This window comes from Balaenoptera musculus, chromosome 12 (assembly GCF_009873245.2).
Source record: "Balaenoptera musculus isolate JJ_BM4_2016_0621 chromosome 12, mBalMus1.pri.v3, whole genome shotgun sequence".
Lineage (NCBI taxonomy): Eukaryota > Metazoa > Chordata > Mammalia > Artiodactyla > Balaenopteridae > Balaenoptera > Balaenoptera musculus.
In genome coordinates this window covers 79489591-79953147 of record NC_045796.1, presented here as the reverse complement: position 1 = coordinate 79953147, position 463557 = coordinate 79489591, and the positions used below count along the sequence as shown (strand labels likewise).

Below are 463557 nucleotides of genomic sequence, written 5' to 3'. Positions count from 1 at the left end.
AGTATGAATCTTCCAAGATTAAGAATCATGAAAAAAAGTGTGCTTAAAACTATTCTTAGGACTCCCTTACTAATTACATATGTGAAATTAACAGTAAGAGGACCTGAGAGAGTGTCTTTTAGCCACAAAGTAGGAAGGGAGACACACATGCACACACGTGCTCACACACACAAAAACACACACCATTACTGGCTAACACACTAGAATATTGCCCTGACAAAAATCTTGCCAATACCACTAAAAATGTTGACCCCTTTCCTGAGATCAATTTGTCAGTTTAAAGATACTGTTTTTAATGATACCCTTTTTTTGACATGCAAACTGAAGTTGGACCAAGGAGACATGTAAAGGCATAGATTGCATATTTTAAGTGTTGCATACTTGCGAAAAGAGGCTTAATATGCTAGAGAACCCTGATGTCTGTCTGGGAAAGGCTGCCACTTTTCACAAGGGGTGTGTGTGTCCTTCTTTTTAAAGAAATGACACTTACCTCCAAGGTTAGTTGATCCCACACCTCAACCTATGAGAAAACATCTCAGCTCCCCTCAACCCACCCACTTCACTAACAGCATTCATCCTCTCCCTCTAATTTCTTTACTACTGTTCATATATAAAATTGCATTTGTTCAGATTCTTCTTAGTCCTTCTGGGTCTGGGCCAACGTTGATTTTTTTTTAAAGATTTCTATTAAGATGAAAGCATTCTTATCAACAATACTCCAAAAAAAGAAAACAAGGATGAAAGCATTCTTATAAGAAACTGACTCTTCTAGAACGCTACTGGATCTTTTAGAGACCATCTATCCACAGTCCCTAAAAAGTGGGTTCTAATAGGCAGTGGAAGCGTGTGACGGGGCTGTGAGATGGTTCAGAGTGACTAGGAGAATTTTTTTAAAAAATTACAAAGGGGGTGGGGTGGGGAGATAATTGTTTGAAAAATGCCCACACCCCACTCATACCCCACATGCAATAGCGCCCCCTTCCCTAAAGAGGACTTGGGGAATGTATCATTTCATCTCTCCTAAGAGTTCATTTTATAGATGCCTCCAGTCCAAAAGGAAGCAGAGAAATATGTTAGCCAAAGTCAAGAAGACTGAGGGCCTTTCTCACCTTCTGAGATGGCCCACACTCTGTCTGTGGAGTGTGTATCTCTCCAAATAAATCCACTTCTTACCCATCACTTTGTCTCTCACTGAATTCTTTCTGCAATGGGACGTCAAGAACCTGAGCTTCTGATCAGGTCGGTGCTTTGTGACCACCTGGAGGTGGGGGATAGGGTGGGAGGGAGGGAGACAGAAGAGGGAGAAGAAATGGGGATATATGTATATGTATAGCTGATTCACTTTGTTATACAGCAGAAACTCACACACCATTGTAAAGCAATTATACGCCAATAAAGATGTTAAAAAAATAAAATAAAGTAAATCCATTACTTCTAAAAAAAAAAAACCTGAGCTTCATTAAGTCCTGAAGCCAGGTATTAAAAAAAAAAAAAAAAAGAAGACTGAGGGGAAATAACCCACTTTGCCTTTATGGGCCTAGGTAATTCCATTGAGAGGGTGATAGTTATTTATTTCTTCCCTAACTATCCAGACAATTAGAGGTTTTAGTGGGTTTTTTTTTTCTTCTTTAACGAAAACCTAGTCCCCCACCGTTGTTTTCTTTAACCTTTGGACTAGCTGTTCATTATTGCTGTTAGTTTATTTCTAAAATGTGGTAACAAGCAACAGCGTACAAAGTATTTCATATAATTAGATACTATTGCTACCTTCAAATTATGTTCTTTAATCAGGCTAGGCATATGTGCTGGTCTGACTCAGTACTCCACAGTCATCAGTCTCTCTCATTCTCTCATGCTCTCTCTCTCTCTCTCTCACACACACACACACACACACACACACACACACACACACACACACTCTCCATCTCTCTCTATAAAGTTAATTTATTTTGAAGGCTTCCCCCAGCCTCTGGGAATGATTATTCAGACAAAAGCATTTCCTACATAATCCACAGAGGAAGTAGTGCATTAAGAACTATTAGAAATTTGTGTTTTGTATACAGTCAACAAGGAACCAATTTTTCAACACATGTTGTTAATATATTACCATTCAGCGGCATCCTTTTCCCCGCCTTAAGTGTGAGCATTATTCTGAGAACCTCCAATAAACTTACAACTAAAGCTGAATATCCCAACTTCAAGAATGAATCACGATGAAACTTTTTAATAAGAAGATAGATTAACGTTATCAGTGAGAAAAAAGCAGATGAATTGTAAGGGAGGTGGCACACTATGTCTGTATCCGTTTATAAGACCAAAATTTACCACATTGTTCATTTAAAGAGGCATAGTGATTTTTAAGTTAAAAGTTTATGTTATTTCATACATACGGGGAAGAGAAAAATAGACATTGACTTCAAAGCGATGCTCAGGGCAGCAGGGGGTGGGGGCCCAGGTCCAAGGGGAGTTTCCAGACCTGCCCTGTTCCGCACATTGGCTGGCTTTAAGACTGGAATGTAAGCTCCCAGGTAGCACAGAATGTTTCCTGTTTGTTCCTTACTAAATACTCAAGCACCATAGTAAGTGTTCAATAAACAGGAATGATTGAATGAGCAAATGAACATGTAAAAGATGAAAGAAAAGATGAAGAAAACTTCAGAGCATATTATCCGTAAACTTATGGAAAATAAATCTAGGCTCTCTGGACAGTCATTATTAGCTGCACATTCAAAGTTGTAGAAAGAAATTCTTAGATTGTAAATTAATTATTCTGAAATTTTTAAATTTCAAAGGAAAGTAATAGATTTCTGGATAATAATAAAGATACCTGTGTAACATATTATACGCTAGGCAGAGTTCTAAGGGCTGGACATGTACTAACCCACTTAATTCTAACAATAACCCAGTGAGGTCGGTGTTATTGTTGTCCCTCATTTTACAGGCAAGAAAACTGAAGCATAGAGATATTAAGTAACTTGACCAAGGTCACATGTTAGTAAGTGACAGAGCCAGAATTTGAACTAGGGAGTCTGGTTCCAAAAATTTGTGTTCTTAACCACATAACTGTCTCTTACATATGTTAGTCACAGTAACCTATTCTTCACAGTCACTGAGAGTCAAAATGTATAGACTTTTTTATACCTGAAGATATATGCTCTGAGCAAAAACATACACTTAAAACTCCACAGCTTTGAGGCAGATAGAAAAAAAAGTGGCATAATTTCATGATCAGCATAGTAAAATAAAAGCTTATTGGAAATGAAGTCTTGTTGAATACCAGAAAAGAGAAAATTGGACTGAAAAGAAGATAATTGCTTTGAGGAAAAAAAAAAAAATCTATTTTTAAGCAAAGGATATGAGCTGTTCAGTATTCTCTCTAAAACAAACAATGCATGATGAATGAGTTCACTGCTTAGCAAAATTCTAAAATTACATTCTAAAAATATAATTTTGGTCTATGATTTGATAAGCAATTCAAAAATGTTTATGAACTATGCATTCACAACCAAAACTTCTCAAAGACATAATCAACAGCAAGAAAAAACAAAAAACAAAAAACAATGGGGATGGAAGGATTGATATACATTAGCTAGTTCTTTGGTATCAAAATGATAGTTTGATATATTTGCTATAGTCAGGTTTTACAATTTGCAAATACTTACACTTTCTATTAATCTAGCTATACTTCTATTTAGATTTTACAAAACTTTAAAAGAAGTAGTACTAATACGTATTTTGTAATATCTACAAATATTCATAATAGAATAACTACTTTGTCCTATTTACAAATAAAATGGTGTCACACCTACATTTGTTCATAAAATATTTAACTAAATTATTTATTTTCCCAACAGTTTCAGAAAAAGGAGAGGCAAGACTAGGTTTAAAAGTTATAAGATAATAATAACTTACTATTATTAAAAACCCCACTTCCCTGTTTATGTGCTTGAAAGTAGGTTAATAGAATTTAACCCCGGTAGTTATTATATAAGACCATATTCTGCATACATTTACAGTTCACAAGCATCTTATTTTTTGAAAGGGTCAGATGATATGTGCCTGAGTGTATTTCCTTCTTCCTTTCCTATTCTAAAGTCATCTCTCACTCTTGCTCAATACTCTAAATCTTAATGGTAATTGATGACTTTTAACAATTTTTTTAAATGGAGTGAGACATTTACTCTCCAAGAAGTAGACACAGAATCGGAAAACCAGTGATTGGGCACAGAGCCGTGCAGAATAATGTACTTTTCCCCACAAATGTATGGGTTTGTATATACACAGTATGCAGATAATTATAGTTAATTCTGAAAAGGGCTGCCTTGAAAGCACAGTGGTTAAGACCTCTGAGTCGGAAGTCAGGCAAAGCTAGTTTGAATTCAGACTCCATTCCTTATTACCCGTGTGAACTTAGCAAATTACTTTATTTCACCCAACCCGCCTTTACCTCTTCTATACGATTAATAAAGGAAGTTAGGACTATTCATAATAGCCAAACACTAGAAACTCTCTAAATCAGAGGACCCCAACCTTTTTTGGCACAAGGGACCAGTTTCGCGGAAGACAATTTTTCCACGGACGGGGTGTGGGGGACTGGTTCAGGTGGTAACGCGAGCGATGGGGAGCGAGCGATGGGGAGCGGCAGGTGAAGCTTCGCTCATTTGTCCGGTAGCTGTCCGTGGCCTAGGGGCTGGGGACCCCCGCTATAAATGCTTTCTGCAATTGAGTGGCTACACTGTGGTACAGTCAGACAGTGGTGTGCTATACAGCAATGAGGACAGACGTGCAAAAATGCGGATAAATCTCTCGGACAAAATGTTAAATGAAAGAAGCCAGACCCAAAACAGTACACTGTATGATTCCATGCATACCGAGTTCAAAAATAGGCAAAACTAATCTAGGGTGCCGGAAGTTACCCTTGGGATGTGGGGATGCGACTGGAAATGAGAACAACGGGGGCTTCTGTGGCACCGGCGATGTTCTAGGTATATCAATGGGTTCAGTCTGCAAAAACTAACCAAGTTGCGCACGTACGATTTATGTATTTTTCTGTCTGTATGTTATAATTTAACAGAAAGTTTAAAAATTAAAAATAAATTTGAGTATATACTCCCTGAGAGTTCTTATCTTCTGAAATATATACAGATAAAATAAAACGATATCTGGAATTTACTGCAAAACACTGTGGTGTGAGGGAGGAAGAGAAGTGGGCGAGAGGGCAATGAAACAAGATTGGCCAGAAGTTGACAGTTACTGAAGCTGGGTAACGGGTAATCATTACAGTGCTCTCCCTACTTTCACGCAGGTTTTAAGTCTTCTATAACAAAATATCTTCAAAACAGTGCTTACTATTGGACACATAAGTACATACTCAATAAATATTAGTTATTATCTTCATTATTAATATTATCTTCATTACTAATATGACAGTCATCTTAAAATATCTGTATGAACTGAACTCTTCGGATCTAACTGAGTCTTTACGTGGAAGACACATGGAATTCCCCTGATGTCATGCGCTAATTAAGAAGACAACTGGATTAAAAAAAAAAAAAAGAAGAAGAAGACAACTGGATTAATATTAATAACACACTATTAGCAACTGAGATCAAAAGTTTAAAGAGAAAAAAAAGTAAGGAAACTAAAAAGGCCCACCTTAGGCAAATTAGTCCTTAAACCACAGGGGAAACAGGCTCAATTCTTGCTTTCATCAACAAAATTCATCAACATATTGCTCTGCCTATCTGATAATGAAAAGGAAAACTGTCAAGAAAGTAAGATGTCTAGGCATTAAAAGCTGTAGGCCAACAGAGGTGGTTACTAACAGGAAATGTTGTTACAAGGGTGAAAGACTCGGTGAAAAATTCAGGGTGAGCAATGCTCAGAAATACTTGAATTTGATAATCCATCTTACAGCTGAGCAGGCCTTCATAGCTTAATATTTGCATTTCTTTACCCCTTTCATCTGGAAATGTGGTAATAATTCACCTGGGAGAGGTGGAACAAATAATCAGGGACAAGAAAGTGTTTTGAAATGATGAAATATCTAAAAATGTTGTACCTCAAAGCTTTCCTTTTAGTCCCTACCTTGAGGACTGTGAGGAAATCAACCATATGATGAAATGATGAAGAAAGTTCTTAAAAAGGCTAGTGTTAAGTAAATATAATATAAAAATCTGAATCTACAGAATGTAGAAATCAGAATCATTAGGTAGAGTGAGACAATAAAAAAGTAAATGAAAATCACAAAGCAGTAGTTTTTTAAAGCAAACTGACTTCCACACCTTAATTATAAGTTCCCTGTTGACTCTTTAGCCATAAAAGTAACATTGCAGAAGAATGTTTAATTATTTAATGAATCAGAAAGAAGTTCCCTGAATGTTAAGTGAAAACAGCAGGTAATAAAGTAGCATTAGTGAATTATTGTATTATCACATGGCGATAGATATATAGAAAATAGATATGATATAGATATAAATATTTCATCCCACACCATGCATATGTATTTCTACAGAAATACATACATATATATTTATATATGTGTATGTATATTTATATCTGAACTACATAAATGACAACAATTACAATGGTTATCTTTTCCTACGTTTTCTAAATTTTTAATTGATGTTTTGTTTTCATAGTAGGAAAATAAGATTACTTAAAATCATTTTTTGGGGGGAGAGGGAAAAATTGGGAGATTGGGGTTGACATACACTACTATATATAAAACAGATAGCTAATAAGAACCTACTGTACAGCACAGGGAACTCTACTCAGTACTCTGTAATGGCCTATATGGGAAAAGAATCTAAAAAAAAAAGAGTGGATATATGTATATGTATAACTGATTGACTTTGCTGTACACCTGAAACTCACACAACATTGTAAATCAACTATACTCCATAAAACTTTTTTTAAAAAATCATTTTTCGTTGGTGGTTTTCCAATATTTTGCTGAGGTGGAGACTTGAAGACCTGTGCTTGGTATGACTTGCCTTTCTGGTTACTATTCAGGATTTCAATGAACTGGCCTTATGATAATGTAATAATTAAACAAACTAAAACAGCTGAATTTTGTCTGGTGTGGGTCTGGAATTCATTATTTGAATTCCTCTTAATATTTGCTCAGAGGAGAAGAAAAAGGTCATCTTTTCATGATTCTTCAAAATGAACTACAGTTGCTTTGCTTTCCATGCTTTTTCTACTCTATTATCCTCACAAATGTCTTAATTCTTCATACCATTACAACATTGCATTTGTTTCTGTAACTTCCTCCCATGACATTTTCCCTCTGAGGCATAGATTGTGTTTGGGCTTTGCCTGGAAATTCTGCATGGTGCCAGGAGGAAATATTTTCACCTTTATGGCTTACCTGAGGAAAGTTTCCAGCCATTGTGCTGCTGTGGACTGTTAGTGACTAGGGACAGAGAAACACTTTTTGCACTTCCCCAGCAATATCCGGAATATGACATCACTATCTGAATATGTCTCATGGTAGAAAGAGCCCTGGGAAAAAGGAGAATTTGCTCTGACCTCAACTAGTGAACAATTTTTTTAAATGGTTTAATCCCTCTGAGCCTATTTCCTCCATTGACAAGTGGAGGTAATGGAATTTAATCCACACATCCCACCATCACTCTGTACCCTCCACCACTGTGTCAGTCACGTTACATAAGTTAATGGTGAGCCAGTGCCCTAAGAGTGGGCACGGAGCGTGAGAGGGAACAGGGTCTCATCGTCCACTTTCACTACCTAAAATCATTTTCATTGCCTAAAATTAATTTTGTTAACTAAAATGTGTTACTTGTTATAAGCTTTGTTTCTAATATAAGCAGCTTTTTTAACAAAACATAATTTACTGCTTAAGTTTTTTATATATTTCTAAACTGTTGAAAACAGTGTAAAATAAGTAAAAGTAAGAAAGCAGGAATGTTTCTTTTCAAAAACTGCTGATTAAATTAGTTGTAGCTTTGCTAAAGGAAAAAAAAAAAAAATGTTACAGTTCCGAGGCCAAATTTTGCACATTTATGCCAACAAATAGTATTCTAATCCCCTGTCTGCATTTGCTTAGAAATCCTGTCATCTGTAAAGTAGGTGCCTTCAAATGTAAATTTGACTGGCAGCATTTGTCAGAAAATGAATACACGCGTTATGGAAGCTGTGGACTTAAGCCACACACCCAAACTCTGCACCTCCAGATGTTTTCAGATTATAAACAAGTAGACGGAATGAGAGGCTAGGCTTTGAGGAGGGAGCTGACAGTGAGTGGTGACAAGAGCGTAGCTCATTTCAGTGCCCGTCCAGACCTGCAGACAAGAAGGGTGGCCCAACGCTAGACCAGTTTCCTCAAGGAAACGTGAGTTCTACGTTTGCCTTGTGGAATTCAATCAGAATTTGCTGTAGAAGTTTATGTAATAAACAAATGGGGAGCATTTTCTCCGTGTGAGGCTCTAAAGTGATGGGTCTCAACTGAGAGCATTTCTGTGCCCCAGGGACGATTGGCAGCACCTGGAGACATTTTTGGTTGTCCCGACGGAGGAATGCTACTGGCATCCAGTGGGTAGAAGCCAGGGAGGCTGCGACATATCCTACAATGCACAGGACAGCTGTCCAAAACAAAGAATTATCCAGTCAGAGTGTCAACAGCGCCAAGGTTGAAAAACCCAGCAAGCGCTAGAGGATTAAAGACAGGAATACAGAAGTAACTGCCCTCAAGAGCTTAGAGTGTGGTAATGAAGATGAGGCAGATACACAACAAGATGGGCAAAGCAAGAAGGGCTATAAGAAATACATGGAGGAAAAATTACTTATAGCTTCAGAGGTCAGGGGAAACTCTGAAAAATAAAACTGTAAATATCCATCTTAACATTCCTATAATAACCAAACATAAAGAAGTTACTTATTTTTACAATTCTTTTTTCTATAAATAACCATAAGTTAACCACCAAATACTTATAGCAAACATCCTCCCTATTCCTGAAACTGTATTAAATTCCCTGGAAAGACAAAGTGGAGTAAAACAGAGTCACTATCCTCTGGAGCTCAGGGAGCAGTTACATCCCCAATTCCATATTAACATTATCAAGATTCATTTCTCCAAATATATCATGCATGCCAATTATGTACCAAACGCTATGTGTGGCACAGAACTTAGGCAAGGTTCCTGCCCTTGAAGCACACACTGTCTCTTGGGGGAGAGAGACAAAAATCAAATCAACAAATGCGTGATTTCAAGCGTGTGAATTCTGTTTTTAAAAATATTAGACTATCGTCCAAAAATCCTGAAAATCTCCTCCAACAAAACACCTAGAAATGTTAGCTAAAATATCACTAACATTCTTTTTGAAAACCAGCTGAACCTGAAAGAAACTGTAGGAAACCATTAAGGGCCCAAAACGAAGAGGGAAATGAAAACAAGAGCAGGGAACATAAACTGACAATGAGATCCTTGGGGCTTGAGGGGGGGTGGGTATTAGTCTCAAAAACCAATAGATCTTTTTGACCGAAATAGGATATGAAGCCTTAGATCCCAGAGATTAGGATCTGGAAGTGAGATCCCTGAATAAAACTAGGACACTTGAACTTAAAAAAAAAACGCAGGCATAGGAAAATAAGAAGGTAGCTTAATCATCTTGGCCTGGGCTGGATGAGGAAAAAAGAAAAAATAGCCTATGCTGAGAATTCATTACCATATACCAGGTTTCAGTAGGTCTGATGAGCAAATGTACACCACTCACATTGTTTGAGAATCCCCAATCCAAGATTTCAGTATAAGAAGCCCCAGACTGGCAATCCCACAGACTATCTAACAAAAGCAAATGTCCATCCATACAGGCCACCCCTGGGACCAGCCACATCTCCACGTGGCTCATCAGGGAGCCGTGACCAGCTCTGTGGCGCTCCACCTTGCACTGCCTCCCGTCCTTCCTCTGTCCTCTCTTCTGTTAGTCTCACTGCCCTGGGATGATACCTAGCAAGTAAAGCTTAGTACATAATCCTTGTCTCAGGTCCTGCCTTCTAGGTAACCTGAGCTAAATTAGGGACTCTTGTAAGAGAAGGCCTATTTGAGGTGCTGCCGTTTTAACCTGAGACCTGAAGGGCAAGAAGGCTATGCAAACTGTAGAGAAGAGGAGTAATCCCTGTCCAAAGGCTCTGATGTGGAACAGAGCACAGAACCTTCAGGAAACATAAAGAAGGCAATGGCAGAGCATAGGAGAGGGAAGTTCGGAAAGCTACGCTGAGTCCAGTCATGTAGAACAGAGGTCTTGGGCCTGGATCTGGTTCACAGCTCTGTGTGTGTGTGTGTGTGTGTGTGTGTGTGTTTTCCAGTTTTATTGGGATATAATTGACATACAACATGGTACAAGTTTAAGGTGTACAACATAGTGATTGGATATTTGTGTATATTGTGAAACGATCACCACATTAAGTCTAGTTAACATCTATCACCTCACATAGTTACAAACTTTTTTCCTTGTGATGAGAACTTTTAAGGTCTACTCTCTTAGCAACTTTCAAATATACAGTACAGTATTATTAACTATAACCACCATGTTGTACATTAGATCCCCAGGAATTATTGATCTTATAACTGGAAGTTTGTACCTTTTGACCCCATTCACCAAATTCCCCCACCCCCTACCTCTGGCAACCACAGATCTGATCTCTGTTTTATGAGTTTGGCTTTTTTAGATTCCTGTATGTGTGTGTTTTCAAATTAGTTGCCAGAAGTTGAAAATAAGGAGATATCACACAATAATTTCTGAATTTTCAAGAAAATTCAAAGGATTTGTCAGCAGTGGGCCTGTATTCTTACATGGCAACCATCAGCTAGATCCACCCCTTGAGACAAGGCCTGTGGTCTCAAGTTCACCACTGTCCCAAGCCAGCCTTTTTCATTGATTTATGTTGCTGATTTGGCCTCCATGGGGGTTTGAATTTATAGCTCCTAATTTAGGGCTTTATAGGTATGGTAAAAAAAGAAACATTGGATTGTATCCTAAGACAAGGATAGCCCTTAAAGCAGAGGTCCCCAACTACCTTTTCGGCGCCAGAGACCGGTTTCGTGGAAGACAGTTTTTCCACGGGGGTTGGGGTTGGTTCAGGCGGTAATTGGAGCGATGGGTAGCGATGGGAGCTGCAGATGAAGCTTCTCTCGCTTGCCTGCCGCTCACCTCCTGCTGTGAGGCCCGGTTCTTAACAGGATGCCGACTGCTACCGGTCCGTGGCCCGGGGGTTGGAGACCTCTGCCTTAAAGTATTTTAAGCAAGGGAATGGTGTGATCTGACTTACATATACTCCATTCACTGTAAAAAATAATAATAATAATAATAATAGAAAAAAAAATAGATTGAGAGAACCGAAAATGGAAAAGAGGATACAAATGAGAAGACTATGGCAGGAATCTGGGTGAAAGATCACGGTGGCTTGAAATAGAGAGGTTGCGATGGAAATGAAGAGAAGTAAATGGATTAAAGGGTGTTTTGGAAGCAGAAAATGTAGTATTTACTGAAAGGTTAGATATCGAAGGTGAGAGAGAGAATCAAAAATGACTTGTCCTGTGTTATGAACACCTGAGCCTTCTATGGTCAACAGCTGAAGGGACGTCCGTTGATAACTCTTGGTACGTGGAGTGCTGAACACATGCTGGAAGGGGTACAGATGAAAGAAATCCGAAGGCCTTAAGGAGTTCGAATCTTATTGGTAGAGGTAGGATTGATGCAAATGTAGGCACTTAGAAGTTATACAACTTATGAAATAGATCACTGTGACGACCAGAATACTAATAACAATAGCTGACATTCACTGAGGATGTATCATGTACCCAGTACATACATCTCACGTAGTTCTCAGAAAACCACCGAGAGTTAGGCACTATTATTATCCCTATTTTACACTTGGCAAAATAAAAACGTAGTGAAATTAAGTGACTCGAATAAGATCATAAAGCTTGTAATTGGCAGAACTGGGATTTGGACCCAAACAGACTAACTCCACTGGTCATTAGTTTAATCAGTAGTTAGCCTGCACTTATATACATTTAGTGGGGTCACAAATTTACTGGCATACTGCAACTCAAGATATGCAAAGGAAATGTAACACCTTTAATTTGACTGAAACTGTTCTGAGCTTCCTCACAAGCCTCTATCAGCTGGTTAGAGGGTAAGGAATTAAACTTTCTTCAAGACTATTTAAGACTTACCTCCATTCAGTAATTGAAACAGTCCCTTTAGGTAATGTTCTGACCTATCTAGGAGAGAAGGGCAGACTTTTAGCCTTCCGCCCCATCCATGTGTACCAGTGCACATGCACGTACACACACACACCTCGGCTCTACAAGGTGTGTTGGGGTGTATGGGGGACGGCTATGGTTTATGTGTGGACAGACAACCATTCAAGTTCTCCAATCTTACCCCTGATGTCCAGGTCCACCTGGTTTCCGCTTGCCCTGCCGGCATTCATGACTCAACTCCCTTGCTGGAATCACCCTTGATCTGGTCTCTTAGCTGACTTGGTAGCGCTCCCTGGCTGATGGATCTCCAGCTCAGCTCTCAGCAGTGCTGTAGAGCTCCCCACGTCTATGACATTTCCTACATCTGGCCCAATAGTCCTCCTCCTGCCTCTGCTTCAGAGCCACTCCCATCTCAGCAGGTTCCACGGCTGGGCTGACAATAAAATTGATCAACCAAATTGAGACACTCATGAGAGTGAAAGGAAGGTTGATTATGATTACACAAGAACAACTGGGGTAAACTAAGACAGTCTCAAACTGGGACATAGGGCAGGCTCACCGGTTCCCAACTTAGCTCATTTGCAGATTGCCCTTCCAGAGTTTCAAGAACTCCTTAGACTTATTTATACAACATGGGATGGGGGAGGGGTCTTTGGAAAAGCTAAAGTCTGAGTGTTCCGCTAGCCACATTGCACAGCCAAGTTCAGTCTGCTGGGGTTGAATCCCATGTTAGCCCAAAATGCAATCTCTTTCAGATGATAAATGGAAATAGCCTCCCACACATCTATTTAACACAGCTCCTTCTCTTCCAGGAAAGCTCAGGGAGGGACATGGCTCAGATGCCACAGGGGAGAGTTACCTCCTCTTCACTACGGGAAAACTCTGTGACCCAAGTTTTCCAGACTTTCCCTTTGGTAAGTTAAATCAAAGCTAAAGGAGACTGGGAAAAACTCTCAACTCCAAAAAGCCTTGCTCTCAACCCTGTTGTCTTACTAAAGAAGTCCAGTGCCAGCCTCTCATAAGCCTCAAGACTCAGCTTTAGAAATAGAAGACTGTGAATGAAAAATAATTTCAGGGAAGAGGTGGAAATAAAATGTATTGGTTTAATACTTGCAAGATAAAATAACTAACACGCAGGAGGTATCCATTCTCAGCCATGTTCTGCCCATAGTGAGAGAAGTACCTAATGTCGTTCAAAATTAAGATGCTTTACATAGACTTAATAAGCCGAATAAACATATGCCTTTGTCAGATACCCTGTCAGAACCATTAGATCTTCAGAGGTCAAGGTTCAGCTGATTTTAGAACTAAATCCTATTCTAAATATTCTATGGTTCTGTGATTTTATCTTTGACGAGCCAAAAAATATTTTTTTCTTTTATAAATTTGTTTTTTATTTTACTTATTTTTGGCTGCCTTGGGTCTTTGCTGCTGCACGCGGGCTTTCTCTAGTTGCGGCGAGAGGGGGCTACTCTTCGTTTAGGTGTGCGGGTTTCTCACTGCAGTGTCTTCTCTTGCTGCAGAGCACGGGCTCTAGGCACGCGGGCTTCAGTAGTTGTGGCACGTGGGCTCAGTAGCTGTGGCTCGAGGGCTCTAGAGCACAGGCTCAGTAGTTGTGGGCACAGGCTTAGTTGTGGCATGTGGGATCTTCCCTGACCAGGGCTTGAACCTGTGTGCCCTGCATTGGCAGGCGGATTCTTAACCACTGTGCCACCAGGAGAGTCCCTTTCTTTTTTTTTTTAATTGAAATACAGTTGATTTACAAAGTTGTGCTAATTTCTGCTGTACAGCAAAGTGACTCAGTTATACACATATACACATTCTTTTTTTATATTCTTTTCCAGTATGGTTTATCCCAGGAGACTGGATATAGTTCCCTGTGCTACACAGACTCACAGTCATAGAGAACAGATTTATGGTTGCCAAGGGGCAGCGGGTGAGGGAGAGAGACGAACTGGAAGTTTGGGGTTGGTAGATGCAAACTATTACATTTAGAATGGATAAACAACAAAAACTATTTTATATCAGGTTTCCACTTAGGGCTTTGCTTACTCATTTAAGTATCTCAAACCTAAATTACAAGTTTTAATGTTTTGGAGTGGCATTAAATGGTTTTCCAAAATTGAGCAGGTTTTATTGAAAGGTCCCCAAAGCTTGTGATGTTTCACATTTTAATGGATTCAATTTTCTGTGTATTCTATTTAGTGCCAGGCAGTGGCAGCAATTGCATCTCACGTATATTGTTACTCTAGTTGAGTTAGCATAACCCTAACTAAAAAAAGTTCTCTCTACCAATGTGCAAGTTTCCAAACATAACCAGAAAAGTACACAAATGCTGAGTAATCAGAGTTACGGAAGGCCCAAATAAGAAGAGGCCAGGCGGAGTTTGTCTGGAAAGGTTTTATAATGCCTCTATGATTAATAAACCTAAGGAAAACATCTGAAACTTCTTTGAAATGTTAAGAATGAACTATTGGAGAACAACTGGGCTTCAAAGAGTAGCAAAGTATGTGAGGCCATATCTCATTGGGGTGGGGGGAGGGGTGGGAGGAATCCTATACCCTCAATAAATTATTTAGAAAGGAGTAGAGGGTTGAGTTGGACAAATTTAGAAGAGTTTCTATTAATTCATCAACTCAAACTACTCCCTCCAAACCCTAAATCCCTGGATTTCCAAAGGAACTTGCTAGGACTTTGTGTTGCACACTGAATATTCCCAGAAATGCAGCTCCATATTGCATATCCAGATCAGATGGGCCTTAACAAAAGGAAAGTGCATGGAAATCTGGATAGTTCTGTAAAATATCTTTAGACGCCTCGTATGTATGAAAAAGGGCTTAAGAAATGAAGTAAAGGAGAAGGCATAGAGCTTTATAAACTATAATAACATTAACAACATGCACTCATTGAGTATCAACAAGGCGCAAGATTTGTTCCTAGGGCAAACGAAGCAACTGACAAAGGATTAATCTCCAAAATATACAAGCAGCTCATGCAGCTCAATATCAAAAAAAAAAAAAACCCAATCCAAAAATGGGCAGAAGATCTAAACAGACATTTCTCCAAAGAAGATATACAGATTGCCAATAAACACATGAAAGATGCTCAACATCACTAATCATTAGAGAAATGCAAATCAAAACTACAATGAGGTATCACCTCACACCGGTCAGAATGGCCATCATCAAAAAATCTACAAACAATAAATGCTGGAGAGGGTGTGGAGAAAAGGGAACCCTCTTGCAGTGTTGGTGGGAATGTAAATTGATACAGCCACTATGGAGAACAGTATGGAGGTTCCTTAAAAAACTAAAAATAGAACTACCATATGACCCAGCAATCCCACTACTGGGCATATACCCTGAGAAAACCATAACTCAAAAATATACATGCACCCCAGTAGTCACTGCAGTAGTATTTACGATAGCCAGGACATGGAGGCAACCTAAGTGTCCATCAACAGATGAATGGATAAAGAAGATGTGGTACATATATACAATGGGATATTACTCAGCCATAAAAAGAAACGAAATTGAGTTATTTGTAGTGAGGTGGATGGACCTAGAGTCTGTCATACAGAGTGAAATAAGTCATAAAGAGAAAAACAAATACCCTATGCTAACACATATATATGGAACCTGAAAAAAAAAAAAGGTTCTGACGAACCTAGAGGCAGGACAGGAATAAAGATGCAAACGTAGAGAATGGACTTGAGGACACGGGGAGGGGGAAGTGTAAGCTGGGATGAAGTGAGAGAGTAACATTGACATATATACACTACTAAATGTAAAATAGATAGCTAGTTGGAAGCAGCTGCATAGCACAGGGAGATCAGCTCGGTGCTTTGTGACCACCTAGAGGGGTGTGACAGGGAAGGTGGGAGGGAGACGCAAGAGGGAGGGGATATGGGGATATATGCATACGTATAGCTGATTCACTTTGTTATACAGCAGAAACTAACACAACATTGTAAAGCAATTATACTCCAATAAAGATGTTATAAAAAAAAGGACGTGTTCCTAGGAACAGAAAGTTTTAAGTTTGTCCCTCCCTTCAAGATATTTCATCTAGCTGATGTGATAGATAGCATAGCTAGAATGCACACAATTGTAATTAAATCAACACAACACAGAATTAGGTCAAAGAATCATAAACATGCCTCTTTAATGCAAGCGTGTGAGGAAGAGAAACTCTTTTTGAAAGGGTCTGGTTAATCAGAGATGCAGATAGATAATCATTAGACAAAGAGTACACTGCATACATAACATAAAGATTAGCCAATTCTCAAATATTCATGATTATAAGGACAGAAATTATGCAGGTGATTGAAATATATCTATGAGATCCTCAAGTTCTATACAGTCAAATTCCAAAAATCTCACATTTTCTTGCATCATGCATCAATTCCCCTAAACTACAGGGCCTAAGTCAGAGTTTCATCAGTCACTTGACTAAAAATCACTCCACAGTCACAAGGTGGTACTTTGTGCAAGATATTGCTGGGGGGGAAAGAGCCTGGTAACAGTAAGAACAGCAAGGAGTTGGCGGGGGGGGGTCTCTCACTGGCCCATGTTTGTGGGGACTGACCTATAACTTAAGAAGCCCCCTCCAGCTGTCCCCCTCCATGTCTCATGCCAGATAAAGAGTCACAGAAGTCCTCTCCAGCAAGCTAAGACCCCACCCCTTTGACCTCCCAACAGTCCCACCCAGAGGCCAAGGGTCAAGAACCTGCTTTTTCCACGGTGCCCCTAATGCAACCTCCCCTCCCGCCCCCATGCTCCATGTTCTTCCTCTCTCCATCTCCAGTGGAGCGCCAGGCAAGCAGTAGATGAAGAACCTCGCCACAGGTCACAGGCACGCCAGAGAGCTGCATGGTGACTGGATGGTGAAAGATGGTTTCCCCGACCCCTGCTCTAGGAACTTATTCAGAACTGATGCCGGGATGTCAGTCGTGCTGATGGCACAGCCCTCCACTCAGGTCAATTAGGTAAGCCTCAATTCAAATCAGGACACTGGAAATATGCAAATGTGCAAAATTATGAGTGAGAGCAGGAAAAGTTCTAGGTAAGTGTATGGTTGGGTGAAAAGAAAAGATGCGGCAAAGTCCAAGCCCGTCATTAGTATGTAAATAGCTCTGTGACTCAGTTTCAGTGAAAGACACCACCAGATCGGTTGATAGGCTCATATCCTGTGCTCTTTCTGTGGCTATTGAGATTTACAAGAAGCTTAATCAAGCCTAAAATAGATGCTATACTACTAAGAGGTGGCAGAGAGTGTTGCTTGTGCACAGAAACCCCTTCTCCCTTTTCCCATAGTAACCGACCTGGAGCTGGATACTGATCACCCAGCTGGCCGGCGTTCCCAGGCTCCCCTGCCGTTAGGTACGGCCTCATGACCAAGTCCTCTCCACGAGAGCAGGGATGTTGATGCTACTTCTGGGTCTGGCTGGGCCTAAGACAATGGGCAAACGCTCCTCCCCTCTCTTTTCCCCTTCCCACTGGCTGGAAGCTAGAAATGGCACTTTCTGCTTTGACCATGTAAACAAAGACATTACCCTCATGTCTCCTCCAGCTCCTACTGTGGAGCAGCAAGATAAAAGGAACATGCTTCCCTGAATGGGAGGCCCACAAATCTGTCCCACAGAGCCCTGGACTAATACATAAGAAGGAAACATCTCCATTCTTCAAACCACTGTGTTTGGGATTTTTCTTTTTTGTACAGCAGCTTAGCCTTAAGCTGACTAATTCAGAAGAGAGAGTATGCTATAAAGGGAAGGGTATAGTAGTCAATATCTACTAGTAAGAGGTCCATTTAATTTTTTATTTTCATACCTATCTTTTATTGAAGCCTGGGAAAACATTGTACTAGTGTAGACGCCATATTAGTGCCCACCCCACATTCCTGAGGAAATTTCAGTAAGCTCTGGTGAGGGGATGGGAAAAGATATTCCATGCAAATGGAAATCAAAAGAAAGCTGGAGTAACAATACTCACATCAGATAAAATAGACTTTAAAATAAAGACTGTTACAAGAGACAAGGAAGGACACTACATAATGATCAAGGGATCAATCCAAGAAGAAGATATAACAATTATAAATATATATGCACCCAACATAGGAGCACCTCAATACATAAGGCAACTGCTAACAGCTCTAAAAGAGGAAATCGACAGTAACACAATAATAGTGGGGGACTTTAACACCTCACTTACACTAATGGACAGATCATCCAGACAGAAAATTAATAAGGAAACACAAGCTTTAAATGACACAATACACCAGATAGATTTAATTGATATTTATAAGATATTCCATCCAAAACCAGCAGATTACACTCTTTTCTCAAGTGCACATGGAACACTCTCCAGGAAAGATCACATCTTGGGTCAAAAATCAAGCCTCAGTAAATTTAAGAAAATAGAAATCATATCAAGGATCTTTTCTGACCACAACACTATGAGATGAGAAATCAATTACAGGGAAAAAAACATAAAAAACACATACACATGGAGGCTAAACAATACGTTACTAGATAACCAAGAGATCACTGAAGAAATCAAAGAGGAAATCAAAAAATACCTAGAGACAAATGACAATGAACACAAGATGATCCAAAACCTATGGGATGCAACAAAAGCAGTTGTAAGAGGGAAGTTTATAGCAATACAATCCTACCTAAAGAAACAAGAAAAATCTCAAATGAACAATCTAACGTTACACCTAGAGGAACTAGGGAAAGAAGAACAAACAAAACCCAAAGTTAGTAGAAGGAAAGAAATCATAAAGATCAGAGCAGAAATCAATGAAATAGAAACAAAGAAAACAATAGCAAAGATCAATAAAAGTAAAAGCTGGTTCTTTGGGAAGATAAACAAAATTGATAAACCATTAGCCAGACTCATCAAAAAAAAAGGGAGAAGACTCAAATCAATAAAATTAGAAATGAAAAAGGAGAAGTTACAACAGACACCACAGAAATACAAAGCATCCTAAGAAACTACTACAAGCAACTCTATGCCAAAAAAATGGACAACCTGGAAGAAATGGACAAATTCTTAGAAAGGTATAACCTTCCAAAACTGAACCAGGAAGAAATAGAATATATGAACAGACCAATCACAAGTAATGAAATTGAAACTGTGATGAAAAATCTTCCAACAAACAAAAGTCCAGGACCAGATGGCTTCACAGGTGAATTCTAGCAAACATTTAGAGAAGAGCTAACACCCATCCTTCTCAAACTCTTCCAAACAATTGCAGAGGAAGCAACACTCCCAAACTCATTCTATGAGGCCACCAGCACCCTGATGCCAAAACCAGACAAAGATACTACAAAAAAAGAAAATTACAGACCAATATCACTGATGAATATAGATGCAAAGATTCTCAACAAAATACTAGCAAACAGAATCCAACAACACATTAAAAGGATCATACACCACGATCAAGTGGGATTTATCCCAGGGATGCAAGTATTCTTTAATGTATGCAAGTCAATCAGTGTGGTACACCATATTAACAAACTGAAGAAGAAAAACCATATGATCATCTCAATAGATGCAGAAAAAGATTTTGACAAAATTCAACACCCATTTATGATAAAAACTCTCCAGAAAGTGGGCACAGAGGGAACCTACCTCAACATAATAAAGGCCATATACGACAAACCCACAGCAAACATTCTCAATGGTGAAAAACTGAAAGCATTTCCTCTAAGATTAGGAACAAGACAAGGATGTCCACTCTCATCACTATTATTCAACACAGTTTTGGAAGTCCTAGCCACGGCAATCAGAGAAGAAAAAGAAATAAAAGGAATACTAATTGGAAAAGAAGAAGTAAAACTGTCACTCTTTGCAGATGACATGATACTATACATAGAGAATCCTAAAGATGCCACCAGAAAACTACTAGAGCTAATCAATGAATTTGGTAAAGTAGCAGGATACAAAATTAATGCACAGAAATCTCTTGCATTCCTATACACTAATGATGAAAAGTCTGAAAGAGAAATTAAGGAAATACTCCCATTTACCATTGCAACAAAAAGAATAAAATACCTAGGAATAAACCTACCTAAGGAGACAAAAGACCTGTATGCAGAAAAGTATAAGACACTGATGAAAGAAATTAAAGATGATACCAACAGATGGAGAGATATACCATGTTCTTGGATTGGAAGAATCAATACTGTGAAAATGAGTATACTACCCAAAGAAATCTACAGATTCAACTCAATCCCTATCAAATTACCAATGGCATTTTTTACAGAACTAGAACAAAAAAATCTTAAAATTTGTATGGGGACACAAAGGACCCCGAGTAGCCAAAGCGGTCTTGAGGGAAAAAAACGGAACTGGAGGAATCAGACTCCCTGACTTCAGACTATACTGCAAAGCTACAGTAATCAAGACAATATGGTACTGGCACAAAAACAGAAATATAGATCAGTGGAACAGGATAGAAAGCCCAGAGATAAACCCACACACTTATGGTCAACTAATCTATGACAAAAGAGGCAAGAATATACAATGGAGAAAAGACAGTCTCTTCAATAAGTGGTGCTGGGAAAACTGGACAGCTACATGTAATAGAATGAAATTAGAACACTCCCTAACACCATACACAAAAATAAACTCAAAATGGATTGAAGACCTAAATGTAAGACCAGACACTATAAAACTCTTAGAGGAAAACATAGGAAGAACACTCTTTGACATAAATCACAGCAAGATCTTTTTTGACCCACCTCCTAGAGTAATGGAAATAAAAACAAAAATAAACAAATGGGACCTAATGAAACTTCAAAGCTTTTGCACAGCAAAGGAAACTACAAACAAGATGAAAAGACAACCCTCAGAATGGGAGAAAATATTTGCAAACAAATCAACGGACAAAGGATTAATCTCCAAAATATATAAACAGTTCATGCAGCTCAATATTAAAAAACAAACAACCCAATCCAAAAATGGGCAGAAGACCTAAATACACATTTCTCCAAAGAAGACATACAGATGGCCAAGAAGCACATGAAAAGCTGTTCAATATCACTAATAATTAGAGAAATGTAAATCCAAACTACAATGAGGTATCACCTCACACCAGTTAGAATGGGCATCATCAGAAAATCTACAAACAACAAATGCTGGAGAGGGTGTGGACAAAAGGGAACCCTCTTGCACTGTTGGTTGGAATGTACATTGATACAGCCACTATGGAGAACAGTATGGAGGTTGCTTAAAAAACTAAAAATAGAATTACCACATGGCCCAGCAATCTCACTACTGGTCATATACCCTGAGAAAACCATAATTCAGAAAGACACATGCACCCCAATGTTTATTGCAGCACTATTTACAATAGCCAGGACATGGAACCAACCTAAATGCCCATCAACAGACAAATGGATAAAGAAGATGTGGTACATATATACAATGGAATACTTCTCAGCCATAAAAAGAAATGAAATTGGGTCACTTGTAGAGCCGTGGATGGATCTACAGAGTGTCATACAGAGTGAAGTAAGTCAGAAAGAGAAAAACAAATATCGTATATTAACACATATATGTGGAACCTAGAAAAATGTTACAGATAAACCACTTTGCAGGGCAGAAATAGAGACACAGATGTAGAACAAACATACGGACACCAAGGGGGAAAGTGGCGGGGTGAGTGGTGGTGGTGGTATGAATTGGGAGATTGGGATTGACATATATACACTAATATGTATAAAATGGATAGCTAATAAGAACCTGCTGTATAAAAAAATAAATAAAATAAAATTCAAAACTTCAAAAAAAAAAAGCAAATAGCAACTGAAAAAAAAAATCTGAGGAAATAACAGTTACTTTATACTTGTATTTGCAATTTAATCTGTGCATTCTTTTAGATTTTAAGTTAACAGTGTGCTAGGAAAAACCCTGCAAAATTGTCACACACAGGCAATACACCGGGTTAATATAATATTGTAAATAGCGTGGAAGTATTATCAGTACAAGATCTTAGAGAAAAAAAAGCTGTCTGTTTACTCTTAACCGCCACTAGATATAATCTAAACATTGCATTCCTAAAAAGATATGCAATATCATTTACATTCATCTATGCAATTGCATGCCTCTCCTGGTCTTAGCTGAACTCTGCGGCATATTCTTAAGCTTTAGTTATTTGAGGTAAACGAACCCTGTGGTCACGCCTGCTTCAGCTGAAGCTAATGTCAATATGGCCAGGCATGGAGGAGAATCCTAAAACCTAAACACACTGATTATCTTCAGAAAATATAACGAGTCCGTTCCTACCCTTATTGATGTCAGATTTTTATAGGGAACATTACATCACATGAAGTCTGAAAAAGAATGGAAGCCAGAATAAAAAGAGCTGTGCATCAGAAAGTCTCAAGCCTCACGGCAGACACAGTTTAGCCAATGTAGTCTTACTCGTATAACTTTTATCCAGACTGTGGTAATAAAACATAACTATGCACATTGGAACACACTTATCTAACTTGTAGAAGTGTATAAAATTTTATATACACATGTAAATAAAAAAAACTTTGCCTGTCTCCAGATATGTACATGCTTTCCCTTTGTCCAATGACTCACATATGAGATTTTATAGTTTAACTAAATAATAAAATATACTCTCTATAAATATATGTATATTAAATGTATTTCATCTTAAAAATAGTTCTGCCTATTTTTTTCTGCCTATTTTTAAAAAGTAATGTTTATTCAACATCCTACAGCATACCCTCATTTTAAGCCCTCAAGACTTAAATATTATTTCATTGAGGATGTTGTACAGCCTGACCAAGCTTTAAAACAAAGCTACATATCAAGAGCTCCAGTAATGGGACAGCAGTATTGTTGTTATGTGGCTGGTGTTTTTCTTTTAAGTTTTCACTTATTGGTGATACAAACAAGTGTTCACAGGAGAAATGATACGATCTCTTGGGTTTGCTTTAAAATGCTTCAGATACTTGGAAAGATAAAGGTCGGAGGGTATAGATGAAACAATAATGCAGAATGTTAGTAACTATTGAAGTCGGAAGATGAATATAAACGGGCTCATTATATTAGTCTCTCTTCTTTTGTATTTTTTTTAAATTTCCATAATAAAAATATAAAACAAAAAGATATTATTGAGTACAAATCATGCAGTCTCTATTTAAAAGAGAAAGGAAAAGTAACAATGAGATACACTAATTTATGCCAATAAGGATGATATAATTTTAATTTTATGCTTTTTTTCTGTGATCGTATTAGTTTAGCATAGGTCTGAAAGGTTATAATTACATATAGAAACTCCAAATTTTTCTTCAAAATGTTCAAATGCTTTATAAATAAATACTTCGTGTTAAACTATTTACAAAAAGTTAACTTTGGGAATAATAATATGATCTTTTTATAAAAGTAAAACAGTCTCATGTTATTATTTTCCATACTTTTGGAGGGAGCTTGCAAAGTTGGACACCCTCTGAGGTGAAGAGACCTCTCCAGAGAAATGTCAGGTAGAGGTACATCGTGACAGCTCAGTAACCCTACTGCAGTTCCCTTTTGCACAGAAGTTCTGGACATTTTTCTGACAGAAGACTGTTAGGCACTATTTATTGACATATATTTTCAAGTATATGGTCAATAATATGTAACAAGTACTCAATCATATCCCTTTTTGTTTTGCAGTATGCAAGAGAAATGAAACTATATTTATGGCAGATAAGTAATAAAACTTTATCTTAGTTTAGATGGATTTTAATAATGGGGTCTGTGGTCCATATTAGACTTTATCTGCATATGAGAGAGAAGGCTCTTAAAATTAAACACGTTTGTTTTTCAACAAAGTTAGTTGTTTCGCCATCATACACACTAACCTGAACTCAGATGCTGATGGGTAGTGCTTGACTGCCACCTGGGGGCCGCCCTCCTACTTACAGCGTGATTTTCCCTGACCCTCTGGCATGAGGCAACCCTGGCACCAGCCTGACACTCCAAATGCCAAATTAAAATAAGACATTCTTTGCCAGACAGATAGATCATTCGACCCAAAAGTAGACTCCCGAACCTCGTAACACAGTAATATCTATATTTTGAAATATATAAACAGCTCTGTTCTATTATGGTCAAATACGCTCTAATACAAAAATTGAAAGGCAAAAAAATTAGTAGTTATTTGCTATTTTTTAATAATCTATCATGTTTTAATACCTTAATTTACTCACATGAGTCACCAAGGGATTAGGAGATTTGGAATCAGAAAAATAGGTATCACATGTTTAGTGTGACCTTTGAGCAAGTGAAGAAAATTATCCTTGTTTTGATTAGAAAAAGATAATTTTGAAGTATTCACTTCTTCTTCTCCATAATTTCTTGTCTCCCCACTCCCATGTCATTAAGAAGGTTAAGAAAGCAAAAAAGAAAAAAGCCAATATTCAGTGCAGTTTGGTCTGTCTAACACCTTACAAAATGGGTCATCAGGGGAACAGCCATAGTTTACACCATATGGGTCCGTTGGGAAAACAGTAGAACCAACTCCTCACTCTGCCCAGGAGAGGGAGCGTGAGGTCACCAAGGACCCTAAGGGGGGTGGGCGAGAGCCTGGGGACGAGGGGGTCTGGAGAAGCCTGGCTTGTGCTCAGGAGACCACACGGGGAGGAGGAAAGTCTGGATCAGAGGCGGGTGGCACCGCTGGTGCTCGAAACCGTGTGGTTTGCAGAATGTCTTCTATGGAATATTAGTCCTCTTTCTCATTTGTAGATCAAAAAATTTAGTAGGGGGATTGGGACACATCATCTTGTCAGATCATTGCTTTCTATTTCTGAAACTCCAAACACCTTTTCTGCTGTCCTCTTCCTTCCCTAACCCATCATCTGACCTGAATTTTCTATTATTCTAAGTACACCACAGTAGGCTGCAAAGTTCCTACTATCTTCATTTTCACCACATACTCCTTCCCATGCATTAGTCACAACTCGGTTGCTCTTGCCAACTTCTATGTCTTCCTCCTCTCAAAGTCACATTCATCCTCTTATTTTACTATTTCAAATCCTGTATGTTCCATGAGTCCAAATATTCCCAGCCCAAGAGACTCTTTCCATCTCCTTCACACCCTCCACACTTTGTGACACCTACCGTGTATGGTCACATCTACCTACAGATCAGTGGTCCTCAACCTTGACTGCAACTAGAATTACACTGATAGTCAAAAAAAAGAAAAAAATGATGGGGGCCTAAACACAGAGAACCTGATTTAATAGGTCTAGAAGGGCAACATGGATCAGTACATTTTAAAAGCTCTCCAGGTGATTCTAATTTGAGCCAGGTTACAAACTTTGGGATAGACTGTCAGTTCCTGAAAGGTAAGGACTTTGTCTTCATCTCTGAGGAAGCACATTGTGTTAGACATACTGAGAGCTCAATATATGTGGCAAACATGAAGCAACTCCAGTATCTAAATGTTTGTCATAAAATAAGCCAAGAACTGGTCCAACTGCAGCATCTTATAAATAGATTCACAGGCTCTGCTAAGAGTATGCCATTGCCCCATTCCCCAAAAGACTAACTAGGGGTGCAAACAGCTCCTTTTCTACTCAGTTCGATGCAACTCAATAAAATAATTAGCATATAGATATTTTTTAAATAAAGAACTAAATTGTGGCATATCCATATATATGTATAAAACAACATATGCATAAAGTCATGAATTACAAGATTATTTATAACAGGCAAATATTGGAAACAAGGCAATGCTTATTTACAGGAGACTGCTTGAATAGATTATAGTATGGAATACCGTGTAAACATAAAAAAAAAGAATAAGAGAGATCTCTATGAATCAATATGGGGTCATTTTCAGGATGTATTGTTAAGTAAACACAACAAAGTTTTAAAAGTCTATTATATACTACCCGTTGATTAAGAAAGGGAAATATATGTTTGTTTGTTTTCACGAAATGAGGAAAAGAAGTGTTAGCCAAAAAAAAGAAAATGTTTCCCTATAGAGGATGGGTGGGGGGAGGAACAGAAGAAATAAGGAAGGAGTGACGCTTTAGTGAACATACCATCTTATAGAGTTTCAACCATTGAACCGTATAAATGTTTTTACATAATCAAAAATTAAATGAAATGGCTGTAAAAAAAACCATTAAGCTGAACACAAATACAAACAGATGAACCTAAATGTATCAAGTTATAAAAATCAAACAGAAAAAAGAATTAATTCAAGTAACGTTTGAAGCCATTACTGTACATCCTTAATGGGATATATTCTAAGGACAAAAATATACTTTTTTAACTTTAATTGGTATTGCATTGTTAGTAGTGATATTGTATTGAAACTCTGAAACTATTTTATATGCGTTTTAGGACACTGTAAATAAGTTAACATATTATTGTTACTATGAACCAAGATTTTCCCCATAAAAAATTACATATATATATAAAATAAGCATATATATTAAACAAAAGCAAGAATAAACACTGAAATGTTCATTTTGAATTGTATTCATTTTTAAATTAAATGAGAACAATCTCTAACACATGAAATTAAAATTATATCCAATTGGTGCTACATCCACACAGAAAATAACTTTTCCAAGTGACTTTTTCTTCCAGTTTTATTGAGATATAATTGACATACAGCACTGTAAAAGTTTAAGATGTACAGCATAATGATTTGACTTACATACATCATGTAAGTCATCTTACATCTCATATAAGATAAAAAATAGAAGAAAAGAAAAAAAAATTTGTTTTCCTTATAATGAGGACTCAGGATTTACACTCTTAACAACTTTCATACATAACATATAGCAGTGTTGATTATATTTATCATACTGTACATTATATCTTAGTACTTATTTATCTTATAACTGGAAGTTTGTACCTTTTGACTGCATTCATCCAATTTCCCCTGCCGCCATCCCTCGCCTCTGGTAACCACAAATCTTATCTCTTTTTCTATTAGTTTTTTTGGTTGGTTGGTTGGTTTTGGAAGTATAATTGACCTACAACAGTGATTCACAATGCAGTGATTCAATATTTCTATTCATCACAAAATGATCACACAATAAGTTTAGTTACCATCTGTCAGCATACAGTTATTAAACTATTATTAACTATATTCCCTATGCTGTACATTACATTCATGTGATTTATTTATTTTATAACTGGAAGTTTGTACCTCTTAATCTCCCTCATCTACTTCACTCATCCTTATAACCCCCTCCCCTCTGGCAGCCACCTATTTGTTGTCTGTATCTATGAATTTGCTTCTGTTCTGTTATGTTTGTTCATTTGTTCTGTTTTTTAGATTACACATATAAATGAAATCATATAATATTTGTCTTTCTCTGTCTGACATATCTCACTTAGCACAATACCCCGTAGGTCCATCTATGTTGTCGCAAAGGGCAAGATTTCATTCTTTTTTGGCTGAGTAACATCCAAGTGACTTTAAATATAAATTGTGATTGTACACCTCAAGAGAGATATACCCTAAGGATGCAAATAACTACACAAAAAAATTTGTAACTACTTTCAGTAATCATATTGTAGACAACAGTGTTATTCTGAGATTATGATGCATGTAATACATGATAAAGCAAATGAGTAATTATGTGATATGCTAATCCTTTCATTCCTAGTGTCACTGAGAACCAGGATTCTTGGCATGGAAGAAAAGAAATAAAAATGTAAGACAGAAGCAGTTAGTAAAAACCGTGTAATCCTAAACTTGAATTGGATATATTATTATAACTCATTATATAATTCCTCTTAAAAAGAAATCCCTGGCTCTCTGCACTGGAAAGGCCTAGAAACAATGATTATCCCACTGGCAATGAGCAGTCCTAGAGCATAGACTGTGTTAACTGAAATCCCATTTCACGCTGAAAGAAACCAAGACTCTTTTGGAGAAGTGGCTGGTTCCAGGCCTAGGGCGGAGAAAAATATAAGGTGAGTCTGAAACGTCTTACACCACAAGGCAAGGAGGTACTCAAAGACTAGTGAAGTTGTGTCCTGATTTGAAGAGGCTTTCACTGGCTCAATCTGGGATAATCCGAGCATCAAAAAAACTGGAAACAGTAAAGGATTAAAACATGTTGAATAAAAAATGGAGTCCTTGGTGGTTCTCAAAAGAAGTAGAGTGAGAAGGGGAAAAAAAAAGGAGTGGGAGAGGAAAAACTCTCCTGATAGAGGAATGACAGCTCATAGTTACAAAGGAATGAAAGAATTTTTTTAAAACAAGCCATTTTGCCTTCCCCAATGGAATAACTAATTTAGGCAAAATTCATTAATGGATGATAAAACTATTGCTTAAAGATTGATGGGGAACAGTATATTCACATGGCCTGTAAGTACCAACTTCAAAGAGGAAACTACACCTTCAAAATGGAGCCGTCTGTCAGTCTGCCTTAGCTAAGTGACCATACTTTGCACCACCGATAGTAAGACAAAGGGACTCGCTGAGCCTCCTGTGTGATGCAGTCAGTGCACATCAACTGTGATTCCGCCTTGCCAGAAATGTTTAATCTAAATCTAATCAAAGAACATCACAAGACAAACTCAGAATGCGAGACGTTCCAAAAGACAGCTACATAGTCCGTATTCTTTGAAAATAGCAATGTCATTAAAAAAAACCAAACAAGGTAATGTCCTAGATTAAATCTCATAGCAAGAAAACATAATGTATGATCCTTGATCGTATCCTGAATCGAAAAATGAAAACAGCTGTAAAAGTTATGTTCTGTACAATTGGGGAAATTCTAATATGAGCTATATAAGTTAGATGATATTATTAAAGCATTGTTTTCTTAGACGTGATAATGGTAGGAGAATGTCCTGATTCTTAGGAAATGCTGAGTATCATGATGCCTTCAACTTATTTTCATATGTTACATATACAGTTTAGAGCTAGATGGGTGTTCACTGTACTTGTCTTTCAAATTCCAAATTCCTGCCAGTTTAAAAATTTTTTAAATAAAAAGCTGGAGGACAAAAGCACTATGTTATGTGCTATGACTGTTATAAAACTGAAAGATTATGTGAGGCAAAAAAGAAAAGCCCACAAATACCATGAGTTTTGAAAGCTGGAGACATCATTGGAGATCGGGAGAGACTTTGTGGAAGGAACTGCATTTCTAAACATAAGGGTCTTGAGTTAGGAAGGACCTTATAAAACATCTAATTCCATTCCCTCCTTCTGAAGATGAGAAAACTGAGAGGCTTAGCAGCTCACCCAAATTCAACAGATGTTTAGCGCAAAGCTGTGAAATCTGAAGCACAGAATCCATGGTGGTTTTCCATGAATCCATTTATTGATCAAATCCCGTCCTACTTCCCATCTCAGATGGGCCAAGAAGGACACACTAAATAAGGAAAAGTATATAGAACTTAATCATTACAATTTCAAAATAAAATTTAAATGGCAGAACAATTGCTGGCTTTGAAAATGGAAGGGGTGCGTGGGCAGCCTCTAGAAGCTGGGAACGCTCTCAGCTGACAACCAGCTAGGACGTGGAGATGGCTTCAGTCCACGACTGCTAGAAGCTGAATTCTGCCAACAATCTAAATAAGCAAGGAGAAGTGTTCTCCCCTAGAGCGGCTAGAAAGGAGTGAAGCCCTGTTGACACTTTGGTGTTACCCCAGTGAGACCCATATTCGACCTGCGACCTGCAGAACTGCAAGATGATAAATTTGTGTTGTTTATGCCTATATATGGAATCTAGAAAAATGGTACTGATGAACCTAGTGGCAGGGCAGGAATAGAGATGCAGACGTAGAGAGCGGACTTGAGGACACAGGAGGGGAAGGGGAGGCTGGGACGAGGCGACAAAATAGCATTGACATATATACACTAACAAATGTAAAATAGCTAGTGGGAAGCTGCTGCATAGCACAGGGAGGTCAGCTCAGTGCTTTGTGACCACCTAGAGGGGTGGGATAGGGAGGGCGGGAGGGAGGCTCAAGAGGGAAGGGATATGGGGATATATGTATACATATAGCTGAGTCACTTTGATGTACAGCAGAAACTAACACAACATTGTAATGCAATTATACTCCAATAAAGATGTAAAAATAAATAAATGAATGAATGAATGAATAAATAAATAAATTTGTGTTGTTTAAAAAAAGAAGTTGAGGGCTTCCCTGGTGGCGCAGTGGTTGAGAATCTGCCTGCCAATGCAGGGGACACGGGTTCGAGCCCTGGTGTGGGAAGATCCCACATGCCGCGGAGCAACTCGGCCCGGGAGCCACAGTTGCTGAGCCTGCGCGTCTGGAGCCTGTGCTCCGCAACAAGAGAGGCCACGACAGTGAGAGGCCCGCGCGCCGCGATGAAGAGTGGTCCCCGCTCGCCGCAACTAGAGAAAGCCCTCGCACAGAAACGAAGACCCAACACAGCCATATACATACATACATACATAAAAAGAATGTAAGCAGACAAGAATAGCATAAAAAAAAAAAAAGAAGTTGATAGGGTAAAAACAGGAACACACAAGTATAGTACAACACAGGAAGCGTTAAAAGACCAACGACAATCTCATGGGTATTAAGTTTTTGCACAAACATCCCAAATAAAAACAAAGCATCTCAATTTTTTAAAAGCATTCATTGTACTTTCAAAAAAGTGAGTTGTCTTTTTTTCACATTAAGTTTAGTTGACCTACAAGTCTTTGCTAAATTGCATAATTGATAGAAAAAAACTATTTGTAAAATTTAAGTTTTTGTTTCTCATGTATAATATCTACATCACTCTGGAGAATTTTAAGGTTATTTCAAGTTTTTTTGATCCTTCTTTTCCTAAGACGTGTATGCAGTTGGGCATATGACCTCTGTTAGATAGTGGCTATAGATTGGCATCGTCAGTTCCTGTCTGGAAAACAAGTATTTTCAAAGTTAATGAAAGCCATTTGGTCTGTTTTTGCTAGCCAGTTTTGCCTTTTAATTATAAAACCATATAAAAATCAGCAGCATGCTATGAAGTAATGTAGTTTCATGGCAGGAATAAGGATGGTCCAATAGATCTGAAAAGAAATCTTAATCTTTAAGTGATTGGTTTAAGGATTGATAAATAATACATACATCACTTTTTCTTTTTTCACTTAGCGAAGTCATAAATCTAATTTTGAAAATCAAATAATCTCACTCAAACCTCTGTTACTGATTTTCAAATCTAAAATAGAGCAACATCAACAAATACCAGAAGTCATTCATGAACCCAGACAACAACAGCACATAGAAAAATAATTGAATAAAAGAATAGGTGGAAACTCTTACCACAGCCCCTGTCACTGCTTTCCAAAAGCTTCTGGGCATTGTATTTTGCTAAGGAATTCAAAGATGGAAAATTTTAGAAATCGTTTTTCTATTTTGAAGTACACAACAGAAAACTGTGTTCAAATTGTCTTCCCTTGGTTAGTTCAAAAGCAAAATAAAATGACAGTGCACAAATATTTTCATCCAGTTTGCAATGCTTCATTGTACATCCAGCCTATCTAATACATTACTTGAATTATGTTTTTGTGTGGGAATTATTGTCTCCTACCAAAGCATGCTCTTTATTTGGTCAGACAGAAGATTCAGAGAAAAACAAGTAAGACAATTTTCGTTTTCTTACTAGTGGGAGTCAAGTCTGCATTGAGGAAATATTTGTCATGCTCACCACATTTTTGTCATATATTTGTTTCACAGAGCCAGTGTTCAACTTTGAAGAGAGAAGAATGGCCGCTGTGTATCACGCTGGAGAAATACTCGTTGCCACCCATCTGCCCTTCTGTAGGACAGCCAAGCCAATCTTTCTAAAATAACTTTCCAATTCTGAATCCTGCCCACAATTTCCTAAGGTCTCCCTTTTGTCTCCTGCCTGAAATCCAGGCTCTCCAACCTGCTTCCACCAAAAACACCCCAATAACAGGACCAAATAGTCTACCTCTGTCCCTTTGCTCATCCTGCTACAACTGCTTAGAATGACTTTTACCCAAATCCTAATCATCTCTCAAGACCCAGCTAAAGGCCTCTCTCATTCACGAGACCTTTCCCAATCCTTGTGGTTCACACATTAACTCTCTCTGAATGCCCATAGCATCTCTTGTCTGAACTTCTTTTTCTTTTGGCATTTAATAAAATACTCCCTTGTACCCTTGCCGTTTTTACGATTAACCTTCTACCCCAGTTGTTGGAAAATAGAAACTGTATGCCATGGGAGCAAAAATGACTGTTATATCTGTGGTAGATGGTATTATTGTTTGTAATTATTCACTCCCTCCTTCTTCGTGAATAAAATATGTTTCCCCAGTCCCTTTTACTTTGGGCTCAGACATCTGACTTGCTTTGGCCAATGGAATGTTTGCTATGTATCACTTCCAAACAGAAGTTTTTGAGGAATTGAAAGATTCTAAAACTCTCCTAGCTCCTGTGCCCTCTGCCGTAAGAAAAGCATAAGGCTTTCCTTTAGTTTAGGTCTCAAAATAAGGATATAGGTAGAGGACAATCAGCTTGTAGTCTGGAGTAAAATCACAACATCCGATCAGTAGCTGACAATATGAACCTGAAAAGAAACAAATATTTGTTATTGTAAACCACTGAAAATTTGAGATTGCTTGCCGTGTAGTGAAAGCTGACTGATATAATATCTAATATTTTGTAAGCACTATGTCCTGTATCCACAATATCTCATTTAACTAACACAATAATCCTGTGTGTTACATACTTTATTATCCCCTTTTTACATATGAGAAAAAAGGATGAGGTAAAGTAACTAATCCAAAACACACAGTGCTGTAAGATTTTAGAATCAGACACTTCTAGCTTTGAAGTTATATTCTACCACTTATTGAATATAGTATCAAAGGCATAACACAATCTCACTAAAAATCAGTCACATGTAAAACAGAGATAACAGTTCAGCTCTTCTCACAGTGTACTTCTAAGGGCTGCTGGAGGGATTAAATTAAATAGTGTGTGAATGACCAAATGATTTAATGAGTGAGTGGGTCTTAATTTGTGTCACCCCTAAATGAGACCCTGAGATGAACACTTGATGTGGGTAATTTAGGAAGAATGTGTGAGGAAGTGGGAAAAGTGAGATAAAGAATGAGAAAAGTCAATAAAATTATCAGGTTACAATTTGGGGAAACAGACTCAATCACACTAAGATACCATGTGGAATATGACTCAGATGGCCAAGTAAGATCCTATCAGGATCTTTCACAAGTAACAACTAAAAACTCTGTACAAAAAAAGCAAACAAGAAAACCTGGAAAGTGAAGTCACTGGAAAGTAAGCAAGCAGATTCTGGAAGAATCAAAACTTGGGAGAAGGATCAGAAGAGTTTGAGTTTTCCATTATTACAAATTTTGCCGTGAGGGCAGGCTGAAGTTAGCACTGAAGAGCATGCCTAATACTCTAATAGAAAACAGTCTTTCTGGCCTAAAGAATCAGAGGATGGAATTTAGAGCAACCACAGATCCTGAAAAGTTGAGAGGGTGGGGAGAAAGATGTGATCCAGAAAGGGAGAGCCCTGAATTCTGCTTATAAACTTTGCACAAGTCTCTGAACGTGGGCATATATGAATGGAGCAGACTCCAATACCTCAGCTAAAGGTAAAATAGAGAGTTGAGCTGCTGCCCGAGAAAATGTCTTTACAGTTTGAGATTAGCCAAGTTAACTTCTCACTTAAAAAAAAAACAAAACACCACTCTTTGGAGAAATATAATATAGAGCCTTCACTACGCAACGACCCACAATGTCCAACATACAATCCAAAATGCTCAACTTATGAAGAACCAGGGAAATGTGACCCATTTTCAAGAGACAAGACCATGAACCAAGACCAATCCCAAAATGATCTAGATGTTGAAATTAGCAGACATGGATTTTAGAGCAGACTTTATAACTCTGCTCTTTGAAATAAGAGAAAATATGCTTGTATTAATGAAAACAAAAAGAATCTCAGCAGAAAAAATATAGAAACTATAAAAAAGAACCAAAAGGAAATTCCTGAGCTTAAAAAAAAATGCAATTTTGAAAATAAAACCTCACTGAACAGACAACAGCATATTGGATATGACAGAAGAAACAGTGAACTTGAAAATAGATCAATAGAAAGTATCCAATCTAAAAGACAAAAATATTTTTAAAGATATTTTTTGAGGGAATTCCCTGGCAGTCCAGTGGTTAGGACTCCGCACTTTCACTGCCAAGGGCCCGGGTTCAATCCCTGGTCAGGGAACTAAGATCCCAAAAGCCACATGGTGCAGCCAAAAAAAAAAAAAAAAAAAAAAATGCTTTTTTTAGATTATCAGAGTCTTGGAAACCTGTGGGACAATAATAGAAGTCTAACATACATGTATCAGAGTCCCAAAAGGAAAGAGGGAGAAAAAATTATTTGAAATATAATGGCCCAAAACATCTAAATTTGGTGAAAGACAAAAATGTAAGATTCAAGATGCTCAGAAGGAAAAATACAAAGAAAACCACATCTGGGAATTCCCTGGCGGTCCAGTGGTTAGGACTCCATGCTTCCACTGCGGGGAGCCTGGGTTCAATAGGGGGTCGGGGAACTAAGATCCTGTAAGCTGTGCAGCCAAAAAAAAAAAGAAAGAAAGAAAACCACACCTGTACACATCATAGTCAAACTGCTAGAAAGCAACATTAAAGAGAACATCTTGAAAGCAGCCAGAGAAAAATGATACATTGCCCATAGGGGGACAACCATTTGACTATACACTGAATTCTCACCAGAAACTATACTGATCAGAAGACAGTGAAACAATATCTTTAAAGTGCTGAAAGAAAAATTAAGCTGTCAATTTAGAATTCTATATCCAGTGAAAATGTCTTTCACCTATAAAGGCAAAATAAAGACATTTTCATGCAATAGAAAACTAAAAGAAATTCACTATAAGAAATGCTTAAAAAAAAAAAAACTTCTGTAGGCTGAAAGAAAAGTGAAATGAAATGGAAACTCAAATCTTCAAGAAGAAATAAAGAGCTTTAGAAATTGTTACTATGGGTAAATATAAAAGACAATTTTTTTCCTCTCTTAAAAGCTACATGACTATTTAAAGCAAATATTAAATATTGTCTTCTGGGGTTTAAAATACACATAGATGTAATACATATGACATTTACAGCATAAAGAATGGTAGAGGGGATAGTTAATTGATTTATAAAAAAGTTTCATGGTTTCTACATTTTTATGTCAAGCAGTCACCAAAAAATTTTTATGCAAAGAGGTCTAGCTAAAAAGTCTATATATAAATAAAATAAAACATTTTTAAATATTCAAATATCAAAAAGAAGGCAGACAAGGAAGAAAAGAGGAATAATAGAGGACACAAACAGAAAATAAATAATAAAATGGGAGATTGGTTCAAGATGGTGGAGTAGAAGGACATGCTCTCACTCCCTCTTGCAAGAACACCGGAATCACAACTAACTGCTGAACAATCATCGACAGGAAGACACTGGAACTCACCAGAAAAGATACCCCACATCCAAAGACAAAGGAGAAGCCACAATGAGACGGTAGGAGGGGCACAATCACAATAAAATCAAATCCATAACTGCTGGGTGGGTGACTCACAAACTGGAGAACACTTATACCACAGAAGTCCACCCACTGGAGTGAAGGTTCTTCACTGAGCCCCAGGTCAGGCTTCCCAACCTGGGGGTCCGGCAATGGGAGGATGAATTCCTAGAGAATCAGACTTTGAAGGCTGATGGGATTTGATTGCAGGACTGCGACAGGACTGGGGGAAACAGAGACTCCACACCTGGAGGGCACACAACAAAGTAGTGTGTGCATCGGGACCCAGGGGAAGGAGCAGTGACCCCATAGAAGACTGAACCAGCCCTACCTGCTAGTGTTGGAGGGTCTCCTGCAGAGGCGGAGGGTGGCTGTGGCTCACCATGGGGACAAGGACACTGGCAGCAGAAGTTCTGGGAAGTACTCCTTGGCGTGAGCCCTCCCAGAATCTGCCATTAGCCCCAACAAAGAGCCCGGGTAGGCTCCAGTGCTGGGTCACTTCAGGCCAAACAACCAACAGGGAGGGAACCCAACCCCACTCATCAGCAGACAAGCCGATTAAAGTTTTACTGAGCTCTGCCCACCAGAGCAACACCCAGCTCTACCCACCACCAGTCCCTCCCATCAGGAAGCTTGCATAAGCCTCTTAGATAGCCTCAACCACCAGAGGGCAGACAGCAGAAGCAAGAAGAACTACAGTCCTGCAGCCTGTGGAAGGAAAACCACATTCACAGAAAGATAGACAAGATGAAAAGGCAGAGGGCTATGTACCAGATGAAGGAACAGGATAAAACCCCAGAAAAACAACTAAGTGAAGTGGAGATAGGCAACCTTCCAGAAAAAGAATTCAGAAAATGATAGTGAAGATGATCCAGGACCTCGGAAAAAGAATGGAGGCAAAGATTGAGAAGATGCAGGAAATGTTTAACAAAGACCTAGAAGAATTAAAGAACAAACAAACAGAGATGAACATTACAATAATTGAAATGAAAAATACACTAGAAGGAATCAATAGCAGAATAACTGAGGCAGAAGAACGGATAAGTGACCTGGAAGACAGAATGGTGGAATTCACTGCTGTAGAACAGAATAAAGAAAAAAGAACGAAAAGAAATGAACACAGCCTAAGAGACCTCTGGGACAACATTAAATGCAACAACATTCGTATTATAGGGGTCCCAGAAGGAGAAGATAGAGAGAAAGGACCCGAGAAAATATCTGAAGAGATTATAGTCAAAAACTTCCCCAACATGGGAAAGGAAATGGCCACCCAAGTCCAGGAAGCACAGAGAGTCCCAGGCAGGATAAACCCAAGGAGAAACATGCCGAGACACATAGTAATCAAATTGACAAAAATTAAAGATAAAGAAAAATTATTGAAAGCAACAAGGGAAAAACAACAAATAACATAAAAGAGAACTCCCATAATGTTAACAGTTGATTTCTCAGTGGAAACTCTACAAGCCAGAAGGGAGTGGCATGATATATTTAAAGCGATGAAAGGGAAGAACCTACAACCAAGATTACTCTACCCGGCAAGGATCTCATTCAGATTTGATGGAGAAATCAAAAGCTTTACAGACAAGCAAAAGCTAAGAGAATTCAGCACCACCAAACCAGCTCTACAACAAATGCTAAAGGAACTTCTCTAAGTGGGAAACACAGAGAAGAAAAGGACCTACCAAAACAAAACCACGAAATGCACTTTTCTAGCAATGCAGTTGACCTTGCTTTGTCATTGGGTGGTTCAGTGGATGATCACCAAAACTGTTAAGAATTATTTTTGTAAAGGTAAAATTATGACTATCATACAAATATAAAATTAACACACATCAAAGATTTAACTCATTGATTGATGAAGGAACCAGTAAGATGTTACAAATGGTTCCAAGAAGAATCTAAAGAACAGATAGAGATGATAGAGATAGAGATATATCATCAAAAATACTAAAATAAATTTGTTAATAGATATAAAGAAAGGGCCCAGGAGTGGGGCATGGGGAAAGAAATCAGTTGCCTTTCCACCAGACAAAATTCATGTTCATTACTTTGTCTTCTCCATCTTACAGTGTTTAAAGTAGCTCTGTTACAGACAATGAAAGACACAAACCCTTACTGAATCAGCCAGTATAGAAGGGTTCACTGAAGGATGCTTAGTATTCCATTGAAAAGACAGCCAGTAATCTTTTTTCTTTCTTTCTTTTTTTTCCCATTTCAAAGTCTTTCACAATTTTGCCTGACAAGCCATGAAATGCTATTAAGACGTAAGAAAGAATAAGAAAAATTTTTATGTAAGGATGTGGAGAATTCTAGACTGTTATTAAGTTATAAAAAAGTAAGGAGCAGAGGTGGTCCCATAAATGTAAAAAGGATGTGGGAATAGAGAATATATACATTTTGGTATATATATGAGTAACATATCTCTGGAAAGATTTTTTAAGCACTAACACAATCTGTTGTTTCTGGCAAGGGAAAGAGGGTGGCTAGGGATCACTGATGAGAACAAGCATATATAGATCCTTCTATGCTAAATATATATAAATATGTATATATATCCTTCTATGCTAAATATATATAAATATGTATATATATCCTTCTATGTTTTATATATAGGTCCTTCTATGCTAAATATATATAAATATGTATATATATCCTTCTATGTTTTATATATAGGTCCTTCTATGCTAAATATATATAAATATGTATATATATCCTTCTATGTTTTATATATAGGTCCTTCTATGCTAAATATATATAAATATGTATATATATCCTTCTATGTTTTATATATAGGTCCTTCTATGCTAAATATATATAAATATGTATATATATCCTTCTATGTTTTATATATAGGTCCTTCTATGCTAAATATATATAAATATGTATATATATCCTTCTATGTTTTATATATAGGTCCTTCTATGCTAAATATATATAAATATGTATATATATCCTTCTATGTTTTATATATAGGTCCTTCTATGCTAAATATATATAAATATGTATATATATCCTTCTATGTTTTATATATAGGTCCTTCTATGCTAAATATATATAAATATGTATATATATCCTTCTATGTTTTATATATAGGTCCTTCTATGCTAAATATATATAAATATGTATATATATCCTTCTATGTTTTATATATAGGTCCTTCTATGCTAAATATATATATATATGTATATATATCCTTCTATGTTTTATATATAGGTCCTTCTATGCTAAATATATATAAATATGTATATATATCCTTCTATGTTTTATATATAGGTCCTTCTATGCTAAATATATATAAATATGTATATATATCCTTCTACGTTTTATATATAGGTCCTTCTATGCTAAATATATATAAATATGTATATATATCCTTCTATGTTTTATATATAGGTCCTTCTATGCTAAATATATATAAATATGTATATATATCCTTCTATGTTTTATATATAGGTCCTTCTATGCTAAATATATATAAATATGTATATATATCCTTCTATGTTTTATATATAGATCCTTCTATGCTAAATATATATAAATATGTATATATATCCTTCTATGTTTTATATATAGATCCTTCTATGCTAAATATATATAAATATGTATATATATCCTTCTATGTTTTATATATAGATCCTTCTATGCTAAATATATATAAATATGTATATATATCCTTCTATGTTTTATATATAGATCCTTCTATGCTAAATATATATAAATATGTATATATATCCTTCTACGTTTTATATATAGGTCCTTCTATGCTAAATATATATAAATATGTATATATATCCTTCTACGTTTTATATATAGGTCCTTCTATGCTAAATATATATAAATATGTATATATATCCTTCTACGTTTTATATATAGGTCCTTCTATGCTAAATATATATAAATATGTATATATATCCTTCTATGTTTTATATATAGGTCCTTCTATGCTAAATATATATAAATATGTATATATATCCTTCTACGTTTTATATATAGGTCCTTCTATGCTAAATATATATAAATATGTATATATATCCTTCTACGTTTTATATATAGGTCCTTCTATGCTAAATATATATAAATATGTATATATATCCTTCTACGTTTTATATATAGGTCCTTCTATGCTAAATATATATAACTATGTATATATATCCTTCTACGTTTTATATATAGGTCCTTCTATGCTAAATATATATAACTATGTATATATATCCTTCTACGTTTTATATATAGGTCCTTCTATGCTAAATATATATAACTATGTATATATATCCTTCTACGTTTTATATATAGGTCCTTCTATGCTAAATATATATAACTATGTATATATATCCTTCTACGTTTTATATATAGGTCCTTCTATGCTAAATATATATAAATATGTATATATATCCTTCTATGTTTTATATATAGATCCTTCTATGTTATATATATATAACTATGTATATATATCCTTCTACATTTTATATATAGGTCCTTCTATGCTAAATATATATAACTATGTATATATATCCTTCTACGTTTTATATATAGGTCCTTCTATGCGAATATATTATACCTTATGTATAATATATCCTTCTACGTTTTATATAGAGGTCCGTCTAATGCTAAATATATATAACTAATGTATATATATTAGCCTTCTAACGTTTTATATATAGGTCCTTCTATGCTAAATATATAGACTATGTATAATATATCCTTCTAACGTTTTATTATAAGTCCTTCTATGCTAAATATATTATAACTATGTATAATATATCCTTCGATGTTTTAATATATAGATCTTCTAATGCTAAATATATATAAATATGTATATATATCCTTCTAGTTTATATAGTAGATCCTTCTATGTTATATATAATATGAATATATAGCCTTCTATGTTTTATATATATATCTCCTTCTATGTTGTTATATTATATGTATATATATACATCCTTCTATGTTTTTGAATTTTGAAACTTGAGATTATATTTCTTATCAATAAAGTAATATTTAAAAAAAAACATAAAACGTACATATTTCCACTTTTCAAGTAATCATAGAAATCACCTTTTTCTTTCTCTTTTCCTTACTTACTTCCTAATTCTTCATATTCGTTTTTTTATAAACAAGACATAATATGACTGAATAATCATATTTTTAGAATTCCACTTTCATTAAAATTTCACAGCAAAAAACTTTGATCCTAATAGGTAAATACTTAAGAATACCTTGATGGTTAAAACTGAGTAAATTGGGGCTTCCCTGGTGGTGCAGTGGTTGAGAATCTGCCTGCCAATGCAGGAGACATGGGTTCGAGCCCTGGTCTGTGAAGATCCCACATGCCGCGGAGCAACTAGGCCCGTGAGCCACAACTACTGAGCTTGCGCGTCTGGAGCTTGTGCTCTGCAGCAAGAGAGGCCGCGACAGTGAGAGGCCTGCGCACCGCGATGAAGAGTGGCCCCCACTCGCCGCAACTAGAGAAAGCCCTTGCACAGAAACGAAGACCCAACATAGTCAAAAATAAATAAATAAAATAAATAAATTTTTTTTTAAAAAAAGGAGCAACATGAGAGAATTAAAAAAAAAAATTGAGTAAATTTTATGTTATGTATGTTTTACCAGAATTTAGAAAAAAAGAATACTTTGTGTTTTTCAGGTACCAAGATGATTCTTTACCCTGCAATATGTCTGGACTGAGTCTCTCCATAACAGGTAATTTTCTCCCTGTGTTTGTCAAACGCAGGATGTGTGAGGAATGCTGGCATAGATAAAAAAGCTCAGAGGGGGCTGAGAAGAATAGTAAGCTGATGTCAGGAAAATCTCCCCAAAGCAGGGCCTAGCACATTACAGCAGATCAATAAATCTTTGTTGAATGAATTAATGAATTACTTCTAATCATCATTTACCGCTGTTTTCATACTTGAAATTCTGGATCCTTTCATCCATTATTTATCCTGCTTCTCTGATCCACCAGTCAGAGAGCAATTTGTCATAAGCCTTGAGAGGTAAGTCCTCTTGGATTCCATTTGGAGGGGAAAGAGGTATTCAACTAGTTTCTGTGTGGAGGGTTAATCTGAGAGACTGACTCTCACGTCCTACAAAGGTTAGAAAAAGTTGTTTGAGCCTCCAGGAATTCTCTCTTAAATTCTGTGTGCACTTCTTATGGTAATAACCTTCCCTTCCAATCTGGCAGCAAATTCAATTTAACCTAAAAATATCAGAGGAAGACAAAGCAATGTTTTCTCTCCTCAGTGACTCTGCAAAGAACACAGTTACGTTCTAAGAAAGTCTTAAAACAGAGCGTAAAAAACAAAACACACAAACAAACCTCAAAGCTTTCCTAAATGCACTAATATATTCAAATAGTACAACTCTGACACCAAGTGGTAAAAAAAGGTATAAGCACTTTGACTAAAAAATATTATAGCTGGTATTGTTATGGGGTATTTGGTAGAGCAAAAAATTTATACCGTCAGTGTTATGTTCCTGTCTAAGACTCACTGTCAATGCCATCATCCGTCTAATCATTTTTTTAAATAACATTAGAATTTCTCTCTACATAGGTCTGCTATAAGAGTTAAGTTAATTTAAAAAAAAAATTTTTTTTAATGCCTAGCCTACAACAAGTGCTAAATAAATATTAACTCTTGTTAGTCCCTAATTTCATGTCTGCTAGGTGATAGGGACATAAGCAAGCTGTCCTTGTCCTCAAGGTGCAGGAGTGAGGAAGAGAAAGAAGGAAAAACCAAATGAAACAGCGTTAACAGGTGCTATAATAGACATGTTAAGTAGATTCTGGGAAGGCACACAAAAGGGAGAAATCAATTCCATCTGAGCGTTTTCTCTAAGAATTGCTCGTTCCTCAGATACAGACCTTTAGCAACTATACTAGTAATCTGTGACCCTGCTTTCTGGCCATGCATCATTGACCCAGAGTTGTACACTTGTCTCAGGCTGGGCCCATCTAATATGTTCTTCTAGGAATTTGGATTTGAAATTTTGATACTTTCATTAGTCTGAGATGTCCACTTGAGCAAGGATGTAAACGGTTCTCTGGTAAGGTGGTCATGTGTACAGAGAAATAGGAAAAGCCTGCCTGTGGAAAAAAACAAAACAGAAGCACAGAGAGAGGCAGAGATGAGAGAGAGTTCATGTGTCTCCAGAGAAACAGAGGATCTTCTTTTGAGGAACAAGCTGTTAGGTGTCCTAATGGTTTTCCAAGACTTGGTTCAAGATCCGAAAATAGCCTGAACTGCACCCTGCCCTTGAGTTTTGAGAGACACCCCTGTATCCTTATAATAAATTTGCCTTCCTTGCTAAAACTTGCCTTAGTGAGTTTGTTATTTTCCACTAAAATAATCTTAGCTTAGACACTGGATAAGCTCAAACATTAACTTCCCATCCAAAATGTTCCTCAATAATTCTAATTTTATTCTTTTAAATATTTGGGTACCACTGTTACATAATGTAATTTTATACTAATTTTTCACCAGTGGAGTGGCTGTATTTTTATAGGATGTAAAATGCTATCAGTCTTGATTCTTTGATTGAGGGAAAAATATTTATGAAAACTTAACAGAGAAAAAAAGATCATTTGAACTTAAAATTTTACAAATGTAATCATTTCACAATATATATTTGTATCAAATTATCATACTGTACATCTTAAGTGTACACAGTGTTATATGTCAATTTTATCTTAATAAAGCTGTAAAAAAAAACTTCATGGTACAAAAAGCTTTAAAAATAAATAAATAAAATTTTACAAATATTTAACTTGAACATTGTTCCTAGTTAAATTAACATATAGACAAAACATGCAAGTTTATGTCTCACAAGTGTAAAATATTAAGATGAAATTGACAGAAAAAAAAATCATCTGGTGTAGATATCAAGTAAGGAAGAGTGTTAAATTCGTGGCAACCAGGCCTCCACAGCTTATGCATGCCACCATAGTCATTCTATTTAAGAAAAAAAATAAATCAAATTTTGTAAGTAGTGTTTAAATCTAGACTACACAGAAAGTTTTTTTTTTTTAAAGTAACTTTTTTTTTTTTAATTAATTAATTTATTTATTTATTTTTGGCTGTGTTGGGTCTTCGTTTCTGTGCGAGGGCTTCCTCTAGTTGCGGTGAGCGGGGGCCACTCTTCATCGCGGTGCGCGGGCCTCTCACTATTGCGGCCTCTCCCATTGCGGAGCACAGGCTCCAGACGCGCAGGCTCAGTAGTTGTGGCTCACGGGCCTAGTTGCTCCGCGGCACGTGGGATCTTCCCAGACCAGGGCTCGAACCCGTGTCCCCTGCATTGGCAGGCAGATTCTCAACCACTGTGCCACCAGGGAAGCCCCACAGAAAGTTTTAAGAAAGAAATCATCTAAAGCAGTGGTCCCCAACCTTTTTGGCGCCAGGGACCGTTTTCGTGGATGGGGAGAAGCAGGTGAAGCTTCACTCGGTAGTCTGCGGCTCACCTCCTGCTGTGCGTCCCGGCTCCTGACCAGTCCGTGGCCCCGGGGGGCTGGGGACTCCTGATCTAAAGCACCATCTCCAAAAGACATTTCCTTTGTCTACTTTTTTTTTTTTTTTTTGCTCAAATATAATTTTTACACAGATCATAATAAATGCACAAATTTTTACCTGGCTTTTTTCCCCTCATAATTTGTGAATATTTTCCTTATAATTAAGCAATCTCAAAAAAAATATCTTTTTTGGTGATTGAAAGATGGGGGTAGTGGTAGGAAAAATAGAGAGCTTGACCGTATAATCTGAGCCTTCTTTGGGTACCCCAAGTATCCTATTTTTATATGGTACCTCTACAGACACACACCCACACACATTCCCCTGTGTCATGCATAAATAGGGACAACAGGCAGGGTCACATTTCTGTGTTAGTTTGCTGGCTAAACAGGAGTAGAAAGGAAGTGAACATATCAAACCATTGTTCTATTCTAAGCTTGGTTGACTTCTATGAGTTCCTTGAATATAGGGCCACGTTTTATTTATGTGTGTTTCCCCTCAAAAGCATTTATCCTAAAGTACACATGAATGGCAAAAGAAAAATGCGTAATCTCAATTTAGGATAAAAGGTCTCTTTCAGATATCCACTCAGTTCCGTCCAACCTTTCACATCTAGATATAATCAGCTAGAACTGCTATTCCACATTTTTTGTAAGTTCCTAACCTTCCTCAATTCTTCTACATATCTACTAGGTGGAATTTAGTTCATTGTCACCTCTGCTTTGATGTTTGTTTCTGCACAATCTATTATTTCTGTTTTGCACCAAGAAGACTCAGGCATGAAACTCAGCCTTTTACTCAATTCAACACACACACACCATACCACATTCCCCCAAAGAGAAGAGAAAGAGAGGGAAAACTTGCTTATCAAATTTCTTATGATTCCAGTAGAATTTACTGAGGATTGAGAGAGGATATGTGTCTCAGGAAGGATTTTCATAGTATAAACACAAATTCAAATGGCCTAGTGGACATTACTGTCCTGAAAAGTCCGTTTAAGATTATACCGGTAATTGTTCACCAGTTGTTTTGTTCTTCTTAGGTCCAGTCTCAAGCCACTCCCTTTCATCTCCATCCTATTTCTCATTTCTTTCTTTCCAAATTGCCCCAAGAGCTCCAAATTTTTTGTCCTCTATTATGGAGCACTAGTCAACAAACCTAAGCAGAATAATAACACCTCTAGTTTAACAGGATCTAAACTTCTGGTTTTTAAACAAAGAATAAAGTAGGTAACTCCCTCTTCTCCTCCCAGAAATCATTTAAAAACCGTTAAGATAACAAGAAAAAAAATGTATAATTCATCTTTGAGGAGAATCGAGACAGCTGATATTTAAATCACAATATAGTTGCAGGAGAGGAACCAGAGAAGATAAAATAAAGTCAGAAGGAAAGAGAGGACGTCTGTTGCTGAAAAGCTCAGAAATAACCAGCAATGTACATTACTCACAGATAGATGGCACCATATTTATTAGTCAGAATTCTCCAGAGAAACAGAACCAGTAGGATATTTTATATATATAAAAGTATATAAATATAACATATATAAACATATTACTATTATTATGCTTATATATGTATAAAGAGTTGTATTGCAGGGAATTGGCTCATGCATTTATGGAGGCAGACAAGTCTTAAGATGTGCTGGGTCGGTCAGCAAGCTGGAGACCAGAGAACCACTGGCTTAGTTTTATTCTGAGTCTAAAGACCTGAGAACCAGGAGAGGTGATGGTGTAGCTCCCTTCCAAAGGCCAGCAGGCTTCAGACCCAAAAAGACGTTTCTGTATGTGTCCAAAGACGGTCAGGCAAGAATTCTTACATGGGGTGGGGTCAGCCTTTTTGTTCTGTTCAGGCCTCCCACTGATGGAAAGAGGCCCATCCACATTAGGAGGGCAAACTATTTCAATCAGTCTACTGATTTAAAAGTTAATCTCATCCACGAACATCCACAGAAACACCCCAAATAGTGTTTGACCAAATACCTGGGCACCTCATGGCCCAGTCAAGTTGACACATAAAATTGACAGACACACATTGAGGTATAAAACTGAGATCATTTGTCAAAAACAGGAGACACAGCAAACACAGACTAGTAACAAGATCACTCCTTTTGCTCCAAAAAGCAGAAAAGGAAGAGCTAAATGACAAATAAAACAGACAAACCAAATTTGTAGGAAAGAGTCTGTCCCTGTGGCAGTGGGACAGAAAGGGAGGGAAGCAGGAAGGTAGGAAAAAAGCGGAGGAGGGATACAGAGAGGAAATTAGAGGATAAAGGAGGGGAAGAGAGACTAGGCTTCTAAGGAAAAATTTTCAAACCTGGAATAGGCCCTGATGCCTTTCCCACATAGGCCTCCGGCAAAATCTGGACCTAGAAAAATTCACTTGTTTCACAGATGGAAAGTCAAAAATGAACCAGAAGAGAATTCATTCACATGATATTATATCAGGAAGGGGGTGAGGAAATGAACGGCAAAAATAGGGGAGATGAGGAGCATTCGCCAAAAAATATTGCCATGGGGGCATATGAAAATTACAATAAAACATTTTGCCACAAGTTTTAAAACATAATGAAATAATGCTTGTATTAAGCAAGAATACAAAACAGTGATAAGAAAGAGATAATGAGACAGTCATAAACCATAAACCATTAACTAATAAACCGTTAGCCAACTTAACTAAGAGAAAAAAAGGAGTTGGAAGAAAGCATAAACATAGAAAATATAATAAGTGGAAAATAATCATAGGTTAAAAAAAAAGAAATTGAAATAATCTTGAGACTAATTTGTCCATGTCAAATACATTTTAAAAATTGAATAAAATGGATAATTTTCTATGACAGTAAAATTTACCAAAATAGACTCCAGAAAAAGAGAAAATCTAGATAAACCAAGGATCATAGAAAAAAAAGAAAAAAAGAAAACTGTTAAAGAGAACACTCAAAAAAACAAAACAAAAACAAAAAAAACTAGCCCTGATGAATTCACAAGGAAATGTTACCACATCTTTAAAGAATAGATTACTACAATACCATTAAATTGTTCCAGATCATAAAGAAGGAAAGTTTAACATCATTTTTTATGAACCGAACGGGACACTGATACTAAAACTTAACAGAGATTGCACAAAAAAGAAAGCTATAGGCCACTATTATTTATAAATATTAATTAAAAAATCCTAAGCATACTATTAGCAAAGAGAATCCATCAGCACATTAAAGGAAGAATACACCGTGATCAATTGTGGTTTACTCTAGGAATGCAAAGATGAAACAATATTTCAGAAAGTCTTTCTAAATATGATGCAAACCCAGAAACCAGAAAATAAAAGTTTTATAAATTCAACCACCTTTTAAATATCTAAAATATTGCAAATTAAAGCCACCATAAACAAAAATACATTGCAGAAAAATGTTTATAATTCATATTACTAAAAAATGACTAATATATCTGTATTTATATCTATGTTTTATAAATCAATAAGAAGCCCAACAGCCCTATAGCAAAACAGGCAAATTGTATGAGGAGACTGTTCACTAAAATGTAAATACAAATGGCTCCTTTTCTACTGAAAAAGTGGACTACGCCTCTCATGATAATAAAAAAATGACTCAGTTAAATTTTCACCTATCAAAATGGCAAAGAGAAAATCACTGATACACTTTGCTTGTCACACTACTGCTAGAAGGTAGATTGCCACACCCTGTATGGAAGGTAGCTTAGTATCTATCACAGTTCTAATTGTAACTAACCTCTGACCCAGCAATTGCACTGTTGGAATTTATCCTGCAGGCATATTCATTGATTAGCAAAATGATGACTGTCCAAGATTAATCACAGCAGTATTGTTAATACTATTAAAAGTTTAAAAATAACTTAGATGCCCACCAATAGGGCCTAAGTAATAGATGATGGTGCATCATATAATGTAAGGCCAGGCAGCTGGGAAAATGTGGGATCTATCACAATACACTACAAAAATGTAACATGTTCGTTAATTTTTAGGACTACAAGAATCTGGTCTTTACTTGCTTCCTTGTGCAACCTCATGTATTCCTGAATCACCAGTTGTTTATTGTCCTCTGACAAAACCTCAGCAAAGTTAACACCAGTGCCCTCCCCCACCTTTTCCAGCTGTACCCATTAATGACGAGACGTGTACTTTGATGAATATATTTTATTTGAGTAGCCCCAGAACACATTTGTGTTTGCTGACCTGGGTGAGTGCGGTAGTATTTCATTTCTGGATCTCTGGGCTACTGAGCAGGAGTGACACACGGCTTGTTCTCCCCAAGTATGTTTCAGGAAATCCTTTGTGATTTCTATGCCATTAATATTCTATGTTTCAATGCTGGTCTTTTGATTCAAAGAAATTAGTTTGGTTATTTATCCAAAGGATAAGTAAACATGGAAATGAAAAACTACCAGCAGATGTTAAAATTAAGTACGTTTTCCTGGGATTCCAGGACAGTGGACAGTCTGGTAGTTAAGGGTTCATAACCTTAGTTAAAATCACAAACTCTAAACCACATGTTGATCATATTGACCCCTGTACTCATTCTCAAACCCACTTTCTTCTGATATAGTTTTCCCAGACTATGTCTGTGTTAATGGCCAAGCATGGCAAGCCAACCTATCCTTTTAAAAGAATTCATCTAACTTGAGACATCAGCATAAATTAAATAAAGACAAACCATAAGTACAAATACTATACCCCAAAATACACTTTATCAATCTTGTATCAGTACTGGACTATATTTTCAACTTCTTGCTTTTAATCTCCTACCATGCCTACTCCAATCCTAAAGAAAATACTTGTGTACTAGTAAATAGCTGTGGCAGGAAGTAAGGTGAGTGGGGGGAGGAAAGAAGGAGAATTTTATTGACTTGAAAAATAAGTGTGATCTTAACATTTTGCTTACAATTTGCTAATAATCCTGATTATTTTATGCATTCTTATTTATCCAGTTTTCATATGTCCGAAGGTAATTTAAACCATGAATAGAAATTAGTAACATTTTTAAAGACACTGAACATAAGTCTATGTTTACCTACCAATGAAATTATTTGCATAAAAGTATTTTTTATTGTTCAAAAGAAGCATATGTAAGGTATTAATTCTATCATAATAATTATCATTTATCATTATCAAAATTGACCTTCCTAGTGACCTACTCTATGTAAAAGAAGTATTAGATTTAACAGCAGATAAAGCAAGGAATTCAGAAACATGTATTTCCTCCGTTAACATGTTCCATATCTTGAAGTGATTGCTCTGTGACACCAAAGATTATGTCTGTGTATACAAAATACTTGATGCTTAGCACCTGGGGTTCTCTGGACAGACTTCAAGGGGATTCATAAGCCCTCTTGGTCTTTTTTAGTATCAAGAACATTTTCCTTATTTTTAAAATATCAACTCAGATTTAAGAAATCAATATCATACTTGATGAAAACTCAAAAATTATTGCTGTAGTTAAGGTTAAAAAAAAAAAAAAAAGACCCTGCTATCACGCAGATGAAGTAAGGACTGAGTTGTAGCTGCCACAGCAACATTTAGTCCTAATCATGTGACGTTTGTAGACTTAAAATCTTGAACACAGGCATCCATTTAAACACAGCAGATTGAAAATATAGAAGTTAGTGTCTCTCCCCCCTGAAACCCCATTAAAATGTTGGTAGGCAGATTTTTTAAACCACAAAGAGAAAGAGGATAAAAAGATCACAGCAACAATGTTTTAGAGGCTGGAAAGCAGATGGATGAGTGGTAACTGACGTAACAAACGAGAGAATATGAAAACGTAAGCCAGCATAAGGGAAATACAGAAACAGACTGCAGGATCCCAGCAATGCTCAGAAAATTGAGGCACCAACTACCTTTAAAAGCCAAAGTTAGTGACTTTTTAAAATAAGATCCACAGATGAATCTTAAAATAAAAGATTGATTGAAACACTGTGTAGTTAAACCTCCATCCCCAATACCTCTCCCAACACCCAGGCTACTAGCCCCTCCCAACCCTGGAAGACAGCTAAAGCTTTGCTCTCTGGAAATTGAACCATAAAGACTTTGAACTCAGGGACAAATGCTGAAACAAGATGAGCAAGTGAAAGTCAACTTGCTGAATAATGAGATCTCTGACCCCTGTTCCTAGGAGGAGGAGGATTTCCCCTAGCCCAAGAGAAATTACTTAAAGGTCCTGATAACAGGCCCTGCCAAATGATCCTACAATAAAGTTTACGTTTGACTAGTTCTCTAGAAACACCTACAACTTCAAATAGTCTTGCACTGCCTTACCATTTAATATGAGCAGATGACCAAGGGTCACCAGATATTTCAGGAAACTTCTCTAACATGAAGACAGTAATGAAAAAAAGAAATAAAAAGAACTTGAGGTAACAAAATGTACAGAAAGAAGAACAAAACGTTGTAGAATTTATTTTTACCCTTGGAAGTTAAAAACGTAAAAGCAACATCCTCTTCTATTCACAACAGTGTAACTGCTTCCAGACCAGCCCTCAGAAAATTAAAAATAAACAAACAAAACACTATACAACTAGACAAAATCTATGAATTCATTGTCGATATAAATCAGATATTAGACAATTAGAGCACAGGAGAGTGACCCCTAAGTAAAGGGAAACACATGGGTGAGTGCACCACACACATTTGACTGAACTTTCCCTTGGGAGCACATCCTAGACTGTGGCACAGAGAGGTGGGGGCCAAGTCAAATACACAGGTCTCACTGCTTGTGAGGAAGCAAAGATCAGAGCTCAGGTCTGCTGAGGCTGGAATTTGTGGGGTAGGGCGCTGGAGAAGAAGGAGTTATATAGAGAATGAGCTCCAGAAATCTGCATCAAAGACTCCTTAAGATTTGGGGTAAATACTAAAGATGAGACGATACAAGGCCTGGCAGAGACCAGCTACTGGAGGCCTGTGAGCTGAATGGAGGTTGCATAGTCCAAGAGATAGAGTCCCAACTGCCAGATGGGAGAAACATCACTGAACAGACTAGACATTCGACTGAGATCACAGAAAGTCCACACCTTAGAAGTAGGGTTGCTTAAGCTGTAAAGGAAGGGCTACTCTGTACCTGCCCTAATCACGTTTTCAAAAAGCCTCAAAAATATCAAGTTAATTTTGCAAGTAAATTGAATTAAAAAATGCAATTCTCTTAAAAGGAAGAAAATAAAATCTGGACTCAAAATGATATACCAGCCACAATGTCCAGTATTAATTCCTAGGTGTACACAGAAGCATGAAAATATTACCCATAAGCAGGAAAAAAACAGAGACTAAAAATAGACTCACAAATGGCAAAATCGGGGAATTAGCAGACAAGGATTTTAAAGCAGGTTTCATAAATATACTAATAGATGTAAAGAAAACATAAGCTATGAGTATAAAGATGGGGGAAATCTCAGTAGAGAAATTGAAACTTTACAATAGAAACAATTCTAGAATTGAAGAATACAATATCTGAAAAGAAAATTTCATTGCATAGGTTTAACGGCAGATCACACATTGCGGAAGAAAAAAAATCAGTGAACTTAAAAACAGGGGAGGGGGCAGTACGAATATCCACATTGAAGCACAGAAAGAAAAAATGTTGCATATAATTATGAGTTCCTCTGTGACTTGTAGGACAAAATTAAATGGTCTAAAATGTAACTGAAATCCCAGAAGAAGAGAAAGAAAAGAGAGATTGAAGCAGAAAAAAATATTTGAAAAACTAAGGGCCAAAATTTTTCCAAATTTGATGAAAACTATCAACTCACAAATCCTAGAAGCTCAATACACTCTGAGCAGTAGAAGCATAAAGAGAACAACAGCTATGCATGCAAAGGAAGTGAAATCACTGTCTCAAAGAGCTGTCTACCCTTCATGTTCATTGCGGCATTATTCATAATAGCCTGGACATGGAAAGAATCTAAGTGCCCATTGACAGATGAATAAAGAAAATGTGAGATACATATTTTTTACATATATTTACATTCACTAATATTTATATATACATATATATATTATTCCCCCATTAAAAAGAAGGAAATCCTGCCATTTGCAACAGCATGGATGGACCTAGAGGGCATTACGCTAAGCGAGATAAGTCAGACAGGGAAAGAAAAATACTGTACAATCTCACTTATATGTGGAATCTAAAAAAGCCAAACTCGTTATTTACAATTGTTAAGACATGGAAGCAACCTAAGTGTCCATCAACAGATGAATGGATAAAGAAGATGTGGTATGTATATACAATGGAATACTGTTCAGCCATAGAAAAGAACAAAATTTTGCCATTTACAGCAACATATATGGACTTGGAGGGTATTATGCTAAGTGAAATAAGTCAGACAGAGAAAGACAAATACTGTATGATATCACCTATATGTTGAATGTAAAAAATACAACAGACTAGTGAATATAACAAAAAAGATATAGAGAAAAAACTAGTGGTGGCCAGTGGGGAGAGGGAAGGGGGGAGGCACAAGATAAGGGTAGGGGAGTAAGAGGTACAAACTATTAGGTACAAAATAAGCTATAAGGATATATTGTACACCACAGAGAATATGGCCAATATTTTATAACTATAAATGGAGTATAACCTTTAAAAATTGTGAATCACTATATTGTACACCTGTAACTTACATAATATTGTGCAGCAACTATATTTCAATTATAAAAAAAGAAGAAGTCTACTTGCCAAAAAAAAAAAAAAAGCCAAACTCATAGAAACAAAAGAGTAGAATGGTGGTTGCCAGGGGCTGAGGGGTGGGGGAAATGGGGAGGTGTTGATCAAAGGGTACAAACTTCAGTTATAAGATGCATAAGTTCTGGGGATCTAATATACAGCATGTTAACTATAGGTAACAATCCTGTATTACAAACTTGAAAGTTTCTAAGAAAGTAGATCTTAAATGTTCTCACCACTAGAAAAACAAAAAGAAAGAAAGAAAGAAAAGGGAAAAAAGATAACTATGTGAGGTGATGGAAGTGTTAACTAACCTTATTGTGGTAATCATTTTGCATTATATACATGTATCAAACCATTATATTGTACACCTTAAACTTACACAATGTTGTAAGTCAATTACACCTCAATAAAACTGGGGAAAAAAATCTCAATAATAAGAAAAAAAAGAGAACCACAGCAAAGCATAGTCAAATTGTTGGAAACTCAAGACAAAAAACAATTTTACAAGCTGCCAGAAGAAAAAAATACATTATATACAAGGGGAAGATAACAATTATCACTGACATAAAAGACAATGCAAGCAAGAAGAGAATAAAATGACATCATTTAATTGCTAAAGGAAAAAAACTAGACTTCTATGTCCAGTGAAAATATCCTTCAGAAATGATGGTGGAATAAAGATATTTTCAGATAAAACAAAACTCAACAGAATTTGTCAGCATGAAACGTTAGAGGAAATTTTTCAGGCTGAAGGAAAATGATCCCAAATGGAACCTCAGATCTACGTGAAGAAATAAAAAGCACGAAAAATAGTAAATGTGCTGTAGAACAGTAACTGATACTTTCCCAGCTGCCTAAAATCCTATAGGACTTAACTGAATTCATCAACCCACATATGACGGTAGTCTTTTGTTCAACAATATACAATTAGACTTGTTTAAAAAAAAAAGAATCTAAATCAATTATCTAATTAGAGCATTAGAGTTTATATACATCCTTCAACAGCAGAAGTTTGATCTTTGGTGCTATCCCAGGAAGTGGGCATTTCCAAATTTGAACAATGTTCATAGAATAGATGAACTGAGTAGCTGTAACATCTTGCCTGCAACCAATGAATAATATTTCCCCTGGAAGTTTATTCTATTCTGATCTACCTAATAAAGTTCTTATTATCTGAAAGATCAGGAGGAGGGAAAAGACAGCAGAATTTTAAAATTCAGTAAAATAGTTGCAATAGAAAGTTGAGGAAATCATCCAGAGCATAGAAGAAAAAACAAAAAAGATGAAAAGTAGAAGAGAAAATATTAAGAAAATTAGAGGATCAGTGTAGAAGATTGAACAGCCTACAAATAAGAGTTCCAGAGAGAAAGAACAGAGAAAAAGAGAAAATTTTCAAAGAAATAACTGAAGAAAACTCACAACTTTCTAAATTGAAACAGACTAATATATCCCCCAGTATAATAAATAAAAATGGATCCATTCCAAGGTATAAAATTTCAGAACAGAGATTCTGGGGTGGGAAAGAAGGACATATGAAAAGAATCAGGAGTCAAGATGTCTGAGAACTGTTCAACTGCAACTGCAAAGCTTTCAAAATTCTAAGGAAAATTCATTTCTACCCTAGAATTACATACACAGCCAAACTTCCAAACAAGTACAAGGATAGAACAAATACATTTTTAGACTTTAATATCGCAAAAATCTTATCTCCTATTCACTCTTTGTATTAGTTATCTACTGCTACATAATAAATTCCCCTAAAATTTCACAGCTTAAGGCAACAAACATTTACTTTCTCCCAATTTCTGTAGGCCAGCAATCCAGGGGTGGCTTAGCTGGGGCTTCTAGCTAAGGGCCTCTCGTGTGATTGCAGGTCAAGCTGTTAGCCAGGGGTGCAGTTATGTGAAGGTGGCACTTGGGCTGAAGAACGTACTTCCACGGTTATTCATGTGCTTGTTGGCAGGTTTCAGTTCCTCTCTGGCTGTTGGTAGGAGAACTCAGTTCCTCAGTACATGGGCTTCTCCATACGGCTGCTCAGAACAAGGCAGTTTACTTCCCACAAAGCAAATAATCTGAGACACAGAGGCCAGTTTCCCAAGACAGTAGCTATAATCTTTTATAACCTAATCTCAGAAGTGAGATAACATCACTCCTCTCATACACTGTTGGGAGAGGACTGCGCACGGTTGTGAATACCAGGAAGTGGGGATCATTGAGGGCCATTTTGGAGGCTGGCTACTATACCCTTCCCTAGAAGCTACTGAGGGATGTATTCCACCAAACAAGGAAGTAAGTCAAGAATGAGAAAGAGTGGCATCCAGAAAAAAAAGAGAAAGAGAAAGTGAATCCCTAAGAAAGCAGTGAAGTAAAAAACCCAGGTTGACAGTTGAGTCCAAGACCAGAAACAACCAGTGGAGATGAGAACAGGAAGATACAGGTCTCCAGGAAGTCTATCACTAAGAAGAACAAGAACTAATAAATGGGGGCAGAGGGTGGGGGTGGAATCTGAACATATTGTGCTGAGGATTCTATTTCTAGCAAAATTTGGGGGTAACTTTGGGAAAAATATATTGAAAACTAAGCAACCAAAACCATTTTAAACTCTAAGTTAAATACATAAATTATAAAAGAAAAGAAGTATAATCCTGGTATACCACATGGATAAAGTCATAGTAATTTAAACACTAGAAATTGAGTTAACAAATAATATTATATAACCAAAAATGGCAGGAGGATAAAAAGACAGGAATTATCTGTCTGTGTGAGGGTGTATTTGGAAAAAGGAGCTAATCGTCATCTTTTACAGTTGCAAGTCAATAGAAACTATAAACTTAAATATTAATAAAAAACTTAGGTATGTTTCTTAGATACACGGAGGCAAATATCAGAAAAAAACAGCTAGAAGATTTGAAACCACTTGCCTTTGGGGAGGGAAATTCTGAGTGGAACCGGTGGAGCAGCAGATAACTACTTTTCTTTCACCTTCTAGAACCATCTGATACTTTAAAACTACCATGTAGGACTTCCCTGGTGGTGCAGTGGTTAAGAATCCTCCTGCCAATGCAGGGGACATGGGTTCAAGCCCTGGTCCAGGAAGATCCCACATGCCACAGAGCAACTAAGCCTGTGCACCACAACTACTGATCCTGCGCTCTAGAGCCCGTGAGCCACAACTACTGAGTCCATGTGTTACAACTACTGAAGCCCGCGTGCCTAGAGCCCGTGCTCTGCAACAAGAGAAGCCACCGCAATGAGAAGCCCACGCACTGCAACAAAGAGTAGCCCCCGCTCGCCGCAACTAGAGAAAGCCCGTGCGCAGCAACAAGGACCCAACGCAGCCAAAGATAAATAAATTTATTTATTTATTTTTAAAAAACTACCGTGTATATCTATAACTCAGACTTTTAAAAATAACATTATTTTTATTTACTGAACCTAATTTTAAGTTCAATTCGACTTTAAATTTAGCACTAAGTTAGAGAGACATTGATCTTTTTTCTGTTCACCCACAGTAAAATAAGTTTATTAGACTATATACATAGATATTCTGAAGATAAAATTATATACCTTGTAGAATATGGTAACAAATGGAAAATTATCTTTAGAAACTGAACTATACTGTTTATGGCAATGTCTAAAATGTAATTTTACTATATAGCATATATTGATACTATCTTTAAAACTGACAATTCCTCAAAACGCTATTACAAAACAAGCAAAAATGGATGTTATCATAGTTTTTCATATAGATATTTAGGCAACATGAATTTAGTTGACCCCAAAGAGGTCAACTAAATTATTCATTATATTATTAAAGTGCAATTCAAGCTTCTTAATATTTTTAATGTTATATTTTTTTAATATTTATTTATTTTTATTTTTGGTGGCATCGGGTCTTAGAGGTGGCATGCAGGGTCTTTCACTGCGGCACGCAGGCTCTTTGTTGCAGCATGCGGGCTTCTCTCTAGTTGTGGCACGCGGGCTCCAGAGTGAGTGGGCTCTGTAGTTTGGCACACGGGCTTAGTTGCCCTGAAGCATGTGGGATCTTAGTTCCCCGACCAGGGATCGAACCCATGTACCCGACATTGGAAGGTGGGTTCTTAACCACTGGACCACCAGGGAAGTCCCTCAAGCTTTTTTTTTTTTTTTTAATAAATTTATTTATATTTTATTTATTTATTTTTGGCTGCATTGGGTCTTCATTGCTGCTGCACACGGGCTTTCTCTAGTTGCGGCGAGCGGGGGCTGCTCTTCGCTGCAGCGCGTGGGCTTCTCATGGCGGTGGCTTCTCTTGTTGCAGAGCACGCGCTCTAGGTGCGCGGGCTTCAGTAGTTGTGGCTCGCGGGCTCTAGAGCGCAGGCTCAGTAGTTGTAGGCGCACAGGCTTAGTTGCTCCGCGGCATGTGGGATCTTCCCAGACCAGGGCTTGAACCCATGTCCCCTGCATTGGCAGGTGGATTGTTTTTCTTTTTTGAATTTTATTTAATTTAATTCTTATACAGCAGGTTCTTATTAGTTATCGATTTTATACATATTAGTGTATACATGTCAATCCCAATCTCCCAATTCATCCCACCCCCCCACCCCCCCCCCTGCTGCTTCCCCCCCTTGGTGTCCATATGTTTGTTCTCTGCATCTGTGTCTCTATTTCTGGGCAGGAGGATTCTTAACCACGGCTCCGCCAGCGAAGTCCCCCTCAAGCTCTTCTAAAAACTCCTTCTCAAATGACAATTCACTAAAAAAAACCTCAAATATTTATTGCCTTTCAAAAATTGCTTTTATACTAGGTCAAATTATATAGATTCTAATATTTAGGAATAGTCACACTTTTTGCTCATCATACTGGATATAACAGAATCTTTGATTTATTTTGATGTATTAACAAAATAGTTTGTGTCAAGTAATGAATGTCTTTCTGCCTAAAGCACAAAGGAAGAAAGGATGGGAGGGAGGGAGGGAAGAAGGGAAAATGTTTCAGGGAGCACAAATTCTTGAGTGTAGGTCAGTTCACTCCAGAGCAGATTAGAGAAGAAAGCCTCTGTACTAGGGCAGCCCAGCTGTTGTTCCCTTGTCCACCTAACAATCAAGTCTCAGTAAATGAGGGCTCAAGGTGAAACACTAGCCAAGAAGAACCGAAAGTGTGCTCTTTGCCCAAATGCTGCACTCAAACAACATAGTAAAATTCTAAGACAGAAAATTTTACACAGGGTAAGCTGCAAGTACTGGAGTTTCATTTACTGCCAGAACCTTTGGAGTCATCAGGAGTCCTGTTTATTTAAAGATCTAATTACTCACTCTTTCTCTTAAAAATCAAATGAAGGGCTTCCCTGGTGGCGCAGTGGTTGAGGATCTGCCTGCTAATGCAGGGGACACGGGTTCGAGCCCTGGTATGGGAAGATCCCACATGCCGCGGAGCAATTAGGTCCGTGAGCCACAACTACTGAGCTTGTGCGTCTGGAGCCTGTGCTCCGCAACAAGAGAGGCCGCGATAGTGAGAGGCCCGCGCACCGCGATGAAGAGTGGCCCCCGCTCGCCGCAACTAGAGAAAGCCCTCGCACAGAAACGAAGACCCAACACAGCCAAAAATAAATAAATTAATTAATTTTTAAAAAATCAAATGAAAACCTTAGACTCTTTCCTTTCTCTTCCCTCCTTTCCCTTCCTGCTCACTTCTTTTCCTGTTCCTTTCTCTTCCTAATCCTTCCCTATTTTCCCCTTCCCTTCTTCATTCGGGGTGATGAGAAGGTGAAGGAGATGTGCAGGGGTACATCAGCTGCCAGCGCCCAAGGAGACGGAGTGTAAAGCAGGGAGGGGGAAGCCACGAGGAGGATCTCAGTGGTGTGCGGTGTGCACCCCAGCACCGAAACATGCAGTACTGGGATGGGGGGTGGTTGCGTGGACACGGTAGGTGAAGGAGACAGTGAGATTGGGAGAGTGATACAATGAGAAAATAAACTGATTGCAACAATCAGCAGTTAGGTTTGAAAATAATGAGAGCCAGATTTCTCACTGTTGGAGAAGGTACTTACATACATGGAAAGGGAGAAGATCAGAAATAGCCTTGATGTGCTGAATTAGAATTGTAAGTATCAGTATAAAGGCATGTTTTAAAATTTCCTTCGATGGAGCTATATTCAGACTATTCCTTCCTCAGCGAGCAGTGACCCAGTTCACACTTATGATAGTGCCTGTGGAGATCTTAGTTATAGTAGAAAAGGGGTAAAATATATTTTTCTTCTTGTTTTTTCTTAAAGGTCACTGACCAAAATCAAAGGCCAAAAGAATACCATAAGTAAAATTTTTAAAAAGGAAAAAGTAAACAAAGTGATAAAATGTTGTATTTATTTACAGTAAAACTGTCCAGAGAATATAAAAATCAATGCAAATACCGTTTACTTCAGTGTATATGTAATACACATGCAATAATTCTGTATATACGCAATATGTGATAAAATATACTTCACCGTACATGTCATGCTGGCAAATACAATAGAAAAAAGAGCCTGCAGATTGAGAGAAAGAAAAAACCTCCAGTGGAAGTTGAAAACAACATTCTAGCTGGCAGTGAAACTGCACAGCAGGTGCCATTTGGGGAATAAAAAGGAAACACATTTTAAAAGCCTAGCGGTTTTTTTAGAAGGTTCTCAAAAAAAACGCCATTTTCTTAAAAACATTTTTTGTTAACTTGAAACTTCATGTTTTCCGTTCTCCCCATAGATTTAATAATTCCAGTCAACATTCTCATGGGATATTTATATCAGAACTTAAAAAAATATGATATTGAAAATCATATATTATGATTAGGTGAGAATAGAAAGCAATGATGGGGAAAAATAGTGTTACCAATAATTCAAATATCTTATATAATAGAATAACAATAATCTTAATGGTATAGTGGTAACATTGGAATAAAAGACCATAGATGGAAGAAAATGGAGAGTACAGAAACAGACCTTGTTATTGGATTTAATATAAGATAAAGGAGGAATTACAAATCAATGAGAAAGGAGAAAAATATTAAAGAAATAATGGCAATTTGTGAATTTTTTTAAAAAGCCAATTTAAGTGTTCACCTCATCCTCTATTTGCAAATAAAATTAAAATAGATTAAATATTAAAAGCTTAAGAAATCAAAACCAAAGGAGAAAAAAACTCAGATAATAAAGGTAAAGATTTGTCAAACATCTGATGAAGCTTATTAAATACAGAAGGAACATAATATTGAAAATATAAAAATATTATACATATGCACCTAGATAAATTAACTGAGATATAAAAGAAAGGAGCAGACTGGAAAAAGTATTTTAACAGCAAAAATGACAAGAAAGGGGCTATTTCATTAACTTTACAAAAAGTTCATACAAATCAGTAAGAAAATTGCAAATGATATCAGCCAGTAATTCTCAAATGAAAAAATAAAATTACCCAAAAATAAGTTACAAAAATGTCCTTACAACTAGTCAAAGAAATGCAGTAATTTAAAAAGCAACACTTCTACATCAAAAACCAAGATAATATTTGTGGTAGACTCTTACCTTGGTTTTCTCTTTCAGTCTCCAAAACCCTAGCCTCAAAGCCTTTGCCTGGCCTGTCCTCCAATCAATCCTTAACTATTATATGATGCTTACGCTGTCTTAGTCAAGCTCTCTTATTCAAAGACCCACTTTACATCAGATCCCCAAGAAAGCCTCATAAATATCCCAACTTTGCCCTCATCCTTCTGAGATCCTCCTAAGATTCTGTCAAGGTAATGAATGGTCTCCTTTACAGAGGGAAGCAATACATTCAGCTTTGCCTTATGACCAGGTTATGTTGGTGGTGTTCCAGGGGAGCCGGTGCCCACAGTATGAGAGCAAAAGACTGGAAACATTCATTCTAAATGCCTAATTAAAGGAAAGTTACTAAAATGTAGTATATTATTTCAAAGAAATAGACAAATGTGGAATAAGTGGGAAATGCTTAGGTTACATTAAGGTTAGGTTATATTAATAAATTAAGTTAAATATAACAAAACTGTATTTATAATATGGTTCCATCTATGGGTTCATAAAAGCATGTTAAGAGAGAAAGGAAAGGAGGGTGAGACAAAGAGAGGAAGAAAAGGAGAGGAGAGAGAGAACAAGAGAGCCTGAGAACAGCTCCTGCTTGCCTTTGAGTGTTGAAATATACATGGGTCTTTTCTGCTTTTTTTATTTTCAAATTTTCATTAATGAAAACAATTTAGTAATAAAAGTATTTTGAAAAAATGATTAGGAAATAATTTTTAAACAATTTAGCTAAAAATAAATAGGACGGAATGCTCTTTCCCAGATTTGTGTGCAGGGTAAAAAGGCTATGAAGGTACATGAGTGAGAGGGACATAATTCATTCAATGCTCCCTCTTCAGCTATTGAAGCACCCTCAACCATAAAAATTTTAAAAAGTTACTAGTCAGAGGGCTGCTGGTGAAGAGAGACCCTAACTGGTATGTGAGGAAAAAGACAGACTATTTAGGTCAGGTAGGTATAGTTCTTTGAGGGTAAATAATCACTGCATTAAATTTTCTAAAATCAAGGTGGTTTCCATAATCCCCACAAATAATGGGGCTCTCTTATTGTCTTGTATATGTGACAAGATTAAAATTATTAACATAGGGGATGCACAGCTTCTTTCTTTCCTTTCCCCCCAAACTGCTTCCACAAAACTTTCAGGGACTGCCTACTTAAGCTTCTTCCTTCTTCCCTTAGGAGTGGAAAAGAAAGGCCTAGAAAGAACTACAGTTCTCAGGGGACTGCATGCTTCTGGGAGCACGTGGCTGTGCTCTTGAAGCTAGGAGGAAAGTGGCAATCAAGAGACTTTTAGGGGGACTTCCCTGGTGGCGCAGTGGTTAAGAATCTGCCTGCCAATGCAGAGGACACGGGTTTGAGCCCTGGTCTGGGAAGATCCCACATGCTGCGGAGCAACTAAGCCTGTGCGCCACAACTACTGAGCCCACGTGCCACAACTACTGGAGCCAGCACGCCGAAAGCCCATGCTCTGCAACAAGAGAAGCCACCGCAAGGAGAAGCCCAGGCACTGAAATGAAGGGTAGCCCCCGCTCGCCACAATTAGAGAAACCCCACGCGCAGCAACAAAGACCCAAAGCAGCCAAAAATAAATAAAAAATTAAATCTTAAAAAAATAAAATAAAAGATTGGAATTTCTTTTGGAGCTGCACTTGAAATGTAACACCACTCCTACGCTGAACCACGAGAGCCTCCTTTTGCTTCATTACTCTTATGCTAAACTCCGAATTAGTAAAGGAGTGTCATTGATTTTTCTTAAGTATGCATATTGAAAATAGAAAACAGAATTGAAAAGCAAAACTGGATTTTCATCTAGAATTTATACAAAGAAAAGAGAAATTCTGCATATGGTAGATAAGAGGACAGGGGCTGGAAAGGTGTGTTTGATAGTGAAGGAGGGCTCATTTATCTGGACCTACCACAGCTGGAAGGGAAAATCTCTCTTAAGTACCAAACTCCCCTAACTGTGCTTCATATTTACCAAACAACATTATATGGTTTCTTGGTTACTTTGGTACCAGCGAATGGGTGCCAGATAACAGATACAAGTAATCCAGCCGATGGAAACATTGATATTTTAAAAATTAATAAAGTGATCTTCTAGCACACACAGACACACAGACACACACACACACACACACACACACACACACACTGACCTACTAAGTGCTTGGCTAGAGTAAACCAGTTATTTGAAAGCTGTGATTATTAAAGTTCCAGAACTCTAAAGAAGAGAGATCACATCCCAGCCAGTGGTAATTTACCAGAATTTAGTGCTGGTCAGTGTGGGCCAAACATCACCACAGGTATTAAAACAAAGTGTAACAAAGGAAAAAAACCTCTGATGCATTTATGATCATTAAGAAACTATTAATAGAGTATTGATTTAAAATTCATAGAAGTACTGTAGAGTACCAGTCAATAATAATAACAACAAGTCCCATTAACTTGTTAGCAAATAGTAAGATCATTTCTTTGAAGAAATTTCGTATGTTGGGTGAGGTAATGCTGGTGTCTGCCAACCAAAGCGCATTCTTCATGCGCTGAAAGCTGATCATCTATTGTTCTACTTAGCCATGAATATTTGAGAGAATGATCACATTAGTAATAAAAGCCACATCAGTACCAGTAATAATAACCCCAACAGCCTTGAGTCTGAAAGATATTTGGTGTTGGTTTATACATATCTATGTGTATTCCGAATCATCCTATAACAGGACACATTACAGCATGGACTGAATCACATAAAGGCTCTCACTTCAAGCCATTTAAATGGGTGTGTTTTTCAAAATACCAAAAGACCCTACTATACTACTATGTCATCTCTTATAATTTGGCATGGAAGTTCATAAGGGATTCCAGCATCTTTGTGTATTTAAAGCTCACGGGTAACACATTAAGTAAGAAGTATGGCTGAATTTTTTTAAAACAAAGATTAAATTATAATAAATACAATAAGAATATGTAAATAAAACCATACACAAGAAGGCAAGCAGGCAGGGTGGTTAGTACTTGAAATCAGTATAGTATTACATCATGATTTAGGATTCTTCTGAGTTTGTTTCATAGACACACTACATATTTAAAATAATTTTGTGGCTAGGAGTTTAATTTTGGTGACTAAAAGTTAAAATAACATAACAAAAAGTGTTAGAAATATCTGAAAAATACATAACATTTGTTGAGTTGTTTTGCACACGTTGAGTAGCAGAGGAAACTCGATCTCAGCAGCTGCACATTAAATGTTACCACCTCACCTCCATTAACAGCATGATTACCTAAAATAAGTGTGTATTCAGAATCCTCTGGTGTTTTGATGTTAGAATCTTTGGTTCATCAAGTCGGATGAACAACTATTAATTAAGTACCTTCTGTGTTCAAGATACTATACTGTAGGAGGCATAAAGAAATCTTTAAAAATATTTCCTGTTCTTAACTAACTTACAATTTAGTTGCTTCCAAACTGTAGCTATTTGATGTTAGTTGATCATATCTCCTTTGTATTTATTATACTTTCAGAATAAAAGCTGAAGTTTTAAATAAAATATAATGTCATCGTTTTAGCACCAGCCGTGCTTTTGTCAGTATCTGAGATGGTGGCATTCAAAAAACGTTAAACATAAGCATTCTTGGAGAGTTTAAATATGGTCAGATTGAGATGAGGTTTTCTTTAAAAAATAGAGGCAAGAGTATAATTTTGAATGTGAGAATTGATGATGGTTGTACTTGTTAAAGAAGGAAAGGCAATGTGCATGAATCATTACAAACCTGCTACTACAGACTGACAACTGAAATAAACAAACACCCAGGGGCATTGGCTCGGTAACATTATTGTCAATGTGCGCAATGCAGCAATTTAGGAGGTTGAGAACTATGAAAGTGTCCAGAGAACTTTTCAGATGACTGTAACACCATCAATTCAAAGTTCCTTTTTATTAGATAATGTATTTGATACAAATGTATCTTGATACAAAATTCTTGATACAAAATCAAAAAGTAGAAAAGGATATATGGTAAAAGGTAAATCTCCCTTCCACCTTAGTACTCTTCTCAGAAGAAAAGGACCGCTACCAGTTGCTTGCAGCTAAAACAATCATTTATATGATCTTTCTTCTCCAAAACTTTTCACTCTTTCTGTACTTCTACTTTGTTGTCTCCAACCTTAATCCATACACTTATTCTACATGGTGTTTAAAGAGGACTATATTACAAAGTTCACACTCTGAAACAGGCTAATATAATAAATATGAACTGCTAAAGTTAGCCAACTTGTCAAGATTATGTTAATGGTCTTTGGATCCTTTTCTTAATTATGAAAGAGAACTTCTCACCTTTATCAACGTGTATTTTCAGAACTAGATAGGTTTATCTGAAGCAATCACTATGCCAGGGTGAGTGGAATTAGCCTGAGTTACACATATCAAGCACACCTTGGAGCTGGGGTCATCCCCAAAGCCATTGAGACAAGGTGGAAATGGACCTTGTTGAGGCACCCTCAGGGTCTAGCACCCTAAAATCTATTTGTGACATTGACACAAATTTGAAGAAGGCACAACTTATTTGATTTTTAATTTAGAAAAACAAAACAAAATACATGACTTGCCTGGAATTGTGAGGATAAAGTGAGTATATTTAGCTATACAGGATTAGGAAAAGTTCTTCTATAAACTTAATAGAAAATTATTTAATTGATAAAATTATTTCATATTACACTCTAGTGGGTTTTTTTTTTTTTTTTTTTTTTTTTTTATGTTTGGCCACCTCGTGTGGCATGCGGGATCTTATTTCCCAGACCAAGGATCGAACCCACGCCCCCTGCAGTGGAAGCGCATAGTCTTAACCACTGGACCGCTAGGGAACTCCCTATAATCTAGTGTTTAAAATCCATTATTGGGTTAGAGAAATCTCCTGATGATTATAGCAGGTATTCAGAAGAATACTAGGTTTTGTGTATGCCCACAAAGCCACTTAGGTTGGAAGACTGCTGAGACTGATGACCTAGACTTCACTAAGTTTGATTTCACTTTATTTTACTATTAAAAGAGTAAAAAGAAATGCAAAGGTTAAACAAGATATAATGGTACAGATGAGTGGAGGGGGTTCCCTGATCCTTCTCTTTTTCCTCACAGAGGTACGTCCTAAGTTCTGCCACAAAGGAGAGGCCAAGTCGGTGCTCAAGGACTGATCCTATTACCGTATGAGAAAAAACGTTCACCTCATAGTGCACCACTAAGCCTACTGGAATTCCATTCCAGTAAGCTTGGCTACAACCTACCAAATCTATCATAGGTCCAGGCTCCAAAACATGAAAAGACAAATTGTAAGATAATTCAGCAAATATTTATTGAATACCTATTAAATGTTGTATCTAGTTTTACACTAGGTTCAATTTTTCTGCCAGTTTGAGGGAAGGTAGAGATTCCTATGATGTTTTATATAAATGGGTCAACTATCTCAATAATACTAGAGTAACTTTTATCAAGCAGCAGGTTGAACTGTGGGCCAGTATTCTTTTTCTCTCATTATGGTATTACTGCAGAAGATTTTACGTAATTATAGCAATTTAAAAAATTTCTTAGGGATATGAGCCCACATATTTCTAGTTCATTTCTAAAACCCACATATTCCAGACAGATTCTAGATCTATTAAAGACACCAAAGGCAGACTATCCTATCCACATGACTTAAAAGAAATAGATCAGGGACTTATATTTTTCTCAGGTAAGCTGATGTAGTGACAACAGCAGGTATAAAGGAAGCGGCACCAGCTTCCTGTTCCGCTGTTCTTTCATGCCCGGCCTCAGGGTAGACAGCTTTCCCGGTCCACACAGTCACCCCAGGGTAGACAGAAATGGCTACTTCCATGGTGTTAATGGCTCCTTCAGGACCATGCCTTGTCCATAAGTCATCCACAAAGCCCTCTGTGGGGAAAGGGGCTAGAGAGGCAAGGTAGGGTCTCAGCACTGGTGTTTATAGCTATAGTCCAGAGTTTACATAATGCACCCTAGCCTGTTCCTGTCTATCAGAAGCAGGAACTTGTCCTACTCTGCCATCTTTGTTACATAAGAGGCAAGGGCCTTTGCATAGTGAAGACCCATTCACAGAACCAAACCTAACTATCTTGCTCAGGATTACAAAGTTCAGTAATATGTAGAAAATAAAATAATTTCATGGACATGAGGTGTTGACTGGTATAAAATAGTCTCTAATTTACTATATAATGCATTCCATTCCAAACTAAATTATGACTTTTTCCCAAGAGGAGATAATCGTAAACATTCTTTAAGTAATTCCTCATTAAAGGCCTGACATAACCTCCTAACCAAATGAAATGATTTCATAAGAATGTAATCTCCAATTTGTCACATTATGGCTAATGGCTGGTATCCTTAATAATATTATACTATTTGCTTTTTTTTTTTGGCTGCATTGGGTCTTTGTTGCTGCACGCGGGCTTTCTCTAGTTGTGGCGAGAGGGGGCTACTCTTCGTTGTGGTGTGCGGGCTTCTCATTGCGGTGGCTTCTCTTGTTGCAGAGCACAGGCTCTAGGTACACGGGCTTCAGTAGTTGCAGCACGCAGGCTCAGTAGTTGCGGCACATGGGCCCTAGAGCATGTGGGCTTCAGTAGTTGTGGCACGTGGGCTCAGTAGTTGTGGCGCATGGGCTTAGTTGCTCTGTGGCATGTCCCCTGCATTGGCTGGCAGATTCTTAACCACTGCACCACCAGGGAAGTCCTATTTTTTTTTCTAATAATCAAAAGCAAGGTTGTAGTACATGCCTGTATTATAGGCTTAATAGTCACCATATAAGTTCTACGCCTTTAATAAATCGTTTTTTCATGTTCATAATAATAAAGAAATAGAAAATAGAGGAATCAACTGCAGTTGTCCAGAATTCAATTCTGACTTATATATAAAATAGTTTTCCCACCTCCAAGATTATAGAACTCTTTTGTTTTCACACCTAAAATTTTAAAACTTCAAGGATGAGCAAGCCCTGACAGATGAAGAAAAATATACAAACTGGGCAAGTCCACAATGACCATATTTTTATTTCAAGAAAACATGTATTTTTATGAAAACGGTAAGATAATACTGTTAAACTTTTGAGTTTTGAGGAAAATGCCTTAAAAATATAGCTTTATTTGTTAGCTTAAAATTATTTGAAAATACTGAAAAACACTAGGAAGAAAGCAAGTTACCTACAATCCAAAAACTATTTAAAATTCCATAAAAAAGAAGACAAAGTCCTCACATCAACCCTCTAATCTCTTTCCTCCAGAATAGCGTATGCTACACAGATTAGCTATACAGACTTTTATAAATTTATTTTTTAAAAATGAAATCAAACTGGCCTGGAATTTGCTTTTTCTTTTCAATTAATCATGGATACTTTCCTGATCAGGACAAATAGATCTACTTCACTGGTTTAAATAGCTGCAAAGCATTTCATTACATGGATGCTTCATAATGTTTTTGATCATTTCTCTATCCTTGTAATATACCTTTTGGTACGTATTTTATTATGTCTGTGTGATTGGTGAAAACACTGTGGTCCCTTTACACTGGGGTGGGGGAAAAGGTCTGGTAAACTTTGAGGTCACCAAAGCATCTTCTTGAAAAACACAACTTTAGAAAATAGCCTACACTTGTATTAGACTATGTTCTTGAGGAAAAAGAGAATCAGAGAGAGAAAAGGAATAAGAAACATACATACATATATATACACACACACACGGATGGAGAAAGAGAAAGTAATTATCTTGTGTGTTTATATTTATAATGAGACAATATTAAGAAAAATGGATGAGAAAGCTAGTTATAAAATGAGACTTTTAACCTCAAAAGGTGAAGATGTTTAAAGTCCGAAACTCTGAGCGCAAGTTAACCCATACTTGTTCTGTGCTGTAAAGATTAAATTTGTTGGCCTGCAGAAGAGATGAAGTAGTTCAAATTGCAAAGTGAAGTTAATGAAAAATGCAAAACCCTAATCAGCTTTAGTTGGGAGTCAGCATTACAGAACAGCACTCTCAGGAAATTATGTTGAAAGCCATTACTACAGTGTTTTGCTGTTATTAACTGGAAGTAAGAACTGAGGCATAAAGAGCCAGAAAGAAGCAAGCCATCAGCAAACTCCAATAAACAGGGGAAATACAACAATGATGATCTAGGAAATACATTTCTTTACCATTTTTATGCATTATTTCATGTTTCAAAGTTTGCTTCTAAGACCACTGATTATATTCTACCTCTGGGATCATTATCACAGGATAATGATAAGAGAGTATGAACTCTGGAGTCTAGATGGACCTGGGCTCAAATCTCAGCTCTAAACTTTTCTAGCTGAGTCACCTCAAAAAGTTATTTAGTCTATTGGGTCTCAGTTTCTACTTATCAAATAAAAATAACAGTAGATGTTCAGTAAATGTTGGTTACGAGATCTCGATAATATACCTAGAAAATCATACTGAGAGCAATGCCTTGGCATGAATGAAACACTTAATTACTCCAAGCACTGGTTCTCAAATCAGCAGCAGCGGCATCACCTTTGAGCTTATTAGAAATGCAAATTCATGGGCCCTACCTAAACCTACTGAATTAGATGGCCTGAGATGGGGCCCAGGAAACTTTTTTATGAGCTCTCCAGATGATTCTTATGCACTTGCCTTAGAGTTAAGCTAGACATGATTTTTATGTGATCATTTCCATTAATGAACATTAAGGGATGCAGCAATCACCTACAGGGCTGTTATTCATCAGGCACAGGAGGAACAGTGTCTTAAGCCTGTGATACTTTTAAAGGCTTATGAAAATTCCAGTTATAAGATAAATAAGTATTAGGGATGTACAACATGATAAATATAGTTAACACTGCTGTATGTTATATATGAAAGTTAAGAGAGTAAATCCTAATTCCTCAAAATAAGGAAAAAATATAGACTTATGAAAAATGTTTTAATATTATTTCTCCTAAAGTCAGAAAAACATTAACATAAGGATAATAATAAATATATAATAGTGAATCCAGCCTGGATTGTATCTTTATACCAAAGCAGTTTTAAAATTAATTAACTTGAGCCAAAGCAATCTTGAGAAAGAAGAACAAAGCTGGAGGTATCATGCTCCCCTGTCTTCAGACTATACTACAAAGCTACAGTAATCAAAAACAGTATGTACTGACACAAAAACAGACACATAGATCAACGGAACAGGCTAGAATCCAGAAATAAACCCATGCACTTATGGTCAATTAATGTACAACGAAGGATGCAAGAATATACAATGGGGAAAAGAGAGTCTCTTCAAAAAGTGGTGCTGGGAAAACTGAACAGCTAAATGTAAAAGAATGAAATTAGAACATTATCCACACTATATACAAAAAAAAAAACTCAAAATGGATTAAAGACTGAAATGTAAGACTGGAAACCATAAAACACCTGGAAGAAAACACAGGCAGAATACTCTTTGATATAAATTGTAGCAATATTTTTTTGAATCTGTCTGCTAAGGCAAAGGAACCCAAAGCAAAAATAAACAAATGGACCTAATTAAATTTAAAAGCTTTTGCACAGCAAAGGAAACCATCAATAAAATGAAAAGACAGCCTATTGAATGGGTGAACATATATGCAAATGGTATGACCGATAAGGGGTTAATATCCAAAATACATAAACAGCTTATACAACTCAATATCAAAAAAAAAACAAACAATCCAGTCAAAAAATGGGCAGAAGACCTGAATAGACATTTTTCCAAAGATGACATACAGTTGGCTAATAAGCACATGAAAACATGCTCAACATCGCTATTTTAGAGAAATGCAAATCAAAACCACAATATCACCTCATACCTGTCAGAATGGCTATCATCAAAAAGATCACAAATAAATGTTGGCAAGGATGCTGAGAAAAGGTGATCTTTGTACATTATTGGTGAGAATGTAAATTGGTGCAGTTGCTATGGAAAACAGTATGGAGGTTTCTCAAAGAAACTAAAAATAAAACTACCACATGATCCAGCAATTCCACTCCTGGGTGTACATCTGAAGAAAATAAAAACACTAACTCAAAAAGATACATGCACCACAATGTTCATAGCACCATTATCTACAATAGCCACAGTATGGAAGCAACCAAAGTGTCCATCAACAGATTCAACAGATGAATGGATATGGACATCTATACATATACTACATATATATCATATATATAGTGTTTCATTGTGTGTGTGTATATATATGTACACACATACACACAATGGAATACTACTCAGTCATAAAAAAGAATGAAATTTTGCCATTTGCAACAACACAGATGGACTTGGAGGGCATTATGCTTAGTGAAATAAGTCAGACAATGAAAGAGAAATATTGTATCACTTATACGTAGAATCTAAAAAATGAAACGAATGAATATTACAAAATAGAAACAGATGCACAGATACAGAGCAGTGGTCCCCAACCTTTTGGGCACTAGGGACCTGTTTCATGGAAGACAATATTTCCATGGACGGGGAGGTGGGGGGCAAGGTTCAGGCGGTAATCCAAGCGATGGGGAGTGATGGGGAGCGGCAGATGAAGCTTCCCTCGCTCACCCACCGCTCACCTCCTGCTGTGCGGCCCAGTTGCTAACAGGCCGCAGACCAGTACTGGTCCACGGCTGGGGGGTTGGGGACCCCTGATATAGAGAACAAACTAATGTTTACCAGTAGGGAGAGGGAAGGAGGAGGGGCAAGATAAGGGTTGGGAATCAAGAGGTAAAAACTTTTATGTATAAAATAAATAAGCTACAAGGATACATTGTACAGCACAGGGAATATAGCCAATATTTTATAATACCTTTAAACAGTATAATCGACAAAAATTTTGCATCACTGTGTTGTGAACTAATATTATAATTCAACTACACCTCAATTTAAAAAATTAAATAAAAAATATACATAATTCCAAATTTAAAACTACCTATTATCCCCAAAATATAACCACCGTTAACACTTTGGCTTTTTGGGGGTGAGGTGGGGCTGGGAGACTGTCTTTTTGCTCTGCTTATAAATGCACATATAATAGAGACCAATGGAATAGGACTTTTAAACCCTTGATACATTTTTGTCAAATTGCTTTCCAGGTAGTTGGTTCTCCTTTAAATTAACAGCATCAGTGAATGAGTTCATCTCACAGTATCCTCACCAACTTTAAATATTATCTTTAACTTTTTTTTGTTAATTTCATAGTGGGAAAAATGGTTATGAATGTGAACTTATAAAAAAAAATATTGATGGCTGTGAAAAAAATTTTTTTTATATATTTCTTATGGAGGAAGGGCCTATGAAGACAAAAGCGCCTAAGACCCAGGAAAGTAAAAATCCAACCCTGGTCACCTGAAAACTTGACTGTTCATTTATAAATGTCGACACTGAAGGTGCCTGGTAGAAATAGACTATTATATAAGAAATGTGTTATTTTGAGGGTATATTAATTTATAATTTAAAAAATATTAGTTTGTTTTTCACTTAAAAGTGACACTGTATCACTCAATATCCTCAAGCAACAAAAATAGCAAATGATAAATTATATTCATTATATTGCTCTTACTAAATCGTAAAGGTTACTAGTTCATTTTAGGAAAAGATGTTAAAAAAGAAGTTTTAAACAAAAAGGTTTTCAACTTACGCCTTGGTTAACAGGACAATTAAACTAGTTAGTTCATTCCTCAAAGATTGCACTAAATCATAGTTATTTTGTATCATTTTAATGGCTGTTGAATTTTCAAGGGTATGGAGCATAAATTTTTGTTTTTTAAGGAGGGATAGTGAGGGATTTAAGAAAAGTATTTGATTAGACGACTACACAGAGGAAGGAGTTGAGTTTCGTGGTGGGACTCTGCAAGACTTCCTCTTCTGTATTTTCCAAATTTTCATTAATGAACGTGTCATCTTTGTAATTAAAAAAAAAAAAAAAAGAAAGTAAAAAGAAAGGCAAAGAAGGAAAAGAAAAACGGACATAACATAGCCACCTGCAATTACAAGGCCTGACTTGTAAGACAGGGGACGGGCTTTGAAGTCTCAGGCACGTTAAAGGACAGGATTTTTTTTTTGTTTTTTACACTGTCATCCAAAGGGTACTGTAGAATCCTCCCTGAATTATTTTGCAAACTTCTTTAAAAATGAATGAAGACCACAAATCATTCTCCACACATGTGATCGCGCTACCTCACTCTACCTTTTCTCTTCAGTTGGCTACGGTTTAAACCGAAGGCCTCCTCAGAGGAACATGAACTCGGAACATTTCTCAGGCCTTCGTGGTGCCACAGAAGACGAATGCATCGCCGGCCCGGCCTGGAGGCCCAGGTCTGCCATGGGGGCCTCGGCGGGCGCTCCCGACGTCGGACCTAAACGTGTGCGGGCCGAGTCGGCACCGTGCTGGGCCGGTGCTACAGAGGACCGGGCGGCGGGCGCCACGCGGCGCGGGCCACGCGGCGGGGGCCACGCGGCGGGGGCCACGCGGCGGGGCTCGGTGCGGCGCCGCAACCCGCTCCGCCCGCGAGCGAGCGAGTTTGGAATTCTGAGGGGCAGACGCGCTGGGGGCGGGCGCCTAGCGACGGCAGCGACAACAGTGGAGGAGGAGCGGCGGCTGGCGCTGCTGTGGCGACGGAGGCGAGGCGGTGGCGGAGGAGACCCACCCCTGTCCGCATGGACAGTCGCAGAGGTCTCCGCTGATACATTGGCGCCTGGGCGGGGTGGGCGGACGGCCGTAGCGGCGGCTGCTGAAAGGAGCGGAGGGCCCGGGGGGGTGCCTGACGGTCGCGGAGACCTCACCGACCCGGGGGGCGGCGGGGGCGGCCATTTTACGGCCCGGGACTGAGGGAGGCGTGTTTGTGTGCTCACTCTCAGCCTCTCTTCCTGCGGGCCCGCCGCTAGGGGAAGCTTCTCGGGCGGCCGGGGCGGGCGGTGGACGGGGAGCCGCGGGCCGAGAGGCACCGGGCCCGGGAAGCGCCGCCGCCGCTCGCGTTCTCCCGGCGGAGCCTGAGCAGCCCAGGCCGCGGATCTCGCCGCCCGCCCGCGGATAGGCCCGGGAGCCGGCCTGCTTTTGTGTAGGCCCGTCCGGACGGGGGAGCGCCGCCCGCCTGACGGCCGAGTCCTAGGCCCGCAACCCTGCGGCGGCTACCTTCCCGCGGCGCGGCCCCTCATCCCGGCGAACGCGGCGGCGGTGTGGGCTATGGATTAAGGAGGCGGCGGCGTGGGAGGAGGAAGATGGCGGCTAGCAATAGCGACGGCACCGCCGGGGAGATTACTTTTCTAGAAGGTACATCAATTTTTACCCTCGAGGGGGTGGGGGTGGGGAACTACAGGAAAATGCGGGCCCCTGATTCCCGGCTATTCAGGTGTGGGCGCCGGGTGGGTCTGGGGGGGTGCTCCGGGGCGCTGGCGGGGAGAGAAGGTGCTGCGGGCGCGCTGGGTCCGAGTCCGTGCGGCTTAGGGGCTCGGCCGGGAGCCGGGAGGCCGAGGGGGCGTCGGTGGACCGGCCGGGATCCGGAGTTGGTGCGTGTCCTTTGAGAGTGTACGCGTGTCTTTGACATGTTTTGTTTTTTTGTGGCTTCTCCGTGGTGGCCTAAGGATGAGAGCAAATTGCGCTCGGGGCTCGTTTGGTGTTCATGGAAACTTTCAAATCGCTAAGGTTGGGTGAAATCGGGGGCCAGTCCGCGTAGGCACGGGGAGAGGTAGTTTCCTGAGCTTGTGTTATGCGCCCGTCCCCGTCCCCGTCTTTCTTTTTTCGCGGAGCTTCAGGCTTCCTCTTGCAGCCAGCATTTCAGATGAGGCCTCGCTCTGTCAGATAATCTTACGAAATGTGTTTTGCTAACGATATTTTAGAAAATAATGTATCGGAAAAGGAACGAGATTTACAGTGTCAATTTTGGGACCGTCACCCAAGCTAATAGACGAAGTTTGAGTGGTTACATTTTAATTCACTTGTGAGGAAAAGTTGCACATTTGCTGCAGGCGGACTAAGCCAGTCGTAAGTAAGAAAAGCTGTCTATTATTGTTGGGGATAATGGGTAACAATATTGGCTCTTGGCCCACATATAAGGATCCCTGAAATACGGCTCAATTCGTTGTCGTTATGGACCAGGAACTCTAAACGTTTATTGCGTCATTCGACTGTGGGTTCACCGTTTGTGCTGGTAGTTAGGTTTATAAATATGTTTGGGAGAGCGGCTTTATGAGTGGGTCTATCTGCTGTGCAGTGACTGTTAAAAGATGTAACTCCTCTTCGGATCATTTTGCAAAGATGAATTTCATATCGGGTAAAAGGAGTACTTTAAAGATAACTAGTTGGAAACATTTCTGAGTTAAGAAAGTACAACTTCACTGTGGTACAAGGTCCTCTAAGAGGGTGTGGAAGGATGGGTATGCCGAGTTTACAGTTTTATTAACTGTACCTAGAACAGGGCCTGGAACACAGTAGGTACTCAGTGTTAGTCTAATGAACAAATGGGTACTAATGGAGCTGAGTGGGAAAAGAAACCTTAATTTTCTTAATTCTTCTTCCTTGGAGTGTAGCAGAGCCAAAAAAATATTTACCTTGTGGTACAAACCAGCCTTTATTTAAAAGTGATGCGAGTTTTATATGAGATTTGTGGTAAGAAGATGTGGAAAGCTTGCAAGTTTTTCTGGGTTCATTTCATATTTCTTTTATTCTGTCTCCATTCTCATTTGGGCAGAATGGTTACCTGTCAGGGGCTGAGAGTGGTGCAGCTTGTGTTACAGGTGGTGCTATGTGATGAACATAGGGAGGATAGAAAGAGCATAAATAAGGCCAACAGATACAGGGCCAATGTGAAATTTAAAACTGTTGCTTTTAGTTTATTCTAACTTAAGGGTCTGTGAGTTGCTCTAGGGGGTAAACTTGAGTTTCACCATGTCACCTTCAGCATTCTCAGAAAGCAAGTGAATGGTACCTTGTTTAGAATATAAGCATAAGGGAGAGCAGGCATTTCAGTTTTTCATATACTGTACTGAATCTTCTGAAATAAATGGAATGATATTTAGTACTACTTATATTTTTTGTGTTTAATATTTTGGACTTAATTCTTTTGGTTCTTTACACTTTTAATGATAAAATACTCCAATATAGCTTGCCAGATATTCGTTCATCAAATATTTATAGTGGTCTGCTCTGTACTAGGCACTTACCAAGGTGAATACAGCAGTGCGTAAGATAGGGTCCTTGCCTTTATGGGACTTATATTTTAGTGGGAGGGACTCTTTATAAATAAGTAAAAGTTAATCCATTTAAAACAGTCTTACCCCATTTTTTTCACATAGTTTCCTTCTTCACTTTCTTTAGATCTGCTCAGACCTGACAACCTACTTACAATGTCATGCTGCCACACGTGTACAAACACATGGTATTCCCTTTAGCTGTTCTATTTTTCATGGTAGCACTTTTCACGTGATAAATTTATGTCTTCACGTTTTTTAGTCCTATTAAAATACAAGCTCCGTGAAAGCAGTGGCTTTCTCTTTTCACCATCATATTTCTTGCACGTGGAGCATATTTATTTGTTGTTAGTGAAATAGGATGATAATAGTGTGATAAAGGCTATGGAAGAAAAATACAGAGCACTGGACGAATGAGAAAGCCATTTTACATAGTGTTAAAGTCAAGAAAGGCCTTACTGAGGAGGTCACACGTGTGTTAAGGTAATACCTTAACTGTGGGACTAGAGTATGGCAGAGGGCATGATGTCTCTAAAGGTTCCAAGATGATAAAGGATTCCATTTGTTTAAAAAAAGGAGGTCATTATGGCTGAAATGTAGCAAGCAAAGAAGAGAGTGATATGAAAGAGAGGTAGCAGATCATGCAAGTTCGTGAATTTTTATTTGATTCTGAGAAGTAGGAAGTCATTGAAGAGTTTGGGAAAAAGGAGTGTAATGATACAATTTATCTTTAAAAAAAAAAAAAAAAAACACTTTGCTCCTGGAGTGAATTAGAGGAGAGCAAGAGTAAAAGCAGGGGTATTAGTTAGGAGAATATTGTAGCAGTCTGAAAAATAGACAGGCTTGGATTAGGACGGTAGCAGTGGCGATTGGGGAAGAGGAGTGGATAGATGGAAGATCCGTTTGGATGTAGAGCTTACAGGACTTCCTGATGCGTTGCATATTGAGGATCAGAGTAAGGGAGGAATCAAAGATGACTCCTAGGGTTTTGGTTTGACGCGTTGCAGGGGGACGCGGGATTCCATTCACTGAGATGGAGTAGACTGGCAGAGGAATGAGAAGTAAGTTAATAGCTCTGCTTTGGTCATCTTAAGTTTGAGGTGCTTGTTTGTTGTCCATTTTCTAAATTATGTTTTACCTTCTTATAAACTATTAAGTAAAAAACGAATTCCATTTCCTTTTCTGGCTTCTTTAGGGAAAAAGAGACCTGTTGGTTACTATCGTACATTATTTTGTTGGTATAGTATCACACTGAAATTGTGTGAATTTAATTAGGCCACAGCTTGTATTGAATTTTTTCTTTTCTCTCTTTGATTTGTTTCTTTCTCTTCTGTACGCTTAAGGTTGTCTTCTGCCCCTTTTCCACTTGTGATAGCTAGTTTGGCAGATTTAGATTTCTCTTTCGTTTATTCATTCAACGGACATTTATTGAGCCACTGTAACTTGTAGGTACTGTGCTGAGAGGCACGGTGGGGGAGGGAAGGCGGTTCCCCCGTGGAGTTTCCAGTCCAGTGAGGAGAGTCAGTAATCAAAGAAGCGCACTTGTAAGTGTAAAATTTCAACTGTCAAGTGCAGCCAAAGGGGATTATTTGTAATCATGAGAATTTGATCTAATCAGGGCAGTTTGAAGAGTGAATAGGAGAGGGAAAGGTGGAGAGTCAGAGCTTTCCAGCCAGGGGGAATACAGTAGAGGAAGCACGGCACGTTTAGGGAACTGAAAGGACAGTGTGGTGCTAGTAAGGAGAGTGGTACAAGATAAGACTGGAGGTTAACATCATCAGGTTTGTTTCAGAAAAGGTCATTGGCTGCCACACGGAAATACCTCTAGAGAGGGGCAGAAGATTGTTGTCGAGATCAGTTAGGAGACTTGTAGTATAGGGCAAAGGTGACGGTAGTTAGCTCCTTCTTGTAACCTTTCTTTTGATATTCTGCCCCTTCTGTTCTCCTCTGGCAAGTCTGCCTCCTCTCTCATTTGTTTTTCTTTTGTATACTGTTCTTGTTCATTCTAGCTTTCTTTCCCTTTACCTTTTTTCTTCTGCCAACTAATTGACTCACCAATATTTTCTCCCATTTTTTCTGCTTTCCCTTTCATATGTATGTATGTGTGGGTGTGTGTATTTCCTACTTTGTTTTCATTCTTAATGCTTGCCTTCTCTCTTATTTGAATTCTAGTTTTTATTGTTTTCTTTCACTTACTACCTTTCTTTTTCTAGGTATTAGCTGATTGTTCTTGATATTCTGGATTGACTAGTGTAGTGAGAGAGGTAACAGAGAATGAAGTTATGTATTCCATATGTCTAGACTTCTGTAAGTTAATTGTTCCTGTTGCCATTACAAAAGTATGTTGACTGTTTGAGATCAAGAGGTGTAGACGAGTTATATGACTTAGAGCAAGTAAGTGGGGCAATCAGAACTGGAGCTTGGGACCTGTCCTATAGCCTTAACCTCCTTCAGCATTGCCTTCCTTCCTTTCCTCCCTCCTTCCCTTCTTTATCCCTTTGCTTTCCCATTCTTCTTACCTATTTAACCTTGGGGGTGGGGGTGGACAATAGACGGGAAAATAATAGGGCGTTATGGGGAGTTACCATTTACTGATGAAGCAGTGCTCTAAGAGGGCAAAAGCTGAAGCCACAGGTCTCTTAAGGCCCAACTTCAGGAACAGTGGGAAAGAATTTGCAGCGATTTTTAATCCATGCAGCCATCTTTCCTCTCCCATACCTCCCTGTTTTTTGGGGGTTTTTTTGGTTTTTTTTTTTAATACTTTCAACAAAGTCATAGTATTTCTTAAACTTGAAAATGACAGTTCTTTTGAGATCCAAAAGTTTCTAATTTCTGGACAGTTTAGGAAGCTAAAGGAAGACAGAACAAAGTAGACCACACATTTGTAATTTGTTTCAAAGGTGTAAATAGCAACATAAACAGTCATTGGTTAACTTTCCTTTGATTAGGGACTGATTGAAGAATTTCTGAAACCAAGCAAGCATAAGTAAGAAGAAAAGAGGAAGAATGTTAGGAACTTCTCCTTCCTTTTTTTCTTTCATTCAGTGATGTCTGGGTCATGGTGGAGTTGTTACTGTTATCTTTCTCATTTTCATTACCTAAACTCTTAGAAAACATGGTCACCACTATTTACAGTATTAAAAATTAAACGTTATCTTGATACAAAACACAGCAGTTAATCCATAAAGTCAGAGGCAGACTGTTGATCACAATTACAACCCAGTTCACTTGTACACTTAGGTCACATTACTTGGAGTGATGCAACAGTGGATGATCCGTTATTGTGAGCTGCAGATCACGGTTGGCTACATCACCTGAAAAACAGAAAGTAGATATGCAGTATCCATTTGACGCTAAAAACAGTGTTACTTTTAGCCCGTTTTTTGGGCTACCTTAGGGTTTTGTACTTCTCAGAGCCTTCTGCATCCATCACCAGCAATTAGGACCTCTTGTCTCCTGAGGATACAGACTTCCAGTACTAAAATTGGAACAGTCCTAGGCAAATTGGGACATGTGGACACTGCCTTGTCCCAAGTTAACAGCAACTACTTTGAGGCCGTCTGAAACTATAGGCTTGAAAAGTAAGACAGCAAGCCGTATTCTGACCTTGTTTTGGGAGAGGTTTTTTTTGTTATTTCAAATACATTTCATGCTTGGTTTTGAATATGAGGGTTTTTTCCTCCCACATTAACTGCGTTACAATCTTTGAAATATAGCAGGGAGAAAAAACCAAACAGTGCTGGTGTACAGTGTATAACAAATGTACTTTTTTCTTTTTTGCAAAGACTGAAGCCATTTTTAAGGACATGAAGAGCTAGAAATTTCCCAAGACTTGTTTGTATACTATGTAATAACCTTGTTGTCTTTCCTATATTAAAAAAAAAAAAATCTGCAAACTTTCTGCCTCCACAACCTCCTGTGTATGAATCTGCCACTAAATCTTGGAGACATGGTGAAAATACTGCCTTTTACCACCATGACCTCTGGTGACTCTGTCTTCATGGAAACCAGTATCTTCTCTGCCTCTGAAATTCCTATGCCACTGTTTGGATGAGGAGGGATTCCATATTTTGGCATTTAAACTTCTTTCTTCAGTTCAGGTTTGTCTCCATTCTCTATTATCACAGGAAATAAAAAACACTGATTTAATTTTGTCAGTATAGCAATTAAGTCTGCAAATCTTCGTCAGTGTTTCCTTCACAAGTTTGAGTACCAACTCCTGAGTCTCCTTGTCTTCACCATTTATAGGCTTTACCTGTTTTTCAAGTTTATCTTCTTTTAATTTAAGTTTATTATGACACTGTCAGTTTTCTCCTTGTTGAGTGATGCCTTTGCACTTTCAGAATTAAAGTGTTTCATTGGTCCGTCTCATTGAATATTGCTCCCCTGCCATCTTGATGGTGTTCTCCCCTTTCCTGGGAGCAGAGGGAACATGTGGAGCCACTGGTCTCTCGCGATCATTTCTTAGGTTATTCGTTTTCTCTCTTTGGAACTTTGTGTGCTTGTGGTAACTATATTTTAGAGATTGTGTACTCTGTGTGAAGATAGAACCAACTGCATTACTTTGGGGTAAGGTACCCACTGCTTGGTATTTACATTCCATAGAAGATCAAGATGCTTCCAGCAACACCAACAGCATCAAACTGCTGCCTGATGTTGGCCTTGGACAGGACTAACTGGATGCCAGCATCCTGCCAAAAGGTCCATAGAAACCCACTGAATGGGATGAGGAGGCAGATAAACTGAGGGAACACTGAACAATAGCTGGCTCCTGAGGCAAAGAATATTGTGCTCTTGGTGGTTCACAGAGAAGTCTAATTTAATATTATTCCCAAGGATATAATGTATTCAGACTTCATCTTCAGATAGTATTGGACAGTCTGTTGGTCTGTCTCCTGTATCAAAAAATAAAGGTTGTATAGATTAGGAATTTGAGAAAACTCACCTCAGCTGGGTGATTTTTCTGCTTCATGTAGCGCCTGTGGGGGTTATTCAGTGGTAGCTTGGCAGGCCTGGAGGCTCGAAGACAGCTTTATTCAAATGTCTGACTCTGGCCGGTATGGAAAGTTGGGCCCTTCCTTCTCCATGTAGTCGAAAGGCCTCTTCATGTGGTCTCTGCAGCGGGATACCCGTACTTGTAACATGGTGGCTTAGGGCTCCACGAGACTGCCTTTGGAGAACCTTGACAGGTTCTGGAGAAAGACTGGGGCTAAAGCACTACAGAGCCACCTAAAATTGCTTTACTGAGATTTCCTGACGTTTGCATTTAATTCGCTCTTTACGTTTTCTTTTACTGCTTTTATATTTCTAAGTTGCAGAAGTTAACTTCTGTCTCAGTGACCCTTTCTTAAAAATTCTACTTTTTATTATTGTAAAACCTTATCAATGACAGTTTAAAAAATTATTAGGAAATATTTCATATCTGTGTGGAATATAAAGAATAATATAGCAAAAACTCATGTTCTACTTCCTAGCCTAAAGAAAACATGACTAATACAGTTGAAGCTGGGCTGAACCCTTTCTTTTTTTTTTTTTTTTATTTAAAAAAATTTTTTTAAAAACTTTATTTATTTTTGGCTGCGTTGGGTCTTTGTTGCTGCGCGCGGGCTTTCTCTAGTTGCAGCAAGTGGGGGCTGCTCTTTGTTACGGTGCGCGGGTTTCTCATTGCGGTGGCTTCTCTTGTTGCGGAGCACGGGCTCTAGGCGTGCGGGCTCAGTAGTTGTGGCTCCCGGGCTCTAGAGCACAGGCTCAGTAGTTGTGGCTCACGGGCTTAGTTGCTCCACAGCGTGTGAATCTTCCCAGACCAGGGCTCGAACCCATGTCCCCTGCATTGTCAGGCAGATTCTTAACCACTGCGCCACCAGGGAAGTCCCGAACCCTTTCTTTTTTGCATCTTCCTGCCTCCTTTCCAGGGGTAACCACCATCCTTAATTTGGTAGTTATCATTCCCATACATTTCTTTGTACTTCATGTTCTTATCTCTGAACCTGTGTATGTATACAAATTGTTTTGAATGTTTAGAATATTTTATAAATCATGTCATACTGTATTCTTCTGTAACTTGCTTTTCATTCTTACAGCATTGTTTGAGAAATTAAATTATGTTGATAAGAATAGGTCTAGTGCTTTGTCATAGTATGAATATACTACCTTTTATTTATGCATTTCCTTTTTTGTGGGAATTAGGTTGTATCTAATTTTTTACTATTACATACATTGTTACTATGAATATTTTAGTATGTCTCATATTGCTACTATGAACTTCTTTTTAAAGTACATTTCCTTGTGCACATGTGTGTTTCTCTAGAGCAGGGGTCAGCAGACTTTTTCTGTAAAGGGCTAGGTAGTGAATATCTTACCCTTTACATTCCAAACAGTCTGTCACAATTACTCAGTGCTGCCAGTTTAGCAAAAAGGCAGTTACAGATAATACACAAGCAGATGAGTGTGGCTGTGTGCCAGTAAAACTTTTTGGACACTGAAATTTGAATTTTATGTAATTTTCTTGTAACATGAAACATTAGTCTTGTTTGATTTTTCTTTTTCCCCCCCATGCCATTTAAAAATGTAAAAGCCATATTCTTAGCTCGCGGGCCTTATAAAAACAAGCAGCAGGCCAGATTTGGCTGGGCCATACTTTGCTAATATCTGATCTAGGGTATTTCTTAGCAATGGAATTATCGGGTCATGTGCAATTTCAGCTTCTCCTAAGTATTGCCAAATTGATCTCCAAAGTGCTTTCACTAGCACTTTTTAAGTTTTCCTGTTTATACCCATCATTACCCACTTAATAATGTCTGATGTTTTAGTTTTTGCCAGTCTGATGTGGTTATCAGATGGTGGTTTGAATTTGTAATACTCTGGTTTATAGTGAGGTTGAGTATCTTTATTACTGTATTTTTAAAAATTGTTCATTGTTCATTCAATATTCAAAAAATATTGAGTGCCAACCTAGAGTTAATCCCTATTCTATGTGCTTGTGGTGCGTGAGTAAACTAAACAAAATACTCTGTGAGTGTCTTTTTGTTTTTTGGGTTATTTTGTGTGTTTCCTCAGTTCTTAATTGCTCATGTTTTCTGCACATTTTGTTCTGTTGGAATGTTGGGGTTCTTTATATAGTCTGGATAGGAAACCTTGGTTGAATTATGTGTATTGAACATACATCTTACAGAATTATTGCTTGTCTTATTTTTAAATTCATGGAATAATTTTATGAGCAAATTTTTAAAATGTAGTCATTTATTGTTTTTTTCTTAATGTCTTGTGCTTTTTGTGATAGAAGAAATTCTTTGGTCTTATTGGTCCCTTGTATTATAACTTTACTTTTTTTGGTTTTACTAATCACTGTTCATTTCTTTAGTTTTTACGATAGTAGGAGAGTGCCAGTCGGCTGTACAGGTTGGGGTAACAGAACTTGAAAATCTATTTGTAGTGTATCTATTTCTTATGTTTTCTTTATATTTAAAAAAGTTTTTTAAAAAGACTATTAATGGGACTTTCTTGGCGGTCCAGTGGTTAAGACTCCGCTCTTCCACTGCAGGGGGCACGGGTTTAGTCCCTGGTCAGGGAACTTAAGATTCTGCATGCTGCGCGGCATGGCCAAGAAAAAAAAAAGACTTTATTAAATACTTGCAAGTCATATGTCTGATAAGGGGTTAATATCCAAAATATATGAAGAACTCATATAATCCAATAGCAAAAAACCCAAATAATCCAATTAAAAATAGGCAAAGGACTTGAATAGACATTTTTTCCAAAGAAGACCTACAGATGGCCAACAGATACCTGAAAAGGCGCTCAACATCACTAATTATTAGGAAAATGCAAATCAAAGCCACCATGAGATATCATCACCTCACGCCTGTCAGAATGGTTATTATGAAACCATGGTAACCATGCGCTGTTGATGGGATTGTAAACTGGTGCAGCCACTATGGAAAACAGTATGGAGGTTCCTCAGGAGATTAAAAGTAGAACTACTGTATGACCCAGCAATTCTACTTATGTGAATATATCTGAAGGAAACAAAAACACTATGTTGAAGAGATATCTGTGCCCCCTTGTTCAATAGCCAAGGCATGGATACAGTCTAAGTGTCCATGAATGGAAGAACGGATAAAGATGTTGTGTATATATACAATGGACTATTATTCAGACATAAAAGGGAGAGAAATCCTGCCATTTGTGACAACATGGGTGGACCCTGAGAGCATTATGCTAAGTGAAGTAAGAATGCTGTGTGATCCCACTTATGTGTGGAATCTTAAAAAAAAAATCAAGGCTAAAAACGAAACCAAAAAAAAAAAAAAAAAAATCCCAAACTCATAGAAAAAGAGATCAGATTTGTGGTTACCAGAGGCAAGGCACGGGAGGTAGCGGACTTGGATGAAAGTGGTCAAAAGGTACAAACTTCCAGTTATAGGATAAATAAGTACTGGGGTTGTAATGTATAAAATGATGGGTGGCTATAGTTAATACTCCTATAGGGCTTATTTGGAAGTTGTTAGAGTAAATCCTAAGAGTTCTCATCACAAGGAAAAAAACTTTCTTCCTTCCTTCCCTTCCCTCTCTTCCCTTTTCTTTCTTTCTTTCCTTAGCTTGCTTTCTTTTCTCTCTTTGTCTCTTTCTCTTTCTCCTTCCTTCTCTTCTTTCTTTCTCTTTCTTTCTTTCTTTCGTTCTTTCATCTATATGAGATGACAGATGATAACTGAACATATTATGGTAATCATTTTACAATATATGTAAGTGAAGTCATTATGTTGTATACCTTGAACTTTTACAGTGCTGTTCAGTTATATATCAGTAAAACTGGGCAGGGAAGACTTGTTTTTGTTTTTCTTTTTTCTAACCGTGCAAAAGGTTTCCTTTTTTTTTTTTAAGAGCAGTTTTAGGTTCACAGCAAAGAGGAAGGTACAGAGATTTGCCATATACCTCCCACCCCCACATCTGCATAGCCTTCGCCAGTGTCAACATCTCCCACCAGGGTGGTACAATTGATAACCCTCCACCGACAAATCATAGTCCAGAGTTTACGTTATGGCTCACTCATCGTGTGGTATAGTCTGTGGGTTTGAATAAGTGTGTCATGACATGTATCCATCATTATCATGTCATACAGAGTATTTTCATTGCCATAAATATCTTCATTGTTCCACCTATTCATCCCTCAGCCCCTCCACCCTCACCTCACCTTGGCAACTACTGATCTTTTTATGGTCTCCATAGTTTTGCCTTGTCCAGAATGTCATCTAGTTGAAATCATACAGTAGATTGCCTTTTCAGGTTGGTTTCTTTCACTTAGTAATAGGCACTTAAGGTTCCTCCGTGTCTCTTCATGGCTATTACTAAGTGAGTTCTTGGTATATTTTGGACAAAGTCCTTTATCAGATGTGTTTTTTTTGCAAATATTTTCTCCCAATCTTTGGCTTGTTTTCTAATTTTCTTGGCAGAGCAAAAGGTTTTAATTTTAAGGAAGTCCAGTTTGTCAATTCTTTCTTTCATGGATTATACCTTTGGTGTTTTATCTAAAGAGTCATCACCATACCTAAGAGTCATCTAGATTTTTCTCCTATGTTATCTTCTAGGAGTTTTATAGTTTTGTATTTTACATTTAGGTCTGTGATCCATTTTGAATTAAATAACTTGCTAAGACTGATTGCGATTGCATTGAATTTATTGATAAAGTTGGAAAGAACTGACATCTGGACAGTATTGAGTCTTCCCATTCATGAACATGAAATATCTCTCCATTTTTTTAGTTTTTCTTTCATTTCATTCATCAGTTTTGTAGTTTCCATCATAAAGATTTTGTACATATTCTGTTAGCTTTATAGCTAAGTATTTCATTTTTGGGGGTGCTAATGTGTTATTGTGTTTTTAATTTCACATTTACCTTGCTCATTATTGGTATATAGGAAAGCATTTAATTGTTTTGTATTAACCTTGTATCCTGCAGCCTTACTATAATTGCTTACTAGTTCCAGGAGGGTTTTTTTGAGTGATTCTTTCGGATTTTCTACCTAGACGATCACATCATCTGCAAAGACAGTTTTATTTCTTTCTTCCCAATCTGTATCTCTTATTTCATTTTCTTATGTATTGAATTAGATGGAACAAAAAGGAGTGATGAGAGGAGTCATCCTTGCCTTGTACCTGATCTTACTTGGAAAGCTTCCATTTCTCATCATCATATATGATGTTAGCTATAGGTTTTTGTAGATATTCTTTATGAAGTTAAGGAAGTTCCCATGTTTTCTTAGTTTGCTGAGTGTTTTTATCATGAATGGGAATTGGATTTTATCAAATGCTTTTTCTATTGATGTGATCTGTAATTTTCCTTTTTTTAGCTTATTGATGTAATGGATTACATTAACTGATTTTTGAATGTTGACCCAGCCTTGGCATAGCTGGGACACATTCCACTCAGTTATGGTGTATAATTCTTCTTGTACATTGTTGGATTCAATTTGCTAATATTTTTGCATCTATGTTCATGAGAGATATTGGCCTGTAGTTTTCTTATTATGTCTTTGTCTGGTTTTGATATTACGGTAATGTTGGCCTTGTAGAATGAGTTAGGAAGTATTCCCTTTGCTTCAGTCTTCTGAAAGAGATTGTAGAGAATTGATACAATTTCCTTAAATGTTTGGTAGACTTCACCAGTGAATCCATCTGGGCCTGGTGGTTTCTGTTTTGGAAAATTATGATTAGTTATTGATTCAATTTCTTTACTAGATGCAGGCCTATTTAGATTGTCTGTTTCTTCTTTTTTGTTTTTCTTCTTGAGTTTTTTTTTTTGGCAACTTGTATCTTTCAAAGAATTGGTCCATTTCATCTGGGTTATCAGATTTGGGCATAGAGCTGCTGGTAGTATTTCTTTATTATCCTTTTAATGCCCATGGGATCTGTAGTGATGTCCTCTCTTTCATTTCTTTCTTTTTTTTTAAATAATTTTTTGGGGGTGTAGTTGACTTACAATGTTGTGTTAGTTTCAGGTGTACAGCAAAGTGAATCAGTTAATGCATATACCTATATCCACTCTTTTTTAGATTCTTTTCCCATATAGGCTGGTACAGAGTTTTGAGTAGAGTTCCCTGTGCTATACAGTAGGTCCTTATTAGTTCTCTATTTTATATATAGTAGTGTGTATATGTCAATCCCAGTCTCCCAATTTATCCCTCCACCTACTGTTTGCCCCCTGGTGACCATAAGTTTGTTTTCTACATCTGTGACTCAATTTTTTTAGATTCTATATATAAGCGATATCATGAGATATTTGTCTGTCTCTTTCATTTCTGATGGTAGTAATTTGTGTTCGCCTTCTTTTTTTCTTAGCCTGGCTAGAGGCTTATTGGTTTTATCAGTCTCACCAAAGAATCAGCTTTTGGTTTATTTGATTTTTCTATTGATTTCCTATTTAATTTCATTGATTTCTGCTCTAATTTTTATTATTTCTTTTCTTCTGCTTACTCTGGATTTAAATTGCTCTTTTTCTAGTTTCCTAAGAAAGATGCTTAGATGATTTATTCTTGGTCTTTCTTTTCTAATATATGCATTAAATGCTATAAATTTTCTCTCAGCACTGCTTTCACTACAGCCGACAAATTTGGTAAATTGTGTTTTCATTTTCATTTAGTCCAAAATGTTTTTAAGTTTATCTTGAGATTTCTTCATTGACCTGTTTGTTGTTTTGAAGTGTGTTGTTTAATCTCTATGTATTTTGGGATTTTTCCAGTTAATTTTTCTGGTTTTGACTTCTAGTTTAATTCTGTTGTGGTCTCAGAATAGACACTGTGTGATTTCTGTCATATAAATTTGCTAAAATGTGTTTTATGGCCCAGAATGTGGTCCTTGTGAATGTTTCATGTGAGCTTGAGAAAAATATGTATTCTTCTGTTGTTGGATGAAGTAGTCTATAGATGTCAATTATCTCCAGTTGACTGACAGTATTATTAAGTTTAACTATGTCCTTACGGATTTTCTGCCTTCTGAATCAGTCCATTTCTGATATAGGATTTTACAGTCTCCAACTATGATAGTGAATTCGTTTATTTTTCCTTGCATTTCTAGTAGTTTTTGTCTCACATAATTTGACACTGCTGTTAAGGACTGTTATATCTTCTTGAAGAATTGACCCTTTTAACATTATGTAAATGCCCTTCTTTATCCCTAATAACTTTCCTTGCTTTGACATCTGCTTTGTCTAAAATTAATGTAGCTACTCCAGCTTTCTTTCGATTGCTATTAGCGTGGTCTTTCTCCGTCCTTTTAATCTATATGTGTTTTTATTTATGGGTTTCTTGTAGAGGGTATGTAGTTGGGTTTCGTTGTTTGATCCATTCTGAGAATTTTTACGTTTTATTTGGTGCATTTAGAACATTGACGTTCAATTTTTTTGTTTATTTTAAATCCAGAACTTAGAAGTTTATGAAATTCTTTTTGAATCCCTAAGATGGCTGTAAACAGTTTGTTTTTACATGTTCGTAGCTTAAAGGAATGTGACTATCACAGTTTATATGGACTTCTGCCTAGGAAGCCCACCAACGCTACACAGTAGTTTTGTGTTTCCGTACTCCAGTCCTAACATTGCCAGTGCTCTCCGTACCCAGCAAGGGTCCATCCTGCCCATTGCTTTTGATTGTGACTATTGATATAGTTGGGTTAATGTCTACCGTATTTTTTATTACTATTTTCTATTTGTTGCCTTTGTTCTTTGTTCCTTTTTTTGTCTGCTACTCTTTTTCTGCCTTTTGTGTTTTTAATTGAGCATTTTATATGATTCCATTTTCTCTCCTTTCTTTGCATTTCAATTATACTTAATTAAAATTTTGAGTGGTTCCTTTAACGTTTGCAATATATGTTTGCAACTAATTCAAGTTCACTTTCAAATAACATTATACCACTTCACAGACAATAACAAAACAATCTTAATTCCTCTCTCCTGTCCCTTGTATCTTTGCTGTTATTCGTTTCCCTTTTAGTTAAGCTAAGCATATGTATATACACACACACATAAGATATATACATAAACATACATGATCGAATAACATGTTGCTATTATTTTGAACAAAATGTTACTTGTTATTAGGAATAAGAAAAATAAAAGTTTTAATTTTATCTTCACTTATTCCTTCTCTGATACTCTTTCTTTCTTTATGTACATTCAAGTTTCTGACCTACATCATTTTTCTTCCCTCTAAAGAACTTTTTTTTGTCTTTAAACATTTGCAGAACAGGTCTTGCAAAATGGCAACAAGTTCTCTCAATATTTGTCTAAGAAAGTCTTATTTGTACTTCACTTTTGGAAGATAATTTCACAGGGTACAGAATTCCAGAGGGTTTTTCTTTTTTTTCTTTTCTCAACACTTTGTATTATTTCTCCCCACTCTCTTGTTTGCATGATTTCTGAGAAGCCAGTTAAAATTCTTACCTTTGTTCCTCTGTAGGTAATGTTTTTTTCTCCACACACCCCCACCCCACCCCCCACCCCACCCCCCGACCCAAACTGTGGTTTGAAAATGATATGCTCAGGTGTAGTTTTTTAGATTTCTGTCTCTGAGCGTCCTGGATCTGTGGTTTGGTGTCTGATGTTGATTTGGGGAAATTCTCAGTCATTATTGTTTCAAATATTTCTTCTGTTCCTTTCTTTATTCTCCTTCTGGTATTTCTATTAAATGTGTGTTACACCTTTTGTGGTTGTCCCATGATCCTTGGGTGTTCTTTTGTTTTTTGTTTTTTCTTTCAGTCTTTGTTCTCTTTGCTGTTTAGTTTCGGAGGTTTCTACTGATATATATTCAAGTTCAGAGATTCTTTTCTCAGCTGTGTCCAGTCTACTAATAAGCTCATCGGAGGCATTTTTCATTTCTGTTTAATGTTTTTTATTTCTAGCACTTATTTTTGGTTCTTAGGATTTCCATCTTTCTGCTTATGTTGCATATCTGTTCTTGCATAGTTCAAATTCACAGCCTGATAATTCCAACATCCATGCCATGTCTGGTTTTGATGCTTGTTTTGTCTCATCGAATTGTGTTTTTTGCCTTTTCGTATGTCTTGTAATTTTTTTTCTTGATAGCTGGATATTACATACTGGGTGAAAGGAACTGCAGTGAATAGGCTGTGAGGGAAGCATTCTGTAGTCCTGGGATTAGGACTATAGTCCTGGGTTTAGGTCTCGGTCTTAAATTCAGTGAGCCTAGACCTCTGAACTGTGAATTTTACAAGTGTTTCTCAGTGTTTTTCTCTCCTCTTAGGTGGGACAGGTTGGCTAGAACGGGCTGGTGTTAGGTATTTCCCTTTTCCCAGCTGGAGCTGGGTCAGTTAGGGTTTGGTAAAACTTCCTTAGTTAGGCTCTGGGTAACTGCTTACCCCTGAGGGTGGGCCTTGTTAAGAACACAGTGCTCTGTTGTGTTTCACAGTGGTTCCTTTTTCCCTCTCCCTCATGGAAGCGGGGGGGGGGGGGGGGGGGGGATTTTTCTCCAATTTTCTGTGAGAACCTGGTCAAGCTCCTGGAGGTAAAACTCGCAAGAGTGGGCCACCTCTTATGACTGGGTCCCCCTGGAGTTTTTAACCCTCAGACTTGTAAGCACTGAACCTCCAGCAGTTTGTCAATTTACAGTTTAGGTTTTCCTACCCTGGTACTGGATCTTGTGGTAGTTGTAAGACTAGTGCAGAGAATTTTCATATGCCCTTCACTTATTTCCCCAAATATTGACATTTACCACAATTGCTTTATCATATTCTCCCTCTAACTGTATATGTTTATATACACATACTTTTTTTTTTTTCCTGAACTGTTTGAAAGTAAATTTTAGGCATACTGCTCATTTACCCCAAATACTTCATTATCCTATGCCTTTTTTTTGGAACTATACATTCTCTGAAATTACTACAGTGCAGTTATCAAAATCAGAAAATTACCATTGATATAATGCTATTATCTACAGACTTTATTTCAGTTTTTACTAGTTGACCTAAAATGTTCTTTATAGCAAAAGGAAAAAAAATTCTGGGTCCAATTTAGGATCACTTATTGCATTTATTAGTTGTGTCTCTTTTGTCTCTTTAATCTGGAATAGTATTCCAGTCTTTCTTTGTCTTTCTTTACCTTGACATGTTTAAAGTATACTGGACAGTTATTTTGTAGTTTGGGTTTGTCTGATGTTTCCTCATGATTAGATTTAGGTTACGAGTTTTTATAAGGAATGCCTTGGTAGTGATCCTTTGTCCTATTACTGGTGAAATTAACTTTGATCATTTAGTGTTTGCCGGATTTCTCCACAGAAAGGTACTATTTTCCCCTTTGTAATTAATAAATATTTTGTGGGGAACTACTTTGAAGCAATATAAATGACATATTTCTCTTCAGATTTCATCCATTAGTTTTAGCTTCTTTCTATTTATTTATTAGTTTCAGCATTCCTTGATGATGCATCCCTGAATCATTTTTTATTATAATGGTTTTGTTTTGTGAATTACATTCATAATTTTCAAATGTTAACTCTTGCTTTTAGAATAAACCCTACTTGAATGTAATATATTATTCTTTATCTATCACTGGATTTGATTTACTAATATCTTATTTAGGGTTTTATATCTATCTTCATGAGAGAGTGCTTGGTAATTTCCTTCCTTAAATGTCATTATCAGGTTTAGGAGCAGGTATTCTGACTTCATAAAGTGAGCTGCAAAGTGTTCCTTTTTTTTTATTTTCTGGGAAAGTTTAGGTAAATTTGTTGCTGTGTTTTACAGGTTTGAAAGAAATTATGGGAGAAGCCTTCTGGGTCTGAGTTTCTCTTTACAGAAAGATTTATAATAATTCAGTTTCTTTTATTGACAGCAGTGTTCAAAAATTTTTTTTCTTGTGTCAATTTGGTAATATTTGTGCCCTCATAGGTGTTTAAGTTTGCTTTCTCTAGTCAACTAAGTCAGTTCCTACCCATCCATCAAATTTTCACCTTTCATCAGTTTAGTTACATCTCTCATCTGCTATTATCTTCTTTCTGGGTTCTTTTTGTTCTTATGGGTTTCTACTTTTTCCCCCTCCTTCCATTACTGTCATTTTACTGGAGGGGTATGGAGAATAATGCATATATTTAATTTACGATGCTTAACTGGGATCTCTCTTTAACCTTTGCATTTCCTTTCAATTTTGTAAGTACAGTATAGTGGACATAATTTTCCTTTCTGATTATTACCAGTGTCAACCATAGCAGGATATTGAAGTGTGTTGATACTCTCAAGGACTTTTGAGGGTTCAAAGTTTTTGTCCTTAGTGCAAGTTACCCTAAAATTTATGTTTTTAGAATTTGCTTGCTTTTTGTAATTTATTTTTTCTCTTTGGCAGTTATCACTTTTCATGAGGTTATTTTTCTTTCACCTATTAATTTATAGCTTCTAATCTGTCAATTAGGAAATCCTGTGATTTACACTTGTTAGAACTGTGTGTACAGAACCCTGCTTCTTTAGAGTGTACACAATATAAAATCTCTTGACTTTTCACTGCCTAGTGGCCTTTTTGGTTAACTTGCCTGACTCTCAGTGATGGATAGAGTCTTTATAGACTAGTAATCATCATAGTTTATTACCTTTTCTGTGTTGGTAGCATAACTTAAACTTAACCCTGTCCTTTTTTAAAACACAGGTTCATTTTACATTTGATTTTTGAAAATAGGGGTGGGGGATAATTTTAGATTTATAGAGAAGTTTCAAAGATGTTAGAGTTTCTGTATACCATTTACCCATCTTCCTCTCATGTTCCCAACTTAGATAATCGTAGTATGTTTGTCAAAAACTAGGAAATTAACATGGGCATAACACTATAGCCTAAACTACAGACTTGACTTGGATTTCACTAGTTATTTCATTAATGTCCTTTTTCTTTTGCACAGTCCAGTCCAGGACACCACATTGCATTTGGTTGTCATGTCTCCTTAGTCCCCTCTGATCATGACAGTTTCTTTATCTTCCCTTGTTTTTCATAACCTTGACAGTTTTAAAGTGTTCTGGTCAGGAATTTTGTAAAATGTTCCTCAATTTGGGTTTATCTGATGTGTTCTTGTGGCTAAACTGGCATTGTGGGCTTTTGGGAAGAAGCCACAGAGCTGAAGTCGCATTTTCATCACATCATGTTAAGTATGCTATGAATAAGACATCACTTTTGATGTTAACTTTGATGATCACTTAGCTGAGATAGTGATTGGTAGGTTTCTCACTGTCAGTTTACTTTTTTCCTTTTTCTATAGTTGACTCTTTGGAAGTGAGTTACAAAGTTCAGCATATACTGAAGGGAAAGGGAAAGAAGTTCCATCTCTTAGAGGAGAGAGTTTGTACATGTATCATTTGGAATTCTGTAAGGAAGATGTGTCCCTTCTCCCCATTTATTTATTTATTTAATTATTTATATCCATGTGGATTCATGAATATTTATTTTATTAAGGAGAATTATAGTTCATACCATCATTTTTTTAAAAAATCGCCTTCTTCCTTTCTGGCCCTACATAATATTCCAGGCTTATCTTGTATTTTTCCTGCCTCATCTCTAGAATCAGTCATTTTTCCTGGGAGCTCGGGCTCCTTGTATTGGAGAATGGTATTTAGAAAATATGATCTGGTTGTAGGTGTACTTGTTGCTACTGGGGTATCACTGCTTCTACACCTTCTCTGAGGATAGACCCTTAGCTCTGTATACTAACCCATGGAACAGCATATCTATATTCATTTCTGTATCTATTAATCTGTATGTGTATCAAATAAATATAAGTTGGTACTGATATCTCGTCCTCTAATTTAGCACCACTAGAACGAACAGTTCATTCTAGCTTTCCTCTCTTGTTTTTTTTATAACTTCTTTTTCTGAAAGGGAGACACCTTGCTCCTATTATCTACTATTTATTTACTTATATTTACATTATACATGTAAAGAAGTTTCAGATTTACTCATGATGACTTGTTTCCTCCTGTTTCATGATATTTTGGGTTGTGAACTCATTTTTTTTTTTGGAAACTTTTTTTGAGGCATTGAAATTTTATTTTTTTAGAGAAGACTTATATTTGATTCTGCTAGTCATTTAGAGGTTTTGGTGATTTTTTTTTTGCCTTTAAAAACAGTTTTTTACTGTGGAAAAATATATGTAACATAAAATTTATTGTTTTAACTGTTTATAAATGTACAAGTGTAGATTGGCATTAAGTACATCCATAATGTTGTGCAGCCATCACCACTATCCATTTCCAGAACTTTTTCATCATCCCAGACAAAAGCTCTGTACCCATTAAAAAATAACTCTACATTCTCCTCTCCCTCCAGTCCCTGGTAACCTCTATTCTACTTGCTCTCTGCATTTGCCTATTCTAGATACCTCATATAAGTGGAATCATACAACATTTGTCCTTCTGTGCCGCTATTTCACTCATTGTAATGTTTTCAGAGTTCATCCATATTGTAGCATGTGTCAGAGTTTCATTTCTTTATGGCTAAATAACATTCCTCTGTATGTGTGTGTGAACACAGCACATTTTGTTTATCCGTTCATCTGTTGATGGATATTTGGGTTGTCTCACCTTCTGGCTCTTGTGAATAATGCTGCTGTGAACATTGGTGTACAAGTGTCAGAGTCCGTGCTCTCAGTTATTTTGCGGTATGTATCTAGAACTAGGATCACTGGGTCATAGTGTAATTCTGTGTTTAACTTTTTGAGGAACTGCCAAACATTTTCCATAGTGGCTGCACCATTTTATATTCCCACAAGCAATGCGTAAGAGTTCCAATTTCTCCTCATCCTCACAAGCACTTATTATTTTCCATTAAAAAAAAACAGCCATCCTAACGGGTGTGAAATAGTATCTCATTATAGTTTTGCTTTGCATTTCCTTAACATCTGGTGATATTGGGCATCTTTTCCGTGAGACTGTTTTAATTATGGGCTTTTCTGGGCCATGTAGGTTATGAAAATTCTGGTACCAAACCTGAGTAATTGTGAGCTGATATTTAGGAATTCCCTAAACATGGGGTGGAGAGATACACTTTATTTGTCATTAGTTCACCCCCAAACCCAGAGCCAACGGCAAGATGTCATAATTATCCCTACTGTCTCTTTCTTCAGTGAGATTCTTTTTTCTCCCCGCCCCCCTCCCCACCAGTTCATTCATCCAATTGGATTGTCACCCTTCAGGTCTTTTGGTCTACGATCTGACCTTTCATTTTACTGAGGCCCCAAACCTGATCTTCCCAGCCTCTAGGCCTCAGGTTTTTGTCATATGGCTCAAAAACAAATGCCAGCTTCAGAACTTCATTTATTTCTCAGGTTCCCACTTTCTAGCTGTTTATGGCTTTGGGGTATTTCAGGCATGCACTTAAAATTTTTCTTAAACTCATAGTGAGCGTGTTTGGCGTCCTGATCTGGAGAGTTATTTCGAACATTGAGTTCACCCTGATGCTAACACAGAAAACCTTGGTTTGTCTCTTTTCTGCTAAAAGGCAGAGATGATTGGCTGAGGTAAAGAAAAGGCTGGTGGTCTGAATTTAGTTCTCATAAATAAGGCAAGCAAATTAACAGGTACTAGTTTCTAGAACCAGTGATCAAATATGGTGGAGACGCAGGGTTGATTTTTATGTATTTCATACATATTCATGTATCCCCATCCACATTTTTATTATATTTTACTGATTTGAGCTTTTTTTCTGTAGCAAACTCACACATACAGATGAGTGTAAATTAGCAAAAACAGATTTTAATGTGTTCTTTTTCTCTTTAGAGAAATAGTCAAAAGGCAAGCAAATTAAAAGAAAATCCTGACTAAGCAAAGAGTTTGGGAAATGCTCAATTTTATTTTGTATTGAATGGCTCTATTAATGAATACTTATCTGAGTTTGTTTTTATTTCAGCGTTGGCTAGATCAGAATCTAAAAGAGATGGAGGTTTTAAAAGGAATTGGAGCTTTGATCATGGAGAAGAAAGTGAAGGAGATACAGATAAAGAGTAAGAATGTTTTTTTCCCCCTCAGATGTTTTATAAGAATGAAACTTATCATTAGAAAACCAGTTTTATTCCATGGAAATATTTTTAAGAGTATGGTATTCTTAAGAAAACATTGAACTCTTTTACAGTAGCATTAAGGAAAGAAAAAACAATTCTTTTATTGGTATATAATTTTGTGGTTATATTTCTTTATCTTTTGAAATGTATAAATATGTGCATATAGTACATGTAATCTTATAATTAAAAGTTGACCATACTACAGGTTTCCTATTAAATAAATTGTTCTTTAAAAAAAAAAAAAATACGGCATTCTGTTCACGTAGTGATTTGAGAAGCCACCGTTTATCAGGAGTAAATGAACCCAGGTTATGATTGTAAGAAAGTTTAGTGTCTTTCTTTCCAGTTGTGACTTACCCTGCCCCCCACCACATTCATCTTAGATTGCTACCAGAGAAAGCAGAAACCCTATAAATGATAAACACAGGTGTTGACCCAGACAGACGTTAAGCAAAGCGTTCATTACATTTTGTTAATGTACTTGGAATGACTGCTGTAAATTTTTAAATAGTTTTAATAGAGCCTTTTGCATGTCATGAGATTTGTATTACAAATTTAGCATGGCTATTAGTTTCTTAGTTTACTGATCTGGTTTTCCACTGGCCAGAACAAACAGCAAATTAAGAGACACACAAATATATACACTAAGTTCTACCAAAACTGCAAATATTTTTTAGAAATTTTACACAAGAAGTCATTCAGAGTATATTGGGTAAATATTGTAGGTGCTTCACTTTTGTCTGGGCAACAGCTCCGTTCATCATTACCACTTTATGTGCCTTCACCTATGAGATGTTGAACTGAAGTGAAGTTTTATTTGAAGGAGAGCTTTGAACTGGTAAGTTTCTCACTCAGAATTGGTATTTTATGGTTTTCTTTCTTTCATTTCTTTTTATTTCTGATCATATTTTATAACAGACATTTGTTATTTATGTAGTTTTGAAAAATTGGAATTAAATCTGAAATTGAGTAGACCACTTTTAAACGTTAAAAAGTATCCCATCTTTTAAGCATTTTTGTAAAATGTTTGCAGGAGAGAATTTTTAGCGTTAAAAAAGTTGGGATGTATACAAACAATAATGAAACAAACATTTTACATTTTTATTATAAATAGCTAAGATTTTACTAAAAATAGCTTAGCAGAATTGTCTTCAGAAGGGTGTATTTTGACTTTCTTTGTTAGAAGGTTAGTCATGATTATATAAAAAAATGTGTCTTTTAAGATGCTACCTGTCCTGTGTTTTTCACTTATGAATTGTACTCTTTGATTTATCACTATGTTCAGATTAACATGAACTGTTAATAGATATATCGGTTTTTTAGAATCAGGCCAGTGATTCTCAGTAAAGGGTTGATATTTCCCACAATGGTAGAGGTATAACTATTTTATTGGGTTAATACCATTGCAGTTACTTTCTTTTCATTAACTAAAGTTTTCTTACCAGTATGTTTCTTTCCCTCTACTTTGTTTTTCAGCCCCTTTCCCCTAATTTAAAATCCAAAACAGAAAGGAAAAATGAGTGACTATTTATGAAATCCATAGTTAAGAAAAGCAAAATTATGTGTTCATTAATGGCAGAGGTCAGGAAACAATGGCGCATGGGCCCAGGCTGGCCCACCCCTGGATTTTGTTATAGTTTTGTTGGAACACAGCCACACAGATAGTCTGTGGCTGCTCTCATACTACAGTGGCAAAGCGAAGCAGAGTAGTTGCTACTAAGACTGTATGGCCTGCAAAGTCTAAAATATTTACTCTCTGGCCCTTTACAGAAAAAGTTTGCTGATCTCTGTATTAGGTGAGCACAGAGGCTAAAACTTCTGAATTTAATGTATGGGTTGTAATTGTCGCTTAAGGCTTTTTCCCCTTTATTTTCTATGTAGTGAGGCAAATCTACTCAGTGTAGATGAAGATGAGGATTCTGAAACCTCAAAAGGAAAAAAGGCAAGTGTTACTTTTTATTTTTTTTTTAGGTTATATACTAAAAACTAATGCTTCAAAAGAAGATTTGTATTTTTGATTGTAAGTGCCAACCACCCACTTTCCTACCCCAAAGGCAAATGGTATTCCCAGTTTCTCGTTTACCCCATCAGGAGTATTTTATTTACCACAAAGAAAATATATATTCTCGCCCCACCTTCTTACTCTTTCACTGTTGGTATTATATTGTACACACTTTTCGTAATCTTACTTTGTAAAATTAATATATTTCAGAGACCAACCATAATAGTTCATTAAAATCACCCTCATTCTTTTCAGTAGGTGCATAGTGTTCCATTGTATGATGTACTGTTATGGTCCAACACCACCATGTGGAAGGATCTTTATGGTGTTTATTATCAACTTTTTTTCCCCACCTAAAATAATGTTGAGTAAATTAGCCTCTATATGGGTTATTTTGCGCACGTACAAGCATGTCTGCAGAATGAATTTCTAGAAGTAGAGCTGCTGTGTCAGGACAGATTTCTAATTTCGTTATACCTGATTTGCACTTTTACCAGCAATGTCTGAGCATGCCTGTTTCCCCTCACTTTTCTAACAGTGTTATCATCCTTTTGGTATTTGCAATGAAACATAGTATCTCACTGTAGTCTTAATTTGCATTTCTTTTATTATGAGTGAGGTTGAACACCTCACTCATAATATGTGTAGTCCATTTATTTCCATTTTGATAATTGTTACTTAATATCCTTTGCCCATTTTTCTATTTGGTCTTTAGAATATTATTGATTGATAGGAATTCTTTTTATATTGAGTCTGAGACACACATTTCCCACATTTTTGACATCTCTGAAATCTAACTAGATGTAACTTACAATGATGGCATGACATAGTTTAGTTAAAAATTTTTTTTTGCACATTAGTACATACAATAATGCATCTTATAATGGTTTCTTAGATTTGACAAAATATGGTATTTTGGAGAAACTGGCCCACTGCTGTGATACTAGTTACTAATTTTTAATTTAATTTAATTTTTAAAATATTTATTTATTTATTTTTGGCTGTGTCTGTTCTTAGTTGTGGCACGCAAGGTCTTTCGTTGCAGCACGAGGGCTTCTCTCTAGTTGTGGCACACGGGCTCCAGAGCATGTGGGCTCAGTGGTTGTGGCTCATGGGCTCAGTAGTTGTGGCACGTGGGCTCCAGAGCACCTGGACCCCGTAGTTGCAGCACTCGGGCTTAGTTGCCCCGTGGCATGTGGGATCTTAGTTCCCTGACCAGGGATTGAACCTGTGTTCCCTGCATTGGAAGGCAGATTCTTAACCACTGGACCACCCAGGAAGTCCCCTACTAATATTTTAAACTAGTTTCTTTCACTAGTCTTTTGTCTTCACTTTTGGTGGTTATTGCCTTGGAGAAAAGATATTTCATGTTGTCAGATATAACACTTTATTTCTTCATAGCTTTTGGGTTTAGTGTCTTGGTTCCTAATGATGTTAACTTACTCACTTGCTTTGTCCTATTAGACAAATTAAATATTTTCACAATACCAATACAAATATAATTACTAATAAAATGATTTAAAATTTTTTTCATTTTATTTCCTTGTTGGTGTTGGTGGCATATCTCACTAGGTATATCCCACTAGAAATGTATATTTAAATTACTGTGTTTTAAAGTCACTTGATATTAGTTTTTCCTGGTTTGTAATTCCACCAGCTGGGTGACAGTTAGGTTTATTTATTTATTTATTTATTTAAAGTCTGTTTTTTATTTTGAGGAATTGCTTTTTAACAAATGTTTTGGACTTAATTTGTTTTATAATTAGGCGAAAGATGTTTTCATGGTTCCAAAGTGAAATCTACAAAAGAAATTTTATTCAGAGAAGTCTAGCTTTTGTCCTGATTCCCTCTCTCCCTTTCTCTTTAACCTGCGGGCAACTTGTTTCAAAAATTATATGGCTTAGCCTTCCATTGTTTTTGTTTGTTTGTTTGTTTGTTTGTTTTTTAAATATTAGAATATACCCCCCTTCTTGGAGAAACTCACCACACTGTTTGGCACCTTGGTTTTTTTTTTACTTGGTAATATAGTCTGTAAGATGGCTCCACAGCGAGGTGTTTCGAGATCTTTATCGTCTGTTTCATTGCTACATCGTACTCCAGTGAATGGATGTGCTATAGATATATAGATACTCAGCTGATGAGCAGAGGTTCTTCTCAGTCTTTCGCTGTTATAAATAAGTAGTGCTTTAATAAAGCCTTGTGCTTATACCTTTTCACATCTTTACAGTGTATTTGTGGGATAGACTTCTAAAATTGCACTTGCTATTTCAGGAGGTAGATTTACATGTGATTTTGCTAAATATTGCCAAATGCCTCATTCATAGGAATTAGCATTAGCCATAACTGCTAGCAATGTATGAGAGTTTCTCTTCTAACCTTGGGGAGTATGTGGTCAAACTTGAATTTTTGCCAATCTGACATAGTACCCTCTTCACGTATTTCCTGCACTTACAGTTGAATAGTATTTTAGAGACTTTTAAAGTTACTTTTTTCTCCCTGTCTTTGTGGGGTTTTTTTTTTCCCCACAACATCTCTATTTTGACATAATTTTGGGAGTTTATAGAATTTAAAGTTTTTCTCTTAGTACTACAAAGTTTTTCTCTATAAGGTTACTCACACTGAAAAACTATAAGGTTTTTTATGTTGCAGTTTTCTCTAGCTTTTATTTTAACATTTTGATTCCTTAGAGTGGGGCTATTTAGGTGTTCTTCAGGTGGACACAAATATAGTGAGCTTTGTAGGTAAAAGTAACAGGTGTTTTTCATCATGATCTTCTGTGACATTGGTGTTTAACTTGGGGGGGGAGGGTTGCTTGCAGATGCCCCCTTTTTTTTTTAATGTTGATACTTTAAAGTAAAATAAAACTCACATGACACTTATGTATCCTGTGATCTCTAAAGATAATTCAGAATTGATACTCAGCATCATCTATTTTAACACTACATGTACAGCAACATTGTAAATCAACTATATTTCCATTAAAAAAACTTAAAGAAATACATGTACCATTTCCTCTTTAACAGTTGGAAATTTATATTGTTCCTTTTTCTCCTTAAATTCATATTTCTGTTCAGTTTTCCCACAAAATGTTAACATTATATGTGTATTTTAACTTCACATGATGTATTTTTATGCAATTGAAAATCTTTTAATTACTCTATCATGCTGTATAGATATATATTCACTGAATAAAAAGATGCACTTTCACTGAAATTTAATATTAAATGATCTTGTCACTAAAAGTTCTAAGTATTAATTTTTTTGCTGGATTGAGTTATCTTTGTAATTACTAATAAACATGTAATTTATAATTATTAAACGTATTGTATAGAATTATATTGGAAATGTGTTTCTTAAAGTGATGGTGTTGATGTTTTCCTTCCTTATTCATTTAGTTCATGTATCCATAAATAAATGTTATTTATTGGTCTAATAAAACTTTCAACAGTGATTTTCTTTTTAAACTTTTTTTAGATATAAGTGCTGAGAAATCTTGGTCATATAATAAATAGATGGATATAGGAAGAGTTTTGCTATAGCATTGTCATTCAGTTCTTTCCTTTTGAATTAAATGGCAGGAAAATCACCTAGCAATGTAATAAAAGTTTAAAAGTTAAAAATAATTTGTAATCCAGCCTTTAGATTTATTGTCTTTCTGAATTTGGGGGAAATATACTAAAAAGGCTTTATCAAGACTTAACGATTGGCTAGTAGTTATACGTGTTACTTTTAAATTCCTTTTAGATTCCTATTTTTTAACCAGATAATCTCAGAAATAATTGGAAAAATTGAAATCTTGTTAACTTTTAATTGGCTTTTGCCGATTTTTTTGGTAAAAATATTTTTTTTTTTTGTATATTTTCTTTAAAAGAACTGCATATTTAACTCATTTGATCTATGGAAAATGTCTACATATAACTTACTTGACAAGGCCAATCCATAGTACAGCCAGTCAATTAAATCAAATGTATTATTTATCTATAATAAATAGTGGGTTTTTTTCTGTTTTCATTTCAAATATACATGTTAATCTGCATCTTCATGATGACATTTCACTTTAGAATTCTAGGCAGAAAAATGCAGCCTTGGTTTTGACCTAAGTTTTTTTACCTGGTTGTAATAAAGGCATGCAAATTTAAGGGTTTTTTGTTTTTGTTTTTGTTTTTTTAATGCTTTCTTTGAGTTGTTTTCACATGATTTGTTCCTTGGGGCAGTGCTTTTCTTGATAATAACTGGAGTAGAAGATACAAAGTCATTGAATGCAAATTTTCATTACTTTTGCTTTTCCATTTTGCATTATTGTTGTATTAAGAAAATCTTAATTTGATCCAGAACACCCAGTTTCTAACCTGTGGTTCACTTTTAACAGAAATATGTATAAAGCAGGGAAAGATACAAAGCCCTACTACTATTTCATGTGCCAAAAGAGATTCCAGATACTATTATGTCAAATTGTTCCTGTCAGGAGTATTTTAGACTGTAATACAATAAATGAGAATTATGTCTTTTGTAAAGTGGAAAAAGATTTAGTGTGAAAGTGGAGATAGGAAAGGAGATATTATATGTACCTTTTCTACAGATGGGTTTTAAAGTATATCAATTTAAGAAACTGTTAAAGTGGAGATTGAGGATTTAGGAGTTGATTTTCTTAAAATTATCCATGCCCATTTGTCCCTTAGAAAGTCTTTGTGTATCCCAGGGTTTTAAATATCCCTGGATTTTTAATGGCTTGTGGGTAATATATAGGTCCATATGGAACATTGGTTTAAACTAATATAGCCCCTTTTTTGCATTCAAAAATGAGCATGAAATTAGGAGAAAGCCTTTATTTTGGTTCAGAGTGTCTTAGTGTTCCCTTTCTCTTCCACAGAATAATCTCTTTGCCTTTGGATTTCTGCAGTTTCATTATGCCTCTTTATATAAAGGATGCATATCTTTTATTAATTCTGAAGAAATTTTAGTTATTATCTCTGTGAATATTGCCTTTCCTCATTTTTTCTGGAACTAACTTTCATTAGATATAATAAGACCATCATTTTTTTCCATGTCCTACATATATTTTATATGAAAAAGAAAAAAAGAAAGGATAAAGGGCAAAGAAAGAAATCATCCCTGTACCATATCCTTCATGGTTTCCTCAGCTCTGTCTTCCAGTTCACTAACTTATCTTCAGCTATATCTAATATGCAATTTAATCTATCCATTCTTTTTTTTTTTTTTAATTTCAGTGACATCATTTGTAGAACTTCTGTTGGTTCTCTTTCAAAATTTTGTGTTTTTCATAGTGTCTAGTTCTTTCTGTACTGTTTCAGTTTCCATTTTGTTTTTTGTTTTTTTTTTTTTTTTTAAAATATTTATTTATTTGGCTGCACTGGGTCTTAGTTGCGGCATGCGGGATCTTTTAGTTGCAGCATGTGGGGTCTAGTTCCCTAACCAGGGAGCGAACCCGGGCCCCCTGCATTGAGAGTGTGGAGTCTTAGCCACTGGACCACCAGGGAAGTCCCCTCCATTTTGTTTTTAAGCATTTCAGTGCCTTTAATATGTGTTTTTAATGTCTCTAATCATTTAATAGATTCTTTTAGGTTATCTTATTTTCTTATTTTAGGTGCTAAATTTCCTGAATACTTTTTTTTTTTAAATTAAATTGGCTTTGTGATGTGTGGTAAGTTTGGATGGAAGGTACCACATGTTGATAACTTTTGCACATTTAGCAGTCCCAATGAGATACACATTCATACAGCAAATATGTATTGAGCACAGTGTTCTAGAAGATAGAGAGCAAAACAGACAAGATTCTTATTCCTGTGGAGCTTATATTCTGGTAACTGGCTCTTTATTAGTTGTTTATTAGTTATTAATGATTAATGTTAAAACATAAGGGTTGGGCTTCCCTGGTGGCGCAGTGGTTGAGAATCTGCCTGCCAATGCAGGGGACACGGGTTCGAGCCCTGGTCTGGGAGGATCCCACATGCCACAGAGCAACTGGGCCCGTGAGCCACAGTTGCTGAACCTGCGCGTCTGGAGCCTGTGCTCCGCAACAAGAGAGGCCGCGATAGTGAGAGGCCTGCGCGCCGTGATGAAGAGTGGCCCCCACTTGCCGCAACTGGAGAAAGCCCTCGCACAGAAACGAAGACCCAACACAGCCATAAATAAATAAATAAATAAATAAATAAATAAAAATTGGGTATTTCTCCCACTTCATTCTTTAAAAAAAAAAAAAACAAAAAAACATAAGGGTTGGCAAACCAACGCTTACAGGCCAAATCTGGCCCACAACCTATGGTCTATGAACTAGAATAGTTTTTACATTTTTTAAATGGTTGAAAAAAATCAAAAGAATACTGTTTTGTGACATGTGAAGATTATATGAAGTTCAAATCTGTACCCATAAATATTTATCGGAAAACAACTGTGCTTATTTGTTCATGTATTGTCTATGACTGCTTTTGTACTATAAGAACAGATTTGTTTCAGCAGAGACTGTGTGACCCACAAAGACTAAAATATCTGCTGTCTGGCCCTTTACAGAGAAAGTTTGCTGACCCCTGTATCATTGTTTATAGTGTGTAAATGTTTACTGTACAGATTGATATCCAGTTGAGGGCAACATAGCTTTTTTGGATGGCTGGTATATTAGAGTAGTTAGGCAGAATATCAGATTTTAGGTCTGCTTGCAACTACCTACTCTATAGGATGGTTGTGAGAATTATGAGAACATGTAATCCACCTAGTACTTGGCACTAGCAAATCTTCCATAAATAGCAGTGTTATTGAACCTTTGTAAGCTGGTTTTCCTTTTCAGATAATGATGTGTTTATAGTTGCTTTTCTGACATCAGTTAAGGCCCATGTTTATAGTTTTATAATCATGTGATTGTTTTGTGCTAATCCATCTGTCCACAGGAGTTCTCCTGATGTTGTGCTTGCATTAGCTAGAAAACTCTGTTAGGCTGCTAAAGAAGGGGTTGGAGGAGAAGGAAAATTAAAGTTTTTCGGGGGCGTTTAGACTGAATATATCATCTTCTCTTTAGTAGTCGTAGTGCTCTAATCTGTGAGATAGCCATAAAGGGTTCAATTTTTACTTGTTTACACCTTATTTCTCCCAATAATTTGATGTAGATTACTAAGAGCACAAATAAAATGAGAGAAAATAAAAATTATTAATTACGTAAAGAGACGTAGATGTGCCATGCATCTAAAATAGTTTATATGTTGTATTTTAATTCAACAGGTATCTCTAAATTTTCTTGCACCTGGAATTGTGTCCTATAGGTTTATGACTGTGTGAGAGGAGAATCTTTTACAAATGTACATCCTGTGATTCTCCTGTGGAGTGATATCCTCCCCCACCACCCCAGCTACTTTCTAAGTATAACAAATAGTAAGGAACCTTTCCTAAGGGAATTTGACAATACAGTAAAAGCTTTTCATGAGATATCTGCAAAACCAGGAGTACTGGTTGTCTTATTGCTGACTGAAGTGCGTATAGCTTTTGATAGTACCCTAGGGCAGCAGAATTGGGGAATTTAAGAACTTGCCTTATGCAAATTCTTATGCAAATCTTGCTCTAACGATGGACTTTGGGTTGTCTATTGCTATGCCTAAATGCTTTCTTAAAAAGAAAATTTGGAAATGTTTAAGCACTTGATCAGAAATATGTTGAATTAGCTGAATTATATGCCTGTATATTGGGTGAGATAATTTTGGCTTAACCAGTTCTTAAGAGGAAGGATTAGCTTTCTACATTTATATAAAGGAATTTTTAGTGCAGTTCCTTTGATTTTGAGATTTTCTGTATCCTACTGATTTTGAGTGTTATCTGGAATAACATAGTTTGGTTTTGCCTCTTGTTAAGAATTTATATGTCTACAAATAATACTATAAAAATTCCTTATACAGTGTAGTATGGGAAAGCATAGGCTTTGGAGTCAGGTCAGTACTTTGTTCAAATCCTTTTAACTAGTTTGGACAAGTTACTTTGCTTTTTAAGCTCAACAATCTTTAATAGCATAGGGGTAGAGTAAAGTTTAAGGTGGTATATGGTGGAGAGATTTTGTTGGAGAAAGAGACTTAAAGTGGGAAATTTGAGCATGTTAATCCTGTCACTCAGTAGCATCAAGTAATTGACCTGATATTTTAGGTGCAGTTTCTGAATCCCAATCTGAAGAACTACTGAAATGCTTAAAATATGGAGATTAAATGAGATATTGAATATAAAGTAATTAGCATAATGCCTATCCATAGTAAGCACTCAAATACTAGTTGTAATTATCTATGTACAGAGGAATGAAATTATATGGTTAGTCTTTAATGGAAACTTTTGCTTCCCAGATTCTTTTTTTTTTTTTAATTAATTAATTTATTTTTGGCTGCGTTGGGTCTTTGTTGTGGTGCGCGGGCTTCTCATTGCGGTGGCTCCTCTTGTTGCAGAGCACGGGCCCTAGGCGCGCGGGCTTCAGTAGTTGTGGCTCGCAGGCTCTAGAGCTCAGGCTCAGTAGCTGTGGCGCACGGGCTTAGTTGCTCCGCGGCATGTGGGATCTTCCCGGACCAGGGCTCGAACCCCGTGTCCCCTGCATTGGCAGATGGATTCTAAACCACTGCGCCACTATGGACGTCCCGCTTCCCAGATTCTTAACAGTACATGTATCAAAATCACCTGCAGCACTGGCTCTCCAGTGTTAGTGTACATCAGAATCACCTGGAAGGTTTGATAAAAAAGATTGCTGGACCTTACTCCCACAGTTTCTGATTTAGGAATTCTGGAGTGGGGCCTGATAATTTGCATTTTAAAGTGTTCTAGGTGGTGCTGATCCTGCTCGTTTAGGGAACCACACTGAGAACCATTGACTTAGGGCACTTTTGCAAAATAACAAAGGAATAAGCCAAAGTCACAGTGACTGGATGTCCTAAAATTTCAGATGAAAGTAGTTTAATGACCAATTGTTCACGATAAAATAATTTATGGACTTTCTAATTGAAGGTATCTGTGTTTCTACTTGAGTGGGAATTAATAATTACTGAATTCCTACCTATTTGTTCCAGAGCTAGGCAGTTTGTATACAGCTTTGTTGATGCATAAAATAACCCCATGATTATAAGGAAAGTTACCTGGCTAAGAGACAATTCTATTTGATTCCTGAGTTATCTTTCTACAATAACCCTATGTTTCTGTGAAAAAGGGTCACCAAATGCAGAAGTGATTGTATTCTCTTTCTAATGGAAATGAAATAGTGTGATAACCCCTCTTATCTTTATCCCCTATAGTTCTGTTCCTGTTACCAGTTGTTTCTCTTGGTTTTGATCACATTGTCTTCTTTATGAGCTTGCTTATGATTGGTAGATATGGCATATGAAAAATCACAGAGATAATTTGAGGCCTAGGATGATATTTTCTTCCTGTAGAGGGATATATGTTTACTTTTGGCTAGTGACCGGGAGGAGCATTAGCAATCTTAGATCACCTTGATCCAGTGGTTCTCCAAATGTCATTCCCTTTTTAGCAGTATCTACATCACCCGGGGACTTGTTAGAAATGCATATTCTCAGGCTCATCCCAAACCTACTCAATCAGAGTAAACTGTAAGGGTTGGACACAGCAATTTGTTTTAACAAACGATCCAGGTAATTCTGGATTTACTCTAAAATTGGAGACCTTACTTGAGTTGGAGGTTGAGATGAATGGAAGCTGGATTTATAGTTGTAATTCACCCTTATTCATAGGCTATATCCTCATTCAGATTTTGAGGTGTTTATGAGGCAGTCCATACTTGGTGGATGTTGAACTCTGCTTTTGTCTCCCCAGTTCTCTGAGTCTTCTGGGAGTTCAGCTTAGCTTCTCAGCCTCTCATCTTCTGCAACTCCAGAAGTTGCATCTTCTGGAGACAACAGGTGTCTCAGAGAAAAATATGAATCTGGGCTCAGATCTCTGAGTTTCTTGTCCCTGATCTTAATTCTTAATTCTTCACTGCCTTGGTAGCCCTCAGGTGCTTCAAACATATTTTCTTTTTTTAAGAAAATTTCTATTTTGTCCAACTTTTCTGGTTTTCAGAGAGTAGAGGGAAGATTGAGCTGCATTACCTAATCTGCCATCACCATAAATGAAGGAGTCCGAAGTACATGGCTGTAAAAGATTTAGAAGTAAAAAAATGTCTCAAGGTGATAAGCAGTGTTTTCAAAATAGAGCTTTTTGGAGTTTTGTGATACAGACATGCCTAAAAACAAGAATGGTGATGGCACAGTGAGCTCTTCTCCGGAAGACTTTTTTTTGTGGGAGATTTTTTTTTTTAGGGAACTGTTACGTTTCTGTGGAGATAATTGGTGGGGCTAAAAGCCAAGTTATTATCTTCTTATGACTGTATTTTCTTGTAAAAGAGTAAAAAATAAAATATTAGACTGCTGTTTCAAAACTAAAAGTAGGTAAGAATGATTTTTAAAATGTTGTTTTGGGTAAATTATCACTAAGAACTGAGGACTTTTGTCTTAACGAGTCTGAAAACAGCTTTTAAATGTCTTGTGCAAAGAATGTAATAAAACTAGGTTTCTTTGTTGAGAAGAACTTCCCAAGGAATGAGCCATCCTGTTGTCATACTGTAATCTCCGCAAAGTGATTGTTATTGATATGTTTGTATTATTATTTTCAAGTATGAAAATGTGAAGACATTATCTCGGTTTCTGTGTTTACATAGAAACTTTGATGCTAAAGCCCAAGTCCTTGTACAATGACAATTTACTGTCATATTTGGCTGTACTGTCCTACAGGTAGCATCAAGGCCTGTTAAGCAGGGGAAATGTTTATTTTTTGCTTTCAGGAAAGAGCTATTTTAAGATCCTCTACCTTATCCCTTCTGTTTTTTCTCTTTTAATTTTCTCAAATATCTTGGGTGATATTGAAATGAAAAGGAAATAATATGGTAAACACCCATGTTCCTACATATTTATGTTGTCCTTAAGGGAAAAAAAAAAGTATTACAATTGAATTACTCTTCGATTTGTGCCGCTGCCATCCTTCTCCCCCATCCTCAATATGTGGTACATTTTTATTGCTTTTTTAGTAAATGGGTTTTCAAATAATTGTTGATAAACTACCTTATGATGTTGTTTATTGACTTGAACATTTATGGTCTTTACAGTTGAATCGTCCATCTGAAATTGTTGCTACTAGTCCTGGTGCTCCCTGGAGGACATGTGCAAAACGAAGCAGGAGTGAAAGCTTAAAACCTTTGAAAGGCAACCCAACTGGACTTCACATGTTGAACAACAATAAGAAATCGAGGTATAGGCACTTCACCACACATTCCTACAGAAAAGATAAAGAGTTTGACACCAAAAACTAATTGGCCACTCCAACTTACACCTTTTCTTTTCACTTTGTCAGTAGAGCTGATCCTACACACTGGGAATCTTTGCTTTGAATCTTGGGAATAGGATTGATTGCAGTAATTTCTTGGTTTGGAATAAAAATATTCAAAGAAAAATTTCAGTAGACTGAGATTGCATAAGATGAACTTGCTTTCATGAAGTTAGCAAAATCTTGGTTGTAATATTAGAAGTAGGTCACATCTCCTTTAGGGAATACTTACCAGGATTATCTCAATGAGGGACTCTTTTTTTTTTTTTTTTTTTTTTAAGATGTCTTAATTCCCCTTCTCTTCTAGATATAACTCATCGTTCCTAGTGGTTGTCATAGTGAACCACTATTAGTGATACAGTTGGACTGTTACATATCCCAGAAATAGGGTTGAAGTCACTATTTTATTTCTACCTTGTCAATTTATAGACAAGTGAGGTACATAAAGGCTAAATAATTTTCAAGTCAGTGGTAGAATCCAAAGTAGAATTTAGCGCTTTTGATTTTTTTTTTATAATTAACATTTAGTATTATTTTGGCATATAAGAAAACTTTGTATACTCATAGTACATAGTTTGTATACTCATAGTACATAGATAGTCTTAAATAGAGAATAAGAAGAGGAAATATATTGGGATTAATTTACAGGAATTCTTACATTATGAAACATTCATTTAGGATTCCTGATTTCTGTTCTAGTGTTCTACTCTTTATCTTCTCTCATGAACTGGATTGGAAACATTTCAGAGACAAATTCAGAAAGTGGAAAACTAATGGACAATTTAACATGGTCAAAGGGTTTATGTATAAAAAATTTTCTTTAAGTGTTACAGGTTTTTGTGTGTGTATGCTTAGATTTTAAAGGGTTTATTTTGCATAAATGCATGTAATTTTTCCCTGTTTAAATTATTCTTTGTTTCTTGACTCCGCAGTGAAAATACACAAAATGCATCATTATGTTCTGGAACTGTAAGACGTTTTCCTCAGGCTAATGCACAGATAGCAATGGTAAAAACAGCAGCCCAAAGGTAAGGATTCTGATTGCCTTTGTTTAGTATATATACACCATCCTCTTTAATAGGAGTTTTTCACTGCCTTTTTTTTTTTTTTAAACCTTTTTTTTCCTTACTTTGTGGAACTTTACTGTGTTTCCATTGTCTCTGAAGAGATATTCATGTTTCTGAAATAATTCATGTCCTAGAATTTTTTTATTTTATATCTGCTTTTGAGTAAATCACATTCTGTAAATAGAGACACCTTAAGTAAAAGCTATTCTATTGCATTATGTTTCTGTTAAATTAAACTGATTTTTACAACATTTGACAGAGAAATCTTCAGCTGGTAGTTTAGTTCTGATGAGTAAAACTACAGTTATTACCTTTCTTTGTAAGGTTTATAAGATTTCATAGCATCAAAGTAAATCACATTATTAGTTTTAAATGTTTGAGAAATTTTTGTGTTTTCATGAATTTGAATGTTCTCATTGATCATGAAAGTACTACTTGAATCTTGAAATAATGAACGTAACAGTGTAATGCTTGGTGTTTTTAAATGCTTTTGAGGTTTTTCATAACCATTTTTGGATGGTTATGAAATTTCAGTTGAATTTCAGTTCTTGGTCAGTTTCAGTTGACCAAGAAATTCTTAGGCTCCAACAATTAGAAAAATAATTTATCTCTTTATTTCTTGCAGTTTGAATAGTTGCATAGAATTTTTATAACTAGCAAAATTTAAAGATTTTTTTTTTAATATATGCTAGATGTTGTTCTTCATTTTTTAAAATGTTGATCTAGACTGCTACTCATTCAGAAAATGTGTCCTGACTCTTACCCTTGCTGTATTTTCTATTTATGTAGATTTGCTGTAACAGAGATTTTCAACTTAAGTACCTTAAATCATTCTCATACTTTAGGACAATAAGAAAACCTTTCCTTTGCTTAAATATATTATTTTTCATAGTTTTGACATATTTCAGAAAATCAACTGAAAAGATGGAGAAATTACTATACATACCACAAAATCGGCTTGCCTTACAAATCAAGCTTTCTGGCCTACATGTGGCACAAACATGAGAACAAACAATAAAAGGAGAGTAATTAGCGGGAGGGAAGAAGGATAGACACACTGTTTCTCACACACTGATCACATTGATAGAATTCATCGCTAAGAAAGATCTGTCTACTTGCTATTCTGAAAATGTGGTCTAAGTTGAAGTACTGATTTATAATCAAGTGATATGTTCTACAACCAAAATTATTATTGGTTTAGAAGTTATCTACCAGTTTAGAATTATTTACACTATGCCTTATTCTCCCCATCCCTCCTTTCTTCACTGGTAATGTTAAAAAACTGATTCCAGTTTGGGAATTGGTTTGTGTTTTGTTTTATTCTAGGTCCTGGCACATCTTATACCTTGCCATGTGTATCATTACTCATCTGTATAAAAGATTAGATTCTGTTAATAGGAAGTGGTATTTACTAGTAAAATACTGTTTCTTACACACACACACCCCTAATTTAATTTGTATTTAAAGAAACAGTCCATTAAGGAAAACAGATTCTACTTATGTTTGTCTCTTATAAAATAAACATTTCTTAGTCCTACTGCAGTGTGACTGTCGTTAAAAAGATTTTGAAGTTCAAATACCAGTCATTGAGAGTTTTTCCAGTTTTCTTCCTTCAAAAATATTGATTGATTTTATGCTACATTACCAGGCATAGGTACAAAGTAGTCAAAGATGAATATGACAGTATTTGCCTTGACGCTCAAGTGTGGTTAGGGTAAAGGACAGAAAGACAAGTGAACAAATGATTACCTGGTGAGTGCAGTGTAGAGATATACAAAGTATGTGTAGTACTGTTTACAGAGAAGGGAGCAGTGAGGAATTCACAAAGGAAGTATTAAAGAAGCTTTTGAGTGTTTTAGCTAAAAGAGAACACTCCATGCATTAGGAACCACATCTTCAAAGGCATGAAAAAAGCCTTCACCTGAGATGATTGCTACCGAACTTTTGGTTTTAATTAGTGTAGTGTTGGCACAATTGTCAGGCCTCAGATGAGGATGAGCACACTGGCTTTTAGTTTCTCCTAATTTTTCTTATTTTCTCAACTCTTAATTTGAAATTATTAAAGAAAATGCCGCCAGTTGGTAATCCACACACATAATCCATTACTCCTGGGGTGAGTGGTATAACTTGTCTTTTAAGTAAATCAGACCTGCATTTTGAATAATTTGTAAGATATGGGAGCAAGTATCTCACACGTTTTTAATCTAAAAGAAATGAATGAAGATTGTTAAAGTATCAAATCAAATTAGCTGCTATTTGGAGAATATTATGATTGCAATCAGTTTTCTTACTGCTATTCCAAATGTTAATTTAATTCATATTTAAAAGATAGATTGTTTATATACTAGCAGTGATGGAGGAGGATAGTATTAGTATGGAAGAAATGAAATGCAGAAAGTTAAAAATTGTTATAACTATACCATCTCCACTCCTAACTTTAACCGCACTTGGAAAAAGAGCACATTTACTGGGTTATGTTTTATTTACATTTTCACTTTTTGTTTTGTTTTGTTTTTTATTAAGGATAGGTAGAAAGACTTAAAAGGACCATAGGGGGAAATGAATGTCTACAAAAGCATATATAATCCAAAAGTGGGAAAATGGGCTCCTGGAATAAGCAAGATTTAATTATTAATGAAAAGCACCACTTTGAAAGAATTTTTGAAGTCCAAAATCAGGTCATGGATACCAGAATCCATCAGTCTATCTTTTTTCTTTCCTTTTTTTAAATTTTAAGAGCAGAAATAGTCCAAAAAGAATGGAAGTCGACATTTTTACAAAGTCCTACATTACTGATAATGACTTCCCATCTCATTTTTTAAAAGCTTTTTTCTTTCTTCTTCTTCTTTTTTTTTTTAATATATAAACTCTTCTAGGGCAGGGCTTTGGTAATAAACACATACTGAGGAGTATTGGAGAATTACCATAATGTATAAATTAGATACAGTAAGTACATTTTTCTCAAGGATAAGAGAAATGAGGATGGTGTATATATTTTTTGCTTTTGTTTTCTTCCTGACTCCCTTGGTTTATTGGAAAGAACCAAACCTGTTTCTTCTACTTCTACTCTGTCTTCTACCTCTTTTATTCTCAACAGGTGAGTTTAAAGAATAAAAACAAGAGAGTTGTAAACTCTTCTCACTTCTTGAGCACAACAGTGTGTAGGGTTGGAAATGGCTAGATTAGGTATTAACGTCTAACTTTTGGTTTTTATTCTACTTTTCCTGGAAATATTATACCGTAAGAAATAAGTATATAAGAATAGACAGACTATATTTAAACTTTTATGTTTGTATTTTGTTTCACTTTAATTTTATGTTCATTTGTCCAACATAAATTTATTTTATACAGATTATCCCATTTTTTAAATAGCAGAAGTAAAATTTCAAATGTGGTATCTGTGTAAGTTTATAATAATTCTTTTCCTTTCTATTAAAATTTTTTTTAAATGTGTTTCTTTTCAATGTTGTGTATGTAAAACCAACTTACCATATTATTTTTTCTTAATTTGCTAGGATTAAATTGATATTTTATTGTGTGCTTCACATGATAGGAATATAAGAGTTAATTTGGAGACTCAGGGATTTTTGTGAACTATGTTTTGCTTACAGTTCTGAATATTTAGTTTCTTTTGTAATAGGAATAACTCTAGGATGTAAATCTTATTCTAAATTGAGGGTTTTATAATTTTGCCCTTGAGTACTTGATATTGATAGCTTTTTAGATTTTCTATGAATTGCGGAGAAGGGTGGACCTTTTATACATTGGACTTTTGGTTAGAGGCCATGATTTTAAGTCCCAGGACTTTTCTTGTGTCCCAAACCGTGTACTGTATTTGTATTTAATCTAAGGCTTTTGTGCAAAAGTTTCAGCCTTAAAAAAATTTTTTTTCTTACTCAGAAGCAAATACGGTCGGACTTCTGTATTTGGGGGTTCCACATCTGTGGATTCAACCAAGCACAGATAAAAAAAAAAAAAAAATCCAAGGAAAAAATTCCAGAAAGTTCCAAAAAGCAAAACTTGAATTTGCTGGTACTCGCAAGTGTTTACATAGCATTTACATTGTGTTAGGTATTATAAGTAATCTAGAGATGATTTGCAGTATATGGGAGGATGTGCTTAGGTTATATACAAATACTATACCCTTTTATATAAGGGACTTGAGCACCCACTATTTTGGTATCTGCCTTGGGTCCTAGAACCAATCCTGTGCAGATAACCGAGGGATGACTTTAATCACGCCTGATAATGGGATTGGGACCTCTAAAAATTTTATAACTTTTAGGAAATTGTATTGTTCCTTGAAGACAATTTCTTTAACCACTCTAAAATAACATATATCCTCAAATGTTGGATGGTTAAATAAAGCTCTTTCAAGAATTTTTCAATCTTTGTACATTTTTATTCTTTAAATATGTTTAGATATAAATTATTTTCTGTACTGACAAAAATTGAAAGCCAATTTACATATCTGACAAGATTCAAAACACTAGTATATAACATATATATAATGTGTTTAAAAACAAATTAATCACAGAGTTTTGCCTTATTGACTGCAGTTACTAAAACTACAATGATATATCAAAAATGAGGTCTTGCCTCTTACATTTTTTTTCTTTTTCATGTTTTAAGCAGTCTGGACCAAAAGGAAAGGTAAGCTCAATATTGATGAAATTAGAGCATGGATACAGCAGTAAAATACCAGATTATTTATATGCTTTGAAAAATGTCCATTGAATTAAGAGTTCATCGTTAAGTTTATTAATTATTTTAATAAAAAGGAAACATTAAGAGCACAACATGATACTTGACTTATGTGGGTAATATTTCACCACAATTCTCTCTCTCTATATATATATATATATATTTTCCATGAATGATTATTATATATTTATACTGATCTGTAACTACTTTCATTTTAAAAATAGAATATTTCAGGATCTTAGTAGTAAAATTGTTTTCAGTTACTTAATTTAAGTATTTCTTGTATTTTAGTGGTAATATTTTTGTTTTATACTTTAGTAGAGTGAGGGGAAAAATAGAAGTAGAATACCTTAAGCTTGGAGTTAAAACTCTAAACATCAAAAATTTGTGACAGAATTTTATGATCACTCTTTGTTCCCTTTGTAATAACACTGGCAAACACATCATCCTTTAGCAGAATTGTTGAATAATGTAAATAACATGGAAACAAGTTTTTAAGAACACATATTTCTTAGAATAGTGAAATGATTGTAGTTGTTCTAAATCAGATGCCCATAAGAATAGCTCCTCTCCTCAATGTATGTATGTGGAAATTTTTTTGCATGTGCATATCTTTTTTTCTTGCTTCCATGAGTCTCAAGAACCTTTTATGAATTCTCCCCTCCCAAAACAGGTAAACAGCCCTTGTTTTAAACCAGTACTTTCATATCATTGGTGATGGTCAAAAGAAGGGACATTCTATAATTTTATTTGATTATGTAACTTTGACTCTATAATTTTGTTTAAAGGTATAGAGGAGGCAAAGAGGACAACTTGCAGTATTTTATAGAATGCTATATATTCCATCTTACTTCATGAACACCAAGTTTCTGAACTAAAGATGATCCTGTCAGCAAAAGATTTAGGCATATTTTATAATTCTGAAATACTTCACACTTCTTACATGGTTTAAATGAATGGGTTGTGCAGATATTTTACTACCTTCCTCCTGGGAAAGAAAAATTATTTTTCTATTGTGTCTCTTTTTCTCTTTGAGTAAATTACTATTTCTTATCAGACATAGATGAGTCATTTTATTATATCTTTTGAATTTTTAATTCATAAGTGACTATATTTTGGGGAGAAGATCATTAATAAGATGTTTTTAATAAAATTGCTAAAGAATATACATTAAATAACTGTACAGTCACATGTGAACCAGACTGTTGTTTTATAGAAATAAACAGATTCTTTCCTTTATGTGCTAGTAGATAAAATATAGGCACTGTTATATTATCAGAATAGTATAATGGTCTTAGATTATTCTCTTTCTCATAATAGCCTTGGTGGGTTTATACTGATTTTTTTCTACTGTTTTGGCTTCTTATGCATATTTCTGTTGTGGAAATTTATTCATTGATACATTCAGCAAATATTTCAATGACTCTATGTGCCAGGCACTCTTCTAGGAGCAGACAAAAATCCCTACTCTCTTGGAGCTTATATTCCTGTTGGAATAATACTGGAATAGAAGTCAGAGATGTAGAATTAAGTAACCAGCATTACCAGTAGGCACATAACTTACTCTAAAATGGGGATAATGATATTTGTCCAATTTTAAAGGAGACTTGTGAAGAACAGAGATTTGTTCTGTTGTGAGATAATTATTTGAAACTGACATATACACTGTAAAGTTTGAAATTTCTGTAATAATAGGTGCTGAAATTCTTTGTCTTTTTGTACCAACGTTACCGCCAGGGGCTAGGCGTGAAGCAGCAACTATTTATAAAATATGTTATGATGAATACACTGGAGTGCTTTATTCAGCAGCTTAGTTACTGTTAGGTTCAATTTAGCCCATTAATCCTTTGGAATCTTACCTAAAATTATTTTATCTTTGTCAGAGATAAACTGAGAAGAACTTTTGTGTCAGTAGATTTTACTTTGTAAATTTTTTTTACGTAAGCCATTTTTCCTCCCTTATGAACAAAGCCACATCTTTTTTTCTGACCTTTGAAAAGTAATAGAAAATCTTTTATCTTTATTCCTTAACACATGAAGGACTGTAAATCTCTGAACTAAATGATTTCCTTAAAAGAGGATGGTTTATCTAATAAACAAAAGTTAGGTAGTTGTGGAAGGTTAATCTTTTCCAGGTTTTTTCCCTTTGTACTGTATACTGGGCACAATGAGGTATATTTTAGGTTTAAAACCAAGCTGGAATAAAAATCAAACAACGATATTAAGGTCCAGAGCTTGCAAACTTAAAAAATTTGCTGCCATTTTTCTTTGTTGTGGGTGACTTTGACAACTTGAATGACTTGAATTCTTTTCTGACTCTTGGACAGTTGGGTTGTGAATATAGTGTATGTGGTAGCACCAGCAACCTAGAATATTTAATCTGGTATTAGAACTTTTTTTTTTCTCCTTAGATAAAGAGGATAAAATTTGACCTGTTATGAACCTGAAGCACATAGTAATTTTCAAATTTAAAATTTTTTAAAATATTTTTATTATAAATAGTATGTGCGTATCGTAGAGAATTTTGAAACAACAAAAAGATACAAAGGTGAAAAGAATACAATAAAAGACATATATGAAATACTAGAAATGTTTACTTAAAGGGGGTGTTTGAAAAGACAAGTATTAGAATGAAATATTTTATAATTTTTAAAAAGCTCTTATAATCGAAAATTACATCATTAGGATCTTTCTGCGTTTCTTTCCAATATTCTTTTTCCTGTGTACTTTTAAATATACCTAATACATGCAGTCATAATAAAAGTACAGCTGCATATTCTGAGTTTTCACCTAACAGTATGTCCTAGCCTTTTTCCCTGTTAAGTTGGCTTCTAAGAATAATTTGTAATGATTACATAATAGCTTGTCCTGCAGATATACATAATTTATTTACCCATTAGTATATTTTTTGTTGTCTTTCACCGTTGTATATGACAGCGGTCCCCAACCTTTTTGGTACTAGGGACCGGTTTCACAGAAGACAATCTTTCCATGGAAGTGGTGGCAGGGGATGGTTCAGGCGGTAATGCGAGCGATGGGGAGCGATGGGGAGCGGCACATGAAGCTTCGCTCGCTCACCTGCCGTCACCTCCTGCTGTGCGGCCCAGTTCCCAACAGGCCGCGGACTGGTAGGGGTCCACAGCCCAGGGATTGGGGACCCCTGGTATATGACACATTGATGAACAACTTTGTATGTAAATCTCTAAGTGCATCTCTTAAGATAAATCTCTGGGAAAGGATTCTTTGGGGGGCTAGGTTACAGATGTTCTTAATGCTCTTGATAGGTATTGCGAAATTGTTTTGCAGACAGGTGGTACCAATTTATATTAGAATTATAAATTGGTGTCTCAAGGTATCTGAAAATAAAATTATATTTAGATGGTACTGCCTTCCTTAGAATTATGAGAGTCATCTGAAACCTTAGATATAATAAGAGTATAGCAAGATCATAGACTACAAGACTAATAATATTAATAATTTTTTATTCATTCTGATCAATTGCAGTATATATTGGAAAGACCAAAATTTCATTCACAGTAGCAACTAAAATTAAATACTCAGTAATAAAATTAATGATGTGTAGATCCTTTATAAATATATCTAAGGAACCTGATCTGAGGCATATATTAGGTTCCTGTTTGGTTATTTGATATCAGTGCTCCTTAAAATAAACTTAATGCAGTTTTAGTCAGAAATCTTGGTGACTTTGTTATTTTAGGAAATTTGACCAATTGATTCTAAAGTTTATTTAGGAGAGTAAATATTTGAGAAGAGTAAGAGACTTACTTTATAAAAAGAAGAAATGAGTGGGGGAAGAGAAGAATGACATGTCTTGCCACATAATAAAGCATACTGTGAAGAAAAACAGTGATTGGATATGGAAACATTGGAAAAAAGCCTAGAAAGTAGAACGGTAAACAGACTAGAGAATCCAAGTATATTCAGTTTCCAGCTAACCTGTCTAATCAATAAATGTATAGTTTACAGTGCCTGAATTATGGTATTTGCACATAGACTAATATTTTAAATTACTTTTTGGTGGCTCTGCATGGTGGCCAATGGTTCAGTTTTGACATTACCACCCTTGTTCAGCATGATTGTACAATTATTTGACCTGATAAATACACTTCTAATTACGTACTGCCTCTTAGTTATACACATTTATTACTTCCAAATATTTATCAAGTGCCTGCTCTGTTCTAGGTATAAGGATACAGTGACGAACAAAACAAACAAGATCTCTGCTCTCCTGTAGTTTACATTTTGATGGGCAATAATTGATAATGAACAAGTAAAACACCAAAAAATAAGTTCTATGTAAAAAAGTATAATTGGGTGATGTGGTATAGAGTGACAGGATGGTTTCTTCAGATGTTCAGAGAGGCACTCAACTATGAAGCTAACATTTAAGCAAGGACTGATGAAGAGTCAGCCATACGGTGATCATAGAGATGGCTTTTCCTCATAGGGAAGAGGTGGTGCTGAGATATTAATGCTGGAGTGAGTTTGGCATGTTCAAAGAACAGAAAGGAGGACTGCGGGGTGGGTTTGGTTAAGGTCAGCTAGGGCCCCTAGATCATAAAAGGCTTTCTGTAAGATGATCTGAAGAGTTTGGGTTTTATGTGGTGCACTCACTAGAAGCTTTCAGGGCATTTTAGGTAGCGAAGTGTTATTACCTGATAAATCTTTGAGATTAAAAAAAAAAATCTTTTGTATATGATTTATAATTTGGCACAATTAAAAACTTAAGTCAGTGGCATTCAGTTAAGGCTAAGCGTGTTTTACTTACCAAATAGAGATATGCTACAAAAGAAAATCAGTAATAGCCTGTGACTATTCAAAACTATCTCAGCAAAATCTAGGAATTGGAGAGGTAGAAAGGCAGAAGTAAAAGGTATCTTAAGGCCTTTTTTTTTGGAAGCGGGACTGAATGGGGTAGGATGGGTAAGTAAAAGGATTTTAAAGATCTTATCCCCTTAGGGATGATGCAGGAGAATATCTTGTTTGAGGAAATAGTTGGAATCTTGAGAACATGTTAATGAACAAAATATGCAATTGGAATAAGGGTTGAGAGAAGGAAGGTAACTATTTGTTAAATTAACCAGGGGAGGAAAAACAAATGAAAGGTAATTGTGCAAATCAGTAAAAATAGGGGAAAAGAGTGAAAATAAACAAATAGAAATATAGAAAACAACTAATACAGTAAGATGAAAGGAAAGCATGGAGTTTATCAGCTGCAATAATGATTGTGATCAGGTCGAATATATTTAATAAGAGACAAACTGGTTGAATTAAACTCAGCTATATCATGTTGTTTACCAGAATCAGATATTTATAAAATAACAATTTGTAAGTAAAGGGGTCTCTTGACTCTTAGAGTCAAAAGAAATGCAAACAAAAGGAAAGCATGAGTAGAATTTTAGCAACAAATGAGATAGAATTAAGGATTAGAAGCACTAAATAGTATAACGGAGCACATTTTATAATGGAGACACTCTGTGAGAGTATAACAATGAACTGTATAAAGCTCCCCTAAAATATCTAAAATGCAAGAAGTTCTTGGTTAGAGTACAACTTAGGGAGATTTTAATACATCTCTTCAAAAATTAGATTACAGTTTAAACATGACTTTGGAATAATGCATTTTCATGAAAAATGAACACATTTAATTTATTTTATAGGAATTTACATCTTTTGAGATCAGTTAGAGCAATGGAACGATTTATAAAATGAGTTTCAAAACCAACTTAAAAAAAAAAAATAGCAGCACTCAGACCCTGGTTTCTAATACCACTCTGATAAAAGGAACATGGAGAAACGGCTGATTCTAGGGATGGGTTAGGGAAAACACAAAATGATCATAGAGTGTCTTGTAGTATCAGAATCCAAACAGGTATTCAAAAAACAAAGGGGTACTTGCTTCAGCAGCACATATACTAAAATTGGAACAATACAGAGATTTTCATGGCCCTTGTATAAGGACGACATGCAGATTGGCAAAGCATTCCATATTTCTGTAAATTTTATGTATGTTTTATCCGAATTTTTTAAAAAAAGAATGAGTTCACATGAAAGGAACACAGGAACCAACTGAAAGAGCTCCCAAGGGCCAAAACTGAAACAATTGGATTATAACCTAATGTATAAAATAAATATCCATGAGTCATACTGGTATAAATGATTGAATAAGTGATTTATTTATTGAACTATCCTAGGGTTTTTATAAGCTGCATAAAATGAATTGGGGGAAGTTGACAAGTGTTTATACAGAAGGATTCCAAATAATATGTGTAGGTAGTTCCCTCTTCAGGAAGTAGAGTTTAACTACCCCTGCCCCTCTTGTGGGCTGGGCTGATTGGACTTGCTTCCAAATAGAATGTCGAAAGGGAAAATAACTTTGGAGTGGAGAAACCTGGCAAACACTACTTTAGCCAGATGATCAAGGTAACCTCACTAGTGATGTAAATCATTGATACCATGTAACCCCTGATATGATGTGATGAGATGGGCACTGTCCACCAAACCTACAACCTCAGTCTAATCATGAGAAAAACATCAGACAAACCCACATTGTGGGGCATTCTACAAAATAACTAACCAGTCTCTTCCAAAGTGTCAAGGTCATGAAAAACAGTGGGAAACAAAACAGTCTGGGAAACAAAAAAGAGACTAAGGAGACATGATGACTAAATGCGGTGGATCCTAGATTGGATTCTGGAACAAACAAAGGATATTAGTGGAATAGCTGGTGAAGTTCAAATAAAGCCTGGCATGTAGTTAATAGCAGTGTACAAATGTTGATTTCTTTTTTTGACATATGTATGAGGGTAATGAAGGTGTTAACGTTAAGAAAAACTGGGTAAGAGATATAAGAGGATTCTGAATTGTCTTTTCAAGTCTTCAGCAAATCTAAAATTATTCTAAAATAAAATTTATTAAAAAAAAAAAAAGAGACTTACAGGTCTGAAGCCTGTCTAACCTTTAATAAGGATTCTGATGTTATTTAAAGAGGTCTGCACAGAAGGAAAAAAAAGCTCTCCAGTTCATTTTATGCAGCTTGTAAAAACGTTGGGTCCATGAAGTGAGGTTTTCTCTAAAACTTCTATACAGAACACAAACCCTCAGAAGCAAAAAAAAATGCTCCCGCTTGGTAGAAGACAGAAGATAGGGACACTTCTCTGTTTCTGCTTGGTTTGAGGTAGGAAAGAAGATCCACCGGGAAATTAAATTCTAGCCTTAAGCATCATGCTAGTTTGGAGTTTGAAATTTTAGTGTCTGTAGAGTGATGGAACTCTCAAATTAAGAAATTAACATGAAATTTCATTTTTGATCACCTAACGAAGTTTCTTTTAAAAACTAAGTTTTAAAGAACACAAGATTATAGCTAGAAAGTTCTTTTAATTCTCTTATTAAACAAATACTACTTTTATTCTGAAATTCTTGTATTCTTGTATTAAACTTAAGGTATGCTTTTATTTCTGTAATTTACTCATTATAATACATTTTTTAAAACAATCTGCTCTGTCTGTATAGGGAAAGATGTAGTAAATACTGGGTACAGAATGGCCATAAGGTTTGGAAATGTTGGCAAATATACATAATTTTTAACATTACATTACAGTACATGATAGGTCATGGATGTTACATGATATATTCAGTGCATTGTTTGTTCCTCATCAGCAGTGCATGGTTCAGTGCACTGTGTCAAACAGCAAAGAGCAGCGTGAATTACTGCAGCATTTTCAGAAATCCCTGCACATCTATGATATGTTGTCTCCAATGATTTATGCCAGTTATTACTGAATAAACCTGTGTTTATAGCATACCCCAGAGTAAGTAATTAAGCAGACAAAAATCCAAAATATGTATTTCAGATTTTGTGGCCACTCTGTCAAACGGTATTTTGCTTGTTGATAATCCTTAGTATTTAAGAATACCTACTGTTTCTGTTGTCCACTATTTTAAAAATATATAATGCATAGAGGTTTTGTAGTCTAATATAATTGCATCATCATATTTTGCTTCAGATTTATTGACTCGGTTGCATTTTATAGTTGGTATCTTTACTTTTCCAGTGTAGAGTTATAAAAATTAGAGATTAAAAAATTGTTTGTTTTCAAGATAAGACTATGTTATATCGTTTTTAGTGGGAGCATGTGTGGTATATAAAAACATGCATTTTATTTGAAGCTTAATGTAGTTAGGAGCTGAAAACCTACCTTATTTTTAATAACACTAGTACCACTATCTCTAAGGCAAATTCTCATCTTCACAACTCATATCCTCACGAATCTTAAAATTTTGACAGTATGGAAATTAGTTGTACCAAATGCTGCTCAGTAATAATAATTGAAATGGTGAAAACACCGTTACTCATCAATATTGATGCAGGTTGCCAAGATTCAGATTCTGGTGTTGGTATTTAATAGTTGTGTGACCATGGGCAAGTTAATTTAACCTCATTGTGCCTCAGTTTCCTCATCTGTAAAGTGCTAACAATAGTATATACTTTGTAAGGTTATTGTGACGATTAAAGTAATTAATAGATACAAAGCACTTAGAACAGTACCTGGCACATGATGCTCACTATTTGCTAACCGCTGTCACAGATACACTCCTGTCACTACTCTTATTAGTTTCTTCTTGTGTCATTTTCATGTTTTGTTTTCAATTTAGGTGCTCTGACTTTTACAGTGTAAGAATATGAAATCCTTACAGGAAAATTCCTTTAGGATTTTTGTTTAATTAATTAATTTAATTAATTATATTGCCCTGTGATAAGTATTGATCACTCGGGTGAATGCGTTTACATATAACAGAATAACCTCCTTTAATTCCCCTGTTAAATAAAATGGAAATATTTTTAGAAGCTTTTGTTTAGGATGGGAAGGTAGCTATTGTAGCTCCCTGGTTTATTGCGTTTTTTGCAAACCTCCTTCTTTAATGCTTTTATCCCACAATTAGCTATAGGTTTTTTGCTTTTCTCCCAAACTAGTGTATATTTGGACTTCTGTAGTGTTTTAGGATCCTTATTTACTAAGGATTCCTGTTCAGAATTCTGAAAATTGGTTAGGTGTGAAGTCTGACAATGTAATATATTTTTTAAAGTATAATTATACCCCCATAATGTAGTCATATTATAAGACTAAAATACTTATTTCATGATTTCTAGTTTTGTACATAACATTTTTTGTACTGCTTTTGGAATTATCCTCAAGGACAAGATCTTATTCACTCTTTATTCATTGATCTTTAAACAACTAGAAACATTTACAGCAAAATTGGGCAAGTTGAGTATTTATTATAAGCTGACTAACTTTTTTTATTCCAAAAATGCATGTGACAATGAAATATTAGGAGTTTTTTAAAAGTTTTTTTTAACAGATTATGAAGGCAGTTCCAAAAGAAAAATTCTAAAGTTTTGTGTATTGGGGGAATAAATATATAACTTTCCAAAGTGACTACTTTGAAAGGACAAATACTTGTATTTATTTATTAAATATTTGTTTTAAAGACTGCCTGCTGTCAGCTTTCATAGATTGACAGTTTAAATAAAATATAGTCACTGCCCTTAGGGATCTTATAGTGCATTAAGGTTTACTATATTTGGGTAATATAGTGTTACTATTTTATAGTACCACTTTTTATATGACAAACAAGCTATGATTTGCTTTTGATAAACATATTTTAAGTATTCCCTCTACTTTTTCACTTTAAAAATATTTTTTTCTTTTAGACTGAAACTATATAAATTTCCTTTTCTAGGAAAGAATACCCACCTCATGTCCAAAAATTTGAAAGTAATCCTGTAAGGTTAAGTCGGCCCCAAGGTGGTGGTAAGTGTGCAGTTTTTTTGTTACACCCGTGAAGGGTTTTGAGTAGTTGTAAGAAAGGTAGAATAGGAGTATGGTACCAGCTTTAGAATAGTCCCAGGTATAATAGAAATATATAGACCCATTTTTTTTATAACTGATTTGAGAATTTGTTATAATTGTGACCTGAAATCATTGGGGAATGATTCAAGGAGTGCACATTCAGGTGATTATAGTTGAAAATCTTTTTGATTATATTAGCATTGTTGTTAAACTCAGGATCCAAATATTAACTCTAGATGGGTTATAGCTTCAAAATTGTGTTTTGTTGCACTTTGTTATAATCTTCCATTATGTGATTTTCTTGATTAAAATGGTTTTGATCCTAAAATTTAGAATACATTCGGCACTGAATTAAAAAGAGTCCATACCTGGTAAAACTGTGCTAATAGTAGATGTTGGAAAATTATTGTAAGTAGAAGTTTATATTTGCATTGAAATACTTTTTAATACAGTGATATATTAAGCAAAAATAAAATAAGAGCAGATAGCATTTATGACAAATGTTTCACCATCAAATTGATGTTCATTATCTAGAATACAGATTCTTAATCTGTGTGTCCATCTTGTTTGTCCCAGGCCTTTGCTTGTTTATTTATTCATTTTTTGACTTTTTAAAAAAATTATAGTTGATTTACAATATTATATTAGTTTCAGATGTACAGCATTGTGATTCAGTATTTGTACAGGTTATTCTTTATTAAGTTATTACAAGATAATGGCTGTAATTCCCTGTGCTATGGAATATATCCTTGTTGCTTGTATATTTTAATGAATAGTAGTTTGTATCTCTTAATCCCATAGGCCTTTGCTTATTTAAATAGCACTAGGGACTCTTATTATCCAAAATCTAATGATTTTAAGCAGCTCCAGTGGGTAAGACTCCGCGCTCCCAGTGCAGGGGCCCGGTTTCGATCCCTGGTCACGGGACTAGATCCCACATGCATGCCACAACTAAAGAGTTTACATGCCACAACTAAGAGTCCACGTGCCGCAACTAAGAAGTCCGCATGCCACAACTAAAGATCCTGCATGCTGCAACTAAGACCCGGCGCTGCATAAATAGATAGATAGATAGATAGATAGATAGATAGATAGATAGATAGATAGATAGATAGATAGATAGATAGATAGCAGCTAGGTTTTCCTGACTGCCAACAGTTTTTTTTTTCTTCTTTTTTTGAAGCACCTATATTCTTCTTCTAGTTTGGGTGAAAATCTTTTATGCATATATTGAACATATCCTATTTTATAAAGAGAATATTCCAAACTTAGCTTCATCCTTTCTTAACAACTTTGCAGTTATGAATGTGAATTATTATACTTCGCAATGCATAGTTCTGTTCACTGATTTTATTAGGTGTAGTAATAATGACTAGCCTCTTTAACATTCATACCTTAAACTTTTATTGAATTCTTAATCTGCCCTAGATGCTGAGTCAGATGCTTTACATTCATTATTTGTTTTTATCGTGGCTCCCTACCCAAGATCTCAATAAGCTAAATTCAACTTTACCTACATTTTGTACAGAGGAGGAAATTGAGGCTCGGAGGGATTACACAACTTGCTCAAGGACACAGACTAGTATTGGAATCCGGGTCTATTTAATGCTAAAGGCCATGCATTCTCTTAACCACTGTGCTTTACTATTTTCTCCTTAGATCAGAAAGAAATTTACTCCTAATCCTCAGGGAAGAACTGCACAATAGGTACTATTATCATTCCCCTTACACAGATGCATTTCAGTAAGTTAAGTGATTTGGCCCATTATATGGTTTTAGATACCAATCAGCCCCAGACTTTTTTGAAAAATTTTTTGTTTATTCAATAACATTCATTAAGTAGATAATAATAACCTTTTTTTAAGAAAAAGTTTTTATTTTGAAATCATTTTAGACTACTGAAAAGTTACTAAAATAGGACTCATTTACCCTTTACCCAGCTGCTCCTAATGTTAACATGTTACAATCACAGTACATTTACAAAACTAAGAAATTGGCATCGGTATAACATTCTTAACTAAGCAACAGACCTTGCTCTCATTTCACCAGTTTTTCACTGGTAACTTTTTTCTGTTCTAAGATCTAGTTTGGGATCTTACATTGCATTTGTTTGTCACATCTCCTCAGTTTCCTTGACAATTTTGAAGAGTAATGGACAGTTACTTCATAGAATACCTTTCTGTTTGGAAGTTTGTATGATGTTATCTTATGATTAGATTGAGGCTATGCATTTTTGGCAAGACTTTCATGAAAGTGATGTTGTGTCTTTTTCTACACGTTATATCAGGGGTTGTATGATGTTGATTTGTCTTACTGCTGGTGATGTTAAACGTGATATCTTGGTTAGGTGGTTTCTGCTGGGTTTCTCCACTGTAAAATTATTTTTTTTCCCTTTGTACTTAATAAAGATCTTGGGAGAGATACTCTAACACTATGCAGATACCCTCTTTTTCCTCAAAATTGCACCCACTGATTTTGCATCTCTTGGTGGATCTTGCTGGCAACAGTTATTACTTGGTGTTTATCTAATGGTAATTTTCTGTTTTCTTCATTTCTTTTACATTTATTAATTGAAATTCTTTTGTAGGAAAGAGCTGTACCGTCTCCTTTATTTACTTATTCAGTTTATGCCTGTGGACTCATAATAAAGTGTGTGTGTAAATACATACTTACATATGTATATATATATATACACACACACATATATATACACACATATACATATATATAACATATATACGTTATATATATATGTGTATCTATGTGTGTGTGTGTGTGTGCATATATATGTATATATATATAGGGTTGGCCAAAAAGTTTCTTTGGTTTTTAAGCAAAAATAAAAGACACATTTTTCATTTTCACCAAGAACTTTATTGAACAATTTATTCACCCTTTTGTTCCACTACCTTCTGCCATTTTTCAGGCAACTTCATAATTCCACGTTCCCAAAACCTTTTATCTTTTTGAACAAAGAACTGTACCAGTTGCCTTTTACATTCTTCCAGAGATTGGAAATTTTTTCCATTAAGAGAATCTTGTAGGGCTTCCCTGGTGGTGCAGTGGTTGAGAGTCTGCCTGCCAATGCAGGGGACACGGGTTTGGGCCCTGGTCTGGGAAGATCCCACATGCCGCGGAGCAACTGGGCCTGTGAGCCACAATTACTGAGCCTGCGCGTCTGGAGCCTGTGCTCCGCAACAAGAGAGGCCGCGATAATGAGAGGCCCACGCACCGCGATGAAGAGTGGCCCCCGTTCGCCGCAACTAGAGAAGGCCCTCGCGCAGAAACGAAGACCCAACACAGCCATAAATAAATAAATAAATTTTAAAAAAAAGAGAGAATTTTGTAAAGGCCGAAATAAATGTAAATACAAAGGTGCAATGTCTGGTGAATACGGCGGATGAATCAGAACTTCCCAGCCAAACTGTAACAGCTTTTGCCTGGTCATCAGAGGAACATGCGATCTTGCGTTATCCTGATGAAAGATCATGCGTTTTCTGTTGAGTAATTCCGGATGCTTGTCGTCGAGTGCTGCTTTCAGTTGGTCTAACTGGGAGCAGTACTTGTTAGAATTAATCGTTTGGTTTTCCGGAAGGAGCCCATAATAGAGGACTCCCTTCCAATCCCGCCATATACACAACATCACCTTCTTTGGATGAAGACCTGCCTTTGGTGTGGTTGGTGGTGGTTCATTTTGCTTGCCCCACGATCTCTTCCGTTCCACATTAGTGTACAGTATCCACTTTTCATAGCCCGTCACAATTTGTTTTAAAAATGGAACGTTTTCGTTACATTTCAGAAGAGAGTCATATGCAGAAATATGCTCAAGGTTTCTTCCGTTTAACTTCTGTGGATCCCAAACATCAAAGCAATTAACATAACCAAGCTGGTGCCAGTGATTTTCCACTCTTGATTTGGATATTTTGAGTACGTAGGCTATCTCCCACTTGGTATAATGTTGATTGTTCTCAATTAATGTCTCGATTTGATTGCTATCAACTTCAACTGGTCTACCCGACCATGGAGCATCGTCCAGCAAGAAATCTCCAGCACAAAACTTCACAAACCACTTTTGACACATTCAGTCAATCGCAGCACCTTCTCCATACATTGCACAAATCTTTTTTTTTGCGTTTCATTTGCGTTTTTAACCTTTCTTGAAATAATAAAGCATAATGTGCCAAAAATGTTGCTTTTTTCTTCCATCTTCAATATTAAAATGGCTACACAAAAATTCACCAATTTTGATAAGTTTTTTTTTAAATGCACACTGATATAACAACTGTCACAACAGAATCTAACGAAATTGTTTCAAATGAATTTAAAGAGAACTAAGCGCTACTAGAGGAAGCGTATGGAAAAAACGAACGAACTTTTTGGCCAACCCAAAATATATATACACACACATATCATGTGGACAGGTAATATTTGTAAACTTTGGGAAAGGGATATTGGTATACTTAACTTGTAAACTATAGCTGCTTTTGTGTTAGGTAGGTACACGTATACTTGGGTATAGTATGAATGACAGTGCTGTAACAGTATTACATATATTGTTGCACAAAGATTGCATTTTATTTTAGGATTTCCTTTGGAGGTAGTCTTCAAAATGGTGAGATTTCAAACCCCAGGATCAGTAGTTACTGGCGTATCACCTGGAATAATTTTCTCCTAAAAAGAAATCACTGTCTTTTTATAGTTCTTAACACTTAAATTAACTTCCTTTATTATTGTTTTTCTCCTTTATTTTGCATTTAAGAGGCACTTAATATGAATTATAGCCATTTATTAGCACTAAGCTAACAAGCATTGATAAGCAGTTCTCTAGGATTAAATTAAAGCTTGTAAACTGTTAAGTATAATTTTTGGACAGATCAGATATCCTATTGCTTTTTTGTTTGGTGTTCTTTTTATATTTTTTCTAAGCATGTAAAATAACAACGTATAACTATAAATTAAGATCTCTTATTTTTTTCTCTATTCTTTCTTTTGTTTCTTAAACTTCCTTTTTGTTTTCCAGTCTGTTCTTTGTATTCTTTTTTTGTTGTTGTTCTTTGTATTCTTGTCAGAGAATTAATAGACGTTATATACTGTCTCTGAGTGAACATTTAATTGTATTCTTAATGTAATTACATTATGATTTCAACCTAAATCACCTGACTTAGCACTATTTAACTCATGTGCAGAAGAAAAATATCCCCTCACTCTTAACCAGTCAGGGTATCTTCTTCTGGTACCTTAACATATAACTTGCTAGACTTCTATGCATATATACCCTTTTTTTTTTTTTTAATGCATTTATACTATGTTTACTGTTCTGTAACTTGCTTCTTGACTTTGTTATGTTATTATCCGGTTTCTATGCTCTCATTAAAAGACATTGGAATGTCAGAGGAAAACCAGAATGAAAAACACAATTAAAGGAAGTTTAAGAATCAAATAGATGAATTTATATATAGTGGACTTTACAAGTTAATATAGCCAAGTCTCTCTGGTCATTTTTTTCGTGAATGCATAGTGACCCGCTACATTTCTGTACCATAGTTTAGGTTCTTAATGTTTTGATATTATATATATTATTAATAATTTAGCTCATATTATGTGTTTTATCTATTATTTCCTTAGATCAAATCCCTAGAAATAAAATTATAAGGACGAAGTTTATGCACATTTTAAAGACTTTTGCTATATTACTGCCAAAATGCTTTCTGTAAAGGGTGTCAGCTCCCAGCAAGCAGGATCTGAGTGTGCCTGTTTTTCTCGTATGCTCCTCAGCAACATTAGATATAACCATCCTTCAGGCTTTGCCAGGCTGATAGGGAAGTAGTATTTGGTTTTTTTTTTTTAATTTCCTCATTACTGACTGATGAAGCATTTTATGTGTTCAGTGGCCATTTGGATTTCTTCTTTTATTCATGTCTGCCTGTTGTCTCCTTTGCCTGTCTATCACATTTAGCATAGACAAAAGTGATTTTTAAGGAGGTTGTAATGAGAATGTGATATATGACTGCCATTTTATTGTATACTGAAAACCAGTCATAGTAACAGCTACATGATGGAGAAAACCAGCTGTTTTTCTAATTAGTCTTTCTCTTTTGACAGACGATAAAAATAACTTAAAAGCAAATAAATAACCATAATAAAGATAGTTGTTTGTGTTCTAACTATCCTTGAGGTATATAGTTTCCAGCAGATTAGTAATATCACAACTAAATTTTCAAACAAAAAAGTTAAGGGCTGTCCTTGCCCCACCCCACCTCCGACTTCTATTATGAAAATTTTCAAAGATACCAAAAAGTTGAAAGACTTTCACAGTGAATACACATATATCTACTACATAGATTCTACAGTTAACACTTTTCTATACTTAACTTTATCACATATCCGTGTATCTAATCATCCATTTATGTATAAACTCATCTTACTTTTTTTCCAATGCATTTTCGAGTAAGTTACAGACACCAGTACAGTTTACTCCTAAACACTTCAGCAGGCATATCATTATCTAGAGTTCAATATTTGTTTTAGTTTTCTTTTTCTCTTTTGAAATAAAATTTACATACAATGAAATGCACAAGTCATAAGTGTACAGTAAAATACATTTTGACAAGTACACATACCTTACTAACCCAAAGCCCTGGGAAGACATAGTACAAATGATATCATCACCGCAGAAAGTTCCCTCATGTTCCTTTCAGGGTACTCCTCATCCCTGCCCCCTCTAAGGTAACTATTTTCATATAAGTGGAATAATACAATGTGTACTCTTTGTTGTAAGTCTTCTTTTCACTCTGGACAGTTTTTTTGAGATTCACCCATGTTGTTGCATGCATTAGTAATTTGTTACTTTAGTGTTCCATTGTATGGCTGTACCAGTTTGTTTATCATTCTCCTGATGATGGACACCTGAGTTGTTTCCAGGGGTTTTTTTGTTTGTTTGTTTGTTTGTTTTAAGATTATAAGTAAAGCTACTATAAATGTTCTTTTTATGGAGGACATTTTTTTTAAAGTTTAGGTTTTAAAATTTATTCTAAAGATCCAACCTATTAATCATTTTTACTTGTCTCATAGTATCTTCCATATTCTTACCTGTTCTGCGTATCTGGAAATAGTGTGATATATTAAAAAGACATTGAGCTAGAAAATCCAGCAGGAAATATCCCAACCTCTTTTTTTTTTCATTGAAGTATATAGTTGATTTACAACTGTTGTGTTAGTGTCTGGTGTACAGCAAAGTGATTCAGTTATAAATATATATTCTTTTTCATATTTTTTTCCATTATAGGTTATTATAAGGTACTGAATATAGTTCTCTGTGCCCTGCAGTAGGGCCTTGTCTTGTTGTTTATCTATTTTATATATAGTAGTTTGTATCTGCTAATCCCAAACTCCTAATTTATCCCTTCCCCACTTTCCTCTTTGGTAACCATAAGTTTATTTTCTATGTCTGTGAGTCTGTTTCTGTTTTTTGTTTTGTTTTTTTAATAAGTGCATTTGTATCATATTTTAGATTCCACATATATAAGTGATATCATATGATATTTGTCTTTTCTTTGTCTTACTTAGTATGATAATCTCTAGGTCCATCCATGTTACTGCAAATGGGGTTATTTCATTCTTTTTTATGGGGAAGTAGTATTCCATTGTGTGTGTGTGTGTGTGTGTGTGTGTGTGTGTGTGTGTATACACACATATCAATCTTATTTATACATTCATCTGTTGATGGACATTTAGGTTGCTTCCATGTCTTGGCTATTGTAAATAGTGGTGCTGTGAACATTGGGGTGCATGTATCTTTTTGAATGAGAGTTTCCTCTGGATATATGCCCAGGAATGGGATTGCTGGGTCATATGGTAATTCTATTTTTAGGTTTTTAAGGAACCTCCATACTGTTCTCCATAGTGGCTGTATCAATTTATATTCCCACCAACAGTGAAGGAGGGTTCCCTTTTCTCCACACCCTCTCCAGCATTTATTGTTTGTGGACTTTTTAATGATGGCCATTCTGACTGGTGCACAGTGATTCCTCATTGTAGTTTTGATTTGCATTTCTCTGATAATTCATGATGTTGAGCATCTTTTCATGTGCCTATTGGCCATCTGTATATCTTCTTTGGAGAAATGTCTATGTCTTCTGCCTGTTTTTTTTTTGTTTTTTTTTTTTGTTTTTTTTTTTTGTTTTTTTTTATACAAATGGTCTCCCAAAGAGAAGACACTTTTTTTTTTTTTAATTTATTTATTTATGGCTGTGTTGGGTCTTTGTGCTAGGGCTTTCTCTAGTTGTGGATTGGATTGTTTGGTTTTTTTCGTTATTGAGTCATATGCGCTGTTTGTATATTTTGGAAATTAAGCCCTTGTCAGTCGCATCATTTGAAAATATTTTCTCCCAGTCCATAGGTTGTCTTTTTGTTTTGTTGATGGTTTCCTTTGCTGTGCAAAAGCTTATAAGTTTGATTAGGTCCCATTTGTTTCTTTTTGCTTTTACTTCTATTGCCTTGGGAGACTGACCTAAGAAAACATTGGTACTATTTATGTCAGAGAATGCTTTGCCTGTGTTCTCTGCCAGGAGCTTCATGGTGTCTCGTGTTAATCTTGGTGTTTGTTTTGTGTGGTCTTGGGTAAACACTCAGTATTCACCTTCTCATCCCCAGAAGGGGGCATTCAGTGAAAGCAAGAGTGTCACATAGGTTTCATCTCAAGTACCTCCCTGGAGTACTTTGCTGAGGGTTTGGCACAGTTTAGCAAAAATGACTTCCATGATCAGTTAGCTGCTAAAACTTCCATGAGCCTCTTGTTAGGCATTTGCCATTCCTGGACCAGTCAAGTTTTAAATCTTTTGCCATATTATGTTTCTGGCTATAATTTGAAGCTAGTTAATTTTCACATGAATTGTCATAATCTTCTCAAATGTTTTTCTCTTTCCATGGAAGATAGAATCGCAAAGGAATTTCTTAATCCTGACATTGGCATTAACTTATTTATGCTTATTGTCTCTTTGTAGATCTACTCTAGTTTCCCATACACTGTCAGTCATTTGCCATACTTCCACATCATGTTGGTTTCAGAAGTTTCATCTTAAAACGTCTAGTTAATGTCATTCTTTGCATTTTCTTTTTTTTTTTTTGGTAAGGACCTCAGTAGAAATTCATTACTTCACATTCACCAGAGACTTCACATAGGAGAGAAGCCTTTTAAGTGTGATCAGTGTGGTTAGAGTTTTAGTCGGAGTTCAGTACTTATGTTCATCAGAGAGTCCACACAGGAGAAAAACCATATAAGTGTGATGAGTGTGGTAAGGGCTTCAGTCAGAGTTCAAATCTTCGAATTCATCAGTTAGTCCACGTGGGAGAAAAGTCCTATAAATGTGATGACTGTGGTAAGGGCTTTACCCAGCACTCAAATCTTCAAATCCATTAGAGGGTGCATACAGGAGAGAAGCCTTAACAAATGTTACGACTGTGGGAAGGACTTTTGTCACAGCTCAGATCTTCACATTCGTCAGAGGGTCCATACGGGGGAGAAGCCCTATACTTGTCATGAATGTGGGAAGGGCTTCAGCAAGAGTTCCAAACTTCACACTCACCAAAGAGTACATACTACAGAGAAACCCTATAAATGTGAACAGTGTGGGAAGGGCTTCAGTCAGCGTTCCCATCTTCTCATTCATCAGAGAGTCCATACAGGAGAAAAATCTTTTGTTTCTCTTTGGTTATCCTCTCCTCTCTACAGATTGACCTCCTGTTTACTCACTCTGTGCATGCTTATAATATTCTTTGCATTTTCTGTCTCTTTCCTTTAGTTCCTTATAGATAATCTTGATTTAGGGGGTCAAGATTTTAAAATCGTTTTTCTCTATCATCTTTTTTTTTTTTTTCCTTTTTTGGTGCCAAAATTTATTTTCTTAAAAATCTAAAAACCTCTTAAAATCATTTTGTAATAACACAGTGATACAGAAGAGTTTCCATATTACAGATGTAAATTCAATGAAGAAGGGTATACTAGTATATATAAACTGTTGTAAAATAAGCTTTGGGGGAACATATGAACATTAGGTGTTCAGTGTGAACATTTTATATTTTCAGGTGAGGTGCAGGTGCAGAAATCTGAGATTACTGATTGCTAGAACGTTATTTAATTGAGCCCACGAAATGATTACAGGGTTGGGATTTTTAGGCCATAAATGAGGATTAAGTACAACGTTGAAGGCAGTATTTAAAATGCCATCTTAGGGGGTATAAACCTTTAAGTTGGGAAAGCAATTTCCTTTTTACCTGATTTCTCAAAATTAATTTCTCCAAAATTACTTTCCTCAAAGTAATTAGTGAGCCAATTCATAGTATTAGCTTATTTAACATTAGCTCTTTGGGTGCTTTGTATATTGGTTCTGTGGTTTTTTTGGTCTTTTGTTTGTTTGTTTTTTGTTATCTATTTTGTGTATAGTAGGGTATACTTATCAGTCTCAGTCTCCCAATTTAACCCTCCCCCTGCCCCCCTAGTAACCATAAGATTGTTTTCTATATCTGTGACTCTATTTCTGTTTTGTAAATAAGTTCATTTGTACCATCTTTTTAGATTCCACATATAAGCGTTATCATATGATATTTGTCTTTCTATGTCTGACTTACTTCACTCAATATGACAATCTCTAGGTCCATCCATGTTGCTGCAAATAACATTATTTCATTCTTTTTTATGGCTGAATAATATTCCATTGCATATATGTACCACATCTCCTTTATCCGTTCATCTGTTGATAGACACTTAGGTTGCTTCCATGTCTTGGCTGTTGTAAATAGTGCTGCTGTCAACATTGGAGTGCCTGTCTCTATACATAGAAAATCCTAAAGATGCTACAAAAAACTACTAGAGCTCATTAATGAATTTGGTTAAGTTGCAGGATACAAAATTAATACACAGAAGTCTGTTGCATTTCTATACACTAACAATGAAAGAACAGAAAGAGAAAGTAAAGAAACAATCTCATTTACCATTGCATCAAAAAGAATAAAATACCTAGGAATAAACCTACCTAAGGAGACAAAAGGCCTGTACTCCAAAAACTATAAGACGCTGATGAAAGAAATCGAAGATGACACAAACAGATGGAAAGATATACCATGTTCTTGGAACATGGTATTTACAATACCCAGGGCATGGAAGCAACCTAAATGTCTTGAGAGAGGACTAGATAAAGAAGATGTGGTACATATAAACAACGATATGTCTCTATATCGCTTTCCTGCCAGACCCTACTCAGAGACTGACACTTTAAAAACTCTTATCATTTCAGTCCTGATCATACACTCATACTCTTCTCTCCACTGCAGCTATCTCATCATGTCTATGTCACATTTTCTCTACCTCTGAACACAATTAACAAGGGGAGAAACAAGGGGTCCAAGCCTTGAGAGAAACTGAAAATTTTTATTGATAATAGAGAAAAACGTTGTTTATATTCATTAATCCAGTAAACATTTTTTGAGCCCCTGCCTTGTGCAGTTTCTAAACTCTGAGAAAACAGGTGACTAAAACATGATTTCTGCTTTTCCAGAGCTGACAGTATAATGGGAGGAAACAGATCAGTGCAAATAAGTAGCTTAAAATAAAATGAGTACTAATAGAAGTATGGATAAAGTGCTGTGGAAGCTCTGAGTATTTGCTTCATCATGCTTAGTGTGAGATAGAGGTAGCTTCTTAACAAAGAATAGTTTGAATTTACTAGATAAATAGGGAGGGCTTTGCTTGTGAAGAGAACAGCATATATATAAGAGGGTGAAAGAGAAAACATCCTGGAGAAATGCACTTATTTGAGGTATAGTTTTTTTGGAATTAAGACTGGAACATCAGTACAGCCTTCTGCTTGGCAAGATACGGGGTTTAGACTTTTTTCCTTAGCCAATGGAATCATTGAAAGATTTTAAGCATTAGAATGGTAGAATCATATTTGAAAGATGACCTTGGCAGTAGGGGAGAAGGATTTGAAGCAAACAAAATTGGAGTGAGGGAGATCAATTTAGGTAGGAGTTAAGCATCTGAAATACAGTGGCAGTGGAGTTGGAGAGGAAGGAATGAGTTCAAGAGCTATTAGTAGAATTCACTTGACTGTGAGAAAGGAGACACAAGGACAAGTCAACGCTTACTCAGATTTCTAGCTTTGGTGTCCAGGAAAATAAAGGTGTTCAGACTGGACAATGGATGAGAAGGTGGAGTCACTTAGTGGGACTCTGTGACTGCACTAAACCAGAATAATTGCATGGGTTTCTTAAGACAGTATTGTATACCAAGCTCAGAGAGATAATGCTAATTTTTATGTGTAGATAATCTCCTTATTTTAAAAAAATCAAAAGATAAGAGGATGTAAAAGATAGGAAAACGGAAGTATTTAACAAACTTGGAATTATGCAGGTACAGCATTTTAGTTTGTAGATTCATTAACTTTTGTTTTAGAAACATGTGTTCAGTTTTCTTTGCTGATGAAGTCAGATTGTAATAAATTTTAAATTGTTCTGTTTGGAGTTCGTTAAATCATTTAAAAATTCGAATTATGAATTAATTAGAAATGAAAATGATTGAATTTACATTGAAAAATAATGAAGAAAATTCTCTTTTGTGTGTCTTGAATTTAAAAAACCATTAAATTGAGAATTAGTTTAGTTTCCTTTATCTAAGCAGTTGTACCCAATGTTTGAATTCAAATTTTTCTCATTACCAATCTAAGAAGAGTAACCAACTCAGGGGGGAAAAAAAATGTGTGTGTGTGTGTGTGTGTGTGTGTGAGAGAGAGAGAGAGATTCAGTGTAGGAAGTGCTCTTCTGCCTTAGTTGCACAGAATAAGCTGAAGAGAATATTAGCACACTTGATGAAAATGGTCCACAGTTTGGGAGGTGGGAGAGAGATCCTGGTAAAGAATAGACAAGAGCAACCAGGAGATGGCCACTGGCTCTGACCTAAAGTTCTGTTTTTCTTTATTGTACATATTGAAACATTAGTTTATTTTAACTAAAACATAATTTGATAATATAAGTTAGTATTTTTTCATAGCAAAAGATCATGAGGAATTTATAAAGTTTAATTTCAGTACTTTTTTTTCCCCTTCCTTTAGATCGTATAATGAAAAAAACAGAAGAGTCTGAATCACACCCGGAATCTGAAATTAAAAGGAAAGTTGCACAGAAACGTCACAGTAGTACAGATCAGTCTACCCCATATTCTCTGTCTTCTGCTTCCAAAAAATGTTTAACTGATTTAGAGGTGGGTAGAGAAATTATTCTTTGTTGCTAATCAATTGGTATTTTTATTAATATTATTTTTAGTATTTATTAAATTCTAGGTGAACTTTCGAATAGGACTGGAAGAGAACTAGAAAAGTTATTTAGGCAAACTTTTCTGCCTTCATTAGATCATTTTTCAATTATCAAAAATCCAGAATGTATATCTTTCTGAAAAGAATTTGTGAGTACCTCCCTGCAGCATACTTCAAATGATTGCTCTCAATCAGAAGTTTTTAGAAATAAGTTTAAATTTATAGAAAAAATGATAAGTATCCACATATTCTTCCATTTAATTCCCCAGTTTTCCACATTTGCTTTATTGTTCTCCCTCACTCTGCCTTTCCTTTGTGTGTGTGTGTGTGTGTGTGTGTGTGTGTGTGTTTTTCTGTACCATTTGGGTATAAGTAAGGCAGAATGCCCATTTACTACATAATACTTTAGTGTGTGTTTCCTTAAAAAAAAAAAAATTCTCCTATATAACCAGAGTACAACTGTCAAAGATTTTTAATTAACATGGATCGAAAATTATCATCTAATCCACAAACTTCATTCAGATTTTCCCTAACCAGTGTCCTTTATGGGAACAGGATCCAGTTCAGGATCATGTACATTTAGTTGTCATGATCTTCAGTCTTCTTTAATCTGGAATCATTCCTTGATATTCCCTTCTCATTAATAACCTTGATATTTGTAAGGAATATAGGCCTCTTACTTTGTACCTCAAGTTGGGTTTGTCTAATGGTTCATCATAATTTATACATTTTTCAAGAATCCTCAGAAGTGATGCTATGAATCTTATTGCATCATATCAGGAAGTAAAGAATGTTGATTTTCACATTACTCACTTTTATCTTAAGATGTACTCTTCTAGATTTTTCCAGGTATTTTAGTAGGTATTTTTAATAGATATTTCTATACTCATTTATTTATTTTACTTATTTATTTTTGGCTGCATTGGGACTTTGTTGCCGTGTGTGGGCTTTCTCTAGTTGTGGCGAGTGGGCTTCTCATTGCCGTGGCTTCTCCTGTTGCGGAGCACAGGCTCTAGGCACGCGAGCTTCAGTAGTTGCAGCACGTGGGCTTCAGTAGTTGCAGCACGTGGGCTTCAGTAGTTGTGGCTCGCCAGCTCTAGATCATGGGCTCAGTAGTTGTGGCGCACGGGCTTAGTTGCTCCGCGGCATGTGGAATCTTCCCAGACCAGAGCTTGAACCTGGGTTCCCTGCACTGCAGGCGGATTCTTAACCACTGCGCCACCAGGGAAGTCCCTATACTCATTTATTAATAAGAGTTTTTTCTTATCCCACGTTTACTTATATATTTTTCTATTTTTATCAGCATGGACACATAGATTCTTATTTTACTCAAAACGGTTATACTCCATAACTATCATTTTTCATTTTGATGCTCAAATTGTCCCAGACTTGGCCATGGAAACTTCTTCAAGCTGGCTACTGTTTCTTTTTGACATATTCCCATCATTATTTGAGTACTTACTTTATGGTATAACCAGATGGTCTAGACTTCTTTGTATTTTCTCTGCATCAGCTCTAGAGTCATGCATTTCTCCCAAGGAGCCATTGTTTCTATAAGTGGAGGGAAGGTATTTGGGCAGTAGTTGTGCTCGTTGCTACTAGGTGTCACATTTATAGGCCCTCTCAGTGACTGAACTAGGAAATATTTTGTGTGCGTTTGTGTTAATATTCAGTACTTATTAAAATCTGTGAGTTTACATGGACAATTCCATTTCTAGTCCAACACCACAGTGTTTACTTTAGCCTTCTTGTATGTTGCATGTTTGTAACTCCCTTCTCTGACAGTGAGAAACCTGTCTCCCATCATCTCCAGTGTATTTACTTATTTGCTCCATTGCCTTTTACGTGCCCAGTCCTCTGGCATGCCAGCCTAAGGTCGGCTTGGGACATACTGGCCTCCCCCACAGTGCTTGGCCCACTGCTTGACCCAGGGAAAGGAGGAAAGAGGAAGAAAGCCCCTTCCCAGGCACATCATCCTTCCTCCATTAGGCATGCAAGCTAAAAACCTCAGAATTTTTTTTTTAACATCTAATATATATTTTCTTTCTTTTTATCTTTACTCCCATGCCACTTATTCTTTTCTTAGTGGAGATAAAGAATAGATTGTAGCCATCCTCTATGTAACTTTAAATTCTTGAATAAGATTAGTGGTTTTTCTTTCCATGTGTAGTCTGTGAAATTTCACAGTATGTACTGCTTATAAGAAAACAAGGTCTTTGGTATTTAATGAGATTATAAAAAGTTCAGACTATTTACACAGTGTGACATTACCTCAGTGGTGTCTCATCAAAGGCAGGCTCTTTCTTATTAAGTATAGTTGGTTATTATTAATGTGTAGAGACTGGCAGATACTATGTGATATGTAATTTGGATTTATTTTATTTTGTAAGTCTTCCACTGACCAAAAGGGGGGAAATGACACTTTAATTAATCTTTGTTTCCCAAAAGAAATTATACTTAACATACAATTGTTAGGAAAATTTACTACTTTACTAAAAGTAATTGAGCATTGTTGAGATTCTAGTTTTTAGGTCACTAGGTTGATAAAATTCTTAATCTCTAGTTTTTATCATGAAAAATTTAATATCATGTTTGGTTCAGCTGATCTGCATTTTATTCCTAATTGTTGCAAACGGTTCTAAGATATGTGTTTCTTAGCTGATGGAAGGCATATGATAATAGCTCATGATATATTTCCTTCTATATTTTAATATTAAAAATTTTAATAGCAGAGAAGTGCTTTTTCTGTTTCTGTATCAATTTTATAATTGATATAAAATTTATCAATTTTATAAAAGAAAATATGTGAAAGTATTGCTTTTCCATGGGGTTCTTTTTACTGAAAAATGTCCTTTATTATAGACAGTAAAGTATTGGAGACAGTCTGAACCCAGCTTGATCATATCCTCGATTCTTAAAAGGCAGAGTTAGCTCATATATAGCTGATTCCCACTGTGGCAAATGGGGGTCTAGCTCCCACATAAATGAACATATTTAAACTTTTAAACTGTACCACGATGTTTTTTAAACCTAGCTAGAGGTGGAAATATGTCTATGCTCATCATGAAAATAATGGGGTTTAGATATTTTTTTAGAGGATTAGAGGGTAGTATTTAGATAGGGACTGCTCTGTTGTTTATGGGTTTCCCTTTCTGGTACAGTAGGACGTGGTCAGCCATTTGCATTATTTGTATATTTATTTTCCTTCTTATAGACATAAGTGCTACAGAACCTTGTTCACATAAATAGGTACATGAGTATGGAAAGAGTTTTTTACAGTAATATCACCAAATACCTTGAACTCCTTCTACGTTATATGCTTCAAAATTACATGACACTCTACTGTCAAAAAACATTTTTTAATGATATCACAATTGTAAGAGGCCTAGATTAGGCCTTCCTTAAAATATTTTTGAAGTACTATCTTAGAAGTAAATTATCTTGTAAAAGTTTTTGTTAATCAGAACTTAGAATTGATTCATTTTTCCAACATTTGAAATTATCCTTCTGCTTGGTTCGGTGATTTTTATACCCCAAGGCAGTGCACCCTTGTAATATTTCAAATGGAAGATAGGTTTAGTGTTCTTTTTTTTTTTTTTGCTTTTAAGTATGAGAAGAACAATTGTGGCAGGTGATGCTTTGACATGAGAAGCATAATCAAATCAGTTTTTGGAAAGGTTACATGTGTGAATTGAGGATCTAGATGCTGATTCCTTTGAGATTATATATGTCCTGTATGCCTTAGAAAATCTTTATGTAACCCTTGAGGAATATACATAGTCCAGTTTGAAGACTGCTGGACTAGAAGGTTTGAAAATTCCTTCCAGCATATTCTGATGCTAAATCTCAGGTAGCATTCAGGGTTTTGTGGTGGCCATAGTGAGGATGATGGCAAGTGGGAGATTTAATTTTGAGATTACTGCTGTTGTTGTTCCATGATGTTGAAATAAAATGCCAAAGTCTTTCATTTCTTTCCTTATTTTTTATTTTTTGGAATTTAAGGTTTCTAAACAGTGTGGATATTGTCCAAAATGTGGAAAAGAAAAAGAAAATCAGACCAAATGCCAAAGTTGTGGTATTCCTTTTCCTAAGGATTTGCAAAGAAATAGCAGACAAGCTGTAACTTTGAATGAACCTACTGGATTATTAAGAACATCAATTCATCAGAATTCTGGAGGACGGAAGTCACAAAACACAGCATTACCAGCCAAGAAGTTTTATGGCAACAGTGTGGGGAAGGTTCCAATTGATATTATTGTGAATTGTGATGATAGTGGACAGAATTATTTACAGACTAATGGGAAAGTCATTTTACCTAAGACAGAAGTAGCCAAAATCACAAACCTGAAAGAAAGGAAAACAAGCCTGTCAGACCTAAATGATCCAAGTAAGTATTTGACTCCCTTTAGTATTGCTGTTATCAGTCCGTTATTTTTCACATATATTTTTAATGTGAGCATGAGCATATTTCAGAAGTGTAGTTTTAAAAGGTATCTTCTTGTGTCAGTTATGTGACATGGTCTTTGGGTAGATTACTAAAACTGTCCATGGAGTTGGAAAATATAACTGACTTTGTTCTTATCCCATCCATCTTAAATAGTTTAAAAAAAAAAAAAGGCACAGACCTTGGCCCTAGTCTTAGGTCAAGTGCCAGTTATGCCCCATTTTGTAAGTTTGACCTGGTTAATTTAATCTCTCTGATCTGTAAGTGGATATATTTCCTTCCTGATAGGGTTCTTGAGGGAGTAAATTTAAAAATAACATGAAGTGCCTAGCATAGCTCAGTAGAGCCTTTGACAAAAGAAAGGACTCTGAAAATTCGTTCCTGTACTATTTTTGTTCATCTCCTAAATCTTTTTTCCTATCTTTAGTCACGTGTACATACGTGTATGTATATGAAATGCAGTCCTTTTTGTAACAAATGGCACAAGATTGGAAACAATCATGAACTGGTTGAATCAACTATAGTGTACATAGCTGTACAAGGGGAAAGAAAGATCTCATTTAATATTGTGTAGAGTGATTTCCAAGATCTGTAATCAAGTGAATAAAGCAAGGTGCAGATCAGAGCTTATAGTATGCTACTCTTTATTTATGAAGGGTGGGAGAATATAGGTTTTGTTTTTTTTTTAATGAAAAGATATATCAAAAGCTGATTTTAAAAAGAAGTTAGTTGGAAGGGTAGGAAACAGTGTAGGTGTTAGGGATAGATGCTAGATTTCTCCAAATATACCTTGTTTTATAGATTTGACTTTGGAACCATGTAAATGTTTTACATGATTATAAAAGAAAATTAAGTTGGAGATTTAAAACAATAAAATCAAAAACAAAATGAAACAAATGAACTTAATTATGTATCTAGTTGGTGGCTTGAACACACAGAATTATTTCAAGTTAATTTACATTAAATTAATATTGTGGCTATACATCCCTAATGTTCAAACAGAACTCCAAAGAAATCCTGACTGTATTCAGTAACATTATTATTAATAATATTACTATTGCTATTTTTAAACACATACTGATAAAACAAACAAGCAACTATGTCATTGTCTCCAGAAACCAAGATTTTCAGTGTTACAGAAAAGGGATACAAAAGCAGAATCAAAGAAGTAAAAATAACTGTAACTTTAAATTTGAATTGGAGATAATACTGGAACTTATTATATATTTTCTATTAAATAGAAAATATTTTTTAGTTTTACCCGTAAAAAATGCCTAGAAACAGTAAGCGACCCTTGTATAGAAACAAGCAACCCTAGTTCCCATATTTGTGTTTTTGAATACCATTTTCCACTAAAAATAATCAGAGCTTCTCAGAGAAATGGCTGACTCCAAGTGTGGAGCACAGGTGTATGAGATAAATCTCAATCATCGAGTCATATCAGAAAGCATAGAAACAGTCACAATCAACTGTGGTCATGTCAAAAGCACACAGGAGCCAAAATGAAAGGGCTCCCACTGACCAAGAATGAGACTGCTTAGATCACAAAAGAAATCATAACTACTATGTATTGAAATATGTCGAATTTATCAAAATTAGTTCATAATGATATCCCCCTACTCCCTCACAAAGAAAAAAGCTCCCCATTTGGTTACCTTATAAAAGGGATACAATCAAGAATTTTTTCAACCTCAGAAACATGTCAAATTCTATCTTAATTCAGTGTAAAAACCTTAACCCATACCAGTACATTAGCTTATTTTCCAAAAGAGCTTTGTTTGAAAAGGAATTACTGTATGACAGCTGTCCAGCCAGTACTCTGTTATGATGTTATGAGGATGCTGATATTTTAATATTTTATGATACATTTTAGTGCTATACCAATGCAATATTAAATGTTAATATCATTTGAATCTTTACTAATGGTGAGGTTTTTACATTTTAATGTAAGGTATAAATAAAACTCTTAACTTATTAGGCAGTTCCTGGGTATTATTCTGAGCCAAACCTTATACTGGAAACTCAATGTCCTGAGGAGATTTCCAGGATGAGGGGAACTGAAGTTAGTAAGGCTAAGTTGATAAGTAAAAAAACAAAATAAATCCATGTGGTTCTTAGGTGCCTTAAACGGTTTACTATTTAGAGCTTAATCTAGAACCATATCAACTGTGAATTAAAACCATAAAGCTTAAATTTGCTTCCCTCCCCTGCTCAAAAAAATAAAAACTGTATTTCTCATTAAAGTATATGAAAAAATATCTTCTGTTTTAAGATATTTATTACATGCTTATTGGCCCTACGTTGTGATAAAAGCTTACATACCAACCAATTTAATTTGGTTTTTACAATCCTGTGAAGTAGTTACTAATGTAACCCTATTTTATAAATGAGGCAACCTAGGCTTAAGCCTAGTCTGAAGGCTTCTCAATATTATATACATACGGGCTGTTGGAGTGTAGATTTTAAAAAACAGATTTTTCTGGTTGCAGTCTCTTTATGTACTTTATCATTCTTAAATTTGTATTCCTATTAAAATAGTTTATTATTATGAAGCTTTTATTCTGTCTTTGGTGGTCAAATAATAAATAAAGTGTACAATGTCTCAAGTAGTGATAAACTCTATGTGGAAAAGTGAAGCAGTTCCAGGAAATAGAGAGTGACAAGTGTCACAATGAAGAAGCTTGCAATTTTAGATAGGTGGTGGAATTTTAGATAGGTAGGTGAAAAAGTTACCTGATGAAGTAACTTTTGAACATTGCCTAGAATGAAGTGAGGAGGAAGATAGGCTGATTTCTGTGGAACAAGTTTGTAATGTAAATGCAAAGACCTTATATTAGTCAGCTTGGGTTGCCATAACAGAATACTATAGACTGAGCGGGCTTAAAAAACAGAGATTTATTGTCTCACAGTTCTGGATGCTGCAACTCCAAGATTAAGGGTGCCATCAGGTGAGGCCTCTCTTCCAGGCTTGCAGATTGCCACCTTCTTGCTGTGTATTTACATGGCCTTTCTTTTGTGCTTGCGCAGAGAGGGAGAGTGAGATTTCTGTCATCTCTTTTTCCTATTTCACCAGTCCTTTCAAATTAAGGCCTCACCTTTATGACCTCATTTAACCTTTATTACCTCTTTATAGGCCCTATCTCCAAATATAGTCGCATTGGGGATTGGGGCTTCAACATACGAATTTTGAAGGGACAGAATTTAGTCCGTAGCAGACCCTGATACAGAATCTTACGTATATTCATATAGAATATATTCCATGTTTTATATAGGATCAAAGCAGCTATGAAAACAGCTCTTTAACTGTTGTCATCTTTGCATACTCTCTCCCCATTTACTTTACAGTTATGGTGACATTGAACACAACCCTCTATTTTAAGTTAATAAAACAAGAGCTATGTAGTACAGTTCTATCTGTTGCAGTATTGGGGCTTTAAAATAAGTTTTTGATAGAGTAGCTATAGAAGTTTTAATGTTTCTGAAGCACAATAAAAGTTACTGTAGGTTGAACACTAGGCTTACCGTTTAATATGTATTTCTGCTTAGCTTTTCATAAACAACATTAGCAGTTCATGGACTTTTTTAAAGCTTACATATGATAGGCGCTATGCTATAAACCTTTTACATATTAAATCATTTGTTCTTAAGACAGCCCTTTGAAATAGGACTTTATTGTCCCCAGTATCACAGAGGAGAACTGAGGCAAATAGCTAGTAAGTGGCAAGACCCTAATTTTCAAGTGTGTGTAAATCGGCTTGGACCTTCTAATCTGGCCTGTTAGATTTTGTGTTAATAAAATACCAGTTCTGAAAAAGATCAACTTTAGCATTTGCTCCTGAGACTGGATAGCAAAATAAAAAAGATGAATGGTGTGATGCTAGGGGTGATGCCTCTCTGGGACTTGTATGTGACTCAAAAAATATTAACTAAGCATTTATGTGTATGATACGGAAAAAGAAAATTGCTCGTACAGGTTTATACATTGTTCAATACATGACTTTCTTTGCCAAGCAGTTTTAGATGCTGGGACTATAGCAGTAAGCAAGGCAATATTTTTGCTCTTTTACAGTTTATATTAGTGGGGAGAGGCAAATGAGCAAGTAAACATCCACAACAAAAGACAACAGAAATTTAAATTAGTTGATGTGAATAAGTACCTGTGTGCTACTTTAGATTGGGTGGTCGATGAAAAAGTGATACTTAAGCTAATATTTGATGACCAAAATGCAAAAAAAGTGTTAGGGGAATTACAGTCAGACAGGAACAAGCTGGTGGTGGTGTTTGAGGAACAGAAAAAATGCCGGTATACCTGGCACATAAAGAGGGAAAAATGGAGTAGTATGAGAAAGTAGGGTAGGGCCAGATTACGTAAATTTATGAACCAGGGTAAGGAGTTAGGATTTGACTCAAGTGCAGCATGCTGGCTCTGTGCAATTACGATATAGAGATGAGCTTGATAAGATTCAATAATGAGTACATGGTAGAAGAGCAAATTACCTTAATATAATGTCTTGCCCACGTTCGTTTACTAAACAAGATTTATTGAGCATTAGGCACTGGTCCAAGTTCTCCCAAAGACCAGTTGTGATGTTAGTGATTCCTTGTGTGAGATAAAATTATTTGGTCACGTGCAATTTTACACACACTTAAAATGCGTGCTATTTTACGAATAATTGATATGCAGATTATCTTCATACCTAAGACTTTCTGGAACTCTGAAATAAACCTACTGATAAACATTTAATTTTTGTTGTAACTTGTGTATGTTTCTGTGTGGGTGATTGTGATGGACTATAGAATCAATTTTACATTTGTATGTTGTTTAAAAAAATGTCAGTCAGTTCTCATTGTTCTCCAAATTTAACTTTTCATCAGATAGAATGAATTATATCTTCATTTTTATTAACCTCAGATCTGGAGGAGATCGAAAGCAAATTTGGTATATTTCCCACTTTGTTCATGTATTTACATTTTTAACTGACAGGAGTGAAATAGCTGAAGTATTTAACATTTTCTTTGTAGTCATTTTGTCCAGTGATGATGATGATGATGATGACGGTGAGAGGACTAACAGAAGAGAAAGCATCTCTCCTCAACCTGCTGATTCAGCATGTTCGTCCCCAGCACCATCCACTGGAAAAGTAGAAGCAGCACTAAATGAAAACACCTGTAGAGTAGAGCATGAACTAAGACGCATTCCAGCACGTTCAGAATTAAATACAGTTACCTTGCCAAGAAAAGCAAGAATGAGAGACCAGGTACTTTTCACATTTATTGACATTTATTCAGATTAAGTCTTCTTTGGTATGTAAATATTTGGGGGGGAGGACAATTTGGCAGTATCTTGGGAGAAGAATGAAGTAGTCATGAAGTAGGACTTAAAATAACACTTGGAAGATTATTTGAAAGAACATTAAAACATATACAAAAATAAATTTCAATTAAAGGCTTAAAGTGTAAAAAGTTCAACAAGAAACAACATCAACCTTATAGTAAGTGAAATATAAGTGTAAATATACTTGTATAATCCAGTGGGCAGGAAAAGGTCATTTTAACTTGCGTGTATTTTACTGTAACATTGTGGTTTTACTATATTTTATTTTATATTTTACTGTATAAAATTTTTAAAATATTCAGATGGCAAAGGATAACAGAAATTATGTCAATAGACAGTAGATCTAGAAAGGGATATTTGTAATAATGCAGGTAACCTACACTAGTATCTATAATAGACGAAGGGACAGAATTTAGTCCTCTTTTAAAAATTAGAGGAAAAAAGAAAATAAAAGAAGATAGGAATAAATAAGAAGAGAAAATTCAGGTAATAAACTTTTATAGAGAAAGTACATATTAAAGAAGATGAAATATAACCATGTACTTAACAGACTTTCAAAGTTAATGCAAAATCGACTAATATGTACTACTGGCAAGAATCCAAGGCAAAGGGTACTTTCCTTATATGCTGATGAAAAAAAAGTAAGTTGTTATGGCCTTTTGGGAAAGCAGTGTAAAACATCTACTAAAATATTTAAAAGGTATACTGAATGACCAAGTAATTCATTCCCTAGACTCAATCTCAAAGAAATCCTCTACGTCCGGTGCTTAGACTGTATGTATAAATATGATTATTAGCAAACATAATCATTGCCCATTAATACAGAAATGGCTGAAGAAACTATGGTATATCTATACCATGGACAGTTATGCAGCCACTGACAATAAAAATCAGAGCTATATCAATGACTTCTAGGATTCCTACATGGCCCTGCTTAGTGAGAATACCAAGATGCAGAAATATGTGCATATTTTCTTATTTTTGTAAAAAGAACTTTAAAAAACTTGTATGTTAAAAAATTATATGTGTATGTACATATGTCAGGAATTCTAGAAGTTATAGATAAAAATATGGAACCATACATATTTCATGAAGATGGGAACTGTAAGAAATGAAAAACAAAAAGTAACTATAATAAAATACAGTTAAAATTATAGAAAAATTACAGAAAAAATATAGATTGATAGTTTTAATATAATCTTGGGGAATGCCTTTCCAAACATTTCAGTACAAGCAAAAATAATAAATGAAGAGATGAATATATTTGATTAAATGGAAAGTACAGAACAGTGAACCAAAACACCATCCACAGAATTTGATAGGTAATGCAAATGGGAAAAAATAGTGAAGTATGTGACAAAGTATGAGTTGGTCCTTTATATATTTTTAATTTCTTAAAAATCAAGAAATAGAAGCAAACCATAGAAAAATGAGTAAAGGGTATGAATAGAGTTTTTTTTTTAAGTAAAGTACTAAAAAAGAAATTAAAGTAAAATATATTTTAAGTGTTAGATGGCTGAAAATTTTAAACTATAGTAGTATTTCTTCTTGGCTAGTGTTTGGAGGAATGGAATATTGGCTGTGTAAATTGGTATAACTATGCTGGCGGGCAATTTGGTGATAATCGTATATTCCAGGATTTAGCTGCAAAACTGCTTGCCAGAGAATATTGTGTCATGGGGAAAGGTCGGAAAGAACTCAGATGTCCAGCAGAGGAGGGCTCAGTTAAATAAACGTGGATTTCCATGAATTTGTGAACAGTTTTTACACTGACACACTGGATAGTACGGGTTCCTCTGTGCCAGTTTACAGGCCCCTTGGGAGGATGTGGACCGCCCAAGTTCTAGACTCAGTCTCTCCACCATGGATTCAGCTGGAGCAGCTCTTAAATTATCTAACTTATTATTGAGCTAAATAACGTCTCATTTGAAGAAATAATTCTAAAGCTAAAAAAAGTTTTTAAACCACTCTAATAGGTTTCTGTTAATAACCTGGGAAAATATTCATGATAAATCTGTTAATAAGCCTGAAAAAGCAATTTACAGAAATAAATATGTGTGTGTGTATCACATTTTGTTTTAATACATATTTTTTCCTGTGACATAGATCACAGAAATGTCTCTAGAGGGATAATGGGAATAGTGACTGCTTCTGTGCAGTAGACATTTTTTTTTCCTTTTGTTTTTTAATCAAGATCATGTTTTATTCTTGTGATGATAATAAGGTTTTTAACATAATAACTTTACTTTTAATTACATTTAATTTAAAGTATACTTATATAAAATACATTTTTATATTATGATTAATTTGCATTTGAGAGTGACTGTGAAATCTTAATTTAACAGATCAAGTCATTTAACACTTTTTAATATATAAAGAAGCATCATTTTATAATGTAAATAACCATTTTCCTAAATTATATGTTTTCTAAAGAGCTGCTAATTTAATCCAAATACTACAACCACTACCACTATTACTAGCTAACTTTTATCCAGCATTTTACTGTGCATGAAGCACAGTGCTAAGCTGCTTATATGCATTAGTTCATTTGAGTAAATACTCTTACATTTTAGCTTAGGAAACCAAAACTTTAGTAGGAGTTATTAAGTTTTACAAGACCAGATCATTAAAAGGTAGTATAGCTGTGCTTTGAACCCAGGCTGTCTGATTCCCAGAGTACCATTTCTCACTGCTGTGCTGTTACTGGCGTTTCAATTAATAGCCAGATAAAGTATAGCAAGATAAAATAGGAAGGGTTTACTGTTATTGTTGTAAAATCAATAAATATTTACTTCATCTAACACTGCTGAAATAAAATCAATCTTATGTCTTGATAATTATATTTCTTTTTTAAAAAATATTTATTTATTTTTGGCTGTGTTGGGTCTTTGTTGCTGTGCGTGGGCTTTCTCTAGTTGTGGCGAGCAGGGGCTACCCTTCGTTAACAGTGTGTGGGCATCTCATTGCGGTGGCTTCTCTTGTTGTGGAGCACGGGCTCTAGGCGCACAGGCTTCAGTAGTTGCAGCACATGGGCTCAGTAGTTGCACCTCGTGGGCTCAAAAGCGCAGGCTCAGTAGTTGTGACGCACGGGCTTAGTTGCTCTGCGGCATGTGGGATATTCCCGGACCAGGGTTTGAACCCATGTCCCCTGCGTTGGCAGGAGGATTCTTAACCACTTTGCCACCAGGGAAGTCCCAATAATTATATTTCTTATGTTGGGTCTTCTTTGAATATGTCTACTTAGTTTGCAGCCTTGTTTTAGTAACTTATTAAGTGAAAATTTTTTTTCCTTTTTCAGTTTGGTAATTCTATTATCAACATACCTCTAAAACGTCGCAAAATGATTTCTCAAGAAACTTTAGTTGATCCTGTATCTTTAAGCTACCAAAGTTCCTTTGGTAGCGTAATTTTAAACTGTCGAAGTATACGAGTAGGAACACTCTGCCGACTATTAATAGAGCCTGTAATTGTAAGTACCTTCTAAGCTCTTTACTGTACCAATTATAAGATTCAAAATTTCATGGCTAAGGCTAATATGTAATATTTTAAAATTTATAAGTTAAAATATTTAATAGAATATTAAAATTATTTCAAGATTTCAGATTGCTTAGGAATATGTAAACAATTGTAAATTGCTACTCACCATAAAAATTACTGGGTAAAAAATTTATCATATATACTCCAATAAAAAAATTTTTTAAAATTTATCATGATGTAATATTCAAGGTAGTACGTATTCATCATAGGAAGATGCTTGTTCTCACTGAGTTAGAATTACCCTCCAATGTGTTACCGTTTTATTCTCATGCTAGCTCGATGCATGAAAAGAGTACTTTAAAGAACTGTATGAAAGAAAGAAGAATCCAGAAGCTTTGTGGTCTGCAGAAAAATGTCTTGTAACACAGCAACTCGTAGAAATAGATTAGTGGGCTACAGTGGCCACCCAAGAGGCATTGTGGTTTTGAACTAGTTCAGTGTCCATAAAGCCCAAAGGACTTTCTATAGTTCCCTTTATCTTACCTGTCATACCTGTCTCCTTATTACTCTACTACCACCAATCCAATTCAAATGTATATTTTCTATTAAAATTTTAACATAATCTCCTTAACCTGCCTTCTAAGTCATAATTTTTCTTCTTTCTAATGTATCCTATACATTGTTGGTAGGTTAACCTTCCTATAGCACTGTACTTATTTTGTAAAAACCTTTATTTTAAATGTCTTAACTTGGTGTCCCTAACTATCTGCTTCCAACTATTTTTTCAACAAAGGCTGGCTTCATTCTCAGTATTGTAAAGGCCAGATGGAGGAGTGCAGTACATGGATCAGTTTTTCTGCCTTATGTGGCCTAAGTCCCAAATGACGTGTCATTTAGGGTGTTTGTAGCAAAATCTTCAAAAATCTATGATTGTTACTAATGTATCTTATTTTTTAGTTTTCTTTAGATTTTATCAAGATACAGCTAGAAGGTAAGCTATTTTATATCCTACTGCTCACTAAAGCTTTGTTTACACGAAAACACTTTACTGGAATAAAAAATTAAACGATATTCTTAGACTTCATTAAGATGGTTCGTTATTACATACATCTTAACAAAAGGCATTATACCGTAATAGTGTGATTTCATACTATAACATCACAAAAGCTATGTTTAATTTTTTAAGTATGCTTCATTAGAATCCTCTTTCCATCTGGGAAAAAAATGTAGATACTTCTTTAAGATCAAAGATTTTCCTTCATTTCCCACTAGAGTTACTGTTTACAGAGTATAATAAATATGTACTTAACTTTAAAAGTGTACTTCCTTACAGTTTCCTCCATTCATGATTTTGCCCTCTTAAGAATTGATTCCTTTTCCATTTCCATTTGTTTTTCTCCAGAACCAGAAAAGGAACCTGTAGGGATTACTTTAAATACCTCTGATCTAACAAAATGTGAGTGGTGTAGTGTCCGAAAATTACCAGTAGTGTTTCTTCAGACGACAGCAGCAGTTTATCAGAAGCTGAGCGCGCAACTGCAGATGAACACGGAGGATAAAGTTCGGAAGGACTGTAAAGGGATAAATAAGTTAACAAGTAAGTTGTGTGGAGCAAATGTAGTAGCACATACAGTACATTGTTCAGCAGGACGTGAGTCGCCTTTGGTCGACACCTTAGATGTATCTTAACTACAGTCCTTACAGTGACCTTGTGAGATAGATATTACTTCTCTCGTGTAACAGATGAGGAGAAGTCCACAGAAAGTGGACATTCTGAAGATAAAACCCGGGTTTACCCATTTAGAAAGTTTTCAAAATGGGTTAAAACTCAAAAGATATATACTCTTTATTTTAACACCGTATGATATGAGTAAAATGAGTTTTTTGTTTGTTTGTTTTGTTTTGTTTAAATGTACTGATAGGAGTTCTGACTGTAAATCAGCAATCAATCTGGAAACCTTGAAACTTAGCCTGAATAGGAAGTTTGAAAGTTCATCAAACAGGTCTTCATCCTCTGCAATAAATCAGTGTGGTTCTCCATTTTGTTTCCCTCCCCCTCTAACGTTTGTGGCATAGCATGACTAGTTGTAAAATATTTTTCCTCAGTAATTGCTGCTTCAGCTTAATGACGAGTAAATGATAGCTACTTTTAAAGTTACAAGAGTTGGCACATTAGTGAATAGCAGTTTTTACAGTTAAATCTAGAGATACCAGTTCACTTGGCAATTTCTTATTTGTGTTTGACAAAAATGTTAACTGATTGTATATTTAAAACTAATATATTTGGATTCTATTAGATGAAATAAATTAGTTACATCTGTGGATAGATTTGTTCTTGAGCTGCTGCTAGAGTAATGTGTTCTGGTTCCTTTCTTTTAATAACTTAGGTGACATTGTTAGGTGACACTGTCATTGGTCTTTATTCTAGTATTGTATATCCACTGTATGCTGAACACTGTTTTGAACATTTATACCAGGATTTCTGGTGATACTCTTGGAAATAACTAGTTGTTAACTCTTTTTCTAGTATCTGTTTACGTATTTTTTTTCCTTTAGACTTACAGTTATACTGATTTCTTTTCAGATTTGGAAGAACAATACATAATTCTAATTTTTCAACATGGCCTTGATCCTCAGGAAAATATGGTATTTGAAAATATCATTATTGACATTGGTATAAAGAATAATGTGTCAGATTTTTTTGCGAAAATTCCCTTTGATGAAGCCAATAGCAGACTTGTTGCCTGTACAAGAACCTGTGAAGAGAGCAGCAAAGGAAGTTGTGTGCAGAAAGAAAACAAAATTAAAAATGTAATTATATTTTTTAATGTTTTTAATGTAATTTTAAATGGTACCTTTAAAGGGAAATGTGGTTCATTATCATATTGCTCATTTGGAGTTAGATCCTTTTAATTCCATTTCAGAATTATTTGCTTTTATATGTGGTTTGTAAACTACCTTGTGTCGAAATATTAATGGTGGTGGGTTACTTGTGACACAAATTGTAATTGGTACAAGTCTCAGAAGCATTTTATCGGTTCAAGTCTCAGAAGCATTTTTATTTTAGTTCCTTTCCGCAGTCTGTTCTTGTCTTTACTTTTTGTCTCCTTTTCTTTTTCTCTCATCCTGTTTTCTTTTTCCCTCACTCTCAACATACATATACGTACAGTGCTACATTCAAATTGATTGTTACTCTGTTTCTTAAATTTGCTAATGGTTCCCAGTGGTGACATTGGCTTCAGTACAAATAAAGGAATTTTGGTCCCTGATGTATTGTCCATTTATGTGTAACATGTGCCTACATGGTTGAAAACTTGGAAAGGAAGAATGTATACCGTTTGATTCCGACTCTCGACAATTCTAGAATAACTAAGTCTAGAATAACTGATTATGTAGTAGGTAACTCTGAAGCCACCTGAATCGAAGGCTGAAGTGCTACTATAACACATAATATGATGTTAATCAATGTGACTCAAACTACTCTAAATTTGTCTCCTACCACAGCCACTGAAGTTTGCTGACAGTTTATTAGAAATATTAAATCTTTCATCTGCCTACAAATTTGGAAATAGGGCTGTCTATCCAAGGCATAATATTGGTGAAGTTGAGCAAGGCTTCACCAGAAAAGAGCTATTCACACAGTTAGTGGGTTGAAGAAAAGAACAGAAGGAGGAAGGGGAACCATTCCCCTTCTTTTGCAGAATTGGCTACAGGAGATAATGCCAGAGGAAGAAAAGAGCAGCTGGAGCCGTAAGGCAGCTGTGATGGGCTCAGATTTCAATGGAAGGCTCTTCCTTTAAGGACTCCTTGATTCTGGAGGACGGAAACTCAGTGGCCTGTGTTCCCTGAGCCTCTGCTCCCATATGCCATGGATTGCCTAGGCACTGAGCTTAGGTAGTCCTACACTCCTAGAAGAAAAAACCACTACCTGTTCTTTGGATTTGACTAACATAATCTAATTTAATATGGATGGTTGAGATCTTAGACAGGATACTGGAAAACCAGTTAACAAAAATTGGAAGAGTATCACTGTTCTGGAAGCTACCGATAAAAAGAAAGTTGACCCTAGTTTTGCCTGTTTTCTTATTTTTAATCTTTTTAAATTGAAAAGCATTCTTGCCTTGTACTTTTTTTATTGAAAATTTTTCGAATTTATCATTTAATTTTCTTTACCAGGTGTCCCTTGAATCTAAAATACAACTTAAAACCAAACAAGAATTCCAGTTTTTTGATGATGAGGAGGCAACTGGAGAGAGCCACACCATCTTCATGGGCCCTGTAGAAAAGTGAGAGAATTCCTTTACATTTGCAACACTCTTAAGTTTCTTCTCTGTTTTATTGCATTTCGGTTATATGCATGCCTATTTTTGTTTGTTTGCTTATTTTTTAAAATTTTGTTACAGATTGATGGTATATCCACCACCTCCAGCTAAGGGAGGCATCTCCGTTACTAATGAGGACCTGCATTGTCTAAGTGAAGGAGAATTTTTAAATGATGTTATTATAGACTTTTATTTGAAGTAAGTTAATTTTCTCCTAGCCTTTTAGCAAATTTTTAACATTTTATAATGTATACATGTATTTTCTAGAGTCAAAATTGTTTGGATTTTGAATTCCATCACTGCCACTTATCGTATGACATCTGGAAAGTTATTTAATGTCTCTGTGAATGTTTCTTCATTTTAAAAATGGGAATAATAATACCTAAAACGATCATGAGAATTAAATAAGATACACATTTCAAGTGCTAGGAAAAATACCTGGCACATGCAAAGTGATCATAAATGATAGCTTATTATATTATCAGTGTTGTAGTATTTAAAGCATCTAAAATTGTTACTACCCTAGGTTAGGTAGTAATTTGTTGAGCAAGGACAAAAGTATGATTTCACTCGTTTCCTTCAATAAATGTTCAAGTGCCAACTTTGTGGCAGGTACTGTGTTAAAAGTTTATGATTTTATAGGGAACACAAATGTGGGATTAAAGTATTGGCAGAAGCATTAACATGGTACAAAGATAGCAGAAAAAGAAAGCTTCATTCTCTCTGGGGGTTGGGAAATATGAGGAATTAAGAAGCTTTCCTAGAAGGGCTTACGTCATGACCCAGAATACACATAACATATACATATACATGAATACATGTATGTGTCATGTGTTCATACATGTATGAATTTGTATGTGTTTACTGCTTTGTGATATAAAATGGATGTGGGTATGAAACAAAACAGAGCTTAACTATCAGTGTGTTTAGTGCTCTCCAGTATTTTCTAGTTTATTCAAATGTATATCAGAAGACAATATTTTTTTAAAAAAACTGGTTGTTAAAAGCTGCTGGAGGGACTCCCCTGGTGGCGCAGTGGTTAAGAATCCGCCTGCCAATGCAGGGGACACGGGTTCAAGCCCTGGTCCGGGAAGATCCCACATGGCATGGAGCAACTAAGCGCATGCGCCACAACTACTGAGCCTGCGGTCTAGAGCCCACGAACCACAGCTACTGAGCCTGTGTGCCACAACTACTGAAGCCCATGTGCCTAGAGCCTGTGCTCCACAACAAGAGAAGCCACCACAACAAGAAGCCCTCGCACCGTAACTAGAGAAAGCCCGCGTGCAGCAACGAAGACCCAATGCAGCAAAAAATTAATTAATTAAAAAAAAAAAAGATGTGTTCTCTTAATCCTAATGTATACTACCTTAACAAACCAAGCTACTGAAAAATCTTAAGTGATTGTGTAGAACAGTGCTGCTGTTACTGGATAAAGTGTTGTTCTGTGAATGTCAGCTAGGTCACGTTGTGCTAGTGCTATTCAAATGGTCTTTGTCCTTACTGATGTTCTACCTACTTGTTCTGTAATTATTGAGAAAGTCATTGATCTCCAACTACAGTTATTGATTTGTCTATTTCTCCTTATGTATTTTGAAGCTCTGTTGTTAGGTACATACATATGTATGTCTTCTTGGAGAATCAACCCCTTTATCATTACATAATGTTCCTGTTTATTCTTGATAATCTCCTTGTTTTTAATCCTACTTTGTTCAAAATTAATATAGCTACTCCACCTTTCTTTTGGTTTGTGTTTGCATGATGTATGTTTTTCTTCACCCTTTTAACCTGTTTAAGTCTTTATGTTTAAAATGTTTTTTTGTTTCTGAAAGCACATAGTTGGATCTAAAAAATAAATTGAACTCCTATATTTTGTTTACATTTTAGTTTATTCTATTTCATACTTAAATCTATATTTTTTACATTACAATAGAGATTTTATAGTCTTTTTTTATTCTTTTGAAATTCTTTATATATTTTCAGGAGGCCCCTTGACATCATATAGTTAAACTTTAGAGCAAATTTTATACAGTAAACTTACATTATCTACAAGTTCTGCCTTTCTGATGCAAAGCACTGTTCCAAATAAGATAAAGAATCTAACAAAATCCATGATTTTTAAAAAATCTTTGTTTATATTCATCTCATGACATTCTTAGAAGTGAATTAAAAAGAGGAAACTTCTTTTTAAAGCTTTATTTATTATTTATTTATTTTATTTATTTTTGGTTGCGTCGGGTCTTAGTTGAGGCGTGCAGGATCTTTTGTTGCAGCATGGAGGCTTTTCGTTGCGGCTCACGGGTTTCTCTCTAGTTGTGGCGTGTGGGTTTTCTCTCTCTAGTTGTGACGTGCCGGCTCCAGAGCACGTGGGCTCAGTAGTTGTGGCTCACGGACTCTCTAGTTGAGGTGCACAAGCTCAGTAGTTGTGGCGCACAGGCTTAGTTGCCCTGCAGCATGTGAGATCTTAGTTCCCTGACCGGGGATCGAACCCGTGTCCCCTGCATTGTAAGGCAGATTCTTTACCACTGGACCACCAGGGAAGTCCCGAAAAGAGGAAACTTTTTAAAACTTCACTATTAAAAATAAGTAATTCAGTTGCTACCAGAGCTGCTCATTCTTTTCCATTTCTAACTCTACAAGTTAGAAACAATCCTTTAAGCAGTTTGCCAGAATTATAAGACGCAGAAGGGCATTGCATCTAGAGAATGTTAATAAAATGCAGGGGAAAAGAATAATTTTAATAAAAATTATTTTCAAAACCTTAAAATCATCTTTTAACTTCATCCTGTAATTAAATGTCATGATTGAATTGTTAGATTGTCTGCTTTATAAAATAGCAGGTGGACAGCTTCACCATGACATTCAATATTTAAATGATTTATACACTGAAAGAAAAAAACAAATGAAAGAAATGGAAAGAAATACCAAAATGAAAGAAATTCCCAAAAGGTTTTTTGTAATAAACTTGGACTTTCCCTTTAATTCTAAAATAAGAGACTTAGTTGTTCTAATTAAAATTAATAATTCTAATACGTGTACATAAAAAAACCCAGAACTACATATAGTCACAGAAATGCTTATGGAGAAAGACAAAACTAGTTATTTTAAATTAAAAGGCTTTTTGAAGTTTTGTTTTTTCACTTTTAAGTCCTTAATTCCTCTGGGATTTGTTACACTTAAGATAACATAGTTGCACAGGTCTGTTTCGGGGGCTCTATAGTTTGTTCCGTTGGCCGTGCACCTATCCCTGCATCAGTACCACACTGCCATGATTAGTGTTACTTTATTCTTGTTATCTGTAATAGAAAGGCAAGCCCTCCACCATATTCTTCTTCACAAATGTTTTGGATATGCTTGACCTTTTGATTCTTTCAGATAAACTTTGGAATCAGCCCATCAGATTCCATTTTTAAAGTCCTTTTGAGATTTTGATTGTAATTGCACTGAATCAGTGATTCTGAACTGGGGGCACTTCGGGCATTTTGGTCCTCACAAAAGGAAGGCATGCGTGCTGATAGCATCTGTGGGTAGAGGCCAGAGGTAATGCCGAGCACCCTATGCTGCACAGGACACCCCCCACAGCAGAGCATTATCTGGCTTAAAATGTCAGCGGCGCCAGCTTGAGGAACCCTCCGCGAAATTTATGCAATTTGGAGACAACTGATACTTAACATTTTTGAGTATATCAACAAGAAATATAGTTTGCCCGTATAGCCAGACATCTTGCTAAAACTCTTTTATTTCTAGTATGTCTGTAGATCTTTTTAAGTTTTCTGTATGAAAATCCTTCCATCTGCAAATAAATTTCTTTCTTCCATTTACAAAAATAAAGCATGGATTTGTTTATATATGAAGTAGAGCCCATTTTCTTAAATCACCAATAACTTTCTTTTTTAAGTTGAACTATCCCTTTTTTTATGCAATTCAGTTTACAGAGTAGCCATTGTAGTTTGTAATGGTGAAAGCAGCATGGTTCACTCATTATGGTGTAGTCCCTAAATTCAAGTCCAGTTCACTACATGCTCTGTTTCGAATATAGATGTAGAATTCAGCGATTGATTTAAACTGTGTCATGAGGTGATTCACTGTCTTATATCTTTTGTCGGGGCACACTGAGTTGCCCTAAAGCAAACAATCTGTAAGTTATGTCCTTTTCATCAGAACTTGAGCTTTAGAATTATCAAATATTATGACAGAAGTGACAGGTCTCAAAGATGTGCCTTCTGGGTACTTGCTGTTTCTGTGTAAGGTTTCACAAGTCTTTCATACTGTCCTCATTTTAATAAGATGAATATGGTCATAAGCTTGAATTTGCATAGTTCCTTTGAGGGAGTTTGGAGCATAAATGATTAAATTTAATATATCATAATTTCTCTTTGTAATATAAAGAACCATTCCTATTTGTCTTGATATATACCTATAGAAGAAAACAACTAAGGCAAGGAAAAATTAGCACTGACGTAAGATCACTTTAAAGAGTCATTGTTACAGCCTCACCACTGTACAGATTCTTTCTGTTTCTTTTCTGTTTTTATAAAAAGCCGTTTATGGCTAGTCATCATGGTTTATTAACTGTTTAAAACAAAATAAACGTAAAACATAAAAATAGCAGCTTCAGCGACATACAGAGCACATACCATACAATTCACGCATTTAGAGTGTATAATTCAGTGGTTTTTAGTGTGTTCAGACAGTTGTGCAACCATCACCATAATCGATATTAGAACATTTTCATCCCCCCACAGAACCTCAATACCCATTAGGAGTGGCTCCCCATTTCCCCACCCCACCCCAGCTCTAAGCAACCACCAGCCTCCTTGCTATCTCTGTGGATTTGCAGATTCTGAACATTTCATATACATGGAATCATACAATATGTGGACTTCTGTGACTAGCTTCTTTCACTTAGCGTAACGTTTTCACGATTCTTCTATGTTACAGCATGTATCAGAACTCCATTTTTAAAAATATTTATTTTTATATTTTTTGCTGCATTGGGTCTTCGTTGCTGCACGTGGGCTGTCTCTAGTTGCGGCGAGCGGGGGCTACTCCTCGTTGCGGTGCACGGGCTTCTCGTTGCAGTGGCTTCTCTTGTTGCAGAGCACGAGCTCTAGGTGCACGGGCTTCAGTAGTTGCGGCATGTGGGCTCAGTAGTTGTAGCTCGCGGGCTCTAGAGCAAAGGCTCAGTAGTTGTGGCGCATGGGCTTAGTTGCTCCGCAGCATGTGGGATCTTCCCGGACCAGGGCTCGAACCCATGTCCCCTGCATTGGCAGGCAGATTCTTAACCACTGCGCCACCAGGGAAGTCCTTCATTTCTTTTTATTGCCAAATAATATTCCATTGTATGGATATATCACATTTTCCATTCATCGGTTGATGAGCATTTCTGTCATTTCTGGGTATGATAAATAATGGGTTTTTGGGTATGATAAATAATGTTTTTATGAATGTTCATAAATGTGCCCTTGTTTTAGAAGATTAGATCTTTCAAATCCTGGTTTTACTCTCAAACACCACTTTTTATTACCTACAAATAATCTGAGAGTAATCATTGTCTAGAATATGAAATAAATTTTGTTTATGACTTCTTTCAGTTTAAAGGAGTAGAGATTGATGGTGGCTAAATAGATATTTGATCACTCTGTGACTGTTTTTAGTATAAACTGTTAAATTCATTCTACTTGGAATTACTTTTTATAAAATAGATATTTGGTGCTTGAAAAACTGAAGAAAGAAGAAGCTGACCGAATTCATGTATTCAGTTCTTTTTTCTATAAACGCCTTAATCAGAGAGAGAGGAGAAATCTTCCTGAAACAACTAATCTATCGTAAGTCAAGCTTTTTGAAAATATTTAACAGATGTAGTAAGTCACTTAAGTTTAACTTAGAAAAAAATCGCTTATTTGTATTAAAGCAACATTTTTTACTTCCATTCTCAATTAGCAAAATTAATATAGTTTATAATATTCTAAAACTCCAAGAATACCTGGAACTCATAAAGTTTTTAGGTCTAATATCTAGATCAATATTTCCCAAATATATCTGATAGTTTAAAAAAGAAAAATTACTTGAATACTTATTAAATACCGATGGCTCTGTTTTACCCTAGATGTTCCATCCATAATATCTAACAGAGGAACCTGTGAATCTGTAGTTTTAGTAAGTTCTTTGGCTAATTCTTCTCAGACAAGTTAAGGAAACAACATTCTACGTAGGAGGCCTGAGTTATTTATAATGTCTCTCCGTATAGTGATTGCGTCCAGCTCTAATACTTGCTGGCAGTTGGTCGCAAGATACAAAGAGTTGGTACCTTTTTTGTCCTAAGTGCTGTAATATAAAGAAATTAAATGTCTTGAATTGATGGCTGCTGCGCATAATATTAATAATATTTTCTACTGTTTCAGTGATCCCTCACTTTGCATCTTAGCACTTGTTGCACTTGCAACACTTTGCACTTGTTGATGGCAGTGGTTGGTTTTGACCCGTGCTGGTCGTCTGTCCTGTTCACCAGCTGTGACATAGTGCTCATTTTTCCTGCTCTCTTCTCCTCAGGTCTTACAGGTCATGGTCTGATATGCTTCTCGATATTGTTGCTAAAACCAGTTCTGCAACAATAAAAATAGTAGCTCTGATCCACCCTAGTAAGTAGTAGTAGGAATTAAATAATCTCTTTCTTCCAGATTCAGGGACGGGCAGTTTCCCATCTTCCCAGCTCCATCTCAGATGTTCTGCTTTCTTCTCACAACTTGTTAAATCATACAACTGATCTATTAACATCTCAATCTTTGTAATGTATAAATTGCTGCATAGAGGCGGAAACATGAGAAACACTTCAAAAGCTTGATAGGTTCTCTCTTGTCTTACAGAATACAGCAGAAGCGACATGGAAGAGTGAAAACATGGACCCGGCATGTAGATATTTTTGAAAAGGATTTTATTTTTGTACCGCTTAATGAAGCGTGAGTAAGAATTTCCTTTATGTTAATGTAATGGCGGTTTTTAGCAGATGTGTTTTTGAGGTGAATAATTCATCCATTTTTTAACTTCTTTCTGAAATTTGTTGTATATATTGACACTTATATTCTTTATTTTATGGAAATTAATATACTTTTCCAGTGAATCATGTAAGGTACCGAATTTTACAGACACTAGATAAGAGATCTTTCTAATTTCATTTTTATTCATCCATGTAGAATAATGTCATCTTTTAAAAATGGTGCTTGTGGTCTAGCGAACATCCTATATAGAAAAGACTGCTTTGTACAGAACGGTGATTAGGTCACATAGAAGAATTTGAATCTTTAGTTTAAGATACACTTTGGCTTTTAATCAAAAAGAAGAAAAGGTGGCTGGATGTGTGTCATTTGCTCACTGAAAACCATGTTCACTACTTAAAGCTATTTTCTAAGTAAATGGGGGTGGTAAACGTTTTGTGTTTTTCTCCCCCAGTGACTAGAGAGGCATAGATGTGTAGGATAGTCTGTTCTCCCCCAGTGACTAGAGAGGCCTAGATGTATAGGATAGTCTTATTATACAATTTCAACTTGAGAGTTTTTGTATTTCATTTTTTAATTTTCCTGTGTCCTCCAGCCAAAGACCTGCAGGAATACCCCTGTAACTGGGCAACTTGGGTTTAGTATTTGCCTCAAGGGAGAACACACAACATGGGCAACTATGGATCCTCTCAGTAAAAGTGTGTTTGAAAGAGGCAGTAAAAGCATTTGGGCTTTGGTTTGGTGGAAGGTCTAAGGAAGCAGTGGTTTGTTTGGATAAAGAAGTTGCATTCGCTCATTTAGCAAAAAAAGAATATTTGGTACTTTGAGGGGTTGCATTGTGATCTTATATTTGTCTCTGCTGAGACAAATTATGAAATGGCCTTACTTTGTCTCATTTTATCATGGTTGCAGAGTAACCTTATCTGAGGTTGGTATTCTGTAAGATCGTTTATTTCTAATAAGCCTGTTTGTGCCAAGCTATCTTCTGAATGTGCTCTTTTTTCCCCACTATAAAAAACAAATTCACTCTATAGTATAATCAAATCCTATTTATTTATAATCATGCTTTAATCATAAAACCTGTGCTCTCTAATTAGCCCGGTCAAAGATGGGTAGGCTAGGTTAAAACATTGGTTATAGCTATAAAGCCCACCTTCTTCAACGATATATATTGGAGTCAAACATAGTATCATAAAAAAATTTAAAGCTAAGTTTAAAACTAATCTTTAATTTCTTCATTTTCCTCAAAGTAAAGTTTCTTGACATTAATTTGTCATATAAAGTAGCAAGTGAGCTTCCCACTAGGCCAAAGGGAGGATATACATAGGAAGCCATTTGTCAGAAATTAATTTTAAAAATTTAAAATAAAAGTATAATTTTAGGTACACACAATTTAGCAATAGAGGCATATCCCTCTTAGTCACAGCATCTGATGTTGGATGGAAGCTACGTTCAGTGCTTTAAGTCATCTTGGTGAAAGGTAGAGGATGAACAAAGGTACAGAATTAGTAAAGTGTTCACCAAGAGAACTGTGCTGTTTGTAGGTGAAAGAATAGCTTCCAGATCATGAGGGGTTTTTTTTAAGAGATAAAGCTAATTAGATTAGTTAGGCTGTTATGTATTTGTCATCTATTTTATTTTTAATTTCCTTTGTGACGGTAATTTCTTTAAGCTAAAAGTTTATAAGCTATTTGTTAAAAATTGTAGTAATTGACAAGGAGTAGAAATTAGATGTTTGGATCTAATTCATCTTAAGATAAGCGAAATTGCCTGTTTTAGCCTCTTCTCCCACTGATGGCTTAAGGTCAAGGTAGCTGATCTTAAAAGGGATCGTAAAAGCAAAACCCTGGCTCTTAGAGGTTGAAAGTGACCTCAGATGTATCTGATTCAGCTTTCTCTTTTCAGCTAGGTGAAGGCAGATTTTTTTCCAAGTTTTTAGGTGAGGCAACAGAAAAACTATGGCTTATCCATATTGTCATAGCTGAAAAATGTTTAAAACTGTGATAGATGTAGGTTTCAGCTATAGGTTGAGAGTCACTGTATTATACCATATTTAATCAATTTTCAAAACACATATTTTCACATTATAACCTTTATGAAGTTGAGATGTGACTTACAGTCAACTGTGTCTTAGAATTGATGAAGTGAGGAAGATGGTGTGGTGTTCTTCTCCTAGCCTCGCCTGACCTAAGTCCTTGGGATCCTGAAGGTTAATAATTAAGAAGAGGAGAGAGGCATTCCTCCATCTGGCCTTTTCAGTGCTGAGAATGAATCCAGCATCTGTGACCTTTTCTACTCATACTGTCTGATGAAGAGACAGACAGTGCTGTTTCTTAGTAGTACCTTGGAGGAATTTAATATTTTACAGAAACAGAATATGGAATAACTTTTATCTATGTCAACATTCATTTTTCATTCAGCAAATATCTACTGAACACCCTACTCTATGACGTATATTGAGCTCAGCTAATAAATTATCTGACATCTATAGCCTGTTCATTGTATCTCAGCACATAACACTGTGCCTAGCAAACTGCAAACCCTTAATAAAATTAATTAGATTAATGAACATTAACCACTTTTAGCTGTACAGCATCTTACTCATGGCTTATATCCTACTACTAGGAACTGTGTTACCTGAATTCAGCTCTATCATGAGTACCCACTTGATAGCTGGAATTCTACTAATACTTGGAATTCTGTGATGATGATGATTAGATTAGATGTATTATTTCAATTTAGTGTATTTTATTTTAGTATAGCATGAGACAAGAATTATTTAATGTTTTCAATATTAAGAAGTTCCTACCTCATTAATAAGAAAAACACAGACATAAAATTTTTTAAAAGCTATTGCTTGCAATATTTAGAAAATGTTCAAAATTGTAAAGTCTAATTAGACTTCTGAAGACATTTTAATCTTGAGGCTAGATAGTATTTTTCCTTGGCATAAATAGGGCAAAGGAAAGGTAAATGGGAATGATGAATTGCAGTGATGTAATTTACATTTTGTTAAATTGCCTGGAAAACAATGAATTTTTCATTCCAAAAGCAAGAAAATGTTCAAAGTATTGTTTGCAAAAGTGAATGCAGGCTATGTAATTCTGACAAAAATTATGTGATTTTTGAATAGACATTGTATTCTGTTAATGAATCAATGATCCTATAAACAAGTGGATTAATTTAAGAATTGAAAAAATTGGGCATTCTTAATAAATTTGTTTATAAAACCTTTAGAAAAAAGATTTTAATATTTATTGCCAAATATAATAAATTTTTCTAATAATATATTCAGTAGTTTCATTTGTTTTTTACAGTGCACACTGGTTTTTGGCTGTTGTTTGTTTCCCTGGTTTGGAAAAACCAAAGTATGAACCTAATCCTCATTACCATGAAAATACAGTCACGCAAAAATGTTCAACTGTAGAGGACAGTTGTATTTCTTCTTCAGCCAGTGAAATGGACAGTTGTTCACAAAACTCTGCTGCCAAGCCTGTAATTAAGAAGATGCTAAACAGAAAGCATTGTGTAGCTGTAATTGATTCAAATAATGAACAGGAAGCAAGTGACCCTCGTTATCGGAGAAACATTAGCAGTGTGAAATGTAGTCTGAAAAAAATAAATCATACTGCAAGTGAAAATGAAGAATCGAATAAAGGAGAATCTGCATGCCAGAAAGTTGTTGATAGGACTAAAAGTGAGAATGGCCTACAGAATGAATATTTAAGTTCTATGCACCATACAGGTATGTTTCTAAATGTTTTAAAAAATCAAAGAATTAGAATAAGTTGGAATTTTTAGAAATAGGATTAAGATTTCAGGGCACACTTTTTTTTTTAAGTCAGGTTTATTGAGGTATAATTTACTTACAGTAACGTTCACTCATAAGTATAGCTCAGTGAGCTTTGATAAATGTATAGTCGTGTAGTCACTACAACAATCAAGATTTAGAACCTTTCCATTACTCAAAAAAATTCCCTTCTGCCCCCTTTATAGTGAGTCTCCTCCCCTCACCCTTACAGAGAATGAAGTTTTAAAATTATAGTACAAGGTCTACATTTTCCGTTTATAGGAACTTGGACTTATTTTTATTTAGTAGGAAATCATTCAGCATAAACAGTAGTTGCACAGTTTTAGATCTGTAAGGCAGATTAGTTCGATCTTCTCAATTTACAGATGGGCAATTGAGATCAAGGGGCAAGAGGCAGAAATTAAAGCTTTCTCCTCCAAATAGGTGTTGACATTCAAATGAAAGGTTAGTTTCTGTTCCTCACGCTCCTTCATGATTTTCAGTGGGAGAAAGGGCACTGGTCCAACCTCTGCTTTTTTATTTCCCTTCACTTCTAATAAATTGTTTTATTCCTTGAATCAGGTCCGTATTTCTAGCACTTGTTATAGAAATCTAAGGTTTCTCTTCAAATACTTAAATTATATATCAAGTCAACTGCATAATTTCCACTTCAACCCCAAAGTCTGCTTCATAAACCCATAATATGCTATGTATATAGGATAACAAACTTACTAAACTATGAGTAGATCTAATACATTTTCTTGGGAGGAAAAAACTCAGTATAAGGCATAGAAGAAATTATGTGAACTCAGTAAGAAAGTTGAGTTCAGCTTTCAAAAGTTGAACTCAAAAGTTCAAGAAAAAGTTGTGAATGCTCAACATACTCTGTCAAAAGTTGTGAATGCTCAGCATACTCTGTACTTCTACCAGCCTGTATTATTTTAGGAAGTCAGAAAGGTGTTGCTGCGCTCTTACAAAAATATTTTTTGTTTGACATACTCAGCTGCATAAAGCTGACATTAGCCATATGAATGTTGGTCTTTGTGCCCTTTAGGGGGTATAAGATAAGAGGCAGAAGGGGGAAATTTAGCAGATAAAGCAAGAAAGTATATCAAAAGCCAAGCAGATAAATACAGTTGACCCTTGAACAACATGGGGTTTAGGGTTGCTGACCCTCTGACAATCAAAAATCCACCTCTATCTTTATAGTCAGCCATTCGTGTCATACCACAGTTTCACATCCACAGATTTCGCATCCCTGGATTCAACCAACCTCAGATTGTGTAGTACTGTACTACGTATTTATTGAAAAAAAATCCATGTGTGGGTGGGCCAGTGCAGTTCAAACCTGTGTTGTTCAAGGGTCAACTGTGCTTCCTTTTCTAGCTGACTTTCCAGTCTGTTTCAGCAGGCAGGAAATGGAATGAAGATTAGGCGAAGTAGGTAATCACCAAGTTCTGACTGTAATTTTTTTCAGTTTTAGTATTTTAATACTTGAATAGAAAAAAAAAAAAGAGGCAGTGAATAGCCATGTTAGAGATTAATTACCATTTTGCTAAACAGAAAGCATTGTGTAGATGGGCACTCTGAAGATTAAGCCTTCAAGGCAGTGTGCACTGTTTCTCATTGCCTTTAAAACAAAGTCCTGGAGGTGGGATAAATTGGGATTGACACATACACACTACTATATATAAAACAGATAACTAATAAGGACCTACTGTACAGCACAGGGAACTCTACACAATACTCTGTGATGGCCTATATGGGAAAAGAATCTAATAAAGAGTGGATATATGTATTTATATAACAGATTCACTTTGCTGTAAACCTGAAACTAACACAACATTATAAATCAATTATACCCCATTAAAAATAAAAATAAAAATAAAATAAGAAAACAACAAAGTCCTGCCAATTAGTACACGAGAAGATGCTGGACATCATTAGTCAAGAAGGAAACGTAAGTCAAAACCACAAAGAGATGCCTCTTCATAGCCGCGACAGCATGGCTAGAATCAGAAAGTCAGATACTAACGGGTGTTGGTGAGGATGTGCAGAAACTGAGACCTTCATATATCGTTAGTGGGAATGTAAAATGGTACAGCTTGCTTTGGGAGACAGTTTGACAGTTCCTCAAAACATTAAACATAGAGTTATCATATGATCCAGCAGTTCCACACCTAGATAATTACCCAAGAGAAATAAATACATATGTCCACACAAAAACTTGGGCATGAACATTTATAGCAGCATTATTCATAATAGCCAAATGGTAGCCACAATCCAGATGTTCATCAGCTGACAAATGGATAATCAAAACATGATACATCCATTCAATGGAATATTATTAGGCCATAAAAAGAAATGAAGGAGTGATACATGCTGCAACATGGATGAAACTTGAAAGCATGCTAAGTTAAAGTAGTCATAGAAGACCTCATATTATGTGATTCCATTTGTATGAAATCTCCCAGGAAAATCTGTAGAGTGGGTTAATGGCTGCTTAGGGCTGGTTGGGGGTATGGGACAGGAATATGGGGAGAAGGGAGTGATAGCTGAAGTGTACAGAGGTTTTTTGTTTGTTTGTTTTTTGTGGGTTTTTTTTGAGATTTAAAACATTTTGAAAATGTTTTAAAGTTGACTCCAGGGATGGTTGCACATAGTATTTGTAAATATACCAAAAACCACTTACATGTACACTTCAAATGGGTGAATTGTATGGTATGTGAATTATATCTCCACAGAACATTTTTTAAGTTCCTTTTTGATCAATAATTTCATGCAGTTTAATGTGAATTCAAGTTAAAAAAACAAATTAAAGTGCATGTCTTAGAGCAATGGAACAAAGCCTTAGGACTTCCTTCATATCCACAAACCCCAGAAATTCCTGGTGGCTCTCTCTACAAGTTAATGTTCTAGTTGAGAAGTAACCAGTTAAATTTGAGTAAATATACCCATAAATCCTAATGGAGACCAAAGTAAAGAATATCTGTTTTATGTAGTTTGCCCTTTTACAATATCTGTTTATTCTTCTTTTAAAAATTATAGTTTGTGCATTTGTTTTGTTTTGTTTTTAGTATGTGTGTAACTGTATCGACTGTATCTTCCTTAAAGGAAATTAATTTACCTTTATTGTGTCTGATACACTGGTATTTTTCTATTCTTTTTTAATGCTTATCTTAGTCCAATGACCATAGTGTCCCACAGTTTGAAAAATGGTTCTCTAGAATGGGTCTGTATTTTTCAGGAACGAGCTCTCATATCTTTCATCAGATGTTCCCAAGGCATCACTCACCCAAAAGTACATTGAATGAGAGTGCTCTCCAGAGGAGCCTTCACTGCCTTGGAGAGGACGGCTAAGCCGTCTATCCTAGATAAAATGATGACATATCAGAAATGAGGATAAGGAGAGCTTGTAAAAATTTTTGTGATTATGATTAATATCTTAGTGATCTATTTCTATTTGGTCTGGGAGTATCGTTGACAGGACTTAAATAAAGCATTTAACATAATTTTAACCGTTGGACACGTACAGTCACAAGTGTTGACTGATGTCGGTTGACATGCTGCAGTAAATAAGTGGAGTTGTATCTTGCCACGGGGATTAGGTTTTTAAGGTCAACTGTAGGAGAATAATGTCTGTTATCACTACTTTGATTTGGTGTTTTTTCAGTTGGGCACCATTTGAAATAGTTGTCTTGCTCTGTATGGTACATGAAAAATGTGTATTTTTAAACTCTAGAATCACGCGTGGTTTGGCATCTTCAAGGGGTGATCTCACTATGTGAGAAAAGCTCAGGAACTGGGACTGATTGGGGGAACAGCTGATTGAGTTATTGCCTCTCAATTTATACGAGGGCATTTGTTTACTGAATGAAAGAGTGGAAGAAATTAACTACACTATTTAAATTACTTTTCTCCTTTTTTGCAGTGCACACGTATTTCATTTGTATAAGGTTCATGTTTATATGACACAGTTTCTGTGTAATAGATAGGTATAGACAGGACTACTTCGCTGCAAAAATAACTTGATTGTAGTGACTAGCTCTTAATTGCCTGAGGATTTGGACAAATTTTATTTAAATATAGGTGTTTTTGCTTCAAGAAAGCATAAAAATACAGATTTTTGAAAGAGATAAATTGAAAAGGTTATTCTTTGCGTGCTTTATTATTTCAAATAGTATGTTTTCAATCACAACATTTAGACTTTTATATATGTTAAATGTATTTTTTCAGGAGCACTTTTATCTTGCTGTTTTCCCATCCTATCTTGCTTATATTAGTATTCTTTTGCCCTTTTAATAACTTGTACCAAAATAAGTTAAATCCTGTTTAAAATACCTTGAAGTCATGCTTTTAAAAACTTGGAAATGGTATGCTCTATAATAAACAATATTTGTATATTTGGCATCAGAGTTCCTGCTCAGTTTTCATTATTTTCTGGTAAATCTTCTGTTTCTTTAAGGAAATCATTGATTTTTAAGGATTTAGGTTCTTGAAACAGACCTTTAAAAGAATTCATTTCAGATATTTCTACGAGTCATTTATTTTCATACTACCAGCACCTACGTTGGCTTGTGTCATTTTATTTTGTTGAAAAGTCTATGAATATAACCAAACATGAAGGAAAAATATACAGAGTTGAGGAACTCATCCATAACTACTATCCTAGCATGATTGTTTCCATTTTTGTACTTTTTAAAATTATTTGTGCAAAAGCAAGCCTGTTTTACTTTGTTTTAATCATGTTTTTTTAACTTGTATAATTTTCCATATTTTCACAATTTTAATTTCTCTGGTGTACACAGTATTTCATTTTATGTTCTACATTTGCTAACCATTCCTGTTATTGAACAATTGAGTTGTTTTCAAACTGTGGTAGCTTCTGTTATTAAAGATACCTAGCATACCTAGCACAAAATATTTAATAATATAATTGATACCTAGTGTTTAAAGTTGAATAAATTTTAGGGTCTGAGTAGTAGAAACAATTCTGTAGATGACATAATCCAAGTTTTTTATTTAAAAGTAACTTATTTTATACTTGTGATATTTACATGCCAAGACAGATTTTGTATTCGTAATTACTTTGTAATTAATTACTAGCATTAATTTTAACACCATGTACTATAAGTTATGTGCGTGTTCTTTTTAAAAATTATGTAATGTTTCTTATTGATACAGATGGCTTAAGCAAAATCAGACTAAACTACAGTGATGAATCAGCTGAAGGTAGTAAAATGCTTGAAGATGAACTCATCGACTTCTCAGAAGATCAGGATAACCAGGTGAAACTTAACGCTTGGCAAAAAGTTCTAGTATTTTATATAATTAAAAGTTTTTCTTTAGATTTTTATAGGCGATTCCTTCAAACGGTTAACTCGTGCTTTCTGGATTTGGATCTCATCTCACAGCACAGATTTGGTTTTCAGTTCAGAAGTTGCCGGGATAGTTGTATGAACGTTGTTTCATTTTTTGTTTTGGGTTTTTTGTTTGTTTGTTTAGTTTGCCATTGAGGACTAAACTAATATCACCCACCGTGGAAAGTTTCCATGTAAAATGGATCCTCCCGCCGTGACCCAGCGACCGCCCACCACCCCTACCGCACCCCTTTCTGTTGCTCTTTTAAAGCGTTTGTGCGCCGTGCTTAACCTTCGGTCTTACTTAACACTCAGGAGGCAAGTGTTCACATTTTCGATTATGTGGTATGTGGTGCACGAACGTAGCAGAATTACACTATTTTTGCCACCTGTCTAATGATTTTTTCTTTCATCTAATCTGCTGTATATGCATCATGGCAGGAGCAGATCATATTTAGTTAAAATTAACATAGGTCGATTCTCATATTTCCTTAGAGTCTCGTTTGCCCTAATAAGCTTTATTAACACCAAGAATAAAGTATATTTTTGAAAATATTTTATAACTTCAGTTAAACAGGCATTTTCTACTGAGAGAAAAGCTTATTCCATTTCCTTAACTCTGACTCTTCCTTAGTTGTTAAGACAAACTTTGTGAGTTTATCTAGTAGTAAAGATAACTTTGTACTGCACCATTTTTCCCTTTTGTTCAATCCTCTTGTGAACAAAAAACATTTTTGTGATGTCCCTTGGTGTGTGGCTGTGAAATACAGTTTTTCTTTCTAATATATACAGACACATATCTGGATTACATTCAAGGTTTATAATGCGCACTTCATATGCTCCTTTTTGGTCATAGCAGTTACGTGAACTAGTTAATCTAACCGTGTATTACTACTAATATTATTCCTACTGTTGACTGTTTCATTCAAAAGGTTGCCAGAAGCTTTCCCACAGGACAAAAAAAGCTTTGTTTGTTTTACTTTCAAGATAATCGGTAGAATAAGACACACTATCATAAAGCTGTCTTCTCTCAAGTGAAGTGGGTAAAGGGTTTTGTCAAGTAAAACAGTGTTTCCAAAAACCCTTTAAATGTTTCTGATATGAAAAAAGTTTTTGTGTGAAAGGATGATAAATATAAGTCATTCATGTCCTATTGTGAAAACAGTTGTTTTAGCCAACAAATTAAATTTTTGTAAAAATACCTAAAATCAGAGCCATAATGTTTGACTAGAGAAGAATCAGTCATGATATACTTAGTCTTTAAAAATTTAGATTGAGTAAATAGATGTAACAAGTTTTCTTAGACCTCTGATTGATGGTTTCTTTCATCAAGATGCCTGTGTTGTAGTGTTACATCATTAGAATGGAGTGACGTACCACATTTTCTAATGTCTGATCGTCTAGATAGAAAAGATATTTTTTGCATATTTGCTACAAGGATCTTTATCCCCAGTAGTGCTGTTTTGCTACGTTACTAGTCATTTAAGACCGCATATTTTCAGTCCTAACGGTAGGCTCTCTTTCATAGGACGACAGCAGTGATGATGGATTCCTTGTCGATGGCAAGTGCAGTTCTGAAATGGGACAGTGGCATTTAAAGCCTACCGTCTGTAAACAGTAAGCATTAACCGTACATTTTGCAAACTACATGATAGTTTTGTTTTTAACTGTTACTCTTTTTTTTTTTTTTAATTTATTTTATTTACTTATTTTTGGCTGCATTGGGTCTTCGTTGCTGTGTGCGTACTTTCTTTAGTTGCGGCGAGTGGGGGCTACGTTTCGTTGCGGTTCACAGGCTTCTCCTTGCAGTGGCTTCTCTTGTTGCGGAGCACGGGCTCTAGACGTGTGGGCTCAGTCGTTGTGGCGCACGGGCTTAGTTGCTCCGTGGCATGTGGGATCTTCCCAGACCAGGGCTCGAACCCGTGTCCCGTGCGTTGGCAGGCGGATTCTTAAACCACCGCGCCACCAGGGAAGACCCTACATGATAATTTTTATTCACGTACCCTCTTAGAATAAAACATTAACCATACTGTTTTAATTAAAGCAAGTATTTAAGCAAAAATCACAGAAGCTTTCAGAGCCAGTGAGGAAAATTAGGTCCTGCCCAATGTCCAGGGATTGAGTTGGGGAGAATGGAAATCATTTCAGTTCTCCATTTGCCCATTTTCCATGTCTGTGCGTGTGCATAGAAAACCGCTATGCCTTTTGGATATATAGTGATTTGGAGCGGGAGAGGACAAAGAATGTCATTCAAATTCACATCAGTAACATGGGAATTGGAGTTTACACTGGTTCCATAGCTACTGTGTGGAGGCTGTGGAGTGACTTAAGGCAGTCCTAAGGGACATGTTCCAGGTGGGAAACCCAGGGAATTCCTTGGCAGTCCAGTGGTTAGGATTCTACGCTCTCACTGCTGAGGGCGTGGGTTCAATCCCTGGTTGGGGAACTAAGATCCCACAAGCTGTGGTGCAGCAAAAAAAAAAAAAAAACAACCAAAAAAACAAATGGGAACCCCAAATTGAGAGTCTATTTTGGTTCTCAGAAGTACATGTTCTGAGATCTTGCCAGGGTCTGCAGACTTCTTAGGTGATGAAGTAGTACGTATTTCTAGACTTCATCTCTTCTGACTTTTTGTAGGAAATCTTGTCTGAAACTCCATTAATAGCGTTTGAAAAGCAAACTTCATTTATAAAGGAAAACATAGAGACCTAGAGCAGTTGAAAGATTTTTTCCAAATCCCATAAAATGTTAGCCAGGAAGAACCTAGGTCTTTAATCATTTCAGGACTTTTTGCACTACATTAGACTTCCTCACTTACTTGGGTTTAACAACAAAATTTTAAAAGTTGAGTATTATTGATACTGAGTGTTCTGACGTGGAACCTCGCCCAAAACACTGGATTCTAAACTAATTCTTTTATGTGAAGATTACCTGATTTTTTAATCTAAAATAGATTTTAGTTAAAAATGGGATCATTTTTCTTCTACTTCTGCATGGTCTCACTTTTGGTAATTTGGAATATGGAGATGTTCAAATTTTCAGAATTGTTTTGACTTTCTACTAAATTTTGAAGTATTTTTAGGAACTTTGGTGAACTATATTCATAATTTAGATATGTTTAAATTATTACTCTATAATTCAGTATTTAATATAACCAGGGATAGTTAAGTATTATTAGGGTGTTATCCCCCCCCCCACCCAGCAAGTTTTACTGAGTCATACAAAGCGAATTTTTAAGGTTTGAAATTTTATTGTTAACGTACATCTTTTTATGCCTTTTAAATATTACAAAGTATTAATATTTGGTCATTTCTACCCTACAGACCTTGTATCCTACTGATGGACTCACTCAGAGGCCCTTCTCGGTCCAATGTTGTAAAAATTCTAAGAGAGTAAGTTCAAAACTCTACCTGTACTTTGTATTCTGGTGGGAATGAGGAACTATGTATATTTATATGTATGTATATATTCTTACTATATACACATCATTGCAGGTATTTAGAGGTGGAATGGGAAGTAAGAAAAGGAAGCAAACGAAGTTTTTCCAAAGATGTTATGAAAGGCTCTAATCCAAAAGTACCCCAGCAAAACAACTTCAGTGACTGTGGTGTATACGTATTGCAGTATGTAGAGAGCTTTTTTGAGGTGGGTTTCAGTTTGTTGGATCTGATTTAATAAATAATAAAATGGTGTGTTTGATCTCATGTTAGTGTAAAAAACACAATAAGCAAATACTTTGAAGAGATTGAAAACTGTTGTTTCAGAAATTATTCCAAGGAGCAAAAACTCTTAAATTGGAGAATTTTTAAGGCATAAAATAAAGAAGACCGTACTCCATCAAATCCAAGGCTTGTTGGCCTCATCACTCATCACTCGTCAGTTCCTCTCCACCGGCTCTTTCTGCCTTAAGAAACCTCTCCCATGATTTGGGCTATATCTTTTACCTTCTTTTCTCCCCTTCACAGATGTATTTCTGGACAAGTGTTTATATTCATTGCCTTCATTTCCACGAATCCTATTTGCTTCTCAAAGCTCTATAATCCGGCTTGACCCTCACCCTTACATTGAAATTGTTCCTGACCTCACAGCACCATTGGACACTGTTTTATTCCTTCCACATAGCACGCTCTTCCTTTGACTTCAGAGGTACAATACCATGCACACCTCTCTTGGATATTCTTTTTTTTTTTTAAACATCTTTATTGGAGTATAACTGCTTTACAATGGTGTGTTAGTTTCTGCTTTATAACAAGGTGAATCAGCTATACATATATATATATATATCCCCATATCTCCTCCCTCTTGCATTTCCCTCCCACCCTCCCTATCCCACCCCTCTAGGTGGTCACAAAGCACCGAGCTTCTCTCCCTGTGCTATGCGGCTGCTTCCCACCAGCTATCTGTTTTACATTTGGTAGTGTGTATATGTCCGTGCCACTCTCTCACTTCGTCCCAGCTTACCCTTCCCCCTCCCCGTGTCCTCAAGTCCACTCTCTGCATCTGCGTCTTTCTTCCTGTTCTGCCCCTAGGTTCTTCAGAACCTTTTTTTTTTTTTTTAGATTCCGTATATATGTGTTAGCATGCGGTATTTGTTTTTCGCTTTCTGACTTACTTCACTCTGTGTGACAGACGCTAGGTCCATCCACCTCACTACAAATAACTAAATTTCATTTCTTTTTACGGCTGAGAAATATTCCATTGTGTATATGTGCCACATCTTCTTTATCCATTCATCTGTCGATGGACACTTAGATTGCTTCCATGTCCTGGCTATTGTAAATAGAGCTGCAGTGAACATTGTGGTACATGACTCTGTTTGAATTATGGTTTTCTCAGGGTATATGCCCAGCAATGGGATTGCTGGGTCGTATGGTAGTTCTATTTTTAGTTTTTTAAGGAACCTCTGTACTGTTCTCCATAGTGGCTGTATCAATTTACATTCCCACCAACAGTGCCAGAGGGTCCCCTTTTCTCCACATCCTCTCCAGCATTTATTGTTTGTAGATTTTTTGATGATGGCCATTCTGACCGGTGGGAGGTGATACCTCACTGTGGTTTTGATTTGCATTTCTCTAATGATTAGTGATGTTGAGCGTGTCCTTTCATGTGTTTGTTGGCAATCTGTGTATCTTCTTTGGAGAAATGTCTATTTAGGTCTTCTGCCCATTTTTGGATTGGGTTTGTTGTTTTGATATTGAGCTGCTTGTAAATTTTGGAGATGAATCCTTTGTCAGTTGCTTCATTTGCAAATATTTTCTCCCCTTCTGAGGGTTGTCTTTTCGTCTTGTTTATGGTTTCCTTTGCTGTGCAAAAGCTTTAAAGCCCATTTGTTTATTTTTGTTTTTATTTCCATTTCTCTAGGAGGTGGGTCAAAAAGGATCTTGCTGTGATTTATGTCATAGAGTGTTCTGCCTATGTTTTCCTCTAAGAGATTTATAGTGCCTGGCCTTATTACATTTAGGTCTTTAATCCATTTTGAGTTTATTTTTGTGTATGGTGTTAGGGAGTGTTCTAATTTCATTCTTTTACATGTAGCTGTCCAGTTTTCCCAGCACCACTTATTGAAGAGGCTGTCTTTTCTCCATTGTGTATTTTTGCCTCCTTTATCAAAAATAAGGTGACCATATGTGTGTGGGTTTATCTGTGGGCTCTCTTGGATATTCTTTACAGTTATCTTGACTTCTTCCTCTTCTTCATCCACCACCCATGGTGCCATAAGCCCTGTGAATTCTGTCACTTAGTGTCACTTATGTTCAGTTATTTACCCCTGCTACCACTTTCTAAGTCCATTTCATTAACATCACTATTCCAAACTGCTGCACCAACCTCTGACGTGGCCTCTTGCCTTGTATTTTTCCCAAAACCCAAATCTAATTGTGTTGCTGTTCTGCTTTAAATCTTATAATGGCTTCCTGTTGCTCGTGAGTTAAAGACCAGAATCCTTCACGTGGCCTGCATCATCCAACTCCTGTCCAAGCTTCTAGCCTCATTTCTACCATTCTCACTCCAGCGTTCTACACACCAGCCCCCTGGATGTCATTCAGCCTCTCGTGTTGTGTCGTATTGTCTATTGCCTCCAGGCGTTGGTACATATTTCCTTACCTGGAATACTCTTCCCTGTTGCTTCCATCATTCCTTAGTTGGCTGACTCCTACTCATTCTTCAGGTCTTAGCGTAAACATCCCTTCTTGAAATTGTGCTAAGCCCTTAGGTATGTATTCCCATAGGACTCTCTGTTTCTCCTGCCTTAATACTTGTCATATTCATTGTTTTAATTGTTGAGTTATCTGTCTGTCTCGACTGGGGTTAGCAGTCACTCTCATAAGGCACCAGGTAGTCAGGTAGTAAATATTTTAGGCTCTGTGGCCGTATGGTCTCTACGCTCGGTTCTGCTATTGCGGCATGAAAGAAGGCATCCACAGGCAGCATGTAGATGAGTTACTGTGGGTGTGTTCCGATAAGGCTTTATTTACAAAAACAGGCAATAGGCAGAATGTGGCCCACTAGCTGTGATTTGCTGACCCCTGATCTAGACTCTAAGATCTGTAGGCAGAAACTGTGTGTCTTACATCTCCAGTGCCCCCGCACAGTGCCTGCATAGACTAGATGATGAGTAAGTACTGATGACATGTTACTGATTCTTTTCATTTCTTCTGTGGAACGCTTTTGTGATTGAAACCAAGATAATTTTTATTATAGTTTTCTAAGGTGCATTTAATGTTTTTATTTTCAGAATCCAATTCTGAATTTTGAATTACCTATGAATTTGGAAAACTGGTTTCCTCCCCCAAGAATGAAAAGAAAAAGAGAGGAAATTCGAAACGTAATTCTGAAGTTGCGGGAGGACCAGAGCAAGGAAAAAAAGAGGCGTAAGGACACAACATCTGTAGGTGAAGGAGCCGAACAATATGTCAGTAACATCTCAGACTGACCATTTTTCATGCTTGGCAGTATTGCCTTCAGAAACGGAGTGACTTTCAAGGATATAAACAGTAAAGAACTGAAGTGCTCATTACACAGAGTGATTTGGAAATGTTAATGCTTGTATAAATGTCATGTAATTAATTTCCACCGGAGGATGTATTCAGTAAAAGTCTGTAAATATGTAATGAGGCCAATTTTTCCAGCATTTATAATTATTTTTTTCACTTGTTAGGAATCGTTTGTTAGATATTTTCTGTTAATAGTACTTAAAACTGTAACTTCTAAAAATAAAATAAATAAAAAAATATTTATAGGAGGAGATGATTAAGTTGATATTCTTTAGTAAGACTGTATTAAATTCTTCAGTGGGTGCGTATCTATGATAATCTTTTGACCTTTGCATTTGTTTTAAAATAACTTGAAATGTGAAAATAAGATTAAATCAAAGCCATTTTGAACATGAAAGACATCCTCATATGTTTGTATAGCAGGAAGAAGTAACAGCTTTTAATTCAGACACTCCCTTGTGTTTAGAGAACTTGGCCCCAAAAGTGTAATAAATATTTATAATTTTACTCAAACATTTAAGAAGAAGCAGTATTTAGAGCAAGTCAAAGAAAAATAACTTTGAATTATACTACTAAATAATAACTATACTTTATCATACATTATTGTCAAGTACATTTCTGAAGATGTCAAAGACTCAGGTTAAAACTATTTTGGTAAGTACAACTTGAATTTCAAATATCCCGTGTTACCTTTCTATATTATAGCTTAAAGTATCTACGATCTGTGATATAGTTAATTGATAAACATTTTTAACCTGTGAACACAGGAGTTTAAATAGGAATTTACTATTTTTTGTAATGACTTTTGCTATTTTACCATTGCTCATTTTGTTCTTGTTATTTTGATAAACAGAGTATCAGACTTTTTGCACCTGAGTTTTTTAGTGTAAATTATTTTTACATGTAAAAGTGCTGTCTTTAATCAGTTGCATAATGCAGAAAAAATCTCCTATATTGAATTCCCCTTCAAAAATACTAAAATGTGATGGTTTTGATGACAGATTTACAACTCATGTAGGAATCTTGCATATATCTGCTGAAACTGTTATTTTCAAATGAAATGTTATACAGTTCTTTCGAATTAACTTTGAGACGTGAAATTATATATTTTAAAGGTCATTTTTTTGTTAAATAATTTAAAAAGCACATATGAAAAACATAGTTGAGAATAAAAGGAAGACCGTTTTTCATCAGCAATTACTTTATTTTTAATCTGGCCATTTCTGGCATTGCAACCAACATTTTAGGCTGCTTACTTGGATTTAATAAAGTCCATGGATGTGTTTGGGGCGGATTGTGGGTACTGTTAACAACAACCAAAAAATATGTATATATTTATATTTAGACACACTCATTAAGGGAAACATTAAAATGTAAGCTTAAGGAACATCACCATTAGTGGTATTGGTTATGGATTTGTTACTTTGAACTATCTTAACATTTTTATTTATGATTACATTATTTCTTTTTAAGGAATACCCTAGAGCTCTTAACTCAGATATGAAAAGAGTTTAATTTTATTATTTACTGAATATGGACCCAAAAATGGAAATTTTTAAAAATCTGATAGCAGTAAGCAAAATTGGCATATTTAATTTTTTTTACCGTCCTGTATTTTGTCAGAATTTGAAGGTACTGAAAGAACTATTCTGAAATGCTTGGTTTTGTTTCAACTTCTAATGGTTACATTTTGCACTCTTAATTTTTGAAAAGATAAAAAGATAACCTGTTCCTTGGGCCAATTCAGTCAATCACGTTTTGACACATGAAAAATTCTGTTTTTTAAAAGTTATGCTAATGGCTTTGCTGTGGAGATAAATCTTTGGAGACTTCCAGGTTGAGCTCCAAAATTAGACTTGAGACTCTTTCGTCGGTGTTTATGCACATTTACTTGTTAATTGTGTACTCTGGTACTTCTATATGTAGTTTAAAGTGGGTATCAACCTTTTAAAATGTATTATTAGTACTTAGAAGTTGTGAAACAGGATTAAAGCTTAGAGGTTTGTTACTAGATGCTGCAACTGCATGACGAGTATCTGGTGTCTTAACTAATTAGATAGGTCTGTTGTATTTGTTTTCTTGTTGGATAGAATACCAGTTAATCATTTTTAGAAGAGTTTTAGATTACTTGCCATAAAATTTGTATGTGTCTTAGCTCTTGGTAGTTCAGGAGCAAAGGTGGCATTTAACTAGTCCTTTTCCTTTGATGTTGCTAAGACAGCTGAAAACTTAATGGTATTATTTCAGATTCACATAAACCTAAATAAGTTAAGCATAGTAACCTGTGCTTAAACTATTAGTCAGTTAAATGTAGGAGGTCTTATTTGAAAGGATCAAAGAATTATCTAAATTATATCTTGTTTTAAGTCACCAAAATGAATTCTGTATTTTTTTTTCTTTAAAAAACTATGATCTCTGAAAACTGTAAGATACAAAAAGAGTAACAGTTTTAATTTCCCAGAGATTAAAAATTATACTTAAAGTCTCAGCAAATTCACTGCAGAGGAATAATAAAGAATGTATTTTAATATATATGATCAAGAGTTGGTGGAAAAAAGCTACTGGGATATAGTGACAGAAAGGATAATTTAGTTAGAAGAAACAGAATCTGTAAGAGATGAGGTAGTGTAGTGCTGTATTTCTAGAAGAGGTACAGACAGCGAGGTGGCTGTGTAGTAGATTGCTCTGAGGACACAAGGAGAAGGGAGAGATTATTTGGGGGAGGATACTACAGCCTGTCTAGCCAGGGGACTATCAATGGATAGTTGAAGGCAACCAACAAGGCAACCGAACTCACAGAGGCCAACACCAGACCCCTATTAGGAAATGTAATCTAAAGAATGTCCTAAAATACTCCAGCAAGACTTTCTGGTACATTTGTTGTTTCCCTACTCCCGAGAAGAAGAAAAAAAGTTAAGAGAACTGCTCTCTGAAACTTAAATTTAACCACAGAGGAAGTATTGGTTGATCAAGTGGAAGAAGTGTGTACATTGTGGGGAAATAGACCTCCCATCTTAATTCTGATAAGCCCGATCGAGGAATAACGGTAGAGAGCCCTAAACTGCTATTCAGGAAATCAGAGTGCAGTGTACTCAGAGAAAAATACCACAGACCCATGGCCTGAAACAGAATGAAAAAAAGCTAAAAAGCTTGGAGGTCTTCACTGTCTTTTATCACAAGTAACAGTTAACGTTGTGCTTATTGTAAAAGATTACAGTGAGGAACATATTATCCAAAACAAGGATTTTCTAGAAATGTTTATCAGAATCACCTGGGGAGCTTTTCAGAATACACATGCATACGTAGGGTCTTAACCCCAGTGGTGCCATGAATTTTCAAATAATTCCTCAAGTAATTCTATTATGCACCTCCCACTGATGTAAAAGGATCAACATACGTCCCTGACAGCTTTCAAGTTGCTGGTCCCAAAGGTAATGAGGCTTGTCTGCATTTTCTTCTCTCAAACGGTTTAAGATACCCCTTTACCCCCAACTCCCAAATTCTCATTAAGAACTTGATGGGTAAACTTAATAAATTGCTGTTACTAAGCCGTGCAGAATTATAAAGAAATTATTAAGGTACTCAAAGGTTAGAGACGGGCAGATACCTTGTTAATCAAAAGGCAAAAAGTAGATTCTGCAAATTGTAAGACAGAACATCAACTCTTGATGAGATTCTAAAATGGATTAATAAATGGATGATTTGTGAACTCTTAACAGTCACCAGGAGTTATGGGATCACTATAAGCAAGGTGGTTTTACATTTTCACTAGGATTCTGAACCTGTCAATCTGTAGAATGCAGCCAGACTAGCAGTTCTCAAAGTATGTTTGCTAACTCTAGTTTTGAGAGATAGTTATAAGTTCTGTGTCAAATAAGTTGGGGAAAATTTAGAACAAATTAAGCAGGTTGCTTGGAACTAATATGCAGAATGATGAAACAAGAGGAAAATACAGAACACAGTATCCTAAATACAGAATTTGGCCATATCCTTCTCCTCCTCTCCTGCACTGATTCTCTGAACTTCCTTATAAATACTAGCCATCAGAAGACAGAGTTAACTATTTGGGGTGTTTGTGAACTGAACTTTACGAGAAGGTGCTTTTGAAACTTACCTGAGGTCAGTTATTTTTTTACATTTTATTTTATTAATAGTTGGGTATATGATTTGGAAACTTGAAAATAAATGACTAGTGTCTTGGGGAAATGAAGTTTCATGAGAATCATTCTTTTATAATTATTGTAATGAAAAAATTACAAACCTAATTCTTATATACAAGTGGATTCTTCTAGGAAGAAAACAGATTTGATGATACTAATATTTGTAAGGTAATCAAATGCCCTAAACTCATACACAAGTAGAAATTGTGTATAAATAGGAAAGTCAGCTGAAAGATTATCTAGAGGCTCTTCCTTCTGTTTATATCTGAACCACTTAACTGCTAGCTTAAACCTCCCCTGACTGCCACTCCGTCAGCCTTTACTTTAGAATTAAATTGAAACACACAAACTTTATACCTAGAAGCATTTTTTTCCTTCTGTGCAAAGAAGTACTCTTTATTAACTTAATGTGCTTTCAATATGTTTAATCCCTCAAATAACTGAAAATTAGTTGTTTAAGCCTGTTATAAGACTTAACTACATTTATTATAATTAGCTTTGTACATGTTGACAGCAGAGGATTTGATCCAAAACAAATTAGTTGAAAAGAAATTGATCCTTAAATATTGAATACATGTTCTGAGTACCTACTTTGTACTAGGTATTAGGGATTTAAAACAGGGGGCCAAACGTACCATCTTCCCCGCTCATGGAGCTTCCTTATAGTATAATGGAAAGACAACTGTTACAGCCTCACGAATTAATCATTTTAAATAAGTGCCATGCAGGAAAAGCATAAATTGAATGAAGACAATATAGGCTAATCTAGGGAGGTTGGGGACATCTTCCCTAAAGATGTGACATTTGAACTATTGACATTTGTGACATTTGAAAAGCATAAATTGAATGAAGACAATATAGGCTAATCTAGGGAGGTTGGGGACATCTTCCCTAAAGATGTGACATTTGAACTATTGGTAGACATAAAGTCTGAGAGGGCAAAAGAAGAATAGTGCTCGTAGACTGTGCAAAGGCCCTGAGGTAGGGAGATGTGTAACCTGTCCTAAATGGTTATGGCCTAATTTATTAACTGTGTACTATATGCCAAACGCGTTCTAAACTTCTTAAATGTATGAATTCATTTATTTACAATGACTTTATGAGATATGTACTCCCAATTTATAGAACTGAGGTCCAAAGAAATAGTTTCCCCAGCAAAGCTGGGCACCGTCTTACCCTATAAGCTAGGTCAACCTGGCTAGATAAAAGAAGACGAAAATTAATCAATGTCCATATTTTTTTTTAGAGATGCAATGTGGCTAAGTCTTGATTATCATGGAAACTGGTTGTATAGGGGTCTTTTTGAACTATGTTATCTTTTAGTATGTTTAAACATTTTCATAATTTAAAATATAAAATTAAAGTAGGCCTGTGTAACTGGAGCTCAGAGTAAGATGGAAAGGTAGGCGTGCAGAGCCTTGAAGCCATGTTCAAGATTTTGGTCATTATCCTAAAACGTTACCGAAGCATTTCAAACAGAGGAAGAACGTGATGCACTATGAATGTTGAAAAGATCACGATGGCAGTAATGAAAGCATTAGAGGGGAGCAAGAATGAGTGCAAGCCTGTGCTATAAGGAACTGATGATGAATTACCATAGCTAGGGTAAAGCATACAGTTATATCTGTGATCACAGGAATGCCAAAATAATAAGACATAATTTGCATGTTACATTTGAAGTGTCCTTCTTAGAAACAGGCAACAAAAACAGGAGAGTGTTCCTTTGTCCCAGTCAGAGCTTTGCTTCTTTCTTTATGAACAAATGGTTATCAAAGATACTTAAATATAAATGAAACATACAGCTGAAAAATGAACAGAAGATGATTAACTGAAGATATCGTTGACAGAAAATTGACTTTAAAAAGAATTATTTATAAAGCATGTGAAACTACCAAAGAAAAAGCATTAAAAAATTTTAAACACCAAAGTGTTATATTTTAAAAATATAAACATAATAAAAACAAAGTATAAAATTAGCATAAAATATCAACATTCCATTGTCTTCACAGGAGAAATACTTTATCAACATAAAATTAAAACAATTATAGTAGGTCAATTGCCTGACATTTCCAAACACACTTCTTTGGGAAACTGCCCAAAGCACCTGTAACAGCTAGTTACGTTTTGTACCACTTGCTCTCTTATCCCAGTCTCACTTCGGTCACAGCTAATTGGATTTAGGGTCGACACCTGATCTCAAGGATGTTTATTTGTAGTGATGTGACCTAGCAGATAAAAAACAAACAAAATAAAGCCACTCAAATCCGATCATTGGGAATTTATATTGTAAGTAAGAAAAAATTTGCAAATCGGAAGCACAGAGGAAAGTGTGTTAAAATGACAGTCTAATAAGTTACCTTATTTCTAAGGTGGACTTTTTTTTAGTCACATTTTGACCTCTAAATTAAGGCTACATCTTATTAAGAACGAGTTTGCATTGGAATCACCTGCAAGGGTTGATAAGACACATATTACTGGGCCCCATTCCCAATTCCTGATGGCAGGATTGTCTTCAGCGGGGCCTGCAGATTTTCAATTCTAACAACGCAGGCAAGAGCACACCTTGAGAAGCCCTGACGTATTTCTTATTAGCATTTCCAGCCAGGTACGTGAAAACCTGATGCAGGTAAGACCAAGAGAGCACCAAGCATAAAGCATCCTACGTTCAATGAAATACTGTATGAAATTATTTGATGATACCAGCTCAATAATACTTTATTTGTAACTACAATTAAATATGAATAACTGAGGCATGTGATCACACCACACATCTTAGCTTTTTTTTTTTAAACTGTTATAGTCTAGATTTATCTTTCCTTTATAGCCTCGTTGAACAACTTTGTATGTATTTCTTCATATATTCTCCATATTCATATAGTATCTCTCTATAGTAATATATGTATAAAGATGTATTAATTGTTTTCCTTACAAAAACTGGGATAATATAAATGTTTTTAAGCATCTGTCTTTTGTCTTTCAGCAATATCTTGTGAAAATCAACCCAAGTCACCTGGTAGAATCAAGGTCAAAGTTAATTATATGATGGACCATAATTTAGCCATCGCCTTACTCTAGGAGTTCTGATAGGCTTGGTTATGCTATAGCAACAGTTCCAAAATCTCAGTGGCTTACCCGCTCCAAAAATTTTCTTTCTTTGGTTATGCTACATGTCCAAAAGAGGAGGGCAAGTGAGTTCTGTTCCCCAGTTACTCGGCTAGCCAGACTGATAAAGCTCTAGGTTGATACAAACTTCCACAGCCGCTACAGGGTAGGCAGGAAGCCTGGTGAGCGGCACATGGACCCAAAGCTTCCACCAAGAAGGGGCACATCACTTCCACTCACAGTGCCCTGGCTCAGACTAGCTAGGTGACACTCCTAGTTTCAATAGGAACAAAGTTCACTCTTACCGTATTTCTAGAAAGGAATATTTTTAGCAGCTTATGTGACTACCACACTGCTAATGGCATTCCCTTTGTTTCCATGAGCATGCAACCATGAGCATGTAATATATTTCCCTGTTTTTATTTTTAATACACTGGTAGTTTTTTAGCTCTTTGGAATAGATTCCCAGGGATTGCTGGATCAAAGAGCCCAGGTATTTTTATAAATATTATCTACTTATTTCCTAAAAGAATGTAAGAATTTATATTTCCTCCAGCAATTTATTAAAATACAATTTTTTCCTGCATCCCCAGCAGCAATAGGTATTATCGCTCGTTTTAATTTTGCAAGTCTTGTGCATATAAAGCTGCTTTCATTATTACTTTGATTTGCATTTCCCTGAGCTCTAGTTTAAATCTGAGCATTTTTTTTTTCATGACAGCTGTGCTTATCATTTGTCCATTTTTCCATTGGATTAGTAGTTGTCTTTTTTTCTATTAATGTTTAAACCTGCTGCATGTTACATTGTCATCTGTGTTATAAGTGTATCTTTTCATAATCTATTATTTGTAGACCTTGTTTACACATTTTTCATGTCAACATTTGTATGTATTTTCTGAGTTTTCAATCTTGGTTAAGAAGCTCCTTCTCAACTCATGATAGTACATACAGTCACATGTTTCTCGCAAGATTTTTTTGAAAATTTAAGGAATGAAACTGTGGAACTTATTTCTGTGTATGGCAAAAGATATGAATGTTATATTCTTAAATTCATATTCTTCAAAATAGCCATTTGTGCCAACATCATTTATTAATCTTTTTTGGCATTAAAATGAATTTCCATCTTTGTCATATATTAAATTGCTATAACACTAATATTTATTTCTGAAATTTCAGTTTTTTTCTTTAAGTGGTCTCATTACTTCATTAATACCTAATAAGACAGTGAAAGCTGTACCCAAAGAAAGTTTATAGACTTAAACACTTTCATTATGAAACAAATAATGAAAAATAAGGGTATTAAAACATGTTAGAAATTAGGAACCGAACAATAAAATAACATTTTTTCAAAAAACTAAGGAAGAGGAAATCAAGGAAAATGAAAATTAATGAACTAGAACTTCCTCCATCACACTACCGTACCCTGGCACACGAACCCGGGTTTTTTGAAAAGATAATAAATTAGGTAAACTCTGAGCCTGATCAAGGTAAAAGGAGAAAATGAAAAAAGGAAAATAAAAAGGAAAAAGGAGCCATGTCGCAGATACAGAAAGAGACTTTAACGTGTAATACTATGACCACAAATTTGAAAGCTTGAAGGAAACAGGTGAAGTCTTAAAGAGTTAGAAGATATCAGAACGGGTTCAAGAAATAGACAACTTGATTATATTATGTACACATAGAAGACATCGGCAAGGCATTACAGAGCTACCGTTATAATGCACAAATACCTTATCAATTCTTGGATTTGAACATTTAAACAGGTAAACCTGGGTTATTTAAACTATTCCAGGCCATTACAATGGGTGAAAATCTCCCAACTCATTTATGAAGCCAGCATACCTTTAATAAAAAATTCTAGTGAAGATAGTGTTAAAAAGGAAAACTAAGGAAGTATGTAATTTGTGGTTCAAGACTGACAAAATCTGAATAAAATATTGGTCATCAGAATCCATTAATAACAAACAAGCGATGCCCTGTGACCAAGTTCAAGGATGTTCAATATCAGAAAATATATCAACTTAATTGTTATGTCAAAGATTAAAGGGGGAAATTTATATGATTATATTAAAAATTCAGTCATTCGTAACACAATCTTTACATGAGAATGGAGAAATCTGTTAAAATATAGGCTATAAATTCCTAGTAACAAATGATATATTAAATGGTGAAACATTTAAAACCAATTAAATTGATATTGAGACCTAGATAGGCTCTTACACTTTTCAACGTTATTTTTGCACTTAAAACAGATATACGAAGACAAGAAAATGAAATAAGTGGTATAAATCTTGGAAATAAGAGACGAATATTTTTTGTTGAGTAGGTGATTATATAACTGGGAGATTTAGGAAACCTATTTAAAAAAAGAAAATCTGGTACATTGCCTGGATAAATACACAATGAGAACCTAGAAAAGAAATTTGGGGGAAAATTATTCACAGTTATGACCAAGAACTATAAAATACTTAGGAATAAATTTAAGAAGAAAAGCATATGACCTGAATGAGAAAACTACACAATTCCATCAATGACCGTCGAATAAGAGCTGCAGGAATGGAAAACACAGATAATCATGTTCTCAGACGGGAAGGCATAATACTGTAAAAAAGTCAATTCTCTCCTAATAGAGTATAACTATAATTCAATTTTATATAATACCAGTAGTGTTGTTTTAGACTTAAAATCTCAAAGCTTATATAAAAGGAAAAATGCCTGAGAGAAGCCAGGAAAAGAGGTTTCAGAATGTATGACAATGTCACTATAAAAAATGTAATATGGAATCTGGGGAGGAAGACAGAATAAAATGAGTTGTGTTCAGAGAAACAGACTGAAGCAGAGGAAGACAGAAGAGACTATCTGCAAAAGAGACTGTCATACTGAGTGAAGTAAGTCAGCCAGAGAAAGACAAATATCTTAACGATACTGCTTATACGTAGAATCTAAAAAAAGGGCACAAATGAACTTACCTGCAAAACAGAAATAGGTTCACAGATATAGGAAACAAACTTATGGTTACCAGTGGGGAAAGAGGGGAGGGACAAATTGGGAGATTGGGATTGACATATACACACTACTATATATAAAATAAGTAAGTAATAAGGGCCTACTGTACAGCACAGGGAACTCTACTCAATACTCTGTAATGGTCTATATGGGAAAAGGTGGACATATGTATATGTAATATAACTGATTCACTTTGCTGTACCCACCTGAAAGTAACACAACATTGTAAATCAACTATACTCCAATAAAAATTTTTAAAATACATATATGTGTCTCAAATCATCACACTGTACACTTTAAACTTACACAATGTTAAAAAAAAAAAAGGGAGAGAAACACCAACAACACACAAAGGGTGAAAAGAACGTGGCAAATACTGAAGTGAGCCAGTCATCCAATTGTTCATTGTTGTCACCCCTCTACCTGCTGTTCATTTAGGTTGTGGGCTTTAGAATAAACTGCTGCTGTCATCAGCAGTGTTGGAAGTGCTAATTGGCATATTATAATAACGGTCCTTTAGTTGTTTTTACCCTTAAATCAATAGAGGCTTGGCTATAAATAAGATAACCGCAGGACTCCTGGGGAGAAATCGTTCTCTAGACACAGCACTAGTCATGATTTCTTCAAGTTGCCAAGTAACCTACAAAGCCCAGGGTAAGACTAGATTCATGGAAGAGAGACTCCATCCCTTCTGGGACAGGCAATAGCTGTCAGACCTTTCCTTTCTTTGCCAGGCTTTTTGGCAGTGACATCACTGATAAACGTATTCTAGATTTTTCCCAGTTCTGTACACACTCCCTCCGCTCTCCCCTTGGCCTGCCGCCTGCCTTTCTCACACATACACAACTGAAAAGTTTCAGGAGGAAACCATTCTTTTTATTTATTTATTTATTTTTGGCTGCGTTGGGTCTTCACTGCTATGCGCGGGCTTTCTCTAGTTGTGGTGCGCGGGCTTCTCATTGCGGTGGCTTCCCTTGTTGTGGAGCACGGGCTCTAGGTGCACGGGCTTCAGTAGCTGTGGCTCGCGGGCTCTAGAGCGAAGGCTCAGTAGTTGTGGCCCACGGGCTTAGTTGCTCTGCGGCACGTGGGATCTTCCCGGACCAGGGATCAAACCCGTGTGCCCTGCGTTGGCAGGCGGATTCTTAACCACTGCGCCACCAGGGAAGTCCTGGAAACAATTCTTACACTTTTTAAAGAGATGCATTCTGAGAATTTCTGTTTTATGCTTTTCAAAAACGCTCCTTAAAAGCCACTACATTGATATTATCATCAACAGTTTGAATAACACCAAGGTTTTAACCTTATGTGCTTCAAAAGATTTAAATACACAAGAGTAAAATTTTGTCTAGTGACAACTAGATATATCCTCATTGCATAAATTATGAAAACTAATTTTAAATTCTCAACTTTTGGTTTAAAAAATGTATCACTTATTTGAAGATGATATTGAACTTTGGAATTTGGTGGGTATATATTGAGGCAGACTGTTTTCTAATTCTTTTTATTATAATTGTTATTGGCATGATCATATTATTTTGGCATGACCAATACATTTCTCTACAGACTTTTTATTTTTTGAATGGGCAAAATATGCAAGGAATTTAATAAAATGTGAATGACAGGGACTTTCCTGGCGGTGCAGTGGTTAGGAGTCTGCCTGTCAACGCAGGGGACACGGGTTTGATCCCTGGTCCAGGAAGATCCCACATGCCGCAGAGCAACTAAGCCTGTGCGCCACAACTACTGAGCCCGTGTGCTGCAACTACTGAAGCCCATGTGCCTAAAGCCCGTGCTCCACAACAAGAGAAGCCACCGCAGTGAGAAGCCCTCACACTGCAACGAAGAGTAGTTCCCGCTCACCGCAACTAGAGAAAGCCCGCGCACAGCAAGGAAAACCCAACACAGCCAAAACAAACAAACAAACAAATAAATAAATGAATCTTTAAAAAAAATGTGAATGACAAACATGAAAAGATTTTCAACCTTATTAGTAATCAGAGAATACAAATTTAAACCACAATGATATTGGCAGATCAGTCTGACATATTTCTGGCAGTAATACAGAAAAAAGGAATCCTTATGTCTTTCTTGTATGAGTATATATTAAAACAACCACTTGGGTAAACAATTTTGCATTTTCTAGGAAACCTGAATATTTACATAATCTAGGAAGCAGCAATTCTGCTCCCAGATTTACACTCTGGAAAAAATTTTATATAAAAATGGACTTGGAAACATGTAAACAATATTTGTAACAGCAATATTCATAATAGCGTAGACAGGGAAAAGCCCAAATGTCCATTGACAGTGGAATGGATAAATAAATTATGGTTCATTCATACAAAGTTATTTTACACAACAGTGAAAATGAATTCCATCCACGTGTAACAACATGGGTGAATCTTAAAAACAATATTGTGAGCTGAAAACAAGTATCAGAAGAATTTATAGTGTAAGATACTATTGATTTCATGTTCAAGAACATTCAAGCTAAAAATTATATTGTGTAGGGATGCATACATATGAAAACATATAAAAACATAGAAGTCAGAAAATACTAAACTAGAAATCCAGGTTAGTAGAAGCCTCTTGGGGGGAAAGTGGAAGTTGTGATTGCAGAGGGATACACAAGGTACAGATGTTTATTTTAAAATATCTGAAAGCAAAATTTAAAATTTTGATTGTACCCAGAAATGACCTTAGACATTTTTCATGAATTTGCTTGAGTTAATTAACTTAGCCTGGCTATCTTCACATTATTAATAAATATGCAAATATAATATATATTTCATCTCAGGAATACATATTATTTCTTTGGAAAGACATAAGTTTTCTCACAGCATTTTTTTAAAAAGACTCCTATTCAAGAATCATGCCATTTATTTCAATCTGACTCTTCTAAGAGAAAGTAAAAATTCAGAGAACTAAAATAATACTGAAAATGTCTCAGAGTATTTTTTCTTTTTAAAAGACATAAGCTCCATTTTAAGTATTACAAACTTACAGAAAAAGTACACAGATCATGAATGAATGAATGAATGTATAACTCAAAGAATTATCACCCAGTGAACACACCTGTGCAAACACCACCCACCCAGGTAAAAAACAGAACATTACCAGCATCGCAGAAGTGTTCCACACGCCTCTTCTTAAACTACCAACCCTTTTTAATGTATCATTTTGAATAACTAATAAGTACAATAGATTAGGTTATTTAGATTATTAGATGATTGTTCAGCAAACATTCACTATCTACACATCCATGTTAAGACCATTCATCCTACCCCACTGATGCTAGACTTGGTCATCTGATCTTCTTCATCTAATGGAACGGGGGCAGAAGTAGCAGTGTGCCAATTCTTAACCTAGGCTTTAGGAAATATAGCAGGTTTCTGACTTCTGACACATGGAGAACGTCCCTCCAGGTAGCCACTGTCCTTTCATCTTGACCCCCAGAATGAGACACATAGAACAGACCTGAATATACTAGCAGCCTGAATTAGAATTGTCCCAGGGGACCCACATACTTGCCAGAGAGAAAAATGAATGCTTTTTGTTATATGCCATTAAGATTTTATTGGTTACACAGCAAAGGCTGACTGATATAATTATCATTTGTTAAACTCAAAAAAGCATAAGTGAATGAACACAGGTTATTACTCTGTGAATCCATTTAAGGCTGTGTTCACTTCAAACTTACGTTTATTATTAACTGTAGGATAATATTTAACTCTGACACATATTTAATTAGATACTTCCTGGTCAGAGATTACTTGATACTTCCTTGATCTGTTTCAAGATACTACTATTTTTAAGGCAAGAAAACCAGCCACTACCAATCTTTTCATTTGTTTAACAAACATTGCGGGCTTCCCTGGTGGTGCAGTGGTTGAGAATCTGCCTGCCAATGCACGGGACACGGGTTCCAGCCCTGGTCTGGGAAGATCCCACGTGCCTCGGAGCAACTAGGCCCGTGCGCCACAACTACTGAGCCTGTGCGTCTGGAGCCTGTGCTCCGCAACAAGAGAGACCGCGACAGTGAGAGGCCCGCGCACCGCGATGAAGAGTGGCCCCCGCTCGCCGCAACTAGAGAAAGCCCTCGCACAGAAACGAAGACCCAACACAGCCAAAAATAACTAAATAAAGAAGCTTTCATTTAAAAAAAAACAAACATTGTTTGCAGAATAATACTGTGTATGACTGATTTGTCTAAATATCACTCCCACACCCAGTCTTTTTTAAAAATATTATATACATAGCAATTTTTGTATTACATGGTATCAACTTTGAATATTTTATTTGTAACCTTGAAAGAAGATATAATTTATTTTCATTTTTATATTTTTTTTGTAAGATAGCAACACGATGTTTAACCATCTGAATTTGAAGGAGAGTTGGTAAAAATAAAAATAAGTATTGTTACAACTCAATAAATATTGAATTATGTGTGGAATGGTGGTTTAAGTTTCAAGTACTATAACGCTCCTCTTCTAGAACAAAGTTCTAAAATGTTTTTAAAATATTCATTTCTGAAGGATTTCTACTGTCAAGACTATGGACCAAAGCTCAAGTGCATTCAGCTCAGCTCCATTCCACAAACATTTCCTCAGTGCGTGCCTTTTATGTCCCAGCCAGCTCTAGATGTCCAAAGACAGGTAGCAGCTCTGTGATCTCACAGACTTGTAAATAAAACATCCTATATTATTAGGAAGTGTGCTAATGTGGAGATCTGCCCAGGATATTCCAGTGGGCATTAAATTCAACCTGAGGGCTGAAACATATTTATGATATTAACATCTAAAGAAGGATCAATAAGTCACTGAAAATGATTAACTTGTAATCAAATTGGGATTAATATGTAAAAATACAATCTTGAAGATTTTAAACACCATTAATTTTTTGGTGTATTTTTCTGGACTATTTATGTAGGCTGTGGAGAACTGACCTTTCTGAATTGTGTCACTGAATACTTTAACAAATATATATTTACGGTTTCCTTTCTCAAAATTTAATTCAAGCTTGTTTTTATATTTTCTCAAACCTTCTTTAAACTGTACATTTTGTTTTTTTAATTAAATAATATCCATAAATCCAACTGTAATCATTTATTCATAATATGCAACAAAAATAGATAAATCAACTACTTTTCTCATTATATTCCTGGAAGTTGTATAGCTATAGCAGGAAGACTTCTCTAGAATGGGAAAAATTTTAGAAGTTATCTGTTTTATAGACATTTTTATGGATTTTTTTAACATTCAGATTTCAGCAAAACTGTACCTAAAAGAAATTCCATAACTGACTTATATTACTTTCTAAATTTAATACAAAGCTAATTTCAAATAAATTTTAGCATTGGTTTTATTTTTAAAGATTTACGTTTTTCTTGCTCAAAAATATTTCAAACTTTTCTAGCATGTAACAAGTTCAAGATTATATGGGACTGTATTCTTACATTTATTATTGTTTACATGATCTATACTTCGGATTGGTATTATGCTGTTTGCAAACCTTTTAGTTTGCAAAATGCTTTCGTTTTTGTATTATCTTATTTAGTCCTTTCCCTGAGGAGGACGTATCATTATCATTGCTGTTTTATTGATGAGTAAATTGAGTCTCAGTAAGATTAACTGTCTTTACAGGTCACAGGCCTGGACCCTGGCTCCTCTTCACGTTATCCACCTCGTGCTAAGTAAGTTTTAATATAATACTGCACCTCCAGAATGGCCTTCACTCATTAAAAAAAAAAATTTCTACAAGTTGGTTAGGTTACATTTGACCCAATGAAGTCTGGAAAAAAAAAAATCGACTCTCCTCTGCCTTTCTTCAAATTACCCCACTCAAGCTGGAGATCACAGAATATGGCAAATTAGATGAAATATTATTTTTAAGACATTTGACAGTTCATTAAAGTGTTTGAGGTGATGATCTTTGGTTAGACTTGCGCTATGGTTTCAGTTTTAATTATAATGCCACTATGACAATTCAGGAAAAACTAGCTGGAAGTTTAAATGAGAGAAAAACTATAGTTACAGAAATTTCCGGGAGCTAGAACGATGAAATGTGTGTTGATCTGGTTAAGGAATTTTTTTTTTAAAGCATCTATTGATAAATGACATTTCAGCTTTACTTTTTGCCCTTTATATAGAAAATATTTCTAAAATATATTAGCCTACTTTCTTTCTAGAGAGTAAGTTCAGGAATGATGTTTAAAACATCATTTAATTTTTTTAAAGAAATGGCCTATGCTTTTATAGTGATTACATTAAGCATTAGTTTTTCCTGATAAAGTATGGGAGATACGGACGTTGATGGTGTCTGAGGATGGGCTAAAATACACCCTAAGGAAAAAAATCATAAGACTATCTTTTCAGGGACCTGCTTATTCTCTGTACTTTATTTCCCTATAAATTCCAGATGATTACCATTAGTGCAAACTTGCTAATAACTAAAGAAATGATCAAAACTTCTTTTAGAAGCTACAATGTAAATATCTCATTTATTCATTAAATAAACACTTGAACACCTACTCATTCCTCTTTTGTAAGATGGGGATAATGACAGAACATTCTGTATCAATGAGGGTTCTTTGTTGAAGGCAATAGAAATAAACTTTGGCTAACTTATCCAGAAAAAGAATGTACTGGAAGAAAATCACGTAGCTCACAGAATCCCCAGGGATGGTGAACTCAGTGTGTAAAATGGGCAGGCCTATCAGTGTTGGCACTGCCACAACCAGAACCTGGTCACCACAATGATCCACACCACTGGGGATTATCTCTGCATCTTTGCATCGCTTTGTGCAGATTCCAAGTTTCAGGTGAGGGCATCCAATTGACTTAACCTGGGTCCCATGCCATGACTACACCCTAGTTGCCAGAGAGTGGGGAGAAGGACTTTGGCCAAACTGTGAAGTGGACCTTGTTCCCACCAAGACTCAAAATTAAGGATTCTCCACAAATAGGATGGGAGGTCAGAAATTAGGCAGGCAAAAAGCCAGTGCTCATCGTATGACCTCACAGGGCTGTGAAGGTTTAGTGGGATGACCTGTGGCACAGTGCTGGCACGCAGGAGGCACTCGATCAGTTTCGGCATTATTATTATTATTAATCCAATGAGGCGGGCAATGTGCTAATCTCTAGGGATAGAAAAGTAAGAGGGCACAATTTCTAATCAAAAAGCTCAACATTCTGGAGAGCTGTTACAGTGAGAAACAAATATAAAAACATAATTATAATACCAGTTAATAAGTGCTACAGTATAGGTACCTATGAAGTGGGTGCTCTGGAAAACAGGGAAAAGAAAAACCAATTCTGCCCGAGTCAGGACAGAGAAAATAGTCAGACTGAGTTCTGAATATTGAGAGGAGCATCATGAAAGGGCTTGGCATGTTTGAATTCCTATGAGCAGGGTGGGCTCAGGATTGTGAAGGATTCTGTATACCATCTAAATGAGCTTTAACTGATCTGAAAGTCACCAGGACTTGGTGAAGGGGATGACGTAGTCATATCTGGGGGTGGGGTAACTCTTTAGGCGTGATGAGAGAAGGACGAGAGTGAGCAGAGACAATGTCAAGAGTTCAGATAAGGGGGGCTTCCCTGGTGGCGCAGTGGTTGAGAATCTGCCTGCCAATGCAGGGGACACGGGTTCGAGCCCTGGTCTGGGAAGATCCCACATGCCGCGGAGCAACTGGGCCCGTGAGCCACAACTACTGAGCCTGCGCGTCTGGAGCCTGTGCTCCGCAACGGGAGAGGCCGCGATAGTGAGAGGCCCGCGCACCGCGATGAAGAGTGGCCCCCGCTCGCCGCAACTAGAGAAAGCCCTCGCACAGAAACGAAGACCCAACGCAGCCAAAAATAAATAAATAAATTTATATATATATATAAAAAAGCTCTAACTCTGAAGTAAGGGAGTAAGCTTAACGATAAAAAGAAAAAAAAAAAGTTCAGATAAGGGAAGATGATGGCCTGTTCTCAGGGAAGATGGAGAGTAAGACAACAGCTTAGAAACAATGTATGACATAGAATGAACTGCATTCAGTGCCTCCACCACTAGGGGTGAGGAAGGGAAGGAGTCCTGGGTGACTTAAAAGACCACAACTTTTTGAGATGAGTGGATGGTAATGCCACGATTGTAATAGACTCGATTGGCAAGGGAATCGTTTGAAGCAGCTGGGAGAGGAAAGAGGATGAGTTCCTGTGTGGGTTTCAGCCTGCCTTACTTTAGGAGCTGGCAACAAAGATGCAAGCTGAAGCTATTAAAATGGGTATCAGCCAGGGAAGGTGGAGAGAGACTTTAAATACCCACAATATTGACTCCTGTAAAAATGAAGGAACCAGATCACGAAATTTTGCATATGATTTCTGAGGGAGTTCTTGGAGCCCCCACCTATGATAGGAGGTCCGTGGATCTCAGTTTAGGAATCCATGGGCTAGCACAAGGAGACCGGGGGAAGAGTCTTACAAATATTTAGTGGTTGAGAGCAAAGTTGAAAAGCTTACAAACATAAATACGGAATAAATTGTTAAGATGAGTTTTGGCAGCAGATATGATACAGTTATATCCACCATGCTTAATGACATGTATGCAGTTTCCTAGAGTTGTCTGTTCTCTTGCTGTTTGTTCATCCATCTATACCATTTATTCAATAATAACAATAATGGGAGGCACTGTTCAAATGAGATGTGAAAGCCACCATGCTTGGCACTAGGGACACAAAGACAAACAAGTCCCCTACCCTGCCCTCAAGGAGCTTAAGGTCCAGGTGGGAGGTACTTGTAAGTACACTGAAATAGAGGTAGTGAGATAAGTGTTGGAAGACATACGTGCAATGGGTGCTAAGAGAGAGATGGGAAAGAGCACCAAATTGCACCTAAGGTTTGGAATAAGGGGGTTAGGGAAAACTTCTTGGAGGACACCAATAGGCTTTGTTCTGAAGGATTAATTGGATTTAGCCTGGCAACACTCCAATGTAATAAATAGCCTAGCTGTCTGTTCTGGAGAGCAAGCACTTCAGAACGGCTTGAATGTAAAGTACAAGAAATGGAAAACGGCAGTGGGTGGAAGTGAAATTGGACAGGTAAGCAGGGCTAAGACCAGTGGTCTAAAACGCCAGTGATTCCCAAGAGAGGGAACACTATGTGAGGAAGCCTGATTTAGGGCAGCTTTATGGAGTTTAGAATGGTGATGAACTGGGGAACAATGAAAAGGCATTCAAATTCAATGAAAAGAAAAAAACAAAAGAGATCTCCACTGTGCTAGCCAAACAAAAACAGCTGAAGGATCATATAAGACCTCTTAAGGAGTTTGGACTTTATACTAAGGATAGTGGAGTGCCACTGTAAGAGTTTAAAGAGAGGAGTACATAATCAGGCTTTCATTTTATAAAATATAAATCTGATGGTATTGTAGACACTGGATTAGGAGGGGACAAGATTGCAGCCTGGGAAATTGGCTAGGCGGCTATAGCGGTATGCAAGACATGAAATGATGGTGGCCTGAAGCAAGACAGTAGTTGCTATGAAGAACTGGATACATCAGACAGATGGGGAGCTAGAAGCAGAGTCTCAGTAATGAATTGGAAGTGGAGGAGGAAGGAGAGAGAGAGAGAGAGAGAGAAAAAAAAAATCACAAGTCGTTGCTCACAGTAAACTGTATGGGCTTCTATTGGTATGACCAAGCCGTTTAATCTTAAATCCAAAATGAAGTCAAAGCAGTGAACTGAAATCCTCTTCTCGTTCTTATTTTTCTTTTTTTGCGATCCGTTTTGAAATCTAGTTTTATATACTTAAGATTTACCTCCCGGTAATCTGGAATTACATTTCTGAGATTGCTGTAAATTATTTCCTTTCTTGGTTTCTCTTCCTCTTTTTTACTTCCCTACTTTATTCTTAATATTTTATTGTTTTAACTGTCTGCTAAAATACTTCATCATAACTTAGCTTTTCCTCCGAGAGAACTGTGGAACATTGAATAACTGAAACTCGTCCCCTATCAGAATCTTGTAGATTTCCTGAAGTTTTCCCGTTGCTGCTTGGAATGTTTCCGGGGTAATGTTCTCAGGGTAGTTCTCCTGTGTAGGTGCGACTAGCTTTTTTCAGCATTTTTAGTCAATCACCATTTCATTTTCTTAAGAGAAGCTTCTTTTCGTCGTAAAGGCAGTATATGTTTTCATCATATTTCACTTTCAAATATGACTCACAGGTATGTCCCTTATAAAAACAGTAAAACTTGACCAGAGAAGATCTGGGCTCTCTAATCAGTATATACGGCGGCGGCGAGAGGGCCGAAGAAATGCCAAATTTCCCTCTCAGACCCGCCCAGCGCCCCCCGCCCCGCCAGCCCCGCTCCCAAAAGCGGAACAGCAAGTTTGCTGCACGGGGAGGTTACTACCCTCCTAGGGCAGCCCAGCCCGGGGCGACCGGGGCTGCAGGCGAAGTCGCCTGCGCCCTCCCTCCGCAACGACGCCGCCTCGTTCCGCCCGCCCTCCCCACTTCTCGGGGTCCTCGCCCCCTGCCCGAACAACACTCCCCCTCCCGGAACGGATTCCCGCGCTGCCCGCACGCAGTCCACGGGGGTGCGCTGCAGGCGCCGGGAGCAATAACCCCCGCGAAGGCGGCCGTTTCGCGGGGGCGGCAGGAACGAGGGCTGTGGGCCAGGCCTGTCCCCACGCCGCCGCGCGCCCTCCCGGGCCGGGAGGCTCGGCGCCGCGGGTCAGCGCGAGGACGGGCGGGGCGGCCCCGCACCGAGCGCCCCCTCCCGGCGCGCCCGCGCCCGCGCCCCGCCCGCCGGCCCGCGGCGCCCCCGCCCCCTCGGGCGCTCCGTAGCCGTGACGTGCGCGCGGCGGGGCCGGGGACTCGGCGGGGTGCCGGCCGGCGGGCGGAGACGGACCCGGGATCCGTCCGAGCAGGAAGCGAGCTGGGGACCGGTCACCGCCGCCGCCCCGTTCCGGTGCCGGTCCGCGTCGTCGCCCTCTCTCCTCGCCCTCCGCACCCCCCCCCCCACCTCCCCTCCCGCCTCACCGGCGACAGGTAGCCCCGCCGCCGCACACCTGCCCTCGCGTCCGCACAGGTGAGTGCCCCGGGACGCCCGCGGTGGGGCGTCGGCGCCGGGGCCCCGCTTCCCGGAGCCTCGCGTCCCCAGCCTGGCCTTGCTTCGGGGCCTCCTCCCGCCGCCCGGGGCAGACGAGCCGGCTCGGTTCATCTCCTGGGGACGCCGGGGGTGAAGCAGGTGATGAGTGGGCCCGGGCGGCGGCGGCTCCCGGTAGCGCAGGGGTGGGTCTCATTTCCACAGGACAATGAGAGTCTCGTTTCAAGGGTCTGTTATCACCAGGATACCTTCGTGTATCTTCTCTGGCTCCCAGGTAGAAGCTGAGCCCTCAGGTGTCCAATTCTGACCTGGACGCCCCGTGATAGTTTTCTCTTTCGTAAACAGGCTTAAAATTCAGTGCAGGAATAGTGCTTTTTGTTCTGGGATGTGAGGATCAGCTGCCGTGCCTATTAGTTTAATCTTGTAGGAGCCCAGGTTGGGACTGTATAAAGCTGTATTTTTAGTCTTTAGTTGGTCTAGTACTTTGGGTACGTTAGTATATATATCTGCTACTGAACAAGAGATTTTTACATTTTTAAATTTCCAAAACTCTTTAAAACGATTAAAATGCTCAAACTCTGGGATAAAAAAATAGTTTGATAGGGTTATTACTAGAACATCCGTGTCAGAAATATTTCCATACAGGTTTAGAAAACGTGTTACATTTTATCTGGGGTGAAGTTTGTAGTGGAGGAATGCTTAAATCCTAATCTACAGAACTAAGGAGCTAGGAACACTGCCCCAATTTAATAGGCTGCTGTACATGGTAGATAAAAGTTTTCCTTGTTATGCTCTGGCGGTGTAGATGCAATATAGCTAAATGTCGTCAGGGTTTGAGAGTTTAAAAGATTAATATTCTTAAGATTTAGCTGAGCACCGTTCACCCCATAAAATGTGAATCTTCAACTTGGGCTGGTAGTGGTCATGGTACAAAGGTTGGCAGCAAAAGGACATTTCTGTACAAATTAACTAAACTTAGATGTCTTGGGTTGTGGTTTGCATTGGAAATTGTTTAGTGAAAAAATTACCTTGGTGTCTTTTACTATTAATTTTAGAAACACCACAAATTGGTCTATAGCCAGAGCTTGAAACAAAGCAGCCTTTTAAAATAACTCATTGACTTTTAAATATCCATCTCATTTAGAGTATTTTCAGTTGTGCAGAATTACTTCCATAGTGGTAAACAGAAGTTATTTTAGTGTTATTCAGGTTTGCCTGTTGCATTTGTATGTTCTGTGTGACATGCTATTTAATTGTTGGCTTTTTAAGTTACATTTTAGTTTTCAAAAACTGATTTTAAAAGGGAGTAATGGAAGTGGTAGGCAACTTTAAAAAAAGATTATGATTAAAAACTCTCTATGTATGTAATATTTTAAAGTATATATAATATACATATATTCTTCATTAGTGCCTGGAAACATGGACAAGAAAAATGTAATAAGCTATTGCAATATTTAATGTAAATTCATGCAAGGTCTTAAAAATATCATAAATCGTAACCCATGGAACTCATCTGAAATGGATTTTTTTTCTCTGTTTATGTTTGTGTGATCAAGTTTTAAAATAACAGTGGCCAGGAAATCTGAGAGAAGCTGAAGGCTCTTTTTTCATCCTGTTGTGACTTTGCCTGGAGACTGTGGTGTATTATGCAGCCCATTGTTTAGACAACGGGCTGTCTCGGGGTTCTAAAAATACAACTAAAATTTTAAAAAAATTTGACTATGTGAGGTTTGAATAAATATAAGCACCCCAGACATTAAAAAAAAAAAACAACTGATTTTCAGTCTGCTAATAATTGAACCTCCATGTCTGTTATGTAAAATGTCAGTTTTATAAAGATGTTTAACCTTTGTGAAATTTTTATTTCTATATATTAAAATATTTTAAGTAAAAGATTGAAAAAAGTATGACAAGTGTAATAAATCTCATACAGTTTAATTTTGATCCTTACAATGATATATTTGGTAGTAATGTGACTGGCCCTTTAGTAGGATAAGATCGTCACCCATTTATTAGGCATCTGCCATAATCTGGCAGTGTTCATAATCTGAACACTAACTGAGGAACTTGATCTACAAAATAATTTTCAAGGTTGGTGGTCTTGTCCTTTTTACACATGAGGAAATTTAGGCTCAGAGAATTGAATATTTGCTCAAGGTCATGAGGTCATGTAGCTCCAGGGAGAGTCGGGATTCACACCCAGGTCTTCTGACCATAAAACCTCAGTCCTTTCCACCAGAGCAGGTTGCCTTGATCTCAGTGCAATTGGTAGACTGTTCTGGTAAACCTGCAGAGCTGGTATTGTGTTAAAGAATGTAACTGGAGGTTTGAACAAGGTAAAGAGGAGTGACATTAAGAAAGGCCAGGAATGGGGCTCGGAACTAATTTTGAATTCTGTGTCTGTTTCTTCATTCTTAAGTAGACAACCTTGAACAGTGATATGATGTTGCTTTATCATTTCTGGGGTAAATTCCAGAATATTATACATATTGTGCACTTCTAATTTTGATGGGCTGTAGGAACTAGAATTAGGCTGTAATGTAACACTGGTTTTCATTGTAGCTAAAGTGAATAATATAATGTTCCTGGTTAGGGTAGAACTTAAAAATGAGATAGGTTATTGCCTATAAATGCAGTAGCTGCTTTTTAAATATTACATAATTAACTGTGTAATACTAAGGGGAAAAATGGTTTTCAGATTATGATTAAATTGTGAGCTGTTCGATCAGGACAGTTTTTTTTTTTTTTTTTTTTTTATGTCCTGTGTTTATTTCAGGAATGTCCCTTGAGCTGTAATAGACTTAAAGAACAAAGTGAGCACACAAAGTCCATCTTTTGTAGCAAATGAGGAGTCATTTCAGCAGTAGAATGTAGTTGGGTAGATGAACAGAAAAATGGTAGGAAGGCTGAGTTGGGTGACTTCTGTTACGGGTGTGTCTTTGTTTTGAACTATTAGGAATTTTGCATCTGAAGGATACTCATATTCAACTGTAAATACAAAACCATCATCCAAGGGCTTAATGTAAATTATTAATGGGTGATCTGTAACACATCTGCTTTCGTGTGTGTGTGTGTGTGTGTGTGTGTGTGTGTGTGTGTGTGTGTATGTATAGATAATCAAGAACTAACTAAAGTTAAATAAGCTTAATTCTGTTTTTGAGGCATTGTATAATGTTCAGAGGAACCAGGATGTTCTACATTTGAAACAGTTATGCTTTTATTTGACAGATTTAGTGGACTGTTAATAATCTTAAAATATAAATATATCGTCCTACTTATGGTTTTCAAAAATACGCTTTTTTTTCTCATTGAGTAGTGTAAGAATGACATAGTGGTTTGAGAAATGACCACAAGTCCAGCAAAAGTTCTTCCTGTGAGTACTGAAGTATGGGAAATAAAACCAGAAGAACAGATATGGCATCTTTAGAAACCTTGCTAGTGTTGAAGAGAGGGGAAGTCCTTTTCTATTTATAAAGAGTGTCTCTTCCAGTGAAACCAAAATACTGAAACACATTCCTTAGGTGATATTCACATGCCTGCTGAGTAATGTGCACAAAGCAAGGCGGTGCTCCTGGCAAAACCACAGGCATCTTTTATGTACCTTATGTCACTTGTTATTTTATTTGAAGGTAACCTGCTGCTTAACCTTTACAAGGTAAGGTATTACATATCACAGAATTAAAAAATTTCTATTATATGTGGATGAGCATCTTTTTCAGCAAATATTTATTGATGGTTCATTGTGTTTAAAATATAGCTGTTGATGGGAACTGGTTCTTCCCTGTTCTGGCAGATCTTTGGATCTAGGAAATAGGAAGAGTGGGACAGATGTGAAAAGAAAGATACACAGAAACATCCATTTAAAACCTGAAGCTGTTTATGTCAGAAGTTAACACCCTACATGTATGACACTTTACTCTTTTGGAAATCATTTTATGTACATTTGGTCCTAGAACAACTTGATGAAGTAGTTGTGGTAAATCTGTTCTTATTCTGCACATGAGAAAATGGAGACAAAAAAATAAGTACTTTGTTCAAGGTCACATGTGAGGCTGCTTTAGAAGCATCACTGAGAATGGAACTGCTATCTGTGTGTTCCCATAGATCCCTCCCTCCCCCAGGTCTCTAACTCCTAGATTTAGTAAGGGTTAACCTCTCAGCAGTGACTTATTTCATTTTACGGATTTAATTCAGATGGTTCAGGAAATTCTGAATAGTCAGGATAACTGAAGTGATAATTATTAAATATGTAGTTACACTTTTTTTTTCTTCTTTTTTTTTAACGTAAGGTAGAAGATGAGCATGATGTAGTATTATGGAACTACTTTAACATTTTTAATAGATTAATGGAGTCGAGGTTGGTAATTAACTTTTCTAGTAGCAGTGTTTTTAAGGGAAAGCCAACAATTAGTTTTTTTTTAAACATCCACGTGCAAGTTTTTTTTTGTTTTTAATTTTTATTTATTTATTTATTTTATGGCTGTGTTGGGTCTTTGTGCGAGGGCTTTCTCCAGTTGCAGCGAGCGGGGGCCACTCTTCATCGCGGTGCGCGGGCCTCTCACTATCGCGGCCTCTCTTGTTGCGGAGCACAGGCTCCAGACGCGCAGGCTCAGTAGTTGTGGCTCACGGGCCTAGTTTGCTCCGTGGCATGTGGGATCTTCCCAGACCAGGGCTCGAACCCGTGTCCCCTGCATTGGCAGGCAGATTCTCAACCACTGCGCCACCAGGGAAGCCCAACAATTAGTTTTAAAAAAGGAGAAAAATATTCTGGAGGAATTTTGAAAATAAGTTTTATTATTTGGCACATTGATATTGATCTGATTATTATGCTTGCTTTTGTAAAGACTCGCTAATGAGCTAAGTAAGGTGTGTCTCTGTTGGTACCTTTATGCCTTCACTCATTTCACAAATGTTTGAGTGTCTGTCCTGGGCCAGGCACTGTCCTGAGTGCTGTCGATACGGTGATAAAACCAAGTCCTTGTACTGAGTGACATTTTATTGTTGTTTTGAATTAGGTTAATTATAGACTCATCATTCTAGTATGTGATTAACAGGGCCGACCCTAAAGTTGGGAAATAGTTGTCAAAGTGGTACAATTTGAGGGCCACTAAAAGCCTCATTTGCTCTAAAATATTCTACTCCTGGCCTTTAGTCCACTGAGTTACAGCACTGTTACCAGTTGCTTCCTGATAAATAAGAATATGTTCCAGCTTTTATCACACTTTCAGGAAATAAGGCTGAGAGAAAATAAATGGGACCCAGGACTGATATGTTGGCTTTCGTAAGAGAGTGGGTTGGCAAAGTATAATTTTAGTAGCCGCTGTTGTTTATTGAGCTCTTGCTGTGTGTCAGGTACTATGTCAAGCAAGTACTTTATGTGCATTAGCTCAGTTAATCACTATGTTGGACTTCCCTGGTGGCACAGTGGTTAAGAATCCACCTGCCAATGCAGGGGACACGGGTTCGAGCCCTGGTCAGGGAAGATCCCACGTGCCACGGAGCAACTAAGCCCATGCGCCACAACTACTGAGCCTGCGCTCTAGAGCCTGCAAGCCACAACTACTGAAGCCGGCGCACCTAGAGCCCACAACCAGAGAAGCCACTGCAATGAGAAGCCCGCGCACCGCAACGAAGAGTAGCCCGCGTGCAGCAACGAAGACCCAACGCAGCCAAAAATAAATAGAAGACATTAAAAAAAAAAATCACTATGTCACTTCAGTGCACTTGGCATTAAGACACTCGTGTCTTAGGAGAGAGAGGCACAGGGATGTTAAACTCGCTCAAGCTCCCAGCCAGTACTTGGTGGAGCTGGGATTGGATCCCTTGTCGTCCTGAGCATGTGGTTGTAGATACTCATGTGGAAAGAGTGCAGGTAGACTTGCGGCGTGCCACCAGTATGTCACGGCACACCATGTAGGTGGAAGGGCTTGGTGAGTGAGGGATGGGTGCGGAGAGTCACGAGAGCTTGTTGCGTGAGCGGTGGGAGTTGGGGGGATGGGGCGTTATTGCTTGCCTAACTGCTGGCCCCTCAGGCTTAGCCTCTGTATTCCAGCCCCCAGGTTCCAGAGTTGCATCTGTGCATAAGTGCTTGCTTGTCCGCCTCCAGGGTAAGGGGACAGCAGAGGTGAGGGGATCCTGGTTTTGCCACTTACTACCTGGGTCAGATTACTTAGTTTCTCTGGGCTTCAGTTAGTAAAATGGGGGCTACAGTATTACTTACCTGGTGTGGTTCTTGTGAGGACTGCATTAGACACTAATACATGGAAAGCACATATCACACTGGCACATAGCTAGTCTGCATTATTATTGTTACTGTGTTGGTTGTTTTTTCTTTTCCATGTTTAATGTGGAATGTTCATCCAAAAGGAAAAAAGCTGTGTATTGGAGATTTGGGTGAAATCTTGAAGTTGACCAGTTTTAAGTAGTTCTGAAATTCAGGTGTGTACCAAGAATTATCTGGGTAACTAGTAAATACACGCCAGAGAGGTGTGGGTGGGGCATGGGCAGTAGCATTTTAACAAGCTTCTCAGTTGATTTATTTGTGTACCAACATTGGAGAACCACTGGTTGAAACCTTTTCTTCATCCTCTACTTTGGGAGGGTGTCGGCAATAACAACAAAAAATTGCTCGGATTAACCAGGCAGCATATGGTAAAAGGGAGTGAAATATCGGTTACCAGAATCTCTTCATTGATTTTCTTTCTTCTTTTAAGCTTATTTGGAGCTCATAGCATTTATCTTGAGATGACAATGCAGTGTTAAATTTCACACCTAAATTTAATTGTAGTGAGTATTTCAGCTTATTAACCAGCTTCATTTGGAAGTGAGCTACTTATATTTAATTTTTAAACGACTATACAAATAACAGTAATATATAAGTAATGCTCGTTTAGATCTTAAGACCTTTTTGAACTATTTGGTTGCCCTGGGTCTTAGTTGTGGCACGCAGACTCCTTAGTTGCGGCATGCGAACTCTTGGTTGTGGCATGCATGGGGGATCCAGTTCCCCGACCAGGGATCGAACCCGGGCCCCCTGCATTGGGAGCGCAGAGTCTTATCCACTGTGCCACCAGGGAAGTCCCCTTTTTAAACTTTTTAATTGGATTTCTTTAGATAATGTACTGTTTTGAATAACCAGACTTGGTCTTGTTAGCCACAGCAGGCAAGGTCCCAGCAGGAAGGAGATTTCATCCTGGATGGTGCAGATGAAGAGCCTGCAGGGGCAGGGAGCAAGCTCGGGGGGGGTGAAGCACCCAGGGAGTAGCAATGGTGAGAAGCCCTTAATTCTCCGGAGGTCGTCGCGGGAGCAGAGAGCTGGCCTTGAGGAGGAGGCCGGGTTGGGGCTGAGGCTTTGAGGCGGCCCGGCGGGGAGCGGGGAAGTTCCCTGACCTCTCGGCTCCCTCTGTCTTTTGGGTCTTGGCTGGTGACTTTGCTGGAAGGCAGCCGTGGAGCCTGGGTTAGCCTGGCTCTGTGCCGGCTCTTCCTCCCAGGGCAGGGGCAGAGCAGAACTGGGATGGAGGCGCAGTGGAGCAAGTGGAGGGTAACTCGGGCATCGGTTGGAACCTTTGGGAATTTGTAGCGTTGCCTTGGTGCATTTTAAATCGCTTGTAGCATTGTGATATATCCGCAAAGTGCTTGAGGCTACCTGTCTTATACATGCGTTTAGAAGATAGTTTACTCACTTTCTCATTTAATCAAACAGTTATTTCAGGGAATCTGATGATCCAGGTAACCCGATGAGAAACACAATCTAGGTTGGTTAACATAAAGCACTTTTATTATTATGTTGTTATGCCTCAGTGAGGTTTTCTGAAATTTTCTTCATCAGGTAGTCTTGGTTTGATAGAATAAACGCTTTTCATTAAAAAAATCTTTTAATAATTAAGTTTAAAATATTTTGGCAAGAAAAGTCGCTTGCCTCCTGGAAATTATACTTCTTGTTCACCTGGACTCTTGAGCGCGCAGAACACCAGGACACAGATCATAGAAGTTAGACTCTTAGGACATAATTGTTCTTCCTCCCCAGGTCCTTTTAAAGACACATTAAATTTCTGTATAAATCTGTTGCACTTTGCTGTTGTTCAGCTGTCTTCCGCTAATGCCAGTTTTACCTAGTTAATCTGATTTCTGGCCAAAAGTCTAAATCCGTGCTCTTCATTTTGGATAGATTCCTGAGGATTACTAAAGAAAAACATCTCTCTCCTTAAAGAGATGGTATGAAGATCCCTAGTGTGTGAGCATTACTCCCCCCAAAACAATTAGAATAGTTTATATGTCTTCTCTTGAGGGTTCCGGGGAGAAAGAGTCCAGGATTTTATTCAGATTAAGCAGCAGCTAGACTGGGTCTTGTTCACAGTTTCCAGAAAAGGAGAGCAAATTAATCAATAACCAGCACCTGGCTATGAGACTTGAACATACAAATAAAGGCTACATGTAAATGTTATATTGGGGTTTTTTTTGTTTTGTTTTTTTTGGAACAAGTAAGTTTCTCAGCTTGTCTTTAAAAGAGTATGGTGGAAAACAGAAACAGGTTTGGAGTAAGCCAAATAGCACCTACGCTTGGAAATCATACATTTAGATTTTAGTTTTCTGTAAGTGGGTCTTTTTCTTTCTGTAAAAGGGGAGAGTTCAAACTTTTGTGGAATCTTCTAAAAACATATTGTTTATTTTGATTTGATGCTGTTAGTAACCCCACAGGAAAGAATTGAGGCTGTCGGTTTTTCCTTGTTATACTCTTTGAATTTCCCTGATTTGAGGATTGAGTTATTCCAGAGAGAACTTTTCTCTGGTTCCTTGTTATTTTTTTTCTAAAATTAGATGAAACAGCTGTGTTTTGGTTTGTGGGCAAGATTTGCTGTCTGTTATCCTTTTGGTATTTTGCGGAAGAACAAAGTATACATGTGTATGTGTTTTGAAGAGGAATGAATTAGTTTCTCTGCTTTTTCTGGTCTATCATTGTTGAGTTGAAGATGAGAACAGCAAGACAGTTTATGTATCTGTTGTGCTTGAGGGGAGGGGAGGAGGAGAACTGAATGAATCTGAACATGTGACCAGATTCACTTCAGATGTTTTAGAAGCCAGAGAAAAAAATTTCAGTCAGAATTTTGTATTTTCTAGAGATAGATTCTACTGATACGTTTGCTTTTTTGAAGTGGGGGGGGGGGTGCAGCATAAATTAGGAATTTATAAACTAGTTTAGTTTGGTGATTTTAATGAGTTATTAGCAAAAATGGAGATTGTCTGACGGCTGCATACAAGAATGCTAGTGTGTCAGAAGGTGGTCTGTTATTTATTAAAAGTGTGCTTCTGGAACTGGTCCGGAATCTCACGCACTTTGGTCCTGTTCTCTACGGTTCTACTGTTTGGCAGCAACGTTGACCTAGATTACTTTCGGGACATACGGACACCTGAGTACATCAGCAAGCTTGAACAGCGGAAGGTGGCCATGTATTATGCCAATGTTTTGAAGGAGTGGCCCCAAATGACCCTAGAACAGTGCAGTTCTAATAGTTCCTGAGGGCCAGTGATATGCCCCCACTTTGGGTACTTCACAGTCCTTGTCTCATGTAATTCTCATGTTGACCCGTGAGGTGGCTCTTCTTAACCGCATTTTGCAGCTGAGAGAACTGAGGTCTAAGTAACTTGCTGAGGTGACACAAGCAGTGAGGGGCAGGGCTGAGGACGTTCAGGTGGTCTGGATCCAGAGCCTTTGCCCGATTCAGAATTTTAGGTTACCTTTTTCTGTGTGTTCTTTTAAAGAGTCAAAGAACCCTTCAAGATTAAGCTGTTCTTCCTTCTCTGTCTACATAAGGGTGGTAACACCCTGACACTCGGGCAGCAGTTGCTTGATTTCAAGTTCAGGGCGAATAGGTCCTCTGCAACACCCTTGGGTGTCCCCACCCGCTGGTTCTTGCTGTTCAGAGGGCTCCAGCCTCTCCTGGGACTGATGAGAGGGGGGACTTTGTGGGCACGTAGAGTCTAAACCATTCTGGATGCGTTTTCAACCCCTGAACAGCTACCCCTTTTACTTACATCATTAATTTGCTTTAAACAAATGTATTGCTGTAAAGTTTTGTGTAAATTAAATAAATAACTAAATTATACATATTTTTATTATCCTTGGAAAGCTGCTTGTTTAAAGGGTCTGGATAGTGACTTCTTTTGTAAAGGGAAGAATCTTTTTGTAAAACAAATGATTGTTTTCTAGATTATACTAACAAGTATGGATCTTTCACATGTTACCTTTGCATAAACATGGGTTTGGCTAAACACACATTTCATATAAATATGCCTAAATTAAGTGTGACTTCATATTGTACTTGATACTGTTAATAAAGAGGGATTGGATAATGGTTTTCTTTTTTTTTAAACAAATGCTATTTGTTGAATTTGTACTAAAATGTACTATAGTAGCCTTATCTCGACTAAGAATAATGTTCTTTTAAGCAGTAGATTGAGGTTCAATATATAGCACAACAGTAAATTCTTTTTGTGTCATAAAATGTATTAGGCACATGTTAATGTTCTGTTTAAATGCTAAAATTGGTGGTTTACGTGAGTCTGAAATACATTCTCTGAAAATTACAGATAAAGTTTAGAGTGAGAGTTTTTTAAAAAAATTGTTGTGGTTGAAAGGCAGACAAGCTGTTGTTTGGAAAACATAATTTTCATGTAGCCCTGGGTGAAATATTTATTTCCTGTACCTAATACCTTGCTAATGAGGCTGGGAACCCAGTTCCATTGTAATCTGTGTTCTGTCCCTGAACACTCAACAGAGACTACTCTGTAACCTCCTAATTAATAGATCCAGTGGCCTCATTTAGATCATTATTCTTTTCCAACCTCTTCGGCTACTGAGCAACTAACCTTCCTTGAATTATTTCTTCTGAGCGCCTGTGGTCATGCACTTCCCAGGTCTCCAATTTTTCCTATTTGGTTTTTACTGCGTGATTTTGTCGGCCCATGTCTTTACTGTTCATGTCTCATAAAATCCTGTGCGTGGCACTTTGCTCTACTTGCTCTGTTCTTATTTTTGATAATTATATCAGCTCCATGGTTCTGACTCTTATGCAGGATTCCCCCCAGATTTCTTTTTTTTTAAATTAATTTATTTTCGGCTGCATTGGGTCTTCGTGGCTGCACGCGGGCTTTCTCTAGTTGCGGCGAGCGGGGGCTACTCTTTGTTGCGGTGCGTGGGCTTCTCATTGCGGTGGCTTCTCTTGTTGCAGACCATGGGCTGTAGGCACGCGGGCTTCAGTAGTTGTGGTGCATGGGCTCAGTAGTTGTGGCTCGCGGGCTCTAGAGCACAGGCTTCAGTAGTTGTGGCGCACGGGCTTAGTTGCTCCACGGCATGTGGGATCTTCCCGGACCAGGGCTCGACCCCGTGTCCCCTGCATTGGTAGGCAGATTCTTAACCACTGCGCCATCAAGGAAGCCCAGTTCCCCCCAAATTTCTTTCTGTATAATCTTGACCAGCATTTCCAAGTTGATGCTCCATAGACGTCTTAAAATTTCACGTATTTCCCTCAGAGCCCTCCTCGCAGAAACTGCCTCTCCTCCTGTTTCCCTTATGATACCCTCATTACCCTAATTGTTCATGCTCAGAACTTTTACTCGCCTTTTCCCGCTTCACTTGTCATATTCTGTCAGTTGCCAAACCCTGTTCCGCTTCTGGAAGGTTGGCCGTCCCTTTCCTCCCCCTCTGACCGAGCGCAGGCCTCGCTCCTTTTTCTCTCGTACATAGCTCCCTGTGTTTGGCCCTTTCCCTCAGTGTACAGTCTGCCCTGTGCATTGCCGTTAGAGTTCTGTTTCAAAGTAGAAATCTGATTGTAATAATCCCTTGCTCAATAAGAATCCCTGTTAGCCGTTTATTAATACATTGGAGAGTCCAGACTTTCGTCGTGGGATTTGAAACCCTTTGAGGCCTGATCTCTTGGCCCACATTTCCACCTCAGTACTCGTCACACTTCCGCCATTGTCCTGAGCTCTGGCCCCATTGACCTGTTCCGCAGACATGTCCCCGTTCTCCCACCTCCTTACTCTTGCTCAAACAGGCCTTTGTCTGGAATACTTTCCTTTAGTCAGGCTTACCCATCTCTCAGGACCTGCTTGAATTAAATCTTTCAAAGTAGCTTTCCCCAGTTTACAGTTTGGAAGTACACCTGTATTGTAGTATTCATCACCGGTTATGTAATATATGTGTATCTTCTTTTCATTCTCCACTACTCATCCTAGATCGTGAATGACTGGAGAGTATGCATTGCCAGTAAGTGATTTGGTGAGGTCTTCCGTAGATCAGCAGATCTCAGGTCTTCGGACTTCTTTACACTCTTAATTATTGAGGACTCTGTAAAGATTTTGCTTATCTACTTGGTTACACCTATTGATATTTACTGTATTAGAAACTTTAAAAATATTTAGTCTATTTAAAAATAATAATATATGCATTTTAACAGAAATGACATATTTTATGGAAAATAGTTATTTTCCAAAACAACAATTAGTGAAAAGAGTGCCACTATTTCACACTTTTGTAAAACTCCTTCATGTCTGACTTAATAGAAGATAGCTGGGCTGTCATATCTGCTCATGAATTCAGTTTGTTGCATTATTTTTTTTTGGTTGAACTGTGTATGAAGAAAATCTTCCCTCACATAGATATCTCATTGGGAAAGGAAATATTAACTTGACCTTTTCAGTTAATTGTGTGTATATTCTTCGATCCTTCGCCACCACTAACCAAATGGTAATTTCTTCAAGTTCCAAAGTGGAATTTTAAGCCATATCCGTGAATTTTCTGTACCCTGTTACATTAAAATCCATTGTTCAGTTTTGCACTTTGAATGGATCTTTTACCCATATGTGATTTTATAATATGGTGTAATAGTCATTTGGAACATACTGTTCCACTGAGTTATGCAGATCTTCGAAATATATGTAATATATTTTGATCTCATCAGAAAAGTCTTTTAAGTATTTAAGCTTAAACAGTATAAGCTGTTTTATGTTGAAGGTGGCAGATGTGGGTTTTCCGAGATTCTGCTTTCACTTGAATCTTATCATCGTCAACAAGTACTGTCAGTTGCTTTCCTTGATGTGACAGGCTTCACTCAAAAAACAAACAAAACCTCGTTTGCCAAAAACTCAAGTTTGAATAACCAAGGTTTGTTAGTCATTCTTTGCAGTGAAAATAGTGTTTCATGAAAAAGGGTCAGTTCCCGAAGGTTACCGCTCAAACACTCCCGGAAATATTTTCCTTGGGGCAACATCATACCTTGTTTCACAGTGGAAGTGGTTTATGCACAATCCCCATTTTGTCATATAGAGTATTAAAAAGATGTGTATTTGAGGATCAAAATGTAATAAAACCAATACATTTTACTGCTTCATCAGAGGTATTGTTTTTCTTATTGAAGTGTAGTTGACTTACAATGTTGTGTTAATTACTGCTGTACAGCAAAGTGATTCAGTTACACACACATATATATATATAGATATACACACACACAGTCTTTTTTTAATACTCTTTTCCATTACGGTTTATCAAGGATATTGAATAGAGTTCCCTGTGCTCTACGGTAGGACCTTGTTGTTTATCCATCCCACATATAATCGTTTGCATCTGCTCATCCCACGCTCCCCGTCCATCCCTCCCCCAGCCCCCTTCCCCTTGGCAACCACCAGTCTGTTCTCTATGTACATGATTCTGTTTCATCGATAAGTTCATTTGCGTCATATTTTAGATTCCACATATAAGTGATATCGTATGGTATTTGTCTTCCTCTGTCTGGCTTCACTAAGCATGATCATCTCTAGTTGCACATCAGAGGCATTCTTACGTGAGGCGGCATCCTTTTTACTGTGACAGCAGTGACCACTGCTACAATTTGGTGCCCCTGCCTTGATTTTAGCTGAAGTGGTAGAAGTTTTACCCATCATTGGTTCTGCATTATTAGGGCAAGTGTCTTAGTATTACTTTAAAAATAGTTTTGACCTTGTTGACTCTCTGCAAGGGTCTCAGGGATCTCCAGGGGTTCATTGGCCACACTTGGAGAACCGCTGGTCTAGATCATCGTCCACTGGAGTTGTGCGTTCAGGTTTTCTGTAGACCAGACCTAGAGCCTGGACAGTTAGAATTAGACATTACCCCCCAGTTAATTTAATTCCAATTCCATATCAAGAAGTTGAGGAAGCTGAGGTTTTGAGAGGTTAAGAGACTTGCTAAGGTCATACAGCCAAATAAGTGGCAGAACTGAAAAGATAATTCCTCTTAATTCAGGAATACCTCTTCATTCAGAATTCATTTTTTCTGTCAATATTGTGCAGTTTAAAAATTTAGAGGTAATTTCAGAGATATTTTATATAAAGCTATGGCTAGAAAGTAAGCATTTCTTTTTAAGCTATAGTGTGGATACTGTCCAATAGAATTCTTAGGGGATAGATTTTTGAACTTTGTGACCCGGAACTCTGGGATCAGATTGCATCTATCTTTTTCACCTCTTTTTTTCATCTAGTTGACTATGAAATTGCTTGCTGTGATCAGACGGAAGATTAAGTGAGAAATTGAGATAATTCAGCGATTAGTGTATAATCATTCGTAAGAAAAAACTCAGTATTTACCGTGGTAAAAATCAATATCATCAGTTTGACATTTGAAAGAGCAGGATATGATTATATAGAAAATTGAAAAATAATTGAGCATCTTTTGGAGAGTATTTTTTTATTTTTTAATAGATCTTTATTGGAGGATAATTGCTTCACAATACTGTGTTAGTTTCTGTTGCACGGCAAAGCGAATCAGCTATATGCATACACGTGTCCCCATATGCCCTCCCTCTTGAGCCTCCCGCCCACCCTCCCTATCCCACCCCTCTAGGTGGACACAGAGCACCGAGCCGATCTCCCTGTGCTATGCGGCTGCTTCCCACCAGCTGTCTATTTTACATTCGGTAGTGTATATATGTCGATGCTACACTGGAGTTCCTAGGCTATTGGGTAGAGCTGGGTCTTGGTGCCGAGATGAGGAACTGCGTGTGACCTCACTCCGATGAATGTTCCCTGGAGTCTGAGGTTCTCTGTTAGTCCAGTGGTTCAGACTCAGAGCTCCCACCGCAGGAGCTTCAGGCCCGACCCCGGGCTCGTGAACCAAGTTCCTGCAAGCCGCCGGTTCACTCTGGGGTTCCTCCCGTCTCCTTGGGCATCAGAGTCCCCTACCAGCGGCTGGCAGGCGCCCTAGTTGTGGGGAGACGCTAACTCCGCGTCTTCCCACACCGCCATCTTGACTCCACCTCCTTGGAGAGTATTTCTTTTCAAAATCATTTTATTGTGGAAAGTTTTAAGCGTATTCAGAAAAGAAGAGCATGTGAGCCACTATGTACCATCACCCAGATTCAGCAGTTAACAACTCATGGCTAATCTTATTTTACTTTTTAAAAAAAAATCTAATTATTCCCCCTCCCCCTGCATTATTTTGAATCAAATTCCAGATATCATTTAATTCATCATCTATAAGCATTTCAGTTTGTAGGAGAGAGTACTTCCTAAAACTTGTAATTAGGAGGCTTGGTATTTAAAATAAGTTTGAATTAACTTCTCAGAGGTCTTTTCTAGCCTAACCAACAAAGCCAGAAACAAACACCTCCTGTTTACACCCTGTCATCTCCTTGTTCTTTTGCCTTATTTCTCTTTCCCTTACTATAAAAATTTCTACCAGCTGTTTCTGTTTTTCCTCTGTTCACTCTTTTATTCACTGCAGTATCATTTCTGCTTCAACTACTGTATACTGAAACTGCTCCAATATTACCAGTGCCCTTCCCATTTTCAAATCCATTAGCTTATTTATTTATTTATTTTAAAATAAATTTATTTATTTATTTTTGGCTGTGTTGGGTCTTCGTTTCTGTGCAAGGGCTTTCTATAGTTGCGGCAAGAGGGGGCCACTCTTCATCGCGGTGCACGGGCCTCTCACTGTCGTGGCCTCTCTTGTTGCGGAGCACAGGCTCCAGACGCGCAGGCTCAGTAGTTGTGGCTCACGGGCCGAGTTGCTCCGCGGCATGTGGGATCTTCCCAGACCAGGGCTCGAACCCGTATCCTCTGCATTGGCAGGCAGATTCTCAACCACTGCGCCACCAGGGAAGCCCAGCTTATTTTCGATTATCAGCCTCTTCTGAACCATTTGATGGTGCTGACAACCTTCTCTTGTTCAGACTTCTTTCTCCTTTGGTAAAGTACTCTCTTCCAAGGTGCTTGCTACCTTTCTGTCTACTTTTCCCCATTGTTCCTTTCTTCCCTATTCTTCCTTTAAAATGTCAGGTTTCTGGCCTCAGTCCTGTTCTCTTTTACTTATACTAGTGATTCTCTATTCTTTCAGACTTGGGACCCCTTTTTCAAAACAGTTGTTTTGTAATACCCCATTTACTACACTGAAATTAAGCAATCTACACATGCATGTGTATGTATATATGTATATGTATATACATGTATACATGTATAATTAAGAATTATATATACATGTATATACTATATACATGTATAATTAAGAATTAATATAGTGATGTAACATAAAAGAAGTAATTATTATTTGTATTTATCACAAATGTAATATTTATATTAATAAACAATATAATATACATATAACTTAAATATATATTTATATTAATTAGGTATAAATGCACGTATTTCAGTATGTGAAAGCTTAGATGCTCTTATACTGTAAGTCAGAACAAAGTAATCAGTCTCTAGCATCCATATGTAAAATAGTCATGAATGCAGCTACTGCAGATTAGACTAATGTAGAGGTATGTTATATTGGTAAGTCAAATACCACGATCAGCATTGCTCTGTAACATGATTTTCTCTGAAATAATAAACATCTTTTGGTAAGGACCCAAATAAAAGACAGTCTTCTCTCAATTTATGTGATATTTTATTTCTGGAAAACTCCGTATATATTAAAACAGTGCAAAAATATTTTAGATTTGATTCTGGGCTCTACTATCTTCTCTAAGTTTGCTATGTATTTTGCCTTCTATATATCATTAATGGCATCAGAATAATTTGAAGTGTAAAATGTAAAAAGCTCTTTATACCCTTTCCACAGGAGCCATATCAGTTTGAACTGTCCTTTTAGACACTTGCTTTGGCTGCATTAATTTTATTGGATCATCTTCATTAATTCATTCTTGAATGATATATAACTGTCTTCAAGTGAGACACTGAAACTTCTAAATTGAGTAGAAAATACAAATAATTAGTGAAATAATAAAAACATTCTGATATAAATTAGAAAATATGATAGTTGTAAATAGTATATATGTAGTCCTTCCTTCCTTCCTTCCTTCCTTCCTTGAGCCTGCTTCTTCCATCTTTCAGATTTACAATTAAAAAAATTTTTTTTAATTTATTTGGCTGCGTCCAGTCTTAGTTGTGGCACGTGGGATCTTCGTTGTGGCATGCGGGCTTCTCTAGTTGCAGTGTGTGAGCTTCTTTCTAGTTGTAGTTCGTGGGCTCCAGAGAGCACGGGCTCTTCGTTGCAGCATGTGGGCTCTCTAGTCGCGGTGCATGGGCTTATTAGATCCCCTGCGGCATGTGGGATCTTAGTTCCCCGACCAGGGATCGAACCTGCATCCCCTGCGTTGGAAGGCGGATTCTTAACCACTGGACCACCAGGGAAGTCCCTGTAGTTCTTTTTAAAAATAGCACATGATTCACAGATTCCACTCAAATTAATAGCAGTACATTGCACTTAATAATGAATATATTGGGGACTTTTAAAAAGGCCGTATCTGTTGCAAAATGCATAAATAACTTTTTATATATACTTTTAGAATATTAAGGTGCCAATAATCTGCTCTGTTTTGGATCTGAATTTAAATAGAAGAATTTTTCTTTGTTTTACAAGAGAGATTTGCCCCAGATGTAGATGATCTATTTTTTTCTTTTACCTTCAAGGGGATTGTGAGTCTGAGAATGAACAAAGGTTAGAAGTAAATTATTGCCGTAAAATATGTTAATTATTTTGCTGTAAAGAGATACTAGAGAGAGAGATTGTCATAAAGATACATAAAGAGATACCTATTTGAAAAGATGGCCAGAAATAATTTTATCATGTTGTTTATTATTATAGAGTTAAGTATCTGTTGTGCTCTATTTAGTATTTAAACTTCTAAACTACTCCTTTTTATATACGCTTAGTTTTATAGACATTTTCCGATGACTGTTATTTGTGTAATTGAAAGCTAGATGTTTTAATTGATTTATCTTTCTTGATTTTTTTGATGTCAAATTGACAGTTTAGCTGAACCTTGACAGATAAAAATATAAAGAATCTTAGTGTTGTAAACAATGGTAGTGTAGATGGTTTTGCCCAAGAAATGTATAGAAATATAGACTTACAAGATACGCATATAAATTAGCAATGCTTTTCCTTACAAAAGTTTTCTTTGAAAAAGGATTCTGCAAAGTGCCCTTTTACTGGCCTCTGCTAAGGTGTGTATATATTCCAAGAAACTGATTAATGAACAAAAGGGAAAGAAATGAATGAATGTATGTTTTAATTCAAGATACGTTTATCTGTAATTGTTCCTCATCAAAGCTCCAGTATTTACATTTGGACACCAGATGCTAAATGTTTTCTCTGTGAATAAAATTTAAGGGGAAAAAAAATCAATCAGAGCTACAACCTGAACATTAAAAATTCCCCCAACTTGTATAAGACAATATGAACATTTCCCCTTATTCCTCTCTGCAATATAAATGAGAATTGGGGGTGAATTTCCAAATAATTATTGTATCAACATGAAAGTGATTGAATTTCCATTTGTTTCTGTTAGAAATGAAAGAATAAGTTGTATGGTTGTTCTCAAAATCCTGATGCCTGGGCCACAGCCTCGCCCCATTAAATCCCAGATCCCGGAGGGTGAGACCTAGGTGTCAGTACTTTTGCAAAGGTCCCCAGGTGACTACAATGTGCCGTTCAGTTGTTTCTCTTTTTTATGTTGAATCTGTGTAAATAAAACTTCCTGTCAAAAACTGAGGAAACTCTTGGTGACCGAAGTGTTTTAAAAATTCTGTTTTTATACACTAATTAATAAAATGTTCAGTGTCTCACGGAGGACTTAAAAAATAGAGCACATTCTGTGTTGAGACTTAAGAATTACTGAAAATTATTAAAATGGTATACTTGTTAGTCATTACAAAATTTGGAAGTAGAAGTTCATTCTTTCGAATCTAGTATTTTGTTTCCTGGCAGACCATATTTAAACCACTCTAAACAGGTCATTCACGGTTTTATCTTTATCTTAAAGAGCTCCTGAGATGAAGTTTCCGTCACCTCTTTTTGTCTCTGATTCTTCGTGAAGGTTCTTCACGTCTAACCTAAATTGCTGTATTTTTATATTTTCCCTTCTGGAGATGTAGGCCATTTGATTGTTGGTGTGTGTGTGTGTACAGACACACCTACATAAACACATTTTTAATCCCTATTCATATACTTGAAGACTGATACTACTGTTTTTTTTAGTCTAAATAGCCTAAGTTAGGTAAAGTTTCTCCATGCCAATTAGAAAATTCTCCATTTTGACTGCTATTTTAGGTTTTAATGTAAAGGAAACATTTTACCCTAGAAATCATTGTTTTTACTAATCTTGCTGATAAAGAGAAGGCAATGGTGCGGAAGTGACTAAAACCAGTTCCGAAACAGTGTGGAGCCCCCAGATTCCGGAAGGGCTGGGAGCACACAGCATCACGAGCACGTGTGGAGGAATCAGCTCTGAGAAGAGTGGGGACGTGTTCAGGTGTGGATGACGTTACAGGTGCATTTTCGGCTGGAGAGGCAGAGTATTGAGGGATTTTATGCCTTATTGCATAAAACAGGGAGACATTAGGTCATCACAAGTTTTTACAGGGTGGAGGTGATACTGGGGCCTTATTGAAACGCTAAAGTTTGCAGATGGTATGTGAACTGTGTCAGTGATCTTGTAATTTTGGTAAACGTACAGATAACTAAAGCAGATTGTTCAATTACCTTGTTCAGAGATTTGGATTTTCATTATATTTACTTGACTTTGCAGAAAACATTTAAATTGATTCTGTGAGGTTAGAAAGTGACTCTACATTTATGTATATGTGTCTCTTAAAAACAGACTCGGGCTTCCCTGGTGGCGCAGTGGTTGAGAATCCGCCTGCCAATGCAGGGGACATGGGTTCGGGCCCTGGTCTGGGAAGATCCCACATGCCGCGGAGCAACTGGGCCCGTGAGCCACAATTACTGAGCCTGCGCGTCTGGAGCCTGTGCTCCGCAACAAGAGAGGCCGCGATGGTGAGAGGCCCGCGCACCGCGATGAAGAGTGGCCCCCACTTGCCACAAAGTAAAATAATACCGTTGGTGCAAATACTGTGCTAGGGATGGTGGTGAAAGGGGAGAATGAAAGAGAGTCTTAGCAACTTGAAATTTCATATTCTGGGAGAGGAGGATGCTTACATATGGAGGGTCTTACAAACACTTGATTGAATAAAGTTATGCCTGTTCCTCCAATTATAATAAGTAGTAAATAAGAATTGAAATGTTTGACTTATTAACCCTAAACTTCACAACTGAACCATTGTGGAGAACTAGGGTTCAGAATAAGAGCCACATATTTGGAGAAAATTTTAGGGGACTGGAATTGATTAAATTGAAAAAAAGACTGAGGTGATTCAGATATGTTTTCAAAGACAGAAGACAGTGATCACTTATCAATCAGCATTTTTTAGTGAAGACAGAGGAAAGCTTGATCTTCAGTTGCATTATGAGGGATTTAGACCAGTTTATTCATTGATTTATTTAAAGTCACTTTTCTGCCTACTATGTAGAGGCACTATGCCAAGTTCTAGAGATGCGTTTCTGATCAACATAGACACGATCTTACAATCATTAAGCTTGTGTTCTAGCAGGGAGACAGACGTTAAACAACTGTTTATCCTATGGCTGGCTGGGCTTGAATGGACCAGCTCTGTGGGTGCTGTGAGAGCACTTGATGGGGAGGAAGAACGGTGCAAGGTGGTGCTGAAACATTAGGATGGTTGTAGAATACCTTTGTGGACTAGTCAGTCCTCTTTTAAGCCCCCTCCTCCTAGGAAATTAACTCATCATTGGTTCATTGTGCAGAATCCGCATAACCAAAATGAAGTGAAGAAGAATCTTTGATCTTTCTACCATGTAGAGACAATCACTATTGTTGGCATTTTGGTGGATGATATTTTAGTTTTTTTGTGTGTGTGTATGTGTGTGCCTATATATTCTTTTTTTTTTTTGGCTGCGTTGGGTCTTTGTTGCTGCACACGGGCTTTCTCTAGTTGCAGCGAGCGGGGGCTACTCTTTGTTGCAGTGTACGGGCTTGTCATTGTGGTGGCTTCTCTCGTTGCGGAGCACGGGCTCTAGGCACGCGGGCTTCAGTAGTTGTGGCACGTGGACTCAGTAGTGTGACTCGCGGGCTCTAGAGCGCAGGCTCACTAGTTGTGGCACACGGGCTTAGTTGCTCCGCGGCATGTGGAAACTTCCCGGACCAGGGCTCGAACCCGTGTCCCCTGCACCAGCAGGCGGATTCTTAACCACTGTGCCACCAGGGAAGCCCAATTCTTTACGAAAATGAAATTAAAGTAACCCCTACGCCCTTTTCGGAAGGCCTTAAAAGTTAAATGCATTTTCATTTCCATAAGGTGATTTGGGAAATTTCATTTCTATACCTGGAATTTATGATTCTTGGGTTCTCTGACTACTGTTGCTGTATAAAGAAAAATAACTACCCTTAGATACCAAAGTGCCGTAATACTTTGCTATAGCCCCACTTAATAACTACTTGATAATTTAAGTAGATGAATGTCCATTTATAGCCCAAGGCAAGTATGCTCTTATTGAGGTGTTGTAGATAACATGTAATATACATGTTTGTTGTTTTAATTTGTATATAACAAAATGGTTATGAATTTTGTATTTATTTTTCTAAGGATATTATTTGAAAGCATGATAATGCAATATTTTTGTACCAACTAGGATTAATGAACTTATATTAATTATAGCCCTGTACAAAGTTAAAGAATTGTTAATTTCCTTCCTGTAATCCAATAGTTTGAATAAACTTACCTTTCATTTGTGACATATTCTTTTTATATATTTGTGTGACTTTCTGCTACCAAATTGCTGATATCCCTTTATATTTTATGGATCTTTTTTTGCCAGTGGTAGAAAATGAATGTAATTTAGTGTTTTATGTGGCTATTGAGATCTTTAAATATTGAAATATACTGAAGCAGCATGGATGTTTTTAGTTTTCTACCTTTTAAAAAATGGCTTCTTAAGTAATGATTAGAATTTTACTGTGTATTTGAGAGAGTTTTCCACTTAGCTTTTTTTTGTTTGTTTGTTTTTGGCCGTGCCTCGCAGCTTGCTGGATCTTAGTTCCCCGACCAGGGACTGAACCCGTGCCCTCAGCAGTGAAAGCGTGGAGTCCTAACCACTGGACGCCCAGGGAATTCCCTCCCCTTAGCTTTTTTTAAAAAATTTTATTTATTTATTTATATTTATTTTTGGCTGTGTTGGGTCTTCGTTTCTGTGCGAGGGCTTTCTCTACTTGCGGCGAGCGGGGGCCACTCTTCATCGTGGTGCGCGGGCCTCTCACTATCGCGGCCTCTCTTGTTGCGGAGCACAGGCTCCAGACGCGCAGGCTCAGTAGTTGTGCCTCACAGGTCTAGTTGCTCCGCGGCATGTGGGATCTTCCCAGACCAGGGCTCGAACCCGTGTCCCCTGCATTGGCAGGCAGATTCTCAACCACTGTGCCACCAGGGAAGCCCTCCCCTTAGCTTTTAATATCACCCCTTCCCTGACTTTTGTGAGGTGGGGCTTAAAACCTTGGGGGATGATTTAGCTGTAAAGTGTGCAAGATTATGCTTTGATATTATCACTTGCGCATTGTAAAAAAGGTGCTGTTTTTGCAATCCTTAGTTCTGTCCCAAGAGACCACCGTGCTCTTTCCAGTAAATATGATCCTTCTAGGACTTGGAGTTTGTGGTTGCTGGGTTGCCAGTGGTCAGGCTAGAGGCTGCACAGTTACTGGACCGAGCAAATTCCTGTCTGGCTATTAGCAGGCACGGAGGAATGCCTGCAGGTCAGCTCCGGGTTGGGAGTGGGAACAGAAGGTGCTGCCTTGGCTCCTGGCGTCGGGGGCTGGGCTGGCGTTTGTCCCTGGATACTTTGAATGAGACACGTTGGCAGCTGTCCAGATTGGAAACATACCTTCTCAGGTTCCAGGCCTACCTTGGCTCATCTGCGGGCAGTGTGGGGATAGCAGTCCCCAGTGGACGCCTGGCTCTGCCCGAGCTCGGTCTCCTGCCCTGAGAGCTGTGTGGCTTATCTGCGGACAGTCTGGGAGCAGCTTTGCCAAATACAGGTCAGGAGGTGCGTGTGACCTGGAAAAGGGTCCTCTCCTTTTCCAGTTAGGCTGTTCAAGGCTTGAGCTTTATTCGTTTGTTATTTGTTAATGTTATTTTGTTATTGGTTAACAGTTTTGATGGTTAGCTCTACGTTTGTTTGAGGGAATATGGCTTGTGTCAGAAATGCGTAGTGCTACCCGTATAGACCTGTGGAAGGTGGCTTTTTAACGGAGTTAACTCATGCATTCCTGGGAACAGTAATTAGTGATACTTACGAGTAGTTTGAATCCTGACGTGCAGAGCGTGTTGGAGTTCTGTTTTATTTTCCTGGAATGTGCGGCACATCACTGCTTTAAGATTTCATTCTGCTCATCTTTTAATGCTCTGTTCAGAATGGGTCTCCTTTGTCCTGGTCCTTGTCCTTCACTGTCCCTTCCCCACCCGGTCCCCACCCCTGGCAGTTCTTTGAGCACTTTGTGTTTCTCTACAACACAGTTTACCTGTCTTTCTCCTTCGGCAGGCTGTGAACACTCTGATTTTATTCTTGTGTGTTTAGGGCCTAGTACTTGGCCCTGTTGTTATATAGATGCTCAGTAACTGTCTATTCAGTGAATAATTGAATCACGAATTTGAACTGTGAATATATTGTCTACTTCTTTTAAAAAGTTTTTTCTCCAAATATAAATTCTAGGTCATCTCGTCAACATAAACCCTCTCAGAGGAGTTGAGATTAGGATAGTCAAGGGGTTAATGAGCCCAGGTACCTAGAATATTGCTTACAAAAAAGCCCTGAAACTAGTAGCAATGGTAATAAAGGACTTTTAAAGGAAGATGAAACTGGAGCTGAAAGAACCCTTTCTTTAATAATTAGGGAGGGTGATGTGATACGGGATGTGCTGGGGAGACAAGATCTGCTTGCTTGCATAACTTAGGGTTCGACCAATCATTTTGAAAAATTAGAAAGCTAAATTTAGTTATTTGTGTATATTCCCCTTTTTGACCTCCATCCTGAAGTTTTGTGTACTACTTTTCCCAGCCTGAACAAGTCCAACCGTGTAAGAAAGACTGTTAAACTTGTTAACACATACACACTTGTAGCACCAATTAGAGTTTTCATATAATTTATGATATTTTTGGATGAAAGTTACTTTAAAGATAACTTTTTTTCTGATTATAAAAGTGGTAGCTGTCCTTCAGAAAATTTGAAAAATGTGAAATGTGTAAAGGAGAAAAGAAAAACCATTTATAATGCCATCACTTAGAAACAATAAGTATTCCTATTTTAATATATATATTTAAAAAACATTATTCATTCTTATTGTGAAATCAGAGAATTGTTATGCTCTACTTTCTTTTTTCCTAATTAACTGTAATTTATCTGGAGTTTATTTTGGAGCATGGTTGAAAAATTATTTTAAAATTGTAATATTTAATCATCTTTCTTTTTATCACTAAGAAAAATCTGATCTTTTGGATCGTTTTTAGGGAAATTTTATTTTTTAATTCCTCCACATTCCTTTTTTTTGCCACGCCACGCGGCATGCGGGATCTTAGTTCCTCAACCAGGGATCGAACCCGTGCCCCCCATAGTGGAAGCTTGGCGTCTTAACCACTGGACCATCAGGGAAGTCCCAGTTCCTCCATATTCTTTATTAAAGCCTCATGAAATTTTTTTGAGTAATATCTTTTACACTGTGTTCATTTTAATCAACTAATAAGTGATCTGCCACAACAGATCAAAACAGTACAGCTGGAGTCCATATTCCCCTGGACACTACCTGGTCTCCATCTGGAAACTAAGCATTGTTTTCATTTTGGTGTGTATACCTTTGTATCTTTTACTGTGATTTACAGCTTTAGGCTTGTAGAAGTATGTCGTTTTGTATGTGTGTCTTGACCTACGAATACTCTGCAAAATGTCCCGCAGCTTCGTTTTTTCATGTAACGACAGGCCTTAGGTGGCCATGTTGAAAGGTTAAAATCCACTTTACTGCTTTTGATTGTGCATGGTTTTCCGTAGTCCAGATATTGCATAGCTGTTCAACCATTTTCTTTCTTGCTAGACACTTAGATTGTTTGCAGTTTTTCCCTCTTATTTACAAGTGCTACAATAAATAGTCTTGGTGTGTCCTAAGAAGTGCTGGTTCAGAGAATTTACCACTCTGTAGTCTCACTAACAGAACAACTCGATGTTATTGGATTTTAATTTTTAATCACTGTGATGAGTGAAAAAAGTATCTCGTTGTTTAATTATATATAATAATATTTTTCTTAAGGGGAAATATCAGAATGTAATGATAAGGATGGAAAAAAATATGGTTTTCTGGTATAAGTCTTTACAGAGGCATGGCTGGCTGTTTGAAATAGAGACTGTGTTTAAAAAGTAAAAAATACTGTTTTGAATTTGTGATTGTGTATAAAGAAGCACTTAATCCCTCCCCCCAATTCATTTTAGTTAGCTCAGTTTTCATTTCACTCAAGCTGTAACACAGGGAAAAAAGTATTCTTTGCTTTTCAATTTCTAGAATCAGATTTCTTAAAGTCTAAGACCTTGGGAAACATTCGCAAACTTGACAAAATGCAGCTTGTTTAATAAAATATGGAACCAAGATACCATATTATATTCTGATTTAGAGGAATGGAGAAATAAGAATACATTTTAGTAGTTTGGAAAAGTGGCAAGTAATGGATTATTATTAGAATTCAAATATTGTACTCAAGAGTGTAGCATTTGCAGTGTTAAATTTATTTAAGTATTTTGTACGTGTATCATTGATTTTTGGTTAGTACTGGCATGATCTATATGATAAGTTAACTGAAACAAATATGAATATGGTATTAAAAGGACCTGATCATAAACTACCCAGCTAAGTTTGTAAATAGTTCCCTCTGACATAAATTTCACTTTTGTTAGTGCTTTTCTATCTCCATTTCGATTAAGTTACTTATTGTGGTCAAAGTCTAAAGCACCTTACAAATATTGTACAATATAATATATTTTCTTCTGTATCTTACGGTTTCTTGAGAATTGAGCAGAAATGAATTGTTTTGTTTAATTATTTTTAAGGTAGTTTTATATGTCTTATATTGATTTAATGAAAGTAAGTTACAGGAAAGCTCTGCCTACACTTTTCTTATTTCCTGGTGCGAAAAAAAATGCTTTAAAAGTGAATCAGAATATAAGGTAATCACTCCCCTAACTATTTTTACAGCCGTTTAACTTTGTTAATTAAATTCTTTTTTTAATTTAATTTTTATTTTATATTGGAGTATAGTTGATTTAGTTGTGTTAGTTTCAGGTGTACAGCAGTAACTTTGTTAATTAAATTCTTATCAAAAATGCTTTTTAAAAAAGATAAACACTTTCAAAGACAGTATGTTTAAATGTTTTAATTCACGAAGTTGCCTTCCATTTGTGATACTTTATTGTAATGTGTCAGTTTTACTTCAGGAACTATATGTTGTGTTTGTCAACATTTCTGGGTAATGGCAAAAATCATTTTTAAAGTAGGATACTTAAAATATGTGATGTTAAAATTCTACTTAAGCATATGACCACTTCTTTGCTCTTTACCAAGGTGGCGTATGTGCTAGATTTGCAGTTCTGTAGAGATGAACTAGTAATGGTACACATCTGCTTCCTTGGAAACTTTAATCTTAGCATCTGACACTATTGTTTGTACAGATTCTAACCTAACATACAGCCTTGTTGAGTCATTTGGATTGAAGAGGGCATTGGATACATATCTCTTCGATCAACAAGTATTTAATAATTCCCTATATACGATATACTGTATTAAGGGCTGGCAGTATATGAACAGGCAGGACATGGAGAGAGAACTCTAACGAGAGATTAAAATTTAACAACAAAGTACAGAGCAAAACAGGAACTAATGCTATTCTCTATAAAGTTGAAAGCAGGTCTAGAGGAAGGAATACCTAATTCTGAGGATTATGGTGGAAGCCTTCAGGGAGGAGAGATTTGCTTGATTTTTGAAGCAGTGAGTAGAAATGCAGTAAGTGAAGGATAGGGGAGAGGTCTTTCTGGCAGGAGGAGTGCAAATTGTGTGCCTGCAAGGGCGACTTTTTCAGGGTGTTTGGGGCACAGAATATATGCGACGTGCAGAAGCTGCTCGGGGGAGAAATTGACCCGGTCCGGCTGGTGAGAGGGAGACCCCCCGGGCGCCTTCGTCTCCAGAGTGGAGTCTGGCACATCGAACTGTGCTGGGCGATAAGTCAGCTTCCCAGGTGCGCAGGTCTGCATGTGCTTCTTCTCGTGTCGCTTGGAGAAACTGTTTCTCTTCGAGATAAGATAAGACAAAGGCTTGGGAGGGTGGGGACGTCACCGAAACCGAAGAGGAACAGATGAGCAGCTGTGCTGGAGTTCAGAGCGAGACTAATTATTCCGAGTAACCTTACTCCAAATATTAAAGGGAGGCGAGCCTTACAAAGTGCAGGGCGGATGATGGAGATCCCTTCGCAGTGGGTTTCACAGTTCTCCGGCTTTAAGGGAATTTTCATAAGCACATTTCCTTTGCCTTGAGAGCTGAGTTTGTGCTGGGCATTTTGCTGGAAGTTAGAGACAGGTTAAAATACAATTAATATTCATTAATTACCTTAATTTGTATCAGTTTAAAATAGCTTTATGCTGTGGTTTTATTTTGGTTTCTGTCTCTTTCTTACCCTTATGTTCAAGATGATGGTATCTTACTGCTGCTTCTTGCACAAAATCTTGTTGTTGATCTTTTCTCTGTAGCTGGTTAAAAAGAAAAGTGGAAGGATGACTTGTGATTTATCATTTATATATGGTGATGATCACAAATCTCTAATGTCCCCTTGCCTGCCGTTCATTGAGTCTGGCGTGCTGAGTTGCTGTTTTCCTGACCAGCGTGTTGCCCTGGTTGTTACCTTTCATCCTTGCTCTGATACCCCATCCCTAGATTCATGTTTCCTTTCTCTTCTTTCCTTTTTCCCTTTTCAGCCTGTTTTCCATCTGTCCTTGTTTCCTTGCCCTATATCTATTATTTCTGTGCTAACTATCTCTTAAGCTGAAAACAGATTCTCTATTTGTCGGACCAGGGGTTCTGGCTGCCTTCGTGAAACTCTCCCAAAGTGTACTTGCTGCAAATTTAGCTTTTCACAAAAGGAAGAGCCATAGTGTCTTTGATATCTTCTGAGGGCTTTTTAGTCTCTCTTTCCTCAAAGTGCCTCTAGTTTTCTCCCAACGCTTTAGTTTTGCCCACTGTCATAAGGTCTTGTTTTGATTTCAGATGAGAGATACTTCATGGATTACATGATTGGGTGCCCTGAACCGGTAACCCCACCTGTGAAATTAGGACATCTAAATAGCCTCGGTAAATGGGGCTTTCAGCACTCCTCCCTCTGTCTCTTCCTGTATTTTGGTGGAGCTCTTTGTTTTTTTTTTTTTCTTTAACATCTTTATTGGAGTGTAATTACTTTATAATGTTGTGTTAGTTTTTGCTGTATAACAAAGTTAATCAACCCCTCCCTCTTGCATCTCCCTCCCACCCCCCCATCCCACCCCTCTAGGTGGTCACAAAGCACCAAGCTGATCTCCCTGTGCTATGCATCTGCTTCCCACTAGCTATCTATTTTACATTTGGTAGTGTATATATGTCCATGCCACTCTCTCACCTCGTCCCACCTTACCCTTCCCCCTCCCCGTGTCCTCAAGTCCACTCTCTACATCTGTGTCTTTATTGCTGTCCTGCTCCTAGGTTCCTCAGAACCATTTTTTTTTTTTTTTAGATTCCATGTATATGTGTTAGCATACGGTATTTGTTTTTCTCTTTCTGACTTACTTCACTTTGTATGACCGACTCTAGGTCCATCCACCTCACTACAAATAACTCAATTTCGTTTCTTTTTATGGTGGAGTAATAATCCATTGTATATATGTGCCACATCTTCTTTATCCATTCATCTGTCGATGGACACTTAGGTTGCTTCCATGTCCTGGCTCTTGTAAATAGTGCTGCAATGAACATTGTGGTACATGACTCTTTTTGAATTACGGTTTTCTCAGGGTATATGCCCAGTAGTGGGATTGCTGGGTCATATGGTAGTTCTATTTTTAGCTTTTTAAGGAACCTCCATACTGTTCTCCATAGTGGTTGTATCAATTTACATTCCCACCAACAGTGCAAGAGGGTTCCCTTTTCTCCACACCCTCTCCAGCATTTATTGTTTCTAGATTTTTTGATGATGGCCATTCTGACTGGTGTGAGGTGATACCTCATTGTAGTTTTGATTTGCATTTCTCTAACGATTAGTGATGTTGAGCAACTTTTCATGTGTTTGTTGGCCATCTGTATTATCTTCTTTGGAGAAATGTCTATTTAGGTCTTCTGCCCATTTTTGGATTGGGTTGTTTGTGTTTTTGATATTGAGCTGCATGAGCTGCTTGTATACTTTGGAGATTAATCCTTTGTCAGTTGCTTCATTTGCAAATATTTTCTCCCATTCTGAGGGTTGTCTTTTGGTCTTGTTTATGGTTTCCTTTGCTGTGCAAAAGCTTTTAAGTTTCATTAGGTCCCATTTGTTTATTCTTGTTTTTATTTCCATTTCTCTAGGAGGTGGGTCAAAAGGGATCTTGCTGTGATTTATGTCATAGAATGTTCTGCCTAGGTCTTTGTTTTAATAATGAAAGATTTTACAGAGGGGGGTAGTTTCCACCTCTGAGATGGCATTTGCTATCTCTTTTGCTATTGCCATTGTAGCCATCCTCTTTGCCTCAGTAGTACTGGCACATGCCGTAATCAGAAGAGGCTTTGGGCTATGTCAAGAGGTCAATAAAATCAATTATTTTGACGACAACAGCAAGGCTCCTCTACCAATGTCTAGGATCCACCCACCTGTGGTCATTTTTATTATCATTTAGTGTTCGCTAGCAGTTTTGAGAGAGTTAGAAATCATCTAGATTGGAGCACAGTTACATGAACTTATATTTGTGAATCTTCTAAGTGGGGGAGAGCAAAAAGGCAGGCTGTGTTTAAGGGCGGAGTCAGATTTCTGCTGTAAGGTGAAGGGCTGGGCAGGAGAAGTTAGAATATGGTTCTTGTTCATCACAGTTTGCCTTCAGTAGGACCGTGGTGGAAGGACCTTTTGTACGCATGGATTAAGAGATCCTGAAGGGGCGACTTTATTTGAAGGGTTGGGAGGGAGGTTTGAAATAACTAGTGTTGGGCACAGAGAATGTAGGTGAAGTTGAAAGCCAGAATTAGGAGTGTAATAAAATCAGGCTGGGGAAAACCGACAGACCACAGGGTGTGGCAGTAAGGAACAGAGAAGAGTGAAAGAGAAGTTTGTTCTTTAAGGAGGCAAAGAAAAAGAAGAGGATAGAGCAAGAAAAAGAAGAGGATAGAGCAGAGGAATAAAGTACCAGCCTGCTTGAGATGGAAGAGTGCTTCTGTGGTTTGAAACCATTATAGAAAAAGTGAAAGCCACTTGCTGTTTAATTTGTTAATCCTTGGAACTGGTAGAAGAGGCACAAGTGTAACTATGTAGGAGTCTCTTTGTAATTCATTACGTGTGAGTACTCAGTGTATACTTCTCTTCTCCAAATATGCGTGTGTCGTGTGTATAACATTTTTCATTAAGTAAATGTAAATTTTCGTTTATTTATCTAGTAGTTTACCCAATGACTATTTTTTCAGGGCCAACCATGTGGTTTTTCCAAGTTAATCATTTGAAACCTTTCTCATATTGAAGAAGAAAGTCATAGCAACATATACAGCCATAAGAACTACTGGAAGTTCTGCTAAAGTACCTTCTTTGGGGGAAAATAGTATAGTAGTAATTAAGATCACAAATTCTTAATTTGTCAGATTTATGCATCTTTTTCTTTGTGGTTAATTTTTTCCCCTATTTAAAGTTCTTCCCTGTTCTGGGGTCATGAAGATAATCTCCTGTATAAACTTCCAGAAGCTTTATTGTTTGCTTTGCACATGTAGATTTATAATTCACCTGTGTATAATTTTTGTGTATGATGGAAGTCTCAGATTTCATTTTCTCCCGAATGGATTCCAGTTTTTCTAGTAGCATTTATTGAAAAGTTAATCTTTCCCCTGCATTGCTACTCTTACTCTGTATTGCTACTTTTGTTGTTAAGCAGGTATTCATTATACTTCATATGTGTATGAGTCTTTGTTGTGTTCCATTGGGTCTATTTGTCTGTTCATGCACCATTATCACACTGTCTCATTGTAGCTTTATAGTAAATGTCACCTTTCCATCTAGTTCTTTGAGGATATCTTGGCTGTTCTTGGCCTTCACATTTCTGTATAAATTCTAGAATCAGCTTGTAGAGTTTTTAAAAATAAACAAACAAACAAATAAATAAATAATTTATGTTTGGCTGCATTGGGTCTTCGCTGCTGCACACGAGCTTTCCCTAGTTGTGGCGAGCCGGGGCTGCTCTTTGTTGCAGTGCGTGGGCTTGTCATTGCAGTGGCTTCTCTTGTTGCGGAGCACGGGGTCTAGGCGCGTGGGCTTCAGTAGTTGTGGCACGCGGGCTCAGTAGTTGTGGCTCGCGGGCTCTAGAGCACAGGCTCAGTAGTTGTGGCGCACGGGCTTAGTTGCTCTGCGGCATGTGGGATCTTCCCCGACCAGGGCTCGAATCCGTGTCTCCTGCAATGGCAGGTGGATTTTTAACCACTGTGCCACCAGGGCAGTCCCTCAGCTTGTAGAGTTCTAAAAAAAAAAGATCTGTTGGAATTTTAATTCGGATGCATTGAACCTACAGGTCACTTTGAAGAGAACTGACATCTACTGTATTGAATCTTCTCATCTGGGATCATAGTGGGTTGCTTAATTTATTTAGGTCTCTGTTAATTTCTCATAATGATATTTTAGAGTTTTCTATGTAGTAGTCTTACTTATATGTTTTTTTTTTTAACTTTAACTTTGCTCTAATCTCAGACTGTCAGAAAAGTTTTAAGAACAGTACTCTACAAAAACTCCTGCATACCCTCTACCGAGATTCCCTACATGAACACATTACCACATTTTCCTGATTGCCCTCATCATGCTTACAGACTTACACCTGTTCCTTTACCCCTAAACACTCCAGTGTGTTTTTCCTAATAACCAAATGTTATTTAAAATTTGCAGATCATAATCAGAGCTCATGCGTAGCAAAAGTAAATCCCAGATCATGCATTATGTTTGGTTGTCAAGCTGCTTTAGTCTCCTGTCACCTGTGACAGTTTCTCATCTTTCTTCGTTTCATGACCTTGAAATTTTTGAATAATTCAAGCTAGTTATTTTGTATAAAGGTTCTCAATTTGAGTTTGTCTAATGTTTCCTCATGGTGAGATTTAAGCTGTATGTACATTTTCGGCAGAAGTACCACAGAAGGGGTATGATGTACTGAGCAGAACTTTGGTCATTTGGTTAAGGTGGTGTCTGCCACTTTACATGTAAAGTTACTGTTTTCTGCTTTGTAATTAAGTATCTTTGGAGAGATGCATATATTTTTAAATTAGATTTATTCTTAGGTATTTGATATTGTTTGGCGCTACTGTAAATGATATCTTTAAAAAATTTTTATTTTTATACTATTATAGTGTATAAAAATGTAATTCATTCAGTACATTGATCTTATATTCCACATGTTTACTAAACTCACTTATTGTAATTTATCTGTAGATTTGAAAAATATTTTCTTTGTATACAGTCAGGTCTGTAAATAAGAGTTTTATTGCTTCCTTTCCAATCCTGCTATCTTTTGCTTTTCCTTGCCTTACTGAACCTACTAAGACCTCAGCTGAAATGCTGAACAGAAGTGGTGGTAGCAGGTTTCCTTACATAGTGTCTGTTTTTAAAGGAGAAGCTTTCTGTGCTTAACCCGTAAGTATCATTTTTCTTTTTTCATAGATTGTTAGATCAAATTAAGGAATTTACCTTTTTTTCTGAGTTTTCTGAGAGTCTTTTTTAAAAAAATGACAACTGGCTGTTGAATTTTACTGAATGTTTGTAGTGTTAATGAATCCTAATAATTGATTTAAAAAAAAATTCAAGTTTATGGAGGTATAGTTTACATACAATAAAATTCACGTTTTTAGGAGTACAGTTTGAGATTTAGAATAGTTCGTTTCCCGCCAAAGGTCCTTCATTCCCCTTTTTTGTCAGTCCCATTGCCCCTCCTCAGCTCCTGACCCCCTCCCCAATCTGATTTCTGTTATTTTAGATTAGTTTTGCCTGTTCTGGCATTTCATGTAAGTGGAATCTTACACTATATATTCCTGGTGTCTTGTGTCTTTCACTTAGCATAATTCATGTTGTTGTGTCTATCAGCACCTCAGTCCTATTTACTGCTGAGTAGTTTTCCATTATATGGATTTTTGTTTATGTGCTCATCTGTTGATGGAAGTTGTAATTGTTTCCCGTTTGGGGCAGTTACAAAAAAAAAAAAAGCTGCTGTAAATATTTGGATATAATTTTTTGTGTGGATATCTCTTTTGGGTAAATTCCTAGGATAGTAGGATTTCAGATAGTATGGTGAACAATATATGAGAGTGTCAATTGTTCTGCATCCTTGCTAACATTTGGTAGTGTCAGTTTTTAAAATTTTAGCCTTTCTAGTAGATGTGTAGTAGTATCTTATTGGGGTTTTAAGGTGCATTTCTCTGATGATTACAGTGTTGAACATTATTTCCTGTGCTTCTTTGCCATCCATTATAATTTTGAGTATCTTTTCATAGATTGATTTTTTAAATGTTAAAACAAAGTTGCGTTCTTGGAATAAACCAAATATGGTTGTGATATATTGTAGTTTTTACTTATTACTAGATTTGGTTTGCTGATATTTGTTTAGGATTTTTGTATCTATGTTTGTAAATTTTATTATCAAGGTTACTCTACCCTCAGGATGAATTGTGGAATTCTTTGCAGGATGGCTGTATAAAATATGCATCAGTTTAATTCCTTGACTATTTTCTTTTGAGAAAGTATTGGGTAAATAAAGTATATAAGAAAAGTTGAACTATGTTCATGTTTTGTCGCATAAACACGTAGGACTAAAAATTTGCTTCTGATGCCAATTTAAATATTTCTGGAGTATCCAGGGTACAGTTATTTCTGCAAGTTATGTATGGTGCACTGTAAACTCCTCTGTGTATGCAACATTTACAGAAGGTTTATTGTGTCCTTGGCTTGAGGGCTTGAGGATACACATATGTGAATCAAATGCCCCCATCGTCAGTTACTTCAGTTTAGGGGGAAGAGCTTAAGTAAACACCAGTAATAACATTTTCTCATGCTCTATTTGGAAAATTGCATGCGGGATGAAGTGGGACCAAAGATGAGAAAGAGTGGTGGGAGGAGATTGGGCTGAGGCAGGAGAAGCTTCAGAGAAAGGTGATGCCAGAGCTTTGGTTCTGGAATGATTTTGTCAGAGGAAACCATTTGAGCAAAGGCTTGGGGATCGGCTCAGCCTGGAGTACTTGGGTTGAAAATGGCTGGAGGAAGGAGATGAGAGAAAGTAGTCACCCAAAGAAGTAAGCATTTGCCATGCTATTAAACAAATGAAAACAATTAAGGTAATGTGATAGTCCTTCATATGCAGTGTATACTTTAACTGAAAACAATAACAAGAGTTCATCTGTATGTTATGCTAGGTACAGCTGGTGAGCTGAGGGAAGAGGCAGGAATGTCTGCAGGCTCACTTGCTATCCAGATGACTGGTTCAGGTCGCCAGTCTCCCTGTGTGCTACGCCTTTCAAATTTGTGCCAGGCTCTGCAGTCCATTGCCAGCTTTCACTGAATCTAAATTCTATCCTAATGACCGTCAATTCTAAGGCACACAATTATTTTATGTACTTCTGAAAGAGAAAAAATACCACTGCCAATTAAGTCATGACACACCATTGATTGCTAAATGCATCTTAGTTCTAAACATGTTAGCACGTGAAAAAGGTACATATTATAATTGCGGAGATATGTGGTATTTCGTTTAATCCTCACAATAACAGTGTTGGTAGGTATCACCCCCTTATAAATCACTATGTCATGGTTTTTCAGAGTAGCTGTTATTGGGTATTCAAACCTGTGGTTTTGACTCCGCAAATGCTGAATTACACAGTACTATAATTTAGTTAATTGCCCTTTATTTTTAAACATTTAGCTTATTTCTGAGATTTTTCTTTTTCTGTTTTCTTTTTCTCTCCCTTGTCTTTTTTTCCTCTATTTTTTTTTAAGTACCACTTCAGAGAATATCTCTATAGCTAAGCTTCTGATTATTTTAAGTATAGATGGCTAGAAATAAGAAAAGTCTAAACATTCTTAAGACTCTTAATATATGCATATAGCCATGTTGCTTTTCAAAACTGTAATACCAGTTTATATTTTTCACAACAATGCTTGAAGATGTAAGTTCCACCATAACTTCTTTAGCGCTGGTTATGACAATAAACTTTTTTTCTAATTCTGTAGGCAAGAATGGTATCTCATTTTCATTTGCATTTTTTGGATTATTAGATTGAAGACTTGTTCACGTTAATTTTTATAGGAGTTTATCATTGATGTGTAAGTTTCTGGAATTTTTTTGTTATAATTAAATTATAAATAAAGTACAGATGTAATTATGCAGCCATCATGACATTTTTAATTACTAGATTTATTTTTCCCCTACAGTAGCATAATAGCCAGATTTTTAATTTTAAAAAATAATTGGTGTAGTTAGAAAATTTTTGGAGTCCTGTTGAATTTCTTATTTTGATCTGTGGCTCAGTTGTGAATTTTTCTAGGTAAGATTTCATATTTAGAAGAATTAATGAACTTAATATGTATAGTATTTATGATCCTGTTAACGGTGGGATAAAATTGTAATTGCTGTGAAACCTGATTAAGTCTCTGAAAAAATTTTAAATTGTAATGGTATATGTTTAAAATGTAATAGGATGTGCTATACTAGGTGGTAAAAAAATTTTGGGCACTTAAGTAATAACACAAAGATTCTGTTAAAATCTTTTCCTCTTGATTTTATTCCATTAGTAAAAGTACTTCATCAAGGAGACTGATTTTTCAGCTGATGTAAGAATGAAAAAAAATATTTTTCACCTTGATCTTTTATAAGGATCTGTTTGAATATTTGTGAAGTAGAAGCATTTGGGTTGAACATTTAAAAAGATTTCTCTTGAGCCACATTACCTGCTATTTCTACATGGCTTTCAGCAATCTATATTGAAGTGCATACTTGAATCCTTTTTAGGGAACAAAAAATTGATTATTAAGTAATATATATTAAATTGCAGACTTTTCTTGTGGCGTAATATTTCTATCAGTGGGCTCTGATAGAAATAGATTATTGAAAGAAAGTTGAAGGGTTGGCACAGTTTAATGGGAAGCAAATGGATGGACACAGAGGAGCCTTGTGCAGTGCTCTTTGTTACGTGGCTATGGATGGGTCACTTAACTTTTCTCTGTCTTTGTTTTTGTATTTGGAAATTAACACAGTAACACAGGTCATTGATTGTTCATATTGTAGAAACAGTTAAGTTCTGATATTCTGCTGAAGAGTTGGTCCACCAGTCACTATGGTTATTTGGTTCTTAGGTTTTAGCTTTGGGTTAAGATGAATTTATTTCATGGCTTGATCCAATCTAGCATGTTTTAAATGATTTTGCTCTATTGCTATTAATGGGGTACCTTGGATGATGATATGGGCTATCAGTATCTTGTTAACAAGGTAAGAGTAGATTATTCTCTAGAAGATAGGTTGGACTATACAATTATTTTTACAGAGTTAAAAAAGGAGAATTTGTGCCAGAGAAATTAAGATCCCAAACGTGTATTTTTGTCATGCCAAAAAATAACTACAGTGTTTTCTCTCAAGCTTATTCAGAGTGGTAGAGCTTCTCTGAAGCTTCCTGAATCTTTCTACATCTGTTTTATCCAGCTGTTGAATCTTAGAATGTAGCATTTGAGAATACTGAAATAAAGCAAAAATGCAAAAGTTGTAGGACTTTTATGGGATTGGTACCATGTGGTGGGTACAGTAAGTGAAGAATGATGGGTGGGAGTTCTGCTAGCTTTGGGTACTTATATTTTTCCTTTATTGTGCTTTTTCATTTATTGTATACATTTGAGTATTTCTGTTAACATTTCTGTGAAACTTATTTTCTTTTCATGATTTTAAAATTGAAAAGATACTGTATGATTTTACTCTACCCTGGAATTAAGCCTCTCTCCCCTTAGGGAACACATTCCCAGTTTTATAATGACAGTGAGAATACAAGTCAGCAAGACCACAGTTCACTTACCTGAAATGCATTTAATGGCAAACTTTAAAAAATTAAGTTAAACTCTTAAATAATGAATAATTGTGTTAATAAAGTATTGGGGCTTTTTAAAAAACAATGATTAAAATTTCAGATGTTGTGAAATTGTCAGATTAATAGGATTTGTTAAACATTCCCGATTGCAATGATGAAAATAATTAGCAGTGAGTTATTCTATAAAAATATTTTTTTGTTTGTTAAACATGAATTTCTTGTTTGCATACATTTATCTCTTCTTTCTCTCCTGAGACTTCATTAAAATGATAGCACAGGAATAAAAAAAAGGTAGAAGTCTGTGGCAAAGAGATTAGAAGAAGGTAGTAGCACATGAGGAGTTTCAGCAAATTGGGATAAAGGAATAGTATCGGACTTAGTTAACTAGGGGAATCTATATTCTAAGTTCTTGCAGAGAAGAAAACCAACACCAGCAGATCAGATCAAACTCAAGGCTCCCTGCAAGGCTTTGGGTTTGGGGGTTTCAGTTAGTACAGAAGGTGAGAGTGAAGACTTGGCAGAAAACCGGGGGGCTTGGCCGAAAGGCTGTGTGTGAAGAGGCCCCTGGTTCCGTAACTGTTTTTGCCAGAGACCAGAGGCCTTGTTCTCTGGAAAATGGCCCTTTACCAGAGTAAGATGTACAGATACGCCTAGTGGGAACACGCCCACAGAAAGGCTGAGTGCTGCCCGGGTACTTGAGAATGAAGACTGCCTGCCAAGTGATGGTCTCGCTCTACAGAGCTCCTGGTCAGCTTTTACGTGCCTTGTAAGTGTGAATGGAAAACAAATGTGTTGAGGAAGGCCTTTCCATGAAAGAGAAAGAGCAGAAACAGTAGAAAAAAAACAACAAGAAGGAAACAGCAACAGTGCAGGGGAATTAGAAATGTGATTGTAGAAGTGGAAATTTCAACAGGAGGATTAGAAAGTCGAGTGGGGACATTTCCAAGCAGGTGGAATAAGGAGGTAAAGGGATGCATGTTAGAAACGAGGAGGGTGCAAGCAAACTCAGAGAGGGGCAGCGTCCAATTACAGAGCTGGCAGGATGCGGACAAAAAACGGGAAGGTGTTTTAAAGAAATAACATCAGAACGCTTGTCAGCTTTACGTGCCTCGTGCCTCCAGAGTCATCGTGCTCTCAGGGTGCGCAGCTCAGTGAATCCAAGCACCGCACACCGAATGTGTCCGTGGGGAAGTTTAGATCCTTGACGCTTGCAGTTCAGAGGGGAGAAGAAGGAGGAGATAAAGGGATGGGGCATCTGAAAGGCAGAACAGTCCTGGATGCTAATTGTTACACCTTTAAAATCCTGAAGAAAAATGACTTTCATCCTGGAATTCAGTGTGTGTGTGTGTGTGTGTGTGTGTGCGCGCGCGCATGCATTGTCTTATCACTAGGTACGAAGGTGGACGTGAAAGGACTCCAGTGTGTACCCAGGAGGGAGGGTGAAGGGAGCCCGCGATGATGCTGGGCAGTGGGTCCAGAGGGCAGCAGGGCACGGGGGAGACGGGAGGGCAGGGCCCTGTGATGGTTATATAAGCCTTTTAAAATAGTATATTCGGCTTAAAAAAAAAAAACCCCGTTCTTTTATCGCTTTAATAAAATAGTTAATATAAAGTGCATCTTCATGAAGTGCTGTCAGTATTGAATAGGACTGTGAGACTGTAATTCACACAACTTTAAGTGAACAACTAAATGGAAGGAAAAAAAGCAGAGTGAAATCAGGGTGAGAAGCAATTCTTTCCTCATGAAGAGTACTCAGTAGTTCTAATGGATTCTATTCTAGGACAGTAATTCTTGTGAACTGAGACTAAACTGTAGCTGAGTTGAATTTTAATTGTTGAATAATTACTGTGTAATTATGTCCACAAGATGCATGCGATTATAAAAATAGTGACTGAGTTCAAGAACTACTCTGACTTCAGGTTTTTGGACTCAGTTGACCTCAGTAACTAGGGACTTTACGAATCAAGTTGATGCTGTAAAAACTCAAGATTGAATTTTGGTGTAGGTGGAAAGCAGCAGCTTTAAAGGAAACCATTCATAGCTATGTTGGAGTAAAGGCAAAATGCCCGAAGTGCAGTGGAGGAGAGGGTTTTCACTGGGAGATCTAATGAAAAAACAAAACAGCTTGCTTACTTTTAACTCTGTTTAGGAAAACTGAAGCCCTTTAACCCTGTAAGTAGCATTTCTTTGAGATGATGTCATGTTTTATGAGCTGGGAAGCTGCACGAATCTTTGGTTCATATAATCACTTATTTAACATTTTAGAGTGATTAATTATTTTTGTTTGTGAAAAGTTAACTATTTGATTAACTTTTTAAGTGCCTCGACAAAACCATTGCAGTTTCTTAACACACTTTGTATAAGGGCTCACAGTAGCATATAAATTGTGTTTGTCTCAAGTCTTGCTCTGAAAAATCAAAAACCCAGGTAGATTTTTCCACTCAGAGAAATCGCAGTTACAGTGTTTGATTTATTTGGCCACTTACACTTTTTTAAAATCAAAATCTACCTTTAAAAAAAAAAACAACTAACTTTCATCTAAACTTTGCCAACTGGTAAATCTTTGTGTTTTTATCCATGTTTTGAGAATCTATTATGTTACCCTATTTCCTTAATTTTATTTATCCAGCACATTTGTGGGAAATGCTAAGTTGGATGGCCAGCAATGAATATATCGGATTGGTGGGGTATGTACAGTCCAACAGATTGTGACAATCAGTTTTCATTTAGTTTCGTTTGAAACACCCAGTTGGTTACTAACCCTGTTCCGTCTGTCTGTCTGTCTGTCTGTCTGTTCATGCATTCGCTAATTATTTACTGCTATCTGGTTTCTGTCCCATTTTGTCATTCTCTCTGATACTGCCCTAACTGGATGTTTTTTTCCTCACCATGTTGGATTCTTACACACAGTCTCTTCTACCAGAACACCGTGATCTTTCTAATATGCAGATCTAATCAGACGGCTCTCCATCGCCTGTGGAATAAAGAATCAGAGTTAAGGCCCTTTATGCTTTGGCATGGATCTGCCTTTCCAGCTGCTTTTCCCTTCTTCTCCTTTTCTGTACACCCTCCAGCTTCAGTTTTGCAGTTTTGAATGTCTCCTTCTGTTCTTTCATTGGTCTGGAATGCTCTTCCCTGATTCTCTATTTGTTGAAATCCTTGGACCTTCGAGACCCAGCTTACATCACTTTCTCTCTCCAAAGTCGCGGCGCCCCCTTGGATTGACATCAGTCAGGCAGCCAGAGTCATCCTGTCTTAATGCTGCCATATAAGAGTATTTCACTTTGGTCTCTTATTTGTGGAGGAGAGCATGGCCGGGGAAGAACAGAGGTGTTTGTAGAAGAGAGAGGGACAAAGATGATGGATCCAAGGGAAGCAGCATGAACATCATGAATGTCATCAGTGCTTGAAATGTTCAAATGAATATTTCAAAAAAGTCCGAGCCCTAGGCAGTTAATAAGGCAGGCAAATGTAGACTTGTTTACAAAGCAAGAAAATCCTTGCTTTGGTTTATTCCCCTAACTTACTTACTAACACGTTAAGGTTTGTGTAGCTTGGGGTTTGAATCTTCATCTCGAGGAATTACGGTAGCCACTACGTTTTGATTTTTGCCTGTTTTGGGGACCTACGTTAGTGTCCTCAGATGGGGAAAAGGTGAGGAAAGAGAAGGTGGTGTAGACCAACCTCACCTACTTTATTGCACTAAGGGGCAGTGTCATGGTGCTGGTTTTCTGACCACCCTTCCCCGCCTCCGCATTTGGATGCCTTGGCTATTATCACTTTAGTGATTCTCCCCTGACCCTGCCGTGAAATAATTAGTTTGAATTCTTTAAATGGCAATGGGAGATAACTTGGTAATTTTTCGGAGTTTTTAGGATCTTATTTCTACCTGTGTTTTGTTTTTAAGAAAAAAATGTGCTTTTGTTTTTTGTTTAGGATGGGAACCACAGTTTTTTTTTTTTTCTGGTGCTATGCCTGACACATAATAGGAATTCAGGAAATTCAGTAGAATGTGTTTGTAATCAGACCACTTCATGATTCGAAGGCTCCTTAAGACTCACTCAAGAGCTGCGTGATGTTATGTGCTGAAGAGATGGCATTCTGTGGGAAGACATGTTTCTAAAGTATTTATACAGCTTCATCGTCCTATGGCTACCTCGAATAGTTAACATTTAGGATAAGTATGGTTCCGCCCGTTATAAAAGTGAGACGAAGTGGAATTAGGTGAGCCACTCAAGTGTTTTCTCTGGGAGCTGTTTCGGCATGGATTTGTCAGAGACTTAATAACATCTTAGTGCTCTGATGGTTGCCTGTCCTACTAGTGGTTGGTAGTCGAGAAAGAGAAGTGGTTCCTGAAGTCCGTAAATGGTTTCCAGTTTGTCCTTCCAAAGCTGGTGAGATTCCTGTTAGAAGGTGTTATCGAACAGTATGGTTGACTCGTAGGCTTACACCTAGAAATCCTAGGATACTTGGTTGAGGACTAATGTTGTGAAAAAGATTTACTGATTCTCTTACACTTGCTTGCTTGCTTTTTTTTTTTTTTTAAACTCAAGTGTCTAAGGTGTATTTACTCTATGACTTTAATTAAAAGTTAAAAACAGAATTCCTGCCCTGTTGAAAAACTGCTTTCTGTAAGCCTTTGTGGTCATTAGGAACGTTCTGTTGTGACTCAGCTCAGTCAGTAATGAGCTCACCTGCATCACATGATGCTTCATATTCCCATGTCCTGTGCAGCGGGAGTGCCTTGCACACAGTGACATTAACCACCTTCTTCCTGGATTCTTGTTTGCTTTCTGTTGAGTCACATGAGACGCGTGACATCAGCCCTTAACTTTAACCAAAGAAAATTGAGAATTAGCGTGAGACTGAACAAGATGTGAACAGGTCAACACACCGTTCAGAAACACGTCACATGAGGTGTGGTCCCTGATGAATCAGGAGGAGCCGGGACCTGGGAGCTGCTGAGAAAGTGCTGAGGTTCCCGTCTCAAGGGCCCTCAGGCACAAGTGGATCTCCTTAGTCTGCCTTCAGTATTTCAGGAAGCCTGGTGGCAGGTTTATATTTGCTGTGATGGAACTGGAGTAGGCTCACTGAAGTGTCCCGTTTCTTTGTTTTTGGTTTCTCATCTCACTGCAGTAACACTAGCTATTTTTATAGGTGGCAGGACCGTATAATTAGTCAATTTAACAAATACCTGTTTTGTGCCAAGCATTGTTCTGGGCATCTAGATTCATAGCAGTGAATAAAATAAAGTCCCTGGACTGAAGACGCTTATATTCTAAATAACTAAAACACATAGTAAGTTTGCCAGATGTGAAGTACTATAGGAGTAGCAAGGTTGGGGAGAGCATTAAGTTGTGCTGGTTTCGGGGGGATGGGCGGGGTTTCTGTCTTCAGGAAGATGATGAAGGAAGCCTCCCTGAGAAGGTGACAGTGGAGCCAAGTCCCGAAGAAGGTACGGAGAAAACTGTCTTTCAGGCAGAGGGATTGCTTCAGTAAATACCAGAGGCCTGAAACACAGGCGTGCCTAGCGTGTTTGAAGAACAGCACGGAGACCATCGCGGATGAAGTAAAGCGAGGGGGCACTGGTGGGGCGGCGTCAGAGGGGTTGGGCAGGGGAGAGCGTCTGGGAAGGGTCTGTGGGCCACCGGGAAGACTTGGGCTTTTACGTGAGCGAGGAGGGCGGTATTCGGAGAGAGTGGAGCCGAGATCGGCAGTGGCTTAGGTTATAAAAGGGTCAGACTGACTGCTGTACCAGCCCTGACTCTGTGGGGGCCGAGGCGGAGGAAGGGAAAGCAGCCAGAAGCTACTGCGGGGATCTTAGTGAGGGCGACGCGGCCGAGGGTTGGGTGCCCTGGTCAGCCCTAGTCAGGTTCTGGCTAGAACTCGAAGATGGTGCCAGGAGGATTTGCTGAAGCATTGGATGCAGAATGGGAGAGGGAGAGGAGAGCTGAGGGTGACCTCACAGGTTTCGGCACGTACAAGCGTGAGGATGACATGGTCATTTGGTGACAAGAGGAGGGCCAAGCGAGGCAGGCACTGAAAGGGGAGCGTGGAGGCCGCTGTCTCCTGAAGCGCGGAGTGGAGGCGGCCCTGAGCTCGAGGCGCCTGGAGCGCAGGGGAGAGGAGTCAGCTGAGCTAGAAACCTGGGCGGTATCAGCGTGTGGGCAACAGGACTAGATGCTGGGTAATAGGACTAGATGCGACAAGCCTAGGCGGGGGGTGAGGGTAGGTGGAGAGAAGGCCCACGGATTGATTGACTCCCCAGGAGTTTCTGATCAGATAAGGAGAATCCAGCCAGAGGAGCTGACGCAACCCAGGGGAGCAAACCCCAGGGAGCAAACCGGAGGAGTGAGGGATCCTGAGGCCTGTGAAGGAGCTGCTTCAGGGCAGAGGCCTCAGCTCTGTCAGCTGACCCGCTTACTTGAGGGACATGGAGACTGAGACCTGCTCACGTGACCTAGCAGTGGGGAGGAGGTCGCCGGAGACCCTGAAGGGTGGGGATGCAGGTGCCGTAGGCCTGGGTTCAAGAGAGGATGAGAAGGGAGGAAACAGGCAGTGAGCGTAGATAGTGAATGGGAAAGTAGTCCACTAGTGAAGAGGGGAAGTGGGCGAGGAGAGGGAGGGAGGAAGAGGGAGAAGCAGAGATAGACGTTGCCGAAGCGCTGCCTTTGCGTGGCCCGAGGGCGTGGGATCTGGTGGGTACATAGAAGGATTGGCCTTAGGTATGAGGAAGGCTCGTTTGGCCTCAGTAGTAAACAGGAAAGCAGAATATATGGACACACAGACAGATTGGTAAGTTGATGTGGTGATGAAAGCTCGAGGAGTATTTGGTTATTTTAAAAAGTGAGAAAATTTGAATTTTTACACATAGTTTGGTAGACAGTTTGGTAGATACAGATAGTTTGGTCGACACTGTCATCAAAACACGTTGTAGAGTGGGGTTAAATAAATTAAATTTGAAAGACAGTTTGCTTCTCATTTTGTAGAATATCTGAACATTCTTACTGCATATTTTTCTTGATAGGTCAGTTCAGAAAGAAACAACAATACAAAAATATTTCATAACTGCACCAATAAAGTGAAAAATTCCAACAACAGCCTCCAGTTCCCTTTCATTATCCCTGATTCTCAGCTGGTCATTTAAATGCAGTATTAACTGGAAGACAAAATTACCCCCGAAGTATCATCATGTTTACCTTGCAGCACAGAGCGCCCAAGCCAAAAAGTTCTAGTTTGTGCTTCCCTGTAATCTACCCATGAAAGAATTTAAATCCCAGTTAAGACTTTACAAATAAGAAATAATAAACATTTTAATGTTTATGAAAGAAGGGGCAAGAGGGTTTTCATAAAGCCTTTACATATCTTTTAACCTTCATTTATTTCTTATGCCACTAAAACATAGGTTAGGACAGCAGAGTATTATACAGCTGGCGGTTTTTCCAGATCTGGTGACAAATACAAACCACTGTGTGCACAAGAAGCTCGAAGGAAAGCTGTGCAGTGCAGTGATTATGAGTTTGGACTTGGGGTCACACAGGATTCATATCTCGCCTCTACACTCATTTCTCAGTCGTCTCTATTTGGGCAACTTCCCCAAACTTCCAAACGTCACTTTCAAAACGGGGATGGTAGCTGCCTCCCAGAGCTGTAAACATGAACGGAGGCAACATGTCGGTGTGTTTTAGTGCGACGCCTGTACATAGTGAAGGTCTGTGAAATGTTGTGAATCTGTGGTTTCCTTTGACCACTTGAGTGAACTCCATCCCAGCTGTGAGAAGAAAAGTCACTGTGTCTTCAGTTCCTGTTTTGAGTGATACGTGTGTGCACACACCCACACACACAACCCAAGTTAGTAGAGTTAAAAAAAAACAAAACAAAACCTTAGTCTTATACATTACATGAGAACTTCATTGAATATCCTGGATTATATTGGCTCATTTATGAAAGAATGATAGAAATGACAGTGGAGCAGCACCTTCTAGCCTTCCTTTTTAATTTGTGTGTCTCTCCTGGTTTATTCCTCCTAATCATAGCATTTGAGAAGTTTATTGGTTGGTTTGTTTAACGAGTTCCTACCTCAGGAGAACTGTGTGGCCTGAATTGGATTGGACTTGGGACCACCTCTTAAAACGACCCTGCTGCTCAAAGGTGAAAATACTCAACTCCTGTTTTGGGACATTTTAGGAGAGTTCAAATGCCAGAGATGTCACAGATGTGTTTAAAGGCCTAAGGATTGTTTAGACTTCTTATCACCTTGATTGAAGATAGTGTACAGTCTAGACTGTGGTTTTGATCACACACAGACCTTTGGTTCCTGACAAATTTGAGTGACATTGAACTGGGGCCTGCAGTTTAAGCTGCAGAATGTTTCAGTTTGAGCAGAGTAGGGCCATTTTACACAGACAGGGTCGTCCTAGAGAAAAGGCCTTTCTTTGGCTTGAAGACCAACGTGGTTTCTTGAAATTTGATTGCTCTTTTCATTAGCCACTTATTGGGAGGCTAACGTCCCTTGGTAGAGAAAATGAAGAAGTCTTCAGTCTTTTACAAACTCGTCTTTTGAAAGACCAACAAACTTTTAAGAAGTAACTTTTAAATCTAGCACTAATTATCCAGGGAAGATCTGGATGTAATCATTGGACGATAAATAAAATCTTATTATTAGTCACAGGATATGGAAAATTTAAATCACCTGGCATAAATTAATATCTTGCTGTTATATTCTGGTATTTTAACATCTGTAAAAGAAATTTTGAGCTTCTGAAGTAAACTGGGATGTTTAGTCTCTGAATAATACAGAACTTTCTTTAGAATGATCTAAGCTGTGGCCAGGTTATCTTGGTATAGTTTGTCTGCATGTATTATTTGAATTATGTCTAAATTCAAATCTGTTTTGTGATAGTAATTTATGTAGGAGTTTATAGCTTAAATATAGTTATGATTTCTTTTCTGTAAAATCTATAAGAAAATCGTATAACCAATTCTCATAATTCAGATAGTATGTATTTGGAGTAATTTGTCTGATTGTATCAGTTTTCAGATCATCTTATAAAATATCTTAAATATGTAATAACCGTATAATAAACTTATTAATAAAATATTTGCCTTATTTTTTATCCTCTTTTTTTGTTAGCTAGTTCATCTTAGCTATACCAGTTAAGCTAGTTAACCTTGGTGTTCTGAGGCTGTTTCGAAGAGTCAAGTGGTAATGGGCTTAGCTTGAAACACCAGTGGATACATTGGGCTTTCTGAAGTTATATTTGGAAGTACTGTATAACCTTTGTAAAAACGGTCACTCATTAGGATCACTCACTAGGCTGTGATTAGGTCACTCATTACGCTGTGATGAACTGGACCTAGTATTACCGAAATCTGAAAGAATGTCATAGCTGGTCTAGACATTGCTCCTTTTTTGTCTTACACTAAAAAACATTAGAGCTCTGTATTTTCTTGTCGATATCTAAGCCTAAAAAACAGTAGCTAGCACTTAGTAGGTACTCAGTGAATACACATTGAAAAAGTGAGTGAATACCAAAAATTACTTCTTAATTGAATTCAGGTAGTCAAGTTTTAGAACTTATCTTTAGATGTTTTCTTATTTTATTTCTTTGTCAGGAGTTTGCATTTAGCGGTAGGTATTTTCTCCCCGATGTTAATGAATATTTATTGCTGATAAAATCAAGGCATTCACCATCAATTTTAATATGAATGTGTTGCAGTGAATGTATAATACCGTATTATGGCAATTAAGTAATTCCCGTACTTTATTACTAGCTGAACAAGGTAAACTGGGAAGTGTTTTCTAGGAAGGCCTTTTAAAAGGTAATTTAGTGACTAAAGGGAAACCTGCTGAAATATTTTTGAGAATTTTGGTGTACAAGTAAGTTCTTAGGGAACTGAAACGCTCAGTGGAAGATTGTGCTGGGTACACACAAAATGCACCAGCCACTGGCCAACGGTTACCCGGTGCCCAGTTTTCTCACAGTGTCTGGACACCAGGGAAGCTAATAGCCTTCAGGGTACACTGATACAGGGTGAGAGAAGTTGCCAGTTTCAAGCTTGTGCGCCAAAGGTGCGCATAACATTCTTTTGATCAGCAGGGCCGGGGCCTGGCCAGATGAAAGAGTAGTCCTGTTAAAAGGCAAATTTGATACATCTACGCAGCTCCCTTACCCCCAGTTAGAATTTAAGATCCTGGAGGGCAGGGATTTTTGCCAGTTTGGTTTACTGCTCTATTCCAAGTGATTGTTTCCCTGTTGGAAGGCTCCATGAGGCCAGCCCATGTCTTTTTTTTTTTTTTTTTTTGGCCTATCATTATATCTTCAGCAGCTAGCAGTATGTGTTATATACTAGGTGGTCAAATAAATAATAGTTTACAGAACGAATGACTGTGGAAGGCAGTCTTATAAGGGTTCTTCTTTCCCTGTTTAATGCTTCTTCCTTCCTTTTTGGTATCTTATGCCAGCTCTTTCAGCTCAATTCTAAATTAACTTTAGCTGGTACTCAATTTCTAATACCCTAGCTAATAAAAACAAGGCATTGTCATATATTTGAAAAGGGTAATCCTTGAAGGTGATGGCGGCGTAGCGGGTGATGGCTCCTATTTGGTGGGCTGGGTCTACATGTTTGGCTCCGGGCACATGGTCCCTATTGGGATCATCACTGGAGTTGCCGAGAAAAAAGAATATGGATGCGTATGTATTTGTCATGCTGGCCTCCAGTGTGTTTGCTCTCCAGGGAGCCTCTTGGTGATCTGCTTTTCACTTTTCAACAAAGCCTAAATGAAAGTTAGCGCAGTACCTCTGACAGGCTACAGATTGCGTTTCTATCGATTGCTATAGTGCTTACTTTAAAAATATCAGCTGTCAATTAAGTGCTAAAAATGAGATAATTTTCAGTTGATGATAGCGTATTATAGAGCGTTCCCTCTCTTCCTGAATAACTTAAGGAATTTCAAGAATTTTAAATTTGCTTAGCCAGCCCCAGTGCTTCTTATTTTTTCTTTGGTATTCCTGCAGTGCATATGTAGTCAGCTGTTAATGTGTTTATGGTTTCTAGTGCAGTAGCACCTGTTTAACTGCTCTTCCCGTGCAGACATGCTTCATACGTATGAGTGTTGATTGTAGGGGTTTTCTGAATGCTTTTATGGGGACAAATAGTAATATGTCAAAAGAATTTTCTTTTGTGGAATGAATAAATCAGACTCATGAATGAAGGGTAATTTATGTTATAAATATAATTAGGATTCCAAAACTAATTAAATGAAGCCTTATTTTAAAAGAGGTTTTATTTTAGTGAAAGCCCTTGCACTCAGTAGAAAATAATCTTTAATTTAATAGAGGGGGGAGTGAGTGTCTACCGCTCCTCCAGGTACAAGTGACATCATCGACTCAGAGTTACAGAAAGATACGTTCAGATCAGAATCTGGGCCAGACTGGCCTGGTCCAGAGGCAGTGGGTGTGTTTGATAATGGTGCTCACAGTGGCTCTTCTGGGGTCATACTGCTCCAGTTTGAACTGGTAAATTTGCCTAAGTATCGAGTTCTAGGTTGGAGACCATTTTCCTTCAGAATTTTAAAGGCATTGCTTTATCGATTTCCTGCTTTCAGTGTTGGCTGAAGCCATTTTGATTCATGATCCTTTGGATATGACGCATGTTTTTTCCCCCCTTTTTCTCTCATTTCTCTGAAAATGTGCAACATCTTCTATTTCTGGTGTTCTGAAATGTGACATGTTGTCCTTTTGTCTGTCTTTTTCCAGTTATTGTGTTGAGGACTTAATTGACATTTTGGCTAGACTCTAGAAAATCATGCCTTTCAGTTCTGGTGAATTTTCTTTGGATATTGGAAAGCTTTCTCCCCTCTGTGTTTTGAAGGGAGCAAGGTGTCTGTTTTTCCTGGTATTTTGATGCTGAATCTTTTTACTTGTCTCATTTTTATATGTTTTTCTTCTACTTTTTTTTTGCCCTCCACTTTCTAGCTCTTTATTTTTTCTTGACTTTCTGAAAAAAATTGTCTCAACTTTATTTTCTGTACCTTCTAGTGAATATTTCATTTCCGCTATTACGTTCTTAAAGAAAAATTATTCTGACACTTGTTAAAATGGCAAAGACGACTTTATTCATGACTATTGCAGCAGGAGTGTATTAGCCTGCTTGGGCTGCCATAATAAAATACCATAGACTGGGTTCCTTAAACAGCAGACATTTATTTTCTCACAGTTCTGGGGGCTGGAAGTCTGACATCAGGTGCCAGTGTGGTCGGATTCTGGTGAGGACTCTCGTCCTGGGTTCTGCGGGCCGCTCGTGCGGCCTTTCCCTATAGTGTGTGCACTGAGGTGGAGAGATGTCTCTCTTCCTCTTTTGGTAAGGCTACCAATCCTATTGGGTTAGGACCCCACCCTTATGATGTCATTAGCCATGATTACCTGCTGTCTCCAGATACAGTCACATGGGCGATTACAGCTTCAACATATGAATATTTGGGGGGACACAATTCAGTCCATAGCAGACACATACACTCAGCCTATAACAAGGGGTATTACAATAGGGAGAACAGTTGGGCTCCACTTTGAATACAGCAAAGACAGCTGGGGATTTATAGCCAGTGAGCAGAGTGCAGGGGTCAGTGGATGAAAAAAACGAAGTGGAAACAGCACAGGTAGGGGATTCTTGCTCAACTGGCTTAAAGGGATTCTTTTTGAAGGCAGATTAAGGATTTATATGTCAGAGGTAGGGGATGAGGAACTTGATAAGATATCAAGGGTGAGAGGATTTCTCTAAACCGGCTTAGCAGGATTCTTGCTAAAACTGGCCTCTGTCGGCCGGACAAGGAGGGGACAGACTGGAAGGCCTAGCGGAGGCCTCGTCAAGAAGAGGGCCCAGAGCCGCCTAACTGAAGCTTGGTCAGGAAGAGAGTTTTGTCAGCATGTGGCAGTTTCGGTATGCACAGCCTCAGTCGTTCCTGGTGTTTCTCTTTCCGGAGACCCTCTGTCTCCTTCAGAGAATAACCTCTAGGCTTCCCTTGGGGTGATGGTGGGAGGGAGGTGGCGTTTGCCCAGCTGTGTGCCGTGTGTACGGCTGGCGTTAGGAAGTCTTTTTCTCAAACAGCTTTCCCCTAGCCTCCCTGACGCTAGACCCCTCTTTTCACCCTTGCTTCGGTGGTGTAACTGGGTTATCTTTCCTCTTTCCCCATCCCAGGTTTGGGGTTTGGCTCTTAAGTTTGCTAAGTCAGTTAGCACACCGGCCGCTCACTTCCCAGCTTCCAGAATGGCGTTGCTGTCGTCTCCTCTTGGGCTGTCCCCCTCCTTGTGCACTGATGTCTTTAATTTAAAGACTCTTTTTACTGTAGGTTTAGGGGTTTGAGGAAGGAGCGGCGTTGGATGTGTAGCTTTAAATCTGTTATCTTAACTGGGAAGCTGCAGCAAATGGTTCAAAACGGGAAAACAATTTAAATAGTTCAAGGAAATTTTGACATTCTTTTTTGACTTTGTGGGTTTTGCTTCCCTGTGATTTTTTTTCAGATACCTCATGATTCCTAAATGATCCCTCATGACTATTCTATAATTTCCCTTTGTATTTCGAACTATCACAAGACCATTTACTTGAAATTTAGTGGCGGCTTCGAACAAGGGATACGGGGGACTGTAAGGGAAGAGGTGTCGCTGGCATCTGTTGGGTGCCGTTAGAATGGGGATCTCAACTTTACGTCACTTAATCCTCATAGCAATTCTGTAAGGTAAGCGATATTGTCACGTATGGGTAAGGATAAAGATATTGATCAGAGAGATTAAGTAACTTACTTAAGAGCTAGTCAGACAGTGGTGGAGCTTAGTTTCAAGTCTAGGTTTTAAGACCTTTCAAGTCTTTCTAGGATAGCATCTCCTTCTACTCCTCCCAAACTGTGTGCGCAGTTCATTCAGTCACTCGGTGAAGGTTGGGTTGCCTGCTCCGTGCTGGGCCTTGGTGACACATGAGGGCTAGGCCATGCCCTGATACAGCAGGAATGTCATGATCAGACTTACTTTCAGTAGGATTTCTGGTGATCTGTGCATACTGGCAAGAGTAGGAACAGGCGGCTAAGTTAGTTACAGGAGTCCTGGTAAAAGGCCATGTTGGTTTTGACCAGGACGGCAGAGCAGATCCAGAGAAGTGGGTGGATTTGAGATACCCTATTGGAGGTGGAGCCGACAGGATGAGGGGGTGATAGGGGTTTGGAAGGAGCTGGAGGAATTGAGGGTGACTCTGGGTTTGATTTGAAATGAATGTTGTTGGTGCCTTTAGTGATATAATGAATGTGGTGGAACAGACTAATAATAATAACAACGTTACATCTGTTAGATATCTCCATGAGGAGGTGTCCAGTATGCAAGTTAAACACCTGGGAACTCAGTGGTGCTGTGTAGGCTGGAGAAGTCAATTTGGGCATCACTTACATATAGGTTCTATTTAAAGCATGGGACTAGATATGATTATTTAGGGAAGGTGTGTGGATGTAGGTGCGTGAAGATGCGGCAACGCAGATCTGAAGCAGTGTTACTCATTCACTTCTGTGGAGAACCCTCAGCTAACGTCTCAACACTGAATGGCACTTAAACCTAGTCGCATTTACTGCGTGGGGACAGCAGAAGCAATCAGGTAGCCATGGCATGGAAGACATTAACTAGCAAGCATGTTGCAGACTTGCCAATAGTTAGCAGTTTTTAGATTGAACTATACACCAGACATCCTTGTCTTCCGTGAGAGACTAGGCCTGGTGGGAACACCCATGTGGGAAATCCCAGATCTGAGAACGCCACACAAGAGGCGAGTTACGGCGCATGCGTCTTCTTCAAGTGTAGATAAGTAAGGAAAAGTAAGTTCCCGCTGAGGTGCTGAAACTAGGACGTCTGGGATCACTCACTAGGTGATTCATTATAACACGTTAGTCTCACAGAATCCAAGCTCATTAGAATTAAATATTTTATATGTTATGGACCCTTTGGTATACTCTCAAAAGACAGAATTGTAAACGTTAGGTCCGAGAATGCCAAGCATGAAAGCAGCTTTCTAGGAGTACTTGAAAAACTAGCCTGGAATTCAAACTAGGCAAAACCTGGAAACAATCTAAACGTTCATGTCCAGGACAGCAGGTAGACAACTGTGGCATGTGATTCAGTGGGTTAGTGTACACAGCAGCTTGGCTGAACGTCAGAACATTCTGTTGGATGAAAGAAACCGTACACAGAAGCATGCGTGCTGAACAGTGGGTACTTGTGGAGGTAGGGATTGACCAGAAGGAGGCACAGGGGAACTTTCTGGTGAGATGGAAATGTTCTGTCTGTTGATTTGGGGTGTTTGTTGAACGGGTATGTCCACGTGTAGAAACTCATCAACTTGTATCCTTAGAATTTGTACATTTCACTGTATGTAAGTTTTACTGCAGAAAAGAAATAAGAAGACGACAAAGCAGTAAGCTCAGTGGTTCTGTGGGCATCCCTCTGGGGCGCACAGGGGTGGGGCCTGTAGTCTCAGCCTGTCAGGGAAAGTCTCCCAGAGGAAGTAACCTCTCCTGTGTCTCATTTTTATCCCTTAGGTCTAAGATAGACTTACTGTTCAAGTCTTAGCTAACTCCACACCATAACATCTCTTCTTCGGATGACTGTTTAATTTATTGTGCAATCTGGAAGACTTCAGGCAGTAAAAAGGAGCGCTAGTGTAGATTACAGTGGGCAAGAGGTAAAAGCTGTGACCGTTGCTCTCTCTTTCTGCGCTGCTCAAAGTGTAGCTGGTTCTCACTGCGGTCACCACCGAAGGAAGACGGTGGCAAAGCAGGTGTTCCCGGCGGGCAGAGCAGCCTCTGCTTGGTCCCTCTGAACAGGCGGTACAGGGGGGTGGGTGCAGCGGGATGGCAGGGGGTGGGGATTACCCGTGCAGGGGTGCTCGTGTGTTTCTAAGAATCACGATTTACATGGTAACTGAAAAAAAAGATTGTTATCTTTTTTCATTTGCAGAGTTACTCACGTTGCTTTGTTCATTCCTTTGAAACAGGAGATAGTGGATAAGCTCCCTTCAGAAATGGAGGACGGGAAGCCCGTTTGGGCGCCGCACCCTACGGATGGATTTCAGATGGGCAATATCGTGGATATTGGCCCTGACAGCTTAACGATTGAACCCTTGAACCAAAAAGGCAAGGTAAGAAGTTCCTCAGAAAGATTTCAAAATTTGATTTGTGTCTGTAGGTATCTCCCTTTTTCAATGAAGTAGGTATTTTTTTAAGCACAGTATAGGGGAAAGCAGTTTTCTGGTCAGTGAATCCTAGTTTTCTCCTGAGTTGTGTGATTAAATCAGGAGTGCATACCCTAGGGGGAAAATGGTGTCCCATCGTAAAATCAGACAGTAATTTAGTGAGCCTTTCATTAGCATATTCTTAAGAAGAAATAGCTATATAACAAAATATAAACAATAACATTTTTTATTCCTTAAACCGTATAACTAAAGTTATGAATATATCTGTGCTGTATTCAACATGTTACCAAGTAAAAATATAAAAAGTGAATGGGATTATGTTATGAAATTTTGCTTTTTGCTTTAGCTCCCAGGTAATTCTTTTTTTAATCTTTTTTATTGAAGTATAGTTGATTTACAATGTTGTGTTAATTTCTGCTGTACAGCAAAGTGATTCAGGTATACACATAAACACACTTTTTTAAAATATTCTTTTCCATTATGGTTTATCACAGGATATTGAATATAGTTCTCTGTGCTATACAATAGGACCTTATTTATTTATTTATTTTAAAGTTTATTTATTTTATTTATTTTATTTTTGGCTGTGTTGGGTCTTCGTTGCTGCGCGCGGGCTTTCTCTAGTTGAGGCGAGCGGGGGCTACTCTTTGTTGCAGTGCGCGGGCTTCTCATTGTGGTGGCTTCTCTTGTTGCAGAGCACGGGCTCTAGGTGCACGGGCTTCAGTAGTTGTGGCACGCAGGCTTCAGTAGTTGTGGCTCGCAGGCTCCAGAGAACAGGCTCAGTAGTTGTGGCGCACGGGCTCAGTTGCTCCGTGGCATTTGGGATCTTCGCAGACCAGGGATCCAACCCACGTCCCCTGCATTGGCAGGCGGATTCTTAACCACTACACCACCAGGGAAGCCCGGACCTTGTTGTTTATCCATTCTATATATAATAGCTTACATCTGCTGTTAATTATTTTTTAAAAAGCTTTTTATTTACTTAAATTTATTATCATGTGATTGTAGTAAAAATATTTCTATTAAATAAAGATATTTAAGTCTTAAACATAACTGTCTGTTATGATTTTTGTTGTAATGGTACTTTTTAAAACATAAAAGCATACTTTAATTTTGTATACATGGTATCTATTTCCTTTTAGGCTTAGACATAGACTAGACAATATAACAAAATGAAAGTATGGGGGAAAAGTGACTTGGAGTCTTTTCAGCCTTCCTGGGGACTGTAGGGCCTGTTTTGTGGGAGAGCTTAACACTTTTCAGTTTAATAAATGTTCCCGTTAAACAGAACCTCTGACTAAATTAAATTTGTTGTTGTCATTTCTGTTTACTTTAGACTCTGCCAGTGTTCATGAATAATTTATGTTCTACTGATACATGGTTAACTAATGCCATATGACTGCCATCCTTCTGGGAACCTTAGAAAAACAAGGTGGATCTCTCATGAGGTCCGTTCACAGAGAAAACTATTCTGTTACTGTAAACAACCCAGGAACCTAAATGCATAATATATAATGTGCCATGTTAGCGGCGGCCAATTAAAGATACCCTCAGGAAAGAAAAGACAAAGTGTTTCTAGTTTTTCCTCTTATTAACAAGTACCTATTTGTACTTACAATGCAGTACATGTTCTAAAAAAAGAAAGAATTAAAAAAAAAAAACTCAATTATTTTTATATATTTGAAGTTGTAGGGGAGGAAAAATTTTCCTCTACCCTTTTGGGTCTCTGGCTGGGCCTGAAAATTAAATGGACATAAGACACATCCACAGTAGGAAAGCATACAACTTTTATCAGATTTTTACATGTACATAGCAGCCTTCACAAGAGAATGAAGAATTGAAGAAGTGACCAGAGCAGGAAGCTTTTATATCTTTTAGACAAAGAAACAATACATTTGTGAAGAATTGATAAGACAAAGGGGTCTGGGCTAGGGGTGGTAAATGGTGGAGAAGTGGTTAGGAAGGTAAGGGTTAGTCTGACAAGGCAAGGTTTGTTTGCACAGATTTCTCTTGGTCTCCATTCCCTCCGCTGGTGATAAGAATGTCTTCTTTCCTCCTGGTAGAGCGAGGGCACCTCACACGTGGGAGTTTTATCTCCTGCTCTCAGGAATAAAAAGGGTCAGAGTGCCCTTCTTACATCTGTTGTTTGTCAAGTGCCTTTAACTCAAGATAATCAGTATGCCAAAGTAGCATGTTTCGGGGTGACAGAAGTTTAGTGAGCCTTTCATTATCTTTCAAAGTCTTTTTTCATTTTTGTTTAAAATATCTTATAAGCACAGTAAATCAAAAGCCCCAAATGAAATGAAAAGTATGTTTCCTACTTATATTTCGTTATATGTATTCTGTTATATCCATAAGTAACAAAATAATTCAGTTCAGGGATAGAAGAAACTTTATTTACGGGTATATGCTTTTTTTATAGTTTAAGTATTTTGTGCTTTCAACTGTGCCTTATTAGTATTAATCAGGTGCACACATAGAACCAATAAAAACACTTAAAATTCAAGTTGTGGCGTCATGAAAACTTTATGGATCATAGATTATTTATAAACTAAAGTTGAAGCTTCTTTTCACAAAATCTTTTTGAAAGTTAACAAATTCTCAGGGATTTCTTTTCATCTTAATCCCCTCCCTGCCCCCACTTTCTGATCAGGGTCTTAATAAATTGTAAAGTGTCATAACAACCGCGTGGTTAAAAAGATCCGTAAGAGAAGCAGTCTTTTGCGTAGATGATTCATGGAGTAGAGATCATCAGCATTTAAAAATGAAGGAAGTGCGTAAAGCAGCAGACAAGTCAAGTACATCTGTTTGCTGATACAGTAGAAGCATAGAAGAGGGAGTGATGAGCTCTAGTGGGGAACCTGTCTTTGTTGATAGCAGTGCCTTTTAAAGTTTTTCAGCCGTGGCCCGTCGTAAGAAATAGATTTGAAATCGCATTAGGTATATGTATTATTCATGTGTGTGTACGTGTGTATTGACGACAGATAGATTTTACATGTCAACAAGTATCGTGTGTGTGTGTATTCAAATGCAACATCCTTACCGTATGTGATGCATTCTGATGTTTTCTAATATCTTTTATTGTGTTAAAAATGCCACCTTGAACCTCTCAATTGATTTCATGTTCCATATTTGCAGCGGACTGGCCTGCAGGCTAAAGCCCTAAACACATGGCATTTAAGGGTCTACATTTCCTTTTCCCTGTCTATGTTGCTAGTCTTGTCTTTTGTCAACCAGCAGTCTCCCCCTCATTCTCTTGCCCTTCTGCTTAGTCTTCTGTGTCTTTCTCCTCCTCTTCCAGCCTTCCTCCCAGGGTTTATCAGGTCCTCAGGGAGCCAGGTGGTGCTGGGCTCTGTGTGTCGCTGTGAGCAGCGACACACAGAGCCTGGAATGCCGCTCTCCGCAGCTCTGTGCTTATTTAGCAAATACTAACTCATCTCTCAGGTCACCTGAGGTCACCTCCTTTATGAAATTTTTCCACAGACGCCCTGTCTCTTCCTCCTCCTCCCATGCAGTGGAGTTGACTGTCCATTACTCTTTCCTTTGAGGAGTGGTATCCCTTCTTAGCCTCCCGTGACGCTATTGGAGACATTTGTTTACATTTCTCCCCCTCCCTGCTAGACTGTAATCTTCTCGAGTGCAGGGGCTGTTTTCTTTGTCCATGTTGTCATGAAGCTGGATGTACTGTGTTTGCTGGGTGGTAGGTGTTTACTGTGATCTCTTGATAGGAGAAAAAGCCTCCTTCCTCCTAGAGAAAACAACTGCCTTAATGAAACAAGTTTCCTCCTTCTCACTGAGTAGGTAGTGAAGGGGAGAAGAAGACGGGGGGCTGGTGATCACTTGGGGGGTGAAAAAGGATCGAGAGAAACTATGTTTTAGACTCATTACAGGCCTTTCAGCCCCAAGATTATTAACCTTCCCATTCTAGGAACTCTGTGTCCTGCACCCCATTTACGGAGCCAACGCCTGGAGTCTGGGGAGGCTTTAGCCCCATTGCTGAGGCTGTGAGAGTGGCACGTAGATCTGTGACATTAGCAGTTATTTCTGAACGTGTTTCTCCTGTAGAATCATTGTTATAAATTGTGGATTGTTTTACAGTACCATAATATACTCAATGTACGTTATGCATTAGTTCTGAATTTGTGATTTATCCTTTAAACCTTTCCTCATTTATACCATTAAGAACATGTGTAGTGGGTTCCAAATAATTAACTGCTAGAGTTTTCAGTCAATTCAGTGACTTTGAATTGAGGTAACACTAGCGGCCTGGATTTTCCTCTGTAAACTATAGCAGTAGCCTTGTCTTATACTTTTGCATGTATATACATATACAGACCTACAAATATTCTAAAATAATTGAACAGGTTTTCCTTAGACATTGGTTTGATATGGATGGAAGCTTCAACCACAGGAGTAACTGTAATTGTTTGAGAAATAGAAATGTATAGGTAACTATTAGAATGGCATGGAGAAAATTTAATTCTCTTTAGATGTAATTTGAGATCATTTCTTCTCTCTTACAAGATACTATCTTAATTCTAGAGTTTCTACCATAGTATTTAAATGATATAATAAACACCACCTTATTCATGGATATCTGTAATGTTATGGACCTAATAGTTTTGGATACTGTTTATATTTTTGACAAATTCCTGTACAGGAATTTGTGTCTAATGTGTTTTACTCAGACAATAGCATTAATTAAATTATGGTCTGTTGGTGTTATCTGATTGATTGGATGTTACTTTTTTCCTTTTTTAAAACAATAAAATTGCTGTATACATAAACATTAAAATTTTTATTTTTTTAAAAAGTTGTTCAATAGCATACCTATGTAAACTTATTAATATACTTCTTGTTTTGTCCCACTCTAGGTGTTACAGCACAGGTTTTGTTTTTGTTTTATTGATTTCCATTATTGATTTCATGTTCATAGTAATAATGGGTAATATATGTGAGTAATGACTTGTTTAGTAGTAGGATCTTGTATTACATTTTAATGAAGAGCGTATTATTGCCATTATTTCAATGTATGCCGTCAGTTAAGCTCCTTTATCTTTCTTACTATTTGTAAGCTTCTCGTTTAATGAGCTCTTGTTTTGTTTTTTAGACATTTCTGGCTCTCATAAACCAAGTGTTCCCTGCAGAAGAGGACAGTAAAAAAGATGTGGAAGATAACTGTAAGTATCAATTTAAAAACTAGTTCTCATCATAGAAAAGGGAACTGTTCCTTCAAAAAGTACGTGAGTGATTATATTACAGGGCACACCGTCCTTGTTCAGAAGAAATGTTGCCTTTTGACCTGAAGGTTCAGGAGCCCCACAGTCCTAGATGCATTGTTCTCTCACATTTGCACTTTGGTGAAGGGGTCTCCTGAATATCTTTTTAGTGTTATCTCAGTTGTGTAAATACAGGGAATGGTAATCATTTACTAACTATGAAGCCTGAACTAAAGATCTCTTGGTTTTATGTTTTTTGTTTTTTGTTTTTTGAACCTCTGAATCATCTGGAATCAGATGATTTTTATAGTTGTATATGTGGTTCAGTAATTTGGAAGTTGAGTCAAGAGGACCCATTTAGTGTCACCCTTTGAAGGAAACAGACATTAAAAAAAATACTATGTAATAAGTACTAATTGAAAATTGATTTCAGAACGTTGGATTAAAGTGCAACATTAATTCGACTTACAACTATCTTAGAATTTTTGGCGAAAAAATACTGTATCCGGAGCAATAGGCCATGTTTATTCTTACATTTTCAAGATAAAGCGGTAATCATGTTTCATTTTTTATGTGGCAATATTTAAGAATCATGTCCAGTTGTCATGGGTTTCGTTAAATGTATCTGGCATTAAAAACTCTGCAATTAAATAAGAGAGGTAGGAGAAAGGAATATATTTTGTCCTTATTGGTTTTCTCTGGAGTTCGCATTTGAGTAAGCCTGTAAGATCCCCCTATGTGACGTGGAATGCAGGAGTAATGGGGGAGCCCCGAGTTCAGATTCTGACTGTGCCATTAGGAAGCTGTGTGCCCGTAGGCAGTTTCTCTCTCCCCTTTGAGCTTCTCTTCTGGAGAACAGGAGTAATGATTTTTATGTTTCGTGCTTAGAGATGATACATTTAAAATGCTTGGTGCAGTGCCTGACCTCTCACAGCCTCTCAATAGACGGTATCTGTTGTTATTAGGTGTAAGAGACAGGGAGAAAAAATGTGGCGCTCCCTTCCTTTCCAAAATTGCTAGAGAGTTTGTCTGATGGGATAATATTTTTCTGAACAGCAATCAGAACAATAGCAGAAAGGAACGAGATTCTATCATATGTAAAATAAGAGAAAATTCTTTTCTGTTAAAACTTGCTAGGGTATTCAGAATTGGAATCAGTCCTTTTCATATATCAAAATAATGTTTTCTGGTTTATGTATCCACATAGAGCTAAACATAATAAATGATGTCGAATTACTTTTAATCCATCTCTTAAATATTTTAAAGCAGCCTCCCTCTGATTGTTTCATGGTGGTGGACTTGTCTAACCGTGCAGTTTCCCTGGTCTTAGTGGAGATGTGCTGCTTCTTGCAGGTGTTGACTTTGGTGATGCCAGACGGCAGGAATGTTGCTGAGGATGTACCTGTCCTCACCACACAGTCCAGCCCTACTTGATGTCCCCTTTCTGAAACCACATCACGAACGCAGCTCTAACGGTTGAGTTTAGAATGCAGGTTTTCCAGCGAAAGTGGTTCCATCACTTAGTAGTTTAGTCCTTTTGCCTGAGGCTTGGTTGCCCACTACACCACTGTCCTCTGCCAAGTGACGCATGGCGTTGTTTGTTTGGGTCTCACGTGCGTATCTCTAAAATCCTTTCCTCTTCTCTGCATCACGGTAATAATGTAATGATTAAAAGCTTGATATCTATAGAACATCCTGAACTATGTGATAAAGGTTCTGTTGAAACAGACCCACGAGTTGACTTCTGATAGTGCCCTCATAGCAAAATTTATTACCTAGTTTTCGCTCCAGGTTTTCTATGTGAAGGGTTTTATGTGTGGAGTTTAGTATGTTAACTTTGCCTTTTTACTTGACTCTTGAGGATTAATGCCAGAATAGGAAAATAGTTCAAGGATGTGAGGTTGGTAATTAAAATAAGCAATTTTTTGTGCTAATTTTTAAGCTACTGTTACTTACATGGCATATAATAATCTTCGTGAATGATCCCTGTTAGAAGTCGAGAATAATAAACTGTAATATTGGAAAGAATCCCCAAAGTTGCCTGGTTCAGTCTCTTTTTCAGTAATGGAATGACTTCTATAGCAGTGTAATGATAGAATTGATTGACTTCTACTGTGTTGAAGTGCTTGTGGGTTCTTTTTTTTCTCTCAGTGAACCAGAACTGTGACAAATAAGTAGAATCTTAAATGCTTAGATAACTCCCTAGTCAGATTCCTAAATTTAATAATTGAGTGATATCTAGTCTTCATTAGAAACTTTTGGTGTGCTCAGTATATATTAATTATACCAAAATTCTTCTTATGGAGTTTATAAAGAAACAAAGACGTTCATTCTTTTATTATGTCTTATTTAAAAATTTTTAATATCGAGTGTACAGTTAAATCAATGAATAATTAGGCATAGAAGGCGAACAGTTCACCTAAAGTATTGCATGTCAGTAGCCCCACCAAGTAGTCCTGGGGTGGCCACTACGAGAGGAGGGGAGGAGGGAATTTGGTGGAGCAGGAGGTGATTTCCAAGACCCTCTGAGCATCCCTAGGTCGTGCCTTCAGGGATGCAAAGGCCACTGAGACTTAGCATTTCCCATTCTGGCAAGCCGAGGGTCATACATGTTCCCTTCTGTCTTTCCTTTTCTGTGTCTTTATTTAAATGGAGTAGTCTGAGTAGCATAATTTAAGAGGAAGACCCTCTGGTCCAAATTTTTATTGTCATTGGCAGATATTTCAGCAGTGAGGGATTTTTTTTTTTTAACATCTATATTGGAGTATAATTGCTTTACAATAGTGTGTTAGTTTCTGCTTTATAACATAGTGAATCAGCTATACATTTACATATATCCCCATATCCCCTCCCTCTTGCGTCTCCCTCCCACCCTCCTTATCCCACCCCTCTAGGTGGTCACAAAACACCGAGCTGATCTCCCTGTGCTATGCGGCTGCTTCCCACTAGCTATCTATTTTACATTTGGTAGTGTCTATATGTCCATGCCACTCTCTCACTTCGTCCCAGCTTACCCTTCCCCCTCCCCGTGGCCTCGAGTCCATTCTCTACATCTGGGTCTTTATTCCTGTCCTGCCCCTAGGGTCTTAAGAACCATTTTTTCCCTTAGATTCCATATATATGTGTTAGCATACGGTGTTTGTTTTTCTCTTTCTGACTTACTTCACTCTGTATGACAGACTCTAGGTCCATCCACCTCACTACGAATAACTCAATTTCGTTTCTTTTTATGGCTGAGTAATATTCCATTGTATATATGTGCCACACCTTCTTTATCCATCCATCTGTCCGTGGACAGCAGTGAGGGATTTATTCAGTTGGATTACCAGGTATCCCTGAGAAGGCTGGTGGCAAGTATGGGAGGAGGTAGAGAAAGAAGGGCAAGCAGCTGTCCGCATGCCATGTGGGTTCATATGATTAGCTTTGCTAGGGGAGCCGTATCGTGGCGTTAGGCATTCTTACTTACAGGAGGCAGAGAGAGTAGCATCATGCGGCCAGGCAGTTTCAGAGGAAGCTGAGCGATGGGCGAGCGGTTCGATGTTGTGCTTTGCGTAAGGAAAGGCAGCTTGTAGATCAAGCTCCTGGGGACGGGGGTGGAAGAAGTGCAGGGGTATAGAAAGTAGGGGACCGAAGCCACACGAGATACCCCCTGCTGCCTACCTTCTCCACATCTTTCCTCAACTGAAAGGAGGGCTGCACTTCATCTGTTAGGGGCCTCCACCCACTTCTTACTCTGTTTTTTTCTGCTGTAAGTGGCATTAGAAAACAGTGAGGCCCGTGTCCTTGCGGTGTGAACTGGCTGCATCGTGTGAGTGTAGAAGCACGGGCAGTCTGTTGAGGCTGGTAGAGCAACGGGCTCTTGTTTGACAGAATTGGTCGGGTGTTGCATTGTAGGTTTTATATATACATACAGTGCAGGCATATATACAACTTCAGTGAGGGATCAAGCAAACAAGCAAATGAATCAGGCAGGACCCTGCCCTCAGGGATCCGGTATAGAAGCCAAAACCAGATATACAAAGCTGTCATCACAAGACTGGCATCCTGTGGTAAGCCCCATAACGAAAGTACAGAGGAGCAAGTAGTCCTAGTGGTGGTGGGGTACTGAGAATGGGGAGGTGTCATTTGAGGGATAGTCTTTGAACTGACCTTAAAGGATAGGTAGATTTTTGATACCTAGAAATACAGAGGTGCAGCCCAATGCACGCATGATAGTTGAGTTTGGTAAATGGTTTAGTCTGCCTGCAGGTTAGACCATATCAAAGGGAGTTATGGAAAATTATATGAAAAGGTCAGTTGAATGCAGGTTTACTAAGGGCCTTGAATATCAGACTTGAACATGGGTTTGGTAGTTGACGGAGACCCACTGCTGAGTTTTGAGGAAGAGAGAGGTTTAGTCAGGGCTCTAGTGTGGTTAGATTAATGCACTGAGTAATCTGGGTTAGAGAGGAGAGAGACCGCGGCAGTAGACAAGTGAGAGGCTGCTGTGATTACAGACGAGGTGACGACACCTAAACTGGGATTGGGGCTGTGGAAATGGAAAGAAAGGAGAGACATTTCAGAGACTCAGATTGTGCTAATTTTGAGTGCCTACCATGAAGCTGGTGCTGTGCTATACTTTATTACATGTATAAAGACTTGGAAATGGGCTTAGAGCAAGGAGGGGGAGAGAGGATGGTCCTAGTATTGACTAAGGCTTGCAGAATAGATGAGTGAGAAACGGTGGTGCTGATAATGGAAGCAGAGTGGTTGGGGGAAGAGTGGGCTTGTCTGCTCAAGTGCGTGGTGGCAACGTGGAAATGGAGCTCAGGGGACTGAGGGCCGGGGCAGTAGATCAGGCTGGGAGAACAGGATGTGTCAGAGCGTTAGGAGGACAGACGTTAGAAAAACAAGATTTCTACCCTGATGCTGCTGTCAGTTAGCTGCATATCCTGGTTTAAGACGTACAGATTTCTCCAGGATTCTTGTTTAGTCTGTCAGTCGTGAGGCGCTGCCTGAATGACACGATCCCTTCCCATTCTAAAATTTTATCTTTTGTGTTTTTCCTGTAAAATTCTGAGCATCAGATGGGATTAGTGTCGTCTACTAATCTTTTTTTGTGTCAAAATGTATTAAAATCAGCACTATCTAAAGTAGTTCTTTTTTTCCACTTGAATTGTCCTCGGTTTTTTGTACTCACCTGGTACTAACTAGAGGTACTCATCTCGCTGGAAATTTATTGTTTAAAAATATCACTGTCACACATATGTAAACTAGATACATTTTAAATCAGCCTCTGGGGTTTACATGTACCAGGAAAAAAGATGGAATTAAATCTAACGTAACAGGTGAATTTTAGCTTGGATCAGAGTGATTCAGATTAAGATGGCATTGTTTTATTTTACTTTCTTTCTTCAAATATCTAATGATTTACAAATTTTCCGTCTCAGGTTCATTAATGTATTTGAATGAAGCCACACTGCTCCATAATATCAAAGTTCGATACAGTAAGGACAGAATTTACGTAAGTATTTTACCTGTACGTTAAGTTTTTGTGCGAATAATTATTTTACGTGCTACTGTTTGATTCTGTTGAGCTTGAGATTTTCTAACAGGAAATCATACTTGATCTGAGCCTGCTGAACGGAGGGTGAGCTCCGTGAGGATAAGGATTCTTTTCTGATTTATTGCTCTAACACCAGGGCTTAGACCACACATGGTACATAGTAGGCACTTAATAAATATTTGCAGAATGAAATGATGAATGCAGAGCATCATCTAATATCATTCAGACTTACAACTATCCAATTTGGATATTTAAAAAAAAAACACTAATTATTTTGAGTTTTGATTTTTTAACTTTTGGCATATATCTGTAGATCTTTTTTTTTTTTTTTTTTTTTTAATTTTTGGCTGTGTTGGGTCTTCGTTTCTGTGCGAGGGCTTTCTCTAGTTGCGGCAAGTGGGGGCCACTCTTCATCGCGGTGCGCGGGCCTCTCACTATCGGGCCCTCTCTTGTTGCGGAGCACAGGCTCCAGACGTGCAGGCTCAGTAATTGTGGCTCACGGGCCCAGTTGCTCCACGGCATGTGGGATCGTCCCAGACCAGGGCTCGAACCCGTGTCCCCTGCATTGGCAGGCAGACTCTTAACCACTGCGCCACCAGGGAAGCCCCTGTAGATCTTTTTAGTTGATGCAGTTTCCACATTGTTCTGCAAAACTTTTAAGGCAGACTATAAGGCATACGTATTGAAATTAAAAACTTGGAAGACAAAACAGTGTGAATTAGAATAGAAGGCAGTACGTGAGGAAATATCAGGAACACTGAAATGCTGATCATAGAGACTGAATAGTTGCAATATTTCATTCCAAACAGATAACTTACCCTAAAAACCCAGGATACTTAAAAATGAAAGACAATGCTTTTAATGGAAATAGGGTTTGTACCAAATCATTCAGATGGATACTTAACTAGTCTGTTTTAATTATAATGATTCATTGGGCACATATGAGTTCTATATATCCCTTTGTTGGCTGGAGGTAAATTACCGCACTGCAGGCCTCCTGTTATAAAGATGGGACTCTTCATTATTTTTGAACGAAGAAAACACATGGCTTCTTTGACACTTCCTAGATCAAATGACATTCTTAATCTTTTATATCGCTATCAATTTGGCTAATTGTACTTACTTAATTCTGACTAAATTACCTTTAGTCTTTGCCATCTGTCCAAGTAATGACAGCTGGGAAATAGAACTAATCTAGTCTTTTCCAGAAGAGTTTACTTGCTGTCTTTCGGTTATACATAGTTATTAAGTCTTTCCTTTCCTCCTTGATTTTTCTCAAAATCAACTAAATAGTGTATTTCGGTTAATATATATATACACACACACACACACATATATATATACGGCTATTCTTATTTAAAAATATATTTAGAAGCAAAATTCACTTGATCAGCATACTAATATTGAGTATCTAATGTGTGCTAAATGTTGTTTTAGGTACTAAAATAATAAAAATTTTAAAAATTTGTTTGTTAAAGCAGCTTAACTTGTAATAAGTCAGTAAAAGTTGATTTAGATGTAACCATCTTTCAAGTAGAACTGGCCGCTCTTTTTTCTTTACATGTCTAACATCACTTGGTGGTAGTGGAGCAATCTTATTTATTTGAGCAAATTTTAATTGTTTTAATATCTTTTTCTTGAAGTTTACAAATTTTAAATTACCTTTACAGAATGATCTTATTCAAAGAAATTGAGATACTTTGTTTTTATTTGGGATGTTTATAGGAAAGCTTCACACCCATGGGATTTTCGTTGGTCTTTTAAGGCTTCCTGTGCTGCAGTGGTGCTACGTTTGCTCACTGTGACCATTGATAGCTGAAGGTTTACGTGCAGAATTCATTGTACTTTCAAAAAAATTAGTTTTCTTTTTTTCACATTATGTTTAGTTGACCTGCAAGTCTTTGCTAAATCACATGCTTGATAGAAATAATTACCTATTTGTGAAATTTAAGTTTTTGTTTCTCATGTATAATGTCTGCATCACTCTGGAGAATTTTAAGGTTATTCCTAGTTGTTATTGCCTTCTTTTCCTAAGATGTGTATGCGGTTAGATAGTGTTAGATAGTGGCTGTTTAGGATCATCAGGTCCTGTTTGGAAAACCAGTATTTTCAAAGTTAATGAAAGCCGTGACTGGTGGGTTTTTGCCTAACCAGTTATGCCTTTTAGTTTTAAAACCAGTAAATATCAGCAATACACAAATAGAGTTATTATTATCATAATATATGTAAAAGAGGGGAGCAGTTCAGAATAGTTTAAATTGGATATTTTTATACGTCTCACCAACCAGAGTTGCCACCATTCTCCCTTAGATTTGAGTAGAACAATAGCTAACTCACATTTAACATTTCCCTTGGTTACTAAAGTCTCTATTACTTTCCTTTTGTTTCCCATAGAAACATTATTATCGGGAATTTCTTATTTTTTACCCAACTCCAGGAAACATCTTTGGGAACATTCATGGAATTTTAGATGAGTAGGCTGAGAGTTCAGGGTTTCTGTATCATTTCCCTTCCACAACTAGAAGCAGAAAAGAGAAAAACATGGTCTTGTGTGCCCTGGTTTGGCCAGTAAACCACAACTAATTGCTAAACCACAACTCTCTTTCTCCCCACGAGGAATTTTATAAATCCTATTGCTGGCATTTTTCTGGTCTTTTGAAGCCACAGTTAAATTTCAGATTTAAAAGCAAGCTTCACTTGCTCATTAGACATTTAGCCCGTCAGTATTCTAGGCAATGGTTAGCGCATATGCTGTTTTGCAAAACTCTGGGACCAAGTGGTCACCACCGAGCTAAATCAGTCCTTGGCTTTCAGTGATGGGCATAGGCCTAGAGGGTCCTGTGAGCTATGTTAAACTCTTCAGGGCCTAGAGGGTCCTGTGAGCTATGTTAAACTGTTTAGTTGTAGGGTGAAGAAAGTAGTCTAGGTGAGGAATACAAATAAGCAAAACTCAGGCTGTAGGCATAGAGTAGATGTCATAAGTGGAGTCAACAGAAGGTGTCTGAGATGAAGGTGTAGACTCAGCTCTGCCCATGCAGACCTGGTAGTGATGAACCTGGGGGGGTGGGGTGGGAGGCGCATGTTTCCTTTGAGGCAAAGGGAGGTCAAGAGAGATGATTTTGATTTTGGATGTGCTGAGCTTTAGATGGCTATGGGTTAAGAAGATGTAAATATTTATTAAGAGTTAGAGAAATAGGGGTCCTATAGAGATCAGGGAATATTTAGGTCCAGAAATGCAGATTTAGGAGTTCTACTTATAGAGAGAACTGGGGGTGTCTATTTGCTGTGTGTTCTTTCTCCTGTGACCCTTGCTTGGTTTTAAATGAAAACAGTAATTGGAAAATTTTATGTTTATGTCTTTCCCACTTAGACATATGTGGCCAACATTCTGATTGCAGTGAACCCATACTTTGACATACCTAAAATATATTCTTCAGAAACAATAAAGTCGTACCAAGGAAAATCACTTGGGACGATGCCACCTCATGTCTTTGCAATTGGTAAGTAATTTAATTGTATCTTAATATTTATTTTTCTTTAAATTGTACAAATTTACTCAGTTTTTCTTTTGGATTAATAAGAGATACCATGAATCGAATACGTATTTTGGAGGGCTTGTGTGCATTCTGAATGTATCACCATGTCAGGGGCATGTATTCACACAGGGTGGGGAAGATACTTTTGCGGCCAACTCACGGGGCGGTTGTACCTCATTACCTTTGTTAAAGGCCCGTGTCATCTTAAGCATGTCCACCCAGTTGAAAGTAGGTCATAATAAAAGCTGACCTATTGTTTTCTTCTGACTCCACCTGAAAAGTGTCCTCCTTCCACAACTAGGAAGGAGGCCCGGGCTGTCTGCTGTTACCCAGGTCATCACTAGTGAGCACGTTACCTGGGCTAGAAAGGAGCTGTGAGAGCAGACGTCTTCCATGCTTTGTCCCGCATCAGGGCTCTGTAAACTGTAAAGGATCGACAGTGATAGATGCTTCCTATCTCTGGGGGATCCGTGTGGGAAGGCAGCAACATCTGTCTCTGCCTTTCTCAGGCGCTGTCTCATCTCAGAGCACTTTAGCTCTGAGGAGCAGAGAGGGAGTTATTTGACAGGCGTCCCCCGTAGCTGGTGGCTGCAGGTACAGAGATGTTAGCTAAGCCTTGGGATTCAGACATAGCTGGTTCTGGTTCTTAGTGCAACCAGAACCGTTTTGGTTCTGGTTCTTAGTGCAATTAGTTTCTCTTTGGGCTTTCTCTTTGTACCTGTATTATTGCCTAACCGGGCTTCACCTCTAGATTTGGCTGACCATGTACTGTGTGCTACTAGGCAAGAATGAATGTGTACAGCAAGTCCAGTGCAGCTGCACATTGAGTTCTGGTTCTGTGATGCTCTGATGGGCTTGCGTGTGTGTTCTATCAGCTGGCTAAATGGTGCAAAGTCCTTAGAACCTCAGTGTGAGCAAGTTACATGTTTAAAATGTAAATAAACCGGCTTTTGTTTTTAGTTGTTTACTGCTAAAAAAGTTTTTACAACGATTCCACAAAAGTGGGTGGAACAGATTGCTGATAAATTGGTCAAAGGGATGTGAATACTCTTGTGTGTAGTGTGCATTTGGCCCTTAGAGTAAAAGCCATTAGTAGAGCTTTCTTCACTGGTATGGGTAGCACATGTCTGAGGAGAGAAATAGTTGCCTTATAGGGCTAAGTTTGTCAGGACCTAATTTTTAATCAAAATTGTTTTAATTTGAGCCCACTTGAATGGAACTGAATTGTACTCATCTTGTCTGTGGAGTCTTAAAGACATTTTATAGTCTAAATTGTTGGAGTATAATGCAGATAGTTAAAAATTGTATATATAAATAATCACAAATCTAAAAAATTTAAAGCAGTTAATTTTGCCTATTTTTGAAATGCTGAAAAATTCTACACGATGTTTAAATTTAGTAGTAGTATTACAGGAAAAAACCCACAGATTTATTGTGCAGTTATGCATTTTTTTTTCTCCAGCAGAAATTTTGGCTGCCAGATTTCTTGATTGGTAGCTCGTTACTTCTTGCTTTTTTCTCCGGGGATGTCATTAGCTATGCATAGTGAGCATTTTTCATCTCTCTGCAGGTCTGCTCTAGTATTAGGAAAAGCTGAGCCACAGCTCATAATGTGGAGACATTCTAGTACAAACATAAGAGTTGTTTATTTGATTTCATATTACTTAGCTGTCAGGATAACTAGAGAGAACATTTAACGTATATACCTTTAGAGATGTTTTGAACACTTTTCAATGATTTTACTTAAAAATTTTGGTAACTGTAAACACACATTATAATTTCTTTAGGAGGAAGTGCTTTTTGATAGTAAATGGACTTTCTATCATTTGGAAAATTTTGTATTTAATACACTGTTCATCGCTAATGTATTATTTTGACCCCAGCTGATAAGGCTTTTCGAGACATGAAGGTGCTCAAGATGAGTCAGTCTGTCATTGTATCTGGAGAATCAGGAGCTGGCAAAACGGAAAATACAAAATTTGTTCTAAGGTGAGGAGTATTTATCTGACCTAGAATATTTTGAGCAGGTTGATTTTTCTCAATTGTGGTAAAAAAATATATAACATAAAATTTACCATCTTAACGACTTCTCGGTGTACAGTTCAGTAGTGCTAAGTGTATTCACATTGTTGTTCAGCCAGTCTCCAGAACCTTTCATCTTGAGAAACTAAAACTCTGTACCCGTTAAACAACTCCCCGTTTCCCCTGACCCCAACCCCTGGCAACCACCATTCTACTTCCTGCCTCTATGATTTTGACTACTCTAGATACCTTATATAAGTGGATCATATACTTTTTGTTTTTCTGTGGTTGGCTTATCCCCCATAGCATGATGTCCTCGAGGTTCATCCATGTTGTGGCATGTGTCAGAATTTTCCTCCTTTTTAAGGCTGAGTAATATTCCCTCGTGTGTATGTATCACATTTCATTTACCCGTTCATTCCTCAGTGGGCACTTGGGTTGCTTCCATCTCTTGGCTCTTGTGAATAGTGTTGCCATGAACGTGTTATGAGCAAAGAGTTACAAAGATCTCCTTGAGATTTGAACCCGTTGACTTTGAATACTCTTGTGTGCTTTATGACAGTTTGAAATGGTGGGCTCTATCCCTTTTACAAAAACAGACATGTGGGAGCTAAGCTGCAGATTGTTGAAATCTAGCTCTGACATGCTATTCTCATGAGGATCCTGGAGAAGACCAGTGCTGGTTAGGCAAAGGGAAATCTTGGAATGTTCCTTCAAAATCCAGCCTTTACCTTCTTTTTTCAATAGTCCTGCCATTAGAGTGGTTGAAACCATTTTTTACCTTAAGTTTATGATGATTGGCCTTCTTATTTCTACCTCCCCACAACCCTCCTCCCAGTGTCAAAGATGAATATTTCTGTGTGCAATGTGTGGCATATTTACAACTAAATAGTTGGTTAAAATCAGAATATTCCCAAAAAGTTTTAAAAATAATGCTGATTTAGATGTTAAACGCCATCCAAATAGAATTTTAAACGTTTAAAAAGCTATAACAGAATAGTAGTTGCATTTAAATATAAAATTTTAAATAAGCCATTCCAGTGCATGATCCAGGTTTAAATTTTAGATGTATTAAATAATATTAAAATTAGAAAGATAATGCATGCAATATCATTCTCATCCAGCATTTTTTTAATCCTGTATTTTAAACAGATATCTGACTGAATCGTATGGAACCGGTCAAGACATTGATGATAGAATTGTCGAAGGTATTGTTAATTTTTAAAATTCTTATTTTCCATTGTTAGATGTGTACTGAAATTAACTTAGCAGAATCCTCTGAGTGGTCTGGAGTGTTCTCCAGGAGATCCAAAAGACTCTCCCATCTCCTACAAATCTTTGCTCAGATGTTATCTTCTCATTTACTTATTGTCTGTTGTCTTCCCCCCTGACCCCATGTACGTGCTAAGAGGGCAGGGATTTTATATATTCCAAACTCCTGGAATAGTGCCTGATACATAGTATATGCTCCATAAATATCTGTCGGATGAATGAGAGGAATATAGGAAGCCCTCCTGCCTCCTGTTTATTTTGTTGACCTTTGTTTTTGTAAAGGAGAAAGGGAGAGGGTTATTTGGAAATGAGGTGCTGGGGGAAATCATTTTAACGAAAGAGTACACTTGGAAGGCAGGAGTCTGTAAATTGACTTCCTCGGGCTGTCAGGGCTTGCTCACCCCTTAGAACCTTCTCGGATCCTGTTTGGTCTCCGCCGCCGTCACGCTGAGTCTGCAGCAACCTCCTGCAGCACAGGTTCCTGTCTGGTCTCCCCTCTTATGGTCTCGCTGCCCTTTAACCTATTCTCTGTGTGGAAGTTGGAATGACCTCTTTTGCTCTGAGCCCTTTATTGGCTTCGTATTTCTCTCAAGCTAAAACCCCAAATTCATATCATCACCTCCAGTGCTCTGTGTGGCCTGCCCCACCTCCTCTGGTCTGATTGAGTCGTTGTTCCTCTGCAGCCTTATGCTTTCGTCACATTGGTCTCCTTTTAGTTCTCTGAGGTGTTTCACGCCTCTTTGGACACTCTTCTCACCCCTTCAGTAAGTATTTAATAATGATGATGATACTGACATGTGTGGGATGTGTTAGGCGTTGTCTGATTTGCTTAAAATCTGTTACCTAACTTAAATCTCCATAGAATACGAGGTAAGTACTATTTTATCCCTGCTTCACAGATGAGAAGCTAAGGTAGAAAGAGTTTAAGTAACTTTCTGAAGAGTAAGTAAGCTCATCAGTTGTGGAAATGGGACATAAACCCAGGCATCTTAACTATATGCTCTACTAGGTGCATATTTTAATATTCTTGACATTTTAAAGAAAAATTCCAGTTGAACAAAAATTTATCAGGGGCCTTTTATGTTCATGCATTTTGCTATATCATGGCAGGCAAATGTTACATACATTTTTTTCACAATTATGTAAAATATACATGTAAATGAATATAAATTTGACTCTAATAAACATTTTTAAAGTTTGCATCAGTAAGGTTTTTCATATTTCTTGATATAAATAATTTTCTAATTTTTATCTACAGTTCTCACTGTGGTACTGTGACACACCTAGGTATAGTCACAGTAAAGTGCCTTTAGTGAGGGAATTGCCCTTTAAAATTGAATAAATAAATAAAAAACAAATAATGGGTTAATTTAATAAAATACTAATTAATACTCGGACTTGTTTACTTGAGGTACAGATTTGCTTTGAAACCAGATAAGCCTGGTTTCTTCCATGAGAACGTACTGTGCAGTGTGTAACGTGCTGTAGTTGAGGACAGTTGGAAAGTGTTATTCCAAATGTCTCTACAGCCCCTTACTGGAGAATAGTTTATGTTAACTGGCAGGGCCATAGAAATCTTTAGGTGAGGAATACATGCTAATATTTCTTTTAGTTTTAATACTTTCTTATTTTAGCAAGTGAAACAACGTGGGAGTGATCTTTAAAAGGGTTAGTGACTAGTTAAGCTTTCTACTGTGGATAGAATAAGAAAAATGGACTTTAAAAGATTTCATAAGAAATATTCTAGCAGTAAACATATGAAGCAATTTATGAGGTTATTGAAGGAATATGTGAGTAAGATTGACACTAATCTGGTATGCGTATAGTTAAGACTGGTGAGTACCAGAATAGACTCTAGGAGCTCTTTTCCAGTCAGGTAGAGAGAGAGAGAGAGAGAGAGAGAGAGAGAGAGAGAATGTGTGAAATTATAAAATGAAGACAGTTAAAATTTTACATTTAAAATTTTACATTTGTTCTTTGGGATTTCAAGAACTATTGTTCTGAGAACCTTTCGTAGGTAATTCTGTAAACACTTATTTGTTAGATTTTGTTGGATGTGCATGTAAAAATGTTAAATCTGGAGGTTTTATTAATGTATATTTTTAAATGTAAGTCAACTAATAACTTCTTGACTGTATTTCGTCACAGGAAGCTTGTTGTTTTCTTTACTATCATCACTGCTCTTGTAGGGCTGATGTGAAAACCATAAAATTTTTAGGGAGTAATTTTTAAAGTTGAGTTATAAATTTTGTAACCTAGTGACTTTTGAAAATTTAGTCTTTCTCATAACACTTTTTTTTTTTTTAATAAATTTTGAGTAACTTTTCCATCTCTTGCACTTTAATAGGGCCCGAACATAGTGGTAGTCAATAAATATTTGTGGGATTTGACATTACAAGTGAGAATACTTGTAATGTATTGTACTTTGACATTACAAGTTTCTGAGAATACTTTTCTAGTTATTTATGTTTATTAATAAATGGAAACATGCTATGCATGTTGCTTTGTAATTGTCCTTCATGCCAACTTTCTGATGGCGTATTTTCACTTCTTTTTCAATAGCTAACCCACTCTTAGAAGCCTTTGGAAATGCAAAGACTGTTCGCAACAATAATAGCAGTCGATTTGGGAAATTTGTAGAAATACATTTCAATGAAAAGGTAAGTGAGAGTGAGTTTCAGGGTAATATGTTTGGGGAGTGTTTTTGGAAAATACAGGGAGGGTCTTGATAGAATTGGTGCTGTACTTGAACTCATGGCAAATATATTTAAATTTTCCTCTTTTACTTTTAAACAGTTGGGATAATATATATGTTCATCGTGATCTCTGTAAATACTATAAACTTACATTTAGTTATCTGTTTTTTCCCCTTTATTTCATAAATTACAACCTGTTTGATAGACAAATGATTATTAGAAAAGATCATTTAACATTGGTAGGTTATACTTTAAGACTTTAAATGCAAAAATGTAATTTCTCTGTTTTGTTTTTTAGAGTTCAGTTGTTGGAGGATTTGTTTCACATTATCTTCTAGAGAAATCTAGGATCTGTGTTCAAGGCAAAGAGGAAAGGAATTATCATATCTTTTATAGGTTGTGTGCTGGTGCTTCTGAAGATACTAGGGAAAGACTTCATTTGAGCTCCCCAGATAATTTTCGGGTAGGTTGGATGAAAAGAAATTTCATACAATTTTTGCACATTGAGTTGCCTTCTATTCTAAAACTTATTTCAGTGGATTTTGATGTCTAGTTGCATATAACTTACATTAAATTCAGTGTAATAGGATAGAATGACTTTCGTACTAAGTAGATCTGTATTGAGATTTACTGCTGAGTTTATAACACTGTATGAGGAGGTACATAATGGGATAGGTAAAAGGATAGATGCTAAACCCCTTAAACTCAATAAGAAGTTTATAATAGTTCTGTAATGCTAGCTTTAATGTTACCTTTGACTTATTTGTAAAAAAAAGTTTGACCACTGAATTAATAAAGGACCCCTACTTGTCTTCCTTAATTCAGTTCAACAAGTATTTATTCCTTACGCATTGGGTACCAGGCATTGCGCCAGAGTTAAAAAGATAAATGAGACACAGTTCCTGCTTCTGAGTAACTTAAATTGGTGGGAAACACACACACACACATGCACACACACACACACACAGTCTGACTGATACGTCAAATGATAAGTGAGAGATGCATAGGGTGCTGGTGATTTTGGAAAAACTTTACTGGAACAGTTGATGCTGGATCAGAATCCTGAAGGCTTTTCAAGTGTTAACTATAACTAGAGGAAGAAACATGCGGAGGTGTTCCTGGTAGATGCAAAAAGATGAACAAAGAAAGGCAGGAAATAGCTTAATGGTAGGACAGGAAGGGGTGGGAGGTGAGGCTAGAGAGCTTGGTCTTACTTCTGTGGTGAGTAAGGAGCTGATCGAAGGGCGTTAAGTGGAAAGTTGGATATCAGGTCTGTACTTACCTCTGGGTTTAATATGGAAGATAGCTTTAAGAGGGTAGGGGAGGGGATGGATAGAAATTGCAGCCGTGGGTAAATGGGTTGGGAACCTGTGGCTTTAGGTGACGTAGCAGTTACTCAGTGCCTGAATTTGTTTTAGCGATGGCAGGGTTACTGAGGAGGGGATGTGTGAAATAGGAGGAGGTAAAATTGGCAAGACTTGGAGACTGAAGTAGGTAAGGAGAAGGAGGAGTCTGGAATGATTTTCCAAAATACGATTAGGGTCACTGGGTGGCTGTAAGTACCACATTGGGGCCAGATGGAAGATGTATGGCGTGTAGGATGAGTCCAGTTTTGGAGCCTGTGGGCCATCTGAGTGGAGCTGTTTGGAGGACTCTTGGGTGGACTAAGGTCAGGTCAGTGCTGCAGGGACAGGTTTGGGAGACGTCAGCGCCCTGGTGGTAGTTACAACTGTGACAGTGAGTAGTTGAGGCTGTCCAGAGAGATTGCACAATGTAGAAAAGCCTGTGCCAGGATCCAAACTCTGGAGTTGAAGAGGCTGAGCAGTTGAAGAGTTGCCCCAGAAAGAAAGCACAAGTGGGGTAGTGAGAGAAGTACAAGGAAATCAGGAGTGCCAAGGATCACCAGTCAATACTGAGTTTCAGGAAGTGGTGACTGGGGGGTGGCTAGCGTGACAGATTCTCAGCTAGAAGGTAGTGTCCCTGTGTGGGACACGGGAGTCACGGGGTGCAGGGAGGGAATGCAGTTTGTGTGAAGCTCTCCAGGGAATTCTCATAGTCCTCTTTGGCCAGAAGTCCTCCATTTGAGAATCATGGCACACGTTTATGCTTAATTATTGTCTGTGTGTGAGTGTGTGTGTGTGTGTGTGCAACCCGGCTTCTTCTTTTATTATGTCGATCAATTTCTTTTCATGTATATTTGGAAATTTAAAAACTCTGTTGTTTTAAAAGGCTTTATAACTGCATCTATTTATATAATTCTGAAATGTTTAACCTTCTCTAGAACTCACCAAATTAATTGGAATTTGAAGTTAGTTGCCCACATTATCTTCATGACAGTAGAAGAGGCATTTTTCTACAATGATTTTGAGAACAGGAATATAAATTAATATGAATCATATAAAATTTAATACTGATGATGTGGCTTTGTCAACACTGAGTTAATGATAAAGTGATGTGACTATTCTTGTCTTAACATAGCATTTCTTTCTACTTGGGGGCTTGGGAACATAGTTTCTGTGTCTCAGAATGTACAGTCTTTCCTGGCACAAGGACAGCCATCCTAAGGGGGCAGCCACTGAAATGCTTTATCAGGTCAGAGAGTTTCTTGTCTCTGTGGCATGAACTGGGAGAGTCCTTTTGCTGGTAAGAGGAAACTCGTGGAACAGCATTACCTTTCATCCAGAAACACCTGCCATCTTGGATATTCCTCTCAGGCAGGTGTGCACACACCTCTGTATTCCTTCCCCCAAATGATTCTGCCTTAGAGTGACTTAAAAGTGTGTTGGTCATTTCAACAGGTTTTTCTCGGATTTAGTTTAGGCCTCCAGTTATAACTCAGGGGTAAAGTTGTAAAGACAAAGGAGAAACCCTACAGCAGGGTGAACGCTTTCCCCCCCGTTTTTTTGGTCACTATTCTATCCAAATTAGTATGTAAAGAATTGTAGAGATACATCTGTTTGAAAACACCCATATTAACTCCACATGTACTTTAGAAAATAAAAGGTTTAAAACGCTTGCATTATTCAAAAATTTGTAATATTTTTGCACATGTTCCATGGAAGCATTTGTTATAGTCATGCAAGAATCCTTGAATATAAATAAAGCTTGGATAGAATGAGAATGGGTGACAAGAATAGTTATAGCTTTCTAGTTACAGAAAAGTTAAAAGAAACAAGTATTTTTCTTAGGTTTTAATATTAAGTCCATCTGTCCAAAAGCCAAGTATTTGATAAAACAGTTGGGGCAGGTGGATAAAACTCTTGCTAGCAAAGAAAACATTTGTTTTGGCTCTATATAGTTAAGCTACTATTATCCTACTAAATAAAAGAGCTCTGTTTTGAAATAGTCAATTGAAAATGCTTATCAGTATTATCCCCTCTCCCTTCTATTTTATTCTTTCCCCCAAGATTCTAGGCTACAAAGAAAAATTCACTGCATATTATTTTCTGGTTTTAACTGTATTTTAATATTTCACTGTAATGGGGGGAGATAAATGCATTGATCATCTAAAGTATTAATTTATCCCTAAATCATTTAAAATTTACTGTAAGTTTTTTCTTGGTATATAATATGTTAGCAATATAGTTAACCTTGGAATTGATGCCATGGGACAGTGGAATCCTAGTGACCTGATTCAAGAAAAGCTGAGATGTTTAAAAAATTTTCTCATCCTGTTCCCTGTGCATGTCCTTCCTGAACGACCCCTACCCCTTACGTGTGGGTAAAAGATCCTCTTCAAGACCAGTATATTATTTTCTTCTCAGCTGCTTCCCTTATTCTGTGTTTTCAAAGCACTTAACCTTTAAAGGCTTCTGGGCAGGAAAGTAAATCATTGAGATAGAAGCTGAAATCGTTCTTTGAATACCTGTGAAGGTTCGTAAAGCAAGTGTTGTAATTTATGTACAATTAATGTTAACTGTCAGTCAGTATGAAAGGCATGTTTTGAAGGACTGATTGTAAAAATCAAAAATTAAGAAACTCAAGAATATTATTTGTTAATTATTCAGAATTTAAAATATTACTCAAAATATTAAACCACAGTGTGGGTCCTTATTTGAGACTTTTTACATATTTAGTTCATATCTTATGAACTGTATTTTCAATAAGATTTAACCCTGAGAAGATTTAAAATTGCTGCGTTTGAGATGTAAATTTGGGGCCTCAGACGTAAAACCGGGGTCACTGACGTAAATCTGGGGCTCGGACGTGAATCCGGGGTGCAGACGCCTGTCAAGCCCAGGCAGAGTCCCTGGTGCGCTGGGCGGCGTGGGCGGCGTACGTGGCCCGGTTCTGACCCCGAGGACACCAGGCCGCCCTGTGTGCCTCAGGCCACCACCCTGCCCCTCCGGTGACTCCAGGTCCCCATCACCGTGCCCCAGCCAAGCGGTTCCAGGGATTTGGATGTCTGTGCCTTTGGAGGACCATGACTTCGCCTGCCACATGCTTTCAGGATCTTGGTTCCCAGGCCAGAGGTCGGGCCTGAGCTCCTGTGGTGGGAGCTCTGAGTCCAAACCGCTGGACTAACAAGAACCTCAGACGCCAGGGAATATCAATCGGAGTGTGGCCTCCTGGAGGTCCTCATCTCAACATCAAGACCCAGCTGTATCCAACTGCCTGCAAACTCCAGTGCTGGATGTCTCAGGCCAAACAACCAGTAAGACAAGAATACAGCACCACCCATCAAAAAAAAAGTGAAACGCCAAAAAAAGATGTCACAGGTGAAAGAGCAAGGTAAAAACCTACAAGACCAAATAAATGAAGATGCAATAGGCAACCTACCTGAAAAAGAATTCAGAGTAATGATAGTAAAGATGATCCAAAATCTCGGGAACAGAATGGAGAAAATACAGAAAACATTTAACAAGGATCTAGAAGAACTAAAGACCAAACAAACATGTATGAACAACACAATTACTGAAATTAAAAATACTCCAGAAGGAATCAACAGAGTAACTGAGGCAGAAGAACGGATAAGTGAGCTAGAAGATAAAATGGTGGAAATAACGGCCAGGGAGCAGAATAAAGAAAAAAGAAAGAAAAGCATTGAGGACAGTCTCAGAGAACTCTGGGACAACATTAAACACACCAACATTCGAATTATAGAGATCGCAGAAGAAGAGAAAAAAAAAAGGGTCTGAGAAAATATTTGAAGAGGTTATAGTCAAAAACTTTCCCTAACATGGGAAAGGAAACAGTCAAGTCCAGGAAGCATAGAGAGTCCCATAGAGGATAAATCCAAGGAGAAACACGCCAGGACATATTAATCAAACTACGAAAAATTAAATATAAAGAAAAAATATTAAAAGCAGCAAGGGAAAAGCAACAAATAACATACAAGGGAATCCCCATAAGGTTAACACCTGATCTTTCAGTACAAACTCTGCAAGCCTGAAGGGAGTGGCAGGACATATTAGAAGTGAGGAAAGGGAAAAACCTACAACCAAGATTACTGTACCTGGCAAGGATCTCATTCAGATTCGATGAAGAAAATAAAAACTTTACAGATAAGCAAAAGTTAAGAGAATTCAGCACCACTAAACCAGCTTTACAAAAAATGCTAAAGGAACCTCTCTAGGCAGGAAACAAAAGAGAAGGAAAAGACCTATAAAAACAAACCCAAAATGATTAAGAAAATGGTAATAGGAGCATACATATCGATAATTACCTTAAATATAAATGGATTAAATGCTCCAACCAAAAGACATAGACTGGCTGAATGGATACAAAAACAAGACACGTACATATGCTGTCTACAAGAGACCCACTTCAGACCTAGGGACACATACAGACTGAAAGTGAGGGGTTGGAAAAAGATATTCCATGCAAATGGAAATCACAAGAAAGCTGGAGTAGCAATAGCCATATCAGATAAAATAGACTTTAAAATAAAGAATGTTACAAGAGACAAGGAAGGACACTGCGTAATGATCAAGGGATATTCATTGCAGCAGTATTTATAATAGCCAGGGCATGGAAGCAACCTAAGTGTCCGTCGACAGATGAATGGGTAAAGAAGATGTGGCACATATATACAATGGAATATTACTCAGCCATAAAAAGAAACGAAATTGAGTTATTTTGTAGTGAGGTGGATGGACCTAGAGTCTGTCATGCAGAGTGAAGTAAGTCAGAAAGAGAAAAACAAATATCGAATGCTAAGACATATATATGGAATCTTAAAAAAAAATGGTTCTGAAGAACCTAGGGGCAGGACAAGAATAAAGACGCAGACGTGGAGAATGGACTTGAGGACACGGGGAGGGGGAAGGGTAAGCTGGGACGAAGTGAGAGAGTAGCATTGACATATATACACTACCAAATGTAAAATAGATAGCTAGTGGGAAGCAGCCGCATAGCACAGGGAGATCAGCTCTGTGCTTTGTGACCACCTAGAGGGGTGGGATAGGGAGGGTGGGAGGGAGACGCAAGAGGGATGGGATATGGGGATATACGTGTACATGAAGCTGATTCACTTTGTTATACAGCAGAAACTAACACAATGCTGTAAAGCAATTATACTCCAATAAAGATGTTTAAAATGAATAAATAAACTGGAGATATATATTTTTAAAAAATTGCTACCTTTGAAAAATAGGAAAGCTTTATGGTATTGGTTTTTATGTTAATCATGTAATTTAATCTATTGTCAGGTTAGGATTTTCACCATCTCTGCTGTGATTAGTAAGAATGAAATGTTTATGATATATAGAAGTATTGATTTTAATTGAGAGATTAAATGATACTCAGGTTATGTTTAGAAATTCTTTAGAGTTAGCACTATTTGATAAGTTGTTTTTTCCTTTGTATTGTTTTCCTGTGGATCATATTTGTTAATTATATTTTAAATTTCTTTGTCATAGTATTTAAACCGAGGCTGCACTAGATACTTTGCTAACAAGGAAACTGACAAACACATTTTACAGAACCGAAAAAGTCCTGAGGTAAAGTAGCCTTGTAAAAAAAATTATAATCTTTAATACAAAAAAATTGTGCTGAAAGATGTATTCTATTTTTTATTTTGGAAACCAAGTAAGATCTCTTACTTTTAGGCTTATGCTTATAAAACCTAAATACTCATCCACACGTCTCGCCGAGAAGTACTTTACACCTCTTTTGGTATCTGCAGAAGCCACAGGTTCTGGGTCTTCTTGGTGGGACCTCAGTGCGCTGCTCTCCTCTTGTTATTTTCCCAGCATGAGGGCATCAGATTGCCTAAGAATCATCCTTTGCTGACATTTTTGAAACTTACTCTCATATTACCCATTTGTGATTAAGTATAAAATATGTCCTTTAAAAAAAAAAAAAAAAAAAAAAATATGTCCTTTATAATTTATTGTCTATGTCAAGGCCAAAGTAAGCTTTGATGTAGACAATAAGTAGAGTGAGCATTCTTGTGAACTAATGCTTATGTATTATTGCAATATTTCTCTTTAAAACATCATGTTTCTGTAATATATTATGAAAAGTTTTATGTATAGGTCTTACTAAATCATTGTATTTCTAAGAGTAAGTAGATATAATTATACCATTAAGTATTATTTTAAAAACATTAAGTCCTTAATCTAAAAATCTACTGCAACTTTTATAAATTTTAATATGCAATGTTTAAGTAATAAGTGGGATTAAGTTGTGTCTGCTCAGGGAGCTTAAATTATGAAATACTAAGTCAGGATTAATTATAGGGACTAGTTCATATTGTCTTTATTTTATTAAAAGATTTATATTTAAGTGAACAAGGTTTTATTATACTCGGTTTTTAATGCCCCTACATTTGTGAGTCAGATGTTTTTGACTACTTTCAAAATGGTGAGATGAATTATATCTTTAATATATTCATAGAAAAGAACAGAAAGCAACTAAAAATTCCCATTAATTTGAATTCTAAGCAGATGAGTCTGCAGTTAATTTTTGTTTAAGTTGACATTTTATTTATCATTTTAGACACAGATGTCTGTAAACTTTATATTACATCCATGGTTGGAACTTTAAGAAGTGACATTAATATTTATTATGGAATCTTCCTTTGTTATGATAACCTATATTTTTATAAGGCATCATTGAAATATAGAAATTGTATTATTTCCACTAAGATAATGGGGACATTTCCTGGTGGGATAATGCAGCTATCCCAAAGGAAAAAATATATACATATATAAATTTGATCTTTTACCATGGAAAAAACTGAGTGGAGAGGAAAGAAAACTGGATTTTACTCTCCAAAGAGTAGCAGTCTTTGTGCTGTCTTAGGAAGAAAATGTACACTTTCTGATTCTAGAGTCAACATAGTTTTTTAGGAATCTTATTTATATTACTGGGTTTATATATAAAAATATATAAGTGAATAATGGATTTAATATGTTTAAATTGCTTTTTATTGTCTTCTTTATCAGGAGGATGAGGTGATCATTTTGACTATTTAGAATCCTTTGCCTAGTTCCATTGGCATGTCTTTAAGCTGTGTGTTATTTTTAGGAGAGTGCAGTATTTTTAGTCTGCTGTGATAGCAGTATATTCATTGACATTTGATTAGAAACAATTTTTAAATGAAGTAACCGTTCAATTGCAAGACTAAAAATTCTGCACGATATGTGCTTTGTTCTAAATTTGGCTGCGTGTGATTGTTTTCTTTAAGAATAAAATTAAATTTCTTTGTCTAGACATTTTCCAGAAATTTTACACATGCATAATTAAACATTTTAAAGACTTGTGTGGAAAGGCAATTACAACTTTAGCTGGGAAGCGATTGGCAACCTGGAGGAAAAAAAACATCTCCTAGGGGCGTCTTTAATGACCAGTTAATTCTGATGCTGTTACCTAATGTTTAATTTTCCTTATTCATTCTCAAGTTCTGGAAAATTGCTAGTCCAGTCTTTCTGTGTCCAGTAATTTTTTTTTCCTCCTTCTAGTTTCTGCAGGGCTGACTTTTCTTCTTCCTTTTTCTGAGTTTGTTATAGGTTCTAGTAAATGAATACTTTAGATGCACGTTCTTTTAGGAGACAAAGCAAATTTTCTCTTCATTTTTTCGGAAATGTTTTGTCATTGCATAAATTCTTAGCATAAGCGTAATGCTTACTAATACACTTTACCTCATATATACTAATACGGAAAGGTTTAGAAATTAATTCCCTGGCCATGAACATTGTTGTTAGCCTGTCCAGTCATTACTGCTGTTGAATATTGGTGCAGTTGATGGCAGTTAACCTGAAGGAGTGTAATACTAAGTTTCAGATTTAAATTTTTATTACAGTTTTTTAAAACTTCAGTTCTTTTTGACCTGTGGTTTCATGTTGATTCATTCCAACCACTGATATTCCCTTCATTTTCACTCAATTTATATTTTTATATAATATCCTAGTTTTAGAGTTAAAATTGTAATTAGATTGGAAAACATCTCATTCCATTTTTGACTGAAATTTTTATTGAGATAGTTGTAGATTTCACATGTCATTGAAAGAAATAATACATAAATCCTGGGCACACTTTGCCCAGTCATTCAGTTTTTGAATGTGTTGGAACACTAAAGTTTTATGATTGACACGTTTTATTTTAGCATGTTACATAGTGAATAGACGTTGTGTAGTTGTGTTAGTATACTTAAATAATGTAAACCACAGTTAATTGATGTCTTCTTGTTTTGTAGTATCTTAAGGCAGGCTCCTTGAAAGATCCTTTGTTAGATGACCATGGAGATTTTATTAGAATGTGCACAGCCATGAAAAAGATTGGTTTGGATGATGAAGAAAAACTTGATCTGTTCCGGGTAGTAGCTGGTGTCCTGCACCTTGGAAATATTGATTTTGAGGAAGCCGGCAGCACTTCAGGTTTTTTTCTGTTTTCCTGTGGTCTTTTTCTTTTGCTTTATTTTAAAAAGGAGTAAAATTAGAATTTCTGTCATTTAATTGTCCTATGAAAATTTACTCTGCAGGTTTGTTAACACACTACATTTCTAGAATATATTGTATTCTGTGATAAATCTTGCAGCTGCAGGATGCTGCATTATTAGTTATTATGAGCGCTTGTTGAATAAATCAGTGATACGGATGAGGAATAAACTCGTTCTGTGAAGGATAAATAATCCTGACTACCAACGTCGTATTTGGTTAAATGTTTCAAGTGATATTAATCTTTTCCAATAAGTGAACATAATAATTCTCTCTACCATCTTATTATCTATAATAATAATTCTCTCTACCATCTTTTAAGGTATTTTGACATTTTTCTGGTTCATTGATCTAAACTTGGAATGGTTAATTAGGATAATTGAATACATGAAAGCCCATATACATTGTTACTGGGAAATGAAAGCAGGTTAAGCTTGATGCAGATTGAACAGATCATTTAAATGCACTGCAGTAACTTTTCAACTGTATTGTTTCAGTCTCTACGTAAATAGTAAGGCTTTTTATATGATCTTAAGTTTGATCCATGAATGCGGGAGTTGGCAGGCTATGGCTCATGGTCAAATCTGACTAGCTGCCTGTTTTTGTAAATAAAGTATTGTTAGAACACAGCCACACACATTTATTTATGTCTTGCCTATGCCAGCTTTCGTAGTGGCAGGGTTGGGGTTGTGACAGAGACTGGATGGCCGGCAAAGCCTAAAACCTCACTCTTTAGAGAAAAAGATTGTTGACTCCTGCATAAATACATTGTTTAAAAGAGTTTTAAAAAAATCGAAAGCACCATTTATAATATAGTAGTCAATAACATGGGCTTTAGTGGCAGATCCCAGAAGCTCTCTAAGCCTTGGAATTTTCATTCGTAAAATAATGAAGAAATAATCCATGAGAAGTGTTTTTTCCTAGCAGTAGTTTGCATATAAGGAAAAGGGCACAAGAGGAAGGAAAAAGAACATTAAAAAAAATGTGTCTGCTACGTGCAAGACCCTTCATATACTGTGTTTCATCATAAACATCATAATCATAATCTGAACTTAATAAAGAGAGTGAGGTAGAGGATATTATCTCCATTTTACAGAAGTAGGACCTGTGCAGAAGTTTAAGTAATATGGTCATTAGTGAAGTTGTAGGTGTGAGAGCTGGTTCTACCCATATCTGACTAACTCCAGTACGTGTGATAACTGCCCCTCATTGCCCCCTGTCACTGAACCTTCTGAGCAAATGGAAGTCGACAGTCTGAGTGGCTTTCAGACTGAGTGTCCGCGGTGCTGTGACATCAGCATCAGGTGTGACAGAGTGTGGTGCGTAAGAGCACGTGGTCTTGGGCCAGGCTTTTCACCGTGTGTTACCTGCCTGTGTGACCTTGGGCCAGGAACTTAACCTCTCTGTGTCTCGGTTTCCTCACCTGTAAACTAGGAATAATAAATAACAGGCCTTACCTCATGTTATAAAGAGGAATAAATGAGTTAAATATTTGTAGAATGATGTGAATACTTACGTCTGGCATGTAGTAATCACTCTTAAGTGTTTTTTAATGAATAAGTAAAATAAAAATGCAAATTACTCCCAGATTAAAGTAAAAGAAACAAAAAGAAAAACCAAGCAAAATCAGGTATGTTCTTAGTATGCATTAAAATTGTTATTAGTTTTTTTTGAGGGATTTGAAAATGTAATGAATGTTAGAATACATTTTCGTTTGCTCTGTAGCATTGTTATACCAAGGGAGCGTGTAGGAGTTCTAAGTAATATCCAAAAAAGTTTAGAAAAATTAACGCACAGTTTGGACATGCTGTTAGAAGTGATAGATGGCATTTTCACACACCTCATGTTCTTACTGTGTGGTAAACGTGCAGATGTACACAGAGCATCATAAATGTGGCATGATCTAGTTAGTTGAAAAGCACTTAAATGGTCCAAAGGCACATAGCAGATATTCACATAATCTTTTATTTTTCTTCTCAAACTTCCTTCTGTTGAAGGGAAAATGAGCAGAAAGCAGAGCAGATTGGAATGAGGCAATGAATCCAGAGAATTAATAAACTAGGCTATTTTTATTTTAATAGCTAAGATTTTATTATATTAATCTTCATCCTTCCTGTGATCTTTCCTATAGATTCAGATGGTTTCTTTCTAATCAGAATTGATTTTTCCTGCCCTAGAGAGCTCAATTTTGGCATGACCTTGCAATTTGAAAAAGCTCTGGATATTCATAATTATTTTATCAGATATTTTATTCTTCAGTAAATGTTTAGACAGCTTCCACTGCTATTTAAAAGTTTTTTCATGATGGAAATGCAAAGAATACCTCTAGGCACTTCCTATGTTTTTAAAATTCCACATAACAAAAACATACATTATTATAACAACTAATGTAAAATGTGTTCAAAGAAGTTCTTTTTTGGAAGGCGAGTGACATGAAGAGCCTTGTGTTATTTCACAGTATTTTGCCCTTTTGAAACTTTTAAAATAAATTTTTTCTATGCTAGCCTTACATAATTCCTGGAAATGTGTAAGAAACTGCAGAATAGTAAAAAAAAAAAAAAAGTATTTAAATGAATTAATTATTGTTGGTCAACTTTTTGAGTTATGTGATTTTAGATAATGTGTATGTGTGTATAAACTAGAAATTAGTAGTAATCTTACTTTCATAGAATTAAAGGTTTAATATATCTTCTAAGTATTCCTCTCCCCTTATTCTTTTTTTCAGCTTTATTGAAATATAATTCATATTGAGTTGTGCAACAATCACTGTATTCAGTTTTAGAATATTTTCATCACTCCAGATACAAACCCTATACCCTTCGTCATTTCCCCCCCACCCCGCCCCATTTCCTCCCAAATCCCTAGCCTTTAGGCAACCACTGTTCTACTTTGTCTCTATCAATTTGCCTATCATGGGCATTTCATATACATGGAATCATACAATATGTGCTCTTTGTGACTGGCTTCTTTCAGTTAGCATAATGTTTCCAAGGTTCATCCATGTTTTAACATGTGTCAGTGCATCATTTCTTTTTATTGCTGAGTAATATTCCATTGTATAGATATACCACATTTGTTTATCCATTTGTTATTTGATGAACTTTTAGATTGCTTCCACCTTTGGCTGTTATGTATTATGCTGCTATAAACATTTGTGTGCAAGTTTTTGTGTGGACACATATTTTCATTTCTCTTGGGTGTATGCCTAGGAGTAGAATTGCTGAGTCATAGGGTAATTCTATATTTAACCTTATGAGGAATTGACTTTCAAAGTAACTGAAGGGTTTTACATTCTTAGCACCCTGGTGCCTGCGAAGTGCTACCTCATTGTGGTTTTTATTTGCATTTTCCTGATGGCTCATGATGTTGAGCATATTTTCAACTGTATTGGCCATTTGTATATCTTTTTTTGAGAAATGACTACTTATGTTCTTTACTCACTTATTAATTGGATTGCCTTTTTATTATTGAGTTGTAAGAGTTTTTTAATATGTTCTAAATAGAAGTTCCTTATCAGATATATAATTTGCAAATATTTTCTCTCATTCTGCGGGTTGTTTTTCATTTTTGGATAATGTTCTTTGAAGCACAAAAGTTTTTCATTTTGATGAAATCCAGTTTGTCTGTTTTTTCTTTTGTTGCTTATGGTGCCATATCTAGGAAGCCATTACCTGGTCCAAGATCACAAGGATTTATGTCTGCATTCTTCTAAGAGTTTAATAGTGTTACTCTTACCTTTAGGTCTTTGATTGATTTTGAGTTAATTTCTGTGTATGGTGTGAAGTAGGGGTCCAATTTCATTCTTTTACATGTGGATGTCCAGTTGTCCAGTGCCATTTGTCTGAAAAGCTGTTCTTTTCCCCCAATGAATTGTCTTGACAACGCCTTATTCATATAAGATCTCATGGTTTATTTCTCCTGAGAGCAGTCTGTTAAATAGTGTATTAATTTGTCATGATAAAATTCTCATTATGGTTTCATACATTCTTTGTAATTTTGAAATTAGTCTTAAAATGAATCATTTATAAGCACTAAACCATAAAAATGTTAATAAAATGTGTATTATTTTTAATATTAGTAGTAATAAGATAATAATTATAGGTACCTTCATATAGTGCTTATTAGGTACCAGACACTATTCCAGGCACTTCACGTATATAACCTTATTAATCTTCATAACAACCTTATTAGGCTAGTACAGTTAGTAACCTCATTATATGGGTGAGGAAACTGAGTACAGAAAGAATAAGTAACTCGTTCAAGGTCACACAACTAGTAAGTTGTAGAGCCAGAACAGCCCCGAGTCTAAGCACTGTCATATTCTGTCTTTCTAGAAAAAACTTTTTAATACAAGCTCCATAAATAGAAATCTATAGATACGATGTACAGGAAATAGCCGTGCCCTCCTCACCCTCTTCCTTTGCCCCCGAGCCTCACGAGCACACGCATGTGCACACACACACACCCACACACATAGACAAACGTCCACACCCACACTGACCTACTCTGGTGCCTCACAACATTTACCACTGAAATTACTCCTTGATGTTTTCTGCAGTCGTATGATTTTAGTGATAAGGCACTCTGTTTTTCCAGAGATTTATTTTAATATATTAACAAGGATTATAATCTATCATTAGTATATTTTGCTTGCAGGGTCATTAAAAAATGAAACTGTGACAGGCTAAAGTTGATGGGCTGAACGGATTGTATCATGGGCTGCCCTGAGTGAGGGTCTCCCACTGACCTTGGCAGTGTGAGTGTCTGACGAGGGCGGGGAACGAGCGAGGTGAAATTAAAAGTCACAGCTAAGCCTTGTCTAGTCCATAGTTTTATGTAAGTGAAGTGTACTTCTAAGAAATGCATCTTGAAAATCTGGTTTACACAGTGTTTATTAATTTCGAATTGAAATATGTGTTCATTAGGTGGCTGTAATCTGAAGAATAAATCTACTCAGTCATTGGAGTATTGTGCTGAATTACTGGGTTTGGATCAAGATGATCTTCGTGTAAGTTTAACTACAAGAGTCATGCTAACAACAGCAGGGGGCACCAAAGGAACAGTGATAAAGTAAGTTCCCTCACTCATTGCTCTGTAAAAATCCTGCCTTGTGGGGAAAAAAGCCAGGTCCTCTGTCGCTTGCTGAATAAGGCAGACAGTGAGTTTCTAGTGACATATTTCAAAAAATTTTCAACAAAGTAAAAAAAATAAGGATAAAAAAGATCTTTTAGCCACTCAGAGAATTCGGTAACTCTTACTTTGGGAAATATTAGCAAGGTGTGCTTAGCCTGATTCTTTGCTAAGCCAACTGCAGATTATTATTATGAAGAAAATCTCAGCGAGGAGGATGTATAATAGTGCCCTACAGTTGCGTGGTTCCTTGGAGAGATTTCTGGAACCCAAGGGAAGGCTGGTAAAAGCACAGGTGGGTGGTCCTCTCAGCAATCATGTCCTCCGTTTCCCCTGTGTTCCAAAGCCGTTCTTTTTTGTGTCTTAAGTATGGCGTGTCCACATAAGAGTCCCTTTAGGAAAGGGTTCTATTACAAGAAATGTAAGTTGGAAAATCACTGTTTAGAAGGGATTCAAGTATTGGTCTGACCTGAATGACTTTTAAGGTTACTTCCAAATTTTGATAATTTTTTCTGGTATTGCCACAGGGCCTCACGCTTTATGACAGCATTTAGCACAGTGTTTGGAAATTCTTTCCTGTGGCAGCCTCTCTTCATCGGACTGTCTATCTGTATCTGCAGCGTCCAACACTGTTATACCGTGTAGTTATTTCTATGAAAGAGTAGAGTTGGACAGTTTGGATTTTAAGATGTAAACATTTTTTTCCTAAACAGTGTTAACCAAGTTTCTGACCTTTAAAGTGGTCTTGAATTAAACACAATTTCTTTTGCATTTAAGAAAGTCACATGGAAGATTATTCCTCGGAATACTTTTTTTATATATTCAGCACGTACAGTGAGGTATAAATTAAGGTTAAAAAGATTTTTTGAGCCTAATGTTCTTTTACCCAGTGATTGATTTTTAATCTAATTATCTTGTAGATAATTCTCTTGAAGTATTCTACTTAGCCCCATTTACCTGTCTATTCACGAATGACATTTTGTAACTATTTATTTTGTTCTTCACAGTGAATATGTACTTAGTTCTTGGGACTATGGCATTATTTCCACAACATATTACTATGAAGAATTCCTGTTGGTACGGTCTTCTTTTACAGGGTACCCCTGAAAGTGGAGCAAGCAAACAACGCCCGGGACGCCTTGGCAAAGACTGTCTATAGCCATCTTTTCGATCACGTGGTCAACAGGGTAAATCAGTGTTTTCCTTTTGAAACATCATCCTATTTTATCGGAGTCCTAGATATTGCTGGATTTGGTAAGTAGAGTTTTGTTTGTGAGTTTGTATCTGTTTGATATTTTCGCACATGTTTAAAATAAAATTTTAAAAACTTTTTTTCCCTTGTAATACCTTTCACTTGATGAAAGGTATTACAAGGGAGCTGGTACTCACTTCCAGTTATATGTCCATACCACCATTTCATTTCATAATACGATTTAAGTCGGAAGCTAATGCTTCAAAAAAAAAAAAAGAAAGGAAAGACGCATGGATTTTGGTCACACTAATGCTTAAATTAAAACACGTTGATTGAAACTACTATAGGTAGAGATGTCTCTGTACTCTTAAATGAGTACAGCTGATAAAGGTGAAGTCTTGAGTGCTGCTGATAAAGAGAATTAAGTCATTAAAACCATTGGCTCCAGCGTAGACCTGGGTACAGGTTGACCTAGCACACAGGCCAGACTCATGACTATGTGTAAAAAATTCATCATTAGTGTTAGTTGTCAACAGATAGCTATTTCCAATTAATTTCCACCAAATGAGTACGCTGTCAAGATAGATACTTGAGAACAACTGTGGAGGTGTATAACCAGAAATGAAACGAGTCACTGATACCTGAATGCTGCTTTGTTCGGAATTACCGTGTTGTAAAAATCTCAAAGTAAGTCTGACCGTTTTTATATTGGGCTTTATCAGTGTGAGCGTTCCCTCTGTGCAGAAGTGGTGTCCTCCGTGATTTGTTTGCCTTTGTCAAGGGAAGATATGAGTGTTTACATTTGGGAGGGGCAGAGTTTTGTTTTCGATGTAATACATATTTTAAAATTTACAATAAAGCATTACCTTATGATCAAAGGTAGAGAAACACGTGTCACTGACTTAAGATTTCGTAATCTTCAGACATTTGTTTCCTGGTCTGTACCGTTTTAGTATAACACTCACATACACAGAGTCATGACATTTTAGAGCTACAGGGATCTTAGAAATAATGTAATACAATCCCTTAATTTTAGAAATGCATTAGTATCCATAATATTTTTTCTAACTGTTTTATAGATTATACAGAAAAATATAAAGTACTTACATTTTAAGTCATTTCTCTTCTTTGATTTAGATTGCTTTAGCACCTGTGCTTTAAAAATCTTTACAAGTGACGTATATTTTACATCTTTTACTATATGACATTTATCTTATCTGCCAAACACCTTTTTGTCAAGCGAAGGTATTTTTAATACTTAATTTTAATGCATATCAAATTTTAAGTCTTGAAATAAGAGCATTTGGGGAGTATGGAACAATTATATGTATATTTTTTAACCTAATGTTAAATTAAACACTGATACAATAAAATTTTATCCTAACTTAAATTTATTAATGTGAAGTTGATCTGATGACGACTCTTGATTCTGGTTTTGTTTTCAGAGTACTTTGAACGTAACAGTTTTGAACAATTTTGCATCAACTACTGCAATGAAAAACTTCAACAATTTTTTAATGAAAGGATTCTGAAGGAGGTAATTGCCATACAATTTAGATTTAAGAACCGCATTAAGCTGTTTTAAATTTCAAGGTACAGAGACATACTGCAGTTAGCCCGATGGATGGGGTGTGAGGTCAGGTGGCCCAGGGAATCAGAGATGCCCAGTGTGGGCCCCAGTGGCCCATCAGAAGTGTCAATGGTACAGCTGAGGCTTAGGGATCCAGTAAAAACTCTTAATAGGCACCTCCTCAGAAGTGAATGTCTCCTGCTTCTTACTAGTGACTTTTACTAGACTTGAAATTCTGCTTGTTTCTTTTCCTGATTCTGGTGTCTCTACTCCTGCCACGGCCAGACAATAGTCTGCTCTCAGCCCTGACCTGGACATCTCCCCCTGTTCCTCCGTGTCTCCGCTTCTGTCCACTCCGCTGCCTGCTCGCCCTCTCTCCGTATGGCAGGAAAGCCACCAGGCCAGGAGATTCCCTGGGGCCGCTGGCCTGGCCCACCTCCGGGCAGCTCTTTCCCTGCCAGGATACCTTGTGCACTGCCAGTGGCCTGTCAGCGGGGTGCTTTTGGCTGGACACCATCTCCGGTCCAGTAAGGACTTCCTGCCCCTGCTCGTAGTAGATGGATGACTAGTGGCCTACACTCACAGTCTCAAGTCTAGGAAGGTTCCTTTGTCACACCTCAGAGCGCACAGTGAGTAAAAGTAGCTTTGGCTCAGTGGGTTTGTGATTAGACTCACCATTTTTTACCTTGTATTTGGAATTCTCCACCTACTGATAACCCTTGTCTTTCCTTCCTTTGAGCCGTTTGAGATACGTCTTACTGAATGAAGAAAGTAGAGTTAAAGGCAACTCAGAATTAATCTGTTAATCTCGTGCAGCCCTTTGTTTTACAGATGAAGAAACTGCAGAAGTTCAGTGACTTCTGCAGATCTGAACCCTCCTTTCCGGCTGCCGGCTCACAGCACTGTTCCCTTCGTATTAGCACTGCTGTGTTCTGAGTTCCCCACTGTCTCTGGACTTGAAATGTGAAATATTTTCTTTCCTGTTCCCATCCCATTCATCTTTCCCCTATTTTTATTGTGTTTTGTCTTTATGGGTTTCCTAGTACATTCCAACTTTTATACCTTATCTTATAATATCTTATATATTATACCAATTCTGGCATAAGTAAAACAGGTTAAAACAAGTACCTATCAGTTAGGATAGTTTCTCTGAAAAGTTTCATCTGGCAGCCTTAGTCCTTTCATTACTGTGTGAAGTTTTGCATGTATGCTTCTCACTTAATCAAGCCTTCATTCTTCCCTTCCACACCAGCCCAGCAAGCTTTATGTAGAAACTACATGAAGAGGAGACAGTGCCTTGATCCATGTTTATTTTTATAATAATTCTTTAAAGTAAATGTGTGAAGTTCAAATTCAGGTTGAGTTCAAGTAGACAGTGCCTTCTAGAATGACAGAAACCTTTTCTAAATAGTACGTCTCGTGGGAGGAAATATTTAAACGTTCAGGGGAAAAAAAAGGTTGAAATATACATCACCCTAAGCTCATTGCGTTGCTCACGCATCTGTGATAAAATCCCTCCCTCCTCTTTTTTTTTTTTTTTTTTTTTTTTTTTAAGAAGATACCAGAATTACATCCAGGAACTTAACTTTGATTTGTAAATTATTCTTCTAAATTATGTTTGTTTTCCCCAATGATACACTCCTCATTTATATCACTGTGTAGATATTAGAGCCCATTTGCAGTTAATTGCTCTTTCCTTGATGTTAGTGCTTGTCTATAAATGTTATAAATCTGCTCTACCTGTCTTTAGACGATGATTGAGGGCTATTGAGGATGTATAATAGGAGAGACAAATTTCATGTCAGCAGGGAGCTTGTTTGTTTAGCGGTTTTTTAAGCTTTTTAAAATTATCAAAGCAAGTTTTGTTCCTCTGTGTATTCCAGGGGTAAACGATGGCCTTCAGGACAAATCCAGCATGCCGCCTAATTTTACCAATAAAATTTTATTGGAAGCCAGCCATGCTTCTTCATTTACTGTTACCTGTGGCTGCTTTCGCCCTGCAGTGGCATAATTGCACACTTGTGACAAAGGCAGTATGGCCCACAGCTGAAAATACTTACTATCTGGCCCTTCCAGAAAAGTTTGCCGATCCCTGGTCTATTCTACTGGGAAGTTTGACTTGAGAATTGCTGAAAATGTTTCGAAGCCCTGGTCTTGTCTTGGGTTTGAATGGTTATAAACAGATCCCTGTGTTTGTGCCCGGCTGCCCAGCGTATTTCGGGAAAAGCGTGCTTATCTGCAGGAGGGAACATTTCCACATAGTGTAAATCATGTTATGCTGGCCATGTAAGTTTTGATTTCGCCTTGCTTTAGGGGCAAGGATTTTTCTTCCCTAATGTTTGGTAAGGCTTGTCAGTCCCCGAATCAGCTGGTGTGAACCTCATACACTGACTAATCAATAACTGTTAACGATCAGATATGGCACAGTGAATCCATTTCCTATCACACAGTAGCTCCATATCTATGATTATGATTATTTCATTTTAGGAACAAGAACTCTATCAAAAGGAAGGTTTAGGTGTGAATGAAGTACATTACGTGGATAACCAGGACTGTATAGGTATGTATTTTTTTTTGCTCTACTTTTGGGAAATATGGGAAGATACAGTGAATGATTTCACTAGTAATTTTTCTGTGCTCTGCTGGTGATGGGACTTGAACTTGTGGTACTTGAGAGAGGTTTTACTTCTCTAGTACTGCTAGGAAGTTATTTTTCCTATGAAGGCATCGAATTCAGCTATACTGAAAGTTTTCGTAAAATTCCTTCTATCTACTGTGAGGGATATTTTCTTTCTTAAACAGTTAACGTGAATAAGTTAAGGAGGAAAAAATTGCTTAAGCAGTGAAGGGATTTCTTATCTCGTGTGGGGAAGCCCGAGGCGTCTGCCAGGATTTGGCTTTGCCGTCTGCAGTTCTTTGTTTCTGTTCTCTGCGTTGGCTGCACCCTCTGGCATCACAAGTTCCACGTGTCCCATCCAGATAGCACCGTGCAGCAGGAGAACAGGGTCTCTGTTTTCCTTGTCTGTTTTTATCAGTAAAGAAGCCTTTCGCTGTCCCACCCAGGGAGTGCTCAGTCTGCCTTTTTCTTTCCCACCCATCTCTGAAATCAGCTGTTGGGCAAGCCTTGCTTTGAAAATGGAGTCTGACAGTTGAGTCAGTGACTCATGTGCTAGATTTGGACAAGATAGTGTAATAGTGATAACAACAACAATAACAATAACAGTACTTTACATTTGTGTTTCTTCTCAAAGCACTTTCACATCCTACCTGGTCCACTCAGCATGTCCCTTCACACACCGTATCCTTTCTCAGAGGTATCTTGGCTGAAACTCCTCCCCTTCCATTTCTCCTTCAGCCCACTTCGGTCGTGCATCTATCAGAATACTCTCATTTATAGCTCAGTTAGCAGTCCCCCTCCACCTCCATTAATTGCCCAAGAAGCATCATTCTCTGACCAGTGCAGTCAGAATCTTGATTTCTCTTCCTATGTCCTGCGGCTTTTAGAGTCTGTCCCATTTAACACTTCTGGATTTCTCTTCCTATGTCCTGCGGCTTTTAGAGTCTGTCCCTTTTAGCACTTCTGGATTTTCCTTCCTATGTCCTGCGGCTTTTAGAGTCTGTCCCATTTAGCACTTCTTGATTTCTCTTCCTGTGTCCTGCGGCTTTTAGAGTCTGTCCCATTAAGCACTTCTTGATTTCTCTTCCTATGTCCTGCGGCTTTTAGAGTCTGTTCCGTTTAGCACTTCTGGATTTCCCTTCCTATGTCCTGCAGCTTTTAGAGTCTGTCCCATTTAGCACTTCTGGATTTCCCTTCCTGTGTCCTGCGGCTTTTAGAGTCTGTCCCATTTAGCACTTATGTATTTCCCTTCCTGTGTCCTGTGGCTTTTAGAGTCTGTCCCATTTAGCACTTCCTGATTTCTCTTCCTATATCCTGCGGCTTTTAGAGTCTGTCCCATTTAACACTTATGTATTTCCCTTCCTACGTCCTGCGGCTTTTAGAGTCTGTCCCATTTAGCACTTCTGGATTTCTCTTCCTATGTCCTGCAGCTTTTAGAGTCTGTTCCATTTAGCACTGCTTATGTATTTAAGCAGCTTACATTTTATAGTTATTTTAGACATGCAGGAAATTCAAAAACATGAATGGAAGGAGCATAAATATGTGCTTACTGACGTTTTGCTGGAAAGTTTTTGAATCCATATCTATAAACAGTTTTAAAAAGCTAAGCCTGCAAAAACTTGTGTAGTTTTACTTCAATTTGAATATAGATGTCATGTGGGAGAGGAGGGATATCTGGCTCTTTAGCCTCTGTCCTAGCTTACAGATAGAATGGTTATTATGTTAGTTGCTTTCTTTATGGAGTGGTTTTTCTAAAACCTATATTAAATATATGATGTTATTTTCTAATAAATTGCAGATGTGAAATAAAATTCATCTGCTCTCTGTAGCTTGTGAGAGAATACAGTACTTACAGAATCATGTTACATTGTTTCTGATCAGTCCTCAAAATTTGTGATCAGTAAGTTTAAAATGTTATGTTTTTCATCTTGTCATATTCTGATTGTTTTGAAATAGATTTAATTGAAGCAAAATTAGCGGGAATACTGGATATTTTGGATGAAGAAAATCGCCTTCCCCAGCCAAGTGATCAACACTTTACATCTGAAGTTCACCAGAAGCACAAAGACCATTTCCGACTCTCTGTGAGTTTGCTACTTCAAAATTGAGCCTCTGGTGGGAAGAAAAACTTTTAGAAAGATGTACTAGACATTAGATATTAGGTAATTAGAATCATAAGTTAATGTAAGGCTTTAAACAGCTATAAACATCTTCTGTAATTAATCTAGCACAGTATCTTCTATAGATGACCATTTAATTTGTATCTATATATTTTTGCTGTTGATGATCTATCTAATTAAGGTGATTTTAGCTGGATATAAACTACATTTCACCTATCTAAAACGTACAAAAAGGCTCACCTATTTTTACGTTCTCCGTTCTAAGTGGCCATCAGTTGCTCTGTTTTGTGTCATGTGACCTTGATCACTTTCCAGGGGTTAGCACCTCGAGTCACAAGCAGCTACCTGTCTGCAAATTTGTAAGACCAGCAAAGCTTGTGGCTAAGAGTCTGAGTGGTGGAAGCAATTCATTTAGTGATCAGTAAATTGATTTTGATGCTCTTTCCTTGGGAGTTTTGAATGGAAAAATGTACTCAGAGAGGGTCATAGAAGCTGCAGCAATAGAAGAATTAGCTAAAGGGAAAAACAGATACAGAAGGCAGTAGAGATAAATGAGAAGTACACTTCTGAAAGGGTCAGAAGACCTGGTTCCCTAAACTGCTGTGCTTGACTACCTGCTGTGGCAGTGAACGGTAGGGCCGTTCTCCGTAAGGCTGGAGTGTGCAGCTGTTGAGGTGTTTTCCATGTTCACCTAGCCCTGGGTTTATCTTTACACTCAACCACCATCACCTGCGGTAATGCAAGTGCAACTCCATCCTTGCACCCAGAAAGAGCTGACTAGCACAGAGAAATGTGGATGTTAATTTCACCCACGAAGGTAGGTGCTGCCTCATCTTAGAACAACAAAGAAAGGAAGGAAGGAAGGAGAGAAAAGCTGCTTAGAGTGGCAGCTGCCTCCTGTACTGTTTATTGTTTTGAGACTGTAGCGTAGTATAACATTCGCTGCTTTGAAGGGTCCAGGAGTTTAAGTGAATGAAAGCAAATATTCTTGTTTCCATACATCATTAACTAAATCAAGAACGTGAATAGATTGATGGCATTAAAAAGCTGATTATAATTATGATAACCTTCTCTGGGGACTGCATCTCACAGCTACCTGCTCCATGGACTTGGAGTTCTTCTGTATCCTTAAATAAGTCTCATGATGTGGAGACTGCCTCTCTCTGTTCAGTAGAGACAGAAAAAAGCAGTATGCGTGGGGCTTCCCTGGTGGCGCGGTGGTTGGGAATCTGCCTGCCAATGCAGGGGACACGGGTTCGAGCCCTGGTCTGGGAAGATCCCACATGCCGCAGAGCAACTAAGCCCGTGCGCCGCAACTACTGAGCCTGCGCTCTGGAGCCCGCGAGCCACAACTGCTGTAGCCCGCGTGCCTAGAGCCCGTGCTCCGCAACAAGAGAAGCCACTGCAATGAGAAGCCCGCTCGCTGCAACTAGAGAAAGCCCACGTGCAGCAACGAAGACCCAACGCAGCCAAAAATAAATAAAATAAAATAAATTAAAAAAAAAAAAAGCAGTATGCGTCCCCAACAAAACTTGCTGCTAAGATTAAAGATGTACATCTAGTCCTGTTTATTCACTGCTCTCTGTGAAGACCAGTCTGTGGATGCTTGGTTGCCTTTACCAGGAGTACTCACTGCTAGTCAACAAATTATGACCAGGGTTTCAGAGACATAGAGCTCCAAGGACAGCAAACTAAAGCATCAGGGATGGACTATGGCCACTTTCCTCAAAAGAGAACAAGAGCAAGACAGTAAATTCCGAGTTGTACAGATCATTACTTTTATTGTATGTCTTTGAAAATAAAATTATTAATAACCATTTATTGAACCTTTAGCATGTGCCAGGCACGTTCTAAGAGGTTTGCTTGAATTTCTTTATTTGATCCCCATGATAATCCTTTGGGGTAGCTCCTGCTTGCATCCCCGTGCTAGAGGTGAGGGGACGGGCACGGAGAGCTCAGGTGACCTCCATGTTTAGCGTAGAGAGAAAGTGCTGGATTTGGGCAGCAGGCCGGCGTCTTGACCCCAGGGTCGCCCTCTGACTCATGCCGGCCTGCTGCCACGCAGAGGGGGGCTCTGTGATCTGCTAGCTCTCTCACCCAGCAAGAGCCTGGGAAGGTTCTGATGTCTTAGCTTGTTCACTTTTGAATGAGATTGTCTTTCTTAACCTTAGGCTATTTTGAGGGTCAGATGTGATCCTTTATTTTGGAAACTTTCAAATACGATACCAACATGAGATATTACAGTTAGATAGTACAACCGGAAAATTATGTTGTTTCCTTCAAATAGATTCAGGCTCATTGTGTAAACGTGTTAGGGTGTATGGTTTCAATCAGCAGTTTGGGTGTTTCTGTAGAACAGTGCTTCTCGACCTTGGCAACGCCTAAGAATCACCTGATGTAAATGGTGTGAGAAGCTTAAAAGTTCTCCAGCTGATTCTCGTTCAGCAGCCAAGCTCAAGAGCCACCACTTTAGACACAGGCATTTAACTTTATAAACCTTTGGTCCTTTTTTCTTTCCTAAGAGATTATAACCAAAAATATTTGCTAGATCTTACTGGTACTTTAAGGCTTATTTAAAAAGCAGTATAATTATATAAAGTATGAAAACTCCCTTTATAATTTTAAGTATTTCACATGCCAGATGTTTTCTAAAGGAAGTTGTGTAGTATATTTTTGATAATTTAATCACTGGTGCATGTATTATTTTTCAGATTCCCAGAAAGTCTAAGCTGGCAGTTCACAGGAACATCAGAGATGACGAAGGTTTCATCATCAGGCATTTCGCAGGGGCAGTGTGCTATGAAACAGTGAGTATAACTTTTACCAGGAGGAAACCGTGTGATGTTGAAGCTGTGCTGTGCAATATGGTGACATCTAGCCACATCTGGCTATTTAAAGTTAGATAAAATTTAAAATTCAGTTCCTCAGTACACTGGCCACATTTCACGTGCTCGATATCCCCACTGCCAGGTGGTGGCGATATTGGACAGCACAGCTCCAGAACATTTCCGCCACCTCAGAAAAGTTCTACTGGGCAGCACCATGTTAAGGAATGTTATCACAAGATGGACCGAATCATTCCTGTTTGCTTTATGTTTCAGACTCAATTTGTGGAAAAAAATAACGATGCTTTACATATGTCTCTTGAGTCCTTAATATGTGAATCCAGGGATAAATTTGTCCGGGAATTATTTGAATCATCCACAAATAACAACAAAGATACTAAACAAAAAGCAGGAAAACTTAGCTTCATCAGTGTGGGAAACAAGTTTAAGGTATTTGTGCTCAATGTATTACTTGAATTTTTTTCTTACTGCATTAAAATTGTAATTGTTTTATACTCTACAGTGGATAGTGTAGATCACTCTGAGAAGTCCCACGAGTGAGATTCAGGAGCAGACCCTGAACTGTTGATGTTTGTATGCAAAATAACATACAATAGGCATAGTAATTGACCATACGGAAACCTTGTAATTTTACGAATGTGTTCCTTCTTGGTGCTTTAACATGTCTGATTGCTTCTCCTAATGTTCTTGCTTCTGCTTACTGTCTGGTTGACCTTCAAACCTTCTCTTTCCCATGTGTTTTTCTGTTTCCTTCCTCATTCAGCAGTTTTGTTTTAGCTGGAGTAGTCCAGCTCCAGATGGCTAGAGAGGACTAGTTGAGTTGAGAGAGGAAAAGCAGGCACTGCCAGGGGCTTCAGGTAAATGATCACCTTCGTGGACTCCTACTTACAGAGTGGCTGCCGTGTTAAAAAGAGCCCAGCTCAAGTTAATGATTTCATTTTGTAATTCATTTTTAACGTGTTTTCTCTCATAGTGCATTTTGGGTGTGCATATTACACTAAAATGTGATGAAAGCTTTTAATAACTTCTGTAACAGATAAATGCCTTGTGTGGCAAACCCTTCAAATTGCTTATTTGACATTGAAGAACACTTCATTTGTTTCATTAACTTTGGATCAGGAATTTATTCTTTGAGGTCTGATAAGGAATTGTCACATGATGTGCCTTAGAAATGCAACACTGCTATTTGGTTCTAATTGCTGAGTATTTTGCATAGAAAAAGATAATTTAAAAACTTTGTGTCACGTTTAATGAATAAAAAATTATAATAAATAGATCAAAGAAATAGAATTAGTTTCTCTCTTATACATTTCCACAAAGTCTTTTTGTTCTGTTTACAAGAAAACTACATACGCCTTTCATTATGTGTACTTCAAATATTAAAAATGATGTAATTAGGAACAATATTTAGGACTCAGAATACTAGGATACTAACAGTGTAAGCTTCCTGAAATCCCGTGTGGATTGAAATGGGCTCTAAATAACTAACTTGATAAAATCATGTTTATAAAACAAAAGCTGAAACACAGATATAGGAGAATTCCGCTTATAACACATTTTTTCAGTTAACTGAATAAAAAGTCTTAAACTTTATTGTAAGTTATATTCATTAATTATGAATTTCTTCTTCTCTTGACAATATTCTTTCTCTTATTTGGATATTCTTAGATTCTTAAATAGACATAATGATAACAGATTGGTTTAAAATAGTACATTAGCCTGTATGAAATGGATATCATTTATTAATTGTTTTCCTACTGTGATATCGTTGTATTCCTAGCAAGAACATACTTGAAATTTTAGACAATATAAATAAAATAAAAAACATTCTTAAAATTCTTTGGACTAAGGTATTTTATGAGACTTTAAGTGCCTTAAAATTGCTTATATACAATACAATGTATTTTGCACATCAAACTGCTTGAAAACTGTAACTGAAAGATGTAACATTGTTAATAATAAAATTTCAAAATGTTTTTATTGAGATACTTTGCAATGAAATATTAGTAGTAATTCTTATATTTAAATATAGTAGAATAGCTCATTAAATTCAAATTCAAATTCAAGTTATGGGAGGCAATAACACAAAACAGGCTAGCATTTACAGTAATACTGCAGTTATCGAACATGACCGAGAATCAGAAGTTTTCCACTGTGAAGTGACATTTTCAGGTTATTGAAATAGAACTCTTTTACTATTAGTGTGTTAGAAAAAGTAATTCTTTTTGATGAAAATCATATTCTTTTATTATATACATGAATAATTGTACTCTTTAAAATAAAAATAAAATACAAGTAAAGCATGCATTGCGTAAGGCTATTTATTATGCCTTTTGGTCTTTGAGTGCTGTTCTTTGGTAATTGACGTTCTTCCCTCTTCTCTCAGATGCTATAGTTTATTTTTGCTGCTTCTACTGACTTAACTTTATCTCCATTTTTTGGGAGAATACTGTGCTATGGATTAGGAAGCATGGGCTTTGTCACAGTTGTTTTCTTTCCAAATTAGAGGCTCTTACACTTGCTTTTCATTTGTGTGCTGGTCTAGACTGGTTAAGGTTGTCAGAACTCTGTGAAGCAGATCAGTGGGTATGACTGTATGTTTTTAATCCAGTGAGAAATTCACTCCATTTTTATGACTTAAGCCTATAATGTCTGAAGTGTTCTGCAGCATCACGCTTAAGAGAATGAGCCTTGGTGTTAGGTCCTTGTTGGAATCTTGGTTTTGCCATTACTAGCTCCCTGATCTTGGCAAGTGGTTTATCTCTCTGGGCCTCAATGTTTTCACCTGTAAAATGAGACTACTAATATATCCTTCATTAGAGTTGTGGTGCGGTTTAAACATGATAATGCCCGTGAAAAGCTTTGAGCAGTGTCTGACTCATAGAAAGCATTCAGTAAAGTATACCTATTATTATTATTAAGTATAGCTGTGATGGAATAAATATGTTAATTGAAGAATTAACATCTTAATTTATCTTTTGTTAAATAGTACAATAAGCATCCCAGAATAAAATCAATATAACAGTTTAAGTAATTTACTTTGCAGAGAAGTAAAGCAAATGCATGATTTTAATGTACTGAACCAGAGTACATTAAAATCACTTAATATTATTAAGAAAAGGAAAGGGCAGTAACTACTTGTACTGTCCATTGTGAAACTTTTTCTTGAGAAAATTGTCCTAGGCTTTAAAAATAATTGAAATGTGAAGTTTTAAAATAGTAGAGAGGGTTTCTAGTAGAGAAATTTTTTCTTGAGAAAATTGTCCTAGCCTTTAAAAATAATTGAAATGTGAAGTTTTAAAATAATAGGGTTTCTACAGGTAGGCAGGTCAGTTTCATTTATGAAAGGTGTTACATAAAACAGTCCTAATACATAGCATTAGTGTATTATTTTAAACACATTTTCATTCTTAAGGGAGCGTGACACAAGCTACACCCAGCTTGCCACGAGTTCACATACTGCTCCGTTGATCCCTTATTGAATGCCTCCCCAGCAGTTTCATTAACTTCTTGCATTGCCTGTATACTTTTTCCTCATTCACCCCACCTGCAAGTGTGCATGTATGTTTTCTAGTATTGCTCATTTTCAGTCTTTTAATTGTATAAGTTCTGTGTAAGTAAAATAAGTTGCTGTCCTTGGCATCATATATTAGTCATACATTTCTGCATGTTACTATCTGTTAAAGAGATTGTGTACCAGAAGCTGTTAAATTGTAATGTGTTATATATATCAGTCTTATTGCATGTTATTTTATTCTAATGTTGGAGAGCTAATATTTACTTATGGTATTATGTACTTCTGCTCTTTGAAATAATGAAGTGATTTCCTTTCTTCTACAGACACAGTTAAATTTGCTTCTGGATAAACTTCGAAGTACTGTGAGTACACTTAAAAAAAAGCCACAGGGTTTTTTGTTTGTTTGTTGTTGTTGTTTTTTTCGGCTGCGCCGCAAGGCACATGGGATCTCAGTTCCCCGACCAGGGATTGAACCTGTGCCCCCTGCACTGGAAGTGCCAAGTCTTAACCACTGGACTGCCAGGGAAGTCTTCAAAAACAGGGTTTTTAAATGGTCCTCTTAAACTATTATTAGTAATTACTCAAATAAGCACAGTAAACCTGGAATAATTAGAAATTCATTTAAAACCAAATTTCATCATTAAAAAAAAAATCAGTTTTTAAAATGGTTGTCATTTTGGTTAGGTTTTTTCTGAAGAAGGGTCAAATATATATGTGCAGTCAAATTGTTTTATAAATTTATAGAATTCTCTGAATGTTATTAAGATTATCCTATAGCTTCAGGAAAGTGAAAATAATTAGTTATCGTAGGGAAGGAAAATGTATTTTTTAGGATTAAAGATAATGCATATAATTCATTTTCATTTTATTACTCTGGTGGTAACATTCTCTAACATGACAGTGCTGATATGGAAAAAATGGACATAATATTTTTATGCCCTATTATAGTGGCAGTATTTCCTAGGAGCCTTTTTTTTAACTAGACATTTTAATTCTGTTTTTTAAAGAAAAATTCACCATAGAAAGAAATTTGATACGTGGGTTATATAAATGAGGCATGATTTCATGAGAAGACTTATTTTTTAAGCAAATCCACAGAACTTAACTGATTACTCTTCCCTTTCATGTAGTCATTTGAAAGCCAAATATGTATTCCCTCTGTGCTATTATTGCTTAACTTATTGTTAGATTTGCTTTTGAAGCCATTAAGAAATTCTTTTAACTATCCTCATGGTTTGCAAATATTTATCTCTTAAGGACAGACCTTCTTTAAAAACCAAGTCTGATGAGGAGGTATTTTATTTTTATCACCCAAATATAATGCTACTGTAAAATGATTAGATTATACTTGTGATTTTTTAAAAAGGCATTTCTAAAAAGTGTTCTAAAAGTGTTTGCAGTGAGCGTCATTGTTGACATTAACTATTCAGTTTTGCAAGGTGGCTACTTGGAAGAGAAGCTGTTATTTGGATGTTTAGTGTATTAGCTTCAGTTTCCAACAGTTTCACTGTGTACATAGCAATATTTTCTCTGCCTCATTCAGCAAAAATCTGATAACGGATTGTAAGTGAATGCCTTTAAGCTTTTTAAAATACGTATCGGTTAACAAACAAAACTTTAAAATGTGCAGTGGTGCAGCTCAGGGACCTACTATATGTTTTTAAAATAGAATGATGAGAAAGGTTGACTTTTTTTTTTTTTAGCACTTTGGCCTAAATTTTAAGAGGCATAATTTTATGCCATCTTGTCATAGGGCAATTTTCTTATCACAGAAACACAGCATATAAATATACTTAAATGTAGAATAAAATCACATGTATGTCATGCTGTGAAATGTATTGTTTAAATATGTTGAAATATTTTACTAGGAGAGACTTTTCTTTTTACAATAACACAATTTTTTGGCACTCAAATCTAAAATGTATTTTTCTAATATTAGTATATAAATGCTTCACATTATAAAAGTATGCTAATGGTCTTAAGTTCCTTAGTGATTATTTTAAAAGAGGTTCAGAAGTTAATGATAATATGCTCTGAAAGTAGCTGGTATTCATAGAAATAGAAAAATAAGAATGCTATATGTATCATTTTTAAAAGTACCTTTATTATTCTAGGGAGCAAGCTTTATTCGTTGTATCAAGCCTAATTTAAGGATGGCAAGCCACGACTTTGAAGGAGCTCAAATTTTGTCTCAACTTCAATGTTCAGGTATTTCTCTGTTTTTGTAATCTGTATTGGGGTGTGTCGAGAGTCTTAGTTCAAATAAAATTTAATATATGCAGTGTTTTCAAATAATTCACAACTATCTTGATTATTTTTTTTATTTTTTTAAAACTTCTGATCTCTGATTAGATCAGAGATCAGAGTTCATTTTTTTTTTTTAATTTTTGTTTATTTATTTATTTATTTATGGCTGTGTTGGGTCTTCGTTTCTGTGCGAGGGCTTTCTCTAGTTGCGGTAAGCGGGGGCCACTCTTCATCGCGGTGCGCGGGCCTCTCACTATCGCGGCCTCTCTTGTTGCGGAGCACAGGCTCCAGACGCGCAGGCTCAGTAGTTGTGGCTCACGGGCCTAGTTGCTCCGCGGCATGTGGGATCTTCCCAGACCAGGGCTCGAACCTGTGTCCCCTGCATTGGCAGGCAGACTCTCAACCACTGCGCCACCAGGGAAGCCCTATCTTGATTATTTTTAAGTGCAGTTAAGACTTTTATATTTCCTTTATTTATAACAAAAGAAGAGCTAACAAATTATTTGAGCAATATTGGGATATAGTTTTATTTCACAATTACGATGTTTGACATCATTGAAGTAAAATTTATAAAAACTCTTCAGCTGCGAACCCAGGTCTCCCTTCGTGGGTGCTTTCCGTGGCCTTCTCAGTCCTGCAGCGGTTCATTCCCCACGTAACTGGGTCAGGTGGTGGGTTTTGGTGTCCTTGCTTCCCACTCCACTACTTGTAAAAAAAAAAAAAAAAGAAAACAACACAATACCCTCGGCTTCTGTGGAACTTTTCTGCACTTGGTTAAACTACCACTTTCTACCCCTCACCCGGCCACATTCTGCCTGTGCTTAGTCGCACAAGTCTTGGGCCCTGGGCTCCCTGTTTTCCTTCCTCCGTGCCCATCCTCCATCCCTCCCACACCACCCCTGCCTCTCCCACGGGTGAGGCCTCTCCTCTCCTGCTGATTCAGGCCTGGGACACTTCCTGAAACTCGCTTGCCTCCCTGACTCCTTATCTTGCTACTCTTAGAGGCGGATTTATTAGAAAGCTAAGGTCGCTTTAGCTTCAGGGTGCCTTATTTAAATGAGCTCCTATCAAAACCCGAACCTGATTTTGTATGCTTTTGTAATTTGTAATTTCATACTTTTTTTCTTAAAGTGCCCTCCCCTACTTATATGAGCTTCGGGCTCCCCAAAGCTACGTCTACGCTTGACCCTTCTCACAAAACCTTAGCTGTTTGTGAATCTAATTGTGTCCTTTGTCCTCATCTGCACAGAGAAAGTGGGCAAGATAGATTGGCACTGTTACAGATTCATGACCACTGACCTTCAAAGGGCTCTCATTACCCGCCCCACCAAGTTTCCCTGGCCAGCAGGTTCTGTTTCTCCCCAGACCAGTCAGACCCACCCTGCTCTCCTCAAGTCTCTGAGCCTCTGCTAACAGACAGCCTCACCTCTTTTTACTAACTAGCTGAAAGCCTTACCTGTGTGCTACCAAACGCTTCTTCTGCCTGCACAACTGCCCTCCTGGTAGAAAGTAGGAAGTGCCTCTCTTCCTCATTGAGACTGTAGTTCTTTGGATCCATCCCTTCCTGCCTTTTCATTAATCTTCAGTATTGATGATCTGTATTGAAGCTCTGAGATGGTTTCTCCCATCGAAACCTTACCTTCACTCCCTCTCACCGACATTCCCTTCCAGCTGCCTCCCTATCTCTGGCCTCACTTTCTTTTCTCCAGTTTTTGCTTTTCTCTCCAAGAATATTCTCTTCTAGCTTTCTCAGTTTCCTGCCTTCCACTCGCTCTTTAACCCGAGGGAATTCAGTGTCCAACAAAATAATTCTTGATAAGGTTTCCGGTGATTCCCTTGATCCTGAACCACATGTTTCCTCAGACCTCATCTCAGTGGAGTCCGGCAGCATTTGCCTCTGCCCCATCCCCATAACATAGCCTTTCCTCAGCGCCTAAAACAGCGTGTGTCCCTGCCTCTCCTTTGAATTCTCTGGCCATTCCTGCCTCCTCTGCAGGGTCATCTTCTACCTGGATATTATTTGTTAGAGTTTTTTTTTTTTTTTTTTTTTTTTATTTATTTACGTATGTATGTATGTATGTATGTATGTGTGTCTGTGTTGGGTCTTCGTTTCTGTGTGAGGGCTTTCTCTAGTTGCGGAAAGTGGGGGCCACTTTTCATCGCGGTGCGCGGGCCTCTCACTATCGCGGCCCCTCCCGTTGCGGAGCACAGGCTCCAGACGCGCAGGCTCAGTAATTGTGGCTCACGGGCCCAGCCGCTCCGCGGCATGTGGGATCTTCCCAGACCAGGGCTCGAACCCGTGTCCCCTGCATTGGCAGGCGGATTCTCAACCACTGCGCCATCAGGGAAGCCCTGTTAGAGTTTTTTAAGCTCTGGGTTAGGCCTGTTCCCCTTCTCACTCTTGATCAGTGCTGTTCGGTATGACTTTCCATGGAGGTGGACATATTCTATGCCTGTGTTGTCCAGTATGGTAGCCACTAGATACTTGTGGCTACTGAGCTCTTGAAATGTGACTAGTATGACTTAGGTACTGAATTTTTAATTTGTATTTAATTTTAATTTAAAAAAATTTAAATATAGTCACATGTGGCTAGTGCAACTACAGAGCATGTGCCTAGCAACTGTCACACTGGACAACCTAGCTACATATTCTCAGTCTAAGTCTCCCCAAGGCCCTTTGATATGACCTAAAGAGTGTGTCTTTTACTCCTCCAGATTTACTGAGATATAATTGACATATAACATTGTGTAGGTTCAAGTTGTGCAATGTGTTGATTTGATACACTAACATATTGTAAAAGGATTGCCACCGTAGTGTTAGCTAAGAGTTCCATCAGGTAATATAATTACCATTGCTTGCTTGTTGTGAGCACATTTAAGGTCTACTCTCCTAGTAGACAGTGAGCCTTAGTACTCCCTAATCCAAGCTGTCACCTGGCTTTTTGCTGAAGTTTCCTAAGTATTCTCCTCACATCTGCTCGGTCTGTTCTTCACATACATCCAGAATTACTGCTTTACAACTCAAATCTGAGCATGTCTTTTTATTGCTTAAAATGCTGCAGTGGCTTCTGATTATGATTAGGGTAGAGAGCAGAATCCTCGTAGCTTATGAGGCCCCGTATGGTCTGGCCCGTGTGTCTATAGCCTCCTCTGTTTTCTCTCTCTCCTCTCCAGTCTCCAGTCACTCCGGCCTTTGCTTTAGTTCCTTAAATGCTCCGTATTCCCTCCGTTCACGGGGCCTGTGCACATGCTGCTTCCCGTTTGAGAAGCTTTTATCTCCCCTTTGTGTTATTTTTCACATTTGCGCTCGGTTGTCATGTCTTTATGAAAGCCCCCAACTAGGAAGGGGACCTTAGTAAAGGGTGCCTAGCACCATCATTTCACAGTCATAAATTTTATTTATTTCCCCTTTCTCGAATCTATAAACCTCTCGAGGGCAGAAACTGTGTCTGTTTTGGCTTGTATGCATGTTCCTGCTTCCTGGCAATGCAAAGCATGTACTAGACTTAGTAAATATTTGTTGAATGAAATGCACAGTCTAGGAAATAAAAAGATTTATTTGTGACTAATTTTAACAAATACTAGAAAGTTAAATAAATGATGTCTGTTTTATTCCTACATATGTATAGATGTATTTTTGTAATATTTTCTTCAGATCATTTTTACTTTGAGTTTGACTATTTTTCTCATTTAAATTTCTTTTTACGACTTGTTTAGCCTAATATAATGTCATTTATTTCCTAAGTGAGCATCCAGTGTCCTGGAAAGTCAAGTGTGTTTAGATTTAGTTATATATACTATTAGATTAGCAGAGTGTGGGCTCACTGATGCTTTAGCTGGGATTCCTCTTTCAGTAGGCAGTGTATTTTAACATGTTAAGATCTGTTGGCAGTTTAATAGATGCCACCAATTCATAATAGTTTGATTTTTTTATAGTACCTACAATAGTAAAATGGCATAGAATTGGTTCGAGTTATGTGGCTAGGTAATGAGAAAAAGCAAAACATACCAATAACTGGTGGAAAGAAAAATAATTATGAAGCTTTCTAAAAAAAAACGACATTTAAGATTTGATTTCTATAATACTTTGCCTTTCCATTTCTGTTTTTTTCCAATTTAAGGAGAATTAATTAATTGAGGACAGCTTTTACTAAAGTGACTATCTTCTGAGCAGCCAACCCCAGGGCAAAGTGGGGGAAGGTGAGAGAAGGCAGGTCTTCTTTCTTTAACCTCGGGGCTCTGCTGCCCGCCTGTGGTAGCAAAGAGGGGTTCTGAGGATGACCAGCCGGGACTGCAAACCTGGCTCTTCACCAAACTGCCCGAGGAAGAGCCAGGTCATGGGAATCTCTAGAAGGGAGAGTACTTGGTTTGGTGATTTTTACTTTTTTTAAGCATCAAAAGATCTTTAGAGTAAATTAGCTTCAAGTGTGGAGAAAGCAGCTGTAGACTTGGTAATTTGTTAAGCTCCATGAAATTCTTTTTTTTTTTTTTTTTTTTAATTTTATTTATGGCTATGTTGGGTCTTCGTTTCTGTGCGAGGGCTTTCTCTAGTTGTGGCAAGCGGGGACCACTCTTCATCGCGGTGCGCAGGCCTCTCATTATCGCGGCCTCTCTTGTTGCGGAGCACAGGCTCCAGACACGCAGGCTCAGTAGCTGTGGCTCACGGGCCCAGTTGCTCCGCGGCATGTGGGATCTTCCCAGACCAGGACTCGAACCTGTGTCCCCTGCATTGGCAGGCAGATTCTCAACCACTGCGCCACCAGGGAAGCCCCATGAAATTCTTAATGTACTTCTGTGAGCCTAGTTGTCTGCAGCTACAGGGCAAGCCAAGGGACTCAGAGGTTGGGATGCACACATTTCTGAGGGTACTTGTTTGTTTGATATAAATAAAATGGCCAACAATTGTGACAATATCAACCAAACATTACTTTTATTTCTCCAAGCAGAGCCAAAAACTAAATCTAGATCTGAGCTCTCCATAGGAATAATTGCATTTATATGTTCCATTATATTATATTAAATTTAATTTAAGATTATGTTTAATTTAATACTAAACTTTGTTTAATTATAATACATAATGTTATACATTATAGTATTATATATAAATTATATATTGCATATAATATATATTTATTATATTTAAGTTATAGTAGCTATATGTGTTCACTGTAACAAAAATGAAATGGTACAGAATAATATAAGTAAAAAGAAGTCTCACTTCTCAGGGGTGACCACTTAACTCTGTGTCTTGGACATATTTTTCATACTTGTTAAACCTCTGCCCTGTTATTTTTAATAAATATATCATATTCTATCATACGGTTATAATTTAATTAATATTTAAGTGATTTCTGTGTTTTCTATTACCAACAGTGACCCAGTGAACATGTAGACCTTCTCTGTGCATATCTTTGCCCACATACGTGACAAGTTGTAGGATAGATTCATCAAAGTGGAAAATAGTCAAAGGGATAGATATCTATTATTAACATTTAATATTAATTTAATAATATAAATAAATGTTCCAAACTGCCATCAAAAATTGTTGCACTGGTTTACTCTCCCACGAAGAATGTATGTGTGTGTTTTCCTACACCGTCATCACCCCAAGTACTATTGGGGTTTTACATCTTTGCCAGTCAGATAGGTTAAAATTCAGTCTGATTGCCTAGAGAGGCTATCTTTCCAATGAGATTATTTTAAAATAAAAATCCACTCATTTAAAAATATTTTATAATTTTATATTTCTAATTTAACTTTTTGACCAGCAGAAATTTATTTTGGTATAAGGAGTGAGGTAAGGATCTGATGTTATCTTTGTTTTCTAAATGTCTAGCCATTTGCCCATAACACTTTTTATTGAATTATCTTATTTTCTTCATTGATTTAAATAGTCCTGTAGACTGAAATCCAGGTCTTTCTATAAACAAAAGTCCTGGCATTATCTATAGTAGTTGAGCCTTTCCCTATTTTATGCTTTTCCTGACATGAAGAGCTCACACTGACTCAAGGCTCAAATTAATCACTTAGTAGAGTTATACTGAATATAGATAGTCATCCTATAGACTCTTTACCCCAGTAGACTAATTCCTTTGAGAGGTGAGTGAAAGGGGGTCTTTATAGTGAGAAAGTGTGCTCTCCTATCTTTTCCGTTTGCTTGAAGCGCTGGTGAGAATTGGGGAATGTGTTTGACTTTGTCTTGGAGACTCTTACCAGGAATCTTGTTCCAAAAGCAACCTCAGGACTTGGAAAATAGCCTAATGCAGATCTTTGCCTCGTATACCGTGATTGTGACACAAAGGCTTCCAGCAGAAAAAAAAGACACAAACTACATTTGAATTTTTTAGAGACCAGTCGTTTGTCTCTAGAAAATAGTTAGTCAAGCTAGTTTTAGATGAAATTTGGCTACAGTAGTTTTTAGGTGGTGGGTAAGCTGGGACATATTGAGTATAAGTATGATATATTCTATGTAATATTTCATTGCTGATAATTTCTGTAAATTACCCCTTTTAATTTATAAAATTCTTTGATCATTTGCAAGTTATCCTTGGACTTCTGCACGGTGATTGGCAGTAAAACTTCTGTTTGTTTATGAATGTAGGTATGGTGTCTGTATTGGACTTGATGCAGGGCGGTTTCCCATCGCGGGCTTCATTTCACGAACTCTACAACATGTATAAAAAGTATATGCCTGATAAACTCGCAAGATTAGATCCAAGACTATTTTGTAAGGTACAGATACTACCTAAATTGAGATATCTTAGCTATAAACTATCTTTCTTATTAATCCCTAATTGGCATTTAAATTTTATTTTTCAGGCTCTTTTTAAAGCTTTGGGCTTAAATGAAATCGACTACAAGTTTGGGTTAACAAAAGTATTTTTTAGACCTGGCAAGGTAAATACATTTTTATTTTAAACTTTAACATAATTAATATGGAGAGTCGGAGTCAGTGAATATTTTTAAGTGTTCAGTGATTTATATTATTCTTAAAGAGCATGCATATGTGTGTGACACACATACACGCAATTTTCCCTCTGGTGAGAAGTTTACAATGTATATAGTACTCTGTACAGGTTTTTTTTTTTTTTTCCCAAGCTTTGGAGGTATTGGAATCAGAGGATTGTTTAGTTGGATTTTTTACTTAAATAAGGGTTAACCTGAGATACTTCTGTTTTAAACAAGTTGAAAGCTTTTCTAAAACATATTCCGTCTTCAATAATTAAAAAATTCACAGTACTTTTGAGTCTTCATTGTGAGAATGAGATCTATTAGAGCTTGATAGATGTGTAACATACAGAAAATTGGACTGGAGTCTGTGCTGACTTCTGTCGAATCGTAGAGGGAATGACTGTATAAATACTTGTGTATGTAACATAATTTTCTTAGGCTACCCCTAGTTTTAGTATTTACAGATTCTTGTACTAGTCCTGTACTAGGATACAAAATTGAGTTATAGAATATTTCATAACTAAATATATACAATACAGAAATACTTAAATGCTCTTCACAATCTGTTCATAATATTCTCACCATTCCTGACTTCTTTAATATTGATTGAATATTGCATTCTCATAATTTTAAACACAATTGTTATTATATAATAGACAACTATACTTGTTTGACTTAGGAAAATCATTAATAAATATCTCTAGTTCCTTGAAGGCTAAATTAGTCATAATAAATAAATCTGATTTCACATCTTGGGGCATGAAATTAAATCTGTGTAATGCATTACCAATGTATGCACTTTCCTGTGAATATTTTTACTGCAGAGAAGTTATATGATCTCTTATAAAAGAAAAAATGTTAAGAATATAAGTATTCATAGTTGGCTTAGCTGTAATCACACATATTTATCATAAACTCAACATTTCTCATTTCAGGACTGTAGTAATTGTTTTAGAATTAAGAGCTTGGTAGAGAAAGCACTTGGTCTTATTTGCCTCCAGAAAAATTAATGAGTCAGAAGGATACAGTGAAAGCGCAAGGCAGATTCTCAAAGATCTTTAATCTCATTATATTACCTTTAATTTAATTTCGATTATAAGAAGCTGTTATTTTGATAGGTGTGTGACATCTTCAATATATTGTAGTGGGATATTTGGTAAAGGATAGAAATCAGTATGTAATTTGGTGGTAAATTGTGGAAATAATGCATTTTCGTATTTTAATAACCTAGTAGATGTTTTATTTGTGTTGTGTGTCTCTTAGTAGCAGTTTCTTACCGCTGACCAAAATAAAGATGGGAATCGGGAGAGACACAGTAGTTTTGGTGGTACCTGATTCGACAGAGCTGACCTTCACTTCTCCAGTGATCTGAGACTATGGCTGAGCCAGCTCAGAGAGATAGTAGACCTGTTTTCATTCTTTTGTCCATAAAACCTTGTTGCTAACCATCTGCAGTGGTCATTTAAGATTCTTTTTCAACTTTTCCTATTGAGCCTGCGAACTAGCAGTGAGTAACCCCCCAGCCCAACCACTGCAAAAAAGATCCTGGAGGAAGGAAGAGAAAGGCAGCCAAATTCAGCCAAGTGTGCTTGGGTTTGCTGTGTACCCCACTGAGACATGTCTGTGTAACGGGCTTGTGACCACTTCCAGAAAGCTAGATTTTGGATTTGAGTTCCAGTTATGTTGTATCTCTCTGTGTGTTTTGATACTGTTAGCCAATGATTTTTATCTCCTAGTTTGCAGAATTTGATCAGATTATGAAGTCCGACCCTGACCACTTAGCAGAGCTGGTCAAGAGGGTCCATCACTGGCTCATCTGCAGCCGCTGGAAGAAGGTTCAGTGGTGCTCACTGTCTGTCATCAAACGTAGGTGTTTCCTTCCACTCCGAGATACGCAGTTATTCTGGAAAGGAACTGGTTTGTGGAATGTTATACATTTGCCTCGGTGGTGAGCGCTCGACAGCAGGGACTGTGTCACTTATTCATGCTGTGTCCCTGGTTCCTCCCCTAACGCCTTACATGTAGTATGTAATAAATTCGTACCTGTGGACTTTCTTTTTTAAGTTTTGTGAGTGTATGATACTTATCTTCTTTAATCGCATGCATTATATGATAATTAATTTCATCACGACCTAAAAAAAAAAAAAACCAGAACTCACTCTCTTGATTCTTCCACCCACCCTCCTTTCCTCTCCCTTTCTCCCCTGCTCCCCAGTCTCTCAGACTGAAGCCAGAACTTTTCTTTCCACCCCCATGGCATCACCAGAATACACACGCTAAAAGTGTCACAGTCGTAATTGCCTCTTCTTGTCCCTGAAATCATGCCAGTCAGCAAGCTCTGTTGATTCCCCCTTCCAGACACTGTACATTCTCCGCTCTTTATTGCCACTGCCTTACTGGAGCCCCTCTCCCCAGCTTGCATAGTAGCTTCAGTGGCTCCCAAACTGGTTTTCCTGGCTTCCCAGACTTATCTGCCCAGAGTCTCTAACTAAAAGCCTTTGATTACAGCTTCCTTTAATAAAGGGCAAAGTCTAAAGTCTTAAAATATTGTAGCAACTACTTATCTCTGACCCAAAACAAGGATGAGGGACAGAGTAATTTTGGGTTACCTGATGGTCTATAGCAAACCTTTAGTTGTAGGGAGTATTGTTAGTAACTTGATTAAATTTATAATCCCCCGCCCCAGCCATACTCTCCACAGTACCTGGAACAGTGCTAGGCATATGAAGAGGATTCAGTACATTGCTGCTTATTAATAAAAAAGAATTCCTTTGACCTAATGAAAAGGAATCATGCAAGCAACGTGCATGCGATCATGAGGTCTTTTGTTAGTCAACTGTGATATAAATAAAAACAAAACTATAATAATAAAAAGACAACAGAAGCTCTTTTCCCATCACTTTCCAAGTGAAATATGAACACACTTGTCACTATAGTTAAATGCCTTCAGCTTTAAACATTGCATTATGATGGAAAACATATTATATTAAAATTATTTCTACTGTGCTGTTCGTTTGTGGACGGTGTTGTGCAGTGGTCAAGTCAGTAAGTAGACAGGATCTTTGCAGCATGTTAATGGGGGACCTCTGAAAAAAATGTCTCCAGGTCAGATCAGTCTAGGGTATTGAGTAACTGAAGTTAAGTAGAGTCCTTTATTGTAGCATTCTTAGAGACCTCACTCAGTATGTTCATTGTGAATCTCCAGAAGGAGGTGTAGTGCATAGCTTTTCCTGAGTTCATTTGACAGGTGAATCCTTTTTTCAAGACACCGCCTGTTACCATTTCCTAGACCGATATTACCTAGGACAATTTGGGACGCATTAATGTAGCATAACAAGGAGATAATATATTTAAAATGTACACCTAGTCATATACATGATATGCTTTTTATTTTAAGAAGTATAAAGAACTAAAGAAAGGTTAAACTTGCCAGTTTTGATGTCTGATATAATATGTTCATCAAGGTTTTGTGTTTCTTGAGAATTGCTTTGTGGAAATGAATGGTTTTAAAAAATCCTGTATGTCTGATTTAAGCTAAGTAATTTTCTGTCATTATGTTTTCCTCTTACACATAGTGAAAAACAAAATAAAATATCGAGCTGAAGCCTGCATTAAAATGCAGAAAACTGTTCGAATGTGGCTTTGCAAAAGACGACACAAACCTCGGTAAGATGAATAGAGCCTAAAGAATCCAAAAAAACCTATTTACCCTAATATAAAATGGCATAAAGTCATAATGAAGAGCAATTTGCATACTCACAGAGTTTCCTTTTGTCTCATGTTCTTTGTAAAAGATGTATTAGTCTGTCATTCATGTTATTTATTGGACATTAGTTAATTAATTGCTTCATTAATTCATTACTTGCCTCATTCTATAAAAGGATTTGAAGTAGCTTAGAAAAATGTAAACACTGTAAAAGGTTGAAAGAAGCTGTTTTATTCTGATTATTTTAGTGACTTGAGTTTATTGATAAATGTCAAATTGACATTGTTTCTAAAAACATCTCATTAATATTTTGACCATAATTTTCAACATTACCTGTAGGAATTATATTGTCTCACTGTCAGTTTAGTCTTTATTTCTTATTTGATTCTACTCTTTTAAGTTTTTCTATAATTTGAATTCTCAAATTTTTCAGTGTAAGTATAGAAGGCTTAAATCTTACTGACACATATTAATGTCATTCACATCCATATTTGATGATTTCTTTTACCCTCAACAAAAGATCATAAAAAAAGAGACTATTGAAGAACATGAAAACAAAAGTGAAATCTTCTGTTTAACAATATGTTTGGTATTTTATTAAAATGAAAAATCTGTCTGCAGCATTAAATGGTGAAATTAAACTCTGATGAAGTGTTGTTATCTTTACAGCATTGATGGCCTGGTTAAGGTGGGCACGCTGAAAAAACGGCTTGATAAATTTAACGAAGTAGTAAGTGCACTGAAAGATGGAAAACTAGAGATGAATAAACAGGTCAAGGACCTTGAAATTTCTATTGATGCTTTAATGGCCAAAATTAAGGTATGTAATTTTAATCCAAATGACTTTGACCTTTAAAAATAATTTTTAATACCTTTTGTTATTGGTATTGTCCTTTTTTTAAAGATACAAAACGTTACAGACGTTGAGTCTCAGTGATAAGTGATGCCCAACATATTATTTACTCTATATTTGAAAATTTTCATTGCAAAAATATTAAAAAGAAGACAATTTTTGTGCAGTTCATCTGTTGCTAGGAAAGATTTTTCCAAAATACTAACTAAAATACTATACTCTGTTGGTAAGCTTTTGCAAAATCATTACTGAGAGAGGATTAATGCATATTAATTTTGTTTCATGTTTTTCTACTTTCAGAAACTAATTTTTAAATTATAAAAGTAATATAATACTATTGAAAATCTGGAGACAATCACCCCCAAATCCTTACCCCCGACACTAGCACGTTCAACTATTATACTGTTGCATATTCCTCTCAATCTTAGTTTATATGTACATATTTTTGCATAGTTCTTATCATGTACATTTAATTTTGTATCCCTATCACTATGTTCGTGCCTCGTTCCTGTTATTCCGTTAGCTTCATATAGGCTATATCATAAATTACTTAACTGTTACGAAATAACAGTTTTCCTCCATATTTTGTAGCAAAAAAAAAGGGCGCCTCTTTTTTTTGGTGTTGATTTTCATTTGATTACTAGCGGGACTGAAAATTTTTTCAATGTGCTTGTTCGTTAGTTATATTCCCTCTGTCAGTTCATATCTTTTTCTGTTGTACTTTAGGGTCTTAATGTTTTTCTCATCTACTTTCATAATTCAGTGCAATTATGTGGGATATAATACCTCAGACCGAGGCTTTTACGATGTTTTCTACAGATATTTTATGTAGACAGTGATGAATCTTGGAGGAAGAGTGGAGAAAGAAGTCAAGAGAATAATGAAAACGCTTTGGATAGCCTTAGCTGATTTTACAAATCTGTCAAGAGCCATCCCCTTTATGTGGTATTAAATCAATTAAAATCAACCCAGCCACATTTAAGAAAATCATCCATCAGTTTTGGGTGTAGTTGATAATTTCTTAAGTATCCCTGAGGTATTATTTGAACATTATTGTTAAAGAGTAGTAAACTCTAGCAAAATTAGCTAATCATTCCTTAAAAAATAATTTTGAACTACAGTGTATTAGTCTGTGCACAGTACATCCTTAGATATTTGATTACTTGATTGATAGGAAATAGACTCAAATATTTGTGCAGAGAGATAACTTTAAAAATTTTTTTGAATATTTAATATTTAAACAGTATGAAAAGATAATGGGCTTACTGCTTACCAGCTTTTCCAGTCTTTGTATATGTGCATGTTGGGTTTCTTTTCATTGTGGTAAAAACACATACCACTAAACTTAACCATCTTAACCGTTTGTTAAATGTACAATTCAGTAGTGTTTAGTATATTCACATCGTTGTGTATCAGAAGAGATAACTTTTTAAGTGCATGTCCATTGTTTTGTTTAAGTCCACCATGATGACAAGGGAACAAATACAAAAAGAATATGATGCGCTAGTTAAAAGCTCAGAGGTCCTCCTCAGTGCATTACAGAAAAAAAAGCAGCAGGAAGAGGAAGCAGAAAGGCTGAGGCGTATCCAAGAAGAAATGGAAAAAGAAAGGAAAAGACGTGAAGAAGATGAACAACGTCGAAGAAAGGAGGAGGAGGAAAGGCGGATGTAAGGGTTTATGTTGTCGCCTTGAATTAGAAGCTGACAGGACAGTGAATTCTTCGTGTTGATGGTGGTCAATGAATATTCTTATTTTTAAAAGTCATATTCTTATTTTTAAATACTAGTTTTAGAATAAGTTTGAAAATGGAGAAAGTAAGCTCGTTTTACAATCATAACATAAAATGATTCTAACTGTAATCTGAATTTTGGTTAAACTCTTACACCTGAGGATTTCTTGAGTTCTTTTTAAAACTATGATTTTCATATTATTTTATAATCTAGGAAGAAGGTACTTCTTTTCTGCAGTTTAAAAACTGATGGCATTTTGGAAGCTTGCCATAGTAGGGCAGGCGGAAGGAATATAAGATTGTCTAATTGGAGAAGGAGTAGAGAGAAGCATTGTGATAAGGACCTTACAAGTAGCTTGGTGACCAAGTTAATCCAAAGATGTTAAAGGTTATGGAAGATCATTGTATTTGTTTTGTTTCTGAAGAACTGCTGTCAGTAGAGTTAGATTTTATTTTATTTTTCAAAATAAGTTGATAATGTCTATAGCCAGGAGGTTAATTTGACTTCCCATTTTGTAACCTTTGTTTATTAATAGTTAAATTTTCTTCTGAAGGATTTCTTGTTTTATATTACATTTTTGAAGAGTATTCTGTTTTTTTTAGGAAACTTGAGATGGAAGCAAAGAGAAAGCAAGAAGAAGAAGAGAGGAAGAAAAGGGAAGATGATGAAAAACGTATTCAGGTCTGTACTCAGTAGGCAATCAGACTGAATTTCTATCAAAATGAAATCTACAAAATTACAAAACAGAAGATCTTGATTTACTAGGTATAAATTGTCATTGTTTTATTCTAGAGGCGGAAGGCAGTTTCTCAAGTGGTTATGGGACGGGACTTTGGAGCTAGGGAAGTGAGTTCAAATCCAGCCCCTCACTGACAGAAACTGTGACATTGCACAAGTCACGATGTGGGCCACAGTTTTCTCTCTCTGGAATGGAGATAAATAGTGATTGTGAGCATTAAATGAGTTAACACGTGTTAAGGCATTTAGAATAGTGCCTTGTTCAGTAACAATTAGGTTGTTATTATTCATAGGGGGAAAGTCAGATCAATATTCAGTTACATTATATAAGGTTTTAAAAATGTTGTTTTATAACTTTGTAGACACTGATGTTAATAGGTTAGGATTAAGATAGTCCCCCAACCCCCATTTTTTAAAAAGTCCATGTCTGAGAATAATTGATTCCCTATTTGAGTGTCTGTCTGTCTCAGCTTTCTGATTCATCCTGAGCACAGCCAACACTTTAAATTCCTGACCTCTGCTGTGTAGGTGTTGGTGTGAAGGTGACACCTAGGATACTCATGTGATGTTTGGGAGACTCATACTCTAGTGATAGAATGGTGGACTCTTGGTTTGGGGAACGAGGTAGCATTAATCATAATATAGAAGAGACTTCTGGTTAAACGGTAGGTATTTCTTAGTAAAAAAAAAAAAAAAAAAAGTGTATGGAACAGTTTTACGTAGTGAGGGGAATGATCAGGTAAACAAGTGGGGAGGCCCGGCTGCCATGGCCTTCTGTGCTGGCAGGCGGAGGTGGAGGCGCAGCTGGCCCGGCAGCGGGAGGAGGAGTCCCAGCAGCAGGCGGTCCTGGAGCAGGAGCGCCGAGACCGGGAGCTGGCGATGCGGATCGCGCAGAGCGAGGCGGAGCTCATCAGCGACGAGGCGCAGGTGGACCCGGCGCTGCGCAGGTACCGCGTGGGGCGATGCGGGGGCGGAGGGGGCGGGGCTTTCCTGCGGGGGGTGGGGCGGTGGAGGGGGCGGGGCTTTCCTGCGGGGGGGTGGGGTGGTGGAGGGGGCGGGGCTTTCCTGCCGCAGCGGCGGAGGGGCGGGGCTTTCTTGGGGGTGGTGGTGGTGGAGGGGGCGGGGCTTTCCTGCGGCGGCGGACGGGGCGGGGCTTTGCCGTTTGACCTCCCTGCCTGCCTCTTTCCAGCGTTAGGGTCGGCGGAAGTCCTATTCCTTAGGTCCTGGTATAGTTGCCGTTTAAAAATTATTTATATTCACTTTTACACCACCCAAGTGAATGAAGCTATTGGCTTCATCAAACTGTTAAACTATTGAAAGTTAAAGCTGATATTTCAGTTCTTGAGTAGTTTAAGAGAATATCTTAAGTTTTACTCTGAAATTATCAAAGAGTATTGTATAAAGGGTAGACAAATAATTTCTAAGTATCTGTTGTTAAAACACTGGCATAAAAATCAGTGAATATGTTATAATCCAGTTTAATAATTTTTGAGGTTGGAATTCATTACTTTCCTAATGCAAATTTTAAAAATATGTCATATACCCTAGCACTTTAGAAATTTTACGCATACACACACCCTCCCCCCAGCTTCCCCATGATTTAGAATAAATAGATTTCCCTTTCCAAGAAGAAAGCTTAATCACATTGAAATATCTTGGCTCCTCACATTTCTGAATTGTCTCTAAATAGTATGGAGTGTGGAGGAATACGGAAGTTCTTATTAAAAGTTGCAGGAAGGTTTTACTATAACAGATTCATTTTTTAAAAATACAGAATGTAGAAACGTTAGTTATTGTTATTATTTATTTGTAAAAACAAAGCAAACTAGTTTGTAGGGTTCCTTTATGTGTAGGTATCTATATTGTATATATATTGAGAGGCACATAGATGGGTGTAACCATGCTTGTCAGAATGTCAGAGCACTGTTTACGACAAAATAATTAAAATACGACCACTAGATGTTGCTATTGCCTTGTGCAAGGAAAAAAAAACATGGTCCACCACATTGCAAGGTGGTGATTAGATTTTATTTAGCTGAAAACAGAGATAGGGAAGGAAAAGAGTACGTTGCCTTCACACTTTTTCTAGTAAATGATTATATCGGGGAGCTCTGGAGTCTGAATTGCATATGAAAGTTATATTTAAATAAACTGAATATGCCTATGTGTTATAATAATTGTTAAGCTCTTTGGTTTGGGTCCACTGTTTGGGTTCTTTATTAACATTTCACTATAATTAAGATATTTTTGCTCGCCTGTGGCTTTTGTAACTGCAGACTTAGCTCAGCTGCTGTTCGGTTCCTTCCACCTGTGTTTGGGTGGCTTGGCGGAGCCTTTGTGGATAACTGACTAGTGGCCTAGGCCAGCCTCCTAATGGACCGAGCAGTGGCCCTGATATGTGTGAGGAAGTCCTGCACTTGACAGAGCTGACTTTATTATGGTTGAAGCTTGTTAGTGAGAGACTCATTAATGGAGTCATTGTTGGTATTTATGGCTTAACTCTATGTTTAAGCATTTGAAATATTTAGCTCTATCCAGTGTCATTCCAGGTAATATGAGTAAGATACTGGCTCATATGTGGGCTCCTTCTCATCCTCAAAAAGATGCACTTCTTCCAACGTGAGTGGTCTCAGAGAAGGAGTGGACCATTTAGGACCTTTAACTTAAGGGAGGAGTTACCTATGATTTAAGTTAAACAGAATTAACTTGGTAATGGGACCACTTACCAAGCAATTAGGAGATACTCAAGCAGTTATGACTTGAACCGCAGAAGAGTTAGTTTAGTTCTCCTGTGGGACAGCCTTAGGAATGGTGTCCCTCCCTGGACTGTCCCTTCAGGTCCTGTCTGCCAGCTCTCTTCCAGGAAGAGAGCTGACCCTCAGGTCCCCATGAACTCCTTCCCTACTGAACTGCCGGGTTATTTTATACACTGTACTAAAAGCATTAGCACTTCATTGTGGATATGATGTTCTCTATAGATTTTCCGTGTTTGATCATTTTATCTTACTCCATGGGCTACATCTAAATGTTTTTGAATGTTTATGTTACCTTTGTTAGCACTGAATTCTTTCTAACACATTTATGAGTAAGAACCTCTCATATGATTAAGAACCTCTCATATGATTAAACCTCTTTATGATTAAGAACCAGAGTTACTTAAACTCTGTTCTTAATATATGGCATGAAAATGTTCTTGGGTTCTGTGATACATTAAAAAACAATTTCAAGTTACTTTTCCAGCTTGGATTCCCATCCAGTAACTTCTAAGTAAGAATTGTTTCCTGCATACGTAATATATTTTAAAATATTTCAATCAATTACACATATGATCCTGATGCAAAGTAATGATTTCACACTACCTTAAATTATAAAGTAATATCTAGATTCTATTAAAAACAAGCACACAAACCTTTTTAATCTAGATGTAATATATTCACTCTTTAATTTTCACAGAATGCCTTTAGTTTATTTTTTTCTAATCATTTGTAATGAAGATTTAAAAGCATTAAAATTCTGAGTGTTCTCATACATAGATTAAATAGAGATAATGCAGTTTTTTAAATCAATTTGCAAAGTCACTGAATTACAGATTTGGCACAATCCAGATTTTCACAGTTCAGAATTGGTTATGGTATTGACTAAAATATACGTATTCTTTTCACAGGATTAATGGAGCAGGACCCAAAATAACACCGTATGTCATTTCCCTTTTAAAACTGATTTAATCATATAACCTTTTTTTTTTTTCTTCTTCATTAGGTTGTGGATACTTTTTAGGAGAAACATTTTCCTCATTGAAGTAAATTTTACATCATTATCATTATCATCATAATTATTATTTTGCCCAGGAAAAATGTTTAATGCTCCTGTTCAGTGCTCAATCACAGTAGTTTATGATTTGGTTTCTTTCTTTGTGTTTGCTCACTTTGTTTAAACTTTAATACCCATCTTGTTTTATGTGTTTTTAATTATCCCTTACTTATGTCGTTATAAAAGTAGAAGTAGAGATATAAATAAGAATAAATAAAATACTTAAAGTATTTGAGTCATGGCAGATAGCTTAGTTTTCCATATATATAATAGTTCGTTCTGCTAATATCTAAAATAGCTCATAATCTAAAGTTATATACGTAATGCTAATTTTGGTGCTCGTGTATCTTTTTGTTATGAAAATCTCCCCACAGAGAGAGAATCTAAGTAGCAATAGGGATATACATATAAATTATACTTTATATGCATAAAATATATTTTTGCGTATATTTTTACATATGTGCTATATGTATGTAATTTTGAAATATATTTAAAATCTGAATTTTAATAGCTTTTAGGACTCCACCTGTACCCCTTATAGTGATGGTTCTTAACTCTGTCAGACCCCAGTACCAATAACAGATGCTTTATGAACGATGCAACCTACATTAATAATTCTCTCTAAACAATACATGTAAAAGAGAAATAAAAGGACAGTAATTTATAATTATTTATTTTATTATATTTACTTTACTATGAAAGTGCTTGCTTACAACTACCGGAAAACGTGGTCAGGTACTCAGATGTTTTCACATATACATAGAATCACCATGAGTGCAGCAGCTACAAATGCAAATTGATATAAGACTGTTGTATCAGTCAGTTAAATGCCACGAAATTGTGAACAGTCCTTTGTAAAGTTCTGAACAGAGTTAAATACAGTGTCCTCTCCATTATACAATAGTGGAGAAATTCCTAGAGAAATTCTGTGAATATTAAAACCATGCAAAAAGAGGGTTGTTTTACATGTAGAACTTTATGTATAACTATGTGTCTATAGTTCACATGTAACTATATGTATATGTGCGTTTCACCTCTATGTCTGGTGGACATGTTAAAGTCACATGGGACATGGGGCAGTTCTTCTTGTGCAGGACATTTGACACCCCTGACCCCTCACCTCATCAGATGCCAGCAGTGGACTCTCATAGCATCATTGTTCCCACAACGCACCACAGATTTTGAAACTTATCTCTGAGTGGGCGCTGTTGCATCCACTGCTTCGCAGTTACCATTTGAGCTCGAATTAAATAAGCGTAGCAACCAACTGATGTCTGAGGTGAAACTGTGAGCATTTGCATATAGGTTGGAAAAATCAGAAGGAAAAAAAACACCTGGATGCAGGAGCCGTTTCTATCCAGTATATATGGTGCAGCTCCTAGAGCAGTAACATGCCCAGGTGGGATGCTGAATCAGTAGAGATTGCCCGTCCAGCGTGGGTGGTGTGAGGGCATCTGTGTATGAAATCTCCACATGATGAACAGACTTTGGAGTAAAGAGCTTTGAAAGGCCGTGCATTCCCTTGAAATCTGCTGTGGGAAAAGAAATGTGAAGTTAGAAAATTCTTATTTGATTTTATTTGATGATATTTGTGTTTTTTTACTTTGCGTTTGTTGCCCTTGATCATCAGTTTTGAAAGATTAGTTTTTCTCTGACTGTGCTTGCTTGGCTAGACCTCTGTCAGCACCGAACCTTAGCCAGTGTTCCTCACAAGGACAGAGAGTCCTCTGCTCCTTTATAATCAGGGTCCCAGCTCTTGGCTGGCATCCGGAAAACTGAGCCCTGAGGCAAACATAGCCGTCTTCTTTTCTTTTGATTTTTGCTGACTTACAAGATTTTGAGGTTACCAGAGTCTGATGAATAGAATGAATGAGAAAATGATTAATTATGAAGGAAGAGCACAAAGGACAGGAAAATAAAATACTAATGAAGTTGATGAACATGATGACATGAACATTCCATTTCACAGAATTAAGCAGATTTTGAGAAAAGTTACACCCTTCTGGGTAATAAAAGAAAAGCAAGTTTTTGCCATTGGGAAATGTTTATCCTTGAAAGGTCAGAACACTTCAGATCTTTAGCAAGTGCTTGATGCATTTGAATTTTCTTAGGCATGCTTTGATTCAGAATTTTAGAGCTTTGAGTATATCAGACTCTTATTTAAACTCTGACACTGTAAAATAGATCAGTTTGGTTTACCACTATTATACCTTGTCTAATTAATATTTACTAAGCAACCCCGGTGCAAAAATCCTTGTATAGAATCTGTATCCTGCCAAGTTACATTTAGGTGCATTTAGAACATGCTGATTATATTCTATCCATAAAAGTATCACAGAACCATGGCTCTCATGAGATTTTATCTAAAAGTTTCTGCAAAAGTCAAGTTCAAGTAACTTTAACTGGGTTTAAACAAAAATTTTGCTGTATTGTATGGCTATATATATATTGAAAAGTACATTATCGACTTTTACGAAGTAAAATAATAGTGTATGGTTAATGAAGCAAATAATCCTGTTGAAAATATAAATTTTAATTATACTTTTAGATCTTTTAAGTAATTTGTATAGTTGTCTTTTATCTAATTATGTTGTATTATCATTTCTCTTATAGGGAACAAATGGCGAAAGAAATGTCAGAAATTTTGAGTAGGTTAGTGCAGTGTAATTTGGGGAAATAAGCGTCACCTCAAAATCATATTTTTTAAATTACTTTTCGTTATTTGGACCAGAACCTGTTATATGAGTAGCCTGTCCTTTCCGTGTATATTTTCGGTACAAGAAATGTGACTCTGCCCTCAGGCCGCACTGACATAGAAAAAGGTAAAAAAAAAAAAAACAGTGTTCCTCTAAATTGGCATTTTTCAGTGGGGATACCACTGGCATTTTGGTTGAGGCTATTCCTTGTTGGTGGGACTTACCATGAGCCCCGACCAGTTCAGTCTCAGTAGGGGAGCCCTTCCCGTCCTTGGGCCCGCTGCGCCTGGTTGCAGGGGACGTGAGCAAGAGTGGGGCTCAGGCAGCCCCTGTCCTCCACAGCACAGGGGTGGAACGCCACCGGTGTAGAAGTTGAGCCACCAAGGAATATATCTTCCCAGCAGGATCTGGTCCATTATCAAGTGGCTATGAATCAATCACATTTTAACTTTCAACTCTGAAGTTGCAGAGTTAATTGAAAGTGTTAAAATTAATATATTTTTTAAAATCAAAAGTCAGTTTTGCTACTACCTTACTCTGTATTTCACATGATTGTCTTTATCACAAGTCTAACTAATCAGTAAATGAAGGTGTACCTTCATTTTACTATTTTAATAACTCCAAAGATTGGGGGGGGAGCATTTAAATGAATTTGATTTGTGTACTTAGGATGCTGAATATGCTATTTTTTAGCAGGTGTATTTTTGTTTGACGTAATATGAATGAAAAGTTAGTAATAGTAAAGACATATTTTAAGCAAAAATAGTTTGATTTCAGTGTGATTTTTAAAAGTATCAAAACACCTTATGTATATCAACATCTCGTATATATTCTGAGTCTATAAAACCATATTGTGTAGATTCACTTTCTCTTTCAGGAGGAAAGAAAACAACAACAAAACCCCATAATTTCAGCTGCTCTTCTAGAAAAGACTGGTAGAAGAGCTAGGAAGAAAAAATAATTTTTTTTGTTAGTTTATTGAATGGTGGTTTCAGGATGTAGGAAAAAAAGAGACTATTTGAATAATGTTAAAAGCATAACTTATTGTTAAGCGTTATAGAGAAACCTTGCTGACACACAGCTGGCTCTTTTTGAGCAAAGTAATTAAGAAAAAGCTCCATGGAGAATGGCCAGTCACACAGCTTATGAAAAGAAGAGGTTCTGCAATAAACTTGAAACAGATTTTAACCATGAAAATGCAGGAAGGACTAAATGGGCACACATTATTCTTTAGCCAGGCTTGTAAGTGACTAAAAATCATCATGTCTAACAGTTTTTAAGTACGTAGGGTGAAGTATGCTATTTTTATTCTCTAAAAGGAAAGCGTAAATAGGCCTTTTAAAGAGGCAAAAGTACCTTATTTGTTTCATTGTTAAGCTTAATGCTGAAGGAATAATTTTCCTTATTTCAGGAAGGAGGGTACATATTTTCAAGCATCACTTTTTAAAAAAAAAAAATGTCTTAGTTTCTCCCTCACTCTTTTTTTTTTTTTTTAAATTTATTAATTAATTAACTTATTTTTATGGCTGTGTTGGGTCTTCGTTTCTGTGCGAGGGCTTCCTCTAGTTGCGGCGAGCGGGGCCCCCTCTTCATGGCGGTGCGCGGGCCTCTCACTGTCGCGGCCTCTCTTGTTGCAGAGCACAGGCCCCAGACGCGCAGGCTCAGCAGTTGTGGCTCACGGGCCCAGTTGCTCCGCGGCATGTGGGATCTTCCCAGACCAGGGCTCGAACCCGTGTCCCCTGCATTGGCAGGCAGATTCTCAACCACTGCGCCACCAGGGAAGCCCGCAAGCATCACTTTTAAATAACATCAGTCTCAAGTGTCTTGTGTCTTGATTGTTTGCCAAGGTCGCTGTTGTCTTTCAAAATGTAGAATGCTGAGAAAATACGAGCTCATTTTCAGTATTATACCATGATCATCCCTCTTTAAGAGGAAGGTTTTCCAAGTAGTAGATCACAAAGGGGAAATGCTTTGTGTGATACCTGAGAAGCAATATTTTAGTTCTTTAATATTTAGTTCTTTTAATGCTGTGCCATCTTCTTTTCATGTCTTGAAATATGATGTATTTAAATTCTTCCTTTGTTACATTGAGCTTAAAAGTTCACTTGCAGCTTATTCCGAGTGTCTGCTATGTGGCAAGTGTAATCTTTTGCTGAAAAATAATGTTCATTTTTACAGAAAAAAAATTTTTCCTGTATTTTTAGAGTAATTATTTTTAATTATGTATATAGAAACAACTCTTAAGCGCTCAGTAGCACTGCTATGAAAAAGCTTATCCCATTTAATTTTAAAATTATTTATTTTATTTTTTTGTATTTTATTTTTTATTTCTTTCCTCTTTTCCCACTCAAATGTTCCTCCTACATGGGGCAAGATAAAGCACTTGTGCCCTTTGAAATCTCTGTTATCTGTCTCAGGACCTGCAACCTTTTCCTTTAATTTCCTAGTTGTCATATGATTACTCACTAAATACGAGGGTGTGGTTTTATCCGCTTACAGAACTTAGCTAAGTACTTTTAACGCAAAAGCTGAAAAGCCACGGGAGTTTCCAGGCTCCAGCAGCTCTTTTAGCATGTCTCTAAAGACGGGCAGAGGTTGGTAGTTTGACTACTCCCCTGGGGACCTCTAAACATCCAGATGCCCAGGGAGAGTCTGAGCCATTAGGAGTGGCGGGGCTTGGCCATCTGCAGGTTCCAGTAGTCTGCAGGTGAGTGGCTCATACACAAACCCTTCGTGTGCCTCTCATGATCTTAAAGTATGTTGAGGAGTTCTCTTTTGATTTAAAAAAAACATTTCAATTGAAGTAGAGTTGATTTACAGTATCATGTAAGTTTCAGGTGTACAGCACAGTGATTCAGTTACGTGTACACACACACACACATACATACACACACACATACTTTTTCTCATTCTTTTCCCTTATTACATAATATTGAGTTTAGTTCCTGTGCTGTATAGTAGGTCATCGTTGGTTATCTAGTCTATACCTAGTACTGTGTATATGTTAATTCCACCCTCCCAATTTATCCCTCCCCCACCCCCTTTCCCCTTTGGTAACCATAAGTTTGTTTTCTGTGTCTGTGATCTCTTTCTGTTTTGGAAGTAAGTTCATTTGTATCTTTTTATTTCTTTTAGATTCTACATATAAGCGATATCATATGATATTTGTCTTTCTCTGTCTGACTTACTTCACTTAGTATTATAATCTTTAGGTCCATCCATGTTGCTGCAAATGGCATTATTTCCTTCTTTTTTATGGCTGAGTAATATTCCATTGTATATATGGACCACATCTTCTTTTTCCATTCATCTGTTGATGGACACTTAGGTTGCTTCCTTGTCTTGGTTATATTGTAAATAGTGCTGCTATGGACATTGGGGTGCATGTATCTTTTCAAATTATGGTTTTCTCTGAATATATGCCCAGGGGTGGGATTGCAGGATCATATGGTAGCTCTGTTTTTAGTTTTTTAAGGAGCCTCCATACTGTTCTCCATAGTGGCTGTATCAATTTACATTCCCACCAGCAGTGCAAGAGGGTTCCCTTTTCTCCACACTCTCTCCAGCATTTATTATTTGTAGGCTTTTTGATGATGGCCATTCTGACTTGTGTGAGGTGATAGCTCATTGTAGCTTTGATTTTGAGAAATATATGTAAATGTATTGTCCTGATGTTCATATATCCATGAGTTAGAAGATTTAATCTGAAGCCTGGGGGAAGTCCATGGTACTAGAATATTGGAATCACAAGTTCTGATTGAAAATCTAATATGGCTGTTGAATGATGCACTGGAAAATTTTAATTCACCTGGGCATCCCGTAGTACACCATTCTTAATCTCGTCTGTCAAAGATACAAAAATTATTATATGTTTTTCCAGTAATTATTTCCAGTTCTCAAACTTATGTTCACTTTCTTGCCTGTTTAGTCAACATTTCATTCGTGTTTCTAAGTTTAAATATGCAAAAATGTGTAATAATTACAGAGGCCCTGCTGTACAAGCCACCAAGGCGGCTGCTGGTACCAAGAAATATGATCTTAGTAAATGGAAATATGCAGAACTACGTGATACCATCAATACTTCTTGCGGTAAGTGTATGGGGAGGATGAAAAGTGGGAAGGCTCTATCGCTGTCAGGTAATATAAACTAAATACCTAGATTGGCATGGGAATTTTTTTCATATAAATTAGTTTAAGTCATTCTCTTTGTTACTCTCGCCTTGAAATGAAGACCTAGTTTATTCACAAAGCTAAAAGAAAGACATACTTATTAAGCTGAATTCATTTTGCCCATCTCTTGCATAGGCCAGAGAGGAAAAGCATAGGGGAATTATGGTTTGGGCTGTATTAATGACTGACCCTCCCAACGTTATTCATAATAGTTAAATACCTATATATCAGACTCTTTTGGTCTATGAAATGACAATGGAGTCCTTCCCTTTTAAAGCTATTTTTCTTCCAACAGAACAGAGTAAAAGGCTGTGTCCAGAGAATCCCACACAGTTGTGTTCACGTATAAATCACAGTGTTTGAATTCAGGACACCGTAACTGGGACTTCAAGTGTCATAATCGTACAGGACGCCTCACTATGTTCTTTCCCTCTTCACTGAGTTTATCTGCATAATTACACATGTAAAAAATGTGGTGCATGTAAATCTAGCTTGTGTTTGAACACAGTGACTTCTTATTCTATAGTCGTGGTCTGTGACCTTGGACACGTGACTTAACCTTCCTTTTTCAAGTTCTTCATCTATAAAAGGCCTATTTAGTCCAGGGTTCTTGCGTGGAGGAAAGATAGAAGGTAGTAATAATGTTTAAGAAAATGCTCTGGAAGTGTAAAAGATAGTATTACAATGAAGTGCTCATCTTTATCAATAATTAGTTTACTTTTGATTTTGTACTGTTAATTTAAAAATGAAATCTTCATTTAAAAATATATATGTTAAAAAGAAACGAAATTGAGTTCTTTGAGGTGGATGGACCTAGAGTCTGTCATACAGAGTGAAGTAAGTCAGAAAGAGAAAAACAAATACCGTATGCTAACACATATATATGGAATCTAAAAAAAAAAAAAAAAAAGGTTCTGAGGAACCTAGGGGCAGGACAAGAATAAAGATGCAGATGTAGAGAATGAACTTGAGGACACGGGGAGGGGGAAGGGTAAGCTGGGACGAAGTGAGAGAGTGGCATGGACATATATACACTACCAAATGTAAAATAGATAGCTAGTGGGAAGCAGCCGCATAGCACAGGGAGATCAGCTCGGTGCTTTGTGACCACCTAGAGGGGTGGGATAGGGAGGGTGGGAGGGAGACGCAAGAGGGAGGGGATATGGGGATATATGTATACATATAGCTGATTCACTTTGTTATACAGCAGAAATTAACACAACGTTGTAAAGCAGTTATACTCCAATAAAGATGTTAAAAAAATATATGTTTATGCCACAGGATAATTATGCTAGACAACTAAATTAGGATGTTAATTACCTTTTTTTTTTAACTCTCTCTGTGTAATTGATAGATATTGAGCTCCTGGCAGCTTGCAGAGAAGAATTTCATAGGAGACTAAAAGTGTATCATGCTTGGAAATCCAAGAACAAGAAGAGAAATACTGAAACAGAGCAACGTGCTCCAAAGTCTGTTACTGATTATGGTAAAAAACAAATCTGTACTTTTGAATGTTCCAAAGTATATGTATATAAAAAGTATATGTATATAATTACATGTAACTATACGTAAGGTATTTGAGTAAAATTGTCCGATATAAGTTTTCTCTTACTTTAGAACTATGGGTCCCACTGAATCTAACACAACCGTGATGGCTTATCTTTCAAAGTATTATTTCTGTTAGATACATCTTTAAAGTCATATTTGTTTGAAAGTATTGAATTTACTTGTTAAGATAAATTCTAGAGGTAAGAATAATCTTGTCTATACTGAGGAAGTTGTATGATAATGCTGTAAATACGTATTCTTTCCACGTACACATATATATACACATATGTAAAGCTTATGTGTGGAAATGTAAAGATTACTATGAAAAAATATTTACTGCAAATATTATAAAACTGTGAAAATATAAGTGAGAAATAACACCTTGGTTTAGACCAGAGTTTTACCTAGGCCAGAATTTGCTTTTTTGACTGAGATTCTAAAAATGAATTTTGTTACTTTGTTATGCAAAAGACAAAGCTGTATCCCTGAAACTGGAAAATAGAGCAGAATAGACATAACCTAGTAAAAGCAAGTACTAGCTTTAACGTTAATTAAGAATACCTGTGATATGAGTTGTAATTTCAGTCTTAAAAGCAATAATTGGAATTCCATTTATTCAGCTTGCTACTGGCACAATTTGTTAGGTTAATTCTGGCTAATGTCAAGGTGACAGCATGTTTAATATCTTTTTTTAGAACGAGGTATATTCCCGACAGTTGGTGGTAAAGCTTAGCCACGCGTGGCCCCAGCTCACTTAGAAGAGGAGCTCACGGTTATATTTTGCCTCCCCTACTGCCTTCCTAGCAAATAAAACAGTGTTTGATGAAAGTCAATTAAATGGTGAAATTTTAGTGTTTCTAAGATGTTGCAAAGATTAGATTGAGGAAGGGAAGTGTTATTAATAGTAATGACTGTGTCCTCAGTCAGAATATAACTCTTGCAAGAGCAGTGAGCTTGCCTGCAGCTAAGAAATGGCAGGAGGAGGGCCCTCTCAACACTGATCTTCTGTGACCACCACTGTCTTCTCCAGTTTAAAAATTTGTCTCTGGGAAATGAAGATGACAGGATGATTCCATTACCTGTTCACTGTCTGCACCAAGTTTCTACCACAGTTGCTTTGTTTTGTATAAATGGCAAAGGGCTATTCTTTTTATCTATAATCTTTAGCTGTAATGTTCTAATCATGACCTTGAACTGATTGGGTTTCATTATGTTCTATTTCAGAATTTATACATCTCCGTGATTGCACTTCTTAAAACAAAAAGAGGACTTCCCTGGTGGTGCAGTGGTTGAGAATCCGTCTGCCAATGCAGGGGACACGGGTTTGATCCCTGGTCCAGGAAGATCCCACGTGCCGTGGAGCAACTAAGCCCGTGCGCCACAGCTACCAAGCCTGCGCTCTAGAGCCTGCGAGCCACAACTACTGAAGCCCGCGCGCCTAGAGCCCGTGCTCCGCAACAAGAGAAGCCACCGCAATGAGAAGCCCGCACACAGCAACGAAGACCCAGTGCAGCCAAAAATAAATAAATAATTTTTTTTTAAAAAAAGAAATAAATGTTGTAATATTTGGCACACACATTTTTTTAAAATTAATTAATTAATTTATTTTTGGCTGCGTCAGGTCTTAGTTGTGACATGTGGGATCTTTCGTTGCAGTGCGTGGGCTCTCCATTGTGGCGCGCAGGCTTCTCTCTAGTTGTGGTGTGCGGATCCAGAGCACGTGGGCTCTGTAGTTGTAGCACGCGGGCTTGGGCTTAGTTGCCCCGTGGCATGTGGGATCTTAGTTCCTTCACCAGAGATTGAACCCGTGTCCCCTGCATTGGAAGGTGGATTCTTAACCACTGGACCACCAGGGAAGTCCCCGGTAGACACATTTTTAATGAATATATAAATATTTCATGCATTATTGTAGCAAACCAAACTTTTGGTACCTTGCTCATCCAACTTTGCCCCAAAAGGAGCAAATAACATGCGGCTTACCTTACTGGTTCCTATACTGTTTCCATTCCTAAGGTACTTTTTGGAAGAACAGCAGAGTAGATTAAGAAAGTTTCTCAAGGGTCCCATCCAGGTGGATGAACAAAATTAGGAATTGTGTAGGAGCATGCTCCCGTATATAGGTCGCCTTCAGAGAATTTGAATGTGGGTCATTTTCAGCATAAAATGTAACTTCTGCCCTGAAAAGTACTTTTTTATTTTTCTCTCTATTTCTCTGTCGTGTAAAATTCACTCTGACACAGGAGTGCAGTAAAAGGAAAGGCGAAGGGCACCAAGATGCTTAACGGCTCACCTGAGAAAATTCTGTACTTTAGGTGGTTTCCTAGTGGTGCAGCTGCTTGACCTTTAAAAGGAACTGCTCTGTAGTTTAAAATTTAGAAGGATTAGAATTCATTAATTTGAGAAAATAAAATGATGACAGCTTATGATTAACAAAAATATAACTTGGTATTATTGCCTTTAAGAGTAAGCCATTGACAAAGTATGGTAAATTCTTAAGAGTTAGGAGTCGAGAGGCTTAGGTCCCTTTCCTGTGTGCTGTACTGGGTGAGCACACCGTCATTACATTTACCCCGGAAAGGGGCTTTCAGAAATAATTTTTGGGGGGCAGTGGCAAATTACCCAGTAAAGATTTACATTTACTTGCTTAAAACAATGACTTTGGAGAGTAGTTTTATTTCATAGTTCCTAAATAAAAATGTTGTGAGTTTAAGATTTAAGACAATGTGAAGAAATGAAAACATGCTGAGTATATGGAAGTGTGGCAATGCTTCTTCTCTGTATAAAAAGTTTTTTTTAATGAACTTATGAGTTATTCTCTTTTTTTTTCCCTACAAAAATTCTAGTAGTGCTTTAAAGGTACTTTCATCTTGATTATTAAGTCACTGTTTTGGATTTTTGTTTGGATATTACTGTGTTTGAAAATTAAAATTTGGGTCCTCTTTGTATGTCCATCAAGCAGGATGTCCTAAAAACATAATCAAAATAGCTTTAAAAAAAATTGGAAAGCCGCATCTACTTGTAGGTAGGTCTGGGAATATTTGGCTATGGATAGGGTATTTTTTTGTTAGTCACCACCTCCATTGATGGGAAGACATTATAAATTAGAAGAATGCTCATTTAACAGTTTTGGCATTTTTATCTTTTCTTCAACATAAAATATTTGTTCACAGATTTTGCGCCATTTTTGAACAATTCACGTAAGTCAATGGGTGGTAACTCATGAGCTAACTGGAAGATGGGTTAAAAATAGTTTATAAAGTACTAACTTCTTCTAAACATTGTTTTGCTACAATTTTAAGGTGAATTGTAGTACATTAATATTGGTTTATCTGTACTAAGATACCTCATTTGAGATGGTACTTTCATTTGGATCACTCCAAAATATACATGCAGAACAAAATTTAATTTGTTATTTCATCAAATTACTTCCTTTTTTAAAAAAAACTAGCATTTTAAACTGAGTATACCCAGTTCTTATTGTAGCAAAACTCTATCTTAATAAGCAGCTGATCTTTTAGAGTAAAGACTAACTTTAGGTGCTGGTTTCAAATACTGTGATGGTATAAGCATTTCTGTCCGAAGAGATTTGAGTTTTGTATGATAACGTACACAAGCTTAATAAAATACCTCTTAATAGGAAGAGGAGATTATTCTGTTACTTTCACAGCTTCCTATGATGCACAGTTTTTGATCATCTAAAAGGTCTGAGTCATCTTAGTGTACAGTGAATTTCTTCTAGAATCAGTTGAGCAGTAATGATTTGAATATAAGGCCATATTTATTTGCCAGCTGGTTGGACATGATTTTTTTTAGTGCTTCCAGTAATTTACAGACTTAAAAATTTGAAACTTAGTCACACTGTTGAAGATAACAATTGGATGTGAAAGAAATAGTTGTTTAGAAGATTAGTTTCAAGCTTTTAACGTCTGTATCTTTGTACTTTTCCAGATGAATATTCATTTCCAGGCTCCCCAAATACAATTTCATTTCTCACATTAGTAGAAGAAGCCATCCAAGACTTTCCATTGGGTTTCTAAATTTTACCCAATATATTAAGTTACAGGGGATTGTTATTTTGAAAGAAAAAAAGTAGGTTATGCTAATGGGTGGCTATCAGTATCATAGTAAGTTTCTGTCAACAGGACACTGAGTTCTAATTCACTGCTTAAGATGGAGGGAAGGGTTTTTTTTCTTAATCCTTTTATAAAATGTCTTAGTTTTGAGTTAGTGTATTTTCTGCAAAGTAGGTAGTTTTTAAACTCGAAATGGAAACACTGACCTGTAAGTTCTTTTGAGGGAACAGGAACGAGAGAATAAATAAGCTCATCTCTGGTGACATGCTAAAGGTGATACGGCTTTTTAAAGTCACTAACAAAACTGGGTCTACTTCTTTCTTTCATAGGCATATACAGCTTTGCTAACGGCTTTTTGCTTTCTCTTGTTTGCACAAAGATAAATTGAGCTGCTATAAAGCTTTTTGCTATTGGTGCAAAAAGTAGAATAAGAGTAATTTCATCCTTTCGGTACTTGGAAAGTCTTACAAAAGCCATGTGACTGTCCTTGACTTGTACATATTATATAATTTTTCATTGACATGCTTACCTTTTCAGTGAGATTCTTAATTGAGTTGCAGTAAATGATTGGTCCACCTTTAAAGTTGTGAGTATAGAGCATATTAAACAGATTTACCAGAATTATGCTCCTGAAGATGTAAAGTCATTGCCTCAGAGAACTGTATATTTTCAGAAAAAAAAAAGCAAAACTCAACCATTTAGTAATGGAAATTGAGCAAGGGAAAAGAGATGATATGAGCTCAATGCCCAGTGTTAGCAGAAAAGCAAGGATTTCTCTTTCCTATTGGCAAAGGAAACCAAATATTATACACGTTCCACTTATTGCAGTGGATTTTATTCCAAGAGAAGTCTGGTTTCAGAGGAAGTAAATCTGAGTGCAAGTTCATGCTTACTGTTACAGTTTTGTTGTTGTTGTCACGAAGTTGCCTAAATCTTATTAGTAAAATATCTGTGTTATCTTGGCCATTTTAAATCCCAGAATCAGTTGGCAAAGGAGAAAACTTTTATGTCTTTCACTTTTTTGAGAAACTGTGATTAAATCGACAACTATCTAGAATCCCTCAGATTTGTGAAATTACTGTTTATTTGTTTCATCATAAATAGTCCTGCAAAAGTTATTCTGCAGCCTTCATTTGAACTCTTCAGAGGAAAAAATATAAATCTAGTAAATCATACTCGTTTGCTTTCCTGCTGAGTGAGTGAGTTTTGTGTGCAGATGCAGTCATTTGTGGGAATCTGCTAGGGGCTTTTTGTTGTTATTGCTGCTGCGGCTGATGGGGTGTGTGTGTGTGTGTGTGTGTGTGTGTGTGTGTGTGTGTGTGTGTGTGTGTGTGTGTTTACGATGCCCAGGAACATCTTCAGGGGAAGAAACTTCTAAGAAATCACCCTTTGAATTGTATTCATCTGTAGGCAGTTCACATTGACATTTTGTTTTAGATTCACTGTTAGGAACCCCTCATTTTGCTTCTGTAAAAATCCGTGGTGCACTTTAGGATTAAAGGCTGCTTTCCATATCCCTTGGGCTGCCGGCGTGACTCTGCTTGTTCTCTGTGACAGCTCAGCAGAACCCGGCAGCTCAGCTCCCCGCCAGGCAGCAGGGGATGGAGACGAACCGACAACAGCGCTTCTTCCGCATCCCATTCATCCGCCCTGCGGACCAGTACAAGGACCCGCAGAATAAGAAAAAAGGCTGGTGGTATGCCCACTTTGATGGACCGTGGATTGCCCGGCAGCTGGAGCTTCATCCTGACAAGCCACCCATCCTCCTTGTGGCCGGTGTGTACAGTTCACCTGAAAAAAAATGTATAAAGCAGAAAAGGCTTGTGTACCCTCTGGATGAAATGGTGTGACGTACAGTGTAATAATTCATTAAGTTTCAGGGTTGAGGCGTGGAGTTTTGCAGTTAAGTCACATTAGTTGAGGATGACTTCTTTACCATAGGGAATTGCTTGGATTAATTATGTCCTTGTAGAGCACATAGAAACTTGTCTGTGTCCTAGGAACCTTTTCATTGGTGTCTGATTATATCATGTGCTTTGTAATGGTTATTTAAGGAAATGTAGCATTTTTATGAACCCTGGTAACTTGTTTGGTCAACTGCATCGTTAATACCTTTTGAAATGGAACTTGGTGGAGGACACATTTGTTTCTGGGTGAATTTATGAAGCAGATTTCCATCTTAGAGGAAGGAAATGGTTTTAAAAGTCCTCACATCTATGAGAATTGGTAGACATTTCAGGAATAAAGTTTACAGTAAATGGTTCTGAAAGGAGGTATAGTAATTCTCTGACGTCTCATCTGTGCAGGTAAGGATGACATGGAGATGTGTGAGCTGAGTCTTGAAGAGACAGGCCTGACTCGAAAGTGCGGTGCTGAGATTTTGCCAAGACGGTTCGAAGAAATTTGGGAACGCTGTGGAGGCATCCAGTATCTTCAGAAAGCAATTGAGAGCAGACAGGCCAGGCCCACCTATGCCACGGCCATGCTGCAGAATCTGTTAAAGTAGAAATTGCACTAGCCTTGCAGCTGGGAGCCCTTGCCATGGCACTAGGTAGGGAGTGTGTCCCAGAGATTTAACCATTCCACGATCAAGTTAGAATTACTTATACAAAGTGAACAGATTTTATTAATCATGGTTTTTTGTTAATTTAAGGTTAATTATGGTAGTGAATTTGGGACCTAAAAATTATTTTCCTGTATCCAGCTGTAACTGTTAGACCTCTCATTATTGTAATACTTGTTACACTTGGACAGACTCTTGACATTTCTCCTTGTTTGCCAACAGACTACCTTAAATCCATCGTAGTTGTTCTTTAGGAAAAGAAGTTTTTAAAAAATGCAGAATTCTTGCTTTTTAAGGATGGCACAGTACCGTATAACTGGAATAAAGAAAACTTAGCTTTAATTTTCATACAAAAATTAAGGCACTTAAAATGATCAAGGCACTGATATTTTGATCTGAAAGCTGTGTACTTTCTTTACTAACTTTTTCCGAAATTCATGGAAATTTCCATCAAAGGTGGAAATTTTTATTTTTTCCCCTCTGTTGCAGTGTCTTAGTTTGAGTAAAGCAATTTACCTGAAGTTCTAGAATTCTGGAGAGAGCCTTGATGTATTTGATGCAATCTGTGATAAAGAAGGTACATAGTATCCTGCACAGATTTGTTTTGCTTTTCTATCACATAGTGTTGCTGTAAGAATATGTTCTTATATTCCATGGACAAATAAAGGAAATTCAGATCATTTAAATGCTTGAAAGTTCTGAGATAACTTTGTTTCATTTAGAAAAGGAAATAGGTTTTAGGTGGCAGTTTGGCTTAACTGGACTGAATTCAAATATTCTTTCAATTTCATCTCAGTTGTGATTTTGTGTCAGAATCTTGTCCAAGTTGTTTCATGTGATTTAAACTAGTATTCTGCTTCAAAACACCTTTGTTTTTTAAAAAAAATTCCTATTGTCTTTTTTGGCCTTCGAGATTTTGGTAATTGTAGAGCTCTTTTATAAGCCTTGTAATTCAAAAACCCTGCACTGAGGAATTGCTTGTTTCATGTAACTGATAATTAAAAAAAAGGTTTTGTGTGCTGTTTAGTTTTGATCAAATGTCAGCAGTTTCAAGCCTAATATTTATGACTTTCATATTAGGAATTTGGAAACAAACATACATCAAGGAGTTATGTTGACATAATCCTAAGGAGTCTTGTTTGTATTTTAGAATAAAATTAGAAAATAAAATTACTCTCTGTACTTTTTTTCCCCTGATGTTTAAAGACCCTAACCTTTGAAATGAATTTCCAGTGATTTTTTTTTTTTTCCCCTAGAAAGAGTACCTCAGTTAGGAAAGTATTTCCCAGCTGATTGGATTAGTGCTTGTGAGCTGGGCACTGTGTGCAGAATTGCTTCTCTCATTATATGTTTTAGTATAGAGATATTTATTTATTATGATACTGTGCAAACGATCGTCTTCTGTTAGAGAAAGTAAATGGTCCTGTCTGTACTGTTGAGAATGTGAATGTGATTATCTTTTTAAGGCTGTATTACTGCATAGACTCACGCACCCTTGGGTCATTTGGTCCCTGTGATTTGGTGACAGACGGTCTGGTTACTGAAAATAAATGTCCTGTTCTCCCTCTTCTTATCACTCGCCTTTAACTGGTGTTTTTATTTGTACAGGATAGTGAATGATAAGCTTTTTTCTTAACTGGTAACAAGTAGAGTCCTGGAAGAAAATTTAGTAACGAAATAGATTTTTAATGACTTGTGCCCTTAGCGCTGTTTCCAGAAACAGTTTTACCTGTGTCCTAGATACATGCAGGCACTTGATGGAAAACTAATCACACAGGTTAAGTTATCGTAATGAGAGAACTTAAAGTTTTGAAGAATTTGTGAGAAATATATCACAGCAAGGCATTGTTACAGGTCTTTAATTTTTTACTTTAATAGCTGATAAAATTATAGTCAGTCTTAAGCCATTTTGTTGCTAATTATGTCACACAGCTGTCCTAGAGTGTATCTATTTTAAGTAGTTAAGTGAGTTAATTATGGCTCCAGGAGACTTGCCCTAATTCAGACAGACTTACAGTCACCTACATATGACAGCTCTGCACACACAGAAGCCCCTTTGCTGGAGAAGCTTAGGACCTCCATCATCCTTTAAGGGAAATAGCAGAGAGAGTGTTGTGAAAAATGTAGATGCAGCTTCTTTACAACGTTCACAATCAAACTCAGAAACACTAGGTGAAAACGGTATGAATCAAACGTCAGTTTATATTTTAATCAGTCATTTTAATTGAGATGTAAAATTAGAAGTTAAAGCGAGCATTCTGTACATTAAGAACTAATTCTTCTCAATGCTTGTCTCACTCAATACCAGTTCCTTCCTTAATGTATGCTTTGCAAAGATAGATGTACATAAAATATTAAAACTGAGAAAACAGAATGTTTTCACATTCAATTATGATGTAATACCTAATCGCATTAACACATCTGAGATACGTATTGTGAGCTATGGGTAGGCACTGAGAGAAAATTTCTCTAATACGTACATATATTAAGAGAACAGTGAGTTTTCTTAGTTGTAAGGTTGAGTAGATGGCACCTTCTCAAAGGATTATATGAGGAAGAAGTAAAATAGTGCACTTAGGAGCACAAGCTCACACAAAAGACATTCTATTGTAACTCACATTCTGCTTCCCTACAGTGACTTTTTATAGGTCACTCTTTCCAGTAACATAGTGAACCCTTTTGTTCTGCAAACAACAAAACAAAAGATCATATCAGATCACAAAAGAAAAGATCATCTTAAAAGTGGAACGCGGGTGGTATTTGTGGAAACTTAGAGAGTAGAAACTCACAGGCACGAGGAATAATGAGGATTTTGTAGTTTTATTCATTGGATTTTTAAAAAGATATTTTCATTCACAGGTTATTCCAGTGGTTCTCAGGGGATCCAAACAGGTAGATCTTTGGTTTCTTCACCTAAACTACCCTAAGAGTACCTGAATCAGTAGAATAAATATTATTGAACGAATCAGTGAATTGCTTCAGTGTTAGCGGTAGACCTAACTCCTTTTACAGAAGAGGTAAACAGAGATCCAGAGAGCTCAAGCAATTTAATTCTAGACCGTGAAAGAGATAGAAATGCCTTTGCTCTACTCATGTGGAGCACAGAGTCAAAACAAGCAGACTTCTTTGAGTAGCCCCTGGGGGTTGATGAAGGGTTGCTCACCTGTCACTCTCATCTTCAGAAGATGTGATGGCCTTTGTCTATTTAACGTTACCAGCAGTAACAATTATTGAGCATTTTTATTTCTTCCAGAATATAAACTAATAAGGGAGGGGAGGACAGAGGACATCTAAAAATTAGAATAAGGACAGATAAGGGGGAAGGTTGTAACAATAAGGAAAGAGAAGAGTGGATGGAAGAGAAAGAAAAGGGGTGCACCCCTGAAGACGCTACACCCCAGGCTGAAAACAGTGCGGCGTTTTAGGTGACCAAGCACTCCTAGATCTTTGCTAAGTTGTAGAATGAATTGTATGTAACATAAGAGCAAAACCCATGGACCTATTAAACTTGGACCAAGATAGGCCTGGTGTATAAATTCTTAGCATACAGATATGACACTGCCACGCTGGAGAAGGCCAGGAGACATTCTGTGCACAGACCCTGTGGAGGGATGAAGTGGTGATACTTTACGAGGTCGAGCCTACCCGTGCCGGGACCAGATCTTTGAGTACGGTGAAGTTCACGTCAAATCAATGTATTCTTCCTTCCCCATGACTAACCTAATACATGAAGTAAGTTTGGTTGTCATATACTTTTCAAAAAGTTTTTCAAGAGATAATCAGGAAAAAATGCACACCGAAAAGAAAATCTTTAATCCTAATTTATACCTGTGCAGACTCTTACCTTCAAACCCCAAATAGGTTTATTAATTGGCCATTTTCTTTTCACTTTTGAAAATTCATCTAATTGCATCTGTTACTTAATTTTTCCTCATTCTCTAAAAATGTGTATCTGATACTTTCCTAAAATACTGATGCACTAGAAATACAAATTATAAATGCTTCTATGTAGAACTTGCTTCTTGTGCTTTTAATACAGTTACAGGGTATTATAAACAAAAAAGTTGTAAATGTTACACTTGTTGTCTCCTGTTTCCAATGGAATAAATTGGAGAAGCTAGAATCCTGAAGTTCGTCCAGTCACCAGACCTGGAAACCCTGTGCCAGGTGGCGGAGGAACAGGCAAGGAACCTGGGTGATTGAAGCATCCTTGAGCTTTGACCCCAAACTCCTACAGGTTTTCCATCCAGGGAAAAAAGCAGGAGCCACTTTGCCTAGATGAGAGAAAATCCAAATCGTGGCTTCCTTTCCTCAGGCCCTTACCAGTTTGTTTGTGAGGTGACATAGGATGTAAAAACTGGGGACCCAAAGATGAGTCCTTGTCCCTAGGACTTCAAACACAGCTGGTGTATAGAGGCTACTTCGTGTGGAACTTACCATGATCCAGATAGGTCTTTTGGGTGCAGGCAGATGCGGGCCATCTTAACCTCAACAGCTTTTCTCTGGTTGGTTGGAAAAGACCAATCCAAAAAGTGGGTGATCCGAAGAGTGAGAGACACTTGCTTCCAAAGGGGACCTTCCCCACGGAAGATGAAGTGTTTGCCTCCTTCTCTCTCCTCATCGAAAGCTACATTCTCTGCAGCAGTTAGAGCGCAACTGAAATGTAGGCGACGGAGGGCGCATTCTGGGGAGGTGATAGCATTCGATTTTCATTTTTTCTCAATGGAATTTTTCTCATATGCTTCTGGCTGGCCTGTCATGTCTCTAACAAGAGTGTTTTCCTCTGGGGAGTCCCAAGGATATGGAAGTGAGCAGGTGCACCTCTTGCCACCCTTCTTTGCTTTGTGGCACTTTATCACCATACACAAAGCCCTTGTCCCATATCATAGCTCCTCACTCTGGGGACAATTGGGATGGGAATAGGGATGAAAGCTGTGCATTTGGGAGGCCAACATAAGTGATTTTTTCGTTTAGAATCATTTATCATAATCTATAAAGCAAATGCAGGGGATATCTAGTAAACACACACATTATAAATCTATATATAGTGCTTATATTTTATTGAAATTAAAGTATATTTGATAGTCAAGCATTTGAAAGAGATATGGAGGAATTTGTTTTTCATTAAATAGCACAGTAAAAACTAGCTGAACTGGAATACCTTGATGCCAGTCTATCTATGTACACACCACAGTGAGTGTCAAGGAGTATTCAATGAAGCTATCAAATTGGAAGAAGACATTGTTCATCCGTGGTGGGAAACAGGAACTGGTTATGTCACAAAGTACAACCTCACTTTTTTCCCCCTAATATAGTATCTTTCTTTAAAATAGCTTTATGCAGTAACAAGAAAAAGTAAGATTTTCCATGGTATGTATATCCCAGTTCTTTTCTTTAAAGGAACAACTTAGAAATTATTGGCAACAAAATTATCCACCATGTAAGCAGGAATTTCGTATAAAACTAGTGGGCCTAAGAACTGAAGGGGCATGTGAGTTACAGACGCTGAAGTGTGGGGCATCTGTAAACTCACCACAATTTACATACTCTATGCATTCATCCTGCACCTCCTTGCATACATAATCATCTTTTATGTGGATTCTAACATATGAAGAGCTTTATTTCCCAGTATATCCCACCCCCCTGCCCCCAAATAATAAGTTGCACTTGTTGTAAATGACCTGTGAACAATATTTTAAGGGCAGCTGGACACAGAGCTAGTTTGCTATCACCTTGATTATCACTGAGGAATAGCCAAAATACATTTTACTGGTGGTGTTTTTGGTTTTGATAATAAGCTGCTTTTTTTTCAGAATTTATTGGTCTTCAAGTACATGACTCTTCTGTATTTGAAATGTGATGTGTCCTGGTTCTCAGTGTTGACTACATGCCTGGATATCGATGACCAGTGGATATGCCTGCCTATGTTTTCAGAATTTTGACAGAGTGGATATAATTTTCCTTGAGAAAGCAAGCCATCTCTCTTGCGATAGATTAAATGATAATTTGTACATTTTCAGTTTTTAATTTCCTTCCAAATCTTGATGGTTAAATTCTTCATGTCCTACAGTCAGTAATTCAGAATTTCTTTTCCTGGTTACCTGGAAGAGAAATAGTTTTAAGAGATTAATAAATGTCACCCAAGGTCAAACCAATGGTTCATTCCAATATTACCTCTGCTGGTAGATGAGATAATATGCTTGCCATTTTAGGATATATTCTTTGAAAGGTGGGAAAGATTCCTAACTTTACAACCTACTAAGAATTCTTAAACCTACTATTCTTCTTAAATCTTCTCAGACTGAATCAATCTCTTGAAGCAGGGATGGCAAATAATTTGTGAATCAAAGTCAACATGTTCCCTTCCAACCATAGCAGACATCATTACTCTAAGCTGCTTCCTCATGTGAAATGTGGTTCCTAATTCTACCTGGTACTTCCAGATTCAGCTGGTGTATACTTCATCCTGGGCATTTTATTAATATCAGATCCCGTGTCCTAATGTCGTTTTATGGCCCAAGTCTGAACCTTTTCTGTCTTCTCAATTTTCTTTGTTTCAGGAAGTCAAAATGGCACACATTATTCCTTGTGTGCACTTGGACACATGAACTTATGATTAGCGTTTGGTGTAATGGCCTCAGTATCCTTCTGGAGTGTATGTTGACCGTAATGACTAGTTTCAATTGCAAACTTTGCCATGTTTGTTTCCATCTAGCACTATATATAGAGAGAGACCTCAGGTAGAGTGGACACTGGCTGATTATCACTCTTTTTTTTACCATCAAAGACTAGTTATAATTTTTGAAACTAGGTAATTTTAGGCTAAAAATTGTCAAAGGTATTTTTCCAAAAGTTATTTAAAAAGCTCTATGTAGGCTATATTTAACCTGCTTATTAGATAAGTTATTTCCCTTTGTAAAATAAAATTTAGTCAAAAAAGTTGATTGAATGGATGAGTATTTTGAAAGAGACATCTAGGACACTGGAAGGAACATTTATCTGAGGATGAACTTTTAGGAATTTTTGAGGTTACTCATTGTTCACAAATCATGTTTCTTCATATTTTTGCTTTAGCTGATTATTTGAAATAAAAACACTTTGTAAGAATATATACATATATACATACATAATATACATATACATGTATATATATAATATATACATGTACATAGATAATTACATATACATATATATTATATATATATATATATATATATATATATATATATGTCTATATATATAATTACTCAGTTCCAGGAATATAAATCATAATGAGAAATTCAGTGTTGTTGAAATGCATTTGATAAATTGCATGTATATTTTTAAAGAAAAGGTTAGGAATATTATAAAATACTTGGATTTTTTCTGTTATTTTATTGTTTTGTCTACACATTTCAGTTAGTGCCAGCCCCTGTCTCTATACATTTTGTACCAGGAAATGCCTTTTTCCCTCTTAAAATACTAAATAAAAAAGCTTGGCAAATAAAGGAAAACTGCTTTTTCTTATCTCTATTTAAGAGTCAGGCCCAGAAACGTTTTTAATTTCCTTCAAAATTTATATTCAGTAATTAAAACCAACATATAAAAATGGGATTTTACCTTGTTATTTTGCTGATTTTGGAACTTTTTAACACTAGTTTCATACACTTGGTTTTTAGATTGATCTGGTGACCTGCAAAAGAAAGCAAAAACAAGATATCCTGTTTCCTGGGCTTATCAACATTAAGAGCAACTACGGCTTTCTACTATTTTAGTTCTAAAATTATTATGACAAATGAAAATAGCATATTTTTGCAGGTGCCTTCCATTAGAGTTGGAGGAGATATGCTTTGTGCACCAACCCACCCCTGCCCCGAGTTTTGCCTTCCCGTTGGCTTACTGTTTCATAGGCAGTGGTCTCAGGAGGATTGAACAAAGCTCACGGGAAAGATGAGTGATAACTTTATCTTGCAAGAAGTAGAGTTATTTTTAAAGTCAAATTCTGAGTTATGGTTGCTGAAAAATAACTCTGTAATAATATTTTGTTCATACAGTTTAAAAAAAAACTTTTTAAAAAGTTTATTTTAAAATTTGATGTATATAATTCCAGACTTTTCTATATACGTATAATTTCTGACGATACTGTATAAACATTTTGCACCTTGCTTTTTCACTCTTTACATTATAAAATGGGTGTAATATTTGTGAGATATTTTATGATATATGTTCCCTTATCAGTAAACTCAGCAAACTCTTTTCTTTCTCTCAACATTCTGTCCATTATAATATCAAGGAAAGGGGGAAGGAGGGTATCATTGTAGGAAGGAGGGAAACCCCGTCCGGTCCTAGTGCTTGATAGGAAGAAGACAGAAGAGTGAGAAGAGACACGTGGTTTGAAGAGGTTGAGTAACAAGTTCCTTGTTCTTCCTACCACCAGCTAAGGTAGCATTTTGGGTTCCTACTTGCCCTGGTTGGGCAAATTGGAGGCTCTAAGAATACCAGGGGTCGGGACTTCCCTGGTGGCGCAGTGGTTAAGAATCTGCCTGCCAATGCAGGGGACACAGTTCAATTCCTGGTTCGGGAAGATCCCACATGCCGAGGAGCAACTAAGCCCGTGAGCCACAACTACTGAGCCTGTGTGCCTAGAACCTGTGCTCTGCAACAAGAGAAGCCACCGGGATGAGAAGCCCACGCACCACAATAAAGAGCAGCCCCCGCTCGCCGCAACTAGAGAAAGCCCACACACAGCAACGAAGACCCAACACAGCCACAAATAAATAAATAAAATAAATAAATTTTTTAAAAAATGATGCTACAGAAAATATTTAATGACATGGGAGAATGTTCTAAGTAAAAAAAGCTGACTCTAAAATAAGAAGCCAGTCTAATTCCACTTTGCTTTGGAAAATTCTATGTAAAGAAGTACATCAATTAATGTGATGAATTATACAGGCTTTTAATCTTCCTTCTCATAATTTTCTATATTTTTCAGCTTTCTTATGATGACAGCTAATGTGTTTGCAACCAGGGAAAGACTCAAATATTAGACACATAGACACTGATTAAGGTAGTAGGTCACGTGGTGTTCTGTCTTAAAGCTGATGCAGGCTCTTTTTTCTTCCCTTATTGGCCTTAATGAAATCCTGCAGAAAGGCTTAGGGCCAGTGGTTCTCAAAGTGTGATCCTGGGACCAGCAGTAGCAGCAGCCGTACCTGGGCCCCGCACAGACCTACCGAATCACAGACAGCCTCGCAGGGCCCAGCCATGTGTGCTTTCACAAGTTCTCTGAGAGATTCTGGTCTTCACCGAAGTTTGAGAACCATGGGTTTACGGGATTGCATGAATTCATGCTAACGATGGGTGTCTCAGAAGCCTGAGTGACTAATTCTTGGGTCTGAGTGTCGCGGTGCTAGACCCACCTGCACAGCGCTCCCTTCCCTGGGGTGTCCTCACAGTCCTCTGCGGGGCCACAGGTCCCAGGGTTCCCCGCTCGGCAGCGGCACTCGGCTTCCTCGGTCCACTCATTCCTCACACACTGGGCGAATTCGCCACAGGCCAGGAATTTGCAGGGGTCTGCTTGATCAGCTGTAAAAAAACAGGGCAGATTTAATTGGTGCAGGGACGCCTGAGCAGTGGATCCTGCAGAAGTCAGAGACGAGGGACCACATAGATTTGCCATCACCCCACTTTGGAGTGAGTTGTACAAGAGTGAGAAGAGTGGAGAGAAAAGGGAACCACACATTTCTGTATCTTTGATAAATGAGTGTATAGACACACGTGATAACATATTTAGCTCCAAACATAATTATGCACAAACTGGTGTGCATCAGAATCATCTAGAGGCCTTGTTAAAGCAGACTCCCAGGCCCCCTCCCCCACTCACAGTTTCTGATGCAGGAAATTTGAGGATGGAGAATTTGTATTTCTAAGGCACTAACAAAGGGAACATTAAAAAAATTCTCTAATGCAGATGATGTTGATGTATCTGACCTGGGGAGCACATTTTGATAACCACTGTATTAGAGAATTAAAATTTTTTCCTGGGCATACATCTGGAAAAGACGAAAACTCTAATGCAAAAAGATACTTGCACCCCAATGTTCATTGCAGCACTATGTACAATAGCCAAGATATGGAAGCAACCTAAATGCCCATTGACAGATGAATGGTTAAAGAAGATGTGGTATGTATATACAATGGAATACTACTCAGCCATAAAAATAATGCAATAATTCCATTTGCAGCAACAGGGATGGACTTAGAGATTATCATACTAAGTGAAGTAAGTCAGACAGAGAAAGACAAATATCATATGATATCACTTATATGCGGAATCTAAAAAAATTGATACAAATGAATTTATTTACAAAACAGAAATAGACTCACAGCCATAGAAAATAAACTACGGTTACCAAAGGGGAAAGGAGTGGGGAGGGATGAACTGGGAATTGGGATTAATAGATACACACTACTATATATAAAATAGATAAACAACAAGGTCCTACTATATAGCACAGGGAACTATATTCAGTATCTTGTAATAACCTGTAATGGAAAAGAATCTGAAAAATATATATATATATAACTGAATCACTTTGCTGTACCCCTGAAAACATGGTAAATCAAATATGCTTCAGAAAAATGGTTTTTGTTCATTAGGTTTTTTTAAAGGCAAGCATTTTCTGCAGAGGTGAATTGGTGATCTTATATATTTAAGATGAGGGATACCTTAGAAGTAATAAAAGTCAGTCATTTTTATGGACAGTTTTGAGAACTCAGGATGATTTCTTGATTTAAAAAAATCTCTTTTTCTCAGTCTCTTGTGATCCCTAAGGCCCTAATGTTAGAGGTTCTTTCCTTTGGAAAATTCAAATAGACCTCAGGTCTCTGTTCTCTTTGTGTCATCAATTGTTCTCTTTCACTCTATTCTTAATTCTGTAGGATTGCCTCAAGTTCTTTGTAAGGTGGAGTATAAATCAAGAGCATCTCAGACAGTTTAGTTCTGGAAGGCCTGTGGCCCCTGCCGGCCCCTTCCCTGTCTCTCTAGAGCTGAGCATACCGAGCTCTCGGGCGGAGAAGCAAAAGGCCCACATCCCCACATGCTGATGGCAGAACCAGAACAGGCCTCTGGTCCCCAGACCACTGTTCTTTTCTGCCCGGAAGGTTTCCTGTTGAATCACATCAGCCATTTACCCTTCAGATTATTTCAATAAGCACCTATTATGTGTTAGGAGCTAGAGGGTGTGAAGCCACTCTTTCAAGAACCCTAGGGGACAATAAGACATATACACAGATGTTTCTACACAAGAAGCCCAGTATCTTGTCTAGTATAAGGACTCTAACTATGAGGGTATGTTAGAGAAGAGCTATCTGGGAGGGGACTGTTGAACTGTGTGTCTAAAGTGGGTTGCATCTGATGTGCAACGACTAGGAAAGGTGCTCCGACTGGCTCCAGCACGAACAGAGGCACAGACGCGGGAAAGCGACGGCCCTGTGAAGAGGGGACAGGGGAAGCCCAGCATGGGGGAGAGCAGAGACTCGTGCACAGGAGGAAGGGAATTGAGACTGGAGAGGTACGTTCAGGCCAAGCTCCGGAGGGTCTTGAATGTCGTGCTAAGGAATGTGGACCTTACAGGCAGGTGGGAGCCATGGAGGATTTGGAGGCAAGGCAGGGCTGTGATCAGACTTGTGCTTTAGAAAATATGTAAATAGATCTTAGAAGTTTCAGAATTAGGATTGCTTCAGTGATCGTCTGGTGTAGTATTTCCCAAGCGGGAACATTTGCAGAACTCGAATTGAGCAGGATTTAATAAGTTTTATGTTAAAAATAGGTTTGGTGGCTAAATAAGTTTTTTTTTTTTTTAATGCTGCATGAAATAAACATAACAGGTTTCTCTCTCTTTCCCCTGGACTCTCTCTCCCTCCAGCTGCACCCCTTCTCTTTTTTACTTTTAAACCTCTTAGGGTCACTAATAAGCGAATATCTATTGCGCCATCTTCGAGTGAAGGCTGTAGTCAGCCGCTCTGCCACGTTTACTGACCACAGAAGCCCTGCAGGTGGGTGGGGGGCAGCTTGTCAGGCGAGGATTCCGCTGACCCTCGTGTTCGCTGTCCTGATCTAGCGCCTCCTTGTGGTGGAAGAGGAGAGCGAGGGGGTTAGCGAGACCAGCCCACGCGGAGGGAGGGCAAGGGCAGGTCCTTGAAAACATACTTTGGGGTCTCCCAGCAAAGTAGACCTGCTAAGTTTTTTTTTTTTTTAACTAATTATGATAATTATATTCCCCCATAATGCTTGATTCTTTTTTTTTTTTTAATTAATTACATTTTTTTTTTTTTTTTTTTTGGTTGTGTTGGGTCTTCGTTTCTGTGCGAGGGCTTTCTCTAGTTGTGGCAAGTGGGGGCCACTCTTCATCGCGGTGCGCGGGCCTCTCACTGTCGCGGCCTCTCTTGTTGCGGAGCACAGGCTCCAGACGCACAGGCTCAGTAGTTGTGGCTCACGGGCCCAGTTGCTCCGCGGCATGTGGGATCTTCCCAGATCAGGGCTCGAACCCGTGTCCCCTGCATTGGCAGGCAGATTCTCAACCACTGTGCCACCAGGGAAGCCCTAGACCTGCTAAGTTTTTATGTAAATTTGTATTTCTCTGCAACTTGAGGGTCCATATGGACAGCCAGGCCTGGCTAATGCGAACGGGTTTCCCTGCCTCACAGTTCCTAAAGCTGGCCCTGCAAAGGGATCCTTGTCACTGTTTAGAAAATGACTCAGATTTACCCGGACAACCCAGGTGTTTCATGTCCAGGGCCTGGTTTAATAAATAACAGCTGTCAGCAACTTGACAGGCAGGCCTGCAGTCCTGAAAGCAGAGGCCAGGAAGGAATAGTCAGCGCCTCCACTGCCCTCTTTCTGCAGTGGAGAAATAGATTTCACTGGGAAAGCAGACTGAATGCACCGAGTCTACCCCTCTGAAGAGTAATAGGAAATGTGTGATAACCACGTGAGTTTCCTGTTTAAAAAAATGTTTCTGTTTTACCAATATTGCCTTCAGCCCAGCCAGGCGTAGTCTATGTCTATGTACCAGTAAAGCTGAACAGAACACAGTAAGGCAACACTGGAGAAATGAATTTATCCAAATCTGGGGGCCATCAATCGGGTATATTTGACAAACAAATGCACCTAGTTTATAGATTACCTGCTGCTCCCATGTAATTTATTTGGGACCAGCCTACAGAACAGTACAAGACTTCACGTCACCTAGTTCAGTTTTGGTTTGCTGTGTACGCCTTCCTGGGTCCTAAGACACTCAGTCATTCAACAAGTACCAAATTGGCCCTTCAAACTCTCTAGTATTAAGAATTCCAGTCCAACTAATTGCTTTAGATTTTTATTTTATCCATATTTAAAACCTTACCTTTGAGGCAGAATTTTAGAGCTAGCAGGTATTTTGGAGCCCTTCTCCACTAATTTGCTCACTTTGCAGATGAGGAAGCCAAGACTCAGTGAGGTTGAACGTTGCCAAGATCAAGGCTGTTTGCGCTAAGTCCTCCCCCTTCCCCCCGGCCCCCCCATCTTGTGGACTGTGTGAGGACAGGTTCCAGGGCAGGAAAGAGTCCCAGGGGGAGCTGTTGGCCATGGCTTGTAAAGGCAATCTCAGTTAATTAGAATCGCAACAGAAGAGACGAATATTTACATTAATTTGTGAGGCAACTCTTAACTGCGTCCCCTCCTATTACCTTAAAAATTTATGAAAAGTTTTTTTCATAAGGAAAAATGACCCTCTTTACTTACAGATCATTCTTTGAGGGACGCCTACAACTTTGGGCTTTAGGTTTTAGGCTGATTCCGCAGAGGCAGAGCCATAGAAGAGGAGAGATGGCTCTACGATGAATGAAAGTTTAACTAGTAGAAGTTTCTTAAGCAAAGCTTTCCCTACGTTGTTATTTTCTTTCTTTTTCATATCCCAAGGACATTCTCCTTAGAATGATGGACTCATTCACGGGTGGACCACGCAACTATTTGCCTCTTCCTAAACATAACTCCCCGGGACACGCGCAGAACAACTTGGTCTGAACTTCCTGCACTTTGCTCTTGATTTGGTCAAGATTAATAATCTAAACACTATGCAGCAACAACCTAAAATGCTCTGTTCTGAATGTGGTGTGTGGCATGGAAAAAAGGGAGGGCAAGACTTGAGATCAACAGCCGATCAGGAAGAGAACAATTAGCTGCCATTTTCTAGAAGAATATTTTCAAGTCACTATCAGGTTGTGTGTGGATTTGAGGAAGTGAGGGCCTCATGATGCCTTAGCTTCCTGGGTTTACTTAAATCCCCTTTAAATAGATTGTTCTGATGGTGCGTACTCCCAAGAGGTTTCTCTATAAACCTGTACCACACCCAGCAAACACCTAGTATGATTGGGGACATCCTCTGGGCTTATCATAATTGCTTGCTAGCAAAATGACTTAATATTCTATCCTTAATCCATGTGGCTAGCTCTTCTGTAGAGCAAATTTGACAATCTCTCTGTAGAGGCAGCCCAGGGCACTCAGTGAGTTGACTGTGTTAGTAGCTCCTAGTTTGCAGCAGGTGGGAAAGGTCCAGGTTCATCCTGGCACTTGGTCCTTGGCTTCCCACGTGGTTTCCCACCATAGTCAGAGCACTGGTGTCATTTGATTTCAGGCCTTGTCCCTGACTTGGCCCCAGAAATCATGATCCTGAGCCTCCAGCTTCGCCAGGAGCACAATGGCAATTATTTATATGAACAGGGTGCGCACGTATACTGAGTGTTACTGTTTGTTCAGCACTCTTCTGGCCACTTTAAACATGTGTCTTCATTAATATTCACAATAATCTTCCAAAGGAGACAGTGCTGACCTCATTTTCCCAGGTAAGGAAATTGAAGCCCATTTTAGGTAGTAAGTATGACCCGAGATTAACATCCGTATGTTACGATGTTCAGCTTTTGACATCATTTTAGTGGTTTGAAATATGGGGTTTCCAGGAGGCCCTTCAGGGCTTGGAGGGGTGAATAGGGACGAGGGAGAGAGCGGTGGGGAGGCAAAACTCGCCAGCATCTCCGGTCTCATTGGTTTACAAATCAGATGTCCAGGAACGCTTTCCTCTGAACCATAATCTCCTAACTAAGCAAGCTCAAAACCCTTGTCTGCCACTGCTCCTTCATGAGGCAGAAAGCTTCCCTATAGAAAGCACAGTCTGACAGACGGTGGCTCCACATTTCTTTCTGTTGTTCAAATGTGACAGCAATGAACATGACTTGCAGTAATGGAGCTGCCATGTGGGGCTTGGATCATTTTGAGATTTCCAGAGCAAGCACATTTTATGTATCAGTTTCTCCCCTGGATTGGCTTCTATCATGTCTTTGGTGTGCATTTCCAAGGTCTTGAAAAGTATTCCCAGCTGCTGACTGAGGAAGGTGGTCTCTCAGCCCTACCTCATGTGATCAAAACGCATTTAAATGAATATCCCCTGCCTGCAGAGGACACTTGAAAGCACTTTACAGTTATAGCTAAAAAGATTACGATCCAGGTCATCAAGCAGCTTATAAATCCATAGGTTCCTGATGGTCCAAGACTGTCTTTTTTCCAACCCTCTGTGTCTGGTCCCAAGTGCACTCATGCCTGAAAATAGACTCTTGTTTCCCGCCAGCCCTCTGAGGGTCTCAGGCTCACCTGTCACTAACTCCGGTTCATTGCACCCACCCCTCCCCCCCAGATCGTCCCGTCACTTGTCCCGCATCCTTGGGGCTGAGTATTGATTGCCTTTCTGCCCTGTTCTTCATCATTCTTTACCATTTCATTATCCCCTTCCCTTGCGCGGTCCTAACACTCACGTGCTAGACCGGAAGTGAGGCATCTCCTTTAATCGGGTCCCGTCCTAGGGCAGGATTTCAGTTCAGTATGGCTGGAACTCAGGCTTCGTTTGGTCTGGCCGGGGCTGAGGGCCTGTGAGGACTTTGCTGTGGACTTTTTTTTTTTTTCCTTCCTGTTTGTTTTTTAACACTTTAATGCGATGAAACCTAGTGATCGCTAGATGGCGCTCAATAGCAAAAGAAGTAGGAATAGATTCAGGGGATGAAATGATAAGAGCCCGAACTGATTTTTGTCTCCTTAAAAGCCGCTGTGCGGAGCGCACCGGTGGAGGGAGGCGAGGTCCGCCAGGAATTGGCGCGGTGGCAGAAGCAGCTTCGGGGGGCCTAATGGCTGATGGAGCCCTTAGGACGCCGTGATCACCGCGGCAGATCGGACCTGGCCGGCTGGGGCATGTGGTGCAAACTCCTGGATCATCTTTTCCCATTTCAAAAAGGCAGAGACAGGGCCCCGGAGTTCCGAGGAGGCCGCGGCCCAGCCTCACGTCTGAGAGAAGTGGGGAGCTGGAGTCCCCTAACCCCCGAACAACCTAGGCTTTGCGGTCCCAGCTTTGTTGGTGGGGAGGAGGGCGTGTCATTCCTTTCCTTGGGGCATCAGGGAATGACAACCTCACACATCCGGATCAATGGTAATCTGCAGGGCACGGGACGCACTAGCCCACCGTACTTTTAGGGGCTCGCGAACGTGTTTTAAATTCTTTAAAATCAGAAGAAAAAAATTAATATAATCCAATCTGCATTATATTTGTCTCTATACCACCGCAGACATAAACTATAATTTTAAAGATTTCTATTAATATTAATGTTTAAAATTAATATCCATGAAGGCAAAGGGTCTAGAGCCCAGGAAATCCTAATGCAGCTCTGGTCGTCTGACTGCTCCCTTCTTAAGGCGTGAATATCATTTAAATTCAGTGCTTGGTGCTGAGTGCTTAGTCATTGAATAAATGTGGCGCCCTTCTGGGGGTTCGTGCGGGGAACCTCACCTTCCACATAGGCCCATCGGGCTTGTTTTCCCAAGTCCTGAGAACATTCTGGGCTTGGCTGCACCTGCCGCGGAGTGAAGCTGTTCGTCCCTGCTGTCAACGCTGAGGCCGCCAGGAAGGCACCCCGCGCGAGAAGAGCTGGTTCCCGGCAATTATCTGTGGCCTTGGGAATGCAGGTTAACATCTTTGTGTCTCATTTCTCCCTTCTATAAAAAGGGGTAATGAAAGCAGGTGATCACTAACGTTCCTCCAGCTCAAACAGAAATCTCCCATTCTAGGTGTCCTACTGGAACAAAGGCATCCGGAGCTTTAGCCGGGCTCCAGAACTGTGGTGCAATTCAGTGATTAAAAGAACTTTAAAAAAATCTACATTTAAGTTCATGTTTATTGTTTTATTGTTATTTTATTACTGGCCAAAAATATTTCGCTTATGACTTATTGCCAAAGGGTAGGATTAGAGTGAGAATAACTATTCAATGATACGTAACGCACAGCATAGTACTGTGCACGTGGTTGCAGCTTAACACACGTTTGTGGAATTGAGTAAGTTATTAATGGGACTTCTTTCTGGCTTGGAGGTGCATGCAATGAAGAAACTTAGGGTTTCATTTCAATTCTCCACCATTCTCAAGAAAACCACCACAAACTCTTTATAGGAGGCTCTCAGTAACATTTCCAGGGTAAACACACGTCTTACCCTGGACAGAGGGTTGAAGAATTCTCGCTCAGTCATTTTTGTATCAGCTAAACTGAGGTGTCCTGGGTGCACTGATCTTAGGGCCTGAGTGTCCCAGGATGTGGAGGGGGACGCCTGACAGCAGGGGCTGTGGGAGGTGACCCTGCAGCTGGGCTGAGTCCCAGGCTTGTGTGGAGGGTTTGCATGAAGGGGTTGGGTGAAGGGCTCTGGGAGTGTCTTAAGGAAGCTCCATGGGGTGGTTCGGGTGTGAGATGAGGGCACAGGTTGAAACTCTGGAGAGGGGTGAAAGGTATGTGGCAGTCCAGCTGGTGACGGAAGCAGATATTAACAGAAAATCCCTGTGGTGGCACCCCGGGAGGCACGGGGCAGCAGCAGTGTAACCCCAGGAGACGGGCCAGAGACCTAGGAGACGGGATGGGGGAGCTGGGGAGAGCCTCCAGGAAAGAGGATTCACGTGGCTGCCCCAGGTCGGAAGGGACACTCCTAGCAGAGCCAATAAACAGTACACGGAAAGGGGACACTTGCAAGTTTGGGACTTCCATTTCTGAGAGAACGATTTTTTGTTTTTTTGGCATTCTAGAATATGACAAAATACTGTAGGAAATTTCACTTGGTGAAATGTAGAATCTAACAGTTCATGTAGGATTAATTAGACTGAAGTGTGTTGTCACTTTTTCTAAGTAGATTAAACAGCCTCTGTATACCCAGTAGGAGGGTTGATAAGACTCCTTTTTATAAAGAGGCAGTAGGTAGAGTTGAAGGAAGCACACAAAGCTGCCTTTGAATTTCAGCTCCAGCCCTTGGTGACTCTGTGACCAGTAAAAGGTAAGTTACTTACAGTTTTAGGAAACAGTTTCTCCAACTGTGTAATGGGGGGAAATAATAACTTCGTGTAGTTACTTATTAAGATTAAAAAACAGTGTCAATCAACAGTAGCTGTTACCATTTTTATTGTCATTATTGTGATGAGTGACATCTACCATCTTCTCAGAGCTGGTGACTAAGTGCGAATCTTACAAATTATGCACTTTCCAGAGAAAATGAGTTAGTTCATCCACATTCTCGCTAGAAGCATCTAGGATGCCAGACTGTAGTTAATTTCAACATTTACCATTTACCAGCCTTGAGGTCTGCCTGTTTTTGAGGAGGATTTTTAGGAATTCAGGAGAGAATAAGTCAGAATAAGTTATATGTAGTTTTGCATTTTTGAAATCTTCAACCTGCACACCTAACTGGCATAAAAGCTCTACATGCGGCTTCCCTGGTGGCGCAGTGGTTGAGAGTCCGCCGGTCAATGCAGCGGACACGGGTTCGAGCCCTGGTCTGGGAGGATCCCACATGCCGCGGAGCAACTGGGCCCGTGAGCCACAACTACTGAGCCTGCGCGTCTGGAGCCTGTGCTCCGCAGCAGGAGAGGCCGCGATAGTGAGAGGCCCGCGCACCGCGATGAGGAGTGGCCCCCGCTCGCCGCAACTGGAGAAAGCCCTCGCACAGAAACGAAGACCCAACACAGCCAAAAATTAATTAATTAATTAATTAAAAAACCGCTGGAGTGTCCTGAATTTGAAGCCTGTTTAAAAAAAAAAAAAAAAAAAGAAACAATAGCACAGCCTTGGGGCAGGGTCCTGGTTCCACCTCAAGGGATACACATAACAATATCTTTGAGCTCTTTACAAAACTAAAACCCCCAACAAATGGAAGATGCTAGCATTCTTCATTCCAAAGAAGGTCACCTGAGGCCAGATTAAAGGAACAAGAGAAGTGTATCGAGAGACCACCTGAGACCAGATTAAAGGAATGCAGGCCCTGAACACACTCTAATCTTATCAGCAACCCTGCCCTTGAACTACTGCTATAAAACGCCTCACCAAATCCTCGAGGGTTGGGACACAGTTTTGAGGGGCATGAGCCCACTGTGACCCCCTTTTCCTGGTGAAGCAATAAAGCTATTCTTTTCTACTTCACCCAAAACTCTGAGATTTGATTCGGCACCTGTGCACAGAGGCTGAGTTTTCGGCATCAAGAGCAGCTAGTTTAGAAAACTTGTAAATTCTCCCTCTGCCCCTTTGAGATGTAAATCTCTTTAGAGGTTCTTGCCAGAATTATGACTCCTGACTTCCGAATTTCTCCAGGACCTGGGAGACACGTCTTTAAAATGTAATCATCGGGGAAGGTAGCACCTCCTACCTCCCAGGCTCTGTGGGAGGGTTGGAACCTTGCTCCAAGTTGTAAGACAGGAGGTGGGCAGGGCATGTTGACTTTCTCATTTTCAGTATCATCCCAAACTCATGGAAATGTGGCCTTGCTCTTGCTATTCCACTAGACTGCTTTTGCAAAGGGTTCTAATGACCTCTGAACTGTCAACTTAAATGACTTCCATCTCCTGTTTACTCACCCAAATGCATCCTTTCAGCACTGGCTTTTCCCCCCCGGCCTCCAGACACCTACTTCATAGGCTAGAAGTCAATTCACCTAATATCCATTTCCGTAAAACTGGTTTCCCCAAAAATATTTTTTGGAGTATTTTTATATCCTGAAGATATTTTATTAACTTTTGCCCTTAGACTTTTTTAAATGACTTAGTTTATGTGCCCTTTGTAACTATGTATATATTTTTACTAAGTATTTTCTAAATTTTCAGTATTTTATGAATGATAAACTCTGTGTTTTTATTTTATAATCTTGGGAATGCTTTAAGTACTTAGTCTGAAGACTTTGTGAGTTTTATAAAATTCTATTAAAGTTTAACTTTAAAAGACCATAAGTCATGAAAAAGAAAAGAAAAGGAAAAAGAAAAGAAAAGTAGGACCCTAAAGCAGATGCAAATAGATTGAACAGGGGCTCTTAGACAACCTGGCTTTAAATGAGCAACAGTTAATTAAGTGGCTTTACGTGAGTGAACAGGTAGGATGGGGGTCCCTGGAGAAAGAGAACCAGGCAAGGCTTTCTTGACATAAGAGAAGCCATTTTTGGCCTAAGCCATTTTGTGATCTAAGCCTGGCCACAATGCTTGCCCTTGAACAGGTCTCAGTAATTAATGATCTTAAGGGAACAAAAGAATGCAGGAACAAAGGACTGTTATCGGGCAAGAGAAGTAACAACAGCAAAGATAACATTGTTGTAAAGACTCCCAGTTCTGTTTCAGCAGTAAAGATTAGCCTGAAGGCTCAACCACAAGATCAACTGGAACCTAAGGGAGGATAACGTTGACCTTTTCTGACCCTTGTGTGCCCATCAACTAAAGCTTGGACTCTGTCCACCACCCAAGCCCCTTCATGAATATGCATGTACCCTTAGCTTAAAACTTCCCCAATTTCGCTGTTCAGGGAGACCCTGCTTTGGGAAAGACCCCTGGGGTTCTCCTTACCTGCTGCTAGTAATAAATCCTTCCTTCTCTGGCTCTTTGACTTGCTTGTGTGTTTTGGTTTGAAACCCATCAAGAGGGGAAGCCAGTTTTCGGGTAACACTGCCTCAGCCTGGCTTTCCCTTTCCTCCATTCTGAGCATCTTTACTCCTTACTTAGTACCCAAAGCTGCTCTCACAGTGGAAGAAGTACCCCGCCACTCCCAGAAATGTCTGAGTTTTCCTCCTGCCCTTTCTGGAATAGCCCCTCCTCACCCTCCCTTGCCTGGGCCCACCACCACTCTACAAGGCCCGGCCCCTATGGCTGTCTGTCTAGGAAGCCTGCGGTGACATTCTCTCACCTGGGGAGAGTGAATTGCTCCCTGCTCTGTGCTTCTTAACATTTCTGTTCATATCCTGACTATAGTGTTTAGAGAGTCTCTGACTTTTTTTGTACATGCTTCTGTCTCTCTTGTTAGGCCTTTTGCTCCCTGGGGCAGAGATGGGTTCCATCCACCTTTGGGTCCGGTGTCTAGAATAGCGCCTGGCTCTAGGCAGATGGTCCCTAAGTGCTTCCTGAAGGGATGAATGAACAGAGGAGTCCCACATCGCTTTTGCATTGCCATTTACTTGTCCGACTTTTCTGTAACGGCAAAGAGAAAGGCCGGAGAGAGCAAGAGGCTGGGAAACCTTTGATGGTTTAAGAAAAATCCCCCAACATTTGGAAATAAGGAGAAAACTTGTTGACAAGTTGCCTGGTAAACAGGGATCACTGTGGGCCGACCTGGCTAGCTGCCTGCATTTTTGCAGCCGGCCAGCTGGATTTTTACATTTTCACATGGTTATATACGCACCAACATAATATCCTCAATTTTGCCTTTTGTCTCGTAAGGCCTAAAATATTCACTGTCTGGCCTTTTAAGAAACACTTTGCTGACTCCTAGAAGGAGGTAACTTGGTTTGACCTACCATTTACTATTGATTATGGCATTTTACAACTCTATAAAGTTAGAAGCTATCGTAGAGAAAGTGGATAAGATATAATGATTGTATTTTCTGTTTTGTATTTAGATTTCATCATTTGCTTTTGTTCTCTGTTTATATAAGATCCCTGTTCCCATATCCTCTTTAAATCAGATTTGTCATCTAACAATTTCCTTATTAATGAGTCAAATAAGACTGTGGCATATGCTCACTATCTATTCGTATGACATTCATGCTTTTCACATTTTGGGGTTTGGAGGAGGCAGGCTGGTGGCTCCCGGGCTGGGGGACAGTGCACCTGAGGCGGGAGACCCTCCAGTGTTGTGAAGCCCTAGTTTTAGTCTGTTTCTTCCAAGAAAGTGGTAAGAAAATCGCAAAGAGGTAAGACACCCCGTAACTTAGTTTTGCCATGTTTGGCCATCCTGGTTGGGAAAAGGTTGAAATGATAGGACACGTTCCCCATTTTCCAAGGAAAGATTCTTGGGCTTCTCTCCCGTAGACAAGCTAGGTATTTATTCCAGATGTACAGTATTTCCAGAGCTGCCCTTTTTCTCTCTCAAGAGTTCCCTTTCTGATCCTCTTTCAAGGAGAGTTTTCTCCAGTAAGTTCAAGCAAATACTTGCATGAACAAACCCGAATCAGCGAGGCTTCTTGTATTGGCTAAAATGGCCTTCGGGTGTTATCTGGGATTCTGATGGTCAGTGCCCTGACACTGTGACCTCTCTTGCTACGTGCTGGGGGATGGGCACTGCTGAGTGTCAGCCGAGCCTTAGACACTAGGAAAGACCATGCCGGCAACAGAGCCAGAGGCCGCGTGTATTGGAATTTGAGTCCTTGCTCTCTAGGAAGCTGAAGTAATTATCATCACTTGGGGTCCGGGGACCTGAGAGGCAGCCTGAGCAGTTGGGTGCACTGGTTGAATGTACTAGGAGGATGTTTTAATCAGCTTGCCTGTCAATCACCATGACAGCTTACACTTAAATACACCACCATGAGGAGAAAATCTGGACCTGCCAGACATGCTGAAAAACTAGAAGCAAAGTAGCTGCCATCTTCTAGATTAAAGCATTAAGAAGAAAACTACTGAAAATCATATGCATATTCTCCCTTAATTTGTTTTAAAATCCAGACACCCATTTCTTCTACAATCAAAATACTAGTTTTGTACATATTTCCCCAAACTAAAATTGTACAGGAGAACTGAGGCTAGAAATACTTGACTATACTCTAAGTATACAGGTGTCTTTTTTTTTTTTTTTTTGTGATCGGCATTTTACATTTCAAGAAGTTTTATAAGATGTGCAGGTTCATAGAAGTAAGAAATTAATGAACTCTGTGCAGAAGCAACGGTTGTGAGTGTTCTGAGTTTGGGGCTGTCTCCGCTTGGATCGGAGCAGGCTGTGAACAGGGAAGGGCTGTGAATAGTGTGAGAACGAAGGTGGGAGCATTCGTGAGTCTGTGTCTGGGTGGGTCCCCGAGCACCTCTCCGTCTTGGGTGGCCACTTCCCTCTCTTCAGCAGCGACCACCCTCCAAAGGTAGCTTGGGCCACTGCCACCAAGACTTTTGTGGCTGGTGTCCCGCCTCTCCGGCTCTGGTGCCGACAAAGATTTTCTCCTTGACCAGACCCTAACTCAGCATCCCCTAAAATTTTCAACTCGGCCTCAACTCTTGGACTTCTGTGTTTGTCTCTTCGTTGTCCAATTTTAGCGTGAAAGCTGTTAAGTAGGTTTGGCCAGAATCTCCCAGCTTCCATATAAATGATCATCAGGTTCCTCATCCTCTGCTCTCTCCCAGGTTGTGTCTGACCACCTGGCCTGCCTTCAGCAAGAATCCTTTTAGGTCAGTTTAGCCAGAATCCCCTCTGACCCCTGATGTTCCTTCTTAGTAATATTCCATCCACTGACCCATTCTGCTCCTTGGCTACAAATTCCCACTTGCGTGTGCTGTGCCCAGAGCTGGGTCCAATCTCTCTCCTCCACTGTGAGACTCCATTGCCATGGTCCCTACATCCATCGAGATGGGCCCCTGGAATAAGGTCTCCCTTGGCATCTTTAACAAATGTCACTGAGTAATTGTTTCTTTAACGATGCTGGCTGTCTTCATGGCGGCTCCAGCAGCCCAGCCCTCATACCACCAACTACCACAGGCCTCCTCACTGCCTGAGACCAGCCAGGGGGACCAGAATTCTCTACATCCATCTCTATCCCCACACTTTCTCTGTACTATTCAGGCCTCAGGCTTCAATGAAATGGGATTTCAAGGAAAACTCAGTGCTTTCTTCTTTATGGGATCCCTCCCTGGTGATTCCCAAACTCACAGAAATTTGCAGCTAAGAGTAGCATATCAGAAAGTGCTCATTAGAAGGTCTTTGAAGGAAAAAGGCACAGCTCTGATCCCAGCATCATTGTAAGGTGACCACCCTTGGCCACAGGGCAAGTGCCTTTGGGCAGGGACTTTCACAGCTTCACCGGTTATTACCGTGGTGGATGAATGCTGACTCTCTTGGGTTACACACGTAGAAGATGGTAAGGTTCAATCAATCATCAGACACGGGCTTCCCTGGTGGCGCAGTGGTTGAGAATCCGCCGGCCAATGCAGGGGACACGGGTTCGAGCCCTGGTCTGGGAGGATCCCACATGCCGCGGAGCAACTGGGCCCGTGACCCACAACTACTGAGCCTGCGCGTCTGGAGCCTGTGCTCCGCAACAAGAGAGGCCGCGATAGTGAGAGGCCCGCGCACCGCGATGAAGAAGGGCCCCTGCTCGCCGCAACTAGAGAAAGTCCTCGCACAGAAACGAAGACCCAACACAGCCAAAAGTAAATAAATAAATAAATAAATAAATAAATAAAGGTCTTATTTAAAAAAAAGAAAAAAAAATCATCAGCCACTTGCTGGCTACATGGGTGAATCTTCCCTTTGCCTTTTGTGAAATAACTAAACCAGCTGCGAGGGAGGAAGCCTTGCCTCCTCCCACCTTCTCCAGCTCCCTGCCCATTGGGAGATGGCACAGTGTCTTCTCACTATGACTAGGAGCCCTTTTGGATATTAGATTTATCCATTTTGATTTATATAGAGGAATCCATAAAGTTTTTTGCTATTTATTTTTAACTTGTATAAAATCCATATTTGGCTTTCTAATTCTGCTGTCCTCCAACCCTTTCGTTTAGGCATTACTCATGTCCTGGCTGGCTCACGACAGCCGTTCTTGGCAGACCTCGTCCATCTATCCATCCATCCATCCATCCATCCATCCATCCATCCAGTCATTCAATAATTCTATGAGTTCCAGCGTATTAAAAATTCAGATTTTTCTGAATTCTCCAAGTATCAAGGAAGAGGTAAAATAAGGTAATGTCCCAGGTTGCCCAGTGCTCTCTGGCCCCCCCCTCTTGCTCTACCATCAATCAGTGTAAATTTGCCTCCAGCAGGCACTGGAACCCATGTTAGTACCATCTCATTTCTATTGCTATTGGCTTCTTAGAGGAAAAGCTACAGAGCCAAACTGGTTGTGAGAAATTAGTGAAATAATTTCAGTTGAACCTCCGCACAAATACCTTGTCATGGTACTTGTCATTGTTCCCACTGGTACCCTCCTCAGATCACATATTATTAGTCAAGTTGCTAATGACGATGTTACAATATTAACCACTAACTTTTATTAGTCAACTACAGTGTGTTGAATGTTATGCTAAGTGTTGGCTAACCCTCACAGCTGTTACTATTTCCATTTTCCAGTTGTGAAGATGGAGTGCTGCTGTTAGTGAAACTGAACAGGACCCTGTAGGGCTCCTGGGCATGGAAGCCTTTCTGTGTCCCTGTTTCTTGTTTGTAGGGAATACACTCCAGCCTCCATGACCTTCCCCGAGTTCCAAAGGGCAGGTTCAAACAGACGCTAATCAGGGAAGGGAGGGGATGGTGAGACAAGGGAAGAATAGTCAAGAAACAATAGTGCAGCCTTGGGGCAGGGTCCTGGTTCCGCCTCAAGGGATACACATAACAATATCTTTCAGCTCTTCTGCAGAACTGAAACCCCCAACAAATGGAAGATGTTAGCATTCTTCCTTCTGGGGAAGATCACAGTTGATAACCTCGAGAAGCTCATCAAGAGACCACCTGAGGCCAGCTTAAAGGAATGCAGGCCCTGCACACACCCCGATCCTTATCAGCAACTCTGCCCTTGAACCATTGCTATAAAACTCCTCACCAAATCCCACCCCACCTCCTGCCCAGGTTGGGTCACACAGTTTTGAGAGGCACGAGCCTGCTGTGTCCCCCTTTGCCTGGCAAAGCAATAAAACTATTATTTTCTGCTTCACCCAAAGCCCTGTGTCTGAGATTCAATTCCGCACTGGTGCACAGAGGCAGAGTTTTTGGCATCATTAGAATGCAGGATTCATGTTCAGGACCATAGCCCTCCAAGGTCATGGTTTTCTGCTGTGCTTCCTTCCAGCGTCCCCAGGGTCCCTTACACATCCCTGGCAAATACATTACCAGCTTCCTGCCCTCTATCTAAGAGGTGCCCAGTTTTCCCCTGCCTCAACTTGGCTCCTTACTTTACCTTCTCCTATTGTTGGATGGGTCTCTAAGTAGCCTGTCAGCTCCCTGGGGAGGAAAAATGGGAAGGGGTCGGGGCCCTTGTCTCTCTTATGCTAAGTTCTCCCTATATATGTTCCTGTTTTCAATTGACTGAAAAGAATTGGTCTTCTGATTTTAACTGGCAGGGATCCCCTGGTAGTTTTCAGGGGAAGAGGCAGTATCTTACTAGCATTTAGGAGATCTTTGTTTTCTTAGGGGTCCAGAGGGCTTGCTTAGCTGCTTGTACGTTCAAAGGTAAGCACTCCATGCTCAGTGCCTTCGGGCTCTCTGTCTTTCTAATAATCCTGTTTACCGAGGTAGGAGGCAATTTTCTTAAAGTTGCTCAAGGCTCTGCTCCATCAAAGATAAGTGTCTCCCAACTGAGCCTTTTTGTTTGCATTTTGCCCAAGGCCTTTCCCTCTGCCTTCCTTGTTAGTCCCCAGGAAGCCAGAGAGGATGTTAAAGATCCACCTCACTAATTCATAGCCAATTAGGAAGTTTGTTCTGACATGACTCCAAGGTCGCTTTTCCAGTAGATTTGGAGCCTTGCCCCCCTTGCGCTCCAGGGAATTAAAACATTTTCTTTAATTGGTTAGAAAACAGAATTTTGAAGCTAATGGTGGAAACAGTTCCCAATTTGGGCATAGCTGGTTATATTGGTACATACACTATGCTTTATTATCAGAACAAATGTTTGCTTTCTGTTTTGTAGCTTCGGGCTCAGCCCCTGTATCTTTAAGTTTTTTTTCACATTTAACTACTTTGTTTTACTCTGCACAAGTGGAAGCTGATCTAGGGTATACAAATGGGAAGGGACATGATTTTCTTCTTGGGTGATGGTGAAGTGGCTTTCTTCCAAGTTTGAGTTTTGGTCTAATGATTATTTTTCTTTCCTCGGGAAACTGTCTCAGTTTCATCCCGAATTGTGCTACGAAGAGAACTGGAAGGTTTCTTAGGTAGTTGCAGTTCTCTGAGAAAGTGCTTTTGACTTCCGGCAAGATGTAAATCAGCTTGGCTGTGGGTTATGTTAAAAAAAAAAATCTCTTAAGCACAGCAAAAGTTTTGTTCTGTGGGGAAACTAAAGAGCCCAGATTGTGAAGCAAGAGCTATACTTGCTCTTTGCTTTTTTGATGTAGGAAAACTTTAACCTGCATGTCTTAGGACCCTACCTTTCTACTACGTTGATTCATAGCTTCCGAGAAGTTATTTTGTCAAGTGCGGTTTTAAACTGATTGTTGTGGCCTCAAAGTTGAACTGCATGCTTGCGCAAACAAACAAAACCAAAACACTCCCACAGATTTCTGGGTTGGATTCTTTTACCTGGTTCAACATCGAGAGAGTAGCTATCTATTTCCAGATCAAGCTGTTGTGCTGCCGCAGAACGAAAATCCTCCAAGACCCCTCGCACAGCCTTGGTGAGGTTATACGGCACGGATTTAGCAAACTTCATCTTGCTATTCACAATCACACTCCCATTTCTGAAGTTAAGTATTTCAAGTTGCTTAAAACCCGTAAGATTGGATCGTAGATATGGAACCAGCTGCAAAAATAAAAGATGGTTTACTCTTAACGGTGTTCTAAGTGCTCAGCTGTTGCTAATTCCATTTATACTCACATTTCATTATCTGGGGCATAAATTTCAGTTCCTTCTTTATGTTTGTGTTTGGATTGAACATGAGACCAGAACACCACTATTTAATGATCTATTTGCAGTGATTATGTCCCATATTTCCACTTTCCTGGGTATTGAGATGGATGGGCAGTGATTTTCTTCATGATGAATTGTGAGAACAGAGGATTGAACAAAAAATCCAGGTCAATGCTATCAGCCAAGCAGGGATGCCAGGTTCAGTTATTAAAAAAAAAAAAATCCAAGTAAATAAAAATGTGTTCCAAACTGAGCCCAGGAGCAGACTGACCTATGCCTGGTAAATAGGACATCCATTTGGAAGCAACCGATTTGAAATGACCTATTGAAATAAACAACAGCTGAAACATCACCTCGTCTGTCTGTGCAGGATGCTTCAGATCAACACAAATGTGGTGAAGTGGAAAGAGCAGAGAACTTGGCCGTCAGGAGACTAGGTGTCAGTCCTGTGACTGTCGCTAGGCAGCGGTGTGACCCCATCAAGCCACTTAACTACCGCTGTACCTCAGTGCTCTCACCTGAATTGTGAGGGAGAAGAAAAGTTGTTCCCTAAGGACCTTTCCCAAGTTATAATTTAATAATTTCAAAATGATGCCCCAGAGAATTGTGCTTCACGTTCCCACACCTGTCTCTTATAAGCCACATCCAACATCCATCCTTTTTTTTTTTTTTTGGCTGCGCTGCATGGCATGTGGGATCTTAGTTCCCTGACCAGGGAAACTGTGCCCCCCTGAAGTGAAAGCACGGAGTCTTAACCACTGGACCACCAGGGAGGTCCCCACGACCATCCTTGAGATCACTTTTCAGAAATGTCTGAAACTCAGCGATGTCTGCTTTGTTTCTGGCCTTGAAAGTGAGCCCTCTCCTTCATGAACCAACACCCACGAACCCAGAGAGGGCACAGATGCAAACTACAATCTCCCAGGCTTGGCCCAGACCTGCTTTTCCTTTGCCCCTGTCCCCACCCCACCAGAATTTTGACTCTGACCCAGACCCACATGTTGGTACCCCTTCCAGTAACCGCCCCCCCCGCACAAGGTCATTGTGAAAATAAAATGAAATTTTATACAAAGTGTGGAACCGCTCTCTCCTGTTTTCTCGCACCTACTTTGACTAGGCTCATTCTCTATGTCTTAACATTGCTTTGGCCTCTGGTGGGAATTCCCTGTCCTCAGCTAGTGTGCAGACAACTAGCTGCTCCCTTCTCCCAAATCATTCTCCTCTTCTTCACGGGAAAGAGGCTGCCCAGGTAGAGACCACATTTCCCAGCCTCCCTTGCAGCAAGCTGTGGCCACGTGACCAGTTCCCACCAATGGAATATGAGTGTAAGAGATGTGAGCGACTTTGGCATCACTTGCTTAGGAAATTGCTTGCCCTGGGCTTCCTCTCTTTCCCCTTCTCACAGTGGAAACAGGGATGAACTGGTGACCTAGCTTTGGCTGCATGAGTGAGGAAACACCCTTGGGGTTGGCAAAGTTATAAGATGAAGGGATTGTGAGTTCCTGGATGATGTTATAGAGCAGAGCCGTCCCACCCACCCAGTGAAAGAGAAATACACTTGTACTCTATTTAAGTTACAGTATTCTTGATCTCTTCATTATGGCAGCCCAGCATGTACCCTAGTTAATACACCTGGGTTCAGTGCCCTGGGACTCTGTTCCTTGAGATTGTCCCAATATCTACTCACCTCATTTGGGGGAGGGGGGAATAGCACAAAGTCTTTACTTTAAAGTTCACCTGAAGCATTGGTGTTTATGTGGTTTTAATTTACATAATGATTTAACTTATATGAAGCTTACAAATATTTTTCCTCTTATTTTCAGAAATTCTGTAATCTTTGTGCTATGCATTGTGTACTTGAATTTCACTAGCCATGACTGTGTAGAGGTTCATAGTTCAGCAGTTTTCATTGTGTATGTATTTCTACAAGAGTACATGTGAGTTTAAGGGGTGTTTCATAAATCAGGGTTATATGCCACCATGATTGTCTTCTCACTTTCTTTGTTAGGGCTTGGGATGCTAAGCCATTTAGTCAGTTTTTTTTTTTTTTTTTTTTATGAGAATTTAAGGGGAACTAAAAAAAAAAAGAATTCTTACACTTGAACTCTCGGCCTCATTTGTGCTGGACTTTTCTAGCCTTGAACTTTTTAGTCAGATGGCTGGAAAACAGCATGTGGCATTATAACTTAGGAGAAGTCTGCTCATATTGTTTATAAATTCCAAGTTCAGTCCGTGAGTGGCTATGTATTCCTCCTGGGAAAACTAAATTGGGAGGAACTATAATGAAAAGGTCTTAAAAATAAGTTTGTTCCCAGGAAGCTGGGCGGCAGTGGCCCATTGGATCTGAATCCATCTCAACACTCTAGCTGAATGCTGTCGGCAACAGCTATCTCAGAGGCTTTCTCTTCCACCTTGCATTGCTCAAGACAGCCAGGGATTATATTATAAAATAACAGCAAAAAAAAAAAAAAAAGAACGGAGACACACAGATAGCTGTACGCAGTGTCCACTCACCAGCTGTGTGAATCGCTGCTCCAGAGCTTGGTATTCCAGCGAGCTCTTGTTGAACAGGTCAGTGGAGAAGGGCATGTTGGCCACACGCAGACTGAAGAACACCACCAGCTCTCGGCCCCTGGCGGCGACGGTCATGGCACTGGTGGTGATGTACTGCAAAGCTGGGCCAGGAGTGATGTTCTCCAAGAAATGATCCAGGGTGGAAACATACCCACTGAATCCCAGTACCTCAGAGGATGCGTGAGTGCTGGCGAGATCCGTTCCGTCTAAGTCTCCGACTGTATCTTGACTGCTGATACTCAACCTGCTGTCTTCTGAAGATGCAGGTGAATGTGAAATTTCCTGAGCCAATTGGCTGATGGCAGAATAATCATCAGTGGGGATGGTTAGCCGTGGGATTAGTACTGTCTGGTCAAGGGACATTATGTCTGTGGCACTTTGATCAGTCTGAGAAAAGATGCTCGACGCAGTAAAAAAAGGTAGAGTTTCTGATAGGGAGGTAGAGGCCACAGCAGCTGGAGACCAAGAACTGTCCATGGAGGAAGCTCCTGAGACCCATTCATTATGTCCAAGCATCCCCGCAAAGAATAGAAAGCAAAAAAGAAAATCCAAAGTTAAAATTAATTTTGGAAAAATAGCATTTGACTATCTTAATGTCATATTTTATTTTATTTATTTTTAAATTTCTTTGATTTTATTCCAGTTTTATTGAGATGTAATTGACATACCTCACTGCATAAATTTAAGATGTACAGCATGTTTTGACTTACTTATGTAGTGAAATAATTACCATATTTAGTATCATATTTTAAAAAGCAAATTGGTGGTAATTCCCTGGCGGTCCAGTGGTTAGGACCCCGTGCTTTCACTGCTGAGGGCACGGGTTCAATCCCTGGTCAGGGAACTAAGATCCTGCAAGCCACATGGCGCGGCCAGAAAACAAAAAAGACAAATTGGTACAGAAAGGGCAGGCAGCCCTGTGTCCACACCTAGGGAGACAGAGGGTGGGTCTCTATAACCATTTTATTCAGGCCCAATACTTCTGGATATGCGAGACTAAAAGAGCACCAATTGCCTAGAATTACAGGAATTACTTACTGCCCAGTGAGACACAGCACATCTAGGGACCAGGTGGTAAAAAAGGACTAGGTCAGCAGATGGCGGCACACCACAGATGGCTTTGGGGTAGACTTGGATCCCACATCCCCATCTGGACCTCCCAGACAATTAGCTGTGCTCTTTTGGCCCGGAGTTTTATTCACCTTCCAATCATGCAAACCTGAATTTTATGTAATTGGATTTTTGGAGGGGATCTCAGTTATCACATTTTGGTAGTTTCATCAATTAAAATTTAAATTACGCTTTTCCAAAATTGGATAATCTGACTGAATAACTTGCCTATTTGCAAAATGATATGGAGAGCGTGAAGATGTGGGTTACACATATAATTTGAACTTTGTATTGGCCATACAACTAAATATTTGGTAATATTTAAAGGTTTTTTTTCATTCCTACATGATTATACCTTGATACTACCACCACTTTGCATTGCTTTCTTGAGTTAGTACATATTGAACTACTGAAGTCCATTCCCTTTTTGGTGCAACATTAAAATCCATAAGTATTTATGAACTAAGAAAGTGGTTATATGAAGCTTTCAGATAAAGATGTTGGTGGGTTATTAAAATATTCCAATAAACCTAAATCTAGAGCCACTGACAGATAATATTTAAGGCATTAGGTAGATCAAAACAGGGAGCTTTCTGTGAATACTTCGGTGGCATTTTGGCAAATATGTGGGAAAACTGTGTTAAAGTCCAAAAGCTAAGCATGATGAATGGACTGTCTGGATGCAGATATCATCTTTGGACTCTCAGTCAGCTAATTTACTAGAGTGCAATCACCCAAACTGAAAATCCAAGTGATAAACAGCTCTGAAAGGTAGAATCATATTACTTTTATTAGTTTCTTAAAATAAAACATGTCTGTGGAGAATCTAACCAGATTTCAGAGAAGCACCCCCTTTTCTTCCACCTGGGGAGGATGCCTGGGTGTGTCTACCCATAATTCACTCAACTATCAGAAATGATGTTTTGTAACATCCAAGATCTTTCCAGATATACACTCGTAGTTTTATTCAAATCTCTATTGCCACGGACTGAATGTTTGCATTCTCCCAAAATCTATATGTTGAAATCCTCATCTCCAATGTGACAGTATTTGGAGGTAGGGTCTTTGGGAGGTAATTAGGTCAGGAGGGTGGAGCCCTCATGAATGGGATTAGTGCCTTTATAAATAAAAAGAGACATAAGAGAGATGATCTCTCTCTCTCTCTGCCATGTGAGGATACAGAAAGAAGGCATCTGTGTGCTAACCAGAAAAAAGGCCCTCACCAGGAACTGAATCAGCCTGCAATTTGACCTTGGACTTTCCAGCCTCCAGAACTATGAGGAAGAAATTTCTGTCATTTAAGCCACCCAGTCTATGATGTTCTGTTATAGCAGCCCAAGCTGACTAAGACATCCTTGGAAAGATCTGGGATAAGTAAATTGAAGGCTTCAAGTACTATCAGTGGTTTGATTTGACTTTGTGCTGGGGGGAAATGCACTTGAATCTGAGCTCCTCTGTGCTCTTCCAGATGGTCAGGGTCAGGGAGGAAGCACAATGACAGGTGTCTTCTTTCTGCTCCGGGCCAGCATCTCATTACTCATAACTTTCTCAGTACAGAGATTTTAGTCAGATTAAAACAGTCTGTTGCATTATGTCATCAACCAGCAAACAAGAATTTTTAACTCTTGACCTTTGTGGCATCTTTTTAAAAAAGTTTTTAATTTTTTGGCTGTGTTGGGTCTTAGTTGCGGCACGTGGGATCTCTCCTTGAGGCTCACGAGCTCAGTAGTTGTGGTGCGCGGGCTTAGTTGCCCCACAGTATGTGGGGGACACTTAGCTCCCCGACCAGGGATCAAACCTGCGTTCCCTGCATTGGAAGGCAGATTCTTTACCACTGGACCACCAGGGAAGTCCCTGTGGCATCTTAACATTAATCATTCACATTCACAATAAACCCAACCAAGTTATTTCACTGATAGAACCGTTGGCTATTTAAATGTACATTGTTAGATAAAATACAGGATTCCCACTGGAACATACTTACACTAAAACATTATTTGTTGTTTATCTGAAATTCAAGTTTAACTGGTTATCTTGTATTTTTCTTTGCTGAATCTAGCAGCCCTATTTAAGTGTGATTTTAACGGACTCCTCACAGTCTCTCAGCTTGATATTGGAACTAGTAAGGCTATAGTCAATTCTTTTGAAACAAAATATCATCCAGACATTACCACCACTTATAAATGTATTTAAAATAATTATTCATCAGATTCTTATGCAAAAGACATGCCAGCAACAAAGGCCATCCTAACGCTAATTTTTTACACTGCAATGGAGAAGGCAAGCACGAAAGCCAAGGCCATTTACTTCATCATGAGGTATGCAAAACAGACTCAAAATAACTTGACTTTTTAGCTGTCATGTTAGAGCATGTGTAGAGTTCTCATGAGGGCATGAGGTATGTTTATATGTATGTGTGCCGGGGAGGAGGGGGTGCTGGTAGAAGCCCAGCTGCTGGGTGTAAAGAAAAAGGCTACTTTGGTCACTTTCTGGGCAGGAGATCTTCCCGCAAACAAAGGCCACAGATGAAATGCTCCAAACCAAAGTGGATGAACTCAGGTCCAGCTGAAGCCCAAAGTGAGATAAGCCGGTAACAGGTGAGGATGGGCTCAGTGGGGGCAGCCAGAAGCCCCACTAGTAGCCAGAGGAAGGCACAGAGACGTGTGAGGCAAGTGCAGATGAAAGATCATTCTAATTGCCGCTGGAAAGGGTCACACATCTACATGTACCCACTAATTATAAATATCCAGAGGTCAGCTGGTTTATGTTTAAAAATCTAAAAACAAAGATTCCACAGTCTCCTTTAGATCTTCAAGTGACATGACCAGCAAGTTCTTAATTCTCTATCAAACAAATCCATTCTTATTTATCACAACAAAAAAGTCATCTTCTTTTTGGCATATTATAGAGATAGAACATATGTGTTTACTATTCATTCATTCAGCAAATAGATATTGATGGCCTACTATGTGCCAGACACTGTTCCAGGTGCAGGGGTACATCAGTGAACAAAACAGATAAAAGTTTCTGGCCCCAAGAAGGTTACTATCTAGTGGAGGAAGACAGAAAATAAACAAAATAAACAAAGGGAAATATATTCTATACCAGCTGGTGATAAGAGCTAATGAAGTAACATGAAGCAGGAAAGAAGGTGGGAATGCTGGGTTTGCAATTTTATACGGTGGTCATTGAGAATGCAATATTTGAGCAAGACCTGAAGGAGGTGAGAGAGTTTAGCCATGCAGCAAATGCAAATGAGAAAGCCAGAGAAAGAAGGGTGTCTGTATTGCTCCAGGAACAGCTAGTTGTGAGGGTAGCATAGCCAGAATAAAGTTCTATACTATCAGTTGAGTGTGAGGGTGACTAAAGATATTTTTAAACACATAAAGTCTCAAAAAATTCCTCCCAGGCACCCTTTCTTAGGATGTGTTTACCTAAAATGATAGGGTAAACCAAGAAATAGGAAGACATGGGGTACTGAAGAAAAGTTAGGGAAATCCCCAGGAAGAAGGTGACGGGGTCTCAGAGACATGGGTACTCGAGGTGTAAAAGGAAACTAAGTACATGTGATGCTTATATCACCAAGCCCTCTGCCATTGTACCTTTTTTTTTTTTTAACTTGAGAAAACTACTAATGGATGTGCTCCATAAAACAAGAGAGTAAACTCAGAGGGGCCTGAGATCTAGGGATCAGGGAATCCAACTCAGGAGAAAGACCAAGGAAATTTTAAGGATGACAGAAAATGGAAATCCCAGGTGACAGCTGTCCAAAAGGCCTGGAGAGTAGTAGTGCAGGAGAAAGAGAAGGTCTTTGAAAATTGGAAGTGATAAGTTACCTGATGCGGAAAATTATACTGGAAATTTCAATGCAAAATTTGAAAAGAATTGGCAATAAGTACAAAGAACATTAAGCAAATAAAAAAATCAAAAAAAACATTAATTCCAGGAAAACAGAAAGTAAACATATTTAGAGAAAATAGTTCAGCTGTAAATACATAATGGAAACACTGAATATTGATTCAATAATAGTTATTACCATATTGATAGGGAAGGGTGTTGTAAGAAACTTAAATCCTTATTTGCAATAATAGGAAGTCAGTAAATAATGTATAAAGCAGATGAGTCAAAAGATGTATATTGGGCTTCCCTGGTGGCGCAGTGGTTGAGAATCTGCCTGCCAATTCAGGGGACATGGGTTCGAGCCCTGGTCTGGGAAGATCCCACATGCCGCGGAGCAACTGGGCCCGCGAGCCACAACTACTGAGCCTGCGCGTCTGGAGCCTGTGCTCCACAACAACAGAGGCCGTGATAGTGAGAGGTCCGCGCACCGTGATGAGGAGTGGCCCCCGCTTGCCATAACTAGAGAAAGCCCTCGCACAGAAACGAAGACCCAACACAGCCAAAAATAAATAAATAAATACATTTATTTAAAAAACCCCAAAAAACAAAAAAAACATTTATTTGAGGGTAAGAGATTCCCCCCCCTCCAAAAAAAAGATGTATATTATTTAAAAATATGGCAAGAATAAATGCCAGAAGAAATAGCTGAGTTAAAAGGGAGTACTTTTGGTAAGTGGGACTGCACAGTGGGGAAGTGTGAGATAGCAAAACGCTGTATTTGTCAGAATACTTCAATGATTTGGCTTTAGAAATATTAAACGTTTTATTTTGAGACAACTGACTATTCAAATGCAGTTCTAAGAATAGTAGAGAAGGGCATCAGTGAAAATGGCAGAAGAAGAAACTCCAAAAGTCAAGTTGTCCTTCACATTTGAAAGTCACAGGTAGTAAGTAGCTGGGATACAATAAGAAATATATATTTGCCTGGGCCTCCAGTTCCTGACACAGAGCTCCTAAATTTCTGAACCTTGAGCGGCAACTGGAAAAGTATGCAGTCAAACCCGTTCCAGGGAGAAATTGGGAGCTGTGTGTGTTTGCCAGTTCCCTCTGTGCTGAACCCCAGGGGATGGCCACAGGAAGTGCTTGGTACCCATTTAAAATTGCCTCTTTTGTTTTCTGTGGTTCTGGGGGACTGTGGATGCTGAGCTCCATTGGCTGCCAGAGCTGGGTGATTTGGGAGCCAGTCCCTTTGATGGCAGCCATAAAAGTTGGGAAGCCCCAATTTTTAGCTGGTTGATCAGAAGTACAAGTGACATCTGGGACTTTGGTATCTGCAGTAGGGGTTAGTCTTGTGGATCTGAGCTCTCTATCTGTGGGCTCTGCATCAACTCCAGGTGTTTAGTGTCATAATTGAGTTGTAGGACACCCAGTTGATGTCTGGAGAGTCGAGAATCGGTTGATGTAGGAAAACCCCCTACACATTTGATATTAGAAGTGCTGTGAATAGAGAAGTAGCTCTTCTTTTAGTAGCCAAACCCTCAGGAGCTTTGATACCCTTCCTGAAGCAATTATCTGATGATACAGTCCAGCCAACTAAAAGATACATCAAAACAGAGAACTCAGGAATACAGAAGCTATGATAGAAGGTTTGAGATTGAGCCTTAAATCCATTTAAATATGGAAATCTGTCCAGCAAGCCATGGGAGTTGGGAGTTGTGGCTGCAGAATCAATTTTAAATTGATAAACCTTGACACTGTAATATACTCGTCTAATTATCAAAACTTGGGACGTGGGGGAGTGAAGACGGCTGGACTATGTTCTGGAGTGTTCTGATAATCTTACCTTTTATGACAGTACATCAAAAATGCTGCCTAATGGTGGTAGGTACAGTGTAAATGATAATGACTCCAAATTAATATTTTAGGTAATCATTTTTCTTAGCCTTTAGGGATGTTTTAAGAATGAGTATCTCATAAAGTAAGGAAGAGGGAGACCTTCAAGATGGCGGAGGAGTAAGACGTGAAGATCACCTCTCTCCCCACAAATACATCAAAAATACATCTACATGTGGAACAACTCCTACAGAACACCTACTGAACGCTGGCGGAAGACCTCAGACTTTCCAAAAGGCAAGAAAATCCCCACATACCTGGGTAGGGCAAAAGAAAAAAGAAAAAATGGAGACAAAAGAATAAGGACGGGGCCTGCACCTCTGGGAAGGAGCAGTGAAGGAGGAAAAGTTTCCACACACTAGGAGCCCCTTCACTGGCAGGGATGAGGGCTGGGCAGGAGCGAAGCTTCGGAGCCATGGAGGAGAGCACAGCAACAGGGGTGCGGAGGGCAAAGCGGAGAGATTCCTGCACAGAGGATCGGTGCCGACCAGCACTCAGCAGCCTCAGAGGCTTGTCTGCTCACCCGCCAGGGCAGGTGGGGGCTGGGAGCTGAGGCTCAGGCTTCGGAGGTCAGACCCCAGGGAGAGGACTGGGGTTGGCTGTGTGAAGGTCAGACGCCAGGGAGAGGACTGGGCTTGGCTGTGTGAAGACAGCTAGTGTGCCACTGGCTAGCTAGCTAGCTGGGAGGGAGTCTGGGAAAAAGTCTGGACCTGTCGGAGAAGCAAGAGACCATTGTTTTGTGGTGCGCGAGGGGAGGGGATTCCTGCTCTGTGTGCCCACAGAAGGCAGAGCACCACCTAAGCGAGCTCCAGAGATGGGTGTGAGCTGCGGCTATCAGCTGGGACCCCAGAGATGGGCATGAACTGCTAACGCTGTTGCTGCTGCCACCAAGAATCCTGTGTGCAAGCACAGGTCACTACCCACACCCCCCCAGGAGCCTGTAAGCCCGCCACTGCCAGGGTCCCATGATCCAGGGACAACTTCCCCAGGAGAACACATGACGCACCTCAGGCTGTTGCAACGTCAAACGGGCCCGTGTCACCGCAGGCTTGCCCTGCATTCCAGTTATGACTACTGTACCCCTCCCTTTCCCTGGCCTGAGTGAGCAAGACAGCCCTAATCAGCTATTGCTTTAACCCCCTCCTGTCTGGGTGGGGAACAGACACCTGAAGGCGGCCTACACACAGAGGCAGGGCCAAAACCAAAGCTGAACCCCAGGAACTGTGCGAACAAAGAAGAGAAAGGGAAATTTCTCTGTGCAGCCTCAGGAGCAGCAGATTAAATCACCACAACCAACTTGATAAACCCTGCATCTGTGGGATACCTGAATAGACAATGAATGTTCCCAAAATTGAGGCAGTGGACTTTAGGAACAACTGTAGACTTGGGCTTTGCTTTCTGTGTCTGATTTGTTTTTGGTTTTATGTTTATCTTAGTTAAGTTTTTAGTGCTTGTTATCATTGGGGGATTTGTTTGGTTGCTCTCTTCCTTTTTAAAATTTTTTTTCTTATTTATTTATTTTTGTAATTTTATTATTATTTTTTTCTTTTTTCCCTTTTTGTGAGTGTGTATGTGTATGTTTCTTTGTGTGATTTTGTCTGTTTAGGTTTGCTTTTATTATCTCTCCTAGGGTTCTATCTGGTTTTGTTTGTTTGTTTGTTTTTCCTTTTTATGAGTGTGTGTGTGTATGTTTCTTTGTGCGATTTTGTCTGTTTAGTATTGCTTTTACCATTTGGTTTGGCGTTCTATCTGTCCTTTTTTTTTTCTTCCTCCATTTTTTCCTTTTCTTCTGAGCCGTGTGGTTGGAAGGGTCTTGGTGATTCGGCTGGGTGTTGGGCCTGAGCCTCCAAGGTAGCAGAACCAAGTCCAGTATATTGGACCACCAGAGACCTTCTGGCCCCATGTAATATCAATCAGCGAGAGCTCTCCCAGAGATCTCCGTCTCAACACTAAGACCCAGCTCCACCCAACGGTCAGCAAGCTACAGTGCTGGACACCCCATGCCAAACAACTAGCAAGACAGGAACACATCCCCACCCATTAGCAGAGAGGCTGTCGAAAATCATACTAAGTTCACAGACACCCCAAAACACACCACTGGACATGACCCTGCCCACCAGAAAGACAAGATCCAGCCCCACCCACTAGAACACAGGCACCAGTCTGTCCCCTCCACTAGGAAGCCTATACAAGCCACTGAACCAACCCCACCCACTGGGGGCAGACACCAAAAATAACGGGAACTACGAACTTCCAGCCTGCGAAAAGGAGACCCCAAACACAGTAGGTTAAACAAAATGAGAAGACAGAGAAATATGCAGCAGATGAAGGAGCAAGGTAAAAACCCACCAGACCAAACAAATGAAGAGGAAATAGGCAGTCCACCTGAAAAAGAATTCAGAGTAATGATAGTAAAGATGATACAAAATCTCAGAAATAGAATGGAGAAAATATAAGAAATGTTTAACAAGGACCTAGAAGAACTAAAGAGCAAACAAACAATGATGAACAACACAATAAATGAAATTAAAAATTCTCTAGAAGGAATCAGTAGTAGAATAACTGAGGCAGAAGAACGGATAAATGACCCAGAAGATAAAATAGTAGAAATAACTACCACAGAGCAGAATAAAGAAAAAAGAATGAAAAGAATTGAGGACAGTCTCAGAGACCTCTGGGAAAACACTAAACTCACCAACATTCAAATTATAGGGGTCCCAGAAGAAGAAGAGAAAAGGAAAGGGTCTGAAAAATATTTGAAGAGATTATAGTCAAAAGCTTCCCTAACATGGGAAAGGAAATAGTCAATCAAGTCCAGGAAGTGCAGAGAGTCCCATACAGGACAAATCGAAGGAGAAACACGCCAAGACACATATTAATCAAACTATCAAAAATTAAATATAAAGAAAAAATATTAAAAGCAGCAAGGGAAAAACAACAAATAACATACAAGGGAATTGCCATGAGGTTAACAGCTGATCTTCCAGCAGAAACTCTGCAAGCCAGAAGGGAGTGGAGGACATATTTAAAGTGATGAAAGGGAAAAACCTACAACCAAGAGTACTCTCTCCAGCAAGGATCTCATTCAGATTGGGCAGAGAAATTAAAACCTTTACAGACAAGCAAAAGTTAAGAGAATTCAGCACCACCAAACCAGCTTTACAACAAATCCTAAAGGAACTTCTCTGGCAGGAAACACAAGAGAAGGAAAAGACCTACAAAAACAAAACCAAATCAACAAAGAAAGTGGTAATAGGAACATACATATCGATAAATACCTTGAATGTAAATGGATTAAATGCTCCAACCAAAAGATACAGACTGGCTGAATGGATTAAAAAAATACCTGTACATATGCTGTCTACAAGAGACCCACTTCAGACTAAGGGACACAAAGAGACTGAAAGTGAGGGGATGGAAAAATATATTCCATGCAAATGGAAATCAAAAGAAAGCTGGAGTAGCAATACTCATATCAGACAAAATAGTCTTTAAAATAAAGAATGTTACAAGAGACAAGGAAGGACACTACATAATGATCAAGGGATCGATCCAAGCAGAAGATATAACAATTGTAAATATATATGCTCCCAACATAGGAGCACCTCAATACATAAGGCAAATGCTAACAGCCATAAAAGGGGAAATCGACAGTACCACAATAAAAGTAGAGGACTATAACACCCTACTTTCACCAACGAACAGTTCATCCAAAATGAAAATAAAAAAGGAAACACAAGCTTTAAATGACATATTAGACCAGATGGACTTAAGTGATATTGATAGGACATTCCATCCAAAAACAACAGAATACACTTTCTTCTCAAATGCTCATGGAACATTCTCCAGGATAGATCATATCTTGGGTCACAAATCAAGCCTCAGTAAATTTAAGAAAACTGAAATCATATCAAGCATCTTTTCCAACCACAACGCTATGAGACTAGACATCAATTACAGGAAAAAAACTGTAGAAAATACAAACACGTGGAGACTAAACAATATGTTCCTAAATAACTAAATAACTAAGAGATCACTGAAGAAATCAAAGAGGAAATCAAAAAATACCTAGAAACAAATGACAATGAAAACAAAATAAACCAAAACTTATTGGGACAAATGAAGTAGCAGTGACATGAATTTGACATGCAGTGATGTTGTAGCTTTTAATAGCATGGTTATATTTCAGTTCTGAATGGTTTCTGAATCATTTATTCCAAGATTATGGAAAAGGTTGTGATTCTCCAGCTTTGACTTGCAAAGTGAAATAATCAATATATTTTTCTCTCTATTAATAATTTCATATATACCTGAGAGAATGATAAAGATTAATATTACATATAGTGTGCATTTGGGACTGTGGAAGACCCACAACACATTACATGGTATGGTAGCCTCTAATGGGGTCACTGATGAGCCTTACTTTCTCTTTTTAATATTCCTGTAGTGTCCCCTCCCACACTGCAGAGGCTGACTTCCATAGCATGCTATACAAATGGTGATGCATGATTCTGAGGTTAGGTCATACAACATATTACTTCTTCCACCTCGTTCCCTTGAATCAATTGCTCTGGAGGGAATCAGTTGCCATGTTGTGAGGACACTCAAGCAGCCATGTGGAGATGCTTGTATGAGGAAGAACGGAGGCCTTCTTGAGGCCAGTTTGCAAGATGTATGAGTCATATTGGAAGAAAATCCACCAGCCCCTGTCAAGTCTTAAGATTATAGCCTCAGTTGACATCTTGACTGCAACCTCATGTGCGGCTCTGAGCCTGAACCAACCAGCTAAACTTTTACATAGATTTCCAACCTGCAGAAACTGGGAGAGATGATAAATGTTTATTGTTGCTGTCAGTCACCAAGTTGTAGAGCCATTTTATATGCAGCTACAGATAACCAATCCACACAGAACCCCTTAAAGATCTGGCATCGCAGGATTTAAGTCTCCCAGTCTCTAACTCTGGCTTTTATCAGAATACCACAAAGGATCTGGCTTTGGTTTAGGATATTCTTTTTTTTAATTAAAAATTAAAAAAAAATTTTGGGGCTTCCCTGGTGGCACAGTGGTTGAGAATCCGCCTGCCAATGCAGGGGACACGGGTTCGAGCCCTGGTCTGGGAAGATCCCACATGCCGCGGAGCAACTAGGCCCGTGAGCCACAATCACTGAGCCTGCGCGTCTGGAGCCTGTGCTCCACAACAAGAGAGGCCGCGACAGTGAGAGGCCCGCGCACCGCGATGAAGAGTGGCCCCCGCTTGACGCAACTAGGGAAAGCCCTCGCACAGAAACAAAGACCCAACACAGCTAAAAATAAATAAATAAATAAATAAATTTTAAAAAAATAAAAAATAAAAATTAAAGAAAAATTCTTTTAAATTGAGGTATAGTTTTGTTTTGTTTTTTGTTTTTTTTTTGCCACTCTGTGTGGCTTGTGGAATCTTAGTTCCCCAACCAGGGATTGAACCTGGGCCTCAGCAGGGAAAGTGCCAAGTCCTAACCACTGGACCACCAGGGAATTCCCTATTGAAGTATAGCTGATTTACAATGTTGTGTTAGTTTCACGTGTACAGCAAAGTGATTCAGTTATATATATATGTGTGTGTGTATATATATAAATATATAAATTCTTATATATATTCTTTTTCAGATTCTTTTCCTTCATAGGTTATTACAAAATATTGAGTATAGTTCCCTGTGCTATACAGTAGATCCTTGTTGGTTATCTATTTTATATATAGCAGTGTGTATATGTTAATCCCAAACTCCTAATTTATCCCTCCTGCCTCTTCCCCTTTGGTAACCATAAGTTTGTTTTCTATGTCTGTGGGTCTATTTTCGTTTTGTAAATACATTCATTTGTATTTTTTTCTTTTTTAGATTCCACATATAAGCGATATCATATGATATTTGTCTTTGTCTGACTTACTTCACTTAGTATGATAATCTCTAGGTCCGTCCATGTTACTGCAAATGGCATTATTTCCTTCTTTTTTATGGCTGAGTAATATTCCATTGTGTGTGTGTGTGTGTGTGTGTGTGTGTGTGTGTGTGTGTGTGTTTGTATATATATATATAATATCAGTATTCTAATCTGCAATGGGGACATTAGATGCCAGTCTATTTACAGGGAAGCTTTTAGAACAGGGTGTGTGTTTGTGTTTATGGTGGGAAGAAGGGGAGGAGTGAGTAGACGGAAGGACTGAGAGACAGACATAGCTTGTGCATTTAGGAACGTGGTTTCTATCCTCAGTGTTGCCGCTCTGAATTGTATTTACCTAATCTAGGTTGCTGTAGGCGACTTCCATGCTAGGTGTCCCCAACCCAACCAGTTCAGTACCCTTTTTCTAACAAATATTTTGTAATGCCCCCTTATGATCCTGAATGAGCTTCATCAAGAATATAACCAAGCAAATACACACTTTCAAAAAGTCAATGCATTGTTCAAACTGTAACATAAATGGGGGGAAGGGTTGGGGGGAGGGATAGATTGGGAGGTTGGGATTGACATGTACACACTGCTATATTTAAAATGGATAACCAACAAGGACCTACTGTACAGCACAGGGAGCTCTGCTCAATATTATGTAACAACCTAAATGGGAAAAGAATTTTAAAAAGAATAGATACATGTATATGTAAAACTGAATCACTTCGCTGTACAACTGAAACTAACACAACATTGTTAATCAACTATACTCCAATATAAAATAAAAAGTTAAAAAAACTGTAACATAAAGGAGAAATAAAAGGAAAATAATTTATAATAGCACAATATGTAATTCAAAAGGCATTATAGCACCGTAAGACATAATAAAGCAGTAAGATTCCTATATGTACTTATATGTAAACATCTATAAACATCATTGTGGATTCCACAGCTACGATGGCAGACAGATTCAGATGTTGTATTGGCCACATAAACACAATGATCACCACTGTCATAAGAGAAGTAGTGATTTCCTGAATTGGTGGGTAACACTTCGTAAAGTTCATTATACACATTGGTTGAATTTGCAGAAAGCTCAGGTTAAATTAAATTTTGCAAAATACATTTTGCAAATTATACTCGTATTAAAAAAAGAAGTGTCAGGAAAGAATGTAAAGGACTTAAGTGTCTTATCTATCTAGTGCACTTTCTGGGTTTTCTGATCTATAGGGGTCTGTGCCTTTTATCGTTTTTGCAATCTTTTAGTTGTAGTATGCTTAGAGTAATGCAACTTATTCTTGTCCGTGAAAGACAAAGGGTTCTCATCAGGTGGAATATAATTGACTATTTCCGTGTGGCTATTGGCCAGTTTTGCATAAACTTGTAAATTTATTTCCTCATTTTTAATTGCTGATTGTGTTGTTTGAATTCTCCTTCAAACTGGTCATAACGTCTTACTTGTTTCCTCATTAGTAATTTGTTAAATATAATCTTTGACTCATGTTCATTTTATATTTGTATGAGAGTAATGATTTTACCTTTTAATAAAGTTTTACTTTAACAGGAGTTAAGGTCCAGGCTTAGAAATTTACAGTTTTCCGGCCCCCCCCCCATATACATGAATATCTAGCAAGATATACAAAAGTATTAGTGGAAGCAGATAAATTCTTTGTTGTGTAGTATTGTCTTGCATATTAGAGAATTTCTCTTCCCACAAAGTATTAGCAGTGCCCTCCCATTACTGAGCCAACTAAGAAGTGTCTCTGTCACTCACATTCTCAAGACATATCCTGCAGGGCACTATTGCCCCATTGAAAATTACTCTTGACAATATTGAACTTGACTTGAGCTTTACCAAAAAATAGCTATGGTTAAGAACTCCCACTCACCTCAACCCTTTTGCTTTCTGAAATCTCCCCACCCTTTTTTGTTCTGGGAAAGGGTTAACTGCAAAGAATCCCCCTTCCTCGTGTGACTCGGATGAGACTCACTTTTTCTCCTGACTCCCATAAGACTCAGCCTCTGTGAAACCTCAGCCCACTTTTTCTGTTTGACACATTCCTCATTAATGAATGTTCCCCCTGTTGTAATAGTCTGAATGAAAGTGTGTCCTTAATTGTCTGGTATATTTTGTATTACACACTGCTCTAAGCTCTAATTTTACCAAATGATGTGTACATATGAATTCTTCATCCATTCCTTAAAACAATCATCCCTCACATTTATTGAACACATACTAGGTACCAGTATAAAATGGTAATTTAAGTCAATTGCTAGAGATGAATTTATGGCTATTTTTAAAGCATGTTGGCTTAAGGTCAAGGACTAGAACAGCCAACCCAGAGAGAAGTAATTTTTCAGTTAATCCAATGGTCATTTTTATAGAGAACCAGTGGAATCATTGTTTAAAAGTTTGCTGGAATCCTGCTTTTTTCCTAAAATTAAGCTTTCTGTATATTCAAGAAAGCATGCAAGAAGAGTAAAAAAGCACTAGACTTGGAATATTTGAATATTTGATTCAATTCTGCTTTTACTTCAATCATTCATTCATTTAATGAATATTTATTGCATATTGAGCTGTGCCAGGCATGCTCTTATTTTTTGGTTACATTGTATGTACCAGGCACAATTCTTCTTTTTTTTAGATTTTTTAAACTTATTTTTTTTTAATTGAAGTATGGTTGATTTACAGTGTTGTGGTAATTGCTTCTGTACAGCAAAGTGACTTAGTTATACGCATGTATACATTCTTTTTTATATTCTTTTTCGTTATGGTTATCCCAGGAGATTGAATATAGCTCCCTGTGCTATACAGTAGGACCTATTGTTTATCCATTCTATATGTAATAGTTTGCATCTACTAACCCCAAACTCCTAGTCCATTCCTCCCCCCAGGCACAATTTTAAGCATTGTACATACTAACTTAATCTTCACAAGAACCCCATGAAGTAAGTACTGTTATGACCATTTCACAGATGGAAAACTGAGGCACTCGCCCAAGGCTGCAAGTAGTTAGCTGGGGTTTGGATGCACATATCAGACTCCAGAACCCTCCTCACTGCACTGCTGACACGAGAGTGGTGAATATGACAGACCCAGCACTTGTCTTCAGGGAACTTTCCATCTTCAAGCAGTAACTATACAATCACAAATGTGCCAAGTGCTGTGAAAGAGGACACCTGGCGTGCTTTGGGAGACATAAAAGGGAGGCCTAACTCTCATTAGCTGGTGGGTCTGTGTTTGTGAAGGAAGACTGATAAGACTGATAAGCCCTGCTGGCTTTAGGGATGTGGTGAGGAGCAAAGCCAAACACAAGAAAGCAAAATTCAGCAAGTGCAATTCTTTGAGCCACGAACGGTTATCGTTTGTAGAAACCAAGCTGGTGTACCCTGGAGATGCAAGTCTGGCTTTAGGAGAGAGTGTCTTCAGAGAATGGCCTTAAGCAATTTTGACTGTGAACTAATAAAATCAAAGCAAGAGATATTTTAAAAAAATAACACAAAGATTTTAGTGTGGATTTGGAAAATTGTTTACCTCACAAAAAGTTTTCATAAGAATATCATCAGAACACTGAAGGTAGGTTTAATGAGGATTTTCTTAATTGCAATAAATATTCAACAGTTTAAATGAAAATAAAGTTGATTGAAAAGTCAAACATGCATTTTGAAGGATGATCAGAGAGTATCAGAGAATATTGATTTTTATGCAGACATTTTTCTACCAGTAAATGGAAGAAATGCAGTCTGGATAAGAATTTTAGAGGAATGCTGCCTTTTCTTTGGGGAAAGTGGGAAGCTGTAAAATCACAGGGGCATCAGATCTAAAATGGAGCATCTCTATTGGCTTGGAAACGTGTGTGCCAGGACCACATGCGCCCTCAGGGCAGAGCCCAGGCCTTCGTTTAAGGGAGCTCCTTGCCCAGAGGACTCTGCACAAGCCAAATAAGGACTCATGTTTGGTCTGTGAATGAGAAGTTGACAATCAGGGCTCAGTTAGTGGTGGTCAGTCACTGGCGTGCACCCAGCTCCTAGAGCAGGCAGAGAATATGGATTATAATATGGGGTCTGGCCATGTCCTAAGCATATCTGAAATACGAGTTCTCTTCAGAGTATAACTCTGATGTCTTGAAAAAGCACATGAAAAGATGCTCAACATCACTAATTATTAGAGAAACGCAAATCAAAACTACAGTCAGGTATCACCTCACACTGGTCAGAATGGCCATCATCAAAAAGTCTACAAACAATAAATGCTGGAGAGGGTGTGGAGAAAAGGAAACCCTCCTCCACTGTTGGTGGGAATGTAAATTGGTACAACCATTATGGAGAATAGTATGGAGATTCCTGAAAAAACTAAACATAGAACTACCATATGATCCAGCAATCCCACTACTGGGCATATATCTGGAGAAAACCATAATTCGAAAAGACACATGCACCCCAATGTTCTCTGCAGCACTATTCACAATAGCCAAGACATGGAAGCAACCTAAATGCCCATCAGCAGAGGAATGGTTAAAGAAGATGTGGTACATATATACAATGGAATATTACTCAGCCATAAAAAGAAGGAATAATGTCATTTGCAGAAACATGGATGGACCTAGAGATTGTCATATTGGGTGAAGGAAATTAGTCAGAGAAAGACAAATACATATGATATTGCTTATATGTGGAATCTAAAAAAATGGTACAAATGAACTTATCTACAAAACAGAATAGAGTTACAGATATAGAAAACAAACCTGGTTACCAGTTGTAAGGTAGGGGAGGGATAAATTGGGATTGACATATCCACACTATCATAAATAAAATAGGTAGCTACTGTATAGCACAGGGAACTCTACTCAGTACTCTGTAATGGCCTATACGGGAAAAAAATCTAAAAAAGAGTGGATGTATGTATATGTCTAACTGACTCACTTTGCTGTACACCTGAAACTAACACATTGTAAATCAACTCTACTTCAATAAATATTTTTTAAAAAGTGAATGTAGTTTAGTTCGTGTCAGAAAAAATTGTGAAAGACGGTGATATGGGTGTAAAAGATTACTGGGTGTCTCTTCAAAGGAATTATGAGCATCAGTGAGCAGATTGTGGGAGGTTATCTAATTTTAGAGAGTTTTGTGCTTTTCATTGTCTTTGGGCTATTTTACAGCTCCATAAGCTATAGGGAACTAAAGGTAATGCAATAACTGTAGTGCACAGAGATGCAAGTGAAGTTTGTCTGATGGGGAGGCCATTGATTTCCCCCCCTCTGGAAGAGATGATTCCAAACATTATATTTTACTGCTGGGTAGATTTTGACCAGTTTTGCGTCAATTTGCAAATCTGTTGCCAGCATTCTTGACTGCCTATATCAGGGGTTGGCAAACTTTTCCTGAGAAGGGCCAAATAGTAAATATTGATGTTTTAGGCTGTATAGCTCATCTGGTCTCTATTGCAACCACCCAGCTATGCTATTGTAGCTCTAAAATAGCCATAGCAGGTCAAGGGGCTTGACTGTGTTCCAGTAAAACTTATTTATCAGTGCTGAAATTGAATTTCATGTTATTTTCACATGTCATAAAACATTATAATTCTTTTGATTTTTTTCAGGCATTTAGAGATGTAAAAACAATACTTAACTTGCAGGCTGTTGGGAAACCAGTGGTGGGCTGGGTTTGGCCCACAGGGCTTTCAGTTGTTGATCCCTGGCTTATATTTTGCCTGTCTTTGAATTCTCTTTTGAATCAATTGTTAACACCTTATTTGCTCCCTCATTAACTAATGAGTTAAATAAAATCTTTGACATGCGTTCATATTATATTTGAACGAGAGTCATGATTTTACCCCTTTAGAGAATTATTCTTTACCGTTTGCCAAAGGCAATTTAATGGAATTCAATTGAGGTATTTAGAGACCATGAATCAAAAGGCTGAGAGACTGTGTCTTGAGTGAATATTAGAATCCTGGTAAGTTTTCAGAACTGTATCAATATCGGCCCTTCTGCAAAGGAACTGAGTTTGATAATTAGATCCTCAGGAGAGGGCCCTGCATTGGTATGTTTGAAAAGCTTTCCAGGTGATTCTAAAATGCAGTCAGGATGGAGAACTGGTACATTTGAGGAAGTGGCATTTAAAAAAATTATTTGATATAGCAAAGGCAAGCTGCTACTTTAAGATATACAGCATACAATAAATAATAGATAGAACTCCTGTGATATTAATAACGTATAATATTCTTTTTGTTTAAAGTATAATAGAAAGATCCAATTATATGGAACAGAAGATTATAAAATTATGGATTGATTTAATTAACCTCTTAAGGTTTTTCTGTTTGGAAATTGGCAAATTAAGATTATTGCCAAAGGCTCAAACATTAATTTTAATTATTGAAACCTCACTTCATTCCATAAGGAATTCAAGGAAGACTAAAGACCTAAAAGCAACCTGTGAAGTGCTGTGATTTTCCACCCCATCTTACAGTGTTCTTAGTTTTCTGGATAGGAAAACTTGGAGAGTCTTTTTTTAAGCAGGAACTCTAAATTTTCCAAATCTCAAAGTTTTGAGTGACTTCATGGTGTACTCACTAATTGTGATGGCTTAGCTCTGAAATACCAAGTAATTTTACACTTATCTGACTTTTTATACCTTGCAAAGTATTTCTACATATTTTATGCAAAATGGTCCTCAAAGGTTTTAATAAATATTATAAAAGTTAATTACATTGCATAAAATTTGTAATTTATTTTCCATGTGAAACCGAAACTCTTCCCATTTTTTGATTCAACATCAGTTACTCAAATACTCAACTAAATACAAGCTCTCTTTGGCCTTTTGTCTTGGTTCTCCCTCCTGCTCTTTGCGTGTCATTGGAATCTGTTTCCTTCTCTCCTGACTCTGACATTCACAGGGAGTTGCACCTCGCGGGCTGCAGTCAAGATTATGCATTTTGGTGTTCTTTCCTTTTAGTGAGTCCCAATATACTCTTTCATTGCTGGCATATTTTGTTATTGCTTTCTTTTCTCTCTGCTCATTCTTTATTTCATTTATGTCTATTAACCCCCTTTGAGAACGGCAAGGTAGGCGTTGTTATCTCACTTAATGATAAAGACTCCGAGAAAATTTCAAGTCCTACTCAAAATTAACTTATGACAGACTCAGCACTAAAGTTCAATTATCCTAACATATCCATTTTATTTCCACCGAACCGCCACCCCCCACCAAAGTTGTTGATGTTTTCCTCTCTGCCGGGGCTTCATTCTTTCATTTGTGTATGCACGCTTGCATTCATTCAATAAAAACTACTCAGTATCTACCAAGTGCTAGGTACTTACACGGCACTGGGGCAGCAGCAATGAACAAGATAAATACATTCACTGCCTCAGTGCTTACAGTAGCTGAAAATATGGCAATAGCTCCAACTTATTGAGCATCTCCTATCTATGTATGTTATTGTATCTAAAGGTCACATCCAAGTTATAAGGTGCTATCACCTCCACTGTGCAGATAAAGAAACTGAGGCATAGACAGATGAATGAGTTCTTAATAGAATCAGTGATGGGTATGCCACCTACAGATTAGCACTTGCCATCTACCTTTACAAGGATCAAGCCGTTGCGGCTGCTGACCTTCAACACCCCCTGAAAGGAGTTCAGGGTGGAGATCAGGAATGAGGCACTCTGTGCTCTGGGAAAAACTGGCAGAACAGGTCTTCAGATAGTTAGATATTTTCAGGAGATGATTTTATGAGCCCAATTCTTGCATCTCCTCCTATCTAGAAAACCACTAAAATCCTTCATGGTGACGTCTGCTCCTAGCGACTAGCAGTAACCTTCATGAGACTAGCAGAAACCTTCTGCAAAAAATATGTGCTCGATTGCATGTGCTCCCCCTTCACCAAAATCACATATATACTGTCCTTCCCCCCTACCCCTTTGAAGCAGCTTCTCAGAGCTATCTGAGGTGCTGTCTCCCGGGCTGTAGTCCTCATTTTGCCCCAAATAAAAGCTCACAACTCTCACATTGTGCAGGAACAACCGGTAGGAACAACAAGGTGCTGGATCTAAAATATGTCGTGAGGAGTTGGATGGAAAAGGGGTGGGAGTGGGAGTGGGGACACCCAGTGAAGTGGCTCTGCTGAATCTTTGTGAATTACATGCTACTTACAGCAGAGAACAATCACCCTGCCAATCAGGGGTTCGCGGGTTTCCTGACACCTGATTGATATAAAACAAAAGCTCAGCTTTTTACTTTTCAGTCATGAATCTCTAAACTGCTTAAATCTTATTTTCTTATTTTTCTTAGTTTAACTGTCTGCAAGTGCTGGGACAGGCAGGGCTACTGACAGTACTGTCCACCAGCCCTTCCCATTTTGGTCGGGGGGAGTCCAGACGCTGAGATTTGAGTAATTATTAAGCAAGGAGTCCAGAGAGACCTTCTTTCAGTGAAAACACAGGCTTTAGAAATTTCAAGTTAAGGAAAATTACATCAGCTACATTTGAACAATTGTGAGTCTGACAATTTAGCAGCATTCTTGTTTATATTCCTCATAAAACTTCACAATAGAAGAGTAATTGCATTTATTAGCAATACACTTTTTCTCAGGAGAGCAGCCCACCCTGCTCAACCCCAGGCCTTGAGGCTCGTGCTGAACGTAATGAGCCGAATGGAAAAACGGGAAGACCCAGGAGTCAGAGCACTTGTGAGGGGCAAAAGCAGCTTGAATCAAGCCTGAGAAATGGGACTTGGATGCCACAGGGTATTGGGGGATTAGCTACTCAAGTTCCCACCTGAAGAAGGGGTCTTACCAAACTTGCCTCGCGTGTTTCAAGCTAGATTGTTCAGACACAATCACACACCTAGGGAATGATGAACTTTGAAAAAGATGTACCCCAGAATTAGCAAATTTGAAGGAGAAATTGAGCTTATGAATACTAAAAAGGGGACAAAATATTAGATCTGTATCAAAGGTTAACTCACCCTGTTTCAATGTTATATATCAAACCTTAAGAAACATTTTTTTCCTGAAAAATGTAAGCATGAGTATCAAGGTACTGTGAATAAGAAATGTTGCCTGCCATATCCGTAAGCAAAGGATATTGCAGCCCTCAAGCCTGACGGTGAGCCCTGAGGGAACTCAGGGTGGAGGCAGAATGCCCCCCCATCTAGCAGTCAGCAGCTGCAGGCACCCCAACGGTGCACCCTGAGGACACTCAGGGTGAGAAAGCACAGGATATTGGCCCCAGACAGCTGAGGTGCATATCAAAGGAATGATTTCAGACAGCCCAGACTCTTGCATCTTCCCATACACAGAAAAGTGCTAAATTCCATAACTTCAGATGTCTGGTTTTCCTTAATTAACAGTAATCTTGGGCTTCCCTGGTGGTACAGTGGTTAAGAATCCACCTGCCAATGCAGGGGACACGGGTTCGAGCCCTGGTCGGGGAAGATCCCACGTGCCGCGGAGCAACTAAGCCCGTGAGCCACAACTACTGAGCCTGTGAGCCACAACTACTGAAGCCTGTGTGCCTAGAGCCCATGCTCCGCAACAAGAGAAGCCACGGCAATGAGAAGCCAGCGCACCGCAACGGAGAGTAACCCCTGCTCGTCGCAACTACAGAAAGCCCGTGCGCAGCAACGAAGACGCAACACAGCCAAAAATAAATAAATAAATAAATAAATTAATTAATTAAAAAAAAAACCCAGTAATCTTTTGATGTTCCGGCTACCTGGTCTTTGTTGGAAAAACTCCTACGTATCCTGGCTCCCCCTTCACCCGACACCTGCCTCTTCAGAGCCGTCCCTCAGAGCTACCTGAGATGCTGTGTCCCCAGCTTAAGTCCTCAGTTTTGTCCTCCGAATAAAACATAACTCTCAGCTTTTAGGTTGTGCATTTTTCTTACGTCACACTTTATCAGGAAGAGAAAACCATATGCGCAGAGGCACAGAAGTGGACGGGAGCAGGACACCCAGAAGATGGGGAGTGAGGGCAGCATGACTTGCACGCAGCTGGACGTGAGTGCAGAGAGAGGGAAGCGCCTGGAGTGACCTCCAGGTTTCCAGCTCGGGCGCTTTCATTGATGTTGCCTGTAGTCACTGAGACAGGGAATACGGGGGTGGGGGGTAGCCTCACACTGAAGTCCCTTCAGAAGCGTTCTTCCATTTGACATTTAAAATGCTTTTTATGTCCATGAACGTCATTTTGGGAAAAAATGGACATTTTCTGCCATATATCTATAGAGCTTGTTAAAGAGCAAATACATGTTAAAACGTGTGTTTGAATTCCCAGGATGTTGTTAATTCAAGCTGGTTAACATCTTTCTTTGCTTACTTCTTAATGGAATATAAATTCCCTGTACGAAGAAAGCCGGTATAATAGTTTTTAGTGGTTTTTGCCGAGTTATGGATGCAGAAGATATTTGTATCTCGCCACTTAAAACCATCATTTCCTGCCTCAATGCATTCTGTAAGTTGGTTTTGTAAGTACATATTTTGAAGATATTACTAGAGAACATCACATTTTGTCAGCTAGAGGGAATCATTATGTGCAAAGGAGGGAAGAATGCAAGAGACTGGTTCTAAATTTCTGTTTTTAAAAGGTAGTTTAGAAGCAAGAACTTTTGGGGGGCTAACTTAATAGTTCCAGTAGGGCTATTTTAAACTCAAATTTCTAAGCATGATTCATCCTCAAGTGATCTACAAAGAGCACTTAAACTGCCTTAAGTGCGTTAGATGCCTGGTTAATTTCATGCCCTTGGTATTGACAATTTTACCTAAAATACGATATTTCATCTGCTTTTAATTTACAATGGATTTTGAACAATTTGCAAGATATATTAACAGTAATGAACTGTATTTGAAGAAATCATAGCCTAATCATATATTAACATTAAATAATAAAAATTCAGCTCCATAGGACATTGTAGGTGGTGGGGTGAGAAGAAGATTTATAGCATCCTGCAAAGGCTGAATGCATAGGGAATGTGAACATTAAGAAGAGAATCTGAATAATTCAGGCAGTAGTTTATTATTTATCATCTGAATTAAGAAAATACATTCAAACTCTCCTCACCCACAGTGAGGAATGCCTGAATCATTGACATCTTTCTGAGAAAATCATCTCTTTCTACCTTTAATTTAACATTCAACTGTGGTTTGAAGATATAGTGTTACATTGACGAGGTTCACATTTTGCATCTATGACCCTGCATCGACCTTGGCACTTGTATGTGGATCAACCTGCAGCCACTAAAAGAAAGGCTGGGAGCATCCCTTTATTTAAAATCTAGGGACATCATCATTACCATTAACATCCGTCCATCTTCCATCACCCACCCCTCCTTCCCTTTATCCATCCATTCATCCAGAGAGTGCCCCTGGAGAGGAAAACAAGGTAATGGTAAGAGTTGGTGTCAAAAGATGGAGTGAGATTGCTTCGATTCAAGGGCAGCTAAGATGGGTAACTACATCAGGAAGATGTCAGTAACAATGACGACTATCCCAGGTGACTACGCTGTGTATTACTTTATAGAAGCTGATGGGTTTGGGTACACAAGGAGATATTTCTCTGGGAAGATAAGCAGTTCTGTTGCAATTTTAAAATTACTTAGTACAAACAGAAACAGACTCACAGACTTCGAAAACAAACGGGAAAGGTTGGGGGGGGGAGGGATAAATCAGGAGCTTGGGATGAACATATACACACTACTGTATACAAAATAGATAACCAACAAGGACCTACTGTAGAGCACAGGGAACTCTACTCAATATTCTATAATAACCTAAATAGGAAAAGAATCTGAAAAAGAATGGATAGATGTATATGTATAACTGAACCACTTTACTGTACACCTGAAACTAACACAACATTGTAAGTCAAATATACCCCAATCTAAAAAAATTAAATTAAAAGAAAAAAATTACTTAACACACAGGGAGACAGCCTCCTGTTCTTAATTAAGTGCAAATAATAAGGGGACAGTTTTGAAGGGCAATGACATGTATAGTCCCACAATCCTGGAAATAAAGCGATTGGATAGCAAGACCTCTTGGTTGGGTGTGGATAAGCAATGTTTCACGATGTTATTGCAAGTGCCGTATTGCTACTCGATGATGGCACCCCTTATGATCTGGACTCTGGGCTGATCCCTCAGTAATTCCTTGCTCTTCCCTCAGCTCTGTTTCAGGGAGGTGGGAGTGGGATGCTGAACCCTTGGGTCACATTTCAAAGACCTCTGCACCATCTGGTTTCTGGCTGGGTTTGGCCAATGAGGGCACTGGCAGGCAGGGGTAGGGAAAGGTGGGACTATTTCTCCTCCTCCCTGTGTGCCCCAGGTCACTGCTCTGGCAACTCTCTCTCTCTTCTGGGTCTCCACCTCCCCCCTCATAGGTGCTCCCCCTGGATAGGTGCCCCAGGATTCCAGCTTCCCTCAGGTAAGCTGGCCTCTGGATCCCAGTAATACCACCTCCAACTTTTGTTTCTCTAGCCTGGGGTGCGCTTGGGGTAGAAGCACTTGCTCTTCTTAATCTGTGGGAAGCCTCTCTCTCTTGTGTGGCTTCTCAGCTCCTCTGCCACCTAACACATTCCTTGCATTACATTCTCTTTCTTGTAAATAATAGTTTGAACCATTATGCACTGCTCATGTTTGAGTGTTTTGACTTATAAAAATGGTAACCTAATGCCTGAAGTCGTTTCTGTTTTTTTTTTTTTTTTTTGGTGAAATTCTGACTGTTACAGGTCAACTAAGGAAGGAATCCTTCCCACCAAAAAGGGACTTTAAAATGCTGGCCCTGGCAGAGGGGATGCAGTGGGCAGTGAACAGGGGCCCAGGACACAGTACTGGGGTGGGGAAGAGGCAGAAGGCGGCAGAATCGCCAGCATTTTCCAGGTGGGACCAAAGCAGAGACGATAACCCTACATAGACTGGCTGGGTCATTAGGGAAGAAAAGTAGAAAGTTGATCCCGGAACCCTTCTGAAAAGTATTTACATTTCAATGAATGCATGGAAAAATTAATACATTTCTCATCCAAAATAATGCTTTAGTGATTTACAACAACCCCTTTTGCCATCCTTATAAATACCCACCCCTGCCTGTACTGTTTATGTTGGTTGTTATCTGGACTATTGCAACCCTACTACTCCATGATCCGGCACCAGGCTGCTGGGTAAGGCTCGGAGAGCATTTCTGCCCATAGAACACAACCTCAGCAAGACTTAGTTCTGTTGGCACTGAGCCTATTGGGTCCTGAGGCAAAAGGAAAAATGTGCGTCCCTTTGTACACTTAGCAAAATATCCCCCCGTGTTTTGAACCAAATCGAAAAAGTTAGCAAAGGCACTAGAAAAAAACCCAAAAAACAAAACCAAATCATAACTCTGTGTTATGCACTGCTTATGCACTGATGTCAACACTCAAAAACCTGCCTGAAGCGGGAGACCAGGGCTGTGGAGACTGGAAATGAGTGTCCCTGTCATACGGTAATGCAGGGTTGTAAGACAAACAACAGCTATCTTCATTTAACATTTTGATATTTTTTTCCTCCTGAGTTTTTGCATTAATTTTGATCTTTTGAAATCTTACATTTCAATATTATCTTGAGGACTGAGTTTGTTGGATTGCCCTTCCATCTGTGCCTCACTCACTACACCCTAAACCTGGCCCTGCTGGGGTGCTACCTGTCACACATGCACAGAGGGTGTGCTGAGATTAGGCTGAGAGGAAGAAAGAAGAAAGAGAAAAGGGCCAGGCTGTCTATGCAGGAATTCATGAGAGGAGGATGTTACGGAATTGAGAGAAAATATCCCAAAGTGGACTCGCGGTCTTAAGAATTATTATGATAAAGTCTGAGGGGATAAAAGCAAGGTCCACTGAATCCTGGGCAAATCGGCTTTGAATTGGTGGTGAGGCCCTTGAAGACACAGATCCAGATGGGAATCAGCATAAAGCTACTTTATTGTAGATCATGGGTTTGCCAAGAAAACTTGAAATTGGGAAAATGGCCTTAGAGTAGAAAAGAATGACACCTGTAATATAACTTGCCCTGATCAAGCATAGTAGATATCCATAAAGAGGACTGAAAGATACCATTTCAGGGTTATTGCTATAAACTGCATAACATGTCAAAGTGGATCTCTGGCCCCTCCTGTGCTTCGTAAGAGGAAATGTTTGCAATGAGGAGAGAAGAGGAGACTGCCGTGGGGAGAAATGAATTGAGAAATTCATTAATTTTGGTATGAAGGCTGCAAACTTAAAAAACAAACACGAAACGAACAAAACAAGCCTACAAACCAACAAAGCCTCAGATGAGTCTCATGGAAACAGGAACAGTTTCATATCTTTCGTATATGATGAAACAATGAATTAAATTTCTCCAGAAACAAGCCTTCTAACGTAGTATTTGGTCTCAGGAAAGTTTTCTCAGAGTCATTTTTTTTTTCCTTTTTTAGCCAGGAATTAAGGGCACCCATCAACCAGTCATGCAAAGCGGCAGCTTGCATTTTCCATAGTGAATATTAAGGCAGTTGGGACCCAGTACTGCAGTGCTCGTTTCCTCTTTTTCTTTGCTGACGCTTAACTTCCTCCTTGCCTCAGAAGAAGCTCCCTTGGGAGGAGCGTTGGTGAAAGGGTTCACCTGGGCTGAAGCAGAGCGGAGAGTGAGAGCCTCCCACAGGTCTTCCCCCATCCTTCATCCCCCAGGAGGATGCGGAGGTCCTCTTTCTGGATTTCGGTCTGACATTAAAGCCTTGCTGAGTATTCTCACTCTCGTTTGCCTGGGCGGTCATTCAACATATTCAGCTCCTTAGAGCCATGCAGGGATCATGAGTAAAGTTTATAAGAAAGTTAGCAAATTGCAGGTACACAGCCCAGTAGCAGTGCGGCTTTGTCCAACTTACAAGGTGACTCTGCATCCTTGAATCGGTTCAACTTTTCTCCTTTCCTGAGGGAATTAGGTGCTCCTTCCCACCCCTGGGCCTTGATCAGCAGTTACTCTTTTAAATTGGTTCTCCTGGGAACCATCTGCTACAGAAGCAGCCCCAGCTCCCTTTCCAGAAGGGAGAAGCCCCTGCCTCCCAGCACTGATGTGACCCCCGTCTTGCCCAACACCTCTCGCCACTGTCCTATTTCCAAGGTCTCTATCATCGTGCAGCTTCTCTTTGGCTGCTCTCCAGATCCCGTGGTTAAAACAAATATTTCCCACAATTAAAAGGCCCTTTAAGCTATTTTGGTTGTATTCTTTCTATCTCATTTTCCTTCTTCTGGCCTCCCTCCTCCTCTCTACTGCCCAGTTCTCCCAGCTGTAATATTTCTTACTCTGTTTCTTTTACTTCTTCTTTTTTTTTTCTTCGTGCGGCATGTGGGATCTTAGTTCCCTGACCAGGGACCAAACCCGTGCCCCCTCCAGTGGAAGCACGGAGTCTTAACCGTGGGACCACCAGGGAAGTCACGCTTGCTCTGTTTCTTGAATATTTCTTCTCAGTTTCCTGTCCAACTACCTGTACTTAAATTTCTTATACAAAAGATACAGCAAAAAGTGGTGTACCTCATTTATGTAGTACCCTGAGTCACTCCAGCTTTCAAAGTTGAAGAAATTTACTGGAAGATCATTCAAGAATGTCACAAATAAACAGCTGAAGGGCCTGACTAAAATGATTGCAAACTCCCATGGAAAGACTCAAATCAATGGGGAGTTTGTCATCCTGCAGAATGAAGGTTTGGATAGAGAATCTAAAGAGATACATTTTCCTAAATTCTAAACATGCTCATTCAAAGCAAGCAAACAAATACAAATAGAGGTACTCATTTACCTGTCTTCAAATGCTTTCATTTGTTCCATCTATAAATGAAGTTTGGTAAGTTTTGTAAATGCTGTCTTTGGATGACATTTTGTGAACATTTTATTAAAATTCTGTGGATTAGCACTTGTTTCAACATGCCAAATAGAATAAAGCTAATACACATGCTCTGGCAAGGATTTTACCTAACTTGACAATACAGAGAACTTGCTAAGTAGCACGGGAGAGTTGTTATTTTTCCATCTCATTCATTGCCAAGCAAAAAAAAAAAAAAAAATAGAGATAGAAGAAATTGAAAATCGTCTTATCTTTTGGTTTACTCAGTGGTCAAAAGACATTAAATTTTCTCTGAGATTATAGAATCTAAAGACAAAGTTCCCATTTTCCTGACATTTACATTTTTAAGGTCAGGTGAATGATGTGACCTGTCTCTTTGAGCAGAAGTGTATGACAATGACTGGTTTGCTCAGTTGCCTGTGCAGACTTCCTTCTAGAAACTGACCACTGCATGCAACTTGTTATTTCCTGATGCCTTTAGGAATGCAGTTTCATCTTAAAACTTAAACACTAAAGGAATTCATGGGAGTTTCTATCCATATAAATGGATAGGATTCCCTTGTAAATGCTCTTGCCATTTCTACCTTAAGGACTGCTAAAATGTCACTTTCCCTCAACACAAGAGTTGCTTCTTTGATTACAATGCTGATCGTATTGTAAACTCCCCAATTCTTCACAGCAGGACCCAAGGTGACGTTCCTTCCCCACAGTCTCAGAGATGACCTTGTCAGCTCCTGATTGCTCACTGGCCTCAGACCATTTGCACAACTGGTGCCTTACACTGTCTGTAAAAATGGGTAAAAGACAGTCAGAAATATTTGCCTTCCCACCCTAATTGTGATGTCACCTCGTGTGGGTCAAGATAAGGGGGCACGAGACAGCAATCCCGTAGCTATGAATACACCATGTCCCAGTCGCTTGAGAAGTGATACAGGTGGGAACGGGTGACTATGGGATTGGCTAGGTGTCACTTTGACTGCCTCGCCCATGTCACCCTGGTGCCTCTCTCTCCGTGGCTTTCTTCTGCACAATGCTCTGTCTACTGTGTATTTCCTGCCCCTTTTTCTACTGTGGGCTCCTTGCAACTCCACAAATACTGACCACCTATTATCACTGATGACAAACACACCTTCCCGTTATGACTAAGGGCATTCCATCAGGCAACCCTGCTTTCTCTCTGCACCAGATGAATTGTCCAATTATGACCTGATTCTAGTCCTGGCTAGAAACTTTTCCTGCTGACCTAATGTATAAAACACTCTCTGTTTTTTACCTACTATGCTGAGCTCATTCAAGACCTACAGTGATGGTTAATTTTATGTTAGTTAGGCCATGATACCCAGATATTTGGTCAAACATTATTCTAGCTGCTTCTGTGAAAGTATTTTTTAGATGAAAATAACATTTAAATCAGTTGACTTTGTGTAAAACAAATTACCTTCTATAGTGTGGGAGGGCCTCATCAGTTGAAGGCCTCAATTAAAAAAAAAAGAAACCTGACCTCTCCAGAGGAAATGGAAATTCTGTCAGCAGTCTCCTCCCTGGGTCTCTGGCCTGCCAGCCTACCTTGCAGATTTTGAAATTGCTAGCCTTCACAGTTGCATGGGTCAAGTCGTTAAAATCATTATGCTGACCTATTTATGTGGCACAGTTTTCTGTATTTATCAACCTCTTCTTTTCTCCTCACTGTAAAATACTCGACTGATCAATTGAAAGCATTGCTAATAATGGATACTTATCAATCTTCCTCACTATGTAAATATGAATCAACAAAAATGGATGAAAGTGACCATGTCAAGGGTCTGAGAACAAGCTAAGGCTGGCATCTCCTGGGATGTGCTCACTGGTCGTATGACCGTAAAGTGGCAACAGGAAGACAATATTTGGACATCTGGGAGTGTGACCCAGACCAGCTCACTTGCATAGAGTACAGACACTGCAGACACAGAGATCACCACCACCCACTATTGAGCCCATGACAGACGCTGCTCATTAATCAGGCCAAGCTTTCTTGCCGAAGCCATTCATGGCTTCAGAATTCTTCATAATGGTTTTACCTCTTAACTACCACTCAGATCAGTTCATTTTTGTCCAACTCCCCTTCTATCACCCAAGTCCAGGCCATCAACATTTCCAGCATGCATTGCTGTTAACACTCTTCTAACTGATTGCTTGCTTTTGCCCACCTCCAGCCAATTCCTCACAGTGAAGTCAGAAGATCTATTTAAACGCAGATTTGCTGTGTCATTCCCAAGCTTAAGACCCTTTCAATGTTCTTAACAGGGCTCATAAAACTGGATGTTTCTGTTCATTAAAATGTTGAAAAGAGATTAAAGGGACCACTACTCTGCATAAAAAATTAGATCATAACTTGAGGACGGAATTGGGAAGAGCTGGAAAAAGGGTGGTCATGGAGGAGAGCTTTGAGAGAATGAGGGCTGAATAGCACTGCAGCAGGGAGAGGTCATCAGACCACTTCAACTGGGGGCAGAAAGTCAGAAAACACATTTTCTTGGGAATTGCCACAATTTGGGGCAGGGCATTGAATTTCCCAAATATAAAATTTGGAGGACAGTACTATCTCAGCTTTGATCCAATTTGAGAGTTGGAAGGCCTTCACTTTTCAGTTTTCTCTAGGCATTGTGAAGATGGTATCTAGGGATGGAGTGTAATTGCAAGCCCCTGTTGAATGGCCGTCCCTTCCTTCTTTGAGACGAGATTTTCCCCATGGACCTCTGAACTCTTTTTATAAGTGGCATATTCCTGCTGGGAAAATTTACTGTTTGGTCCTCAATTTAGAAAAACAAGGAAGAAGAGGCAAACATGTTGACCTTAGTGGTGTAAAGTTCAGCTGAGTTGTTCTTACAAATCTTTCCAAGTCTTAATTATTATCTTTTCATCTTGAAGTGGAGCAAATTAAATAACATCTTGGCCAGGCCCTTCTGGTTGAGAGTTAGGAAGTAAAATGTTTTGGCTGGGAGAGGGGCTTATTGCATATTTCCTCCACTTCATGTCTCCACATGAATCCGTGTGGTATTAATACATCCCAAGGGGTGGAACTAATTAAAGTTGTTCAGCACTCTCATTTTGACAAAAGTATTTACCAATGAGGAATATCACCTTTCATGTGAGGCTGTCTTTGGAGATGCATGAGGACCGATACACAGAGAGGTATGTCCTCCAGGAGTTTACCGTCTGACACCAGAAACACTGATGGACCCAATAAAGTTGACAACACTAACAAATAGTTATGAACCCCCAAGCATGTGCCAGACACTGCTCAGTGCAGGAGTTTTTTAAAAAAGGGATAAGAACACATTCTTTCACTTCAGGAAGTCAGTCTTGGAGGGACCCCAGAGATGCATACCAATCGTTTCAATACTGGGTGGTAAATGTTTGATGGAGGTATACATACTTTTTTGTTTTAGAGTCAGGGAAAAAATGGTAATTATGTGTCTTTTCAGGTAGCAGTTGGGAAAGGCTTCACAGAGGAGGTGGCATGTTGGCTGGAACTTAATGTATGAGTAGCAGGTCATCAGGCTAGAAGGATGGATGGGTATTATAAGCACAAGAGAAAATAATTTGTGCAAAGCCACAAAGGCGTGACTATGGATGACATATTATGGCAATGGGGAGTGGAACGACCAGAATAGATAGCTGACCACCGTTTCTGTACCACTGAATTGGCTCGCTCTGAGCTGCTTTTTTAGGTAGAGCCAAAAGGGAAATAATCAAATTAACCCATCAACTCTTACTTTCATGGAGGTATTATGCTATAAATTCATTCATTTACTCCTTCAACTCATTTAATATATATTAATTGCCTGTCTAGATGTTCCACGCATCTGGCTTGACACTGAAGATGCTGCAATGAATAGAGACAGACCAAGTCTTTGACCTCTTGGAATATGAGCACCCGGGCTCTCTAATGGGTTCATTCAGTTTATCTCATCTCACTGATTCCTTTCAATGGAGTCAAAGGCTGAGGCCAGATTAAGAAAAGTCAGAAACGTGTGGTGTTTTAACCTATTATCCAGGTGGGGGGATGTGATGGCTAATTTGACTGGGCCACGGGGTGCCCAGATATTTGGGTAAACACTATTCTGGGTGTGTCTGTGAGGGTGTTTCAGGATGAGATTAAGATTTGAATTCGTAGACTGAGTAAAGCTGGTTCCTCCCTAACGTGGGTGGGCCTCATCCAATCTGTTGGAAGCATGAATAAGACAAAAGGTGAAGTAAGGTGGAATTCACTCTCTCTGCCTGTCTTTGGGCTGGAACACTGGACTTCTTTTGCTTTTGGACTTGGACTCAGATTGGGACTTACACCACTGATGTTCCTGGGTCTCCAGCTTGCTGACTGCAGATCTGGGATGTCTCAGCCTCCATAAGCGCGGGAGCCAATTCCTTATAGTGAATCTATCTCTATCTCGATCTCGATCTCAATCTCGATCTCTATCATCTCTATCTCTATCTCTATCATCTCTAATCTCTATCTCTAATCTCCTGTTGGTTCTGTTTCTCTGGAGAATCCAGATTAATGCAGGGAATTAAAGGCAAAACAATGTCCAATAGCAGAATAGCTCTGCCTAAAGTTTGCTTTGTCACCGTTTAAGATATTGCAATTTATTGAGAGATCTGGCTTACATCTTAAATGGAATGTCTAGCAAGTGAAAAACTGTAATTTGGGAGGGAGAACACTAAAGAGCTTCTTTTTTGATGGGTCAGATGATCATTCTAATGAACGAAAAGGAAAATGTATTGCTGCCTACGCACATGTAAACCAAACCAAACCAAACCGCACAAAATTTCTATCCTAATGATATAATACCACTTTTGAACAAGTTGGATGCATGTTATGTGGAGAACAGAATGTTGATTTTATCCTATAGGTTTATGATTCATTTCTATGAAATAGGAATAATCTTAACAGATAACTGGCTCTTCAAGAAAGAATGGGATCAACTAACCTAAAAAAATAAAAATAGAAGACCTCAGAATTCGAGACCAGATAGACACCGATTCATTTAGTGTTCTAGAGGCACATTTTGCAAGTACTTTATCTCAGGGGATTAACCACTACATTAGACTACTTAAGCTGAGAGATTTCTATGAGTACTTGACTGAGATTTTAATGGCTTAGTGGGCGTTTGGTGACACTAACCTTAAAAACTTTCCAGGCTAGAATTATCTCAGTGATGCCAAGGTGCAGAGCTTTGGAGTCCTGGCTGTCATCTACCTGTGCTGCAGAGAGACCCAGAATTTTACAAGGGAGGGAAGCCTTGGTTCTGCCTAGAACTGCTCTGTGTTTTCCTTCCCCTTTCTACATATATGAGTGGGATGCCTTTTTATTAGGGATGTTTCCTAGTTGGGGTCTTCATTGGTCATTGAGATATGTCCTTTCTATCCCTGGTTGGGCTGATTACGAAAACGTATGGATCTGCCTTTCATTGGCAACATAGCATACTTGCTGTGTAAACCCAGGCCAACAAATATAGTGCTTCTTGGTCAATACTAATCAAAAGCTCAGTTATGAGTGTAATTTTTATTTATGGGGCATTGACTGAAGGTTATCCAGCATAGTCATTCCTCTGGATACTCTAAAATCAATCCTTGAGTTAAGGCAGACGGTCAGCACGTGTCCCTCATGGAACCACTGTAATGAACTGGGTTCAGGCATTCGTCATGCGTCTCCAGGGAGGGCCTTCTAGGAAACACCTGACACCGAGTTTATGCTGTAGGGAGGCTGAGGCAGACAGAACGTGGTTCACCGTAACCCAGATGCTCTTTCTTAGGAGGACTCATAGGAGAAATTTTTTTCTCCTAAGCAATTACCATGCTCTAAGCATGCAGATTCCAAATTATGTGACAAATTGCATTGTCCTCACTGCACAGTCTGCTGAGAAGCTCAAAGACAAATTCATGAACCACCTAAAGCAAACAAAGAACTTTCTGATGTTTACTTTCTAAACAATTTTCCGTATGGAGTCATTTGATTTAAAAAAAAATATTATTACGGTGAAACATAACATAAAATTAGACATTTTAAAGTGAATGGTTTAAATTGTAAAATGCCAAATATAAAAAAGGAGTGATGGCACTATTCAGTTCAATATTACCTTAATTCTGTTATTCTAAAATTATTTATTAGTTATAAACATCTGATGACCTCAAAAAAAGTGAATGATTCAGTAATTGTGTTAGGAAAATTCAAAACGTTGTGTAACCGCCACCTCTATCTAGTTCCCAAACATTTTCATTACTCCAAGAGTCATCTGACCTATCTTTGTTTCATCTTTTCTTCCATTTTTCTTTCAGTTCTTTAAAATAAAATATTATTGTATTTCACACAAGTCTGTAAACCATCATCACCTTTTTTGGGGAATGAGGCAGGATTTTAATAAACAAATTAATTTAAAAAACCTAAGAACCAAGAATGACTCATCTTGCGGAAGCTAAATGAAGGAGTGTAAAGAAGGGAGTGTCAATAGGAGCCCTGCGCCAGCAGTGTAGTAAAATAAAGATGGAAATGAAGCTGCTAAACTGAAAAAAGATCTGTGATTTTTGTGAAAATTGTGTCCCTGTAACGTGTGAAACCTTGTGAAAACTGTGGTGATTAGGAGGTGAGATTGTGAAGACTCAGAAGGCTAGACTATTAAAAAAAATGACAAGGTAGTGAAATAGAGAAAGAAGAGGCCGTGGGTTGAGGGCAAACAAATTTGGGGCAATATATATTTTTTAAAATGATGGGGCTACTAAGCCAAACATAGTGTGATAGGTGGAAGAAACTTGAATGATGGTCCTGGCTTTGCCACCGGCTACACGGTGTGACCTTGAGCAAGGCACTTCCCATCTCTAGCCTTGGTTTTCTTACCTGTGAAACATACAGCTTAACTAGAGTATGTCTAAGAGTGCTTCCAGCTTTAGTGTTCTATGGTATATTCATGAATGGAAGGAATGTATACAAAAAATGAAAGCAGTAAAGCAATTTTGAAAATACAATAATACTTTCATCATAGATATACTATCATTTTTATTAATATACCCAAAATGCTGATCTTATAATAAGGTTTTTTGATATCATAATGAAGGAAAGGAATCCAGTGAGCATTTAATATCATTCATGTCACCAAAAGGTGGTCTGTTTTATCCAACCAACTTTTAAGTGATTTAAAAGTCAAAATAGTGGTTGTTGTGAATTGTGGTTGATTATCAATGGCCATAAATGCTTTGCTACTTCCTCCATCAAGAGATAAGGTCTGGGCTTCCCTGGTGGCGCAGTGGTTGAGAATCTGCCTGCTAATGCAGGGGACATGGGTTCAAGCCCTGGCCTGGGAGGATCCCACATGTCACGGAGCAACTAGGCCCGTGAGCCACAACTACTGAGCCTGCGCGTCTGGAGCCTGTGCTCCGCAACAAGAGAGGCCGCGATAGTGAGAGGCCCGTGCACTGTGATGAAGAGTGGCCCCCGCTTGCCGCAACTAGAGAAAGCCCTCGCACAGAAACGAAGACCCAACATAGCAATCAATCAATCAATCAATCAATCAATAAATCTTTAAAAAAGAAAAGAGATAAGGTCTATGTTCCCTCCTCTTCAATCAAGATGGACGCTATGGCTGCCTAACCATTAGTATGTGAGGAAGTGACACTGTTTCTGGGCCCTGAGGAGATTGGAGCCTTCCACTTTTTTCTCTTGTGATAATGACTCCTTGAACCCAGCCGCCATGTTGAGAGGAAGCTCAAGCAGCCCCTCAGAGAGGCTACACAGTGGAGAAATGAGGCCTCCAGCCAACAGCTCTGGCTGACCACCGATTTGTCAGCTGTGTGAGTGAGCCCTCTGGAAAAAAGATCTTCGACACCAGTTGAGACACTCTGGTTGTCACAACATGGGGCAGAGAAGAGCTGTCCCTACTGCTCCCTGTCCGAATTTCAGATTTATGGGCAAAATAAGTGATTGTTGTTTTAAGGCACTAGCTTTAAGGGTGATTTGTAATGCAGAAATAGATAACTGTATCATGCGGTTAGTATTTAGTCACTGGTAATCATGTAAACCAAATATAATCTGTATAGGTGGTTCTGCTATCATGCTGTACATGTTTTTGTGAAAAACCTTGCACTCAGTAAAATTGCATACTAATTTCACACAAGGTTTATGAGGAAAATAGGAATGAGGTAGACCACCAAACCCCGTAGAATTTTGTAAAGAGCCCTAACTAAAACAGAAACAATTCTATTAAAAATATCAGCCACAAAAAATCTTCCCTGGCATTTGCACTGAGAATCACAGAACATCCTTATCAGCCTTATATCCTGGGGTTCATGCTTCCTTAAAGACATTTTTACTTAGAGTTTCACCAGGGAGCTGTATAAAGTGGGAAGCACAGAGGTTCCTAAAGCCACTATATCCACTACTTCTTGCACTGAAAAAAGACTCTTCTGCAGAATATTTGCTTTTTTTTCCCCGTAAGGTCTTCATATATTGATAAAGATTTCCTCTTTAGCTGTGAGAAAGTTTGACCCTATTGCCTCGAAAGTAAACATTCTTGAAAATTCAGAAGTGAACCAGGAACCTCAAAAAAATATATATATATTATTATATTATTAATATTATTAATATATAATATAATTAATTACAATAATTATAATATAATTATAATTATAATAATATAAGTATAATAATATATATTATATAATATAATTATATAATATAATAATTATATAATATATATTATATAATTATTATAATTATATAATATATAATATATTATAATTATTATAATTATAATATAATTATAATATAATTATATAATATAATTATATAATATATTATAATATAATTATATTATTAATATTATTAATATATATATCCAGACAAAGCTATAATTCAAAAAGATACATCTACCCCTATGTTCATAGCAGCACTGTTCACAATAGCCAAGACATGGAAACAACCTAAATGTCCATCGACAGATGAATGAATAAAGAAAACGTGGTATATGTACACAATGGAATACAACTCAGCCATAAAAAAGAATGAAGTAATGCCATTTGCAGCAACATGGATGGACTTAGAGATTATCGTACTAAGTGAAGTAAGTCAGACAGAGAAAGACAAATATATGATATCACTTATATGTGGTATCTAAAATATGACACAAATGAAACTATCTATGAAACAGAAATGGGCTCACAGATAGAGAGAACAGACTTGTGGTTGCCAAGGGAGAGGGGGGTCAGGGAGGGATGGATTGGGAGTTTGGGGCTAGCAGATGCAAACTAGTATATATAGAATGGATAAAAAACAAGGTCCTACTATAGAGCACAGAGAACTATATTCAATATCCTGTGATAAACCATAATGGAAAAGAATATGAGAAAGAATGTATATATATGTATAACTGAATCACTTTGCTGCACAGCAGAAATTAACACAACATTGTAAATCAACTATACATCAATTTAAAAAAATAAGTTAATTAATTAAAAAGTAAAAAAATAAAAAATAAAAAGGTAAACTAGGAGGATTTCAATGTTTACTGACATCTTTACTGACCAATTACAGAGGTGCTAATTGGCACTAAAGAAACACACATAGCAGAACAGACAGTATCCGGGGTCAGCCTGTGTATGGCGAATAGGAATACAAACACTGATTGTAAGAGCCCAATCCTCTGTCGCCATAGCCCCTTGTCATGGACGTGGGCCTTAGGACCTACCTTGTCCTGACAGACTCTCAGGTTTGAAGCCCAGTTGAGATGGCTGTTCTGGGTGGGCAGCGGTTGGGGCTGCTTTGGTTTCAGCTTCTTTCACCAGATCCGTCAGGAAAGGGCTGTCAGTGCTCTCTGTGGGACTGGGGATGAGAGCTGAGGAAAGGATGCTGAGGGTGACCACCTCTTTAGAAGAAGGTGGTTCAGTGGACAGCTCTTCTGTTGGAAACAGTGGTGGGACCGAACCTTCTCCTGGGTGAAGGATGACTTTATCACTGGTCTTTGAGATAGTGTCATAGATGGATTCCTCAAAGAGGATGTTGTCCTCTAACACAGACTCTGTGGGGAGTAACTCACCAGGTAGACTCTGTCCTGCTCTGTCCACTGTCCCCAGCATGGGTTGACCAAGAGGAAGTTCTGGACTCAGAGTATCAACCTGAAGAAGGAATTTAGGACAGATGTTGACAAGGGACATTTCTCTGTATGTGAGAAAGGTTATACTCTGTATTTTTTCTTTTCATTTAAATTTAAGCAAATCATTTTGTAGTTGACTTGAATCTATTGTGGATTCTGCTACAGGTTCTGATACAGAAACATGTCCTGAAAGGAAAACATGCATTGATACAGTAGTAAAATACGATCTCTTGGCTGAGTCTGCCTGTATAGGGTTAACTGATACCCAAAATACTTTGAAACGTGTGTCAATCATATTTGAACTTATGATTTTTTTTATTTAAAAAGGGAATAAAGCTTAGCGCTTCCATTTATGAACACCATAGTGACAACTTTTGGCATAAATTAAATGGAAATAGCTTTAAATGAAATACAAAAGTTATTACTGAATTCATTATTTTTTACTTCCTAAGATATTAATTTATCCTTACAAACCCCCATAAATAAATATATAGATAAGACCTTAAGACTTAAGAACAAACTTATAAAGTATCTTTGTCATATTTATTTCAGAAAGTCAAAGTTAAATAATATATTCTGCTTTAAGTATTTTTTCAGTTCACGAACATGTATGTGTTTTATCAAACATGGCAATTCCTGACTCATTGAAACAGAGCTCTAATTATGTTGAAGGAAATTTGGAATTTAAGGATATTTGAAATGCAAGTTGTATTATATTTTATTAATACAGATAGTGGAAGTGGGTAAGCAAGTACTGCCTGTAAAAAGCAGAAAAGAATTTTATTTATTTATTTATTTCTTGAGTGTAGTTGATTTACAATGTTGTGTCAGTTTCAGGTGTACAGCAAAGTGAATCAGTTATACACATACGTATATTCATTCTTTTTTAGATTTGGAAAAGAATTATATTTAGCATTGCAGACGGGATCTTGCTCTGTTCAGTCCTTAAGCTGATTTTTTCTGATGGAAGATTTCGAGGCTTTGTTCCTCTTTGAAGAACAGAAGGACAACAGACTCACCTTTGTGATATCAGCGAGGAGAGTGGGCAGCACCGATTGGGTGTCAGGATCAAGAGCTGGCAAAGACCCAACAATTTCTGTGGGTGAAAAATCACAAGGTGTGAGTGTTTCTTTTTCTTTTTTTTCTTTTGTGGTTGGAGCAGTAAAACAGTGAAGGTGCGGAAATGTGGCGATAATCAGTTCTTAAGGAGTGGTACAACAAATCCTCAAGAAATCAGCATCAGATGCACTCGTGGTCATTGGTCTGAGTGATCTGCTGCAGGATGGATGCAAGGGGTGCATCTTGCAAGTCTATGGGATAAGAACAGTTATTAAGGTGGATTTTTAGGGTGTTTAGTTTTGTTGTACACATTTGGACCAAGCAGGCCAACTGATTGGCTAGGCCAGTGGGGACAAAAATATAACTAAGTTGACAAAGAAAGAAATGGCTAGAATAAATACTGGAACCAAGGACCGAATGTGAGTCCTTGAGAGTCCTACTTCTACCCTGAAGCCCAATTCTCAGATTATCCCAAAAGGTTCAACCAAGAGACCAACCCAGAGTACCAGATGCTCTCAGGGATGAGTCTGAAGTTTTCACTTAACTTTCCTCGCCTAGAAATTCAAAAGTGAACCGAGAGGATTTTAATGTTTACTGACAACTTTAGTGACATACCCTATATCTCATCCCAAGGGATCTTTGTAAAGTTTTCCAGAGTTGAGTTTGACTATCTAAACTACAGAAACAGAACTGACAGAGAATGCCAGTTTCGCACCATGTCATATTAAGATGGCATTTTTAGTGCCATCTATTATGCCAAGAGTACTGGGTGAAGAGTTCCAGGCTCCTGGGTCCCTCCAGGCCCCCTCTGAGGACCCTGAGTGAGCCTGATTATCTGTTGATTTCTTTAGACCCACGATCTTCTCTCCCCTCTACTTCCTGCCCTGGGAGGTTGACTTATATGGACCATATCAGTGGTTCCTTGCTCCCTGTCTTTGGGATGGCTTAGATCATTAGGCAGCCCTTCAGGCCTGGAGGTAGTAGTGGGGCCTTGGTGCTTCTAGCCCCAGGGAACTGTCCTAGTCCTCTGGGCATTAGGGAAACCTTTATAAATAGTCCCTTTATCAAACTCCTTTCAAATTATCCTAATTCAAATGTGCCATCTGGAAACTGACCCATTTACTAGATGAGGGAATCTGGGCTGTGCCAGGGGAACAGAACTTTCCTCGGGTTCTTCTCCCTACCTGGGCTCCACTGGGTGGCTGTGGTTGAGCCAGACTGAGCTGAGCCTCTTGGCTTCCCTAGAGCTATTTTTGGTGTGAAGTGGTCACGAAAGGCTCATTGAATGAGACCCAGGGGGCAGTGAGGGAAGCCAGAAATGATAAGCATCCATGATTTGCCTGTCACCGAAATGACTGACTCTACAGGACCCAAGTTAAAATGACAGTGACCAGGAGACAGTCACACTTCCTCATCTCTCTGTCAGGATGAGGATAAACTCAGAACTATGAAGTCACCCACTGACCATCAGTGAACTGAATTGACCCCATATCCAAGGACGGGTCTTCCTCCAGAGCTTTGCTGATCAGCTTTCTGAGGTCTAAAGCTGTGGGGTAGATTTCCATTTGCTTGTCTTCCTCCATCGTCCCATGAAGGTCTCCTTCACTTTCAATTTTGTTGGAATCAAAAGACAGGAGGTCACCTGCAGGGCTTTTTGCTTCTGCCTTGTCTCTCTGAAAGATGGCTGTAAGTTGCATCTCTGTAGAGCTTGACCTGTAGATCGCAGAGGACACATCACATCCAAAGCCATTGTTACATGCCTTGTAGAGAGAATCACTATGTTGCTACGAAGCTTCAGGACAGCTTCAACCTCTTTCCTGACGGGCTTTTAACGAATATCACACACTTGAAACTAATTTCAGTGTTTGTCAGAAATTTGAAAGGTAGAAAAAGAATTGACATCTATTTCAACTCTGAAATAGAGTGTATGATGGGACTGAAATCCAGCTTGAAGAGAGACTATTAACTGGATCAAGTGACCATAAATTTTCACTTCAGGTCTTTGTGAAAAAGTTAATTGTCAAGAGTTGCTGGTATTGATCAGTGTTTTCGTGGTCTTATAAGTGCCAATCAGCAAGAAGGATGAATTTTCTTTCTTTTTTTTTCCTACAAGTAGCCTCCTGTAGGATATAGCAGGGGGACAACAATATGTACGTGTTTAGCCAAGTCAAAGCTTCAGTTCTCAAGGCTATTTCTTTTCTACTTTTTTGAAGAAGTATTTTTTAATTAAAAAATACAACACTATATTAAACATAATCTCTTCTTCCCTCAAGTTGCTTTTAAAATAACATCTTCGAAGGAAGATGTGAGAAAAGAGAAAGGGAAGTAGTTCATGATTAACTGTATTTGTTATCATATTTATTGAATCAGCACCTTTACTCATGTAAACATGAAATAGGATCCTCTCCAGCTCTGTCCTCTAGGACCAGGTTTTACCTCTTAGTTTATGCCATAAATCCACACAGAGGGATACAAAAATGTTTTAAAGGCCACAGGAACCGATAATGTGTATTCTCGGCAGTTCTTCGGGTCACACGATCAGTCAGAGCCTACAGTTGGTTATTTCTCCAATTACAGGAGCCAAGTTGGATATAGTGGGCCCTTTCCCCATTCACACTGACCTGGGAACCACGTGGCAAATTAGTTCCTCTGCTTTATTACAGACTTAGGTGGCTTGCATGCACAAGTGTGCATCCAGACTGACAACTTCCCATCACAAATGACATTTAAGAAATTGTTGAAACATACTTGCATCACAGATATGTGTTTTTATGTTTTTCTTTTGAAAAGCTTTTGAGTTTTATAGAACACACTTCCGCTGATAAGGTCACTGTTTACCTGCTTCTCCACGTAGTGATTTTGATTTGAGGGTTCTTTTCTACTACTGAGCAATTGATCAAATACTCCCATTTAAATAAGACACCAATAAAAAGACACTGGCTTATCCCAGACTTTATATGTAAAAATAATCTGTAAGAGTTTAGCACATAAATGTGTGTGTGTGGGGGAATGTACTATATTTCAAAACATTAAAAAAAAAACTTCAAATTACCCATCTCTTTCTTTCTTTGGTCTTCATTTCATCATACACAACGGGAACATGCAAGGGAGAAAGAATTTTCATGAAATTTATTGAGACATTCGATGAATCAATCACATACAAAAAAAAGTTTCATTGTCTCCCATGTTGGTTCAGAGCTTTGAAGGAAACATATAAACTGCCCTCAGACTTTGGATAGAAGTTTAGAGGACCATATGAATCTCAGGAAGTAAACATTATTCTATGATGTTTCTTATTAGGATTTGAGCCTTAGTTCAAAGATTTTAGGTACTTAAACTCTTTGATTTCCTTATATTCCTTTTACAGAGGCTTCAAATATATCCTATACAGCTTAGGTTTTCAGTGGGGTGCTGGTGTCAGGAAGTTGTTTTAAAAAGTATTTTATAAATGGGTTTCTCGTCCCCTTAGTTTATTTCTGAAGGTAATTTATCTGAGACCAGACACTGGAACTGGAGTTTTGTTGACTGTTTTTTGAATTGCTTTAATCAGTAAGCCTTGAGGGGATGGAACAATTCACCATGCAACAGGTTGCAGGAAAAGCAAACACCTGTTTACCGAGTGGGTGGTCTGTTGCAGGCAGTTTACATGCTTCTTCACTTAATCTTTTCAACAACACGATCACCATTTTATAGATAAGGGAAGATGCAGAGAGAGGGAAAGCTGTCAGTGGGAAAGTAGCAGAGCCGAGATTCCAACCCTGGCCTGGAAGACCATAAGCCTGGGCTCATTTTGCCACGCCACCACCTGTTTGTGCCAGAAAAAAAGGCCATTTGGTCACCAGACTGACGACAACATTTTGCACTTCTCTGGGCATATAACGTGAATTTAGTTTAGAAGCTCATCTGTCTTCACTCACTGTAGACTAGTTTGCATTATCGAGAGTTAAATGCAAATGCAATTATATCATACTCCTTTTTTTGGGCATCTTTCACTCAACATAATTATTCTGAGATGGATCTATGCTGTTGTGCATTCCAGTAGTTCATTCTTTTGCTGAGTAGCAGTCTATGGTAAGAATATACCACAATTTGTTTATCTATGACTCTGCTGATGGCCATTTGGGTTGTTTCCAGTTCTTGGCTAATACAAATTAAGCTGCTGTGGATATCTGTGTACACGTTTTTGAAGGAATATACCCTCCAACTAGATTGAATGATTGTTAATAGTTTCTCATATTTGCTTTAAGAGATAAAGCAATATTTAAAGTGGAACTTTTAATGTTCCTCCTTATAACTGTGTTAATAATAGATGTTCTAACTTCTTCCCAGTTGTGTTAAAGGAATCAAATGAGGTCACTAACATAAAAGTACTTGTTTAATTGTAGATCAGGTTTTATAAGAGTGAGCTCACAGAAAGAGGGTACCTTGAGGCTCCTGGGATTTTAGGTCTTCTGTGGGAGAATCTGGCTCCATGAGAAAGCAATTTCCTTCATAACAAGTTTACTTTACAATATTCTGAGCATTGCTTTTCATGATTAAAAGTTTGCCACACTCATAAGCATATTATTTATTGTATTCGGGGGTCAAAATGTTTTCTGGGAGACTAAGTCTACATAACATAATGGAAATCACTGGGAAGATGTGATCAAATATACTTTATAAGCATCCTTGACAGAAAGAAGGATAAACTCTTACAGAGAAAAACACACGGGAAAGATGCAGTTTCAGAGGATATAATAACTTTAAAATATTTACCTTGCAAAATTTCATCACCTAACATTTTGGTTTTCTTCTGAAACAGATTTTTTTTTTTTAATTGTTAGTTTTTCATTTATTTGAAGGGAGGAGATAATGAGCATTTGAACATTCACCAAGAGAACTGTTCCTATCATTTCCTTCAGGTTTAAATTAAAAAATTGTTCTTTAACTGCAGTGGTCTATCCAGAAGACCTTGCATCTATGCAGACTATTTTCCTATCCCCTTTTATTTCTCTCTAATCCATCTGATTTCACATGGAATAGTGTAGAGCAGCATCTTGAAATAAAGAAACATGAGTCTGCTTCGGTAAATGTTAAGGGTTTCATCTGTTGTTACTTTCATGGTTCAACGTGTCCTTCCTCTGGAGTCACGCACATCAGAGGGGCCTGAGAGCTTCCAGAGAAATAAATGGGTGGAGCCCCCCACCTACACGGCTGTTCTTTGTGGGCATGTGGGACCCACCCTGTGGACCTTCTTGCTTTAAGACAACAGATGGGGACAGGCCAGGAAGAACTTCGAGAGAGGCCTGTCCTCCTGTTTTACAAATCCCCCTCAGTGCAAGGGATGGACTTAGCAGAGGATGGACTTCCTCTGCTCACACCAGGGCTGATATATGCCCTGTGGCACAGTTAAAAAAATACCACATTATGATCCCCCTTGTAGATGTTTTGAATGGTGGGAACTTAAAAGAAAGATGCAAAAGTCTTGCCAAACCTCCTGAACCCGCATTGGAATATTGAGATGCTAATGGATATAGGCCTGCTTATGGGAAATCTGTGGGAACATGATGGAACCCTGCTTTAGCGTGGCACTATTTTATTTCATGTCTTCTATTTAAATATTCAATTTTATAAATTTTGCACGGTAATACATTACTATGGACCAGACATGAGAATGGTATAAAAGTACGGTCAGACATCAACGTGATAAAACAGGTATTAATCGTTCCATCCCCATCCCTGTCTACCCAATTCTCTTACCCCTATAGGTACCACTTTTGATTAGTTTCCCGTCTCCCTAGGATCAGCTTGATTTGCTTAAACGATGACGGTGTTTAGCATTGGATAGGAAACCAGGCAATCGACATCTAGGTAACTAATTGCTGCTTTTCTGGACCTGTCTCTGCTGAGGGATTTTCCTAAGAGGTTCGGTAAATGACATTGCCAAAGACAGCGATGAGCTCTCTGCAGAAAACCATGTTTCTGACTCCGGAGGAAGGAAGGAGGACGGCTCCTGTGTTACTCCTTAAAAATCACCTAGAGTCACGTTCTAATTAGACAACTCCTTCATCTGAGATGTATTCAGATTTCAGGATTTGGTGGAGCTAAACAATTGGGGTAAAAGTGACCTTAAAATCCTCATGACATTGCTTTTAAAAGGGGATAGCGAGAAAGTAAGTTAAAAATTGAGAAGAGTCCAATTCTCTTACCTAAATCCTGACACATGGATTTCTTTGAATCCTGGAAGTTTCTTAAATACCTTTTGCATCTGCAGAGAGAAAGAAATTTATGAAATACACTTTGGTTCTACTGGGGCACATCTTACCTAATTGAAAAAGCCTAAACACTTTTGATGAGTTAGGGGAAAACAGTGAAAATGGAAAATTGAAGTAACGATTGAGGCCAAACTTTTTGTTCTCATTTATTTCTGAAACCCAGAGGAAAGTGTTTTGCTATTTATTTAAAAGCTGTAATTGGGTAGTTCTGACCTGCTTTACTGGTTACTTTACATAAAATATGAAATAATTTTAAGGTGGTATTTGGAAGAAACTTTTTTGGCTACAGTATTTTTATTTATACACACAGAGTAATGATCATATTTTCTGAATTGAATTATATGATTTGGAAAATATCTGTAATGTTAAAGGGATTATTAAAGTCAAACTGGCTGCTGTACCTAAATAACATGGTAGAAGCATACATCAAACTAGTGAATACAACAAAAAAGAAGCAGACTCACAGATAGAACAAGCTAGTGGTTACCAGTGGGGAGAGGGAAGGGGGGAGGGGCAAGGTAGGGGTAAGGGGTTAAGTACAAACTATTAGGTATAAAATAAGCTACAAGGGGCTTCCCTGGTGGCGCAGTGGTTGAGAATCTGCCTGCTAATGCAGGGGACACGGGTTCGGGCCGTGGTCTGGGAAGATCCCACATGCCGTGGAGCAACTAGGCCCGTGAGCCACAACTACTGAGCCTGCGCGTCTGGAGCCTGTGCTCCGCAACAAGAGAGACCGCGACAGTGAGAGGCCCGCGCACCGTGATGAGGAGTGGCCCCCACTCGCCGCAACTAGAGAAAGCCCTCGCACAGAAACGAAGACCCAGCACAGCCATGAATAAATATTTAAAAAAAAAAAAAGCTACAAGGATCTATTGTACAACACAGGGAATATAGCCAGTATTTTATAATAACTATAAATGGAGTAAAACCTTTAAAAATTGTGAATCACTGTATTGTACACCTGTAACATACCATGTTGTACAGCAACCGTATTTCAATTGAAAAAGAAAAGAATGAGTAAAAAAAATAGTAGAAGCAAACTCTAATCTCATTAGTTTTGCTCTTAGATTTATGTGGACTTTACATTTTCTTGATTTCATCTTGCTCATGAGGTGCGTAATCAGAACAGCTTACAATTGCAGTGCTCAATGGCTCCCAGATCCACGGCAGCCTGGCTTCTGTCTCTGGGTTCCCCCAGCAAGGATGGTCCTCTCCAAACCCAGGGGCACTTTGCACTCCTTTTCCACGGAGTCCCTGCTTTTCTCGGGTTCTTTTTCCATCTCTCTGGCCACTTTCTCAGTCTCCTTCACTCCATCCTCTTTCTGACTTCACCCTCTCCCTCAGCTGTAAGGATTCTGCAGGTCTGCATTCTCAGCCCCCCATCGCACACACGCTCCCATGGATGCAGGAAGCTCTGCTGTGGGTTCTGTGCTAGGCTCTCAGGACACATCACCATGGAAATGGGCTCTGCCCCATCCAGTTGACTCGTGGGAGGCAGGGAGGCAAGAGAGACCACGAGGAAGTGATAGCAGTTAGTAGTAAAGTGCTGAAGGGAGGGCCCACCTTGTCCCCCTTTCCCTGCACCCACTCCCCTCTACCTCTCGTTGAGGGATCTGGTTTTCTCCCACGGCTTCCACAACCACCTGAGATGCAGCTTGGAGTTCTTCACCCGAAAATCCCAACTTTGCCATCAACGAAATACGCCCAAACCAGAGTGAATCTCTTCCTTCCAGATCTGTCTTTCCTCCCGGGCTCCCTATCTCGGTCAGGGTCACGAGCACCCATGGTCTTCCATCCAGAGAGCCCAGCAACCCTACACACCTTCCCTCTGTGCTCCTGCTGTCCAGTCACCAATGCCTGCTAGTCTGAATTCCACATGACTTCTGTTTCCACCACGTTCTTCTTATTCCCATGGCAGGCACACCCTCACTGTCTCCCCTCTGACACTGCTGAATGGTTTTCTGGATGCGTGTAGGGGGAGGGAAGGGAAATGGGTTTTGGGGGTGTGCTGGGGCGGGCGAAGGAAGATGTCCCCTTGACTACACTTTCTTCCCAAGTTAATCATTCCCTATCTGTTGCTTTTCACTAAAAATCCTGTGATGGGCTGCAGTGCCTACTGAATAAGGTCCAAATCTTTAGAATGATATTTAAGATGCTCCACAATCTGCCCCTCCAAGTACCTTTCCATTTGCACTTCCTGCCATCCTTACCCCCTCGGCCAATATCGTGTCCTCTGGTCACACTAAACGAACTCCTGTGTCACCCCAAATATGACATGTACTTCCTCCGGACTTCTGTGACCTTTTTTTTCCCCTTTAGCCCCAAAGGCAACTTCTCCTACCTTCTCCTCATTGACTGCCTCCCTCATGCCATCATTCAAAGGCAGCTCAAGCATCTTCTCTATTGAAAAGCATTTGTAGCTCCCCCAAGTCAGGCTCCATTATTTCTTCTCCCTACTGTTCTAGAACTTATTGCCATACGTCCTGTAAAACCGTCCACGAGGGGCATGCCGTCTCTTCATTGAGATTATGCTTCCTGGGCTCAGGGATTGTGTCCTATTTATTCCTCTTTATCTCCTTTCCTCCCAGTCCCTAGGAGATCGTTATCCATGTAGTAGGGACCCAGCAAACTTTGCTTAATCGACTTGAGAACAACTTTTCTTTCTCTAAACTCATCAATATGCCACTGCCTTGTCACTGTATCTAAAATTACTGCTGAGTCTACATGATCTATGCCAAAGACTAGAGCGGTAATGCACAGATAATCCCCAAATCACTTACATTGGGCTTTGGAGTGCATCGTGGATTTTTTTTTTTTCCAGCAGACTGATTTACCATCTAAATTATATTTTATTGTACCAGTATTAAAAGTAGTTTTGTTCCCTGAGTGTGTAACAACTGCAGTGATGAAGGTAGCTCAGCTTTTGGGTGATGCGGAGATGGCTGTACACACCTGAGTTTAAATATCGGTTCTGCTACTTTCTAGCTACAAGACCTTGAGTTTATCGGTTAATCTCTCTGAATCTTGGTCTCCTTAGCCAAAATGGGATAACAATACGTATAGCGTAAGGTTGTCATAAGGAATAACTAGTGAGTGCCTGACACGGTGAGCAGAGAGCTGGTAATATTGTTTTATTTATTTACTTAGTCTTTGTCTCCTCTACTGGATTCCCAGTTCCTTAAAGCTCGATTTACTTTTACTTCCTCAGTGGGCACATAGCATGGAGGCTGGCAAGGCAGAGCAAGCCTTCAGTCCATTGTTTTTGACAGACTTCAGGGGGGGAAGGACAGGATGAAGGTCCTCATAGAGGTCAAGGGCAGGGGGCCTGGGTAATAAGTTCCTGTGCCTCCACTCCCACCTCACGGTGGGCTTCATAGAGGTGAGAGAGGAGGCCAGGTTCCGCAGAGCTGGTCTTTATTACGGGGGCAGGTGGGAAAGCCCAGTGTATGCCCTGTGACAAATGGCTCTGGGGCCACAAGGCGTCTGTGCCCCCAAATGCCATTCCAGTGACAGCCCCTGGCGTGGACTGTTTTAAGTGTAAGCTGCAGGTTCTGGAGCTCAAGGTTCAGACCCTGACTTGTCCATCTTTCTGGTCCAGGCTACCAGCGATGCCGTTACACATCTGAAAACGATCCGTCACACACAGAACTGCTTCCGGAGAAGCCCCGGCTGCGACGTGCACAGCAGGAAGCCTTGTGGGGAGAGCAGCCCCTAAGCCCCGGCTCCTGTGGACGGGATTGATTGCTTGTGTCCGTGTCCTCTCTGTGAACCTGGCTGTGACTGATTAAGAATCAGCTTTGATTAGGAGGGTGCAGAAGTCATCTAAGGAGGCGATGACAAAGGCCTTCGGTTAATTCTGCTAACTTATCTTCCGGAGAACTTCTGATCATGGAGCGGCTCACCACTAAATTGCTAATTAAGTGCCCAGTTAACCTTATTAATAATGTGAAATGCACAGAGGCCTTCCTGATTCTGCTGGAATACATGTTAAAAAAAAAAGGCAGCCGTGTTGAGTTCTCCTGGATGTTTGCACAAGAGAAAGCATTCAGACAACAACTAAGCATTCCTTTTGACATTTGTGTTACATTGGTCATTAAGTTTATTGTGGAAATTAAATTACTGCAAAGCACTGGCCGTTAATTCCTGATTAGGCCTGAATGGCTGAGCTAATGCAAGTGTTGGGCTGTGGTGAGGCCGGCTGGTTATCTCCTGGCAGCTGCTGGGCGGTCGGACTGCTCAGGTGCCTGGAAGGGGAACAGATGTGCTGAGAAGAGGGGCTCCAGTGACCAAGTAAATGGAACCAGCAAGACTGATGTGATGGCCTCTGGAACAAGAGCCATACTCTTCTTTGGTTGATAAATTTTTCAGAGGCATGTTCATTTGCTGATACAAAAATCCTTTCTCCATGCATATTTATTTGGGAAAAATAGAAAGTATAGCATAGTGGTTAAGAGCAGGGGTTCTGGTGCCAGGCTGCCTGGGTCTGAATCTTGGCTCTGCCAGTTAATAGGTGTGACATTGTTGGGTGTATTAATTAATCTCCCTGCATCTCAGTATCTTCACTTGTCAAAAAGAGAAATGATTTTACTTTAAGTATAGAATCCTATAAAAAATCCCGTTAATATATATAAAACGTTAAGAACAGTGCTACTATTTCGATACAGAGCATTTTAGACTTGGAAAGGCACTTCGAGGTCATCTTTAGTTTCTAAATGAGGAATCAAGGTCATGGAAGTGATCCCCAAATTCTCATGGCTAATTCTTGGGCAGAAACAAGACTAAAACTCAGATTTAAAAAAATTATGATTTCTCTGCATTCTTTTACATCAGGTTGTTTTAGGTGCTTAGAAAATTAACAACAGGTCAGTGAAGACCGTCTATGGCCAATTATCCAATTTTAAGATAACCTGACTAGCCTAAGGATCTGTTGAAAAGAATATTTCAAAGAACAAATAGAAAAGTTAACAGACAATTCTTTAATTCATTCTATCTACTAATCCATGTCTAAGTACTTCTCTGGTTCATAAATATCCCACGCTGATGCTTTCTCTTTGAAGTTCATAGAAAAGATTCTTTACATTTTGTTGACTGAATGCTGATGCAGGGAGAGGTTGGAGGTTGAGAATGTTTCTGTTATTCATCTCCTCTCCAGCTGAGAGGAGGAAAGCGTTGAATTTTCCAAGTATGAGAGCTAGGCACCTGTTGTTCCCTGGCCACGCTAAGATGCTTGGGCACCCAGGCTGTTCATAAACGTAGTTCATGGTTACATCATCTCATGGATGCTTCTAATTTCAATTGCATTTCCACAAACAGTTACTGAGTAGTTAACTGCATCCCAAGCCCTGTATTAGGAGGTAAGCAGCAGAGATGAAAGAAGCAGTTCCTGCCCTCAAGGAGAAGCTCATGCCCTCATGGCAGTGGGTGTGGCCGGAGAGCAGAGGGGAGTGGAGACAACAAAAGCCATAGACGTGTAAACAAACAATCTCAAGACAAGGTGATAAGTGCTGTGACAACAGTGGGCACAGGGTGTTAGCCCAGAGGAGAGGCACCGAACCCAGGATGCGTAGAGAGAACATTTCATGACGAAGTTTGTAAAATGTAACTCAGGGAAGGGCATTCCAGACAGAGAAGGCAGCCCATGTAAAGACTAAAGGTAAGAAAAGATTTGCAAGCAGTTCGCATTTCTGGAAAGTAGAGTGTAAAGAGGGGGATGGTAAGGAACTGGTGTTAAGAGGAGGCTGGAAAGGAAGGCAGGAGTCTTATCATGGCACATAAATGCCAAGTTCAGCATGACAGTTTGGATTTATCCTGCAGAGAATGAAGAGCTTTTTAAATTAACCAGGAACAGGCAGCTGCGATGATGGTCAGAGATGGAAGAGCCATCTTGGGATAGTGTCTTGATTTAGTGACAGATGATGTGGACCACATAACTTCTTCCACTTATCACCCATGAAGAATGCCAGGCCTTTTAAAAATAACAAGTGCTGGAGAGGGTGTGGAGAGAAGGGAGCCCTTGTGCACTGTTGGCGGGAATGTAAATGGTGCGGCTACTATCGAAACAGTGCGGAGATTCTTCAAAAAATTAAAAATAGAACTATCATATCATCCAGCAATTCCACTTCATTCCAGTTCTGGGGGTTTATCTGAAGAAAATGAAAGCACTAATCTGAAAAGATTCATGGTCATTGTAGCATTATTTGAAAAGATTCATGGTCATTGTAGCATTATTTACAATAACCAGGATATGGAGACAACGCGAGTGTCCACCAATGGATGAATTGATAAAGAATATGGAATACATCATACGCAATGCAATATTATCCAGCCATAAAGGGAATGAAATCTTGCCACTTCCGACAACATGGATGGATCTCGAGGGCATTACGCTAGGTGAAATAAGTTGGAGAGAGAAAGACAAATACTGAACGATCTCACGTATATGTGGAACCTAAAAACAAACCACAACGCCCCCCCTGAAACCAAGCTCATAGATACAAAAAATAGATTGGTGATTGTCAGAGGTAGAGATGGGTGGAAGGTAGGAGAAATGGGTGAAGGGGTCAAAAGGTAAAAAAAAATAAAAATAAAAATAAATAAATAAATAAATAAATGGAAAGAATTCCTGGTCTCAGGAAGATGAACCAAGAGGATTTCTGTGCTGTTGGTTCCCAGATCTGAGTCCCGCCCTGGGCTCTGGTTGTGTGAGGTGGGTTCACTCACCTGAAGCTGAGACTTGGCTGCAACCTCCTGGTAATATGGGGACTGGGAGTCGGCAAGCTCTTCCTTGAACTTGTGCTTTGCCAGGGAGACGCTTATTTCCACCTTCTGTTCTAGGGCATCCTCAGCAGCATTAGTGGATTCTACTTCTCTTTCCTGGGTTAGAGTTAAAAAAAAAAAAAAAAAAAGAGAAGGGATTCTGTTCATATAAACCACGAGCAAATGGTTACATTGTATAATATATGTTGATACTGTCTCAGGAAGTGGGTTATGAAGCCTTAAGTGCTTCTAGAATAGAAGTCCTATTAACTAGCAGTGGCCTCTGAATCTCACGGAGAGACAAAGTATCAAAGCTCCAATGAGTTAATTATGTAGAATCCCTGAGAACTCCATCATTTTATGACTGTGTGCTCTTCATGAAAGCATTTAGATACACACACACTTATTTACTTTTTATCAATATCCTTTGGTTCATCTAAAAAACATCTCCTCTACCATCTAGGGTAGAAATCTTTGCCTTCTCTGAACCTTTGCACTAGCAAATGACATCTGAATTGCTCATTTGGTACCTCTGATACACTCACATAGAAGGTTTTTTTTTGATATGGTAATCTTGTCACCCCACATAAAATCTCCTTGAATCCAGTGTGATTCTCACACTTCACTGAGTCCCTCAAAGCAAAAAACATGAGACCATTTCTGCACGAAACTCTCAGTGAATATCTGTAACAAGGCGGGTCACAGCCTCAGCAACCTGTCTTAGCCTATTATTTTGTCTATACATCTGCCATCTTCAGTCATAGCACTTAGGCTATTTTGTTGCCCTTATTTGCACTATAAATTCCTTGAAGGACCGGACTGAGGCTTGCTCATCTTAGTATCTTTAGTGCATGGCCCAATGTTTGCTGAATGAAAGAATAAATATAGATGTAGGTGGCGAAAAGGATGTTAACGGGAGGATATGATGAATGTGAAATAAAATATTCAGGGGATATTTACAGGAGAAGGAGGGACTTATAGCAGACTTTGAAGGAGATGGGACACAGGTAATGTGAGAAAAGAGAGAAGGCAGACTGGAGTTGTCTTAGAAATTTTGCAGTGAATATGTTTAATCTCAGTAATTTTTTCCAACAGCAGTTTTCACTGTTGATGAAACAGTATTTTTGAGAAAAACAGAACATTTAAATTCTTTGCTCATAGCAGTAGTTCCATCAAGTCTACAGTCATCCAGCCTAAAGCCCAGAGAGAATGGCCAGCAGGGTCCTCATCTCTGAATTTCCATGTAGAGATGGTGAGACTGAACTTCCTGCCTTCACCTTCTGGCCTTGATCTGTGCCTTGGAGGGAGGGTCACAGGAAGAGGAAAGGGCCAGAGAAGGCTCACAGACCACAGGGAATGGTAGACCTGTGGCAGTGGCAGCATAAGATCCAGCTTCTGATCTGGGGACCCTTCCTTATATTACTGCCCTCTTCTGGGTCTGCTGCCTGCCTTGTGCTGCCACAACCCTATCACTGGAGCAAAGGGAGTGGTGTTTGCCTGCTTCTGCACTGAGGGTCTGGGCTCAAAGCTTTTGGAGAGGTTAAGCATGTCTCCCTTTTGATTAGGACGTGCAAACTACCGTGTATCAAATAAATAAACAACAAGGGTCTATTGTACAGCACGGGGAATATAGCCATTATTTTGTCATAACTTTAAATGGAGTATATAAAACCATTGAACCACTTTGCTGTACACCTGAAACTAACAAAATATTGTAAATCAACTATACTTCAATTAAAAAGTCCCCCTTTAGTGATAACCAACAGTGAATTCCCTAACAGTCCTGCATGCCCTTTCACTCAGAGTGGTGACCAGTGTTGCTTTTTGCTAGAAAACACTGTTTTTATTTTTCCCCAGCTTGACATGCAGGATTTCGGTCATTTGGATATTTATCTGGTCTATTCGTGCTGCACATGACTGGGAAGAAGACCTCTGCCCTTGCTGTCAGTGTGTGATTACACTTCAGTGGAGAAAGGACTTCATTGATGGGTTGACTGATGTATTCATTCATTCATTCACCCATCATTTATTCACTCTAACGCTTGGTGAGCACCTGCTGTACATAAGGTTCTGTTGGTCACTGAGGGAAGAAGGGCCCCTGCCCTCCTGGAGTTAATAATTAAGTTGCAACTTCTCTCACTTTATCCTAGTTACCAATCTATTTCTTTTCCTTTCAGTCCCTCCCTTGGAAGAAGTGAGAACAGTGAATAGAAGGAAGTCACCGACTCTTACTTGGGGTGATAAAAATGCAGCACTAATAACAGTGAATGGCCAGTCCATCCCTTGTCTTTCCCTGTTTTACTAATGAAACCAAACAGACATGTGAAGAGCTAGATTGAGAACTTCTTACTATTGTAGGCATCTTGGTGTCCGGGAGGGTGTTGTTGAGGATTTCGTTGAAGGGTGTGTCATCAGGAGGGGGAGGCAGGGACCCGGGTGAGACACTGGCAACGTCTGTGGAAATTTAAAAAAGTACAGGCACGAAAATGAGGCTGGAGGAGTTTAAATTAGAATGAGGTCACCATGACACATGCTTTTCCTGTCACTCTGGAAATTACAGATGTTAGGTGCATTCTGAACTCATTTTCTTTTAAGATCACACAAGTATGTTCTTGAGCAAAATATAACTCAGACTCTTGATCCCACTTAAATTCCTCATTATTCCTTTCCAGAACGGAAGTTTGGAGCTCCCCTAAATGTGTTACAGTTAAATGGTTTTGCCTAATGAGATCTGGTTACTTTTTCTTTTTGCGGCTATGTAAAGGACACATGAATACATTATCTTGAATTTGTTTGTTGGAAAATATCGATGATTGCCTCCAAGTTGTAGGATAATGGGTGATTTGGTTTTGTTTTTATTCTTTTCTGTATTTTCCAAGACGTATGCTATGAATTTAAATTATTTTGTAAGGTTAGAAATACAAGTTAGTTTTGAGAAAGTGCATTATAAACTGTGTCAACTTCAATTAACCATTGCTTTTCAAATAACATGCTTTCATGATGGTTTGAATTAAGGTTCAGTAGCAGATGAAACGAGGAGTTCTAAGCTTACCTGTTGAAAACACAGGGGTTTCACCAGGCTCTCCTAATGTCTCCTTTGTGGATATTTCATCTTTTCTATTAGCACAATAGGAAATAAAAAAGAGATGGTGAAAAGCAGCTTGATGACAATAGAGGAAATGCATTTAAATTTGCTTATACTGAATAGACCTAAAAATTAGAGAGAAAGTATATTTTAAAACTAGATTTACCCATATTTTCATTACAGAAGTAATCTTCTAATATATTTTCTTTGAAGAAAAATTCAAACAACCCCAAAATAATTATGTTTGACTCCAGGGGTTTTCCATAAGCATTTTGGCTTTTTGCTGTTCTGGGGAGCATTTTCATAGCAGGCAAAGATGGTTCTGGGGGTCTGAGGTTTTACAGTCCCCATTGTGCTTCAACTGTGTCCTTGACATCAAAGATAATTGATCACATGATCTATGACTGAAATATTCTTGCTAAAATCTAGGACCCTCAGACCTGTAAATTCAGAGAGTCATTCAGTTTATCTGATAAAGTAACTCTTGTGGTTACGATAATGAGAGAGAGAGATTTCTGGATAATGCAGGTGTCTTGAATCCCTATTCTGGACATAATCATTGCCTGCAATGGTAACCTGCCGGGGAGTTGTGGGTAGGTTTGCAATGCCAGGGAGTGTCATCCAAAGTCATGGTTATAGAGCTGTCTGCATATCACATTAGCCCATTCTAGCAAGCTTTATTTAGAAAGGAGTAGCAGTAGTGATAGCTATTGAAGCTCACTGAAAGATTTCTTACTATAAGCTATTAGGTCTCAAAGGATTGTGTCTGTGTTTGTACAATATAGTCATGGTTGACTGTTTGATCTAAATAGTGGCTCACGCTGATGGAAGACCAGAGGGAATGGCTAGGTCCTCTGTGGTTGTAGGGGGCTAGGGAGCTTGAAAGGAGAGCAGGATTGGTGGGTGGCGTGGAGAAGACAGGTTCTTCAGGCAGAGGGGAAGGCTGTGGTCAGAGCCCAGGATGAGCAGGGTGTGGTCTGGACGTGGTGAGGAAGTGTCATGGTGGCAGTGGTGGGATCCTGGCTCATGGAGGTCAAAGTTGGAAAGGTCAGGGGCCGAAGGCCTTGATGAATTAGTTGTGCCTCTGCCTCAGTGGAGGTCCTGAGAGGGAAGAAATGGCTCACTCAAGAGTTGGGTAATTTGAGCAAAGTCTACTAAGTCTACTTACTTACTAAGTCACGGGAAGACTATACGAGCAACCACAAGGGCGAGTGCAGAACCCTTGGGTGATAACAGCGAGGTACTCAAAGCTCCCCTCTCCACGAGGGGTGAGATGATGCAGCAGCTACCACGAAGCAGAGACAGAGCAGGCTCTGTGGAAAGAGAGGGCTGCCTGACAGGAGCTGAGCTGCTGCTGAAAGAGGTCCGTAGCCCTGGAAGACTCTGCAGGTCGGGGCTGTGGGGAGGTGATAAATTCGCTCACCTCACCCTGCTTCTCCCTCTGATTTCCTGATCCACATTGGCTGGTCCTTCCCAGAAGTCAGAGGCCAAGGGAGGCCAGTGAGTCAGTCCCTCCCTCTCAGCCTTCTGCCCACAGAGCACGTGGAGAAGGGTGGGAGTGGATATTCAGAAGGGCGAGGGGACGATGCGGGAGTATTTTTGAAAAGCCTTTGAACAAGGCTCAGTGTAAAATAAGGAATATCTCAGATGTATTAACCCAGGAGCAGTTACGCAAGTTAAGGGGGGGAAGAGGTTAGAGGCAAGGATTTGACGTTTTGCACAGTGTAAATTAATAAGGTCCAGGGCCAGGTTGTGACAAAGGGAACAGAAACCAAGGAACAAATGTGAAAAGCATTATAAAGAATTGTAATTCATACAGCCCAATTTGTGTCTCTCTCTGCAGTATGATTATCTTCAGATTTAGATTTCTAACTATTATGAGTGTAATTTGTGAGTTTAGAGTTTGGCAACAGCATGTCTCTTCTTTAATCATTTTATCGGATGTACTTTGCTTTTTCTTTGCATTTCGATTTTCTTATTTGATATTCGGTTCTTGTAGAAGACACAGCTCAGTGCTTCAGTTTAGTTTGAGAAATACTAACACTTTACAGAATACCAAATGAGAGTTCAAAATTCAGGTTGCTCTCTGATTGCATTCAACATGTTCCTGATGTAACTAATATTTTTCATCAGTTCTAAAAATTAAACTATTTTAATTGCTCTGTATCTAATAAGTAAAAAACATGTTAGATAATTATCAAACAGTATTGCATTCATTTTATCTGCAAATATAGTGCAAACATCTATCTCGATCTATAAGGTCTATCCATTTCCCTTTTATATACTCATTTATCTTCAGCAAAATATATGCATAAAGTGTCTGTCAGAATAACCTACTCCGATCTCAGTAGCTGAAATAATATAAAGGCACAATAGCTCAGTCTCACTCCATCATGTGATCTTTCAAAAGTCAAGAGCATGCTGCACTGTATTTTAGGTACTCACCTCTCAAGGAAGTTTCTCTGTTTTATCCTCTGTAGGAAGATAAAAAGTAATTTTATTAAGAGACAATGCCAACTGAAGAGCCAAAGTCTATTTTCATTCCCTTTTCCCTTTAACTTCACTTCAATCTGCCTGTAAAATGTTATTTTGCAGGAATAAAATTCCTGTTGGCCTTCTCAGATCTCTCTAAGCATTTCTTCAGCCAACACTTACGCTGGGGGAACCAGTTCAAAAGGGGCAGGGTCTGGAGGCCCGGGAGCTATTTGGACGGGGTTCCCAACGCTCCGTGTTTAAACTCACCTGCTGAAGAAGATCCAGGTGTTCCTGGGAGTTGCTGAAATTTCTCCCGATGTCAAAGAGGCAGAAAGTCTCCTGCTGGCAGATGCTGACCCAGTCCTGGTATTCCCCTGGGTCAGGGATGCGATCCAGAAAGATCCGATACGCTTCCCACACTGCTTCCTGGCACACTGCAAGGCAGCGCCATGAGGAGTGAGAAACGGCCAAACCCTGAGAAGACGCCCTTCTCCCAACCCAAGCCCAATCTTAAACATGGCAAGCTCTGTCATGGCTTATGCTGATACACTAGCCTATAGCCCATAGAGATTAATTCACTTAACAAATATTTATTGAGCCCCTATATGCACCATGGAGAAAAATAAAAGAAGGGAGATAGAAATACAGGTGTGTGTGTGTGTGTGTGCGTGTGTGTGTAAGACTGCTATTTATAATAGGGTGGTTGAGGAAGGCCTCATGGTCAAGGTGACTTTTGAACAGCTTGGGAAGAGGCCCCAAGGCTGGAGAACGCTGGGCACATTGAAGAAACAGTAAAAAGGTCACTGTGGCCAGAGCAAGGCTGAGAGTCATAGAGGATGAACACGGAAGGATGTGGTGAGAGGCACAGAGATGGTGCAGGTTTTGCAGCAGTCATCTTCAACTGGGGCACAGGTACCCCGCTGTATCTGCAGACTTTCCAAGGGGTCAACAGGCACACAGACATTTAAAGAGACTCAATTTCTAGATCTCAACTTCCCTATCGTGCTTTCCTAAATTGGTTTGCCTAACAACACATCTTTCCTTCCTCGCTTTCCCTTTGGCCGTCATCCTTCCCCCATCTCCCCATCCATAGTCTTCCTGTGACGGCACAGTGCTCCAAGGTTGCCACGCAAAGGGTATTTGAAATAACTGTGTTTGAGATTAAGACAGGCAGTGAACTTAGTCAAGGGCAAAACACAGTTTTTGCAGGTAGGGCAGTTTCTGATACTTTGCCTTCAACACATTAGAAGAAGTCCTAATGAAGTCAACAGCTGATAGATCATTAAAAATAATGGTGGCAGATCACGATGTCATTGTTAGCATAAGTGCCAGGGGAACTTAAGAATAAGGCTGCTACTGTAACAAAACTCCATCTGTTCCCGTCTACTTATTTATGTAACACGTTTTCTCAGCATTTAAGTGAAACTAAGGAAAAGAATAGGGATAAAATGGATGTTAAATCCTGTCTAATGTTAGCAATACATAATAGGAATAATAAATAATGGCACATGAACTAATAGAGGGACAGCGCCAAAGCAACCCCATCTATCCAGAGGCAGAAGCTAGTGGAGCTTAAGCTATAGGCCCTTCATTTAAATTGGCCCCTTCCAAAGCTTTGTTCCTGATTTTGTATCTATAAACATTAGTTACCCCAAACCAATATCTGAGCTTATATCCATCAATAAAAAATTAAAAACTTTTGTCAAACTTGTATCTACTTCCTTTAATCAATTATATATTAAACATAATTATAAATGCAACTGAATCCAGAAGAAATTTCTGGAAATAAGTAAAATAAGTTATTTACTTAGGAAATAAGTAAAAAATGTAATTTCAATTTATGTACATTTTTGTTACTGAGAAGTATTTTAGAGCAACCCACAACAGACTTTCAAGTATGACCTAAATTACATTAAGATAAGACTCTGCAGTGAGAGGTGGGATGGAAATGTGGGTGTGTGGAGGAAAAGGGACCACGTGACATTGCCTGCTGTTTGGAAGGGTTTGTTCATGCATTTGTAGAGTACTTGATGGTAAGTATTGAGTATCTATGATAGATTCCACTGTATATACGAGAATGCTTTAATTCCTATCTTATTTTCAATATCAATATTTACAGCTCACCAAAAGTTACATCTTATCCAATTATTTAAGCTTATGATGAAAAACTTTAGATGTCAACAGAAAAGCTCTCAAGAGGGCACCTAATTTAAAAATTATTTTAGGGGATTAAGTTAGGGAAAAAAGATAGAAGACTTTGGTCATAAGCAATTGTAATATGTTGATCTTTAACTCTGGAGGGATGAGGAGCAAGGGGGTGCTTTGGAGTAGAAGCTGACATCATCTGACTTTCTAAAGAAACCCTCTGACTGCCATGCAGAGAAAAGGGGTTATGGGTTATGGGGAGGAACAAGGTATGAGAAGCCCAGTCTGGAGACTCTTACTCCAGTGCTTTACCTTCCCTCACTCCCCACTTGGTCCACATCTGGGTTTCTCTTAGCTTTCTGTTTTAGGAGGCAAAGAGAATTCCAGACCAACAGAAACTCAGGTCATTTACTAGCGACAACCTGACCAGAACCCACAGACCCGGGGGGGGTGGTGGTTTGCAGTGCCCACCACCTCAAAATTGCCATCAAGTTTTCCACATTTGAGGTGTGTGTTGCCTGGGGTTTTTCCTACATCATCAAACAGCCTAGGCTGAGACATTCAGCAGAAAGGCTGAGGTTCTGTGGTCAGATCTCAAGCAACTGTGGGGATACTGGGGAGGCAAGGCTCCGGCTTTCTCCAAAATCCTTGTGGCAATCCTTCCCAGTAGAGCCAGACAAAGATGGCGCAGAAAGGTAAACCAAGAGGTTAGAAAAATCCAACTTCTCAGAGGTTTTCAGACTCCTCCCAGCCCTGAGGTCCTTCGATGCCTCAACTTTCAAGGTTTTTATTTGAGGCTCCCTTAGCAAGGCTGGGTGACTCTGCCAGTGAGTCAGGGGCTGGTGCTCCTGTTCTCTTGATCACAGAAGGATTCTGTGCCTCCTGATTTGTGCTGAGCTTCCAGGATGCCAGAAAAATGACATCGGAGGAGTCACCAAAATCCTGCCCCTCAAAAATCGTCTAAAGAAAAGATACTGGTCCCTGTTTCATCCCGACATTTTGATCATTGTAAACGACAGTGCCCTAGGGAAATAATTCTTCAAGCAGCTTCAGGCATTGGTGCTTCAGGGAGAATGTTCTCTCAGAGCCTTTGGGAAAAGTAGGTTTTAGTAGGGACGAGGGCTTTCGGTGTCCCTGAGGTGGGAGAAGGGGCTGCAGGTGAAGGAGCAAGATTACCTGGGCATCTTCTCAATATGAGAATGCAGATTATGAAGTAGGTCTGGGGAACCATCTGAATGAACACCTGCGTTTCTTACAAGCTCCCAGGTGACGTGATGCTGCTGGTCTGGGGACAGCAGTTTGAGTAGCAAGAACTAGGATTCCCTTCACCTTTAACTTTCTCCGAGTCACACATTAACGTGAAAGAAAGATCTAGCTTTTAATATTGGGGTTGGGAGAAAGAGAGAGTGGAGAGAGATAGAGGAAGGGAGGGAGGGAGAGAGAGGGAGAGACATGGGGAGGGGTGAAATCACAAAGGACTCAAAGAGGACTTTGAAGGGAGGCAGTCACAGAGGAGAGAGTCTGCGTGGTGGGAGCAGAGGTTCTGCCTGGGAAACTACCAGAACTGACCTTGACCCTTGTGTCTGCGATTTCTGAGGAAATCTTTGCGATTCTATCAGGAAGCTCAGAACATTTTCCCTGGTGTTGCTTTAAGCACTGGGAAGAGAAATAGCTCAGTATTCCATTTGATTTGAGGAATGTGGGCGCTGTCTCCTCTAAGTTTGAAAAACATCAACAGATAATTTTGTAAAAGCAGCTATGAGAACGATAACTGGGTTACTCCGTCAAAGAAACACTGCTTTATAGCTGGGTCTTATTTCTAGTTTCTTTGTGAACCAATTTGTTAGACTTAAGAAACCCATGCTGGTGAACAGTAAAATTTCATATCACCCAGGGGCAGCCATAAAGATAATAGGCTGTCATTGCTGTGGGGAGAAAAACAGTGGTTTGTTTCATCCAGGGAAGCAAGAATGAAAGAGGCAAACCTAATCAAGAATAAAGAGCTAAGAATAAAATTCAGAGCTAAAAATTTGGTTGCAGCAATAGTCTATTCTACAAATACCTGTGATGAATCCTACTTGTGAACGTCGTAAAGGATTAGAAGTTACGTGAAAATAGTTAGCAACAGCTGTGTTCATAGTCAATGTGATGCATATCCCATGTATTTATGCTTCTATCCATCAACAAATAACATGAAATTTACCAATGTCATTGTCCGATCAATGTGTAGGTACCTCCAAAACGAATGCTTTACATATGGCACTGTCTTTTCTTTGCATTCCCAATGACCTCTTTGCTTCTGCATCCATATGCAGAGGTGCTGTGCTAAGACCTCAGAAATTTAATATCGTGCACTTGATTTTCTATAATTAGAGTCCTCCCTCTGACTCTGACCCAGTAGCTGTCATTTCTCTGCGGGTGTGCCTTCTGTCAGAAAGCAAGTATCTTTTTACTTCCACATAAAATGAGACATATGAGGAACATCGGGCTTGATTTTTTTTTTTAATTTATTTTATTTATTTTTGGCTGTGTTGGGTCTTCGTTGCTGTATGTGGGCTTTCTCTAGATGCGGTGAGCGGGGGCTACTCTTCGTTGCGTTGCGTGGGCTTCTTATTGCAGTGGCTTCTCTTGTTGCGGAGCAAGGGCTCTAGGCGCGCAGGCTTCAGTAGTTGTGGAACGTGGGCTCAGTAGTTGTGGTTTGTGGGTTCTAGAGGTCAGGCTCTGTAGTTGTGGTGCACGGGCTTAGTTGCTCCGTGGCATGTGGGATCTTTCCGGGCCAGGGCTCGAACCTGTGTCCCCTGCATTGGCAGGCAGATTCCTAACCACTGTGCCGCCACCAGGGAAGCCCAGGGCTTGATATTTTTGATACTGTTAGTTAATTATGCTTCCCAAACCCAATAAGAACACCCAGATTAATTCAACTTTTGCACATCTTATAGATGTAAATACTTAAGAACTTGGTGGGATGTTAGTTGATGACGTAGTTTTCAGTTGTCAGAATGTGCAACACATCACAGGCTAGAATTGAACCAACTCGCTCTAGTCAATAGGCTTGAAATAGAGCAGGGTGACTGTGCTTTTTGGAGTGGAAGCAAACATCTGTTATGATCAAGGTGGAAATCAGTAAACCTCCTCAGTTTTCACATGTAAGGTGATTTGCGTTTAGGATGCAGCCAGACAAGCTACCTGGGGAATTTAATAGAGGTTACCAAAGATTCTTTTCTTTCATTTAAAGAAGAAGCCATGGGATTTTTTTTTTCATCCACGGTAAGTGAATGACAAGGACAGCTACTGATGGCCGTGGTGTGATTGAACTCCATCATGATTTCCGGGAATGCTGTAAGAGTCCTGTAATGCTGTCTTGGGGTAAAAACTACACTGTAGCTCTGATGGAAACCACAGTAATTGTGCTGTAAATCCCGTTAACACCCCTGCATTATATCTTGGTAACCACTGCTAATTTGTGCCTCCAGGTTTCCCAGGTTCAGGCATTTTTACTGGATCAGCAATAAACAACTGAAACTTACCAAGAAGGGAGGGAGGATTGGGATTGCAATGTGGTTTTTGAAAAGTGAAATCTTAAGTCATCCATCAACTTGCACAGATTCCTGACATTGCAATCATCCTGTGCTTTGTACAACATTAGGATTTAACAGTGGGCTTTGGCAAAAATAAAACAAAGAGGTAAAACCCAGAGGCCAAGGCTTTCTCGTGGCTTGTTAAATGCTCTCATGGTTCTGTGTTGCACAGGACATGGTTTTAAAACATGCAAGCACAGATCTGCCATAGTTTCGAAGGCTTATTTTTCATAACTCTCAGGTCAGTTGGCTGATTTTTATAACTCCTGTGACTGAATGAGAAGCTCTGGGCTGAACACAACCTTGGGATGGATGAAAGGGAAGGGATGAAGAGAGGGAAAGTCCAAACAGGCTGCACCTCTTTCCTTACCTCTCAATCTATAATACGCTTGAAGACTTGCTAAAATCTGTTTCATGGATTCCTGTGGACAGACTTTAAGCCCAGTTGGGAAAAATGCTGATCTTTTGGTTCGATGCTTTGCCAAATCGAATATTCGTCTCATTGTGGACACTTTGTAAATTTTTCCGGTATCTTCGGTTGTTTCAATTCTTGCGGCATTGTCTGTGTCTTTAATTTCAGAACCGTATATTTTAATGGAGAGATCTGTAAAAGAAAGATTGATTTCCTGGTAATACTACTCAGCCATAAAAAAGAATGGAATAATGCCATTTGCAGCAACATGGATGGACCTAGAGATTATCAGACTAAGTGAAGTAAGTCAGACAGAGAAAGACAAATATCATGACATCGCTTAGGTGTAGAAGCTAAAAATATGTTACAAGTGAGCCTATTTACAAAACAGAAAGAGACTCACAGACATAGAAAATAAACTTATGGTTATCAAAGGGGAAAGGAGCGGGGAAGGATAAATTAGAAATTTGGGATTAACAGATACACAGTTCTGTATATAGAATAAACAACAAAGACCTACTGTATAGCACAGGGAGCTATATTCACTATCTTGTAATAACCTATAGTGGAAAAAATCTGAAAAAGAATATATACGTGTATAACTGAATCACTTTGCTGTACACCTAAAACACGGTAAATTAACTATATTTCAATTTAAAAAAACGATTGATTTCCTGATGAATATATACATTTGTGTGCTCTAAGTGAAGCATATAATAAATGGATGGAAAAAACTAAAAATTTGATCCTGAGGGTTATGGAAGTTCTATCTTGCTGCAACTGCCGAATGTGATATTCCAGTGACAAGGCATTTTCAGAAATCAGGGAATAGCATAATGGGCTGATCAAGCGTATTTAAAAAAAACAAAAACAAAAACAACATTTCGAATCATCTTGCCTTTAGGCACTGCCAAATATTGAAACCTTTTCCCACACATCTCTCCTAAAATCACTCCCCACTTAGCACTCAAGCCTCCCGAGAGATGCCTCTTTAGATAGACATTATAATTCAAGTGGGGAATGATATAGCATTGTGGTACCCAGAGGTGCACTCTTGATGAGGAAGTGGAGTGCTTCTAAAAACCTAGGGGAAAAAAATGCAACAAAACAACCTCCCTGCCTATTAGCAGCAGCCCTAGGATTTCTCTGAGGGCAGGGCTCTGTGGGTGGCAATCTGGTTGAAAGTGATTTGGGGCCTTAGAGTTTCATTTACAGAGCAAGCTTGATATTTTATGTGAGATGGTGAGAGAAGGGATGGAGGGGAGGTCAAAGAGAGTGTGTTGGCGGAGGATTAAACTCCCGGAGCCATTCATCCTGCTGACACTGAGGTGTCTGGTAGGGTTAGGTCTGGATTTCATTTTTAGCTTTGTAGACCTCTCATAAAAATAACTTACATTCACTGAGTACTATTTTATTGTGAATTTTTTCCATCGGTATTATTTCATATCACTCTCAGAAAAGCTCTAGTGTATAGACGAAACAGATACCCTTTTTCTCAGTTTGCCGCACGGTCAGGTACTGAGGCCTAGGGGTGTCAGAGCACGTTAACAGTGTGGTCAGATCTCCACTCCCCCTCTCCCACTCCATCTCTTTCCTTTCAGCCGTTCTACCGTTTAAGAAAGGAATTACTGATGAACAGTCGGGACCACTCACCCTGGCCCCTGGAGACCTCCAGCATGTGGCTTACAGAGATTTAAGTTCCCATTTTGTTAAAGAAGGCTCTCCAAGTTCCTTTGTGAATGAAAACCAAAAGAACAGAAAGGAGACAGTTTATACACAAAGTATAATTTAGTAAAATCAGCATCCCCAGAATCTTTCAATTTATCCAAGAGTAAACAAACAAACAAATACTAAATGGAGCCAATTACAAACATAGGTATCAATAGGAAAGAGTATTAATATTGCCTGGTTCTTTAGGAGGACGAGTTCTCCACTCTCTTGCCTCCATTATTGTACCTGACAGGCAAAACCATAACCAGGGTTAAATACCACTCTTTGCCTTCTCCTCACGGGCACCCTAGTAGCTGAACAAGGTTGGAGAAAAACAATCATTAGGACTCACTTTAAATTTATGATCCTTCAATAATATCACACTACATTTCTCTGGTCCGTTGAATTTCTCTCCCTCTCTCTTGGAGAACTACACACAACTTTTCTCAGACTTCCTGCACTTCCTGCCAATTCGCACTCTCAGCTGATGACCTTGCTTCACATTTTATTGAGAACAGGAGGACCCAGAAGATAACTTTTCGGATTTCCAGCCCTGCGTCCACTCACTGGCTGCATCTGTGCTCAGATACTCTGCTTTCCCTCCTGTGACTATCTGATGACTGGTCCGTGCTCCTGTCTAAGCCCAGTTCCTTTACTTATGCACTGGATCCCAGCCTTTTCACCTTGCAAGGACGTTCTTCCAGAAACCCTCCTTTCATTCACCTACTGAATCATTTTTCTCTCTTTCTACTGGATCATTCCTATCAGCCTGCAAACATTCTATTATTTTCTCCTTCTACCTAAAAGATTCTTTCTTGATATCACTTTCCCTCCAGCCACTGACCCATTTTTCTATTTGCACTTAGAGCAAAACTCTCTGAAAGATCTGTTTTTACTTCCTTTCCTGAAACAAAGCAAGGTCCTATATGAGCGAGGGAGGATTCCCCTGACACCACATGCAAAGCTATCAACATTTCCTCTCTTCATTCCCTCCTCTTTTTTCCTTCCTTCTTTTCATTTATTTATTTATTTTTATTTATTTATTTTGATGTTTGCAGTGTGCTCGTAGAGCCCGGTGTATTCAACATGCTATTGTGACACTTCACCAGAAGGTGTCGCTATCGAACACATTATATTATGAGAGCTGAAGGTTGGAAAACGGAACCCCAATAATCAGTTCTTTGACTTTGGGATGGTGCGTGTTCAGTACTGACATTTGTTGATGAGGGTGGTGGTGAAGGTTGTGATTTTGCAGCAAAACAGACCATTTGGGGAAGGGCTGAGACGTAGCATGGTGGGACGGACTCCCACTGAGCTGGGAGGTTCTCCTGAAAGGCCTGGCAGACGGGAAATATCAGTATTTAGGCGGCGGGAAGAGGACTGCAGGTCCACAGGCAGGCAACTTCCAGCAGACCGGGGAAGGTGGTCAACACCGAAGGTTTAAACTGGGGTTTAAATTAAATTTCTGTAACAGCTCAATCCTGGAGGTGACCCAGATCCCGCCACCCAGGGTAGCTGTGACAAGTCTGGAAATGTCCAAATGTACAGAAAGGGAAATTAATGAACAACCATTTGATTCAAACACTGAATTCAAACATTACATTATCCTAAGAAAAAGTCAGATCTCGCTGGGGTGGAGAGGCAGCTCTGAAATACTGGGCTTTTGCCCCTTCATTTATTGTGTTAAAATTAGATTGTCTAAGCATTGCCTAAACATGTCCACTAGTTCACGTGAAGGTTAGCCCTTCAGTCAAAAGTATCTTTTCCACTCTAGGTTCTAGGCTGGTAGGGCCTTGATGTTGGCTGGCATCCTGGAAACCACCACCCTATTACATCACTGAAGAGTTTCTTCTTTTCCTTCCTGTACCAAAGTTGGCCTCCAACCATAGATTGCTTACAAAGTTTCCATTTCAGGGCTCAACCTTGCCCACCAGGCAGCCTTTTTCTTGGTTATGTATTCAAGTGGATCTTTACCAGCCTGTTTGGACCAGTTCTCACCAGACTCTCTCCTCTAGAGGAATGTTTTCTCTGCATGTAACCCTGCAGGCTTACAACCTAGGATTACTGTTCACATATAGTGACAGTAACAGACAACAGAAAAAGGAGAAAGGGGCGTTAGCGGAAGTATTGTTATGAGAGTGACAGCCACTGGTAAAAGCACTTAGTGAACCCATTATGTTTTCCTAAGGGAAAAGGCTGCGATGTCCTAATGAATGAATTAACAGGAGTGGAGACAGAAGTTACTGGAATTCCTCCAGAATAAAAATCTCCATTTGAAGAACAGAACTCCACAGAGAGAAAGTGGGTAACACTCCAGGACCAAATCAATAAGTGGAAGTCCTAAAAAATAAAAATTTAATCTTGCATATGCTTTCCAGACCTTACCAAAAAAGAGTAAGCAGTTCTGGCCTTTTTGCAAACGCTCAGCTTGCTTGTGATCTGTTACATCCCAATCCGGCCCCTCTGTTAGTGGAAATGCTCAATTACCCACCTGAATTTTTTTTCTTCTAAAGAGCAAGGGAACTAAACGTACATTGTGCTTCACATACCCGAACACGCCTCAAAAATTACGCGGATGTACTGAACACTTGCTTAATGCTGTTCCAGAAAATTGCATGGATTTTAAGCACACTGTCTTCTGCATGATCAAGTGGAGATGACAAGAGCTCCTACGTCTTGCTTTCTTCTCTATCTTCCTAGGTGTAGCTCTCAGTGAAATTCCATCCTGACATGCCTGCTGCAAGCGAGTAAATGTTGGAAAAGAGGACCATAGAAATTAGGGAAAATTTCAGTGATTTTCTGTAATGAGATACGAAACCAGTGCAGTCTCACGATAGCCTACAGACTGATTATCGGTGATGCAGGGTGGATGCCACACCGTTGCCCTCCCTGAAGCTTTGGAAACTTGGGTGCCACGGCAGCCTTCCTTGTCTCCACACCACTACCCGCTGCTGAGGGTGAAAATCAGTGCCCCCTTCTCTCAAAGCATTAGAGCAGTTGCACTAGTTTTCTTCACATTGCAAAAATAGGTTTGGCCATTGCATTTGCTACGTCAGAAGGAAAGGGTTAGGACCCTGGAAAACCATTGTAAGAAGTAAAGCTTGCTATCTTCTATTCTATTATGTATTTGCATGGATACATATGTATTGATAAGTCCATCTCACTGCACTAAAAAAAAGGAAGAACCAAATCTGTAGGTGAGATGCCGAGAAATTTTGCTGAGGGCGTATGCGGCTTGGTGAGAGGGCAGGGACCCAACGGAAGTTGAAGGGAGAAGTAGAAAAGAGAAAGGGGAACAATGGGGTCCTACTGTAGAGCACATGGAACTATGTTCAATATCCTGGGATAAACCATAATAGAAAAGAATATGAAAAAGAATGTATATATATATGTGTAACTGAATCACTTTGCTGTACAGCAGAAATGAACACAACATTGCAAATCAACTATACTTCAATGAAAAAGAAATAAACAACAAAAATAAAAATACCTACCAAGTTAAAAAAAAAAGAGTTCATTAGAATTCTGGACAAGCATTAAAAATAATGGTATGAAAATATATTTTGTTGATCCAATTTTTATAAAATAATTATCTGTTCATATACATGGAAAAATCTACAAAGATCTATGAAAATGTTAATTACAGATTTCCAAAAAAGGAAAGAGAAAGGGGGTGGTCTCTTTTGCGCCCCCGGGGGATGACCTGTGAGCAGGTGGGGTCCTGAGCTCTTCACGTCTGGTAGGTGTCAGGGAGTGGAGAAGCAGGGGTCCAGCTGGGCAGGGTCTTGGACCCAGAACAAAAATGGGTGCTCGCTTCCCACCCCTTTGTGGGGAGACAGAGGAAGATGTTGGGAAGGGGGAGGAGCATACTGCAAAAAGACCTGCCATCTGTGTCCTCAGAAAGGAGAGCAACGCAACTGAGGCACTTGTCCTGGGGTAGCTTGAAGGGCTCATAGCCTGCCTTCATCTAAGGCGAGGAATCCTTCACAATAAGCCTCTTGGCCAAGGCCCGTTCACAGGCACCTGCCGGTTCCAGAGGCACTGTTTCTGCTGCAATTCAGGACCATGGGATGCCCTTGACTCTCAAGTGCCCTCAAGGTCTGCATTCGTGTGTCAGAGGTTGTGAGAAACCACAGTATCAACACCTAGCTTCTTCATGCGGTGCTAAATTTACTTGAGCATTTTAGCGGCGAAGTTTAAAATGTGAAGGATTGTAAATGATTTTCACATGAATACATAAGCAAAATCAGCAAAATCCTTTCTCCCCCAAATAAGCCAGTCTTGAAAGTCAGAAGAGTAGGATATTTCTATACGCTGTGACTAACTGTAAAGTATATTTCTTTGGAAAACGGTGAGTGGAGTTGGTTTAGTGCTGAGGTCAACAGGATAAGGTCAACAGGATCCTGAGTAAACAGGATGTGAAACTGAGGTGAGAACAATTATGTTGAAGTTGCTGGCTAGCCTAGCTAAGGCTTGTTTTCAGGAGCTGACAGAGAGAAACAGTGTTTTCCCCAGCAGCTGGATGTTTTAGTACCCCTCAAATCACCCTGGATAGGCAGGTACCTTCTCCGTATCCGTGTAGGACCAACCCTGTTAAGCCACTTTTAATCATCTCTTCCTTACACTAACTTAACTTCTACTAACCTTTTTCTGCTTCCCAATTTTTAACCCATCATGTAAATTTTGGGGGCACCATCTCCATTGGTTTCAGAATGTGGAGTTTAGGGTTTCCCTGGTGGCGCAGTGGTTGAGAATCTGTCTGCCAACGCAGGGGACATGGGTTCGAGCCCTGGTCTGGGAAGATTCCCACATGCCGCGGAGCAACTAGGCCCGTGAGCCACAAGTATTGAGCCTGCGTGTCTGGAGCCTGTGCTCCGCAACAAGAGAGGCCGCGACAGTGAGAGGCCCGCACACTGCGATGAAGAGTGGCCCCCGCTTGCCGCAACTAGAGAAAGCCCTCGCACAGAAACGACCCAACACAGCCAAAAATAAATAAATAAATAAATAAATTTTTAAAAATCAAAAAAAAAAAAAAGAAAAAGAATGTGGAGTTTAAATAAATACACAGGTTACGAATAAGAGAATCAGAATGGAATTTTACAAGTTAATCTGAGATCTGCGGATGATGAGTTGTACCTCACAAATGTATGTGATGTGATAGTTTTCAGAGCATTTTTCTAGCCTGGCTTGACAGAAAGTTTGAATGACATGGAAACTAAAGGGTTTTGCTGGAACAACACTACCAGGTCATTCACAAGCTGAAGGCAGAGTCTGTCCACAATCTGCTTGGAAGTGGGTGGGGAAGACAAGTAGCAGGAAATCACAAAGACCTACCAAGACCCCATAAAAAAATCCCCCAAATTAGGAGGAAGCTAACTTCAGAAGCTGGGAGTGCACTGAGGAAGTAGCAGGGGGCAGGAAGATAGATTTGCTTATGGGACACATTAACCACTTTCCTTTGGTTCCAGCTGTGCTGGTGTCTTTCTCCCTGTGATTCCTAGGGGTGCTACATATTTGGGGCATATTTATCTCATTAGATTCTAACCATGTCTGAAGTACTCGTATCAGAATCAGCTAATTTAGCCCAGCATCTTTGTTTTCTGAATCTCTTTGTTGCTGACAATTCTAATATTACAAACTATCAAACAGCTACTTTTAAGTTTTAGCGGTCTCATGTAAACCTGGTCTTGGAGTGTACTGGGAATTCTGAGTAAAGAGAATTGCATGTACAGTGTTCTTGCATATATTGCCACAAAAGAATGATATTGTAGCTACTCAAAGAGAGCAGAATTGGAACAGATTAAACAGGTTAAACAGCTATACATCTCTGCCTTTCTTATGCATGATAAACTATCACAGTTCTTGCAGAGAAGAAAGATGAACTTCATCTTGAGTACCTGTGGGGCTGAAGTTACAGTAAGATAGCTCTGCCTTCCTGAGCCACTTCCTGAACTTGGGCAAATAATCTCGATGTGCTTCAACTTTCTAACCTACAAGGGGTATAGCGATAATCCCAACACCATAGATTTGGATTAATGTTTGCATGTTATATAGTTCTGTTTTGTTTTGAAGATTAAATGAGAAAATAGGTGTCATGATATTGCAGAAGGCCTAGCACATTGTTAGCTCTTATTATGATGTGGTACCATTTTATTTTGAGGTTTAGGGCTAGGAATAAGATAGGAATAGGATTGCCTGATTTAGCAAATAAAATATAGGACACCCAGTCAAACTTGAATTTCCAATAAACAACTATGTAAATTTTAAAATTTTTAGTGTAAGTATGTCCCATGCAATATTTGGGGCACATTAAATATAAATGGACAAAATGTTTTTGTTAAAAGAGAAAGATTGTCAGACTACATTTAAAAAATTCTACTATATGCTGTTTTAACAGACACATTTAATGAAAAGACATAGGGAAGTTGAAATTAAAAGGATGGAAAAAAGTTATATTATGCAAACACTAATCAAAGGAAAGTTGGTATAGCTATATTAATATCTAATGAGGTCAGAGGTCTGCTGTTAAATGTTCCATAACCAGCTCTTAGGGTTGGATGAGAAGGCCTGATTTGCAACATTTGCCAATTTTTCTGTGTTATAACTCTCCCGTGGCTGATTTCAAGCCACCGATGTGCTATTATTGAACACAGAGTTGGGAAGAGATGTGAGCAACTGGCTCCTGTAAGTCAGTATGGGCCAGTTCCAACACATCAGTGGACACATTTCCTTATTTGGCTGAAAGCATTACAAAGATGATGATAGTCACATCATAATGGTAAAAATTTTAAAGTCATCAGAAAGATGTAACAAGTTATAATTTTATGTACTTAATAATATTACCTTAAAATATATAAAGCAAACGTTGACAGAACAATAAAGAAAGTAAAATCAACAATGATAGCAGGTGGATTTTAAGAGATCTTTCTCGGTAACTGATAGAACAAGCAGAAAAAAATCGATAAAGATACAGAGGACTGAACACATAACTAAAATTGACTTAATGAACATATATAGAACATTATAAAACAAAATATAATATAGTATATATTTATATTATATATAAAAATACTTTATTTTCAAGCACAGGGAGAACATACAAATATTGACTGTATATTGGACTATAATGCATGTACATTATGTTCTCAGACCAACAAAGAAGTAAGCTAAAAATCAGTTTTAAAAAACAACTGGAAAATTCCCTATATGTTTGGAAATCAAAAAAGAAACATATAAATAACGCATAAGTCAATGAAGAAATCATGCTGGTTATTAGAAATATCTTTATCAAATGATAAACTGTTACATAATAAAACTTGTGGGATATAGCTAAATCAGTACTTGAAAGGTAAATTTATCTCATTAAAATGCCTATTTTAGAAAAAGAAAAAAGCTAAATATTAATGAGCTAAGCATCTAGCTCAAGAGGTTAACAAAAGAAAAAAAATAAAAGAAAATACAAGAAAAGAAGATGAGTAGAGACTAATAAAATATAAAAGAGAAGATAACATAAAAAAGAAGAAAAAGACATATAAAAGCCAAAAACTTTTCCTTTGAAAATACTAATAACAGAAACAAAAAACATAAGAAGGAGAACACACAATTAATTACTATCAGGATTGAAAAGGGGGACATCATTATATTTTCTATAGACATGAAAAACTTAACAAGAGGGTATGAATAATGTTTTGTCAATAAATTTGAAATTTTATATGAAATGGATAAATTCTAGAAATATACAACTTACCAAAATGAATATAAGAAGAGACAGGAAACCTAATTATTATCACCTCTAAAAAATTGACTCAGTAGTCAAATATCCTTTCATAAATATAACTCTTTAGCTTCATCAGAGAGTTCTATCAAATATTCATGGAAAAAATAACTTTATTTTCATACAAGCTCGTACAAAACCTGACAAGGAAACTATGTGAAAAAAAGCATAGTCCAATCTTGCTTATGAATATTAATGTAACAATTTGAAATAAAATATTAGCAACTGGAATCCAGCAGTGTGTGAAAAAAGGTCATGACCAAGTTGGACTTATCTCAGGAATGTAGGGTTGGTTTAATATTTGAAAATTTATTAAGGTAATTTTTCACATTAATGAATTAAAAGAGAAAAACCATTTGGTAATCTCAATAGAAATAGAAGAAGTACACAATACATTTCTATATTTATCCATGATTAAAACTCTTAGGAATAGTGAGGGACTTTTTTTTACAACCTAATATAGGGAATTTTCAAAAACAAAACAAACACAAAATCTAAAACAAACATCATACTTAATGGTGAACTATGAAAGAATTCTCTTCAAGATCAGTAACAAAGAAAGGATGCATGCAATCAGCATTTCTCTTTAACATTATACTGGGTGGCCTATGAAGGGCAGTAAGAAAATATAGAGAAAGAAATGATACAAAGACTGAATAGAAAGAACTCAAATTTTCTTTATTCACAAATGATATAATGGAGAAAACTCCAAAGAATTGCTAGTGAATTTTCAGAATAAAGATTGTTCAGCAAAGCTCTGGAATATAAAACCAATTACTTTTTTACATAGAAATGTAATAAGGTAAGGCCAGACACTATAAAACTCTTAGAGGAAGACATAGGCAGAACACTCTATGACATAAATCACAGCAAGATCCTTTTTGACCCACCTCCTAGAGAAATGGAAATAAAAACAAAAATAAACAAATGGGACCTAATGAAACTTAAAAGCAAACCATAAACAAGATGAAAAGACAACCGTCATAATGGGAGAAAATATTTGCAAATGAAGCAACTGACAAAGGATTATCCTCCAAAATTTACAAGCAGCTCATGCAGCTCAATATCAAAAAATCAAATAACCCAGTGCAAAAATGGGCCGAAGACCTAAACAGACATTTCTCCATAGAAGATATATATACAGATTGCTAACAATCACATGAAAGGATGCTCAACATCACTATTCATTAGAGAAATGCAAATCAAAACTACAATGAGGTATCACCTCACACGGTCAGAATGGCCATCATCAAAAAATTTACAAACAATAAATGCTGGAGAGGGTGTGGAGAAAAGGGAACCCTCTTGCACTCTTGGTGGGAATGTAAATTGATACAGCCACTATGGAGAACAGTATGGACATTCCTTAAAAAACTAAAAATAGAACTGCCATACGACCCAGCAATCCCACTACTGGACATTTACCCTGAGAAAACCATAATTCAAAACAGTCATGTACCACAATATTCATTGTAGCACTATTTACAATAGCCAGGACATGGAAGCAACCTAAGTGTCCATCAACAGATGAATGGATAAAGAAGATGTGGTACATATATACAATGGAATATTACTCAGTCATAAAAAGAAACGAAATTGAGTTATTTGTAGTGAGGTGGATGGACCTAGAGTCGGTCATACAGAGTGAAGTAAGTCAGAAAGAGAAGAACAAATTCCATATGCTAACACATATATATGGAATCTAAAAAAAAAGAAAAAAATGGTTCTGATGAACCTAGCGGCAGGACAGGAATAAAGACACAGATGTAGAGGATGGACTTGCGGACACGGGGAGGGGGAAGGGTAAGCTGAGACGAAGTGAGAGAGTGGCATGGACTTATATATACTACCAAATGTAAAATAGATAGCTAGTGGGAAGCAGCCGCATAGCACAGGGAGATCAGCTCGGTGCTTTGTGACCACCTAGAGGGATGGGATAGGGAGGGTGGGAGGGAGATGCAAGAGGGAGGAGATATGGGGATATATGTAATGTATAGCGGATTCACTTTGTTATACAGCAGAAAGTAACACAACATTGTAAAGCAACTATACTCCAATAAAGGTGTTTAAAAAATGTACTAAGGATGCCATTTACATGATCACAATTAATATCAAGTGGCTAGGGATAAGTCCATGATGTGGAGCCCTTTAAAAAGCCATTATGCAACTTAATTGTAAGGTACTAATAAAAGGGGAGATATTCCATGTTCTTGGTAGAAAGACTTAACACTCTAAAGGTATCAATTTCCCCCAAATTCATCTATGAATCCAACACAATTCCAGTTCAACCTCCATAAGGATTTTTGTGGAACTTGGTGAGCTAATTTTAGAATGTATTCGGGAAGAGTGGAGAGTGAAGAATAGCTTAGACACTCCTGTAGAAAGAGAACTAAGCCAGGGAAACATGGTTACAAGATTTCAAGATAATTATAAATTCGTAATAATTGAAGCAATGTGGTATTAGCTCAGGGACAAAAAAATGAACAAACCCATGTTCATGGCAGAAGAGGCATCATGGAGCAGAGAGAAAAGGAGAAACTATCCATTGAGTGGTGCTAAAACAATTGATTATCAGTATTTAAAAAAAAAAAGAAATTGTTTTCCTGCTTCACACACACATACACACACAGTAAATTGTCGTGGATTAAGTATGAAAAACAAAACGTCTTTTATAAGACAATATAGGAGAATATGAAGTTACTAAGGCTAATTCAACAACACTGAAATTAAGAATGTGTGTTCATCAAAGGCTATACCATTAAGAGAGTAAGAAGGCAAGGCTACAAAGTGACAGAAGGTTTTTGAAAGGGAACATCATTGCAAAAGGGTTGGCGTCTGCAACTTAAAAGGAACTGCTCCAAATCAGTAAGAGAAGACATACATCTCAATGAAAAAATTGGTCAAAATACTTGTTCAAGGATTTTCTAGAAGAGGAAGCACAAAAGACCCCAAAATACAGGAAAAGATACTGAACTTCATTAGTAATCAGAGAAATGCAAATTAAAACCACACTGAGATACTATTTCACCCCCAATGCAGAGTGACAAAAAATAAAAAGTCAGGCAATAACAAGTGTGGATGAGGATTTGGAGCCAAAGGGATTCGCACTCCAAATGGCACAAACACTTAGGGAGACAGTTTGGTATCACCTGGTAAAACTGAAAACATGCATTCCTCATGACACAATGATTTCTCTCCTACTCAGAAGAGAGAGAGAGAGAGAGAAAGAGAGAGCTAGACGCTGGAGAGATTCCTGGAGAGCACCAGGGGACAATTGGGAATGTCTGTACCAGTGTTGTAAGTAATGCAAAGTCCATCAACAGAAGAATGAATACACGGTGTATCTATACCAGGCAGCAGTATGTCCCAGACAACTCTCAAGCGTCATCTCAGGCCCTCTTAGCCTCACCTGTCTCTCAGACCAGCTCTTCATAAGCTCTGACCCATTATGGGAGACACAAGCCCACACAGTTCCTTGCCTCTTGCTGTGTCACGGTGTCTGTTTCTCCTGCCCCAGGATTTTCTGTTGCTGCTGAGGCGTGAGAAGCACCAAGACCCACCCGTGGTCCATGGACGGGTACACTGGAAGTGCAGGGAAGTTAATGTCCTTTGAGGTGAACTTTTGAGGAGATCTCTTATGAATTGTTCTCCATTTACCCCTAGGCTCCCAACCTCATGGACAATCTGGAGATCCTGTAGTCTCTAAAGATGGTCCCTTGAAATCAGCCATTGGTCGCACTTGACACCAAGTGCTGGCCAGTTTGGTGAGGCATCTTTATGTTGGTTTTCCCTCTTTCACTGCTTCATCCCTCATTTTCTTCTCCTCCTGGTTCCCTGAAAATGCACTCCCTAATGAAGAGTAGCAGGTAAGCTCTTGCCTCAGGGTCTGATGTATGCAACAGTGTGAATGACTCTTAAAAATATAATGTTGAGCCAAAGAACTAAGTCATAGGAGAACACACACAACATGAGATAGGTTACTTATATAAATACACAAACAAAATGAAGAAATATTAATATACTGTTTAGAGAATACATCTATGGGTGGAAACACTAATGGCAAGCAATGACATGATTAACACAAGATTCATGACAGTAAAGGGGATGAGATCCTGGCAGAGCAGACAGGGGACTTCTAAGATACTATTAATGTTTTATTATTTAACCTGGGAAGCGAGCATGTTATTATTTTTCTCTAAATACCACATACATGTTTTGTACACTCTTGGTGTATATTTCCCAAGTAAGGAGATCTGCAGAAAACAATGTGTCTAGCCATGGCATGGACTCATGCAGGCTCTACAAGTAAGGCTGGAAAGGAAGGCAGGGGCGGATTGTAAGGACCCTCAAATGAAATGATTGGACTTGATTCTGAAGGCATCGGGGAGACTTTGGAAGTTCTCTTTCCTTGGCTTAGTTTCCTTTAGCCCTTTTCCTAAGGGAGCAATTATGAAAATAGATGTGGGCGGTGGTGAGTGAGGGGGTCTAAAGATGGCTGGATGGAGAAACCCAAGTTGGAATGAAAGAAGATGCCTTTATAAAGGCACGCAGAAAGACACAGTTTCCTCAAGAATGGCTGAATGTAAATGGGAGAATATTTATCTACTGAATACAACCATATGCTTAGAAGTATTTATCATGGTTCTGCAGCTCTTTCATATTCTTCCCACATTCACTGTGGCCAGAAGAGAGGGGCAGCAGTGGGAGTACATTCTCAATAAATAATCATAACGATGCACGCTGTAGGTCAGATCTGACAGTGGCATTTCCATATATGAATTCTCATTACCACGGTTCTGCCAGTCAACCATATCAACCCTCTGTAGGATAAGCTTCAGCATGCAGATTGCCTTGGATCCAGAACAAAAAGTACGCTCCCTCCCTTATTAAAATGGCTCCATCTGCCATGGTGCTCTTGATTAGTGAGGCTAAAATCCCAGTGAGAATGTGTCTCAGTCTCAGACAGGGAGCTCAGACCCAATGGCTGCTGAAAACCAGACTTTTACTATGGTCATTTCCAAATACCTACTGAATTATAATATAAACCTAGAGACTATTGTGAAAAACAAACTGGTTTCTTGGTTTGCCTCAAATGGATTATTTTAAAACAGCATAAGATCTGTGAACATGGCTGAGGCACCAAAGGTATACGGGATCTGAATTTGCATACAGGATTAGCATGCAAATATGTTTGATACTTAAGGTGGTGGCTCGCTCATGATTGATGGAAATGGCCACGAAAGCAATAGGTCCTGTCAACGCTGCCTAATTAGCTCACACATATAATAGTCCTTCAGTGTGATCAGCAAAATAAGCCTGGAAGGGTCACAAGGCAGCAATCGCCTTTTCTTTTTAAAGCATATAATCTAATAAATGGTCTGAGTGAGGTGTGCTGCCATGGTTTGTTCAATTGGACACAAAGTGTCTTCAATTTCCATGACTGATTTTAAGGACATCTTTTCAGGTATAACTGAAGAAAAATATCTGCCTTCAACCTTTTGAATTACACTGTTCTGACACTGTAGCAGAGATGATAAAATATAGGAGCTGCAAAGTTAACGTGACTGTCATTGGGCAGCTATCTCAGGTATATAAATGAAGCTTTGTTCTCCGTTCATGGAGCCGCAATGAGGAAAAATAACTTCCTGGGTAATTTTATGAAACGAGAACATATCCCAGTAGTAAAGAATTAGCAAGAACTGGAGTGTCTTCAAATGCAAATTTCCTGACATTTCACAGTTACTAAAATAAATTACCCTACCTTGGTGAGCTAATAATAACTTAGTTAAGGTTTCATTTAGTATAACCAAATATAATGCAAAAAGCCCATACTCTGTATAAACACCATTGCCATTTTAGGGTTTGCTAAGGGTGGTTTTTCTCTCTTCTCTTTCTCCCACACCTCAGAATGTCACAAGCAATTAGATGAAATTGTTTATGGGAAATGGAAAGGTAAGCGAATAAAGCAGTGCTGTACACATAGGATATAACTGGCATCCACATTATGAAAACTGAAGAGAGGCGCTTGGTATCTAGATGAAGTAATTGTTCTTTGAAACTATTGAACTGTCTTTTGTTGCACTAAACGATTTATTTAATGAATGTTTTGAAATCGAAACCATTTCATTTTTATGTATCAATGGAAAAACTACATTTGAAATCTGCAAAGCTTAAAGGAAACCTTTTGAAATATCGACATATCTCTGAATCTGTTAATATTCTGTGTTGGGTACATTGCAAACACTCCACTTGTGGAATCAAATTGGGAAAAATTACCTAGCGACATAGGAAACCTTTTGAGAAGAAATTTGGCAATATGAATCAAATACCATGAAACTGTTTATATTGCTTTGACCCAATAATTTTACTTTAGTGAATTTATGCTAGGAATCTTAAATACTGAGAGAGCTTATGCACAAAGATATTCATTGCAATGAATATCTTAATATCATAATAACAATATAATTAGAAACAATTCTTTCTCTTTCTTTAAGTATTTAGATAAAGCAAATCATGATATCAACTGAAAGGAACATTATGCAGCCAATAAAATGATGCTTGTCAAAGCAAGATAGCAATGTAGACCATTCATCTGATGCAAAAGATGTGCAAAAAGCCTCATATAAAATTGTGTGTGCTGTAGACTGCAATCATGTAAAGATTGAATAAGCATAGAAAAAAGACTGAGGGAACATATGAAGGTGCCAGCATAGGTTGTGTTTGGATAGGTGTACTATGGGTAATTTTCCATATCTTTTGATTTTTCAAATAATCCATAACTTTTTAAAAAGAAATTCTTGACTTTAAATACCCAGTTTTTATGGTCAACAGCTAGTTGTATTGAGTTAAACTCTTCTCTTTTCCAAAAGCATTTTCTATGTAAATACACTCATAATGGTTAGTCAAAAATGGGAAATGGGTCTGGCTGAAGTACATAAACTCTAATTACCCTTGGACCTCACTAATTAAAGATTAACAGAAATTCACAGATCTGAGGTTCTTATGGAATAAAAAGCCCCAAACAAGTAACCATGTAAAGATTTTTTATTATGCAGTTATAATAGTTTGTTTCATAGATATAGGCATATAACAAATTGTAGTTTTTTGGTGAGCTTCTTTCATTTAACTTTCTATATGTAATTATGCTATTTGTAATTGTAATAGCTGATACATAATATATGAAAATAGAGAAAATAGCTAAATTAGTTAACATAATTAATTAAACGAACAAAACCAAAGCTGATTTGACTGGTTAAGTTTCTGAAACTGACAAATTGGTGTGCTTCAGCAGATTAAGCTCAGAATATACTGGAATCCCATCATTTGTTTATAATTAAAATGTTTTTATAAATGTAAACATTAATATATAATTGACAAATTGAAAGGCAAGTAAGTAAACTTTTTCTCCAACCATTATCAGTTATAGGTAGCAAAACATAAAGGGAATTTTCATGTAATCTTTTCCAGAAATTGTCTTCTCTCTCCAGATGCAACCACTAAAATGTTACTTATAACTGACAGGTCTGTTATTTTTGTGACTTAAAAAATGCAACCAACTATGTGTTTTACTTTTCTATGGGCACTTTAAGACCAATGCTTCAATTAAAAGGTTGATTGTCCAAAGCTAGTCATCCTTAAAGAAGAACTGAACGTTATTGATTTCGAATGTCTTAAAACATTATGTTATAATGGTCAGCCTTATACTTAAAAAAAAGTGAAGCTTTCTTCAACAAGTTATTTTTAGTACATTATTTTTCTTAAATACACCTGTTTTGTGGCTTGCTTTAATTTTAGGTTCACTTGAAGATTTGCTGTAAAAACTTGCAGTGCTTGTTCTTTTACGCATACAACTTTACAAGCAACTGAGTTTCTGAGTTGGTCCTCATCACGGACTCTGAAGATGAAGCACACTTGCTATTTTCTAAGGGAAAATAACTAATGATTTAACTATGAGACGGTAAGGAATACATTTTTTGTTTGATCATAATTGACAAAGTATTAATTTCATTTTTTTCATGGACCTACTAATTTTATTGACATTAATGTTATGTATTTGTATTCAATGTTTTATAAGAGTAAATAGGATGCATTCATCTCTCCTATTTTGTTAACATAAATTGCACTTAAGATGCAAATATAAAATATATATAAAAATACATATATTATGCAAATATAAAATAAATATTCAACAAGTGAAAACCATTTCTGACAATCATTCAATCAATCAATCAATATTTACTCAAGGCCTACCATATACGAGCCCTCTGAGATACAGTGGTGACTCTTGATTTTGAATGTTCAACTCTGTAAATAGATTTTGTATATAAGCAATTAAAAAATAAACAAATATTTAAATAACTTACCTTTGATTCCTTGAACTTGGAGAAAAATCCAAAGAACAAAAATAGCCCTTCTAGTTTCCAAATGCATTCTGGCTTTTGTGCATTGGTACTTCTGGTAACAATCACAGAACAGTCCCAAGTCTCATTAAAAAAATAAAATGACAGAAATATGAAAAATAGTGAAATATTGATATTAGTTGAGTGAGGATAACCTTCTTGGTTTACCTTTATGAGGGTGCTAATTTATGAAGAACATGAGCCAGTGCCTGCTTCTGGAATAATCTCCTTATCTTCCCCTTAGGTGTAATCTCTGCTTAAGGACCAGCTGGAGGAAACTTTATCTCATTAACCTTCTGGAGGAGCATCTGTCAGCCCAGCTAGGGGACCCTGAATGCCATTATAAACAAGTGTCCACAGACAGAAGGAATGCTTTTCTTCCTTAGTTATTCACCTGTTACAGGGACACAGAGAGCCAGGGGAAGTCCGGCCAAATGCAGAAGAAGGCTGACAGTTAGGGTCAAATATTTTCCAAAATGACATGCGCAAGGAACATCCACTGAAAGAGCTTAATTGCCACCCCTGGAAGTATATGGTTAGTCGATATGTCTGTCTCCAGAGGTAGCAAATCTGTCTCCATTCTCATAGAAATGGCCTGCTTTGTAAATTGCTTTCTTTCTGGCATTACACACAGATGACCTTTCTGGTTTAAGTCTGGTTTACATTTTTAAAATTTGTTATTCATGCACAGAGTGTATAGAGTCAAATAGTTCTACAAGATTTGTGAAAGATAATGGTGCCATACCTCCCTCCGTTCAAAGGCAACCACTTTTAATTCTTTAAGCTAATTCTTCTAGTAGCCTCATTTGCACCTCTAAATAGTACGCTTCTATTACTATTTTTTTGTTTTTCACTTTCAGGCGTTATCAAATAATGAATATTAAGAATATCTTCTCCCCCTATCCCACACAAGCCCTCCCCACACTCATAAACATGTACTAGTCCCATCCTTCCATCTGCCTCAGTTTTATTGTATTTTCAGTTTATCGAAAATTCAATCTTATATTATTGTGACTGTATACACGCTACGTATAGCTGAGCCTGGAATATACTGTAATTACTAACATGCATTGAACTCTTATGTTGTGATAGACACTGTTCTAGAGATTTCTGTAGACTACCCATATATTTCTCAGTACACCATTATGAGGTAAGTACTATTGTCTCTGTTTTATATTTGAGGAAACCAAGGTATATGTGGCAGAGCCAGGTTTTGAACCCAGGAGCCTATGCTCATAACCAGTAACCTCTAATGACTTTTGCAATTATCTCATTTTTTCCCTAAGTTTCCTACATACCAAACAATCAGTTAATCCCAAATGTCACCCCAGATGTGTAAATTTCCTCCTCATATGGTCAATCACCTCAGATTGTCCATGTTTCCTAGCGCTTTCTAACCTCCTCCAGGCTGTAGTGTTCTATTTCTTGCTATTGTTCACAGCAATAATCTGGGGTTCTCCTTTCACAGGCATCCTGGGGAGTCCTTCACCTCTCTTGTTTTCCGAACCCCAGGTTGCCTTCTTTCTTAACCTAATCTCTTGTTTTTGCAGAGCACATGCTCTGGTAGATTATTGAAAGAAAGTTCACACTAGATAAATTTGAGGTCTTACATGTTTGAACATGGCTTCCATCTATCCTGATACTTGACTAATAGTTTGGCCAGTGCTTTGGACGAAATGTTTGTGTCCTCCCAAAATTCACGTGCTGAAAACTAACCCCGATGTGATGGTATTTGGAAGTGGGGCCTTTGGGAGATGATTGGGTCAGAAGGTGAAGCCCTCATGAATGGGATTAGTGCCCTAGAAAAGAGATCCCAGAGAGCCCCCTTGCTCCTTCTACCATGTGAGGACACAGCAGTAAGACCACTTTCTGTGCACCAGCAAGCAGGCTCTCATCACACACTGAATATGTCTGCCCCTCGACCTTGGACTTCCTAGCCTCCAGAACTGTCAGAAATAAATTTCTGTTGTTTATAAGACACTCAGTCTATACTACTCTGTTATAGCAGCCCAAAAGAACTAAGACAACTGGACATAGAATTCTAGGTTGGAAATAGCATCTACTTAGAATATTGAAGACATTAATTAATCTGTCATCTTCTAGCTTCCTGTGCTACTAAAATCTGAAGTCCGAATTGTTCTTGATTCTTTTTATGGGATCTTTTCCTCTCCAGAAACTTCTAGAATCTTTTCTTTGTCTCCAGTGTTCTGATATTGCATGGTAATCTGTCTGGTTGTGGGTCTCTTTTAATCCATTGTATGGGGCACTTAGAAGACCTTTAATCTAGGTATTCATGTCCTTTAGCTATTGAAAACTTCTTTTAGGGATCTGATTTCCATATTTTAATTTCTGCATTTTCTCTTTCTGGAATCCATATTATTTGGATGGTGGCATTCTTGAACTGGTTCTTTAACTTTTAAAATTCATGCTTTCTTTTATTTTCCTCTTACTCTTTATACTCCCGTTTCTAGCACATTTTCTCAACTTAATCTTTTAACCCTAATTTGGTTTTTAAATTTTTACTGTCATTTGTAATTTCTGGGGAATTGCTTTTGGTGGTTTTTGTCTTAAATTTTTTTTTCTTTTTTAAAAATTTTAATAAGATACTGTTTCAGGATTTCGGGGATACAATTTCTTTTATTTCTTTAAAGATATTAATAACAGTTTCAGAAATTATTTTCTTCTTTTGTAGCCTCTGTTTCATCCAAGCTGAATTTAAAATTTTTTTCTTTTTGCTTTTTTATCTTCTTTATTTGAAGCTTTTCTCAAATATCTGGTAATCCTTGGCTGACCACTCACTTATTTTCAAGTCTGTAAATAGCTGACTGAAAGTTCTGTGCATAAGATTGGAACTTGTGAACTGTGGTCTTCAGTATAGATTTATCTGGCTGGGATACTTCCTTTTTAGTGTTGCCTGACAAAATACAGGATACTCAGTTAAACTTAAGATAAAAAAATAATTTTTTTAGTATAAATATGTCACAAGTATTATGTGTGACATACTATAAAATTATTTGTTTATCTAAGATCCAAATTTAACTGGGCATTCTATATTTTTATTTGCTATATCTGGCAACCCCTTTTCCAGAACATCTGAAGTCAGCATCTTTAAGTATTTCCTCTCCAGGTGGTCAGATCTTCCAGAAAAGACTGCTCATCTCTTGAATTTAGGATATAGCCTAGCTCCCAATATATCAGTACACAAGTGGAGAAAACGGTCTGGGGCTTGAGTCTTAATAGTCTCATGATATTTTAATTTAATTTTCTTGTTTTCAGAGAAGTACCCTTATTCCCAAATCTGCCAAATATTTGATAGTCCAGAGAATGTTTTACGCTGTCCAGAAAATAAAACTTCAGCCTTCTGTTGGGTGGCAAAAAGGCAGTTGCACAAATGAATGGAATGGGGGAGGGGAGTTGGAACCCTAAGTGATTATTAGATATTTCAATCTATTCTTCTGTTTTTAACCCAATCCTTCTATTAAGTTACCTCCATTTTCAGAAGTACCCAGTATGTCTTTAAATATATTTATGTAAATTAGATTGTTTCTGAGCTTTCTCTGCTGTCAGTTTAAGATTTGTATTTCTACGTCTGCTACCATTTATCCATGTTTTAAGACTTGGCTTAAACCTACATGCTCAGCTTAATAAAATTATTATGAAGTGAACACCCTGGTAACATACAAGTAAAACCAGAGAATATTCATAGCACCCCAGAAGGATCCATGGTCTTACTCACAAACACAAACATTTCTTCTCCATGAAATATAATCACTAATTCTGATTTCTATGGTAACCACTTATTTGCTTTTCTTAATTTTTTTTTTTGCTGCTTAACTACACATTTGTAAGCACCATTGCTTACCTTTGCTTGTCCCACCACCACTTATTGAAAGGATCATCATTTTCCATACTGTTCTGAATTTCCACCTTTGTCATAAAATCTGTGTGTCTCATATACTCATTTTTCCCATCCTTTACCTCCCTCTTGCTTTCATTATATTGACATCTTTTATTTCACTATTTTTTCTTCAGCTGGATATAATTTATTGTTCTTAATTTTAGTTACTGTATTTTTCAGTTCTGGGATTTCCATTTGGTTCTTCTTCAAGTCTGCTTCATCATTTTTAAAAAATAGTTTATGTTTCTGGGTTAAAATTTTTAAACTTGTGTTTTATCTCATTAAATATAGAAAGAATAGTTTGATAACTCCAAATTCTGGAGCTCTGGGTGTTATTTCTGTTGTCTTGCTTTTCTTATTTTTTTATTTGTTATTATCTTATCTCCTTGTACAAGTGGTTATTTTTTCTTTTTGTATGCTAGACATTATATTTTAAGAGTTGTAGTACAGTGAGCAAGACATTATGGTATTGGTGAAAGAATAGACCGAAAGGTTAATGCAACAGAATAAAGAGCCCAGCGGGCCCACACAAATATAGTTGATTGATTTTGGACAAAGGTGCAAAAACAATTCAATGGATAAAGGATTGCCTTTTCAACAAATGGTGCCATATGAACCTGCCACCAAAAACTCCTATAAAAAACAAACAAAAAAATGAACCTAGACACAAACATTACACCTTACACAGAAATGAAGTAAAAATGAATCATACACATAAATGAAAAATGCATATAAAAATTCTATAAAAAAGTGTAGGAGGAAATCTTGGCCTTAGGCTTGGTGATAAGATTTTAGGTACAAGATAAAAGCATGATCCATGAAACAAAAAAAATGGTAAGTTGGATTTTATTAAAATGAAAATTTTCTGCTCTGCTAAAGAGACTGTAAACAAAATTAAAAGATAAGCCACAGGGACTTCCTTGGTGGCACAGTGGTTGGGAATCCGCCTGCCAGTGCAGGGGACATGGGTTTGATCCCTGGTCCGGGAAGATCCCACATGCTGCAGAGCAACTGAGCCTGTGCACCACAACTACTGAGCCTGCGCTCTAGAGCCTGCAAGCCACAACTACTGAAGCCCGCACGCCTAGAGCTCATGCTCCACAACAAGAGAAGCCACCACAATGAGAAGCCCATGCACCACAATGAAGAGTAGCCCCTGCTCACCGCAACTAGAGAGAAAGCCTGCACACAGCAACAAAGACCCAGTGCAGCCAATACATAAATAAATAAAATTTTTTTAAAAAAAAGGTAAGCCACAAACTGGGAGAAAATTTTTGCAAAACACATTTCTGATAAAAGACATGTATCCAAAACATACAAAGGAAGCTTAAAACTCAACGATAAGAAAACCTAACAACTCAGTTAAAAATGAGCCAAAGATCTGAACAAGATGCCTCACCAAAGAAGATATACAGCTGACAAATAAGCACATGAAAAGTTGTTCAACATCATTTGTCATTAGTACTATAAATGCAAATTGAAACATCAATGAGATACGACTACATAGTTATTAGGATAACTAAAATTTAAAAACAATTGACACTACCAACTGCTGGCAAAGATGTGGAGCAACAGGTACTCTCATTCATTACTGGTGGGAATGCAAATTGGCACAGGCACTTCAGAAGACAGTTTGGTAAGTTTTTGCAAAGCTAAACATAGTCTTACCATACAATCCAGCAATCACACTCTCAGGTATTTACCCAACTGAACTGAAAATGTATGTCCATGCAAAAATCTGCACTTGACTATCTATAGCAGCTTTGTTCATAATCGTCAAAACCCAGAAGCAACAAGATGTTCTTTGGTAGGTGAATTAATAAACAAACTGTGCGTACCCAAGAGAATACTGTTAGTAATAAGAAGGTATGAACTATGTCATGCAAAGACACGGATGAATCTTAAATGCACATTGTTAGGTTAAGGAAGCCAGTCTGAAAAGACAACATACTGTGTCATTCCATTTATATGACACTCTGGAAGGGACAAACAGGTGAAACAGCTGTAGGCATTTTGGGGTGTGTGCAGTTTGAATAGATGAGTACAGAGTATTAGGGCATGAAACTTTTGTATAATACTGTCATGCATGACTTTATGCATTTTTTGAAACCCATAGAACAGAGGAATGAATCTAAAGGCATGTAAATTAAAAACAAATCCTTCAGGTAGCACCTAACAATGCTAATTGTGACAGTGCAGGCTGTGACTAAAGAATCTAATTTTATTAAAAATGTCTGTGGGCTTCCCTGGTGGCGCAGTGGTTGAGAATCTGCCTGCCAATGCAGGGGACACAGGTTCGAGCCCTGGTCTGGGAAGATCCCACGTGCCACGGAGCAACTAGGCCCGTGAGCCACAATTACTGAGCCTGCGCGTCTGGAGCCTGTGCTCCACAACAAGAGAGGCGGCGATAGTGAGAGGCCCGCGCACCGCGATGAAGAGTGGCCCCCACTTGCCACAACTAGAGAAAGCCCTCGCACAGAAACGAAGACCCAACACAGCCAAAAATAATAAATAAATAAATTTATAAAAAAAAAAAAAAAAAAAAATGTCTGAAATAGTCACTGAAGTGGGTGGAGGAAAAGCTGACCTAAATAACTTTGGAAATGTCTGTCAGACTAATGGCAAAAGGAACTGTACATAAGCAGTGTACTCTAGTTGAAAAAAACTTTTTCCCACAGGGGTGTGAGTTAACAATTCTGAAACAACTATAGCATGCATGCTGGAACTGAACAGTTAAGTAAATGGATGGCAGATGGTGAGGCTAGGTTTCTCACTATTGGAGTGGAGGTTACAGACAAGCAAGGGGAAGAGGCAAAAATAATGCATATGGTAATGGAGTAGAGTTGGAGACATGAGTATAAACCCATGTTTAGTTTTACATAGAGATGGATATATTAATTAATATATACCATATAAATATATATTAATTAATTAATATACATGTTATATATATTTATATATTTATAGACCTGTGTATATGTACTGGATAGTATACACATATTTCTTTTCTCCAACAGCTGAGAGAGCCTAGAAGCAATGACATCCCAGTAGCAATGAGCACACTTAGCACCCAGACCTTGGTTCTTACCTCCTGTTCTTCAATAAAATAAACCAGGACTCCTTGGAGAAATGGTTCATTCTAAAACTGGGGCAGGAGGTATACAAGATGAACCTGGAGCATCCTGTAGTGCCAGAAAGTGAGGAAGTGCTCAAACAAGACAAAACAAAAACCCAAAACCAAAAAACTGCACACTGGTGGGATATGTCAAAGAGACACAGGCGCTAACCGAAAGGGCTCCCAGTGGCCCAAACTGAAGCAATTTGAGGAATAAAGTAGTATTGGATGATAACATAAAGTGTAAAATAAATATCCACAAGTTCATATTGATACAGATGAATTATTGAATAAATAAATAAACAGGGGAGAATAGACAAATATTCCAGGTAGAACAATTCCAAATAATTTATGTAGATAACACCACTCTTCAGGAAATGGAGTATAACTGCCACTCCTTAAGTGTGACCTGTGACTTCCTTCTAAAAGTTCAATATAGAAAGGGGGAAGAAAAGACAAACGCTACCATGGGGAATCCTGACGCACATCACCTTTGATTAAGGTCAACGTCAACAAGGTCGTCATGTTGACAGCATGCTTCCTTCATACAGTGTGATGGGAATGGCACTTTACCTCTGTGGTCTTCCTCCAGAAAACCCATAACCCCAGTCCAATCATAAGAAAAACATCAGACAAATCCCAATTGAGGGACATTCTGCAAAGTGCCTGACTGATTCTCCTCGAAACTGTCACGATCATCAGAAACAGGGAAATTCTAAGAAACTGTCACAGCTAGGACTTGGCTAAGGAGAAATAGCAACTAAATGTAATGTGGAGTCTTGGATGGGATCCTGGAACAGGAAAAGGATACTATATTGAAGTCAAAAAAAAAAAAAACCTAGGAAAAATCCGAATAAAGTATGGGCTTCAGTTAATAGGTTCAGGTATCAATATTGATTCATTAAATATAACAAATATAATAATAGAAGACATTAATGCTAGGGGAAACTGAGTTGCCATAGGGGTATATGGGAACGCTCTAATATCTTCACAAGTTTTCTGTAAGTCTAAATTTATTATAATATAAAAAGTTTATTAAAAATACAAAAAATAATTTTATAGAAAGATTTTGAAGTCTAGGATATTTCCTTCCAGAGAGAATTTTCCTTTGCTTCTTTTAAGCTCTGGGGATTACTAACAACCCAAGATCCGTTTAATAAAATTTTTGAGTTGGAGATTTTCTAGACTACACAGGAGCTGGGCTGTATCTGGTGGAGGCCTGAATAATCTTGTGTTCACCTTTGTACCTAGGATGCGGCCCTTCAGAGTTTACCAGGGTTCTGCTATGGCCTGGACTCCAATTTTTGTCCACTTCCTACCAAGAGATTTTCAAAAGCCCTGTTCAGCCTCTGTGTTTCTTACAGTCAGCAAATGCTTTGGGGCAAATGTAACCCTCAGAGCTAGGCTCACTTGTTTTGATTCTGACCTCTTGTAAATCTCTATTCTGCTTCATTATTTGTTAACTCTCTGCTCACTTCTATTAGATGATTTTATATTTCATCCAGCTTTTCTACATTTCTTCAGCAGGAGGACTGGTTCAAATGACCTAATTGCTTTACTCACTGCAGAAATTTTATAATTTTATTACTATTGTCTCCTTTCTCATTCTGTTTATTGTTGTGGCTTCATACTTAAAAAATGCCTTTGAATATTATTTTTGGGGGATATCCAGAGGGTAGTATAGGGTAATAAGTTTTCAGCTCTTATCTTTAACTATAGATTATTTTGGTGATATCTAAAGAAAATTAGAATCATCAAATTGGTGTCGAATCTTACTCAGAACAGTGCATCTGAAAATGAGAAATGAACTAGGTGAAAGATGAATCTACCTTTAAATAACCACATCTAGGAAAAATGATATGAGGACTTAGAATAGATACATACTCATATATAAATATTTATATAAATATTTCTGATATACATTTTTAGGGGCTGAAAAGCTGGTAGCTAACAAAAGCTAACAAAATACTTTCTCTCTTTGTTGCTGTATATTCCTGTGTTATACTTAGTTTATAACCCTGTTGTGAAACACCAGTGTTCTTTTTCTAGGAGAAAAAGCAACAATTTTAAGGTATGAAAATAATTTCTACGTAATAGCCTCCTTAATAAAACATGTTGTTTAAAGGAGAATGTGGTATATACTACTTCATGTTCTTAAAAATATCCTGTATGATATTGCTACTGAAGCAAAGTTGGGTCTGCTCCCCCACCTGTGGTAAAGCCAGTCTACTGACACGGGGTTGTGATGAAGGAAAGTACAGCATTTATTACAACGCATCCAACATGGACAACCAAATAGAACTGTCAGCTGATGCTCAAAAGACCCAAAGTCCCCAAAGTTCTGAAGGGCTGCATCCTAGGAGCAAAGGTGAACACAAGTTAATCCAGGCCTCCACCAAATACAGCCCAGCTCCTGTGTAGTCTAGAAAATCTCCAAATCAAAAATTTTATTAAACGGATCTTGGATTGTTAGTAATCCCCAGTGCTTAGAAGAAGCAAAGGAAAATTCTCTTTGGAAGGAAATATCCTAGACTTCAAAATCTTTCTATAAAATTATTTTTTGTATTTTTAATAAACTTTTTATATTATAATAAATTTAGACTTACAAAAACTTGTGAAGATATTAGAGCGTTCCCATATACCCCTATGGCAACTCAGTTTCCCCTAGCATTAATATCTTCTATTATTATATTTGTTACATTTAATGAACCAAAGTCCCTGATGGCTTTCAGGGAAAGGATTTTGAAGGCTAGGTTAGGAGTGTGGGTTACAGGATCAGCTCGTGCATAATTCTTTGACTGGTTGATGGGGAGGTAAAAAGGTGATGTTTTGGGAATCTCAATTATCAGTTTTCTGGCTCCAACCTGTCTGGGTCCATGTGCTGGTGGACAGCATGCAGTTGACTTCTTCCACCTGGTGTGGGTTTCAGTATCTGCAGAACAACTCAAGGATGTGGCTCAGAATATCATCTATAGTCCTTGAAGAGGAACTAAAGGTCCTTGACTTTGTTTTAGCTAAACTATTATTATTTTGTCTTGTTTGACTGTTTTCCTTTGTTTCTGCATTTTCACTTCTCTGATTAAATTTGCTCTTTGGAACTCAGGGGAGGCTTAGGAGGCTAAAGCTTTTCTACAAACAAGAGGCGGGGGACACAGTATGTGTGTGTGTGTGTGTGTGTGTGTGTGTGTGTGTGTGTGTGGTGGTGGGGGTCTGTCCCTGGGGAAGGTGTCGCAGGGTCCTGCTCAGTTTCAATACATGTGATCATGAAGGCATAGAATTTATATTAAGATGACAAATATTTTTTTTTTTTTTGCAGTTGACAAGAAAATTAGTTATTTCTGAGATATACATTTTAAAGTAATAACTAGGATTATTACTTATAACATTATACCAGAACATATAAGATTTTTAGAAATTTCATGCAATGTCTGAAACATTTATATTAACATATTTCCATACATATTAAGATGACAAATATTTAAAAGTTTCTCTTGACAGCAGTACCTTATTAATTTTTTCCCATTTTTAATTAAAAATCTTGGTAACTAATGTTGATAACTGCCAGTTAGGAAGCAAGCAAGAATGATAAACACTCTATTCCTGAAATGATGCTTTCTGGGACCATCAGGTCTTTCTCTAAGTACTGTTGTTTTTAATTGTAGGTCACTATTAATTAATCCAGAAGTACTTCTTCAAGGTGGTTGACTGTCAACAATAATTATATATTCTTAAAGAAGTGAGCATTCTCCTTTATTTTCTGGCAGAATATCAGTGGTCCATTTAAAATGTACAAGGTAGGGTATATGTATTCCTTCATCTGAAATCAGTAGAAATGAGAAATGGTTGCCAAAAATGAATCATTCAGTGTCATACAGAAACTATTCCATTTGTTAATCAATCAATATAATTTTTTGAGTGCCTACTAAGTCCTAAGCTCTCAATTAGGTGCTTTATATGCATAGATGACATCTTCCCAGCACCTCTGTGAGGTAAGTTCTACTTTTATTGCTGCTTTACAGATGAGGAAACTGAGGCTCAGAGAGTGTAACTAGTAGAGGTGAAGCAGGGTTTTCATCCTGGTTCTAATTCCAAAGCCTGTGTTCTCTTTATTGGTCCTCATTGGGGTCCCTCTAGAGGGAAAACAGATGCTAAGCAAGTAAGTGATACGCATCAGACAAATTAGCGACTAATAGGTTCTGATCACCCATTCCAGCATCTGTATGTGTGTGTGGGGGGGGATATTTTCCCCCCACATCAACAAGCAATTCTTGGACACCTACAAGCTGGGTGTCCTTTAATTCACCTCAATTCTGATACTATCTACCTGGAGATACTGTCAGATCCCACAGGTTAAGGGCTCAGCCCTGCCCCACCTGAGACACCAATCGCAAGTCCAGATTGTCACCTGGGCTTCTGATTGGAGGCTGCAATGGTACCCTCCTTGGGTTCCACAAATTTGCTGAGTGGCTCACACAACTCAGAAGCATTTTACTTACTAGACTACTGCTTTATTATGATAGGATATAACTCAGGAGCAGCCAGGTGGAAGAGATGCGTAGGGCAAGGTCTGGGGAAAGGGTGCAGAAAGCCTCCTTGCCCTGAGTGTACCACTCTCCCAAAATCTCTGCGTGTTCACTTAACCCAGAAGCTCTCTGAACCTTGTCCTTTTGGGCTTGAACAATCAAATGGAGGCTTCATTATATAGGCGTGATTGATTAAATCACTGGCCATTGGTGATTGAATTCAGCCTTCTCCCCTCCCTAGAGGTCAGGGAGGGTGGGACTGAAAGTTCTAACCCTCTAATCTTGAGGTTGGCTCCATGGCAACCAGTCCCCAACCTCACTAGGGTCCTAAGTCATCTCATTAACATAACAAAAGACACCTTTCTCCCTCTCCTCACTTAGGAAATTCCACAAGGTTTTAGGAGCTCTGTGCCAGAAACAGGGAGGAAGACCAAGTATGTATTTCTTATTATCATCGCAATACCACCACAACATCGCATGAAAAGAGAAGATGAAAATGCAGGGTCACGTCCAAAGTTCACTGTTTGCATTGGTCTTTTCCTTCACATTGCATCTCCTAATTTGGACCTCGTGGATAAGATGGCATCCTAGGAATCTGGGCAGTTTCCATCTCTGGAATCTGGTACCTCTTTTCTTCGGTAGAGGGACTACCGTTCACTTAGCATTCTAGGTTTCTTTCTGCTCACGTTGTTGCTTTGTCTCTGCAATTC

The 463557-nt window shown here is 38.0% G+C and overlaps 3 protein-coding genes, 1 non-coding gene and 1 pseudogene across 22 annotated transcripts; 3 read left to right on the top strand and 2 right to left on the bottom strand.

The window, feature by feature from the left end:
- Window positions 1-72723: 72723 nt before the first annotated feature.
- Window positions 72724-179138, top strand: SENP6 (SUMO specific peptidase 6). 10 transcript variants are annotated; one of them, XM_036871105.1, is made up of 24 exons: window positions 72724-72829; window positions 95583-95676; window positions 97615-97674; window positions 108862-109006; window positions 110014-110109; window positions 114781-114801; window positions 124618-124688; window positions 137831-137979; window positions 142034-142418; window positions 147498-147733; window positions 151109-151279; window positions 152245-152278; window positions 152690-152884; window positions 153872-154098; window positions 155464-155573; window positions 155691-155807; window positions 161315-161437; window positions 162476-162568; window positions 165922-166349; window positions 171579-171682; window positions 173283-173371; window positions 175078-175146; window positions 175249-175399; window positions 178488-179138. In XM_036871105.1, exons 3-24 carry the CDS (start codon window positions 97638-97640, stop codon window positions 178683-178685), a joined length of 3249 nt encoding a protein of 1082 aa, XP_036727000.1. In that variant the 5' UTR covers window positions 72724-72829; window positions 95583-95676; window positions 97615-97637; the 3' UTR covers window positions 178686-179138. The 10 variants fall into 10 exon arrangements, with proteins under 10 accessions (XP_036727000.1, XP_036727002.1, XP_036727001.1 ...); XM_036871107.1 differs by lacking the exon at window positions 72724-72829 and adding an exon at window positions 72938-73187 and having other exon boundaries at window positions 97615-97675; window positions 108864-109006; XM_036871101.1 differs by lacking the exon at window positions 72724-72829 and adding an exon at window positions 73259-73784 and having other exon boundaries at window positions 97615-97675; window positions 108864-109006; window positions 114784-114801.
- Window positions 79797-84719, bottom strand: LOC118905411 (annotated as a pseudogene).
- Window positions 120765-120868, top strand: LOC118905565. Its single transcript, XR_005022271.1, has one exon. It is a non-coding gene; the product is annotated as a U6 spliceosomal RNA (small nuclear RNA).
- Window positions 179139-199869: 20731 nt separating the features above from the next.
- On the top strand, window positions 199870-339847 carry MYO6 (myosin VI). Of its 8 annotated transcripts, XM_036871305.1 has the most exons (37): window positions 199870-200084; window positions 207256-207371; window positions 253829-253972; window positions 259137-259206; window positions 264675-264748; window positions 268161-268290; window positions 270210-270315; window positions 271501-271556; window positions 274183-274280; window positions 274615-274779; window positions 281177-281257; window positions 283957-284137; window positions 289123-289267; window positions 290424-290581; window positions 291965-292056; window positions 294577-294649; window positions 296663-296790; window positions 299538-299633; window positions 299928-300101; window positions 303513-303551; window positions 305304-305397; window positions 312038-312168; window positions 312256-312333; window positions 314124-314253; window positions 315963-316053; window positions 316763-316913; window positions 318405-318613; window positions 319279-319357; window positions 320201-320361; window positions 322655-322681; window positions 323079-323108; window positions 325838-325876; window positions 329906-330009; window positions 331445-331576; window positions 334809-334835; window positions 337269-337487; window positions 338018-339847. In XM_036871305.1, the coding sequence occupies exons 2-37, from the start codon at window positions 207369-207371 to the stop codon at window positions 338215-338217; spliced, it is 3915 nt and encodes a 1304-aa protein (XP_036727200.1). In that variant the 5' UTR covers window positions 199870-200084; window positions 207256-207368; the 3' UTR covers window positions 338218-339847. The 8 variants fall into 8 exon arrangements, with proteins under 8 accessions (XP_036727200.1, XP_036727204.1, XP_036727203.1 ...); XM_036871309.1 differs by lacking the exon at window positions 322655-322681; XM_036871308.1 differs by lacking the exon at window positions 334809-334835.
- A 3470-nt stretch (window positions 339848-343317) lies between these two features.
- IMPG1 (interphotoreceptor matrix proteoglycan 1) lies at window positions 343318-451501 on the bottom strand. Of its 3 annotated transcripts, none has more exons than XM_036871858.1 (17): window positions 451276-451501; window positions 433387-433620; window positions 427561-427727; window positions 427264-427292; window positions 424786-424850; window positions 424084-424187; window positions 421698-421850; window positions 414912-414970; window positions 411776-411796; window positions 410189-410436; window positions 408684-408760; window positions 407608-407686; window positions 368884-369431; window positions 366042-366261; window positions 347673-347838; window positions 345874-345946; window positions 343318-344375 (listed from the first exon to the last, which is right to left on the bottom strand). In XM_036871858.1, exons 1-17 carry the CDS (start codon window positions 451340-451342, stop codon window positions 344298-344300), a joined length of 2388 nt encoding a protein of 795 aa, XP_036727753.1. In that variant the 5' UTR covers window positions 451343-451501; the 3' UTR covers window positions 343318-344297. The 3 variants fall into 3 exon arrangements, with proteins under 3 accessions (XP_036727753.1, XP_036727754.1, XP_036727755.1); XM_036871859.1 differs by having other exon boundaries at window positions 344298-344375; window positions 368884-369412; window positions 407604-407686; window positions 451276-451342; XM_036871860.1 differs by lacking the exon at window positions 433387-433620 and having other exon boundaries at window positions 344298-344375; window positions 368884-369412; window positions 407604-407686; window positions 451276-451342.
- Between the last annotated feature and the right edge of the window lie 12056 nt (window positions 451502-463557).

Bases quoted from the DNA above. Each gene is read 5' to 3' on its own strand.
- MYO6 (XM_036871305.1), top strand. The intron at 312,334-314,123 runs GTAAATACATTT...TTTATCTCCTAG, and splicing joins TATTTTTTAGACCTGGCAAG to TTTGCAGAATTTGATCAGAT. The intron at 330,010-331,444 runs GTAAGTGTATGG...TGTAATTGATAG, and splicing joins TACCATCAATACTTCTTGCG to ATATTGAGCTCCTGGCAGCT.
- IMPG1 (XM_036871858.1), bottom strand. From the start codon at position 451,342: ATGCATTTGGAAACTAGAAGGGCTATTTTTGTTCTTTGGATTTTTCTC. The intron at 427,728-433,386 runs GTAAGGAAAGAG...GCTGCCTTGCAG, and splicing joins AGCGTATTATAGATTGAGAG to TGTGCCAGGAAGCAGTGTGG. The intron at 421,851-424,083 runs GTAAGAAGTTCT...ACTCTAACCCAG, and splicing joins ACACCAAGATGCCTACAATA to GAAAGAGAAGTAGAATCCAC.
- SENP6 (XM_036871100.1), top strand. From the start codon at position 73,733: ATGGCGGCTAGCAATAGCGACGGCACCGCCGGGGAGATTACTTTTCTA. The intron at 137,980-142,033 runs GTGGGTAGAGAA...TTGGAATTTAAG, and splicing joins AATGTTTAACTGATTTAGAG to GTTTCTAAACAGTGTGGATA. The intron at 151,280-152,244 runs GTAAGTACCTTC...CTTATTTTTTAG, and splicing joins TATTAATAGAGCCTGTAATT to TTTTCTTTAGATTTTATCAA.